Source organism: Taudactylus pleione, unplaced genomic scaffold (assembly GCF_031769625.1).
Source record: "Taudactylus pleione unplaced genomic scaffold, aTauple2 ptg000032l, whole genome shotgun sequence".
NCBI classification, from domain to species: domain Eukaryota; kingdom Metazoa; phylum Chordata; class Amphibia; order Anura; family Myobatrachidae; genus Taudactylus; species Taudactylus pleione.
The window spans coordinates 29,210,011-29,786,726 of NW_028284434.1; the positions used below are offsets into that span (position 1 = coordinate 29,210,011).

Here is a 576,716-nt window from a genome sequence, read left to right on the forward strand (position 1 = left end):
TGGAGCTTACACTCTATATTCCCTATCACATGCGCACACACATACACACTAGGGTTAATTTGTGTTGGGAGCCAATTAACCTACCAGTATATTTTTGGAGTGTGGGAGGAAACCTGAGCACCCGGAGGAAACCCATGCTCCGCACAGGGAGAATATACAAACTCCGCACAGGTAGGGCCTTGGTGGGAATCAAACCCACAACCTCAGTGCTGTGAGGCAGTAATGCTAACCATTACACCAACTGTGCTACAATTGTTAATAACCTTCCATTCGATACCACCACCTTCGTTCCCCGTTAAAACTCCATTTAACTGGGAAACAATCAGCTGCTAGTAAAGATCAAATGGCTAACTAAGTATATTAAAAATAAAAGTCAATAAAATGTACATAAAATCATTCCTGCCCTCCTCACAAAACAATGCCTAAATGACCTTTATGGTACACTAAAGAAAATTCCCTTGTAAATCCTTCTGATCCCAGCCGGACACTGCTCCCATCTGTAGTCCCACCTCCTTAGTGAGCCTTTTCTGAGCATTATATGCACTCACTTATAGTGCACAAACACTTCATAAGATTGCAGCTGGTCACAAAGACTGGGCTGCATTATCACCGCTGGAGACCCTCCTCATGTCTCTAGTCACTAATGCAGCTTGTGCTAAACAGCCTACAGGTGCTGGAGCCATACAAATAATTTGATCAAACAATGACTCATTGCAAAAACATGTTCGACATACTTTTATATAGAATATAGAGTACCAATCCACAAACTAGTGTTTTTGTTGATCATCGAGTACTCTAAAGCCCAGTACACGCTGGATGATTTTTTTACACGATACAAATGATAACAACATCTTTGACCGATATATCGTTCAAATTGTCCAGTGTGTATGCAGTATGAGATGAGACGATGCGCTCTCCCGCGGGTCGTTAACGATATCCCCAGTTGTCTGTGCTTGCAGTCCAATATGGGAATATCATTAGCGTTGCAATGCTGCCGGATGCAGAATGGCCCCAACCCCCATTCCGTCGTTCGTCGTTGCCGTCATCGGCAAATGTGTATGCACTTACCGATGCCGGCACCCCTGCCGGGTCCCGCCGCTGACAAAATCGCTGGGTAAACACATTGTTTAGTGTGTACCCAGCACAAAGCAATGTTACCCAACTCCAGTCCCCAGGATCGCCTAAAGGCCCCCATACATCAGAGATGGATCGCTGCGATCCTGCGATCGAATCGGAAATACCGACTGCCGGACATCAATGTTCCGCGATCCGTCACAGGATCGGTGAAATTCTACATGTTAAATTTCACCGATCTACCAATCACGATCATTTTTTGATCATGATCGGCCAATCCGTGAAATCCAACATGTTGTATTTCACCAATCCGTCGACCCGGCATCTCTGGATCGCTGCATTGTTTCTCTGATGTATGGGGGTCTTAACAGTGCATGTTTACTAGATCTCTTTGTAGTGCACAGGTGTATTCATTACCTGCTGACACATTTCAAAAGATCCACAGGTGGTGCTATTTATTTAAAACAAGCACTGTTAGAGGTCCCTGAGGACTGGAGTTGGTAAACCCTGCTCTAAAGGTGCCTACACACTAGACGATTCGCTCCATCGCTCATCATTTTATCGTGCACACTGGCCGATATAGTGAAAAAGTGAACAATAATGATATCCTTATCGTCCAGACGTTTCAAATATCGCCAAGTGTGTACGCACCTTTAGGCAGCTGCCACATCCAAATACACTTTCAGCGGGACAAGCTTCCAGGGACAAATCTTGAAGAAAAAAAAAAGATGGGCCCCTAAAAATCTGGGACAGTTGGCGACTACTAAGGCGTATTTACAAAGTTATTACCATGATATTTTCATTTTTTTTAAAGATTTTTAAAACAACAGTGGTTAAGCAAAAGTTTTACCAACACGTACTGTACATCTAAATAAAAAGGAAAACTTGCATATTTCAAACAGATGGCTTTCATTTATAAACATGTGGGCCTGGAGTAGGAACTGGTTTCTGGAGGGTGCTGTTTATAGGAAACTTGAGGGAGTCAATTGCAGTGTACAATTTTGTTTTCTTTCTTTTTTAAGCATCTTACTAAGAACATTTGGAAACCACAATTCAGCGAATCTGTACTTACATCAATGAACTAATCTCTCTTTCCTGTTAAATAGTGACTGTCCACATGAGGTGCTAGGATGATGCCAGGGACCAAGGAGAAAAATATGAAAATATAGTCTTTCAAAGAAACAGGCAGTACTTGGTTTTATACCTAATTAATCCACAGTATACAGTCTTGTCATAATATGCAGAGGATTAATTAACCCCTGTGGTGCTGAAGTGGCAATGTGAGAACAGGTCATTAATAAACCATGATAAATAAAAAATACTTCAGAACATTAGGAAGCTGTGCTTATGTTTCATGTGTAACAACATTATCACTTAACTGTTAATTATGCATAAGTTTATGTTTTGTGCTATTCACATTTGTTAACTGTATTTTATGTAATTGTATAGACACTGTTTTATTTTTTTCGGGCTATTCATTCTTGATCATAAATTAGTTATGACATTGCTTCAAACACACCTGATACTCAAATGAAGGGGCTTCTGTGAAAGATCCATTGGAGAGCAATGTTAGAGACCGCTTCTGATTGGCTATTATCTTAATCTCCTTTTAACCAGCCGCACTTCCTAGACCCTAAATTATGTAGTTTCTTGCGTGTCCGGTCAATTTTTTTTTTCTTTTGCATTTCCCATTAGATTATTTTGGACCAGGTTAGGAAGAAGTGAGTAAAGTATTTATATCAGTATACCTACAGTACTGTACATTTAAAAAAAAATAATACAAATGGTAACACAAACTATTATTATTATCAGGGTATGTTCAATATTGATTATTATCAGGGAGCATTCATTATTTATTATCAGCAAATGCATTACATATTTATTATAAGCAGGGCATTAAGTGTTTATTAATATAGGAGTCATGAATTATTTAAAGGGGGACTTTCCCAGTTACTCAACTGTGAAAGAGGTCCAATGATAAGGCAGTATTTTCAATTGTGTGTTTAAAACAAAAACAAATATTTGCCTCAGTGAATGTGTTGAAAACAGAAAGAAACTGTTGCAATCACTTTTTCCATCACCTCAAAGCCCCATGTTAGGAGGGCCCATCGTCCTACACTATTACAATTTACAACATATGTCATATCGGTCTTCTCACCCTCTTTCGGGTGGCTGCAGAAAGGGGAGGAAACTAATGAAATAAGAAGAGATTTAAAAAAAAAAACATTTCATGCAAAAAAAATATAAAAAATAGGTTGTTGTATGATACAAATGCTGAAACTGATAATTTGTGGTCAGAGGTTTTACTGTGAGGTGGAGGAAGGAAATCTGTGGCTATCCAGATAGCGTGGAACTACAATTACCAGCCTCCTGCTGATGAAAAAAAAAAAAAGAGGACAATTTCATTTAAAAACAAAAGCAGGATATCTCTAACTCTCTGGCTGCCAGGGAATGCTGGGACTTGTAGTTCCACAACAGCTTGGAAGCCACATTGCCTTGCCTAACTCCACCCTAAGGTTATGCCCACATGTATGATAATGTTGTAGGTAGGTATCATTGTTACAGACTTACAGTACTTGTTCTATTTACACCTGGAGCTAGGTAATACTGTACCTGCCTATTCTCATGGAATGTCCGGGAGACTTAAAAGCTGTGAGAAGATAACCCTCCCGCACCCTGTCCACTTCCGCAGTGAAGTGGGTGCGGCTGGGCACGATGACGCAATTCACTGTACATTTTTAAAATGATCCAGTTGCTCACAGTAAGTCTCCCTCCCCAAATGACTGAAAAATGTCATGTATAGTTATGGGAAGTGGTTTCAGCAGCACAGATATTTGGGGTGTTCAGTTTATGGGGTGCACCAAAGAGCTGGTCCCTATTATTACAACTGCCAGTATAGAACCTATGCTGAAGTTATCACATAGTGCAAAGTTATGGAGGGAGAGAGGCTGCTGCAGCACTGTAGGCAGTTCTCTCTCTCCTTGGGGCCCATTTCTCAAGACATGCCAGTACCGCCCATGATCGCATTGCAAAAAGCGATCTCTTAGGCTGGATGTATCATCCGGGACATGCAGGGGAGAGCGGCCGGCCAGAGCACGGGGTGGTGCGCAAGCGCAATCCCATGGACTGCACTTGCACATCCGCCATAGCCGGGGAGGGTTCCGGCAGATCCCTCCACCGGCTAAGAGTCCACGGTGTAGCCCATAGGCTACAGCGGCTAACGCCACCTTCAGATGGCGTTAGCTGCAGGGACCAATATCTGGAATGCATCACATTCCGGATATTGGTAAATTTAGGAGCATCGCATCCCCCATAGAATCCTATGGGGGAGGCAGCTGCCAGCGGCAATGGAGGGATCACAGCAGGTATTGTAGATACCTGCTGCGGTTCCTTCTTAATAAATACGGGGGATACTTAGTATTTGTGGTAAACCCCGGGATTTTATTTCAAATACACTTTGATAAATGGGCCCCTCTGTGTGATGTGTGGGGAAAAGCGATGGCACTCATCCCCGCCGGATCTGCCAATGGAGAGGGTCTGACCACATCTCTCCGAGTTGGTCACGCCCCATTCCAGTACCAGAGCGGAGCTGTCGGCAGCCCTGACTGGAGCCCAGTGGTATCAAGACTTTCTTGAACGCGGCACCCTCGAGTATCAGCATTTTTTTTCATGGCACCTATAGGCCAAAAGTTTTCTATTGAGAAATTCAGAAAACTTTTTTTAAATTATGCTTACCTGTCATTCTTAGGTTGAGTTATGTGGTAGTGGACAGTGTTGGGCTTCTGTTTGTCCACATATTTTATGATTGATAGAGACCAGCAATGGTTTAGCCTATAACATTAACCATAAATAACTCGATTTGTTCCTGGACCACCAACGAGTGGCACCCCTGCAAGTGTTCTGCTGTAGACCAGGGTGCCACAGCCCCAGATTGAAAATCACTGCTGTAGCTTATAAACTACAATGGCTACACCTTCTAAAGATGGTGCTAGTTATTGGAGCCAACCATGAAAACTTAAAAACCTTATAAAGCTTTGGTAAATTGAGCATTTTTTCAGTCCCCATAGAAAGCTATGGGGACTGTTTGACGATCGAAAACATAGGGACTGCTCCAGATATCTCTGATATTTGATGTAGTGACCCATTTTTAAATAGCCCCGCTATTATAAGAAAGTGGCATTCCTCCAAAGAAGGTAATTTTTAGAGTCCTCACTATTTACCTTAATAAATAGACCCCATATTATGTTTTTATTTTTAGAACCAACTATTGTTGCTTAAAACACCATAAATACAATATAATGAATTGTATATTGGAGAAATATAGATCCTTGTTCAAATTGTTTAGTTGTATATATGGGATATAGGGCCTGATTCAGACCCACTCGCGAGCGGCTGTCCGCTCGCAAGTGGGTCGATGGTCTGCACTGAGCATGCGCACGACGGAGGGAGCATGCGCCAGACGCGACGAGCGAAGGAAAGTCCTTCGCTCGTTGTGTCTGATCAAAGGGGGCGTGCTGTCGATGTTGATTGACAGCACGCCCCCTTTGGTGGGCGTGCCGGGGGCGTGCCTCCCTGACGGGGGTGTTCCCAAGGGAACGCCTACCATCAGAAGCCGGCCCACTGACATCACTAGTGATGTCAGTGGGAGTGATTTTGGCTCTGATAGAGCCAAAATCACTCCGGGCCTTGCAGTTGAAAACCTCAACCGCAGGCTCCGGCTCGCAGTTTCGATGGTCGCGATGGTCAAGACCATCGCGGCCATCAAACTGCACGCTCATATAGGCTGTGGGTGGTGACCCACAGCTATACGAGCGTCCAGGAGGACGCTCCATTTTTATGGCGGGCGGCCCTCATTCAGAGTGTGCGCTCTGCTCAGAGCGTACGGCTCTGAATGAGGGCCATAGTCAGGAAGCTGACGGTCGAAATGCCCCTGTAGTAGTGCCCATATAGTAATGCCCCTGTCAGGGGCATTTTAAGAGAGGAGGGGGCCCATGTGCACTCCTCGTGCGGGTCCCCCTCCTCTCTCCATGGTGGCTGGCAGCCGACTGACGCGGCTAGCCAGCCACCGGAGCATTAGTAGACTCCGGGCACTAGAGTGTGCCCGGAGTCTTCTGCGCATGCGCAGAACACCGGAAAATGGCCTCGGCTGCCATTTTTCCGGTGTTCTGAGCAGTAGTGACACCCGACGCTGGACCTCGGACAGGTAAGTTTAAAAAAAATATGTGTGCAAAGTGTGCGGTGCAGGGCCCCTCGCACACACTGCACCCATTATAGATACGCCACTGGCCCCTGTAGTAGTGCCCATATGGTAATGCCCCCATAGTAATGCCCCTGTAGTAGTGCCCATATAGTAATGCCCATGTAGTAGTGCCCATATGGTAATGCCCCCATAGTAATGCCCCTGTAGTAGTGCCCATATAGTAATGCCCATGTAGTAGTGCCCATATAGTAATGCCCCTGTAGTCAGTGGCAAACGCAGGATTTCTAGAGGGGGGTTTCCAAATGCTTGATTTTAGAGTGAGTGTGGCCAGTCCATGAAGAGGGTAGAATTAGCACTTATCCAGCTTTAATATGCATCATACATAGTATATTGTGTTGCATAATTCCGGCATATACAGGACCAGTGATCACAGTAGCCATTTAATACGGCAGTAGGTCCATCCTCTCTGAGCAGAATCTTTTTTTTCAGATGTGGGCATCATTCCAGAGCATTGGAGCAAGTCCGGGAGTCTGGGGTAGCAGCGGAAGAACTTAGCACTGCCCTGGACATATACTGAATGTACATATTGGTCTCCTTATGTACTGGATAGTATTATTATAGAGTATTAATATTTCCCCTATTGATGGTCTATAGCAGTGTACCCCTAACAGTGCATGTTTCCACATTTTCTATTTGGTGCACAGGTATATTTATTACTGGCTGACACATTTTAAAATATCCACAGTTGTTGCTAATCATTTCATTTGTGATACTGAGAAGAATATGCAGCACTAGTAACATTGTATTATATTACTATTTCTATTGTGGTCATGGTGTGTGCTGGGGAGGGGGGTTTCCAGGCAGATGGAAATCCCCCCTGCGTTTGCCTATGGTAGTAGTGCCCATATAGTAATGCCCCTGTAGTAATGCCCATATGGTAATGCCCCTTTAGTAATGGCCATATAGCAATGTCTCCATAGTAATGTCCCTGTAGTAGTGCCTATATGATAATGCCCCCACAGTAATGCCGGAATCGGTATGATTTACCGCCGGGCGTATGGCTGGCGGTTCGAATCCCAACAGTGGCATCCCGGCAGCAGTGAAAATCCTGATCGTCCTAAGGTAAGTATTTGCTAACCTATTCTACCCCCTAGCCCTAACCCTCCCTTAGGGGTGCCTAACCCTAACCTCCCCCCAGTGCCTAACCCTAATCCCCCCTCTAAGTGCCTAACCCTAACCCCCTTTCCCCGCTGCCTAAACCTAAGTCCCCTCGGAGGGTGCCTTACCCTAACCTCCCCCCCAGGGGTGCCTAACCCTAACCCCCCTTCCCCTAGCCTGACCCTAATCTCCTGGGGGGTGCCGAACCCTAAGTCCCCCCTGGGAACCCTAAACCTAACCCTCCCCCCCGCGGCTATCTGAGCTCGGCGCCTGGCGTCCCTTCAATCGGGATGCTGGCCATCGGTCTCCCGGCATATGTCTAATGACAGGCGTCGGGATTCGACGCCTGTCTTTAGACCTTGCCGGGATTAGACGGCCGTGAAGCCGGCGGTCGGGATTACGTCTGTCGGATTCCCGGCTGCCACTCTTAATGCCCCTGTAGTAGTTCCCATATGGTAATGCCCCCATAGTATAGCCCATGTAGTGCCGCTTACACAAAAAAAGCCAATACTTACCTTAAACCTTGCTCCTACATCCGCAACCGTCCTGTCCGCCCGGCTGCTCCTCGGAACTATGGGAGAGACGTCATGACGTCTCTCCCATAGTGCCCGTGGGGAGAGCCGAAAGCTGGAGTTCAGGAAAGAACTCCAGCCTCTGGCTATTGTGGCGCTGCATGGAATGAGCAAGGCGCCCGCTGGTAATAATATGTCAGCGGGCATCCGGTTCGGAGCCCCCCTGCGGCGCCGGGGTGGAGGACACTGGCGGCGGGTGCAGTGGCGCACCCGATGCACGTGCACCTCCAGCCCCCCTCTAGTTATAGCCCTGGGTGGGGGAGAGGGGGTAGGCATAAGGTACATACTGCCAAGATCTCCATCTGCTGGCCTTCCGATGGCGGTATTTCATCCACCGGGCTTAGATCCGGCGGTATAACATACCGATTCTGTATATATATGTACACTGTATTTAAATGAACGCAGGGCCATAACTAGGGTAGTGCGGCCGGTGCCATCGCACAGGGCACCACAGGTCAGGGGGCGCTGTTTGGGCCTGTCAAATTACTGTTTATTATTATTCTCACTTGTAGCTTCCTCTTATTTCATCCCCAGCATCTCCTGGCCTCTCCTATCTCTTCCCTGGCCCTTCCCCATGAAGCCATGGCCCTTTTTTGGGTGCATTATGTCCCTTTGAAAAATGAGGGGGCGCCAATGCTCTTTCTGGCAGAGGGCACCAAAAAGTCTAGTTACGGCTCTGAATGAACGCACCTCCATTCAAGATTGCATTATCATGTTTTCGAATGTTTCATGTTATTAAGAAACATTAGAGTTTGGCAAGCTGTGGTTATTCTGCTCTCGTGGCACTACAGCTCTGTACTAGCAGGCAGGTCATTCTGGGTCGTATAGTTCCCCAATAGCTAGTGAGACACTGGATGCTTCAGTCTTCGCTAGAAATGCCAACTGATCACAATAGTTCTCTGTTGTATAAATGAAGATTTTTTTTTTAAAGTACCCAGTATTTAACTGACCACCTGTCAATCAAGAAGGAATTGCAAAATACATAATTAAATGGTGCTGCAAAACCTCTTGGAAAGTGACAAAGGGCTCCCCCTGCCTTACAGATGTGTTATCATTCACCTAGTATTTTTACACCATATGGAGTGAAACGCTTGGCACTACTGGCAGGACGCTTGGCGCAGCTAAATCACAACGTTTGTGGCGCATCAAACATGGCTATTTGGCACAATTTGAGCATAGGTGTATGTGCGCACATCTGTATTACTGCTGACAATTATATAAAATAAATGCTATGATGCTTGGGGATTATTTCATCCAGGTGCTAGAAATAATAAGATAAGTTTGCATAAACCTCCTATATGGAAAGTCTCTGCTCTCTGCACATGGATCTGTCATGTGGGGATCAGACTGTAACTTGTAACATGTATCAGGCTGTCACATCACATGTAACATGGGACCGGATTGTAACATGTAACATGGGACCAGAGTGTACAGTATCATTGTTACAGAAATGATTAGCAGGATTCTCTTATTAGAACCTCTGAGAAACTGACGCCCTCTCCTTGTTCCAGATGGAGCTGCAGAGAGAGAGAGAGAATAAATGTATCACGAAATAAGAAGAGAAAAGAGATTTACTTCTGGTCTAGCCCTGTCCTCTTACTATCACAGTAACGTTTATTTAGCCAATCTCCTAACTGTGACGTGCAGAAGGCTGGCTCCACGGCTGTGCTCAAATGTAACACACCCACAGGAGGCTGGGGCTGCAGCACTGCAAGTTCAGCCAGTCTACAGCCTTCTACTGAAAGGGGATTTCACTCTGCACCTGCCAAAGACCTACCCCTCTCCCTCTCACCTCCATTCTCTCCTCCTTTCCTCTCCCTCCTACGTTACCTTCTAAAGTATCCAGGCTGACATGAACCTAGGAATTCAATGATTGCCAAGAAGCCAGCACAATCCCTGCTTTCTCCTAGGCTCCCTATGCTCTTTGTGCAATATCCAGCTTGTGTTGCAGAAATGTCCACAGGCAACCAATGTTGTTTGGATGCAGGATCAAACAGACCTGATTTGTGACAGCACACTGGGTCCCCAGCAGGAGCTGCTGCAAGACGATACCTGGATCATAGAACTTATCCTGAGCCAATGGTTTTGAGAATCCTGCAGAATTGGATAGCCCTGCTGCTGTATCCTGGGATCAGCTCACTGAGGATGGGGAGCAGAGCTGTGCGTTATCCAGCCCAGCATCCCGGATTGTCTTATTTATCTCATAAACCCATGCTTTCCCCCTGCTAAATCTCCCTACCTACATTCCACTGACTCCCTGCTATCCACATCCATAATTCATCCATTTAAATGTCCCTTTGGCAATAAGGCTGCAAGGAAACTGTAGACTTCTTTTTATGTTCTCTTTATTAATGTATGCTCTTATTTATAAATATAATATTAAAAACACAGTAGTAGCTTAGCAGGGATAACTTTATGTCCGCTTTATTGTTTTATGCTTTTATTTATAAATGTAATAATACACTTAGTAGTTTAACAGGGATTACTTTGCAATCTTGAAATTATTTTGTATATGTCACTCAGCTCTTTCTGTGAAAGAGCTTTTTTTTAGTGCAGAGAAAATCAAAAAAAGGTGCAAGTCTTATAAACCTTGCCAAAATGAAGATGATTTTAGTTCGCAAGTTCAGGGTGTTGATACTGATGGTGTTTTTAATTGCTTGCACAATGCATATAATGATAGATTTACTACCAAAGCTGGAAAAGAGAGCTACAAGGAGTGATGGAGAGGTAGGGTGCTCCTGTACTCACAACCTGAATGATGACACTCAGGGCTGGGTGAAACAGAGACCCAAGAATACAGCTGAATCAGGATGGCCTAACAAACACACATTGAGGATTCTCCAGGATTTCAGCAGTGACCCCAGCTCCAATCTCACTTCTCATTCATTAGAGAAAATCACTGGAATTATGGACAAAAACGAGTCTTTTAAAAAACTGGAGCATCGACAAATTGTCAAAGACTTGAACAATAAGCAGCTGATCCAAGATGGGAGCATAAACAAGCCAAAGTCTGGGGTTGGTTACTCTAGGTTGGCTGCCCTGTTTCAGCATCCTTTATTCAAAGGTGCTATTCCTGAGCTCACTGAAGATGATGTGTTATTTAATGTGAACAGTGACATCAGATTTAACCCCAAAGCTGCTGAAAATCAGGAATGGTAAGTGTGTGAACACTGATTTCTCATCCTTATTAAAAGTAGGCATAAGTTATTCACTGGAGGCATATTATGTAGTTAACCCTTATATGTTCATATTGTGTTAATAATTATGTTAAAATATGTACTGAATATTATATGCTATCTTGGCATAGAATGCAATGTTGTGATTTCATTATAGCTATAAAGTCTCTAGCATCTTGATCATGTCTTTATATTTTGAGAGGAGGAACAAACTAAAGGGTATATATAATAAGTGGTTGGTTTTCAAAACTCCTGATTTCTATCAGTTTTGCCTGCCATATTTAAAAGGGCAATAATAGTACTGTAAATGTAAAATCAAGCTTGATTTGTATTAAATAGTACTGCTCTTTTAAATCTAGCAGGCAAAATCTAAAAGAAAAAAAGAAATAGGGGGTTTTGAAAATATACTGCTTAGTAAATATATACCCCTAAAACAGAAAAATAAAAATATTCTATTATATACATATTAATGTTTGCTGGACGTAAGATATTTTAATATATTGCATGAGAACAGTGGTGAAATTACATGTGTATGGTTGCCTTATGGGATTTTGTTTATCTCGTCATTCAGAAAAGGTAAGTAGGTCAATCTCTCGGGGTCAGTGCTAGCATCGGGGAGAGCCAGGAGTAATTTAGGATAACATAATGCTTCAGCTAACCAGATTTTGTGCAAATGTGAAGAATTGTGTAAGAGGCAATTCAACTTTGACCTTTTGATTCTTATTGCAAAATACAGATACATAAGCTTGCTGCCAGACAGATAATATCCCCAGTTTCTGTCACAGTATTTTAATTTTTAACCAAAGCACATCATTTTCTTGTGTTTGTTTTTTTTTTTTTTAAACCTTTAACGTCATTGTCACAGCCCTTTGGCAAAATAAGAGTTAAAGTGACCCTTGAAGCTGCCGAAAATAAATGTCAATTTTGGAAACAAAGCGAGCAATAATAAAATCATCAATATAGCTGACTGTAGAACAATAGCACCCTCTTTCAAGCAAAGTGACATTGTATTGTCTTATACAGCTGTTTTATCCTTTTCTATGGCAGAACGAGATAATTGGAGTATCCAAGACTTAATTAAAGTCACAATCAGATCCAGTATATACAATCAGCTATTTTATGCCATATTGCCCTGGAAATGTAATTAGTCAGGTGCTCTTTATTTTCTCAATGTACCATTATCTTATCTAATAAGAGATGTTGTGTTTGCAGTATGTTACATACAGATATTATTTGACATGTGCAGATATTACACCACCTGCTCATTTAGTCACTTTTTTGTAACTAATAATGGCTTTTAGGTTATAAATGGTCAGTAATTGAAAATTAAATTTGAGCTGTAAGCTCGTAATCACTTTTACCTGCTGTGCCCTGAAGGTTAATTTACTTACTATCTGTACCAGGTTTCAGGTCTATGTAGTAGCAATGGAAGAATATTTGCAATCTTGTCTAATGCAAGGCTTCATGTAGCAATCCACAGGCCCCTGTACCAGTGATAATGATTAAATCTATAGATAAAGTACCTGGTGGTCTGTTCATTATTCATTATCTTTTTTATTACACTAACTGTGAGGTTCATTAAATCAATGGGTTTTGAAAGTATACATGTTCTAAAAATAACACACAAAGACTGGTAAGTTGCATGAAACCACCAAGTAATGTCAACATTTGATGTTATACCTATAGATCTAACCAGATCAGCGGTATAAATCCGGACACGTGTCTTACATGCTGCATGGCTGCCCTGTAGTCAGTTCACATACAGGCTGCGTTGTAAAAGGGATGCAACATGCGTGATCTAATTGCAGTACAGTATGTGTGTATCATGTGTCATATTCATCTGATTTTACAGGGCAGTTATTGAACCCTTACATTCTAATTAATATGGGCATTGCCCAATCTGTAACCTGTATAACTAATATGGTTTATCTTATGACCAATAGAGAAAAGTGAGTTCACTGCCCTGGGTCATGATGGAAGGATGGGAAGTATCTTAGTATTACACTAGCAGTTTGTAGCATCTAGAAACTCATAGTTTGAAGAAAATCTCTTAATGTTGAATAATATTGCTCTAGTAGTAAGTACTGTCTGATACAGTAGATTTAACTTTACTTGGAAGCCAGAAATAGTCCCCCCAACATTGTATTTATTTTAACCACTTATTTTCTGGATTTCTGCATTTCACAAGGAAATTCGGAGTTTACACAAAACATTTTTTGACAACTCCATCCTGTTCACCTGTCTTACCTGTGCCGTGGGAACTCGGGAGTCTGATAAGTTGATGATAGGGAATGTGGAGGGTAAAGATTGTGGTCTAGGCTGGGGTCAGGTCATGTAGTCATATTGTACAGAAGTACATAGTAGGGGCATGTTGGTATACCCTTGTTGTTGTTACATCATGTACGAAGAAAAAATGTAATGGATCCTACTTACAGAACAATTCTAAAAGTGGAAGAGCGAAGTTTGTTGCCTAATCTTGCCCCCAAGATTGTCTGTCTTTGAACTGCATATTATAAAGCAGTGTTTCCCAACCTCAGTCCTCAAGGCACACTAACAGTCCAAGATTTAGTGACATCCATGTTTGAGCACAGATGGTTAAATCAAAATAACTGCTACTAGTTAAGTAATCTGTGCTCAAGTATGGCTATCCTTAAAATCTGGACTGTTAGGGGTATATTTACTAAAGTGAGAGTTTTTAAAAGTGGATATGTTACCCATAGCAACCAAACAAATTATACTTAACATTTATCTAGCACTTTCTACAAGATAATAGCTAGGATCTGATTGGTTGCTATGGGCAACATCTCCAGTTCTAAAAACTCTCACTTATAACCCTTAGTGTGCCTTGAAGACTGTGGTTGGGAACCCCTGTTATAAAGCATTATACCCCCATTTTTTCAGCCACTTCTGTCTCTTGGTATGCTGGTGATAAAAAAGAGGGTGCGTTTTAGTTAACACCACATCATTTATACAATACATGGTATATTACAATAAAAACTAGGAAATTGTACAGTGTAAAGAGAACAGAAAATCACTATTTTCCCAAAAAAATGTATAAAAAATATTTTTTAAAGACAGAAAAGGAATGTTTTTTCATTTTGCAAGCTTACAGTGTTAGTTGTTATATCACAGACATCTTCAAGAAAGTTTTCCCATTGACTTTGAAAGATTACCTTCATAGAGCAGTTTACAATCCAAGTAACTGTTTGCATAATTTAGGGACATCTTTTACAGACAGCGTTATTATCAGCAGGCATGTGTGCTACTTACAGTAGTTTACCGTCTGTAACCTAGTATCTCCAAGATTTGCATTTGTTTGTTTAAGGAAAATATGTCTGTTATTCCTTTGAATAGTCAGTTGCAACACATTGCACAGTGAGTGTCGCTGTTCTTTTGTCATCAGTACTAAATCATATCCATAGACTGCAGAGACTGCAAGCACTATGCCCCTGCATGAGTTCATACTAAGGATATCACCTCTCTCTATAGGCAAAATGTAGCAAATGAAGGTAACGAGGAGGAAGACTTCCTGCCTACTGGAGAAGCTCATGCAGACTCCTATCCAAACTGGTTAAAGTTTCACATTGGAATCAATCGGTATGAGTTATATTCCAGGCACAATCCAGCTATAGGATCTTTACTGCAAGACCTGAGCAGCCAGAAAATCACCAGTGTTGGTAAGTGGTTTGTGTTGTCGCTTATGTGACCGTCACTGTGGTGGCTGGACAATACACACACACACACTATAATGGGTGCAAAGGGTGCCATTGCTACAGGGTCCATAGGTTTCGGGGGCCCTGGACAGAATTCATATAGTTGTCTACCAAGTTCCTGAAATTGTCTGCTAAGAAATTGGGACCAGCCTATTGCCCAGGCCTGAAAAGGGGGACTCATCAGTGACTCATCAGTGACGATCTATGTCTCTCCCTCTCAGTAAAGTTGATCCATCTCCCAAACTCCTGTCTCATGCTCAGACACAGCTGAGCTAATCAGTAAAGCCAGCACTGTCGGAGAGTAGTCTTCTTCTTGTTTGCAGTTTCTGTAAAGCTGGGAGCTCTGAGATGTTAGGACTGCCCTAGAAAGGGGAATCGGTATGTAATGCCGGCTGTCGGAATGGCTCCTGTCACAATACGAACAGTGGCATCCCGATAGTTGGTATTCTGATAGAGGTCAGATAAGTATACACACCCTCCCCCTTCTCCCCCTAACCCACCCATCTTGTAGCCTAACCCTAGCCCTCTCACCAGGCACCCTAACCCTCCCTGTTAGTGCCTTAACCTAACCCCCACCCTAATTGCCTAAACCTAACCCTCACCCATTAGTGCCTAACCCTAACCCCCCCCAATGGTGCCTAACGCTAACCCTCCCCCCTAGGGGTGCCTAACCGTAACCTCCGCCCCAAAACCTAACGCTAACCCCACTATGTAGCCTAAACTTAACCCCCCCCCCCCACGGCTAACACTAAGGACGCCCCGGACTTACCTTGTTCGGGCAGCCGTCCTTATGTGTTCCGGATTAAGATAGGCATTGGTATTTCAATGCCTATCTTAAGTCCCTTGTTGGGCTTCAGCCATTGGGATAAAAAATAGAATGTCCTGCAATAGAAAGTATCCCCTTTAGGTAGGAGCTGGCTGCTCCCTGACCCCTGTGTGGCATAATGTGAGCTGGAGTCATTGTGGGGTATAAGGTGTACTGGCAGCATTACATTGTGACATATTATAAACTGGTGGCACTGAGTGGTATAATGTGAACAAGGGCAATACTATGGGGCATAAAATTAAATAGGGCACAGTTTCTGTATGGTGCATAAAATGAACTAGGGCAAGATAATGGGCAAAAAAAGGATAACCACTGTGGAGAGAGGTATCTCTCTCTAGAAGTGTAGGGGAGGAGCCCTTTCAAAATGTTGCTTTGGGGCCCCTAAAGTTCTGGCTACGCCCCTGCACACACACGTACAGGCACACACATATACAAATAAACACGCATATAATATGATGATACAGTCATGCTCCTTCTTTATAAGTCATTGATTAAGAGGTTACTCAGTTGAATCACTCAGTAGTGTTAAGAAGTGGGACATGTAGCTTTATATTGGCCAACATTTCCTCCTACACAAAACTTTTAGTAAATACAGTGATGGACCGATTTATGGTAATTCTAGGACACTGTGGGGTAAATTTACTAAAGTGAGAGTTTTTAGAGGTGAGTTTTAGAAGAGATGTTGCCCATAGCAACCAATCAGATTCTACTTAACATTTAACTAGCACCTTCTAGAAGATAATAGCTAGAATCTGATTGGTTGCTATGGGCAACATCTCTTCTAAAACTCACTTCTAAACACTCTCACTTTAGTAAATTTACCCCTGTGTCTGTCATAATAATATTTGACAAATGTGATCATGTGCTTAATTTGAAGAATTACTGACAACTAGTAAGACAGAAATGTTTTAATAATTTATAACTTAAGTATTGGTTGCAACAGTATCATTCGTCATTGAAACTGACTAACACACATTATTCGTCCAAAATTGGTTGACAAGCCATAGATTATCTTGATTTATGGGACATCTTCTAAGAGTGTCTCTTCATTCCTGCAAAGCTCAGGATGTTTATAAAAGTGGATACATCTTATTCCCTCTTGTTTAAATATTATCCAGTACAACACATGAGATGACATGATAAATATCTGACTTACAGTACACTGCGAGACATTTTCATGAAATTGTTACTAGACTACTGTAGAAAGACAGATGCGTACGGAGACAAAATGTACAAAACATAATTCTTTCAATGCCTTTCTAAGCTTGTGCCCAGTCACACCACAACTGTTTCCAAACTTAGAAATGTTAATTTATGCTAATACAGACATTTAAAAGTATGCAATTCTGAGCAATGATTCTCAAGACAATTTGTTACTTTGTCCTGATTTAATATAAGTATTTCATGGTTAAAGTATATACATCTGAGATAATGTCAACATTATTCCATGGACCACTCAAACCAAATTACAATATATGCATGTATTATTCAGCTGTACAACATACTGTAGGTTCAAGTGCTGAGTGCTATCTACTTAAGCCAAAATCAAATATAATAGCACCTAACACATTAAAATTCTGCCTTCCGCAAGTTTTACTGAAGGTAATTTTAACACTGCTCCCGAAGGGATTTTTCCCTGAGTAAGATCTTCTTAGTAATAATGACAGTGCTATTGAGAAGTTCTGTGCTGCAGGTAGTAAATAGAGCATACTAGCAGGTGTATAGTATGTTACAGAATAAAATAAATCAGTGTACAACTATATCCTTTGCACGTAAATTTATGAGGCACAAATATATAGAAACTTAACGTACTATTATAACTACAACTACTATAACTATCAACAGTGTAACGACAAACACAGCACTACAACGCCCAGCATGTCATGTGTAGTGAATTTGATAATAGTGTACTTTTTTTTATTTTTAATATACTCTTTCAATAAATATTAATTTATAAACCTTGGTGATTTATCAACTATAGTAAGAATTGAACCTAACATAGACATAAATTAGTATTGTTGTGCAGTTGGTCAGTACTGAAAATTCTGAACATCTCCTGCAACACAGATTTCCAGGGACAAATCTTTATCATCTGGAACTGTGCCTGGAAATTAGGGACAGTTGGCAAGTATGCAATACTCTGCTTTCATTCACATTGCTCTGCATCACTAGTGTGACACTGTAATTTAAGATTCTGCTTCATTAAATTGATACAATTACTGTTCCTGGAATGGGTACTTTAAACTGTACTTGTCATCAATGCACATTGGAGGCAGACATTCTGTGGGCGAAACCAGTATTTATGAGAATACAGCTTGTCAATTCACTTTGAATAAGGTCCTCATGCTTTGTGTATGTCACTTGTGCACTGGCGTCACAAGGGGGGTGCAGGCTACACCCGGATGTCACCAGCCGAGGGGTGACACCAAATTGCTGGTTCTCCCTCATGGACAGGAGCCGGGTTCTGCATTATGTGCAGCACTCATCTCCTAGCACAGTGACGGAGTTCCCTGGGGGCAGCCTGCACCTTCTGCACCCCCGGTGTGACAAAAAATGGGGAATCGGGCTGCAAGGCCACACCCCACCCGTGAGGCCACGCTCCCACCCCCGAGGCTACGCCAACATATTTGCCAGTGCGCGCAGTACAAGCTCCCCGCCGCTACCTGCACTGGGTGCAAAGAGAGGTAGGGACGCCACTGCACTTGTGCTTATTGCATTGTTAGGTTGTATTTTGTAATGCATATCACATTTGCCTACTTGGGTGGAAAGTCCAATATTCTGTAGACTTCTAAATTTTTGGAACTTCTGCTGGACTGTCTGGTGTGTAAGCTCCTCTTCTGGATGCCGCTGTTCTTTCTGGTGAAGGGATTGTGCCATGATCATGTGATTCGCATCATTTGGCCCAGCATCGCATGGTCACTGGGCAGTGGGAGGCCCCATGTAGGCAAGTATCATAAATATTGGTCCTGTCCTAAAATGAGTGCCTCCACTGTGTGCCAAATATGAACACATTAATAGTTATTCAATAACATGGTGGAAATAATACAGACATGGCCATGCTGTGACCCAAAGCAAGTAAGCAACCAATCAAATGTTTGCTTACATTAGTCTTACTTATACAGAGATGACATTTAGGGGTCTATTTACTAAGCAGTGTTAGGAGACAGAGTGAAAAGTGATAAGAAAGTGATAAGGTGCCAGCCAATCAGCTCCCAACTGTCATTTTTAAAACACAGCTTGTGAGATGACAGTTGGGAGCTGATTGGCTGGCACCTTATCACTTTCTAATCACTTTTCACTCTGTCTCCTAACACTGCTTAGTAAATACACCCCATAGTATCTGACTGGTATCTATTGTTTATATCATGCAGTTAAATTATTAAATAAGATTTAAATGCTGAGAAAGGAAACTCAGCAGGTGTTTTAATTTGAGGATGTAGTCATGTGTAGCCGCTGGTCACAATCCCGACAGCGGAATGCCGGATAGGGATTTATGATAGGTGTCAAAATACCGTTGCCTATCATAATCCCGAAGCGGAACGCCGAGGACGACATCCTGAATGAAGGTAAGTCTGGGGCACCCTTAGCGTTAGCCACATGGGGGGAGGTTTGGATTAGGGAGTCTAGCGGGGTTAGGGTTAGGTTTGGGGGGAGGGAGGTTAGGGTTAGGCATCCCCCTGGGAGGGTTAGGTTTAGAGAGCAGTAAGGGGGGTTAGGGTTAGGCACCCTCGTGGGTAGGTTAGGGTTGGGCACTAGGGTGGGAGGTTAGGGTTAGGCACCACTAAGGGAGGGTTAGGGGGGGGGGACAGGAGAGGTTAGGGTACTTACCTGCCTCTGTCAGGATCTTGATCCTGTCGGGCATCCGCTGTCGGGATAAACAGCTGTCGGCATTTAAATCCCATTTCATAATTTGCACACATTCTGCAATTGTCATTTCTCAAACAGAAATATGTATGGCTAACTTGCAATGCCCATACAAGTCATAGCAATCTTTCTGGAATGCATTCTGTAATTTTATACTTAAATTCACCCTTTGCACCTATCGCACCTGAGTACTGTCTGTATTTGTTTCCCTTGCCTGTGTATTTTGCCATTTATTGACACGGATGGTTTTAAAGGGAGACAGCAATCTTGGGAGCTGACGTCTATCTTGGATCTGTCTACCCCTGACTGTTAATGATGCTGATTGAATAAACCACACATTTAGCTGTGATGTTACCCAGCGGGCATACATTCCAATTTGTATAAATTCACCTTGCAACACTGCTAGTCTGAGCCCAGTGTGAAAACAGACAGAGATATGTTTAAATAGAATATTGCACATGGCTGAGATTTCACTACCGGAAGATAAAATTAGATGAAGTAGCTGAGTTTATTTAGTCTTTGTGCTGCCGTTCACACATGTAAATAATAACCCCAAATGTATAATGTATTTTCCTTATACCTTTGTAAGGTATCATTAAGGCCTCACGCCCACTAGTATGTGTTTTGCATTAAAAAACAAAAGTACAAATACCAGACAATCAGCTTGTTATACGCAATGTGGTAACTTATTGCTTATATTAGTTTGCGGTCAGAGGTAATTGCAGGTCACCTACGTGTCCCAAATGCGTTCGCTTGTGGCAAATTCAAGTGAGTGTGTCAGCATTCAGAGAAAGACGAAGAGTAACTGCAAATGATGATGGGTTCAATGGAAACAGTTGTTTCCGGCTTCAGACCTGGTTACATGTTGTAATAATACTAAAAATGATATTTCAACACGAACAAAATTCTTAGTGATAAGTCACTCCCTAACCCACATGACGATTTGTGGTTTTACAAATTTTTTTTGTAATTCTTTTACCCTTTTGGTTTTATATTTTTTACTACATAATTTGATATTTGTCACTCTCCAGTTCCTTTTTATTTTTTAAGCCTTAGTTTAATAACATGGTAAGGGAATGTGGATGTGTGAACTATATTGCGCTGCAAGAAGGACAAATTTAAAACGTGCAGACAGTTTTCAAGTTGGGAGAGGGGGCACGTTCTAAGTGGGAAAATAAAGTAGCCCAGCATTTGTGTGCTGCATGCAGAAGCAGCCAATGTTTTTCCTGCATGCAATTAGAACATTGCATGTGCATCACTTCCATAGCTACATGGTTTCTCCAGTGCAACTTGCACCTCTTAGCTGGATTAGCTCCTTACCTTAAATGAGGCACTATGTACTAAACCTCGGTGAGAGATAAACAGAGATAAAGTACCAACCAATCAGCTCCTAACTGTCATTTGTCAAACAGCCTGTAAAGTGACAGTTAGGAGCTGATTGGTTGGTACTTTATACCCGTCCACTTTATCTTTCTCCAAGGCTTAGTACATAGACCCCTTAATATTGAAAACTGGGTTTACTGGTCTTTCAAAGTACCAGTTTGTACCACATGCATTTGAACTTCCCTCTTGGTAATGAAAATCTCTTATCACTATTATCAAGATTTGTAACTGCTGATGGAAATCAATGACAGTCGCATGAACATCCTTATCGAGTCACTACACAGCTCCCTCTATCTCAATTTGTGGTTTTCTCTGCAATATCAAAGCTGGAAATCTGCTCAACAACATGTTAATATCACGCAGCTGCTTACAGAGGGAATGTATTTCTCCAAAGAGTGTTTCCAGGATGAGTCACTGTACTCTGCACAGATTTGTAAGGGAAAACCAACACCCCTCTGCACATTGTATCTAACAGGCTGAAATCTAGGCCAATCACGTGGCTGGTTTCCCTGTCCAATTAATCAAATTCTCATGTACAATACACAAAAGCTTTGTACTGGCCTATAGCTATGACCCTATGGTTGTTATCTTACAGTGCTCCCATCAATAGTATATTGTAAATCATGCTTACCATTTTTGCTGCAGTTCCCCCTGAAAGGGGATGTCCAGGTGGTAAGTGCAAGGATGAATGGTGCAGCAATTTCCATCATCCTCACCTCTGTGAAATTCTGAACATTATGGCATTGTGCCCCAGGGGGTGGTGCCAAGATTATGTGACTCACCTTATATTGCATCATCAAGACCCTGGATCCCACCCCCCTCCCACTTCCCAAAATTTATGAGTCTCCCACACATTCTGGGGAAGTAAGCATTGCCATTGCCTTGGAGATGGTATACGCTGTAATATGCACAGAAGATGGAGAAGATAGAATGTACATGAGGCCATTTCAGTTTTTTTTGTTGTCTTGAAACTATACTAAATCATCCTGTGTAAGGTCTACGGGAATATAATAGAGTTTAATAAGCAAGTGTTTTTAACAGTTTTGGACTCTTCCCTTTAGTTATGACTTGAGTATCGCTTACGATACATAATTTAGTGATAATGTTGCACTGGTTTGTTCATTTCTCTGTATGTAACGTGGGTTTGTCCAGAATGCAAATGGTGCACAACAGAATCCATTTCATTCATTAGCCCCTTCTCATTCCAGAAGCAAAAAGCTTCATTTTCAAAAGTTCAAGGGCTCTTCTCAGTCCTCCTGGGTTGTGGGAACTGGGGTAATAAGCAATACTGGGACCCATTCAGTGGTCAAAGTATCATGGTAAAGCTGGGTACACACATAAAGATTTTCTGTCCAACCATCCAACTAGTTGATTGGTTGGAATGAAAATCTGGTAAGGTATGAAAGTAAATGACAATCAGCAATTTGCTCCCAAACGCCGGAAAATGGACAAAAACTGTTGTTTGAACAAATTGTTTAGATCAAACATTTAACAAACTTGTCTAACAACCATTTTCTTCTGTTTTCTGGCATTTAGGAGCAAATTGCTGATCATTTACTCCCATATGTTACCATTCCAACCAATCAACTAGTTGGGTGGTTGGACAGAAAATCTTTACGTGTGTATGCACCTTAAGAGTCTCATAAGATCCCTGCCCAACACACCAAACTAGTACAAATACAACATACACATTTGTAAAAAAAATATTAATAGAATAAACCCCTCCCCAAAAACCTTTTCAGCTATTTGTAATCCATCTAATTGTAATCCAATGGGAGCTTCCCAATTTTTGATACATGTAAAATCTTGTAATAATCCAATGTAATGTTTCTCATTTGTTTTAACCCGCAGGAAAGCTTCTAATTGTAATCCAAGGCAAATTCCTCTTATTGTAATCAATAGAAAACAAAAATACGAAACAAAAATAAACTTAGATCACACATCATCAGAGAATAAACTAATCTCTACTGAAGAAGGAAAAATTATTTATAAAGTTGTGCAGCTACATCCATGTCAATGGGCCATTCATTTCAGTAGTCAATTCATTTTAATGGATTTTTCAATTTGGAAAAAAATGCTTCAGATAAATAATAATGCATTTTTTATCTCTGCTGATTTTCAGCAGTTGCCATCCTGAGATCCTTTTTAAATACATTTCCCCTTGCTTTGCATGTGGATGTCTTCACCAGAAAGACCCAGCAATAGCCGTCACCAGTAACACCCAATGCTAACTATCACTGGCCAGGGGCCAGAGGGAAACCAAAATGGTTCTCTTCCTTTAGTAAATAGAATTATCTATGGCTAATTGTCAGTCTGGACCTATGCAATAAGTGCTACATCCCCATGTGATAAGTCCCAGGGGTTGGACCTAGCTCAGATTTTTTCTTGCAGCCTCATCGCGCGGAGAAACTCATGGATTCCAGCACTTAACTCATAATCTATGGGTAGTTTGTGTGCATTATCCGTGGGTTTAACGTGCGGGGAAAACGCAGAGTGATTGAAAGCTCCAGGCATTAAACATGGAGCAATATGTGCACCAGCCCAGGTTCCTGCATTTCTGTCTACATATTAGAATGGGCACTATTACCTGTAAGTCCTGGATCAATTTAACGTAATGTGTTAGTATTAGGGATGTTAGGGACCCATCTTATGGGGTTCACCTTGACGTGGTGGATGGGCAAACATTTTTGGCCAAACATGTACTAAGAACCTCACTAATGCTCCATGTTAATTATTAGGATTATTTTGTCTATCATTGTTCTTAATACCTAGAGTGTGCGCCTGCATTCTATGTCCCCTGCAGTGTACTACAAGTCTCAGCATGGCAGCACCTCCTATTATGTTTAAAATTAGGGTTTGCAGTCCAAGCCCCCCCCCCATTACTGCAATATGTGCAGTGTAAACCCTGCGGGTAATTGAACATGCCCCTAAAGCTGGGTACACACTAGACGATTTTTTTAAAAACGATTTGTCGTTTTCCAACGGATCGGAACAACAAATGGTTCAAATCATCCAGTGTGTACTGTACACACTATGAACGCTTCCGCAGGGTCGTCCGTCACACCCTCAAATCTGCCATACAAGCTGCTCAATCAGGGGATCTGACTGACAACTCCATGCTCTTGGATGCGGTGGGGGAAAACATATCGTGCGATCATTCACTAGATCATGTGGTGTGTACAGACCACACGATATGTTATTTGTCGCGTCTGTCGTCGGCCAGGTACACAAGTTGTCTAGTGTGTACCCAGATTTAGTGTGTTTTTAATTCTAATACTGTGTCACTGTCACTATGTAACTATATGGTGAGAAGGTGGCAGAAATGATTGTTTCCAATGTTACTGCATAATATACATCAAACAACCTAAATTCAATAAGTTCAGCCTGTTTCATCGTCAGACTCTGTACCCTGCTCATGTCAGCAGATCTGCTATTTATAAATATAAGCACATGTTTCATAGGAGTTGTGTCTATTTCAGTACATTTCTGTTTTGTGGTTCAGTCAATGACTTAGTGTTTTTAAGTCAGCCAGTGACAGAGGAAAAATATTGCAACACACACTTACTGTATATATAGCTTGGAAGCAGGAATCACAACACAGGGAACATATACTACGGCCACAAATGTTTCAATAAATAAACAACCCTTTGTACAGGTAAATCCTGACCAGTTAAGCTAATTGTTCTTTCAAAAAAGAAAAGCACTTTGATACATTTATTTTGTGTGTCATACAAAATATTGTCATGTAGACAATATTACAGATGTATGATATAGGGCTCTGATTCAGAGACGGACGCAGGAGGCATCTCAGGAGAAAAGACGCATCGCAGCTCCGAGTGCTGTGTCCGAGGATAAAGCAACGGATCACTGTGCGATGGTTGCTGCATCAGCCATCTGAGAAAGTGAAAGGCTGCTCGAAAAAAATAGCCGAGGCCAGGAAATCTGCGTCCTCCGACGCAGACCCTGCCCTAGGCACTCCCTGAAAACGGAGGCAATGCATCCACATTTCCGGGAACCAGGGCGGCTCCACCCCCTCCCCGCCCCACAAACGGCCTCAGGCTTTAAATCAGGCTGCGGCTTTGGGGAACGACGAGAGATCCTGGAGTAGTAATTAATATGGGAGATGTACGCTTAGCATCAGGTTTGCATACATCTCTGAATGATGTCCTAAGAAGGCAATTCAATTAGAGGCTTGGACGCTGTGCTGCTCTCTGGGATGGCACATTGCACCAAGCAACATTGCTAGTTTTCCCTTGCACCCCATAGAGTTGTTAAGGAAAACTTGTGATGTTCAGCTTACTGAAATGGGCGAATGTCTATTCTAATTGAATTGGCCTCTAATAGTGATGTCATTTGGAAGGGGTATGAGAGGGGCTGGAGGGTATGTTATGGTTACACATTACCTCAGAGATGCCCACTTATTTTTCAATATTAATAACTACTTAAATATGTATCTGACACATACACACAGTAGGCAGCCTTTTTGTGGGCTGAACAAATTTTTAGGAAAGTAATTAGTGTTATCGCTGGTTCATAACTCCAAACTTTTAGTTGGATAACCCTGACAAATATAAATGGTATACTGTATAGAGCAGCAGGGAATAGGACATACTATACCTCCCAACCTTCCCACCACAGGGCAAAGCTGTCTGTGGGTGGGACAGTGGGAGAGTGCCATCAAATCAGGACTGTCCAGCCTGATTTAAGACTGTGCTCTGTGAATCAGGACAACTGGGAAGTATTAGTGAATTGCAACCTAATTATTAAGTCCACATAATGACTGTTTAGGTGACAGTTTAATAAATATTGCTATTTGTCTGCACTGTTTTCTGAGCTTAGTCAAAGGACATATGAAATTATGTTTTGCATACAAATGCATGGGCCCGTAAAGGAGCAACACAATTGGGCACTTGTATCTGGGCTTGCCAATTGCACCATATACCACCTACATTTCAGACTATGGGTGGGATGTACTAAGCATCGCATCTGTGATGAGGTACATCCCGCCTCTCATCGGGTACATACTGCAGTTGATTACCGCTGTATGTCCTTAGAATATCGCAAAGGACCGCTCTCCCGATAAGAGCTGTCCTTTGCAATGCCCCCGTCAAGAGTCACTTCTGGGTTTAACACCCAGATGTCCCTCTGGCATCCTTCTGTGCATCCCGGAAAGAAGCCCATGGGTAACGCCACCTGAAAATGGCGTTACCCCCCGGGACGAAGCACCGTATTGCGATATATATGGAAACTGCTGTAAAACCCCCGAAAACAGCATTTTCGGGGGTTTTACCGCATTTTACCCTTTAGCAAATCACTTCCTGTGATAGGATTTAACTATTAGAGTGCACGTCTGTATTTTATGCTAATTACACAAGCGACGCAGCTTGCCACTTACATAAGTTAGCCCCACTCCTTCTGAATATACAGTATAAAACTTCATGCGGCAGCTATTAGACAGAATGTAATGGTAGAATCAACCTCTGCACCAGCTACAAAGCTGACTCTGGAATCCTCCTCTAGAAATCCTGCACTTGAGTGGACACACCTGTTCTTAAATTGTGCTGGATATGAAAATGGGTATATTAAAGCAAAAGCTGTATTTAAATGTTTAGAGAGCTGGATGAGACCTGTCTATGTAATGAGCAATGAGTTTACGGGAGCAGACTGATTTGGCAGCAGGAGACGACGGATAACATCCAACCAGCAGCTTCTTCATTGAGTAAACATTGTTACCCTGTTAAAAGCCAAAGAAAGTGGGTTTTCAAACTTGTTGTAAAACTTAGTGAAATATGGTATCATTGATTTGTTTATGGAGAGAGGAGGCAATAAACCTGCCCAGAACTAGCAGATTGATTACCATTGTGGTGATGAATGAACAAGAGGGGCCTTTCAATACAAGGAACAAAAGCGGTTTGAATTCTGTAATGTTTCTTGCTGTTGGAATAAAGAGTAATCTTGTCTCAGAAAATCACAACACGATTGATATTTATATATATTTGTTTCTTTTTTTTTTTTGTACTGTGGTCTTGTGATCCTTGTGACTGTATTCTGGGAGAGTTTAAATACAAATATGTGACAGCCTGAGGCTCCACAAAAGGAAAACATTAAAACGTGGTTTTGTCTATCTCGTACAGACCCATAGTCAGCATTATTGTAACAGAGTGCACAGATTTACATTCAATTTCAGAGCACACAATTCAGAATAGGCAGGAGCATAGGACATTCAGGTGGCTGGAGGTCTGTAACTTAGTGTGTGGGTTTGGTGTGGGTATTTGCTTTTTTTCATAGTTGATTATAGCTGTCATTTAAAGTGTACCTGTTACCTATACTCAGAGCCGTAACTAGACTTTTTGGTGCCCTGTGCCAGAAAGAGCATTGGTGCCCCCTAATTTTTCAAAGGGACATAATGCACCCAAAAAAGGGCCATGGCTTCATGGAGAAGGGCCAGGGAAGAGATAGGAGAGGCCAGGAGATGCTGGGGATGAAATAAGAGGAAGCTACAAGCAAGAATGATAATAAACAGAAATTTGACAGGCCCAAACAGCGCCCCCTGACCTGTAGTGCCCTGTGCGATGGCACCGGCCGCACTACCCTAGCTACGGCTCTGCCTATACTCAGCGAATGAGCTAGGAGGAGATGTATCTGATCACTTGCCCTCTTTAGAAGGTTTGATTAATCTCCGCGTAGATTATTAATGTTGCTGAGGCATGAGGCACACAAGGGAGGCATATTTATTAATATTTGCAATGTGCCCCCAAAAATAAAGATTGGTTATCAATACAGTTTGCGGCAATAAGGAATCTTTTTTCACCTAATTTTACCATTAGTGAGTGATATGATAGGGACAGGGGCCCTGACAGGATGTGACTGGAGGTGCTTGGGGAGGTGTCCAGATGGAGGAGATAGGGACAGTCAGGGGATGCCGGAATAAAATAAGTATGAAGTAAGTAACGTGATCGCATATGCATTTCCAGTGCTTGGTAAATCCCACTATCCCATAGAAGCCTGCTTATGCGTTTGGAAATGGAGGGGCGGTAATAGATATCAGTAATACATGCTGCAGTCCCTTCTTCTTTAAACATGGGGAACCCTAATATTTGCATGTAAATCCATAAATGGGTGTTTTATGATATCCTGCAAACATTCTGTAGTAAATATGCCCCTTAGTGAGTTGTGAGCACCCACAAATTGTAATTTGCTTAGCAGGGCCGCAGCTAGATTTTTTGGTGCCCTGGGCCAGAAAGAGCATTAGTGCCCCCCCCCCCCCCCCCCTTATTTTTCAAATAGGGACATATGATGCGCATCTGAAAATCTGAAAAAGGGATGTGGCATCATGGGGAAGGGGCATGACAAATCTGATTTGTCCCATACAATGCTGAAGGGGTACCGATCCTTTTGTACCACTGTTATCCAGATGCCACTGCCAAATACAGTGTGAATCCAATGGCTGCAGTGATGATACATAATAATTATGCAGAGGTGATGGGTTTGAGTCCTGGGTATGACAGTATTTTGAAATGTGTGTGTTAAATAAAGGTGGATGTGAATGGAGGTGCTTGGGGAGGTGTCCAGATGGAAGTGGAGTCGGCCAGGGAAGAGAGAGCAGCAGTCAGGAGATGCCGGAATAAAATAAGAGAAAGCTACAAGTAAGAATGATTATAAACAGAATATTGAATGGCAAAAACAGCTCCCCCTGACCAGCGGTGCCCTGTGCCATGGCACAAGTCGCACAACCCTAGTTATGGCCCTGTAGCTTAGGATCCAGAAGTCAATAGATCAAGATCTGCTTGTTAGTGATTTAGGGGCAGATATATAAAAGTTTCGGGTGGAGAGTGACTGCGTTGGCAGTAGCAGTAGAAGGAGGCCAGACTCTGGGTCTCATTCAGACCCACTCGCGAGCGCAGGACGCTTGCAAGCGGGTCGATGGTACCCAAATGCGCATGCGCACGACGGAGGGAACTCCGTCGTGCGCGTGCGCGAGACCTGGATAGCAACAGCCAAGCTGTCGCTCCGGGTCTCGCACCAAAGGGGGCATGCTGTCGATGGTGAGTGACGGCACGCCCCCTTTGGTGGGCGTGCCGGGGGCGTGGCTGCCAGACGGAGGCGTCCCCATGGGAACGCGTACCGTCTGGGTCCGGCCCCACTGACATCACTAGTGATGTCAGTGGGAGTGATTTTGGCTCTGATAGAGCCAAAATCACTCCAGGGCTTGCGGCAGCGAGACCCTACCGCAGGGTCTCGTCGCAAGCCCGATGGTCGCGATGGTCTTGACCATCGCGACCATCATCATGGACGCTCACATAAGCTGTGGGTGGTAACGCACAGCTATGCGAGCGTCCAAAAGGCCGCTCCAAATTTAACTAGGACGGCCCTGATTCAGAGCGAGCGCTCCTGTCAGAGTGTCCGGCTCTGAATCAGGGCCTCTGTCCTCCCCAATTAGGTAGAGTGCATATACCAGTATGTTAGAAAACTGTCATATATTACCGTATGTCAGAACAGTATGTTAGCAAGAAGAGGATATGGTGAGTAGATGTAGCACAGTTGTAGGCAGTGGCAAATTAAACCAGGGACATTTTGGCAACCACCTTAGGACCCATGGTGAACCTAATAAAGTTTATTACATTGTATTATTGATGCAGTTCAGTGTACCCGACTCCGAACTGCATCGTGTATTTGCTTTTACTATCACTGGCCCTCTACCCCGTAAGGACATGGAATGAGACCCAGCGATGATTGACATGTTGTTAGTTAGAGACTCAGGGCCTGATTCAGATCCACTTGCAAGCGCGTGGATGGCCGGGCAGTGCACATGCTCGGCGTGTGCGCATTGCAAGCCCCGGAGCGAGCGAGAAATCACTCGCTCCAGCGCTCGCATCCAAAAGGGGCGGCTGTCGATGTTGATCGATAGCTTGCTCCGTTTTGGAGGAGGGCAGGGGGGTGGCTGGCCAAACGGAGGCATTCCCGAAGGAACGCCTGCCGTTTGAGGGCGACCCCACTGATATCACGAGTGATGCCAGTGGTGAGCTTCTGGCTCTATTATAGCCGAAAGCTCACTGGGGCTTGCGGGAACGAGACCCTACCACAAGGGTCTCGTCGCAAGCCCGATGGTTGCGATGGTCGCAACCATCGCGACCATCACCTGGCCACTCGCAAAAGCTGTGGGTGGTCACCCACAGTTATGCGAGCGGCCAGGAGGCCGGTTTAAAAAAAAAAGCGGCCGCCCTGATTCAGAGCGAGCGCTCGCTTTTTGCGAGCGCTCAGTAGATATTCATGTGTCAGTGAGATACTGTGCTGTGCTTCATACATGATAAGGAGAAGCCAGCTCCTTATCATGTATGATACCTGCCATCTGGAACCTGATTGCGGTGAGTAGAGATGCCGATTTTTGCAAATTTGAGATTTACTAAAGGCAAGTTCGAGACAGATTCCCAGAAGAAACCCAACTTTAGACAGCAATCGGACCAACTATAAATGTTTTGTTTTCTTTCTGTTAAAGGAATAGAAACCGCTGTTTTACTAAGTGGCGGGTTCAGAACCTGCCACAAAACCTCAGGCAAACCCGCCTAAATAATAGACGTGCCTCTGACACGTGAGTTGGTGTGATACACCTTTACACATCACTAAGATCTGTGCAGGCTTTATTTTATTAATAGGGTTTAAAAGCGTTAAAAATATATAAAAAGGCATTACTATTGGAAAATAGGGGGGGGGGTGGCATGAGGTCCCCCCTATTTTCCAATAGCCAGCACTAAAGGTGCCAGCAAAGCTTTCTGTTCATAATGGCACTTGTTGAACCACAAGTACTGGCATGCCTGGACATCAAGAGCCCGCTGACATCTGTACTACACCTGTAAAAAATATTAAACAAGACACACAGACTATTGTAGCATATTAATAAATAAAAACACCCAACAAAGACAGCCCTCTTTTACCCATTTGATACTCACAAAATATAGGGGTTCACGGCTTCTTTGGTCTATCAAAACAAATAAATGATGCTTGCGCTTCTCCTGGACTTGTGTCACGAAAGAGAGATCACTCGGGGACACGCTCCATAGGAATGAATGGGGACGCGCTGATTGGTCAGTTTGCGGCAGTCCAAACAGGGCATCCCCATTCATTCCTATGGAGAGTGGACCCGTTTCACGGGATATATTGGTGGGCCTGTCAGTTCTTAGATACTGTATGTAAGGGCCTCATTTATCAATGAGTTTTATTATTCACAACGAGTAATAAAACTTTTTTGCGTATGATAAATGGTGCTCCAGCCAATCAGCTCCCAACTGTCATTTTTCAGACAGATGGGAGCTGATTGGCTGGAGCACCCTTAGCACTCGTTGTGAATGACAAAACTCGTTGATAAATGAGGCTCTTAGTCAGGTGTAAAGAGTAATTTGCATAACGTTTATAGCTGTAACCTCTTGCCAATATATTTTGTCTTATAATGAAGTTGCTTGAGGCACAAATGAAATAAATCCATTTTAGACAGTCACATAATAGTAAGATCATAGTAGTTTAACTTCTTTCGTGATTTCCACAGCTAATGGGTGCACATGCGGTACTGTATCACCTGTATGGCAGCATTTGAGTTATTTGGTATTTGGTAATTGTATGGCCCTCACTTGTCAAGCAGGATGAGCTGTGCAGGGACCAGATGTCCAAGATTCAAACTCCAGCCCAAAACAGGTTACTCCTTTCCTAACATGTGTGCTGCTCCCTAGTACAGTAGTATAAGATCAGTCATCTCTGCCAGGATAATGCTGATTTATTTCACTATGTTCTCTGCCCTCACACTGGCCACCTCATTCATCATGTCCTGAACAGCTTGCGAGCAGCAGAGCTTTGGACTCTCCATGGGGAAGAGATAGGGGGATTTAACGCCTGTATAATTAACAAGTACCTACTGTATTTTTAATTTGTTCATGTCATATAGGGTATAGGCCCTTTCTAATTTCTCTATAATCTCTTCTTTCAAACTGAGAATGATCTTGTTGGTAAAGCTACTGACGCCCACTCCATCCTCAGGCCTTGCAGATTCTTTCCAAGTGCTGCTCAGGGAGCTTCGTTTAAGGGAGGAATTGCTTTTAGATAGTTACAGTGGGTTTCAAGCAGCTGGTTCAGATACCACAAAAATCAATGCTCTCAAGAGCCTCTATATTGTGGCTGCATTAAGTTATATTTCTCAGAGGTGTAATATTGTGGGGGTTGGAAATGCAAAAAGTAAAATGTTATTCTCCTAAAAAAAAAAAATCTTCAGCTGTCTCGGAAAGTTTTTGTCCACATGTAGTCTCAAAAAATGCTGTGAAATTATGATTATAATTATTTAATGGTTATGTAATCGCGTCACAGTTTCCATGTACTGAGCTTGGCTCGACTTGCACATGCTGCAGTAGAAGATTCGGGAGATAGAATATTTTGCATTATACTTGAATTAGACTAGTTTTGTTTGTAAACTTTTGAACCCTGTAGCTATCCTTGCAGTGTGTACTGCTCAGTACAGTTTTTTTTCCAGGCATTAGAGCATTTCCAATCTAAGTTTAGTGCCTGAGGCACACATAAATACCATAAGTAAAATAAAGGTTACAAGGAGATTATAATGGCTATTAACTTGTTTGGTTGGTTTTAAAGGCTTATTAGCAAATATTATTTGAAACTGTCATCACACGGCCATAGAGAAAGAGGTAGCACAGTATCTAGAGGGCTGAAATAATTTATCGGTAAAATAAACGTATTTTTTCTATAACTGTATTATCTAAATGTTCACTACAACACATAGGCATATACTACACAGAAGGGCCGTAACAGGGCACAATTGCACCCTGTGCCGGCCCCAGCCATTGAGTGTGCATGACGTCATGCAGAAGGGGGCGTGACTAGCAGCTCAGGTAAGTGCAGAGCCCTGAGGATGCCCGAACCACTGCATTTACTGTGTAGGATGCCTGTAGCAGCAATCCTGGCTGCAGGGTGCTGTTCCAGGCAGACAATAGGTCGACAGGAACAAAATGTCGACACAGAACAGGTTGACATGGATGAAGGTCGACATGGTCAAACGTTCTAAACCAAAAATGGTCGACACATGGTTTTTTTTGTTTTCTAACCCTAATCCACCCTAACCTTCCTCTTGATGCCTAACCCTAACCCTCCCTCTTGGTGACTTACCCTAACCATCAGGGTAAGTACCTAACTCTAACCATCCTTCCTAGTGCCTAACCCTAACCGTCCCTCCTAGTGCCTAACCTTAACCCTCAGGCAAGTGCCTATCCCTAAAATAAACAAATAATAATACATATGTTGACCATTTTTGTCGACTTTTTGTACCTGTCGACCCTCATCCATGCCGACATTTTCTGTGTCAACCTTTTGTCCCTGTCAACCTATTGCCTGTCTAATATCTGTTGTCTATCTAGACATTGTTGACCTTTTTCATGTCTATCTATTGACTGGAACACAGGCTCAACAGCTTCTTATGTCGGGACTGCCATCTAGTTCTAATCCAGCCCTGGTACAGACAGTTAGCAGGCTTGTGGTCTGGGATAGAAATGCACACGATGGTATATGAAAACAGGTCATCTCAAATATCTATCTGCTATCATATATAGACCACAGCCATAATTAATTACAACTTTAATTCTCCTAAGATACCGCTCGGGGGAGTTTATTTTGTTTGTTTTTTAGATCATTTCTATTGCATATCTTACAACTGTATTAATATAGGTAGGAAAGTTACCTTATGTGGTCTATGCCACCAACCCAGTTACCAGGAATACCGGGACTATTGGGAAGAATGACTGCCACACATACCAGCTACTAGTCTGCATGCAATACAGAAAGGAACGGGGAGTCATGGTAGCCCGGAACTTTACAAGTGCTAAGTAAGCCCCGCAGGCATGTGGCACACTTCAATGTGATGCAGCCACAAACGAGACATTGTGTGACCATCTCCCTTCCGGATTTGGTCTTATAATATTGAAAGATAGGTGGCTGTAGAGTCTGTATTTATAGTTTTCAATCTTGAATCAGCCTTATAGGTACATTAGAAATCGGGGGAGTTGTATCAAATCTAAGAGAGAGATAAAGTTTAAAAGTTACCCAAAGCAACCAGTCAGTTTCTAACTGTCATTTATCTAGTACAGTCTTTGAGATTCCAGTTAAATGCTGATTAGTTGCTTTGGGCTCTTTATCCTGCTCCAAGGCTTGATACATCTACCCCTGCAGGTCAATGCCAACTGCCTAGTGTAAAAAGCTGCCACTTTTGCGGGACATTAAAGACTACTCAGCACTTATCTACAGTATAAAGTGCTCTTCAATGAGAGATGTTAACTTATAGTGTTGAATGCCTGTCTTCTGGTAGTGCAGACTAACCTTTGTAGGGTACTCAGGTAGGGACATAGGCTCTTCAGATGTAAGTTGAACAAAGTTTCTTGTAAAGGGTTGAAACTTGATCATTTTTGGAGCTGGGAAATTTGATGTCGGAGGTGTCAAACTGTCACCAACATGTCACAGATTGTAGCTGCATGTATTTTTCATCAAGCCGACTTTTATGCCCTGCCTATATAACACGATAAATCAGCAGCTCCATGAGCTTTCTATCAAAAGCAGGAAGAAAAATGTGAAGTTCCCGGTTCACACTAGATGCTCCATAATTCAAGAACTTTGAAATATTTATAACAAGTTGTCTTCAAAGTAAAAAGTACATAATTAAGGCCAACATTTTACTACATGCTCCCTCATTATTTCCTTTGTCTAGACGTAATAAAAATAATGACAAATAAAGTTAACTACAATATATATATATATATATATATATATATATAAAGCAACAGCTCTTCAATAACTGTGAAACACTTATCTGTAACGTAAAACTAAAATGTTGTATTAATTATGTATACATTTCGCAAAAAAAAATAAAAAAATACAATATTTTAAATAAAGTAAAGGTAATAAAATTACAAAAGCTGTAATAATCATTATAGTAGCAAAAAAGGCATAAATGAATGCACAAATCAAAACAACAATTTTGCCTTTTTCCTTATTAAATAAAGAAATACTGTAGGCTCAGTTTTAAAAAAAAGTGTACTAGATACTTACATAGTACAATATATTAGATAATGATATGCTGACTGCAGTGTTTTTTAAAAGCAATGTTTGATACCGTGGGGTAGATATATTAACAGCCGAAGCGGCATTAGCGCACGTTATGCAGACGGTTGCATTCCTAGACACACATCTGCAAGCATAGGAAGCCATGGCCAGCCATAGGGCTGGTGGAATTTTCGATGGCGCAACCAATAGAGGCATACAGATGTGTCCTCAGACATCTAGCCTGAATAAGCCACACAGCGCGACCTGCCTGGCGTGAGTGAGTTGCCAAGTCCTGTGCTACTCTGCTAGCACCAGGCGTCTTTTTTAGCCAAAAAGGCTTTAAAGTTGCAATGCGATGCGACTGGGACACTCCAGCAGAGTGTTCTGATTCATTCGATATGCGACACTTGTATCTCTCTGTGCACCTGAGTCTGTATGAACCACTACAAGAACTTGGAAAGACAAAAGCTGCGGCCGCTACATTGTAGCATCTTGTTAACCGATTCAGAGATTCAGGACCTCATTCAGAGTCGGTCATTGCGGCCGCACGGTCGTAAGGGAAAAGGGGCCGGATATGCAAATGATGCACTCGCAAGTTGCGTCCTTAAGATCGGATCGCTAGCTGGCCGACCAAGGGGAGGATGCGGCCGTAAGACAAAAAATATGCCCCCTTCTCGTACGCATTACACGTCATCTCCGGCCATATAAGGATTAATCGAGACCATCGGTAACCATCGGAACTGATCGTAGAGCTTAAGGTTGACCATACCCTCTCTTAAGCACTACGATCAGGTCAGTGTACAAACCACCCATGTCACGTGTGCCATGACACTACTTTGTTAATTATGCACTCCCATAAAACGCCGTTCGCATAATTAGGCACGCCTGCGTTCGGATATCCACTCCCCGGTTTTCAAGCACCTTCCCCTGTTACCACCCACAATCGCCTCAATCTGTCACTCAAACTACCGACCTGGCTGTGTTCAAGGAGAGAGAAATTTCTGATCGTAGCGGCTAGTTTGCGCACGCGCATTGCGAACTATACGCATGCGCAGTTTAGCGAACATCGGTGGCGTACGACCGTGCGGCCGCAACAACCGACTCTGAATGAGGTCCTCAGTCTCACACAGAAGTACAAGTGTCACATATCTGATTAATCAGCACAGTCCCCTGGTGCATCCTAGCTGCATCGCATTGCAACTTAGATGCATATTCGGCGTAAAAAATATTTAAATAAAAACGCACAGCGCTATCAGAGTCTCACGGGTCCTGTCACGTCGACAAGGGCTTTTTAGCACAACTGCAGCAAAGATATAAGGACACATCTGTATAAGGATACAGTAATCAGTATTACAGCGTGCACGGGCACTAAAACTAGGCATCTCAGTCTTTACACATTCGACCGCACAAAATGTACATAAGGGAAGGCGTTTGTAGACCATATACGTATAGTCGCAGATGGGCGATTGCCAATAGACCAGTGTTGGCTAACCTTGACACTCCAGCTGTTATGGAACTACATAACCCAGCATGCACTGCTACAGTTTTGCTATTACGGCATGCTAAAACTGTGGCAGGGCATGCTGGGATATAAAGTTCCACAACAGCTGGAGTGTCAAGGTTAGCCAACACTGCAATAGACACTGCTGAGTATGATTTTTCCTGTGACTCAGAATCAGGCCCAGTACTTCTTTCTGCCTTCATCACATGCAGCAAGAGATGCATTCCTAGAACACTTTGGTGTGAAACAGGTCAATAGTGGCAGCATTATGGGTTCAACAATACTGTCTGCTTGATTTAATGTGTGTAATGTAAGTTAAATGCATTGAGAACAATGGAGTGACTTCCAATGATCTTCCAAATTATAACAACCACATGTAAAAAGTATGGCTGACACACAAATCAAGTGTGAGTGGTTACATGGCCCTAGCTTGTAACCAATGATCAAAAGAGTAAGTCTTCCTCCATACCTACATATACCTGAATATCTATATGCCTGAGTGCATTTTAATTACCTATGAGACTACAAGCCAATAACTCAGATCTACGAAGCTTCAATCTTCCCTGCACTGATTCATCCCTACACGTTATATAATTAAAAGTGTTAACTTTAATATTAGTTAAATACAGAATGTAGTTATATAATATGGCACAGTTGTAGAGACTTTCAACCAAAAAAAAAAAAAAATCCATAATAAAATGAATTGCTCTTGATTTAAAAAGCAAAATGATCATTAGATTTTAACCATAGTTTTAATTTATTATTGATAAAAAAGCAATATAAACATAATTATTGTTATGAAATAAATTGCTAATTGTATTGACCATTGCAATATAGATTTAAAAAATCAGATGCTTGTTAAATTTTTGTTAAATTATGTTTAAATTAATTCAAAGTGTAATTTATATTTACTTAGATTTTCCACAATCTAAAGATTCATAAAGTGCACAGAAGGTGTGTTTCCTGAGTGCAGAATGTACAGTAGCACTTTCTCACTGCTACAATCTAGGCTGCAGCGTTTCTAGTGTTTGCTGTACTGAGCAGTTGGCCTAAGGGTTCATTCATTATTGAGTTCAGTCATCTGGGAACTCTAAAAATAAGCAGATCACCGAAGTACAACCATCTCACTGCTGCACTTACATATCCCGGGTACCTTTTTCAACAAGATATCTTAAATAGCCTTAATTTTCTAATTATTTCCTCTTTTCCTATGGGGAAATTCTGGCAATGTAATAGAAAACATAGGTCAATAAACTTGGCAATCCGCAGGAGATCATGCCATAATGAATCAGTAATTAAAGTGGCCAGACTTACATAACATTTAGTTACAATAAAAAAAAAAGAAAAGGATACAGAATACAAGCATTCTTTTTAAAGAGCTTACTGACCTGTCAGTACAAAAGCCTTTGCAGCAATATTTCCAGTATATCCAAGCAGTGAAAATAATTTAGTATGCAAAAGATTTTGCTAACCTAAATTATGCGGCTAAACAATATCACACCAGCAAAAATATGCAGCGTAAAGAATGTCAGCAAACTCAGAACTCTAGAGCTGGCTCTGGCTGAGTATTATGATAAATGGGGTTCTGCAACAGCTAAAGTGCCAAAGGCTTTAAATCCCTGCTTGAAGCAGTACATCAATCACATGACAAGAATGTTGGCTCTTGGTACATCACTATAATTTAGCTCCCGCGACAATGTCAGGTACTGTAGGTGGGTCATTAGGTAACAGGGCAGGGAACCAGGTGTCAAGTGCACCTTTAAAATTACTACTGCAGCCTAAGTTTTAGGACATATTTCCGTTGATGTCAATGAATCCATATCTTTCCTGGTTCCTGAAAAATTCAGCCGGCTTCCAGATCTAACTGACTAGCTCCTAAATTCTTCATCATTTTCTCAATAGCAAGCCTCATCATTTTCATTTCGATCATTTATAATAAATAATATTTCAGCTTCATTTAACTTTGTTACTGTGCAGTTGGTGCCAATGTTATGTCACGTAATTGACACTTATATTGATCAGTACAATTCTATGTAACAGAATAATGAATCCTTCCAGAAAAAATGTGCTGAGATAGTCAAGTAAACCATTATGGTGTAATCAAGGCCTAATCTGAGGCTTTTCGGTGCTGTTTGTGTTTTACCGGGAAGTTGAAAAGTTCCTTATTTGGGTAATAAATATATTTACAAGACCAAGCACAAAAGAGACGAAAATCTGTGCAGCACTACTCAAATGATGGATCCTGTTCTCTGAAGTAGATGATAATTAATGGATATTTACAAATGACCATTAATGACCAAATGTGCAAATGTTATTAGTGCCCGATTTGGCACAGATGCATCTGATGTTATGCAACAGTCATAAATTGTACTTTTGAAAATAGCGGGATCTGTTTGGGTACAATATTTGGCACATACTTGCCAACTCTCCCTGATTGTCTGAGAGACTCCCTGAAATAGTAGCAATCTCCCTGACTCCCTGAAGAGTCTCCCTGATTGCACCTTACCCACATCATGTAGCTGTTATATACTTGAAATATAGAGATATACACATTCAGATGAGATAATTTGCCTGCATTGGTTAAAAGGCGCAATGATCCCTATGACTACATGTATTTTCATATAACGTTTCTCATGACTACTTATATGGAAACAAATGTGAGTATCTATATATAGGACAAACTTTATCTGCTTTGGGACTCTTTTACATTTGGATTTAAGTCCATTTTTTTATATGTCTACTTAACCACGGCACTCACAGGTGTTATTTTCACAATCTCCCTGAAATGCTTTTTGGAAAGTAGGCAAGTATGACTTAGTATATTTTAATGGTAGGAACTAGATGGACTGGAGTGTTTATTAATGGATGTGGGCTTGCTGCAGTAATGCACATAGATATACACCCACATGCAAAACCAAAATTTAATTGCATAGAATCTTAACACTGAAATGAGATTCAAGTAGTAGAGGTGGAATACTTGTGGGAGGACATTACTATTTTTACTGGTAGGGGAGGAGGGGGTTGTAAATCATGTTTCCCCCCCATGGACTTTATTTGTAAATGTCCTCAATCCTCAATGGTGATAGAGAGCAGAAATCATTCTGCATTTTCAGCGGGACCCATTGACAAAATAACCGCTGATTGATTTCCCTTGGCAGTAACAGACACCAGAATGTGGATGTGGTCCTACGCCTGTGGGAGGCTGAGAAATAGGTGGATTTGTGAAAGTAGAAATGTTTTGAGGCCTGCTGTAGTTGCAGTTAGATGTTCACTGTTGTATTGGTTTTAATGGCACTACATGTAGCACTGTAACTTTTTGGTCCAAAAAGTTGAGCATTATACTGGGCCTCAGCTTTGAAAAAAAATCAAACAGTATAGGTATAAACAGGGCGGGGATGAATTGTATAATAATAACCACACTAAATACTTCAGAACACAACTAGCAAAGCGACAGTAGCCTGTACAAAGAAAATGTGGTTAGTGGTTGGCACAGGATCTAGGGAATCGGTATGTAATACCGCTGGCCGCATGGCAGGCAGTTCGAATCTCGGCAGCGTCAGGCCGACAACTGAACAGATCCCGGCAGCAGCAGCCCGACAGCGCTGGAAATCCCGATCGTCCCAGGTAAGTACTAACTAACTTAACCTACCCCCATAACCCTAACTTCCCTTAGGGGTGCATAACCATAACCTCCCCCCCAAGTGCCTAACCCTAATCCCCCCTCTAAGTGCCTAACCCTAACCCCCCCTTTCCCGCTGCCTAAACCTAAGTCCTCCGGGGGGTGCCTAACCCTAACCTCCCCCCGGAGGTGCCTAACCCTAACCCTCCCTCCCCCTAGCCTAACCCTAACCTCCCGGGGGGTGCCTAACCCTAAGTCCCCCCCGGACGCCCTAAACCTAAATCTCCCCCCCCCGCGGCTGTCCGCTCGCGCGCCCGGCATTCTTCCGGCGTCGGAAAAATGAGTGGCGTCTACATCTAGACGCCGGTCATTTCACCCTCGCTGGGTGAAATCAGTCGGGAAGCCGGCTGTCAGCATAATGTCAGCCGGCTTCCTGATTGCATCCCGGATCTAGGGTATGTACAGATATATGATGAAGACATTGTGATGAGATGCATGGCGCGGCTTATTCACAGTCTGTGGCATGCTAAACAGGGCTATTTGGCGCAATTTGAGGATACATGTATGTGAACATGTCTGTGCAGGATCTAATTATGTCATTCTGCCCCTGATACCTGTGAAACCATATTAATGTTCTACATGGTCTTAAGAAGCTAATGATTTCAACATAGCAAAGATTTCGCAGAGTATAAATTTCACGCAGGGGCGCTGAGAGCTCTGGTTCTTTAATGCTGGTGATTCGTACCTTGTTCTTTACGCTATGGCTAATGGTCTTGTTATAAAATCTCTGTAAACTTGAGTGAGGGGTTCTTTAACATCTGTAAAGGAGGATATGGACGGTTATTCATATTTTCGTTTATATTTTGCACAAATGTTCCTTTTTAAGAATTTAAAGGAACAGCAGATCTATTCACACATAGTGACGTATAAATCTACATAATACATTGTTTATCCAGCTTGTTCATATACACTGTTGGACCTGCAAGACCTGTGAAAGACATTGACTGCTAAAGCATGTGTTCTGCTTATGAAAACAGATAATTATGTTTTAAGCTACACAGTCATCTATAATGATAGTTTTTCTGAGAATAAATACTACTTTTTAAGAAAATCACAGTCAGCTGGAGGTGTCAGCAGGTTAGAGTTAGAGGAAGACATGTTTTAGCTAGAAATCAAAGTGTGCTTTTCATGTGTAACACAGACTGGGTAATTCAGCACAAGAAGTGTCTGAAAACATGACATTATACTGTATGACGCTTGTAATGAGATGTTTAGCAAATCACTGAGCCCTGGTTAAACCCATGTTCTTTCAATGTTACACTTTACTATGTAAACATAAAACAAATAAATGCAAAATAAGAAATCAAACATTTTGTTTTTGTTTTTTTTAAAAAAAAGTAAATATAACACATTACTGATCGCTTGATTTATTTGTACTCTTTAGCAATGAAATCTGGAGGCACCCAACTCAAGCTCATTATGACTTTCCACAATTATGGGCAAGCACTATTCAAGCCTATGAAGTAAGTAAAACTTTACATTTTTATAGTTACAGACATATTATGGTGACTAAAAAAAATAAGTAGATAAGCAGAATAACTGGAAATCCCAGTATGAGTCTTTGATGTTTGCCATAGGGACATGATGGAATGGGGGTACCTATTTATGATGATTATTTTATACATAACTCTTCCTTGACCCTATCAGAATAAGGACTACACTCAGCATTATTGAATTTTAGGCCATGATTTGTATTCTCAAGATATCGCTGCCTGGAGAATGTTTAAAGGAAAATGGACAAGGGAAGAAATGGGTTTTTTTCAATGGTTATTAAGAAATGTGATCTTCCTCCATGTGGATTTTGTTTTGCTGTTGCAGTGTCTTTGCAAATTTAGTTAATTACTATTTATAAGTTTACACACACAAAACACAATAATATGAACAATTTTAAACTTACTGTTCTGCTTTTTTAAGTGAAAATGGTTTGGTCTTGATGTGCTATAATTGTAGGGTATGACATGGAATTAGAAGGAATTTGTTTTAGTTACAATAACAAAATAATTGTAGAAAGCATAATTTTCATATCGTGTATAGTATGTCACAAATAAAAGTTTTTGTTTGAATAATTTTTTTCAACAATTGCAAAATTATTATGGGTTGAAAGACCAGTAACTTGTTTGTTTGTACTGTATTTTGTAAAACTTGTGTTGTGTTTTTGTTTTTTTATTATTTTGCTTGTTTGTAGGAATGTCCCTAGGCATAATGTTTAGATGGTTGCAGAGGGTGCTAATTGTTTCTCAATATACAGTATGTACATTTGAAAAACAAATATAGAGATACGTATGATAGTGTCAATTCGAATGAAAATCTAGTTAGTTTATAAATCCAATTGCATATAGGGCCAAATGTAATAGGGTGAGAGTTTAGAAAATGTGAGAGTTTAGCAGTAAACTCTCACATTGGTTGAGTTTTATCTTCAAAATGGGAAAACATCTGAATGAGATTTTAAATCGTGAGAGTTTTTTAAGTCTAAAAAAACATTCAAGTTCGCTCTGTTACTTTGTTTTTGGACTTTATTACATTAGCAAAGTTTAAAAAGTGTCAGAAACTCTCAGTTTTCTAAACTCTCACCCTATTACATTTGGCCCATAGTCTTTGTCTGTTGATCAACATTTTTGTGACATATCCAGCGTGATATTAAGACACACTGCTTAGGAATCACTGGTTTAAGTCCCATATTATGTTGGTTAAAATGAAATTTTGCTGGTAGATAGAGCCACAATTATCTCTGGTGAGGTCATCTTATCTCAAATACTTTTAATCCACTTAATATTGTTAATAATAACCCAAGAAAATAATGTTGGTACTTTATAGGTAGCGTTATAATCTTACAGAGCAGTAGTTAGAAATGTTAGTGCCCTGGGTGAGAGAGAGCATTAGCATTCCCAAACCCCCCCCCCTCTCATACTTGCCTACCCTCCCAGAATGGCCAAGGGGCTCCCGCAAACCGGGTGGTGATACCGGCCACCCGGAAAAGTGGGCAAGTCTCCCGTAGGCTGGAGCTGCCCAGTTGTGGCTGCCCACTTCCCATGTGATGTCAGCCGATAACGCAGTTCACTTAAATCACATCATTATGGCTCCGTCCCCCGCTTCACAATTCCGGTAATCGCGGCATTGTATAGCAGGGCTATACAATAGAATATATATATATATCTTTGTAAAAAAAATGTTTCCTTATATCTACTGCCCCTCCCCTTAAGTACTGTATATTTAATGGTTGATTATGCACACTTCATTGCGGAGCGGGTCATCATGGGCTGGTGTGGCATTGGCCGTGTCAGGCCCTGGGGGATTGCACTGGCCCTACCACTCTCCCTTTGGCTCTGCTTGATTATACTCACATTATTACGTATAATTAATTTACACAACCTTTTCATTTTGGGGCGTTCGCAACATGCACCTTTTTTTTCATTTTTCATTAAACAGATACCGATGCAACCACTGTTATCCTAAGGAATTCAGCTGTCTAATAACTTAGTATTTTTAGACCAAGGAAAGCATGTAGTAAATCATGATGGCTGATGCAATTTAAGAAAGGTCCATATATTACCTTTATTAATATAGGAAAAATGGACCGTACAACATTTCACCGCTAAAACATAAAGCTTGCATTCATCTTCTGCACAACTCTGCAGCCTTTGGCAGCACGTGTGAAAGAGAGCGCCCTTAGAGAGAGCAGGCTAAGACCATCATAAGTGTCTATGGGGCTGATTCAGAGCCACTCGTAAGCGGCAGCTCGTTCGCTCCGAGCGATGTTTGGCCAACTGCGCATGCGTATGGATCTTTATACGCATGCGCGAACCAGTCAGTGCGGTCGAAATTCATGTGCTCGCAAAATAGCGAATGCCTGATAATTTGAGTGACAGAAAGAGGCGTATGTGGGTGGTAACAGGGGAAGGTGCTTGAAAACGGGGAGTGGAAATCAGAACGCAGGCGTGCTTAAAGGTCAAATCAGGCGTTTTATGGGTGTGCATAATTAAAACAGCAGCGTCATTAACCACGTCACTGGGTTATTTTATAGCCTGAACTGCTCGCAAAATTGTGATAGCAAAAACCGACCACAAGAATAGCGAGCAGTTCATACCCTGTTCGATGTACTCGATTAATCTAATAAATAGCGGACATGACGTAGGATGCGAGCGGCCAGGGAGCGTAGTTTCCCAAAAAACGACCGCAAGTTTTGTTCGCTCGTTCAGATCTAGAGGCGTGAACAGACCGCAAACAGCGAACGGCTGATTTGAATAGCCACTCCTATTTTCTGGACGAGCGAGCGCTAATTGCGTCCGGCTCTGAATCAGGCCCTATTTCAGAAATGTGAATTCATGCTACTATGAAATTTACACAACCGATAACAAAGGCACGGAGTATAGCATACTAGCGGTTTGCATCAGGGATCCCAGCAAGGAGGCATTACTGCACCTGGCAGTTAGATTGTGGCTCCCTGAATTGGTTCCTAGCGTAGTAGGCTGGAGAATATTCAACGCACAAGATCTGATACGCAGAGCAGTCACAAAAGAGCCAATGGAAGTAAAAGAAGAATGCTCATGTCACTAGCCAGGGTCAGGAACATAATTGTACAGTACAGAGCCAAAATGAGAGACAAAGAGCAGGTCAGGAAAGAAGCCAGGGCCATACGCAGTAAGCAGGAACAGATACAATCTGGAACATTGGAGACTGCATTAAGCAGTGTAAAGAGTGAAGAAGCAGAAGTGGAGAAGCTGTCCATAGTGACCAATCAGCTTCCAGGTAGCATTTATCAAGCACAGTCTATAAAATGATGAGTAGAAGCTGATTGGTTGCTAGGAATAATGCCTCCATTTGTCCACTCCTTACACTGCCTAATACATCTCCCCCACAGTGAAGCCTAATACTCTGGTATCTGGTAATTTCATAGTGTAAGGGGCATCTTTATACAGGCTCAGCAGTTTGAATTTGTTGCCTGCTGTGACATCAGTGATTACATGACCGCAAACATAAAGTGCTGGGAGAGTGGCGCACCCTGACCTATGGAATCTAACAGGATGCTGGCCAGGAGAAAAGCCCAGCAGTTGAACAGAATGGCATGCAATAGAGTGGGGAGAGCTGTCAGACACAAGGCTAAGGGAAACAGCAGTGTCAGACCCGGTAAGCTCCTCCCAGGCTGCGGCGCTGTCTGACCATAGCTGTATGCATTATTTGAAAATACTTAGCACAATATAAGAACAGCTCCAAATTGTAGACAAGATGAGGGTATCAACCCTGTATTTTTGATTCTAAACAATGGGCTCAAATATCTCAACAAGATATTTAATTTGCACTACCTATTGGTTTGTTAGTAACTAATCATATAAAACAAGTTTATTACAATGAGTAATAGAAGAGATATAAATCTATACATGTGTAACACCAGTCACAGAATAAGAACTAGATAAATTATTATTCTTCAATGCCAAGTTCCTAACAAACTCGTTGACATCTAATTAAATACATTGGAGTGTCTATCCGAACAACTAAATTGAGAAAGAACAGATATTCATTGAAGGAAAGTTTATGTCTGGACAAATCAATAAACATCACTGTGGGCTTTTTAGCTGTTTTCCATCCCTCATAGAGTACAGTATCTTGCTTACATTTTTAATAGGCCTATCAAGCTTTAATAGATGATTATTATACCTACGTGTTCTTTAGTTGCACCATCTGCAACATTGTTGCCAATTTGTTCAGCTGCAGTTCCCAGCCAATCTGCTCATGCTGACATCACATACCTCAGTCTTTCATTGCTGCAGGACCAAGAACTGAGTTACGGGTGGGGTTACGGTAGGGGACGTGCCAGATCTTACTGACGTTTCATATGTTAGAGTGAGCTGCCTGGGAGTGATCATCATATCGGCAGTTCTAGTAACCCATAGTGGTTCAATTCCAGTCTAATGTGTACTTGTCTATTATACTCTCCGCTCTCCTTCTTTCTGTCTTGTCTTCACATTTTGCATACATTAAAATAACTGGCAGTTATTGCTGTGGAACTTTATACCCTTCAGCAGATAAGATTCACAATAGTTTCATTATATAGGAGCCAGCTCTGTGGGCGTTGTGTGTATTTCAGCTGCCACAGACACATATCTTTGCTTGGTAGTTTGTGGCCACACTGGGGGAGGAGGGTAACAACAACACCTCTTTGAAAAGTTGACTCCTATGCTTCATTTCTTATATACACCATTGGGAGCAATAGTCATTCATTCATTATAACTATTATAGTGGCTACCGGATAGAGTATGCTCAAATATTGATGTACACAGGCTCTGACTTCCAAGGTTCTGAGTTCATAGTAAGTTCAGGCACATTTTTGCGGCTTTCCATGCAAGATCTATGACACTGTGCGCTCCTTCCTATATAGCCCAAGGCTACTTGGTGTAGTTTGCTGTGTAGGCATTTATGAATGGAGCAGCTCAGCTAGTTTCTTATAATAGCAATGGGATGCAATGTATAGTGATCCCGAGCAATACCTGTTAAAGAGTAACTACAGTCCCTCGTAATGTAGTAGGGCTCAGTTACAGTTCTCTCCTTCTAGTATCTTTACTGCATTTCTTTGGTAAAACTGGTTAAAATCTATACAACTCATAAGTTACAGGGCTTGGAGATTTCCATTCACGATCACTATGCATGTTCCGTCCCAGCATGAAGGATATACAGTAGGAGACAGGGCCGGATTAAGGTCTGTGGGGGCCCCTGGGCAACAAACTTGTGGGGGCCCCTTACGCAATGTCCCCAGTAGCAGTACCCCTTATGCAGTGCCCCCAGTAATGGTCCCCCCTATGCAGTGCCCACTGTAGTAATGCTCCCTATGCAGTGCCCCCAGTAGTAGTCCCCCATTCAGTGCACCTTATATAATGCCCCCAGTAGTGGTCCCCCTATCAGTGCCCCCAGTAGTGCCCCTTATATAGTGCTCCCAGTAGTAGTCCCCCCCTATACAGAGGGGCCAGTAGTTGTCCCCCCTATGCATTGACCCTAGAAGCGCCCCCCCAGTGCCCCATGAAGTGGCCCCCCTATACAGTGACCCCTGTAGCGGCCCCCCCTATGCAGTGCTCCCTGTAGCAGCCCCCCCTATGCAGTGCCCCCTGTAGCGGCCCCCCCTATGCAGTGCCCCTTACACACACACAAAAAATAAATAAATCACAACTTACCTGAATCCCCGCTCCTGACGCGACCGCTGCTGTCTGCTCCGAGTCCCTGCTCTTCTACTGAACTACGGGAGAGACGTCAGCGTCATGATGTCTCTCCCATCATCACACGCTGCGGGGGGGAGCCAGAAGGCGGAGCTCATGAGTGAGCTCCAGCCGGCTCCCTCCATTGACGCAGCAGCCAATGAGAGTCTGTCTGACTCTCATTGGCTACTCTAACAAACACACAGCTGCCGCTGTGTGTTTGTCACTGTGTAGTGTGGACCACGCTCACTGCGGTCTACCCTACACTAGCGGGGGGACACTAGGGGCGGGTGCAAACCACCGGCTGCACCATTGCTAGTGGGGGCCCCTCCGTGTGTGGGGGCCCAGGGACGACCGCCCCTGTTGCCCCCCCCCCCCTTAATCTGCCCCTGAGGAAAGAGGTAAAGCCAAGTCAGCATTTACTACAAAAGAAAATAGTGTACCTCAAATGCCAAGGTGCGGGGCTTTGGTAACACTGCGTACATACAAGCCTAGAAATTGTTTTATGTCAAGTTTAATGTTTAATTGTGTTTATTTATTTATATGCTACATTACATCTCTGCCAGGGTTGGGTAAGGGATGCCGGCGTTCGGGATCCCGACGGTCACAATCCCGACGCCAGCATCTCGTCAGGGTTAGGACATCGACACCTGTAAGTAGGTATCCAAACCCTCCCCCTAACCCTACCGTCGCACAATCTATCCTGTGACATTCGCGACTGCAATATTGTCCACCTCTGAATCACCCCCATAGCGGCACAATTATACATTTAGGGTATTTTCCTTCACAGGGACTCATATAGAGTTCAATATACGTCATACTTGTCAACTTTTGGTGCCATCTCTGAACTTGTGGCCCTCTATGACTGGAGGTGCAGATCTCGGGTGCGCAGGTAAAACTTGCTTACAGTAAGGTCATGCACATGCAAGTTTGAGCAGGGCTGCATCCCCAGCAGATATACATATTAGAAGGTGTCAAACTTGCAGCTAATTGAGCCGTGATATAGTGATACATGCTGATGATAAGTTCAAGGCTGGGGCCTGACAAAACCATGCTGAATAGCATTAGGCAGGGCCCTATCCCATTACTATAGATATAATGTTCTCCCCACGCTTTATTTATTGGGTGGTCTGCCCGGCAAAGTTATTTTGCTGCCAGGCACTTTTACGTTGCGACTGCTCCAGACTTGAGTTACCCAACACCCCTGTCATCCGGCACCCACACCGCTGCAGGAGTAACCAGGCTCATTGTGGGAAGACAGGAGCAGGGATTAGAGGAGAGGAAAGATATGGCTGACAGGTCTGAGCAGCTAATTTCTGCACATGGAGTCTGTAGGCTCCAATCAGGTGATAGATGGGGGCGGGACATAGCGCTGGTGCCAGAGAGTAGGCAGCGTGTGGGGAGCGTGTACTGAGGCCTCACAGAGATTCCGACCCAGGTGGTCAGGGAGCCGGCTGGCTTGTGATGGGATCCGGGGGCTGACTGTCCGTCTGTGCACCAGATCTGGGGGCTGTCTGTCTGTATCACCAGTATGTTCACAGCTAGACTCTGCCAAACATGGAGGCTTAGACAAGCATACACTGCTGGTCCTGTACTTCATAGCAATGCTTATGCAAGTTGTTAGCCTTACATTCACACATACTCACTGAAGTGCAACCTATGGCACCACAAATCCCAGCATGTCAGCCAGGCCAGAAGCTTGCAGACATGGTGCACCCTGGTCAGCTACAGGTGGCAAATCCTGGTTATACTGTTAAGACACCACACAGCCTTCCTGTGATTTACTGATAAGTGTGATCACATTTGTGTGGGGCATGTAAATGCTGCAAAGGAGAAAATAAGGGGCCATACTGTGTGGGCATAGTGTGCAGTAAGGGGCCATACTGTGTAGGCATAGTGTGCAGTAAGGGGGAATACTTTGTGGGCATAATGTGCAATAAGGGGGCATACTGTGTACATAATGGGCAATAAAGGGGCCATACTGTGTAGGCATAATGTGAATTGGTACTATTGTGTGGCCACGCCCCCTCCATTTGAAGCTACGCCCCTTTTTGCATGAAGGCCCCCACCCGGCTGCTAGTTGATGCCATCCGGCTGGCAACATTTTCTGGGGAGAACACTGAGATGGTGGAACTACAAGCGCCAGCATGCCCTGACAGCCAGTTCCCCTTGGAGTATGCAGTTCCTCATGCTTAATAAAAGACATAGCCTAACTGTTACACCATACCTTCCAACATTTATACATGTGAAATTGGAACAAAACAAACGATGGCAAGGCACCTGAAATTGTAGTGAAAAACAGTACTGTATACCTGCCGCTTGTCCCAGGTTGCAGGCCGTGAAAGGGGCGGGGATTATTCACCCAATAGTGGGCATTTCAGGGCAGGTCGGCACGGGTCCTGCGTTGGTGTGTGTAAATGTTGGGAGATATGGAAGCTCCAGAGGGGAGATGGAATGGAGTAATCAAATCATGCAATTTTGCCCCACTTCATGTCCCGCAATGCAGTGAATAGCAACATCACACACAAATCACATCATTGTGTCCCCTTGCCTCCCCCAATCACCTTCCCAACCATTTCACATGAACGTGGGCGGGATGCGGGAGGGGCGTCTTTCTCCTCCAGAAGTCCATGGATCTGCCAAAGTACTGTTGGAGTCTCCTGGATGTTCTGGGATATTTAACAAATATGGGGAGAGCCCTAGGGGACTGTATATTGTATATGGTATTTATCTAAAAAGTCAGTCAAGTCCAAAGAAGGGCCACTGTGTTAAATGAAATGAAAGACTTTTGTAAAGTATTTTAGTGCATTGTGGAATGAAGATAAAGTACAGTACAGGCGATAATGTACAGTACAGGCATATTTCCACTGACAATCCAGTACTAAGGAGATAAGCTATTGTATTCTCACTGGGCCTCATTCCAAATGGTGATGATTTTTTTTGTTTTTTTTTCTACTGTTTGATCATCACATTCCATTGTCTAGTTAATAAAACTGCATTCTGCATAGCGGATTCAAAAAGTTTTCCTAGGCAGCTACCCACTGTACTCTATAAGTAGATAGCAAAGGATTCTAAATGTATCCCATATTAGTTTTCCAAATAGCAAACTCCTGAAGCCACACTAAGAGCACATGTTAATGAATACAAACAAAAACTATATAGTGTGTGTGGGGGGTGCAATGACATTAAAGGAGACATACCTCCCAACAGTCCTGTTTTTGGGGGTGCAGTCCTGATTTTACCATCCTGCGATCAGGCGGGTTGGGTATTGCACGCTGTGGAGGCAGGTGTTTCCATGGCATGCGGCATTTATAAATTACATTTTTCTAAAAAATAAAAAACGCAGTCCCTACTCATGTTGTGGCCTCACCCCCATATCCTTGTCTGGAGACCTCTGATGCTGAGACTGGGAGACAAGTATGAGATGTGGGAGACAGATCCGCAACATACATATTATAATTCCCTTTTGGGAGTGAGATTGTGTTTATACAGTCTGTGTCATGTGTTTCCTAAGGCAGTAAAAATGTAATAGCCTACCCGTTCTCCAGGCAGAGAAATCTAGGAATAGAAGTGGGCAGTAAAAACACTTAATTACATATAGCAATTAAAGATGCAAAGCTTTGTGCCAGGCAGAATAGGTAACAGAACATACTGTATAGCAACAATAAATATCACATCAGGTTACCACCAGTGGGACAAAACATGTCCACTTGGTGGTTACTAGATGTCTGTGGCACTTTGTATGTAATTATTAGAACACTACATCCTTTTTTACTGCTGATATCTAGCTATCTATTTATCTATCCATCTATCTATCTATCTATCTACCTCATATCTATCTATCTATCTATCTATCTATCTATCTATCTATCTATCTATTGTATTTGTATAGATATGTATTAATATGTTCTAACTAAGCCAAACTATCATGGACATCATAAATATGAAGGCAGATAAAGGCACAAACAGGTTTTCAGGTATCAGTTAATCAATCACGTTGCTTCATTATATTATATATTAATGTTACAATTATGCATATGCCATAAAATACACACTCGTCCTGAGCCTTTATTTATAGGTATGTACTTTGTAGTTGAAACATTAAACTGTATCAGTGTGCAAGCACTAGCATGCCAGGAAGGGGATTGGTTAATAGACCCTGGATTTTTCTTGTTTGTTGCTCTTAAATTATGTCTGTGTTATTATGCAAACAAACCAATTCTGTTTTCTACTTCAGGGTCCATAGGGTATCCACAGGATACCTTGGGGGTATAGGTGTGACGTCAGTCGCAGGGCACCAAAGAGTTAAGCTTTCAGCCTCCCAGGATGCACTAGGTCCCCCTCCTATACCCCGCCCCCGGGCCAAGGCACCTCAGTTTAGTTTGGTGCCCGGCCGGAGTCGGGTGCACCTGTTGGAGTGGGGGCTAGAAGAGCCCCTGAAGCTTATTCTTCATGCAGCTGTGGCTGCACATCTGGATGAACAGCATGGACAGTCAGTCCTGACGTCCATGCTGTCTTCCCTACACCCCGCCGGTACCAGAACGCCGGTACTGATCCGGGGATGCTGGTGGGCGTCTGGGGTCACAGCTAGCGGTGACCCCAGATGCTCCGGACCATGGCCGGATTCAAGGGGGACAGAGGTAAGCAGCGGGGTCCCGCGGTGGGTCCCCGCTGATCACATGGTCCTAAGTCCCCAGGCAGGGGGCTCCCTGGGGACTGGCTGCAGCGTGGAGCCAGGCGACCAACCTGCGCTTCCACTACCCCCTGGGACAGCGGACCGCAGCAGAGCGGTAGCGCTGCGGCGTCCCAGGGGTTAAATGCATGCCAGGGGAGCGCGCCTTCCCTGTCTCACAGCCGGCGCCTCCCCCGCTGCACACAGCCCTCTCTGCATGCTGCCGACTGGTCCTGTGGCAGCGCTCCTCCCCCAGGCCAGCCTCCTCTCTGCTCCTCGGCGGCCATCTTCTCCAGAACGCATGGTGAACGCTGCTGGAAGCGCTGGACGGAAGCATCGTGGTCTGGGTCCCCCCGCATACCTCTCCTCCGCTGTGGTCAGGTCTGTGTATGCAGCGCTGTGTCCTACCAGGCCCTGTGTCTGTGTAGTTGAGTGATCAGCGCTGTTAGTGCAGGAATTGTTATTTTTCTGCATTGTATGTGACTGTGCTAGCGCTGCTGCCTGTAATCTTTTCTTCTCTAAACTGTCAGCTTTATTACTGTCCCTGTTCTTTCTGCTAAAGCCCTTGCGGTGCGGTGCTGCAGGGTGGTCTCTCGCCTATTTAATACTTAATTGGTGAGAGAGGTCACATACGTGGTGCCATCATGTCTGAAAGTGATTTTCCCCTCCGGCTACAGTGTACCACGTGCAAAGTACCGTTAGCGGAGGGGGAGGGTAGCGCGGAGGGCCTTTGCCGGCAGTGTTTGTCCATGGCGCGGCCTATTACGGTTACAGCACCGGTACAGGAGCCGCCCTGGGCTTGTTTCGCTCAGGCGTTAACAGCTTTAGTGGGCCAGTTAGCTCCGCAGCCCGCGTTTACTCCGATGGGTTTGTCCCAGCAGTCTGTGGTGTCGTCACCCATGCAGGGGTTCCCACGACAATTGGTGGTACCCCACAGTCTCCCTATTTCCCCGCTCCCGGGTTCTCAGGAGCCAGCGTGGGTTAACTCCCTGACGAGTTCTGTACAGCACTTGTCGGATGTGTTGCAAGGGGAATCTGTGATGCGGTCTCATAAAAGGCCGGTGGCGTCTCTGTCCGCTCCTTATGAGGATGACGAAGGGACGTCTGATGATGGGGAGATTCTAGATCCTTACGATCAGGAACCTCTCCATACTAAGGACGCTGATGCGAAGTCCAAAGTATATATTCCTGGACTTATTCGGGCGGTCCGCACAGCCTTGGTGATTGAGGACGAAGTTCCCCCAGCGGCTAAATCTAAGTATGCCTTTTTCAAAGATGTGAAGGGCGATGCCACAGTCTTTCCTCTTTCGGGTCAGTTGGTGGACCATTTAGAGGAGGCGTGGAAACAACCTGGCAAAAGATACCAGCCGCAGAGACGCCTGGCGGTGGCTTATCCGTTCGCGGATAATTATTTTGCGAAGTGGGAATCCCCTCCACAGGTGGATTCTCACGTGACCCGTCTTGTCCGTAGTGCCACATTGCCGATGCCATCCATGTCCTCCCTTAAGGATGCTACGGACCGCAAGGTAGAAATCTGCCTGAAGTCCGCTTATTCCCTTGCAGGGGGGGCAGCACGGCCGGCTATGGCCATTTGCTGGGTTGCCAGAGCGATGGAGCGCTGGGCGGATTCATTAGAGGCTTCTTTTGAATCCGACTGTCCGGCCGATCAGGCGGAGTTGATTGGCAATCTCCGTGATTCGGCCACCTACATCAACGAGGCGGCTCTAGACATTAGTACTCTGGTGTCTAGAATTTCTTCAGCAGCGGTAGCTGCTCGTCGCACCTTGTGGCTGCGATCCTGGAAGGCGGACGCAGATTCCAAGAAAGGTCTGGAAGCGTTGCCGTTTACCGGAGAAGTTCTCTTCGGTCCGGATCTGGATAAGATTGTGGCCACGCTGGCGGCAGCCAAATCTGCCTGTCTCCCGTCGGCCGCTGCTCCTTCTGGTTCGGGACCATCGTCCTTTCGGTCATCTAGGGCCCAGGGCAGGCCCAAACCACAGTCGTGTCCTCGACAGGCTGGCCCTAAGAAATCGGTCAAGCCCCGGAAGCAGGCATGGAGTACCAGACGTCCGGCCCCCAAGCCAGATGGCAAGCCTGCGGCCTGACGGTCCGGGCCTCCCTTTGGGGGATCCCAGGGTGGGAGGCCGCCTGCTACAGTTCGCCCAGTGTTGGTCGACCACTACGACAGACACTTGGGTTATGGAGGTGGTTTCCCACGGATACGCCCTCTCCTTCCGGCACAGACCCCCGGCTCGCTTCTTCACCACGGGTCTCCCATCAGACCGGAACAAGGCTACGGAGCTGCGGAAGGTATTGCACACTATGCTCCAGGCTGGAGTTATAGTGGCGGTTCCATTCTCCCAGAGGGGCCAGGGTTTCTATTCAAATCTATTTTTGGTACAGAAACCCAATGGGTCATATCGTCCGATTCTCAACCTCAAAGCACTCAACAAGTCTTTGCGGGTCCCGAAGTTTCGGATGGAGACCCTACGGTCCATCATTCTGGCGCTGGAACCTGGGGACTACTTGGTGTCATTGGACATACAGGACGCTTACCTGCATGTCCCTATTCTTTGGCGCCATCAACAGTTCCTCAGGTTTGCAATCAGCAGCGACCACTTCCAGTTTCGGGCGTTACCTTTTGGCCTGGCAACAGCACCACGTGTTTTCACCAAGGTGATGGCGGTCATGGCGGCTTCTCTGCGGCTGCAGGGAGTCCGCATGTTGCCGTATTTGGATGACCTGTTATTGGTGGCAGGATCTCCAGAGCTCCTGTTACGCCACTTGGACCTGACCATTGCACTGCTGCAACGGCACGGCTGGCTAATCAACTGGCAGAAGTCCACTCTAATCCCGTCTCGGAGGATTCTGCATCTTGGAGCCTTATTGGACTCGGGACAGCAAAGGATCTTCGTGACGGAGGACAAGATCTCTGCTTTACAGTCAAGGGTGCGCAGTTGTCTGCACAGCCGCCGGGTGTCCTTACACTCGGCGATGAGGTTACTGGGCTCCATGGTGTCGGTGTTCGACATGGTGGAATACGCCCAGTTTCACTCCAGACCTCTGCAGCACCTGATCCTGTCCAAGTGGAACGGGCTGACTCAGTCTCTGAAGTCTCAGACGATTGTGCTCACCCAGGAGGTTCGCCTGTCCCTTACGTGGTGGTTACAGACGACCCACCTCAACAAGGGACGTCCGTTCTGGGTTCCAAATTGGGTCCTGTTGACAACGGACGCCAGTCTTCGGGGCTGGGGAGCAGTTTCGGGTCCACACTTGTTCCAGGGCAGGTGGACGCCGACAGAAGCGGAGCTTCCAATAAATATCTTGGAACTCCGTGCGGTCTTCAATGCTCTCCAGCAGGCACAGCGGTTTCTCCAGGGTCGCCCGGTGCAGGTCCAGTCGGACAACGCTACCACCGTGGCCTACATAAACAGGCAAGGAGGAACTCGCAGTCGGGCGGCTCTCGTAGAGGTCTCTCGGATCCTGGTTTGGGCGGAGCGCAATCTTCCGGCCATATCAGCGGTCTTCATCCCGGGAGTGCTCAATTGGGAGGCGGACTTTCTAAGTCGCCAGGACGTTCATCCGGGGGAATGGTCCCTGCACCCGGACGTTTTTCAACTACTGGTGGACAGGTGGGGTCTTCCAGAAATCGACCTCATGGCGTCCCGGCACAACAACAAGTTGCCGGTGTACGGGTCTCGCACAAGAGACGAAGGGGCGTCTCTGGTGGATGCTCTGTCCGTCCGGTGGACGTTCCGGTTCGCATACCTGTTCCCTCCGGTCTCCCTTCTTCCACGGGTAATCCGGAAATTCAAACAGGAAGGAGGGACGCTCCTGTTGATAGCTCCCGCGTGGCCCAGACGGCACTGGTTCTCAGACCTTCAGGGTCTGTCCGTGGACATTCCTCTGCGGTTGCCGCTACGACCGGACCTTCTGTCTCAGGGTCCTTGCCTTCACCCGGACCTGACTCGGCTGTCTTTGACGGCGTGGCTGTTGAGACGGCCATGCTGAGGTCCCGGGGGTTTTCCAGCTCTGTGGTGCGTACCATGTTACGAGCTCGGAAACCGTCTTCCGCGAGGATATACCATCGCGTGTGGCATACGTTCTTCCAGTGGTGTCGACCGAGAGGTTATGCACCGCGGGAGTTTCGTCTGTCTCGGATTCTCGCCTTCCTGCAAGCGGGACTAGATCATGGGCTTCGCCTTGCTTCTTTGAAGGTACAGGTTTCGGCCCTATCTGTCTGGTTTCACCGTAGGATTGCTACAATCCCGGATGTGCGCACCTTTATGCAGGGTGTTCTCCGCATTCAGCCGCCCTTTGTTCCACCTGTGGCGCCTTGGGATTTGGCTGTGGTCCTGAGGGCTCTCCAAGGACCGCCGTTTGAACCACTGGGCTCAGTGGATCTTAAATGGCTAACAGCTAAGACTGTTTTCCTTCTGGCCATTGCTTCGGCCAGACGTGTTTCTGAGTTAGGGGCTCTTTCTTGTAGACCCCCTTTCTTGGTTTTTTATGGGAACAGGGCAGTGCTCCGCACTCGGCCCGAGTTTCTTCCCAAAGTTATTTCCCAGTTTCATATTAACGAGGAAATAGTTGTTCCGGCCTTTAACTCACCGGGTCTTTCCGTGGGTGAGGCCTCTTTGGATGTTGTGCGGGCCTTAAGGACTTATGTTGACCGCACTTCTTCGTTTAGGAAGTCGGACGCTTTGTTTGTCCTCTTTGGCTTCCGTAAAAAGGGTTGGCCTGCTTCAAAGCAAACTTTGGCAGCCTGGATCCGTATGGCTATTTCTGAAGCTTATCTTCATGAAGGCCTACCGGTCCCTCCTTCTCTGAAGGCTCATTCCACTAGGTCTGTGGGTCCTTCGTGGGCAGCTCGACGTGGTGCCTCGGCAGTTCAGATCTGCAAGGCTGCTACGTGGTCTTCTGTCCATACCTTCGTGAGGTATTACAGGTTTGACACCTTCGCCTCTCAGGATGCTTCCTTCGGGCGGCGGATTCTCCTTTCTGCACAGGAGCGTCCCCACCCTTAAAGGATACTGCTTTGGGACATCCCCAAGGTATCCTGTGGATACCCTATGGACCCTGAAGTAGAAAATATGAGATATGGTAAGAACTTACCCTTGTTATCTCTATTTCTACGAAGTCCATAGGGTTCCACAGGACTCCCGCCCTGTCGCACCTGTGCTGCAGATGGGCTTTGCTCTGGTCACCGGTTTTCCGTCTCCCTCTGGTGAGAATGTGATTCTTGTATGTGTCCAGATCTTTGTTCTCTCTCTTCCTTCTCCTCCTCCGGCCTATGGCTTGGTAACTAACTGAGGTGCCTTGGCCCGGGGGCGGGGTATAGGAGGGGGACCTAGTGCATCCTGGGAGGCTGAAAGCTTAACTCTTTGGTGCCCTGCGACTGACGTCACACCTATACCCCCAAGGTATCCTGTGGAACCCTATGGACTTCGTAGAAATAGAGATAACAAGGGTAAGTTCTTACCATATCTCATATTATTACTGTATATGTTCCTCACTTGCTGCTAGGGATTTAAGCTGTTGATAGTTACTTGACTAAGGGGCCTATTCATCAACACTAAAATAACGTTTTTAAGGACATTTTCCTTAAATAACGTTATTTTGGTATTCATGAACAGACTTAGCACAGGAAATATCACAGATATCTCCTTGCTAAGTTCCCCTGCGTTAATTTCCACACTCCCCATACATTAGTACATCAGTATGGGGACATTAGTACATTAGTATGGGGATGTGGAAATTGTGGTATTCATCAAATTCCGAAAATTATCAATTTTCGGAATTTGATGCAGTTACTATTCGCCACTGTGAGGTGGCGAATAGCAGGTGAAACTTACCTGTACCGGCGTGTGCAGGTCCCCCGACGAGTCCCTCCGGCGCTCTGCTCCGTCCTCAGGCTCCGGAGGCTGGTCGGACATGTGTGCTCCCCAGCAGAGCACAAGAAAGTTTAGAAAAAGAAAAAAATATATATATTTTTTTCTAATTTGTCATGTGGTCTGCAGGGAAACCACATGACAGACCAGCAGGACGGAGCCGGAGGCTGCTGCGCGGACAGGTAAGTCGGGGGGGGGGAGGTGAGCGGAGGGGGGAGGGGTGTGGGGGGGGCTACACAAACTTAACGCATCTGTAGGCAGTGCTGCGCATGCGCTGGTTTTACAGATGTAACAGCGCATGCGCAGCACTGTTTCCAGACGCGATAAGGTAGTGTAGGCAGGGAAAAGTATCTATTTCCCGAAAAGCTGTCATCGCAAAAATGACAGCTTTTCGGAATAGATACTTATGGAGAGGTGGAATGATTAATTCCACCTATAATTAGCTAGAACTCCATGAGAGTTCTAAAGCTAATTATCTCCAGAGAATTTTTAAGTTTAATGAATAGGCCCCTAAACACCTTACATGTTGTAAATTTCACCATTTCAGTAAAATATCTGAATTACTGTAGTTTTAACATCAGCACACAGTGTGCTCATCTTCCGGAGAGTTTAGCAAGAGTCCATAGATATTCCTGGCTGTAGCTAGTTCCTCTATAGAGTCATCTCTCATCAGCTATACAGTGCAATGAGTCACACCTTCCAGTTAGCTCCTGAATCAATATCAAGATAAAAATGTTTTAAAAAAACAGGGACGATGTAAAAAAGCTTTATGTGAACAGTCGTACATTTCTTACACAATGGATTTTTGGTCCATTCATCGTGCTAATTATTGGGGGCCGGGCTACCCCTGATAATTAAGTATCCAATCCAACTTAATGCGAGTTGCAGAGGTGGATACATATTTCAACATTGCTCCGCTATGGAGACAGCTGATCCGAAAATCTGTAGCAGTGAAAGTTAAACTCCTGCGTGAACTGGGCTTTACGCAGGCACACAAAGCCCCGGCGTCCGGTGGAAGGAGCTGGCCAGAAATTAAGTGATTATGAATGGACTCCTTAGGGGGTCTATTCATCATCGCTTAATATATACAAAAGCAGGTGAAAATTAAAATTTTCACCTACTTTTGTATAAATTAAGTATCAGGGCTATTCATGATAAAGGTAATGCAAGAGATATACAGATATCTCCTGCTTACCTTTCAGTCCCGATCTATCCTGCTGTCCCCATGCACAAGTATGGTGGGGACCTAAATTCATCAAGCTCTGAAAATATTATAATTTCAGAGCTTGACTGTAGGAACATTTGCAATCTTCAGATGGTATTTGCTCCCACACCCTGCTCCTGTCCTGTGGGAAGGAATCCTGGGTTGCAAAGAAGATTCCATTTGGATCCCTCCGCCATTGGAATGGGTATGAAATACCGCCGGCGTTCGATTCCCGTCAGCGGCAGCCCGACAGGAGCAGAATGCGACGCAGCGGAAGCCCGACAGCGCTGGAAATCCCGATCGTGGATAAGTAAGTATCCACTAACCTAACCTAACCCCCCTAACCCTAACCCTCCTTAGGGGTGCCTAACCCTAACTTCCCCCCCAAGTGCCTAACCCTAATCCCCCCTCTAAGTGCTAACCCTAACCACCCCCTTCCCCGCTACCTAAACCTAAGTCCCCCCCCGGGGGTGCCTAACCCTAACCCTCCCTCCCCCTAGCCTAACCCTCCCGGGGGGGGTGCCTAACCCTAAGTCCCCCCCGGGAGCCCTAAACCTAACCCTCCCCCCTGCGGCTGTCCGCTCGCGGCGCCCGGCGTCGGGGAAATGCAGGCGTCTACATCTAGACGCCCGGCATTTCACCCATGCCGGGATAAGACAGTCAGGAAGCCGGCTGCCGTTATATAGGCAGTCGGCTTCCCGATTGCTTCCCCCGCCATTGCCTCACTCCCTCCGCTGGATGCTGGGACTTTGTGTCCCTGCGTGAACCCTAGTTCATGCAGGCGCACTAGCACTGGCGGGTCAGACGCGGCAGTGCTCACTTTCACTGCTGTAGAGGTAGCAGTGAAAGAATTTGTGGAGACATTTGATTTTCGGACCAGCTGTCTCTGCACCACAGCGATGATGAAATGCTCTGGTGCTCGCCGCAAGATAGAATGTTAATTTTTTGGGGGCTGTCCAGCCAGGGCCGTAGCTAGGCGAGTGCGGCCGGTGCCATTGCACAGGGCACCGCAGGTCAGGGGGCGCTGTTTGGGCCTGTCAAATTTCTGTTTATTATCATTCTTGCTTGTAGCTTCCTCTTATTTAATCCCCAGCATCTCCTGGCCTCTCCTATATCTTCTCTGGTCCTTCCCCATGAAGCCATGACCCTTTTTTGGGTGAATTATGTCCCTTTGCAAAATGAGGGGGGCGCCAATGCTCTTTCTGACACAGGGCACCAAAAAGTCTAGTTACGGCTCTGAGTATAGGTAACAGGTACACTTTAAATGACAGCTATAATCAACTATGAAAAAAAGCAAATACCCACACCAAACCCACACACTAAGTTACAGACCTCCAGCCCCCTGAATGTCCTATGCTCCTGCCTATTCTGAATTGTGTGCTCTGAAATTGAATGTAAATCTGTGCACTCTGTTACAATAATGCTGACTATGGGTCTGTACGAGATAGACAAAACCACGTTTTAATGTTTTCCTTTTGTGGAGCCTCAGGCTGTCACATATTTGTATTTAAACTCTCCCAGAATACAGTCACAAGCCCCCGATAATTAACATAATGAATAGGCCCCTTAGGGGCTTATTTATAGTAGGACACAAGACCTGTTTATAAGTGAAAAAATATTTGTTATTGTGCACAATCTTATCCGTACATCCATCTTATGCTCTATGTGTATTCGTAACCTGTGCATACTTATGTCTGCATAGGTAGAACAGGGGAGGTAGATAGGTGGGTCAACATAAGCCAAGTACATATTTACATATTTGCTCTCTACATGAGACAAATCTGTATGTATGCTCTACCCCAGGAACAAAGGTCAGTGTTAATGATCATGATAATCAGTACAGACTTTTGCAGTTAAATAAATTGTCTTAAATAATAATGAAAAAAAAACAACAACAACATGCTCTTCCTCTCCAAAGGTTTCCCAGCATCAGTGCTCGTAGCATATTTATCTATTCTCCTGGAATGTCTTACAGATTACAGAATTTTGGGGAGGTCTCCCAGACTCCTGGGAGCAGTGGCAAACGCAGGATTTTTAGGGGGGGGGGGGGGACCAAATGCTTGATTTTTGAGTGAGTTTGGCCAGTCCATGAAGAGGGCAGATTTAGTACTTAAATAAGCATCATACAAAGTGTATTATGTGTCATAATTCCAGCATATACAGGACCAGGGATCACAGTACGCCATTAGATGTGGCAGTAGGGCCATCCTGCCTTAGCTGAATGTATTTATTTTAGATGTGGGCACCATTCCAGACTATTGGAGCCTGGAGGAGCAGCAGAAAAACCTAGCACTGCCCTGGACATACTGGGCTCTATAGCAGTGCATCCCTACAGTGCATGTTTTCCACATCTTCTAGTTGGTGCACAGGTTATTTATTACTGGCTGATACATGTTAAAAGATCCACGGGTGATGCAAATTATTTCAATTGTGATGTTGAGAAGAACATGCAGCACTAGTAAAATTCTATTATATTATTATTTCTACTGTGGTCATGGTGTGGGCTGGGGAGCCCCCCTCCCCAGCCCACACCATGACCACAGTAGAAATAGCCGGAAACCCCCCCTGCGTTTGCCTATGGGGAGAGTAGACTGACACGATTGGTCTCATCCTCTTCCTCAAGGAAGATATTTGTCATTATTTAACAGTATATTTTTTGGCTTACTAACAAAGATAATTCAGTATAATTTATACTCACAATGTATTTACTCCACATGGTGGTACAGTACTGTACAAAAATCAGCATGAGAAGCAGAATGAGAATGACAAACAAATTGAAAAAGAGCACCTTCTGCTAAAATATGTGCCTGGGCTGACCAGTACACCATTACTACACTGTGCTTCATTTGCTCAGCTATTAAATTTTCTGTTGTCAGATCCCCTTATTCTGTGGTCGAGCAGAGTGCCTACGGTAATGCATGGTGTCAGCATAGCTCTAGTACTGGGCTGTGTGTCAGTCTCTGTGGTTATGAATTAATGTGACGTGGAGAGCTCTCAATTTTACTTTGTTTCACAGTAGATGAGATGAATAGGCAGCACACAGCAACTTGTACATGTGACATCACTAGGGAGGGGGGTGGGATCAGGAAGCATCCCCTCATTATTGTGCTGCCTAGTGCCAGCAAAACATTAACTCGAACAGGAACCAGACATCCCGGTAAAGACATCTAGTAAATTGCAGATCTCCATTGAAGTTGTATGTTACAATAATTGTAAATATTAAGGACCTCATTTATTAACATAACTTATTACCAGTGGCAAATTTCATTTAGTATTGCAGTGATACTAACGAATATGCCACTGGTATTCATCATTACTTACCTCTCCAGCATACCTTCCAACATTTCAAGAATGAAAAGAGGGACAGGGTGCGTGTCTGAAAAGGGAGCGTGGCTTCTGGGAAAAGGGGCGGAGTCAACTGGGCACGGCACCTGTTCTGCTACTGCACACCCAATGCTCTGCTATGCAGAGCAGCGGTTTGTGCTCTCCCCAACTTCCCCCCCACCGCGGGACACTGCGGCCCGCGGGCGGGACAGTCCCAGAAAAACGGGACTGTCCCGCTGGAAGCGGGACAGTTGTAAGGTATGCCTCCAGCGAGGTCCAGCGACGATCACCCTCATCAGCGGCGTCTTCTCTTACGCTGCTGGCAGCCTATCGGCGGGTTTCTGCATCATGCGCATTACACTTTCACCTGGCGGGGACCCGACAGTGCCTGGAAGGCTTCACTGAAGTCGGATCCCGGCTTGCCGGCAATGGGGACCGCATTGCTTTCATTCCATTTATAGATGACGAGAGTGATGCAGTGACAACCAGCGGTACCGCTGTTTGCTAAATATTGAAAGGATGATGTAATCTCTTTATTGAGTGCTAAAGGGGTTATGTATCATTGATAACTGGGATCTTGAGCCTAAATACTGAGGGGTATATGTAAAAGCCTGCAGACTGCAGGCATTGGCTAGTCATGTGCAAGACTGCCTCATGTTTTAAACTAGCACTCATTTAATAGGCAAAACTAGGTTGATTTTGCCTTTTAAATGACTGCTACTTTAAAACATTGGGCAGTCTCACACGGGACTTGCCGATGCCTGCAGTCTGCAGCCTGTTATATGTTCTCCAAAATGTTTCATTCATGTCGAATTTTTAGTATTTATTTATTTATCTATATATTTATTTATATATAAAGTTATGCCCATATAATATTTATTTATAACGTATACAAACCACAATCTCATAATTTGACATGTGTGAAAAATGTAAACTTCAATTTTGTAATACATTTCAGAATTTCAGGACCAGCAAATACTTTTCTCGGCATCACACTGAACAAAACTCGCAACATATCATTCGCCTTTTAAAGTGTCATTTTCTACAATGTTTTTTTTTTTAAAGAAATTCCTGTCAAAATTTCAAAAATTGGAAAACATTGAACATATGAACACGATAATAGACTTATTATACCTTTTTTTTTTACATCTTTTCAACTTCTTTTCAAATAACTGGTAAAGAATTTTATTAGCTGAAAGCAGAATTATTGGCTCAGTAACGTGGTTTATGCGGGGAACCAAATGGTGGCCATTTGTTTCTAATCATAAATATCCTTGTCGCAGAAAGATATGGAAATGAATTGAAAGACCAATAAATGTTACATAAACGTGACCTCCATAAGTTGATCATTTATAACATGTCTAAAATGTCTACTTTATGGCTGTTTATTTCAACATGTGAGTTGTCCATGGAAAGCCCTTTCAGTGACATAAGTGCTTTCAGCTGCGTTCTGTCCCCAGTGGGCTGTCAGTTCTCTGGGGATCAATCCAAGATAAATGTGAAAGTTTGAGAGTGCCCTTCCCGCAAGCAGCAAGCTTGCCCTCTGTGACTAGGGCACTATCCTGCTTTGATGCATGCTCTGGAGAGAAGCCTGGTGGATAGTATGCAGGCAGCAATTTGGAGATAAACTCATTCAGTTTAGTGAGAACTGTGGGAATGTTTTATCGTCCAAAACAAAATTATGTAGGCAAATACTTTAAATAGCATTATAAAGCCGCTAATCTCATTATGTACCGTATAATGAATGTGTGTGTGTGTTGAACCATTATTGCTCAGTATTTAATTTTAACATGTATATTTCTTATTACTGATTTATTCCATACTGCCTTGTCCTGAACGTCCTGGGAGTTTGGGAGCCATTCCATCTCCCATACACTTATGCTCTGCATATAAGAGCAGCAATGAATGGGGGACATGCACACAGGAATGGGGGACCTGCTTACCTCCCACTGCAGTGAAATGGTGATGGGAGGTCACAAGGGACTTTTTCAGTGCTAAGTACACCCCTTGTGGCATGGACACAGCCTCTCCATGACACAGGCACATTTCTTCATTTCTTGACATGGCCCCTTTTGGGAGATATGTGATTATATTATACCTATATTCAGAGACGTATTTAGACAAAAATATCCCAGGAAAAAAAAATTATCTTAGAGAATACCAGTTATCATAAACTTATTTCTCAAGGCATCTAAGATATTTATATCTGGAAACATTTTCTCAACTATAATTAACAGGGAAAAAGATCACTAGAGTCCAGAATTTAAATTTTCAGACATAAATTATAAAACTCCCCACTCTTTTATAGACATCTGACGCATGTCCTACATACTTAGGGTTCTATTCATGTTATTTATCAATGTTATTATTAACATTCTAAGTCGCAGCAGACGCCAGAACAATTCATCATTGCTCCGGTGCGGAGACAGCTGATCCGAAAATCAGCTGTCCCTGCGAGCGGCTTCGCTGCTCCTTTCAGAGCAGTGTGACAAGTGCGCATGCTTGACCTACAGGTCACGCATGCAAACAAGAGCCCCGACGTCCGGTGGGAGGAGATGGAACAGGAGTGGAGGGATCCGAAATGATCCCTCTTCCCAACCCGGTACTCCTTCCCATAGGGAAAGAGCAGATAGTGGGAGAATATAAGAAATACAAGTAACTGCGCTAAAACTGAAACAGAATAGAAAACTATACAAGTTGCCGCTGCACAAGTAATATACATGTGAAGCCCCACCTGGCTTCTCTATATTGGATAATGGAAAGAAAAAAAAATATATATATACCTGTATATGAGTTCAGCGCATACCTTGTATCTAAATTGTTAATAATAATGAATGATTCAAATTGTATATATGTATATATGTCAATTTATTCACAATATAAATAATTACAATCTATAAAAACAACTTGGTAGAATTTAAACCCTGTGCAACCTAATACCGGTATACATAACAATACAACACAAACATATATAAGTGAATTTTATTCCAGTCCAAATCCGAAGATAGATCAGAGCGTCGGTTTAATACGTTATACGTTTTACTTCCCCTTTCTCTATATGGATTGGTGTCTCTCAATTCAAATGTCCAACATATATATGAATGACAAAGCTAAAATGCCGTATGCAGCCTTGAATAAGGTGATCTTCTGTTATAAAAGTGCAATGTGCAGTGGGAGGTTAACAGTCTCTGTTCTAACCGAACAACTGGTCCCTCTAGTCCGTTTCCACTCCCGTTCAGGGCTGGCATATGTGTGTGGTGCAAAAGTGCAATGTGCTGGAATTGCACTAACCTGTGTGATGCAAGTCCCTCGTGCCGCGGATGGTTTGCCGCTTCTCTCTCGTCAGCTTGGGGTTCCGAATGGCTTTGTGTCTGCCGGCAGACTGTTCCGTATGGCCGTGATGGTATTGCACGATCTCCAACGGGATTCCAATTGGTGGTATCTGTAATCTGAAGATGGCGAATGCTCCCGCAATCAAGCTCCGAAATATTGTATTTTCGGAGCTTGATGAATTATGTCCCCATACTAGTGTATGGGGACAGTGGGCCATTCCGCGAGAGGAAGGTAAGCAGGAGATATCTGTAATATCTTTACCTTCTTAATGAATAGCCCGAAAACTTAATTTCTACAATTGCAGGTGAAAATGATAATTCCCCCCTGCTTTTGTAGAAATGAAGTGATGATGAATAGGCCCCTGGAGTGTGCTAGTGGCATCTAATTCAAAACAAGCTGAGAATGCAGTAATTTCAGATAATGTGTCATCATTGGCCCTGCCCCCGTGTATTCAACCAATCCACACAGTGCTCTTATGCAAAGTAAGTCTGCCAAGCTGTCAGTCACTGTCAGCCTCTTTAGTTAGGGAAATATTTCCATCCTTACATTGTATTCTCCTACAAAGGAGTAATAGAGAACATATTGAACTTATAGCAAATATAACCATTATTGTTTTTTTCACATATAAAATTCAGCTCAGTAATAGGCAACTTTTGATGTATACTGTATAAAAAAAAACCGATACACATGTGTTCTGATGCTTAAAAAAATGATATTAAATATCAAATGGAAAACTACCCAAAAAGTACACTCAAGCTCCATTCAGAGGCGCTACAATTACAGATAAAGGCAAAAATAAATAAATAATGGAAAATACTTTAATTAGGATTTTTCCACATTAATAAAAACAATATATAAACTAAATTAAATTAATGCATAGTGATTTGCATGAATTGAATCAAATCTAATTTATTAAACAGATACCATTATCAAACAATCATATAATGGTGTAACCAATAATAAAAATGCAATATCAGCCCCAAAAAATGTCAAACTTCATGAACTCACAAGTCACAATAAATGATATTTCCTGTGGGATTGACAGTCGCTGTGCTGATTTATTCCACATGACCTATAAAATTGGCTGAATAATTGGTACTACTGAAACGGTCCCTTCATTTTAGATATGTTCATTGATACACTGGAAAGTATAAATCAGTCTCACTACTTCTGGTTGTTCTTATTAATAATTCCCAAGTAGGATCATTAGTCAGCACAAAGGGCTGCCCAGTTACATTTTATTAATATGTTGTCGATGTCTATATATCTTTTTAAGATAGTTTTTGAACTTTTTTATTAATTAATTTGGAAAAACCCTAATAAGCCTATTTATTAAACAATGCTGAGAGAAACGCTCAACTAACACACCATTTATCAATGTTAATGCTGCAGAAGGTGTTAATTAACTACTAAACTTAATTCAGGTATGTAGTGGCAAGTTTGACATTTAAAATGTCATCAATGTGAGGTTTAACCCGGCATGCCGTCGTGTAACCTTAAATCCATCTCAGAACAGCAGTATTTTTATTGGAAACAACTTGCCCAGAATCTTGACGAGTGCTGCATCGCCGGAATATCACAGCTGAGTAACTGCCAGTCAATCGTAGACCGGCTCGGTTACTAGGCATCTTGAGCTGTCCACTAATGTGGACAAGGGTCTGACCAGAAAGGAAGCAAGCATGTAAATGCTCAACAGTTAAGTAAAGTCTATGCTGGGACAGCCAGTTATCGGTTATTATGTTAAATAGCTCCAATAATTAATTTCTTATCGCTTCTGATAGATGGCGAGGGGACAGGGGGCTCTCCTACTGAACTATACATTCACATACTATACTGGTTTGGCTGCCACCTTGTCTTGCCGTCGCAGTTCCGCAGTGTGACAGTCTGCACTTCCTGCTCAAAGAGGAAGGAAACTTTAATGCTCCCCTCCCCCCTGAGAAGAACTTAATTTTGTCACCCTAGAATGCCAGCTTGCATTGATTGTGTTTTTGGTCTTCAAGTTCTAGCTCACACCACATTGTTCTTCTCTCAGCACTGCGGAGGGGAGCAGGGAGGGTGTATGATAAGTGGCAGCTGTTATGTCACATCGCAGCTGCTACCCCAGTAGTTACACCTATGGGTCTTAGACAGTGCACCGCACATGATTCGTACAGACACAATTGCATACCTCCCTACATTTTTGAAATTTTTGGTAGAGCCCTACTTGTTTCAGGATGTCACTAATTTCTCATAATAGACTCTTTTTTTATCCTGTAATAGACTTTTACTGCCACAGAAAAAAATGCTCATACTAAATTTCTTTATATTCCCTTTAAGAACCTTCTGAATTTTGCATACAGCATTTGTATTCATCAGCATCACTCTAAGCATACTGTGCATTTGGTTTCTCTTGAGCTCCTTTTGGTAAAGAGGAACTCTGAATTGAACTGTATCGTGGATATGTGGATTCTCAGTGGGAAACTTGCCACACAGATGTGCGCAATAAAATGAATGGTATTTAAAAATATTAAGACTGACAAACAACACATGAGTAGGACACAGGCCATTACTTCCTGTAGCTGATTTATCATAACATGATGATGAAATAACTTAGGGGTGGACAAGTAATCACGCATATGTGACTGCATGTGGTAACTGACCCCCTTTGCATCCTATAGGTTTACCAATAAAATTGGTTTAATACTTGCATTTAGCTTGCATGGCTCATCAACTGTACTAATTAGTTATCACACGTTTTCCATTAAAGCAAATGGGAATTAGCTGTAATATCTGCCCTGTGGTGCACCATAGTAGTTGATAATGTATGTACTGGCTGTTCAGCGGAAATATGACTAAGTTTTCTAGATGACATTTAAAGACAGTGTACTTACAATAGAGCTATATTTTTTGTTTGAGACAAGGCTGACTTTGTTTTAAAATGAGATGTCTTTCTTAGTAGAGCTGTGACAAATATCCTGGGTCGTTATGCTTGGTGAGGTTATACTGCAAATAAACTGATAACATAGACACGTGTCTAATCGAAACATCTTTTCTTTGTGTGATGTATGATACCGGATTTCATATGAAACAACAGGATTCAATAAACATTATCTACATTACATGTTGTGCCTATACATATCAGCAGAAACATGATCATCAGATAAATGTCTGATGTTCTGTTAATGTGCCCTGCCCATTGCTGGACCTCAGGCAGCGAGTAGAATAGACCACATCCAATCTTTCCCTCCATTTTTGCAGTCTAGATTTTGTGACCTAAATAAACATAAATGTGAGGTTTATATCTTCCAACAAAAGTCTTTAGAATCGTGGGTGATCTACAGTTTTCTAGGATCTTTCATTCTGTATTCACAATTCTCAATGTCCCCTAATGTCAGTTTAGGCAACACACCAGTAGATGGCTAAGTATTATTGTAGGCTCATACAAACTGCTTCTAATAATTTTAGGTTATACAGAGCACTAATGTGACCTTGCTTGTCCAAAATAAAAGTAACTAATATAAGAGTGTGAAAAGACATTGATGTGTACAAGTGTGCGTGCTACATAAACTGACATTATACTGAGTCTCTATTGCAGGTGATATTTAGTTTTGTTGTCTTTGAAAGTTGTCAAAGTTATAATGCTCTGATTGGCCACAGATTGATCAACTGTAAAGCTGTTCCAGTGCTCTGATTGGCCACAGATTGATTAAGCTCTAACGCTTTTCCAGTACTGTGATTGGTTGGCACTTAACCAGAGCTAGACTATGTTCTAATGAACTAAATGCATGCTGGTTATGTATTGTGTCACCCATTTCATTGTTTTTCCTGGGAACATTGTATTCTCTCTGTAAAACTGGACATCATATACCACACTTGCCTACTCTAATGGTATTTCCGGGAGACTCAATGGAGAATAGGCCAACTTTTTGGATCCTGCTTCTCTTTCTTTAGAAGTTGATGGGGCCTTGATGATGAGATTCACTGTGAATTGCATCATCATAGCTCCCCCCTGAAACATGTTGATGGGTCACCATAGCTCTGCCCCCTGATACATGATTTGTCAAATCAAATCTAATTTATTGTCACATCCACATAAAATGCATCAGCGAAAGTAAAATGCAAGATACTCACAGTCAGCAATTACATAACATCAATTAAAATATTTAAATTAACTATAGCAGCAGGGAAAAAACTATTCCGCATCCTACTAGTACGGCACTTGAGACATCTAAAACGCTTCCCAGAAGGCAAAAGTGAGAATAGAGAGTGACAAAGATGGCTGTGGTCAACAATCATCTTGTTATCTTTAGAAGCACACCTTTTAACATAAATGTCCTCTAGCCTAGGTAAGGAATGACCAATAATTCTTTCAGCTGCCCTGAAAGAATTATTGGTCATTCCTTACCTAGGCTAGAGAACATTTATGTTAAAAGGTGTGCTTCTAAAACTAACAAGATGATTGTGGATCCTCATCTCAGCTTTCCTCACTCTCCTCTATGATCTTCCACATGTAGCCAAGTATATGCTTTATTAAATAAAAGGCAGCAACCATTCTGGCTGCCACTGCAAAAGTCTGATTAGAATTCACAGTCAACTGTCCATTTACCAGTAATACAATGTCTTGGGCTGGTTTCATATAAGAACCCAATTCTGTTTTTTTCAAAGCTGAATAGGTTGTTGGAAATGAGGCAGCATGGATGGTGTAATGGTTAACATTTTTACCTCACTACCCACCATGACCCTATCTGTGTGGAGTTTATATATTCTCCCCATGCTTGCTTGGGTTCCCTCCTGGTGCTCCGGTTTCCTCCCACACTCCAAAAATATATACTGGTAGGTTAATTGGCTCCCAACAAAGAATTATCCCTAGTGTGTGTATGTGTGAGAGCATGTGATAGGGAAGATAGATTGTAAGCTCCACTGGGGCAGGGACTGATGTGAATGGCCAAATATTCTTGTAAAGCTCTGCAGAATATGTGTGCGCTATATAAATAACTGGTACTTGCATTATCAGAGTTTTACCACATGGGGAAAGGCTAAATAATTGAATAGCTCTGGACGTGAAACACAAAGCTTTTGCCAGCATGGTAAACCATGCGCCCACTTGAATTTGCCCCTGTATGTACATATGACAGTTTATTTCTTCCTGTGGATCATTACTCAGTTCTACATACTTATTCATCCATAGTCCTCAGGAATTGCTTTATGCCACCTTCCAAGGCATCCCTGCAGTATAAATGCCTTAAGATCCGATGCGGACCCGAACAATATATCGTAAGGATCATGCAATGTGTATGCCCGATTGCGTGTTCACAATGGTCGTTCATGGCATCGTCCAATCTGCTGTGCTGCGCAGCAGGTAGGACGATGTGCTGAACGACCAGGTGCTGTTACATGCAGCATGTAACGACATATCGCGCCGTTGTATACCGGTTCGTGCATTGTGTACGCCGGTGTAATTGCTTTGCTATGTTGGCTGGGTCACACATCGTATAGTGTGTACCCAGCCTTATACGTGGAGTGGCTTAGCATTATATTTATGTCTAACAGAGCAAATAATAAAGCAACAGCACCCTAGGGTAATGTGCGTAAACTAAATCTTTCTGTTTCCATGTTATCTTAATCCCTTATAAAAATATAGAGTCAGCAGTGAACAATCGGATAGAATAAAGCAGAGCTGTCTCCCAAGCCTCTTCTCTGGCTGCTTTCTGCAGTTGTCACAATAGTGAACTAGATTTATTTTGCAAAGAGTTGGTCCCTGTCTCAAGCTATTTAAGGCGAATCCTTGTCTGTATGTAAATCAGCATTCTGCTAACCCTGGCTGAAAGGCTGGTGCATTATTTATAAATCTGGTGTTTTTCTGCACAAATCAGTCTATTCTGAGGTCTCCAGCTACTTATCCAACATCTGTATTCACCAAGGGAGAAGAATAACATTTCTAACATTTGGCAAAAATGTCAACAGTCCAAAAATAATTTATTGCAGACCCAATGGTAAAGCCTATAAAGGACAAATTGTGAAGCCATCGTATTGCAGATTTAATTAATTGCGTAATTAACTGTCCTGCGCCAGCTCCCCAGCTCTTACATATAAGCAGCTTTTAACACTTTATGATTAGTTACTCACATCACAGAATACAACAGGCTCGCTCATGTTTTTGAACAACAAAATGTGGCCACTTAGGTCACTAATTGCCCTTTAACAGTAACAAAATGTCTCACTGGATAGCAATAACAACAGTGATACCTGTTGCCATATAGAGGTATTACACTAGACGCAGGGGTGGGCAATAAGTAGCCTTCCAGCTGTTGTTGAATTACAAATCCCAGCATGCCTTGCAACAGTTTTAGCATGGCCAAATAGGTAAACTGTTGCAGGGCATGCTGGTATGTGTAGTTCTACAACAGCTGGGGGGCAGCTTATTGGTCAACTCTACTAGAGTAATGATATGCATAACTAAGTGGCTTTAAAATCCTAGTACTGTTTGATTGTTCTTTTATTGAGGACAGGAAACAAATCAAGCTAATTTGTGTAACCAATGAACATTAGCATGGCTGATAAATGGTGTGACATCCCATCTGCAGTGTGATGATGGATCGGGAGTACTGGAACACTATAAACTCTGTACAATAGTGTATCTACAGCATTTAATGGCACACCAGCAATAACCATTCAAAGAAATAAAACATAGTGTTCCATATTTAGAGATATGAGTGACCATTAGTTACTATCGATTGTTAGTGGTTCATACTAATTGATTTTCAATATGTTAACACTTTAACTTCACCAAACAGAATATTTTCTTTGATTTTTGCCATAACGGTTTCTTTATTGTGTGGGTGAAAAAGAATTCCCCTACAGGTGTGCACACACTACATGATATCTTGAGCAATTTGGCTGATTCCGATGCATCGGAACGACAAATCAGGGCCGTAACTAGGGTAGTGCGACCAGTGTCATGGCACAGGGCACCGCAGGGGGTGCTGTTTGGGCCTGTCAGTTTTCTGATTATTATCATTCTCACTTGTAGCTTCTTTTATCCCCAGCATATCCTGGCCTCCCCTATCTCTTCCCTGGCTATTCCCCATGAGGTCATGGCCTTTTTATGGGTGTTTCGTCTTATGTGCCTATTTGAAAAATAGGGGGGGGGGCGCCAATGCTCTTTCTGGCACAGGGCACCAAAAAGTCTAGTTACAGCTCTGCGAGAAATCGTTCACATCATGCAGTGTGTACCCACTATCATGATGCCGATGCACACACCAGCCGGTCATCCGTCGCATCCATGTACATGCAGAAAGGTCTGAGGATGTCGCTAGCAATGCCATGCTGCTGAATGCAGCATGGACCCTGCTGCCCCACCGCCGTTGCTCCGTCGCTGCTGGCATTGGCAAGTGTGTATGCCGAGTCCATTGCGCACGATAGATTGGCTGGGTACACATAGTCTAATGTGTTCCCAGCTTAAGAGAAGGTGTAACAAAATCAAACACAGGCTGTAAAAGAATAAAATTAAGTGTTGATTTTGTCAGTAACCATGATCAAATATTATTCGAATCGCAATTTTAATTGCAGAGGTTAACATGGTAGAAATTGTGTATTTTATTACTAAAATGTAACCATATGGCAAAGATAATCCGAATGCAAGTTTCTGCATCTAACAGACGGAGTAGCGTAACGATGGCGGCTGTACTACAAAAAAAAAATTGCTATTTGGCTGGGGAATCTGTAAGCAAACCTGCATTACAATGTAATTCCTTATGTGCAATAGAGTAAGATGCTGTTTTCACATCAGCATGAATTAAATACTGTAGGATGAAATAGCGGAAGATTACCCGACCTGTTTATCTGCAATAGCTCTCTCCTGACTACGTTTCCTGGGCTGCAGTATGATTCACCGCGTGATAATAGGGACGATAATACATCATATGATTCTGGGATTTTAATAGAGAAAATTAGATGTTTCGTACAGTACGTTATAATGGTATTTAAAGGCAGGCATTTATTACAAACCAAAGAGCAATGGTAGGAAATTTTATATGCAAATAATGTCTGCGCAACATAGAGCACAATCATTAGGAATATAGCACTTTGTACAACAGATGTACTGTACCTACCATGTCTCAACTAAGAGGAAAAATCTCAATATTTTTTATCCATAATCCCAAATGATAATGTCATAATTTGCAAATGGTTGTTGTTAATAATACATTGTTGGTGGTAATTAAATGTGTATTAAGTTTGCATATAACATCTACTTATGGAGTAATCTGCTATTCCTCTGTCTTCTGTATTCACTACAACAGAATACCTGCCTGCTCTCATGCAGTGTCCTGGAGGCTTCAGTATTTTAGGGAATTTTGATCCCATCCACTTCTCAGTATGCAGGGGGTGGGGGTGAGGGTGGGGCGCTGGTGATGCATATTGCAGCAAACTTTGAATCGCTCTCCCACTGCGCAATGACGCAATTTCGCAAATAAAAGCCAGACATCTAATTGGTATACAGTTGCTAACAAGCATACCATTATTAAAAAAAACAATGGGCTATAAACCTGTGTCTTTCGCACTTTCTCCAGTAGGCATTATGTATGCATTATGTACATTAGCTTTTCATGTTGATGAAATTAAAGTTTGCAGCAGTTTATGTTGCAGTTAAGTGGAGGAGGTTTATCCCAGGAAACAGGTGGGATGCTGCGGTTATATTTGGGGGCAGTTCTGGGTTCTGGCCTGGTCTGCGATCCTGAAGGGTCCAGAATAGGTTAATACACCCCATTTATGGCTGTCTTTGGACAGGGCCGAAACTAGGATATCTGTCACCCGGTGCAAGGTAGCAATTTTGCGCCCCCTCCCTTCCCGTACCTAGATTTTGTCCTTGCTCCTCCATAAGGCAGTGCACTAGTCAAACGTCCCTGGTATAGTGACTTACATTATCCCACACACAATAATGCCCATTACACATTATGCCACACACTGTAATGCCTATTACGAAAGTGCCACTTACATGCTCGTTGCCAGGGGGTTTCATGCTCATTGCCAGGGTGATTCATGCTCGTTGCTATGGGGTTTATGCTCATTGCCAGGGGTTACATGCTCGTTGCCATGGGGTTTATGCTCGTTGCCAGGGTGTTTCACGGGAGAAGATGCAGCTTTCAGCAACTTCTCCCGGCACTTGCGCTGGCCTAACAGACATTAGAGGTCCAGTAAGTACCTCTAGCATCTGTCTCCTCCTTGGCGGCGGCCATTTTTGGGTGGCCGTTTTCTGACTCTCCAGCCCCCAAGCCACCATGAGTCATCCCTTTTTCACCCCCTGCATTCCGGCACCCGGTGCACGTGCACCTCTAGCCCCCCCCTAGTTGCGGCCCTGCTTTGGAGCACTGTGTCAGGTGGCCAGTTGGACGGGCACTGCATACGTAGCCCTTGGAGTTTGGCTGTTGGACATAATATCCAATTGGAGTATTTAGTTGCCTGGTACTCCCTTCCCCTTAAGGTTGGAAATGTAAAAAAGACTGTGGACCTCATTCAGAGCCGGACGCTATTTGCGCTCGCTCGTTCAGAAAAAAGGGGTGGCTATTTAAATGAACCGTTCGCTCTTTGCGGTCTGTTCATGTCTCTAGGTCTGAACGAGCGAACAAAACATGCGGTCGTTTTTTGGAAAACTACGCCCCCTGGCCAATCGCATCCTACGTCATGTCCGCTATTTATTAGATTAATCGAGTACATCGACCAGCGTATGAACTGCTCGCTATTCTTGTGGTTAGTTTTTCCTACCGCAATCTTGCGAGCAGTTCTGACTATAAAATAACCCAGTGACGTGGTCAATGACGCTGCTGTATTAATTATGCACACCCTTAAAACGCCCATTTTGACCTTTAAGCACGCCAGCGTTCTGATCTCCACTCCCCGTTTTCAAGCACCTTCCCCTGTTACAACCCACATACGCCTCCTCCTGTCACTCAAAATAGCAGGCATTCGCTATTTAGCGAACAAACGATTTTCGGCCGCACTGACTGGTTCGCGCATGCGTATTGTGATCCGTACGCATGCGCAGTTGTGCAAACATCGCTCGGAACGAACGAGCGGCCGCTTACGAGCGGCTCTGAATCAGGCCCTGTGGCCATATTATCTCCACTGCTTGATGTTATGTAGTTTACTTGAATGTTATTACTATGAGGATTTTCTGGACAGATGGGCATGTACTGTATCTTCTCAATCTAAGGTAAAGCTTTGCTCATGGAGGGGCACTCACTGATTCATACATATACCTTTTTCATACTGGTACAGATGTGCCCAATTACATTGTGGCTGATCGAGCCACAAACATGCGCACACATCGAGCCATGCTATTCCCCACAGCTGCATATGCTATGGTATGCTATGGCATGCACTGCGATTGCACCATGCATTCCTATGGAGGCACTGTCATGTATACAGTAAACATATCCACTCAAGGGCACACATCTTGCGCTATGCATGGTGTGATTTGCCACACCAGCAGCAATGGTATAGCTGGGCATATCTGTAAGTGGCAAACTTCATCCAGACGTGTTTGATTATGAATTCTCTTTTCAGGTATATATAAATGGCAAGTCCATTTTAATTGCAGTGCATTTCTATATAACAAACTCGTGTATATTTGATGTCCCAGAAAGTAGGAGAACAAAGCTGTAACTCATAGTCAGCAGGATTGCGGGGTTTCCAGCTCTCGTGCTTTTAGGTGCCAAATTCTCACAGTTCAGGAAGTGACATCATCGCTAATATCCTTAAAAATAAGGAAAACAGAACATATTAGTACGTGTTCTCCACAAATTTTGGCACAGTAAAAATCAAACCTCCTTACCACACTGAAATTATCTATAGAGAGCCAGGACAGTACTTATGATGGTCTTAAGGGTTTTCAGCTAGAGAAAAAGACCAGAATATAAAACAAGACAAGAGATCAAAGAGCCTTTGAGGTTTTAAAGTCAAGCAGCAAAATTGCATAGTAAGCGAGCCAAAAAGGTCCATCTCTGCCGTCTGTTTCAGGGTCTGCGCAGCATTGCCGGATATTGATAGCTTTTTTAGAAACATTACTATTTTTTAATTCTACATTTCAGAAATAATTCAGGTTAGCAATTAGATGACAATGTAACATAGTAGTTCCATGATTCATTGCCACAACATCCAGCAAAGAGGGAAATATAATCCTTTCTGTAAATATTTTAATAAGATTAGAAACTCACTCCCAATTTAAAAGATGTTATTAAGAATGACATGGTGTAAACAGGATGGAACCAACAGCAAATGGTCGGACATTTTATTTCATTTGACCAATTTACACTAGACCGGTTATTCTCAGTAAATCACCCCAAGCTGTTTTTTTGTTGATATTCTTGTTAATGTAACACAATTGTAGGTGCTGGAGCGAAGTTTTGCAGCCAACAAAGAGTTTGAATTTACTGACTCTCTCCCAATTGGTAAAACTGTGAGTGTATCAGGTCTGAGGCTGCTAGTTTCTGAGTAGCTCTCCTATGCTGGCACGGAAGCCGTCCTATCAGCCATATTTGCACTAAACGGTATATTCACATTATATTCATCCAAACTTACTTGAGGGTGTTGTTCTGGTTTCAGCTTCTCCAGGATTGCAGGAGTCCTAGACATCTCTCTTTACATTGCTATCACTTATGTAAAACCATTTGCACTCAGCTTATTTATTGTGACTTTACCTGCAGCCTCCAACTTTTCCTTGCTTTACGGTCCCTAACCCCCACCCCCCGCAGCCTAACCCTTACCCTCCCCTGCCACAGCCTAACTCTAACCCTCCCCTTAGTGCCTAATCCTAACCTTAATACTCATCCTTGGGATGTCAGTGGACGGAATTCCAGCACATGGATTCCAACATGGGCATCCTGGCCATTGGGATGCCAACTACATCTTGTTTTAACTTATCACTGAGATAATGGTGTCATATTTATTAAAGCTAAAATCAAGCGGAAAATGGCTGTTTCCACATGGCTGCAGTGTCAGGGAAATGTAAGAAAAGTCTCATGCAGGATATATCAGAGACAAACTAATGCAGACAGCTGTCCCCATTATTCTCAATGTGGTTGTGGCCAATTTGCCATGCTCTGACGTGTTTAGCTTTGAAGATAGCATTAGCCATTCTAGCCCTATGGGGAGAGCATCACCAGAGAGGGCTCTTACTCTACTTTCCATAACAGTTTTGTTCTGCTGACGCACAACCGTGACGGACGCGCATGTGCAGGGCCAGAGCTGGCAATAAAGTAATAGCACTTACTATCAGTTTAATGCTCCCCTCTTACTGCTGCTCTGGCAATCGTTTTTTGTTAAATACAGATGAAAAATCATCTCTTATTGCTACCATATGTTGTGACTACTTTTCAGAGCCCCCACTTCCAGTGATGATAAATTGACTATTAAGGATAATGTGCTCCCATTTTGAAGGTTAGATGAGTGCCTATACGGCCCATTAAGTGTATCAGGTTGCCAATAACTGCACTTGAGATCATTTGTCAGACATACAGTGTAATGTGGAGGGCATTTGAAGAGCAACTTGGGAATTTATTACAGATTTTCTTCTATAGGTCTCTGAAATTCTAATTGCCCAACCTCCAAATAACTTTGACCCTACTATAAATCGACCTAGACATGCAACCAAGCTACCTCTGCTATTGTTATATCCATAAGCCCAAACCTTATTGCCCTCTGAAGCCGGGTGTAGTAGGTATTACCGTCGGAAGCGGTTCAAATCCCGACGGCGGCTGCCCGGCAAGGGTGAAAATCCCGATCATCCCTAAGGTAAGTATCACTAACCTAATTTCCCCCCCTAACCCTCCGTTAGGAGTGCCTAACCCTAACCTCCCCCCCAATTGCCTAACCCTAATCCCCCCTCTAAGTGCCTAAACCTAACCCCCCGGGGGGGTGTCTAACCCTAATCCCCCTTCCCATAGCCTAACCCTAACCTCCCAGGGGAGTGCCTAACCCTAAATCCCCCCTGGGAGCCCTAAACCTAACCCTCCCCCCCCCCCACAGCTGTCCGCGCCCGGCATCACTTCGATTGGGATGCTGGGCATTGGTCTTCCGGCATCTGGTTAATGATAGGCGTCTAGATTTAGACGCCTGTCATTAGTACCATGCCGGGATTAGAACGTCTGGAAGCCGGCGGTCAGGATTTAGACCGTCGGCTTCCAAACTACATCCCCTGAAGCCTGCTGTTGCATGCAACCATTGAAAGTTACAGTAATGAAACTTTCTCTTTGACATATGGAGCATATTTGTTGAATTTCTGGCTGCTTCCTCAGGAACCAGGCAGCCAGGTCGGCACAGCATAGATGAGTGGTGCGGGAGGTGTGATGGCACAATCCCGCCATTGTGGCACCACTCCCTGCTATACACAATGATAAGGTTACCAGCATTGCAAAGTGGGGGGTGTGTGGCTATGATATTGCAATTAAGTGCGAATTACATCATCAACCGCCCAGACTGCCCACTTCACTCAGCAAGTGGGCAGTGCCCGGTAGATGCGGGCAGCTCTGGGAGACTTGAATAATCTTCCGGTCCTTCCTGGAGAGTAGGCAAGTCTGATATGGAGTTCCATAACTTCTACAGTACAATTTTCTGTTTGCTATTTAGCTATAGCAGCACAGACGGTGTAATGGTTAACATTACTACCTCACAGCACTGAGGTTATTGGTTCGATTCCCAGTACGGTCCTAAATGTGTGGAGTTTGTATATTCTCCCTGTGCTTGCGTGGGTTTCCTCCGGGTACTCCGGTTTCCTCCCACACTCCAAAAATATACTGGTAGGTTAATAAAATAACCCTAGTGTGTTTGTGTGAGCAACTGATAGGGAACATAGAGTGTAAGCTCCACTGGGGCAGGGACTGATGTGAATGGCCAACTATTCTCTGTAAAGCGCTGCAGAATATGTGTGTGCTATATAAATAAGTGGTAACAATAATAATAATCTAGCCGAGATCCTAACAGGTTATATTTTGTCTGCCGAGAAAAGCCACTCTGACAACATTCCCCTCTCAGTAAGCTGTGATGTTACTGGCTGCTGTTGTGAATATTTTTACCACTTTTTGCAATAACAGCATTCTCCAAGATCAGACCTCTCCGAAGTTCTGCACAAACACAGACACTGTGATAACAAGATCAGACAGTAGGCAAACAAGTGATTAACAGGGCAGACTATTAAATCCATTGTTTAATAAGACTTTGTTTCTGCATCTTGACATATCAATCATAGGCACAAAATGTGTCAATATTCCTATATAACACAGTTAGATATTACGAGTTAAGATATTTCGTCATATATTTTCAAGAGCGGGGAGTAACGAGTACTAGGATCGGATGCCTCAATGTGTCACTGCAATAAATATAAATGTAGGTAGTCTACTGACCAACTAACAAGTAGTCATGTGTCTATAGTGAACATGCTTTACAAACAGCCTTATATAATGCTACCGCCAGATAGCAAAATCAAGATAGATATGTATCTCAGCATCAAAAAAAAGGTGTCAGCTCGTTGGACTCTTAAGATAGGCTGAGCACGTACAGGATAGCCTGAGCACATATTGCATTCATAATGGCTGTCTTGTATCTACCCACAAAGTCTGGTTTGGGATTTTGGGATGTCCAGCTTGGTTTAGAGGATACGGTTGGTGTTCAGTAATCTTAAACATACATCAGCTAATCATGAGCTATCATAATGTATGTATTTAAGTGGCACCTAGGAATCTGTACTGTCATACATGTGCTCTCACTGTTGGGAGGTGGGACCATAACCATCTAGCTTGTGTACAGTACTTCAGTTTGTACTAACTACTGTTCCATTTGTGATTGAGTAATAGTGTAACATGTCTTAGAGTACAAAGATACTCTCAATGGCAATCATTGTCATTATACTGTTTGTTTTATACCAGTGCAGATTCAGGCCACCATATCCAGTGATGGCCACAGTCAATTCTCAACCTCACCTTTCTGCTGATTAACAGTATACTCTTGCTATTCACTGTAAATCCTCTTTACTCATGATATACCCTCTTTATTAACAGTATACCTTATTCACATTATTTTTTTACAGTATATTCTCTTTATGCAGAATGTACCCTCTTTATCCCAGTATACCTAATGGTGCTAGTTGTACCTCCTTCAGCTTGGTCAGCACTGTGCAGGGCCGGCAACAGTAATCATGGGGCCCGGTGCACCCATTTTTTTAGGGGCCCCCCATCCCCAGGTCCCCGGCAGGTACAGGCCAGTCGCTTGAGAGTCTGCCTTACTTATATGTGTTTTTCCTGGGGAACCCCTAAGCCCCCACAGTGTCCCTCCATGCCCCACACTTACCTTATTCTATGTCTGCCTGCTGCGGCTCCCCTTGGGTGTCTTTCCGTGGTCCATCATCAGGTAAGTTGCGCCCTGCAACAACAAACAATATAAAACTTTATGCTGCTCTCTGCCAGCCGGAAGGACCTCTAATCACTGCCTGTTGCTACTGCATAGATCAGCAGGGGCCCGTACATGCATTATGCTGATCACTGCAGCAGCGCCAGCAGTGGTTACACTTTGGGGCCCCCTAGAACCTCGGGGCCCAGTACAGTTGTACCCCTAGGCCCCCCTGTCACCCGGCCTGGTACTGTGCTGATATTTGGTGCATCCGAATAGCTAAGGGTCAAAAAATTGTATTGAAACAAACTTAAACTACAGATAGTGCACAAGCAACAGACCACACACTGAATCAAGCATATTAGGTTTTTAGTCAGCAATAAGGACCTTTTGTTTTTCAATAAGTGTCCCTATGTTAATTTGCCATAGACAAATGGATTAAAGGGAAACTGATCTACTGTGCTGTACCGCTTTGTAACTTTGTAGTAATTACAGAAGTTCTTGATCATATAATAAATATTCTGTGAAGAGAGCTGTAGCTCAGATAAAGAATATTAGGCTTAACAGTGTTGATTCTATAATGGTAAAAATTGCCAAATGTTGCTGACATCTAATGCTGAACCAGACAATTAATTAATGCACCCAATAGACTTAAACTAACCCCAGCTGGTTCATCTTTGCAAATGTGCCAGCATTTCGGGCTACAGTGTGATCATTAAAGCCTACTGAGGTCTGTAACATAGCAAATGTGCTAATGTCAGTATTATTTATTAAACAATGGAATTAGAGACGAGGATTGCCAATAATTACTATGCAGGTTGCCCAAATCATAATTACACTTCCCAGTGAGTGATAATTGCAGAACAGTTTTTGTCTAGTAAAAATGTAAGTCCACTTTTCTGAGTACTTATAACATAGTAAAAATGGAATAGGTAATGACCACTGCAACTCTGATGAATAACTAGATAGGCAATTATTATAACACACCTGAAAATGCAGGTTATCCCCACTTGACCTGAGATTTCCCAATACCCCTTTTACACCACAGCTAAAACCGGGTTATTGCAGGGTTAACCCGGGTTGTTGCTAGATGTAAATGGTGCAAGGGTTGGATTCCCGGGATGAGTGACCTGGCAATCCAACCAGGGCAGCTTGCAGGGTTTAACACGGGAACGACCTGGGTCCCATTTACAGCATGGGGACTTCCGAGTTTCACAGCGCTTGGAGATGATGTCATCTCCAAGCTCTGGGAGAAGTGTTCCACTGCACCAGTGTGCAGTGTGAACGGCGCTGCAGTGAAAGAGGGGTCTGTCCCGGAACTGACCCGTTTTGGAACTGTGTTCCAAATCTTGGGTGGAAAAGCAGTATAATTTATATACTGTGTCTTGATATCAGGAGATAACTTGAGTAAATAGCTATTCTTTAATTTAAATATAAAATACATTTGATTGATGTATGCTGGTATAGTTGTTAATGCTTTAATACCATTTTTTTCTTTACTTAATACCCACCCCATGTATATATGGTTATTTAAGTATATATGATATATATGATATTTAACGGCCCTTCTGGTTTCAGAGGCATAACTAGGGGTGCACGAGCACAGCCATCGCTCCGAGCAGTGATGTGCTTTCTGGTTTCAGAGGCCCTCCATCACATGTTCAGGGGCAGGGCCTGCACAGGTGCAAAACTGCCCTTCTTTGGCACTGTCTGGTCATACTTGCCAACTCTCCCTTGTTGTCAGGGAAACTCCCTGAAATAGCAGCAATCTCCCTGTATCCCTGAAGAGTGTGGTAATCTCCCTGATTGTGCCTTACCACCATTATGAAGCTGTTATATATAAAAAAATATAACAGAGATATATACATTTTCAAATGGGATGATTAGTATTATTTCCCTGCATTAGTTATAAGGCACAATGATCCCTATGGCTACATACATTTTCTATAAAGTATCAGTGTGTTTTCATCAACAAATAGACCTTACTAACTGCTTTTGGCTTATTTACAGTTGGATGTAAGTCAGTTATATGGCACGCCTCTCATATGTAGCAGTACACATCCACTTTAACTTGCTCTCATAGGTGTTGCTTTCACAATCTCCCTGAAATGCTTTTTCAAAAGTAGGTAAGTATGTGTCTAGTTCTTTATTGGGTCTTATAAACAGTCTGCTGAACTGATGAGTGTGTTGGTATCGCCCATTATAACCATTATGTTGTGTCCAAGATGGCTGCCTCCTGCAAATATGAAGAGCTTTGCATCTGTTTCTTTAGAAATTCGCTATATTTATATAAAAAAAAAATTATTATTATAATTTATAAATTATGTGAATTTACTGCCATATTGTCTACACACTTTGAAAGCAGCCATTTTGTTAATACAGTCTTTAATTTCACTAGCAACCATTGACATCAGTGAGGCATATAAGGTTCCCATGTATATTGAGTCAGCCTACAAAATGGCTTCTTACACTGTTTATGTACAACAGATGTACCTAATGGTGCTTCTGGAAATTATATTAATATGTAGGTAACTATAAACTCCAGCTGTTGATGAGCTCCTTCTCCAGAGTTGTTCAGTCAGCCATTTTTATACTGATCTTGGATTAGACAACAATTTCTTTTAATGCAGAAAATGTAACCCTTCATTCTTTGTAATAGGATACTGTAAAAGACATAACCATGGTCAGTACGTGCCTGGCACCTCAAATACTGACTATTTCATGTAGTAGTTTCCAATGTTACTTACATAAGCAGCTTCTGCTCCGTATATTGGGCAAATTATCTGGTAAATCTGCCTATTATCTAAAGCAAAGCTGCTCAAAGAAGTCATTTGGCAATGCACTAAGTGAAATAGCTGCTGCTTAGAAAATGTGCACAGCAGTTAATGATCTCACACGATAATTAGCTTTTCCAATGATCTTCCTAGAATCCGCCTGAAGTTTTTAAATAAAAATATCTTCCTTGTATAAATACAGTTTTTACAATTTTATTTTTCCAGACCTATCAAAAGTAATGAACATATTATAGGTGTAAAAAGTTCTTTACGAAGGTTCCCCATTCCTATCAATAAGATGCAAAGCCACCTGTGTTGAAACTCTCTGTGGTGGCTGATTGCTTGACTGACATCAACAATTAATAACTACTTTTTAAACCGGTTACTTTTGGTGATATAAGAGGATACGACCAGCAGTATTTTATGTGCTGTTTTTTTTATATATCTCCCTTAAATTAATTTCCAAAACAAAGTTCATTCAATGTGGACTTGACACCTTGAACATAATGGTATGTTTATTTTGGAGGGGTAAGATACTCCATAGGTCGCAACTTTTAGACATTTGAAATCGAAACAAGATTAGATCCGCCCGTAATTTGCCGGAATCCTGCATAGATTCTCACAAACCCAGGCTGGTGCTACCATTAGGCAGTTGTCTAAGGGTGCCGCCTCCTGAGGGGCGCAGTTGAGGTGACTGAGGTCGCCAACACAACAATTAAAGAAGTCTCTGAAAGAGCCATCCTTTTGTTACTTATTACTGGTATCCGAAACAGATTATATAGACAGCTGCTGCACCTGTGTTTTTCCCCTGCTCTTTTATTCATGTATAACATGCCTGGCTGGTTCAGCATTGCAGACCGGTAGCAGTGTCCATCCTCTTCTCCTTTCCCCCTCTTTAAAAGTGACCCATACTTACCGACATTCTGGCAGCCCCTCCGGGAGGGGGCTGCCAGGTCAGTGCAGCAGGGAGGGTGGGGGAGGCTTAAGTGGGCGAAGCGGGGGCATGTCAGTGCGATCACATCATCGTGCCCCCCCCGCTTTATAATGAGAATATTACCAGCATTGTAAAGCAGGGGGCGGGGCTATGAGGAAGCGATTCAGCGTGAATCGCATCATTGCACACACCCCCCCGAACCATCCATTTTCATGTGCGGGTGCGGCCATTCGAGTGGACTTGCCTACTCTTGGGAGGGATAGGGAAAGGGGGGGAGGTTGGGGCACTAGGCTGAAGCTATGCCCAGAGTGCCAAGAAACCTTGTACCGGCCCTGCACAAACCCCACCTACTGTAAGTTGCCCCAGAAAAGCCCACTTTGTAAAAAAAACTCTGCCCCCTTTTAAGGTCCACGCCTCAGGATTCAACAATATTACCAAGCACTTATAACCACCACATGTGAAATGCGTGTCAAAGTGCTAGTGGATAGCTAACCCTACAGTGTCTGGATATAGGGTATATTACTCCTGGATGGTAGCATCACCCATCTATTCACATGCTACTCTTTATATACTACATTTCATATCATTATTAACACATTGTGATGATTATTAAAAGTACCTTTGTATAATGCTAATCATTTACTCCAGAAATGTTTATCTCATTAGCTACTGTATTCACCTTTTCACCTTATATGTGTTAGGAATCGGAAGTTTAGTCAAGGAGGGTAATGCTGTAACAGTCTTGGGAGCAGATTACCTAGGCTGATGGTGGTCTGTGGACCGTAAGCACAGTGCGGCCTTGAGCCGTGTAGCAACCTTGATGGCTGAAAGCCTTGGCTATTTGCGGCCAGTGGGCTGTGAGCAAGATGCTGCCTTTGGCCGTGTAGCAGCCTTGAGGGCTGGTATGCCTTGGCTGGTTGCAGCCTGTGAGCCGTGAGCAAGATGCGGTCTTTGGGCTGAGTAGCAGCCTTGAGGGCTGGTATGACTTGGCTGGTTGCGACCTGTGGGCCATGAGCAAGATGTAGAAGTTGAAGATACCTAGTGTCGCCGAGTTGACACTAGTGATGGCACAGTAGAGACGTACTAAAGATGCTGGTTTGCGACTTGTGCCGCCAGGTTGACACAAGCGTTGGTACGCTGGGCTGCGTACTTTGGACATTATGGTGGGGCCTAGGTCGCCGGGTTGACACAAGCTGCTGGACGCTGGTGTGCGAACTCAGGACTGCGAGTGCACTCTGTGCCGCCGGGATGACTCAAGCAGCTGGGAGCTGAAACGCCTAGATGACACAAGCGACAGGTGGCAGATGTTATGCGGAGCGTGCCGCCTCGATGGTGCTAACGGCAGGCAAGAAATAAGGCTGACAGGATAACTGGAACTCGACTGGAAACAACAGGAGACTGACCACAACCAGAAACAAATGAAACGCTATCACCGGCATCGGAGCAGCGTTCACACCAGGAGGAAATGGAAGCAGGAGCCAAGCCAGATCAATCCCAGCATGATGGACAGGAGGTAGGAGGAGTTTCAGCAAATGCTCGCCCGACGTTTGCCTTGCCCTGCATACGCAGTGCAGTGGCTTGTGACAATATCCTCTGCCAATAGTTGCTGGGTAATACCAGTTGCATTCCAGGGGCCAGATGTACTAAGCACTGAAAAGTGATAAACTGGAGAGTGATAAACCACCAGCCAATCAGGTCCTAACTGTCATTTTTCAAACACAGCCTGTAACATGACAGTTGGAAGCTGAGTGGCTGGTGGTTTATCACTCTCCAGTTTATCCCTTTTCCCCTTTAAGACCTTAGTACATCTATAACTCCAAAATGCGTGGTGCAAGAAAGTTCCTTTATTATATTTTACAAACAGTCAATTAAAATGAAATTTTATTTGAAGGCACAAGTGTCCTATGATGTGGTAGTATGAGTATTTTAAATATTTAGGATTCTGTTTCATTGTTGGCAGATAATGGTTCAGCTATATTCTATACTGTATTTGGCTCAATTTCATTGCACAATGACCTTTTCCAATAGGCATAATCTCGCCGTATTTTCTGTTTGATGTGATCTGCTTTCAGGGGAAGTAAAAAGGTTGGGCATAAGGCACTGCATTCTAACACAATATAACAAAGCTCTCGCTTTTCTAGTCTACAAGAAAATGAATCTTAGTCTTTGCAAACATGGAGAGTGCATCTGGCTTTGTTAGTAATTTTTTTCCCCAAGAGGATCTGCAAATATTACTTTTCTTTTTATAAAAGGAAAGAGGCAAGTTTCTACTTTCCAATCCCTTTTCTAGTGGAAAGTCATTTAAAATTTAGATTTGTCACTGTAAATACCAAGAATTTAATTCCAGTTTAGAATAATTCTCATATCTGTAATCAGTACTTTGTTCACACTTGTAATTATGCTCACATAATCTGGTTTTTTTTTCTGCCCAACTATATTAATCATTTTATATTTTTTTTATAATAAATGGTCAAATCTCTGCAGTGCTGTACATTTATGAATATATATTTTTTCCTATGTTGAAAAAATATTGCAAACGATCTGTAGAACGTGAAATAAAAAAATTGTAGCAACTTATTATTATAAATGTTATGGGGGCCATTATATAGTGCAAAAATAAGCACGTACATATTATTTTTCAAAAATGTGCCTATATTTTCTCTATACAATATTTGCGAATAGGTGGATTCACAAGTTGACCCTTTAAATCTGAATACATGTATGTTCTTTACATGACATTTTGGGAATGTTTTTGATGAGTTTGAATACAAATTTCGGCAAAATTAAAATTCTCACAAAGTACCGTATATGATTTTTACACCATTTTAATATTTTATTGTTTTCCCTATTTCTCCTAAAATAATGCATGTTTGACTCTAATTAATGTATCATGTAACTCATAGCAGACAAGAGACATATGACTTTATTGCAGGTGTCACAATTTGACATCTTTGTTGTTTAGTTACATTGGATAAATGTGCCTGACAAATGTAAATCTCCACCTCCATAAACTCATTAGAATACTTTATTTACAAAATGAAACTCTGTTTATATTCTTGCACAGAACCTGGGATAGTATTGCAGATAGCCTGCATTTTACATGGTGTAACCAGATACATTTATAATATTAGCAAAGTGTACTGATCGAGTTATTGACCTCATCTTGCAGTGATAATCCACATGTACATTTACTAAAAGACAGATTGAAGCAACAATTGGCACATAGTTTCACCAAATCAAATATAACAGTTTATATGCTGTGTTTTTTGGCGTACACACGACCCGTTGAGTAAATTGCATACTTAGTTACCTACTGAGTGTCCCCTCTGAGAGCACACAGAAGGGATGTCCAGGGTGCTGAAGTGGGGGGCGTTATGGTGCGATTTAAGTCTTCACGGCCCTGTCCACTGTTCAGAATGACACAATTTGCAGCATTACACATGCCTTCTTCAATGGGAAAGTGGGCAGGATCCAGGAGTGTATGCTGCCCTCCTAAGAATTCAAGTATGGTAATTTTGTGTACCCATATGTCTTAATCTGCACCCAAGCCTACCTGTTCCTCTTTAATACTGCAGCTATTTTGGACCTCAAATGGATCCTAATGGGTATATTCCTTATCTCAAAGATTACTTTCTGACTTTTTAATTCAACATTGCCTTATCCATCATGATCATTATTGGGACTTTATTGATCAACTCACGTTAGTGGAGCTAACGCCTGGCTCCAATAATCAATGGGTCCAACTAGCATGCTTAATACTGGAAAAGAGGGTAGAAGTAATTTCTAAAAAACATCCATGACTGTTTTTATATAGAATGGTGTGGCTATAATGAGGCAAACTGTAATAGCTGCAACAGGACACAGCTTTCCAAAGTAAAGGGAGTTCATTTAACATAATGTAAAATGCATAAAGCTTTGGACGTATAATAGTTGCACTTTAAAGTGCGCACAGCTCATATACATATACATCCACTTGCATCTTTGCTGCTTGTACGGCAAATCGCGCCATGTATGGCGCGAGTCACACGCCCACGACAAGGTACGCTATCTATGTTTGCACCCGCGATCCGTAGGATTGCATGGTGCGAACGCAGCCGCGGCATGGCGTACCTTGGCACACGCAGCCACGGCGAATCGCATCGCATGGCATGATGCATGCGCACGTTTGCCACGGAAGGAGGACAACATCTGTACAAATGTTTATGGTAGTTTTTATATTTCTGTTGCACTTTGAGGCAGCAGAATGACTAGGCACTCCTCCTATATTATGTCTAGCAACACATACTGTGCTGTGATACTATATGCTGTCTTGTAATATCTTATTCTTCATTGCATTGCTGAATAGAAATATACATGGTTTAGATGCCCCTTATTATATGTTTTACATTGGAACCAGCAGTCCATAGTTACTCCACTGTTTTGAGCCATAGAAAGAATACATTTTATTACCTAACTACAACATTGTTCTGCATCTACAATATTTACACTTCTTCTCTCCAAAGTAATATACAGTAAGTGAGTAGGGCCATGTGCTGAAAGTATTTAGGAACATGCTGTGTGGAAATAACGGATACCTATTGTTACCATGGAACTATACTAACAAATATACGTTCCCTGCTTTCGTGTGCCAGGAAAATCACTTCCTTCGTTTCACTTTGCAATATATAGTTGTATAGAGAGAATATAAAACTAATCCCACTTCAAATACATACATTAATAGTACAGGCGTCTGGTGTTCTGCCCCCAAATAGAGATGATGGCCATACAACAGTAAATATGTTATACTTCACTATGTTGGTCCAACTTCAGACATTATGATGTTGGTTGAGCATGTTTAAATAGCAATCTAAAGATTTGTTCTCAAACTGGTTTTAGTTCTTGATTTGCTCTTTTATTATTAAGCCAAAATTATGCAAAGTGGTTGTTCTCTTATGATTAAGGCACCTTTTTATTAGCGTCATTTACCAAAGAGTGACCACAGGAGATATTGGGGTTATCAGATGTAAGTAACTGGGCAAAAGTGTGTCCCTTATAAAATAGGTCTCTTGTCCTTGTGTATCAACATATGTTATATGTCTTCAATGATATTATCAGGCACCCACCCAAAGGCCACCACATGCAAGGAATCCTCTCCACCGTCATTTGTCATATTTTTATTTTATGTTGTAACTGTCTTCTTTAAATCAATAATATTTTTTAATATTTGAACTGTCACAGTGTGCCGGACCCCGGCGTTCTCTTACTGTGTATCCGGCGGTGCTGGTCTTCTTCCAGTCAGCAGTCGGGGAGTCCCCGGCGCCCGCTGCTGAAGTCTTCGGCTTCCTCCCTGGCTCTAGCGGTGGTGCGTTTCAGCGGCCGAAGCTTCCATAGGGCTGTGTGCACCGCTCAGGAGAAGATTTAAAGGGACAAGCGTGTCCAAAGATGACATTACTGTGAATGGCAGGAATAAGGCCTCAGTATTTAAGGAGGATCTGGGACACTTCCCTCTTGCCAGAGCATAGACTCCCAAACCGTACTCCAGCATTCCCAGTGATAACTGCCTACTCGTTCCTGCCTTTGGCATGTTCGTGACCTGATTTCGTCTTCTCCCTGGTACTGCAGGTTTTGACCTTGGCTATCTTCCATAGATTTTGCCTGCTTCTTGGTACCATCTTGAACCATGTATTCCTCATGGAATTCCCCCCTATTATTTTTTTCCACTCAGAATTTCCCCATGTTATAAGCAATTTATACTACAGAGTAAAATATATGGACACCATTATCATCCCATTGTGTCTATTTATGGGCTGAATTTAGTAGAATTCCCTATTATCTGTCCCTATTAATTGCCATCTATGGACAAATTAACATGGACATACTGTACTTGCTCAGCTGTTACAAAATGAAACGCAACTCTCAAAATGAGCCAACACATGTTTTATACTCCAAAAAAGAGACCTACTGTACAAAACTTATATGGCGTTAAAGAGTTTTGACCCATTCCTGATTTTTCTTTTTTTGCAAATTGATAAACTTAATTGTTTCAGATCTGCAAACAAAATTTAATATAAGACGGACACCTTGAATAAATGCAAAATACAGTTTTCAAATGATCATTTCACTTACTGAAGGAAAAAGTAATCCAACACTTATATCACCTATGTGAAAAATGAATTGCACCCCAAACTTAGTAGACTCGATGTGGAGGAATGGTGGAATTGTTTTAATACAGCCACATTGGAGGGTTTTCAAGCATGACCTGCCAATTTAAGGTCCAGTCACAGCATCTCAATTGGATTCAAGTCAGGACTTTGACTAGGCCACTGCAAAACATTAATTTTGTTTCTTTTGAGCCATTCAGGTGGACTTGCTCCTGAGCTTCACATCGTCGCCTGCATAACCCAATTGCGCTTGAGCTTCAGATCATAGTCTGATGACCTGACACTCTCCCTCAGAATTGTCTGGTAGAGAGTAGAAGTCATGATTCTGTCAATTATAACAAGTCACCCAGGTCCTGAAACAGCAAAGCATCCCAACACCATCACAATACCACCACCATATTTTACTGTTTGTATGATGTTCTTATTTTGGAATGTTATGTTAGCTTTACGCCAGATGACTCATCACATCATAGAACATTAGCCCAAAAGGCTTAGGGCTCATCACTGTGATTCTTTTGGCAAATGTGAGATGAGCCTTTTTGTTCCTCTTGTTTTTCCACCTGCAACTCTCCCATGGATACTATTTTTGCCCAGTCTTTGTCTTACGATGGAATCATGAATGTTGACATTAACTGAAGTGAGTAAAGCCTTCAGCTCCTTAGAAGTTGTCTCGGTTCTCTTGTGACTTCTTGGATGAGTTGTCGATGCACTCTTGGATGAATTTTGGCAGGTCAGCCACTCCTGGGAAGATTCAGCACTGTTCTATGTTTTCTCCAATGGAGATAATAGCAATCACTGTGGTTTGCTGAAGTTCCAGAGCCTTTGAAATGGCCTTGTAACTTATTTTTAAACATATAGATTCCAATAACTTTCTTTCTCATCTCTTCTAGAATTTCTTTTTATAGAGGCATACTGTGCTGCTCGTTGAGACCCACCAACTTCACATTACTAAAAAAATTCTATTTAAGTGATGTTTAGATTCAATATTGCTGGCAATTATCAAGCCTGATTGTGTCCAGTCTAATTGAACCTAATTATCAATTCAGTTGGTTCATTGGTTGAATGAGTAAAGGCCCACATACATCAGCAATTGACTGGGACAATTCTGCGTTTTGCAGATGATTGTGTAAAAAAATCTGCAATGTATGGGGTTTACAGATCGCTAATTCCAACCAAAAAGTGATTGGAATTGGTGAATCAGGTTGTCCAACATCTTGTATTTCGCAGACCAATTGGGGCTGTAGATTGCTAGTGTATGGTGACAATAAGCAGATTTGCAGACAGTTACTAGTAAAATGATGAGCCTTTCAAGATTGGCAGATCATTTGCTGAAAATAATCTGCAAATCACTGAAAAAGATCTGTAATGTATGAGTGCAGATTGCTAGATTTGGAGATTTTAAAATCGGACAACAAATTTTCTAATTGTTCAATTGTGGTTTTCTGATTGCTCATGTATGGGGGCCTTAACTATTACTATTTCACACCGGGCCACTTGGTGTTGGATAACTTTTTTCCCATAAATAAATTAAATGATCATTGAAAAACTGTATTTTGTCTTTAATTATGGTGTCTTTGTCTTGAATTCAATTTTGTTTGATGATCTGAAACAATTAAGTGTGACAAATAAGCAAAAAAATAGAAGAAATTAGGAAGGGGGCAAAAACATTTTCACACTACTGTATATTATTAATTATAAATTATAACTGAGAAGTAATATTGCAATTTAATAACCTTTAACATCTTGAAAAAATAGAAAGAGTACCTCTAAATGACTTTACTGTTGTCAATAAATAAGGAACAGTCTTCTGTTATTGCTAAAAAAGGGACTTTTGTAGAACTAAATCACAGTAAACTTTGCTACATAACATCTATCATCTGGTCCGGGAGGACATTCATTGTGTGTATTTTTTTTAATCTCTCTCAAATTTGTTTACTCTCTCACTTGGCCGGGAAACGGCAAATCCCGCCTGATAAAAAACCAAGGTGACATTCTCGCAGCCAGCTATTATAATGAAAAATATATTTACTTGTACACCTTCACATTTGGTCTCATTTCACATTTTTATACTTGCAAAAATTTTCTACTCCTTGTGAGTTATACAGTGCCAAGTTCCTCTCTCCCTGAAATGATGGAATGAAATTGCTCTCGTGTGTTAAACTAAATTGATTTTGTGTAGACCATAAAATTCTCAGGGTTGTTACAGAACATTCTCTTATCAGTTACAATGTATTAGATTTAGTACTAGACATTAAATATATTCCTGGTTGTTTGACCTGTGCCCACTTTAAAATAATTGATAATTACCATTGTATTCTACCGTTTGTAGAGCTGAACATTATTAAAACACCTGCCTTTCCCGTCCTTCTAAAAGCTAAGCCAACAGGCAAATGGAAACCTCATTATTATTTTATTACATATTGCGAATTGGCCATGACCACTTTCCTACAAATGAAAATATTCACTTAAGTTTATAAGCTTGTGGTCCTTCCTCAATCATTGGTTTCAGCCTAGTGAGTTAATGAATCACATGATGTTTCAATTTTTTTCTACCCCAAATGCTCAATACATTTATTTTCTTTTAAACACCCCAACCGGGAAATGTAATTATCGGCGATCTGCGTGGCATGTCTTTGAAAGGTCGGATGAAGGCAATCTGCAACCAATATCTTCAATAATTTTTCTTGTACTCAATGGAGGTAAGCAGGAAAATGAGCAGATTTCCTACTGTACAGAATTAAACGATTGTAAGCTTGCAAGCAGGACCCTTGTCTCTCTGTTATTATAACCCAGTCTCACTTTATTACTGTTTTGTTCTTAGTTGTGTAGTGCAATTAAATAAACTGGTGCTTTATACATTATTTGAAAATAAATAAACAAGTAATAAGCCTTTTACTATGTTTGAGACTTAATGGGAAGTATGGTGTGGGCTTTGTAGGCTGAGCAAACTTTAGTTGTCTAATATGACCATTAAATGGCCAATGTCGCTCTCTGTATGTTTCTCGCAATAAAACCATATGGCTTTTACGTCTACACACATACACATTACATCATTACTTCATTTTCCATCCTGGACTTATAACTCTTTCATAAAATAAGAATTTATTTTTCTAGTTGAGTGTGTATTGAAAAAAAGCACTTTACTCATGTTTACTGCTGTACTGGGAAGGGCCATTTTATTTCAGCTGCTGGGATGCCGGAATGGCACAGACAAACATTAAGGAAGGACGCCCACTTTAAATTGCAACAAGATATAAGCACAGCTGCTGTTTATTCTCTGATACTGTGCTGCTGTGAAATGCGAAACGCCTGGTGATTTATTGAGATCCTAGGTTTAATTTTTTTTTATTGTACTTGATTCATTTTTCACTGTTTCAGTAGTTCAAATAAAATTGTGTAACACCTGGCAGTTTTGTTGTTTATTGTACTCCACCTTACAGGTGATTAAAGCCACATAATAGTTTAATGTTTTTGTTCTTTACTTTATTTGTTTAAGTGTTTGTATTTGTTTTTTTCAAAAAACATTTTTTTAAAACATGTGATTTTCTAATTTTGGCATGTTTTACAGTGTTATATGTATTTTTATGCTTACGTAACAGTGTTGCCTGCTTTATTTTCTAATTTTGGCATGTTTTACAGTGTTATATGTATTTTTATGCTTACGTAACAGTGTTGCATGCTTTATTTTACTAGGTTTATTTATGCATGGAATATCATGTATTTCTTCGTACTAGCCAGTAAATAATAAAGGGGTTTGACTATACAGTAGCAGAGAGGAATAACTGGCCAAATAGAATGTCCCATGATAAGGCACAGGCTGAGGTGACGCTCCCATTCCGTCTTGCGACATTCATTGACCAGCTATTGCTCTCCACTGCCGAGCGCCCAACCAATCGTGTCATTACGGTGTGAAGGGATTCCAATCCTCTTCATACTTTCAATGCCTAAGAAATATGATACCACAGCTAACTCTGGATGGATTTAGGGAATATTTGCCTAGACTATGAATTTTTGTTCCTGTGTGTCTTATACAGATAAATCAGCTCTCCACTTTATGGCCTAGTTTTTAACATTGCACTTGCCATTCCAGGAGCTGAGATTATCTGATGTACACATATTTTTTATGTTTCCACCCCATCAATCCTCAGCCACTTCCCCCGACCTCTTATTAAGCAAGGAATAGCGTCCTTTTCGTGTCTTGGCACCTGTGCTGTTCCTTTCCAACCAGTAAACAAGATACGGAGGTCAGAAAACCAAGATAGAGAAGGGAAAAATACACTTGAAGTCAGGTGTTAATGTTATATTTGTGTGCCGGCAGCCACATACAGTAACACACTTCTGTCAAGAAAAGCCATAAAAAAAGGTTATCACCCCTTTGTCCTTTTAACAAGAGGAATACAGAGAAGAAATCTATGATTTCTCCATTTCCTTTTATTTTCTCTTCTTCTGTGAGCTAGGTGCATTTTATCAAACTTTGAAAAGCCTTCTCGGGCTGGCGTTATTACCATGAAATACAGATATGCCCAGTTAGTTTGTTGCCGATCGCTATGCGCCACGCTGCGCTATGGCACGTCCCCGATCGCAGGAGTGTGTCTCCATTCAAACCTATGGAGACGCACTCGTGCGTCCCCGATCGTGGGAGTGTGTCTCCATAGGATTGAATGGAGACGCTATTGGGCATCCCCAATCGTGGGAAGGCATTTCACGCCACGCATGGCACGACTTGCTGCGCTATAAGTAACAATGCAGCTGGGCCTATCTGTAGCTGAAGGAGAGATGGAGAGAGGACTCACCTGTTTCTGCTCCCACCCAGGCAGCCTGTTGATCATCCCCATCACTGCCAGACTAGGAACAGTTAAAGGGGCTGATTCAGACTTGGGAATAGAGTAAGAAAGAGCAAGTAACTGTGCATCTTGGTAAAACAATGTTGCACTGCAGGTGGGGCAGATTTGAAATGTTCAGAGAGAGTTAGACTTTGGAGGGGGTGTCCAAACTGACATCTAAATTGCAGTGTAACAGTAAAGCTGTCCAGCATTTGTGGGCTACATAAAATAGCAGCCAGTGTATACCCTGCATGCAAAAATAATGTATGTATTTGCACCCCTTGCATTGCTACATGGTTTGTCCAGGTACACAGTTACTTGCTGTTTCTTACTCTATTTCAAACTCTGAATCAGGCTCTAAGTGCGCATGTACAAATATAATATAATAAACTGTTAACACCCCCACTATCATGTACAAGTTTCTTATAAAATATGTAGAGTAGTATTTACTGCCACAATGCATCTATATGTTCCAATAAGCCTGTTCTTGTTTTTCTGTTAGTCTATACCCAACTACAGTTACAAGTTAAAATAAGATTTATATTAGCTCCCATTGGAAGGGATGTACTTACTGACGTTTTCTGATTGCATTTACGATAAGTACAAAAGTTGTTTTAATTGCAATCGTACGTGCATACTGGCATTATATATATATATATATATATATATATATATATATATTCATTATTTTTCTTACATAGTTAATGATAAACTCTTACATTGATTTTTGCAGGTGACTCTGCAATTTCTTTCACTTTGTGCTGCCGAATCTCTGCCCTGTGCAGGATGACATTTACTTGATACATTTGTCTTCATTAAAAGCACTGGTGCCATTATAAGTTCATTTTATCAACCTAATTGAATAGAGAATTTGTTCTAGACATTTTCACTCAAAAATTGATGCTGTATGGCTGTTTTTTTGGCCTCCTTCTCTGCCATGTCAGACCCATGAAATCTGTCATCTTTCTCATTCAATCTCCTGGGGGTTCTGTGCTTATACAGTCTCTCTTCCTCCTGAACTTCAAAAATGAAAAATGAAACAAGGAGAGAAGTAGTGTCTAAAACACACAAGAACTGGAATCTGCTGCAGTAGTCTTCCGGGACATATTTAAATACCAAAGTTAGGGAAAGCACTTAACTGAAAAGCCATTCTATTTTTTTTAGGGGGTATATCTCGTAGCTTATTTTACGTTTGGCATTGTGGGATGACAGTTTACTTTAGACAGACCATTTGACATTTATATATTCAGTCAAGGTATTATCTGAATACAACACTTGATCCCATAACAGAGTAGTATGCGCTCACACGCCTGGCTTACCTTATCCACCTCTGCTGTTTACAGATCTCCTGGGAGGCAAAGCTTCTACAGAAGAGAGAAACGCATTTTTCAATCACTGATCCCTAGTTCTTTACATCTCATAGTACAATCATCTATCTCCCATATCATTCTGTAATGCACTGCACTGTTATAAATTATATTCTAGGAATGGTTTATTTATGTGCTGCGCTAGTAGGAAGGTTAACATGCTACATTCCTTAATAGGTTACATTTCTCTTTCCGTTCTGGTTTCGTTCTAAAGCCAGCCATACATCTAAAGATCATCTTTCCAACCAGCCAACCAGTTGGCTGGTTGGATCGAAAATATGTTAGTGAGCACTAACACAATCGACGTTAAATCTGTTTAATTTAACCAACTTGTATGAACGACCATTTTTGGCTGTTGGGAGCAAATGGACGATTGTTGTTTGCGCCCATACTTTGCCAGATTTTTATAGAGGTAACCTTTAAATGTTTGGACAGCTTAATACAGTGAAATATGCAGTAAACTGTAGAATGGTAAAATACATGTACATTCATTGTCTAACTTGGATCAGATGGCTCAAAGCTAATTACTAATTAATTACTTTGTGAAAGATGGATAAATGGCTACTGGGTGGCAGTGTTTTCACGCACACATGTAACCACCCCGCCTCTGTGTGTGTAGCATGGTGCAACTACCAAATCTGCCTAAGGACTTAGGTGGTAGCTTTACATATTTTACATATTGCACTCTCAACTCATCATGAGCCCCCTGGTGTAGAAGTCATGAGAGTAAGTTACGTATAAGTAATAGTGATTCACAAATTGACCCAAAAACCTTGAATCTCACAGATTTGTAATAGTACACATTTTGGTGTTGCATTCCCTATTTTCTCTGACAAAGCTGTGTGGCTTTATACTATTGAGGCAGGGCTTCATAAATGTAGGTGGATCTGTTGTGGTCTGAGTAGATTAGAATTAGAGCCTATAACATCCAAATTTCAAAATTGTGAATGCAGAAAATGATGCTAGCCGCATAAAGGTAATCCTGGTTGGAGGAGGAGTCAGCAGGGTCACACACATCTGGGACTGATAGGGTTTGGGTTTGATTTGCACCTTACAACTATTGATTTGAGAGTGTGTTCACCCTGTCGATATGAATTTCAAACTTTGGTTCTAATTACATCAATAAAAACTAGTTCACATACAGCCATGGCCAAAAGTTTTGAGAATGACACGTAAAGTATTGGTTTTCACAAAGTTTGCTGCTTTAGTGTTGTTAGACGTGTTTGTCAGATGTTACTATGGTATACTGAAGTAAAATTACAAGCATTTCATAAGTGTCAAAGGCTTTTATTGACCATTACATTAAGTTTATGCAAAGAGTCAATATTTGCAGTGTTGACCCTTTTTTTTCAAGACCTCTGCAATTCGCCCTGGCATGCTGTCAGTCAACTTCTGGGCCACATACTGACTGATGGCCGCCCACTATTACCTAAGCAATGCTTGGAGTTTGTCAGAATTTGTGGGTTTTTGTTGTCCATCCGCCTCTTTAGGATTGACCACAAGTTCTCAATGAGATTAAGGTCTGGGGAGTTTCCTGGCCATGGACCCAAAATTGCGATGTTTTGTACCCCGAGCTATTTAGTTATCACTTTTGCCTTATGGCAAGGTGCTCAATCATGCTGGAAAAGGCATTGTTCGTCACCAAACTCTTCTTGGATGGTTGGGAGAAGTTGCTCTTTGAGGATGTTTTGGTACTATTCTTTATTCATGGCTGTGTTCTTAGGCAAAATTGTGAGTGAGCCCACTCTCTTGGCTGAGAAGCAACCCCAAACATGAATGGTCTCAGGATGCTTTACTGTTGACAAAACACAGGACTGATGGTAGTGCTCACCTGTCCTTCTCCAGACAAGCATTTTTCCAGATGCCCAAACAATCTGAAAGGGGATTCATCAGAGAAAATAACTTTACCCCAGCCTTAAGCAGTCCAATGTCTGTGCCTGTTGCAGAATATAAGTGTGTCCCTGATGTTTTTCCTGGAGAGAAGTGGCTTATTTGCTGCCCTTCTTGACACCAGGCCATCCTCCAAAAGTCTTTGCCTCACTGTGTGTGAAGATGCACTCACACCTGCCTGCTGCCATTCCTGAGTAAGCTCTGCACTGGTGGTGCCCAGATGCTGCAGCTGAATCAACTTTAGAAGATGGTCCTGGGGCTTGCTGGACATTCTTGAGCGCCCCGAAGCCTTCTTCACAATTATTGAACCTCTCTACTTGAATTTCTCGATGATCCGATAAATGGTTGATTTAGGTGCAATCTTACTAGCAGCAATATCCTTGGCTGTGAAACCCTTTTTGTGCAAAGCAATGATGACTGCATATGTTTCCTTGCAGGTAACCACGGTTAACAGAGGAAGAACAATGATTTCAAGATCCACCCTCCTTTTAAAGCTTCCAGTCTGTTATTCTAACTCAATCAGCATGACAGAGTGATCTCCAGCCTTGTCCCCGTCAACACTCTCACCTGTGTTAATGAGAGAATCACTGACTTGATTTCAGCTGGTCCTTTTGTGGCAGGGCTGAAATGTAGTGGAAAAGTTGTTTTTGGGATTAAGGGCCTGATTCAGTGCCGCTCGCTGTTTGCGAGCGCTCACTCTGAATCAGGGCGGGGATTTTTTTTTCCGGCCTCCAGACTGCTCGCTAAACTGTGGGTGCAGCTTTTGCGAGCGGCCTGGCGATGGTCGCGATTATCGCGACCATCGGGCTTGCGAGGAGACCCTGTGGTAGGGTCTCAGCTTGCGAGGAGACCCTGTGGTAGGGTCTCAGCTCTCGCAAGCCCGAGTGGACTTCCTGCTCTAATAGAGCAGGAAGTCCACTACTGACATCACAAGTGATGTAGCGAGACCCATCGTCTTGTAGCGAGACCCATTGTGACGGAGCTGCCGTCGCAGTACAGGTCCCGCGCATGCGGATGCCAGAGATGGCGCATGCGCAGTCGGGGGACCATCAGGCCCTAAGTTCATTGTCATGGCAAAGAGGGACTTTGCAATTAATTGCAATTCATTTGATCACTCTTCATGACATTCTGGAGTATATGCAAATTGTCATCATAAAAACTGAAGCAGCAGGCTTTGTGAAAACCAATACTTGAGTCATTCTCAAAACATTTGGCCATGGCTGTACATTCTATTATTGTTAAAACAAAATGTGTATTTTAGTTTATTAGATTTTCTTTTAGACATTCCCTCTGCATATTAAGTGAAAGTTGCAGTGTAAGTTGTATAGTTGTTTGAAGTTATTGCAGAAAATTAAATGAAAGCCAGGGTTATGTTATTGCTGAGAAAGCTGCAAGCTTTGTTGAACAATTAATAGTATAACTTTACCCCAAAGACTGCACTTTAACTGCACAAAAATGAGGTCAATTACAAGTAGAAAATGAATGTACTGCATAATGTACAGTAGGTGCACTAGAGCAGGATGGACATTTTAGCTTGGTTTATCCAAGGCTGGCCAGTTTAAAAGGCATCTCTGGTACTAGATTGTATCTACAGTATTATTGATGGATAGGTAATACAATCTACTGTACATGAGATTACTGATGATAACAATATATTAGGTAAAAAAAAGCAGAAGAATAACCGAAAATAGTGATGCTTATTGGCTGACCTTTGCAGTTTATTTTTGCATTCCTTTTGACAAGTATTCATCCTACTTGGCATTTATTAAATTTTAGTATATTTTTCCTTCATGGAAATCTTACTGTAGTTTAACACAATGTAGTGTCATATACAAAAAATAGCTCTTGAAGCATTTTTTTATTCATTTTGCTAATATTCACCTGATAAAGGGCCTAATTCAGTACTGGACGGAATTGCAAAGCTGCACGCAAGCAGCTTTGCAATTCCATCCTTGTATGACACACCCTGCTGCATTTGCAATCCCAGCACTGTTACCGAGGTCGCAGGTTGGGATCACCATCGTGACCATAGGTCGCGAGGCCGGAAAACTGCATCCGTGGACGCAGTGAGGCCAGGAAACTGCATCCGTGGACGCAGTTTCCTGTCCTTGGCCTAGCCACTCCAGGAAAATAGGACAGGCACGCCCCTGTTTCCGGGAACGCCAGCTGTCCCCGCCGCCACATTGCCCCTTAAATGCCTCTGCCAGTCAAACAGGCCGAGGCATAGAAGGGGCTGCATGTGATCACGCAGGACCCATTCTTCACATTCGCATGCGCGAATTGCTGAATTAGCCCCCAAGACCTTTGTGTAACCCTCTGTCTTTGAAGATCACATAATTAGTGTTTGGAGTCTACTTCGTGACAATTAAAAAGTTACAACTGATATCTGAATAAATGCATCGGAGGTGTGCCGAGAGGTGTAAAAGTACCTTACCGCCACCTCACCCTTCCAAAACCCTCGAGCTTTGCATAAAACAGATGGGCATATTAATTCCAGTGTCATCTATAACAAACCAGCACTGCCATACAGTTAAAGTATACATACATTTATTTTATATCATGATGCAAAACATTTCCCCAGTGTACGCTAATTTATTTCTTTCATTTTTTTTTAACTGTTTGCTAGCGCTGGTTTGGTATCTATCACTGTTTATCATTCTCCCCCATGGCCTAGCAACCCTTTAATTATATCCCCTATAATTCATCATCCGCCCATCATCCCATTTCATCAGTCCCCCAGATCTATTAATCATCACCTCCCCACTCCTGTTATTCATCATCTCTCCACATTCTCAATTACCCCCCACACCCGTTTTATTTATTACCAGTCCGCGTTTCCCAGTTAATCTCTCTCTCAACCGCCCTTCTCATTCACACATGATCCCTCTTTATTACCTGATGTTTCTCTTATCTTACACAGTAGAAGCGGCAGGTAGAGGATAATGCTGCAGGGCTCTGGTAAGTAGGTCACTGCAGAACTGCAATTCCAGCCTATCAGTTATTGGAAGCTACAGCATCATGTGATCAGATGCATGGAATTGCATATTTATTCTAAATTGCGGCAAGCCTCAGCCCGAATATTAAGATTTGTTATTGCTACATATAGCAGCAATAAGGATTAATTATTTTCTTAAATGTATTATTAAGTATCGCCGGGACACAGGCTCCAATAAGAGCCGATCATGGCGATCAGGAAAACGTAAAGTGATCTCATTGCAACATTTTAGTTTACTTACTGGCCCATTTGTGGCTATTGGGCATTTGCGGCTTTCCAGCTGTGCATGCGCAATCCGGAAAAGGCCACAATGCACAGTCAGACTTCTTACAGCCCACTGAGGAGGGATCGCAATAGATCCCTGAGGAAATGGTGTTGTCGTTGCCCAAGGCGAAATGCCCTGAGGTAGCGGCACCATCCCTTGATGGTCCGCAGGTCAATGCCACAATGAAGAGCCGGACGCCCGGCTATTCTGTCTCCAGTCCCTTTTATTCCGTCCAAGCTTTCACTTTGACAGTCATGTATGCTGAAAGGGTGAGCGGCGCTGGTTGTGGTGTGAGGGGAAGAGTCGTCATGACATCACAATGTCAGCTAAATATATATATATATATATACACATACACACAAGAGAATAGCGTGTATATATATATATATAATATTGTCCCAGGCCAGAGGAAAGTGAGCTCCTTTGCTCAGTGCGCTACAGTTTCTAGCTACAGCTCTGCACTAATGGGCTAACATCCAATCCTAAAGCATAAAAATTCAATATTATTATTATTATTCAGTTACAACACATATATAATATAAATCTATACTAAACTACAAGCAAAACAATTTTTTTAATAAAAATAGCACAACATATATTACTCTTTTTCAGTTTGCAGGTACAACATTTTGGTTCCTATTCTCCTAAAATAGATTATTTATAATTACAGCGGTCAGCAGATAAAGAAGGCCTGGTCATTATATATTGTTTTCCAAGCTCCCAAGTCACTAAAGAATGACAGCAGCCTTCCTTCATTTCTTCCTTGGATGTTCTATTCTGCTCTAAAATGTTAATAATTCTTTTATGCGACAGTGAATAACCTGATTTGCATTCACTTATTATACTGCACAGTGCATGAGAGCACTTGAGTAGCTTTTAAACTACATGGTAAGATGAAGTGCGGCAGGCAGTGAGGGTGTTAGCGTGAAGTGAAATTCAACTTAGCAGAGAATATAGTAAGTTCATGCTTAACCTATAGTTGCTGTGCTATAGATGAAAGGCTGTGTTACTTGTCTAATTACCAGGGACATTCCCAACTTGTAAAGATTTGACAATAGAGTTTGTGTCCCTTACAATGCCTCTACAATTTAGTAATGCGCATTATAATCTTTCTTTCCTGCATATTAGACTACCCTTACCACCAAGAAAAGAAATATTTTGAATACAAAAAAATAGACTAATAGTAATAACATATTGGGATCAATTTAATTAGATGGTTTAATCATAAACTTGGGGCCTGATTCAGCAAGGATCGCAGTGGCTCAAAAGCACGCCATCGGCAGATTTTTTCGCACTGCACATGCGTACGCATCGCAGTGCGTGGACTAACCGCTGCGATTGGAACTACGATCGCTGTTGCAGCACAGGTCCATCACAGGGTGACTGACAGGAAGAGCCATTTGTGGGTGGTAACAGGGGGGGGGTGGTCGGGCGAACGCAGGCGTGCCAGTATGTGTCAACGGCATTGCAGGGGCATGCATAAATTATCCACTGCGGTACCATACGCAGCCTGAGGCCTCATAGCGTGCGCTGGAGTTAGCGCTGGAGTTCCTGAGTGAGGTCTGACCTGCCTTAACTGTGCGTATGGGTCCGATGTTACTCGATGTTACCGAGTATGGGGAAGTGGGCGCCCTTATGTTAGACTGTGATCACAATGCGAATGCAAACATTTGCATATCCCCGATATGACAATAGCATCTGCATTGTGTGCGTATTAGCAGAATAGCAATCCTTGCTGAATCAGGCCCTCAGTTTCTGGTGTTTCGAAGCCATATACTTCAGGCGGCTTATTGTCTCTGTTTCACTCTTTCCTATTAAAAATATTTGGACCAGGTTCCTTTTTTTACCAACCAGCCTGGCAGACATAGCACACTACATTTCATCTGTCTTGTAAGGCTGCAGTGCCAGATTTTACTGTATTCATGCACTTTTATTTTGCTGTATTTGTAGCAGGTTTTGTCAGCTGCTGTACAACATGTCAGAAGTCAAACATCAATGTTTTCCTTACACTTATGGAGCAATTTAATCTGCTGCGAGGCTCAGAGGGCGTCCTGTATGTAACGTCCAGGCACTAAAATATTCTATCATTACCGTAATTGCCATCATTTGCGCAGAAACATTACAGGGAAAGCTACTATGGAACCCCATGGCTTATTGACTTGGCCCTTTAGAGTCTTTAACAACTCTGACCTAAATCTTTAATAGCAGCTACTGTACTGTTGCTCACTCCAGTTTTTTATAGGCACATACACTCTTGTGTTGCTTGACACAATGGGCCTAATTCAGACCCAGTCGCTAAGCTGCGAACGCTCGCTAGGGGTGATTATCGCACATCTGCGCATGCATATGCATCAAAATACGCATGCGCGAACCAGTCACTGTGGCCGGGAATCGTGCGCTCGTAGTACACAGACTGGACGCTACTTTGAGTGACAGAAAGCGCCGTTTGTGGGTGGCGACAGGGGAAGGTGCTTGTGAACGGGGGAGTGGATGTGCGAATGCAGGCATGTCTGAGCGTCAAAACGGAGTTTAATGGATGTATATAATTAGCATGGAAGCGTCATTGTACACATCACTTGGTTGTTTTTTTAGCCTGAACTGATCGCAGTGCTTGCGGTGGGGTAGGGGCTTCCTCAAGTGCTGCTTGCAGCTCCGATGGGTCTCGATGTTACCGATTAATCAGACACTTCCTGGAGATGACGTGTGCTAAGAGAGAAAGGTGGGCGGCTGTATACACCTGCGTATGCTCACTGCCGTCGCCCTCTAACACATAGAGGGCGTCCTAAGCCAGACAGTGCGATCGCGGGATTTGCATACCCGGCCCCTTTTGGCAGCGAGAATTCGCAGCTTAGCGACCGGGTCTGAATCAGGCCCAATGATCTAACATGACAACTCCAGTGAGAAACTGCAGAGTACATTTAATGTACGAATACTATTCTATATAGAACATGGTGTTGCCCGTAGCAGCCAATCAGACATTTGCCTTCATTTTTAAAACTCTACTAGAGTTGAGGGACAGGATTATTTGTCCATTTGGGCACACATGTTGGGTGACCAAACTGGACAGGATCCAGCTGTTCGGCTCTTTAAGCTGAGCGGTCAGACAGCTTCTGACTCAGTTGCAGCCTGTTAGTATGAGGTCATCATGAGATGATGACATCACACACATGCAACATGAGCTATCAGCTGCCTTTATCCGACTGCACTCTGTCATGGCCTGATAGTATTTCTTTGCATTTTGTCTGAGATATCACATATGCATGTATAAGCAACTTTATATTATGATTGGTTGCTATAAGCAATATCACATGAGCAACTTTACAGTATGATTGGTTGCTATAAGCAATATCACATGAGCAATTTTACAGTATGATTGGTTGCTATAAGCAATATAACATGAGCAACTTTACAGTATGATTGGTTGCTATAAGCAATATCACATGAGCAATTTTACAGTATGATTGGTTGTTATAAGCAATATCACATGAGCAATTTCAACTTTACAGTATGATTGGTTGCTATAAGCAATATCACATCAGCAACTTTACAGTATTATTGGTTGCTACAAGCAATATCACATGAGCAACTTTACAGTATGATTGGTTGCTATAAGCAATATCACATGAGCAACTTTACAGTATGATTGGTTGCTATAAGCAATATCACATGAGCAACTTTACAGTATGATTGGTTGCTATAAGCAATATCACATTAGCAACTTTACAGTATGATTGGTTGCTATAAGCAATATCACATGAGCAAGTTTACGGTATGATTGGTTGCTATAAGAAATTATTTTTCTTCACAGTTATCTATGGAACATTTTTCATGAATGTGCCGCATTGTGATATTCCATATCCATATCACATCATCCAGCTAGGTTCTTGCTAAAGATAACATCATACTGTGCCTGAAGTAGACATATAGTTAGAAAGAAAAGGTGGGAGAGATGTCCCTGCTTCCTGTCTCCTTAGCTATCAAAACTCCATAGTATCTCACCCTGTAATTAACTAAAACACTGGAGAATCTGAGACTCTGTGATAATAAAGCGCCTGCTTATAAATACAGCAACCACAGTAAAAAATGTCTCCATACTGTGCAGAATGCCAGCTGCCTAGAAGTATAAAAACGGCTAGTGTATGAAATAATGACTGTGGATACTGCACAAACGTTTGGTAAAACGGTGAGAGAAAGTTTAGGAAGCTGTTATAATTATGTTTATTCTGCACAAATTTGACCTGAAATGTAATCTAATCATCTAATTCCTAATAGTGAATCCAGAGGCTCTGATTACAAAAAACATAAATAACACACACAAGTTGTATGTTTTATAAGCCTAATTGGTTCAACATCAAATGCATTTAATGGAAAAAGCGGCACATCCTTTAACAGAGTGACTGTAACCAGACAGACGACTCTGTACCTTATGATCAATCCCAATAATCAGCTAATCATCTTGGAAGTTTCATTTCTCCTTACAGGACTGCTTCAAATGACTGATATTTTGGGATTTCTTTCTGCTTCGCCTTCATCTGCCCACAAAATAGTCTTCCAGTAGACTTTTTGGATATCCAAGTAAACTTGATGAAAATATAATTGTCCTTTTTGTAGGACACAGGTTGCCGCCAATTATTCTGGCATGTTCACCTTGGAAACATTTTGACCTCCAAGAGTACTCTCTCAAGTCTTTTGGAGATAACTCCTAAGAAGTATGTTTTTTTCAGGGGCATATTTATTCGTTTTGTTGTGGTGTGGTATTACCACTGTTTACAGTAATAAATAATCTGTAGTCACGTGAATGTATCATTCCTGAGTAGCCGGCACAGGGCCCCTGAAAAGAGACGTTCCTAACAACCAGTAAGAAGTAAAGTGATCACATATGCACTCACTTCCTGATTCAGCTCCCCACCTCTAGTACTGTGCCAAAGTCCGTCAGCGCATGTGCAAGTGGACCTCACCGCTTGGTAAATTCGGCATTGAAGCAGCCCTTATCATAATAACCTATGGGGGCTGTTTTGTGAGTGAAAACGGGATCGCAGCATATACATTGAGGGAATACATAATATTTGCGGGTACGGATGTCTACGGGAGTTATGCTTTGATATGATTTGATAAATAGGCCCCAATGTCTTATGAACATTGCCAATGATTTTCCTGATGACTTTTTTTTCTCTTTCATCTTATATGTTGGAACTTTTAATTGAGGTTAACCTTATAACAGCTCATTATCCTAATGGTTTTAATACTACTTCCTACAAAATAGTTAACATTGGACCAATATACATACTGTAAAAAAATAAATAAATAACATTTTGAATGTGCTGTGTATGACACTGTTATTATTGTTATTATTATTATTGTTATTATTATTATTATTATGAGAACTGTGCCCTGAGTCCTGACCCCTGTGTTTTGGTTTTGAATCCAGATTCATCTTCGTGTTTTGGTTTTGCAAAACCCCCCTCACATGTTGTGGTCTTGGATCTGTATTTTTAAAAAACAAAAAGAAATTACAGCATTTTCACCTGTTTACATGCAATCCAAAACCCGTTTCGGACCGTGGGATGCTGCGAACCATTACACGGTTCATTTCGGTATCCTAAAGTGATTCCAAACTCGAAACCCCTAACTTCGGTTCTTGTCGGTTCTCTGGGAACTGAACCCACACATCTTTAATATTGATAAATGTGAAAAATCATGACCCACTTTCACATCCGTGGGGTCCTGATGTTATTTCCCCGGGGGTGCCTATAATACATTACTAATCCATACCCAGTAATCAACATACAGCACTTGATACCGGATGACATTCTAAAAAGAAGGCACCTTGCACAATATAAGGAAAAGCATTAAAAATTCTACAACCCAATATAAAAAAAACAGAATACTGTAGGAAACAGTAGTATTTTTATTCCTTTCAGTGGGCTGTGTAAGCATACGGTTTTGATAACATCTCAGAATGGTTAGTTTCATACCACTGCTTATTTTGAAAGCAGCAGGCTTTGTGTATTATTGTTGAAGCTAGAAGGTATTTATCCTGGCTGTACTGGGCAGCGAGATACTTTGTGTGGTCTATGTAATGGTCTGCAGGCTGAATCGTGGTGCCGTGACAAAACTTTGCTGTACTGTGCATACAGTACAAGAGGCAATGTTTCCCAAACCGAAGGGAATTTCCAACTGGATTACTACTGATTCTAATGTTAGATGTGAAAAACAGATGTCACAAACAATATGATGTTATGGTTGATTTTAACAAAAATGCCTTGCAAACAGTAGGATGTCAGTCATACCGAGGAGACAGTTGGGTAATGGGTAAATTTATGTATAGGATTTTGTGGTTTATTTATTTATTTCAAAAATGTGTTGTGGTTTATCCAAAGCATACATTAAGATATATAGTCAGTATGCAAACCATTCCTCTCACAGGCAACAAGGACAAAATACATCCATTTAAAGCCATAATTCCATATACAGTATTGTACTTATGAGATCTAAAGAGATTGGAAAAGACAATCTGCAAGTTGTATTTATGGCTGTGTCTCTGGCAGTATACCTGCTTGAAAGGCACATGATTGGCCTTTAGGGGACAGTAAGGAACAATTTACATATCTCTACTCAAAATCCTAGGGTTAGGCTTCATCCCTCGCTCATGGCTCTGTGGAGTAACGCTGCCCGCTCTAAATATATGCGAATATGTATGAACGCCTTGTGTGAAAGCTGCTACTGCATCATTTCATATAAAATATACACATCCAGTTCAACAAAATGGTGTAGAAATTATTGAAAGGCTAGTGTAGTATCTGTTCTTATAGGGTGCGATCTATCCCTCAGGATGAACAGATTTACTGGATCTTCTGGTCAAAGGCTGGAAAGACCCCTGGGTCAGCCCTTCGGCCAGAAAGCTAAGGCCTTAAATCATGGCACTGCAGTATTTATTTTCCCTGTTGTTTTGACACTGCACTTATTTTTTAATATCTGCCTGAAACATACTTGCCTGCTCTCCCTGATTGTCAGGGAGTCTTCCTGAAATAGTAGCAATCTCCCTGACTCCCTGAAAGAGTCTAGCTATCTCCCTCATTGCACCTTACCCCAAGCTGTTATATATAAAATAAAATTAGAGATATATACAGTACATTCAAAGAGGATCATTAGTATCATTTCCCTGCACTGGTTATAAGGCATAATGATCCCTATGGCTACATGTATTTTCTGATAAGTATCAGTGTGTTTCCATCAACCAATAGATCTTACTAATGCTTTGGGGCTCGTTTACATGTGGCTTTAAGTCAATTTTATAGCACGCCTCTCAGATGTAGCAGTACATGCCCACTTTACTGCCGCGCTCATAGGTGTTGCTTTCACAATCTCCCTGAAATGCTTTTTCAAAAGTAGGCAAATATGGTTTGAAAGCAAGTAACTAAAATTCTCATCCTGACATTGGTGTGACGTTGTGCTTCATCTGTGACATTGTACGTTTTAAAACTAACTCCTGTATGGCTGAAGTCGCTGCCCAGTGTCTCCAGTACACTTTGAGTAGTGTTTCGATGCATTTGAGATGCAAATAAGATGCAAAATTTAAAGAAAAAGGCACTATGTTACACCTCTTGGGTAAGCACAGTCATGCCTGACATTTCGCACCGTATGGTGTATTAACGCTAAGTGTATGAGGACACATCTGTAGCTACTACAGTAGTTCAATATTCTAGTTTATGGAATATAAGAAGGCTTCCACGTGCCCCAAGAACCTGCTCTGGTTAGTCCTGTAAGAAAATAATGAAATAATGGCCGGCAGTTCGATTCCCGGCAGCGTCAGGCCGACAGTGGAACAGATCCCGGCACTGGAAATCCCGATCATCCCCAGGTAAGTATGAACTAACCTAACCTACCCCCTAACCCTCCCTTAAGGGTGCCTAACCCTAACCTCCCCCCCAAGTGTCTAACCCTAATCCCTCCTCTAAGTGCCTAAACCTAACCCCCCCCTTCCCCGTTGCCTAAACCTAAGTCCCCCAGGGGGTGCTTAACCCTAACCTCCCCCGGGGGTGCCTAACCCTAACCCTCCCTCCCCCTAGCCTAACTCTAACCTCCCGGGGGGATGCCTAACCCTAAGTCCCCCCAGGGGGAGCCCTAAACCTAATCCTTCCCCACCCCACGCGGCTTCCCGCTCGCGGCGCCCGGCATCCCTTCAATCGGGATGCAGGGCGCCGGTCTCCCGGCGTCGGTGAAACACCATTATTTTCTGACTAACCCATCTGTGCCCCTAAATTCCTGGAATGTCCAGGAGCCTCCTGAATTCTGGTGAGTATGCCCAAGCTCCCAGAAGCATAGCCACCCTCTCAGATTATGCCCACTTTGCTGAAATCACAACATTATAGTAGACTACTGTCCTATAGTGCCTTATGTTGTGAATTGTGACATTTTGCTGTACATTGCATCTCGCCGCCTATAACACCTGCCCTACGCCTATCACAGCCATCCCAACCAGGACCTCCAGGAAGGGAGCAGCAAAAAGTGATAAGTACATATGCCAAGACATGGGCCCTCATTCAGAGCCGTACGCTCTGAGCAGAGTGCACGCTCTGAATGAGGGCCGGGCTCCATTTTCATGGAGCGTCCTCCTGGACGCTCGTATAGCTGTGGGTCACCACCCACAGGCTATACGAGCGTGCTTTGTGATGGCCGCGATGGTCGAGACCATCGCGACCATCGAAATTGCGAGCCGGAGCCTGCGGTTGAGGTTTTCAACCGCAAGCTCCGGAGTGATTTTGGCTCTATCAGAGCCAAAATCACTCCCACTGACATCACTAGTGATGTCAGTGGGCCGGCTTCTGACGGGAGGCGTTCCCGTGGGAACGCCCCCGTCAGGGAGGCACGCCCCCGGCACGCCCACCAAAGGGGGCGTGCTGTCAATCAACATTGACAGCACGCCCCCTTTGATCGGACACAACGAGCGAAGGACTTTCCTTCGCTCGTCGCGTCTGGCGCATGCGCACGACGGAGCTCCCTCCGTCGTGCACATGCTCAGTCCATAACATCGACCCACTTGCAAGCGGACAGCCGCTCGCGAGTGGGTCTGAATCAGGCCCATAGTTGGTCTGGCACACTTCCCTTAAGCTGGGCATACACTATACAATTTTCTGTCAGATATTTGTCCAATCTGGCTGGTTGGAATGACAGTCGTCCATTTGCTCACAAACACTGGAAAATAGTAAAAAATGTCTGTTCAGACAAATTGGTTAAAACAACCCTAACCTCCCCCCCAAGTGCCTAACCCTAATCCCCCCTCTAAGTGCCTAAACCTAAACCCCCCCTTCCCCGCTGCCTAACCCTAACCTCCCCCCGGGGGTGCCTAACCCTCCCTCCCCCTAGCCTAATCCTATCCTCCCGGGGGGGTGCCTTACCCTAAGTCCCCCCGGGAGCCCTAAACCTAACCCTGCCCCCCCGCGGCTATCCACTCGCGGTGCCCGGCATCCCTTCGATCGGTATGCCAGGCACCGGTCTCCTGGCATTGTGAAATGAGCGGCATCTACATCTAGATGCCGGTCATTTCACCCTCGCCGGGATATGCCAGTCGGGAAGCTGGCTGTCGGTATAATGTCAGCCGGCTTCCCGATTGCATCCCTGAAGGAGTAGGAGTAAGAGGGAAGGGGAGTAAATGATTTTAACAGCATTAGGTTGGTGGGACAATGCCGACTCGCTTGTAAAGTTATTTAAAGCACTGTAACTGTTTCGACATTATAATCTTAAACATGATAGAAAAGCATTATATTTCAAGTTCTAAAGCCAACACGGCTAAATGCTTTTAAAACATTACAACATTGTGAGCATTGTTCCATCGACATAATGGTGTAGACATGTTGACTGACTCAGCATTACTGTTGACTAACTAACTACTTTCCACTGTCTCTGATTTCCAGGATAAATAAGCAAACTCCAGGTGCAGTTACTTGCACTTTCTTGCTTTATTCTCCACTCAGAATCAGCTACATTATCATGGAGCCCAAAGGTACTTAAGGTCCAGTTGGTACCATGGGCCTGATTCAGAGCCACTCGTAAGCGGCCGCTCGTTCGCTCCGAGCGATGTTTGCCCAACTGCGCATGCGTACGGATCGTAATACGCATGCGCGAACCAGTCAGTGCGGCCGAAAATCGTTTGTTCGCTAAATAGCGAATGCCTGCTATTTTGAGTGACAGAATGAGGCGTATGTGGGTGGTAACAGGGGAAGGTGCTTGAAAACGGGGAGTGGAGATCCGAACGCAGGCGTGCTTAAAGGTTAAAACGGGCGTTTTATGGGTGTGCATAATTAAAACAGCAGCGTCATTGAGCACGTCACTGGGTTATTTTATAGCCAGAACTGCTCGCAAAATTGTGGTAGCAAAAACCAACCACAAGAATAGCGAGCAGTTCATACGCTGGTCGATGTACTCAATTAATCTAATAAATAGCGGACATGACGTAGGATGCGAGCGGCCAGGGGGCGTATTTTTCCAAATAACGACCGCAAGTTTTGTTCACTCGTTCAGACCTAGAGGCGTGAACAGACCGCAAAGAGCGAACGGTTCATTTGAATAGCCACCCCTATTTTCTGGACGAGCGAGCGCTAATTGCGTTCGGCTCTGAATCAGGCCTCATGTGAAGTTTACACTTCTCTTTTGTGTAGGTTTAGACTCTCACCTGCTTTAAAATGAGCTTATCTGCTCCATACCGATTGTATACTATATAAATCATAAGCATCTGGCTTCCAGTCTCAAAGGAATATTATCTTGTGAATAAGAGGTGGCCAGGTCAGAATGTAAGTTCACTCGCAGGTGACCTGGTTTCCATGAAACAATACAGGTTGAGTCTACCATATTCAAATATTCCGTGATACAGAATATTCCGAAATACGGAATATTTTTATCATGACTGAGAAAGTGAAACCTTTGCTTTCTGATGGTTCAATGTACACAAACTTTGTTAAAATTAAAAATATAGTATAAAGTAACCTTCAGGCTGTGTGTATAAGGTTTATATGAAACATAAATGAATTTCATGTATGTACACAAACTTGTTTTGATACACAAAATTATAAAAAAATATTGTATAAAATGACCTGCAGGCTGTGTGTATAAGGTGTATATAAAACATAAATGCTTTCAGTGTTTAGATTTGGGTACCATTCCCAAGATAATTCTTTATGGTATGCACATATTCCAAAATACGGAATATTCCGATATCCAATATACCCCTGGTCCCAAGCATTTTGGATATGGGAGACCTGGTCCCAAGCATTTTGGATATGGGAGACTCAACCTGTAATAGCCACTCAATTCTTATCTCCAGTGCAGCTTCGTCTTATTGAGCCACTCTGTTGCTGCAATCTCACTTCAGTCGATATTAGCCAGTTTACTGTATGTATCAAAAATGCTCGAGTCATCAGTGCTGTAATATAATATTCATCCAACTCTGTGGTCTTTGTAGGTAATCCTTGCCAAAGTATGAATATCATGAAACTCTATGACAGGGATTTTGTGATAGACACATAATTGTTTAATTGTTATGGTATAATGTTTAGTTAAGGTTATTTTAAGAATCTGTTAAAGTCAGTTCCTTCTTGCAATACTAATGTCATAAATAAGGGGCCTATTCATCATAACTAAATAATCAATGTAGGTAATTAGGTTTAGAACTCGCATGGAGTTCTACCTAATTACCAGAGGAATTCATTATTACCCCTCTCCATATTTATCTATTCGGAAAAGCTGTCATTTTTGGGACGACAGCTTTTCAGGAAATAGATACTGTTCCCTATCTACTCTAATTTACCGCAGCTGTAATCAGTGCTGCGCATGCACCGTTACGTTTACAAAATCGGCGCATTCGCAGCACTGCCTACAGCTGCGGTAATTCTGTATTTTAAAATAATTAATACAACTTCTAGCCCTTGCTGAAAACCTAAAAGGGTTCCTGCCACCCATACACAGTGTATTCCTCTATTTTGTGGGCTAAACTGATATTAGACATTAGTAAGCTTTTACGACAGTCATGGTGCAGTGACGGTCCACAAAATTGATTCTTCTACGTCTAGTAGGAGACAGATCCACTTTAATGCTGGGTACACACTACAACGACGGATCGGTCTGCAGACCGATCCACCCTCCGAGCAGCTGATTGGTAAGCTAAGGTCGTTCGATAGGTCTGGCCTGACATCACAACTGGGCAAACAGTTAAATTTCCCCACCCAGTTGCGATGTCATTATCGGCGGTCCATGCGGCCATAGTACGGGCGGTCGGCGGGTCATCCGTACACACGTGCAGATGTATTGATATAACTTTCGGCTATAACTGCATCAGCTGTGCTACAGGGCAGACCTGATATGTCTGTGAATGACGTAGTTCACAGACATATGGGGTGTACACACCCGCCGATGCACTCACGATATATTGTTCACCGATCGAACGAATGATGCAGTTTATCAAATAAGTGTCTACCCAGCTTAAATCTCTTTACTATATTGTTATTTAATAAATAAAACTATAATATTTGGAGTCCCTACCCATAGGTTACACACTTCTGCACTGTACCAACACTTTGGTCACTGAGGTACTACATTCTAAACGCTACCATACCAACAGCCAAGATCTAAACTACATCCCAAATAAAAGGTTTCTACTGAATATACCTTGAGAGCGGGATAATGTCAATAACTCAGCTGTCACAGGTTACTACCAATACCTGGGGCAAAGGCAAAAATCTAAAAAGAAGAAATTTGTAAGTCTCCTTACAAAATATATTGTTAACTTATATCAGCATAGTCTTACAAAAATGTATTATTAATAAGCATTAAGAGTAACATGTAATATGCATAAAAACCTCTGCTACGGACACAATAAAAGGACATTAATGAATAATACTTTGCGGCTGCTGTAGAGAATGAATAAACAGAGTGAATAATTGGATTCAAGTTCACTACTACTAAAATGTATATCTAGGACCGTGTTTAATTACTAGTTCATTACACAAATGAAAAAATAGGTTCACAGGGACCCACTGAATGTAATTATATGAAAACAACATTCAAATTGCTAAGAACTTCTTTTTTATCAGTCATCTTCCCATAAACCAGAGAGACCATAAGGACAGGTACATATACTTGCTTGTAAGTTTTCCTCCCTGGAAAATTGTTACAATAGTCTTCTGGCTTTTCCAGGTAATCTTTAGCAAACTGCAGATGGGCAGCATTATTCTTTTTGGAGAGCAGTGGCTTTTTCCTTGCAATCCTGCCATGCACACCATTGTTGTTCAGATGGTGGACTCATGAACATTAACATTAGCTAATGTGAGAAAGACCTTCGGTTGCTTAGAGGCTACCTTGGGTTCCTTTGTGACCTTGCGAACTATTAGAGGTCTTGCTCTTGGCGTGGTCTTTGTTAGTCGACTACTCTTGGGATGGATAATAATGGTCTGGAATTTCCTCTGTTTGTACACAATCTGTCTGACTGTTGATTGGTGGAGTCCAAACTTTTTAGAGATGGTTATGTAACCTTTTCCAGCCTGATGAGCATCAACAACTCTTCTACTGAGGTCCTCAGGAATCTACATTGTTCGTGGCATGATACACTTCCACAAACGTGTTGTGAACATCAGACTTTGATAGATCCCTGTTCTAATTTCACCTTTAAAATATCTGCTAAGCCCAAAGTTTCACATACTGTTGCCACTCACAGATATGTGATATTGGATAACTTTCCTCAAAAAGTATTTCTAATTTTATTATCTAATTTGTTATATTTGGTTCTCTTTGTCTACTTTTAGGACTTGTGTGAATATCTGAGGTGGTTTTAGGCCAAATTTCAGTAGAAATATATACATTTCTGAAGGGTTCACATACTTTCAAGCACCACTGTATATAGAGATTATAATGAATTAAAATAGTGATAAAATACTGACTATGGGCTCTATTTATTAACATTATTTTTACTAAAATAAAGTGAAAAAGGGTGTTTTCACATTATTTTAGTATCACCTAAAGTTACTACAGGGTAATTGGAGTAGAATTCGTAAAATTCTACTCCAACCCATAAGTATCACTTATTTTTAGTAAGCAGATCGCATTTCCCATAATTGTAATGGGAAATGTGATCTGACCAAAGTTACTAAAAATAAATTGTAAAAAAAATACCGGAGAAAGCCCTGTGATAATAACGCCACCTGGAGGTGGCGTTATCCAGGGTCTCCCCCGGTTACCGGACTCCTGCTCTGCTCGGGACAGCAGAACCCGGAGCCGGCCCCAGTAAGCAGCTGTGTGGTCTAAACAGACCACATGCTGATACAGTGTAAAAAAGATAAATAAAAAAAATTACTTACCTGACTCCAGGGACCGCTGGTCGGGGCTCCGGTGATGTCTCCCCTCCGGTCAGCTGGTCTCCCATGCTGCACTGCAGCCCGGTCATCAGATGATCGGGTCCCAGTGCAGTATGGGATATAACCTGACCGGAGGACATGGAAGACATCACCGGAGCCCGGATCATGCAGGTAAGTGTAATTAAGGGAGAGGGGGGGTCGCGGGGGGGCCCACGATCGCAGGGGCGGGGCTTAATGACGGGGTGGGGCTTAGCGCCAGGGGGGTAGCAGCGGCGGCCAAGTGGGGCACTAGTCAAGGTATTTTTTTGAGAAAATACCATGACTGGTGTGCGGATAGGATTCGCAGGGACAGAGCTTTCTCGCAAGCTCTGTCCCTGCAAGGGATTTGTATTAAATCCCTGTGATATTGCCTGAATTCGCAATGCGAATTCAGTCGGTAATATCACACTACAATCCGCATTACAAATGCGGATTGTAGTAAATAGAGCCCTATGAGTGCTGTATGAAGAACAGATACTTAGTGCATTTCTTCTACAGTGGTTCTACAGCTGTGTCTCTCTACCTTTTGCTGAGATGAGACCTTAATGTCCGCCATAGACTGTACCACAGATACACTAATTGTGCTGTACGTAACTCTAATGTAGCCGGAATCACGGACCTCTGTTTGTACTTTGAGCCCTTTTAATCAGATTATAAACCTGCAATGGCTTGATATTGATTTGGCAAAGGTCTAACGTCCATAGCTGCACAGTATACAATTTTATTACATGTTTTATCTTTCAGCTTATTATTGCAGATGATTTCTGAATAGAATAAACAGGAAACAGATATCTCCAAGAACAGAAGATTTCACTGGAGCCAGATCCTCCACCTGCTACGGTCCCATATGTTCCCTTGTGCGGGTGCCAAATTCTAGAAACATTTTTTAAAATCTATCATCTGATAGCAAAAATGAACATACTGGTCCATATATTCTGTCCTTTGTGTTTTTGTGGAATTTAATATTTTTTTATGGGTGGGTGGTTTGTTTTTATGTATCTATTTTTTTTTCAATCTATCATAAAAATATCAATATTTTTGGCCCCTACATTTTTAATTATTTTACTGTATGAGTCCCCCCAAAACTTCAGTGAGTCTATCACCCTCACTTAAAAAAAAGATTATTGCTTATTAGGGGTGTGCACCGGCCACTTTTCGTGTTTTGGTTTTGGATCTGGATCTTTCTTCGTGTTTTGGATCTGGATTGGTTTTGCCAAAACCACCCTTCCGTGTTTTGGGTTCTGGGTTTTGTGTTTTGGATCTGTATTTTTTTTAAAAAAAGCATAAAAACAGCTAAAATCACAGAATGTGTGGGTTTTTCTGCTCCTATGCTATTATTAACCTCAATAACCTTAATTTCCACTCATTTCCAGTCTATTCTGAACACCTCACAATAGTGTTTTTATGTCCAAAAGGTTGCACCGAGGTAGCTGGATGACTATGCTAAGCGACACGAGTGGGCGGCACAAACACGTGGCCCATCTAGGAGTGACACTGCAGTGGCAGACAGGATGGCGGTTTGAAAAACTAGGCCCCAAACAGTACATACTGCAAAGAAAAAAAAGAGGTGCAAGATGGAATTGTCCTTGGGCCCTCCCACCCACCCTTATGTTGTATAAACAGGACATGCACACTTTAACAAACCAAACATTTCAGCGCCAGGGTCTGCCACATGACTGTGGCTGAAATGATTGGTTCGTTTGGGCCCCCACAAAACAAGCTGGCAATTAATCTGTCCCTGCACAAACTGGCTCTACGGAGGCAAGATGTCGTCCTCATCCTCCTCATCCACCGATTCCTCACCCTCTTCAGTGTTGTGTACATCCTCATCCTCACAGAGTATTAATTCGTCCCCGCTGGAATCCACAACCACAGGTCCCTCTGTACGTTCAGGAGGCTGGTCTCCCTGGAAGAGTTGATAATTCATTTTATGAACATCATCTTCTCCACATTTTGTGGAAGCAACCTCCTACGCCTTTCGCTGACAAGGTTCCCGGCTGCACTAAACACTCTTTCGGAGTACACACTGGAGGGGGGACAACTCAGGTAAAATAGAGTCAGTTTGTACAGGGACCTCCAAATTGCTTCTTTTTCCTGCCAGTACAGGTGCGGACTGTCTGACATGCCTACTTGGATGTTGTCACCGATGTAATCCTTTAACAGACAGACGCACACTTGTCGCTGCTGCTTTAAGGATGCAGGTGCGGCTACAGTCCACACATATCACAAAGACAGAAAAAAAAGAAGAATATTTTTATTGTTTGTGGAGCGCACTTTGAGGGTTACACCACCCTTTAACAGACAGACGCACGCTTGTCGCTGCTGCTTTAAGGATGCAGGTGCGGCTACAGCCCACACATTTCACAAAGACAGAAAAAAAAATAAGAATTTTTTTATTGTTTGTGGAGCGCACTTTGAGGGTTACACCACCCTTTAACAGACAGACGCACGCTTGTCGCTGCTGCTTTGAGGATGCAGGTGGAATCTAGACAGGATTTGGAACCGGGGACACACTACCTCCATCTATTGTCTAAATCCCACTGCACTAATGACGGATACCGGACCCACGTCTAACACCAACATAGCAGTCAAGGCCTCAGTTATACGTTTTGCTTCAGGATGACTGCTGTCGTACTTCATCCTCATCGCTAGGGACTGTTGGAGGGTCAATTGTTTAGTAAAAGTAGTGGTGTTCCTACTTCCTCTCTGGGATGATGAACAACTCCCAGCAGCAGCAACAGCACTAGGAGGAAGTGGTTCTTGATCTTTCCCTATTTTATTTTTATCAGAGAAAGTTTGGTCCTCCATTTATGTTATATTGATATATACGTGCGGCTAAAGCGCACACAAACACAGAATTTTTATTTTTATTTTTGCTGAAGAGTAGTGCACTTTGTGGGTTACACCACCCTTTAAGAAATGAGCCAGCCGGCTCTTTACTTATGGGACACAGGCGCACGCTTGGCGCTGCTCCTTTGATGATGCACATGCAGCCACAGTGCACACAATTCACAAACACAGAAAATATTTTTTTATTTGGTTTGGAGTGTACTTTGGGGGTTACAGCAGCCTTTAACGGTCAAGCCAGCCGGTCCTTTACTTATGACACAGGCGCACGCTTGGCACTACTTTGTTGATGCACATGCGGCTACTGCGCACACAATTCACAAACACAGAAAATATATTTTTTTTTGGTTTGGACTGGAGTGTACTTTGGGGGTTACAGCACCCTTTAACGGTCAAGCCAGCCGGCTCTTTACTTATGACACAGGCGCACGCTTGGCACTACTTTGTTGATGCACGTGCGGCTACTGCGCACACAATTCACAAACACAGAAAATATATATTTTTTTGGTTTGGAGTGTACTTTGGGGGTTACAGCACCCTTTAACGGTCAAGCCAGCCGGCCCTTTACTTATGACACAGGCGCACGCTTGGCACTACTTTGTTGATGCACGTGCGGCTACTGCGCACACAATTCACAAACACAGAAAAAATATTTTTTTTTAGCACTTGGGGGGAGCACCCCTGATGGACAGAGCACCCCCTGGACAACACTACAGCACCCCTTTAGGACTGGGACACTGCACAGGACTTTGGAGTGGACACAGCCCCTATGGAGAACTGACTGCACAACACAGTCCAGCCAGCCCCTATGGACTTTGAAGTAGTGGACACAGCCCCTATTAACAACAGCAGCACAGCACAACACAGCCAGCCCCTATGGACTTTGAAGTAGTGGACACAGCCCCTATGGACAACAGCAGCACAGCGCAGCGCAGCACAGCACAACACTACTCTGCACTACACTACACTACACTACACAGCCCAGCCAGCCCTAACTCCCACCCTCCCTCTTCACTGTCCACAGCCGAGTGAGACAATGGCGCCGACGCGGGTACCTTATATAGGATCCAAAACCCGCGAGACCCGGAAGGCGGGATGATGACGTTTTGCCACGATTTCAGATCCGAGTCAGGCGGGAAAAGTCGAGCCTGACTCGGATCTGCCTCGGATCGGGGGGGCTTCCGATTTCAGAAATCCGAACCCGCTCACCCCTATTGCTTATACAGTATTACCTTTCAGTCTTCCTCTTAAAATCCTCTTACATTTTTTTTTAAATACTGAATTCTTGAGCAGTGTTTTGATTTATGTTAATGTTTCTTTCAATTGTGACCACAGTGCTTACTCTGCCACCAAGTGTTTCTCTAAACTGTGACCACAGTGCTTACTCTGCCACCTAGGTCCCAACACCTAGGTTCTTCTCACCAGCAGTAACTTCCTATTACTGACTACTCATACTATGGTGTAAAATGAATAGTCACTGTTACCACCAAATTCCTACACCAGCATCTGGAACTGTTTACTTACCTGCTTTAGTAGATAGGGAGACCTTAAATCGCCCAGTGGTATTATTATTTCAATCACCTTAGCTTATAACCAATACTCTATATAAATAACGGAAATTATATTAAAGAGGTCACAGTCAAATGTATTGATCAAATTAGATCCAGCTACTTATTTCCTTCATGACTAACTGCCAGGTCAATACCTCTTACAACAGAATCCTCTATGACAAGCTTTCTACATTCATTCATTGCTTCCCACTGTTTCCAGAAGCATGAACTTCCTGGTGACTCATATAACCTGTCTCCTTGGCTGCCGCCTCCTCTGGAACCACAACTTCAATAATACTTTTATACTAAATTAAGGTGTAGCAGCTGGGACATTCGGCTGGTGGCCTCTGGGGGAATGGTAACAATTTAGGGGGAGACTGATAGAGTGTGTTATAATTAATGTGTGTTATGTATATATATATTATATATATATATATATATCAGTGGTGTGTAGCGGTACTCAACCTCGGTCCATAAAGAATACAATTCTGTCATTGTTTGCAATGTTTCAGCGCCGTTTATTTTGGCGCTTTCGTCAGGCACAATATATCCATACACAGGTGCCTGATTATATATTGTGCCTGATGAAAGCACCGATGATCCCATTTATATACCCCACACCTCTCAAATAACATTAATACATCCCCAAGCCAATATAACTTTAATAAACCACCACCCCCATCCACATATAGAATTATTACACCTTCACCCCTTCCACAGATACTTACCACCACGCCGGAAGTCTGTCACTAGTCTGGTGACAGCTGGTGGTCTCTTCACAGTCACACTGTGCAGTGCCAGTATAGGATGAACAGGAAGAAGGGGCAATGTGACTCAGGATTGAGAAAGGAGGGGCGGGGTCTCCCGGGTCTCGGTGAGGGAGTAGGAACTCCTCACAGCAATTTATTGGAAGCACACCATGAAGCACACACAGCGCCAGCAGTGAGAAAGGCCCTCTTTATGGCAGTGAGTGACAGCTGTGCCTCCTTCTAGCACACAGTAGAGGGATTCCAGCAGCGCACACAAGTTTTTTCTTAATTCTGCTCTTGTGCTGCCAGTGCCTCCTATGGGGTAGCACCCATGTGTGGCCGCTCAGCTTATGGTAAAATTTAAAGCAGCAATGTTTAATAAGGCAAGCCCAGCCGGGTTACTAAACACTGCCGCCTAAAATATATCTGCTAACGCAACAAAATCTTGCGGCTTTCAGAATTACACAGCCTGTTATATTTGGCTCTAAGGGGCAGATGTACTAAGCTCTGGAAAGTGATAAATTGGAGAGTGATAAACTGCCAACCAATCAGCTTCTAACTGTCATTTTTCAAACACAGGGCCTGATTCAGACCCGCTTGTAAGCGCTGAGCGCTCACAAGCGGGTCGATGTTGGCCCAGTGCGTATGCGCACGACGGAGCCGGCTCCGTCGTGCGCATGCGCGAGACCCGGATAGCGACGGGCAAGCTGTCGCTCCGGGTCTCGTACCAAAGGGGGCGTGCTGTCGATGTTGAATGACAGCACGCCCCCTTTGGTGGGCGGGTCGGGGGCGTGGCAGGCCAGATGGAGGCGTTCCCATGGGAACGCCTACCGTCTGGGGCCGGCCCCACTGACATCACAAGTGATGTCAGTGGGAGTGCTTTCGGCTCTGGTAGAGCCGAAAGCACTCTAGGGCTTGCGGCAACGAGACCCTACCACAAGGGTCTTGTCGCAAGCCCGATGGTCGCTAGCTGAGTGGCTGTTAAGCAGCGTATCCACTAGATGATATAATGTACGATTGAACGATTACGATATCATTATCGTTCAATCGTTCATTATATCGTCCAGTGGATATGCCATCAACGACCAGCAATGCGCTCTCCCACTGGTCGTTGATGACGTTGCTCATCGCCCAAACCTGCTGTCCAGCCTGACGATATCGTCAGGTTGTGCAGGTTTGGGGATGAGGGAGGGAACCGACGCTGAACGATATCGTGCATGATATTTTTCAGTGTGTGTGCTCAATATTGTTAAGGACATTGGGCACATCGCTGCCGGGGACACACTACACGATATCGCTCATGGAGCAAATCGTGTAGTGGATATGCAGCATTTGTTTATCACTTTCCAATTTATCACTTTCTAGAGTTTAGAACATCTCCCCTTTTGTCTAATTGTTTGCTGGAGGCATTACAACCACATAGTCACTATAGAATAGAATAGACTATACAGCAATATTCATACATGTCCCCGTAAATGTTTTAGAACCTCTTGTTACAAACAATAGACATTCCACATACCGTACTTAATAATTTATGTTCTGTTTTATTTTATTAAAATAGTCACCAAAGCTTATATGAATCTTGGAAAAACACCTGAGGACCAGCAATGATAAATGAATGAGAAGCGGTTTATTATTGTTCATAACAACATGGTTTATTATTGTCCATTGCGACATAGTTTATTGTTGCCCATAGCAACATGGTTTATTATTGCCCATAGCAACATGGTTTATTATTGCTCATAGCTGCCGAAATGTACAATACTTGTAATCAGAGAGACTATTTAAATAGTATAATGTTGCCTATTTTAGCATTTTTGAATGTTCCATGGAGGAATAGCTAGCATAAATGATACATTTCATAAAGGGTAATTGTAAATGCAGAAAAAGTCCCTAGTGTGGAAGGATATTTTAGTAACTAAACATCTGTTTCCTTTGTAAAACTGTTACAGTGTGTAGTTTGCGAGGGCTCTCCATATTTAAGTGTGGTGTTATCAGGGTCTTAACTAGGTGTGTTTGAGCGGTGCCGCTGCCCAGGGTGCAGAGCCTAGAGAGCGGCACAAGCATTTATTTGTCTTGTGGACCTGGAATGAAACTTGGCTGCCTTGAGAACCACTCAGAGCTTCTTTAGGACGCCCCAGTCTCTACCACAACGATGCTCTGGGAATTCAACTCCTTCCTGGTGCCGACATCCCTGCCCCCTTCTTATGATATCACAATGTCACATTGCTCTGGGGCAGGATCAGCACAGGGCGGAGTATTGCCCTAGTGCACAGGTTCTCAAACTCGGTCCTCAAGACCCTAAACAGTGCATGTTTTCCAGGTCCCTAACCGAATCGCAAGTGAAATATTTACTTCACATGTGGATCTTTTAAAATGTGTCAGTGAGTAATGAATACATCTGCGCACCTGTTGGGTGACCTGGAAAACGTGACCTGTGTGGGGTCCTGAGGACCGAGTTTGAGAACCACTGCACTAGTGCTTTAAACACACAGCTAGAAAAGCTCTAAAAATTTTCAAATGTAAACACACACAGTAATGCTGTTCAAATAATAATAAAACATCTAAATACTATGAAATGGGTGCATTACTGTGCTACATTCCTAAGCTAGAGTTCATAGTTCACATGGAAACCTATAAAAAATACCAACCAATGTATCAATGTAACCTCAGATACTGACTGAAACATGGTAGAAATTGTTCACCTAGCTTATAATTAGTGCAAACGCTTTTTGGCTTGTATAATGTGTCAGAATTAACCACAATTTTTTTTAAATGTAGAGCTAATTTGACTCAACACTTTCAAATAATTTGAGCACCTCCAAATGTTATTTAACTAGCTAGAATGTGAGATTGCCATAGCTTCAGCTAGCTTTGATTAAATAATTATTTAGATCTAAAAATCACCTTCTGTTCATCAAAATATTTTAAAAGATCTGGATTTATGTAAAATAATGTTGAGTGCCATTGCAAACAGAGGGCTCTATTTAGACCCGGTCGTTAGATGCGAATGCACTTTCTCAGCGTATGCAAATCCGGCTAAGTGACGGCAAGGCAGGTGATCGCACGTCAAGCCATAAGCACGCCCACTATGTCTTGGCGTGCGATCGCTCTGTGTAGGCAGACGCCCACCGGCCTGTCTTAAGGCGCCCACTAGCGCACGTCATCTCCAGGAAGTGTATGCAACCATCGGTACATCGGGTACCATCGGAAGCGAACGCATCGCTTGAGGTAGACTATACCCTGCTGCAAGCACTGCAAGCACTTCAGGGTGAAAAACCACCAAGGGACGTGTACTATGATGCTGCCTGTTAATTATGCACGCCTCTGAAATGGCGTTATTTCGGTCAGGCACGCCTGCGTTCACATCTACACTCCCCCGTTTCTAGTGGCCAGCCCCTGTTACCACCCACAAACGGCTTCTCCTGTCACTCACTCTGCTGGGCTGTCTATGCTCGGCGAGCGAACGCTTCACAATCTTTCGCAGTGGTTGGCGCACGCGCACTGCGATGCATACTCACAATGCAAACCATCGGCGGCTACGAGTGAATGCTTCTTAGCGTCCAGGTCTGAATCAGCTCCAGAGGGCCTGATTCAGCATGCATCGCTATTGGGATCGCAGCTGTGATTACACACACAGGTCTGCTGCGAAAATATGCTAATGACTGCAGTCGCAAAGTCAGTAAAGAGACGCCCAAAGCCAGCATAGAGACGCCCACTACCGCTTTCACACATTTGTAACACATTGAAATCCTGCGTATACATCGGGAACATCGAGTAACATTGGCCCCTCACGCACAATTACAACAGGTCTGACCTCGTTGCACGCAGTGAGCAGTCAAGCTACGTATGCCGCCGCAGTGGCTAATTTATACACGTTCGTGCAACGGTGTTCACACGGTCAAGCACACCTGTGTTTCTCAGACCACCACCCCTCATCACCACCCCCAAACGTTCACTGCCTGTCAATCACTCTGCAATGGCTCTCTGTGGTCTCCGCGATCACAATTATACCTTTGTGCATGCACACTGCGATGCCTACGCATGCGCAGTACGCAACAATCGGCCGTCTGCGTACACTATAGCTGTTACATCCATGCTGAATCAGGCCCAAATAGTGCAGTGAGGGGGTGATGTATCAAACCTTCAGGAGAGAGAAAGTGGAGAAGTTGCCCATAGCAACCAATCCATACCTCCCAACATGACCCTCTCCAGGAGGGACACAATGCTCTGGTCCTGGACTTCCCTGGTAAGAGGCGGGGCTGCAGCGCAGTTCAAGATTCAAATAGGGGAGTCACACCAACTGTCATTTCACACGCTGCCAAAAATCACTGGCTGGGACTCACTGGCAGTTGGTGTGACTCCCCTATTTCAATTTTGGACTGTGCTGCAGCCCCACCTCTGTAGCCACCACCAATCATAACTTACCAGGGAAGTCCAGGACCAGAGCATTGTGTCCCTCCTGGAGAGGGTCATGTTGGGAGGCATGACCAATCAGCTTCAAACTGTCATTTTATAGACTGTAAATGACAGCCAGAAGCTGATTGGCTGCTATGTGTAACTTCTCCACTTTATCTCTCTCAAAGATTTGATACATCTCCCCTTTAGTGATTAAACAAATGCCCTTCTACCAAAACATACTTGACCACTATAGATGAATCTCCGGGAGATGCTCAGATCCCGCTTATTTTCCTTGTAAAGTGGTTGTGGCCTTGATGATGCAGTTAATATAATCATGCCCCGCCTCCACGGAGCAATGATACAGATCATGTCATTACATTGAGAAGAGGGGGAGAGACGACGAACAGAGCTGTGAAGACACAAAGCATAAAGTGCAACTCGCCACCACCTTCACATAAAGCTGGCAGCAATTGTGTAGGTTGCACCAATATTAAACCTGATTCAGCCTCATTTCACACAGCATTGAAGCATGAAGTGCCTCAGTGATGTCATTATTTCCTAGTGATGAACCTAGGCTGTATTCTCAAAATGGCTGCCTCTACTGCTTGTACGATGGGTGCATTTTTTTTAACAGGCAGCATTGAATGCCAAGACTAGAAGGCTGTTTTTTATTCCCAGCACAACCTGTTCTTCATAGATAAACATTTATTCTTTCTCCTTACTTTTATTTTAAACAGTAGAATAGATGGGTAATGGAGGCTGCTTTGCTCATTGTCTAAATGATGTGAAAGAACCAAAGCATGACTGTTTTTGTTCCACACACGGCACTTATTCTGTTAGAAATAAACTAAACATTGCTTTTCCACCTCGTGGATGCCTAATATTTATTAAAGGGAGGAATAGTAAGCGCGAACAGTATTTATCTTGATAATGTTCTCAGCTGTAAAATGCCTCATTGCATGGAAACAAAGTAGAGAACTAAAGCTCTTATGGAAATGAGAGCAGCAAAAATCTCATTGCATTAATGTGTCTGCATTTTCTCCTACTTAAGGCCAACAATATTTGGAAGCACATGAAATTCTAGATGATTAGAGGGGGTGTCGTTAAATCTGCATGTTCTTAGACAGAGGCAGGATATGTTTTAGAAATGAATTGTTTTATAGTAGATGTACAGTCTACTGTATACATTCACACACAAATGATAACATCTCCTTGATCAAATACTGCTAATGCTGGGCATACACTATACAATTATCTGTCAGATATCTGTCCAATCGGGAAGCAGTCGGGAAGCCGATGGACGTAATCCCGACCGCCGGTTTACCGACTGTCTAATCCCGGCAAGGCACTAATGACAGGCATCGAAATCCTGACGCCTGTCATAAGACCTACGTCCGGAGCCCGTCACTCGGCTTACCGATGGAAGGTAAGCCGCGCGCCGCACGGGTGGGGGGTTAGGTTAGGGGCTCCCAGGGGGGACTTAGGGTTAGACATCCTCCCGGGAGGTTAGGGTTAGGCTGGGGGAAGGGGGGGCTAGGGTTAGGCACCCCCGGGGGGAGGTTAGGGTTAGGCACCCCCCAGGGGACTTAGATTTAGGCTGTAGGGAAGGGGGGGTGGGTTTAGGCACTTAGGGGGAGGTTAGGGTTAGGCACTTGGGGGGGAGGTTAGGGTTAGGCACCCCTAAGGGAGAATTAGGGTTAGGGAGTAGAATAGGGTTAGAGAATACTTACCTTTTGACGATCAGGATTTTCACCCCTGCCGGTCTCCCGCTGTCAGGATTTGAACCATACGGCCGGCGGTAAATCATACTGATTCCGTCCAATCTGGCTGGCTGGAATGAAAACCTGATAATGTATGGGAGCAAATGACAGTCCATCATATGGTTTTAAACACTGAAAAAAGGATAAAAAAAATTGTTCAAATTGGTTAAATTTGTGTGTCTTAACCAATTTGTCTGAACAGCCATTTTTGACTATTTTCCAGTGTTTGCTAACAAATGGATGATTGTCATTCCAACCAGCCAGATTGGACAGATATCTGAAGAAAATTGTATAGTGTATGCCCAGCATAAAGGAAGCGTGCCAGACCAGCTATGTCTAGGCATATGTACTTATCACTTTTCGCTGCTCCCTTCCTGGAGGTACCGGTTGGGATGGCTGTGATAGGCGTAGGGCAGGTGTTATAGGCGGCGAGATGCAATGTACTGCAAAATGTCACAATTCGCAACATAAGGCACTATAGGACAGTAGTCTACTATAATGTTGTGATTTCAGCAAAGTGGGCATAATCTGAGAGGGTGGCTACGCTTCTGGGAGCTTGGGCATACTCACCAGAATTCAGGAGGCTCCTGGACATTACAGGAATTTAGGGGGCACAGTTGGGTTAGTCATAAAATAATGGTGTTTAGTGGAAGGAGAACTGTGGGGTCTATGTACTAAGCCTTGGAGAGAGATAAAGTGGATAGAGATTAAGTACCAACCATTCAGCTCCTGCCATTTTTCAAACAGCCTGTAAAGTGACAGTTAGGAGCTGATTGATTGGTACTTTATCTCCATCCACTTTATCTCTCTCCATGGCTTAGTACATATACCCCTGTATCCCACAGACCCCCATGCAGGATTTTAGTAACCATTTACCTTTCCTGTCTACTATATGCTACAGTATAGACTTATAGGCTTGCATAGTGTATAAGATGGAATAAGTGCTGTACAATGACGTCACCACACATCACTGCATGATTTCTCACTATGTAATAGTCAGTACAGCACTGGTCCTGCTTACTTGGAACTAACTGTGCATTCTGTATATTGTGTTCATTATAAATACTTTGAAATGGCCACTTTTTGTGGTTCCCATTGGTTATTATTATTATTATTATTTGTTATTATTTATAAGGTACCATAGTCTGCAAAACAGGGCATATAGCAATCCAACTATAAAACATAGTTATATTTCTGCTGCGAACATATGCTAATGATTGCAATCGCAAAGCCAGTACAGAGATGCCCAAAGCCAGTACACAGATGCCCAAAGCCAGTACACAGATGCCCAAAGCCAGCAGAGATGCCCAAAGCCAGTACAGAGATGCCCAAAGCCAGTACACAGATGCCCAAAGCCAGTACAGAGATGCCCAAAGCCAGCATAGAGACGCTCACTACCGCTTTCACACAGAGCTCCCAGGTGGCTTTTCATCCGCTGTAGACCGCTACATTTCTGATGCACTTGTATCATCATTCTATTTGGACCAGTTATCCTACTGTATTTGCATCTAAAATAATAACAAGACGTTTGAAGTCATTCTCCAAACTTGGTGAGATACCAGCATTAAATACACCGGAGCCATCACTTTTAAAAGTTATTATTTTGATGTTTTAGGAAAATTTACACAAACAAGCAGAAAAATGCAGGATTATAAACTAGGGAGGAAAGTTTTTAGATCCACAGTTAATGATGTATATCCTATGAGTGCCCAGAGCTGCAGGCAGCTAATAGACGGGCGAGATTTGTGCTGTTCCTGAGGTGATTTAATGTTTGCACCATATGTCAGTTATGGAGTAGTCATGTGAGGTACAATTATAGCTTTTGCATCTGACTAAAATGTCAAAATCAAACATGAGCTTTTCTTACAGGACATTCGCTTTAACAAAGATTCACTGCATTGATTTGGCTTTTTTGTTTGTTTGTTGGCTTTACCATAATAATTAGTAACACAACCTGTCATTATTTAAAGCACCTGTGACATATAATTGCTTAATTTCAAATCAGTTTTCACAATGAAAGGGTAGAAACCTTTGGTTAATTCCTACTATTTAATTACATAATAACAGATTACTTTTAGGCAAAACACTAGGCTACTTGTTAGGGTTTACATAGGGCTGTGGAAGGACTTTAGGTCATTCAAAACACATTGCAAAGTTTGCATTATATTATGTTCTAAGAATGGGGCAGAGGGTCTGATTCAGAGCCGGAACGCTATTTGCGCTCGCTCGTTCAGAAAAAGGGGCTGGCTATTTAAATTGACCGTTCACTCTTTGCGGTCTGTTGACGCCTCTATGGCTGAACGAGCAAACAAAACATGCGCTCGCTATTTTGAAAAAAACGCCCCCTGGCCGCTCGCATCATACGTCATCTCCGCTATTTATTTGATTAATCGAGTATATCGAACGGCGTATGAACTGCTCGCTATTCTTGTGGTAAGATTTTCCTACCGCAATCATGCGAGCAGTTCAGACTAAGAGACAACCAAGTGACGTGGTCGATGACGCTGCTTTTTTAATTATGCACACCCTTACAACGCCCGTTTTGACCTTTTGGCACGCCTGCGTTCGGATCTCCACTCCCCGTTTTCAAGCACCTTCCCCTGTTACCACCCACAAACGCCTCATTCTGTCACTCAAATTAGCAGGCATTCGCTATTTTGCGAGCACACGATTTCCGACCGCACTGACTGGTTCGTGCATGCGTGTTACAACCCATACGCATGCGCAGATGTGCGAACATCGCTCGGTGCGAGCGAGCGGCCGCTTACGAGCGGCTCTGAATCAGGCCCAGAATGTAGAGTTGGTAATTGGTAACAGATTTGAAAGATTTTTATTGGGTAAATGAAAATGTCTATATTTTCTTGTTTCCTCTTTTACTGTATAATTGATGCAATTCACACTCTCCACTTTCAGTTTCTGCATAAATAATTTGTATTGTATAAATAAGATGCAGAAAAGCCACAGGTTCTCAAGTTCAGTCCTCAGGACTCCAAACAGTGGATGTTTTCCAGGTCTCCTCACATAATCACAAATGAAATCATTAGCTCCACCTGTGGATCTTTTAAAATGTGTCAGTGAGTAATGACTACGCCTGTGCACCTGCTGGGTGACCTGGAAAATGTGACCTGTGAGGGGTCCTGAGGACCGAGTTTGAGAACCACTGCACTAAGCCATGGAGAGTGATAAAGAGGAGAGTGATAAAGTACCAACCAATCAGCTCCTAACTGTCATTTTTCAACACCGCCTGTAACATGACTGGAACTGATTGGTTGGTACTCTATCACTCTCCACTTTATCTCTTAGTGCATCTCCCCCTATATGTAAGGTTTCCAGCTTTTGGTGTTTATTGTTTGGAAAACTTGTGTTTATTATTCCTGTTTGCTTTTGTTACAGTGTAATTTGGTGTCTATCTTTTTTTTAGTTTAAATAGGGGAGAGTGTCATGTTATAGGATCCCATGGGAGGATGCAGTCATTTAGGAAAGGGTCCAGAGAGACTGGGGAGACAGTAGGTGATGCTAGGGGAATGGGAGCTTGTCCGACAGATGCAAGTAAAGATGGGAGGATTCTTGAGGACGTGGGATGGACAACACAAGTAATAACCATTTTAAACCGCAGCTAAAACCCGGGTTATTGCCAGGTTAACCTGGGTTGCTGCCCGGTGTAAAAGGGGCCAGGTTAGATTCTCGGGTCGAGTGACCATGCAATCCAACCCGGGTAGCTTGCAGGGTTTAACATGGGAATGACCTGTGTAACCCTGCATTGTAAACGGGTAACCTGGGTTGTCTGACCCAGGTCCCGTTTTCAGCATTGGGAGATCCAGATTTCCTGGTGCTTGGAGTTGGAGATGATGTCATCTCCAAGCGCTGGCAGAAGAGTTCCACTGTACACGGGTGCAGTTTGAATGGCGCCAACCTGGGAATAACCTGGGTCGGCGCCATAGTGTGAAAGGGGTCTGACCCAGTTTGGAACCATGCTCCAAATCCCAGGTCAGACTCGGGACTTAGGTGTAAAAGGGTTATTAGCGGCTCAGTTGCTTGTAGCATCCTACCACAACCAAAAACAAGTGTGGCCAACAGTGTTGGTGCATCCTCTAATGTGTGCTTTATACAGTACCTCTCCTCCTAACTCTCCAATCCCCGACTATGCACACTGTATATTTTACAATAAGTCAGAATCACCCAAATTGACAGAATACATGATAATAAGCTTCTATAAATACTGTATTTTATTTGGGACCTAAAAGGAAGCATGAAATAGATTAGAGAATTTACATGGTTGATTTTTTGATTTTAGTTTTTATTCACCTCAACATATTGTTTTATAATCACCTGCTTGCTTGATAATGTGTGATGTTTTCCATGTTTAGTTATGGAGCTAGAAAACATAGATTCCTTAAACTCAATATCATGATGAACCCAATATCATGAACATAGGGCAGCCATGAGTTTTGTACAGTACGTCATTGATATAACTAGTACTAGGGGGTCTACTCATCATCTTAATTATCAGGGTCCGGACGGACCATGATAATTAACATTGCTACTTGCAGTGAGCCTCGGGCAATTCATCTTTGCTCCAGTGTGGAGACAGCTGATCCAAAAATCAGCTGTCTCCCCAAATGTTTTCACTGCTCGGAGCAGTGAAACTTAGCACTGCCCAGTCTGACTCGGCAGTACACGCAGGCGCACAGCTTCCCAGCGTCAGATTAAATGAGTCAGAGGAGGAGGGATACAAAAGGATCCCTCTTCGCAACCTGGGTCTCCTTCCCAAAGGGAAGGAACGGGTTGCAGGAGCAAACACCATCTGAAGATGGCGAATGCTCCCGCATTCAAGCTCCGCAAATATTGTATTTTCAGAGCGTGATGAATTTAGGGCCCTGTACTAGCGTATGGGGACTGCGGGCCGCATTGGGAGAGAAAGGTAATGTTACCTTTATGATGAATGGCCCTAAAGCTTAATTTCTACCTGCTTTTGTAGGAATTGAGTGATAATGAATACACCCCTTAGTGAGCTGGCTGGTTCAGCCCACACAAACAGACCTCTGTCTATATGGACAAGACACACTTTTAATGACTATGCACATATTAAAGTCATATTTTCTTTTGCTTTTCTAGGCAAACAAGGGAACAAGAAACACCTCCCGATTTCTTCTACTTTTCAGACTATGAGCGTCACAATTCCGAGATTGCTGCTTTTCACTTGGACAGGTAAGACCTAAAAACTCAGTATAGCTTTTTCTTATAAATAATGATTTAGAAGCCTATTCATGTGATTTTGGTTTTGATGCCAACCACACAAAGACCATTTGGATGCATTTCATACCATGGGATTCCTGCAAGTTTGATGGGCGCCTCATATCACTACTGTGTGCTGTTGGGGAACCCTATTCCGTTCACTATGTAACTCTCAGCTTGTATGCATTCTCCTCCTCACATTATGATTCTGCCCCTGTCACATGCAGCCCTGCCATCGCTTACACCATCACATAGTAGACCGATCACTGTCTCCCACCGGCACGGAACTCTCATCTCCTGGTATTTTACTCTGAGAGCATTCTCATGATCTGATTGGCTGCAAAGTCTTATAAACCCTGCCTACTTCAATACTGATGACATCCCAAATCAGCAGTACTTGAAAATACAATAAAACATTAATGTGCTCAAACCCTTGTCAAACACACCTTATTGACCCAACTTGTCGCTTGGCAGGATGTTACAGCTAGATCGAGAAACCTCAAGCTGTTTAACCACCTTTGATTTGAAGAAGGACTAAAATTGTGCAACAGTTGTGGTTTTATTCTGTGCCAAACCCTATTCTGACTGTTAAATATCAAACAAACCTATTACCAGGCTGGAACACGTTTTTTGTTTATTTTGTTATGTTTGTTGATTTATTTTTAGTAGATCTCTCATTTATACTAGATTACTGAGCAAGAGATATTTCTATGTATCAAAAATGCAAATAAACATTATTCTGTGGTGTAAAGATAATATATGTTGCGTAAACTCTTGTTCGGTAAAACTAGAACAGCAGGTTACTCCCGTGGCTTAAATATGTCTCAAAATGTTATGCCTTATAAAGGATACCCTGTGTTTTGCCAAGTTTATGCTCATGTGGCAACTGGGTGGCACTGCTTTCTAGATGATTAAATATCAGGCCACACTTATATTAATATATTAAGATTTTTGGGCCTCATTCAGAGGCGGTCGTAGGATGCAAGCGGATGCTCAGAAACAAGGCGGCCGCTTGCATCCTGAACGGCCACCTCCATGTCGGTCGTTAGGCTGTGGGTTAACACCCACAGCTCTAACGACCGCTAAGGGAGATGGTCGCGATGGTCAAGACCATCGCGACCATTGGGGCTTACGACGAGACCCTAGGGTAGGGTCTCGTCAACCTTAAGCCCCAGAGAGCTTCCTGCTCTGTTTGAGCAGGAAGCTCCCCACTGACATCACTGATGATGTCAGTGGGGACGCCCACAAAACGGCAAGCGTTCCGAAAGGAACGCCTCTGTTTGGCCGGGCACGCCCCCTGCCCGCCCAGCAAATGGAGCGAGCTGTCAATCAACATCGACAGCTCGCTCCGTCTGCTTCGAACCCGCTAACGACGGGTGATCCATCGTTAGCGGGGTCTCACGCATGCGCATGACGGAGCAGTCTCCGTCGTGCGCATGCCCTGTGGACCAACATCGAGTCGGTTGCGAGCGCTCAGCGCTCGCGACCGACTCTGAATAAGGTCCTTTGTGTTTTTATTTAAGTTTAGCATAAAAGATAAAAAAAAAAACATTTTTGGGGGGATGACAAATATAATGAAGATCAAATTTATCAAAATCGCTGATTTTTGGGGATTTTTTTCTGCAGGTTTTCAAGTGACAAATTATTTTTAAGGACGAGGCAAAGCTGATTTTGCGTTTAAAAAAATTGCACTTTAAAGTCTGCGTTAAAATTCGCAGAAAATCTGCAATTTTGACAAATCGCTGTTCAGTACATTTCTCTCCTACTGTCTACAGATTTTCCCTTTTAAATGCTACTTTTAAAATCCATTGTGCTACTCTATGTCTTTGAAAGATAGCTAGGAATCATAAAACGATAACAAGCAAGACAACAAGTAATAAACTGCTTAGCAATGTCAATGATTTACAGACTGTGCAGCTTAGAATGGCCACATTTAATGCAGCCTCCCTGAGCCAAACACAAGCAGATGGAACTTCCTCTATCGAGGACACAACGGGCTTCATACTTAAAGGGGGCCAGATGATAATCTTGTCCATGTAATCTGAAATCAGACATCAACAGACACAGTTACAGGAATAATTGTAATAGTTCATTAGCTGACCCAGGCAATGCTAATTAGGGCACCATATGTAGATGAACACGAGACTGGCAATATGCTATTAATAAAGCAAGAACGTGTTGGTAGTTTGAGGCATAAAGCACAAATGATGCTGTGTGTATTGTCATGTTGTGCACATGATGGGATATTTAGAATGAATCATAATTGATAGATATTAAATATAATTAAAAAAAGATTAATGCAACAACAACATTATAGAAAAGCGGAACTGATATTTTATTTTATGATACAAGTGCAGTAGGGACAGCTTATATATATATATATATGCGATTGAAGTTCAGCTTTCAGCTTTAATTCAAGGGGTTGAACAAAAATACGAAACGTTTAGGAATAGTAACCATGTTAATACACAGTCCCCTATTTACAGGGGCTCAAATGTATTTGGACAAATTTATATAATCATAAATAAAATGTTATATTTTAATACTTTGTCAAGAATCCTTTGCAGGCAATGACTGCCTGAAGTCTGGAACCCATGGACAGCACCAAATGCTGGGTTTCCTTCCTTGTTACACTTTGTCAGACCTTTACTGTAGTTGTTTTCAGTTTTTGTTTGTTCATGGATCTTTCTGCCTTTAGGTTTGTCTTCAGCAAGTGAAATGCATGCTCAGTCGGGTTGAGATGAATTGTTCATTGCCGAATATTCCACTTTTGTGCCTTAAAAAACTCCTGGGTTGCTTTCGTGGGATTGTATGAAATACAGACAGTCTGGATCTCGGTGGTCAGAATCCCAACAGGGTTAACATACCGACACTTGTTGGTCAGTAGGCTAAACCTCCCCCTCTCCCTACCCTAACCCTCCCTCTTTGGTGCCTAACCATAACCTCCCCCCCAGTGCCTGAACCTAACCTACTCCTCCCCACACCCTAAACCTATCCCTACCCCCTTAGTGCCTAACCCTCCCCCCTAACTCCGCTACTGTTGCCGGGATTCTGACCGGCATCGGTATTCCGGTGCCAGTAATATAAGCATGGGCATCCCCGCCAGTGGGTAGTACTTTAAGTTTTGGGTCATGTCTGAATCTGAGCATACAGTATATCCCTGTACACATCAGAATCCACCCGTCTGCTTCTGTCTTTTATCTCATCTTTAATAAACACTAGTGAGCCAATACCATTGGAAGCCATACCTGCCCGTGCCATCACACTGCCTCCACCGTGTTTTACAGATGATGTGGTATGCCTCGGATCATGAGCCATTTAACCCTACTCCATACTTTTTTCTTACCATCACTCTTTTACAGGTAGATCTTAGTTTTGTCTGTCCAAATAATGCTGTTCCAGAACTGGGCTGGCTTTTCAAGATGTTTTTGACAAAGTCTAATCTGGCCTTTCTATTCTTGAGGCTTATGAATGGTTTGCACCTTGTGGTGAACCCTCTGAATTTGCTCTTGTGAAGTCTTCTCTTTATGATAGACTTGGATAATGATATGCCTATGTCCTGGAGAGAGTTCTTCACTTACTGGGATGTTGTGAAGGGGTTTTCTTTACCATGGAAAGAATCCTGCGATCATTCACCACTGTTGTCTTTCATGGACGTCGGGGCCTCTTTGTGTTGGCAAGCTCTCCAATGCGTTATTTTTTTCTCAGAATATACCAAACTATTGATTCGGCCGCTCCTAAGGTTCCTGCTAACTCTCTGATGTTTTACTTTGACTTTTTTGCAGCCTAAGGATGACCTGTGTCACTTGCACTGAGAGTTCCGGTGACCACATGTTATGGGTTCACAGCAACAGCTTCCAAGTGCAAATACCACATTTGGAATCAACAACCAGATCCTGTTTAATTGATAAAGAAATGAATAAATAAATTACCCATGCCTGTCCATTAAACAGCTTTTGAGTCAATTGTTCAAATACTTTTGGCCCTTTGTAAAAGCGGTGGCTACGTACTAAACAGCTGTAATTCCTAAACCCTTCCTTCAATTTGGATGTGACTACCCTCAAATTACATCTGATAATCTGCACTTTAAAAACATATTCGATATATAACTTTAACTTGAATATGTTTCGGGAAACAGCTAAAATAAGAAAAATTGTTTTAGTTTTTAAATATTTATGGGCGTAACTGTATGTGTGTGTGTGTGTATATATATATATATATATGTGTTTGTCACATGTTGGTGGTAAGAAAATTGTATTTAACGGAATTCACAGTGTTAATAGGAAGGTGGAGGAGTCAGGACAAACTCTTTACGACAGTGTGGCAATGAGATAGGACATGATCATGTACAGTGTATGGGGGCAGGGAAGGATTGAGGCTGTAGATCAGCCCTGGGTGTCCACCCTGTGCACACGCCTTTGCTGTGAACCCCTTCCATAAGACCCCTAAAAGCATTCCTTGAATACAGCACACACTATGGGAAGTGCACGAAGCTCCTGCTTGCACAGCATCAGTAAATGGCATTACGTACTGTACCTGCCAACCGTCTTACTCCATTAGTAATACCCTGTCTGAATCAAGACAATTGGGAGGCATGCATATTCGTACACAGGGCTATAGTAAGGATCTTGTATTGTAACTAAGCTGTAGATGTATAATACAGTGCTGTTTACTCTCTTTCCGGGACTGCTGTACAGGGGTGTATTAACTCCCGAGAGAGCCCGTGTGCAGCAGGCCCCCTCCTCTGAACAGCGCTTTCCTTCCTCCCACCGTATCTTGTGCTACTCTGCGACTGGGAACAGTGATATTTGGGAAGATGGTGCATGCGCACTACATAGCAAAGGTTCTGGCACAGTCCCAGTGTCTTTGCTTTAACTGTCCGGTGCCATCTTTCCGAAGTTGTCATTGGTTAGATGGCGCCAATGGGGATGGGTGACCCACTTGCTGCCACCAGTTAGGCATACTCTGGGAGCAGGGTGTGCACTGTGGGCAGGGCCGGCCCGAGCCTTATTCTTTTGGTAAGCGAAGATAGATTTTGGCGCCCCATGGTGGACTACGGGCGTACAGAAGACATGAGCCTGAAAAAAGGAAAGGGGCGTGGTCTCGTGGGAAAAGCTGCATCTACGAGCCATACATTTAATCATTTGAACTCGGGACACAGTGCGAGCTGTCCGCAAAGGGGGCATGGCCTTTCCTCAAACCACCGTTTCTTCACTCTGGGGATGTGCTCAGCACTCCCGGAGATCATGGGCTCCCCCCAGAGACACCCAAAAGCATCGGGTTTAGCCGCACAAAGCGGCTAAACCCGACTAAAGTCGTGACCGCAGTGCGAAAAGTGCTGTTTGGTCCTAGTGTGTGCATGTGGTAAGGCTCCACTGGGGAAGGTACTGATGCGAATGGCCAAATATTCTCTGTAAACACGCTGTGGAATATGCATGCACTATATAAATAGTTGATAATATATAAACTGACCTCATGGAAAACCTCTATTTGAAGTTAAGTATTTCTACGATAGAAATACAAAGCAATATCTCCACTTTAATAATAATAATAACTAACAAAAAACAGCAAGATATCAACAAACATTATCCACTTTCAAAACATATATATGGTGTTGTTGGACTGATACACTTGATGGTGTGTTCATCCACCAGAGGTTAGAGCACTGCACGGCACTACAGGACTTGGAAATAAAGTTTTTTATATGCTTCAAAGTCCTGTAGTGCCGTGCAGTCCTCTAACTCCTGGTGGGTGAACACAGCATCAAGTGTATCAGTCCATAGCTATTATACATACATACATACGCATACACCAATAGTTTGATTTCCACTAAACATGTGTATATAGAAGAGAAAGAGAGAGACACACACACACAGTATATATTTAAAAGACCGGACATTAACATGTTTATTGGGGGGAAAAAAGCTGTTGGGAGTGTTGTGTGTGTATATATATATATATATACAGTCAGGTGCATAAATATTGGGACATTGACAGAATTTTCATATTTTGCCCTCTATTCACCACCACAATGGCTTTGAAATGAAACAAACAAGATATGCTTTAACTGCAGACTTTCAGATTTAATTTGAGGGTAATTACATCCAAATCATGTGAACGGTGTAGGAATTACAACGGTTTCTATATGTGCCTCCCACTTTTTAAGGGGCCTAAAGTAATGGGACAAACTAAACAATCCTAAATCTAACTTTCACTTTTTAATACTTTGTTGCAAATCCTTTGCAGGCAATTACAGCCTGAAGTCTGGAACGCATAGACATCACCAGACGCTGGGTTTCATCCCTGGTGATGCTCTGCCAGGCCTCTACTGCAAATGTCTTCAATTCCTGCTTGTTCTTGGGGCATTTTCCCTTCAGTTTTGTCTTCATCAAGTGAAATGCATGCTCAATCAGATTCAGGTCAGGGGATTGACTTGGCCATTGCATAACATTCCACTTTTTAGCCTTAAAAAACTCTTTAGTTGCTTTTGCAGTATGCTTCGGGTCATTGTCCATCTGCACTGTGAAGCGCCGTCCAATGAGTTCTGAAGCATTTGACTGATTATGAGCATATAATATTGCCCGAAACACTTCAGAATTCATTCTGCTGCTTTTGTCAGCAGTCACATCATCAATAAATACAAGGGAACCAGTTTCATTGGCAGCCATACATGCCCACGCCATGACAATACCACAACCATGCTTCACTGATTAGGTGGTATGTTTTGGATCATGCGCAGTTCCTTTCCTTCTCCATACTCTTCTCTTCCCATCACTCTGGTACAAGTTGATCTTTGTCTCATCTGTCCATAGGATGTTGTTCCAGAACTGTAATCGTTTTTTTAGATGTTGTTTGGCAAACTCTAATCTGGTCTTCCTGTGTTTGAGGCTCACCAATGGTTTACATCTTGTGGTGAACCCTCTATATTCACTCTTGTGAAGTCTTCTCTTGATTGTTGACTTTGACACATATACACCTAATTCCTGGAGAGTGTTCTTGATTTGGCCAACTGTTGTGAAGGGGTTTTTCTTCACCAGGGAAATAATTCTTCTGTCATCCACCACAGTTGTTTTCCGTGGTCTTCCGAGTCTTTTGGTGTTGCTGAGCTCTCCGGTGCATTCTTTCTTTTTAAGAATGTTCCAAACAGTTGATTTGGCCACACCTAATGTTTTTGCTATCTCTCTGATGGGTTTGTTTTGATTTTTCAGCCTAATGATGGCTTGCTTCACTGATAGTGACAGCTCTTTGGATCTCATATTGAGAGTCGACAGCAACTGATTCCAAATGCAAATATCACACCTAGAATCAACTCCAGACCTTTTACCTGCTTAATTGATAATGAAATAATGAGGGAATAGCCCACACCTGTCCATGAAATAGCTTTTGAGTTGATAGTCCCATTACTTTTGGCCCCTTAAAAAGTGGGAGGCACATATAGAAACCATTGTAATTCCTACACCGTTCACCTGATTTGGATGTAATTACCCTCAAATTAAATCTGAAAGTCTGCAGTTAAAGCACATCTTGTTTGTTTCATTTCAAAGCCATTGTGGTGGTGAATAGAGGCCAAAATATGAAAATTCTGTCAATGTCCCAATATTTATGCACCTGACTGTATATATAATATATATATATATATATATATATATATTACTACACATTATCCTTTCATTAAAACACTGAATTAAGTAATCAAACTAAAACTATAATGCACCCCACCAACCCATCTCTCTCCTACCTCCCCCAAGGCTGCTCCAGGCTCTAGGCCAGTGACAGGCAGTCTGACAGGTGGTATTCACTGCTCACCATGTGGGCGTTCTACGATGAGGCTGGAGCGTTTGTGTGTAGCTCCTCCATCATTTGTGAAATGCACAATTAAGCAGGCAAGTGAGTGGGCGGGGGTGCTGTGCTGGTGTGACGTCATCACGCCACGTTGCGCAGCCAGAGGAGGCGGTGCTGCAGAGTTACCAGGCAGCCAATGTTCTCCCGGTCAGCATCAGCAAACTTATTCCCGACCGGCAGTCAGTATGTGTGGCCGCACCGGGAACTGAATTGCGGCCGGCGGCTTCATGGCGCCCTCTGCCAGCTAGCGCACTACGCAATTGCGTAGTCCGCGTAACGGGCGGGCCGGCCCTGACTGTGGGGTCCTGTGTGCACCACACACTCTGCACCCATTGTAAATACGTCAATGCTGTCATACACCATCTGGTAATTCTGAGCATTTCCCCTGATTGTGCCATGAAGTATTGTGAAGCCTGAATTATGTGCTGTCTCTGTGCAGTGTAATGAAAATGTGCAGTATAAAGTGGAATGGATTAAGGGCCTGATTCAGAGCCGGACGCTCTTTCAGAGAGCTCGCTCTGAATCAGTGCCTGCCTATTGTATTTTTAGAGCGGCCTCCTGACCGCTCGCATAGCTGTGGGTGACCACCCACAGCTAGTGCGAGCTGCCAGGATGATGGTCGCGATGGTCAAGACCATCGCGACCATCGGACTTGCGACGAGACCCTTGTGGTAGGGTCTCGTTGCCGCAAGTCCCAGTGGACTTCTTGCTCTTACAGAGCAAGAAGTCCACCCACTGACATCACTTGTGATGTCAGTGGGGCCGGCCCTAGACGGTAGGCGTTCCCATGGGAATGCCTCTGTCTGGGCAGCCACGCCCCGGCCCGCCCACCAATGGGGGCGTCCTGTCACTCAACATCGACAGCACGCCCCCTTTGTAGCGAGACCCGCTTGCGAGCGCTCAGTGCTCACGAGCGGGTCTGAATCAGGCCCTAAGTTTGTTAGTGTACATGTTTTTGAGATCCTCTGCATAGGTGCTTTCAAACAATGAAATGGTCAGAGGCATAGGGCCTAAGAGCCTGATTCAGACCAGCTCGCGAGCACACAGCGCTCGCAAGCGGGTCAATGTTCCCCCACTGCGCATGCACCGCCTCCACCTCCGCAAACAACGAGAGCCTCTGAATCAGGCCCTAAGTCCGCTTTGTGGATAGGTATTGTGATGTGTAGCAGCTGCGCATCGGAGAATGCATATGCAACTATGGGTCGTACCCATCTCAGCTGCTTCTTCCCTTGTAACTGGGCGGCAGCAGGGCATTCACACGTAGGATCTGTGTTCTGTGGGCATGACGTGCACGTGGAGATGAAATAATTACCTATTCAAAGTTGTGCGTTTGCAGAGCTCCGTCTGATTTCAGTCTGATCTCCTGGACCAAGGATTAGGCTGGTGCCATTGCTACTTCCTGGCCAACTCTGAGTAGATCTGCACTCAGGGCTAGATGCGTACGCTCGTTCCCAGTGTATGCAAATTCGGCTAAGTGGCAGCATGGCATGCGATCGCACAGCAAGCCATAAGCACGCCCACTATGTTTTGCTGTGTGATCCCTTTTTTGTATGCAGACACCCACCAGCCTGTCTTAAGATGCCCACTTGCGCACGTCATCTCCAGAAAGTGTATGCAACCATCGGTACATCTGGTACCATCGGAAGCGAATGCAGCGCTTGAGGTACTCTATACCCTACCTCAAGCACTGCGATCACTTCAGTGTGAAATACAACCAGGTGACATGTACTATGACGCTGCCTGTTAATTATGCACGTCTCTGAAACGGCGTTATTTCGGTCAGGCACGCCTCCGTTCACATCTACACGCCCCTGTTTCTGGTGGCCAGCCCCTGTTAACACCCACAAACGGCTTCTCCTGTCACTCACTCTGGTGGGCTGTCTATGGTCAGTGAGTGAACACTTCCAGATCTTTCACAGTGGTTTGCGCACGTGAAATGCATACGCATGCGCACAATGCGAACCATCGGCAGCTACGAGCGAACGCTACTTAGCGTCCAGGTCTGAAATCCAAGCGCGCAGTGTGTCCACAGATGCACCGGAATGGCATTCTCTCTCGGAATGAGGCCCGTACGGTGCAATACTGTGATACACAGTATAGGTCAGTTCCTTCTACCTTAGAATGGTATTTTAAGTAGAGACGCACGCAGATCCCCGTATTTTGGTTTTAGTGGTTAGTCATAGTCGTGTTTTGGTGTTGGTACATAGTCATAGTCGTGTTTTGGTTTTGCAGAACCACCCTCAAGTGTTTTTTTTCGGTTTCGGTTTTAGGATTTCTTTAAAAATTTATAAAAACAGCTAAAATCATGTAACTTGGACCTGTTATTTTTCCAGTAGTATTATTAAAATCAATAACTTTAATTTCCACTCAGTTTTGACCACCTCACAGCACCTGAAATCACGAGGGAGGGACTTAAATACAATCCAAAACATAGAAGATTTGGCTTTTAGATCTGAGTTACGAACTTGACAAGAAGACCCTAGTTGGTTCAAAAGTAATCTGAGCCATGACTCGGTTTGACTTGGAACCTCGAAGTTTGGGTGTTTTCAGTTCTCTGAAAAGCCGGACCACTAATTTTTAATTTTAACTTCAGAGTGGCAGGTTCCCGTGCCACATAGTCACTGCTGCTTTATTATACAGGCCTGCAATGTAAAGCTGGGTACACACAAGAATAGATCCGGACTATCCACCGTCCTATCTGGCGATTGGCGAACACTCTTACCAAACACCGTCCCGATGCGACCATTAACATGTGCCCATCCAGTTGAGCTGTCACCGGCAGACTCTGCAGCAAGTGTACGGGGGGGTGGTCGGCTGACCGCCTGTATACACAGAACGATCTGCAATTATATAGGCTATCGGCTGTGCTGCACAGCCGATGCGATATGTTGTTCACAGATATATTGTCAGTACACACTGGACAACGCATAAACGATATATCGGCCGTTCACGGCCATGATTGCAATACCAGCCATTTTAAAACTAAATACATATGATTGCCCCACAAATATTTTAGCAAACAGTACCTACCAACATTCATTCAAGGGCTACAAATGGATAAAAAGAACAATACTTCCCATCCAAAACAGGCGAGGGGAATACTGAAAGAATGCATTTGTTACTGTGCGTCATGCGTCTGTACTGAGCTCTGTGTTCTAGATGCATTAGTTAAAAGAGAACAACAAAGGGAGGAATAGTAAGACTAAAAACTGAAGGTGATGTATATGTTGAAAGCTCCATTACTCAGGGGCATTACTCATCCACTACAAAGAAAGAATTGTTGACTATTTAATTCAAATAAATTACAAGATCCAACACTGCATGGTTTCGCTGCCGGGAGATCATGTCAAACAAATCTAGTTGATATCTAGTTGATATATTTGACTAAGTAACTAACTAATAAGTCAGCGTGGCGTGGGTCAGTGGTAATGACATTTTAAAGGCCCTCACACACGGAGCGATATAGCAGTCGATCCGATGGATTGGAACGATACCGCAGCTATATCGTTCCGTGTGTGGGCATGATATCGTCCGCTGCGGGCTCCCATGGGATCATCCGTCGCTCCTCCAGATTTTTCTGCATGCACAAGAGATCTGGAGAAGTGATGTACGATCCCCAGGGTCGTAACTAGGGTACTGCGACCTGTGCCATGGCACAGGGCACCGCAGGGAAGGGGGCGCTGTTTGGGCCTGTTAATTTTCCTGTTTATTATCATTCTCACTTGTAGCTTCCTCTTCTTTTATCCCCAGCATCTCCTGGCCTCCCCTATCTCTTCCCTGGCCCTTCCCCATGAAGCCATGACCCTTTTTCAGGTGCACTATCTTATGTCCCTATTTTAAAAATGGGGGGGCACTCTCTGGCACAGGACACCAAAAAGTCTAGTTACGGCTCTGACGATCCCATTCTGGTCTATGCAGATGGCTGCCATTTTAAAACACGCGTCTCTGCAAGTCAACATCCCAGTACATGTCACCAGATGTAATAAGCATTGAAATTAAACGTTGGTTAAAACACATCAAAGGAGATTGCCAAACGTGAGAGGGGCCTCTGGCATCGAGATAGCTGTAATTCAGCTATCTGGGCTGTACTACTGAAGAAAAAAACCTATGCCCTCCCCTCTTCCTTCATCCAATCGGGCCAGGCTATTTAGCATCAGGAGTGGTCCAACTTTCCTAGATATAACTGGCCCCATGAGGAATAGCATTGGGCTCTTCCTGATATCCGTTGGGCTTTGGGTACCAGGGCAGTAATGCCCCCATAATAATTTCAATAATGTTGTTTTTATTTTGAGGTCTTATGTGTTAAGAAAAAAAAAAAACTTGCTTCCATAAATAAAATAATATAAATTATTGCTCCCTTTAAATACTAAAAATATCCCCTATTAAAATAAATGTCCCCTTAGAATTACAGTATATACAGTATAAACAAAAGTGTTGTCTTCATCCTTATCTGCACTTACCTGTACTATCGTGCCTGTCTTGATTTGGCATAACCCAATGGGAAATTAGAAACCAATATAGCCAATCAGGGGTCTTCATGATAACACACAGTCAGTGTCAGTATCAATTGCTGAAAATCTGGATTATATATATATATATATATATATTAATTCTCTCCAGAGAGGCGTAGACAATGGTAAAAAAAACTGAGATTAAGTTCTTGTAACTGGATAGAACCTGAAGGATTAGTCCTGGGTCCTGTTTAGTTTAATATTTCCAGTTTAATATTTCCAAGTAACTTGTGGTCTATAATTATTTGCATCGAGGTCAGAAAAAGTAAAATACATTTATTGTGATTTTGAGAGAATAGAGTAATGGACTAGTCACTAGAGTCTGGACACTTGCATTTAATCGCCTACTCTCCCGAGACTGCCAGGATCCTCCCGAGAATCGTGTGACCGCTGGCCCCGCAAGTGGGCGGTCCAGGGGTGCGATGAAGCAATTTGCACAAAATTGTGTCATCGTAATCCCGCCCCCTGCTTTATTATGTCGGTAATATCAGCATTAAAAAGCAGGGGTGGGGCCGCATTGCCCACACCCCCTGCCGCACCGATCTGCCAGCCCCGTCCCGGAGGGGGCTGCCAGAATGTCAGTAAGTAAAAACGGGCGTTTTAAGGGTGTGCATAATTAACAAAGCAGCGTCATCGACCACGTCACTTGGTTGTTTCTTAGCCCGAACTGTTCGCATGATTGCGGTAGGAAAATCCTACCACAAGCACTGCGAGCAGTTCAGACGCCTTTCGATGTACTCGATTAATCAAATAAATAGTGGAGATGACGTAGGATGCGAGCGGCCAGGGGGCTCGCTCAGACATAGAGGCGTCAACAGACCGCAAAGAGCGAGCGCTCAATTTAAATATCCGGCCCCTTTTTCTGAACGAGCGAACGCAAATAGCGTCCGGCTCTGAATCAGGCCCACAGTACGTTAAGCAATCTGGGTCAAATAAATGGAGGGTGGAAAACTGAATCAGATGCACCAGCAGGTCAGTCATGAGAAAGGTGTTTGGATAGAGATCAGTATACAAGAGTCTATGGTAACCAGTCTTTACAGATAAAATCTCCACTTCTTGGTTTAATATTCTGCAAATTAACCTCTAATGTCTGCAACAAGAGCTGTAGTTCTGAATCCTAACACTTTATAAGTCAGTGGTAACACCTCAACTTGATCTTTAAACATACTTTAATTAAATAACAGAAAATAAAAAAATCTGAGGGGTTAACAGTGCTATAATGCTCGTTTGACTGTAACCTATAGAATACCCTTTATACAAAAAACGGTGATCAATGGAGTAGTCTCCCAGGTGTTGTATTCAATCATCATGTAGTGATATAAGTAAAAAATGAATGGAACAAACATATTGCTGTAGTTAAGACTTGCAGGTCCATTCATTATATTAATTATCTGGCCCCTGATAATTAAGTATCCAACTCATAGCAAGTAGCAGCAGCGGTGGGTACATGTGGTAGACAGATGTTTTCAGATATCATCGTGATCCCCTTCACTTCTACTTCTGTAGCAGTAAAAGTTGGCACTGCCAAGTCTGATTTGGCAGTGCTAGTGTGCCTGCGTGGACTGGGTTTTACGCAGGCGCACAAAGTCCCGGTGTCCAATGGAAGGAGCTGGACAGGGTTGGAGAAATCCAAAAGGATCCCTCTTCGCAACCCAGGAAGGAGCTGGGGTGCAGGAGCAAATACCATCTGAAGATGGCGGTGCTTCCACCAGGGCCGTAACTAGGGTAGTGCGACCTTTGCCATGGCACAGGGCACCGCAGGGCAGGGGGCGCTGTTTGGGGCTGTCAATTTTCCTGTTTATTATTTTTCTCACTTGTAGCTTCCTCTTCTTTTATCCACAGCATCTCCTGGCCTCCCCTATCTCTCCCCCATAAGGCCATGGCCCTTTTTCGGGTGCACTATCTTATGTCCCTGTTTCAAAAAAAGGGTAGGGGGCGCCAATGCTCTCTCTGGCACAGGGGACCAAAAAGTTTAGTTACGGCTCTGGCTCCTACAGTCAAGCTCCGAAAATCAGTGCTGAGAGGTGAGCAGGAGATATCTGTGATATCTCCTGAATTACCTTTATAATGAATAATGTTAATTTTCACCTGCTTTTGTAGAAATTAAGTGATGATGAATAGACCCCATAGAAGTTGAAAAGATGCTCCTTAGATTTTGACATACTGTAAATAACAAACTATTGACCACTTTGGGATAAAGATTCATAATCATCATGTATTTGTAAGATGCTGCAGATAAACAATATTAATAGTGCATTACTAGTCTGAGCTCTTTGAGTTTTTAGGATGTAATAAACACAAAACACTGCTTGCTTGACTAACTAAAATTATAACGCTCTATCTCAGACTCTGATGCAGGTTTTCTAATATATCAATTTTCTGTCAGATATCTGTCCAATCTGGCTGGTTGGAATGACAATCTGGTAATGTATGGGAGCAAATGACAATCGATCATATGATTTTAAACAATGAAAAAAGGACAAAAACAATTGTTCAAATTGGTTAAATTTGTGTTTTTTTTAACCAATTTTTCTGAACAACCGTTTTTGTCTGTTTTCCAGTGTTTGTGAGCAAATGGACGATTGTCATATGCTCCCATACATTACCAGATTTTCATTCCAACCAGCCAGATTGGACAGATATCTGACAGAGAATTGTGTAGTGGATGTAGTTTTCTGTAAGATTGAGCAATCTTCTCTAAATACATTTCTTGTTTTCTTTATTTTGGTACTAGTGCATGAAATGTACCACAGCAGTGTAGCTTCCTGTCTCCTTATCTGTTTGCAATTAAGCTGTTGCTGTAGTTCTTAAAGGATTAGGCATCCCCTGATACACTCCATCAACTTTTATGTCCTTGAAATTGTGACATTGTCAGTTTGGGACCAGCTAGTATAAGAATGGTCTGTGGTCATTTCTAGCAATAAAGGATCACAGTGATTTTAAAACTATGTATTAAGCTTTGATTCCTCTCTTTGCAGGATTCTCGATTTTCGCCGTGTGCCACCTGTCGCTGGTAGACTGGTGAACATGACCAAAGAAATAAGAGACGTCACACGGGACAAGAAACTGTGGAGAACGTTTTTCCTTTCTCCAGGTAACAGAAATGTAGTCTTGTACTATTAAATAACCTTTTTTTATTTCTGCACCATTAACTCAGTTATACGCAGAAATCTAATGCGTTAAATATCTGCTAATCATTGTGTGATTATAACAATACGTTTTGTTCATAGATTTTTTTTTCCAATGCATTAATTGAAATACACAAATTAGGGCTGATTTATTCACATTGGGGGCCTGATTCAGACCCGCTCGCTAGATGCATTCGCAAGCAGCCGTCAGATGCCATAGTATGCAAATCCCGTGATCGCACGACATTAGCACGCCCACTATGTCTTGTCATGCGATCGCGGTGTGTATTTAGACGCCCACCAGCCGGTTATAAGATACCCACTTTCCCTTAGTAATACACGTCATCTCCAGGAAGTGTATTCAACAATCGGTAACATCGAGTAACATCAGACCCTTACGCAGCACTTGTGGCTGACTGTACCCTACTGCAAGCACTGCGAGTACTGCTGTGTATAATTCAGCCATGTGGCGTGTATTCTGATGCTGCGTCTTAATTATGCACGCCCCTGAAACAGCATTAAGATGAACAGACATGCCTGCGTTAGCACCACCACACCCCTGTTGCCATCGACCAAACCGTCACCACCCACAAACGGCACGTCCTGTCACTCATTCTAGCAAAGCGTCTGTGTACAGGGTGCGTACGCTTCCCGGTCACATGAACTAGTTTGCGCACTGCATCTTGTACACATGCGCACATTGCAACATCGGCAGGCTGCGTATGCAGCGTAGCGAACGGGTCTGAATAAGGCCCTGGGTTTGATTCTGAGTCGCATATAAGGCAATTCTGGATGCACGCTGGAATGGGAATGAAATGCTATTGCATCAATATGCACATATTCTGAAATGTACGCACTGGCGGTTCTAGGGGCGGGCAAGCAGGGCTATTGCCCGAGGCGCTACAGCCTAAGAGTGCAGCTGAGGTGGCCCTGTGCTTGCCCGTCGCCTGAGCCCACTGCATTGCCGGCACTTCCCTTCCACAGTGCAGCACCCCCCTGGCATTCTGGGAGTCCCAGAGAGCCAGGCACGCCCGGCGGCCGTGACGACATCACTGAGCGTGCAGGAGAGAGCAAGGCAACCCACTAGGACATGGAGAGCAGCAGCAGCCGCAGCTTAGAGTTGGTTGTGGCGGCGTGTGCGTGGTACTGTGCATCATCACACCACCACTCACTCATTCGCTCCCTCCAGTCCCTGCTTGTTGTTCAACAACCTGGATTGCGATTACTGCTGCAGCCCCTGACTCTGATCTCTGGCCCCTGCTGAGAGATGGTTTGTATACCTGATCATTCATATCACATTGTAAGGGCATTACAGTGCTGCATAATGTTTAAAGGGCATTACAGTGTGGCATAATGTGTAAGGGGCATTACTCTGTGTGCAGCATAATGTGTAAGGGGCATTACTGTGTGCGGTATAATTTGTAAGGGGCATTACCGTGTGCGGAATAATGTGTAAGGGGCATTACTGTTTGTGGCATAATGTGTATGGGGCATTACCGTGTGCAGCATACTATGTATGGGACATTACAGGGTGCAGCACACTGTGTAAGGTGCATTACCGTGTGCTGAATAATGTGTAAGGGGCATTACCGTGTGCGGCATAATGTGTAAGGGGCTTTACTGTGTGCGGCATAATGTGTAAGGGGCATGACTGTGTGTGGCATACTGTGAATGGGGCATATCTGTGTGCGGTATAATGTATAAGGGGGGCATTACCATGTGCTGCATAATGTGTATAGGGCATTACTGTGTGTGGGATACTGTGTAAGGGGCATTACTGTGTGTGGCATAATGTGTTATAAGGGGCACTACTACAGTGTGGCATAGGGGTCTATTCAACATGTTAATTATCTAGGTCTGAACAGACCCCGATAATTAACGTTTCTTCTTGACGTGAGCACCGGGGCAATTACTCATTGCTCCGGCACGGAGACAGCTGATCCGAAAATCAGCTATCTCCCCAAATACTTTCACTGCTCCTTTCAGAGCAGTGTATCTTTTCATTGCTCCTTACGGAGCAGTGAAACTAGTGCATAAGAGCCCCGGCGGAAGGAGCTGGACAGGGGCGGAGGGATCCGAGAGGATCCATCTTCGCAAACCTGGACACTTCCAATATGGCGATTGCTCCCACAATCAAGCTCCGAAAATATTGTATTTTCGGAGCTTGATGAATTTTGTCCCATACTACTGTATGGGGACAGCGGGCCATTCCGCAAGAGGAAGGTAAGCAGGAGATATCTGTGATATCTCCTGTTTTACCTACTTGATGAATTTACTTATAACTTAAGTTTTACAATTGCAGGTGAAAATGTTAATTTTTACCTGCTTTTGTAAAAATTAAGTGATGATGAATAGGCCCCATAATGTGTATACGGAGTTCTACTGTGTGGCGTAATGTGAATGGGCTCTATATGGCATGACATGAAAACTGTGGCGGTGCCATATGCACAAACTGTGCTGCTGTTCCCAATCCATCCCAGTATCCCAGAATGCCGGTGTTGCTGGGCGTGATGTCATCTCGCATGGCATTCTTGGTACGGCAGCGGGAGGGAGCAGAAGTGCATCCACTTTCTGCTGGGCGTGTTTCCTAGAGTGATTAACAGGAGTTGTCACAAAGCCACACCCCCTTTACAGGAGCGCACGCGCCTTTGGCACACGCAGAAAAACACCCTCTTTTATTTCTGCATGATTTTTTTGGGGGGGTGGGGCAGCACCAAAAGGGATGCTCGCCCTAAGCTCCACAAGGTCTAGAACTGGCCCTGAAAGTACACACCTGAGATTACAGCGCCCCGCTCTTCCGTCGGGCGGCGTGATCACATAGGTGCAAGAGATCTGAATGGATTTGGCATCATCTTTTGTATGCGCACGAATCGCAGTAGCAGGGAACTACACTCTCATGACACATCCTGACACATCCACGAAACAGTTCTCTTGCGTGCATTTGCATTACTGCATCCCAGTTGCCACCTAGAAACGTGCATTTAGCGGCCTCAGAAAAATAACCAAGATGGGTACAACTTTGAACCGATCGTAAGTTCACAAAGATGCATGCACAGTCTCTGACGTACTCACAGGTAGCTAAAAATCGGGTAGCTGAATCCGATCTTGCATGTGACTCAGAATTTAGCCTATTGTGCTCTGGTGCGAAGTTTGCACTACAGCACAGTAACCAATCAGACACTTGCTTTCATTGTCTATCTTGCAGAAATAATTGCTACTATCCAATTGGTTGGTCTGGTTCATTGCTCAGTTTTGACCTGATGTAATGTTAGTAAAAGAGCCTTATTAAATTATTGTTGGGTTTTAAAACCTTACACAATAAATAAAGCATGCAGAACATGCTTATAGTCCAGTTCTGGATAAAAACCCATAGTTAAATCAACCACTCCTGCCCAGTCTTGTGGTGTTTGTCCTATTGGCTAACCTACTTTAGTGTAAATACTGTACTTAAAGCAGGGCCTTAACTAGGGCATACTTGCCTACCCTCCCGATTCGGCCGGGAGCCTCCCGATAATTGAGTGCCACTCCCAGCCCCCCGGAAAAGCAAGCAAGCCTCCCGGCAGCCTCCAAGCAACTAATCAGCTTCTACCCATCATTTTTTGGAATGTAATGATAAATGCTACCCCAAAGATGATTGGTTGCTTAGGGCAAGTTTTCCACTGGCACACTTCCCCACTCTCTTCACTGCTGGACACATCACCCCCAGAGATAGATAGTAGAAGAAGCAGAGTTAGCATCAGCAGCAGAGTAGTCATGTGAGGCTCCTGTCAATGAAGGAGGTGGAGTGCGGTATTAAATGTACCTCTATATGTCCACTCCAACTTCTTTATTCATTGTCTTTAAAATATTAATACATTTCATGTCCATATACTAATGTCTCACATTCGCCAAGCTATCATATGTTACATTAGTAACAACCACCAACAGCTACAGTATGTGGTTGCTGTTTCAGAGGTCCCTAAACAGAGAAAAACAAGGACGGGGTCTGCAAATTGTTATTTAGAAGCAGGATAAATAATGCAGTCAGATCTTAATGCCGCACAATATTAGACACAAGATGTGTTTGCAGGTCAGATTTCCTTGCTCCTGTCATGTTGTTCAAGGAGCATACTAATTGTATCTGCTTCTCCAGAGAAATGACTGAAGATGTTACAGTGTTTGTGAAGCTCATTTTATGCTCATATACTATACTGGGATGTGTATCCCCCTAATGATGTGTAATGCATTCGCTTAGTAGTTGTTAATTATGACAGCATTAGCATGTAATGGTGCCTTCTAGTTATCTGGGACATTACTTAGTTATTGGTCCAGAGATTTTCTTTATGAGTAAATGGAGTAAGAATAGGATTTGATTGACTGAAAATGGACACGGTATGTAAATCTAGATCACGTACACACGTTATCAAAGGGTCACAAATAAATGAAAGGATAATGGTGCTGAGTCTTCGCAGTCTTCATGCCAGTGTCCATTTCTGCATACCAGGTCCTCCTTTGTGGCAGACCAGAGAGATGGGTCACCAGATCACAGCCACCCACTAATCAGAGGTGGGTTGGCGGGAAATGCATTTTTGAAAGAACATGCCTAATTTTGATTATATCATTCTATTTAGTGTTCCTGCTAGAAAGCGGGGAGGGCAGGGCACAGGCTCGCTTGGAGGGCATCTGCAGCGCACGCCAAAGGCGGATGTGTACCCAAAAGGGACGTGGCTGATCGGGGAGGGGGCATTTCCTTGTGACACGCCCACGATTGTCACGCTTGGGGGAGTGTCCAGCACTTATGGAGGTCTATCCACCCAACAGTGATTGGTCACCGCAACTTTTCCCACACGCGGGACACTGTGACCCGTGGGTGGGGAAGTCTCTCAGGGAAGGCTGTTTTAGCCAAAGAAGCCTAGCAGGAACACTATTATTTCATATTAGGTTACCCCTAATTGTTTTGACACAACACAATATTTGTTGCTGTGTAACCCCATTTTAAGATGAACCAATACTCGGCAATAGGGACTTGCAAAAATGTAAAGGCTTTACTTTGTTCCCACTGCATATTTTACTGTGACCCTTCGCCGGCAACGCTAGACTGCCACTGAGCCAGAGACATATTTGCCTACTTTTGAAAAACCAAAACAACATCTATCTGCACGTTGCTTAATAAGCTCCGACTGAGAGGTGTGTCATAAATCATAAAAAATCATAAATTGACTTACATTCAACTGTAACTGAGCCCCAAAGCAGTTACATAGTTTGGCACATGTATACCATATATATTTGACCACTCAAGTAGCCATCAATGTGCTGGAGAGCGGCGGCCATTTTCTTGTAGCACACATCCTACTTATTCTTCTAACTAGTGATTCCTCCATGGCAGGTGGAGATTACAGTATGTTTTGAACAGCACATCCAGCCTGGGCTCATGGAGATTGCTAGAATCTTCAGGGAAAGCAACATTATTTTTTGACAGTCTCCCTAACATTCAGGGAGAGTCGGCAAGAATAGGGAAAGATAACATTCACAAAGAAGTACAGCTCCAAAAGGATCCCCAAATTTGTAAATGATGTATTGTAGCGAAAAGTGGTTAAAGGGGGCTTTAGCTACCGCACATTTTTAAGAATTAGACCCCTTAATCTTAATGACTTTTGTATACAAAAATATGAGATATGGTAAGAACTTACCCTTGTTATCTCTATTTCTACAAAGTCCATAGGGTTCCACAGGATACCTTGGGGTATAGGTGTGACGTCAGTCGCAGGGCACCAAAGAGTTAAGCTTTCAGCCTCCCAGGATGCACTAGGTCCCCCTCCTATACCCCGCCCCCGGGCCAAGGCACCTCAGTTAGTTACCAAGCCATAGGCCGGAGGAGGAGAAGGAAGAGAGAGAACAAAGATCTGGACACATACAAGAATCACATTCTCACCAGAGGGAGACGGAAAACCGGTGACCAGAGCAAAGCCCATCTGCAGCACAGGTGCGACAGGGCGGGAGTCCTGTGGAACCCTATGGACTTTGTAGAAATAGAGATAACAAGGGTAAGTTCTTACCATATCTCATATTTTCTACTTCAGGGTCCATAGGGTATCCACAGGATACCTTGGGGATGTCCCAAAGCAGTATCCTTTAAGGGTGGGGACGCTCCTGTGCAGAAAGGAGAATCCGCCGCCCGAAGGAAGCATCCTGAGAGGCGAAGGTGTCAAACCTGTAATACCTCACGAAGGTATGGACAGAAGACCACGTAGCAGCCTTGCAGATCTGAACTGCCGAGGCACCACGTCGAGCTGCCCACGAAGGACCCACAGACCTAGTGGAATGAGCCTTCAGAGAAGGAGGGACCGGTAGGCCTTCATGAAGATAAGCTTCAGAAATAGCCATACGGATCCAGGCTGCCAAAGTTTGCTTTGAAGCAGGCCAACCCTTTTTACGGAAGCCATAGAGGACAAACAAAGCGTCCGACTTCCTAAACGAAGAAGTGCGGTCAACATAAGTCCTTAAGGCCCGCACAACATCCAAAGAGGCCTCACCCACGGAAAGACCCGGTGAGTTAAAGGCCAGAACAACTATTTCCTCGTTAACATGAAACTGGGAAACAACTTTGGGAAGAAACTCGGGCCGAGTGCGGAGCACTGCCCTGTTCCCATGAAAAACCAAGAAAGGGGGTCTAAAAGAAAGAGCCCCTAACTCAGAAACACGTCTGGCCGAAGCAATGGCCAGAAGGAAAACAGTCTTAGCTGTTAGCCATTTAAGATCCACTGAGCCCAGTGGTTCAAACGGCGGTCCTTGGAGAGCCCTCAGGACCACAGCCAAATCCCAAGGCGCCACAGGTGGAACAAAGGGCGGCTGAATGCGGAGAACACCCTGCATAAAGGTGCGCACATCCGGGATTGTAGCAATCCTACGGTGAAACCAGACAGATAGGGCCGAAACCTGTACCTTCAAAGAAGCAAGGCGAAGCCCATGATCTAGTCCCGCTTGCAGGAAGGCGAGAATCCGAGACAGACGAAACTCCCGCGGTGCATAACCTCTCGGTCGACACCACTGGAAGAACGTATGCCACACGCGATGGTATATCCTCGCGGAAGACGGTTTCCGAGCTCGTAACATGGTACGCACCACAGAGCTGGAAAACCCCCGGGACCTCAGCATGGCCGTCTCAACAGCCACGCCGTCAAAGACAGCCGAGTCAGGTCCGGGTGAAGGCAAGGACCCTGAGACAGAAGGTCCGGTCGTAGCGGCAACCGCAGAGGACTGTCCACGGACAGACCCTGAAGGTCTGAGAACCAGTGCCGTCTGGGCCACGCGGGAGCTATCAACAGGAGCGTCCCTCCTTCCTGTTTGAATTTCCGGATTACCCGTGGAAGAAGGGAGACCGGAGGGAACAGGTATGCGAACCGGAACGTCCACCGGACGGACAGAGCATCCACCAGAGACGCCCCTTCGTCTCTTGTGCGAGACCCGTACACCGGCAACTTGTTGTTGTGCCGGGACGCCATGAGGTCGATTTCTGGAAGACCCCACCTGTCCACCAGTAGTTGAAAAACGTCCGGGTGCAGGGACCATTCCCCCGGATGAACGTCCTGGTGACTTAGAAAGTCCGCCTCCCAATTTAGCACTCCCGGGATGAAGACCGCTGATATGGCCGGAAGATTGCGCTCCGCCCAAACCAGGATCCGAGAGACCTCTACGAGAGCCGCCCGACTGCGAGTTCCTCCTTGCCTGTTTATGTAGGCCACGGTGGTAGCGTTGTCCGACTGGACCTGCACCGGGCGACCCTGGAGAAACCGCTGTGCCTGCTGGAGAGCATTGAAGACTGCACGGAGTTCCAAGATATTTATTGGAAGCTCCGCTTCTGTCGGCGTCCACCTGCCCTGGAACAAGTGTGGACCCGAAACTGCTCCCCAGCCCCGAAGACTGGCGTCCGCTGTCAACAGGACCCAATCTGGAACCCAGAACGGACGTCCCTTGTTGAGGTGGGTCGTCTGTAACCACCACGCAAGGGACAGGCGAACCTCCTGGGTGAGCACAATCGTCTGGGACTTCAGAGACTGAGTCAGCCCGTTCCACTTGGACAGGATCAGGTGCTGCAGAGGTCTGGAGTGAAACTGGGCGTATTCCACCATGTCGAACACCGACACCATGGAGCCCAGTAACCTCATCGCCGAGTGTAAGGACACCCGGCGGCTGTGCAGGCAACTGCGCACCCTTGACTGTAAAGCAGAGATCTTGTCCTCCGTCACGAAGATCCTTTGCTGTCCCGAGTCCAATAAGGCTCCAAGATGCAGAATCCTCCGAGACGGGATTAGAGTGGACTTCTGCCAGTTGATTAGCCAGCCGTGCCGTTGCAGCAGTGCAATGGTCAGGTCCAAGTGGCGTAACAGGAGCTCTGGAGATCCTGCCACCAATAACAGGTCGTCCAAATACGGCAACATGCGGACTCCCTGCAGCCGCAGAGAAGCTGCCATGACCGCCATCACCTTGGTGAAAACACGTGGTGCTGTTGCCAGGCCAAAAGGTAACGCCCGAAACTGGAAGTGGTCGCTGCGGATTGCAAACCTGAGGAACTGTTGATGGCGCAAAAGAATAGGGACATGCAGGTAAGCGTCCTGTATGTCCAATGACACCAAGTAGTCCCCAGGTTCCAGCGCCAGAATGATGGACCGTAGGGTCTCCATCCGAAACTTCGGGACCCGCAAAGACTTGTTGAGTGCTTTGAGGTTGAGAATCGGACGATATGACCCATTGGGTTTCTGTACCAAAAATAGATTTGAATAGAAACCCTGGCCCCTCTGGGAGAATGGAACAGCCACTATAACTCCAGCCTGGAGCATAGTGTGCAATACCTTCCGCAGCTCCGTAGCCTTGTTCCGGTCTGATGGGAGACCCGTGGTGAAGAAGCGAGCCGGGGGTCTGTGCCGGAAGGAGAGGGCGTATCCGTGGGAAACCACCTCCAGAACCCAAGTGTCTGTCGTAGTGGTCGACCAACACTGGGCGAACTGTAGCAGGCGGCCTCCCACCCTGGGATCCCCCAAAGGGAGGCCCGGACCATCAGGCCGCAGGCTTGTCATCTGGCTTGGGGGCCGGACGTCTGGTACTCCATGCCTGCTTCCGGGGCTTGACCGATTTCTTAGGGCCAGCCTGTCGAGGAAACGACTGTGGTTTGGGCCTGCCCTGGGCCCTAGATGACCGAAAGGACGATGGTCCCGAACCAGAAGGAGCAGCGGCCGACGGGAGACAAGCAGATTTGGCTGCCGCCAGCGTGGCCACAATCTTATCCAGATCCGGACCGAAGAGAACTTCTCCGGTAAACGGCAACGCTTCCAGACCTTTCTTGGAATCTGCGTCCGCCTTCCAGGATCGCAGCCACAAGGTGCGACGAGCAGCTACCGCTGCTGAAGAAATTCTAGACACCAGAGTACTAATGTCTAGAGCCACCTCGTTGATGTAGGTGGCCGAATCACGGAGATTGCCAATCAACTCCGCCTGTTCGGCCGGACAGTCGGATTCAAAAGAAGCCTCTAATGAATCCGCCCAGCGCTCCATCGCTCTGGCAACCCAGCAAATGGCCATAGCCGGCCGTGCTGCCCCCCCTGCAAGGGAATAAGCGGACTTCAGGCAGATTTCTACCTTGCGGTCCGTAGCATCCTTAAGGGAGGACATGGATGGCATCGGCAATGTGGCACTACGGACAAGACGGGTCACGTGAGAATCCACCTGTGGAGGGGATTCCCACTTAGCAAAATAATTATCCGCGAACGGATAAGCCACCGCCAGGCGTCTCTGCGGCTGGTATCTTTTGCCAGGTTGTTTCCACGCCTCCTCTAAATGGTCCACCAACTGACCCGAAAGAGGAAAGACTGTGGCATCGCCCTTCACATCTTTGAAAAAGGCATACTTAGATTTAGCCGCTGGGGGAACTTCGTCCTCAATCACCAAGGCTGTGCGGACCGCCCGAATAAGTCCAGGAATATATACTTTGGACTTAGCATCAGCGTCCTTAGTATGGAGAGGTTCCTGATCGTAAGGATCCAGAATCTCCCCATCATCAGACGTCCCTTCGTCATCCTCATAAGGAGCGGACAGAGACGCCACCGGCCTTTTATGAGGCCGCATCACAGACTCCCCTTGCAACACATCCGACAAGTGCTGTACAGAACTCGTCAGGGAGTTAACCCACGCTGGCTCCTGAGAACCCGGGAGCGGGGAAATAGGGAGACTGTGGGGTACCACCAATTGTCGTGGGAACCCCTGCATGGGTGACGACACCACAGACTGCTGGGACAAACCCATCGGAGTAAACGCGGGCTGCGGAGCTAACTGGCCCACTAAAGCTGTTAACGCCTGAGCGAAACAAGCCCAGGGCGGCTCCTGTACCGGTGCTGTAACCGTAATAGGCCGCGCCATGGACAAACACTGCCGGCAAAGGCCCTCCGCGCTACCCTCCCCCTCCGCTAACGGTACTTTGCACGTGGTACACTGTAGCCGGAGGGGAAAATCACTTTCAGACATGATGGCACCACGTATGTGACCTCTCTCACCAATTAAGTATTAAATAGGCGAGAGACCACCCTGCAGCACCGCACCGCAAGGGCTTTAGCAGAAGAACAGGGACAGTAATAAAGCTGACAGTTTAGAGAAGAAAAGTTACAGGCAGCGCTAGCACAGTCACATACAATGCAGAGAAATAACAATTCCTGCACTAACAGCGCTGATTACTCAACTACACAGACACAGGGCCTGGTAGGACACAGCGCTGCATACACAGACCTGAGCCACAGCGGAGGAGAGGTATGCGGGGGGACCCAGACCACGATGCTTCCGTCCAGCGCTTCCAGCAGCGTTCACCATGCGTTCTGAGAAGATGGCCGCCGAGGAGCAGAGAGGAGGCTGGCCTGGGGGAGGAGCTCTGCCACAGGACCAGTCGGCAGCATGCAGAGAGGGCTGTGTGCAGCGGGGGAGGCGCCGGCTGTGAGACAGGGAAGGCGCGCTCCCCTGGCATGCATTTAACCCCTGGGATGCCGCAGCGCTACCGCTCTGCTGCGGTCCGCTGTCCCAGGGGGTAGTGGAAGCGCAGGTTGGTCGCCTGGCTCCACGCTGCAGCCAGTCCCCAGGGAGCCCCCTGCCTGGGGACTTAGGACCATGTGATCAGCGGGGACCCACCGCGGGACCCCGCTGCTTACCTCTGTCCCCCTTGAATCCGGCCATGGTCCGGAGCATCTGGGGTCACCGCTAGCTGTGACCCCAGACGCCCACCAGCATCCCCGGATCAGTACCGGCGTTCTGGTACCGGCGGGGTGTAGGGAAGACAGCATGGACGTCAGGACTGACTGTCCATGCTGTTCATCCAGATGTGCAGCCACAGCTGCATGAGAAAAGCTTCAGGGGCTCTTCTAGCCCCCCACTCCAACAGGTGCACCCGACTCCAGCCGGGCACCAAACTAAACTGAGGTGCCTTGGCCCGGGGGCGGGGTATAGGAGGGGGACCTAGTGCATCCTGGGAGGCTGAAAGCTTAACTCTTTGGTGCCCTGCGACTGACGTCACACCTATACCCCAAGGTATCCTGTGGATACCCTATGGACCCTGAAGTAGAAAATAGGAGATGGTACAAGATTCCCATTACTATTGCACAAAAAAAATTGACGACTACAAATGATTTTAGTGGAGCTTAGGAATGGTAGCTACAGTATAGCACTTCCTGTGAGTTTATAAATATTTATATTATTATTACTTTATACTATTACAAAAATACTGTCACATTATTACGTTACTGCAATTTATCCAGCATATAACGGGTTACTTAGGGTGTGGTGTTAAAACCAACAACTTTGTCCCACGTTACCCTCTCCTGTGTGTGGAGACCAAATTCATGTTGATCAATTGGTTTTTTTTAGGTCATATAAGCAAAACTGACCGAAATCAAATCCAAGATCAATTAATAATTGGAGAAGAAATATAATCACCATTTTTATCATAAACGTTTCATCCTTATTTAATAGATGGGAGCATGTGTAGTATGAGGTTTAAAGGAATAACAGGCAGAGACATTTTTAGAATCTAATGTTTCGTTTGTGGTTTCATGTTTGTGTCTGTGGTTTACCTGCTTCTGTGTAGGAGCAGCTGACGTCTACTCTACAGGACTAAAGTGGTGTAAGGACATCCAGTTAAGTGTTTACCATCGTACTATTTAAGTAAATAATACAAAGTTCGTTATTACACCAATTGCCGTCAATTAAACTAATGAAAATCACTTCTAGACTAATTTAAAAGAAAACAAATATAAGTCAAAATAGTCCTCTCAAAGCTGCAGTATGCAAAGTTTTTGTTTCATCCAGACGTTTAGGAAAAATCCACGATAGAAACTGTATGTCACAGGAAGCTTCTGCAGTAATTGAGACGGTGGTTTGCAGAAATCAATAGCGAGGAGGGGCTGTCTTCTTTTCACATAAATCTATCCGGAGGGAGTGGATCAGCTGGTTGTCTGACTCAAAATAGTCATGGAAAATTTGAGCTGAAGTATACACAAATACAGCAAATAAAAGTATATATTTACAATACTAGAAAGCAAAATCTATTACATACAACTGCATTTGATGAGCTCTACAATATCAGCTAAAGCAGAGGTTCCTAAACTCGATCCTTAAGGCACCCTAACAGTCCAGGTTTTAAGGATATCCATTCTTGACCACAGGCGACTTAATTTTTAATTTAACCACCTGTGCTCAACCATGATATCTCTAAAACCTGAACTGTTGGGGTGCCTTGAGGACCGCATTTGGGAACCCCTGAGCTAAAGTGATATGCAGATCCTCGATAGGCGTGCGCAGAAGCCGGTGCCTCAATGAGACCTCCCACCTGACGGGTTATGGAGTCCCCCCCCTCCGGGACATACACTACTCACCGCCCAGGTCGCCCGGGTGAGTAGTCCATTACATGGCGGTAGGGGAGGTCCTCTTGTGCATGCCAGTAAGAATCCACAACTATAGGCAGCTGCCTGGGCACCAGGAATTTAGCAGGCCCAGTGAAAAACCACATTCGATCACTTCTTCTATCAGCTGACTTGTACTAAACAATCTATTGGTCAAAATGCAGTGATAGTAAAAAAAATCTTCTATCACCACTTATCTCAAAGAGGGAAAACCTTTCTCTGCAATTTACCAATAAATGTTCACGGGCAGATGAGCTATGATCCACTCCCTGTAGCGACAAAAGCACTCTGACCACTGTGTTAGCAAGTCTTGGGGCCTTCTGCGTGTGCTAGCCTTCTTAAGCATGAAAAAAATTATTGTACAAATAGATTTTTTTTATGAATGTCACTGCATGTAGGTGTAACACCCTCTAGGGGATGGTATTTGTAAATACACCCCTCTCAGTGTTAGAGCTTGCTTCCTTTTGTAGATATTACATTCCTGAAACCCTGGGGATCAGTTTTCAGGTAAAGGAGGGTCTGGAGAGATAGACACGCAGGGGTGGGAAGTCTGGGTGTGTAGCAGGCAGATAAGAGAAAGGAGGGGGGAGAGAACAAAGGGGATTGAGAAGAAGAATTTGTGAGAGAGGAGACATCTTTGGGGAGAGTATGAGCTGGAAGCAGAAATGTAGCCCTTGTGCTCCCCTGGCAGGGGGAGATTGGCGGGGCCGTGGTGGCTGCCATGATGCCCATCTAACGCCAAAGGAGAGCAAGATCTGGAGTGAGACCACTGAAAAAAAGTCTGTGAGAGACTACAGAGAAAGAGCTGGAAGCCTGCAGTGTGAGCAGCCCAGTGAAGTGTTTAGCACCCATGAGGGGTAAGAGATGTCAGTATATGTGTTGGAGAGATGGGGAAGAGGAATTTCCTAGGAGCTTTGCTGTTAAGGTACTAGAGGAGTCCCTTATGCATAAAAGCCTCCCAGCAGCCATTAAAGGAGGGGTCACTGTGGTAGCAGTGTGGCTATAGGAGTCATTCCTGTAGGATAGGGTTGGGCTGCAGCTGAGAGTGTGATAGCTGCAATAGAAAAGTCTGTATATTGCTGTCCCATGTGAAAGAGAAGGGGAGCAGAGAGAGGCAGACTGGGTATGAGACACTTTATATTTTCTTAGAAGAGACAAAGAAGAGGCAGAGTGCAAAAGAAGTTATGTGAGATGTGTGTGAAGCTGTGGGACTACAAGCACCAGCCAGCATAGGGCCAGGTGGACCTGCACGTATCAAGTGGAGAACTACAGGCACAAGCCAGCGAAGGTCCAGGTGGACCTGTACGTATGAAGTGGAGAACTACAGGCACCAGCCAGCAAAGGGCCAGGTGGACCTGTGTGTATAAAATGCAAAGCATTCATTGTAACTGTGCTTAAAGACTGTGCTGGTGAAGAAGAGTGTGATGTAATGTAACCATATCCATAAGAATGTCCTATACCATCTGACATGCCAAGTATATGAGCTGGAGGGAGAGGAGAAGCTGCTATAACCATATTCTTGTCCTTTAAAGTCATGTGCAGGAGGAGAGAAATAAAGTGGTATATTTTTATAAGAGAAGGTCTGGCGCCCAAGTTATTCAAAAGAACTACTGCAGCATGTGTCTATCTATACCTGTATCTATATGTGTGACTGTTATAACCCCTTCTCAGGTATTGCCCACACCCTGGAGAGCTAGCCTGAGGCAATAGGAGGTGTATCACTCCAAAAGCACCTTGCACCACACTGCACACTGAAGGTGGGTTACATAGGAAAGAATGCTTTATGTAAATAACAAAGCATGTTTTCCCCTACAAGATAGGGATAAAATAACTGCTGTGATTCTTATACCATGCAGATCCTTTATGAATAAACACAGTACATCAAATTTTCAAGTCTAAAAGGGGTTTGATGCCTCCCAAAAGTCAAGCATCTTGATTGGATATGTGACCTAATTTGTCCCATTTTGTCTGATCGGTAGCGTTACAAGTTATTACTGTAAGTGTGACGCATACTTGCTGACTTTTTAGGATCCTCTCCAGCAGAGTCCTGGATGGGCAACCATGTTCAAAGCATGGAGGGAGTTGGGGGGGTCAACCCTGTGATTGCATCATTGCAGCTGTACCATTCACTGTTACAAGCTGCGATCGTAGCCCCAGCCCCCAGCTGTAATGTGCTATAAATCGTGGCTTGTGGTAACAGTGGAGTCACAATGACGTAATTCAATGCGAGTCATGTCCTGAAACTCTCAGGCCACCCATTTCACTGGTGAAGTAGTCGTTATGCTGGAGAATGGTCCATTTTTTAGTCTTGGGTTCTAGAACAATTGTATCTGTGGAGCTGGTTTGTTTTAGCACTTGCAAGACTAGTGATGCATAAAACCTCATTATTTCAGACTGAGGGAATAAAAAGGCTGCAGGTCAGGGAGTATATACCAGAGCCGTAACTAGACTTTTTGGTGCCCTGTGCCAGAGAGGGCATTGGTGTCCCCCCCCCATTTTTTTTAAATAGGGACATAAGACAGTGCACCTGAAACAGGGCCATGGTCTCATGGGGAAGGGCTAAGAGATAGGGGTACTACTGGGACAGCCAAGAAATGCTGGGGATAAAATAAAAGGAAGCTACAAGTGAGAATGATAATAAACAGGAAAATTGATACGCCTGAACAGCGCCCCCTGCCTGCAGTGCCCTGTGCCATGGCACTGGTCGCACTACCCTAGTTACGGCCCTGGTAAATATCCCCATTTCTGAATGTTAACCACAGAGTCACTGCCATAAAGCTTATGCTCCCATGACCACAGTGATATCCTCAAAATCACGCTTTGCAAAATAGATTGGTAGATTATGTTTCCCCTTCATGTCAAGGACATGTGGAAGTGACGTGCAGTGAAGGCCGAAATTTGTTCGCTCGCCACGCTTCGGGCTCGGTGGCTTGCCACAGGTTTATATTCCCCCCTCTATGTCCACGTGGATAGTAGGGAATGACGTTGGAGTGTAACTGATTATGTCAGGGTCCGCTCGGTGATGGGCATCTAGATGCTGCCAAAATAGATTCTCGGCTCAGCTGTCTGTAAAGAACCAGTAATCATATGATTCTATGATAAAGTAAATGTAACATTAGACAAGATAAGACTGGTTATTCTAGAGAGGAGGACTGCATGTGCGCTGCTCAACACCAGAACTACCTGTGAGATAAATAATTATAAGTATATATAATAAGCACACCATTATACTCACATCAGAGAGAATGATCGTTTAGCTGTCCTTTGTAAACATTAGGAGTCCATATGTATTTTGCAAAGCATTGCATAACAAAGGAGACGTATTACAGCGCTGTGCTACCTTTTTACTAAATGCTGAAAAAAAAAGACTATTGACATTTTAGAAGCAAAGCTGACTCTACCTCCTGAGGGGCTTATTAGGATTCTTTCCTAACACATTTTTATCTCAATACATAAGCCGGTGGGCACATCATCATTTTTCACATATTTAATTAGCTTTTTCTGCCCATGCATGACTTCAGAGAAGACCTAATCATTGGAATGTACTAGGGCAGGGTGGCTGCTGCCGGTCTTTGGTGTTTTGTGAACCTTATTGAGGGTTTGTGTGAAGCATTAAGCACAGTATGGAGGCTGGTCTATGAGACTGTAATTCCTTGCAGCACTGACAATCCATCACAGTCTTTGGTCCTGAAGCGTCCCACAGGTCTCTTGTATGTAGCCTTCTGTAACAATGAGAAGGCTAACGCTTTGGATAACTTGCATGAAATTAGTATTAGGAAAGAATGCCCCAAGAAATTCCAACAGGGGCAGAACTACAGGCGGTGCATCAAGTGCATAGCACCAAGGCCTGCAGCAATGACGGGGCCCACTACCTGCAGCATTATCAGCAGTACTGTAATGTGTCAGACGGACTCATTACTGTATGCCATGGCCAGCCGCTGGCCCTAACACAGAAGGAGGACGATGCTGTGGTCCGGCTGGAAAGGAGTGCGGGGGACAATCTACTGTACATAGTATAGTCTTATGGTGCATACACACGGTCAGATTTTTCTTCAGATCTGAACAATAACGATTTAAAAAATCGTTCATATCTGAAGGAAAATCTGACATATCTGACATTCCTGAATGATGGACGATGAACGATGCGCGTTCCCGATGGTAAGATAACGATATCTGACATCTGATGCGTTTGAAGTCAGACTTGGACGATTCCATTCATTTTAATGCAGTCAAAAATCATTCAAATCTTTGGTAAAATCGTTCAAATCGTTCATCTGACAGATCTGACAAATCTGACCGTGTGTGTATGCTCCATTATGTGTGTCTTGATGCAAGCATTAATATGCCCTTTATATTTTAATGACTTTGTTTTGCCCAACATCTGGCAGGTTTGTGCTTGTTGTCATGTTACAGATTTCAAATTGAATTGTTACACTATGTGTCACATATAGGGCCTGATTCATGATTCATGTTCAGACGGTATAGCACAGCTGCAAGGAAGCCAGTCAGGCTGGTAGCCTGCAAAGCTAGGAAATCTCCTGGCCTCGGCACCCCCGGAAAACGGGGACGATACACCCCCGTTTCTGGAAACGCTGCCAAAGCACGCCCCCACTCCGCCCCCCCAAACGCCACAGCATATCAATCATGCTGCTGCTTGGAGGATCTGAGAGCGCTATCACAGAACCCATTCGGTCCTGCGCTTGCACAGTTTTCCGATAATCAGAAGACTGCGTGGGATCCCTCATCTGCGTCTAACCATGAATCAGGCCCACAGTGTAATAAATGCAAGATAAATTAATTTTATACTGTGATCTCCTGTATCCACAGTTTTTCTTTTGCGTAGTTGGGTGGGAGTGAGGGGCCCAAAGCATATTTTTACACCTGGGCCAACCACTCGCTAGTTCCGCAACTGAATCCCAACCTTCCCGTCTACATTTATACAATATCTTATTATTACATGATGTCTTCAGGCAGTATATCGTTCAGTTGTTTTCCCTTTGGTGTATTCCGTAGTGAATGCACAGTGAAGATCATTGTCCGCTGCTTTGTGTGTTCACATGAATATTTTACACGGCATACATAGGTCAGTTGTGTTTATGTATTCAATTTGCCTTTTGTGCTGTTCATAATACAGTATATAATTTTATAATTGCATTTGAGTGTTGGCTTTTAATTTGTGGATGATTCCAATTGTTTTTGTTTGTTTTTTGCTGGCAGTCGACTGTAATGATTGGTAGGAAGAGGTTGTCCAGGTATAAGAAATTCAGGACAAACATCCAAGCTACTGTATCTATATACAGACAACACTATTCTTAGCCCTGTAGAACCTGTATTCTGTTTTGAATGCCTATGTACAATACTATACACACCAGGGAGTATATATTTACTAAAGTGCAGGTTTTTAGAAGTGGAGTTGTTGCCCATAGCAACCAATCAGATTCTACTGTAGCTATTATCTTCTAGAAGGTGCTAGATAAATGATAAGTAAAATCTGATTGGTTGATATGGGCAACAACTCCACTTCTAAAAACCCGCTCTTCAGTAAATATACCCCCTGGTGTTATTTACCTGCAAGGTGTCCAGATATCAGTTCACATGGCCACCAAAACTATTAGTATGCCCTAATCAAAGTTCTTGAAAATCCACATTGATTCATTCCATTTAATTCGGGCACTCAGCATGATATCTAAAAAAAAACCAATGGAATTTATAAACAAATATTGCTGAGGCTGTTAGATGCTGTTTGGGGTGGTAAGAATTAATTTACTATTTTGCTGGGCCAGTTTCCTTAGTTATGTACCACACATGCATCAATCGGCTTGACAGCAGCTTGTGAGAGCTCTTTGAAACTGAAAGCCCAGATTGGGCAAGGTGAGTCATAATGCCAGCGATAAATATGCCCCAACATTTAATCTGGGATTGCTAATCCTGCTAATTATTCTCTTTAGTACTGTCTGTTCTCAAGAAGTACATTCTCTGAATATATTATATATCAGTTTGTGCATTGTGGTGTTGGGGCACTTTTTGGGTGGGTGTGAATCTAAAGATGAAACAAAATTAACTCATACCTCCCAACTATCCTGGTTTATTTTTTGCACACTCTCCAGCTGCCTCACGCATCTGGAGGTTTTTCCCAATTTGTAGTTAGTTATTAGTGATACCCTTCGTAGCAACTGCTGGTATGTACAGCATTGAAAAAGTGTTTTAATTGGAGGGTAATGGGGCATGATGGCAAATAGTTGAAACGCTGGGCACACTTTCATTGTGATGTCATGCCTCTGTGTAGAATGGCCCTGCCATCTTCTCTCACTCAATGGGATGTAAGTCCAAAATTTGTTGTGGGACATAACTTCTGCTTTGTATATTTTTTTACTAATGTATTTGCGCCTCATTCTGAGTACTGTTCCAAAATTCTACAATGCCATTATATGACTATTGTTTTTTTTTTGGTACTATAAATTGTCGAGTTCAATATAGGTGTTGAGTTCAGTTGTTGAGTTGTAATTAATGCAGTAGTTGTTGTCTATTAAGTATTGCATAAACCTTTGGAGTATGGTGTTAGATTAGTAAATGCATGACTATTTAAGGGGTTTTAAGATGAGTTTTATACAGCTAAACCCCTATCATCCTCAAACTTCACACAGATTTATTGAGGGTCTTTTTTATGTTTGGACTGTGTTGTCTGAAGAAGAATGAGGACATTAATGGACTATTGTAGAATATTATATCATGTTTAGCTATATTGGTAAACCATGTTAACATGAAGTTAAATGGTTAAAACCACTAGCTGTCTTTTAACTGAGTGTGTGCATGACAAATGTGTGTGTAGCCACAATAACATCACATATCTGTGTTATTGTGCATGACTCATCAGCCTCAATAACATCACATGTCTGAGTCACCTGACTTAAAGGTCAGGATGATTAGACTGCAGGTGCAAGACTTGTTTACTTTGTTGCGTAAAAGGGTCTGCATGTGCCCATGCCTGTTACAGTGTTATTGGAGCATCACAGTGCTGTACATCTGTACAGTACTTCGCCCTAGAGAGATTGATACCTTATCATATTGACTGCTATTTATCTTCGACAGTATATCCTGTTATCTTCAATAAAACCTACAGTACTCTGGCTTGGAATCAACCTGTGGACTAACCTTCTTGCCTACATCTGCATGCACCTTCCAACTTGTAGGCATCTTCCAATAAACCCCACTTATTATTTATATAATATTTTGTTTTGCAATTCTCTTTACGTTATATTGAAAACCATATACACTGAACACAAATGCTTCTGGCATGACTTTGTATAACATATAAAGGTGACTGGACAGAGATTTCATCTGAAGTACTTAAACTAGTAAAATAGTACGTGGTATTTTTTTACTGACAAATAGAATATTTTTTTATGTGAAGATGGAATTCGAATCAGATGGATGTGAGCATGATTCCTCTGTATTTTCCTTAGAAGATTTCCTTATAAATCATTTATTTTTATCACAAGGGACACCGCTGTGAAAATGAAATAAAAATTGTTATCACACCAAGCAAAGAGGCTGCTTGAGAATGTGCCCTGTTTTAGAAGCAGATGGTCCTGCTGTTTATTAAGTACATTTTTTTGTTGCTTGTAGGAGTTTTTTTCTGTGTGTTTGTAGCGGGACTAGGAGTTACAGTTACAAATTTAAATGTCTTAGAAATATTTGTTACAATTATGTTAATTAGTATATAATTATTTTACTTTACTTATTTGTAATACTTTTTTTAATTATTATTAAACAGAAACTTTATAGTATTGTAATAGTTATTTATAGGGTAATGTAAAATACACCCTTTGCCTACAGACTATGTAGATTCAGGCAGGCACTCTGTGGGTTAAAACTGGAGACGTGTGGTTCGAAAATCCGAATCCACCCAAATGACATGAATCCGGACAGATCCGAATCGTCGTTCTGATCTTCTGAGGAGATCCGGACAGATCCGAGTCGCAGTTCTGATATTCTCATGGTTCGGAATTTGGATTTTAAATCCAAATTTAGAGTTTTGGATTGCAAATATTAAATGACTTTAGCTGTTTTTAAAAACTTTTTAGCAATTTTTGCAAAACTTAAAATCAAAACACAAAGATGAATCCAGATTCAAAACCAAAACATAAGGATCAGCGCACATCTCTAGTTTTAACTAGAGATGAGCGGGTCCTGTTCTCAGAGAACCCCACCCACCCGAACATTGCAATTCCGAGTCGGATCCAAGACCGGCTCGGGTTTTCCCGTCTGACTAGGATCTCAAAACGAGGCAAAACATCATCCTCCCACTTTCGGATTCTCGAGGGTTATTGATTCTATAAAGGTCCCGGTGACCGGCGCCATTTTCACTCGAGTTGTGGATGGTGAACTGAACAGACATGTTGCTGTCACTGTCTGTGTCAGTGTGTTGTCTAACTTGTTCTGTCTGGGTCTGAAAGCTGCTGCTGTATTGTCTATAAAGGGCGTGGGCCTGCAGTATATAAAGGGGCTTCAGTGGGTGCTGCAGCTGCTGTGTCACTTGTCCTGTCAATCAAAGGGCTCCTGCTGTGTGATACATAAGGGCTGTTGCTGTGTTGTTGTCCTGTCCAACAAGAGGCTAGGGCTGCAGTCCATAAAGGGGTGCTGTGTTGTCCAAGGGGGTGCTCTGTCAATCAGGGGTGCTCTTTTTTTTGTGTGTGTGCGATAGCAACTTAGCTGTGCTATTATTGTTTAGTGACACTGCCGGCCAGACTGCAATTTATCGTCCACGTATTTGTGACTCTGCACTGCAGGTGGTCTGTCCGCACTCGGCAGGGGTGCTTTGTTGTTCATAAAGATGGGGTGCTGTCTGTGATGTTCATCAAAGGGCTTCTGCCTCATTCATGGGTGCTCTTCCCCAGTGTAAAAAAAATTTAAGTGAAATAAAATTAATATTATCAATCCACAAATTTGTTTTTGTGTGTGTGCGTTAGCAACTTAGCTGCCCTGTTGTTGTTCGGTTACATTGCCGGCCAGACCGCAGTTTATTTTCCACGTATTGTGGGTCTAATTCTGTAAGGATCGTAATTGCAAAACTGCACAGTCCTCAGCAGTCCAATCCCTGTACCTTTTTAAGAATATCAGTCTGTCCCTGATGTTTTTACATGAGAGAAGTGACTTCTTTGCTGCCCTTCTTGACACCAGGCCATCCTCCAAAAGTCTTCATCTTGTGTCATGCCAACAGTACAGCATCCTGAGACCATTCATGTGTGGGGTTGCTTCTCATCCAAGGGAGTAGGATCACTCACAATTTTGCCTAAGAACACAGCCATGGATAAAGAATGGTACCAAAACCTGCTCCAAGAGCAACTTCTCCCAACCATCCAAGAACAGTTTGGTGACAAACAATGCCTTTTCCAGCATGATGGAGCACCTTGCCATAAGACAAAAGTGATAACTAAGTGGCTTGGGGAACAAAACATCAACATTCTGGGTCCAGGGCCAGGAAACTCCCCAGACCTTAATCCCATTGAGAACTTGTGGTCAATCCTCAAGAGGCGGGTGGACAAACAAAAATCCACAAATTCTGACAAACTCCAAGCAGTGATTGGACAAGAATGGGCGGCCATCAGTCAGTATGTGGCCCAGAAGTTGATTGACAGCATACCAGGGCGAATTGCAGAGGTCTTGCAAAAGAAGGGTCAACACTGCAAATATTGACTCTTTGCATAAACTTAATGTAATTTTCAATAAAAACCTATGACGCTTATGGAATGCTTGTAATTTGACTTCAGTATACCATAGTAACATCTGACAAAAAGGTCTAAAAACACTGAAGCAGCAAACTTTGTGAAAATCAATACTTGTGTCATTATCAAGACTTTTGGCCATGGCTGTAGGTCATTGATACCACAGTGTAATATTTAAAATTGGTACAAATTGACATGTGTGCTGTACCCCACTTCATTCGTGTTTGTTGATATGGAGAACGATCAGTGGAGAGAAGCGCAGGAACCAGAAACTAGTGCTGAAGCTGCTGCCAGTGCCACCAGTCATGACGATACTAGTCCATATACATCATCTACTAAAGCCGATGCCCAAGGGCATACAGAGCTTAAGTCAGGGCATCTAAAATCAAGAACCAATCTTTTACAATGGTAAAGAAAAACTTCAAAGGGAAAGTTAGCTGCAAAAAGACATAAAATTGGCAATATGCCTTTCACCACATGAAGTGGCAAGGAAAGGCTAAGGACTTGGACTTTATTTATGACTGATGGTTCTGCCTCTTATGATGATGTAAGCACAAGTAAACATGCTGACATAGAAATCAAGGATGCTTCTGTGGAAGTGCACCAGGAGAGCAGGATATTCATGTAGTTGACACTAATAAGGAAGTTGTTGATGAGGATGTTGTTTGTGTACATCAGGCACCAGTGGAATGGATGTTGTTGATGAGGATGTTGTTTGTGTACATCAGGCACCAGTGGAATGGATGTTGTTGATGAGGATGTTGTTTGTGTACATCAGGCATCAGTGGAATAAACAGTTGTTGCCCATGATAAGGAAAAGCCCATTGTCATGCCTGGGCACAAGACAAAAAAATCCACTTCTTGTGTGTCGAATTATTTCTACCCAAATTTGGACAACAATTGTCAAGCTATCTGTACCATTTGTAAAGCCAGAGTACGTCATCTCCAGTGCATCCATCCAAAAAGTTTTTTTCAAAATTCAGAAACTTTGGCTAAAAAAGTACTAACAAGCAGTCCATCGTCAGCTAGCTCCCTTCTCTCTGCTAGATCCAAGCACCTGCCATCTTCACCACCAACAACTTAATCAACAATATCAATCATGAAGCAATTGGTTTGTTTGAGCCCCCACAAAACAAGCTACCAATTGGCCGCTGACATTGCTGGCAATTATCTCTACATGCACAAACTGGCTTTACAGAGGCAAGATGTTGTCGCCATCATCCAATTCCTCACCCTCATCAGTGTGTACATCATCTTCAGACAATATTAATTTGTCCCCACTGGAATCCACCATTACAGGTGCCTCTGTAATTTTTGGATGTAATTGGCATAGAATTTGTAGTTCATTTTGATGGACATCATCTTTTCCACACTTTGATGAAGTAGCATCCGACACCAATCGCTGACAAGGTTCCTGGCTGTGCTGATAACTCTTTCTGAGTACACACTGGAGGATGGGCAGCTCAAGTAAAGCAAAGCCAGTTTGTTGAAGAGCTTCCAAATTGCCTTTTTTTCCTGCCAGTAGTCAAAGGACTGTCTGACATGCCTATTTGCCATTGGAGGCTATCATTAAAAACTGTAAAATAGTTCTCAACCATTAATTGTAGGCAATTCCTTTAGACCAGATGTCAAAACTTGGTTGTGTTGACTAATCTGCATAAGCAGTGGGTCTTTTGGGAAAGTTTAGTTTTGTTGGCAGATGCACTTGCTGGAGAAACTGAAGGAGAAGCCACCACTACATCACGTGCCACTTGAGCTGACAATTTGCTTGACAACTGCTCTTTGCATCTCTTCAGATCTGTGTTCGTTGGGAAGAAAAACACAACATATGACTTAAACCTTAAATCTTATATCTTGTGTTTGCTCTGCTCAGCTTGTCCACATATCTGGTTAAGTGGACAGTGGGTACAACAGCATTTTGGAGGCCACTAATTTTTTTTTAATGTCCCCATACAGGTTGGAAATTGCATTTCTAGTGAAGTGGAATCTTGATGGGATTTGGTAGCGGGGACACAGGACCTCAATTAACTGTCTAAACCCCACTGCATTATTGGCAGATATTGGACACGCATCCAATACCAGCATAGATGTTATGGTGTCAGTGATAGCCGTGCAACTGGGTGACTGCTGTCATATTTGCTCCCCTTGCTAAGTTTTGTTTAACAGTCAATTGTTTTTTAAAGTACTACTAGTAGTCTTCCTGGTCCCCTTCTGTGATTAAAATCCACTCCCAGCAGCAGACATAGCGTTCAAGGATTCTTCTGGGGCAAGGACTGATGTGAATGGTTTAGATATTTTTTATAAATGCCTCCCCTCCTCCCTCCTAAATTTATTTCAGAATAAAAAAAATTAAATAAAATTTACTACTAATCAAATCTTCCTTTCCCTGCATTCAACTACATACATACTCCAACTCCCTCAGGTCTCTTGAATAATAAAAACGTGTTTCCTGATGTGCCATGTTGGAAGTTGAACTGCAACAGATACTGCAATCTTTGACATGGGGTTTCTGAATGTCAAAAATGTCCAGAAATGTTTATGGCCACAGACAGCATCTCCTGCATCTCCAAAATATTCTGAACCACCATGTTGATTTTGTGGGCAAAACATGGGAAATATTATTCACCCATGCTCTCCCCTCCTTCCTCATAAATTTGCTTCGAAATCAAAAAATGTAATTACATTTACTACAAATCAACCCTTCTCATCCCTGCCATCAACTACATACATAATCCATCTTCTTCAGACCTCTGGATTAATGAAAACATATGTTTCCTTACATACAATGTTGGAAGTTAAACTGCCACGTGTTTGTGCCGTCCGCTGCTGCCGCTTAGCTTGGTCAACCAGAGAGCTTAGTGCAAATTTTGGGCTTAAACTGGATGAAAACAATATTGTGAGGTGGTCAAAATTTACTGGAAATTAGTGGAAATCAATGTTATTGAGGTTAATAAAACTGTAGGAACAAAAAAAAGCCCAAATTATGTGATTTTTAGCTGTTTTTATGATTTCTTTAGAAAAAATACTGATCCAAAACCAAAATACTCAAGGGGCGGTTTTGGCAAAACCAAATTCTGATCCAAAACACGTGGAGATTCAAATTCAAAACCAAAACACGGGGGTTGGCGCACATCCCTAGTTTAAACCAAATTTCATAAGATATGCGAGGACTAGGCAGAAAATAAGAGGTGATCAGGGCTTGATAATACCATCATACCTCCTAAAATGTGACTCAGAACACACAGCGGAATGTGGCCGATTCACGCTGAGGACATCCTGTTTGACCTCATCTCCAGGGGTGAATGTTTTTTATAGCCACTCCAGAGCTTTTGCAGACTGAGGGGCAAAATGGGCATAAAACACACGTAAAAAATGTGCATGCTAAAATTGAGTATTTTCAACAATTTACCGAGCTAAGGCAGCGACCAAGATGCATTTCTCTCTACATCTGCTGCACATGTTCTGCTTTACGGCACATCAGGAACACGTCACAGACGCATTCATTTGAGATGTAATCATGTTTTAAACCGATTCCCTAACAAGCAGATTTGCTATGCGTCATTGTTTTACCTCCATATGTAAGAAAAATAGAGAAAAAATAAATCTAATTTCTGAAGCACGCTCACAGAAACATATTCTATGCCTGGAAGCACCAATTTGTGTTTCGAAGTGGCCAATTCGCTAGATCGGGCAAACATCATTTAATGTGGTTTTTGCATCTATCCCTGACCACATGCAAGATGGGGGCAAGCTGCTGGAGGTTGGCATAAATGGCAAAGCTGTAAATCTGCATAGGCCATTTGCATTTGTACACTGTTCTCTGATTGCGTAGTGATTTCACGCCATCTTCGTTCCGACAACTTCTCTAAGTAATCACTTTGGCCTCTCTGTGTTTAGGTGTAAAGCAGGTAAAATAATAACTGATTTCCTACAGCAATACCCATAAGACTAGCCTTCATATAGTCACAATATAACCTGCCAGAGGTTCTTAATAATTTTCAATACATTTTCCTTTGCTGACTGTCAATATTTTTATTCAGTATTCAGTAATGTAGTATATGGAGGTGGTTAGGTTGCTCTGTGAAATTCAATCTGGGACTCTGTTTACAGTATTATTCCAATGCATCAGCATTTTGATAGTGTTAAGGGTGGATTATTCTCCCAGTCCCCATTCCTCTGTTTTGTAGACTCCAGAAATGTGTTTAGTGACAATACAGAAATATAACAAGCTTTTATCTGTAATCTCCTGTGTGAAGAAATGATTCCTTTTTTTCAAACCACTAACTTAACTAGTGGCGTTTATTAGGAGGCAATTAAACACCAAGCTTTGTCTATAAACTGACTGGGGATAATCTAAATAATGATCAAATTAGATTTATCAGCTTTATTTGGCTGCTAGAGGCAGAATATGCTGAAAATTCAATATTGGTATTTGATATTCAGTCTTCAAGGAGATACATATACAGTAATAAGATACATGTAAGGCCTAAAGCATAATGAGATATACTGTGGTGCTTATTTCTTTCGTGCAAATTGGTAGAATACATATTTATTTAAAGATATATTGCAGTTTCAAAAGTAGAAAGTGCAGCAATCAGTCATAGTAGTAATCTGCCTTTTCAGTGTGTGCACCGCTGGGTGCTTCCTTTGTGTATATATTAAGCCTCAGGGCGCTATATCTTTCAATTATTAACCCCTTTCCCTTCTATTTCAGTTAATATCTGATTGATTAATGTTCTCTGTGGCCAATATGCAATTATTTATTTATTTGATTTAAAGAAGAGCTTTGCAAAGAGATACTGGACTTCATTCAGAGTCGGTCGAAGCGGCCGCACGTTCGTACGCAGCCGATGTTCGCTAAACTGCGCATGCGTACAGTTCGCAATGCGCGTGCGCAAACTAGCCGCTACCATCAGAAATTTCTCTCTCCTTGAACACTGCCAGGTCGATAGTTTGAGTGACAGATTGCGGCGTTTGTGGGTGGTAAAATGGGAAGGTGCTTGAAAACGGGGGTGTGGAGATCCGAACGCAGGCTTGCCTCATTATGCGAACGGCGTTTTATGGGAGTGCATAATTAGTAGTAGTGTCATGGCACACGTGACAGGGGAGGTTTTACACTGACATGATCGTAGAGCTTAAGAGAGGGTAAGGTCAACCTTTAGCTCTACGACCAGTTCTGATGGTATACGATGCTCGCGATTAATCCTTATGTAGCCGGAGATGACGTCTAATGCGTACGAGATGTGGGCGTATTTTTAGCGATCCGACCGCATCCACCCCTTGGTCGGCCAGCTAACGACGCAACATGCCAGCTTAGGGACGCAACATGCGTGTGCATCATTAGCATATCCGGCTCCTTTTTTTATACGACCGTGCGGCCGCTTCGACCGACTCTGAATGAGGTCCACAGTCACCGCCCAGTCATGTTCTGTCAGAGGTAGCAGATCAAGTGGGTTATCTCTCCCGGGAATCCCACCATAACTAGACCTCAGTTGTCCAGTTTACGTCATTAGGTCCCATACGCTCGAGGTGTAATGACGCAAATCGTGGATCTATGAAAAGGGGGCATGGCCACAATTATGTGATTCTCACGGAAACACATCATATTGGCCCAGAACCTTCTGCATGGACCAGCGATTTCACCATGAAGTGAGAGGGATGCGGGAGGGCCACCTAATCTTGGGGGTCTCCTGGACGTCCCGGGAGAGTAGGTACATAAGATAGTACTAGTACATGTAGTCATAATTATGGCCTGATGAAATGGCAACACCATCAGTGACACTGAGAACTTCGCCTATAGATCTGTGTCCTCATACATCTACCCTCAATATGTCCCGGGCTACTCTGCTAGCGTTGTGGGTCTTTTTCTGCTGAAAATGCATGTGATGATTTGATATGCGACACTTGTGTATCTGTGTTCACCTGACTCTGTATATGAACCAAAACAAGAACTGGGAATGAAAAAAGCTGCAGCCGCTACATTGTGCCACTTTGCAAAAAAGACACAAAAGAGATGCGCGGCACTAGCAGAGTCTCACGGGCCCGAAAGCGTCGACAGGGGCTTTGAAGTGCAACTGCAGCTAAAGGCACATACACACTTAATGATTTGGCTCATGGAGCGAATCGTTAAGTGTTTGCCAGGCTCAATGTCGTTAACGATATCTTGCATACACGATGTCGTTCAGTGACGTCACCGGCAGCTTCCCCCGAACATGCACAACCTGATGATATGGTCAGGTTGGCCTGCATGTTCAGGTGATGAAAGATATCGTTAACGATCCGCGGGGGTGCGCATCGTTAACGATATCTTGCATACACACTGGCCGATATTGTGAACGATATAGTTATCATTCATAATATCGGCCAGTGTGTACGTATGAGGACACATCTGTAGTTGGCAATTATTAGGAAGAATTCAAAGATTCTATAATGGCATTACCGACTAATTACTCTTGAGCAGGGGATCGCTCTAACATTGTTTGCACATTATATTGAAAATAAGGACTTGTTTCGTGTAATGTTTATTTCACCTGCCTCATTCTGTATAGGTTGTTGTATCACTAGTGTTAAACTGGAATTAACAACGGTTTTGGTTCTCTTACAGCGAACAACATTTGTTTCTACGGAGAATGCTCTTACTACTGTTCAACTGAACATGCCCTGTGCGGAAAGCCAGATCAGATAGAAGGATCCCTGGCAGCCTTCCTCCCAGACTTGTCTCTAGCAAAAAGGAAAACGTGGAGGAACCCGTGGAGGCGCTCCTACCACAAACGCAAAAAAGCAGAGTAAGTGCATCTAAGTTGAATGATTATAAAAGAGCTGTATATGTTCAATACTGTACATATAATAAATGTGTCTCAGCAATGTTGTAATATTGTATGTTTCCCTTTCCATAGGTCTAATTTGTATACCAGGTAGGTGTGTGCTAATGTCTATTACATAAATCCTTGCTATACTAAGGGGACCCTCATTGGTGAAACCGTAAGCCAGAAATATTTCTGCAAATTTCTCTCTGAGTCAGTAATTCCTGAGTTATTGGGCCGAAGTCTGAATCTACAAATGTGTCTCATATGATTAAACAAACATCTATATATTTTACTCTGCAGTTGTTTAATATTATAATGTGTTTGCAGCATGTCTTTTCCAATACAGCAGTATAGGCTTTAGGGGCTGATTTCCTTTACACTTTCTCTATTCACAGAGCTGAGCTTAGCTCTGAAGGCTTAGTTCAGCGGCATAACAGGACTGCAGAGTGCCCTGTGCCTTCCACTGAGTGCATGATGTCATGATGTTGCACGGAGGGGCGGGGCCGCCAGCACCAGGAAGTGTAGCACTGACCAGAGTATCTTGAGGATGCTCCAGCTGATCTTGGCTGCAGGATGCCGTTACAGGCACCCTGCTAGCCAGAAGCAAGGGCCGTGGAGCAGTGACGTTGCAGCTCCCAGAATCCTGCGCTCTTGAGCGTACGATGGCACCGCTTGCAAACCCCTAGTTACGGCTCTGGCCTAGCTTTTAATAGATGTCATCATGTTTAACACTATTTATAATAACTATGTGGCTCACTTTGCTTAAGTACAGATTACACAGTGCCGCTTACTTTAACAGTAAAATATCTAAATTTATTTGGAAGAATCATTTTTATTTTTTGTAATTCGTCATCCAAACTCAGGGCCTGATTCAGACCCGCTCGCATGCGCTGAGCGCTCGCAAACGGGTCGATGGTGCCCAAGTGCGCAAGCACATGACGGAGGCGGCTCCGTCATGCGCATGCGCGAGACCCGAATAACGACGGCCAAGCCGTCGTTAAGGGTCTCGCACCAAAGGGGGCTTGCTGTCGATGGTGATTGACAGCACGCCTCCTTTGGTGGGCGTGCCGGGGGCGTGGTTGCCCAGACGGAGGCGTTCCCATGGGAACGCCTACCGTCTGGGTCCGGCCCCACTGACATCACTAGTGATGTCAGTGGGAGTGCTTTTGGCTCTAATAGAGCCAAAAGCACTCCTGGGCTTGCGGCAGCGAGACCCTAGCGCAAGCCCGATAGTCGCGATGGTCTTGACCATCGCGACCATCATTTTGGCCGCTTGCTATAGCTGTGGGTGGTCACCCACAGCTATGCAAGCGGCCAGGAGGCCGCTCCAAAAAGGAGCAGGGACAGCCCTGATTCAGAGCGAGCGCTCTGTCAGAGCGTCCGGCTCTGAATCAGGGCCTCAGTCCATACCTTGTGCCAATGCAATCGCCAATAAAAACTAATTTCATCTGCAAATAAAACACATCATAAATAATACACCCTTTCCAAATTTGCTTTGAAGATTATATATTACAGCCTCATTGTTTTTTCCCCCCTCCAAAGTGCAAATCCTCCGGACAACTGTGCAACAAAAGTACAGCGTGCAGCATATTGAAATCATTTGTGGAAGTGCCTTTTATCAGCAGGCTTATATCTAGTAGTATAGAAATGGATATGTTCCCACCTTAATGGCACTTATATAGCACTTAAATGTGGTTCTGTTTATGGGCACCTAAGAACTTATCAGGCCAGTGTGCAAATCTATTGCATTACGCGTCTGTGATCTGTTCATTCATCATTCCTGACAGCTCTGTGGATATGATTTCCGAAGACTTATCCCTTCAGATCTTATTAGAGGGGAGATAGTGCGGTGCAGTGGGTTGGCATGGCTGATGTGTCATCACATTACTGCTTCATTACCCTCACCCTCCTGCATAACATTAACCCCTTTACAGATCTGCTTATCCCAGCTTGTAGAAAAAAGAAAAAATACTTTGCTTTGTGGCTTCAACTTACAAATGCTCAATTTCTACGCGTACAGAGCAGAGGAAGATTGCTCTATGGTCCCACAACCTCGTGCCAGGCTAATGCTTAAGCAACTGTTAACAACGGAACAGACCAACTGCCGCGCTAACAAATATCACTGCCCTAATTAGACAAAATGGACAAATAACTCTAAGGGGATGTTATGTAGCAGAGATTTCTTCTATGCATTAGTCACTTTGGTTCCAAATAAATATAGCAGATGAATTCTACAATGGAAGGAGACTTAATGTTACAAAAGAATGCTTTTATTAATGCAAGCGGAGCTGGCTTTAACAGGCATGCTTCAGATGAGGCTTTTATGGACTAAAAGTATAGAGAAGCACTGCAGAAATGTCATTCAGTGTCTCATTCACTTATACGGAAGGAATCTTTCACTAGTCTGAAAATGCTTCCACTCTGCGTCTCCATCATTCGTGAGTTAAACATTACAGTACCTTTCCGGTAATGTACGGAGTAGCACAGAGAACACAAGGCCATCCATTACATTATCTCTTACTGTATGAGCCGTAATTATGCTAAACGTACTAGCTAGAAAATATGGCTACATTGGTGTGTTGACTATATATATAAATATTTTTTAAGACATTGTTGATATAAAATGGATTAGATCATCATTATGTTTTTGTTTCAGTTCTAAGAACTGTCAACTGTCTTCATTTAGACGGGATAGTCCTGATTTGAGGGGATTGTCCCACCATCCAGAAAGTCTGCACCTTTATCCCAACTGCCAGATAGTTGGGAGAAAGGTAATGGAAGTTCAAAGGTTTTATTTAATGGATGGTGATGGCGGCCTGGCTCTTCGGAAGTACAATGCGCACATTCAGGGGACCTGGCAAAGCCAGCAATATGTGACTGCTCCTTGAACTTTCTATGACCGCACGGTCCGCACCCCTTTTTGGATATGCATTGTTTCAATTTGAATTAGGCCAATGTTTTGAGAGATGGCAACAGTTGCTGCCTAACATACAAGGGTCTAGTTACTAAGCAGTGTTAGGAGACAGAGTGAAAAGTGATAAGGTGCCAGCCAATCAGCTCCCAACTGTCAGTTTTCAAACACAGCCTGTGAGATGGCAGTTAGGAGCTGATTGGCTGGCACCTTATCACTTTTCACTCTGTCTCCTAACACTGATACCCGAGCTACCCCCCAGCCTCTCTACACACTGATATGCTGCAGAGAGAGAATGGCCTACTAACCACCTTCACCCCACCCCAGGTGGGGCTCTGCAGCTCGCAGATGGGACAGTGCCCAAAACGTGGTTGGAAGGTATGGTATGTGGTATTATCCACATTTCATCTTGGGCTAAAAAATGTCCATTTCACCATTGATTGTGTATATTTGTAACTAAACTCTAACACGTCTAGCTGGGATTCTATATCTCCTGTGGTTTGACATGCAGAACTTAAATCCTGACAAAGGAAGTACTAGAACCCTACAATGAAATTCTATTGCAGTTATCTGCACAACACTTCTCTACAGTAATTGAATTCAGTGGTGAAATAAGCCCAGTGAACGCCACAAGATGGTTTGGAACCTAATATTGTCATACATACAGTACAGTAGGTTGCAGTGCAGAAATATAGGCCTCTCCAGTACAGACACTGCAAACCGAGATCCTTGCTGACAGAATTAATGAGGAGCACCTCTCTGTGGAGGGCTTATTTCCATTATTTGTGGCGACTCAGAAAACTAATGGTCACACTTTGTACAGTACATCCTCTTCTCAACATTTTAAAGATGTATTTCTAGTGTTCATTTTCCCTGGTGTCTTTGTTTTGGTCTCTGAATGCAGCACCTACATAAGAGGATGTGTAACACGCTCCTTTGTACAGAAAATGTCCTGCTCTTAATAAAGCAATCTCACACTTAGGGTTGGCTATGCAGAATGATACATACAATGTCTTATGTAGCTGATGGATTCGTTGTGCTGAATCAAATACAGAGTATCTCATTATCAAAGACTGGGTGCAGTTCCAGGCTAGGAACACCTAATGTGAAACTCATTTATACTGCTTTCTTAAGTGCCAAGTGTTCCATATCCAGTGGGAGTAATGCCTCAGTGATAATTCATTGAGGATGTATTAACCCGTTCATGCCTGGTATGGGTTAGTGTATCTAACTGCACTGAATTTGTGTTCCCTGTTGGTATAAATTATCTCTATGAATCCTATTTGTTTTTAATGAAATAATAATTCCTTAAATACGCTAAAATAAATGTAATAAGCTTAAAGTTTTTAAAAAGGAAGCCTATAAGTGCTAAAAAATAAAGTGAAGACAATGATCAAGCCTGACTACATTTTCAATGTTCTGAGGCCAAACAGGACATGGCCTACAGGTAAAAAATAGTCCTCACTGAAAATGGGAATGACATTGGAGGATCGGTACAGTAAAGTAGCAACTGTTTGTTAGTTGGTAGTACACAAAATGTTGGCATTGAGAGAATCATAAAGGCTCATCCTAAATAAATGATAATGAATAGGTCTGGGGTGGGGTGTGGTATGTTATGTTATGTCGACATTCAGAATGTCAATATGGTCTGAATGTCAACATGGATCTTAGGTTGACGTTATGATTTTGACAGTGAGCATGTCAACATAGCATTTTTCTAATGTTAGTGCCCAAACCTTACCCTAACCACAGCCTAACCCTAACCGCAGAGTAACCTTAGCCTAACCCTAACCGCAAACCAACCCTAACTGCAGACCAACCCTAACTGCAGACCAACCCTAACCACAGACCAACCCTACTTGTAGCCTAACCCTAACCTTTCCCTAACGGTAGCCTAACCCTAACCGTAGTCTAACCCTAGCTGCAGACCAACCCTAACCACAGACCAACTCTAACCACAGACCAACCCTAACTGCAGACCAACCCTAACCACAGACCAACCCTACTTGTAGCCTAACCCTAACCTTTCCCTAACGGTAGCCTAACCCTAACCGTAGTCTAACCCTAGCTGCAGACCAACCCTAACCACAGACCAACTCTAACCACAGACCAACCCTAACTGCAGACCAACCCTAACTGCAGACCAACCCTAACCGCAGACCAACCTTAACCATAGACCAACCCTACTTGTAGCCTAACCCTAACCTTTCCCTAACGGTAGCCTAACCCTAACCGTAGTCTAACCCTAGCTGCAGACCAACCCTAACCACAGATCAACCGTAGCCTAACCCTATTAGCAGAGTAACATTAACCTTACCCTAACCGTAGCTTAACCCTAATAACAGTGTAACCTTACCCTAACTACAGCCTAACACTAACCATAGCATAACCGTTACCGCAGACTAACCCTAATTACAGACTAACCCAACCTTAGCCTAACCCTAACCGCAGACCATCTCTAACCATAGACTAACCCTAAGCATAGCCTAACCCTAATCTTTCCCTAACTGTAGCCTAACCCTAACCGTAGTCTAACCCTAACTGCAGACCAACCTTAATCGCAGATCAACCCTAAACGTAGCCTAACCCGATTAACAGAGTAACACTAACTTTACCCTAACCACGGCCTAAGACTAATCCTAACCACAGACCAACCCTAACCATAGCCTAACTCTAATAACAGTAACACTAACCTTACCCAAGCCGTAGCCTAATCCTAATAACAGAGTAACCTTAAACTTACCCTAATCACAGCCTAACACTAACCATAGCCTAACCCTAACCGCAGACTAACCCTAATTACAGACTAACCTTACCCTAACCACAGCCTAACCCTTACCCTAACTGTAGCCTTATCTTAGCCTAACCCTAACTGCTGACCAACCCTAACCGTAGCCTAACCCTAATAACAGTAACAATAACCTTACCCAAGCTGTAGCCTAACCCTAATAACAGAGTAACCTTACCCTAACCACAGCCTAACACTAACCATAGCCTAACCGTAACCGCAGACTAACCCTAATTACAGACTAACCCTAACCTTACCCTAACCACAGCTTAACCCTTACCCTAACTGTAGCCTTATCTTAGCCTAACCCTAACCACAGACCAACCCTAACCGTAGCCTAACCCTAATAACAGAGTAACATTAACCTTACCCTAACCACAGCCTAACACTAACCATAGCCTAACTCTAACCGCAGACTAACCCTAATTACAGACTAACCCTAACCACAGCCTAACTAACCCTTACCATAATCTAATCCTAACCGCAGACTAACCCTAAACCTGTACTGTTGACATTGTGACTACTGACATTCACAATGTCAACATTTCTAAATTTCCATTGTGAACAACGACATGTTCACTATTGACATTTCTGCAATGTCGGCATTCAGACCATGTGGACATTCTAGTATCGTCATTCTGAATGACTATATCATGAGCCTCTGTAATAAAACCTATTACATATACGGTAATTTTTTATATGTGTCCCAATTATTGATTATCTGTTGTACAAGCCATTTTTATTATTTTTTTCTCTGCTACCTCAGTGTTTTAATGTATCAACTTATCCGCAGCATAAAATATGCAACTGTGCATTTGGTAATATATAGCAATATTTAGCTAACTTTAAGCAAAATACTGGTAGCTTGAAGTTAGCTAAAAAAAACCTCTTAAATGGACAATGAACCACAGCTAGCAGGAAACAGTGGGTATGTGAGCCGGCTAAGGCATTCCACTGCAATCTTCCAAACACAAGTATATCTGTAAAAACACAGTTTATTTGCAGGATGCTACAACAGAAAAAATAATAATTACTTAGGATTTGGGCTGCATGAATTATAAATAAATGGATGTTGTCTTTAAAATTCATCATAATAGTATAGCAGGGACGTGCAGTCAGGGTAGGCAGAGTCTCCCCTGTCATACTCCTGAGATTTGGTATAAAAATGATTAGAATAATACAGTGGTTCTCAAACTCGGTCCTCAGGACCCCACACAGTGCATGTTTTCCAGGTCACCCAGCAGCTGCACAGGTGTACTCATTACTCACTGACACATTTTAAAAGATTCACACATGGAACTAATTATTTCACTTTTGATTCTGTGAGGAGACCTGGAAAACATGCACTGTTTGGGGTCCTGAGGACCAAGTTTGAGAACCTGTGGAATAATACAAAGAAGATATGTATAACTTATAAACATATTCTTTGTTCATTGCAATCATTTTTATAGTTAACACTCACCAGCTTTGTGGTGCTCCCTGGGATTGCAGGGGGATGAGAGATGAGGCAGCAACAGCAAAGCATCATTTCTGTATAGTCAGACACTGCTTGCAAAGCGGTGGGCCACACCACAGGTAGCAATCTGCACAGAAAGAGAGCTAATAGAGGCATGCCTCTGAGTATGGGAGGCGTGCCTTGAGCATTGATGGACACCTTGGTTGTGTCATGTGACCAGGAAGTGCACAGCAGTTTAGAGATTGGAACTCAGTCAGCAGCAGCAAGAGAAGACACAGTGATGCAGGTAGGAAAATCAATGGACAGTGAAGCTTAATGTAGTGAGGGGAGTGTTACAGTGAGTAGGGGTGAGACAGGCTCCCAGCATACAGACCCGTCTCCATGTGTGCCTCCCCAGCCATTGACCTCACCGCACGTCACTGTAGTACACTATGCATAGTATGTGGCAAGCGCTCAGTATTGGTAGCTTGTGAAACTGAAAAGTGTTAGTTGTAATAACATCTCTTCACTACATTCACAAAGTCAGTGCATAATAGTAAAAAATATAAAGCAATTCAAAAAACGGGCCAAATGTAATAAGGAGAAATTCTAGAAAATGTGAGAGTAAACTCTCACACTTATTAAACTTGGCCAATGTAACAGAGTCCGAGAACATGCAAACTCACATGTTTTCCAGATTCAAAAGACTCTCACAATTTAAACTCTAATCCAGATGTTTTCCCATTTTGAAAATACAACTCAACCAATGTAATAGTGTGAGAGCTACTGCTAAACTCTCACATTTTCTAAACTCTCACCCTATTACATTTGGCCCAATGTCTCCATATTCAGAACCACCGGGTTACTGTATAGATATGTACGAGGATTGTCCAAAAAGTAATGCCTAAATTCTCATAACTCTGAAATAATAAGCAACATTTATTTGAAACTTTGTCAGTTTGTAGTTTAATATGTCTGCTAACTACATATGTAGTTTTGTTTAGGTAGTTCAAAAAATACCATGGAATCCAAGATGAAACAAAGAGCCGTCATTGTATTTCTGGAGAAAGAAGGCTGCAGTGCTACAGAAATCCACAGAAGACTGAAAAAGTGTATGGTGAGCGTACAATTGACTATAGCAATGTCAGAAGGTGGATGAAGCGTTTTCAATCGGGAGAATCGTCCGTGTGTGACAAACCTCGTGGTGGCAGACCATCAACTGTAGTGACAGCAGAGAACCGACACAAAGTCAATGCCATGATTCAGAAAGACCATTGTGTGACCATCAGAGATATCAGTGATGAACTTGAATGTAGCCATGGCACTGTAGAAACACTAATCAATGATTTGGGATATCGCAAAGTGTGTGCTAAATGAGTTCCAAAGCAATTAACCAGGGATCATATAAGGCCCAGAGGGTTTTAAGTGTGCAATGACCTTTTGACCAACTTTGAAGCCAACCCTGAGACATTTTTGGAAAATGTCATTACAGGAGATGAGACCTGGGTATTCCTTTGTGAACCAGAAACAAAGGCCCAATCAAAGCAATGGAAACACCCAAGTTCACCTAGGCCAAAAAAGTTTAAATCACAGCGATCCGTAAACAAAGTCATGGCCACATTCTTCTGGGATTGCCGAGGTGTTATTCTCATTGATTACTTGGAACCAAACCAATCAATCAACCAACAGTGATCGATACATTATTAAACTTAAAAAGCTGAAAGAAACCATCCACAAAAAAAGGTCAACAATTCCACTGTCAAATGTCATCTTACACCACAACAATGCCAGACCCCACAGTTCGATGGGAACATCTGCGGCCACTGCCAAAATGGGGTGGACGATAATGCCACATCCACCATAAAGTCCTGATTTGGCCCCTTCTGACTTTCATCTGTTTTTCCAAAGTGCATTCACAGCTTGGGTTGAGAGGTGGAGAAAATGTTTGAGGGCAGATGGTGAATGTTTTGAGTAGAGTCATTCTGTTACTAAGACTTCAAAGTATTTTACTGCAAATTTTCAAATCTGTATCTATAATGATATTTGAGTTGTGAGCATTTAGGCATTACTTTTTGAACAACCCTCGTACTTTATTATTTAAGCATTTCTTTTTAGTGTGTGTGTGCATAGCTACAGTATGAAGTCTGAACAGCTACTAACATATCAATTCTTTATTTTGGTGAATGATAGAAATGACAATATGTACATTCTAAACCTGTGTCCTTTGTTGATTAGGTGGGAAGTTGATTTTGACTACTGTGAAGAAGTCAAGCAGACCCCACCCTATGACAGTGGCACGAGACTACTAGATGTCATCGATATGACGGTGTTTGACTTTTTAATGGGTAAGAAAACTGTTTTATGAACATGCTGCTCATAAATCCATGTACAGTAGTTAATAAGTTACAAACCAAGGTCATGGCTCCGTTCGATCTCTAATGACCATATAGATTCCATACTGGAATGTAGCATGATTCCAAAATTGGCTCATATCTCCTGTATGACAGGAGTAGTGACTTGTGATAAACAAAATCAGTAGCATACCAGGGCTCTGGAGCACCCTACGTCATGATGTTGTGCAGAGAGGGCAGGTCAGTGGGCGCCGAGAAGTGATTGGTTGCAAATACTGTAGTTCCAGGCGGCACTGCAACAGCGATACTGGCTGCATGGTGCCGTTCCAGGCACCCTGCTAGCCAGAAGCAAGGGCCATGTGGCAGCAAAAGTGCCGCTCACAGAGCTCTGCGCAACTATAACACTGGCACACCCCTTGTTACGGCTCTGAAAAAAAATATCCCCCATACAGTACTTTGCAGACATCGCATTATATTTGCGGAAATATCCATTTTACCAAAATATCCACCACATATTTATTTCTTAGAATAAGTGTCTCTTTACACCAGAGGTAAACACTACCCCTCTTTTGTGGCACTGCAAATCCCAGAATGCCCTGTTCAGGAAGTTTCAGTGCTACCACAGCTGGAGTTCCGCGTGGCACTTCCTCTGCTTTACATACTGTACTGTGAAGAAGTGTCTGACTATGAGCTTCTTAAGCAAACAAAACATGATATTTGGCAAATCAGTTGCCATTTTACAAATATTAAGCAATTTTCTTGAGCGTCTTAACAAATCTAATGATAGAATAGAGTTTACAGTGCTACATATTGTAAGCCCATTCATCTCTGCTATGGTAATAAATGGAATAAAAACTCTGTTATATGTACAGTAATTCAGCATTATTCATATCTAGTCCGTTGTCACAGACAGTTTTATTCCCATTTTATGGGAATTTATACGGCCTCTTTATCCACAACTGCCTGACAATAGTTCTGTTGTTGGATTTATCACGTGCCTGGTTGCAGTCAGTAACCATGAATGGGACTCACTGTTTCTGCCAACAAATATGGTGACACAACATTGCAGAGCTCTCACCTCTGGTTTTAGGCGTACTGACAGAGATTACAGCACATTCAGGACCTGATTCAGACCCGGTCGCTAGATGCGTATGCTCGCACCCAGCGTATGCAAATTCAGCTAAGTAATGCCACGGCAGGCGATCGCACGGCAAGGCATAAGCACGCCCACTATGTCTTGGAGTGCGATCGCTTTGTGTATGCAGACGCCCACCAGCCTGTTTTAAGATGCCCACTTGCGCACATCATCTACAGGAAGTGTATGCAACCATCGGTACATCGGGTACCATCAGTAGCGAATGCAGTGCTTGAGGTTGACTATACCCTACCTCATGCACTGTGATCACTTCAGTGTGAAATACAACCAGTTGATGTGTACAATGACGCTGCCTCTTAATTATGCACGCCTCTGAAACGGCATTGAGACACTCAGGCACGCCTGCGTTCGCATCTCCACTCTCCCGTTAATGGACAGCCCATGTCAACACCCACAAACGGCTTCTCCTGTCACTCACTCTGCTGGGCATTCTATGCGCAATGAGCGAACGCTTCCCGATCTCTAGCACTGGTTTGCGCACACGCACTGCGATGCATACACATGCGCAGAATGTGAAAATCGGCCAGCTACGAGCGAACGCTTCTTAGCGTCCGGGTCTGAATCAGGTTTATAGGACAAAATCTGGCGCTTCTTCCATGAGCCTTTCCAAAGCTTATATTTTCTTTACATTTAACTGTGACAATATTATATAAAAATTAACTAAGGAAATATAATTTCAGCCAATAGCAGAGTTCTTGTTCTCCTTAACCTTGAATTTTGCCCATTTTTCCATATAAAACCAACAATACTTGGCTAAGCCAATATGAAATTAATATGATGGTCCTAAATCAAACTTCAGAGATCATATAACACTAGCAGCTTGAGGCATGAGGCATGAATGCCATTTACAGCACAGTAAAGCTGGGTAAGCACGTAAAGATTTTCTATCCAACCATCCAACTAGTTGATTGGTAAAAATGAAAATCTGGTAAGGTATGAAAGCAAATGACAATCAGCAATTTGCTCCCAAACACCGGAAAATGGACAAAAACTGTTGTTTGAACAAATTGTTTAGATCAAACATTTAACAAACTTGTCCGACGACGATTTTCATCTGTTTTCTGGCATTTAGGAGCAAATTGCTGATCAGTTACTCCCATACGTTACCAGATTTTCATTCCAACCAATCAACTAGTTGGATAGTTGGACAGAAAATCTTTACGTGTGTATACAGCTTATGACTGACAAACCTCCTCAAACAACCTAACCAGGCCACTCTATCCCATCTCAGACTTCACTGTTATTTCCAAGCCAGCATACCGCTTTAGTTGCTCTGAAGTGCATTGAGTGGCCTAACCAGAAGATCTTTGGCAAAGCAGTGATTTCCTGCGTAGTTCATCGGGGCATAGATGACACTCATAGAAAGCAAAGTTAATGACAAGCCAGGTTTAGCAGGTACACTACATTTGATTCTGTGTTGCAGATGCAGTAACAAATCAGTGTACAGCATACCTGCCTACATTCTGGCTGCTCCTTCCGGGAGGAGGCAGCCAGGACCGGGGGGGCACTGGGGGGAGGTTAGGTTCAGGCACCAGGGAAAGAGAGTAAGGGTTAGGGAAGGGAGAGGGGGAGCATTAGGATTCTGGCCGACAGGTGTCGGTATACTAACCCTGTCGGGATGCCAGCGTCGGGATTCTGACTGCCGGCATCCCGAGCGCCGGCATCCCGTACGCATCCCCATAAAAGGAATGCATGCAGCTCCCTTTTAAAGTCAGTACTTTTAAAATATTTGCCATCCTCTGAACAGCACCTTCAAATGCCAGGATATGAGAGTGGCAGCACAGGGTACTTTGGGGTAGATGTGATAAACGCTGGAGAGAGATAAAGTGGACAGTAATAAAGTACCAACCAATCAGCTCCATCCTGTCAGTTTTCAAACTCAGGGATCTATGGGCCTGATTCCGAGCCGCTCGTAAGTGGCCGCTCGTTCGCTCTGAGCGATTTTCGCACAACTGCGAATGCGTATGGGTCATAATGCGCATGCGCAAACCAGTCATTGTGGTCGGAAATCGTGCGCTCGTAAAGCAGCGAGGGGCTGCTAATTTGATTGACAGAATGTACCGTTTGTGGGTGGTAACAGGGGAAGGTGCTTGAAAACGGGGGAGTGGAGATCCGAACGCAGGCGTGCCTAACGGTCAAAAGGGCGTTTAATGGGAGTGCATAATTAGTAAAGCAGCATCATCGACCACGTCACTTGGTTGTCTTTTAGCCTGAGCTGCTCGTAGTGATAGCGGCAAGAAAAGCCTACCACAACCACTGCGAGCAGTTCAGATGCCTTTCGATGTTCCCGATTAATCTAATAAATACCGGAGATGACGTGTGATGTGAACGGCAAAGGGGTGTCTTTACAAAATAGCGAGCGCATTTTTCGGACGCTCGCTCAGACATAGAGGCGTCAACACACCGCAAAGAGCGAGTGCTCAATTTAAATATTCGGACCCTTTTTTAGAACGAGCGTCTGTAAATAGCGTCCGGCTCTGAATCGGGCCCTATGTACTAAGCCTTGGAGATAGATAAAGTGGATGGAGAGAAAGTACATCAGTAACATCGAGTAACTTTGGAGCATCACACACAGTTGCACAAGGTCTGACCTTACTCAGGAATTGCTAACCTCATCGCACGCCGTGAAAGCCCGAGCTGCCTATGTCATCGCTGTGTCTAATTTATGTACGCCCCTGCAATGTCGTTCGAACGTACTGGCAAGCCTGCGTTTTGCCGACCCCCCTCACCTCCCCCAAACGGTACTTCTTGTAAATCACTCTGCGATAGGTCTGCATAGTCACTGCGATCTCAATCCCGATCGCAGTGGAGTCTTCGCGCGCGCAGTTGCGATCGCTGCTAAATCAGACCTTTGTCTCTGCAATACATTTCCTAGGTTTGTAACAGCCATGATTATATATGCTAATTGATTTGAGTTTTGAAAGTACGCCATTTTGTATGGAATATTTACATTAGCCAGAAGTAATACCCTTTCCAAACATAATTTACTAATGCACTTTACATAAAAATGACCATGTACATGCCCACATTTTTGAAATATTTACTTTTTCATTCATTTCTGGGTATGTTTGAAATCTGTGAAAGCTTCTTTTGTACTGTAATATTCTGCGGAAAAAAGGTTTTACTGTATCACTGCTTTAGGCAATTTAACAACAGGTTTTTTTTGCAGAGAAATCATTGATTCTACTGCAGTTGCTGTAATTTGGCATAGCATTGCATCCCCATAGCCTGGCATGAAGACGGCAACACATTGTCAATTTATGACACTGCGATAAGCTTATTGCATTTTGTGAAGAAAATAATATCAGAATGGTGTTATGCAGTGCTTATATCTTCCTGATCCATGCCAAAACTATCACTGCGCTTGCACAATTTCTGTGTATACTGGGCATGAGAGGCCTTATAGGCTCACGCACGCCCCTTCTGGAGACAAGTGCCACCGTTATTTGTGCATGCTCAGGATCTCAGTGCTATACCAAAATATATTCCATGAATGGAGAAAAGCCCTGCCAAGGAGCATTAGGCTACCGGCCAGCAGAGCCGGCCCTAACCAGTTTGATGTCCTAGGCAAGATTTTGGGTGGTGCCCCCTAGCACCATTGCTAGTTCTGGCTCTGTCCCAGCACTCCTCTCTCAACACAACAGCCAACAACCACCAGTACAGATCACAGAAGCAGCCAGCAACATCCATCACCCCACGACCATTGCAATCCACAGAGCTGTAACTAGACATTTTGGTCCCCTGTGCCAGCAAGAGATTTGTGCTCCCACCTCCCGTGTGTCTTCCAGCAGAGAGGCCCAGCCTGCTGAGCTCCGCAAAGGCCCTTGGGAGGAGGAGCTGCTGCAGCTGGGCATGCCCAGCAGCCCTCTTCCAGCGCCCATTTTTGATACTGCCCACTACCCCCACTGACTCTGCTCCCTGCTCCAACTGCTGCCGGCTGTATGAGCTGTCGTCCGATAAGAGTTGAGAGCTCTAATAGACTCTAAAAGAGTTCACAGCTCCAATAGACTGTTCAGGTAAGGTGCCCACACACATACTGACTTGCTCCCAATCAGCCGATGTACACGATTTCCCCTAAACTCTCCCTGAACAGGCAGTTGTGGTCACGATTTGGAGTTAAAAATGTCCATTCTGACTTAAGATCTATCTTGCAGCCAGTGCATTGTATCCCAGATTGGCTAATCTGCCCTACAGCACGGCAGATCTGAAGATGCGAGGTACGACGAGCGGGGACGCGCATCGGCATTGTGATCAAGAGTAGAAACTCACGATTTGGCCATTTTTTACATGATCTGTCGTCACGATTCATCAAAATCGGCCTAATTGGATGAAAAGTCGGTATGTGTGTGGGCACCTTTAGTCAGGGAGATTGCTACTGTACTATTTCAGTGAGTCTCCCTGACAATCAGGAACAGTTGGCAAGTATGGTTTTGGGTCTAATCAGTTTGGGCTTGAGTGCTGCAGCCGAATTCACAGTTTGAAGCATACAATCTTAGCTAAAATTATTTATATATATATATATATATATATATCCAGGGGTGCTGAGAGGAGGGGGGAGTGGGTACTAATTACCCGGGCCCAGGCTTGCTGGAGGGGCCCGGGTTCCGGCACCCCACCCCCTCCCTCTTACATCAAAGCAGCTGGGGGTTTAAAAGACATAGGTCAGAAACCTTGGACAATTGTACACTCCATTTAGCACCTCACCAGTGCTTCTGTTACCTCTTGCAGTTTTGATGCCCACATTTGATAGTATTTTAAAGTTTGTTTTCCTTTCAATTCAAACAGGCAGCATTCATGTTTGAGGAAACCCATTTAAAACATATAAAATGTAGCCATTTGAATTCAAACATGATGGGACATCATACATTTTTTAAATTCTGTCTAGTTACTAAATTTTTGTAGAATCTTGGAGCAGTACACTGTAACAGCTGATTTGATAAACCAGTTCGCCAACCACCTTGAAATTATTTCAAGCATCTCTACTAACTATTAGTTGGTGACATCCGTGTGGCTACATAACTGTCCTCTTTTCCTATTGTAAATTATTCTTACTTTAAATTCTTCCCATTATGGTATAAAATTTAGATTGATTTGTTCTATTGTGTACTCCTTAAACAGCATCTACTATCAACTACTGGGCAACTAATTTTGCAAAATATAATTTTATTATTGACTGCTTTACTGGATTATTACAAATCTCCCCATGTACAGAGCATGCACCACCAATTGTGGCGGTCTTACCTACAGTACTACATCCAGAAATAGTATTAAAACCACAGGTTTATAGCATGCATCTTACCAACTTACCTGCTAGTGGTGTATGTTTGAGGCACCTACTTTTGCCATTTGCGAAGAGCTGCTTGAGATGATCATGATAAATATACAGTATATATGTAATATACAGTAAGCCTGCTGCCTTCCTAACTGTATAGTAACCAATACTAACAAAACATTTGTGTCTGTCCACAGGGAATATGGATCGTCACCATTATGAGACCTTTGAGAAGTTTGGAAATGAAACGTTTATTATTCACTTGGATAATGGACGAGGGTAAATATCCATAAATGCTATAACCAAAACGCTTATAATAAAAATGCACACTAAAAGTGTATACATCATCTGTATGTATTGAACTAAGAAAACAGAAGTTCTTCTTGAGACGCATAGATCAGGTTGTTCAACCACTAAATCTCCTGTGAAGTAGAGAAAATAATGGATTTAATGGTTTATTAGTCATGCTCGCTTCCAGCAGGAGACAGCAGATTGCACTACTCATGTAACCTTCAATCCTCTCACATGCTATAGCTTTTAATATAATGTCTGCCTAGGTATAGGAGTTTTTAAACCAGATGGTGCACAGAGCAAATAAGTGCTGGCACCGATGGAACCTTGCTAATGCAAAATGTATATATTGTCTGACCACTGTAGTATTTATTTTATAGCTGGTTTAGCTGAAGTTCAAAGTTCGAACGCTAATTTTGTGTTCCCAGGGCCTGATTCAGTGTTTGTGTACTACTCTAATGTTATAAGATTGGCACATGTGCTTTATCTGTACCGCGCATCCGCCCGCTTCTACTGCCAGATCTCTTGTAGTTCCCCAAAGCTACAGCTGACAGGCTATGGCCATTTGGGAATGGGTGGGGCCGGCCTGCGTTCCAAAAAACGGGGGCGTGATGCCCCCATTCTCTGGGAGTGGCGAGGCCAGCGTCTGCGTTTTCCGACATAGATTTCCTGGTCTCGGCTAATGATGTGAGTCTACCATCTCAGTAACCTGAGGGTTACTCAGATGGCCGATGGCATCGTAAATTATCCGATGGCTGCGTCCACGGACACAGCTGCTGATCACACAAGCGTGCAGGAGGCGTTTATTTACACCAGATGCCTCCTGCTGCATTAGCATATGTTAGCGTCGCTGCTGTATCCTAGGACGCAGCACAGATGCTAACAGCGTACAAATCTGAAACAGACCCCAAGTCCACAGTTAAAAGGCGCAGCGTAACAAAGTCAGTACCTATGCCCCAAACTAATGTCTGTGCACCCACATCCTCACACATCACTATACAATACCACAAAAAAAGAAGAAAGAAAAATATAGGTACTGTATATGTGAAAACATCAACAAATGGACAGACATATTCATAACAAGACTAAACTTTATTGTATTACACTAATTATAACACAGCAATAAACCATTTGTCTGTCCATTTTCAGGCTGTTTTCACATTGTACAGCGCCATATACCCCCTATCGGCAACTTTTTGACCTAAACTTATTTTTCTAAATAGGCTCCCTACCAAATTTGGTGACATTATGTATATATATATTAAACATTTTTTGTGCTACCCATGAAACATGCCTACAGATGTGTCCTTTTACACTATTGCTCTAGTCACACCACATAACTCCTCTCAGCGTGTCACGTCCCGTGCAACTCGGCCGCACCATGCGACTATTTTGCTCAAAATGCGTATCTTGGGCCTGATTCAGCAGTGCACACTATTGCACTGCTAAATGCAAATTCTCGATGGTCAGGAATCTGCGCAGTCGTCTGACCCATGACCCCAGACCTGGGGCTGTGATCTCGCACGCAGACTGGCAGCAGACCTTCATTGATTGACAGTCTGCTGCCGTTTGTGGGCGGGGAGGGGGTGGCGACGACCTCCGTTTCCTGAAACGGAGGCGTGTTGTCGCTGTTGTGGTGGTGGGGGGGGGCTGAGAAGATTTCCTGGCCTCTTTCTCTCACCTGCAGCGGCCGGCTTGCGTGACCCCATGGGTCACTTGGCCGGCGGATGTTCCAGCAGATTATCTGATGCTGCATTATACAACGCGGCTCAGATCGGTAATGCGTGATGCCTCCTGCTGCATTAACATAATTGCTTGCGTGCAGCTTTGCAATTCTGTCCTAAGCTGAATCAGGCACCTTATTCGCATAAATACATCAATTGAAAGCAACAAAACTACATTACTAGTGAAGACTGACTCTAATATATCTGTCTAAAAAGGGCTCAGATACAAGCAGCCATGGCTGTTCCTCATGACAAGTTCCATTCTGCTTCATCTGCGTCTCTGTATGTGTGTTATACCAATTCCTGTGCAATTAAAGTCACAGCCTGGCATCTCTGGTGCACTGTGAGTGGATTTTTGCTGCGTCTGCGACTAAAACGCAAAATGTAAAAAAAATATATAGTACGTTACTCTGCGCGACACCATATTCTGTAAAGACACTCAGTGTATGAGGACATATCTGTATGTACCTTGTATTGCCTATTTGGCATATACAAATCTAGTTGCTTCATTAGCTGTTATGAGATGGTTGTCAGTCATACAGTAATGTCATGTTTACTGACGCTTGTAAAATTTCAACCTAGAAATAAGCAACATTTTTCTGACTGTCACGTGGCCTTATTTGGAAGATTCCACATTTGTCCGTGAAATTTTGTACATTGCGCCAGTGGAATTTGACATCAAGTGTTCCCACCTATTCATACTTCACAGTAGAATGAATTGTCCATTCTATTCATATACTATATTTTCTGTAAAATATGGAACTACTGATACCTTATATAACTAAGCAAACACAGCAGACCCCCACACCTATGCCAATTACCCTTTATTGCCACAACACTCACAGCGATTTCACTACTTTCTACTGTGATGTATGTCATGGTTTTATTGTAATTTCACAATTATTCATGGGGAATCAGTGAACATGTAGCTTTCACACATTGGAGCTCATTCAGACCCACTCATTCCCACTAGATGCGTTCGCTCGCACCCTGAATATGCAAATCCAACGCACGCCCAGCGAGGCAGACGATCGCGCGGCAAGGCATTAGCACGCCCACTATGTCTTGGCGTGTGATCACATTTTGTATGCAGACGGCCACCAGCCATTCATAATACTCCCACTTGCACAAGTCATCTCCTGGAAGTGCATAAAACATTGGTACATCGAGCAGCATCGGATGCGATCGCAGCATTTGAGGTTGACTATACCCTGCAGCAAGCACTGCGATCACTTCAGTGTGTAATAGAAACAAGTGACGTGTGCTATGACGCTGCCTGTTAATTCTGCACGCCTCTGATACAATGTTGAGACACTCAGGCACACCTGCTTTCACACCTCCACTACCCCGTTCCTAGTGGCCTGCCCCTGTTACCACCCACAAATGGCTTCTCCTGTCACTCACTCTGCTGGGCTGTCTATACCGGGCGAGCGAACGCTTCCCGATCGTTCGCTATGGTTCGCGCACGCGCATTGCGATGCATACGCATGTGCAGATAGCAAATATCGGCCAGCTACGAGCGTTCACCTCCTAGCGAGCGGGTCTGAATCAGCTCCATAGAGCAATGAAGTTTTGGGCAAATATTATTTTCATTAACCAGTGAATTCTTCAATTCACCTATCTTTTGTGCTTCCATTTTGACATGCCATTGTGCCTTTATACTATCATAAGTCTGTATATTATACAACTTTAATGATGTATTCAACTATAGCCAGAGTTTTCCTAAGCCTTATTTATAATAAACTATTGGCTGCGAAAGATCTTGCAAAATACCTAATATTATTGTAAGTTATTTGTCCAAATGTAATAGCTTACAGGATTTGGAAAGTGTAGAGATTTCGGTGATTTAAAGCATCCTGGTTTTGCCTTTAAAATATATTTTGATATGTTGGACTATATGAATTTACCTTTCCTTGTATAGAGTATGTGAGAATGTTCTGGTGAATCAGAAAATAATTTAGTAGTTGTTTACCGCGTGGAGCAGGGCCGGATTAAAGCCCACATGGGCCTGGAGCTGAAAATGTTCAAGGGCCTATACTGAGAAGGGGAGGAACTGTGGGGGTCATTCAGACCCACTCGCGAGCAAATGACGCTCGCAAGCGGGTCGATGTTTGCCGAATGCGCATGCGCACGACGGAGGGAGCTCCGTCGTGCGCATGCGCGAGACCCGGCGAGCGACGAGAAATACGTCGCTCGGGGTCTCGCACCAAAGGGGGCGTGCTGTTGATGATGAGTGACAGCACGCCCCCTTTGGTGGGCGTGTCGGGGGCGTGGCGGCCAGACAGAGGCGTTCCCATGGGAACGCCTACCGTCTGAGTCCGGCCCCACTGACATCAGTAATGATGTCAGTGGGAGTGACTTTGGCTCTGATAGAGCCAAAATCACTCCTGGGCTTGCGGCAGCGAGACCCTACCGCAGGGTCTCGTCGCAAGCCTGATGGTCGCGATGGTCAAAGACCATCGCAACCATCTTTTTGGCCGCTCGCATATGCTGTGGGTGGTCACCCACAGCTATGCGAGCGGCCAGGAGGCCGCTCCATTTACAGGTAGGAAGGCACTGATTCAGAGCGAGCGCTCTGGTCAGAGCGTTCAGCTCTGAATCAGGCCCTGTGATCGGTGCTGTGTGGTTGTGGTCAGAGTCACCTTGGTGTGTACACTCCCTACACTATGAACACAATGTATCCCTAACTACATAGAAATAGAAAAAATGCATTTTTGTTTGTGGGTGGGACTACTTAAAATTTATGGCCAGTTAGGCACCTGGTAATCATGCTGTCATGTTGATGGGCCTATTTTTATGTGGAGGCCTGGAGCTGTAGCTCCATCCGCCCCATTGTTAATCTGGCCCTGGCGTGGAGTCACCTTAGGCCCCAAGCTCAGCATGCCCCATCTCATTGTCCCATTGTGTGGCCGTGTTCCAAATATATCCTTCTTTTCAGCACTAGTTACATTTTATTTATCATTTTGAAGTCCAGGACAGCATTGTTGTTCTTCTCACTTGTAGCCTAATACCGCTACATTGCTCCAATACCCCATTTGCCTTGGTGAGAATCTAGCTACACTTGGGGCCTTATCCAGAGATATTTGTAAACTCGATGGTTTGCATACATCTCCAATCCATGCATGTGCAGAATGGGTCCTGTGTCCTCGCACGCTGTGCCCCCAAGCCCCAGCATGATTTACATGCTGCGGCTGTATCGGGGCCCGCGTTTCCAGAAACGGGGGTGTGTTGCCACCGTTTTCTGATAGTGCCGGGGCACTTACTGATCCTGGCTAAGCAGGTATGTTGCCCATTCTGAGTAAGCTTCAGATGGGCGATTACTGCAACCATCGAGACAGATGATCCTAGGCTGCACCTCTGGACGGGACGGCGGTCAGAAGACCAACGCTGGCATCCCAACCAGGTTACAATCCCGATGGCTCTAGATAAGTAACCCTAATCTAACCCTTAACCCCAACCCTCCCTCCCCGGTGCCTAAACTTTATCTCCCCGCCCCCAGTGCTTAAATCTAATCTCCCCCTCCCCACACCCTAAATCTAACCATCCCCCCTTAGTGCCCAACCCTAAACCTAGTGCCTAACCCGTAACCCTCCCTCTAACCCCGCTACTTACCTTTGGGAACCGGCGGTCAGGATGCCAATGTCGGTATTCTGATAAGTGTCGGGATTCCGGCATCTGCATTCTGAACGCTGGAATCCCCACTGTCGAGATTCTGAACGTATCCTCTCCAGATGCAGCACTCGTATAACAGATGCTGACATCAGGCTCTTGGTCCAAATCTACTTTGCACTATCCAGCTTTGTCCTTTATTAATGAACTTTATTATTAATGAACTTTATTATTAATTACATTTTTATTTTTTGAAGACTATGGGCCTCATTCAGAAGCGGTTGGAGGATGCAAGCGGTCGCTCAGAAACTGGGCGGCCGCTTGCATCCTGACCGCCCGCCTCTGTTTCGGTCGTTAGGCTGTGGGTTAACACCCACAGCTCTAATGACCGCTAGGGTGATGGTCGCGATGGTCATTGACCATCGGGGCTTACGACGAGACCCTAGGGTAGGGTCTCACTTGTCGTAAGCCCCGGAGAGCTTCTGGCTCTGTTAGAGCCGGAAGCTCTCCACTGACCTCCCCCAAATGGCGGAACGCCTCCGTTTGGGCTGCCACCCCCCCGGTCCGCCTTCCAAACGGGGCGAGCTGTCAATCAACATCGACAGCTTGCCCCCTTTGGAAAGAGACCCGCTGCGACCGGCGCTGTCAGTCGTAGCGGGTCTCACGCATACGCACGAAGGAGCCGGCTCCCTCGTGCGCATACGCACTAGACAAACATCAAGGCGGCCGTGCGGTCGTAGACCGTACGGCCGCCTCTGAATAGAGCCCCATGAACCTGCTTCAGACCCGTTCACTAGATGCGGCCGCTCGCTCCCTGTGTATGCAAATTCAGATAAGTGACGTCAAGACAGGCAATCGCAATGCAAGGCATAAGCACGCCCACTATGTCTTGGCGAGCGATCACTTTGTGTATGCAGACGCCCATTAGCGTATGGTGAGACGCCCACTAGCACACCTCATCTCCAGGAAGTGTATTAAAACATTGGTACATCGAGGACTATCGGAAGTGATAGCAGCGTTTGTGGTAACCTCTACCCTACCGGAAGCGATTTCAGTGTAAAAAAAAGGCTGGTGACGTGTACTATGATGCTGCCTGTTAATTATGCATGCCTCTGAAACGGCGTTGAGACACTCAGATACGCCTGCGTTCGCACCTTCACACCCCCGTTTTCACTGGACTGCCCTGTTACCACCCACAAACGGCCTCTCCTGTCACTCATTACACTGAGCTGTCATTGCAGGGCGAGCGAGCGGGTCCTGATCGCTATGAGTAGTTCGTGCATGCGCACTGCGATGCAAACGCATGCGCAGATTAGTGAACATCGGCAGCAGCGAGCGGACGCTTGCTAGCGACCGGGAATGAATCAGACAGTAGCAGATAATTTTCTGAAAAAGAAAAAATATTAATTGTACATTTTCTAAGCCTGCATTTTACACATCTGTTGTCAAATGCAAAAGTCACCTGGCACTTGCTGAATCTGTCTGTTGGGCCATGTGTACCAAATCAGCAGACCAATCTCATTTGTGTAATTTGAGAGAACCGGATGAAAGGATGCATTACTACAAGTGAAGGGGAAAACATATCTATTAGAATCACCACCTGATGCAACCAAGTTCTGCTCAATTAATATATTTATGTATTTCCAGACCAAAGGAAAACACACTGCTTTTTGTTCTATGAAAAAAATATATATATAAAAAAAGTTGATGCAAGATTTATAGCAGGTTCCACACTCTGGACAAGTCTACAGACTCTTACTTTCCAGGCCGTAATGAGGGTTGTGCAACTTGTGCCACTACTGAGGGAGAAAGACCGAGGGGGCAGCAGGACTCTGCTACATGCAAAGGCACAGGGCATATCCTTAGGGCATGCCTGGCAGCCCATCATCCTGCTCCTGGCACTTCCTCCGGGACATCATGATGTAACATTGCTCCGCCCCCAAATCACTGCATGATGCAGCAGGGGGTGGGGCCATGATGTTGTGATCCACAGCAAACATGTCATTAAGCATTGACACCTCCCCCCCCCCCCCCCAGACACACACTTCACTAGGGAAGTGGGCGGGATCTTGGCTGGTTCCCAGCATTACTGGAAGTCAGGTAGAACTCTTCTAATGTCTTTAGTGTCCTAGTTTCCAAAAGGGTAGACAAGTATTATACAGCTAATACCAGTTATATAAAGAAGCTGGAATTTTAAACTAAATATTCTGTAGTACAGTATATTACACAGAATAAAATTTCCCTGCGTTTCCTGATTGTACATTTATTTAAAACTAAACCGTTCCTATTGGTAAAATATATTTTCCCTTTAACCCTGATAGTTAAGTCAGTCTAAGCTTGATGGAAGCAATAATCTTATACAGGGAACTTAAACAGCTAAAATAAATATAAAGTGACACTGTACTTGCTGCTATATGTAACTCTGTTACATTAAGCCATTGGTGTATTTAGGTCACAGATGTCGATCATCTGTGGAGAAATGGGTTATTCCTTATTACATTTCATTGTAAGGTATCTTATTCTGTCTAAATATGGAAGAGAAAGACGTGAGACTGCGCAGTATGAGGGGTCACTAAGACAGCTGTGTACCATATGCTCACACAACTCACAGCATAAAAAGCTCTCATTACAAAAATACATTTTTGTTGTTTAAAGAAAGAGCCCCATGGAACGACTATTTTATGCATAATAGTTTTCTTTAAAGTGAACTCAAGGGGCATCACTCAGAGTGGGATGTAGAAACACTCCCAGAACAAATACGCAAATATGTGTCTGCATACTCTCACTTATATTTGTGTCATTTCAGTTAGATTTTCCCTAAAATATGTCATAGTTAAATTACAGCAAATAAATGCATCTGTAGCAATAATATACCATAAACACATAAACTTGAATCTGGTTTATGTATGGGGTTCCGAGTCGAACAGAGGGCCTGATTCAGAGCCGGATGCTCTGACCAGAGCGCTCGCTCTGAATCAGTGCCCTCCTACCTAAAAATGGAGCGGCCTCCTGGCCGCTCGCATAGCTGTGGGTGACCACCCACAGCATATGCGAGCGGCCAAAAAGATGGTCGCGATGGTCAAGACCATCGCGACCATCGGACTTGCGACGAGACCCTGCGGTAGGGTCTCGGTGACCGCAAACCCAGGAGTGATTTTGGCTCTATCAGAGCCAAAATCACTCCCACTGACATCACTAGTGATGTCAGTGGGGCCGGACCCAGACGGTAGGCGTTCCCATGGGAACGCCTCCGTCTGGCAGCCACGCCCCCAGCACGCCCACCAAAGGGGGCGTGCTGACAGTCACCATCGACAGCACGCCCCCTTTGGTGCGAGACCCGGAGCGACAGCTTGGCTGTCGCTGTCCGGGTCTCGCGCATGCGCACGACGCAGCTCCCTCCGTCGTTCGCATGCGCATTGGGGTAACATCGACCCACTTGCGAGCGTCCTGCGCTCGCGAGCGGGTCTGAATGACCCCCAGAGTCCCGGGCCCGATCACTTTTAGGGTTCCGAGTAGAACAGAGTTCCGGCTCGGGTCTACTCGTAAGTTCTGATCTCTGGTTTAGGATTGCATGTAAACAGATCCAAATTACATGATTTTGGCGGTTTTTATAAATTTTGTAGAAAACCAAAACTGAAACTGAAACAAAACACTTGAAGGTGGTTTTGCCAAAACCAAAACACGGGGGTACACGCACATCTATATTTAAAAAGCACCTCTAACAATACTTTTAACTTTAACGATGTTGTAACGATACATGGCAACGCCATACACATTACACGATCTGGCCTATGATAGAGCGATGTATCATTACATGCAGATGGGAAGATTCAATGAATGATGGCTGGGATCGATGGATTAGGCATACACACTATACTGTATGATGTGTATGATATAACAGTTCAATCAGCATTGGAACATTATATATGAGGAGATAGATCATTTAGTGTATACCCAGTTTAAGAGCCATTCTTAAGTTCCTTGTGCAGGCACTTACTGTACTTTGCTAACTATCCAGCTGAAAGGTGCCAAAGTGCAACTATGTGCAACTTTTAATACAGATGCAAATTGTGCAGTGCAAAAGTTATTTACACACAATGCTAGTATTCCTATTGTAACTATTTGTTATTCCTTTTAACAGATTTGGAAAATATTCACATGATGAGTTGTCTATCCTGGTACCGCTGAATCAGTGCTGCAGGTAAGAACACAGGCTGGCTAAAAGACTTAAGTAGGAGAAAGGAAACATGTAACTATATAATTTGGTGGAGGGGCAGACTTAGAATTTTAGTTACATTTTTTTAGTCTGAGTAAAGAGTAGGGGTTATATTTATTATTTACTAAAGTGCGGGTCTTTAGAAGTGGAGATGTTTCCCATAGCAACCAATCATATTCTACTAAACGTTTATTTAGCACCTTCTAGAAGATAATAGCTGAAATCTGATTGGTTGCTATGGGAAACATCTCCAGTTCTAAAAACCCGCAGTTTAGTAAATATACCGCTAGGATTCACCGTAATGTCATAATGGCAATTTGTAAAGTTGACATTTTATGTTACAGTCACATAGTAGTCAGGGGAATTTATAAATGATTGATTGGCAGTAAAAAAGTTATTATAGCACATTACTTAGTAGCCCAGTCTAGTTGCACCTAAGCGTTGTTATATAAATCCATCTCTCCCCTGTTCCATTTTTGAAGACAGAGGAACAGGTGAGTGAGGGAAGATCACATACATTGACACAGATTTATATCGGCAATGCATATAGTGTATCTTACCAAAGCAGATGATGAGCAGAAATAGGGTAAAGCAGAACATGTATCATCCGTCATCTGCTTTCATTAGACAGTTGTGTACACTGCGGCAGCAAACGCTCCATAGAGATCAATAAGGAGCTTCCATTATTCCTCCATTCTCCAGTGAATAAGGAAGGGGGGAGAGATGGATATAAATAATGTTTGTGTGCACATAGCTGTGACGGGATGGAAGTCCTGGTCAGTGTTTATAAACAGGCAGATTTAGCAGACAGCTTGTGAGTATAGGCATAGGCAGAATATGCTATGGGGTCTCCGCCTGCCCGATTAAGTGGGCCTGTCACTTTTCTGTTTATTATCATTCTCACTTGTAGCTTCCTGTACTTTTATCCCCAGCATCTCCTGGCCTCTCCTATCCCTTCCCTTCCCCATGAGGCCATGGCCCTTTTTCAGGTGCATTTAAAAAATGAGGGGGAGGGTGCCAATATTCTCTCTGGCACAGGGCAGCAAAAAGTTTATTTACGGTTCTGCTTAGGGGTATATTTACTAAAGGTCAATTTTAGTCGATTTGCATCGCTTTAAAATTGATGAACATCGATTATCAACATAGAAGTTGCGTTTCTGGGGCCAAATCACACATTTACTAACAGACAATTTTTTATTTGTTTTTTTTAGTATTAGTAAATGTGTGATAGCCATAGTTGAGGATACACTGTTCACGCGTGGCAAGATAGATGAAGAGTATTAAATGACGCATGAGATTATAATGCTCTTATATGCATAGTGATAGATCATGACATATAATTTGTCTCTTCACAGGATCAAGAAGTCCACATACTTGCGATTGCAGCTCTTAGCAAAGGAGGAATACCAGTTGAGCAAACTGATGGAGGAATCCTTAGAAATGGATAAAATAACCCCAATCCTCTACCAGCCACACCTTGAAGCGATGGACAGAAGGCTCCGAATTATCCTGAAAGCTATCGGTGACTGCATAGAAAAAGATAGCTATAATACTGTAGTGGAAAATGACTTGGACTCAGACCTGAGCAACAAAACGACTAAGAGGTAGTGACGCAGAACGTCACTAACCCCAACCAAGAAGACTTAGTCTTGCCGAAGACTGCGAATGCTCCTCTGTGAATTCAGTGAATTCAGATTTAAAGATTTAATTGTTCCCACTGTAGAAAATCTATAGAAACCAAGAAGGATTAGATAACGTGTCTGTAACATAAGTAGAGTTTATTTGGATGTGCGTAAGACAATATGGTCAAAGACCCATAGAAATGGTTTTGGGTTCTAAGCGTATCCTAATCTTTTTTGTACAGATAGGAGGCCTTTATTTAAAAAAGAAAATAATTTTGTATTTATATATGGTATAAATATATAAAATGATGACCTACCTACCACTTTTTGAAAAAAAAAAAAAAGGGGGGACAGTATAGTTTTGTTTACTTGTGGTGCTGACTTGACCATACCACACTGACGCCTTCAAGATGTCTTCTGCCAGTTAACTTAAATATACTGTATTTCCTGCAAGTTGGTGTTTCTGGGGGGTTTAAATCCAAAGTCTTAAGGGTGGAGGGTTCATGATGGTAAGCATTGACATTAGCTACTTATCTGTAAGACACAAGGGCAGGCCTTACTTTCTAGGTGAGAGACGGACATCTATGGGCACTCAAGCTATTGCTGATTCAGTACTTCCAGCATGCTCTGCCAATCGCTGACTGGCCAAGCATCCTGGGTAGGGATATAATTTAATATAAAATGGAGATCAGCGGGTAACCTAGGTCCGTCCCTGTTGTTTGTAGCCAGGTAGCTGCCTTCCCATGTTTGCTTTTACTATATTTGTGTAAATATTGTATATACATACATGGATAAGAGCTGCATTGTGCAGCTATCAGCTTCATTTTGCAGTTTTTTTGTGATTTGTTTGCAGCGTGGTAAAAGTGCAATAAAAATTACAGCAAATAAGTATCCAGAGATTGAGTGTTTATTTTCCATTGACTAGTAAAGTTGATCAATACTCGCCGCTGGTTTACAATGGGAATACTGATCGCAGGCATCTCAGGTGCATTTATTGCTTGTGGGGGGTCTGAAACAGATGGCAGATGGGGTATTTCATTGGGAAATGATTGAGGCTTGATCATACCTATGAAGTATCAACAAGGACAGCTGAGCAATGTTATATAAATAGAGTCATAACTTTATAAAAAAATAACCACCTCAGTTACTCTCTAGATTCAAAGAAGGGGATTACAGGTGTCCGAAACCCCAACTCTTAATTACTATTGTATGAAGTTTGGGATACCACAGATGGGTCCACATACATCTAGCCTCCTTGCCCGCTAAACAGCCCATCTAGTCGAGCCATGCCGTGGCGTGACGCAGTAGCGCCAAGCATCTTTGCGTGCATCTTTTTACCTTCAAATGCGTCTTATTCACATAACGATGGGACTAGATAGCACAAGCAGCTTCTGCTGTTTAAAATGATATGCGGCATGCCTATGTTCTGTGAGCGAGTGCGGGTGTATCTGCGTTATAGTGTCAGCGTCTGTAACACTGTAACGTAGCATTTTGCATGCAGATACAGCCGCAGTCACACAAAGAATATAGGCATGCTGCATATCATTTTAATCAGCAGAAGCTGCTTGTGCTATCTAGTTGCATCATCGTGTGAATAAGACGTATTGAAGGTAAAAATACACACAAAAAGAAATTCTGCGCTACCGAGTCACACTGAGCTCCCGCGTTATGTGTGGTGCGACTTGTAGCGCATGGAGGATAGATGTACAGTATGTGGGCACATCTGTATGTGCTTGCTTTTCCAGATGTCTCCATATTTATTTTGTGTCATTTATTGAGTTATGTTTGCATTGTATGCACATTGCAAATGTATAAAAGCATAGCATTCACAGGTTTAAAGGTCCCCATGTCCAGGTGATCCCTGTCACATTTGATTGTATACGTGTATGGTCAAATGGATCCGTACTGTCTGAATCCGATTGGACAGCATTAGTGTGGTCAGATGATGACATACAGATGTGGTTATTGTCCCACTGGATTTACCCGCTGTGGTGGCTGACATCAGAACAATCTAGAGTAAATCTAGAAATGTATTGTTATTTTGGTAAAGCCCATATATTCTGTAGTTTGTAGCAATTATTGTAAAAACTACCTAATTGGCAGACACAATTGCCGTGTATATGAGCACCTTAAGGTATGTTTAAGTATGACCTGAGCACCTCCTTATACGAGTTGGGTATGGGATCCCGGCTGTTAGGATGCCTGCTGTCAGAATACCGACTACGGCATCCCGACTGCCAGAATCCCAACACAAGGTAAGTTCTCTACTGCTAACCCCTAACCCTCCCCGGTGCTTAACGCTAACCTCACCCCCTGAGTATATCCCCCTTATACCATGCTTCAAAAAAAATGGGACACATAAATGATCAGGAAACTAAATATGTAGAATTAAAACAGTCTTCAACAAATCAGAGCATAAGACTTCAAGGCAGCTTAGATTAAATTGCCTCAGCAAACTCGAACATGTCCGTGTGTAGTTATATTTGAAGTGGGGCACTGGGGCTGGTTAGGCCATGAACAACAACACATTGTAGTTTAGTAAGGCTCTCTTCAAACTGCTGCACGGTCATTGGGGTGTTAAATGCACCATACTCACCCCATGAAAATGTTCCTATTTTCAGTAATTCTTTTATTCTCAGTAAACATGTCTTTCATACCAGTGTATTTATTTGTTCATTAATATTGTTAATTGCAATAGTACCATACACTAGTGGTGTTGTGTAGATGCTAAATACATATATTTACTGTAGCTTATTTAGTTAATTGAATGACCTTTATAGAAAACTAGTATTTCTTCTGAGTATAATTTCCACCTTCCTTATCTAGACTTAAACATGTGAAAATTATCATTGAGCATAGAGATATGATGACAGAAACATATAACCAGGGCCGCAACTAGGGGGACGAAGGGGGCACGTGACCCGGGTGCCGGGGAGAGGCTGCCGGGAGGCTAGGTTGCTGCTCTTGTGGGTTTGGAGCTGCATTCCGGCCTTGAGAGGCACAGAGACTCCGTCAGTCTAATGTGGTGCCGGTTGCAGTGCCAATCAGCAGAGGCAGCCGGTCCGTGAGCTCCATTTGGTTCATGAGCGGTGCCACATTACCATTATGGCAGTACTGACAGTTCCCCAGTGTGTGGCAGCCCCGTCCCGTGCCACCCTGAGCTCACCCACTGCACGGCTCTGGCACGTAAGAGAAGCCTTACTGTGGCTTAAAGTAAAAGAGACCTTACTGTGGCATAATGTGTAAGTAGCCTTACTGTGTCATAATGTAAAAGGGGCCTTATATATGGGGCATTACTGTTGCATTATGTATATGGCGCATCACTGTGGCATAAATGTATAAGGTGCATTACTGTGGCATAATGAATAAAGGGCATTACTGGGGCTTATTGAATAAGTGGCATTACTGTGGCTTAATGAATAAGGGGCATTACTATGGCTTAATGTATAAGGGCCAGTACTGTGGTATATTGTGTTGTAAGGGACATTACTGCGGCATAATGTGGTATAAGGGACATTACTGTGTGGTATAATGTGTTGTAAGGGGCATTACTGTGGCAGTGTGTTATAAGGGTCATTAATGTGTACCAGAATGTATTATAAAGGGCATTACTGTGTCACAAAACCACACACCCTTTTCGTCCTCTATGTTGTATTTTTTTGGGGGGGCACCAAAATATGGCTTTGCCACAGGTGACAAAAATCCTAGTTTTAGCTCTGATATAACATCAGATTAATCCAGTCAACAGTGTCAAAGAAATGTCCTCCAGGAATTTACACAACCCCACCCTTGCACTGAAATGGTTTAGACCAGGGGTGGGGAACCTTTTTTCTGCTGAGGGCCATTTTGATGTATATAACATTATTCACGAGCCCAGTGCAGGCCACAAACTGGTGTCTCTATGGGGGAGATCTGAACCAAATAAACAGTGTGTTCCCCCTACCCAGACATTGCCAGCAACCATCAACACAATGAAAAATGATATAAGGATCTTCTAGACTGTCCAGGGAAGGTAATGACCAAGATGACCAAGATTGGGATCTCAGAGTGGCAAGGTTAAGAAAAACTCCAGAACTGGTCCGGTAGTCTGCTGGAGGCAGGGGAAAAGCTCCAGACCTGCACAACATCATGTTTATTGTCTTCTTGTTATAGTGGAAACAGCACAGGCGGTCTAGCACTGGGTCAGGATAAGGATTTGTGGAGGGGAGAGTTTTGAGCAAGTGGACAATCCTTATAGCAAGCAACCGCAGTACGTTATGTGTGAAGTGTTATTACATGATACCTTAGAAGTGTGATGGGTATGTATTGCGGTTTAACTAATACCAGACTGCGAGTTAGTACTGTTAGAGCACAGTTAGGTGCTATAGGTGAACCAGACACAAAAAGAAACAAGTTGACTTTATACCTTTGGTCAAAAATATTCCTCAACCCAACTAATAAAAGCAAGACAGTCCCCTGATACCCCCAGAGTAGCACCACCTGAGCTCCCCTCTAAGCCACAGTAATACACGATGGAATCAACAGAGGGACCCGGTTAATGTGCCATATGCAGTTGCGTGTCTTTTGTATACAATAATTGAGCATCGTACACTATTGTACCTTTAAAAAATTCAATAACACAAAAATGCTACATTAGGATTCTAGATCCTTCAGACAGAAATTGCTGTCAGCTTGTTTTACTTCTTAATTATTAATGACCTCTTTTCAGTTCAGCCAGGCTCAGTTTGTCCGTCTATTCTGTTTCCCAACAAATCGGAGACGTGATACCTCTGTTGTATGAGAACATTAATATTATATTCTCTGCTGGATCGTTCCCTTTGAAATATAATGACTATTAGTCTGGTAATTCAGAAGCAATCAACATTTCCCAGAAGACAAAGCATTCTCCACTTTCCCAGGTGAGATGATCTATGTTTTGCTTGGAAAGCGAAAGAGTTTTGATCCAAACAATGAAACACAGGATGAAAGCATTTTTTTTGGAACAAAGGCAGATAATGTATTTTGTAAGCATAAAAGTGCAAGAATAGTAAATATATAGTATGTTTTAAATTGATTGTCAATTTAGGAAATAGTGGTAGGGCTGTTGTCCAGGTAGAAATTGTAAATCAATACAACAAAAATGAATTAAGAGCAGAAAAGCAGCACAGTGTCACAATATACTATGCATTCTAAATTTCTGAAACACTGTTTCTTACATAAGTATGTAAGTAAGACTTAGGGGGAGATGTATCAAAGCTTGAAGAGAGATAAAGTACTAACCAATCAGCTTCGGTCATTTTACAGGCTACGGGCGGTATTTCATTAGTTTCGCACCCGTAATAAAGTTTTGCATGCCGGACTTTTCGCCTACATCGCATATATTAGCCACGGAAACTTATCATGTGTTTACCCGCTATTCGCCCTATTCAATTCCAACAGACGCGAAAACGGCGACATGCGAAGTCAGAACATGCGAAAAGTGGTGTCAGAATCGGGGAAATCAGCCTGAACCCCCCAAAAAGATGCAGAAAAATTGGGGATCAATGTAGTAGTGCCCGATTAGCCCTAATAAAACTGTTTGGGGTACTTAAGTTCACACAATTGCCACTAATTAGCGTCTTTGCACAAGCGGTGAAGAATGGCATAAAGCAGTATTCTTTGGTGAAAATAAGTAGTCCTGTCAAATTTGGGGCACCTGAAAATGGGTGCTAGCATATTTTAAAGTCTCTAAAGTGTAGTTTTAATAAAAGTGAAGTTCCTCCATTATAAAAGCACCTGCAATCCCAAAAGCACTTGACCCCTTCTTAGAGCACCCCCAGAAAATTATTTTGCTAGTTTGCGAAGTTGTCCCCCCACTTTGTGCTTTTTCGCCCCCAAAACTCCTGCTATTCAGAGGCAAACCTTTTTTGCCTATTACATTGCATTGAGTTTCTGTGTACACGAAAAGCGGACGGAATTGAGGAGCTGATTCAGACCCGTTCGCTAGTTTGCGATTGCTCGCAGCTGGCCGATATTTGCAATCTGCACATGCGTATGTATCGCAATCAGCGAGCTCGAACCACTGCAAAAGATCGGGAAGCGCTCGCTCGCCCAGCATAGACAGCCCAGTGTAATGAGTGACAGGAGAGGCCATTTGTGGGTGGTAATGGGTAGGCCACTAGAAACAGGGGAGTGGAGGTATGAACGCAGGCGTGCCTGAGTGTTTCAACGCCGTTTCAGAGGTGTGCATAATTATCAGGCAGCATCATAGTACACATCACCTGGTTACATTTCACACTGAAGTGAGCGCAGTGCTTGCGGCAAAGTATAGTCAATCTCAAGTGCAGCGAGCACATCCGATGGTGCTTGATGTACCGATGTTTTCATGCACTTCCAGGAGGGGACGTGCGCATGTGGGTGTCTTATGAATGGCTGGTGGGGGTCTGCATACACAAAGTGATCGCACGCCAAGACATAGTGGGTATGCTAATGCCTTGCTGTACGATTGCCTGCCTTGCTGTGTGTGCGTTAGATTTGCATATGCTGGGAGGGAGCGAAAGCATCTATGGAGCGGGTTAGAATGAGCTCCTGAATACGGAGAAAAGTTTCCGCCAGGTGAAAAATCGCAATCGGCGATACTTTTTCACGGATCTTGGCTTTTCGCTTCTAATTGAATACGTCCCAATATTCGAAAAATGATAGCTAAGAGCTGATTGGTTGGTACGTTATCTGTGTTGATTGGTCGAGTCAAACACAAGAGAGCGGGGATGTCACAGTAGCACAACACACTGAAATCTTTTATGACCTGAATCTGTTGCTGGTTGTGTTAGAATACTAAACTGCAAATTCAGTTTCTTTGTAAAAGAGTCCAATAGATTAATGAGCCATGCGGTGCTGTGTAGGTTATTTGAGCAATTCAATATTCTATTATTGTAGATGTTCTGAAATTAGTGGTCTACAGAGGAGTGACAACAAGAAAAGGCAGAGTTGAGTTATAGTAATAACTAGAAATCATAACTGGAGTCAGATGGTACTATATATATATATATATATATATATATGTAGTTGCGTTTGTTGGACCGGCACTCCACTGAACTGGGTAGAAAATACTCCCGTGCCTTCGGAAAATAAATGTAAAAAATGGCAAAGTCCGCGGCACTTGAAGATTTAAAGAAGTAATTTAATGTGTGTTACACACGTATATGACCGACGTTTCGGAGCCACACGCCCCTTTGTCAAGGTGAACAGAGAGAAAGAAAAGAACAACTAAAGTGACACTTACCTTATACCCGGAGAAACCCGACTGACAGGTGTGTTCGGACGTCGCCCGGGACCCCACGTGACGCTGCCGGAGTCCCGCACTGAAGACGTCATCGCGCTGGGAGTAGTCAGTCGCCAAGGCAACCCCGACGCCCATGCTCAGACGCGGCTCGTCCGTCTAGGTAAAAATAGTGAAGAACAACCATTAGAATAAAAAGAATATAAATAACCACACCACAAGTTTGTGTATACAAGAAGAAAGCAAGAAAAACCACAGACAGATATACTAATAATTGAATATTGAATCTAAATGATATTTATGCAGTGCCCCTAGGCTGGCCCCTTAAGCAGTGCCCCCAGCCTTAAATAGAGTCCCTTATGCAGTGCCCCCAGGCTGGCCCCTTATGCAGTGCCCCCAGACTGGCCCCTTAAGCAGTGCCTCCAGCTTTAATAATTCAAACTAACACTGGGTAACAGTATACAAGTATGTTAGGGGGCATTCGGTTTATTAATTTGTGTTAAATGGCTATTATATATGCATTTTTTTCTAACAGTGAAATAATGACAGAAAGCTATTTTTTGGGCCAAAATAAATGATGTAGTTACATTGGGGGTACATAAAAATAGGTGTAAGTACATTTTTGAGTCATTGAAGTGCTTTCTTAAAAAATGGAAAAATACACCTGTCACTGGCACCTGCAATCATAAATACACCTGCCCCATCTTCACAGCCCCCCCAAATATCTACCCCATTACTTTAAACTCATTTTCCAACACTTTTTACATTTTCATTCCAAATATGACGTCATTAATAGCCAAAATTAGCTAATAAAAAAAATTGCTGGACTTACCCCGTAGCATAATAAAATACATAAAATGGCTCAGAAAATGGACGCACACATCTGCAAACTCAGCCTAAATATAGCCTTATGGTGGCAGAGGTTAGCAAAAGAAGGTGAAAGTAGAAAAGAGAAAAACTATTGTATAAATACATTTGCATTCAAAGATCAAGTATTACAGAGACTTGATGACATCAAGGAACTTCCTTTAAAGTCCAAACCCTATGGATCATAATGATTTAAGACACATCTAGTAAAATAGATTACCGGTGATAGACCTAGAAGGGACCAAAAAGAGATATATTATCATGAAACAGGGGTTACTGATAGTCCCCACAGTAAGCAAAGAACTCCAAAACGTAAAGATGTCAGTGGAATACACTCCAATTGATTTTCTCATTGAGCCCTGCTGGATTCATGGAATTAAGGGTAAAAATCCACTTCGCTTCGACCTGGAGTAGTCGAGCAGCCCTGTCGCCCCCTCGTATAGATTTCGGGATGTGGTCAATTGCCATATGTCTGAAATCTGTTAAGACGTGTTTCCTTTCAAAAAAGTGCCATGCTACCGGCTGGTCGGAACTCTTACCTGCAATGGCTGACTTAATCGCAGACCTATGTAGTGCCATTCTCTCTCTCATTGTCCGAGTTGTTTTTCCTACATAAAGTAATTTGCAAGGGCAAGAAATTACGTATATAATAAAAGATGACGTACAAGATAGTACGTATCTAATATGATGTAGTCGTCCGGAATGTGGATGAGTAAAAATATGACCCGTGTCCATATGTTGGCACGTAGTGCATTTAAGACATTTGTAGCAACCCGGCTTCCTAGAGAGAAATGAACCTGTGGACACGTCATTGGTGGAAAAACCTGTGATGTCACTATGGACCACCATGTCTCTAATATTGCGCCCCCTGGTAAAGCAAGCAAGAGGTCTTTTATTTCTAAACATGGAGAGATTTCTATCCGTTGAAACAATAGGCCATAGTGCCCGAGTGGCCCGCTGGATGACTGCACTAGAAGTGCCAAACTTGCTTTTCCAGGGAATAACGCCCTCTGGATTCCTGGTTTTAGGTGTAAATAAAGAACTCCTCGGTGTGTCAAGAACTTCCATCTTCTCTTTATATAACAAAGTTGGATCGTAGCCCCTCTGTAAAAATTTATCTATGATCAAATCGAGACTGGCTTCTATTTCTTTAGGGTCACTGGTGATCCTTGCCACCCTAATCATCTGTGACTTAGGGAGACCCCTCTTGACGGCCGGTGGATGGTGACTGTTAGCTTGTAGTAAGGTGTTCTTGTCCGTCGGCTTGGTGTAGACCCCCGTGTGAATCCGACCATAAATATTTTTTCTGTGTTTATGAATTGTGTGCACTGTGGCTGCACGTGCATCAACAAAGGAGCAGCGCCAAGCGTGCGCCTGTGTCCCATAAGTAAAAGGCCGGCTGGCTTGTCCGTTAAAGGGTGCTGTAACCCCCAAAGGGCACTCCAAACAAAATAAAAAAATATATTTTTTTGTGTTTGTGAATTGTGTGCGCAGTAGCCGCACGTGCATCAACAAAGTAGTGCAAAGCGTGCGCCTGTGTCCCATAAGTAAAAGGCCAGTTGGCTTGTCCGTTAAAAGGTGCTGTAACCCCCAAAGGGCACTCCAAATAAAATAAAAAAATATATTTCTTTGTTTGTGAATTGTGTGCGCAGTAGCCGCACGTGCATCAACAAAGTAGTGCCAAGCGTGCGCCTGTGTCAAAAGTAAAAGGCCGGCTGGCTTGTCCGTTAAAGGGTGCTGTAACCCCCAAATTACACTCCAAACAAAATAAAAAAATATTTTCTGTGTTTGTGAATTGTGTGCGCAGTAGCCGCACGTGCATCAACAAAGTAGTGCCAAGCGTGCGCCTGTGTCCCATAAATAAAGGGCCGGCTGGATTGACCACTAAAGGGTGCTGTAACCCCCAAAGTACACTCCAAACAAAATAAAAAAATATTTTCTGTGTTTGTGAATTGTGTGCGCAGTAGCCGCACGTGCATCAACAAAGTAGTGCCAAGCGTGCGCCTGTGTCCCATAAATAAAAGGCCGGCTGGATTGACCGCTAAAGGGTGCTGTAACCCCCAAAGGGCACTCCAAACAAAATTAAAAAATATATTTTTTGTGTTTGTGAATTGTGTGCGCAGTAGCCGCACGTGCATCAACAAAGTAGTGCAAAGCGTGCACCTGTGTCCCATAAGTAAAAGGCCGGTTGCCTTGTCCGTTAAAAGGTGCTGTAACCCCCAAAGGGCACTCCAAATAAAATAAAAAAATATATTTCTTTATTTGTGAATTGTGTGCGCAGTAGCCGCACGTGCATCAACAAAGTAGTGCCAAGCGTGCGCCTGTGTCATAAGTAAAGGGCCGGCTGGCTTGTCCGTTAAAGGGTGCTGTAACCCCCAAATTACACTCCAAACAAAATAAAAAAATATTTTATGTGTTTGTGAATTGTGTGCGCAGTAGCCGCACGTGCATCAACAAAGTAGTGCCAAGCGTGCGCCTGTGTCCCATAAATAAAGGGCCGGCTGGATTGACCACTAAAGGGTGCTGTAACCCCCAAAGTACACTACAAACAAAATAAAAAAATATTTTCTGTGTTTGTGAATTGTGTGCGCAGTAGCCGCCCGTGCATCAACAAAGTAGTGCCAAGCGTGCACCTGTGTCATAAGTAAAGGGCCGGCTGGCTTGTCCGTTAAAGGGTGCTGTAACCCCCAAAGTACACTCCAAACAAAATAAAAAAATATTTTCTGTGTTTGTGAATTGTGTGCGCAGTAGCCGCACGTGCATCAACAAAGTAGTGCCAAGCGTGCGCCTGTGTCATAAGTAAAGGGCCGGCTGGCTTGTCCGTTAAAGGGTGCTGTAACCCCCAAAGTACACTCCAAACAAAATAAAAAAATATTTTCTGTGTTTGTGAATTGTGTGCGCAGTAGCCGCACGTGCATCAACAAAGTAGTGCCAAGCGTGCGCCTGTGTCATAAGTAAAGGGCCGGCTGGCTTGTCCGTTAAAGGGTGCTGTAACCCCCAAAGTACACTCCAAACAAAATAAAAAAATATTTTCTGTGTTTGTGAATTGTGTGCGCAGTAGCCGCACGTGCATCAACAAAGTAGTGCCAAGCGTGCGCCTGTGTCATAAGTAAAGGGCCGGCTGGCTTGTCCGTTAAAGGGTGCTGTAACCCCCAAAGTACACTCCAAACAAAATAAAAAAATATTTTCTGTGTTTGTGAATTGTGGCCCTCATTCAGAGCCGTACGCTCTGAGCAGAGCACACGCTCTGAATGAGGGCCGTCCTCCATAATTATGGAGCGTCCTCCTGGACGCTCGTATAGCTGTGGGTCACCACCCACAGCCTATACGAGCGTGCAGTTTGATGGCCGCGATGGTCTTGACCATCGCGACCATCGCCACTGCGAGCCGGAGCCTGCGGTTGAGTTTTTCAACCGCAAGGCCCAGAGTGATTTTGGCTCTATCAGAGCCAACATCACTCCCACTGACATCACTAGTGATGTCAGTGGGCCGGCTTCTGACGGTAGGCGTTCCCTTGGGAACGCCCCCGTCAGGGAGGCACGCCCCCCAAAGGGGGCGTGCTGTCAATCAACATCGACAGCACGCCCCCTTTGATCAGACACAACGAGCAAAGGAAAGTCCTTCGCTCGTCGCGTCTGGCGCATGCCCACGACGGAGCTCCCGCCGTCGTGCGCATGCGCAGTGCACAACATTGACCCACTTGCGAGCGGACAGCCGCTTGCGAGTGGGTCTGAATCAGGCCCTGTGTGCACAGTAGTCGCACGTGCATCAACAAACTAGTGCCAAGCGTGTGCCTGTGTCCCATAAATAAAGGGCCGGCTGGATTGACCGCTAATGGGTGCTGTAACCCCCAAAGGGCACTCCAAACAAAATAAAAAAATATATTTTTCTGTGTTTGTGAATTGTGTGCACTGTGGCTGCACGTGCATCAACGAAGGAGCAGCGCCAAGCGTGCGCCCAGTGTCCCATAAGTAAAGGGCCGGCTGGCTTGTCCGTTAAAGGGTGCTGTAACCCCCAAAGTACACTCCACCTGCATCCTTAAAGCAGCAGCGACAAGCGTGCGTCTGTCTGTTAAAGGGTGGTGTAACCCTCAAAGTGTGCTCCACAAACAATAAAAAAATTCTTCTTTTTTTTTCCTTTCTTTGCGAATTGTGTGGGCTGTAGTCGCACCTGCATCCTCAAAGCAGCAGCGACAAGCGTGCGTCTGTCTGTTAAAGGATTACATCGGTGACAGCATCCAAGTAGGCATGTCAGACAGTCCGTACATGTACTGGCAGGAAAAAGAGGCAATTTGGAGGCCCTGTACAAACAGGCTCTATTTTACCTGAGTTGCCCCCCCTCCAGTGCTCACTCCGAAAGAGTGTTTAGTGCAGCCGGGAACCTTGTCAGCAAAAGGCGTAGGAGGTTGCTTCCACAAAATGTGGAGAAGATGATGTTCATAAAAATGAATTATCAACTTTTCCAGGGAGACCAGCCTCCAGAACGTACAGAGGGCCTGTGGTGGTGGATTCCAGTGGGGACGAATTAATACTCTGTGAGGATGAGGATGTACACAACACTGAAGAGGGTGAGGAATCGGTGAATGAGGAGCATGAGGATGACATCTTGCCTCCATAGAGCCAGTTTGTGCAGGGCCAGATCAATTGCCAGCTTGTTTTGTGGGGGCCCAAACGAACCAATCATTTCAGCCACAGTCGTGTGGCAGACCCTGGCGCTGAAATGATTGGTTTGTTAAAGTGTGCATGTCCTGTTTATACAACATAAAGGTGGGTGGGAGGGCCCAAGGACAATTCCATCTTGCACCTCTTTTTTTTCTTTGCATTATGTACTGTTTGGGGCCTAGTTTTTCAAACGGCCATCCTGTCTGCCACTGCAGTGTCACTCCTGGATGGGCCACTTGTTTGTGCCGCCCACTCGTATCGCTTAGCATAGTCATCCATCTACCTCGGTGCAACCTTTTGGACATAAAAACACTATTGTGAGGTGTGAGGTGTTCAGAATAAACTGGAAATGAGTGGAAATTAAGGTTTTTGAGGTTAATAATAGCATAGGAGCAGAAAAATCAACACATTCTGTGATTTTAGCTGTTTTTATGCTTTTTTTAAAAAAAATACAGATCCAAAACACAAAACCCAGAACCCAAAACGCCGAAGGGTGGTTTTGGCAAAACCAATCCAGATCGAAAACACGAAGAAAGATCCAGATCCAAAACCAAAACACGAAAAGTGGCCAGTGCACACCCCTAATATATATATATTTATGAAGTGGATACATACATACTGTACATACACACCCACCAATATCCTACAATAACCAGCAATCACCAGAAATCAAAGATATTTGTTTTCTGGTGAATGCTGGTTGCTGTTGGATATTGGATTGTCTTGACAAGGGTCCTGATAGACTGAAACGTCGACCTACTGTATCTTGTGACATGTGAGTTCTACTTGGATTATAAAGACATCTTTATTATTATGACTTGGTGAGTGCCCTCTTTATTATTGACTCATATACTGTATATGATTTTTGTTTTTTTAAATTGCTAAAAAGTTGTTTAAAACAGCTAAAATGATGTAATTTTTCTAATCCAAAACACAAAATTTTACTTTAAAATACAAATGACGAACAGTGGGAAGTTCAAAACTGCAGCTCGGATCTGTCTGGATTCATGAAATTGGGTGGATTCTGATTTCTGGAGAACTCAACCACACATCTCTAAAATATATATACAGTATATATACTGTATCTATTCAGCATACACACATATGTACACACACATGAGTGCTGAACAGATAGTGACGCTATACATTATACACACACACAAGAGTGCTGAACAGATAGTGACGCTATACATTATACACACACACAAGAGTGCTGAACAGATAGTGACGCTATACATTATACACACACACAAGAGTGCTGAACAGATAGTGACGCTATACATTATATACACATATGTACACACACACACACACGAGAGTGCTGGACAGATAGTGATGCTATACAGTATATACGCATATGTACACAAACACAAAAGTGCTGGACAGATAGTGATGCTATACAGTATATACACATATGTACACACACACAAAAGTGCTGGACAGATAGTGAAGCTATACAGTATATACACATATGTACACACACACACACACACACACGAGAGTGCTGGACTGATAGTGACGCTATACAGTATACACACATATGTACACACACACAAAAGTGCTGGACAGATAGTGAAGCTATACAGTATATACACATATGTACACACACACACACGAAAGTGCTGGACAGATAGTGATGCTATACAGTATATACACATATGTACACACACACAAAAGTGCTGGACAGATAGTGAAGCTATACAGTATATACACATATGTACACACACACAAAAGTGCTGGACAGATAGTGATGCTATACAGTATATACACATATGTACACACACACAAAAGTGCTGGACAGATAGTGAAGCTATACAGTATATACACATATGTACACACACACACACACACACAAGAGTGCTGGACTGATAGTGACGCTATACAGTATACACACATATGTACACACACACAAAAGTGCTGGACAGATAGTGAAGCTATACAGTATATACACATATGTACACACACACACACGAGAGTGCTGGACAGATAGTGATGCTAGCATACAGCTGCACCTTTAGATACATTAATCAATAGTGTACAATACAAAAATGAAAAAAATTAGTTATTAAGATTAAAAGCAATAGTTCGTATAAAGTCTGATGAGTCAGATGAAAGGGTTCTCTCTCATTAGTACATTACCCCTTTATGTGTTTGGGTGGCAGGCGCTTATACTTCAATATACTGATAGGTAGATTTGTCAGGAAAATCTAAAATGGTACAGAATGGGCAGTATATAGATGATAGTGCATTTGCCAAAAAGAAAAATTAATGATGCTTATCTGTTAAGGGATTACAGGATTAGCAAATAGTATACACTTCAATGGTCAGTCTGGTATGGTCTCATTTAAACATGGATGATGTCATTATGGTTTTGGTATATCAATTCATATGAAAGAAAAATACTCAAAAGTGGAGTAAAGTGCTAATAATAAAGTGCTTGGTGTTGTTATAGAAGTGAAGTGTGCGTACCAGATAGTAATTCTTTAGGGCTTGTCTGTGATAGCTAAGTATGAAATCTGACTCTCAGTGCTTGGTCTGGCATTACTTTCAAGTGCATATAGATGATATCATCACAATCTCAGGACCCCAGTATAGCAGCATACAAGAAATAAAAAATCACGATAGTGTGCTATAGCACAGCAATGGGTTAAGGGGTGGGGATAAAGTGCAACGTTTGTGCTGTGCTAAACTCTGCGTACCAGATAGTAAAACCTTAAGGCGGTAACTATATATTAAAGCATACTTACTGACATTTCTGCAGGGGGCTCCAGGAGGGGTCTGCCAGGTCCGTCCAGCAGGGAGGGTGGGGGCGGTTCAGGTAGGTGGAGCGGGGGCTTGACGACGCGATCGCGTCATAATGGCACAGCCCCCGCTTTTATAATGACAATTTTACCAGCATTATAAGTCAGGGGGCGAGGCTACGATGACGCGATTCAACGCGAATTGCATCATTGCACCCCTGGACCGCCCACTTTTGCTGCAGGGGTTTGCTGGGTGCCGGTGGCCATTCTGGGGGACTTGCCTAGTCTTGCGCGGTGCCAGGGGCGGCAACTGATTATAGGGAGGCTCCTGGCAGTCCTGGGAGAGTAGGCAAGTATGTATTAAAGATAACACAGAAGCCTTAAAGAATGTCCTGGCTCATTATATATACTGTAAAAGACTATATCAATTAATCAGTGCAACTGCACAAAGATATGGAACTCAACCAAGACATAAAAATAAAGGTGTGATTATATATAGAAATCTGTCATATTGCCACAATGATGACAAATTGACCACATCTGATATGCAGTTGCACTAAAATAGCATACACTAAATGGCTGTAATCGGCAGTCTAATCATGTAAAAAAAACCAGCAGTTCTCCTACTATAAGGCCATATTTAGCACAATCCTCATCTCGTATATGATGGATGTGATGTGCTAAATTCTCCAGGATTCACAATGAATACAATACATTGCAAGGATGTATCAAATATTGCATGCAGGGACAGAACTTGCAAGACAGCTCTGTCCCTGCGAATTCTCTCTGCACACTTCTCAGGGTATTTTTCACAAAAAGTGGTTCTGTGCTTCATGCCCCACAGCCAGCTCCCATTGTTTTAGTGAAAAAAAAATAAAAATTGATAAATAGAGCCCATAGCCTTTAGTGAGGAAAACAGAAGTCAGTATATCTTACCGTATATGATAGGTTCCTTATCGGGTATTGAGCTGGGGATCGATATATCTATTTATGAGCGTGCTCCGAATTACTGATGATGGCTCAAGATCCTCAGATTAAGGGGGAAATGTATCAAACCTTCAGGAGAGATAAAGTGGAGAAGTTCCCCATGGCAGCCTATCACTTTCTGTCATGTCATAGACTGCGCTAGATAAATGATAGCCAGAAGCTAATTAGCTGCTGTGGACAACTGTCATGGTTGCATGCAACTGTGATATAAGGAGACTTGCTTGACATTTATAACAGGTTTATTTACCAATGCTACAGAGAACTCATGTGCAAAAGGAAATGGTTGTAATAACAGATGTGTAGGATGAGGCAATAAAGATGTACAAGTCCTAGTAGTATATTGCATATAGGAAAACAGGTTGTTGGAAACTAAAATGTTAACAGGACAAAAAGCAGACTCACAGGTGGATACCGGAAGGAGATGAACCACTGGGGAAGGAGCAGAGAAGTACGCCATACAGAGACTGATGAATTGCAGGACCATTTAGGAGCAGTGAAGTATGAGGAGCAGGAGCAGCGTACGAGATTGCTTTTATGTGGATACTTAAGGACAGTAGATGGTTTTAAGGATGTCCCATGAAGAAACACTGTTGCAGGTCTTCAGGATGTCCAGCATGGGAACATTGGTGCAGGTTTTCAGGAAGTCCAGCATAGGAGCACTGGATTGAGGTTTAGAGGCTGTCACGGTGCTGCAGGTGGGACTAGAGTCAAATAGTGTTAACTACAGTGTTGCTGGAAAGGACTGAAATGTAATCAAGGAACTCACCTCTAGCTACTGCAAACTCTCTTCTTGCAATTTATCTTCACAAAAGAGACAGCTCCTAACAGCAGTGCGCATCAGCCAAACAGTACACATTGTCTAGACATTACTGATAAATTAAATGTTTATTGAGAGCCACTTTCAGACATCTTACGACACACAGCATTTGAGTTTGGTTGAGATAAAGCTGTAACGTTTCTGCACAATATTACTACTGTAGTAGCAATGTTCAGCCATGGCCAAAAGATTTGAGAATGACACAAGTATTGGTTTTCACAAAGTTTGCTGCTTCAGTGTTTTTAGACCTTTTTGTCAGATGTTACTATGGCATACTGAAGTAAAATTACAAGCATTTCATAAGTGTCATAGGCTTTTATTGACAATTCCATTAAGTTTATGCAAAGAGTCAATATTTGTAGTGTTGACCCTTTTTTTTCCAAGACCTCTGCAATTCGCCCTGGCATGCTGTCAATCAACTTCTGGGCCACATACTGACTGATGGCTGCCCATTCTTGTCTAATCACTGCTTGGAGTTTGTCAGAATTTGTGGGCTTTTGTTTGTCCACACGCCTCTTGAGGATTGACCACAAGTTCTCCATGGGATTAAGGTCTGAGGAGTTTCCTGGCCATGGACCCAAAATTTCAATGTTTTGTTCCCCGAGCCACTTAGTTATCACTTTTACCTTATGGCAAGGTGCTCCATCATGCTGGAAAATGCATTGTTTGTCACCAAACTGTTCTTGGATGGTTGGGAGAAGTTGCTCTTGGAGGATGTTTTGGTACCATTCTTTATTCATGGCTGTGTTCTTAGGCACAATTGTGAGTGATCCCACTCCCTTGGCTGAGAAGCAACCCCACACCTAAATGGTCTCAGGATGCTTTACTGTTGGCATGACACAGGACGAAGACTTTTGGAGGATGGCCTGGTGTCAAGAAGGGCGGCAAAGAAGCCAATTCTCTCCAGAAAAAACATCAGGGACAGACTGATATTCTGCAAAAGGTACAGGAACTGCTGAGGACTGGGGTAAAGTTATTTTCTTTGATGAATCCCCTTTCAGATTGTTTGGGGCATCTGGAAAAACGCTTGTCCGGAGAAGGAAACGGTGAGCGCTAGCATCAGTCCTGTGTCATGCCAACAGTAAAGCATCCTGAGACCATTCATGTGTGGGGTTGCTTCTCAGCCAAGGGAGTGGGCTCACTCACAATTTTGCCTAAGAACACAGCCATGGATAAAGAATGGTACCAAAACATCCTCCAAGAGCAACTTCTCCCAACCATCCAAGAACAGATGGGTGACGTACTCTGCCTTTTCCAGCATGATGGACCACCTTGCCATAAGGCAAAAGTGATAACTAAGTGGCTTGGGGATCAAAACATTGAAATTTTGGGTCCATGGCCAGGAAACACCCCAGGCCTTAATCCTATTGAGAACTTGTGGTCAATCCTCAAGAGGCAGATGGACAAACAAAAACCCACAAATTCTGATAAACTCCAAGCATTGATTAGGCAAGAATGGGCGGCCATCAGTCAGTATGTGGCCCAAAAGTTTATTAGGTAGCATACCAGGGCGAATTGCAGAGGTCTTGAAAAAAAGGGTCAACACTGCAAATATTGAATCTTTGACTAAAATTAATGTAATTGTCAATAAAAGCCTTCGGCACTTATGAAATGCTTGTAATTTTACTTCAGTATAGTAACATCTGACATAAAGGTCTACTAACACTGAAGGAGCAAACTTTGTGAAAACCAATACTTGTGTCATTCTCAAAACTTTTGGCCATGGCTGTAGCAGTTGTGCACTAGCGATGAGGGGAGACTGGCCCTCATCTCATAGCTCTTAGTGTCAACAAGGACTGATATACAGTGCCCCCCCAGCCTCTGCTCACAGCTATTCTCAGTGTGAACGGTAAGAGCCGTGCCTACACCTCCTCCCCCCGCAGCTCTCACAGAAGTTGCCTCTGGAGATGCCATGGCCACAACTGTTTCCAGGAATGTGTGCCACGGTCACGGAGGCACATGCGTACATTGTGTAGTGTCTGAAATGTCACACCTGCTTAAGTCATTGCAGCCATTTGGTTGCACAGTTAAAAAATTACTATTGCTGATGTTGCAGCTGATGTTTGGCAACAACGAGACAGAAGACGCAGGCAGGGACATAGTTATTCAAGCTGACTGCTGTCAAAATAAAATATATTTAAGTTGCAGGAAGTTAAAGCAGGAAGGGGTTGTGTTAGTTTGAAAAAAAATTACTGTGAGCTGCCACAGATAAAGGAGAGAGAGAGAAGAGATAGAGAGTGAGAGAGAGAGAAAAAGAGAGAAGGGTGGAAATAGCAAGAGAATGGGTGGAAAGAGAATGGGGGTTGAGGGAAGAGAGGGAGAGAATGGGGGAGAGGAAACAGTGGTAACGAGAGAAAGAATTGGGGGGGTGAGTCTGAAAGAGAGGATGGGGTGGGGATGATATGGAGAATGGGGAGTGAGGATGATAGGCAGAAGGTGGGGTCCAGATGATATAGAGAATGGAGGGTGGGGATAATAGGGAGAATGGGGGATGAGGGTAATAGGGAGAAATGAGGGTGGGGATTATAGGGAGAATGAGGGGTGGGGATGATAGCAGAAGATGGGGTGCAGATGATACAGAGAATGGAGGGTGGGGATAATAGGGAGAATGGGGGGTGAGGGTAATAGGGAGAATGGGGGTGGGGTGATTGGGGGGTGGGGATGATAGGGAGAATGGGGGTGGGGATGATAGAGAAAATGGGGGGTAGGGACGATAGGAAGCATGGAGGGTGAGGATGATATGGAGAATGGGGATGATAGGGAGAATGGGGGGTGGTGGTGATAGGGAGAATAGGCTGTGGGGATGATAGGAAGAATGGGGTGGGGATGATAGAGAGAATGGGGGGGTGGGGATGATAGGGAGAATGGGAGTGGGGATGATAGAGAGAATGGGTGGTAGGGATGATAGGGATCATGGGGGTGAGGATGATAGGGAGCATGGGTTGAGGATGATAGGGAGAACAGGCTGTGGGAGTGATAGCGATAATGGGGGTGGGGATTATTTAGAGAATGGGGGAGGAGATGATAGGGAGAATGGGGGGTGGGGATGATAGGGAGAATGGGGGTGAGGATGATAGGCAGAAGGTGGGGTGCAGATGATACAGAGAATGGAGGGTGGGGATAATAGGGAGAATGGGGGGTGAGGGTAATAGGAAGAATGGTGGTGGGGATTATAGGGAGAATGAGGGGTGGGGATGATAGAGAGAATGGGGGTGGGGATGATAGGGAGAATGGGTGGTAGGGATGATAGGGATCATGGGGTTGAGCATGATAGGGAGAATGGGGGTGAGGATGATAGGGAGAATGGGGGTGGGGATGATAGGGAGAATAGGCTGTGGGGATGATAGGGATAATGAGGGTGGGGATGATAGAGAGAATGGGGGTGCAGATGATACGGAGAATGGAGGGTAGGGATAATAGGGAGAATTGGAAGTGAGGGTAATAGGGAGAAAGGGGGTGGGGTATAGGAAGAATGAGGGGTGGGTATGATAGGGAGACTAGGTGGTGGGGATGAGATGGAAGAATGGGGGTGGGGATGATAGAGAGAATTGGGGATAGGGATGATAGGGAGCATGGGGGGTGAGGATGATATGGAGAATGGGGATGATAGGGAGAATGGGGGGTGGGGATGATAGAGAGAATGGGTGGTAGCGATGATAGGGATCATGTGGTTGAGGAAGGATAGGGAGAATGGGGTGGGGATGATAGGGAGAATGGGGGTGGGGATGATAGGGAGAATAGGCTGTGGGGATGATAGGGACAATGGGGGTGGGGATGGCAGAGAGAATGAGGTTGGGGATGATAGAGAGAATGGGGGTTGGGGATGATACAGAGAATGGGGGTGAGGATGATAGGGAGAATGGGGGTAGGGGAAGATAAAGACAGAAAACGGTGGTTGAGGAGGATATAAAGGAAACGAGGAGGCACAACGGGTGGACAACCTCTGCAATGCTAGCTAGCCACCAGGTGGATAATGGGTCTAAAATTCTAATTCCTAATAGCAAATAAAATCAAAGTGATCTTTCGATATTGATGGTAATTGGGTAACAATGATGTCTACTCTTTTTTACTTTTCACTAACTTTGTCTCTTCAATTCCAGCTAATATGAATTGAATTTATTTGCTTAATAGAAAACTCCCATCTTCATTAGTCCATTAATTTGTGTTCCAAGACAATAATTTATATGTCTGAAATGCTCAAAATTCTGTTGCGGCAGTTCCCCACCTGCTCATAATGCGATGCAGTCAGGAAGCCGACGGTCGAAATTCCGACGCCTGTCATTATACCTACACCGGGAGCCCAACGCCCGGCATACCGAACGAAGGTTAGCTGGTTGGCGGGTGTGGACAGCCACGGGAGGGAAGGTTAGGTTTGCAGCTCCCAGGGGGGAATTAGGGTTAGGCACCCCCCCGGGAGGATTAGGCTAGGGGAAGGGGGGGTTAGGGTTAGGCACCCCCAAGGGGAGGTTAGGGTTAGGCACCCCCCAGGAGACTTAGGTTTAGGCTGCGGGGATGGGGGGTTACGTTTAGGCACTTAAGGGAGGTTAGGGTTAGGCACTAGGGAGGGAGGTTAGAGTTAGGCACCCCTAAAGGAGGGTTAGCGGGGGAAGTAGGTTTAGTAAATACTTATCTTTTTAGCTGTCAGGATCTTCACTGCTGCCGGTCTTCCGGCATCGGGATTTGAACATAGGTCCGGCGGTATTTCATACCGATCCCCTCATAACATGTGGTGCATTATCAATATATATCACAATGTATGTTCATCTATTGATTCTTGCTTGCTACTTCCCAGAATCCACCCCTGCCAGAGGCTAGAAGTGCTTTTCCAGATATCCTGGGCTGTAGGCCCGAGGTTAGATTGCAGTGCCAGAAGGATGATGTATAATTGGTCTCCTTGTTATAGAGGAAACCAGCTCAGGCTGTCTAGCCCTAGATATGTATGAAGATTTTGCAGGAAGGGGCATGCTGCCCATTTCTTTATGTATTTATCTTCTTATGAAGCAACATTCCGTTTTCGTGGGGTGGTTATTTGGAAGCTGATCCTATTATAGCTGCCAGCCAGTTGCATAGAATCTATTGGCAGAGCAGGGGCATGCCTGCAATAGACAGTTGGTCATCTACACTGTACTTTATAAATAAGGTTTGTGTTGCCTGGTTCGTCAGAGGACATTATTGCCCAAGCCAATTTTTTGGTGAATGAAGAAAAATTAGCTCATTTAGGGCTCTATTTACTACAATCCGCATATTGAATGCAGATTGTAGTGTGATATTAACGAATTCAGGTAATGTCACAGGGATTTACTACAAATCCCTTGCAGGGACAGAGCTTGCGATAAAGCTCTGTCCCTGCGAATCCCCTTCGGAGCCCCCCCTCCCTTAATTACACACACCTGCATGATCCGGGCCTCCGATGATGTTCTCCATGCCTCCGTTCAGGTGATCTCCCATACTGCACTGGGATCCGATCACCTGATGACCGGGCAGCAGTGCACTATGGGAGACCAGCTGACCGGAGTGAGAACATCACCGGAGGCCCGATCACCGGTCCCTGGAGTCAGGTAAGTCAATTTTTTTTTTTACTATTTTTTTTTACATTTTTTTTACAGTAATCAGCTTGCGGTCTGTTTAGACCACACAGCTGATTACTGGTGCCGACTCCCGGCTGTGCTCTCCCCGTTAGAGCGGAGCAGGAGTCCGGTAACCGGGGGAGACCCTGGATAACGCCACCTCCAGGTGGCGTTATTATCAGAGGGCTTTCCCCTGTATTTTTTGCACATTTTATTTTTAGTAACTCTGGTCAGATCACATTTCCCATTACAATTATGGGAAATGCGATCTGCTTTACTAAAAATAAGTGATACTTAGGGGTTGAAGTAGAATTTTACGAATTCTACTCCAATTGCCCTGTAATAACTATAGGTGACACTAAAATAATGTGAAAAGGGTGTGAAAACACCCCTTTTCACTTTATTTTAGTCAAAATAATGTTAATAAATAGAGCCCTTATTCACTGGTAGCAAATTTCTGAAGACATGACTTCCTACAAGTCATCATGATGTCCCTGATTTTACAGAAGGGCAATTGTTTTACCAGGTGGCCAGCCTTTTCTATAGAAACAAATACTATATAAATATGTAAACACTTGGGGAATATTTATTCATGTACAGAGAGTAGATAGAACTGTCTGTAAAAATATCCAAACAAAGGAACAACAGGAAACATAACACAGGAACAGGAAGGAGAAACACAAAGTCTCAAGTAGCACATGCACCCATGTCACCTAGCAACTGTTTTCCCTCCCTACAGTAATGAGTAATATAACTATTAATACTTACTTTGGATGATTTGGAATAATTTCTGCTTGTTGTTATTCTAATAATTAAGCTGAGAGGTTATTTTGCATTATCTGTAGTGTAATTACAAGGAGGTAATACTCAATTCAATTTAACTTAACAGCGTGCAGAGTAATATCATATTAACATTGCAGACATATTTTACCCTCATATGTGAACATTTCTATTATGGGGTATGTTCATTGAGGGCAAAATTTACTAAGCGGCAAGTTCTAAACCCTGGGAGTTTGGTGGCTGTTTGACAGCGGGTTCTAAATAGGGGTGTGTATCGGCCACTTTTCGTGTTTTGTGTTTTGGTTCTGGATCTGGATCTTTCTTCGTGTTTTGGATCTGGATTGGTTTTGCCAAAACCACCCTTCGGTGTTTTGGGTTCTGGGTTTTGTGTTTTGGATCTGTATTTTTTTGGAAAAAAGCATAAAAAGAGCTAAAATCACAGAATGTGTTGATTTTTCTGCTCCTATGCTATTATTAACCTCAAAAACCTAAATTTCCACTCATTTCCAGTCTATTTTGAACACCTCACACCTCATAATAGTGTTTTTATGTCCAAAAGGTTGCATCGAGGTAGATGGATGACTATGCTAAGCGACACGAGTGGGCGGCACAAACACGTGGCCCATCTAGGAGTGACACTGCAGTGGCAGACAGGATGGCAGTTTGAAAAACTAGGCCCCAAACAGTACATAATGCAAAGAAAAAAAAGAGGTGCAAGATGGAATTGTCCTTGGATTTATGTTGTATAAACAGGACATGCACACTTTAACAAACCAATCATTTCATGTGCAGCCAGGGTCTGCCACACGACTGTGGCTGAAATGATTGGTTCGTTTTGGCCCCCACAAAACAAGCTGGCAATTGATCTGGCCCTGCACAAACTGGCTCTACGGAGGCAAGATGTCATCCTCATCCTCCTCATTCACCGATTCCTCACCCTCTTCAGTGTTGTGTACATCCTCATCCTCACAGAGTATTAATTCGTCCCACTGGAATCCACCACCACAGGTCCCTCTGTACGTTCTGGAGCCTGGTCTCCCTGGAAGAGTTGATAATTCATTTTTATGAACATCATCTTCTCCACATTTTGTGGAAGCAACCTCCTACGCCTTTTGCTGACAAGGTTCCCGGCTGCACTAAACACTCTTTCGGAGTGCACACTGGAGGAGGGACCAACTCAGGTAAAATAGAGCCTGTTTGTACAGGGGCCTCCAAATTGCCTCTTTTTCCTGCCAGTACATGTACGGACTGTCTGACATGCCTACTTGGATGCTGTCACCGATGTAATCCTTTAACAGACAGACGCACGCTTGTCGCAGCTGCTTTGAGGATGCAGGTGCTGCTACAGCCCACACAATTCACAAAGACAGAAAAAAAGAAGAATTTTTTTATTGTTTGTGGAGCGCACTTTGAGGGTTACACCACCCTTTAAGAGACAGACGCACGCTTGTCGCTGCTGCTTTGAGGATACAGGTGCGGCTACAGCCCACACAATTCACAAAGACAGAAAAAAATGAATTTTTTTATTGTTTGTGGAGCGCACTTTGAGGGTTACACCACCCTTTAACAGACAGACGCACGCTTGTCGCTGCTGCTTTAAGGATGCAGGTGCGGCTACAGCCCACACATTTCACAAAGACAGAAAAAAAAAGAATTTTTTTATTGTTTGTGGAGCGCACTTTGAGTGTTACACCACCCTTTAACAGACAGACGCACGCTTGTCGCTGGTGCTTTAAGGATGCAGGTGCGGCTACAGCCCACACATTTCACAAAGACAGAAAAAAAGAAGAATTTTTTTATTGTTTGTGGAGCGCACTTTGAGGGTTACACCACCCTTTAACAGACAGATGCACACTTGTCACTGCTGCTTTAAGTATGCAGGTGCGGCTACAGCCCACACATTTCACAAAGACAGAAAAAAAAGAATTTATTTTTTGTTTGTGGAGCGCACTTTGAGGGTTACACCACCCTTTAACAGACAGATGCACGCTTGTCGCTGCTGCTTTAAGGATGCAGGTGCGGCTACAGCCCACACATTTCACAAAGATAGAAAAAAAAGAAGAATTTTTTTATTGTTTGTGGAGCGCACTTTGAGGGTTACACCACCCTTTAACAGACAGACGCACGCTTGTCGCTGCTGCTGTAAGGATGCAGGTGCGGCTACAGCCCACACATTTCACAAAGACAGAAAAAAAAAGAATTTTTTTATTGTTTGTGGAGCGCACTTTGAGGGTTACACCACCCTTTAACAGACAGACGCACGCTTGTCGCTGCTGCTTTAAGGATGCAGGTGCGGCAACAGCCCACACATTTCACAAAGACAGAAAAAAAAAAGAAGAATTTTTTTATTGTTTGTGGAGCGCACTTTGAGGGTTACACCACCCTTTAACAGACAGACGCACGCTTGTTGCTGCTGCTTTGAGGATGCAGGTGCGGCTACAGCCCACACAATTCACAAAGACAGAAAAAAAAAGAAGAATTTTTTTATTGTTTGTGGAGCGCACTTTGAGGGTTACACCACCATTTAACAGACAGATGTACGCTTGTCGCTGCTGGTTTGAGGATGCAAGTGGAATCTAGACAGGATTTGGAACCGGGGACACATTACCTCCATCAATTGTCTAAATCCCACTGCACTAATGGCGGATACCGAACGCACGTCTAACACCAACATAGCTAGCAGTCAAGGCCTCAGTTATATGTTTTGCTTCAGGATGACTGCTGTCGTACTTCATCCTCCTCGCTAGGGACTGTTGGAGGGTCAATTGTTTAGTAAAAGTAGTGGTGTTCCTACTTCCTCTCTGGGATGATGAACAACTCCCAGCAGCAGCAACAGCAGCAGTAGGCGTAGCAATGCAGGATCCTCCGGAGGAATCCCCGATAGGAGAGTCAGTCATGCCAGAGACATGGCCTGCAGGACTACTTCCGATCCTGACTAAGGAGGAAATTGACGAGGAGGGAGTTGACGGTGTGGTTTGCAGGCGCTTGGATACAACAGGACAACGGGATTTAGGTGTCCCTGGACTGCTTACGGTCTTAGCCAAAGTTTCTGAACTTGACAGTAACTTTTTATGAACGCGCTGCAGGTGCCGTATAAGGGAGGATGTTCCTAGGTGGTTAACGTCCCTACCCCTACTTATTTCACCTTTACATATTGTACATATGGCAAGACAGTTGTTGTCCGGATTTGGATAGAAATATTGCCAGACCAAAGAGGTAGAATGTTTGGTCTTCTGCCCAGGCATGACCGTTATGGGCTTTTTCATCCCACGGACAAGAACTGTCTCCCCCAGAGCCTGATTTAAACAAACCACATCACCATCAGAATCCTCCTCGCCAACTTCCTCCTCAGCGCCAGCTACACCAGTATCCTCATCCTGTTGTACTTCAACAGTGACATCTTCAATTTGCATATCAGCAAGTGGACTGTGGGTGCTCCTTTCAGCACTTGCAGGGGGCGTGCAAATGGTGGAAAGAGCCACCTCTTCCCGTCCAGTGCTGGGAAGGTCAGGCATCGCAACCGCCACCACACTTGGACTCTCTTTGGGGATTTGTGATATCTTCTTAGAACGCACAGTTCTTCGCTGTGCTTTTGCCAGCTTAACTCGTTTGATTTTTTTAGGGGGAGGAGGGCTTCCATTGTCATGTGAAGCTGAACCACTAGTCATGAACATAGGGAAAGACCTTAGCCGTTCCTTGCCACTCCGTGTCATAAATGGCATATTGGCAAGTTTACTTTTCTCTTCAGATGATTTAAATGTTTTTTTTAAGGTCATTTTCCTGAACTTTGTCATTTGGGATTGTATGTGCCCTCTACTATGACATTGGGCATCGGCCTTGGCAGATGACGTTGATGGCATGTTATCGTCTATGTCATGACTAGTGGCAGCAGCTTCAGCACTAGGAGGAAGTGGTTCTTGATCTTTCCCTATTTTATTTTTTTCGGAGAAAGTTTGGTCCTCCATTTATGTTATATTGATTTGATATATACGTGCGGCTAAGGCGCACACAAACACAGAAAATATTTTTTTATTTTTGTTGGAGACAAGTGCACTTTGTGGGTTACACCACGCGTTAAGAAATGAGCCAGCCGGCCCTTTACTTATGGGACACAGGCGCACGCTTGGCGCTGCTCCTTTGTTGATGCACGTACAGCCACAGTGCACACAATTCACAAACACAGAAAATATTTTTTTATTTTGTTTGGAGTGCCCTTTGGGGGTTACAGCACCCTTTAACGGTCAAGCCAGCCGGCCCTTTAGTTATGGGACACAGGCGCACGCTTGGCGCTGCTTCTTTGTTGATGCACGTGCAGCCACAGTGCACACAATTCCCAAACACTGAAAATATTTTTTTATTTTGTTTAGAGAGCCCTTTGGGGGTTACAGCACCCTTTAACGGTCAAGCCAGCCGGCCCTTTACTTATGGGACACAGGCGTACGCTTGGCGCTGCTCCTTTGTTGATGCACGTGCAGCCACAGTGCACACAATTCACAAACACAGAAAAAATATATATTTTTTTTGCACTTGGGGGGAGCACCCCTGATGGACAGAGCACCCCCTGGACAACACTACTGCACCCCTTTAGGACTGGGACACTGCACAGGACTTTGGAGTGGACACAGCCCCTATGGACAACTGACTGCACAACACAGTTCAGCCAGCCCCTATGGACTTTGAAGGAGTGGACACAGCCCCTATGGACAACAGCAGCACAGCACAACACTACAATGCACAACACTACACTACCACTACACAGCCCAGCCAGCCCTAACCCCCATCCTGCCTCTTCACTGTCCACAGCCGAGTGAGAAAATGGCACCGACGCGGGTACCTTATATAGGATCCAAAACCCCCGAGACCCGGAAGGCGGGATGATGACGTTTTGCCTCGATTTCAGATCCGAGTCAGGTGGGAAAAGTCGAGCCTGACTCGGATCGGGGGGGTTCGGATTTCAGAAATCCAAACCCGCTCACCCCTAGTTCTAAACTCCAGGGGTTTGGTGGCAGTTTCTAAAGGACAGCCCTGTTCTATTGTATTTTAAAATTTGTTTTGACGGCGGTTTTGCACTGGTCTTGGCCTTAGTAAATCTGCGGATAGCAAAACCACCGCCATCAAACCGCTGTGTTTTAGAACTCGCCACTTAGTAAATATTACCCTTAGTCTGTTCATGGCAAAGATGTTTCTTGATCAAACTAATATTCACAATTACTCCATATATTTGAATAAATATTCTGTGTGTAAATTAGGCATTTATCTTTGATAGAATACTGGAATAAATATATTTATATTATGGATTACACAGAGAAAAGTGGTAGAAAAAAAATCACTAAATAATTCCTAATCCTGGGGAGGAGACCCTTCCCCATTCCTCCGCTGTTAAGGAACGGGGAAAATGTCCGTCGGTTGTCTGCAGCATTTTCAAGTGGTGGATCAGCGGTTCTGGTCCATTTGGGGGATCGGTGAATCGACCAGCAAATTTATGGGGCCCATGTAACAAAAACGGTAGCACTGCAGATGGGACAGATGTAAAATTTGCAGAGAGATTTGGGTTTGAGAGGAGCTTGTCCAAACTGAAATCTAAATTGCAGTGTCAGAATAAAGCTGCCCAACATTTGTGGGCTACATGCAAAAGCAGCCAGTATTTACCCTGCCTCCAAAAAAGAAATGTATCTGCCCCCCGCATTGCATCCTGGTTTGTCCAGGTACACAGTAACTTGCTCTTTTTTGCTTTACTCCCACATCAGAACATACTTGCCTACTCTTCCGTAACAGCCAGGAGGCTCCCAAAAATTGCGTGGCACTCCTGGCCACTCGCAACTGATGGCAAATCTCCTGGACCGGCCGCCTTGAAGTTAATAGGTTATACCTTTTAGGAAAAAAGATTCTTGGTAACCGACACACAGGACACCGTGTTGGCTGTCATAAACCTATAAAGCACCTCGGCCAATAAAGTGTTAATGACACCAGCAGGGGCGTTTCTAGAGAGTATAGGGGCCCGTGTGCAGTCTCCGACATGGGCCATTTTCCAGTCGTTTTTACAGTGCTGGACCCCGGGCCGACGTGGGACTCCGGAGTGTTATGTAAAACTATGGGTGCAGGGTGTGCGGTGCGGGGCCCCCTGGACCGCACACCCTTCACCCATTATAGATACGCCCCTGGACACCAGTAATCTACTGTAGCAGCAAACAGTAGCAGTGCATGATACGTCTCTTCATCACTGTAGCAGCAAACAGTAGCAATGCATGATACGTCTCTCCATCACTGCAGCAGCAAACAGTAGCAGTGCATTATACGTCCCTTCATCACTGCAGCAGCAAAAAGTAGCAGTGCATGATACATCTCTTCATCACTGCAGCAGCAAACAGTAACAGTGCATGATCCGTCCCTTCATCACTACAGCAGCAAACAGTAGCAGTGCATGATACGTCTCTTCATCATTGCAGGAGCAAATAGTAGCAGTGCATGATCCATCCGTTCATCACTGCAGCAGCAAACAGTAGCAGTGCATGATCCGTCCCTTCATCACTGCAGCAGCAAACAGTAGCAGTGCATGATCCGTCCCTTCATCACTGCAGCAGCAAACAGTAGCAGTGCATGATCCGTCCCTTCATCACTGCAGCAGCAAACAGTAGCAGTGCATGATCCGTCCATTCATCACTGCAGCAGCAAACAGAAGCAGTGCATGATCCGTCCCTTCATCACTGCAGCAGCAAACAGTAGCAGTGCATGATACGTCTCTTCATCACTGTAGCAGCAAACAGTAGCAGTGCATGATCCGTCCCTTCATCACTGCAGCAGCAAACAGAAGCAGTGCATGATCCGTCCCTTCATCACTGCAGCAGCAAACAGTAGCAGTGCATGATACGTCTCTTCATCACTGCAGCAGCAAACAGTAGCAGTGCATGATCCGTCCCTTCATCACTGCAGCAGCAAACAGTAGCAATGCATGATCCGTCCCTTCATCACTGCAGCAGCAAACAGTAGCACTGCATGATACGTCTCTTCATCACTGCAGCAGCAAACAGTAGCAGTGCATGATACGTCTCTTCATCACTGCAGCAGCAAACAGTAGCAGTGCATGATATGTCTCTTCATCACTGTAGCAGCAAACAGTAGCAGTGCATGATACGTCTCTCCATCACTGCAGCAGCAAACAGTAGCAGTGCATGATACGTCTCTCCATCACTGCAGCAGCAAACAGTAGCAGTGCATGATACATCACTGTAGCAGCAAACAGTAGCAGTGCTTGATACGTCTCTTCATCACTGTAGCAGCAAACAGTAGCAGTGCATGATACGTCTCTCCATCACTGCAGCAGCAAACAGTAGCAGTGCATGATACGTCTCTCCATCACTGCAGCAGCAAACAGTAGCAGTGCATGATACGTCCCTTCATCACTGTAGCAGCAAACAGTAGCAGTGCATGATACGTCTCTTCATCACTGTAGCAGCAAACAGTAGCAGTGCATGATACGTCTCTTCATCACTGTAGCAGCAAACAGTAGCAGTACATGATACGTCTCTTCATCACTGTAGCAGCAAACAGCAGCAGTGCATGATACGTCTCTTCATCACTGTAGCAGCAAACAGCAGCAGTGCATGATACGTCTCTTCATCACTGTAGCAGCAAACAGTAGCAGTGCATGATACGTCTCTTCATCACTGTAGCAGCAAACAGTAGCAGTGCATGATACGTCTCTTCATCACTGTAGCAGCAAACAGCAGCAGTGCATGATACGTCTCTTCATCACTGTAGCAGCAAACAGCAGCAGTGCATGATACGTCTCTTCATCACTGTAGCAGCAAACAGTAGCAGTGCATGATACGTCTCTTCATCACTGTAGCAGCAAACAGTAGCAGTGCATGATACATCTCTCCATCACTGCAGCACCAAACAGTAGCAGTGCATGATACGTCTCTCCATCACTGCAGCAGCAAACAGTAGCAGTGCATGATACGTCTCTCCATCACTGCAGCAGCAAACAGTAGCAGTGCATGATACATCACTGTAGCAGCAAACAGTAGCAGTGCTTGATACATCTCTTCATCACTGTAGCAGCAAACAGTAGCAGTGCATGATACGTCTCTCCATCACTGCAGCAGCAAACAGTAGCAGTGCATGATACGTCTCTCCATCACTGCAGCAGCAAACAGTAGCAGTGCATGATACGTCCCTTCATCACTGTAGCAGCAAACTGTAGCAGTGCATGATACGTCTCTTCATCACTGTAGCAGCAAACAGTAGCAGTGCATGATACGTCCCTTCATCACTGCAGCAAACAGCAGCAGTGCATGATACGTCTCTTCATCACTGTAGCAGCAAACAACAGCAGTGCATGATACGTCTCTTCATCACTGTAGCAGCAAACAGCAGCAGTGCATGATACGTCTCTTCATCACTGTAGCAGCAAACAGTAGCAGTGCATGATACATCTCTTCATCACTGTAGCAGCAAACAGTAGCAGTGCATGATACGTCTCTTCATCACTGTAGCAGCAAACAGCAGCAGTGCATGATACGTCTCTTCATCACTGTAGCAGCAAACAGCAGCAGTGCATGATACGTCTCTTTATCACTGCAGCAGCAAACAGCAGCAGTGCATGATACGTCTCTTCATCACTGTAGCAGCAAACAGTAGCAGTGCATGATACGTCTCTTCATCACTGTAGCAGCAAACAGTAGCAGTGCATGATACGTCTCTTCATCACTGTAGCAGCAAACAGTAGCAGTGCATGATACGTCTCTTCATCACTGTAGCAGCAAACAGCAGCAGTGCATGATACGTCCCTTCATCACTGTAGCAGCAAACAGCAGCAGTGCATGATACGTCTCTTCATCACTGTAGCAGCAAACAGCAGCAGTGCATGATACGTCTCTTCATCACTGTAGCAGCAAACAGTAGCAGTGCATGATACGTCTCTTTATCACTGTTGCAGCAAACAGCAGCAGTGCATGATACGTCTCTTCATCGCTGTAGCAGCAAACGGCAGCAGTGCATGATACATCTCTTCATCACTGTAGCAGCAAACAGCAGCAGTGCATGATACATCTCTTCATCACTGTAGCAGCAAACAGCAGCAGTGCATGATACGTCCCTTCATCACTGTAGCAGCAAACAGCAGCAGTGCATGATACATCTCTTCATCACTGTAGCAGCAAACAGCAGCAGTGCATGATACGTCTCTTCATCACTGTAGCAGCAAACAGCAGCAGTGCATGATACGTCCCTTCATCACTGTAGCAGCAAACAGCAGCAGTGCATGATACGTCTCTTCATCACTGTAGCAGCAAACAGTAGCAGTGCATGATACGTCTCTTCATCACTGTAGCAGCAAACAGTAGCAGTGCATGATACATCTCTCCATCACTGCAGCACCAAACAGTAGCAGTGCATGATACGTCTCTCCATCACTGCAGCAGCAAACAGTAGCAGTGCATGATACGTCTCTCCATCACTGCAGCAGCAAACAGTAGCAGTGCATGATACATCACTGTAGCAGCAAACAGTAGCAGTGCTTGATACATCTCTTCATCACTGTAGCAGCAAACAGTAGCAGTGCATGATACGTCTCTCCATCACTGCAGCAGCAAACAGTAGCAGTGCATGATACGTCTCTCCATCACTGCAGCAGCAAACAGTAGCAGTGCATGATACGTCCCTTCATCACTGTAGCAGCAAACTGTAGCAGTGCATGATACGTCTCTTCATCACTGTAGCAGCAAACAGTAGCAGTGCATGATACGTCCCTTCATCACTGCAGCAAACAGCAGCAGTGCATGATACGTCTCTTCATCACTGTAGCAGCAAACAACAGCAGTGCATGATACGTCTCTTCATCACTGTAGCAGCAAACAGCAGCAGTGCATGATACGTCTCTTCATCACTGTAGCAGCAAACAGTAGCAGTGCATGATACATCTCTTCATCACTGTAGCAGCAAACAGTAGCAGTGCATGATACGTCTCTTCATCACTGTAGCAGCAAACAGCAGCAGTGCATGATACGTCTCTTCATCACTGTAGCAGCAAACAGCAGCAGTGCATGATACGTCTCTTTATCACTGCAGCAGCAAACAGCAGCAGTGCATGATACGTCTCTTCATCACTGTAGCAGCAAACAGTAGCAGTGCATGATACGTCTCTTCATCACTGTAGCAGCAAACAGTAGCAGTGCATGATACGTCTCTTCATCACTGTAGCAGCAAACAGTAGCAGTGCATGATACGTCTCTTCATCACTGTAGCAGCAAACAGCAGCAGTGCATGATACGTCCCTTCATCACTGTAGCAGCAAACAGCAGCAGTGCATGATACGTCTCTTCATCACTGTAGCAGCAAACAGCAGCAGTGCATGATACGTCTCTTCATCACTGTAGCAGCAAACAGTAGCAGTGCATGATACGTCTCTTTATCACTGTTGCAGCAAACAGCAGCAGTGCATGATACGTCTCTTCATCGCTGTAGCAGCAAACGGCAGCAGTGCATGATACATCTCTTCATCACTGTAGCAGCAAACAGCAGCAGTGCATGATACATCTCTTCATCACTGTAGCAGCAAACAGCAGCAGTGCATGATACGTCCCTTCATCACTGTAGCAGCAAACAGCAGCAGTGCATGATACATCTCTTCATCACTGTAGCAGCAAACAGCAGCAGTGCATGATACGTCTCTTCATCACTGTAGCAGCAAACAGCAGCAGTGCATGATACGTCCCTTCATCACTGTAGCAGCAAACAGCAGCAGTGCATGATACATCTCTTCATCACTGTAGCAGCAAACAGTAGCAGTGCATGATACGTCTCTTCATCACTGTAGCAGCAAACAGCAGCAGTGCATGATACGTCCCTTCATCACTGTAGCAGCAAACAGCAGCAGTGCATGATATGTCTCGTCATCACTACAGCATCAAACAGCAGCACTGCATGATACGTCCCTTCATCACAGCCTCTACTTATTTACATTTTCTATATTTAACCACTAAAAAAACAGCATTCTGCTTCCCTTTTCCTTATTACTAAAACTCCTCACTGCCTCTGGGAAGCCAGATTAGATCACTCACATTTAAATCTCTCTGTGGGTAGTGTGGGCAATATTCAGTTTATTAGGCAAACCACACCGGATTTTTCATGCATGTGTTATTTTATTTTTTTAAAACAGGGTAGTAGCCTGTAAGCAATGTTCCAAGCAGAAAATGTCAACGGTATATTTCTTGTTGTTGTTCTGTCTCATTGGATTGAAATTTTGGTGTACAAGTCCAAAAATGTTCTACCTGCAAGAGCCTAATAGGGAAGATAGGTCTTCGACCCTGTCATATTTCTTGCTCTGTTTGTTCAATTAGCTGACTCGGGCTACATACAGTAAGCAGTTTATAAGCCGTAATGAATCATTATGCAGCTACTGTATAAAGCATAGGAAATGGTGTCATAGAGAATCAGAGTTTGTCTGGGTTGGGAGCAACACAAAAAGAGCAAGTAGCTTGCACTGAGCAATACCATGTTGCACTGCAGGTGGGGCTTGTTGGAGGAGGCCCCGGGTCTGATGCTGCTGAGCTCCCCTGTCCCTGTTACCTCTCAGCAGAGTAGCACACGCTGCTGTGTGCTGGGCTGCAGTGGGACACTGACTGCCGCTACTGCAGAGCAGCAGCAGTCTCTTCTGTCTGAGGGATGGAGGCAGAGTGATCTCAAAGATCGCGCCCCCCCTGGATTTGCACCAGGCTGAGGGGCTCACAGTGATCACCGCCCCAGCGAGCAGCTGCAAAATTGTGTTTTTTTCCCCCTGAAGCGGGTGTGGCCACACCTCTTGTGATTAGGCCACACCTCATTCCCCGAGCTGGCTTTCTACGCCCCTGGAAATCAACTCAAACTCAAATATAAAATGCAGTGGAAAAAATAAATCTGTCCAGCATTTGTGGCTACATGGAACAGTAGCCAGCATTTGCCCTGCATGTAAAAAAATAATAAATGTTTTTGCACCCCTTTCATTGCAATATGGTTTGTTCCATGTGCAAAGTTACTTGCCTTTCTTTGCTTTGTTCCTATCACATTAGCCCCAATCAGAGGTGTATTAACGCTCAAGGGGGCTTATGTGTAGTGTGCTTCCTCCACTGAGCAGCGAACCCCTGCAGCACCACTTCTTACTTTGGTCTGGCAAGCGGGTCCCTCGTCCTCCTTGGCGTCATCTTTCCAGTGTTATTCAGGAAGGTGAAACATGTGCTCAAGAGAGCAAAGGCTTTGGCACAGTCTTTGCTTTTACTGTGCAGCGTCATCTTCCGGAAGGTATCTGTCACTGGAAGATGGCGCCACGGAGGCGGAGGGACCAGCTTTCCGGACCAAGGTAAGAATACACTGGGTGCAGGGTGCGCGGTGCAAGGCCTCCCTGGACCCAGTAGCCAGTGTGCACAGCATACCCTGCACCTATTGTACTGTAAATATGCCTATGCTCCCGGTATCCGCACCTTCAGAATACTTGGGCAGTCATTAAACTAAAACAGGAAAATGTAATAATAGTTCCGGGGTTTCGGGGTCAATGCAGTTGGATGCATGTCTGCTTGCAGAGTGCAGCTTGCATAATTTCACACTTCACATGCTGTGGAACTGAGCGCACCACAAGTCAGACAATGCAGAACATTACGCTCTACAGTTGCACCTTCTCTCGTGGCTGAAGGAGTGTACAGTAGCTGGGCTGAAACGGATTTCTGAATTAGGCAGGTAGCTGAGGTAGGGCAGCCCAGGTCTTCGGATTTGGGAGCCATGCAGAGTTGGCTATGAGCGGGTGCAGATGCTCACTAATGATGAGTACAACTGTGTATGCCGACAAATATACAGTAAGCATTTAGTTCTGTGCTTCCCAATGTGGGAGCAATTGCGGCCGACTTGCGTGCATATCTGCATCATGCCCTTCATGAGTTAGAAATTAACATATATTGTTTATCATCTTAAATGTTTTATACCCCTTATAGGCACACTTTATTTTATATTTTCTTGTCAATTGGAACATGATTGCTATACCCCCCTAAAGATACTGGATTTTATATTATATCTGCAATCCTCCCAAAGTTGTTTTCTGATCCCTGTGCTGGTGTAATAAATTAAATTGTAAGCTCTAAAAATAATACTGCAAATCTGTGCTTCAAAATGTTACTGTGCAGATCATGTTTCTCAAATGACCACTTCTAAGTAAAATAACATAGAAATTCTATCTGGGTCAGTCTTGCATAGAAGACTAAAGGAAACTGATAAACACCACTGACACAGACACAAAGTGCTGCAATGTATCATTTGCTAGTGTACAGAAAATGGAATATAACAAGATCTGTAGTCATGTGATCAAGTATGTGCAGCTGTAACATTGAACCAGTGCTCTTTGGACCCTCCAAAGGTGAGCTCCTGGGGGTATTGTAAAAGTGGCACTGCATAAGAGCTCTACTGGGGGTACAGTATAAGGGCACTACTGTCTGGAGGCACTACTGGGGGCACTGCATAAGAGGAGCTCCTGGGGTATTGTATGAGGAGCACTACTGGGGGCACTGCATAAGGAGCACAGCGTAAGGGACTTTAATACAGGAGGCATTTCATAAAGGGCTATAATACAGGGGCATTGCATAAAGGGGTATAATACAGGGGGCAGTGCACAAAGGGGCACTACTAAAGGGGTAACTGCATAATGGGCACAGCTACAGGGGGCATTGCATAAGGGGCACTATTACTGGGGCATTGCATAAGGGGCACTACCACAGGTGGCATTGAATAAGGGGCACTACTACTGTGGGCATTGTATAAGGGACACTACTGTGGGCATTGTGTATAAGGTTCAAATATGTGGTCATTGTGTAAAATGGGCACTACTGTGTGCCAGAACATAAATAAGGGACACTACTTTATGGTGTAATGTGAATCAGGGGCACTATGTGCGGTGTAATGTGGATAACATTGTGCTACTGTGTGGATTAATTTGAATTTGGGATAGTATTGTATGACAATGCCCCTTTCTTTCGAGATCACAACCCTTTTTTGCACCACACGCCTAAGGCGCATGCTGTCCTTTTATTGATAATTCGCTGAGGAATGGGGGGGTTGTTCCACCATGTCTCTAGGTCCACTTTAAGCACTGCTACCCAGAATATCGGGCGTGGCATCATCACCTTGGTCCCGAATTATTATTTTTGATGGGGAGGGTGTCGCCGTGCAGCACAGCACCGCGTGACACCAACCCTAGTGACGCCTCTGTGCATGCATATACTATATTTATGTATGCAATAGAGTGTATGTCACACTGACAGATGAGAGACAGAATAGAGCTGCCCCACATACATGAATAAACACCATTCAGAGGTGACCTAAGAATAATACACCTTCCATCAAAGGTGGTGAAATGATTATACACCAGCATAATTATACATCAGCTGAAGATGCCTGTATATTCAGTACATATCAACCAGCAGAGATGCCAACGTGATTATAACAGTCAGAGCAGGGGCACATATGGGTGTATACTACACAAGGTTTCCATATGAGTACACACCAGCCAGAGGTTTTTAATATTTTATATACATCAGCACATTTAGAAGTAAGTACATGTACATGAGTAAATACCAGCCAACAGTGGTGCCCACAAAATTAAACTGTATAGCCACCAGCATGATTTTACACCAGTCTACTGTAGTAGGGTTTGTGGGCATTGCCCATTTTTCCAACAGAAATAATATCTCTTGGATCTAAGAAGTTGAACCTGTTGTAGCGTGTTTTGTTATACCTGTGCCACCCACAAGGGTTGCCATAAACATTCTACTCTGGCTATGAAAAGTGCTCCCTGTATACCCTTTGGCTCACCTGCTGTTATGGTACTAGCAGTCCTGTCCTGCCAGCAAGAGGCACCACACTCCCAAATCACTGCATTGCATGAGAACCAATCATTTATATCAGATGCTTCCTCTTGCACCAGATTGGGACTTGGAATGTGTATGCTGTGTAGATGGATAGCTGGACTGACAGTGCTATGCTGATAATGCACCTGCTGGGAGTTACATCCACGTTAAGACCAAACCGGTCCCTAGGCCAAGTGCCCGTCCTGTCATCCTCTATTGCACACAGGGCCTGATTCAGACCCGGACGCTATATGCGGATGGTCGTTCAAAAAATGGGGCCGGCTATTTAAATTGTGCGCTCGCTCATTGCGGTTTGTTGACGCCTCTATGTCTGAGCGAGAGAACGAAAAATGTGCTCACTATTTTGTAAAGACGCCCCTTTGCCGTTCGCATTACACGTCATCTCCGGTATTTATTTGATTAATCGGGTACATCGAAAGGCATCTGAAGTGGTCGCAGTGCTTGTGGTAGGTTTTTCCTACCGCAATCACTGCGAGCAGTTCAAGCTAAAAGACAACCAAGTGACGTGGTCGATGACGCTCCTTTACTAATTATGCACTCCCATTAAACGCCCTTTTTACCGTTAGGCACACCTGCGTTCGGATATCCACTCCCCCGTTTCCAAGCACCTTCCCCTGTTACCACCCACAAACGGTACATTCTGTCAATCAAATTAGCAGCCCCTCGCTGTTTTGCGAGCGCTCGATTTCCGAGCGCAATGACTGGTTCACGCATGCGCATTACGACCCATACGCATGCGCAGTTGTGCGAACATCGCTCAGAGAGAACGAGCGGCCGCCTACGAGCGGCTCTGAATCAGGCCCTCTGTTCTGTCATAGCACACATTGATCATATTATCAAGTGCAGAAATGGAACAAAATGTTGCCCGACAGCCTATTTAATTAAATGCAAATACATTCACTTTGCCTGTCAAGTGCCTGTATATCTATCACTCACATTCCGGTTATGAGATCTGCTCTTGAAACAAATTCTCAGTGCCTGGGATAGCATGAAGTGTTTCCATGCCTCCCAACCTTTACCCAGGCAAAATCGGGACAAAATAAGCCTCATACATGTAGCCATATGAATTTATGGCTAAAAAAATACATGAATATAGGCCAGTGGTACTGGACACACACAAGGGTTAATATATAAATTATCTGAATGTTTAATAATAGGTTTATACTATAATCATTATAGAGAAATGCATGTAAATAATATAAATATATGTAATTACATTTCTGTATTGTGAACATATAGGTCTGGGGTATTAGCCAGTGCAGCGGCACGAGGTAGTTTAGAAAGTGCCAGAAATGGCATGAGCTCTGACCAGTGGCAGTTAGGTGACCAGTGGCAGTTAGGTGACCAGTGGCAGTTAGGTGACCAGTGGCAGTTAGGTGCGGTAGGGATGCTCGTGCTGCGGGGGATATATAGGGGTGCTGGCGCAGCGCAGAGTCCAGTCTGCAGTTCCCCCAACAGTGCTCATGCTGGGAGTCTCTCTGGCGCTACTTTAGGAGTGAGCGCTAGTAGTGTCAGCGGCCGGGAGCTCCAGCACTGAAGCCAGAGTGGGCATTACCTTTGTGCTTGCCAGAGACAGAGCTGTGTGTTCTGGCTTGGCTCCAGCAGTAAGCGGCAACAGGAAGCCGCATCATCGGAAGGGGCATCCCCTGATCTGAGGTCACGCAGGAGGCGGAGAGAAGGAGAGGCGGACCCTGATGTGTGAGCAGGAGCTGGAGATACGCTGACAGCCTGAGAGCTACGGAGTGTAGCCAGCGCCTCAGCAGTTGATATAGTGTAACCCTTTCAGTCCCTGACAGCTATCCAGAGTGGTTGTGAGTACTATAAAACCCCACACCACACTTACAAGCATCATTAGTAAAGCAGACTGGCATCATTTATAAGTGTACAGCAAGGGATATATCAGAGAGAATCCCTTTCTTGTCAGCAAGGCACTATGAATTAAGGGATATAATACTGCTATATGCACCTGTATAGCCAACGCAGGAGAAAAGTATCAAATAGAAGAAGGATACAATTGTAGCAAGACTTTCCATGACTATAGTACAGTGTGAATTCTGATCTCAAGTTTGGAATTCAGAATAGGAGTATTGCAGTAGATAAAGCACTGGCTACTACACTCTAGAGACTTATATGTATATCTTTATGTAAATTACAGAGTGAGAGGATTTTTGTACATATATACAAGCCCTAAAAGGATGCATAAACTTGGATAAATCTGGGGCTCATCCTATAAACTTATTATTTTGCCTAGGATAATCCTGGATTCTACTCTTTAGGACTAAGACATTTTAGTTGAAGAGACAGGACTCTTGATATAGACTCATCTTCATTTATTCTCTTCACGGAATTGACTATTATATATTTTCACTGTGAATGTTATTTACAGAAATCCATCAGTATAGTTTCATTACAGTATAGCGGATTTAATGCAATGGGAGGGAATGTTCATGGGAATTGTATTGTGATATTACCTGTATATTTATGCGTATACTTTGTGAGGCCTGATATATGATGACAATATATGTATAAAAACAATAACCGTGTATAGAACTACTTACCTTAAGGTATCTGACAGACATCTTTCATCGGGAAGCTGTGAAGGAGGAAAGGAGACAGGTGTTGATTTAAGTGCAATGTATAAATGTTGATTTATAAGTACTGTGTAAATATTTGAATCCAAACAAAACATTTAATTATACAAATTATATATTAGGGCAACCCTAGGATAGCCTTTATAAAATAGCCTAGGTGGAGGCACACAATATAAGGATCAAATATATACATATATAGCTACCATCCTTAGAATTGGTGGGGCTACATACATATTTGGACAAGAAAGGTATCCTCTCACACGACATACCAACCCCACCCACTTTTCCATAATTTTCACCCTTTTCAGGGCGGTAAATCGGAACTGCCCAATTTAAATAATGTCAGTTGGGAGGTTTGGTTTTAGTATTGAGGTCAGATGGTGACTTGCACCCATGTCTCTAGGCCTCTACATTTAAACATGGTGTAAGTACTCATATTCCATAGTCTACTGTTCTGAAGGGAGGTATCGGTATCACATTTTCATAATGTACTTTTTTAAAGTGACAACAAAATGAAATTATGGATGAACTGTTATAGAACCTTAATATTACGTATTTGAATTGATCAAAGAGTCAAATTAGTCTTGTTCTGCTTCTTAAATATGTTCAATTTTATTCTGATGCTAGTTTCAAATTTTTGCATTGGAGAGTAGAAAATAAGTTGGTTGTACAGATGTGTCCACGTATACCTATCCTCAAAGCGCAATAAATAGCTGCGTTACTGACACCACGGATATGAAAATATGAGTCTTAATCTGATTTTTTTGTACCAGTTATTTTGCAATAAAAATATTAATCCTAAGTACTTAGAGCCTGATTCACTACAGATCGCTATTGCGAAAAATATGCTAGAGACGCCCACTACGGCTTGCACACATCCGTAAGACATCGCAGTCCTGCATATACATCGGTAACATTGAGTAACAGCGGACCCTCATGCAGAATTACAGCAGGTCGACCTGACTCAGAAATTGCAACTGTCGTCTCAGGCAGCAAGTACTCAAGCTGTGTATGCTGTCGCAATGGGTAATTTAAGTACGCCCAGGAAACGGCGTTCAAATGGACAGGCACGCCTGCGTTTCTCCAATCACTCCCTCGCCCCCACCACCCCAAAACCCTGAGGACCTGTCGCTCACACTGTGATGGCTCTGTATCTGCATACGTGATCGCAGTGCGATCGCAATGCTGACCTGTGCACACGCACTGCGGTGCATGCGCAGCACACCATCGGGGGATCTGCGTACACTGTTGCAGTTGCGATCCATGATGAATCAGGCCCTTAGTACACTATTAACGAATTAAGGTCCTTATTCAGAATTGTCTGCAGGACAAACCATCTATAACTCAGTTGGCGGAGGGACTGCGCATGACCCGTTCTGCACATGTGCAGAATGAGCCCTGCGTTGTCGCGCGCAGTGCCCCTCAGGTTACTGAGAATGGCTATCTCACATCTGTAGCTGAGGCCAGTAATTCTGCATCAGAAGACGCAGACACTAACCTCAGCACTCCCAGAAAACGGGGCACAGTTATCAGGAACGCTGCCCTGCTATACCTACTCCCCGTCCCAATCGGCTGCAGCCTGTTAATCTACTGGCCTCAGCTACACATGTGAGACAGCCATTCTCAGTAACCTGAGGGTTACCCTGATGGGCGATGTTCTCGCAAGAGATCCGATGCTGCATCCTTGCACGCCACAACGGATCACACAAGCATATTGGATGCGTCTATTAACACAAGACGCCTCCTCACTACGTCCACCTCTGAATCACCCCTTAAGATACAAAAATATGAGATATGGTAAGAACTTACCCTTGTTATCTCTATTTCTACGAAGTCCATAGGGTTCCACAGGATACCTTGGGTATAGGTGTGACGTCAGTCGCAGGGCACCAAAGAGTTAAGCTTTCAGCCTCCCAGGATGCACTAGGTCCCCCTCCTATACCCCGCCCCCGGGCCAAGGCACCTCAGTTAGTTACCAAGCCATAGGCCGGAGGAGGAGAAGGAAGAGAGAGAACAAAGATCTGGACACATACAAGAATCACATTCTCACCAGAGGGAGACGAAAAACCGGTGACCAGAGCAAAGCCCATCTGCAGCACAGGTGCGACAGGGCGGGAGTCCTGTGGAACCCTGTGGACTTCGTAGAAATAGAGATAACAAGGGTAAGTTCTTACCATATCTCATATTTTCTACTTCAGGGTCCATAGGGTATCCACAGGATACCTTGGGGATGTCCCAAAGCAGTATCCTTTAAGGGTGGGGACGCTCCTGTGCAGAAAGGAGAATCCGCCGCCCAAAGGAAGCATCCTGAGAGGCGAAGGTGTCAAACCTGTAATACCTCACGAAGGTATGGACAGAAGACCACGTAGCAGCCTTGCAGATCTGAACTGCCGAGGCACCACGTCGAGCTGCCCACGAAGGACCCACAGACCTAGTGGAATGAGCCGTCAGAGAAGGAGGGACCGGTAGGCCTTCATGAAGATAAGCTTCAGAAATAGCCATACGGATCCAGGCTGCCAAAGTTTGCTTTGAAGCAGGCCAACCCTTTTTACGGAAGCCATAGAAGACAAACAAAGCGTCCGACTTCCTAAACGAAGAAGTGCGGTCAACATAAGTCCTTAAGGCCCGCACAACATCCAAAGAGGCCTCACCCACGGAAAGACCCGGTGAGTTAAAGGCCGGAACAACTATTTCCTCGTTAACATGAAACTGGGAAACAACTTTGGGAAGAAACTCGGGCCGAGTGCGGAGCACTGCCCTGTTCCCATGAAAAACCAAGAAAGGGGGTCTACAAGAAAGAGCCCCTAACTCAGAAACACGTCTGGCCAAAGCAATGGCCAGAAGGAAAACAGTCTTAGCTGTTAGCCATTTAATATCCACTGAGCCCAGTGGTTCAAACGGCGGTCCTTGGAGAGCCCTCAGGACCACAGCCAAATCCCAAGGCGCCACAGGTGGAACAAAGGGCGGCTGAATACGGAGAACACCTTGCATAAAGGTGCGCACATCCGGGATTGTAGCAATCCTACGGTGAAACCAGACAGATAGGGCCGAAACCTGTACCTTCAAAGAAGCAAGGCGAAGCCCATGATCTAGTCCCGCTTGCAGGAAGGCGAGAATTCGAGACAGACGAAACTCCCGCGGTGCATAACCTCTCGGTCGACACCACTGGAAGAACGTATGCCACAGGCGATGGTATATCCTCGCGGAAGACGGTTTCCGAGCTCGTAACATGGTACGCACCACAGAGCTGGAAAACTCCCGGGACCTCAGCATGGCCGTCTCAACAGCCACGCCGTCAAAGACAGCCGAGTCAGGTCCGGGTGAAGACAAGGACCCTGAGACAGAAGGTCCGGTCGTAGCGGCAACCGCAGAGGACTGTCCACGGACAGACCCTGAAGGTCTGAGAACCAGTGCCGTCTGGGCCACGCGGGAGCTATCAACAGGAGCGTCCCTCCTTCCTGTTTGAATTTCCGGATTACCCGTGGAAGAAGGGAGACCGGAGGGAACAGGTATGCGAACCTGAACGTCCACCGGACGGACAGAGCATCCACCAGAGACGCCCCTTCGTCTCTTGTGCGAGACCCGTACACCGGCAACTTGTTGTTGTGCCAGGACGCCATGAGGTCGATTTCTGAAAGACCCCACCTGTCCACCAGTAGTTGAAAAACATCCGGGTGCAGGGACCATTCCCCTGGATGAACGTCCTGGCGACTTAGAAAGTCCGCCTCCCAATTTAGCACTCCCGGGATGAAGACCGCTGATATGGCCGGAAGATTGCGCTCCGCCCAAACCAGGATCCGAGAGACCTCTACGAGAGCCGCCCGACTGCGAGTTCCTCCTTGCCTGTTTATGTAGGCCACGGTGGTAGCATTGTCCGACTGGACCTGCACCGGGTGACCCTGGAGAAACCGCTGTGCCTGCAGGAGAGCATTGAAGACCGCACGGAGTTCCAAGATATTTATTGGAAGCTCCGCTTCTGTCGGCGTCCACCTGCCCTGGAACAAGTGTGGACCCGAAACTGCTCCCCAGCCCCGAAGACTGGCGTCCGTTGTCAACAGGACCCAATTTGGAACCCAGAACGGACGTCCCTTGTTGAGGTGGGTCGTCTTTAACCACCACGCAAGGGACAGGCGAACCTCCGGGGTGAGCACAATCGTCTGGAACTTCAGAGCCTGAGGCAGCCCGTTCCACTTGGACAGGATCAGGTGCTGCAGAGGTCTGGAGTGAAACTGGGCGTATTCCACCATGTCGAACACCGACACCATGGAGCCCAGTAACCTCATCGCCGAGTGTAAGGACACCCGGCGGCTGTGCAGACAACTGCGCACCCTTGACTGTAAAGCAGAGATCTTGTCCTCCGTCACGAAGATCCTTTGCTGTCCTGAGTCCAATAAGGCTCCAAGATGCAGAATCCTCCGAGACGGGATTAGAGTGGACTTCTGCCAGTTGATTAGCCAGCCGTGCCGTTGCAGCAGTGCAATGGTCAGGTCCAAGTGGTGTAACAGGAGCTCTGGAGATCCTGCCACCAATAACAGGTCGTCCAAGTACGGCAACATGCGGACTCCTTGCAGCCGCAGAGAAGCCGCCATGACCGCCATCACCTTGGTGAAAACACGTGGTGCTGTCGCCAGGCCAAAAGGTAACGCCCGAAACTGGAAGTGGTCGCTGCGGATTGCAAACCGAAGGAACTCTTGATGGCGCAAAAGAATAGGGACATGCAGGTAAGCGTCCTGTATGTCCAATGACACCATGTAGTCCCCAGGTTCCAGCGCCAGAATGATGGACCGTAGGGTCTCCATCCGAAACTTCGGGACCCGCAAAGACTTGTTGAGTGCTTTGAGGTTGAGAATCGGACGATATGACCCATTGGGTTTCTGTACCAAAAATAGATTTGAATAGAAACCCTGGCCCCTCTGGGAGAATGGAACAGACACTATAACTCCAGCCTGGAGCATAGTGTGCAATACCTTCCGCAGCTCCGTAGCCTTGTTCCGGTCTGATGGTAGACCCGTGGTGAAGAATCGAGCAGGGGGTCTGTGCCGGAAGGAGAGGACGTACCCGTGGGAGACCACCTCCAGAACCCAAGTGTCTGTCGTAGTGAACGACCAACACCGGGAGAACTGCAGCAGGCGGCCTCCCACCCTGGGATCCCCCAAGGGGAGACCCGGACCGTCAGGCCGCAGGCTTGTCATCTGGCTTGGGGGCCGGACGTCTGGTACTCCATGCCTGTTTCCGGGGCTTGACCGATTTCTTAGGGCCAGCCTGTCGAGGAAACGACTGTGGTTTGGGCCTGCCCTGGGCCCTAGATGACCGAAAGGACGATGGTCCAGAACCAGAAGGAGCAGCGGCCGACGGAAGACAAGCAGATTTGGCTGCCGCCAGCGTGGCCACAATCTTATCCAGATCCGGACCGAAGAGAACTTCTCCGGTAAACGGCAACGCTTCCAGACCTTTCTTGGAATCTGCATCCGCCTTCCAGGATCGCAGCCACAAGGTGCGACGAGCAGCTACCGCTGCTGAAGAAATTCTAGACACCAGAGTACTAATGTCTAGAGCCGCCTCGTTGATGTAGGTGGCCGAATCACGGAGATTGCCAATCAACTCCGCCTGTTCGGCCGGACAGTCGGATTCAAAAGAAGCCTCTAATGAATCCGCCCAGCGCTCCATCGCTCTGGCAACCCAGCAAATGGCCATAGCCGGCCGTGCTGCCCCCCCTGCAAGGGAATAAGCGGACTTCAGGCAGATTTATACCTTGCGGTCCGTAGCATCCTTAAGGGAGGACATGGATGGCATCGGCAATGTGGCACTACGGACAAGACGGGTCACGTGAGAATCCACCTGTGGAGGGGATTCCCACTTAGCAAAATAATTATTCGCGAACGGATAAGCCACCGCCAGGCGTCTCTGCGGCTGGTATCTTTTGCCAGGTTGTTTCCACGCCTCCTCTAAATGGTCCACCAACTGACCCGAAAGAGGAAAGACTGTGGCATCGCCCTTCACATCTTTGAAAAAGGCATACTTAGAATTAGCCGCTGGGGGAACTTCGTCCTCAATCACCAAGGCTGTGCGGACCGCCCGAATAAGTCCAGGAATATATACTTTGGACTTAGCATCAGCGTCCTTAGTATGGAGAGGTTCCTGATCGTAAGGATCCAGAATCTCCCCATCATCAGACGTCCCTTCGTCATCCTCATAAGGAGCGGACAGAGACGCCACCGGCCTTTTATGAGGCCGCATCACAGACTCCCCTTGCAACACATCCGATAAGTGCTGTACAGAACTCGTCAGGGAGTTAACCCACGCTGGCTCCTGAGAACCCGGGAGCGGGGAAATAGGGAGACTGTGGGGTACCACCAATTGTCGTGGGAACCCCTGCATGGGTGACGACACCACAGACTGCTGGGACAAACCCATCGGAGTAAACGCGGGCTGCGGAGCTAACTGGCCCACTAAAGCTGTTAACGCCTGAGCGAAACAAGCCCAGGGCGGCTCCTGTACCGGTGCTGTAACCGTAATAGGCCGCGCCTTGGACAAACACTGCCGGCAAAGGCCCTCCGCGCTACCCTCCCCCTCCGCTAACGGTACTTTGCACTTGGTACACTGTAGCCGGAGGGGAAAATCACTTTCAGACATGATGGCACCACGTATGTGACCTCTCTCACCAATTAAGTATTAAATAGGCGAGAGACCACCCTGCAGCACCGCACCGCAAGGGCTTTAGCAGAAAGAACAGGGACAGTAATAAAGCTGACAGTTTAGAGAAGAAAAGTTACAGGCAGCGCTAGCACAGTCACATACAATGCAGAGAAATAACAATTCCTGCACTAACAGCGCTGATCACTCAACTACACAGACACAGGGCCTGGTAGGACACAGCGCTGCATACACAGACCTGAGCCACAGCGGAGGAGAGGTATGCGGGGGGACCCAGACCACGATGCTTCCTTCCAGACTTCCAGCAGCGTTCACCATGCGTTGCAGAGAAGATGGCCGCCGAGGAGCAGAGAGAAGCTGGCCTGGGGGAGGAGCGCTGACACAGGGCCAGTCAGCACAGTGCAGAAAGGGCTGTGTGCAGCGGGGGAGGCGCCGGCTGTGAGACAGGGAAGGCGCGCTCCCCTGGCATGCATTTAACCCCTGGGACGCCGCAGCGCTACCGCTCTGCTGCGGTCCGCTGTCCCAGGGGGTAGTGGAAAGCGCAGGTTCAGTACCTGGCTCCACGCTGCAGCCAGTCCCCAGGGAGCCCCCTGCCTGGGGACTTAGGACCATGTGACCAGCGGGGACCCACTGCGGGACCCCACTGCTTACCTTTGTCCCCCTTGGATCCGGCCATGGCCCGGAACATCTGGGGTCACCGCTAGCTGTGACCCCAGATGCTCACCAGCATCCCCGGATCGGTACCGGCGTTCTGGTACCGGCGGGGGTGTAGGGAAGACAGCATGGACGTCAGGACTGACTGTCCATGCTGTACATCCAGATGTGCAGCCACAGCTGCACTGAAGAAAGCTTCAGGGGCTCTTCTAGCCCCCACTCCGACAGGTGCACCCGACGCCGGCCGGGCACCAAACTAAAACTGGGGTGCCTTGGCCCGGGGGCGGGGTATTGGAGGGGGACCTAGTGCATCCTGGGAGGCTGAAAGCTTAACTCTTTGGTGCCCTGCGACTGACATCACACCTATACCCAAGGTATCCTGTGGATACCCTATGGACCCTGAAGTAGAAATTCTCATGTCATGCAGATACAGCATGCATAGATGTATAAACTTTGCTTCATGTGACAGTGCCCCCTATGACACGCAGCCTCTGTCCTTACCTAATACAGTATAATCACATCATAGGAGGAAATGTATCAAACCTTCTATAGGGGATGAGGGGAGGTGATGCCCATAACAACAGATCAGATCCTAGCTATGCTTTTATAGAATAGAATAGAATATAGAATATACTAGATAAATTATAGCTACCCTAGTATCTGATTGGTTGCTAATATATGAATTACACATCCGCTTATCCTCTTTACAAGGTTTGATGCATCCCTCCATACGGATTCAGTATGACTGCGGCATCCCGGCAGCAGTGAAAATCCAGATCGTCCCAAGGTAAGTATTTCCTACCATATTCTACCCCCTAACCCTCCCCTAGGGGTGCCTAACCCTAATCCTCCCTCTAAGTGCCTAACCCTAATCCTCCCTCTAAGTGCCTAACCCTAACCTCCCCCCGGGGGTGCCTAACCCTAACCAACCCTTCCCCTAGCCTAACCCTAAACTCCCAGGGGGGTTCCTATCCCTAAGTCCCCCCCGGGAACCCTAAACCTTACCCCCCCCCGCGTGGCTATCCACGCCCGGCGCTCGGCCTTCTATCGGTCAGACGGGTGTCGGGCTCCCGGCGTAGGTAAAATGACAGGTGTCTGGATTTTGACGCCTGTCATTTAACCCCTTGCCGGGATTAGACAGTTGGGAAGCCGACGGTCGGGATTCCGTCCGACGGCTTCCTGACTGCTTCCCCTCCATAGGCTGTGTCTCCCACAGGATCAGCACAGTAGTCTCTTGCTTCTGTCAACCATCTGATTTTCTCATTGAATACAGGTTGTTCTATTCTCACCCACTTCAAAACGGAGGACATCCTGGACGAGCAGGGGAGGAGTATTGGATAAGATCAGGTGCTAGGTGCTAGTATAATGCACCTTAAAAAATGTGTTTCTATAACACCTTGAGAATGTAATTAGTAATTAGCACCTGGTATTTTTTCCCCTGGTACTAAAAGCCAGTCTTTATTTAGCCTTGTAACACTGTCAGCTCTTTTTGCTTCATCTACAGTGGTGCTGGCTATAGCTACATTCTCTCCTGTGGACCTGCAATCGCTTTGTAGCTTGATTACCTATTCCGTATGGTATCAGTTACAGTAAACATGGCAGCAGCAGAAATGTTCCCCTCAACTCCTATAAACTCAATTTTGTAACAGTAACTAATTAGACTAAGCCCTGCAGATGTTAACATAATCACTTGCATATTTTGTAGTATATTTTTTCATACTCTTTTAGAGAAAGGAGTTTACAATGATTTAATTTGGTTAAAACAAATGAAATTATAGGCATAAGAATGTAACATTCACAGACTGAGAGTAAGAGGAATGGCACCCAGAAGATACTGTAGCCTGGAGAAAGATCTCTGACATGTGGCTTCCGCTGTAGGTTCTGTTTCTGACGTTTTTATTGAGGACAGTTGAGACCTTAGGGATTAGGAGAACTAGGATTATCATTTATCATTAAGGAAAGTTTGCAGAAGCTGTTAATTCAATATTCATTTAAAGGGAAACATCAACTTTGAAAATAAATTAGGCTTAATTAACTTTAAAGGATCTTAGACTTTTATTGTATTTTAATTATATAATTGGTATATATATATACAGTATAAGTTTGGTAAGCTGTGGTGACCAGGTGCGCAGAGAGGGGAGTGGACATGGGTGTAACTACCCTAGGTGCAAGGGGAGCAGCTTCTATGGGGCCCAGAGCTGAGGGGGGCCCATCTTCCTTGTCAAAGTTACATGTTTCATACAAATTTTTCACCAATGGGTGGTACATAGGGGCCGATGCAAAGTTTTGCTATGGGGACTTCAGATACATAGTTACGCCCCTGGGAGTGGATAGTAATTACTCAGTCACTGGTTTGCCTTGAGGGCAGTGTGGGACCCGAGCCAGCCATAGGCAGAGCAATGCCTCCCCCTTCTCCCTCTCGGCACAAGGAACAGAATTTAGAGTGAGTGTGACTATACCCCTCGTGATAGCTGCTCCCCCTCTATAGCAAAAAGTCACAATGGTCCTGGTGGTGATAGTTGGACCCCAGGGAGAATGTCATCTGTGAAATAGTGAAAGGGAGGTCTAGTCAAACAATGTCATGTCTGCCAACCAGTGGAGGCTACAGAGGTGGGGCCGCAGGGCAGTCCAAAATTCAAATAGCCAGTGATGTTTGGCAGCATTTGGAGTGGCAGTTGGTGTGGTTCCCCTATTTGAATTTTGGACTATGCTGCAGCCCCACCTCTGGAGCCTCCAGTGCTACCAACTGTCCCGATTTAGGAGTACAGTCCCAATTTCAGAGAACTGTTTCAACATTCAATGGACCAGGACATTTCTTCCCTAATACCAGGACGGTTGGGAGGTGTGTGCGGCAGATGAGTGCCCTTCAATGTCGCATGTACTAGTGACAGATGGGCACAGCATTGAAGAGGTGGGTGGCATGTCTTACCTCAACTTCAAGTCACAGTTATAAAATAAAGCTTCTGAGTATTTGGGGGAGATGTATCAAGCCTTGGCAATAGATACAGTGGAGAAGTTGCACAAAGCAATCATTCAGCTTCTGGGCGGGTTGTACTAAGCATCGCATCGTGGATGCGATACATCATGCCACTTATCGGGCACATACCAGCATTAATAAGGCGGCATGCACCTAGAAATGTAATCAAAATTGCAAAGGACAGTTCTCCCGATAAGAGCTGTCCTTTGCAATAGAAGGGCTTCTAGGTTTATGACCCAGGAGTCCTTATGCACATGCTCAGAATAACGCATGCACCACAGTGGACACTGGGAGAGATCTGATTGGATCCCTTTCAGAAGGAAATGCGAAAAGAAGCCCATGGGCTTCTATTGGGCACTATCTAAAGATGATGTTGCCCACTTGCTTCAAGCTCCGGAATGTAACGCATTAGGTACATATGTGAAAGTGGCCAAAACACAGAGAAAGCCATTTGTTGGAGGTTTGCACACATGTTCAGCTTTAGTACATCACTCCCTCTGTCAAGACTGTGCTAGATAAATAGTAAATAGAAGCTGATTGGGGGCCTGATTCAGCAAGGACCGCAATTGCAAATCTGCACGCAGGCTATAAGTATGATGTATGCACACAGGTAGCTTTGCAATTGCGATCCTTGCAATTATGGTAATGCAGCAGGAGGCATCACGCCTCCTGCTGCATTACGTATCCGAGCTGCATTGTCCAACACAGCATCGCATTCTCTGCGGACCATCAGCCAGCTGCGTGACACATGGGGTCCCGCAGCTGGCCGCCGCAGATTAGAGTAAGAGGCCAGGAAATCTCCATCAGCCGACGGAGATCCTGGCCTCTTCCCTCCCCCCCAACAGTGGCGACACGCCTCCATTTCAGTAAACGGAGGCCATCGCCGCCCCCTCCCCGCCCACAAACGCCAACAGACTGTCAATCACTGACAGTCTGCATGTGGGATCACAGACCTGTTCTGCACATGCGCAGAATGGGTCATGCGCCTGCACAGATTCCCGATCATCAGGGATCTGCGTTCAGCAGTGCACTTGCGTGCGCTGCTGAATTAGGCCCAGGGTGCTTTGGGCAACTTCTCCATTTTATCTCCCTCCAAGGCTTGATACATCTAACCCTTTGTGTGCAAAAGGAGGGAGTATTTTCCCTTAATGCAAAAGGAAAATTGCATTTCTGTCCTTTGCAATTCAAAACACTTAGGTGAGCACTAAAACGTCTTGCTGTTCTACCCATTGCACTTCAAAGGGAATGCATATTTTCCACCTTCAGGAGTACACTAAAAGTGCCTATAGGAGAGGCAGAATCACCTGACAAGCGCACTATGGAAAACTGTAAACTAACATTAACGTCCAACATTAAAAACACCCCTTTCATTTACTTAAATCGTGTACATTTTCTCCTAAAATACTGTTTGGCATAGAGTCAGAGCCAAAAGACTTTGGGGCCTATGTATCGAGCTGTTTGATACATAAAATTATGCAGAAACTACAGTTGCTCCTATGTACTAATGGCACAATGCAGGTGATTTCACACAGCGTGTGGGGGTGGTGATGTGGGAGTGGTCGGAGAAATGCAGGCGTGCCAGTCCGTTTAAACGCTGTGCATAAATTAGCCACTGCGACGGCATACGCAGCTTGAGTACCCACTGAGAGTTGTAATTTCTGAGACAGGTATGGGCTGCTGTAATTGTGTGTGAGGGGCCGATGTTACTCGATGTAACCGATGTATATGCAGGTCTGCGAGGTCGTACGGATGTGAAATAATGGTAGTGGGTGTCTCTATGCTGGCTTTGCGATTGCAAAAATTTGCATATTTTCGCAGCAGATCTGCGTGCGTAATCGCAATCGCAATAGCGTTCCTTGCTGAATCAGGCCCTCTGTCCATTCCTTTCTAATAAATACAAAATGAAGTCTGATTATGTCACTGCTCCTTAGAAATGGACACACCAGTGCAAATTGCAAAGGACAATAACTCATCCAGATGAGGACCATGGGTGCTAGAGCCCATTATCCGAAGCAGATAAATTAAACAAACTGCAAACATCCACAGGATGGAAACAGTGCACAATAATGCTGTGTGCTTTGTTGCTGCTTACTGTCCTGTTTTTATTCTTATTATAATATTTGTATTGTGGAGAGAGAAGGGGGACAAGTTCAAGTGGTGGAATATAGGACTCCACAGAAAGCAATTATTTATCATTTGTCACACTTACTGTATCATAGTAATCCTACACTTAGAGGACTCACTTTGGCTCACTAACTCTTAAGTATCTAACATCAAGCGCCTAAGTGGACCCTTCAGTCCTATTTAGTTATTGATGGCATATAAAGTTTCAGGGAGTAATTGAAATGATCCCTTTGTTATACATGAATCCACGTCTCCTTCGGATCCTTCTATGGTGATTTTTAGCAAGCTTAAAGGCTTCTATAGACAATGCCATCTAGAAATGGGGTTGCCTAACGGGCATAAGCTCCAGACATTTATGCTTTCCGGAGTTTGCACATAGAACTCTCCGATATCTGCTGCTGACCTTTTCAATATATGGGGATCCATATGTATTGCGGTCAACCTCAGAAAACTGCAGTTTTCTGAGGCTTTACCGCATTTTACAATGGATGCATATTGCCCTGTATGAGACGCAATAAAGAAATACTATTGCTAAGTACATTCAAAAAATATTATTTGATGACATTCTCTGTGGTATGAAACTTAGTAGAAGCAGTGGTTCTGTCCTGGGTTATATATCATTACAGAGTGAATATTGCACACATCTCCGACGAAGCGGTAAATTTACTAAGAAGTGTTGGGCTGGGAACACTAATCGCAGCTCTTCGCCAGAGTGTTTTCTGACGCAAATCATAAATTTACTAAGAAGCGTGTTTGCCTGACTATTGGCATCTGATGGTGATACACACCGTGATCTGGTGTGTGCGAGTTAACTCGTATTGACCCATAATCGCAAATGAATTTGCAAATCCCGGATGTGCCGAAAGTCGCAGGGCAAATCTCTAAAGGCGGATGCACCTGAACACGCACCAGAAGTGCCGATATAATCATAGTAAATTCGCAAACACATTTGCAAAATTTTCCGATTGGTCAAAAGCCACACATGCTACTGTGTCGTCACCATGCCCTAATAAATATGTCCCCGAACTACGGAAACACGTTCATTGGTGGCGTTTGCATTGGAAGGAGTTTGTGCACTGTGGAGAGGAGAGTTGTTTGGATAATGTTTTCATTGCTGGTTGGCTTGCGATATGCCAATGGTGGCGAACCCTGGCACTCCAGCTGCTGTGGGACTACTTATCCCAGCATGCCCTACCACAGTTTTAGCACTCCATAAAAGCAAAACTCTGGCAGTGCATGCTGGGATATGTAGTCCCACAGCAGCTGGAGTGCCAGGGTTCACCGCCACTGCGATATGCTATCTACCATCCCCGTTACTGATTGAGAGTTCCCAGTAGGAAGAAGTTACAGCAGCCAGCAGTTTTTACAGGCCTGATATGGTCTGTGGCAGGGCAGTGTCTGGCTTAAGCTGAGTTTTAACAAGGTCATACAGGTGCATTAAGTTGTTGCGGTTGAGGCGGAACATCTGGATGACCTCGTTATCAGACCCTGCAGTGGTGAATTTTACCTAGGGTCTGCGGGACTGTAACCCCCCCAGTAAAATCTGCCACTTGAAGGGACTACCTAGCAGTGGTAGTGACTTCTCATTGGAAGCGCTCCTTGCTGATCACAGCCAGACAGGCAGTCCCAGGAGGGATATGTTTTCTCTGCCAGTTCGGACTGCAATAGCAGAGAGTGCGTCCCGTGGGAAGCCACTCCCCTGCTATTACAGTCCCTATAAGCCAGCCAAGCAGTGCTGGGCTTAAGCCACACACCCTTAATTAGGTCCCACCTTCACCAACAAACGTAAGCCCCGCCTCGCAGTGACATCAGCCTATGACCAGCAGCCCCCCCCGGCCAGGTAAGGAACCACCGCTGGACACTGCATTTAAATTTAACCGCCCACGGAAGAACCTAGGCCTATGTAGGCTCTGTGGCAGCTCCACCCGCTGGTCCCTCTGTTCTGTTTCGGGAGCAAACAACACTGCTGCAAAGTGCAGACACCATCTAATCATAGGAGGGTGATTTGCAGCCAGTGCACCAGGCAGGCAGCACAGCAGTGGTGCCAGACCATTGGTACCTACTACCGTCTAGTGCAGGGGTGGCCAAACTCAGTCCTCGAGATCTACCAACAGTTCACGTTTTCCAGGTCACCCAGCAGGTGCACAGGTGTAGTCATTACTCACTGACACATTTTGAAAGAACCACAGGTGGAGCTAATTATTTCACTTGTGATTCCGTGAGGAGACCTGGAAAACGTGAACTGTTGGTAGCTCTCAAGGACCGAGTTTGGCCACCCCTGGTCTAGTGTATACAATGAAGAAGCACACTGCCAGGCCAGCGATGAAGCACCGATTCGGATTGGATGTGTGACAGTTTAGACAGTCAGTGACACAGCTTAAGATGAATGGTTGTTTAGTTCATTTCCTTTCCTTTACCAGCTGCCCTTATCAACAGTAAAAAAATATTATATCAAATCCTGACCATAAACACACAGGGTGTGGGGGCACCAGAGACATCAGTTTACCGAGTCCCAAGATTTCAGTTGCCGGCCCTGCCTGGTACACTGTTACTGACATTGTATGTGACTAGGTATAATTAAGATGCAAAAAGTACAACCTTTAGCAAAGCATCTAATGGTGCATACATACGGTCAGATTTGATGAACAATGAACGATTGAGCGATTTTTACAATGATTTGAACGGTTTCATCAACGATGAAAGCATCAAAATCTGACTGCAAACAGTCGATGTCAGAGATCGTTATCTGACATGCAGAAACCCGCATCGTTCGTTGATGCATGCCCTATATGTCAAAGATATGAATGCTTGAACGATTTTTACAATCGTTATCATTCATATCTGATAAGAAATCTGACCGTGTGTATGCACTATAAGTCTTGCCAAGTGCCATATGGTACAAAAACACTCGGTGAATGAGAACATATCTGTATAACAGAATCATTGTAGAAAGGAGGATTTGCTTGTATACAATAGTAGTGGATCTTTTATGAGATCTCTTATGAGCATAGATTTTAATGGAGATTTCTCTCCATTTAAGTCTATGGGGAGACACACTGACCGCATACAGCCAATCAGCAAGCTGTTCCGACAGAGATGCCAGCTGAATGGCTGGCGGCTCCTTCAATGACGGGGCACACGTGTGCCCCGGTCATTTGCGCAGAGCAAAGGTATGTGTACACACACATACCTTTACTCAGTCTGCTTGGATTTGGGTACACTCGTGTTATTTTTTTAACCCTTTGGATGCCTACTTAGAGAAGAGGGCGTGAACTACGCATGGGAGAGGTGAGTATGGATTTTTTTTATAGGTACCCCTATGGATTACTTCGGGTACTAGGTGAGTATGTGTGATAGTGAGTGTGAGTGTGCATGTACTGTATGTTATAATAAAATTTAACTTTCACGGTGTATGTTGTATTTATTTACGTATTGCTTTGGTTGTGGAACTACAAGTGCCAGCGGGCCCATAATGCCCCACTTGCTGGTATTTGTGGTTCTCCAAATACCAGCATGCGGGGGAGGCTTGCTGGTAGGTGTAGTTCCCCAACTAAAGACAATATTTAACCGTTTATTTTACACTACACACTAACACTATCAATCCGCCACCCACCGCCCAGGGGTGGCGGGGATAGCCCCGTCCTATCAGCCTAGGCCAGGGGTGCCCTGGAGAGGGGGACCCCTTTATTGGAGGGGTCCCCAACTCCCCAGGGATCCCTGACCTGGGCTGACTAGCGGTCAGAGCTGATGCTGTGGCTGGAGGACCCAGTGAAAGGGCTCCCCTGGCTGTGGCATCAGTCCCCTGCTAGAAATGGTCCAGTGCTGGTTTTAAGTTTAGGAGTACACCTACGCAAATTTTTTCCCCCTACAATTAAAACCAGGACTGGCCCTGCAGCCTGGTGCTGGTACCTTATTTACAGTGGAACCCTACTCATTTTGTTCCCCGTAATTGTAGGTACCAGGACATGCTGGCAAATCCTGGGCTGGTTAAGCTTTGGGGGGGGTGACCCTATGTCATTTTTTAAAATATTATTTAACCTGTTTTTTACAGGTCTTACACACAAGCAGCTTACACATATCTCACTGATATATGCAGGCTGCTTGCTCGGGTGAGTTTCCAAGAGAGAAAACACTGCAATCTCAGGTGAGTAATCTCACCTAAAGTCTCCTTAAACTCTCCTTAATCTCTCCTTAAACTTGCAATTTGGTGAAAAAAACTCGATCTGCTTCACCATCGAAAAACTCACTTTCACCTAAACTCACTTCTTAGTAAATTTGCGAGTTGTTAAAGGGAAAACTCACCCGAGTTTTGGTGAAGCAAAGTGAGTTTAAAAACTAAAAAACTCGACCAAACTCCATTCTTAGTAAATTTACTCCTTGTGGTCTATAGAAGGGATAGCTTAGTAACTTGATAAATAGCATTGCTTTAAAGTGGACTCACAGAGAAAGGTAGAAGTACAAAACACTTTAATTTGTCCTTTCGCTGTTTCCCATTATGTAAAGTAATAGAATGTAGCCCCTGTGCAACCAGGTACCTTAGTGTACCAGGGGGAGGTAAGTGTGGTTAATCTCACAGTGAGTGTCACCTTTGCTGAAGTGCAATTCATCCACCCAAATAGTGTTCTCTCTATGGGATAGCAGATCTTGGCAAGCTCACACAAGGTCTGACTCGGGAAACCCCAGATTAACTCACAAGACATATGAAACATAAAAACATAGAATTTAACGGCAGATAAGAACCTCTTGGCCCATCTAGTCTGCCCCATTGTTAAACATATTGTTACCTCAACCCTTATTGATCCTTACTTCTTCTGAAGGATATCCTTATGTCTATCCCATGCATGTTTAAATTGCTCTACTGACTCCTCTGATGGGAGGCTATTCCACTTGTCCACTACCCTTTCAGTGAAGTAATTTTTCCTCAAATTTCCCCTGAACCTACCACCCTCCAGTTTCAGATTATGTCCATCTCGAATCGAATGTGCAAATCCCTCCTCAAATCCCACATTTACTAAAATTTTAGAAGCCTTTTCTAAATCCAATACAATTTGGTTCGATTGTGAACAGTGGGCATGATTCAGAGCCGGACGCTCTGACCAGAGCGCTCGCTCTGAATCAGGGCCCTCCTACCTAAAAATGGAGCGGCCTCTTGGACGCTCGCATAGCTGTGGGTTACCACCCACAGCTATAGCGAGCGTCCATGATGATGGTCGCGATGGTCAAGACCATCACGACCATCGGGCTTGCGACGAGACCCTGCGGTAGGGTCTCGCTGCCGCAAGCCCAGGAGTGATTTTGGCTCTATCAGAGCCAAAATCACTCCCACTGACATCACTACTGATGTCAGTGGGGCCAGACCCAGACAGTAGGTGTTCCCATGGGAACACCTCCGTCTGGCAGCCACGCCCCCGGCACGCCCACCAAAGGGGCGTGCTGTCACTCACCATCGACAGCACGCCCCCTTTGGTGCGAGACCCGGAGCGACAGCTTGGCTGTCGCTATGCAGGTCTCGCGCATGCGCATGACGGAGCTCCCTCCGTCGTGCGCATGCGCATTAGGGCACCATCGAACCGCTCGCAAGTGTCCTACCCTCGCGAGCGGGTCTGAATTAGGCCCCGTGATCGATGTTCGATTTTGCATGTTTATGTACAAATCGAACACCAAATCCCACTCATAATCGAACTTCAAGTTCCCAAATGAATAGACCTGCTTCATGCTTTCAATTTTAGCATAAGCAAGTCTGATTAACACAGATGCATGCACAGAGCAGTGATATCCATGCAAGCATCTGTGTGTAAAATGCTTGTAAAGTGTTAAATAAAAAAAAAAAAGATAAAATTACGTGCTGTTTCCCCCTAAAGCACAACCAGCCCCGGACTTTTCAGAGCCAGTCCTTGTTGTGTAAACAAAAGACATATAGCAGTCCCCTATATTTGCCACAACCAGCACTGGACTAAGTGAACCAGTCCTGGTTTTGAAAATACAGGGGACAAAATGAGTAGAGGTCCCCTGTATTTACCATAATCAGCACCGGACTCTTTCTAGCTGGGGGTGTAATGCCACAGCCAGGGGAACCCTTTCACCGGGTCCCCCGGCCAAAGTATTACGCCTGGTCATTAGTCAGCCCAGGCCGGGGATCCCTGGGGAGGTGGGTACCCCCCCAATAAAGGTCTATTCATTTCATTTGGGGATTTGAAGTTCGATTTTGTGTCCGATTTCAAATCTAATATTAGTAAATAAGGGATTTGTGTGTTGGTCTTTGTAAAAGTACAAATATTTTTCCGATGTTGGATTTTGAGTGGGATTTGAGTGAAATTTGGTTTTATGTTCGATTTGACATTCGATTTTGCCTTTAGTAAATCTCCAAATGCAAAATCGAATGAAAATCGAATGTCATATCACACTAAAATCAAAATCGAACATTAATAAATAATAACTATACCCCGAAGTGTCTGAGTTGGGTACGGAAAGATCAACACTCAGATGTACTAAGCTTTGGAAAGTGATACATTGTAAAGTAATAAACTACCAGCCACTCAGCTCCTGTCACGTCACAGGCTGTGTTTGAAAAATTACAATTAGGAGCTGATTTGTTGGTAGTTTATCACTCTCCAATTTATCACTTTCCAGAGTTTAGTACATCTGCCCCACTGAGTGACACTGTCTAAAGACTCAGGTGTTATACTTCTTAGAGCATTGTAACTGTGCGGGTGTTATAACATGCTAAGTGGCATACCTTTGGGAATACTTAAATATTTCTGAAACATATAAAAAAGTCTGTTTTAGGAAGATTCCTGCAAAATTCTGTTAATAAATATGCCTTCTTAATTAAAGTTTTTTTCTTCATTGTTGTATGTTTGGAACGTTTGAATCTCATTATACTTCTCTTTTTTCTATCTTTTTCTTTCTCTTTTAACAATTTCTCCTTGCAATTTTATCTTTCTCTCCTTTTCACCCTCAGTTTCACTCCCAATATGTCACTGTGTAATCTGCATTATACATCAGCATTTTTTTTTTCTAAATATTTTCTGTGTTTTATGTTCAGAGGTTGAAGAGAGAGATCCTGACTTTATAATGTATGCACCTAAACACACTGGGAGGGCCTAGACATGAGGGAAGCAGTATAATTTACCAACGGCCGCATGGCCGGCGGTTCAAATCCCGACAGCGGCTGCCCGACACAGGAGGAAATCCCGATCGTCCTAAGGTAAGTACTAACTAACCGAATTCTACCCCCCTAACCCTAACCCTCCCTTAGGGGTGCCTAATCCTGACCTCCCTCCAAGTGCCTAACCCTAATCCCCCCTCTAAGTGCCTAAACCTAACCGCCCTTCACCGCAGCCTAAAACTAAGTCCCCCGTGGAGGTGCCTAACCCTAACCTCCCCCCCAGGGGTGCCAAACCCTAACCCCCTCTTCCCCTAGCCTAAACCTAACCTCCCGGGGGGGTGCCTAACCCTAAGTCCCCCCCGGGAGCCCTAAACCTAACCCCCCCCCCCCCCGCGCGGCTGTCGGTGCCCGGCTTTTCTTCGATCGGCAAGCCGGGTATCGGGCTCCCAGCGTAGGTTTAATGACAGGAGTCAAGATTTCAACGCCTGTCATTAGTGCCTTGCCGGAAGGGGTCTGTTAGCTGCTCACCGAGGTGTTTCAGGCGTCGGGGACAAAATAATAGACCTCCGACTTCTGTGGACAGGTCTCAGACTCCGTACGGCTGCCGGGGGCACCTGGATTCGTAAAAAGCGAGCAGCTGCTCCAGCTTCTATGGGTGCACTTGTATAGTATACCGGCTCCTGAAGGTGTAATAGCCGGGAGCGGTGTTCCATAGTGTAACAGTAAAACATTTGTGTGCGCTGGGTAGAAAGTAAGTCCAGCCTGGATCCACATCCAAGGTGTGCCAATATGAGCTTGTCCTGCGGCTAAAAACTTGCTAAATAGGCACCGGGTAGATAAGAAATAGTAGTGAACCAAATAGTCAGCAAGAGCACTAATGTGAAGGTCCTTGACGCGTTTCTCCGGGTTCAAGCGTCCTGGTTTCATCAGAAAGTTTTGGGAAATGTTCCTGGCACCCCCCTAAAGATGTCCAGACATGGCGGATCACTATGGGTACCCCCATTTTTGCCTGCTGAAGGTAATCAGAGTTTTTATATAGCCGCGGCAGGTGCATAATTGCGCCTGTGAAGAAGGGGTGAAGCATAGCACTTACCTTTTTTTTTTTGCAAAAAAAAAATTCCATCAAATTTGGGGTACATGAAATTGGGTACAAGCATATTTTTAAGTCCTTAAAGTGAATTTTTAAAATTCTTCAAAAATGCACCTGCCGCTACTACCCGCATTCTTGAAAACACCTGCCACATACATGGGGACCCCCCTGAATCAATTTTGCTAGTTTAAAACATTGTTCCACTATTTTTTTTTCACCCCCAAAATTAAAGTACATTTTTTGGGGTGACCTGAGGATTTTTTAAAAATGTTTTTGACACAATACTTTTATTGGACATTAAAAAGGCTGCAGGCTATTTTTTTTTCTTCTGCACCCCTAAACTCCAATTCTGAACTTTTTTTAGCCATGTATTACATGGTGAAAACTTATCCCCGTTTTTTAACAAAGACTTTTCGCACTGGCGAAAAGTCTTTGAAATTAAATACAGGGATAATTGAAAAAGGAGTAATTGAATATGGTCCTATATGATTATACATCCCTAAGCACTAGATATTGTTTTATTATATTTCTGGATATAAATTAGGGTTTATATTAACAATTATGCAGAAAATAAAATTAGGAAGCTCTCCAAAACAGCACGCCCACTTCTTTAACCCCTTCCTCCTCAGAAATTGCTCTCTGTCTGTAACACTCATGAAGCACTGCCTGTGATCCACCAAAACATGGCTGCCAATATACTTTAAAACATTCACTTTTGATGAAGCTCCTCCCACTCCAATGTAAACTAAGCTCCTTTCAAGATCCATTATACATTATAACTGTCCCACCAAAATCGCAGCAGATAGCAAATGGGAACTGTGTATACTGTATATTCATAGCTGTCTGGTAGATAACAAGATGAACATAGAACACATAGTAAATAACATGTTTCATTGTGTTGTCTGTACAGATCTCTATTTAATGTGCAGCTGTGTGTAGGTGGCAGGCCCGTTTCAATGAAAACAATATTTATGGAGAATTGCTATACATTGTTATAGCGCAACTCACCTAATAACATACCCATAAGTGGGGTGATCTATGATTTTATTATGTCTCTTAATGTAATCACCTCACAAATGAGAGTTAACTGACTGCAGACACCGCAGCTATTAAAGTAATAAGTAAACATCTGCAATTTAAACCGTTTTATGCTAATTCAATCATATTTATGTAGTTGTCAGAAAATATATTTAAGGGTGTTTTGGTTCAATAAAACACATTTTTTAGGTCTGTCAGATGTGATTGTTGATAATGACACTGATTTCTGTCTACAGATTGACATTTGGTTTAGCGTTTCATTTAAGAATTTTTTTTTTTCATCACAAATATGCAATACTTTAACCATTTAATATTGCAGGATAACTTCACTCTCCTGAATCTAAATTTGACAGGGGCGGTAGTATAATGTGAGGAGGGGAACGGAGATAAGCAAGTATTTGGAGCATATTTATCAAATTAAAAAAGTCTCATAGCTGGCGAAACTGGGGACCAAATGTAATAGGGTGAGAGTTTAGAAAATGTGAGACTATAGCAGTAATCTCTCACACTCGTTAAACTCAGCCAATGTAATAGGGTGCGAGAACATGCAAACTCTCATGTTTTTCGACTCAAAAAACTCTCACGATTTAAACTCTCATCCAGATGTTTTCCCATTTTGAAGATACAACTCGACCAATGTGAGAGCTTACTGCTAAACTCTCACATTTTGTAAACACTCACCCTATTACATCTGGCCCTGGGTGTTTTTGCTGAAGATACAGGATTTTTTTCTTCAAGTTCCTGCATATAACAAATTGATACCGCTAGGGATAGCACTGCTATATGGTGACATTTGCAGACAGGAGATAAAGGCATATGGGAGACTATTAAACAGCAGCAATACCTGTCACCATCTCAGGGTCTTCTCCCTTCTTCTGTCCTCTCGGAATGTTCTGCTGAGATGAGAATAGGTATCTGCAGTCATTTAGGGAGCTTAATGAGATCCATGCTGCAGGAGTAATTAATGAATTCAAAGCCCCAGAATGCAATGCGTGCAAGCTATGTTCCCTCCCACACTAAGCAAGACCTGCACAGCAGTGCCCAGGAGAGCAGTTGAACAGGAGATGTGGACGGTCAGTCTTTCAAGGTAAGGGAAGGGAGTCCCTACCTAGAAAACTTGATGGGTCCTCCAGAGATTTTCTAGGGCTCTTACTTTTCTAGTTACAGTATGACCATGGCCCTAGTAAAATAGTGACCCAACATTCCCAAATTAAAAAAAAAGTTAAGTAACCGTCACACAGAGTAATTAGTACAAGTGGAAAGTTACAGGGAAATATGGTGGTATAGGGCCTCCTACTGGTCTCTTAAGCAAGTTTATTAAACTCTACTATTGAAATACAGTAAATAATTTTGTCATTAGTAGGCCAGCACCTATGGGTATGAGGGATGTAGTTAGCAGACAAGCGGCCGGGATGCTGCCGGTCTAAATCCTGACACGGGACTTAAGATAGGCGAAATACAGCCGGTTATCTTAATACCGACGCCAGAATCCAGAAGGACGCCATCTCAAGCGAGGTAAGTCTGGGGTGTCTTAGCTGTTAGTGAGAGTGTTAGGTTTAGGCAGCGTAGCAGGGTTAGGGTTAGGTTTTTTTGGGGGAGGGTTAGGGTTAGGCACCCCTAAGGGGGAGGGTTAGGGTTAGGCACCACTGTGGGGGTTAGGTGTAGGCACGAAGGGGGGAGGGTTAGATTTAGGCACGAAGGGGGGAGACTTAGGTTTAGGCACTAGCGTGGAGGGTTAGGGTTATGGTGTCGGGTGGGGAGGGTTAGGCTACAAGAAGGGAGGATTAGGGGGAGTAGCGGGGAGGGTAAGCATACTTTCCCGACCATCGGGATGCCACTGTCTGTATTTTGACAGGAGGGATCCCGACTGTAGGTATTACCTATTCCGGGCATGGCACCACTAATGATATCGTTGCAATAGGGCCACTAATGTCTTAAGTCATCCCAAGTGCACACACATTATTATGGTTTGTTATTATTAGGGATAATAGGACTAACTTCCTTCCCAATCTCTCTCTTTCTCTCTTTCCCCATCACCTGTCTCTTGCTCCTTCATACCTCGGTCCCCAGCCTACTGACCCCCCCTCCCCTTAACTGATCTTATCGCTCACCGCAGGGGCAGATCACCAGGGATAGACACTGTGTGGCTGGCATTAGACACAGAAGAACACATGACAGATTAAGAAGTCCAAATTTTCCTGCAGGCTACAGGCATGTCTGTGTTTGCTAGCTGGGGGATTCCTCTCCTGGACTGATTGCGCACCTGTGAGTCTCTCTGCCTGTGAGAGCTGCAAACTCCTGACTTTGGCAATCCAGCTGATGAGTTAGACCTGAGATACAGACAGGGGCGGATTGGGAATTTAAAGTGGCCCTGGAAAAAACGTAGAAAGTGGCTGCATGTGCACGCGCCGTAGGCGTGGGGGTGGCCTTGTGGCAGGGGTGTGGCCTAATGTGAAAATGTATCATTTGTCACACTTACTGTATCATAGTAATCCTACACTTAGAGGACTCACTTTGGCTCTCTAACTCTTAAGTATCTAACATCAAGCGCCTAAGTGGACCCTTCAATCCTATTTAGTTATTGATGGCATATAAAGTTTCAGGGAGTAATTGAAATGATCCCTTTGTTATACATGAATCCACGTCTCCTTCGGATCCTTCTATGGTGATTTTTTGCAGAAAGAAGCTTAAAGGCTTCTATAGACAATGCCATCTAGAAATGGGGTTGCCCAACGGGCATAAGCTCCAGACATTTATGCTTTCCGGAGCTTGCACATAGAACTCTCCGATATCTGCTGCTGACCTTTTTAATATATGGGGATCCATATGTATTGCGGTCAACCTCAGAAAACTGCAGTTTTCTGAGGCTTTACCGCATTTTACAATGGATGCATATTGCCCTGTATGAGACGCAATAAAGAAATACTATTGCTAAGTACATTCAAAAAATATTATTCGATGACATTCTCTGTGGTATGACACTTAGTAGAAGCACTGGTTCTTCGCACACATCTCCGACTAAGCAGTAAATTTACTAAGACGTGTTGGGCTGGGAACACTAATCGCAGCTCTTCGCCAGAGTGTTTTCTGACGCAAATCATAAATTTACTAAGAAGCGTGTTTGCCTGACTATTGGCATCTGATGGTGATACACACTGTGATCTGGCGTGTGCAAGTTCACTCGTATTGATCCATAATCGCTAATTAATTTGCAAATCCCGGATGTGCCGAAAGTCGCAGGGCAAATCTCTAAAGGCGGATGCACCTGAACACGCACCAGAAGTGCCGATATAATCATAGTAAATTCGCAAACACATTTGCAAAATTTTCTGATTGGTCAAAAGCCACACATGCTACTGTGTCGTCACCATGCCCTAATATATATGTTCCTGAACTGCGGAAACATGTTCATTGGTGGTGTTTGCATTGGAAGGAGTGTGTGCACTGTGGAGAGGAGAGTTGTTTGGATAGTTTTTTGATTGCTGGTTGGCTTGCGATATGCCAGTGGTGGCGAACCCTGGCACTCCAGCTGCTGTGGGACTACATATCCCAGCATGCCCTGCCACAGTTTTAGCACTCCATAATAGCAAAACTCTGGCATTGCATGCTGGGATATGTAGACCCACAGCAGCTTGAGTGCCAGGGTTCACCGCCACTGCAATATTCCATCTACCATCCCTGTTACTGATTGAGAGTTCCCAGTAGGAAGAAGTTACAGCAGCCAGCAGTTTTTACAGGCCTGATATGGTTTGTGAGAGTGCAGTGTCTGGCTTAAGCTGAGTTTTAACAAGGTCATACAGGTGCATTAAGTTGTTGCGGTTGAGGCGGAACATCTGGATGACCTCGTTATCAGACACTGCCAGTGGTGAATTTTACCTAGAGTCTGCGGGACTGTAGCCCTCCCAGTAAAATCTGCCACTTGCAGGGACTACCTAGCAGTGGTAGTGACTTCTCATTGGAAGCACTCTCTGCTGATCACAGCCAGACAGGCAGTCCCGTGGGAAGCACTCCCCTGCTATTACAGTCCCTATATTCCAGCCAAGCAGTGCTGGGCTTAAGCCACACACCTTAATTAGGTCCCACCTTCGCCAACAAACGTAAGCCCCACCTCGCAGTGACATCAGCCTATGACCTGCAGCCCCCCCCGGCCAGGTAAGGAACCACCGCTGGACACTGCATTTAAATTTAACCGCCCATGGAAGAACCTAGGCCTATGTAGGCTCTGCGGCAGCTCCACCCGCTGGTTCCTCTGTTATGCTTCGGGAGCAAACAACACTGCTGCAAAGTGCAGACACCATCTAATCATAGGAGGGTGATTTGCAGCCAGTGCACCAGGCAGGCAGCACAGCAGTGGTGCCAGACCATTGGTACCTACTACCGTCTAGTGCAGGGGTGGCCAAACTCAGTCCTCGAGATCTACCAACAGTTCACGTTTTCCAGGTCACCCAGCAGGTGCACAGGTGTAGTCATTACTCACTGACACATTTTGAAAGAACCACAGGTGGAGCTAATTATTTCACTTGTGATTCTGTGAGGAGACCTGGAAAACGTGAACTGTTGGCAGCTCTCGAGGACCGAGTTTAGCCATCCCTGGTATAGTGTATACAATGAAGAACCACTCTGCCAGGCCAGCGGTGGAGCACCGATTCGGATTGGATGTGTGACAGTCTAGACAGTCAGTGACACAGCTTAAGGTGAATGGTTGTTTAGTTCATTTCCTTTCCTTTACCAGCTGCCCTCATCAACAGTAAAAAAATATTATATCAAATCCTGACCATAAACACACAGGGTGTGGGGGCACCAGAGACATCAGTTTACCGTGTCCCAAGATTTCAGTTGCCGGCCCTGCCTGGTACACTGTTACTGACATTGTATGTGACTAGGTATATTTAAGATGCAAAAAGTACAACCTTTGGCAAAGCATCTAATGGTGCATACATACGGTCAGATTTGATGAACGATTGAACGATTTTTACAATGATTTGAACGGTTTCATCAACGATGAATGATTGAGCGATTTCTGACAGTATTAAATTAAAATGAATGAAAGCGTCAAAATCTGACTGCAAACACAGTCAATGTCAGAGATCGTTATCTGACATGCAGAAACACGCATCTTTCGTTGATGCATGCCCTACATGTCAAAGATATGAATGCTTGAACGATTTTTACAATCGTTATCATTCATATCTGATAAGAAATCTGACCGTGTGTATGCACCATAAGTCTTGCCAAGTGCCATATGGTACAAAAACACTCGGTGAATGAGAACATATCTGTATAACAGAATAATTGTAGAAAGGAGGATTTGCTTGTATACAATAGTAGTGGATCTCTTATGAGATCTCTTATGAGCATAGATTTTAATGGAGATTTCTCTCCCTTGAAGTCTATGGGGAGACACACTGACCGCATACAGCCAATCAGCAAGCTGCTCCGACGGAGATGCCCGCTGAATGGCTGGCGGCTCCTTCAATGACGGGGCACACGTGTGCCCCGGTCATTTGCACAGAGCAAAGGTATGTGTACACACACATACCTTTACTCAGTCCGCTTGGATTCGGGTACACCCGTGTTATTTTTTTAACCCTTTGGATGCCTACTTAGAGAAGAGGACGTGAACTACGCATGGGAGAGGTGAGTATGGATTTTTTTTTATAGGTACCCCTATGGATTACTTCGGGTACTAGGTGAGTATGTGTGATAGTGAGTGTGCATGTACTGTATATTATAATAAAATTTAACTTTTACGGTGTATGTTGTATTTATTTACGTATTGCTTTGTTTGTGGAACTACAAGTGCCAGCGGGCCCATAATGCCCCACTTGCTGGTATTTGTGGTTCTCCAAATACCAGCATGGGGGGGAGGCTTGCTGGTAGGTGTAGTTCCCCAACTAAAGACAATATTTAACCGTTTATTTTACACTACACACTAACACTATCACTCCGCCACCCACCGCCCAGGGGTGGCGGGGATAGCCCCGGGCTATCAGCCTAGGCCAGGGGTGCCCTGGAGAGGGGGACCCCTTTATTGGAGGTGTCCCCAACTCCCCAGGGATCCCTGACCTGGGCTGACTAGCGGTCAGAGCTGGTGCTGTGGCTGGAGGGCCCAGTGAAAGGGCTCCCCTGGCTGTGGCATCAGTCCCCTGCTAGAAATGGTCCAGTGCTGGTTTTAAGTTTAAGAGTACACCTACGCAAATTTTTTCCCCCTACAATTAAAACCAGGACTGGCCCTGCAGCCTGGTGCTGGTACCTTATTTACAGTGGAACCCTACTCATTTTGTTCCCCGTAATTGTAGGTACCAGGACATGCTGGCAAGTCCTGGGCTGGTTAAGCTTTGGGGGGGGACCCTATGTCATTTTTTAAAATATTATTTCATCTGTTTTTTACAGGTCTTACACACAAGCAGCTTACACATATCTCACTGATATATGCAGGCTGCTTGCTCGGGTGAGTTTCCAAGAGAGAAAACACTGCAATCTCAGGTGAGTAATCTCACCTAAAGTCTCCTTAAACTCTCCTTACTCTCTCCTTAAACTCGCAATTTGGTGGAAAAAACTCGATCTGCTTCACGATCGAAAAACTCACTTTCACCTAAACTCACTTCTTAGTAAATTTGCGAGTTGTTAAAGGGAAAACTCACCCGAGTTTTGGTGAAGCAAAGTGAGTTTAAAAACGAAAAAACTCGACCAAACTCGATTCCTAGTAAATTTACTCCTTGTGGTCTATAGAAGGGATAGCTTAGTAACTTGTGATAACCACCTGATGAAAAAGGTACTTTTGTAGGTGAACCAGATAAATAGCATTGCTTTAAAGTGGACTCACAGAGAAAGGTAGAAGTACAAAACACTTTAATTTGTCCTTTCGCTGTTTCCCATTATGTAAAGTAATAGAATGTAACCCCTGTGCAGCCAGGTACCTTAGTGTACCAGGGGGAGGTAAGTGTGGTTAATCTCACAGTGAGTGTCACCTTTGCTGAAGTGCAATTCATCCACCCAAATAGTGTTCTCTCTATGGGATAGCAGATCTTGGCAAGCTCACACAAGGTCTGACTCGGGAAACCCCAGATTAACTCACAAGACATATGAAACATAAAAACATAGAATTTGACGGCAGATAAGAACCACTTGGCCCATCTAGTCTGCCCCATTGTTAAACATATTGTTACCTCAACCCTTATTGATAATTACTTCTTCTGTAGGATATCTTTATGTCTATCCCATGCATGTTTAAATTGTTCTACTGACTTAGCCTCTACCACCTCTGATGGGAGGCTATTCCACTTGTCCACTACCCTTTCAGTGAAGTAATTTTTCCTAAAATTTCCCCTGAACCTACCACCCTCCAGTTTCAGATTATGTCCATCTCGATTCGAATGTGCAAATCCCTCCTCAAATCCCACATTTACTAAAATTAGATTTTAGAAGCCTTTTCTAAATCCAATAGCCAGACGCTCTGACCAGAGCGCTCGCTCTGAATCAGGGTCCTCCTACCTAAAAATGGAGCGGCCTCTTGGACGCTTGCATAGCTGTGGGTTACCACCCACAGCTATAGTGAGCGTCCATGATGATGGACGCGATGGTCAAAACCATCACGACCATCGGGCTTGCGACGAGACCCTGCGGTAGGGTCTCGCTGCCTCAAGCCCTGGAGTGATTTTGGCTCTATCAGAGCCAAAATCACTCCCACTGACATCACTACTGATGTCAGTGGGGCCGGACCCAGGCAGCCACGCCCCCGGCATGCCCTCCAAAGGGGCGTGCTGTCACTCACCATCGACAGCACGCCCCCTTTGGTGCGAGACCCGAAACGACAGCTTGGCTGTCGCTATACAGGTCTCGCGCATGCGCATGACGGAGCTCCCTCCGTCGTGCGCATGCGCATTAGGGCACCATCGACCCGCTTGCGAGCGTCCTACGCTCGCGAGCGGGTCTGAATTAGGCCCCGTGATCGATCTTCGATTTTGCATGTTTATGTACAAATCGAACACCAAATCCCACTCATAATCGAACTTCAAGTTCCCAAATGAATAGACCTGCTTCATGCTTTCAATTTTAGCATAAGCAAGTCTGATTAACACAGATGCATGCACAGAGCAGTGATATCCATGCAATCATCTGTGTGTAAAATGCTTGTAAAGTGTTAAATAAAAAAAATAAAAAAATTACGTGCTGTTTCCCCCTAAAGCACAACCAGCCCCGGACTTTTCAGAGCCAGTCCTTGTTGTGTAAACAAAAGACATATAGCGGTCCCCTATATTTGCCACAACCAGCACTGGGCTAAGTGAACCAGTCCTGGTTTTGAAAATACAGGGGACAAAATGAGTAGAGGTCCCCTGTATTTACCATAATCAGCACCGGACTCTTTCTAGCGGGGGTGTAATGCCACAGCAAGGGGAACCCTTTCACCGGGTCCCCCGGCCAATGTATTACGCCTGGTCATTAGTCAGCCCTGGGGAGGTGGGTACCCCCCCAATAAAGGTCTATTCATTTGGGGATTTGAAGTTCGATTTTGTGTCCGATTTCAAATCTAATATTAGTAAATAAGGGATTTGTGTGTTGGTCTTTGTAAAAGTACAAATATTTTTCCGATGTTGGATTTTGAGAGGGATTTGAGTGAAATTTGGTTTTATGTTCGATTTGACATTCGATTTTGCCTTTAGTAAATCTCCAAATGCAAAATCGAATGAAAATCGAATGTCATATCACACTAAAATCAAAATCGAACATTAATAAATAATAACTATACCCCGAAGTGTCTGAGTTGGGTACAGAAAGATCAACACTCAGATGTACTAAGCTTTGGAAAGTGATACATTGTAAAGTAATAAACTACCAGCCACTCAGCTCCTGTCACGTCACAGGCTGTGTTTGAAAAATTACAATTAGGAGCTGATTGGTTGGTAGTTTATCACTCTCCAATTTATCACTTTCCAGAGTTTAGTACATCTGCCCCACTGAGTGATACTGTCTAAAGTGAGAATGTCGACCTGACAATGATGGGACCAAGATCCTGACTCTGTTATAGTACTTAGACAATTGTAACTGTGCGGGTGTTATAACATGCTAAGTGGCATACCTTTGGGAATACTTAAATATTTCTGGAAACATATAAAAAAGTCTGTTTTAGGAAGATTCCTGCAAAATTCTGTTAATAAATATGCCTTCTTAATTAAAGTTTTTTTCTTCATTGTTGTATGTTTGGAACGTTTGAATCTCATTATACTTCTCTTTTTTCTATCTTTTTCTTTCTCTTTTAACAATTTCTCCTTGCAATTTTAGCATGGCCGACGGTTCAAATCCCGACAGCGGCTGCCCGACACAGGAGGAAATCCCGATCGTCCTAAGGGAAGTACTAACTAACCGAATTCTACCCCCCTAACCCTAACCCTCCCTTAGGGGTGCCTAATCCTGACCTCCCTCCAAGTGCCTAACCCTAATCCCCCCTCTAAGTGCCTAAACCTAACCGCCCTTCACCGCAGCCTAAAACTAAGTCCCCCGTGGGGGTGCCTAACCCTAACCTCCCCCCCAGATGTGCCTAACCCTAACCCCCCCTTCCCCTAGCCTAAACCTAACCTCCCGGTGGGGGTGCCTAACCCTAAGTCCCCCCGGGAGCCCTAAACCTAACCCTCATCCCTGCGCGGCTGTCGGCGCCCGGCTTTCCTTCAATCGGTACGCCGGGTGTCGGGCTCCCAGCGTAGGTTTAATGACAGGAGTCGGGATTTCAACGCCTGTCATTAGTGCCTTGCCGGCAGGGGTCTGTTAGCTGGTCACCGAGGTGTTTCAGGCGTCGGGGGCAAAAGAATAGACCTCCGACTTCTGTGGACAGGTCTCAGACTCCGTACGGCTGCCGGGGCACCTGGATTCGTAGAAAGCAAGCAGCTGCTCCAGCTTCTATGGGTGCACTTGTATAGTATACCGGCTCCTGAAGGTGTAATAGCCGGGAGCGGTGTTCCACAGTGTAACAGTAAAACATTTGTGTGCGCTGGGTAGAAAGTAAGTCCAGCCTGGATCCACATCCAAGGTGTGCCAATATGAGCTTGTCCTGCGGCTAAAAACTTGCTAAATAGGCACCGGGTAGATAAGAAATAGTAGTGAACCAAATAGTCAGCAAGAGCACTAATGTGAAGGTCCTTGACGCGTTTCTCCGGGTTCAAGCGTCCTGGTTTCATCAGAAAGTTTTGGGAAATGTTCCTGGCACCCCCCTAAAGATGTCCAGACATGGGGGATCACTATGGGTACCCCCATTTTTGCCTGCTGAAGGTAATCAGAGTTTTTAAATAGCCGCGGCAGGTGCATAAATGTGCCTGTGAAGAAGGGGTGAAGCATAGCACTTACCTTTTTTTTTTGCAAAAAAAAAAACTCCATCAAATTTGGGGTACATGAAATTGGGTACAAGCATATTTTTAAGTCCCTAAAGTGAATTTTTAAAATTCTTCAAAAATGCACCTGCCGCTACTACCCGCATTCTTGAAAACACCTGCCACATACATGGGGACCCCCCTGAATCAATTTTGCTAGTTTAAAACATTGTTCCACTATTTTTTTTTCACCCCCAAAATTAAAGTACATTTTTTGGGGTGACCTGAGGATTTTTTAAAAATATTTTTGACACAATACTTTTATTGGACATTAAAAAGGCTGCAGGCTATTTTTTTTTCTTCTGCACCCCTAAACTCCAATTCTGAACTTTTTTTAGCCATGTATTACATGGTGAAAACTTATCCCCGTTTTTTAACAAAGACTTTTCGCACTGGCGAAAAGTCTTTGAAATTAAATACAGGGATAATTGAAAAAGGAGTAATTGAATATGGTCCTATATGATTATACATCCCTAAGCACTAGATATTGTTTTATTATATTTCTGGATATAAATTAGGGTTTATATTAACAATTATGCAGAAAATAAAATTAGGAAGCTCTCCAAAACAGCACGCCCACTTCTTTAACCCCTTCCTCCTCAGAAATTGCTCTCTGTCTGTAACACTCATGAAGCACTGTCTGTGATCCACCAAAACATGGCTGTCAATATACTTTAAAACATTCGCTTTTGATGAAGCTCCTCCCACTCCAATGTAAACTAAGCTCCTTTCAAGATCCATTATACATTATAACTGTCCCACCAAAATAAATAACATGTTTCATTGTGTTGTCTGTACAGATCTCTATTTAGTGTGCAGCTGTGTGTAGGTGGCAGGCCCGTTTGTTATAGCGCAACTCACCTAATAACATACCCATAAGTGGGGTGATCTATGATTTTATTATGTCTCTTAATGTAATCACCTCACAAATGAGAGTTAACTGACTACAGACACCGCAGCTATTAAAGTAATAAGTAAACACCTGCAATTTAAACCGTTTTATGCTAATTCAATCATATATTTTCTGACAACTACATAAATATTTAAGGGTGTTTTGGTTCAATAAAACACATTTTTTAGGTCTGTCAGATGTGATTGTTGATAATGACACTGATTTCTGTCTACAGATTGACATTTGGTTTAGCGTTTCATTTAAGAATTTTTTTTTTTCATCACAAATATGCAATACTTTAACCATTTAATATTGCAGGATAACTTCACTCTCCTGAATCTAAATTTGACAGGGGCGGTAGTATAATGTGAGGAGGGGAACGGAGATAAGCAAGTATTTGGAGCATATTTATCAAATTCAAAAAGTCTCATTGCTGGCGAAACTGGGGACCAAATGTAATAGGGTGAGAGTTTAGAAAATGTGAGACTTTAGCAGTAATCTCTCACACTCGTTAAACTCAGTCAATGTAATAGGGTGCGAGAACATGCAAACTCTCATGTTTTTCGACTCAAAAAACTCTCACGATTTAAACTCTCATCCAGATGTTTTCCCATTTTGAAGATACAACTCGACCAATGTGAGAGCTTACTGCTAAACTCTCACATTTTGTAAACTCTCACCCTATTACATCTGGCCCTGGGTGTTTTTGCTGAAGATACAGGATTTTTTTCTTCAATTTCCTGCATATAACAAATTGATACCGCTAGGGATAGCACTGCTATATGGTGACATTTGCAGACAGGCAGTGGCGTAACTATACATTTTGCTCCCCCTGCTAAAAAAAATTCTGACCGCCCCCCCCCCCCCCCCATGCAGGGCCCCAGGTAGTGGTCCCCCTATGCAGTGCCCCTTACATAATGCCCCCAGTAGTAGACCCACTTATATAGTTCCCCCAGTCCTAACCCCCCAGCAGTGCCTCCAGTAGTAGTCCCCCACCAGTAATCCTCACCTATGCAGTGCCCTCAGTTGTGGTCCCACCAGTGCAATGCCCCCAGTAGTGGTCCCACCAGTGCATTGCCCCCAGTAGTAGCCCCCCCCAGCAATGCCTTCAGTAGTAGTCCCCCCCAGAAATGCCTCCAGTAGTAGTCCCCCCACAGTAACACCCCCAGTAATAGCCCCACCAGCAGTGCCCCCAGTAGTAGTACCACCCCAGCAGTCCCACCCAGAAGTGCCCCCAGGAGTAGTCCCCGCAGCAGTGCCCCTAGTAGTAATCCCCCTCTTTGCAGTGTCCCCCAGTAGTGGTCCCACCAGTGTGCAGTGCTCCTAGTAGTATTCCCAGCAGTGCCCTTAGTAGTAGTCCCCCCCAGCAGTGCCTTTAGTAGTAGTCCCCCCCAGCAGTACCCTTAGTAGTAGTCCTCCCCCCCAGCACTGCCCTTAGTAGTAGTAGTAGTAGTTCCCCCTAGTGCCCTTAGTGGTAGTAGTCCCCCCCAGTGCCCTTAGCAGTAGTCCGTCCTCCCCCCCCCCCAGTGCCCTTAGCAGTAGTCCATCCTACCCCCTAAGCAGTGCCCTTAGTGGTAGTCCCCCCAGCAGTGCCCCCCGCCTGGCCAGAAGCACACACACACACAAAGAAAATAAAACTCTGCTTACCTTGATCCCCGCTCCAGCATGCTCCTCCGTGCAGCGTCCTCCCGGGCCGGCCCGCTCTGCATGATGGGAGAGACGTCATGACGTCTGTCCCATCACGCACTGCAGGAGCCGGAAGCCCGGCTCCCGCAGTGGGCGCAGCAGCCGACGAGAGTCTGACAGACTCTCATCGGCTGCTAAAACAAACACACAGCTGGCGACGCCGGCGGCTGTGTGTTTGTTGCTAGTAATGTAGTGCGGACGGCACTTATGTGCCGTCCACACTACCGCCCTGCCTGGGTGACTAACAGATGCTAGAGGTCCAGTAGACCTCTAGCATATGTCTCCTCCTAGGCGGCGGCCATTTTGGGAGGGCTGTTTTCTGCAGATTTCATGCGGACGGCAAGTCCGCATGGAATCTGCAGGCAGCCACCTCGCCCCACAAGCCTCCGCGCCACCAAGCCACCGCGGGGGCTGTAGTTACGCCACTGTAGACAGGAGATAAAGGCATATGGGAGACTATTAAACAGCAGCAATACCTGTCACCATCTCAGGATCTTCTCCCTTCCTCTGTCTTCTCGGAATGTTCTGTTGAGATGAGAATAGGTATCTGCAGTCATTTAGGGAGCTTAATGAGATTCATGCTGCAGGAGTAATTATGAATTCAAAGCCCCAGAATGCAATGCGTGCAAGCTATGTTCCCTCGCACATTAAGCAAGACCTGCACAGCAGTGCCCAGGAGAGCAGTTGAACAGGAGATGTGGACAGTCAGTCTTTCAAGGTAAGGGAAGGGAGTCCCTACCTAGAAAACTTGATGGGTCCTCCAGAGATTTTCTAGGGCTCTTACTTTTCTAGTTACAGTATGACCATGGCCCTAGTAAAATAGTGACCCAACATTCCCAAATAAAAAAAAAAGTTAGGTAACCGTCACACAGAGTAATTAGTACAAGTGGAAAGTTACAGGGAAATATGGTAGTATAGGGCCTCCTACTGGTCTCTTAAGCAAGTTTATTAAACTGTACTATTGAAATACAGTAAATCATTTTGTCATTAGTAGGCCAGCACCTATGGGTATGAGGGATGTAGTTAGCAGACCGGCGGCCGGGATGCTGCCGGTCTAAATCCTGACACGGGACTTAAGATAGGCGAAATACAGACGCCTATCTTAATACCGACGCCGGAATCCAGAAGGACGCCATCTCAAGCGAGGTAAGTCTGGGGCATCTTAGCTGTTAGTGAGAGTGTTAGGTTTAGGCAGCGTAGCAGGGTTAGGGTTAGGTTTTTTGGGGGGAGGGTTAGGCACCCCTAAGGGGGAGGGTTAGGGTTAGGCACCACTGGGGGGGGTTAGGTGTAGGCACGAAGGGGGGAGGGTTAGATTTAGGCATGAAGGGGGGAGACTTAGGTTTAGGCACTAGCGCGGAGGGTTAGGGTTATGGTGTCGGGTGGGGAGGGTTAGGCTACAAGAAGGGAGGGTTAGAGGGAGTAGCGGGGAGGGTAAGCATACTTTCCCAACCATCGGGATGCCACTGTCTGTATTTTGACAGGAGGGATCCCGACTGTAGGTATTACCTATTCCGGGCATGGCACCACTAATGATATCTGGCAATGGGGCCACTAATGTCTTAAGTCATCCCAAGTGCACACACATTATTATGGTTTGTTATTATTAGGGATAATAGGACTAACTTCCTTCCCAATCTCTCTCTTTCTCTCTTTCCCCATCACCTGTCTCTTGCTCCTCCATACCTCGGTCCCCAGCCTACTGACCCCCCCCCTCCCCTTAACTGATCTTATCGCTCACCGCAGGGGCAGATCACCAAGGATAGACACTGTGTGGCCGGCATTAGACACAGAAGAACACATGACAGATTAAGAAGTCCAGATTTTCCTGCAGGCTACAGGCATGTCTGTGTTTGCTAGCTGGTGGATTCCTCTCCTGGACTGATTGCGCACCTGTGAGTCTCTCTGCCTGTGAGAGCTGCAAACTCCTGACTTTGGCAATCCAGCTGATGAGTTAGACCTGAGATACAGACAGGGGCGGATTGGGAATTTAAAGTGGCCCTGGAAAAAACGTAGAAAGTGGCTGTATGTGCGCGCGCCGTAGGCGTGGGTGTGGCCTTGTGGCAGGGGTGTGGCCTAATGTGAAAATTTTATGCCCGCAAGCCACTCCCCCCCATTTTCATCATGCTGGGGCATGCCCACCGCTCCAAAAGCTGATAGCCATGCCCCCAATCCTTCTTTCTAGTGAACAAGCACAGCAAACATGTTAATGACAATGAGTATTTTCTTACCTATATGATTTCTCTGCAACGGGGAATCCTCTGAAGAAATTGATCCTCCCTGGACAGGCAGTGTCTTGAGACGGTATTCACTATTCATGCAGGAGATCACATGTCTGGAAGCCGCCTGTTTGTGTAGTAATAAAGCCAATGTCATTATCGTTCAACAGAGGTTCAATCAGATGTTTTGGGGCAGGACAAATGTGGGTTTCCCATATCAAACAATGTTATATTAATAAAATATATTTGCTAATTTGGTTCCATTTGCATCAGTAATATGGTTTTGTTACAATTGTTGTCTTACTGAAGATTATTGTCCCCCAGTCTTTTCTTCTAATAGTACCAGTGATCTTATCATCCTCTATGTGTGCTCCCTCACCCCGTCCCCCACACACAGGGGTCAGTGCCATCCCCCCTCACCCCTCACACACACACAGGAGTCAGTGCCATCCCCCCTCACCCCACACACACACACACACACACACACGGGTGAGTGCCATCCCCCCTCACCCCACACACACACACACACAGGGATCAGTGCCAGCCCCCCTCACCACACACACACATACACAGGGCTCAGTGCCAGCCCCCCTCACCCCACACACAATACACAGGGGTTAGTGCCAGCCCCCCTCACCCCACACACATACACAGGGGTCAGTGCCAGCCCCCCTCACCCCACACACATACACAGGGGTTAGTGCCAGCCCCCCTCACCCCACACACACATACACAGGAGTCAGTGCCAGCCCCCCTCACCCCACACACACATACACAGGGGTCAGTGCCAGCCCCCCTCACCCCACACACATACACAGGGGTTAGTCAGGGTTGTCTTAACAGCAGTGTGGGCCCTGGGCAAAGCAATACACTGGGCCCCTACCCACCCATTCACGGGAAAAAAATTTAAATGGTCAATAAAATGAAACCCTCCTGCATGCCCATCAGACCTCCCACACAAGCAGAGAGACTCTGTCTGACTGGTCTGAAGCCGGCGGATGAAGTGAAACTGGGACTGAGGTGAGTACTCGTCACCAGGGGGGTGGAGATGGGGTGGGGGAGGTTAGATCAGAATACAGTGCATCGGCATCTGGCTTATAAAAATATCAAAAATGTACCAACTGGCTGCAGCTGCAGGGGGGCGGGTTGGCAGGCCCCTACAAGCTTCGGGCCCTTGGGCAACTGCCCAACAAGCCCAAAGGAAGAGATGGCCCTGGGTTTAGTGCCAGCCCCCCTCACCCCACACACATACACAGGGGTGAGTGCCAGCCCCCCTCACCCCACACACATACACAGGGGTTAGTGCCAGCCCCCCTCACCCCACACACACATACACAGGAGTCAGTGCCAGACCCCCTCACCCCACACACATCCACAGGGGTCAGTGCCAGCCCCCCTCACCCCACACACACATAGGGGTTAGTGCCAGCCCCCCTCACCCCACACAAATACACAGGGGTCAGTGTCAGCCCCCCTCACCCCACACACATACACAGGGGTTAGTGCCAGTCCCCCTCACCACACACATACACAGGGGTCAGTGCCAGCCCCCCTCACCCCACACACACACACATAGGGGTTAGTGCCAGCCCCCCTCACCCAACATACATACACAGGGGTTAGTACCAGCCCCCCTCACCCCACACACACACAGGGGTTAGTGCCAGCCTCCCTCACCCCACACACACAGCCACACACAGGGGTTACTGCCAGCCCCCCTCACCCACACACACAGGGGTTACTGCCAGCCCCCCACACACACAGGGGTTAGTGCCAGCCCCCCTCATCCACACATACAGGGGTCAGTGCCAGCCCCATACAGGACAGTGCCATGGAGCTGCTGGGGTAGAATCACAAACACTCACCTTGAGACCATGCACTTCTCCTCCAGCCACTCCACTGAGCTCCAGTACCAAGCTGCCACTAAACAGGAATCTCCCCATCAGATAATAGCGTCTCTCTTCACCCAGCCAGCTCCCCCATCACTCCTCCATGTCTCACTCCACAGGCTCCACACGTGGAGGGGGGAGGGATCCGCCCGCATGTCTCGCTCCCCTCTGCTCCAAGCGTGCAGGAGGTAGAGGGGAAGGGATCCGCCGCTGCTGCCACAGGAGACTTCGGCTGCGGGCCCGCGCATCTGAGCAGTGAGAACTCTTCCTCCAAAGTGCTGACGCGCGGGCCGGCGCAGTGTCTGACTGGGATTTGGGGGGCGGGGCCAAGGCTCAGAAAGCCTCTTCTCGCGCTAGAGGTGGGCAGCTTACTGCTCTCTATGTGTGACAGGCAGCCGGGGTGCCTGTCATGCTTAAAAAAATAAATAAATCACAGCCGGGTGACACGATTCGGGGGGCGGGGCCAAGGTTGAGATGCGGCCCCACAGACCAATCGGCGAACCCGGATTTTCCCCGCTAAAGGTAAGGGCCAGTCCGCCCCTGGATACAGAGATCATGTGGATGTACTGTTCCAGAGCTTCAGTGCTGATCATTCTCCGTGCATGGGTCCAGTGTGCAGCGTTGTCAGAGGAAGCAGGGTCCCCTCTGAGGTGTGAGTGTCCGGCATTCTCCATGTGCTCAGGAGACAGGGCACCGCCATCTTCCCAGGATCAGCTGATTGGATCAGTGCCAATCCGGAGTCAGCTGAATTCTGCATCCAAACCCCACTAGTCAGGGGGGATAAAAGGAGCAGCCCAGGAAGTCTCAAGCTGCCAGTGGTGCTGTAATCACAGAGTGTTTCCTGTGCCATTTCATCTTGCACCTCTGGCTTCTTCGGTCCCAGCCGTTTACCACAGTCCATCGGTCCCAGCCGTTTACCACAGTCCATCGGGCCTAGCCGATTACCACATTCCATCGGGCCCAGCTGATTACCACAGTCCATCGCTCCCAGTCGATTACCACAGTTCATCGGTCGCAGCCGAGATATTTAAAGTTCATCGGTCCCAGCCGAAATTCAAAGTTCATTGGTCCCAGCCGATATTCAGAGTTCATTGGTCCCAGCCGATTACCACAGACCATCAACTCCAGCTGATTACCACAGACCATTGGTCCCTACCGATTACCACCAACCACCGATTCCTACTGATAACCACAGACCATCGGTCTCTACCGATTACCACAGACCATCGGTTCCTGTCCTATTCCCAAATTCCAGTGCTAGTACTGAGTGACTCAGCCAGGGGGCCATGACCTGCCCGTTGGACGCTGAGAAGTCCATATCCCCTTGCGGGGCACCTGGTGAACACCACCTCTGCTCTGGGTCTCTGCCAACCAGTGTCTGACTGGCCCACAGGGGTACAGTGGAAACCCCCGGTGGACCCCACTGTCTGAGGGCCCACCCCCTTCTCTAGGGATCAAGTTCCAGAGTGTGCACTTGAATTATACATTATATGTTACATTAGACTGCACAGGGCTACAGTGTATTTTCTACAATGCATTGCTGTTATTAATCTGGTACATTATCATGCATGCACTAGCAGTATTTACTATATATATATATTTTTAAAGGGGCCCAGACCATGCACTCTGCCTCTGTGGAAGGCTGGCCACACCTCTTTGCATGGGCTCCTATCACTGCATTCCCCTGGTGTCCCTTCATGCCCCTCTCCAACACTACTGCCAACACTCAGTACTAGTTTCAGTACCCCATCCCACAGATGAGCAGGAGCTACATCCGTCCAGCTACCTTTGTCACAGAATTCATAGAGTCTCGGTGACGTCCAGACCCTAGTCCAGATTAACAAAAAATCCAATCCGTGACAACATGTATTATTTGCATTGTATCTTGGTGACTCGTTTGTCCTTTCCGTCTGTGACTGCTCCAGACCATACTTGCCAACTCTCCCTCATTGTCTGGGAGACTCCCTGAAATAGTAGCACTCTCCCTGACTCCCTGAAGAGTCTAGTAATCTCCCTGATTGCACCTTATCCCCATTATGTAGCTGTACAGAGATCTATACATTCAAATGGGATCATTAGTATCATTTCCCTGAATTGCATATAAGGCACAATGGCCCTCATTCAGACCCACTCGCGAGCGGCTGCCCTCTCGCAAGTGGGTCGATGGTCCGCACTGCGCATGCGCACGACGGAGGGAGCTCCGTCGTGCGCATGCGCGAGACCCGACGAGCGAAGGACTTTCCTTCGCTCGGAGTGTCTCATCAAAGGGGGCGTGCTGTCGATGTTGACTGACAGCACGCCCCCTTTGGTGGGCGTGTCAGGGGCGTGCCTGCCAGACGGAGGCGTTCCCAAGGGAACGCCTACCGTCTGAAGCCGGCCCCACTGACATCACTAGTGATGTCAGTGGGAGTGATTTTGGCTCTGATAGAGCCAAAATCACTCCTGGCCTTGCGGTTGAAAAACTCAACCGCAGGCTTTTGCTCGCAGTTTCGATGGTCGCGATGGTCAAGACCATCGCGACCATCATCCTGCACTCTCCTATATGCTGTGGGTGGGGACCCACAGCTATACGAGCGTCCATGAGGACGCTCCATATTAATGGAGGTGGGCCCTGATTCAGAGCGAGCTCTCTGGTCAGAGCGTCTGGCTCTGAATCAGGGCCTATGATCCCCATGGTTACATGCATTTTCTGAACAGTGGCCCTGATTCAGAGCCGGACGCTCTGACAGAGCACTCGCTCTGAATCAGGGCCGTCCTTCATTTTTAGAGCGGCCTCCTGGCCGCTCGTATAGCTGTGGGTGATCACCCACAGCTATAGCGACCGGCCAGGGAGATGGTCGCGAAGGTCAAGACCATCGCGACCATCGGGCTTGCGACCAGGCCCTTGTGGTAGGGTCTCGTTGCGCAAGCCCTGGAGTGCTTTCGGCCCCAGACGGTAGGCGTTCCCATGGAAACACCTCCATCTGGGCAGCCACGCCCCCAGCACGCCCACCAAAGGGGGTGTGCTGTCACTCAACATCGACAGCAAGCCCCCTTTGATACGAGACGTGGAGCGACAGTTTGCCGTCGCTATCCGGGTCTCGCTCATGCGCACTGAGACACCATTGACCCTCTTGCGAACGCTCAGCAGTCGCGAGCGGGTCTGAACCAGGCCCAGTATCCGTGTGTTTTCATCAACAAGTAGATCTTACTAACTGCTTTGGGGCTCATTTACATTTGGATGTAAGTCAGTGTTATGATACGCCTTTCAGATGTAGCAGTACATGTCCACTTTACCGCCGCCCTCATAGGTGGTGCTTTCACAATCAGGGAGATTGTGAAAGCTTTTTCAAAAGTAGGCAAATATGCTCCAGACCTTGCCATGCATGCAGAACCTACACATCTTTCTCATTGCATTCTATTTTCCAGACATCCAGGGACAACTTCATAAAATTCCAATCAGTGATGGCATGTCTCATATCTTGTTGGGTCAAGTCTTTGTTGATAAAGGCACTTTACATATCATCGAATAACTAATAGGTATGCCTTTAGCGGTCAGCTACATTTCTATTAGAGTGCTATGTAGAGTGTCCCGTATTATAATAGCTTTAATAACTCGGTTATCAGACAAGAGTGAGATTTTTATGCTTTTTTGGAAAGCAGCACTTGTATATTATTATAAGCAGCACTCGTATGTTTCCTGAGGCCCATTAGTCTATACATTGTTTTATTAAGTTATAACTTGTATTTGCTATTGGAGATGCCACCTCTCTAACTAGATTTTTTTTTCCCTTCAAGTTTCCTTCAGTCAAGAATGCTGTGATATCAGCAGGAAATCTGCAAATGAGCCATAAAGCATTTAATACATATATACACACATCAATCAAACCTGAGAAGTGGTTTAATGCATTTGATCTTTTCATGGGATGATGAGGCCTTGGTTCAATTGGCTTTTCAAAGTGGCTGAGATGACGCCCAGGAGAATTTTGTTAGACAAATGAAAGTAGTAAGAGCGCAATTTACTTATGTTTATTATAATTACACTTTTTTTTTTTTTAAATAGGCTGCTCGTACGGTTTTAAACCACTTAACTGGCGATTTTTTTTCCCCCCAAAACCACTCTGAAATTGTTGGGTGTTTTTATGATTGAATTAGGTCAGGAACATTAAGTAAAGAGCTATTTATTATTTATCCAACACGATTTTATAAAAATTTTTTATATATATATATATATATATATATTCACTAAGGTTCAAACGTTTGGGGTCATCCAGACAATTTCGTGTTTTACATGAAAGCTGACTTTTATTTATCAAAGGAGTTGCAAAATTAATAGAACATATAGGCCCTCAATCAGAGCCGTACGCTCTGAGCAGAGCGCACGCTCTGAATGAGGGCCGTCCTCCATAATTATGGAGCGTCCTCCTGGACGCTCGTATAGCTGTGGGTCACCACCCACAACCTATACGAGCGTGCAGGTTGATGGCCGTGATGGTCTTGACCATCGCGACCATCGCCACTGCGAGCCGGAGCCTGCGGTTGAGTTTCTCAACCGCAAGGCCAGGAGTGATTTTGGCTCTATCAGAGCCCAAATCACTCCCACTGACATCACTAGTGATGTCAGTGGGCCGGCTTCTGACGGTAGGCGTTCCCTTGGGAACGCCCCCGTCAGGGAGGCGCGCCCACCAAAGGGGGCGTGCTGTCAATCAACATCGACAGCACGCCCCCTTTGATCAGACACAACGAGCGAAGGAAACTCCTTCGCTCGTCGCGTCTGGCGCATGCGCACGACGGAGCTCTCGCCGTCGTGCGCATGCTCAGTGCACAGCATCGACCCACTTGCGAGCGGACACCGGCTTGTGAGTGGGTCTGAATCAGGCCCATAGTCTAGACATTGGCAAGGTTAGAAATAATGATTTTTATTTGAAATAATAATTTTGTTCTTCAAACTTTGCTTTCGTCAAAGAATGCTCCTTTTGCAGCAATTACAGTATTGCAGACCTTTGGCATTCTAGCTGTCAATTTGTTGAAGTAATCTGACAAAATTTCACCCCACGCTTCCTGAAGCACCTCCCACAAGTTGGATTGGCTTGATGGGCACTTCTTGCGTACCATACGGTCAAGCTGCTCCCACAGCATCTCAATGTGGTTGAGATCTGGTGACTGTGCTGGCCACTCCATTACAGACAGAATCAGTGGTGTAACTTCATCCCAGGTGCCCGGAGGCAAGATAAATGTTGGTGCCCCCCACCAAATTAAAATGTACCACCCCCCCAACAGCTATGCCAGCCCCAGCTGCCGTCCCCCTATGCAGTTCCCCCAGTAATCGTCCCCCTGTGCAGTGCCCTCTGTAGAGGTCCCCCTATGCAGTGCCGCCTATGTAGTGCCCCCCAGTAATGGTCCCCTTACAAAGTACCTCCAGTAGTGGTCCCCCTTTGCAGTGCCCCAGTAGTAAGGGCTCCTGTAGTGCCCCCAGTAGTAAGCCCCCAGCAGTAAACTCCCTGTAGTGCCCCCAGTAGTAAGCCCCCAGTAATGCTCCCTGTAGCAAGCCCCCTGTAGTAAGCCCCCGTAATGGCCCCTGTAGAAAGCCCCCAGTAATGCCCCCTGTAGAAAACCCGCAGTAATGCCCCCTGTAGTAAGCCCCCAGTGATGCCCCCTGTAGAAAGCCCCCAGTAATGCCCCCTGTTGTAAGCCCCCAGTAATGCCCCCTGTAGTAAGCCCCCAGTAATGATCCCTGTAGTGAGTCCCTTGTATAAAGCCTCCAGTAATGCCCCCTGTAGTAAGCCCCCTGTAGAAAGCCCCCAGTAATGCCCCCTGTAGAAAGCCCCCAGTAATGCTCCCTGTAGTAAGCCCCCAGTAATGTCCCCTGTAGTAAGCCCCCATAATGCCCCCTGTAATGCCCCCTGTAGCAAGCCCCCAGTAATGCTCCCTGTAGTAAACCCCCAGTAATGCCCCCTGTAGAAAGCCGTCAGTAATGCCCCCTGTAGCAATCCCCCTGTAGTATGCCCCTGTAGTGCTCCCAGTAATGCCCTCTGTAGTGAGCCCCCAGTAATGCCCCCTGTAGTGAGCCCCCAGTAATGCCCCCTGTAGTGAACCATCAATAATGCCCCCTTTAGTGAGCCCCTCCCCGCGAGCGCACACACATACAAAAATAACCCCAACACAATACTGACCTGAAACCCCGCTCCAGTGCTGCTGCCTTCTGTCCCCGGAGCCCGCTCCTCAGAACTATTGGAGTATTGTCATGATGTCACTCCCATTGTGCATTGCGGTACAAGGAAGTGGAGCTCAGTAATGAGCTCCGTTCCTCTGGCTACCGCCAGGGGGAATGAAGGAGCCGGGCGCCTGCTGGTAACACACTCAGCGGGCGCCCGGCAAATAGGGGGTGCAACCGCACCCCCTGTATTGCGCCGCTGGAGGTGGAGCGCCGATCAGCGACGCTCCACCTCCATAGTAGTGCCCTGAAACGGCCCGGGGGACAATGGAGCCAGGTGCCCCCTTAAGGGCTGGAGCCCAGCGGCAAATGACTCCATTGTCTCCGTGAGTTCCGCCACTGGACAGAATACCAGCTGCCTGCTTCTTCCCTAAATAGTTGTTGCATAATTTGGAGGTGTGCTTTAGGTCATTGTCCTGTTGGAGGAGGAAATTGGCTCCAATCAAGTGCTGTCCACAGGGTATGGCATGGCATTGCAAAAATTGAGTGATAGCCTTCCTTATTCAAAATCCCTTTTACCTTATACAAATTTCCCACATTACCAGCACCAACGCAGCCCCAGAACATCACATTACCTCCACCATGCTTGACAGATGGCGTCAGGCACTCTTCCAGCATCTTTTCACTTGTTCTGCGTGTCACAAATGTTCTTCTGTGTGATCCATACCCCTCAAACTTCGATTTGTCTGTCCATAACACTTTTTTCCAATCTTCCTCTGTCCAATGTCTGTGTTCTTTTACCCATATCAATCTTTTCCTTTTATTGGTCAGTCTCACATATTGCTTTTTCTTTGCCACTCTTCCTAGAAGGTCAGCATCCCGGAGTCGCCTATTTACTGTAGACGTTGACACTGGCATTTTTGTGGGTACCATTTAATGAAGCTGCAAGTTGAGGACTTGTGAGGCGTCTATTTCTCAAACTAGAGACTCTAATGTACTTGTGTTCTTGCACAGTTGTGCACCAGGGCCTCCCACTTCTCTTTCTACTCTGGTTAGAGGCTGTTTGTGCTGTTCTCTAAAGGGAGTAGTACACACCGTTGTAGGAAATGTTCAGTTTATTGGCAATTTCTCGCATGGAGTAGCCTTCATTTCTAAGAACAAGAATAGACTGTTGCGTTTCATATGAAAGTTTTCTTTTTCTGGCCATTTGGAGAGTATAATCGAACCCACAAATGTGATGCTCCAGATACTCAACCAGCTCCAAGGAAGGCCAGTTTTATAGCTTCTCTAACGAGCAAACCCGTTTTCAGCTGTGCTAACATAATTGCACAAGGGTTTTCAAGCATTTTCTAATCATTCATTAGTCTTCTAATGTGCTTAGGCCCTCATTCAGACCCGGACGCAAGTGACCGTTCGTACGTTCGGCGTACGTAAAAAAATATTTAAATTCAAGCACTCGCTCGTATTTTCGCACGCAGACAAACATCCTCCCCAAACTCAAGCGACCCCTCCTCTAACTCACGAGCGTGCCAAATAGCGAGCGTACATCCCCGAAGTGGCTTGAAGGGAACGCACGCACTAGTACTACCCGGAAGTTGGACTGTCAGATTTCGATTAACTGCTCGTTTATTCTGCCTACCTCCCTCAATCGTATCATGCCAATCAATATATCAATTCGCTATATTGTTTTTTTTTTGTTTTTTTAACACAATGCAATAAACTTTATTCATGTCCGTGTTTGTGTTTACCCGCAGAATACGTACGGCTTAAACATTCGCTTTTAATTGTCAAAATACATGTTAGCCTCAATTAAATAATTGTTCTATTTGTTTTTCTACCCGCATATTTCCCGGAGTTCATTTCTTTATTTAAATTTGCTTACGCATGTCACTGCATCAAGCCTATCATAAGTCTCAAGAGATTTCTGGCCCTGTCGAACACATGACTCATACACTAACCAATAGAATTGGTCCTGTTAATTACCCAAATACATTAGCCAATCATAACATTTTGGGGCACTTTCTAAAAAATGTTTTTTAATGAAAACACCATTGCCATCATGAGAGCCTCCGCATTCACCAGGCGCGAGCTGCTGGTGTTAACGGAGGTCATGAATAGGTGGATCACCAGCCAGCCTCCACCCATCACCAACCGTGAAAAGCGTTCCGCATATGCGGAGGTACGGGCCCGCCTGCGCTCCTTCGGCTCACGCCGCCAGATCGGGCAGCTGGAGCGCAGGTGGTCGGACCTGCAACGGCGGACGCCCCGCTTGCTGGCATGCTTTCGCATGCAGATCGCCGAAAGTAAGTTTTATGGATTGTGGTTTTCATGTTTGTCTTTGTGGCCCTAACTGCGTGTGCATGTTTTCCCTGTATTTCATATTTATTCATTGTACTCATATCTGCATGGCCATGTTTTCCCTGTATTTCATATTTATTCATTGTACTCATATCTGCATGGCCATGTTTTCCCTGTATTTCATATTTATTCATTGTACTCATATCTGCATGGCCATGTTTTCCCTGTATTTCATATTTATTCATTGTACTCATATCTGCATGGCCATGTTTTCCCTGTATTTCATATTTATTCATTGTACTCATATCTGCATGGTTCGTTTTTTTGGGGGGGATTCGAAAATGTTTTTTTTCGCGGATTGTGTTGAAACTAACCACAATTTGTTTCACATCTTTTAGGGGCCCAGCGAAGACTACGCCGTCATCGTCCGGCCAGACGGCGCTCACGGCCACTCTTCCCAACCCCCAGCCAACACTCCACTACCAGTAGTTCCCCTATTCCCCACTCCTCCCCAGCCTTCCAAGACACTCAGGCTGAAATTTCGGGCCTCCTTCCCCTCCGTCCCAATTCCCCCTCTCCTCCAACCACCCCTCTTAGAATTACCCCCTCCCCGGAGTCGGTCATTACCCCGCCCCGATCTTTGGGGAATGGAGGCACCTCCGAGGAGGACGATGGAGGGCCTTCCGGAGCTGGCGTTGTATCTTCCGGTATGTTTTTCTTTGCGTTTTTTCATCGACACAAACTGTTTGTATGTAATCATGTGTGGTTCCTTTTTTGGGGGTTTTTGGCTACACTTTTGGGGATTTTGGCGATTGCCTTTACCTGTTACTGCTGATTTCAACATACACATATCACACCTGTCGGAATTTGTACATTGGCCTTGTATTTTTGGCCTACACCATTTTAGTTTGTGGTGTTTTAATGGTGTAATTATGTTTTGTTTTTTTTTGTTTTTTGGGGGGTTTTGGTTTTGGCTTGTTTTTTAATGTGGTTTCAGTATTGTTGTATTAATCCCCACACTTTTCTCACCCACAGAGGCGTCGGGCAGAATTATCCACCTGTGTGGCCCGGATGCGCCACAATATAATCGGTGTGCTGGTGGTCCTTGACCATATGTCGGTCCTCCTTAGGGATTAGTTTGTTGTTTTTTTTGGCCCATTTTAAAAATAAAGTGTTATTTTCGAAGTAACGTTCTGGCTCATTCGTTTTTTCTAAATCACAGATAGTTTACCCTGACATAAGTAGACTGTTCCTGCAAGGATTTCCATTTTTTGACACTAAGATTGTGTGTTGTATTTTTATGTAAAACAGCCACAAGAAACACCTAACAGTAACAATCTCATTTCCCTTTTTTGGTGTAGTCACAATTAGATATTACTACATTTTACAGGTTCCTAGTTGGGGTGCAAGCTGCTTAGGCCAATCTTACGAAGCCAAATGATTGTACAGGCTTCCTTTGGGTGTTGGTTTGGACCCTGAAAACATATTACATTTTAACTCAACTGGCGTCAGTACTGGATTACCCCTTAGTCAAATGTAACGTGTGTGAACCTGGTTACACTTGCTTGTAACGTTCCAAAAAAGGTACAACATTTCACTCTCAAAACATTTATTCACAACATAACTGAAAAATCAAAGTGGTCACTCACAAACAAAACACACAGTGATAATCACAAATACAACACATACCAACAAAACCAAATAAAAAAACAACAAATCAAGAACTGGTTGACGAAGGACCATGCCAACATGATTCCACAAATATGGCGTTGCAATATGGGTTCCAGAATATATCCCCAAAATGTCCACATACAGGTTTTTTAAGGGTAGCAGGAAGTAGTCATCGTTGGAGTGCCAAAGATTATGTGAAAAAACAGAAGATGGAGAAAATAAAAATAAATAATTAGATGTTCTCAAACAAACCCTACCACATTAGGTATAAACACTGTTGTTTTGTCAATAATTACCTAAAAAATCTGGCCACCACATCATCGCGTATGGCCCCCCCACATACTGACCTCCGACCAACCTCGGGGGGGCCATCCTCAGGTAAGGCATCCTCTGGCTGCATTGGGACACCACTCCTTATGGCGATGTTGTGAAATATCCCACACAGGACCACAATTTTCTAAACCATATCCGGCAAATACATGAGCTCGCCACCAGAGCGGTGGAGGCATTTGAATCGGCCTTTTAAAAAGCCGATACAGCGCTCCACCACTTGCCTGGTGGCTGTAAGTGCGGAATTATACTCACTTTGTGGCCCTGGTGTGGGAGCCAAATAAGGAGTGAGCAGCCAGGGCGTGCAAGGGTAGCCACTGTCTCCTGTGAAAAAGAATAGTCAACATCAGGCTCACTCTGTATGAAGCTTAACATTGTTATGTACTAAAGGTCTCCACTTACCCAGAAGCCACGCATCACCAGTTTGTAGGTTGGTTAATTTGTGCCATATCTCTGATTGCCGGATGACGAAGGAGTCGTGCACTTTCTGGTAATTTTGCATGCATGGACAGGATCTGGAGGGAGGCATCACATACCACCATTACACTGAGGGAGTGATAGTGTTTCCGGTTTCTAAATATTGCCTCCAGCCGTGCTGGAGGCTGAAGTGGTATGTGAGTACCATCCACAACCCCTATGATGTGTGGGAAGCCAGCTATTTGGTAAAAATTGGCCTTGGCCACACTAAGGGCACCCATATCCAAAGGCATTTGAATAAAATGATGGAGGTGCTTGACAAGTGCCTCCATCACTGCCCTCAGGATCCGGGAAAAGGAGGATTGTGAGATGCCCGCCACTATTCCCACCGTTGTTTGGAACGATCCTGAGGCACAGAAATGTAACACCGCCATAAATTGCGTAAGTGGTGGTATTGCTGTAGGACTGTCAATTTGCCGCTCTAGATCACTCTCTATAAATGATTTTTGGAGGAAGACGGTAGCGTCTTAAAACCTCATCATCGGGCATTCCAAAAAGGGTGACACGTGTTCAAAATATCTGGGGCCTTGCACGCCTACGATGCCTACGCCTGGGACGAGATTGAGGTTGGTCTGCTTCCGGGAGCAGGGCCAGAACAATCCGACCCATATCAACCTGAAATGGCAAGATTTGAATGTCAGGCTTTTTACCCCCCCCAAAAATTAAAATTTTTACTTAGCTTGAAGATACCATCCATTGATGCTTACATGCCGGGGTATTGTCATGATATGTTGAAACTGGAAATAATCACAACATAAATATACATCATTTTATGCTGGCCATTTCTGTTTCAAAAATTTAAGCAAGACAAAACATAAAAGGGGACACACACACATTTGGGCAAAGAGCAAAACGACGTTGCGCACACTACGTCAAATTGAGGCCAAATGTAAGCAACAAATGCTACCAAGAAAACACAAACAATTTTAAGGGATGAATAAGCATTTCACAAAGCGCTAATTAGTTCGCAAATACAAGTCACAATAGTAAGTAGTAAAAATGCGCTAATTAGTTCGCAAATACAAGTCACAATAGTAAGTAGTAAAAATGCGCTAATTAGTTCGCAAATACAAGTCACAATAGTAAGTAGTAAAAATGCGCTAATTAGTTCGCAAATACAAGTCACAATAGTAAGTAGTAAAAATGCGCTAATTACTTCGCAAATACAAGTCACAATAGTAAGTAGTAAAAATGCGCTAATTAGTTTGCAAATACAAGTTACAAAAACGCTGCGTAACTAAAAAAAAACAAAAAAACAGATTTCGGATTTGGAAAAACAAAGGTTACATGTGTGAGGCCAACCAAAGTTGCGTAAAGACAAACAAGAACATTTCCAAAACAGTTTAACAAATGAACTTACCAAGAGATAATATATAAGAATCCGGATCAAGAGGTCTTTGGGGCAGAGCCAAAATAAAACCTAAGAGAGATGAAATGATGGGAAAAAAATATTAGAAAATTCTTAACCAGAATGAGAGACAAATTGCCCCAAAGTTAAACTTCCCCAAACTTACCAAAACTGGAAACGACTAAAAAATTACAAAACGAAAACAAACGAACGGAAATCAAAAAACGAATATATCCAAAAAAACTACTTCCAAAAACGCAAACTCCTACACCAGCCAACAATCAACTCCAACCAACGTAACCTCCAACATTCAAAAAACGCCACCTCGAATCGAGACGCCCCAAGCCATAAATAGTGTTTAGTTTCCCGCACAAATTAAGGAGGGATCATAGGAACGCACAATCAATGATGCGGCCGCAAAATAAGGACGCATGTATAAATACGTCACGAGACAAAAACAAAATTCTGGTGTATTTCTTGTTTGAAGCTCAGACATGGCTACAGACCAGGGAAACAATGGACAACAGTCTGGCGGTAAGTATTTCATGCATTTTGACTCAATGATTAATTAGAAACATAATATTGTGCAAGTTGTGAAGTTGAGAATTCTCCAAATTTACACAAATAGGTGAGGAGGATGACATGGAAGAGGCTGCTGGGCCCAGTATTCCGGGCAAAGCTGGCAAAAAGAAAAGGCAGCCACAATTCACAAGAAAGGAGATGGAGGTTTTGATTCAGAAGTGTGTGGACATCCTGCCACAGGCAGACAGGAATATGAGTTCAAGCCAGAAGTGGAGAATGTGGGAAGAGGTAGCCGTTGAGGTCAATAGGGTGGGTGATTATGTCCGTCTAGCCCGGGATGTCAAACGGCAGTAAGTAAACACTTGACCACCCTAAAACAAAAAACAAAATCAAATAAAAAATAATGGTTCCTTTTTCACCCACAGATGGCAAGACTTCAAATATCGCCTGAAACAAAAAATGGCGGACAGGGCTAGGCATGCAAGGGGGACAGGTGGAGGTCCCACCCCTGTGTCATTGGAGTTGACTGATTTAGAAGAGCTGGCACAGGGGTGTGTGCAGGCTGTGGAGGTGTTTGGCGTGTCCAACATGGATACGGACATGCCAGACTTTGCGGCTCCTCATGTTGTCCCAGGTAAATATTGTGATGTCACCAACTCTGAAATGTTATTGTGCCAATATGTAGATTCTAATGTGAGTCTTTTCTCATTTTCCCAACAGAGACACAGGCGGATGAGTCTGCTCCAGAGGGGAGCCTTGGCCGCAGAATTTCGGCAGGCTCTGCAGGGGATGAACTAGTACATCCGGCTGAGGACCCTGCAGAAGCCAGTCCAGGGCAATCCCCCTCGCAGGCAGTGTCCCTCCTCACAGAACTCAATTTTAAATCGGATTTCCATACGGAGATTCTGCAGAGGATGGACGCCAGTCTGGTACGGCTGGCTGAGGCCCTGGAGCAAAATGCTGCGGCCAACGTGACCATTGGTCAGGCCCTGGCGGAAAATACCAGGGCCAACATCCGCATCGCCACTGCCCTGGAGCAGCTCGTTCGCCAGCACATGGTGGAGCTGACCTCCCTTCCTGCCGGAACATCAGGATCCTCCACCTCTGGCACAACATCAGCCAATCCTCCAAATGTGCCTAGCCCTGTGCCTAGTCCAGAGGCCACAACATCTGCCTCTGGACAGGCCAGCCCGATGACATCCCGGACCCGGTCTGGCGCCCTCCCTCCCCCAGCCAAATGGCCGAAAAAACGGTGACAGCATTGGCTACTTTTCCCACACTCCTTCTGTGCTTGCCTCATATTCCTTTCTGTGAATTGTTTTTAATTTTTGCATTTCCGTTTACCAAAAATTTATTGTTTGCACAATTAATAAATATTGTGGAATGAACACTGCCAAAAATGTTTTGGTTAAATATGTGCATTTATTTTTTGGGGGATACCAATAAATTTACAACAAATGTACGACTTTGTATTCTGACATTATTGTAAAAATGGGTTACATTTAATCCGGGCCCACAAGCCAACAACGTTCAACCTAAAAAATTACACATTGGAAAAAAAAGGCTCGTTAAGGAACGTTTAAAACATTACCTAAGGAGGAAAAATCACCTTGCAAACACAAAATGAGGGACCAAACCTAAACATGATGACATTATTGTTACAATAGTCCAAAAACAACACATTGCGGCCAAAATACACCCCCACAAATGTACGCTAATTGATTGTGTAATCCAGACATTAGCAGCTATGATTTCCACCTGCGTTCGGTTTTGTGCTATCCAAAAAAACTGCTTTCCAAACACATACCAAGCCGGGTTTCAATCAAACACTAATTGATTTTCTGACAAGCCGTGATTAATCGATGCTACATCGTGGAGTGCCGGGACGGAGTAGAAGGCCATCGCCACTGTGGTCGAGTTATCCAGCCCCTAAGCTGTGCGAGCATTTTGAAGGGAAAGAGGATCATCCAGTGACGTATGAGTTGGTATGAACACATTTGACGTTAGCATTTGTTAATGTATGTACGCCCAAAAAACGCCTCGCCACGCCTGCGTTTTTCCATCTCCTCCCCCGTCAACACCCAAAAACGCCCTGTTCTGTCAATCACATTTGACATGTCACTTCCTGTACGCTGTTTGACGAACGAGACAAAATAAGCTCGCAATCTGCCGTACGCACATGCGCAGTGTTACACCGACGCATGCGCGGTTAGTCAACATCGGAACGCAACGAGCGTACTGCTGGTAACGTGCAGCTCTGAATGAGGGCCTTAGCAAACACAATGTACCATTAGAACACTGGAGTGACGGTTGCTAGAAATGGGCCTCTATACACCTACTGTATGTAGATATTCCTTTCAAAAACAAACGTTTGCAGCTAGTATAGTCATTTACCACATTAACAATGTATAGAGTGTATTTCTGATTAATTTAATTTTATCTTCATTGAAAAAAAACAGTGCACTTCTTTTCAAAAATAAGGAAAATGACCCCAAACTTTGAACGTGTAGAACAATTTAAAAAATAAAAAATAAGATGCACTCACCAGTCTTGCAAGGTAAAAAAAACTTGACTTTAATCACAGTGTAGCCATCAAACAGGATCGACGTTTCGATCCTCACCGGGACTTTTGTCAAATAGCTAAACTGTGATTAAAGTCATGTTTTTCTACCTTGCAAGACTGGTGAGTGCATCTTATTTTTTGTGTTGCTTTTAAATTGAGTCGCTGTGCTCAAACCAAGGCCCTCATTCAGAGGCGGTCGCAAGAAGCGATCGAGCTCTCTGAATGAGGGCGGCCGCTTCCTTTTTTTACCACCCACAGCTTAGCGACCGACCAGGTTGATGGTTGCGATGGTGAACACCATCGCGACCATCGGGGCTTGCGACGAGACCCTAAGGGTGGGTCTCGGCAACCGCAAGCCCCAGGGAGCTTCCTGCTCTGATCGAGCAGGAAGCTCCCCACTGACATCACTGATGATGTCAGTGCGGCCGCCCAGAAAACGGTAGGCGTTCCTTAAGGAACGCCTCCATTTTTTAAACCCCCCCTGGCCCTCCTACAAAACGGGGCGAGCTGTCGATCAACATCAACAGCAGCCCCTTTTGTAGAGAGCTCTGGAGCGAAAGAGGGCTAACCATCAACCCGGTTGCGAGCGCATCGGCGCTTGCGACCGGGTCTGAATGAGATCCCAAGATTGCCACCCCAGCATTGAACATTTGATTAGAACCTGAGAGCCATATTCAATTTGAGCCGAGCCGCTATACTTTTTCACATCCCGGAATTTTCGCTTACATCGCCTGTACTGAAAAGTACCTCGAATTCAATTTGAAAGTACGCGAAAACGGGACCGGACGAAACTTGAACAGGCAGAAAGTACTGTCAGATTTGGGGTAATCAGCCTGACACCCCTCAAAAGATGCTCTGACATGGGGGTTCAGTATGGTACCCCCCCGATTTGGCTTGCTAAAGGTATTTGGTGTTTTTAAACGGGCTCAATAGCTGCTAAATAGCGTTTTTCTATACCTGATGCAGAATAGTATTCAGGAGTATTTTTACCAGAAAATAACTTATCCCAGCAAATTTGGGGTACTTGAAAATGGGGGTCAGCATATTTAAAAGTTGCTAAAGTGAAGTTGGAAAAATCGAGAAAAATCCACCTTCCGCAATCACCTGCAATCAAAAAAACACTTGGGGCATACTTGGGGACCCCACCAGAGTCAAGTTCGCTAGTTTCTAACTTTGTACCCCAACTTTTTTTTTCGCCCCCCCTTTTCAAAGTAATTTTTTGGGGTGTCCTTAAGTGTTTTTTATTTTATTTTTTTGACACAGTTCACCTATGGGGGACTGTCTGAAGGCTGCACAGGCGTTCCCGCAACATTGCACCCCAAAACCCCAATTCTGCACTTTTTTCCGCCTGCTATTCATGGGTGAAACTCTTTCGCCTAGTACATTTTCGCCTCAAATTGAATAGGGGCATGAGTGTGAATTTATTGTATATATATATTTATACAAAGTAGTTATGTCTAATATATATATTTATACACAGTATTTATCTGTCTATCTGCACACACATATATGTATATGTGTGTGTATATATATATATATATCTATATATATATAGATATATAGATATATATATATATACATATAAGATATTGAAAAAACTAATACCCCTTTTCCACCTAAATTCCGGGTCTGACCTGGAGTTGGAACAAAGTTCCTATCGGGATCAGACCCGGAATTTTGCCGGCGTCGACTCGGGATATTCCCGAGTCAGCGCCGCTCACACCGCACGTGTTAAACCCTGCTAGTTACCTGGGTTGGATTGCCGGGTCACTCGACCCGGCGATCCAACTCTCTTCCCTTTTACACCAGGGAGCTGCCCGGGTTAACCCTTCAAAAACCCTGATTTTAGCTCTGTAAAAAGGGTATAATAAATAAACACATATGGGCATATTCAATTGGGTGCGAGAATAGTAAAAGATCTGCACCTGCGAGGTTTTTCCTGCAGGTGCGTGTTTTTTGCTATTCAATTAGGTGCGTGTTTTGGGGGTTTTTTTGCACGCCGGGAGGTTCTTTTTTCACGCACCTCCAGAGCAAGCGTGATTTTTCCTAAAATCATTATTTTTAGGAAAAATCAGTGGTACTTGCTCTGGCACCCCGGCGGCAACCATCCTTAGGACTAATTAAGCAATTGGAAGTTTCCAATTAGCTTAATTAGTCCTTAATTACTCACCTTCCGAAGTGCTGTATTCTGCATCCAGCGTCGGAAGCCGGCTCTTCTGCAGCAGGGTGAGTATGTCAGTGTGTGTGGTGCTTGTAAGTGTGTATGAGTGACTGTGTGTGTATGAGTATGTGTGGCCCCCCCGGAATGGGTGCTGGGAGAACTGCATCTCCCAGCAGCCCATGCCTCTCCCACCAGCCCTTGGAGCCTCCCAGGAGCCCCCGGGACTCCCAGCAGCCCCCTCTCCAGTAAGAAGAGAGAGGGACAGCCACCAGGAGCTGCGGAGACCACCGGAGACCCCTGGCCAGGTAAGTGATTAATTTTTTTATTCATTTATTTATGCGGCACAGGGTTTTCAAAGCTGAAAACCCAGCAACCACAATTTTTTTTAATTGAATACCGCGGGTAGCGGGAGCGCACATACCCGTGGTATTTTGAAATTGGGCGCGAGGGGCGTAAAGTTTTATCCTTGCTAAACCTCGCGCCCAATTGTATATGCCCCATAGGGCGGGATGTACTAAAGGGGAAAATGCGGTAAAACCCCTGAAAATGCTGTTTTGGGGGGTTTACCGCATACTTTATATGTACTAAGCACTGGAATGCATCGTCCCGATGGGTAACGCCATTTTCAGGTGGCATTACCCAATAGAAGCCTATGGGCTTCTTTTCGGGATGCTTTTGAGAGGGATCCACGGCAGGCAGTCTTCTGCGCATGTGCAGGAGGACGCCAGAGGGGCTTCTGGGTGTTAAACCCAGAAGTCCCTTTAGCCGGGGGCATTGCAAAAGACAGCTCTTATCGGGAGAGCTTTTCTTGCAATCTTCTAAGTACATACTGCATTAATCAACCGCAGTACAAGTCATACCCAAAGAGAGGCGGGATGTACTAAGCATTAACATTCATTTTTAGAACTGTATATCGGTCATTGACATAATCAACATATCGAGCTATCGATGTTTGGAACATTGCGACTTTGATTTCCCCAGCAGTTGCTCCTCTGAGCAGTTGCCAGGTCTACACTGTAGGGCCTGAGGGGTGGTTAATTTACATTTCCCTGGTGGCTGCTCCTCTCTGCAGTTGCCGAGTGGGAGGTCCTGCTGTGCCTATCGATCAGCAGTGATCAGCAGCACGGCAGTCACTGGGGGAGGGCGCAGGGATGCGGAGGGACGGGGAGAACCCTCTGCCAGTGACTCACTGTGCATCACTGACAGGTCATATCATTTGTGACTATGGGGCCCATTTATCAACGAGTTTATCATATGCAATGAGTTTTGAAACTTGTTCCGTATGATAATGGTGCTCCAGCCAATCAGTTCCTAACTCTCGTCTACTTGAAAAATTACAGTTAGGAGCTGATTGGCTTGAGCACCACTTATTATACGCCCCTATGTCAGTTAACACACAGCCTGGTGTGGTTGCAAACGATTAAGTGGTTAATAGTCATCTGACACCAACTGAATTCTATTTTGTAAAAATAGAGAGAACAACATCAGGCAACTATGAAACGCTAATATATTTGATCATGCGGGGTCAGTTATTTGTTGCCTCCAGATCTATTTAATTTTTGAGTGTAGGCTGCTCCTAAAGTCTGCACACTTCAACTACCCGTGGATTTCAATTACATTAATGCAATTATCTGACATCACAAGCACGGAAGTGGATGGCAGCCTTTCATCTGTTCCCTAGAACATCAACATTATTGGCGAGTCAGTGGACGAGATTAGCTGTAGTTCCAATTATATCATAAAGAAGAATTTCCCATAAGGAGTAATTGTAGTTTTCTAGTTAAATGTACAGCAGGACCAAGAGAGGAGCACCAGAGGTCATTCTAAAAAGCTGACAAATCCAACAGATGTAAAATCTAGAAGTCTGAGTACATAGAGAAATCTTTATACCTTTTATGCCGGAAAGTTTAAAATACTGCATTTGTCTTCAATAGCTACAGTACTGATTTTATATATATATATATATATATATATATATATATGTATATGTGTGTAGATATACAGTATATAACCATGGTTCCCTAACCTTGGTGATACGATGCTACATGATTATATTTTAAATGACACCCCATTGTTAAAACATTGTAATAATTGGGACTAAAATTGAACATACATAAGAATATAGCTGAGAAGTGGGCGGAATTATAGATAAACTGCTTTATTTACAGTAACAGTACAAATATAGACCCTGCAGCCTTAAAATGCGTAATAAAAAAGCACATTTTGCGCAGTTTTCTGAATGGGATGCATCTGAAGCTGTGTCCAGCTCTGCAACATTAGTATATGCATCACATTTACATCAGGAGAAAATAGCAGAATACTATAAATGCCAGGTTTATGCTTGGACAAAACAGTAGCATGACGTGACATGACACTTACACAATACGATGCTGTAAGGAAGTGTCATACACTCAGCATGAAACATTCTGGGAGAGAGGACAGGTAGGAAAGTTGGTCATAGCAACCAATCAGCTTCTAGCTAGCATTTTATAGAATGCACTTGATAAATGATAGATAGCAGCTGATTGGTTGCTATGGGAAACATCTCCCCCAATATACAGTACTCCACCTGACAGACGTATTACTCTGTTCTGGTCTGGTTAAGTCCCATGTACTTAGATAACACTTGCACCTCCATTGCCCACTAGCCTAAGTGTATGAGGTTGTAAGCACAAAAGGCAAATGAATCTTCATATGAGACCAAGTCCTATTAGGGGGTGTCTCTATATCACAATGCTTAACTGGGGGTAGTGGGGGATATATCAAGCCTTGGAAAGAGATAAAGGGGTCTATTTACTAAGCAGTGTTAGCAGACAGAGTGAAAAGTGATAAGAAAGTGATAAGGTGCCAGCCAATCAGCTCCCAACTGTCATCTCACAGGCTGTGTTTGAAAAATGACAGTTGGGAGCTGATTGGCTGGCACCTTATCACGTTCTTATTACTTTTCACTCTGTCTCCTAACACGGCTTAGTAAATAGACCCCAAAGTGAAGAAGTTGCCAGAAGCAACCAATCAGCTTCTGTCATTTATCTAGCACAGTCTATGATATGACAGTTAGACGATTGGTTGTCATGAACAACTTCTTCATTTTATCTCTGTGAAAGGTTTGATACATCTCTCCTTATGTGTATCTAGCGCTTCCACAGTGCCATGCAGTTCCTCTTCCCTCTCCAAAATACTACTTCAATGGCATTGACAGAGCATTCAAAAGTGGGGCATAGTGTACCTCCCAACTAAGGAAGGCATCAGAACAAAGTCATGATAATCAGTATAATCCCCTAAATCAGGACAATTGGGAGGCATGCATTTTATATCCTTCCCCAGAGACAGACAATGTATGTGAGTGAGCAGAGAAAGCCTGATTCAGATTTGTGTGCACATTGCTGCATGGTGATCTGTGTACAAGTCACTGGGTGCTGGAGAGCGGCAAAAGTGTGTCTTTACTAGCTGTATACAATGGCTGCTGGGGCACTTCTTTAATAACAAGTCAAGTGGTTGGAAGTAATACAACTTCCGCCATCTACATTACAGCATACATCTACAGCGGCCACATGTGCCTGAGGCTGTCCAAGGTGCACATACACATCTGCGCAGACCTATGGGCTATTCCTAGTAGGATGGAAGCCGGACGGATCTCCACTTGCAGCTACATGGGTTTATCTGGGTGACAACGAGGTATTCTGACAGCATAAGTTTGCTATGGAAGTGTAGATGGAATTGTGGCCTATTCAGAGGTTACTGATCCGGCAATAGTGTGTCCCCAAAAATTAGCGCAAGAGTTTACATACAGCAACAAACAATGTTGTAAATCACTCACAGTCTTGTCACTACCCTCACATTGTTGTATTTTTTCATAAATCAAAAAAAAAGCATAGAAAACTTTTGTCAATTTGTTTTTATCTTTAGAAACTCCGTGTTGCTGCAAACATCAAGTCATTATTGTGCACAGGAATAACAACATTTGATCAGCCTGGAAAGCATGTGATGTGTTTTGACAACTGAAGCTATTCACCCTTCTAAAACTGTGGCTGATAGCTATGAGCAGTAACCTTTACTACGTGCATTCGCGGAAACTGACAGGTAGTGCCTAGGAATAGGGAAAAGTCATTCAAATATTCCTTTTAATTAAAAGATAAGGACAACATTTAAAGGGATACTGTAGCAGCTAAACCACGCTTTGTTAACTGAAGTATTCAATATTTACTTTCTAAAAATGTATTTACCAAAGAAACTTAAATAAATATTCTAAGGAGTGCTCAAAAATGAATCACTGCTAAATATAATCTTTTTAAGTCCTTTAAAAGCAATATTTGACATCAAGACCGTCAAGGGAATAAAATCTGTCCACTACACTTCTTTTACCCCTTTACATCGGCTCGTCTTGTCTTTTCCAACTGAGTAGACACAGAGGGCTCTATTTACTACAATCCGCATTTTGAATGCGGATTGTAGTGTGATATTACCGAGTGAATTCGCATTGCGAATTCAGGCAATATCACAGGGATTTACTATAAATCCCTTGCAGGGACAGAGCTTGCGATAAAGCTCTGTCCCTGCGGATCCCATCTGCACTCTAGTCGCGGTATTTTCGGAAAAAATACCGCTACTAAGAGCCCGCGCATGCGCCGTCCAACCACCGCTACTACCCCCCCACCGACGCTAAGCCCTGCCACCGGCGCTAAGCCCCGCCCCCCGCAATCGCGGACCCCCGTGACCCTCGCGACCCTCCCCCCCTGCGACCCCCCCCTCCCTTCATTACTCTTACCTGCACCTCCTGGCCTCCGGTGATCTTCTCCGGGCTTCCCGATCAGGTGATCTCCCATACTGCACTGGGGCCAGATCACCTGATGACCGGGCCCCAGTGTACTATGGGAGACCAGCTGACCGGAGAGGAGCCATCACCGGAGGCCCGATCACCGGTCCCTGGATTCAGGTAAGTAAAAAAAAAAATGTTAAATTTTTTTTTTAGTTTTTTTACAGTAATCAGCTTGCGGTCTGCTAAGACCACATAGCTGATTACTAGTACCGGCTCCTGCCTCTGCTCTCCCCGTTAGAGCAGAGTGGGAGCCCGGTAACCGGGGGAGACCCTGGATAACGCCACCTCCAGGTGGCGTTATTATCACAGGGCTTCCCCCGGTATTTTTTTACAATTTATTTTTAGTAACTATGGTCGGATCACATTTCCCATTACAATTATGGGAAATGCGATCTGCTTTACTAAAAATAAGTGATACTGGGGGTTGGAGTAGAATTTTACTAATTCTACTCCAATTGCCCTGTAATAACTACAGGTGAAACTAAAATAATGTGAAAAGGGTGTGAAAACACCCTTTTTCACTTTATTTTAGTAAATATAATGTTAATAAATAGAGCCCAGAGTGACTGACCGTCTTACTATCCTGCTTTGCAAAAATGCACTGTGTGGTTTGGTTGATTCCTACTTCCAAAGGGGCAAGAGCAGCGATGTCACAGTAGCTTAAATAAAATCATTCTCAGCTTTTTGACCTGAATCAGTTAGGTTGAGTCTAGATCCCCTTCAGTTAATGCACTTGGACGTGATGCCGAGTGAGGGCAGAAGTGCGGTTCCATGCCCTTAAAGCACTGTAGTTTTGTCCCAAATCTAGTATCTGGCCACCACCAGTAGAAACTTGTACCCTCGTGGGCTACAGCAGCTTCGCTTGCCACGCTTTGGGCAATGTGGCTTGCTTGCCACAGGTTACTACTCCCAATAGATGTCCATGTGGATACTAAATGATGATTTCAGGGTACATAAACTGAAGGGGCTTTAGCCGTAACCGAATCGGTTAGGGCACTCCCGTAAAATTTGGTTAGGCTACATCTGTCTGTAATGGAGGGGGAAGGTAATGGTTTACTTTTTACCAGAACTACAATGAAGTACCATGTTCACATTGAGCAATGTACAGTACTTTACCTTCACAGTATGGAATCGGTATGAAATACCGGCTGACGCATGACTGGCAGTTCGATTCCCGGAAGTGTCAGTCCGACAGATGCAGAGATCCTGGCAGCGGCAGCCCGACAGCGCTGGGAAATCCTGATCGTCCCTAGGAAAGTACAAACTAATCTAACCTAACCCCCCTAACCCTAACCCTCCTTAGGGGTGCCTAACCCTAATCCCCCCTCTAAGTGCCTAAACCTAACTCCCCCTTCCCCGCCTCCTAAACCTAAGTCCCCCGGGGAGGTGCCTAACCCTAAACTCTCCCCGGTGGTGCCTAACCCTAACCCCCCCTTCCCCTAGCCTTAGCCTAAATCTCCCGTGGGGGTTCCTTACCCTAAGTCCCCCACGGGTGCCCTAAACCCAACCCTCCCCTCCCCGCGGCTGTTCGCTCGCGGCGCCCGGCATCCCTTCGATCGGGATGCCGGGTGCCGGTCTCCTGGCATTGGGAAAATGACAGGCGTCTAGATTTAAACGCCTGTTATTTAACCCTCGCCGGGATAAAGCAATCGGGAAGCCGGCTGTCGGGCTTACGTCTACCAGTTTCCCGATTGAATACCCACAGTATATATCTAAGAATATTAACTTTGAGTTTTACTGATACTTTAAGTGAAATGTCCATTCTTATTTTCTTTATCTTTGTGTGTTTTCCATTTCAAAATAATCTGATTAATAAATATTAATATTTCTGCAATTTCATCACTGAAGTTTCCCTTCAGCAACTGTGCCTAATTTTACAGAGAGCTGCGACACTGTAGCAAGTATACCATTTACTATTGCTGTATACCAGTTTATACTGTATTTCAGTCAAAAATCATTTGATACCTTCAATATAATTATATTTTTCCAAGAGAAGGCAGCATAAATTGTATTAGAAGAACTAGATAGATAGATAGATAGATAGATAGATAGATTTGTAATGTGCAAAATTCTATCAGAAGCTATCAAATTAATTTGGACTTTGGACTTTAAATAACAGGCACTGGTAATGTGAACTTAACCATTGTACATTGCTACCGAGTCACTAATCACCTAGGGCACTAATTTGGCTAGGGCCGGCTCTGGTTCATCACAGGGCCGGATTACTAATGGGGCGGGTGGAGCTGCAGCTCCAAGCCCACCATGAAAATAGGCCCACAGTTTCCCCTGCAGACAGTGCGGACAGGGAAAAAAATCCCTGTTAACAGTGCCTGCACTGTACTGAATCCGATAGCACGCTGTCTGCACTGCAGTGTGGGAATCCTTACTTCTTAAGCCCGGCCGGATCATTCACCCCACCTCTCCACATCAGCCGTCTGAAGCTCCGCCCTCAGACAGTCTAAAGCCCCGTCCCCTAGCCACCCAACTATCAACCTTGCAGTCAAAGCTCCGCCCCCTTGTCCCCGAAGCTCCGCCCCCAGGTCCTGCTTAAGCAACCAAGCCTCGGCCATCCACAACTTGTGCAGTCCAAAGCTCCGCCCCCTTGTCCCCGAAGCTCCGCCCCCAGGTCCTGCTTAAGCAACCCAGTCTTGGCCATCCACAACCTGTGCAGTTCAAAGCTCCGCCCCCGATGCTCCACCCCCAGGTCCTGCTTAAGCAACCCAGCCTGTGTCCCCTGGATCACTAGAAGCTAAAGTCCCCGCTGACGCCCTGCCCTTCCACCCCCCACCCCCCCCCTTCCACACCAGCTATCCCTGGAAACTGGCTTGACAGCTGGGAGCTGGCCCTGAAAATTAAGAGATTAGGGTGGAACGCAGAGGCTGAGCTGACTTGCACAGGATGGAAGATGGTTGTCACCAGCCGAAAACAGTATGCATAACCAGGTCAGTTCAATGTCTGCCACCTATAATGTATGTGTTTATGTATGTATATGTGTGTGTGTTTGTATGTACAGTATATACTGTATGTGTATATATATATATATATATATATATATATATAGGGCTGCTGCCAAGAGTCGGCCCGGGTGAAGGGGGTGTGACCTAATAGCAGTAGGCATGGCCGTGCCCCATTAAGAAAAAAGAAAAGAAAAAAACATTGTTGGTGCTGCGCGTTGGGGGCGCAGTGAGACCCTCAGCCCAGCGTATATCCGGGGGGGTTGCTCACAGGATGATGGCTCACCTCCACAGGCAGAGGAGACTGCTGCAGCGGCAAGCAATCTCCCTTTGCAGCCCAGCACACAGCAGCGTGTGCTGGGCTGCTCAGCTGACAGGAAGGAGGGGGGCGGTGTCGTACCTGGGTAATTAGTCCCCCCCCCCAACACACACCACCTTGGCACCCCTGGCTGCTGCATCACCTTCAGGCAGCTTTGTTGGCCTCCTGCTCTGGCTCTGCTTCACTAAAGCAGTGTATATCTGTGTTGACACGCTGGCTGCGGTGCACACAGTACAAAGAAGGGACGTGTCTAGAGAGGAGAGGGCCCGTGTGCAGTCTCCGACACGGGCCCCCTCCTCTCTGTCCGACGGCCGGCTGCCCACTGAGCGGTGCGCAGCCAGTGCCGCACTTATAGACTCTGGGCACTACAGTGTGCCCAGAGTCTATAGTGCATACACAGGTTACTGGGAAAATGGCCACGGCGGCCATTTTTCAGTCGTTTTTACAGGCACAGACACTGGAGCCGATGTGGGACTCTGGAGAGGTAAGTTTTATGGGTGCAGGGTGTACACCCATTGAAGATATGCCCCTTGTATGGAGGGAGGTAGGAGTGAAGGATGGGGGAGATAGGAGGATGCAGGGCTGTGCTGTATTATAGATATAGGGCCTGATTCATTGTCAGATGCAATTGAGGGATCCCACACAGTTTTCAGAAAGCTGCGGATGCACAGGATCCATTCTGCACATGTGCAGAACAGGTTCTGCGATATCGTTCACAGATCCCCCAAGAGATCTGAGTGAAATGCTGCGGCATTTGGGAAGGTGGAGTGTGGGCATGCCTGAGCAGCATTTCTGGAAACGGGGGCATTTTGCCCCCATTTTCCAGGAGTGCCGAGGTCAGGGCCTGTGTTGGTGGATGCAGATTTCCTGGATCTTACTTGCTGCCACCATCGAGACCGATGGTCGCAATGGTGATACGAGGCAAATTCTGCGGACGCTGTACTCAGATCGGTATTGCTGTCAGGAGGCGTCTGCTTCCTATAGACACCTCCAGCAGTATTTAAATATTTGCTATATGGCATTACACAGCTGCTTCCTTGTGGCTGTGCAGTACCATCTGACCATGATCATGCCCATAGAACTGCCAGCAGCTTGCTATCAAATTAATCCCATTTTAGTCTGTGGGTGTGATGTCTTCTGTATTTTGTGGTGGTTATTGGAGTTCTCTGTATTATATTGCACTCATTGCAATGTTCTTTGTAGTGTATAGTGGCCACTTGGATTCTTAGCGTATTATATGGTGGGCACTGATAGTCTGTAGTATATGGCACATACTACTCTCTGTATTACATGATGGTTTGCATAATGCTCTCTGAATTACAGTATATGGCTGTCACTTCGACACTCTCTATTATATTGCACACACTGCAATGCTCTCTCTATTATATGGCACTTACTGCGATGCTCTGTGTATTGGATGCTTGGTGTATTACTGTATATGGCATGCTCTGATGTTCTATATTATATGGCAGTTACTGCAGGATCGGTATGAAATACCGCCGGCCTTCTGGCCGGCAGTTCGAAGGCCGGCAGTTCGAATCCCGGCAGTGGCAGGCCGACAGAAGCAGAGATCCCGGCAGCGGAAGCCCGACAGCGCTGGAAATTCCGATCGCCCGTAGGTAAGTAAAAACTAACCTAACCTAACCCCCTAACCTTAACCCTCCTTAGGGGTGCCTAACCCTAACCTCCCCCCCAAGTGCCTAAACCTAATCCCTCCTCTAAGTGCCTAACTCTAACCCCCCCTCCCTCTAGCCTAACCCTAACCCTCCCGGTGGGGTGCCTAACCTTAAGTCCCCCCCGGGTGCCTTAAACCTAACCCCCCCCTCCCGCGGCTGTCTCCTCGCGGAGCCCGGCGCCGGGATAATGACAGGCGTCTAGATATAGACGCCTGTCATTTAACCCTCGCCGGAATAAAGCAGTCGGGAAGCCGGCTGTCGGGATTAAGACAGCCGGTTTCCCGAATGCATCCCGTTACTGCAATGTTTTCTACATTATATGTTGTTCACTGTAAAGCACTCTGTATTATATGATGGTCACTGCAATATTTTCTGCATTATCTGGTGGTCACTGTGATGCTCCCTATATTACATGGCAGTCACTGCGATGTTCTTTGTATGATAGGGCAGTGTATTGCACTCTATATTATATGGATGTTATTGTGTTGCCCTCTAATATATGGCGGTCACTGTAACGCTCTCTGATTTATATATTATATATACATAATATATGTTTTTTATTTATATGTATATATATAATATATAATATATATATATATATATATATATATATATAATATAGAATCCCTCTGTCTCTCACACAAGGTCATCTAATAAAATATATCACATAACTGCTCCTGCAGGTAATAGTGTAATTGATTCTGAATTTTTTCTCGGAGTGCGGATGTACAAAAGTGTTCCCCATCTCCAAATATGCATCCGAGACACCTCACACACCCTTTCTTGAATGATAGAAAATTTGTATTTTCCACCACCTTCCAGGAAGAGATATTTTTATGGGCCACCACATCACCAATATTTTGATTACGTCCGCAGCAAGGTAACAACCTCAAATCTACCAGGTTATTACCTTGCTACAGACGCGGTAAAAGTTAACCATTGTCACCATGGTCCATCATTGCCATTATTTTTTTAAAACAACAGCTAAATAGACAGTTCATTTATTAATTTACTGCAGTGGTTAGGAATATGGGATGGACACTTATATAAGTATGCCAATATCAGTGAACAATTTAGATATTTTTTCTTTTCTTATTAATCTAAACTATTGTAGCAGTCAAGGAAAGGTAGACCATACAGTTCAAACTCTTTCACAATTTTTTTTCTTGTTATAGTTCCACTATTAAGTGGGTGAAGGTAGATGCCACCTATGCCATCCATGGAGATAGTCACACACACTGTGTAGACCACATCCACACACCATGCATGCCCCCACATCATTAGTCACAGCGCCACAGCGCTTGTCGCAGCGGCACACATTAGGCCCTTCAGCTCCAGGCCCATGTGGACCTTAATCTGGCACTGGTTCATCATATAATATAATGCTTGCCTCTGTATTGCTTTCTATGTTACATACTTGCCCCACATTATAGTATCTGAAATAAAATACACAGCTCACCTACATAGCCCTGCTAACTCTCAGTATTCTCCAGACTCAGAGGGGCAAGGCCAGATTAACAATGGGGCGGATGGAGGTCCAGCTCTAGGTCTCCACATAAAAATAGGCCCATCATGATGACAGCATGATGATGACCAGCCTCCAGCTGGCCACATGGTCGGTCATAAATCATAAATATTTAAATTATATTTATATTTTTTCACAAAATAATGCAATTTTTATACTTTTACATATTTAGGGAGACATTGGGGCTGATAGTGTATGGGGAGTACACGCCCACATGGCACTGGTCACACCTACACAGCACTGGTCACACCCACACAGCACTGGTCACAGCTCCTTCACTTATCACTAAAGGCCCTTGAACATTTTCAGCCCCAGGCCCATGTGGCCATTAATCCACCTGTGCAGAGGGCTGGAGGATGTAGTGAGTGGAGGGTTTGATTATAGGGTATGGTCCTTGTGGATTAAGCAGTGGGGAGTGGGATAATAATAATTAATACAATTTGCAGAGTTCTCTTATATCATATCATATATAATATCATAAACATATCCCTGATCAGAAGATGCTGTGCTGCCCCTGTTATTAACTTAGTGTTGCCCTTAGTATTGTCAGGTATACCCAGACCCCAACCCATCCCTGCTGCAAATCCATTACAGCAAAGATAATCCCGAATTACATAATTATGAGGGGTGTGCACTGGCCACTTTTCGTGTTTTGTGTTTTGGTTTTGGATCTGGATCTTTCTTCGTGTTTTGGATCTGGATTGGTTTTGCCCAAACCACCCTTCCGTGTTTTGGGTTCTGGGTTTTGTGTTTTGGATCTGTATTTTTTTGAAAAAAAGCATAAAAACAGCTAAAATCACAGAATTTGTAGGTTTTTCTGCTCCTATGCTATTATTAACCTCAATAACCTTAATTTCCACTCATTTCCAGTCTATTCTGAATACCTCACACCTCACAATAGTGTTTTTATGTCCAAAAGGTTGCACCGAGGTAGCTGGATGACTATGCTAAGCGACACGAGTGGGCGGCACAAACACGTGACCCATCTAGGCGTGAAACTGCAGTGGCAGACAGGATGGTATTGAAAAACTAGGCCCCAAACTGTACATAATGCAAAGAAAAAAAAGAGGTGCAAGATGGAATTGTCCTTGGGCCCTCCCACCCACCCTTATGTTGTATAAACAGGACATGCACACTTTAACAAACCAATCATTTCAGCGCCAGGGTCTGCCACACAACTGTGGCTGAAATGATTGGTTCGTTTGGGCCCCCACAAAACAAGCTGGCAATTTATCTGTCCCTGCACAAACTGGCTCTACGGAGGCAAGATGTCATCCTCATCCTCCTCATCCACCGATTCCTCACCCTCTTCAGTGTGTACATCCTCATCCTCACAGAGTATTAATTCGTCCCTGCTGGAACCACAGGTCCCTCTGTACGTTCTGGAGGCTGGTCTCCCTGGAAGAGTTGATAATTCATTTTATGAACATCATCTTCTCCACATTTTGTGGAAGCAACCTCCTACGCCTTTTGCTGACAAGGTTCCCGGCTGCACTAAACACTCTTTCGGAGTACACACTGGAGGGGGGGCAACTCAGGTAAAATAGAGCCAGTTTGTACAGGGACCTCCAAATTGCTTCTTTTTCCTGCCAGTACAGGTACGGACTGTCTGACATGCCTACTTGGATGCTGTCACCGATGTAATCCTTTAACAGACAGACGCACGCTTGTCGCTGCTGCTTTGAGGATTCAAGTGCGGCTACAGCCCACACAATTCACAAAGACAGAAAAAAAAAAAGAATATTTTTATTGTTTGTGGAGCACACTTTGAGGGTTACACCACCCTTTAACAGACAGACGCACGCTTGTCGCTGCTGCTTTGAGGATGCAAGTGCGGCTACAGCCCACACAATTCACAAAGACAGAAAAAAGAAGAAGAATATTTTTATTGTTTGTGTAGCACACTTTGAGGGTGTCACCACCCTTTAACAGACAGACGCACGCTTGTCGCTGCTGCTTTAAGGATGCAGGTGCGGCTACAGCCCACACATTTCACAAAGACTGAAAAAAAAAGAACAATATTTTAATTGTTTGTGTAGCACACTTTGAGGGTGTCACCACCCTTTAACAGACAGACGCACGCTTGTCGCTGCTGCTTTAAGGATGCAGGTGCGGCTACAGCCCACACAATTCACAAAGAGAAAAAAGAAGAAGAATATTTTTATTGTTTGTGTAGCACACTTTGAGGGTGTCACCACCCTTTAACAGACAGACGCACGCTTGTCGCTGCTGCTTTGAGGATGCAAGTGCGGCTACATCGCACACAAGTCACAAACACATTAAAAAAATAGTTTTTTATTTTTTGGAGCACTTTGAGAGTTACACCACCCTTTAACAGACAGACGCACGCTTGTCGCTGCTGCTTTAAGGATGCAGGTGCGGCTACAGCCCACACATTTCACAAAGACCGAAAAAAAAAGAACAATATTTTAATTGTTTGTGTAGCACACTGTGAGGGTGTCACCACCCTTTAACAGACAGACGCACGCTTGTCGCTGCTGCTTTAAGGATGCAGGTGCGGCTACAGCCAACACAATTCACAAAGACAGAAAAAAAAAGAACAATATTTTAATTGTTTGTGTAGCACACATTGAGGGTGTCACCACCCTTTAACAGACAGACGCACGCTTGTCGCTGCTGCTTTGAGGATGCAGGTGGAATCTAGACGGGATTTGGAACCGAGGACACACTACCTCCATCAATTGTCTAAATCCCACTGCACTAATGTCGGATACCGGATGCACGTCTAACACCAACATAGCAGTCAAGGCCTCAGTTATACGTTTTGCTTCAGGATGACTGCTGTCGTACTTCATCCTCATCGCTAGGGACTGTTGGAGGGTCAATTGTTTAGTAAAAGTAGTGATGTTCCTACTTCCTCTCTGGGATGATGAACAACTCCCAGCAGCAGCAACAGCACTAGGAGGAAGTGGTTCTTGATCTTTCCCTATTTTATTTTTAGCGGGGAAAGTTTGGTCCTCCATTTATGTTATATTGATATATATACGTGCGGCTAAAGCGCACACAAACACAGAAAATATTTTTTTATTTTTGCTGGAGAGTAGTGCACTTTGTGGGTTACACCACCCTTTAAGAAATGAGCCAGCCAGCTCTTTACTTATGGGACACAGGCGCACGCTTGGCGCTGCTCCTTTGTTGATGCACGTGCAGCCACAGTGCACACAAGTCACAAACACAGAAAATATATATTTTTTTGGTTTGGAGTGTACTTTGGGGGTTACAGAACCCTTTAACGGTCAAGCCAGCCGGCCCTTTACTTATGACACAGGCGCACGCTTGGCACTACTTTGTTGATGCACGTGCGGCTACTGCGCACACAATTCACAAACACAGAAAATAATTTTTTTTTTGGTTTGGACTGGAGTGTACTTTCGGGGGTTACAGCACCCTTTAACGGTCTAGCCAGCCGGCCCTTTACTTATGACACAGGCGCACGCTTGGCATTACTTTGTTGATGCACATGCGGCTACTGCGCACACAATTCACAAACACAGAAAATAATTTTTTTTTTGGTTTGGACTGGAGTGTACTTTGGGGGTTACAGCACCCTTTAACGGTCAAGCCAGCCGGCCCTTTACTTATGACACAGGCGCACGCTTGGCACTACTTTGTTGATGCACGTGCGGCTACTGCGCACACAATTCACAAACACAGAAAATAATTTTTTTTTTGGTTTGGACTGGAGTGTACTTTCGGGGGTTACAGCACCCTTAACGGTCAAGCCAGCCGGCCCTTTACTTATGACACAGGCGCACGCTTGGCACTACTTTGTTGATGCACGTGCGGCTACTGCGCACACAATTCACAAACACAGAAAATAATTTTTTTTTTGGTTTGGACTGGAGTGTACTTTGGGGGTTACAGCACCCTTTAACGGTCAAGCCAGCCGGCCCTTTACTTATGACACAGGCGCACGCTTGGCACTACTTTGTTGATGCACATGCGGCTACTGCGCACACAATTCACAAACACAGAAAATAATTTTTTTTTTGGTTTGGACTGGAGTGTACTTTCGGGGGTTACAGCACCCTTAACGGTCAAGCCAGCCGGCCCTTTACTTATGACACAGGCGCACGCTTGGCACTACTTTGTTGATGCACGTGCGGCTACTGCGCACACAATTCACAAACACAGAAAATAATTTTTTTTTTGGTTTGGACTGGAGTGTACTTTCGGGGGTTACAGCACCCTTAACGGTCAAGCCAGCCGGCCCTTTACTTATGACACAGGCGCACGCTTGGCACTACTTTGTTGATGCACGTGCGGCTACTGCGCACACAATTCACAAACACAGAAAATAATTTTTTTTTTGGTTTGGACTGGAGTGTACTTTCGGGGGTTACAGCACCCTTAACGGTCAAGCCAGCCGGCCCTTTACTTATGACACAGGCGCACGCTTGGCACTACTTTGTTGATGCACGTGCGGCTACTGCGCACACAATTCACAAACACAGAAAATATATTATTTTTTTAGCACTTGGGGGGTGCACCCCTGATGGACAGAGCACCCCCTGGACAACACTACAGCACCCCTTTAGGACTGGGACACTGCACAGGACTTTTGAGTGGACACAGCCCCTATGGAGAACTGACTGCACAACACAGTCCAGCCAGCCCCTATGGACTTTGAAGTAGTGGACACAGCCCCTATTAACAACAGCAGCACAGCACAACACAGCCAGCCCCTATGGACTTTGAAGTAGTGGACAACAGCAGCACTACACTACACTACACTACACAGCCCTAACTCCCACCCTCCCTCTTCACTGTCCTAAGCCGAGTGAGAAAATGGCGCCGACGCGGGTACCTTATATAGGATCCAAAACCCGCGAGACTCGGAAGGCGGGATGATGACGTTTTGCCTCGATTTCAGATCCGAGTCAGGCGGGAAAAGTCGAGCCTGATTCGGATCGGACTCGGATCGGGGGGGCTCGGGGGGGTTCGGATTTCAGAAATCCGAACCCGCTCACCCCTAATAATTATATATTAAATATAACAAAATCTACTCCAATTTGCCACCCCCCTGAAATTAACACACTTATTTGATTTAATATGAATCATTAGTGTGTGCTGATGCTAAACAATACACAGTGGCCAGAAATGTCTGTAGGATTCCGAATGTATTTACACAAGACGACACATTGGTGAAGAAAACTAACCACCTAATGATTTTACCTACAATGCCTTTGAATGGCCTCATCAGCAAGCAGTAATAATTCTATGCCAATCAATACTAGAGGGAGCTGAAAAAGGGCATTTAGTCTCATCAATCTATGTCCCAAGCCAAATCATTTGTAGTGATGCAGGGGAGGCAAAATTGAATTATAATATATGCACCTAAAGGTACTGAGAGGGCCTAGACAGGAGAGATTATAAAAACAAATGTGTCTATCAGGGCAGGGCTGGCATGGACCCTAGGAGTGCCATACATGGCCCCTCATTCCATCAAGTGTTGTGCCTCTGGCTCCACTGCTGCTTACAGTACCTTAGTAAGGGACGTGGAAGTGGCATCCCATGCTCCTCAGTCTTGTAATGTGTTATTTGTCTGTGACATTATGGCCAAGGACCAGCAGCTTCACATGTACAGTAAGAAGCTGCTGATCCTCCATGTCAGAGGCCTATGCTGTTGGATCGCCACAGGGACATTAAAAACACAGGATGAGTGACAACCATTCACTGCTTTAATGTTCCTGTATAAAGTGTCTAAGTTTGACTAATGCTAGTGCTGGTCCTGTATACTGGCATAACTACATAAAATGAATCCATCCCTATGGACACACACAAGGACTGGCTCATTATAGTATGGTCATTCACAGCCAATGTGCTGAATTCTAGAAGCTTGATGTCGTCAGACTGTTGGATGTTTCTCAGGAGTACAATGACCATGGGACCTATTTACTAAGCTGTGGATGGAGATAAAGTGGATGGAAATATAGTACCAACCAACCAGCTACTAACTGTCATTTTTCAAACACAGCCTGTGACATGACAGCTAAGAGCTGATTGGCTGGTACTTTATCTCCATTCACTATCTCCATCCAAACCCTCGTGACCTTTTCTTCAATAGGTTTTTTGAGAACTTTTTTCATTAAGATTTTGGGAACTTTAATAGAAAAGAAACTCTACTATGGGGGGTATTCAATTACAGGCGAAAAGTCTGAGGTTGGACTTTTCCCCATCATCACCATCATTGCCGTTTTTTCAGGGATAAAGTATCGGGCGCGTGCCACTTTATCCCCTTATTCAATTAGGATCCGGTGAAAATGGGACCCGGCAGAAAGGTAAGTATCCAGGAAAGTTTTGGGAAATGTTCCTGGCACCCCCCTAAAGATGTCCAGACATGGGGGATCACTATGGGTACCCCCATTTTTGCCTGCTGAAGGTAATCGGGGTTTGTAAATAGCCGCGGCAGGTGCATAAATGCGCCTTTGAAGAAGGGGTGAAGAATAGCACTTAGCTTTTTTTTTTTTGCAAAAAAAACTACTTCCATCAAATTTGAGGTACATGAAAATGGGTGCAAGCATATTTTTAAGTCCGTAAAAAAGGGGGGGCGAGGAGATGACTATTAAGGCGCATAAACAAGCTGCCACTAATTCTGTCCAAATTCCTACAAGAATCTCACCACAATTCTAAACAACAACATAACATACAGAATTGGAATAGACAAAATCTACGGCGCTTATAAAAATGATGTATGACAATAATACATCCCTTAGGTATATGTGATGTGATCTTTATAGTAGATAAATTTCACTGAAGTCTACTATCTTCTGAATGTAGCTCTAAGTCCACAGTCCCCCACTCACATTATATGTGGGGTATATATATGATGAAAGAAATATTATTCTCAGGGAATCATCTATGAAGGGATAGCATACCAAACTCACTTTCGCAATCATAGATGAAAACACATCAAGGTCTCTTTGTTCAATCCTTCTAATCAGATGCCATAATTATATATATATAGACTTCTCCAATATGGTTACAGTAATATTTTTAGAAGAGGACGTTTTTTTAAATGGCGCACCCCAACTCACACGTTATTATAGGTGTTGAATCATATATAGGTATCTTTATATGCAAAGGGTGGGTTCGTACCCCAACTCACATGTAGTGGTATGATAGCACACCTGTAAAGGTGTCTTTATCCAACAGCCTTTGATCCTATGATGTGAATCCTCAACAATGTCATTCCATAATATATTGATGCATAGACGTGTTATGTCATCCAAAAATAATTATTTAATAATGCAAAAATATATTGTTCCAAACAGGAACAGACAGCAGTAACAGAAGACACATGAAAAGCAGTGCATAAAAAATGGTACATAAAACATAGTACTTAAAAAAAAAATTGTGTTAAAATGTAATAAATATTCAAAAACTAAAAAAAAAAAATTAGATGGGTAATCCAAAAGGAAAAAAAAGGAGGATCCAAATATTAAGCTACTCACACCTGTAGTTGTCAACGCGTTTTGGTCTCCAGGATCTTTTTCAAGGCATGCTGTTGGTGTGGGGAGCTCAGTATTTATGTGGGAATGAGCCTATCGACTCTTCACAGGAAGTGGTCATAGTTAGTGTGATCACTGGTGGGGAGTAGTAACTTTAGAGAAGTACATATCCAATAAAATTATCCCACGAGGACTTAAAATTAACAAATCCTGTACTTTCAATTCCACAAATGATGATTTCAGGAGGGATTGGGAATTTATTACTAATAATTGCAACCTTTTCCTTATGGAATTGATAATTAAGGAAAGACGTGAGGAACTCAATGTACTAGAGGAGGAAATTTTGATTAATAAGTCATTGGTCGCTCCCTTTTCTAATTCAAATGAATACAAAAACTTAGAATGGGAAATTGAACAGAAATTAAGAAAAACACAAAATTTGATTTTAGAAAAGAAAGTAAAAAAATGTAATCGAGATAAATTAGAATCCAAAGATGATAACTCGTTATTAGTCCAAAAGTCCTCAAACAAAATAAGCAATCGACCATTTAATAGGTCTGCCATAAAATATCGTATACCTCCAAAAAAACAAATAGAGAGGAGGAAATCTCCTTACTATTATGAAGCTAATGAAGAAAGAGATGGATGGGCACCATCAACAAATCGCTATGCCCCACCCAAATCACAAAATTACTACAGATTTCATCAGAATAGATATGACAGAGAGAGGGAGATTCTAGATTCAAAATCATTAGAATGGAGAAACGTTCCAGCTAGGAACGTAAAAAAGAGAAGATATAGCACAGATAGAGAATCAAGATTCACTTATAACCGCTTTTCACCTTTAATGGAGGAGTTAAAATCACCTCTTTTTTACAGAAAGATCCCCCTCTCAACAGATACAGATAAAGTACAAGATATATAGAGGCAAAAGGGCTGGACGAAAAAAACTCAGAAAAATATCCAGACCTAAAAATAAAAGGAAACCAAAAAATAAAAAATTTTTAAACAATATTGTTCCTATGCCAGAAAAAGATGTTGAACATATGAACACGAAGGCTAGAATTTTTAACCTCAGCTCTCATATACTCACGCGAAGTGAATCTTCTTTGTTGGAAAAGGGATTAAAATATGCTCTAACAAATCACATCAATCCTTTTGAAATTTATTTGGACACCCAACGTTTTATACTTAAACTAACTTTAAAAAAGTTTTTTGCTAGTCAGGACAGTGAAGATAATATCCACACGGAGGAAACTCCATCCACTCCGTTTCACCCTAAGTGAATTTTTTTTCCTAAACACATTCAAGGTCATTATATTAAAACTTTTGGGTCTCTAAAAAAAGAGGATTTAGAAAAAGTAACTAAGAAAAATAGTAAGATTACTAATTTCACATTTAAAGAAAGGAAAACTCTAAAAGATCTTCATCAAGTGACCAATATTATCATCAAACCAGCAGATAAGGGGGGGGGGGGGTATTGTGCTGATGAACCAAGAGAAGAAGAAAAAGAAGGGTTAAGACAAATGAACAATTCCTCCACATATAAAAAACTGAGGAATAACCCGACAGCCACAACCCAAATAAAATTTAAAACTTTAATAGATAAGTATGAAAATAAAGGTACATTAACAAAAAAAGAAACAAAATTCATTATGATTGAAACTCCAAACACTCCCATTATGTATCTTCTCCCAAAGATTCACAAAAGTCTTATTAATCCCCCTGGGAGACCGATCATATCGGGAGTTGACTATATCTCCTCTAATTTGTCACAATTTATCAATTACATACTCCAACCTATAGTTTTGTTAAACAGATCTCATCTTAAAGACACAAAAGATTTTTTTATCAATGTTAGAAGCCATAACATCTGAAAGTGATTATTTATTAGTCACTGCGGACGTGAGTTCGCTCCATACCATTATAGACCATAAACTAGGTATGGAGGCTGTGGAGTATTTTTTGACTAGATCAGATGTTAAAAAAGATCTACAAGAGTTGGTATTAGAGGGGGTGGACTTCATTTTAAAAATTAACATTTTTATATTTGAAGACAATTTCTATATACAAAAACTGGGACAGCAATGGGCACCAGGTTTGCACCAAGTTATGTTTATGGGGTTGTGGGAACTTGAGTCCATTTGGTCCCACAACCCCTTTGAGGCGAACCTGGTGTCCTATGCGCGGTATATAGATGACATTTCTTTGGTCTGGAAAGGCAGTAGAGAAGTTTTATCTGAATTTTGCACGTCCTTCAATAACAACAATAAAAACATAATTTTAACATTTGATATCAATGACAAAACAATACATTTTTTGGATATTTCAATATATATCCAGGAGGGAAAAATTCAAACGATGAATTACACCAAACTGACTGATATCAGCGGCCATTTGCCTCCATGAAACTTTGCTTAATTCCATTCCTATAAGCCAATTAGCAAGATTAAAACAAAATTGTACAGAAGAAAGAATGTACCAGCTACAAGCTAAAGAAATGACCACCAAATTTCTGGGTAGTGGTTATAGAAAAGAAAAAATAAATGAATCCATGGAAAAGGTAGATTATCTGGAATGCAAGGATCTTCTACAGACTATACGTAAAGATACAAAGGACACAAAATTTGAGTGGGCATTTATCACTGAATATAATAACCAGCATAGAGCTATTGAAAAGGTAATAAAGAAACACTGGGGACTTATTAAGAAAGATCCTGTGATAGGCACTCTCGTTCCCGAAAGGCCCATCCATATTTATAGAAAGGCCCCTAACTTAAGAAGTAAACTTGTCTCTAGTACTTTATCATCTAAATCAAACCAATCAACAGTCACGTCTAAAGGTTTTTTTAGATGTGGGAGTTGTAGTGGTTGTAGGACCATCAAAAGTGATGGAAACAGTAAGATTGAAAAGATCCAGATCAATAATAAACAGATTGAGATTAGAGATTTTTTAACCTGTAACACAAAAAATGTGGTGTATGCTATTAAATGTACATGCAACTATTTTACATTGGTCGCACCTCAAGAATGCTTAAGACCAGAATTGGGGAACACATTAGAAATGTGAAAAAGGAGCTAGAATCCCATTCGTTGTCATCACATTTCAAGAGTGTCCATAATTGTTGGGTTTCAGAAATTTCTGGGTTTTATGGCATTAGACACATTAAGGGTAATTTAAGGTGTAAAGATATTGCTACTAAATTAGCCAAAGCCGAAATGTGTGCTATCTTCGAATATAAAACGCTTGCCCCTCAAGGTCTAAACACAGACTTTGAGCAAAAATGGTTCTTATGAACCAGAATTTTAGCACCACATACTTTTATAAATATAAGCATTATGATTGCCCTGAATGTGCATAACATCTTGGAGGCATTGTTATCGCTACTTATCAGTATGTTCTTGCAGCACTATATATACAGTCAGGTGCATAAATATTGGTACATTGACAGAATTTTCATATTTTGGCCTCTATTCACCACCACAATGGCTTTGAAATGAAACAAACAAGATGTGCTTTAACTGCAGACTTTCAGATTTAATTTGAGGGTAATTACATCCAAATCAGGTGAACGGTGTAGGAATTACAACGGTTTCTATATGTGCCTCCCACTTTTTAAGGGGCCAAAAGTAATGGGACTATCAACTCAAAAGCTATTTCATGGACAGGTGTGGGCTATTCCCTCGTTATTTCATTATCAATTAAGCAGGTAAAAGGTCTGGAGTTGATTCTAGGTGTGACATTTGCATTTGGAATCAGTTGCTGACGGCTCTCAATATGAGATCCAAAGAGCTGTCACTATCAGTGAAGCAAGCCATCATTAGGCTGAAAAATCAAAACAAACCCATCAGAGAGATAGCAGAAACATTAGGTGTGGCCAAATCAACTGTTTGGAACACTCTTAAAAAGAAAGAATGCACCGGAGAGCTCAGCGACACCAAAAGACCTGGTGAAGAAAAACCCCTTCACAACAGTTGGCCAAATCAAGAACACTCTCCAGGAGGTAGGTGTATATGTGTCAAAGTCAACAATCAAGAGAAGACTTCACAAGAGTGAATATAGAGGGTTCACCACAAGATGTAAACCATTGGTGAGCCACAAAAATTGGAAGACCAGATTAGAGTTTGCCAAACAACATCTAAAAAAGCCATTATTGTTCTTGAACAACATCCTATGGACAGATGAGACAAAGATCAACTTGTACCAGAGTGATGGGAAGAGAAGAGTATGGAGAAGGAAAGGAACTGCTCATGATCCAAAACATACTACCTCATCAGTGAAGCATGGTGGTGGTAGTGTCATGGCATGGGCATGTATGGCTGCCAATGGAACTGGTTCCCTTGTATTTATTGATGATGTGACTGCTGACAAAAGCAGCAGAATGAATTCTGAAGTGTTTCAGGCAATATTATATGCTCATGTTCAGTCAAATGTTTCAGAACTCATTGGACGGCGCTTCACAGTGCAGATGGACAATGACCCGAAGCATACTGCAAAAGCAACCAAAGACTTTTTTAAGGCTAAAAAGTGGAATGTTATGCAATGGCCAAGTCAATCCCCTGACCTGAATCCAATTGAGCATGCATTTCACTTGATGAAGACATTTGCAGTAGAAGCCTGGCAGAGCATCACCAGGGATGAAACCCAGCGTCTGGTGATGTCTATGCATTCCAGACTTCAGGCTGTAATTGCATGCAAAGGATTTGCAACAAAGTATTAAAAAGTGAAAGTTAGATTTAGGATTGTTTAGTTTGTGGGAGGCACATATAGAAACCATTGTAATTCCTACACCGTTCACCTGATTTGGATGTAATTACCCTCAAATTAAATCTGAAAGTCTGCAGTTAAAGCACAACTTGTTTGTTTCATTTCAAAGCCATTGTGGTGGTGAATAGAGGCCAAAATATGAAAATTCTGTCAATGTCCCAATATTTATGCACCTGACTGTATATATATAGGATTTCAATTTGTATTATTATGATGTTTTATTGGGTTAATTATGTTCATTAATGCCACATCATTTTGTTATCTAAATATGTCAAACCATTCAGAGCACTTTTCCAATGATAATGAATGTATTGATGCAATATATATTAATAACATTAATTGCTGTATTGTATATTTTTTCACATATATATTCAACTGTTGGCGTGATATGAGGGTGCGACAGTGATGTTTGATGGTCACCATGGCAACACGGTGAACGCTGTTTTGGAACTCCGCCCATCTCAAATAGTTGGCAGAAACCTTGTTCAACAATGCGGACTCCATTTCCCAGCACCCTCCACTGTTGGATTTCCGGTCCTGGGATCACTATGATGACGCGACAAACGCCGCCTACATCTCTGTTTATGCTAGCTGAGTGGGTGAAATCCGCCACACATCTGGACTACATATCCCATGCAGGGCCGGATTTACCATTGGGGAAATCTAGGCGCCCGCCTAGGGCCCGCCGGGTCCTAAGGGGCCCGTGGCCGGGCCCCACGCCCCGCACAGCCCCCCCTGGTTCCTGCCCAGGAGATAACCTGCTGCTCTGTGCACTGGCCGAGGAGAGATCACATCACAAAGGCAGCAGCAGCAGCATGTAACTCCGCCTCCGACCATGCTGCTACCTTTGTGATGAGCTCACTCCTTGGCCAGTGCACAGAGCAGCAGGTTACTGCAGCGTGTACCCTCCGGTCAACACTGAGATGTGCCATGTGAGGCTGCTGCTGTCACACGGCTGACTTCAACGCGGGGGTAGGGGGCAGAGGAGAACTTACTGTTCTCCTCTGCCCCCTACCCCCCACGTTGAAGTTAGCCCACACTCCAAACTCTCTCCCCGCAGCCTGCATTGCCCCCTACTCTCCGCAGAGTAGCTAGCCCCCTCTCTGCAGCATGAGCTGATCTAGTCAGCTGATTATAATCAACCCCCCCTAGCCTACGCAGTCACAGTGAGTGCTGCGAATCCCCTCCATTGCAGCGCCTCTCACCTCCCCCCGTGGTGTAGTCAGTCTCCTCTAACAACCCCCTCCCGACAGTGTGCTTTCACTCCCCCGACTAATACCACAACTCCGGCTGAGGTCAATGGATCAGACTGGACTTCTGCTTTATGACATGAGATGGCAGTCTGAGTAAGTCAAACTGAAATAAAAACATGATCTTACTGTTAAATAACGCTCTCTCTACCTGTATGTATGTATATATAATTATATATATATATTGTACACACACACACACATTGGTCACCTTGAAATATATATGTATTTATTTGCAGAGTCCCCAGCTATTGTGTAGGTGTTTATTTTCATTTTTGTTTTCCCATCTTCTCTCGTCTCCCTCTGTATGTCCCCTTTTCCTCCCGTCTCCCTCTGTATGTCCCCTTTTCCTCCCGTCTCCCTCTGTATGTCCCCCATTCCTCCCGTCTCTCTCTGTATGTCCCCTTTTCCTCCCGTCTCCCTCTGTATGTCCTCCATTCCTCCCTCTGTTCCTCCCCTTTTCCTACTGTCCACCTCTGTTCGTTCGTCCCCCTTTCCTCCTTTCTCACCTATTATATATATATATATATATATGTATAATATATACACACGCACATCTTATATATACACGTACATACACACTTCGTTCATACAGCACATATGTGTACACACACACACACATATATATATATATATATATATATATATATATTACAGAATTTTATATATATAATATATATATACATATATAGGTGATCTAGTAACACTACTAACTACATATATTGGAGAAGGTGTCACTGGAGCAAGATACACACATCACACACACACACACATATATATATATATATATATACAGTATATATAATGTGTGTGCGTGTATATATACACACATGTATATATTTATATAAATATATATATTATGACGCCTCTATATAACATGATTTGTGTAGCTTGATCCAGCGACACCAACTGTAATATGTGCACAGGATTGTTTGAGGTAGGGGGGCCCCAAACCGGTATCTTGCCTAGGGCCCCATGAGATCTAAATCCGGCTCTGATCCCATGGTTCCTTAGGACTAAAGTAGGGGTGTGCACCGGCCACTTTTCGTGTTTTGTGTTTTGGTTTTGGATCTGGATCTTTCTTCGTGTTTTGGATCTGGATTGGTTTTGCCAAAACCACCCTTCCGTGTTTTGGGTTCTGGGTTTTGTGTTTTGGATCTGTATTTTTTTTAAAAAAAGCATAAAAACAGCTAAAATCACAGAATTTGTAGGTTTTTCTGCTCCTATGCTATTATTAACCTCAATAACCTTAATTTCCACTCATTTCCAGTCTATTCTGAACACCTCACACCTCACAATAGTGTTTTTATGTCCAAAACGTTGCACCGAGGTAGCTGGATGACTATGCTAAGCGACACGAGTGGGCGGCACAAACACGTGACCCATCTAGGCGTGAAACTGCAGTGGCAGACAGGATGGCAGTTTGAAAAACTAGGCCCCAAACTGTACATAATGCAAAGAAAAAAAAGAGGTGCAAGATGGAATTGTCCTTGGGCCCTCCCACCCACCCTTATGTTGTATAAACAGGACATGCACACTTTAACAAACCAATCATTTCAGCGCCAGGGTCTGCCACACAACTGTGGCTGAAATGATTGGTTCGTTTGGGCCCCCACAAAACAAGCTGGCAATTAATGTGTCCCTGCACAAACTGGCTCTATGGAGGCAAGATGTCATCCTCATCCTCCTCATCCACCGATTCCTCACCCTCTTCAGTGTGTACATCCTCATCCTCACAAAGTATTAACTCGTCCCCACTTGAATCCACCACCACAGGTCCCTCTGTACCTTCTGGAGGCTGGTCTCCCTGGAAGAGCTGATAATTCATTTTGATGAACATCATCTTCTCCACATTCTGTGGAAGCAACCTCCTACGCCTTTCGCTGACAAGGTTCCCGGCTGCACTAAACACTCTTTCGGAGTACACACTGGAGGGGGGGCAACTCAGGTAAAATAGAGCCAGTTTGTACAGGGGCCTCCAAATTGCCTCTTTTTCCTGCCAGTACAGGTATGGACTGTCTGCCATGCCTACTTGGATGCTGTCACCGATGTAATCCTCCACCATTCTGTCAATGGTGACAGTATCATATGCAGTGACAGTAGACATGTCAGAAATTGTTGCCAGGTCCTTCAGTCCGGACCAGATGTCCAAACTTGGTCCTGCCTGTCCTGCATCACCGCCAGCGGGTTGCTTAGGATACCTAAGTTTTTTCCTGGCAGCCCCAGTTGCAGGAGAAAATGAAGAAGGAGCTGTTGACGTGTCACGTTCCGCTTCAGCTGACAGTGTGTTCACCAGCAGGTCTTTGCACCTCTGCAGGCTTGTGTCGGCCGGAAAGAGAGACACCACATAGGCTTTAAACCTAGGATCGAGCACGGTGGCCAAAATGTAGTGGTCTGATTTCAACAGATTGACCACCCTGGAATCCTGGCAAAGCGAATGAAGGGCTTCATCCACAAGTCCCACATGCCGAGCGGAATCACTCCGTCTTAGCTCCTCCTTCACTTTCTCCAGCTGCTTCTGCAAAAGCCTGATGAGGGGAATGACCTGACTCAAGCTGGCAGTGTCTGAACTGACTTCACGTGTGGCAAGTTCGAAGGGCTGGAGAACCTTGCACAACACGGAAATCATTCTCCACTGCGCTTGAGTCAGGTGCATACCCCCTCCTTTGCCTATGTCATAGGTGGATGTATAGGCTTGTATGGCCTTTTGCTGCTCCTCCATCCTCTGAAGCATATAGAGGGTTGAGTTCCACCGTGTCACAACCTCTTGCTTCAGGTGATGGCGGGGCAGGTTCAAGAGTGTTTGCTGGCGCTCCAGTCTTCGGCACGCAGTCGCTGAATGGCGAAAGTGGCCAGAAATTTTTCGGGCCACCCAAAGCGTCTCCTGCACGCCCCTGTCGCTTTTCAGAAAATTCTGCACCACCAAGTTTATTGTGTGAGCAAAACATGGGACGTGCTGGAATTTGCCCAGATGTAATGCCCGCACAATATTGGTGGCGTTGTCAGATATCACAAATCCCCAGGAGAGTCTAAGTGGGGTAAGCCACTGGGCGATGATTTCCCTCAGTTTCTCTAAGAGGTTGTCGGCGGTGTGCCTCTTACTGAAACCGGTGATACACAGCGTAGCCTGCCTTGTAACGAGCTGGCGTTTCTGAGATGCTGCTACTGGTGACGCTGCTGCTGTTGCTGCGTAAGGTGATACATCTACCCAGTGGGCTGTCACAGTCATATAGTCCTTAGTCTGCCCTGTTCCACTTGTCCACATGTCCGTGGTTAAGTGGACATTGTGTACAACGGCATTTTTCAGGACACTGAGGACACTTTTTCTGACGTTTCTGTACAGTCTCGGTATCGCCTGCCTAGTGAAGTGGAATCTAGACGGTATTTGGAACCGGGGACACACTACCTCCATCAATTGTCTAAATCCCACTGCACTAATGGCGGATACCGGACGCACGTCTAACACCAACATAGCAGTCAAGGCCTCAGTTATACGTTTTGCTTCAGGATGACTGCTGTCGTACTTCATCCTCCTCGCTAAGGACTGTTGGAGGGTCAATTGTTTAGTAAAAGTAGTGGTGTTCCTACTTCCTCTCTGGGATGATGAACGACTCCCAGCAGCAGCAACAGCAGCAGCGGCAGCAGTAGGCGTAGCAATGCAGGATCCTCCAGAGGAATCCCGGATAGGAGAGTCAGTCATGCCAGTGACATGGCCTGCAGGACTACTTCCGATCCTGACTAAGGAGGAAATTGACGAGGAGGGAGTTGACGGTGTGGTTTGCAGGCGCTTGGATACAACAGGACAACGGGATTTAGGTGTCCCTGGACTGCTTACGGTCTTAGCCAAAGTTTCTGAACTTGACAGTAACTTTTTATGAACGCGCTGCAGGTGCCGTATAAGGGAGGATGTTCCTAGGTGGTTGACGTCCCTACCCCTACTTATTTCACCTTTACATATGGTACATATGGCAAGACAGTTGTTGTCCGGATTTGGATAGAAATATTGCCAGACCAAAGAGGTGGAATGTTTGGTCTTCTGCCCAGGCATGACCGTGATGGGCTTTTTCATCCCACGGACAACAACTGTCTCCCCCGGAGCCTGATTTAAACAAACCACATCACCATCAGAATCCTCCTCGCCAACTTCCTCCTCAGCGCCAGCTACACCAGTATCCTCATCCTGTTGTACTTCAACAGTGACATCTTCAATTTGCATATCAGCAAGTGGACTGTGGGTGCTCCTTTCAGCACTTGCAGGGGGCATGCAAATGGTGGAAAGAGCCACCTCTTCCCGTCCAGTGCTGGGAAGGTCAGGCATCGCAACCACCACCACACTTGGACTCTCCTTGGGGATTTGTGATATCTTCTTAGAAAGCACAGTTCTTCGCTGTGCTTTTGCCAGCTTAACTCTTTTGATTTTTTTAGTGGGAGGAGGGCTTCCATCGTCATGTGAAGCTGAACCACTAGTCATGAACATACTAGGGATCGACCTTAGCCGTTCCTTGCCACTCCGTGTCGTAAATGGCATATTGGCAAGTTTACGTTTCTCTTCAGCTGATTTAAATGTCTTTTTCAAGGTCATTTTCCTGAACTTTGCCATTTGGGATTGTATGTGCCCTCTACTATGACATTGGGCATCGGCCTTGGCAGACGACGTTGATGGCATGTTATCGTCTATGTCATGACTAGTGGCAGCAGCTTCAGCACTAGGAGGAAGTGGTTCTTGATCTTTCTCTATTTTATTTTTATCGGAGAAAGTTTGGTCCTCCATTTATGTTATATCGATTTGATATATACGTGCGGCTAAACACAGAAAATAATTTTTTTTTTGGTTTGGACTGGAGTGTACTTTGTGGGTTACAGCACCCTTTAACGGTCAAGCCAGCCGGCCCTTTACTTATGACACAGGCGCACTCTTGGCACTACTTTGTTGATGCACGTGCGGCTACTGCGCACACAATTCACAAACACAGAAAATAATTTTTTTTTGGTTTGGCCTGGAGTGTACTTTCGGGGGTTACAGCACCCTTTAACGGTCAAGCCAGCCGGCCCTTTACTTATGACACAGGCGCACGCTTGGCACTACTTTGTTGATGCACGTGCGGCTACTGCGCACACAATTCACAAACACAGAAAATAATTTTTTTTTTGGTTTGGACTGGAGTGTACTTTCAGGGGTTACAGCACCCTTAACGGTCAAGCCAGCCGGCCCTTTACTTATGACACAGGCGCACGCTTGGCACTACTTTGTTGATGCACGTGCGGCTACTGCGCACACAATTCACAAACACAGAAAATAATTTTTTTTTTGGTTTGGACTGGAGTGTACTTGGGGGTTACAGCACCCTTTAACGGTCAAGCCAGCCGGCCCTTTACTTATGACACAGGCGCACGCTTGGCACTACTTTGTTGATGCACGTGCGACTACTGCGCACACAATTCACAAACACAGAAAATAATATTTTTTTTGGTTTGGACTGGAGTGTACTTTCGGGGGTTACAGCACCCTTAACGGTCAAGCCAGCCGGCCCTTTACTTATGACACAGGCGCACGCTTGGCACTACTTTGTTGATGCACGTGCGGCTACTGCGCACACAATTCACAAACACAGAAAATAATTTTTTTTTGGTTTGGACTGGAGTGTACTTTCGGGGGTTACAGCACCCTTAACGGTCAAGCCAGCCGGCCCTTTACTTATGACACAGGCGCACGCTTGGCACTACTTTGTTGATGCACGTGTGGCTACTGCGCACACAATTCACAAACACAGAAAATAATTTTTTTTTTGGTTTGGACTGGAGTGTACTTTCGGGGGTTACAGCACCCTTAACGGTCAAGCCAGCCGGCCCTTTACTTATGACACAGGCGCACTCTTGGCACTACTTTGTTGATGCACGTGCGGCTACTGCGCACACAATTCACAAACACAGAAAATAATTTTTTTTTGGTTAGGACTGGAGTGTACTTTCGGGGGTTACAGCACCCTTTAACGGTCAAGCCAGCCGGCCCTTTACTTATGACACAGGCGCACGCTTGGCACTACTTTGTTGATGCACGTGCGGCTACTGCGCACACAATTCACAAACACAGAAAATAATTTTTTTTTTGGTTTGGACTGGAGTGTACTTTCGGGGGTTACAGCACCCTTAACGGTCAAGCCAGCCGGCCCTTTACTTATGACACAGGCGCACGCTTGGCACTACTTTGTTGATGCACGTGCGGCTACTGCGCACACAATTCACAAACACAGAAAATAATTTTTTTTTTGGTTTGGACTGGAGTGTACTTGGGGGTTACAGCACCCTTTAACGGTCAAGCCAGCCGGCCCTTTACTTATGACACAGGCGCACGCTTGGCACTACTTTGTTGATGCACGTGCGACTACTGCGCACACAATTCACAAACACAGAAAATAATATTTTTTTTGGTTTGGACTGGAGTGTACTTTCGGGGGTTACAGCACCCTTAACGGTCAAGCCAGCCGGCCCTTTACTTATGACACAGGCGCACGCTTGGCACTACTTTGTTGATGCACGTGCGGGTACTGCGCACACAATTCACAAACACAGAAAATAATTTTTTTTTGGTTTGGACTGGAGTGTACTTTCGGGGGTTACAGCACCCTTAACGGTCAAGCCAGCCGGCCCTTTACTTATGACACAGGCGCACGCTTGGCACTACTTTGTTGATGCACGTGCGGCTACTGCGCACACAATTCACAAACACAGAAAATAATTTTTTTTTTGGTTTGGACTGGAGTGTACTTTCGGGGGTTACAGCACCCTTAACGGTCAAGCCAGCCGGCCCTTTACTTATGACACAGGCGCACTCTTGGCACTACTTTGTTGATGCACGTGCGGCTACTGCGCACACAATTCACAAACACAGAAAATAATTTTTTTTTGGTTAGGACTGGAGTGTACTTTCGGGGGTTACAGCACCCTTTAACGGTCAAGCCAGCCGGCCCTTTACTTATGACACAGGCGCACGCTTGGCACTACTTTGTTGATGCACGTGCGGCTACTGCGCACACAATTCACAAACACAGAAAATAATTTTTTTTTTGGTTTGGACTGGAGTGTACTTTCGGGGGTTACAGCACCCTTAACGGTCAAGCCAGCCGGCCCTTTACTTATGACACAGGCGCACTCTTGGCACTACTTTGTTGATGCACGTGCGGCTACTGCGCACACAATTCACAAACACAGAAAATAATTTTTTTTTGGTTAGGACTGGAGTGTACTTTCGGGGGTTACAGCACCCTTTAACGGTCAAGCCAGCCGGCCCTTTACTTATGACACAGGCGCACGCTTGGCACTACTTTGTTGATGCACGTGCGGCTACTGCGCACACAATTCACAAACACAGAAAATAATTTTTTTTTTGGTTTGGACTGGAGTGTACTTTCGGGGGTTACAGCACCCTTAACGGTCAAGCCAGCCGGCCCTTTACTTATGACACAGGCGCACGCTTGGCACTACTTTGTTGATGCACGTGCGGCTACTGCGCACACAATTCACAAACACAGAAAATAATTTTTTTTTTGGTTTGGACTGGAGTGTACTTGGGGGTTACAGCACCCTTTAACGGTCAAGCCAGCCGGCCCTTTACTTATGACACAGGCGCACGCTTGGCACTACTTTGTTGATGCACGTGCGACTACTGCGCACACAATTCACAAACACAGAAAATAATATTTTTTTTGGTTTGGACTGGAGTGTACTTTCGGGGGTTACAGCACCCTTAACGGTCAAGCCAGCCGGCCCTTTACTTATGACACAGGCGCACGCTTGGCACTACTTTGTTGATGCACGTGCGGCTACTGCGCACACAATTCACAAACACAGAAAATAATTTTTTTTTTGGTTTGGACTGGAGTGTACTTTCGGGGGTTACAGCACCCTTAACGGTCAAGCCAGCCGGCCCTTTACTTATGACACAGGCGCACGCTTGGCACTACTTTGTTGATGCACGTGCGACTACTGCGCACACAATTCACAAACACAGAAAATAATATTTTTTTTGGTTTGGACTGGAGTGTACTTTCGGGGGTTACAGCACCCTTAACGGTCAAGCCAGCCGGCCCTTTACTTATGACACAGGCGCACGCTTGGCACTACTTTGTTGATGCACGTGCGGCTACTGCGCACACAATTCACAAACACAGAAAATAATTTTTTTTTTGGTTTGGACTGGAGTGTACTTTCGGGGGTTACAGCACCCTTAACGGTCAAGCCAGCCGGCCCTTTACTTATGACACAGGCGCACGCTTGGCACTACTTTGTTGATGCACGTGCGGCTACTGCGCACACAATTCACAAACACAGAAAATAATTTTTTTTTTGGTTTGGACTGGAGTGTACTTTCGGGGGTTACAGCACCCTTAACGGTCAAGCCAGCCGGCCCTTTACTTATGACACAGGCGCACGCTTGGCACTACTTTGTTGATGCACGTGCGGCTACTGCGCACACAATTCACAAACACAGAAAATAATTTTTTTTTTGGTTTGGACTGGAGTGTACTTTCGGGGGTTACAGCACCCTTCACGGTCAAGCCAGCCGGCCCTTTACTTATGACACAGGCGCACGCTTGGCACTACTTTGTTGATGCACGTGCGGCTACTGCGCACACAATTCACAAACACAGAAAATAATTTTTTTTTTGGTTTGGACTGGAGTGTACTTTCGGGGGTTACAGCACCCTTAACGGTCAAGCCAGCCGGCCCTTTACTTATGACACAGGCGCACGCTTGGCACTACTTTGTTGATGCACGTGCGGCTACTGCGCACACAATTCACAACCACAGAAAATAATTTTTTTTTTGGTTTGGACTGGAGTGTACTTTCGGGGGTTACAGCACCCTTAACGGTCAAGCCAGCCGGCCCTTTACTTATGACACAGGCGCACGCTTGGCACTACTTTGTTGATGCACGTGCGGCTACTGCGCACACAATTCACAAACACAGAAAATAATTTTTTTTTTGGTTTGGACTGGAGTGTACTTGGGGGTTACAGCACCCTTTAACGGTCAAGCCAGCCGGCCCTTTACTTATGACACAGGCGCACGCTTGGCACTACTTTGTTGATGCACGTGCGACTACTGCGCACACAATTCACAAACACAGAAAATAATATTTTTTTTGGTTTGGACTGGAGTGTACTTTCGGGGGTTACAGCACCCTTAACGGTCAAGCCAGCCGGCCCTTTACTTATGACACAGGCGCACGCTTGGCACTACTTTGTTGATGCACGTGCGACTACTGCGCACACAATTCACAAACACAGAAAATAATTTTTTTTTGGTTTGGACTGGAGTGTACTTTCGGGGGTTACAGCACCCTTAACGGTCAAGCCAGCCGGCCCTTTACTTATGACACAGGCGCACGCTTGGCACTACTTTGTTGATGCACGTGCGGCTACTGCGCACACAATTCACAAACACAGAAAATAATTTTTTTTTTGGTTTGGACTGGAGTGTACTTTCGGGGGTTACAGCACCCTTAACGGTCAAGCCAGCCGGCCCTTTACTTATGACACAGGCGCACTCTTGGCACTACTTTGTTGATGCACGTGCGGCTACTGCGCACACAATTCACAAACACAGAAAATAATTTTTTTTTGGTTAGGACTGGAGTGTACTTTCGGGGGTTACAGCACCCTTTAACGGTCAAGCCAGCCGGCCCTTTACTTATGACACAGGCGCACGCTTGGCACTACTTTGTTGATGCACGTGCGGCTACTGCGCACACAATTCACAAACACAGAAAATAATTTTTTTTTTGGTTTGGACTGGAGTGTACTTTCGGGGGTTACAGCACCCTTAACGGTCAAGCCAGCCGGCCCTTTACTTATGACACAGGCGCACTCTTGGCACTACTTTGTTGATGCACGTGCGGCTACTGCGCACACAATTCACAAACACAGAAAATAATTTTTTTTTGGTTAGGACTGGAGTGTACTTTCGGGGGTTACAGCACCCTTTAACGGTCAAGCCAGCCGGCCCTTTACTTATGACACAGGCGCACGCTTGGCACTACTTTGTTGATGCACGTGCGGCTACTGCGCACACAATTCACAAACACAGAAAATAATTTTTTTTTTGGTTTGGACTGGAGTGTACTTTCGGGGGTTACAGCACCCTTAACGGTCAAGCCAGCCGGCCCTTTACTTATGACACAGGCGCACGCTTGGCACTACTTTGTTGATGCACGTGCGGCTACTGCGCACACAATTCACAAACACAGAAAATAATTTTTTTTTTGGTTTGGACTGGAGTGTACTTGGGGGTTACAGCACCCTTTAACGGTCAAGCCAGCCGGCCCTTTACTTATGACACAGGCGCACGCTTGGCACTACTTTGTTGATGCACGTGCGACTACTGCGCACACAATTCACAAACAGAAAATAATATTTTTTTTGGTTTGGACTGGAGTGTACTTTCGGGGGTTACAGCACCCTTAACGGTCAAGCCAGCCGGCCCTTTACTTATGACACAGGCGCACGCTTGGCACTACTTTGTTGATGCACGTGCGGCTACTGCGCACACAATTCACAAACACAGAAAATAATTTTTTTTTTGGTTTGGACTGGAGTGTACTTTCGGGGGTTACAGCACCCTTAACGGTCAAGCCAGCCGGCCCTTTACTTATGACACAGGCGCACGCTTGGCACTACTTTGTTGATGCACGTGCGACTACTGCGCACACAATTCACAAACACAGAAAATAATATTTTTTTTGGTTTGGACTGGAGTGTACTTTCGGGGGTTACAGCACCCTTAACGGTCAAGCCAGCCGGCCCTTTACTTATGACACAGGCGCACGCTTGGCACTACTTTGTTGATGCACGTGCGGCTACTGCGCACACAATTCACAAACACAGAAAATAATTTTTTTTTTGGTTTGGACTGGAGTGTACTTTCGGGGGTTACAGCACCCTTAACGGTCAAGCCAGCCGGCCCTTTACTTATGACACAGGCGCACGCTTGGCACTACTTTGTTGATGCACGTGCGGCTACTGCGCACACAATTCACAAACACAGAAAATAATTTTTTTTTTGGTTTGGACTGGAGTGTACTTTCGGGGGTTACAGCACCCTTAACGGTCAAGCCAGCCGGCCCTTTACTTATGACACAGGCGCACGCTTGGCACTACTTTGTTGATGCACGTGCGGCTACTGCGCACACAATTCACAAACACAGAAAATAATTTTTTTTTTGGTTTGGACTGGAGTGTACTTTCGGGGGTTACAGCACCCTTCACGGTCAAGCCAGCCGGCCCTTTACTTATGACACAGGCGCACGCTTGGCACTACTTTGTTGATGCACGTGCGGCTACTGCGCACACAATTCACAAACACAGAAAATAATTTTTTTTTTGGTTTGGACTGGAGTGTACTTTCGGGGGTTACAGCACCCTTAACGGTCAAGCCAGCCGGCCCTTTACTTATGACACAGGCGCACGCTTGGCACTACTTTGTTGATGCACGTGCGGCTACTGCGCACACAATTCACAAACACAGAAAATATATTATTTTTTTAGCACTTGGGGGGAGCACCCCTGATGGACAGAGCACCCCCTGGACAACACTACAGCACTCCTTTAGGACTGGGACACTGCACAGGACTTTGGAGTGGACACAGCCCCTATGGAGAACTGACTGCACAACACAGTCCAGCCAGCCCCTATGGACTTTGAAGTAGTGGACACAGCCCCTATTAACAACAGCAGCACAGCACAACATAGCCAGCCCCTATGGACTTTGAAGTAGTGGACAACAGCAGCACTACACTACACTACACTACACAGCCCTAACTCCCACCCTCCCTCTTCACTGTCCACAGCCGAGTGAGAAAATGGCGCCGACGTGTGTACCTTATATAGGATCCAAAACCCGCGAGACTCGGAAGGCGGGAAGATGACGTTTTGCCTCGATTTCAGATCCGAGTCAGGCGGGAAAAGTCGAGCCTGACTCGGATCGGACTCGGATCGGGGGGGCTCGGGGGGGTTCGGATTTCAGAAATCCGAACCCGCTCACCCCTAGACTAAAGCTTCCAGTTTCTGAACATCGCCGCGCAACTTCTGGGTCCGACGACCGCATTACAACGGGATCTAAAATCCCCAGGGGTTCGGTGGGTTGTTGATCACTTGCTGCCCACCGGATTTATCATCAGGACCTTTTAGGTTGAATCTGATCATTAGGGATTTTGTTCTTCAGCTAGATTGTTGTTTTGGCCGCCTGGACTACATTTCCCATGATGCCTCCACCGGAAGTCCGGTTTTCTCCTATATTAAATATATGTTTATGATTTTTTGTATAGTGTGTCACTATTTTGTACTAAATCTTACTATTGACCATTTTACATATATTTAAATAATAGATAAATTGAATTTGGACACATTTTGACATAGATAAAGTCTTTTTTGTAAATTGAACACATCTATTAAGAATAATGATCACACTAACTATGACCACTTCCTGTGAAGAGTCGATAGGCTCATTCCCACATAAATACTGAGCTCCCCACACCAACAGCATGTCTTGAAAAAGGTCCTGGAGACCAAAATGCATTGACAACTACAGGTGTGAGTAGCTTAATATTTGGATCCTCCTTTTTTTTCCTTTTGGATTACCCATCTATTTTTTATTTTTTATATTTTTAATATTTATTGCATTTTAAGATGAAAATTTTTTTCATGCACTATATTTTATGTACCATTTTTTATGCACTACTTTTCATGTGTCTTCTGTTACATAATTTTTATAAGCGCCGTAGTTTTTGTCTATTCCAATTCTGTATGTTATATTTTTAAGTCCCTAAAGTGAATTTTGAAAATTCTTCAAAAATGCACCTGCCGCTACTATCTGCATTCTTGAAAACATCTTCCGCATACATGGGGGGCCCCCTGAATCAATTTCACTAGTTTAAAACTTTGTTCCCCTATTTTTTTTTCAACCCCAAAATTAAAGTACATTTTTTGGGGTGACCTGAGGATCTTTTTACATTTTTTTAGGGGACATTAAAAAGGCTGCATGCTATTTTTTTTTTAATTCTGCACCCTTAAACCCCAATTCTGTACTTTTAGATATTGTTTTATAATATTTCTGAATATAAATTAGGGTTTATATTAACAATTATGCAGCGAGTAAAATTAGGAAGCACTCCAAAACAGCACGCCCACTTCTTTTACCCCTTCCTCCTCAGAAAATTCTCTCTGTCTGTAACACTCATGAAGCACTGCCTGTGATCCACCAAAACATGGCTGCCAATATACTTTAAAACATTCACTTTTGATGAAGCTCCTCCCACTCCAATGTAAACTAAGCTCCTTTCAAGATCCATTATACGTTATAACTGTCCCACCAAAATCGCAGCAGATAGCAAATGGGAACTGTGTATACTGTATATTCATAGCTGTCTGGAAGATAACAAGATGAACATAGAACACATAGTAAATAACACGTTTCATTGTGTTGTCTGTACAGATCTCTATTTAGTGTGCAGCTGTGTGTAGGTGGCAGGCCCGTTTCAATGAAAACAATATTTATGGAGAATTGCTATACATTGTTATAGCGCAACTCACCTAATAACATACCCATAAGTGGGGTGATATATGGTTTTATTATGTCTCTTGATGTAATCACCTCACAAATGAGAGTTAACTGAATGCAGACACCGCAGCTATTAAAGTAATAAGTAAACACCTGCAATTTAAACCATTTTATGCTAATTCAATCATATTTATGTAGTTGTTAGAAAATATATTTAAGGGTGTTTTGGTTCAATAAAACACATTACTTAGGTATGTCAGATGTGATTGTTGATAATGACACTGATTTCTGTCTACAGATTGACATTTGGTTTAGCGTTTCATTTAAGAAATATTTTTTTTTCATTGCAAATATGCAATACTTTAGCCATTTAATATTAAAAGATAACTTCACTCTCCTGAATCTAAATGTAACAGAGGCAATAGTATAATGTGAGGAAGGGAACGGAGAAAAAGAAAATATTTGGAGCATATTTATCAAATTCAAAAAGTCTCATTGCGAAACTGGGGGCCAAATGTAATAGGGTGAGAGTTTAGAAAATGTGAGACTTTAGCAGTAATCTCTCACACTCTTTAAACTCGGCCAATGTAAGAGTTCGAGAACATGCAAACACTCATGTTTTTCGACTCAAAAAACTCTCACGATTTAAACTCTCATCCAGATGTTTTCCCATTTTGAAGATACTACTCTACCAATCAGGGGCGTCTTAAGAGAGGAAGGGGCCTGTGTGCACTCAGCGTGCGGGGCCCCCTCCTCTCTCCCCGGTGGCCGGCAGCCACCAGACGCGGCTAGACATCCACCGGAGCCTTAGTAGACTCCAGGCACTAGAGTGTGCCCGGAGTCTACTGCGCATTCGCAGAACGCCGGAAAATGGCCGCGGCGGCCATTTTCTGGTGTTCTGAGCAGCGCAGACACACGACATGGAACCACGGATAGGTAAGTCTAAAATAATATGGGTGCAGTGTGTGCGGTGCGAGGCCACTCTGGACCCGGGTGCCCGTGTGCCCCGCAGACACTGCACACATTATAGATACGCCACTGCTACCAATGTGAGAGCTTACTGCTAAACTCTCACATTTTCTAAACTCTCACCCTATTACATCTGGCCCTGGGAGTTTTTGCTGAAGATACAGCATTTTTTTCTTCAATTTCCTGCATATAACAAATTGATACCGCTAGGGATAGCACTGCTATATGGTGACATTTGCAGACAGGAGATAAAGGCATATGGGAGACTTAAACAGCAGCAATACCTGTCACCATCTCAGGGTCTTCTCCCTTCTTCTGTCCTCTCGGAATGTTCTGCTGAGATGAGAATAGGTATCTGCAGTCATTTAGGGAGCTTAATGAGATCCATGCTGCAGGAGTAATTAATGAATTCAAAGCCCCAGAATGCAATGCGTGCAAGCTCTGTTCCCTCCCACACTAAGCAAGACGTGCACAGCAGTGCCCAGGAGAGCAGTTGAACAGGAGATGTGGATGGTCAGTCTTTTAAGATAAGGGAAGGGAGTCCCTACCTAGCATTGATGGGTCTCCCAGGGATTTTCTAGGGCCCTTACTTTTCTAGTTACAGTATGACCATGGCCCTAGTAAAATAGTGACCCTACATTCCCAAATAAAAAAAAAGGTTAAGTATCCGTCACACAGAGTAATTAGTGCAAGTGGAAGGTTACAGGGAAATATGGTAGTATAGGGCCTCCTACTGGTCTCTTAAGCAAGTTTATTAAAGTCTACTATTGAAATACAGTAAATAATTTTGTCATTAGTAGGCCAGCACCTATGAGCATGAGGGATGTAGTTAGCAGACCGGCGGTGTAAAGCCCGACGGGGAAGCCCGTCACAGGACTTAAGATAGGTGTTGAAATACAGATGCCTATCTTAATACCGACGCCGGAATCCAGAAGGATGCCATCCCGAGCAAGGTAAGTCTGGGATGTCTTAGCTATTAGTGAGAGTGTTAGGTTTAGGCAGCGTAGCAGGGTTAGGGTTAGGTTTTTTGGGGGGAGGGTTAGGGTTAGGCACCACTGGGGGGGGTTTAGGTGTAGGCACAAAGGGGGGAGGGTTAGATTTAGGCACGAAGGGGGGAGACTTAGGTTTAGGCACTAGCGTGGAGTGTTAGGGTCATGGTGCCGGATGGGGAGGGTTAGGCTACAAGAAGGGAGGGTTAGGGGGAGGAGGGAGGGTTAGTATACTTACTCGTCCGCTGTCGGGATACCAACCATCGGGATGCCGCTGTCTGTATTTTGACAGGAGGGATAACGACTGTAGGTATTACCTATTCCGGGCATGGCACCACTAATGATATCTTTGCAATGGGGCCACTAATGTCTTATGTCATCCCAAGTGCACACACATTATTATGGTTTGTGATTATTAGGGATAAAAGGACTAACTTCCTTCCCAATCTCTCTCTCTCTCTCCCCCATCACCTGTCTCTTGCCCCCCCTTACCCTGGTCCCCAGCCTACTGACCCCCCCCTCCCCTTACCTGATCTTATCGCTCACCGCAGGGGAAAATCACCAGGGATGGACACTATGTGGCCGGCATTAGACACAGAAGAACACATAGCAGGTTAAAATGTCCAGATTTGCCTGCAGGCTACAGGCATGTCTGTGTTTGCTAGCTGGTGGATTCCTCTCCTGGACTGATTGCGCACCAGTGATTCTCTCTGCCTGTGAGAGCTGCAAACTCCTGACTTTGGCAATCCAGCTGATGAGTTAGACCTGAGATACAGAGATCATGTGGATGTACTGTTCCAGTGCTTTAGTGCTGATCATTCTCCCTGCATGGGTCCAGTGTGCAGGGTTGTCAGAGGAAGCAGGGTCCCCTCTGAGGTGCCAGTGTCCTCTCCATGTGCTCAGTAGACAGGGCGCCGCCATCTTCCCTAGGATCAGCTGATTGGCTCACTGCCAATCCAGAGCTGAGTCAGCTGATTTCTGCATCCATTCCCCACTGGTCAGGGGGGATAAAAGAGCAGCCCAGGAAGTCTCAAGCTGCCATTGCAACTGTATTCATAGCGCTTGCTGAGTGAGGAGAGAATGCTCCTGTGTTTATTCCTCGGAGTGATTCCTGTGTTATTTCATCTTGCACCTCTGGCTCCATCGGTCCCAGCCGATTACCACAGTTCAACGGCCCCAGACATTTACCCCAGTCCATCGGTCCCAGACGTTTACCACAGTCCATCAGGCCCAGCCGATTACCACAGTCCATCGGGCCCAGCCGATTACCACAGACCATCAGTCCCAGCCAATTACCACAGTTCATCGGTCCCAGACGATATTCAATGGTCATCGGTCCCAACCGATATTCAAAGGTCAACGGTCCCAGCCGGTATTCAAAGGTTCATCGGACCCAGCCAGTATTCCAAGTTCATCGGTCCCAGCCGATATTCAAAGTTCATTGGTCCCAGCCGATATTCAAAGTTCATCGGTCCCAGACGATATTCAAAGTTCATCGGTCCTTGCGAATATTCAAACTTCATCGGTTCCAGCCGATTGCCACAGACCATCAGCTCCAGCTGATTACCACAGACCAATGGTCCCTACCGATTACCACCAACCACTGGTTCCTATTGATAACCACAGACCATCGGTCTCTACCGATTTCCACAGACCATCAGTTCTTGTCCTAATCGCAAATTCCAGTGTTAGTACTGAGTGACTCAGCCAGGGGGCTGCGACCTGCCCGTCGGACACTGAGAAGTCCATATCCCCTTGCGGGGGTACCTGGTGAACACCGCCTCTGGTCTGGGACTCTGCCAACACTCAGTACTAGTTTCAGTTCCCCATCCCACACATAAGCAGGAGCTACATCCGTCCAGCTAGCTTTGTCACAGAATTCATAGAGTCTCTGGGGGTCATTCAGACCCGGTCGTTAGCGCCGATGCGCTCGGTCCGGATTGATGGCCCCCCACAGAGCATGCGCACGACGGCACTGGCGCCGTCGTGCGCATGCGTGAGACCCGCTACGACTGACAGCGCCGGTCGTAGCGGGTCTCAATCCAAAGGGGGCGAGCTGTCGATGTTGATTGACAGCTCGCCCCGTTTGGAAGGCGGGCCAGGGGGGTGGCAGCCCAAACAGAGGCGTTCCCATGGGAACGCCTACCATTTGGGGGCGGCCCCACTGACATCACTAGTGATGTCAGTGGAGAGCTTCCGGCTCAGACAGAGCCAAAAGCTCTCCGGGGCTTATGACAAGGGAGACCCTACCCTAGGGTCTCGTCGTAAGCCCCGATGGTCGCGATGGTCTCTGACCATCGCGACCATCACCGTAGCGGTCGTTAGAGTTGTGGGTGTTAACCCACAGCCTAACGACCGCAACGGAGGCGGGCGGTCAGGATGCAAGTGGCCGCCCATTTTCTGAGCGACCGCTTGCATCCTCCGACCGCCTCTGAATGAGGCCCTCTGTCACGTCCAGACCATAGTCCGGATTAACAAAAAACCCAATCTGTGACAACATGTATTATTTGTAGGGATGAGCGGGTTCAGATTTCTGAAATCCGAACCCCCCCAATCCGAGCCGGGATCCGAATCCGGCTCTGGTTTTCCCGCCTGACTCGGAACTGAAATCGAGGCAAAACATCATCATCCCGCCTTCCGGATCTCACAGGTTTTGGATTCTATAAAAGGTCCCCGCATCGGCGCCATTTCTCTCTCCGGCTGTGGACAGTGAAGAGGGAGGGTGGGAGTTAGGGCTGGCTGGGCTGTGTTGTGTTGTGCTGTGCTGCTGTTGTCCATAGGGGCTGTGTCCACTCCTCCAAAGTCCATAGGGGCTGGCTGGGCTGTGTTGCACTGCTGTTGTCCATAGGGGCTGGCTGGACTGTGTTGTGCTGCTGTTGTCCATAGGGGCTGGCTGGGCTGTGTTGTGCTGCTGTTGTCCATAGGGGCTGCTGGACTGTGTTGTGCTGCTGTCATAGGGGCTGGCTGGGCTGTGTTGTGCAGTCAGTTGTCCATAGGGACTGTGGGCCTGATTCAGAGCCGCTCATAAGCGGCTGCTCGTTCGCTCTGAGCGATGTTCGCACAACTGCGCATGCATATGGGTCGTAATGCGCATGCGCAAAACAGTCATTGCAGTCGGAAATCGTGCGCTCGCAAAACAGTGAGGGGCTGCTAATTTGATTGACAGAATGTACCGTTTGTGGGTGGTAACAGGGGAAGGTGCTTGAAAACGGGGGAGTGGAGATCCGAACGCAGGCGTGCTTAACGGTCAAAAGGACGTTTAATGGGAGTGCATAATTAGTAAACGAGCGTCATCGACCACGTCACTTGGTTGTCTTTTAGCCTGAACTGCTCGCAGTGATTGTGGTAGGAAAATCCTACCACAACCACTGTGAGCAGTTCTGATGCCTTTCGATGTTCCCGATTAATCTAATAAATACCGGAGATGGCATGTGATGCGAACGGCAAAGGGGCGTCTTTACAAAATAGCGAGCGCATTTTTCGTTTGCTCGCTCAGACATAGAGGCGTCAACAAACCGAAAACAGCAAGCGCTCAATATAAATAGCCGGCCCCTTTTTTGGAACGACTGTTCGCAAATAGCGTCCGGCTCTGAATCAGGCCCTGTTTCCACTCCAAAAGTCTATAGGGGCTGGCTGCAGTGTCCCATAAAGGCTGTAGTCCTAAAGGGGTGCTGTAGTGTTGTCCAGGAGGTGATCTGTCCAACAACATCAACAAGGAGCAGCACCAAGAGTGCGCCTGTGTCATAAGTAAAGGGCCGGCTGGCTCATCTCTTAAAAGGTGGTGTAACCCCCAAAGTGCACTCCAAAATTTTTTTTAATTATTTTCTGTGTTGTGAATTGTGTGCGCTGTAGCCGCAAGTGCATCAACAAAGGAGCAGCGCCAAGCGTGCGCCTGTGTCATAAGTCTGTTAAAGGGTAGTGTAACTCCTAAAGTGGGCTCCACAAAAAATAAAAAATTCTTCTTTTCTGCATTGTGAATTGTGTGTGCTGTAGCCGCACGTGCTCAACAAAGGAGCAGCGCCAAGCGTGCGCCTGTGTCATAAGTCTGTTAAAGGGTGGTGTAACCCCCAAAGTGTGCTCCACAAAAAATAAACAATTCTTTTTTTCTGTGTTTGTGTGTGAAATGTATGCGCAGTAGCCGCACGTGCATCAACAAAGGAGCAGCGCCAAGCGTGCGCCTGTGTCATAAGTAAAGGGCCGGCTGGCTCATCTGTTAAAGGATGGTATAACCTCCAAAGTGCACTCCAATAAAAATTAAAAATTCATCTTTTATGTGTTTGTGTGCGCCTTAGCCGCACGTATATATCAATATAACATAAATGGAGGACCAAACTTTCTCTGATAAAAATAAAATAGGGAAAGATCAAGAACCACTTCCTCCTAGTACTGAAGCTGCTGCCACTAGTCATGACATAGACGATAAAATGCCATCAACGTCGTCTGCCAAGGTCGATGCCCAATGTCATAGTAGAGGGCATATAAAATCCCAAATGACAAATTTCAGGCAAATGTCCTTAAAAAAAAAAAATTTAAATCATATGAGGAGAAACGTAAACTTGCCAATATGCCATTTACGATACGGCACTGAGTGGCAAGGAACGGCTGACGTATTTCCCTATGTTCATGACTAGTGGTTCAGCTTCACATGACAATGGAAGCCCTCCTCCCACTAAAAAAATCAAACGAGTTAAGCTGGCAAAAGCACAGCGAAGAACTGTGCATTCTAAGAAAATATCACAAATCCCCAAGGAGAGTCCAAAGTGTGGTGACGGTTGCGATGCCTGACCTTCCCAACACTGGATGGGAAGAGGTGGCTCTTTCCACCATTTGCATGCCCTCTGCAAGTGCTGGAAGGAGCACCCACAGTCCACTTGCTGATATGCAAATTGAAGATGTCACTGTTGAAGTACAACAGGATGAGGATACTGGTGTAGCTGGCGCTGAGGAGGAAGTTGGCAAGGAGGATTCTGATGGTGATGTGGTTTGTGTAAATTAGGCTCCGCGGGAGACAGTTGTTGTCCGTGGGATGAAAAAGCCCATCACGGTCATGTCTGGGCAGAAGACCAAACATTCCACCTCTTTGGTCTGACAATATTTCTATCCAAATCCGGACAACAACTGTCTTGCCATATGTACCATATGTAAAGGTGAAATAAGTAGGGGTAGGGACGTTAACCACCTAGGAACATCCTTCCTTATACGGCACCTGCAGTGCATTCATAAAGTTACTGTCAAGTTCAGAAACTTTGGCTAAGACCGTAAGCAGTCCAGGGGCACCTAAATCCCTTTGTCCTGTTGTATCCAAGCACCTTCAAACCACACCATCAACTCCCTCCTCGTCAATTTCCTCCTTCGTCAGAATCGAAAGTAGTCCTGCAGGCCATGTCACTGGCTTGCATGACTCTCCTATCCGGGATTCCTCCGGAGGATCCTGCATTGCTACGCCTACTGCTTCTGCTGCTGCTGTTAATGCTGGGAGTCGTTCATCATCCCAGAGAGGAAGTAGGAACACCACTACTTTTACTAAACAATTGACCCTCCAACTGTCCTTAGCGAGGAGGATGAAGTACGACAGCAGTCATCCTGAAGCAAAACGGATAACTGAGGCCTTGACTGCTATGTTGGTGTTAGACGTGTTTCCGGTATCCGCCATTAGTGCAGTGGGATTTAGACAATTGATGAAGGAAGTGTGTCGGCGGTGCCAAATCCCGTCTAGATTCCACTTCACTAGGCAGGCGATACCGAGACTGTACAGAAACGTCAGAAAAAGTGTCCTCAGTGTAATAAAAAATGCGGTTGTACCCAATGTCCACTTAACCACGGACATGTGGACAAGTGGAACAGGGCAGACTAAGGACTATATGACTGTGACAGTACACTGGGTAGATGTATCACCTTACGCAGCAACAACAGCAGCGTCACCAGTAGCAGCATTTCAGAAACGCCAGCTCGTTCCAAGGCAGGCTACGCTGTGTATCACCGGTTTCAGAAAGAGGCACACTGCCGACAACCTCTTAGAGAAACTGAGGGAAATCATCGCCAAGTGGCTTAACCCACCCACTTAGACTCTCCTGGGGATTTGTGATATCTGACAATGCCACCAATATTGTGCGGGCATTACATCTGGGCAAACTCCAGCACGTCCTATGTTTTGCTCACACAATAAAGTTGATGGTACAGAATTTTCTGAAAAACGACAGGGGCGTGCAGGAGACGCTTTGGGTGGCCCGAAAAATTTCTGCCCACTTTCGCCATTCAGCAACTGCGTTCTGAAGACTGGAGCGCCAGCAAACACTCTTGAACCTGCCCCGCCATCACCTGAAGCAAGAGGTTGTGACGCGGTGGAACTCAACCCTCTATATGCTTCAGAGGATGGAGGAGCAGCAAAAGGCCATTCAAGCCTATACATTCACCTATGACATAGGCAAAGGAAGGGGTATGCACCTGACTCAAGCGCAGTGGAGAATGATTTCCGTGTTGTGCAAGGTTCTCCAGCCCTTTGAACTTGCCACACGTGAAGTCAGTTCAGACCCTGCCAGCTTGAGCGAGGTCACTCCCCTCAGCATGCTTTTGCAGAAGCAGCTGGAGAAAGTGAAGGAGGAGATTAGACGGAGCGATTCTGCTCGGCATGTGGGAGCTGTGGATGAAGCCATTCATTCGCTTTGCCAGGATTCCAGGGTGGTCAATCTGTTGAAATCAGACCACTACATTTTGGCCACCGTGCTTGATCCTAGGTTTAAAGCCTACGTGGTGTCTTTCTGGCCGACACAAGCCTGCAGAGGTGCAAAAACCTGCTGGTGAAAACACTGTCAGCTGAAGCGGAACGTGACATGTCAACAGCTCCTTCTTCATTTGCTCCCGCAACTGGGGCTGCCAGGTAACAACTTAGGTATCCTAAGCTACCCGCTGGCGGTGATGCAGGGCAGGCAGGACCAAGTTTGGACATCTGGTCCGGACTGATGGACCTGGCAGCAATTTCTGACATGTCAACTGTCACTGCATATGATACCGTCACCATTGACAGAATGGTGGAGGATTACATCGGTGACAGCATCCAAGTAGGGATGTCAGACAGTCCGTACCTGTACTGGCAGGAAAAAGAGGCAATTTGGAGGCCCCTGTACAAACAGGCTCTATTTTACCTGAGTTGTCCCCCCTCCAGTGTGTACTCCGAAAGAGTGTTTAGTGCAGCCGGGAACCTTGTCAGCGAAAGGCATAGGAGGTTGCTTCCACAAAATGTGGAGAAGATGATGTTCATCAAAATTAATTATCAATTCTTCCAGGGAGACCAGCCTCCAGAAAGTACAGAGGGACCTGTGGTGGTGGATTCCAGCGGGGACGAATTAATACTCTGTGAGGATGAGGATGTACACAACACTGAAGAGGGTGAGGAACCAGTGGATGAGGAGAATGAGGACGACAGTTTGCCTCCGTAGAGCCAGTTTGTGCAGGGACAGATTAATTGCCAGTTTGTTTTGTGGGGGCCCAAACGAACCAATCATTTCAGCCACAGTCGTGTGGCAGACCCTGGTGCTGAAATGATTGGTTTGTTAAAGTGTGTATGTCCTGTTTATACAACATAAGGGTGGGAGGGCCCAAGGACAATTCCATCTTGCACCTCTTTTTTTTCTTTGCATTATGTACTGTTTGGGGCCTAGTTTTTCAAACTGCCATCCTGTCTGCCACTGCAGTGTCACTCCTAGATGGGCCACGTGTTTGTGCCGCCCACTTGTGTCGCTTAGCATAGTCATCCAGCTACCTCGGTGCAACCTTTTGGCTTAAAAGCAATATTGTAAGGTATTCAGACTAGACTGGAAATGAGAGGAAATGAATGTTATTGAGGTTAATAATAGCATAGGAACAGAAAAACCAACAATTTCTGTGATTTTAGCTGTTTTTATGCTTTTTTCCATAAAAATACAGATACAAAACCCAGAAGCCAAAACATGGAAGGTTGGTTTTGGCCAAATCAATTCAGATCCAAAACACGGGAAAGATCCAAAGCCAAAACACAAAACACGAAAAGTGGCCGGTGCACACCCCTAATTATTTGCATTGTATCTTGGTGACTCGTTTGTCCTTTCCGTCTGTGACTGCTCCAGACCTTGCCATGCATGCAGAACCTACACATCTTTCTCATTGCATTCTATTTTCCAGAAATCCAGGGACAACTTCATGAAATTCCAATCAGTGATGGCATGTCTCATATCTTGTTGGGTCAAGTCTTTTGCTGATAAAGGCACTTTACATATCATCAAAGAACGTAATAGGCATGCCTTTAGCGGTCAGCTACATTTCTATTAGAGTGCTATGTAAAGTGTCCCGTATTACAATAGCTTTAATAACTCGGTTATCAGACAAGAGTGAGATTTTTATGCTTTTTTGGAAAGCAGCACTTGTATATTATTATAAGCAGCACTCGTATGTTTCCTGAAGCCCATTAGTCTATACAGTGTTTTATTAAGTTATAACTTTTATTTGCTATTAAAGATGCAACTTCTCTAATACCCCGGGAAAATTCCTGCTCAGACCCGAGAATTTCTACTGTGCAAATTCCCGGGTATTTGGTCAAGACCTCCCTTTCACACTACAGTGTCTACCCGGGAAATTCCCAGGTAGACCCCTTTCAGACATAAGCCAGGTTTTTTAGTTTTTAATATTACCTGCCTCTCCTTTGCCCTTCCTAGCCTTTTCCCTCTCCGGCTGCCACTGATGATGTCATCATCATGCAGCAGGCAGCCGTCCAATCCAAATGCAGCCACTATTAAAATAGTTAATAAATTAAAAAATTGCCCCTGCCCTGGTGGTCCTGCGGGTGGTCCTGCACTGGTGGTGCAGCACGCTGTGGCTGCGACCCACCGACGGTCTCCAGTGCCAGTATGTATTCTCGGCGTCCGGCTGAGGTTCTCTGTGCCTGAGGACCTGGCCATGGTCGCTGACTCGGTTGTCAGCGCCACAGCCACCGGCACGGGGGATGGTGGCGCTCTGCACTGCCAACTCATTGTAATGAGCAGCAGTGCTGAGCGTCCTATAGGACGCTCTGCGGTGCCAATGTAAAAGCTGCTTGGTGCTGCCCGGGAGTAGTAAATTCCTGGGTAGCACCATTCAGACAGAAGCATGGTAATTTCTCGGGAAAAACCCTGGTCGATTGAAGGGGCGGCTACCCGGGAATGTGTTCCTGGGTAGGTACCTTTCAGACAGACTTGGCTACTCGGGAATTTGGCTGAGGCAGGCCAAATTCCCGGGATTCTCGAGATGTCTGAAAGGGGTATTATTAGATTTATTTTTTCCCTCCAAGTTTCCTTCAGTCAAGATTGCTGTGATATCAGTAGGAAATAAGCAAATGAGCCATAAAGCATTTTATACATATATACTAGGGGTGAGCGGGTTCGGATTTCTGAAATCCGAACCCCCCCGAGCCCCCTCGATCCGAGTCAGATCCGAGTCAGGCTCGACTTTTCCCGCCTGACTCGGATCTGAAATCGAGGCAAAACGTCATCATCCCGCCTTCCGGGTCTCGCGGGTTTTGGATCCTATATAAGATACCCGCGTCGGCGCCATTTTCTCACTCGGCTGTGGACAGTGAAGAGGGAGGGTGGGAGTTAGGGCTGGCTGGGCTGTGTAGTGTAGTGTGGTGCAGAGTAGTGTTGTGCTGTGCTGTGCTGCGCTGTGCTGCTGTTGTCCACTACTTCAAAGTCCATAGGGGCTGGCTGTGTTGTGCTGTGCTGCTGTTGTTAATAGGGGCTGTGTCCACTACTTCAAAGTCCATAGGGGCTGGCTGGACTGTGTTGTGCAGTCAGTTCTCCATAGGGGCTGTGTCCACTCCAAAGTCCTGTGCAGTGTCCCAGTCCTAAAGGGGTGCTGTAGTGTTGTCCAGGGGGTGCTCTGTCAATCAGGGGTGCTCCCCCCAAGTGCTAAAAAAATAATATTTTTTCTGTGTTTGTGAATTGTGTGCGCAGTAGCCGCACGTGCATCTACAAAGTAGTGCCAAGCGTGCGCCTGTGTCATAAGTAAAGGGCCGGCTGGCTTGACCATCAAAGGGTACTGTAACCCCCAAAGTACACTCCAAACCAAATAACAAAATATTTTTTCTGTGTTTGTGAATTGTGTGCGCAGTAGCCGCACGTGCATCAACAAAGTAGTGCCAAGCGTGTGCCTGTGTCATAAGTAAAGGGCCGGCTGGCTTGACCATTAAAGGGTGCTGTAACCCCCAAAGTACACTCCAGTCCAAACCAAAAAAATATATATTTTCTGTGTTTGTGAATTGTGTGCGCAGTAGCCGCACGTGCATCAACAAAGTAGTGCCAAGCGTGCGCCTGTGTCATAAGTAAAGGGCTGGCTGGCTTGACCATTAAAGGGTGCTGTAACCCCCAAAGTACACTCCAAACCAAATAACAAAATATTTTTTCTGTGTTTGTGAATTGTGTGCGTAGTAGCCGCACGTGCATCAACAAAGTAGTGCCAAGCGTGCGCATGTGTCATAAGTAAAGGGCTGGCTGGCTTGACCGTTAAAGGGTGCTGTAACCCCCAAAGTACACTCCAAACCAAATAACAAAATATTTTTTCTGTGTTTGTGAATTGTGTGCGCAGTAGCCGCACGTGCATCAACAAAGTAGTGCCAAGCGTGCGCCTGTGTCATAAGTAAAGGGCCGGCTGGCTTGACCATTAAAGAGTGCTGTAACCCCCAAAGTACACTCCAAACCAAATAACAAAATATTTTTTCTGTGTTTGTGAATTGTGTGCGCAGTAGCCGCACGTGCATCAACAATGTAGTGACAAGCGTGCGCCTGTGTCATAAGTAAAGGGCCGGCTGGCTTGACCGTTAAAGGGTGCTGTAACCCCCAAAGTACACTCCAAACCAAATAACAAAATATTTTTTCTGTGTTTGTGAATTGTGTGCGCAGTAGCCGCACGTGCATCAACAAAGTAGTGCCAAGCGTGCGCCTGTGTCATAAGTAAAGGGCCGGCTGGCTTGACCGTTAAAAGGTGCTGTAACCCCCAAAGTACACTCCAAACCAAATAACAAAATATTTTTTCTGTGTTTGTGAATTGTGTGCGCAGTAGCCGCACGTGCATCAACAAAGTAGTGCCAAGCGTGCGCCTGTGTCATAAGTAAAGGGCTGGCTGGCTTGACCATTAAAGGGTGCTGTAACCCCCAAAGTACACTCCAAACCAAATAACAAAATATTTTTTCTGTGTTTGTGAATTGTGTGCGTAGTAGCCGCACGTGCATCAACAAAGTAGTGCCAAGCGTGCGCATGTGTCATAAGTAAAGGGCTGGCTGGCTTGACCGTTAAAGGGTGCTGTAACCCCCAAAGTACACTCCAAACCAAATAACAAAATATTTTTTCTGTGTTTGTGAATTGTGTGCGCAGTAGCCGCACGTGCATCAACAAAGTAGTGCCAAGCGTGCGCCTGTGTCATAAGTAAAGGGCCGGCTGGCTTGACCATTAAAGAGTGCTGTAACCCCCAAAGTACACTCCAAACCAAATAACAAAATATTTTTTCTGTGTTTGTGAATTGTGTGCGCAGTAGCCGCACGTGCATCAACAATGTAGTGACAAGCGTGCGCCTGTGTCATAAGTAAAGGGCCGGCTGGCTTGACCGTTAAAGGGTGCTGTAACCCCCAAAGTACACTCCAAACCAAATAACAAAATATTTTTTCTGTGTTTGTGAATTGTGTGCGCAGTAGCCGCACGTGCATCAACAAAGTAGTGCCAAGCGTGCGCCTGTGTCATAAGTAAAGGGCCGGCTGGCTTGACCGTTAAAAGGTGCTGTAACCCCCAAAGTACACTCCAAACCAAATAACAAAATATTTTTTCTGTGTTTGTGAATTGTGTGCGCAGTAGCCGCACGTGCATCAACAAAGTAGTGCCAAGCGTGCGCCTGTGTCATAGGTAAAGGGCTGGCTGGCTTGACCATTAAAGGGTGCTGTAACCCCCAAAGTACAATCCAAACCAAATAACAAAATATTTTTTGTGTGTTTGTGAATTGTGTGCGCAGTAGCCGCAAGTGCATCAACAAAGTAGTGCCAAGTGTGCGCCTGTGTCATAAGTAAAGGGCCGGCTGGCTTGACCGTTAAAGGGTGCTGTAACCCCCAAAGTACACTCCAAACCAAATAACAAAATATTTTTTTTGTGTTTGTGAATTGTGTGCGCAGTAGCCGCACGTGCATCAACAAAGTAGTGCCAAGCGTGCGCCGGTGTCATAAGTAAAGGGCCAGCTGGCTTGACCGTCAAAGGGTGCTGTAACCCCCAAAGTACACTCCAAGCCAAGTAACAAAATATTTTTTCTGTATTTGTGAATTGTGTGCGCAGTAGCCGCACGTGCATCAACAAAGGTCTAGCGCAAAGCGTGCGCCTGTGTCCCATAATTAAAGAGCCGGCTTGCTCATTTCTTCAAGTGCACTACTCTCCAGCAAAAATAAAAAAATATTTTCTGTGTTTAGCCGCACGTATATATCAAATCGATATAACATAAATGGAGGACCAAACTTTCTCCGATAAAAATAAAATAGAGAAAGATCAAGAACCACTTCCTCCTAGTGCTGAAGCTGCTGCCACTAGTCATGACATAGACGATAACATGCCATCAACGTCGTCTGCCAAGGCCGATGCCCAATGTCATAGTAGAGGGCACATACAATCCCAAATGACAAAGTTCAGGAAAATGACCTTGAAAAAAACATTTAAATCATCTGAAGAGAAACGTAAACTTGCCAATGTGCCATTTACGACACGGAGTGGCAAGGAACGGCTAAGGTCGATCCCTAGTATGTTCATGACTAGTGGTTCAGCTTCACATGACGATGGAAGCCCTCCTCCCACTAAAAAAATCAAAAGAGTTAAGCTGGCAAAAGCACAGCGAAGAACTGTGCTTTCTAAGAAGATATCACAAATCCCCAAGGAGAGTCCAAGTGTGGTGGTGGTTGCGATGCCTGACCTTCCCAGCACTGGACGGGAAGAGGTGGCTCTTTCCATCATTTGCACACCCCCTGCAAGTGCTGAAAGGAGCACCCACAGTCCACTTGCTGATATGCAAATTGAAGATGTCACTGTTGAAGTACAACAGGATGAGGATACTGGTGTAGCTGGCGCTGAGGAGGAAGTTGGCAAGGAGGATTCTGATGGTGATGTGGTTTGTTTAAATCAGGCTCCGGGGGAGACAGTTGTTGTCCGTGGGATGAAAAAGCCCATCACGGTCATGCCTGGGCAGAAGACCAAACATTCTACCTCTTTGGTCTGGCAATATTTCTATCCAAATCCGGACAACAACTGTCTTGCCATATGTACCATATGTAAAGGTGGAATAAGTAGGGGTAGGGACGTTAACCACCTAGGATCATCCTCCCTTATACGGCACCTGCAGCGTGTTCATAATAAGTTACTGTCAAGTTCAGAAACTTTGGCTAAGACCGTAAGCAGTCCAGCGACACCTAAATCCCGTTGTCCTGTTGTATCCAAGCACCTGCAAACCACACCATCAACTCCCTCCTCGTCAATTTCCTCCTTAGTCAGGATCGGAAGTAGTCCTGCAGGCCATGTCACTGGCATGACTGACTCTCCTATCCGGGATTCCTCCGGAGGATCCTGCATTGCTACGCCTCCTGCTGCCGCTGCTGCTGTTGCTGCTGCTGGGAGTCGTTCATCATCCCAGAGAGGAAGTAGGAACACCACTACTTTTACTAAACAATTGACCCTCCAACAGTCCTTAGCGAGGAGGATGAAGTACGACAGCAGTCATCCTTAAGCAAAACGTATAACTGAGGCCTTGACTGCTATGTTGGTGTTAGACGTGCGTCCGGTTTCCTCCATTAGTGCAGTGGGATTTAGACAATTGATGGAGGTAGTGTGTCCCTGGTTCCAAATCCCGTCTAGATTCCACTTCACTAGGCAGGCGATAACGAGACTGTACAGAAACGTCAGAAAAAGTGTCCTCAGTGTCGTGAAAAATGCTGTTGTACCCAATGTCCACTTAACCACGGACATGTGGACAAGTGGAACAGGGCAGACTAAGGACTATATGACTGTGACAGCCCACTGGGTAGATGTATCACCTTACGCAGCAACAGCAGCAGCGTCACCAGTAGCAGCATCTCAGAAACGCCAGCTCGTTCCAAGGCAGGCTACGCTGTGTATCACCGGTTTCAGTAAGAGGCACACCGCCGACAACCTCTTAGAGAAACTGAGGGAAATCATCGCCAAGTGGCTTACCCCACTTAGACTCTCCTGGGGATTTGTGATATTTGACAACGCCACCAATATTGTGCGGGCATTACATCTGGGCAAATTCCAGCACGTCCCATGTTTTGCTCACACAAGAAACTTGGTGGTGCAGAATTTTCTGAAAAGCGACAGGGGCGTGCAGGAGACGCTTTGGGTGGCCCGAAAAATTTATGGCCACTTTCGCCATTCAGCGACTGCGTGCCGAAGACTGGAGCGCCAGCAAACACTCTTGAACCTGCCCCGCCATCACCTGAAGCAAGAGGTTGTGAAGCGGTGGAACTCAACCCTCTATATGCTTCAGAGGATGGAGGAGCAGCAAAAGGCCATACAAGCCTATACATCCACCTATGACATAGGCAAAGGAGGGGGTATGCACCTGACTCAAGCGCAGTGGAGAATGATTTCCGTGTTGTGCAAGGTTCTCCTGCCCTTCGAACTTGCCACACATGAAGTCAGTTCAGACACTGCCAGCTTGAGTCAGGTCATTCCCCTCATCAGGCTTTTGCAGAAGCAGCTGGAGAAAGTGAAGGAGGAGCTAAGACGGAGCGATTCCGCTCGGCATGTGGGACTTGTGGATGAAGCCCTTCATTCGCTTTGCCAGGATTCCAGGGTGGTCAATCTGTTGAAATCAGACCACTACATTTTGGCCACCGTGCTCGATCCTAGGTTTAAAGCCTATGTGGTGTCTCTCTTTCCGGCCGACACAAGCCTGCAGAGGTGCAAAGACCTGCTGGTGAACACACTGTCAGCTGAAGCGGAACGTGACATGTCAACAGCTCCTTCTTCATTTTCTCCCGCAACTGGGGCTGCCAGGAAAAAACTTAGCTATCCTAAGCAACCCGCTGGCGGTGATGCAGGGCAGGCAGGACCAAGTTTGGACATCTGGTCCGGACTGATGGACCTGGCAACAATTTCTGACATGTCTACTGTCACTGCATATGATGCTGTCACCATTGACAGAATGGTGGAGGATTACATCGGTGACAGCATCCAAGTAGGCATGTCAGACAGTCCATACCTGTACTGGCAGGAAAAAGAGGCAATTTGGAGGCCCCTGTACAAACTGGCTCTATTTTACATGAGTTGTCCCCCCTCCAGTGTGTACTCCGAAAGAGTGTTTAGTGCAGCCGGGAACCTTGTCAGTGAAAGGCGTAGGAGGTTGCTTCCACAGAATGTGGAGAAGATGATGTTCATCAAAATGAATTATCAGCTCTTCCAGGGAGACCAGCCTCCAGAACGTACAGAGGGACCTGTGGTGGTGGATTCCAGTGGGGACTAGTTAATACTCTGTGAGGATGAGGATGTACACACTGAAGAGGGTGAGGAATCGGTGGATGAGGAGGATGAGGATGACATCTTGCCTCCGTAGAGTCAGTTTGTGCAGGGACAGATTAATTGCCAGCTTGTTTTGTGGGGGCCCAAACGAACCAATCATTTCAGCCACAGTTGTGTGGCAGACCCTGGCTGCACGTGAAATGATTGGTTTGTTAAAGTGTGCATGTCCTGTTTATACAACATAAATCCAAGGACAATTCCATCTTGCACCTCTTTTTTTTCTTTGCATTATGTACAGTTTGGGGCCTAGTTTTTCAACAGCCATCCTGTCTGCCACTGCAGTATCACGCCTAGATGGGTCACGTATTTGTGCCGCCCACTCGTGTCGCTTAGCATAGTCATCCAGCTACCTCGGTGCAACCTTTTGGACATAAAAACACTATTGTGAGGTGTTCAGAATAGACTGGAAATGAGTGGAAATTAAGGTTATTGAGGTTAATAATAGCATAGGAGCAAAAAAACCTACAAATTCTGTGATTTTAGCTGTTTTTATGCTTTTTTTCAAAAAAATACAGATCCAAAACACAAAACCCAGAACCCAAAACACGGAAGGGTGGTTTTGGCAAAACCAATCCAAATCCAAAACACGAAGAAAGATCCAGATCCAAAACCAAAACACAAAACACGAAAAGTGGCCGGTGCACACCCCTAACATATACACACATCAATCAAACCTGAGAAGTGGTTTAATGCATTTGATCTTTTCATGGGATGATGAGGCCTTGGTTCAATTGGCTTTTCAAAGTGGCTGAGATGACGCCCAGGAGAATTTTGTTAGACAAATGAAAGCAGAAAGAGCGCAATTTACTTATGTTTATTCTAATTACCCTTTTATTTTTTTTCGAAAATAGGCTGCTCGCACTGTTTTTAACCACTTAGGCCCGTATTCAATTTGGATGACAAAGGGTACCCCCATTTTTAACTCCTGAAGGAAGTCGGGGTTTCTAACAGCCGCGGCAGGTGCATAAATGCGGTAATGCAGAAGAGCATTTAGAAGTTTTTTTTAGGGCAAAACAACTATGCCCATCAAATTTGGGGTATTTAAAAATGGGGTTCAGCATATTTTAAACTTGCTAAAGGGACTTAAAAAAATCGTGAAAAATCCACCTGCCGCAAACACCTGTAATAAAAAAAACACTTGGGACACACATTTGGGGACCCCCCCAGAGTCAAGTTCGCTAGTTGTTAAGTTTGTACCCCAACTTTTTTTTTTTCGTCCACTCTTTCAAAGTCAATTTTTGGGGTGTCCTTAAGTTTTTTTTTGACACAGCTTACCTTTTGGGGACTGTCTGAAGGCTGCACGGGGGTTCCCGAAACGTTGCACCCCAAAACCCCAATTCTGCACTTTTTACTGTCTTGCACTCATAGGCGATACTTTACCACCTATTACATTGCATTGACTTTCCACCTAGGTGGAAAGTCTTTGAAATTGAATACGGGGTAAAAGCAAAACAGGTGATAATGACATCATCGGCGGTAAATTACCGCAGATCCTGACTTAACGCCTCAAATTGAATACGGCCCTTAACTGGCAATTTTTTTCCCCCCAAAACCACTCTGAAATTGTTGGGTGTTTCTATGATTGAATTAGGTCAGTAACATTAGGTGAAGAGCTATTTAATATCTATCCAACACGATTTTATATAAAATATATATATATATATATATATATATATATATACTGTGTATATATATATATATATATATATATGTATATATATATATATATATATATATATATACATATACAGTATATACACTACCGGTCAAAAGTTTGGGGTCACCCAGACAATTTCGTGTTTTACATGGGAACTTACTTTTATTTATCAAATGAGTTGCAAAATTAATAGAACATACAGTCAAGACATTGGCAGGGTTAGAAATAATGATTTTTATTTGAAATAATAATTTTGTCCTTCAAACTTTGCTTTCGTCAAAGAATGCTCCATTTGCAGCAATTACAGCATTGCAGACCTTTGGCATACTAGATGTTAATTTGTTGAGGTAATCTGACAAAATTTCACCACACGCTTCCTGAAGCACCTACCACAAGTTGGATTGGCTTGACAGGCACTTCTTGCGTACCATACGGTCAAGCTGCTCCCACAACAGCTCAATGGGGTTGAGATCTGGTGACTGCGCTGGCCACTCCATTACAGACAGAATACCAGCTGCCTGCTTCTTCCCTAAATAGTTGCTTTAGGTCATTGTCCTGTTGAAGGAGGAAATTGGCTCCAATGAAGCTCTGTCCACAGGGTATGCATGGCGTTGCAAAATGGAGTGATAGCCTTCCTTATTCAAAATCCCTTTTACCTTGTACAAATCTCCCACTTTACCAGCACCAAAGCAGCCCCAGACCATCACATTACCTCCACCATGCTTAACGGATGGCATCAGGCACTCTTCCAGCATCTTTTCACTTGTTCTGCATCTCACAAATGTTCTTCTGTGTGATCCAAACACCTCAAACTTCGATTTGTCTGTCCGTAACACTTTTTTCCCAATCTTCCTCTCTCCAATGTCTGTGTTCTTTTGCCCATATTAATCTTTTCCTTTTATTGGCCAGTCTCACATATGGCTTTTTCTTTGCCACTCTGTCTAGAAGGCCAGCATCCAGGAGTCACCTATTCACTGTAGACAATGACACTGGCGTTTTGTGGGTACCATTTAACGAAGCTGCCAGTTGAGGACTTGTGAGACGTCTATTTCTCAAACTAGAGACTGTAATGTACTTGTCTTCTTGCACAGTTGTGCACCGGGGCCTCCCACTTCTCTTTCTACTCTAGAGCCTGTTTGTGCTGTTCTCTAAAGGGGGTAGTACACACGTTTGTAGGAAATGTTCAGTTTCTTGGCAATTTCTCACATGGAATAGCCTTCATTTCTAAGAACAAGAATAGACTGTCGAGTTTCACATGAAAGTTCTCTTTTTCTCGCCATTTGGAGAGTATAATCGAACCCACAACTGTGATGCTCCAGATACTCAACTAGCTCAAAGGAAAGCCAGTTTTATAGCTTCTCTAATGAGCAACCCATTTTCAGCTGTGCTCACCAGTCTTGCAAGGTAAAAAAACTGGACTTTAATCACAGTGTAGCCATCAAACAGGATCAACGTTTCAGTCCTCACCGGGACTTATATAGCTAAACTGTGATTTAAGTCCTGTTTTTTTGCCTTGCAAGACTGGTGAGTGCACCTTATTTTTTGTGTTGCTTTAAAATTGAGCCACTGTGCTCAAACCAAAATTGCTACCCGAGCACTGAACATTTGATTAGAACCTGAGTGTGAATTTATTGGATATATAAAAAACATCTGCCTATCCAGCTGAAATTATGAAGCAACTTAATGATGGACTAACTTACAAAAAACTATGTAGAAATCCTACCAATATGTTTAAAGAAGAATTGGACTGCATTTTATTACAAGCTAAACAGCAAGGAGTCATTACAGAGCGGATATATAAAGCCTTGATTCAGGAAAATCCGATTGCGCCTGTGCTGTACACTACACCGAAAATACACAAAGACCCTGTCAAACCGCCAGGGAGACCAATTGTGTCGGCTAGAGGATCTCTTTTCCAAGCAGTGTCTCAATATTTGGATGCATTATTATAACCTTGCATAGTGACAGAGAAAACATATTTGAAGGATACCTGTGACTTATTATGACATCTTAAGGAGTTTACTAGAGTTCCACCTAATATGCTTATGTGCACGCTTGACGTACAAAGTTTGTATAAATCAATTCCCCATGAAGAGGGGTTGCAGGCTGTAAAGAAGTTTTTAACAACGCACCCATTATATAAAGGTCCTGAATTGTCGTTTGTCCTACAATTATTGACATTGGTATTACGTAGGAACTATTTCCTATTTGATGGTAACTATTATGTCCAGACGGCGGGGTGTGCAATGGGCTCGTGTGTTTCTCTGACGTATGCCAACATTTTTATGTTTATACAAGAGGAAATGTTGTTTTTCAGCAAACCAGAATTTTGCCAACATGCCAAATTATTCTTGAGATATATAGATGATTTGATCATCTTTTGGACAGGTGACCAAAAGGATTTCTGTAATTTCATTGATGACATCAACAGACAAGCAGGCCCAATTCAGTTCACCTATCATACCAGCTATCATGAAATAGAATATCTGGATGTGAAAATCATTAGGAGAGGGGATGGTCTGGAGACGACAGTATTCCAAAAAGCCACGGATAGGAATAATCTGTTACGCTATTCAAGCTTTCATTCATCAGCATTAAAATCAGGCTTTCCATATTCCCCGAGTGGCAAGGATTAGCAGCGATAGGTCGAGATCGGAGGAACAATTGGACCAAATGATATTGAAATTTATCCAAAGAGGGCATCCCGAACAATTACTGTTGACACATAAGAACACAGTTCTTAATATCCCTCGTGAAAAATTGTTTGTGACCAAGAATTGTAAAAAAAGTAAGAAGGATCGGATTATTTGGACCACAGACTACGCGACTAGTAGTAACATTATTCAAAAAGCTACAAAAGCTCTCTGGCCCATAGTGAGCACGGACAAAGAAATGAACGGATTTAAGTTAGTTACACCTATGGCAAGTTTCCGGCGTGGTAAGAACCTGAAGGATATGGTGGTGCGTACAGACATCACTAACTTTGGGAAAAATAAAAATATGAACATCATGGCACACAGGAATGGATGTTACCGCTGTGTAAATTGTGTCACGTGTAGTCATCTTGACATTGGGTCTTCGTTTAGACATCCACATAGTGGACAGTATATTTCCATTAGACATGCTGTTACCTGTTCCACGGCTTTTGTGACTTACTTTATTAGGTGCCCATGTGGCCATTATTATGTTTGCAAGACTATCCTTCCTTTTAAAGAGAGAGCAGCACAACATCGATCAGCGATCCGGAGCTCATTAATGAAAGGTCACAGTGATCAGCCAGTGGCCCATCATTTTGTACAGAGAGGTCACAGTTTGGCCAGTTTAAAATACATAATCATAGACCATTTGCCAGAAAATAAGCGTGGTGGAGATCGCAACAAAGACCTTTTGAAATTAGAGGCCAAGTGGATTTTACGTCTGGATACGGTGTCGCCGAAGGGTTTGAATGAAAAAATTTGTTGGTCTTGTATAATTGTTTTTCTGCCGATGGGTCATCCATTGGTCTAATATAATTTTTATCCATTTATAGACCGGATCTAATTGGGGGTATTAAGAGGTCATAGTGACCAATTACTTATATGTTCTAATTTAAGGTATTTAGGGACGTACTTGTATTTCTTTTAGTGTAATTTGGGGTTACCTATGTGTGGGGTACACTTTGATATGTGGTACGATATTGTGGCTCCCGGATATATGTCTTGTTATAAGTGTTTGATATGTGCCTTTTCATATGTGTTATGTGTTTGTAATATGGGTATATTTATGTTTGTTTTCACAGAAAGCATGCGGCGCAGCATGGTGACTGTGATAGCATCCGGATGTGTTGTGTATACTAGGGGTGTGCACCGGCCACTTTTCGTGTTTTGTGTTTTGGTTTTGGATCTGGATCTTTCTTCGTGTTTTGGATCTGGATTGGTTTTGCCAAAACCACCCTTCCGTGTTTTGGGTTCTGGGTTTTGTGTTTTGGATCTGTATTTTTTTTTAAAAAAAGCATAAAAACAGCTAAAATCACAGAATTTGTTGGTTTCTCTGCTCCTATGCTATTATTAACCTCAATAACCTTAATTTCCACTCATTTCCAGTCTATTCTGAACACCTCACACCTCACAATAGTGTTTTTATGTCCAAAAGGTTGCACCGAGGTAGCTGGATGACTATGCTAAGCGACACGAGTGGGCGGCACAAACACGTGACCCATCTAGGAGTGACACTGCAGTGGCAGACAGGATGGCAGTTAGAAAAACTAGGCCCCAAACTGTACATAATGCAAAGAAAAAAAAGAAGTGCAAGATGGAATTGTCCTTGGGCCCTCCCACCCACCCTTATGTTGTATAAACAGGACATGCACACTTTAACAAATCAATCATTTCAGCGCCAGGGTCTGCCACACAACTGTGGCTGAAATGATTGGTTCGTTTGGGCCCCCACAAAACAAGCTGGCAATTAATGTGTCCCTGCACAAACTGGCTCTACAGAGGCAAGATGTCATCCTCATCCTCCTCATCCACCGATTCCTCACCCTCTTCAGTGTGTACATCCTCATCCTCACAAAGTATTAACTCGTCCCCACTTGAATCCACCACCACAGGTCCCTCTGTACCTTCTGGAGGCTGGTCTCCCTGGAAGAGCTGATAATTCATTTTGATGAACATCATCTTCTCCACATTCTGTGGAAGCAACCTCCTACGCCTTTCGCTGACAAGGTTCCCGGCTGCACTAAACACTCTTTCGGAGTACACACTGGAGGGGGGGCAACTCAGGTAAAATAGAGCCAGCTTGTACAGGGGCCTCCAAATTGCCTCTTTTTCCTGCCAGTACAGGTATGGACTGTCTGACATGCCTACTTGGATGCTGTCACCGATGTAATCCTCCACCATTCTGTCAATGGTGACAGTATCATATGCAGTGACAGTAGACATGTCAGAAATTGTTGCCAGGTCCTTCAGTCCGGACCAGATGTCCAAACTTGGTCCTGCCTGCCCTGCATCACCGCCAGCGGGTTGCTTAGGATACCTAAGTTTTTTCCTGGCAGCCCCAGTTGCGGGAGAAAATGAAGAAGGAGCCGTTGACGTGTCACGTTCCGCTTCAGCTGACAGTGTGTTCACCAGCAGGTCTTTGCACCTCTGCAGGCTTGTGTCGGCCGGAAAGAGAGACACCACATAGGCTTTAAACCTAGGATCGAGCACGGTGGCCAAAACGTAGTGGTCTGATTTCAACAGATTGACCACCCTGGAATCCTGGCAAAGCGAATGAAGGGCTTCATCCACAAGTCCCACATGCCGAGCGGAATCGCTCCGTCTTAGCTCCTCCTTCACTTTCTCCAGCTGCTTCTGCAAAAGCCTGATGAGGGGAATGACCTGACTCAAGCTGGCAGTGTCTGAACTGACTTCACGTGTGGCAAGTTCGAAGGGCTGGAGAACCTTGCACAACACGGAAATCATTCTCCACTGCGCTTGAGTCAGGTGCATACCCCCTCCTTTGCCTATGTCATAGGTGGATGTATAGGCTTGTATGGCCTTTTGCTGCTCCTCCATCCTCTGAAGCATATAGAGGGTTGAGTTCCACCGCGTCACAACCTCTTGCTTCAGGTGATGGCGGGGCAGGTTCAAGAGTGTTTGCTGGTGCTCCAGTCTTCGGCACGCAGTCGCTGAATGGCGAAAATGGCCAGAAATTTTTCGGGCCACCCAAAGCGTCTCCTGCACGCCCCTGTCGCTTTTCAGAAAATTCTGCACCACCAAGTTTATTGTGTGAGCAAAACATGGGACGTGCTGGAATTTGCCCAGATGTAATGCCCGCCCAATATTGGTGGCGTTGTCAGATATCACAAATCCCCAGGAGAGTCTAAGTGGGGTAAGCCACTGGGCGATGATTTCCCTCAGTTTCTCTAAGAGGTTGTCGGCGGTGTGCCTCTTACTGAAACCGGTGATACACAGCGTAGCCTGCCTTGTAACGAGCTGGCATTTCTGAGATGCTGCTACTGGTGACGCTGCTGCTGTTGCTGCGTAAGGTGATACATCTACCCAGTGGGCTGTCACAGTCATATAGTCCTTAGTCTGCCCTGTTCCACTTGTCCACATGTCCGTGGTTAAGTGGACATTGTGTACAACGGCATTTTTCAGGACACTGAGGACACTTTTTCTGACGTTTCTGTACAGTCTCGGTATCGCCTGCCTAGTGAAGTGGAATCTAGACGGGATTTGGAACCGGGGACACACTACCTCCATCAATTGTCTAAATCCCACTGCACTAATGGCGGATACCGGACGCACGTCTAACACCAACATAGCAGTCAAGGCCTCAGTTATACGTTTTGCTTCAGGATGACTGCTGTCGTACTTCATCCTCCTCGCTAAGGACTGTTGGAGGGTCAATTGTTTAGTAAAAGTAGTGGTGTTCCTACTTCCTCTCTGGGATGATGAACGACTCCCAGCAGCAGCAACAGCAGCAGCGGCAGCAGTAGGCGTAGCAATGCAGGATCCTCCAGAGGAATCCCGGATAGGAGAGTCAGTCATGCCAGTGACATGGCCTGCAGGACTACTTCCGATCCTGACTAAGGAGGAAATTGACGAGGAGGGAGTTGACGGTGTGGTTTGCAGGCGCTTGGATACAACAGGACAACGGGATTTAGGTGTCCCTGGACTGCTTACGGTCTTAGCCAAAGTTTCTGAACTTGACAGTAACTTTTTATGAACGCGCTGCAGGTGCCGTATAAGGGAGGATGTTCCTAGGTGGTTGACGTCCCTACCCCTACTTATTTCACCTTTACATATGGTACATATGGCAAGACAGTTGTTGTCCGGATTTGGATAGAAATATTGCCAGACCAAAGAGGTGGAATGTTTGGTCTTCTGCCCAGGCATGACCGTGATGGGCTTTTTCATCCCATGGACAACAACTGTCTCCCCCGGAGCCTGATTTAAACAAACCACATCACCATCAGAATCCTCCTCGCCAACTTCCTCCTCAGCGCCAGCTACACCAGTATCCTCATCCTGTTGTACTTCAACAGTGACATCTTCAATTTGCATATCAGCAAGTGGACTGTGGGTGCTCCTTTCAGCACTTGCAGGGGGCGTGCAAATGGTGGAAAGAGCCACCTCTTCCCGTCCAGTGCTGGGAAGGTCAGGCATCGCAACCACCACCACACTTGGACTCTCCTTGGGGATTTGTGATATCTTCTTAGAAAGCACAGTTCTTCGCTGTGCTTTTGCCAGCTTAACTCTTTTGATTTTTTTAGTGGGAGGAGGGCTTCCATCGTCATGTGAAGCTGAACCACTAGTCATGAACATACTAGGGATCGACCTTAGCCGTTCCTTGCCACTCCGTGTCGTAAATGGCATATTGGCAAGTTTATGTTTCTCTTCAGCTGATTTAAATGTCTTTTTCAAGGTCATTTTCCTGAACTTTGCCATTTGGGATTGTATGTGCCCTCTACTATGACATTGGGCATCGGCCTTGGCAGACGACGTTGATGGCATGTTATCGTCTATGTCATGACTAGTGGCAGCAGCTTCAGCACTAGGAGGAAGTGGTTCTTGATCTTTCTCTATTTTATTTTTATCGGAGAAAGTTTGGTCCTCCATTTATGTTATATCGATTTCTCACTCGGCTGTGGACGGTGAAGAGGGAGGGTGGGAGTTAGGGCTGTGTAGTGTAGTGTAGTGTAGTGCTGCTGTTATCCACTACTTCAAAGTCCATAGGGGCTGGCTGTGTTGTGCTGTGCTGCTGTTGTTAATAGGGGCTGTGTCCACTACTTCAAAGTCCATAGGGGCTGGCTGGACTGTGTTGTGCAGTCAGTTCTCCATAGGGGCTGTGTCCACTCCAAAGTCCTGTGCAGTGTCCCAGTCCTAAAGGGGTGCTGTAGTGTTGTCCAGGGGGTGCTCTGTCCATCAGGGGTGCTCCCCCCAAGTGCTAAAAAAATAATATATTTTCTGTGTTTGTGAATTGTGTGCGCAGTAGCCGCACGTGCATCAACAAAGTAGTGCCAAGCGTGCGCCTGTGTCATAAGTAAAGGGCCGGCTGGCTTGACCGTTAAAGGGTGCTGTAACCCCCGAAAGTACACTCCAATCCAAACCAAAAAAAAATTATTTTCTGTGTTTGTGAATTGTGTGCGCAGTAGCCGCACGTGCATCAACAAAGTAGTGCCAAGCGTGCGCCTGTGTCATAAGTAAAGGGCCGGCTGGCTTGACCGTTAAAGGGTGCTGTAACCCCCAAAGAACACTCCAGTCCAAACCAAAAAAAAAATTATTTTCTGTGTTTGTGAATTGTGTGCGCAGTAGCCGCACGTGCATCAACAAAGTAGTGCCAAGCGTGCGCCTGTGTCATAAGTAAAGGGCCGGCTGGCTTGACCGTTAAAGGGTGCTGTAACCCCCGAAAGTACACTCCAGTCCAAAACCAAAAAAAAATTATTTTCTGTGTTTGTGAATTGTGTGCGCAGTAGCCGCACGTGCATCAACAAAGTAGTGCCAAGCGTGCGCCTGTGTCATAAGTAAAGGGCCGGCTGGCTTGACCGTTAAAGGGTGCTGTAACCCCCGAAAGTACACTCCAGTCCAAACCAAAAAAAAATTATTTTCTGTGTTTGTGAATTGTGTGCGCAGTAGCCGCACGTGCATCAACAAAGAGGGTGCCAAGCGTGCGCCTGTGTCATAAGTAAAGGGCCGGCTGGCTTGACCATTAAAGGGTGCTGTAACCCCCGAAAGTACACTCCAGTCCAAACCAAAAAAAATTATTTTCTGTGTTTGTGAATTGTGTGCGCAGTAGCCGCACGTGCATCAACAAAGTAGTGCCAAGCGTGCATCTGTGTCATAAGTAAAGGGCCGGCTGGCTTGACCGTTAAAGGGTGCTGTAACCCCCGAAAGTACACTCCAGTCCAAACCAAAAAAAAATTATTTTCTGTGTTTGTGAATTGTGTGCGCAGTAGCCGCACGTGCATCAAGAAAGTAGTGCCAAGCGTGCGCCTGTGTCATAAGTAAAGGGCCGGCTGGCTTGACCGTTAAAGGGTGCTGTAACCCCCAAAGTACACTCCAGTCCAAACCAAAAAAATATATATTTTCTTTGTTTGTGACTTGTGTGCACTGTGGCTGCACGTGCATCAACAAAGGAGCAGCGCGAAGCATGCGCCTGTGTCCCATAAGTAAAGAGCCGACTGGCTCATTTCTTAAAGGGTGGTGTAACCCACAAAGTGCACTACTCTCCAGCAAAAATAAAAAAATATTTTCTGTGTTTGTGTGCGCTTTAGCCGCACGTTTATATATCAATATAACATAAATGGAGGACCAAAGTTTCTCCGATAAAAATAAAATAGGGAAAGATCAAGAACCACTTCCTCCTAGTGCTGTTGCTGCTGCTGGGAGTTGTTCATCATCCCAGAGAGGAAGTAGGAACATCACTACTTTTACTAAACAATTGACCCTCCAACAGTCCCTAGCGATGAGGATGAAGTACGACAGCAGTCATCCTGAAGCAAAACGTATAACTGAGGCCTTGACTGCTATGTTGGTGTTAGACATGCGTCCGGTATCCGCCATTAGTGCAGTGGGATTTAGACAATTGATGGAGGTAGTGTGTCCCCGGTTCCAAATCCCGACTAGATTCCACCTGCATCCTCAAAGCAGCAGCGACAAGCGTGCGTCTGTCTGTTAAAGGGTGGTGACACCCTCAAAGTGTGCTACACAAACAATAAAAATATTGTTCTGTTTTTTTCTGTCTTTGTGAAATGTGTGGGCTGTAGCCGCACCTGCATCCTCAAAGCAGCAGCGACAAGCGTGCATCTGTCTGTTAAAGGGTGGTGACACCCTCAAAGTGTGCTACACAAACAATAAAAATATTCTTCTTCTTTTTTCTGTCTTTGTGAATTGTGTGGGCTGTAGCCGCACTTGCATCCTCAAAGCAGCAGCGACAAGCGTGCGTCTGTCTGTTAAAGGGTTGTGTAACCCTCAAAGTGCGCTCCACAAACAATAAAAATATTCTTTTTTTTTTTCTGTCTTTGTGAATTGTGTGGGCTGTAGCCGCACTTGCATCCTCAAAGCAGCAGTGACAAGCGTGCGTCTGTCTGTTAAAGGGTGGTGACACCCTCAAAGTGTGCTACACAAACAATTTAAATATTGTTCTTTTTTTTCCGGTCTTTGTGAAATGTGTGGGCTGTAGCCGCACCTGCATCCTTAAAGCAGCAGCAACAAGCGTGCGTCTGTCTGTTAAAGGGTGGTGACACCCTCAAAGTGTGCTACACAAACAATAAAAATATTCTTCTTCTTTTTTCTGTCTTTGTGAATTGTGTTGGCTGTAGCCGCACTTGCATCCTCAAAGCAGCAGCGACAAGCGTGCGTCTGTCTGTTAAAGGATTACATCGGTGACAGCATCCAAGTAGGCATGTCAGACAGTCCGTACCTGTACTGGCAGGAAAAAGAAGCAATTTGGAGGTCCCTGTACAAACTGGCTCTATTTTACCTGAGTTGCCCCCCCTCCAGTGTGTACTCCGAAAGAGTGTTTAGTGCAGCCGGGAACCTTGTCAGCGAAAGGCGTAGGAGGTTGCTTCCACAGAATGTGGAGAAGATGATGTTCATAAAATGAATTATCAACTCTTCCAGGGAGACCAGCCTCCAGAACGTACAGAGGGACCTGTGGTTCCAGCGGGGACGAATTAATACTCTGTGAGGATGAGGATGTACACACTGAAGAGGGTGAGGAATCGGTGGATGAGGAGGATGAGGATGACATCTTGCCACCGTAGAGCCAGTTTGTGCAGGGACAGATTAATTGCCAGCTTGTTTTGTGGGGGCCCAAACGAACCAATCATTTCAGCCACAGTTGTGTGGCAGACCCTGGCGCTGAAATGATTGGTTTGTTAAAGTGTGCATGTCCTGTTTATACAACATAAGGGTGGGTGGGAGGGCCCAAGGACAATTCCATCTTGCACCTCTTTTTTTTCTTTGCATTATGTACAGTTTGGGGCCTAGTTTTTCAAACTGCCATTCTGTCTGCCACTGCAGTTTCACGCCTAGATGGGTCACGTGTTTGTGCCGCCCACTCGTGTCGCTTAGCATAGTCATCCAGCTACCTCGGTGCAACCTTTTGGACATAAAAACACTATTGTGAGGTGTGAGGTGTTCAGAATAGACTGGAAATGAGTGGAAATTAAGGTTATTGAGGTTAATAATAGCATAGGAGCAGAAAAACCTACAAATTCTGTGATTTTAGCTGTTTTTATGCTTTTTTTTCAAAAAAATACAGATCCAAAACACAAAACCCAGAACCCAAAACACGGAAGGGTGGTTTTGGCAAAACCAATCCAGATCCAAAACACGAAGAAAGATCCAGATCCAAAACCAAAACACAAAACACGAAAAGTGGCCGGTGCACACCCCTAATTTTAAGGTTGCCATTGTTATGTAAAATGCATTTAACACTCCAGCAGGGTCTATATTTGTACTGTTACTGTAAATAAAGCAGTTTATCTATAATTCCCCTCACTTCTCAGCTATATTCATATGTATGTTCAATTTTAGTCCCAATTATTACAATATTTTAACAATGGGGTGTCATTTAAAATATAATCATGCAGCATTACATCACCATGGTTATATACTGTATATATATAAAATCAGTACTGTAGCTATTGAAGACAAATGCAGTATTTTAAACTTTCCGGCATAAAAGGTATAAAGATTTCTCTATGTACTCAGACTTCTAGATTTTACATCTGTTGGATTTGTCAGCTTTTTAGAATGACCTCTGGTGCTCCTCTCTTGGTCCTGCTGTACATTTAACTATAAAACTACAATTACTCCTTATGGGAAATTCTTCTTTATGATATAATTGGAACTGCAGCTAATCTCGTCCACTGACTCGCCAATAATGTTGATGTTCTAGGGAACAGATGAAAATCTGCCATCCACTTCCGTGCTTGTGATGTCAGATAATTGCATTAATGTCATTGAAATTCACGGGTAGTTGAAGTGTGCAGACTTTAGGAGCAGCCTACACTCAAAAATTAAATAGATCTGGAGGCAACAAATAACTGACCCCGCATGATCAAATATATTAGCGTTTCATAGTTGCCTGATGTTGTTCTCTCTATTTTTACAAAATAGAATTCAGTTGGCGTCAGATGACTATTAACCACTTAATCGTTTGCGACCACACCAGGCTGTGTGTTAACTGACATAGGGGCGTATGATAACTAGTGCTCAAGCCAATCAGCTCCTAACTGTAATTTTTCAAGTAGACGAGAGTTAGGAACTGATTGGCTGGAGCACCATTATCATACAGAACGAGTTTCAACACTCATTGCATATGATAAACTCGTTGATAAATGGGCCCCAGAGTTACAAATGATATGACCTGTCAGTGATGCACAGTGAGTGTCTGCCGATAGATAAACTTCCAGTAGCCGCCACTGGCAGAGGGTTCTCCCCGTCCCTCTGCATCCCTGCGCCCTCCCCCGGTGACTGCCGTGCTGCTGATCACTGCTGATCGGTAAGCACAGCAGGACCTCCCACTCGGCAACTGCAGAAAGGAGCAGCCACCAGGGAAATGTAAATTAACCACCCCTCAGGCCCTACAGTGTAGACCTGGCAACTGTTCAGAGGAGCAACTGCTGTCGAAATCAAAGTCGCAATGTTCCGAACATCGATAGCCCGATATGTTGATTCTGTCGATGACCGATATACAGTTGTAAAAATGAATGTTAATGCTTAGTACATCCCGCCTCTCTTTGGGTACATACTGCTGTTGATTAATGCGGTATGTACTTAGAAGATTGCAAAGTACAGCTCTCCCGATAAGAGCTGTCTTTTGCGATGCCCCCGGCTAGAGGGACTTCTGGGTTTAACAACTAGAAGTCCCTCTGGCGTCCTTCTGCGCATGCGCAGAAGGCTGCGGGCCGTGGGGGATATGGGAGGGATCCGATTGGATCCCTCTCAGGAGGAGCATCCCGAAAAGAAGCCCATAGGCTTCTATTGGGTAACGCCACCTGAAAATGGCATTACCCATCGGGACGATGCATTCCGGTGCTTAGTACATATAAAGTATGCGGTAAAATCCCCAAAACAGCATTTTCAGGGGTTTTACCGCATTTTCCCCTTTAGTACATCCCGCCCTATTGGGCATATACAATTGGGCATGAGGTTTAACGAGGAAAAAACCTTGCGCCCCATGGGTATGCGCGCGGTATTCAATTAAAAAAATTGTGGTCGCTGGGTTTTCAGCTTTGAAAACCCTGCGCAGCATAAATAAATTATTTAAAAAATTCATCACTTACCTGGCCAGGGGTCTCCGGTGGTCTCCGCAGCTCCCGGTTGCCGCCCCTCTCTCTTCTTATTGGAGAGGGGCCTGCTGGGAGTCCCAGGGTCTCCTGGGAGGCTCCAGGGGCTGGTGGAAGGGACAAGGGCTGCTGGGAGATGTAGTTCTCCCAGCACCAATTCCGGGGGGGGGGGGGGGCACACATTCACGGGGGGGTCACACACAGTCACTCTCACACAGTTACAAGCACCACACACACTGACATACTCACCCTGCTGCTGAAGAGCCGGCTCCCAGTGCTGGATGCAGAATACAGCACTTCAGAAGGTGAGTAATTAAGGACTAATTAAGCTCATTGGAAACGTTCAATTGCTTAATTAGTTCTTAGGGGGGGTGCCGCCGGGGTGCAAGTACCACTGATTTTTCCTAAAAATAACGATTTTAGGAAAAATCACGCGTGCTCTGGAGGTGCGTGAAAAAATAAACTCCCGGCGTGAAAAAAAACAAAACACGCACCTAATTGAATTGCAAAAAACACGCACCTGCAGGAAAAACCTCACTTAACCTTGCTATTCTCTCACCCAATTGAATATGCCCCTATGTGTTTATTTATATATTTTTTTATATATATATATATATATATATTTATATATATAATATATATACTGTGTATATATATTATATATATATATAATGTTCGATCGATATATATATATATATATATCGCAGAGCCTCGGATTAGGGATGGCAACTGACCATCGATGGTTTGCAAACCATCGATGGTCTGACTGAAAACAAGTGGTTTGCCATTGCTGGTGGCCATCAATGTTGCACCATCGATGGCAAAACCTCAATCGATGTTTAGGAAACATCGGCAGTTGTGGTGTACACAGATCTCCTCGACCAATCACAAAACAATTGATGGCTTCTAACGATGGTTTAACCATCGATGGTACAGCCGTCAATGCCATCACTACAGTATAATATAAAAATTGCTATTTTTATGGTATACTGTGTTTTTAAAAAATATTTTTTCAAATAAAATAGTGATGGATAAGTTTAAAATTATGTTTGTGACCTAATTCAATCATAAAAGAAACCGACAATTTTGGAGCGGTTTTTGGAAAAAAAACTTGTCAGTTAAGTGGTTAATCAAATAGGAATCTTCTTTACTACCAAGAACCAAATGCAAATATCAATTATATAATGTAAATAGGTTGCAGCAGCCACACTAATAATTTATATACTGTAGGAGTGATCAAACACAGTCAGCCAATGAAAGCAGCAGACAATTGTCCTCATCCTCAGTACATATAGTTGATTGGTTGGCACTTTCTCTTCACTTTATTTCTCTCCAAGGATTGATACATCTCCCCCTAATATACAGTACTCCACCTGACAGACGCATTTCTCTGTTCTGGTCTGGTTAAGTCCCATGTACTTAGATAACACCTGCACCTCCATTCCCCACTAGCCTAAGTGTATGAGGTTGTAAGCACAAAAGGCAAATGTATCTTCATATTAGACTGGGGGGTCTATTTACTAAGCAGTGTTAGGAGACAGAGTGAAAAGTGATAAGGTGCCAATCAATTTGCTCCTAACTGCCATCTCACAGGCTGTATTTGAAAAATAACAGTTGGGAGCTGATTGGCTGGTACCTTATCACTTTTCACTCTGTCTCCTAACACTGCTTAGTAAATAGACCCCTGAGTCCCATTAGGGGGTGTCTCTATATCACAATGGTTAACTGGGGGTAGAGGGGGATATATCAAGCCTTGGAAAGAGATAAAGGGGTCTGTTTACTAAGCAGTGTTAGGAGACAGAGTGAAAAGTGATAAGAAAGTGATAAGGTGCCAGCCAATCAGCTCCCAATTGCCATCTCACAGGCTGTGTTTGAAAAATGACAGTTGGGAGCTGATTGACTGGCACCTTATCACTTTCTTATTACTTTTCACTCTGTCTTCTAACACTGCTTAGTAAATAGACTCCAAAGTGAAGAAGTTGCCAGAAGCAACCAATCAGCTTCTGTCATTTATCTAGCACAGTCTATGACATGACAGTTAGACGATTGGTTGTTATGAACAACTTCTTCATTTTATCTCTGTGAAAGGTTTGATACATCTCTCCTTATGTGTATCTAGCGCTTCCATAGTGCCATGCAGTTCCTCTTCCCTCTCCAAAATACTACTTCAATGGCATTGACAGAGCATTCAAAAGTGGGGCATAGTGTACCTCCCAACTAAGGAAGGCATCAGAACAAAGTCATGATAATCAGTATAATCCCCTAAATCAGGACAATTGGGAGGCATGCATTTTATATCCTTCCCCAGAGACAGACAATGTATGTGAGTGAGCAGAGAAAGCCTGATTCAGATTTGTGTGCACAATGCTGCATGGTGATCTGTGTACAAGTCACAGGGTGCTGGAGAGCGGCAAAAGTGTGTCTTTACTAGCTGTATACAATGGCTGCTGGGGCACTTCTTTAATAACAAGTCAAGTGGTTGGAAGTAATACAACTTCCGCCATCTACATTACAGCATACATCTACAGCGGCCACATGCGCCTGAGGCTGTCCAAGGTGCACATACACATCTGCGCAGACCTATGGGCTATTCCTAGTAGGATGGAAGCCGGACGGATCTCCACTTGCAGCTACATGGGTTTATCTGGGTGACAACGAGGTATTCTGACAGCATAAGTTTGCTATGGAAGTGTAGATGGAATTGTGGCCTATTCAGAGGTTACTGATCCGGCAATAGTGTGTCCCCAAAAATTAGCGCAAGAGTTTACAAACAGCAACAAACAATGTTGTAAATCACTCACAGTCTTGTCACTACCCTCACATTGTTGTATTTTTTCATAAATCAAAAAAAAAAGCATAGAAAACTTTTGTCAATTTGTTTTTATCTTTAGAAACTCCGTGTTGCTGCAAACATCAAGTCATTATTGTGCACAGGAATAACAACATTTGATCAGCCTGGAAAGCACGTGATGTGTTTTGACAACTGAAGCTATTCACCCTTCTAAAACTGTGGCTGATAGCTATGAGCAGTAACCTTTACTACGTGCATTCGCGGAAACTGACAGGAAGTGCCTAGGAATAGGGAAAAGTCATTCAAATATTCCTTTTAATTAAAAGATAAGGACAACATTTAAAGGGATACTGTAGCAGCTAAACCACGCTTTGTTAACTGAAGTATTCAATATTTACTTTCTAAAAATGTATTTACCAAAGAAACTTAAATAAATATTCTAAGGAGTTCAATGTGCTCAAAAATGAATCACTGCTAAATATAATCTTTTTAAGTCCTTTAAAAGCAATATTTGACATCAAGACCGTCAAGGGAATAAAATCTGTCCACTACACTTCTTTTACCCCTTTGCATCGGCTCATCTTGTCTTCTCCAACTGAGTAGACACAGAGTGACTGACCGCCTTACTATCCTGCTTTGCAAAAATGCACTGTGTGGTTTGGTTGATTCCTACTTCCAAAGGGGCAAGGGCAGCGATGTCACAGTAGCTTAAATAAAAACATTCTCAGCTTTTTGACCTGAATCAGTTAGGTTGAGTCTAGATCCCCTTCAGTTAATGCACTTGGGCGTGATGCCGAGTGAGGGCAGAAGTGCGGTTCCATGCCCTTAAAGCACTGTAGTTTTGTCCCAATTCTAGTATCTGGCCACCACCAGTAGAAACTTGTATCCTTGTGGGCTACAGCAGCTTCGCTTGCCACGCTTTGGGCAATGTGGCTCGCTTGCCACAGGTTACTACTCCCAATAGATGTCCACGTGGATACTAAATGATGACTTCAGGGTACATAAACTGAAGGGGCTTTAGCCGTAACCGAACTGGTTAGGACACTGCCGTAAAAATTGGTGAGGCTGCATCTGCCTATAATGGAGGGGGAAGGTAATGGTTTACTTTTTACCAGAACTTCAATGGAGTACCATGTTCACATTGAGCAATGTACAGTATTTTACCTTCACAGTAGATATCTAAAAATATTAACTTTGAGTTTTAGTGATACTTTAAGTGAAATGTCCATTCTTATTTTCTTTATCTTTGTGTGTTTTCCGTTTCAAAATAATCTGATTAATAAATATTAATGTTTCTGCAATTTCACCATTGAAAATTATATCAGTTTCCCTTCAGCAACTGTGCTTAATTTTACAGAGAGCTGCAACACTGTAGCAAGTATAACATTTACGATTGCTATATACCAGTTTATACTGTATTTCAGTCAAAATCATTTGGACTTTAAATAACAGGCACTGGTAATGTGAACTTAACCATTGTACATTGTTACCGAGACAGTGTTATTATAATTGGGTGTTAGTTTAGTGCAGACACACCTTACTGTGCAATTACAGCATGGGACAGTGCACACTTAATTAATATTTAAGAACGCTGTGTTTTAGTAAGTTCTTGCCAAGCATTCAATAATAGCAATATAAATTCTAAATAAAGAAAATGACAATAAGTGCTTGCAAACCAAATCTTGTGGAGGATATTGCCTTAAAGTAAATTAAATTAAAATAAACTAAGATAAATAAAAATGCTAGTTAATGTAGAACTTGCTCCAGGACAATGGATGCCATGGTAACAAACACTTATTTGCTCAACTTTCCTACATGAGGAGAACTGTATTTGTATCTAGGAGGTGAGTACATGTAACCGCAATGTAATAGTGTGCTGGGCATATATGCTAGTGTAGGGACCTGCAGAAAAATGGGGTCCCTTGATGCTGGGCTGCAGCCTTTAATGCTTTGATCGACAAAATCCCCTTTGTTTTATTTGCTGCACACACATAAATTTGCAGTATATTATTGTTAGCGCCGATAGCAAAAGTTTTTCTGTTTTGTATACATTTATGGCATTAATAGTGCCATGTTGCTGGTACCATGTATGATATGGGTAAAACCGAGCGCGGGCATATTTCTTTTCTATAATTGGGTGTTAGTTTAGTGCAGACGCACCTGACTGTGCAAATACAGCATGGTACAGTGCACACTTAATTAATATTTAAGAGCGCTGTGTTTTAGTAAGTTCTTGCCAAGCATTCAATAATAGCAATATAAAATCTAGATAAAGAAAATGACAATAAGTGCTTGCAAACAAAATCTGTAGGAGGATATTGCCTTAAAGAAAATGAAATTAAAATAAACTAAGATAAATAAAAATGCTAGTTAATGTAGAACTTGCTCCAGGACAATGGATGCCATGGTAACAAACACTTGTCGACAAAATCAGTTTTATCGCTATTTCTAGGCATTATATTGTCTTAAATGTCTTTTTTCAATACAACATGTGATCTTCTGTTTTTGTACTGTATACAGCCCCCGTACAGAATTGCTGATTAATATACTCAGTGCTGTTTCTGTGAAAGACATCTGTCATACATGGTCCTAACAATGTGTTACCTTTAGCATAGTAGTAAATTCATTGTCATTTAATACACTGTGATACTATATAATATACTATGACGTGCTTTAGCTAGGGGCCTTTGTTAATCATCTGAGACTTCCCTGCCAGCGTGTGACTCTGTTAACTCCTACGCCAAAACCATGAATGCAAACAGAACCTGATAGCAGCGACTGTTACAGGGCTGATTTTCTACCATTTGGGTCCCAGGACAATCTGAAGTTGAGGTTTCAGAGAGTTGTTAACATGGGTGTGTTACAATTAGGGAGACAAGAGTTGGGTATTATATGCTGATGGTTAGAATGCCAATGCCGGAAGCCCGCCCACTGTACTTACGTTCGGGATACCGGCTGCCTGTATTCAGGCATCGGCATCTCCAGTTGATCGGGATTCCTGCAGTCAGCATCCTGGCCGTCAGTCAATTGACCTCATCCCAATCATACAATACACAGCTCGCCTCTGTTGTCCATCTTATTTTACAATGACAGTCGTACAATACACAAGTCACCTTTGAGGTTCATCATTCAATATAGGTGCCGGGCTGGAAAGCCTTCTCCATTTGCTGGGCGCCTGCTGAGATTTTGTTACCAGCGGGTGCCCGGTAGCACCTTCCCTGCAGCCGGAGGCTGGAGCCTGCTCCTGAGTTCCTCCTTCTGGCCCCTGCAGTGTGTGTAAGGAGAGACGTTATGATGTCTCTCCCATAGTGCCGAGAAGCTGTCGGGCAGTGGCAGGTGCTGGAGCGGGGCTTCAGGTAAGTACAGTTTTGTGTGTGTCTGTGTGTCATTATGTGTTTGGGGCACTACTACTGTAGGCATTGCATAAGGGGCATTACTAATGTGGGCATTGCTTAAGGGGATTACTAATGTAGGCATTTTATAAGGGGCACTACTACAGTGGGCATTATGTATAAGAGGCACTGCTACTGTGGGCATTGTATAAGGGGCACTACTAATGTGGGAATTGCATAAGGGGCATTACTAATGTAGGCACTGTATAAGGCGCACTACTACAGTGGGCATTATGTGTAAGGGGCACTGCTACTGTGGGCATTGTATAAGGGGCACCTCTACTGTGGGCATTATGTGTATAAAGCGCAGTACTGTAGGCATTGTTTATAAAAGGCACTACTGTGTGTCGTAACGTGAATAAGGGACACTACTATGTGGTGTAATGTGAATCAGGGGCACTATGTGCTGTGTAATGTGAATAATATTGTGCTACTGTGTAGTGTCATTTGAATTGGGGTACTATTGTGTAGCCACGCCTCTTTCTTGTGAGACTTTGCCTTTTTTTGCGGCTCCTGTCTTGGGTGCGCTCTGTCCCATTATAGAAAATGATAGGAAGGGCACAAATTTAAAGTATGCAGGGGGCGCCGAACACCCTAGCACCCACCCTGAACCCTGTACATTGCACAGTTCACATCTGTTGTTCATCACAGAGCCAGCCCTAGGCATAGACAAACTAAGTGAATGCCTAGGGGCATCCAAGCCCCACTAGGCCCAGTGGAGGTTTGGGGCAGGCACGGCGGGGACACTTGCTACATGCAGAGTCTCTGGCAGCTGCTACTGCCACTGCGCAGTGTCCACTATCGGAGCTCAGCAGCAAACAGTGAGTGGGAGGAGGCAGAACAGCCGGTGGTGGTTTGGGGGTGGGGCACCTGGACGGTGGCTAGTGGTTAGCGTTGGGGCAGCATGCACTGCCAGCCTGAGCTGGAAAAAATGGTTCTACCATTTGCGGCTTGCTGTCCTGAGTCGAGCGGCTCTGCAGACTGCGCTCAGGTGAAGTAAGTCTGGAACTGGGTGAGGGCCAGGGTGCTGTGGTTCTCACTGCTGGGAGAGGTGTACTATGCTGGGATAGGGGTGCTGGGTGAGGGGTGCTGTGATCTGTGCTGTGCTAAGAGAGGGGTGCTGTGATTAGTGCTGGGAGAGGGGTGCTGTGATCAGTACTGGGAGAGGGGTGCTGTGATCAGTGCTGGGAGAGGGGTGCTGTGATCTGTGCTGGGAGAGGGGTGCTGTGATCTGTGCTGGGAGAGGGGTGCTGTGATTAGTGCTGGGAGAAGGGTGCTGTGATCTGTGCTGGGTGAGGGGTGCTGTGATCAGTGCTGGGAGAGGGGTGCTGTGATCAGTGCTGGGAGCATAGCACAATGGGGAAAGAAGCCACAGCACAGTGAGACCATGTCCCTTTCATAGGGCCACACCTGTTTGAGGATCCCACGGGAGGGTGCACCACCCAAAATCTTGCTTAAAGCACTAATTTGGCTAGGGCCGGCTCTGGTTCATCATATAATATAATGCTTGCCTCTGTATTGCTTTCTATGTTACATACACATTATAGTATCTGAAATAAAATACACAGTTCACCTACATAGCCCTGCTAACTCTCAGTATTCTCCAGACTCAGAGGGTCAAGGCCAGATTAACAATGGGTAGATGGAGGTCCAGCACCAGGTCTCCACATAAAAATAGGCCCATCATGATGACAGCATGATGATGACCAGCCTCCAGCTGGCCACATGGTCGGCCATAAATCATAAATATTAAAATTATATTTCTATTTTTTTCACAAAATAATGCAATTTTTATACTTTTACATATTTAGGGAGACATTGGGGCTGATAGTGTATGGGGAGTACACGCCCACATGGCACTGGCCACACCTACACAGCACTGGTCACACCCACACAGCACTGGTCACACCCACACAGCACTGATCACAGCTCCTTCACTTATCACTAAAGGCCCTTGAACATTTTCAGCCCCAGGCCCATGTGGCCCTTAATCCACCTATGCAGGGGGCTGAAAGATGTAGTGAGTGGATGGTTTGATTATAGGGTATGGTCCTTGTGGATTAAGCAGTGGGGAGTGGGATAATAATAATTAATACAATTTGAAGAGTTCACTTATAATATCATAAACATATCCCTGATCAGAAGATGCTGCGTTGCCCCTGTTATTTACTTATACCCCTTTTACACCGGAGCAAAAACCCGGGTTATTGCAGGGTTAACCCAGGTTGCTCCTTGTTGTAAAAGGGAACAGGGTTGGATTCCTGGGTCGAGTGACCCGGCAATCCAACCCAGGTAACTTGCAGGGTTTAACACGGGAGTAACCCGTGAAACTCTGCAGTGTGAACGGCGAGCTCCGGGTCACGATGACCTGGAGCATTCCGCATGCTGGCTGATTGGTCCGGTTTCAGTGGCACTTGGAGATGACATCATCTCCAAGTGTCCACTTCAACGCCGGTAAAGCCGGGTCTATGCACACCCGGCTCCGGCTAAATTCCGGGTCTGATCCGGATTGGAACCCTGTTCCAGCTTCGGGTCAGACCCGGAATTTAGGTGTAAAAGTGGTGTAAGTGTTGCCGTTAGTATTGTCAGGTATAACCCAGACCCCAACCCATCCCTCCTGCAAATCCATTACAGCAAAGATCATCCCGAATTACATAGATTATATATTAAATATAACAAAATCTACTCCAATTTTCCACCCCCATGAAATTAACACACTTATTTGATTTAATATGAATCATTAGTGTGTGCTGATGCTTAACAATACACAGTGGCCAGAAATGTCTGTAGGATTCCGAATGTATTTACACAAGGCGACACATTGGTGAAGAAAACTAACCACCTAATGATTTTACCTAAAATGCCTTTGAATGGCCTCAGCAGCAAGCAGTAATAATTCTATGCCAATCAATACTAGAGGGAGCTGAAAAAGGGCATTTAGTCTCATCAATCTATGTCCCAAGCCAAATCATTTGTAGTGATGCAGGGGAGGCAAAATCGAAGCCTGGGTAATGCTATCTAAACTTATTTCTGGAAATCAGGTAATAGTAATTTGATTCTCTGTGATTTATTATCTAATCACTCTGCTGTAGGATGTGCATTAATCTATTATTTTATTGGTAAGACATTATGCAAAGCTGTTATTGTACTTTGTAATATAATGAAGACCTTACAGCAGCTAGGACTTTATCAATGCTAATAGGACATTATGTGAACATTCTAACAGTGAATTTATGAAACTCATAAAGTCTAAAACGACGCTTCATTTTTATTTTATGCCTGTGATTTATTATGCAGATGCGGCTTAAGTGAACGAGGTACTTTTAGTCAGAGTCGCATAAATAGTTTCACAGCTCTAGGTCAGTTCATTTAGTACTTGTGCACAAAAGTGTTTTGCACGCCCCATTGTTCTGGACCCAGTTCAGGGCCTGATTCATCACGGATCGCAATTGCAAAACGTATGCAGATCGGACGATGGTGCGTGCTGCGCATCCGTATGCATCACAATGTGTGTGTGTGAGTTAGCATTGCGATCGCACTGCGATCACCTACACAGATACAAAGCCAGCACAGTTGGAGGGAGGGGACGTCAGTGTTTGGGGGTGGTGATGGGGAAGTGGTTGGAGAAACGCAGATGTGCCTGTCCATTTGAATAGCGTTGCATAATTAGCCACTGTGACAGCATATGCAGCTTGTGTACTCACTGCATGTGACGAGGTTAGTAATTTCTGAGAAAGGTCAGGGCTGCTGTAATTGTGCATGAGGGGCCGATGTTACTCGATGTTCCCGATGTATACACAGGACTGCAAGGTATTACGGATGTGCGAAAGCTGGCTTTATGCATCTCTATAGTGGCTTTGCGATTGCAGTCCATTAGCATATTTTCGCAGCAGACCTGCGTGTGTAATCGCAGCTGAGATTGCAATAGCGATCCGAAGTGAATCAGGCCCAACGTCCACAGTCTTGTCTAAGTTAAAGTACAGACTAAAATCAAGTTGGATGTATGAATCTTGTCTCATGTTACACATATAGCCATGCCTCCAATCAGTAAGAAAGAGGGGGAGGAAGGTGTGTGGGGTAGTGTTTATGTAATAAAGCACTTCTTGTGTGTGTGGGGTAGTGTTTATGTAATAAAGCACTTGGTGTGTGTGGGGTAGTGTTTATGTAATAAAGCACTTGGTGTGTGAGTGCTGTTATGTTTACATTTTTTTTTTACAAGTGCACTGCAGATCACAGATGGCCATGGATGCCAGGGCTTGCTGGCCCTCGTGGTTCTCTAATGGCCAGCATGATTTAGCAGCAATATAAAATGGTCAGGTCATGGCTAGCTTTGACCTGTAGTGACTAAATGCAATTTGAATCTTCATGCAAAAGACTTTTATGCAGTTATAGCCATTTTTGTTAGTAGAGAAGAAAAATCCAAGAATTCTTTATTTGTTAGTAACGCAAAGTATTCACATTTAGTGCATGCCAGTTAAGGTAGTAACTAACGAGGTTACAGTACTTATCTGCAATTAGCACAACATCACCATCATGCCCATTACATATAGTGCCCTTCATGCATAGGCTCAGAGAGATGTATGGTGGTTCCAGAGTAGTTTTAATCAGAGACCCTCAGTGTCTCTTATTTGCACTGGCACCTTGAGTGCATTGGTGTTTCATCTGGTTAAGTCTGGATTAGGTGGTCCAACCGATCCTATATGGAAGGTGTAAAATCAATTTAGCGATGAAGTCAGTCCCGATGCATTTCTCCACCTACCTGGCTGTTTCATCAGAGGTCCAGCACACACCCAGTTGCCCACCAGCTTTTTTCCCAGCCCAGCCCTCTCTGCTTTCCAGGTTATGTGATTCCTTCCCCTTTTTTAACCCTGTTATTGTCCCACCCAGAGCAAGATCTACTGTGAAACTAATGAAGCTTAAGCTTCAGAGTCCCTAAAACTGGAGGGCCCTGAAGCAAATTTGTTTTTAATGAGTGAATTTTTTAACAAAATCAATGGAGTTTTTTAAGTGTGTGTCATTAAAATAAGGTTATTTTAGTGATAGAATCATAAGCCAATGGGTTGAAGTACTTAATATTGACATTAGAATATGCTCTACAGTAGTGCATGCAGGGGGAGTTCTGAGTACTCTTATGAGCCGGCCGGGCGCAGAATAGAGAGCTGCTGTCAGTATCACTGCTGAGTGCAGTACTGCCAGGTGCCACTAGATGCTCCCATCTCCATTTGTGCTGTCCCATCTGCCAGAAGTCAGCCCTGCAGTGATCTATCTACAGGGTAGTGATCCCCTTCAGTAGATGTATCTGACTGGAAGTTACATGGAGTGAGAGCGGAAATGCGGTTCCATGCCCATAAAGGTCCCCAAAAGAAGAAGTGTGTTGCCTTGCGGGTTTGCTTTGCTCGCCACGCTTCGGGCAGGTTTATATTCCCCTGCTATGTCCACATGAATAGTAACTAATGACATTGGACAGTAACTGACGGCATCAGGGTACATCTGCTGAAGGGGATATATCCACTACCCTATTTACAGTCTCTTTCACTGAGGGTTTCTACATCTATCTACAGTCTCTAACTCTCTGGGAGGTTTCTACATCTATCTATTTATCTATCTACAGTCTCTCACTCTCTGGGGGTTTCTACCTCTATCTACAGTATCTCTCTATCTCTGTGGGGTTTCTGCATCAATCTATCTATCTATTTAAAGTGTCTCACTCTCTGGTGGGTTTCTACTGTATGTACAGTATCTATCTCTATCTATCTATCTACAGTCTCTCTGGTGGGGGGATTTCTACAAATATCTATCTATCATTCTATCTATCTACAGTTTTTCACTCTGTTTTTTACATCTATCTATCTAGCTATCATCCTCATATGTAACTATTTACAGTCTCTCACTCTCTGGGGGGTTTCTACATCTATCTATCTATTTACAATCTCTTACTGTGGAACTAAATAATATAGGCTAAAGAACATGTATAGATATTATTTTCTTTCTTGTCTTCTATGTTATCAGCTATGAAACTCCCTCTTTTGTATTACTATGCTTATTACTATTTTGTAATTTGTTGCAATTATACAATGATACATGTTTTTGTCCCACTCTTCCTATATGGGCTCTCCTATTCTTGGAACACAATATATTTGCTTGTATTATTAATTGTTGCTATCTTATACAGGTTGAGTCTCCCATATCCAAATATTCCGAAATACGGAATATTCCGAATTACGGAATAATTTTGGCATGACTGAGATAATAAAACCTTTGATTTTTGATGGTTCAATGTACACAAACTTTGTCTAAGGCACAAATTATTACAAATATGGTATAAAATTACCTTCAGGCTGTGTGTATAGGGTGTAAATGAAACATAAATTTATTTGATGTATGTACACAAACTTTGCTTGAGCCACAAAATGATTGAAAATATTGTATAAAATGAGCTGCAGGCTATGTGTATAAGGTGCATATAACACATATATGCATTCTGTGTGTATATTGGGGTCCCATTCCCAAGATATTTCATTATGAAATGCAATTATTCCAAAATACGGAATATTCCGTTATCCAAAATACCCCTGGTCCCAAGCATTTTGGATATGGGAGACTCAACCTGTAGTTATAAATTGATAGGGTCAAAAAAAAATGTTCTTAGATGAAAATGACCCAAGTATTTATCATGTCAAAAAAATGTAATCTAACCACTATTCTATGATAAGGGTTTTGGTAGTAACATTCAGTAGTCCTCATTATGTTGGATATTTATATGGGGTTGTGGTTTGGTAATTACAGCTATATGCTAGCTGCTATATATACATATATATATTCAAATAATTTTTTTATTGTATATGGGCTCTACGTATATTAATGAGCGATGATAATTGCAATGTAAAATAGATATAGATTATATACATTGCATATGTTATCTATGAAGATGTATTGCATAAATTAGTGTTTAAAAAGTCTAAAGAATATGAAAAGTTAGATCTATTGCTAATTTTATGTTAATTTTATGGAGTGATGACATGATCTGTTCTGGGTGAAACAAATAGAAACAAATATGAATGTAAATCAAAGTGAAGGTAAAGTGAGATGAGTATATAGATATATAGATATATAAATAAATGAATAAAAGTGTGGATGAGGATGAGAAATAAATATAATTATATTCATCTATTCTACATTCAGTTTTAAAAAATATTTAAAAATATATTCAGTTTTCTAAAAACACTTAAAAATATTTATTTGAGAGTATGTATTCTTTATTTTATTATTATTTTTACTTGTATTTATTTTTATTATTATCATTATTATTTTTATCTTTATTTTACATTTTATTTCTATATCATTCTTTGCATATTTTTTGGATATATTTGACTAGTTATATTGTACTTATAATAGTTATGCACGAATTACTAATAGTTAATATGCTGATGTTGGCCTCATCTTTATGTGCAGCTTTGAGATTTGATCTGGTGTGGAATAGTGCTACAGTTAGACCACGGCATATTAATGTGGACACTAAAGTACAAATAATTAAAGTGGACATTGGAATCGTATGCTATAAAGCAGCGAACATTCGTTGATCCTAAATAATGGTGCTGAAACATTAAATAGAGCCAGACACTAAGGATTATCTATTGGGGTTTTTAGCGCACATACAATACATGTGCACAATAAATTGCTGGATGGCAACAGCTGATCGCTATTACCGGCACATTGAACAGAGTTAGACACTATAGCTGGCCATCCACTATGCAATTTTCTGTCCAATCTGGCTGGTTGGAATGGAAACCTGGTAATGTATGGGAGCAAATGACAGTCGTCCATTTGCTCACAAACACTGGAAAATAGCCAAAAATGGTTGTTCAGACAAATTGGTTAAAACACATGAATTTAACCAATTTGAACAATTTTTTTGTCCTTTTTTCAGTGTTTAAAACCATATGATTGACTGTCATTTGCTCCCATACATTATCAGGTTTTCATTCCAACCAGCCAGATTGGACAGATATCTGACAGAAAATTGTATAGTGTATGCCCAGCTTAAGGCTTACCTATTGGAGTCTTTAGTGCACATACAATACGTGCGCGCACCAAATTGCTGGATGACAGAGCCGTAACTAGACTTTTTGGTGTCCTGTGCCAGAAAGAGCATTGGCGCCCCCCTCATTTTTCAAAGGGCCATAATGCACCCAAAAAAGGACCATGGCTTCATGAGGAAGGGCAGAGAAGAGATAGGAGAGGCTAGGAGATGCTGGGGATGAAACAAGAGGAAGCTACAAGCAAGAATGATAATAAACATGTGGTGCCCTGTGCGATGGCACTGGCCGCACTACCCTAGCTACGGCCCTGCTGGATGACAACAGCTGATCGATATTACCGGCACAGCAGTACTTATAGAGGCTGCTGCAAAAGAACCTTACACCTTTTGAGGAAGCCGCCGACGTTCTGAGAGGCGGTGAAATGCATAAAGAGGATTGCCCACATATGGAGAGGGTCAAGAGAAAGAAGGTTTTGGTGTGCTATCGTGGGTTCCTGCTTTGTTTCTAGTACTACCTTTAGCAGATACCTATACAGATACAGTATGCTGATAATCTAAGCACCACATCGCTATGTGATGGATTGGTAATTCATGCAGTTCTTTGAAACAACAAGCTTTGAGTACTAATTACATATAAGGGATACCAGGAGGGAGAGAGTTTTTGGATAGCTATTATTGTGCATGCATGCTCCTTTTTTCCTATACTCTCCCTGCCAACCATGCCTAATGAATCCACAGCTCATGATTTTTAAAGTGGAAGATTCAATTTATAAACACTGGATCATCGTTTCTGTGTGCTTTTTAACACGTTGGATTACCCACAGACTTGATCTCACAGACTATGCCGTTTGAGTTTTTATAAATATAAGCGATACGTTGCTACAATTGCTTAATTGGAACATTGAGACTGTTTTTTTTTCTCTTAACAAGGCTGAAACATATTGATACAACCTTTGATAATATCAACTATGTATTCTAATATGCAATTTGAGGATTGCTCTTTAGTACCGCATTTGTGCTAGCTTTAATTAGATCTCTATATGTTTGTGCCAATGGATGCATTTTAATTTCAATCTATATATAATTGGTTGTTTTCTGTTTTTTCTATGTTTTATTTTAATATGTACATTTTTTTATTTATTTAATTTTATTTTAATTTTTTGTTATGTGTATGTAATAAATGCATTTTAGATAGACCAGCACCTCTAATACTTTTTATTTTTTTCTGGTTCCTACATCTATCTATCTATCATCCCCAAAAATGTAGATCCACCACTGGTCCCACCCATTTCCCAGCCTTTGTTCTCTTGACAGGACAGTTATCAGCTATCTATTGTTCATGGTACCCAGCCAACTCTAATCTGTCATTTCCACCCAGGGACCAGTGCCCCCAGGTGCTTCCTTTGTTGTCCCAGCTTGCTCTTGCAGCCCCCTACTCTGAGTAGATGGCCCCCCATCTTACTTTGCTCTGGCAAGTGAAGTGGGTCCCTCCTCCTCTAAGATGCCATTTTCACAGTGATATTTGGAAAGATGGCGCATGCACTCAAGAGAGCAAAGACTTTGGCACATGCCAAAGACTTTGCTTTCACTGCGCAATGCCATCTTCCCGAAAATGCCACTGGGTAGATGGTGCAGCAGTGAAGGAGGAACATACTTGCTGAGCAAGGTGAGTATACTTTGGAGGCAAGGTGTGGACTCAGGGGCCCATGTGCACCTTACACCCTGCACCCATTATAATTACACCTATGTCTACAGGAAGTTGAGGTGCTGTTCGTGCCTCTTTCTTTTGCATAGCATGACCACTTTTCATGTTCTTGTCCTGCCACCAGTATTATCCAACCCTTTCACCAGCGTTCATCTCTGCTGTGGTTCTTGCACCAGGCGATTTGTTCTTTTCTAACTTCATGTGAGGTTTTGCCCATTGGAATGCTTTCCAAGAGTTCAAGGGTTCTTCCTTCTGATGGACAACTGTCAGCTGCTGCTGCCAAGGATAAGCCTATTCTTCCTCATCCAGTGACAGCAACAACTGTACAAGTTCTTTGGGCAAGCCTTGTAAGATAATTCACTTTTTATACTCACAGCTTAAGAAAGATGAGAAATCCAGAGCTAGTATTTCTGAAGCAGCAGTTGCTGATCCACCAGTGATGGTTCATTGTGCAAATGCGTTGATATTCCACATGGTACAATCCAGGACAAAGATTAGAAACGGTCATTATGTAGACATGTTTAGTGTAAAGAAATAATTAAAAAAAAAGTCTCAATGCTACTAGAGGGTTTGGGAACCTTGGCTAAGATGGTATTTGGTCTTACATGTTGCTATTTGCCATGTGCTGCTTGGAGCCACACCTGGCAGAGTAGATGAACATAATAAAATATCTTCTCACCATTAATGTTATGATCAGCAAATCTGGGTGCTGCATTGTGCCTCTATGATGAAGAATTTTGCAAGAAACACCATAAGGCTGTCATAACCAATTTTGGGGTGATGGGTGTAAAAGTTTGGCTGGAGGTGAACCAGCAGTATAAAGGCCTGATTCAGAGGCGTTCGCTATTTGCGAGCGCTCGCTCTGAATCAGGGCGACCACCCACAGGTTTTGCGAGCGGCCTGGTGATGGTCGCAATTATCACGACCATCGGGCATGCGACGAGGTAGGGTCTCGGTTCCCACAAGCCCGAGTGAACTTCCTGCTCTAATAGAGCAGGAAGTTCACTACTGACATAACGAATGATGTCAGTAGGGCCGCCCACAAATGGCAGGCGTTCCTTCGGGAACTCCTCCGTTTGTCCAGCCACCCCCCCTCCCCGCCTACAAAATTGGGTGAGCTCTCGATCAACATCGACAGCCGCCCCATTTTGTAGCGAGTCCCGGAGCGAGTGAAGTTCTCACTCGCTCCGGGGCTCGCGTGCGCACTGGCCGACCATCGACCCGCTTGCGAGAACTATGCGCCCAAAGTCTCTAGGAGAAGTCTTTCTGAAGATGTTGGGAGCTTCGGGTAGATTGAAATGCTATATGTTCATTATTGTGCATTATTTTCATGGTGCCTTTTGTGTTTTACATGCATTGAAGATCTTAGGAGGCTGCTAGTGACAACTTCAACCATTTTATTCATGTGTTACAGCATTGGTTAAGTTGCTCTGTTCTAAGGGAGGAGGTGCTCATGGTGCTTTCTGGTTTTTCTTTTGGCATTCAGTTGCCCATTCAGGAAGAGGTTAGCATAGATTCCAAGCCCATGACTTGCCCCACATTGTGCAGCAAATGGACAAAGGACAAGAGCAGCTAGAATGTATGTCCATCCCTTATCCTCAGCCACCAGTGTGTGATTTTTACAGTACATTTCACCACTTGGTGTCATGCCCAAGAAAGTCCCTAATAAGTACAGACTTATCCAGCACCTGTCTTATGCATTGGGCCACTTGGTCAGTGATGCCATTGACCAGGAGTGCTTCTAAGTTGTTTAACAGTTGGTCTATGAGGCTTCAGATATTATTAGGAGCTGGAAGGCATTGCTTATGAAAGTTGGCATTGAGTTGGTCTGTAAGCTTTTCCCTCTTCTGCATCCAGAGGTTATGACAACAATCCATTGTTTGCGTGCATGCACTTTTTTTACAGCCTTGGTATTTCTTTAGAGCTTGATTAGACAGAGGATCCCATGACCTGTCTGTCTTATCTGGGAATTGAGATTGACATTGTTGTGGGCTGTTGCAGGTTGCCATAGGGTAAGTTCTTGCGATTGCATGATCAGATTGGACCCTGTTTAGAATCAGGAAAAGTGCTGCTTAAGACAATTCAGTCTCTCTTAGAGCTCCTGAACTTTACTTGTCAAGTTATTCCTTTGTACAGATGGCTACACACAGTATATATTATTTTTTCATTTGTCTATGAAAATCCAGGATGAATTTCAAATGTTGGTCACAGGTTTTTTTTTTAGATTTTAATAGAGTCTGGATTTGACCATCGTCTGCATAGGCCAGTTTGGCATTTCACCTTTTACAGACACAGTAGGCTCTATCAGTTTTGGGAATGTTTTGGAAGGAACATGGCCCAAATCCTCATGGACAGTATACAAATTTATTGCTGTTGGAGCATTTTCCAATCATTGCAGCTGTGGAGTTATGTGGTTCACTTTTGATGGCTAAATAGATTGTTTTCTGCTGTAATAACCTGAATGTGGTCCAGGCTATTATTAACAAGGGGTTCTCATGTCCTATGATGCTATGTCTTCTGTGTAGGGTGGTTTTGCATTGTTTGCCTTAGAATATCTTGTTTGGGGCCAAATACACCTTGAGTATTGATAATCATGAGGCTGATTCTCTGTTGTGGCAGCACTGGGTAACAGATAATCCAAAAATTGGACCATTTGGTTGTTTTAATAAACTCTATATTTTAGAGCCATATTAAAAGGGGGTCATGGGCGGGGGGCAAGTGCCCTGGGTCCCATCTCTCAGGGAGCCCCCAGGCTTTGATTACAGCTGCAGATGCAAAGTAATATTGCACTGCAAGCTGGACACTGGAGAAGAGGAGGGGAGGAGGTTATAAGGTACTGACTATACAGTCAGAGGTAGCACTATCAAAGAGAGAGGAGGAGCAGCTGTAGACAGTATATACCCAAAGGGGTGGTGACAATCTTCCAGCAGCCAGCCTATAAGGTAAGATGGTCAGGAGCCTCCCAAAAATAGGGTGGCACTACCGACCACCCAGAAGACTAGACATCTCCTGAAACTGGCTGCCACCGGCTTTCACCCCCATTACCGCCGCACTCATTCGTGATCGCCCACTTACTGTGCAAAAATGGGGGGTGATGACGCGATTAGTGCTGAATCACCTCATCGTAGCCCTGACCCCCGCTTTACAGTGCCTGTATTATCGGCTCTGTACAGTGGGGGGCGGGGACACAATGACACAATTGAGCTGCCACGCCCCCCGCACCGCCAACCTGCTGTGAGTAGAGAGCGGAGCCTAAAAGTTGGTAAGTATGTCTTGAGAACGATGATTGGGTGGACATCAGACAATGAGTGGCTAATTCCTCCATTAATACCAACATAATTTAAAAATTTTTTAAAGTGTACTCACGCCGGTATATGGCCCCTGAAAAGCTGCATCATATTTTCTTGGAGTCTTTGGACCTTTGCTGGAGACATTGGGGATATATTGGTTCTTATCAGCATATATGGCGGGACTGCCCCTGATATCTAAATATTAGGGTGAAGTCATATCTTTGGTGTCTAAGGTAATTGACATTTCCCTTTCCAAAGACCCATTACATATGCTTCTATGTAAGCCCCTCAGATCACTCTCTAAACCTCAAAATACATTCTGTGGCCATATTTATAATGCGGCAAAACTTCTGGTTGCTGTGAATTGAAAGCATCCGAAGCTCTATCGATGAACGCTGTAATTAATAAAATCTGGTACCTAGCCTCAATGGAGTATATAATTGCCCTTTTTCATGACACTGTGTTAAAATGTCATGCAGCTTGGGACCCTTGGTACTTTACATTTCACAGAGAGTTACCTGTAGGCATTTGAAGACCCCATAGCAAAAGTTTGTAAGGGCCTATATGTACCACCCAATGGTGAAAAATGTATAACACAACATGTAACTTTGACAAGGAAGATGGACCTCCCTTAGCTCTGGGCCCATAGCAGCTACACCCCTTTCACCTATGGTAGTTACACCCATGGTTACCCATGAAGTCAGCCTTTACTTGGTTGTGCATTGTACTGCAGGTCGCCTCTCTCCCTACTCCTTTTTATTCCCCTTTTTATTTACTTTTCTTATGAGTTTAATATATCCTATTCTTTCATTGTTGTTTCCGGAAAGATATTATAAATATAAAAATATTGATTGATTAATAATTGTGCTGTACAAACCATTTTTATATATCAATGTTATATTTGCATTTCACTGTACATTTTACATTTGCTCTTTGGTATATTGTACTTCTTGTCAACTATTATTCTAAATAAAGAGATTAAAAAAAAAAAAAATAACAGAAGCTGATTGGTTGGTGCTTTATCTCACTCCAAGCTTTGATACATCTTCCCCATGATTCTTAGCAAAATGTGTTTTACAGAACTTGTGCTCTAATACGCAGGGCAACGCTGAGCCATTTACAGACGTGTAGACTGTTAGAAAAAAAGAATTCTGTGCACCGCTGCTAAATGCAGAGCATAAACCACCTAGCCATCTAATCTAATGGGATTAAGCAGCACTGGCAGAAATGAAAGGCTCGCTTTAAAAATGCATTAGCGGGGCTCCTGTCTACTTTCGTGTTCATCCATAATTGACAAGTACATATCTCTGAAGGAGATATTAATTTTTGAAACAGTGAACACGTTCTGCATGGTATTTTAAAACAAACATGAAATTCACAATGAATGTTTTATCATGGGCTCTAAAAAGATGTTTCTCAATCCACAGGCAAGAAGCGACCGAGGGATCATTTTAATCTGTTGCGTAACCGAGAAATTTAAAGCCAGGTAATGCCAATCCACAAGACAGGCTGGCAAAATAATCTCCCTCTGTGTAATGAAGCCTGTTTCCATCTTGAAGTAAGGAATGGTATAAAGAGAGCTTATGTGCATTTGAATATAGCGTATGACTGATCCTTTTACATCTGAATAAAATAAACATGATCATTTGAAAGAAGAATCTTCCATTTATGACCCCAAAAGGGCGTTTTCATGCATTGTCAATTTATTAATGTAATAGTTATTCATACAATAATGCAACTGATCAGAAGAAACATTTTGTTTTTAATACAATCTTATTTTCTGAAGCCTCATGTACTTTTTGAATAGTATATAATATGTAATATCCAAAAGTGGTCAGATTGCTCCATCTAGAGGACAAATATAGAATTGCAAGTCTCTTTTTATCAGTGTGAAACAAACATTACCAATTGAAAGTGGTTTAGTAAAATTTAAGGCAAATTAATACCTTTTTGACAATGTTGCAAAATGCTAATTTTTTATTTGTGCATATTATGTAGCCAGGTGATGTTTTTTTTTTAATCCTGAACAATATCACTGTATGTATACAATATTGCGTTGCCATAGAAAACAGGTTCTACATGTAATTCTCATTGATTATTATTTTATTTATTTATTATTAACAGTTTCTTATATATAGCGCAGCATATTCTGTTGCGCTTTACAATCGGAAACATTAATAGAATAAAACTGGGTAATAGACAGATATATAAGTAGGAAGGCTCTGCTCGCAAGTTTACAATCTATAGGAAAATAGGCCTTGATACACAAGGAAGGTGCTATATAATGCAATTTGGACCAGCCAGACTGCAGGAATGTCGGCCAAATGTCAGGAGGAGGGAGGGGGGCTGGGTTAGGGGCTCCCGAGGGGGACTTAGGGTTAGGCACCCCCCTCCTGGGAAAGTAGGGTCAGGCTAGGGAAAGGGTGGAGGGTTAGGCACTCCCGGGGGGAGGTTGGGGTTAGGCACCCCCCCAGGAGACTTAGGTTTAGGCTGCGGGGAAGGGGGGGTTAGGGTTAGGCACCCCTAAGGGAGGGTTAGGGTAGGGAGTAAGGTTAGCAATACTTACCTTAATTAGCGATCGGGATCTTCACCCCTGCTGGACTTCCGCTGTCGGGATTAGAACCACTGGCGGTATTTCATACTGATTCCCAGACGTTATGTGTGGACTGTGAAAGGGGATGTAATTAGACATGGAAGCTATGAAGGTTATGCGGGCGGTTCTGGAATCTGATAAGCTTGTCTGAAGAGGTGAGTTTTTAGGGAACGCTTAAAGGTTTGGAGACTAGATGTAAGCCTTATTGTGCGTGGTAAGGCATTCCATAGAGTGGGTGCTGCCCGAAGAAAGTCCTGTAACCGTGAATGGGAGCAAGTAATGAGTGGAGATGAGAGATGCAGATCTTGTGCTGAGCGGAGAGGTCGGGTTGGGAGATATTTTGAGATGAGTGAAGAGATGTATGTTGGTGTGGTTTGGATAATGGCCTTATGTGTAAGTAAAAGTATTGAATATGGTAGAAAACCAGCAACCAATGGAGGTACTGACAGAGCGGGGCAGCAGCCGATGAACGTTTGGCAAGGAAGATAAGGCTCATAGCTGCATTCATAATGGATTGTAATGATGATAGTCTGTTTTTGGGAAGACCAGTAAGAAGACTATTGCAATAGTCAATGCGGGAAATAATGAGTGCATGGATCAGAGTTTTTGTAGTGTCTTGTGTGAAATATGATCGAATTTTGTTTTTTAGGGAATCAGTGTGATTTACCACCGGCTGCAAGGCCAGCGATTCTAATCCCGACAGCTGCAGCCTGGCAGAGGTGAAAATCCTGATCGTTCTTTTTGTTAAGTATCGCTGACCTAATTCCCCTCCCTAACGGGTGCCTAACCCTAACCTTCCCCCCAACTGCCTAAACTTAACCCCCTCTAAGTGCCTAAACTTAACCCCCCCTTACCTGTAGCCTAACCCTAAGTCTCCCAGTGGGGTGCCTAACCCTAACCTCCCCCCGGAGGTGTCTAACCCTAACCCCCCCTTTCCCCTAGCCTAACCCTAAGTCCCCACCGGGAGCCCCTAACCTAACCCTCCACCCTGCAGCTGTCCACGTCCGGCTTACCTTCGATCGGTATGCCGGGCTCCCGGCGTAGGTCTAATGACAGGCGTCTGGATTTCGACACCTGTCATTAGTCCTTTCCCGGGATTAGACAGATGGGAAGCTGACGGTTGGGATTTCGTCCGTCAGCTTCCCGACTGCTTCCCGTTTTTTAGATGTATGTAACATGCTCTTAAGACAGATTGAATGTGGGGAACAAAGGACAGTTCAGAGTCAAGGATGACACCATGGCAGCGAGCTTGTGGGGTGGGGTTGATTGTCAAGTTATCAACTGTGATTGAGAGATCAGGTTGGTAACGGTTATTGGCTGGTGGAAATATAATTAATTCTGTTTTAGAAATATTAAGTTTCAGGTGGTGAGATGACATTCAAGATGAAATGGCAGAAAGACATTCAGTGACATGGACCAGTACAGATGGTGAATAATCTGTAGAGGATAGGTAGATTTGAGTATCATCCACATACAGTTGGTACTGAAATCCAAAAGAGCGGATTAGTTTGCCAATTATTAATTTACATACTGTGTGGACTAAGATTTGTTGGTTAGCATTAATACAGTAGCACAACCCTGTACAATTATGAAAACTAGTGCACAGGAAAAAGGTGGAGTGTCACAAATATCAGTTAGAAGTGATTGATTGGTGCAACCACAACGTCTCCTATGCACCAGCTTTCAGAAATGTTGCTTGACATAGTTAAAATTATATTCAGTGCTCACATAAGATGAGCAGTAGTAATAACCCAGTTTCCCAAACTCAGAACAGATTGAAATGTCTTATGTCTGTTGTGAGGACCAAATTATGTACTACAAATGCACCATTGTGCAAATGGTATAAATCAATTGGTTCATAAATAAGGCTAAAGTAATAAGATTAGTATAACTTTACTGTGTAATTAATATGACAAGTAATAGCAGGTCACCTACTCCTACAATTGGAAGTCTTAGGAATAAAAGACAAGTTGAATGACCTAACTGAATGAAGGTGCTATACTGTACCAGCACAATCTCCTACATAAATTGTATGGGGGCATCACATCACCATCCTGTGCTTTTGGGTACCCTGCTCCTCCCACTATCTGCCTGTCTGTGGCTCCCTCGTTATCACAATTTGTTGCCTTCATTATCATACAGTCCTTGTCACATGCTGCCCTGTTCTAATTACTGTAAAAAGTACATTTTGGCCCGTATTCAATTAGCGACAAAAGCCGAGATCGGCGATAAGTGCGATGTTTTCGGTAACCCACAGCTATGTGAGCGGCCAATAGGCCGCAACTAAAAAAAACAAGCGCCCGCCCTGATTCAGAGTGAGCGCTCGCTTTTTGCGAGCGCCTCTGAATCAGGACCCAAGTCCCTATATTTTTACTCAAAAATAGGGATTTTGCACATGTTTTCTCCTGCCTTTGGAGAAAGTTTGCAAAACTTTTTCGCCTGTTTTTGCCTATGGAGTTTTCGCTCATTGGGAAATGTCCTGGATTTGAATATGGCGATACTTCAGAAAGTGGCGAAAACCGCGGATCAGCAAAAACTTTTCGCCGATTGCGGCTTTTCGCCTCTAATAGAATACGGGCTTTAGTGTTTTTTAAAGCTCCAGGAAAAATTGGTATCAAATCTGGGAAAGTGTAAAATGGGAGATTATTTGTATTTAAGGGGCCTATGTATCAAAGCTTGATGAGAGATAAAATTGTGAGATATAAATCACCAACCAATCAGCTTCTATCTTATATTTTATAGGCTGTGTTTGACAAAAATGACAGTTAGGAGCTGATTGGTTAATACTTTCTCACAACACAATTTTATCTCTCATCAACCTTTGATACATAGGCCCCTATATCCTTAATTCCTGAAGGTATTTCCTGCCATATTTCACAGTTTTGCTACAGTGTGTGCTGGATAAACTTGAGAATGATTGTTATTTTGTTTTAGTTTTTTACTGTTTTGCATAATTTAAATTTCACTTTTTTTTCCTTTTTTGGAACAAACAATGCTTTCTTTGGAAGTCATAGGCGCACTATACAGAAAAGAACAGCAAAATTTAAATTCACTTCGCATTACTCTTCTTACACTTATTACTGTTACCCAATTAATGCAACTTACTCTTCCAGATACCAAGGGCCAAATGTAGTAGGGTGAGAGTTTAGAAAATGTGAGAGAAAACTCACATTTTTAAACTCAGCCAATGTAATAAAGTCACAGAACGGGCAAACTCACATGTTTTTCAGATTCCAAAAACTCTCAAGATTTTTAAACTCTCATATAGGTGTTTCCTGTATTGAAAATACAACTCGATCAATGTATAAGGGGCATATGTATCAAAGCTTGATATGAGATAAAATTGTGAAATATATATCACCAACCAATCAGCTCCAAACTATCATTTCTTAAACACAGCCTGCAAAATGTAAGTTGGAAGCTGATTGGTTGGTGATATATATATCTCACAATTTTATCTCACATCAAGCTTTGATATATATGCCCCTTAATGTGCTTTATTTCTTTTTACCATTATTGAATGAGAAAGCCTGTTTTAGGTCTCCCTACTGAAAACAGTGGCATCTAGCAATGGCTGTCTGTCAGCCACTGTAATACCCCTTTTACACCGGAGCTAAAACCCGGGTTATTGCAGGGTTAACCCGGGCAGCTCCCTGGTGTAAAAGGGGTGAGGGTTGGATCCAATCCAACCCAGGTAAATAGCAGGGTTTAACACAGGCGTAGCCCGTGAAACCCAGCTGTGTGTACGGCGCACTCCGGGTCTTGATGACATGGGATGAGCCGCATGCCGGCCGATTAGTCCGGCTTCAGTGGCGCTTGGAGATGACGTCATCTCCAAGCGCCCACTTTCACGCCGGAAAAGCCGCTTCTATGCAGACCTGACTGCGGTGTGAGCGGCGCCGACTCGGGAATATCCAGAGTCGGCGCCGGCTAAATTCCGGGTCTGATCCGGATAGGAACCCTGTTCCAACTCCGGGTCAGACCCGGAATTTTGGTGGAAAAGGGGTATTAGTTGCAGGTTACACCGGGCCTTATTTGCAATGTGCTCATTTAAGGAAATAAACTAATCTGTGTGATTTTTATGTATATTTTGGAATCTCTTTGCGACCGCCTGTAGATACGTATGCTCTGAAACAAGTACACAGACCAAACCAAGGTAAACAAAACAAAAAGCATTCACATATGCATACCTCCGAACATGACCCGTTCCAGGAGGGACACATTGCTCTGCTACTGGACTTCCCTCTTAATTTATGATTGCCACCACCTTTGTTGAACTAGTTAATTGAAAAGAAAGGTGTATCACCACAGGTGATGGCAATTATACATTAAGAGGGAAGTCCAGGAATAGAGCATTTTGTCCCTCCTGGAATGGGTCATGTTCAGAGGTATGCATGTATGACATAACACATGGCTGAGATAACGCTATACACCACCAAAAACTATCCACAAGTGTTATCGCCTGAACTGACATGTCTTTCTAAATTCCACCAACCAGAAGCAGCAAACTGAACAGTGGAAAGGTGTGCGTGACTGGAATGTTACCATTGTAAAGCCCAGCAACAGCCTTCTGAATGTAGCCTATCACTAAACACTCTAGAGGAAGATCTGAACTTGAGCATGTAGTCCTCCAAACAGGATTCTTATTGCTCCAGCTTATAGTGTTGTTGAGCTATCAGTTCCCATGCAAAAATAAGATCTCATTTTGACAGACAAGACAGTTAAATGAGCTTTTATGAAGCAGTGCAGGAACATTTTGTACGGAGATAGGAATTAATGTTTACACAATTTTAGTAGCATTCTTGCCAAATCTCCCTGATCATCAGGGAGACTCCCTGACATAGTAGCAATCTCCCTGCCTCCATGAAGAGCCTAGTGGGTGGTTGTGTGCGGGTGGCGTCATCTGGGAGACTTGCCCACTCTTCCGGGGGGCCGGGAGCAACACCCAATTTTTGGAAGGCTCCCGACCATTTTGGGAGAGTAGGCAAGTATGATCTTACTCTATTCCCAAACCTAAATCAGGCCCAATGATCCCTATGTCTACATGCATTTTGATATAAGGTTTCTCTTGTCCACTTACTATATGGAACCTGTCAGAAATCGTTCTAGAGACCTCAGTCCTAGACCCCTGCATCTTCCTATACGCTATCCCACTGAGCCCTCAGCCTGCTGTTCCAGTAATCTCTGATGCGGGGCCTCCACTTGTGGATTGTGTGCAGCATCCCCACTGTTGCCTGTGTCCCTCTGCTGCAGATCCATGCGCCTACGGCGTGCCAGTATACAAGTTTCCCAGAACATGGGCGCAGCCATCTTGGGCCAGGTCAGGTGATACTCGTGCATCCAGCCAGCAGCAGTCTAAAGTTGCTTCAGCCAATCCGCTTCAGCCTGATGGTATAAAAGACCTTCCTGTAACACATGCTGGTTGCCAGTGCAACAATGTCCATTGCTGCTGCATGACCTTTGTTCCTGAGCTCCCGTTGTGATACCTATGCTTCATAGCATAGCAAGGCTGATTCTCAGATCCTCTCTATGTTCCTGAGTTTCCTGTGTGTTACCCACGTTACTCCAGCCCAGAGTCATATTCCAAGTTCTTCAAGTTCATTCCACGTTACTCCAGCCTGGAGTCATATTCCAAGTTCTTCAAGTTCATTCCATGTTGCTCCAGTCCAGAGTCATATTCCAAGTTCTTCAAGTTCATTCCACGTTACTCCAGCCCGGAGTCAAATTCGAAGTTCTATAAGTTCAATCCTCGTTGCTCCAGTCCGGAGTCAAATTCCAAGTTCTACAAGTTCAATCCTTGTTACTCCAGCCCAGAGTCATATTCCAAGTTCTACAAGTTCAATCCTCATTGCTCCAGTCCGCAGTCAATTTCTAATTCTTCAAGTTCATTCAGTTCTGTCTACAGATGCTTCCTACAGTTCCTTTCCAAGTCCAGTAACTATTCAGAGACTTTTGTTTTACAGATTTATTCAGTATCTTCTAGTTGCGTTATCTCTGCACAGAGGATTATATTACAACATCTTATATCACAGTCTCCTTTTACTGTATGAGCAGAAACTACATTAAACCATCCAGTTTCAAACTACCTGTTGGTTCAGGTCCCTCTGTCTTACAACCCAGTTCGGGTACACAACTCCAAGTTCCCCAGTCCATGACAGAACCCCTTGTAAAACACAATACATGAGCAACCCCTGAAAAGTATCAGTGTGTTTTCATCAACAATTAGATCTTACCAACTGATTTGGGACCCATTTACATTTGCATGTAAGTCAATTTTATGCCATGCCACTAGGATATACCAGTACACGTCCACTTTACTTGCTCATAGGTGGTGCTTTCACAGTCTCTCAGAAATGCAGCAACTATATGCAGCAAAGTATACATCCAGTGCAGTGGCGTACCTAGGGTATTTGGAGCCCAGGGCAAGATGAAAAATAGAGCCCCCCTATGTGCGTGGGCGTGTCACATGCCACAAAGGGAGTGGCCACTGGAAAATGGGGGAATGTCATCATGACACCCCCCCCCGTTTCTCGTCAATCAGGGAACATTCCTTTCCATTCCATATGCACCTTAGTGCCCCCAGTAGTAGTGCCCCTCTTGCAGTGCCCACTGTAGTATTGCCCCTTATGCAATGTCCCCAGTAGCAGTGCCCCATGTAGTAGTGCCCCTTATACAGTGCCCCCAGTAGTGCACCCTTATACAGTCCCCCCAGTAGAGCCCCTTATGCAGTGCCCCCAGTAGAGCCCCTTGTACAGTCCCCCCCTATGCAGTGCCCCCAGTAGTGGTCCCTCTTATGCAGGCTCCCAGTAGTGCCCCTTATACAGTGCTCCCAGTAGTGATCCCTCCTATGTAGTGCCCCTTATACAGTGCCCCCAGTAGTGGTCCACCCTATTCAGTTCCTCCAGTAGTAATACAGTACTCCCTATACAGTGCCCCCGGCCAGTAGTGCCCCTTACATAACACAAACACACACACAAGACATACATACATACATACACAAAACACTTACCTGAATCCTAGCTCCCGCCACACTTGCTGCTGTCCGCTCCTCCATCCTCCCACTCAGTCCTGCTCAGTACTATGGGAGAGATGTCATGACATCTCTCCCATCACCCACTGTAGGAGCCGGAGGGTGGAGCTCACGAGTGAGCTCCAGCCTAGCTCCGGCAGTGGGCACAGGAGCCAATGAGAGTCTGTCTGACTCTCATTGGCTGCTGAAACACAAACACCGCTGCCAGGTAGTACAAGTGTACTACCCAGCACCGGCAGCGATGTGTGTGTTACTGTGTAGTAAGGACTGCACTCACCACAGTCTGCACTACACTGACTGACTTTACCGGACCTGGACCGTGACCGCTTGTGTATCCCCCCCCAACACGAGACTGGTCACACGGCGCCCAGGGCACGAGCCCCAGCCGACCTGCCCTGTATACGCCACTGATCCAGTGTCAGCTATACTTGGAGATCTCTTACCCAGGTGGTATATTTACTAAAGTGAGAGTTTTTAGAAGTGGAGATGTTGCCCATAGCAACCAATCAGATTCCAATTAACATTTAACTAGCACCTTCAAGAAGATAATAGCTAGAATCTGATTGGTTGCTATGGGCAACATCTCCACTTCTAAAAACTCTCACTGTAGTAAATATACCCGCCAGTGTCAAGTGTGATGATTCTGACAACCACAAGCCAAGATATACTTTTCGCCACACACGCCGGAGCTCAGCTCAGGATCCCACTTTGGTGTTACAAGTGGCACCATCAAAATAACCTGGTAATAAATGTTTGTCTAAACTTATGTGCTGCCTAATATACATAATATCTGATAGCTGCATGGAACAATGTATCCAATGAATGTTATGCTTCTACTAACCTTGAGCCGCTATTAATTCTACACCTATTAGCTCGGCTTGCTTATTCAAGTGTTATATAAGCTTTATGAGCTGAAGACAGGGACCGAGTTATGAATTTACATGATGAATATGCTTATGAGGAATATATCAGTTGACTATTAAATGAATCATGTTCCCTATTAAAATAACTGCACTGATTGATGGGCTAACTTTTACTATTGCTTTTATGGTTATGTATACTGATTGAATAAACGTTATTATATATTTTTATTATTTAGTGGAGTCAATTCTTTAAGAATAAAATCTGGAGTGGCAATAATAATTGTAGTAAAACAATATATGCCGATTGTGCTGTTTAATATTGTTGTTGTTTTTTAAAGTGAATATACATATGTTAGGAAGTGTACAGTAACTTTTTCACGTAGTATAGGGCATCAAAGGGGTCGTGTATGAAATACCGACAGTGCAAGCCCGAATGTGGAGAATCTTGATGGCGGTGGTAAGTAACCTAACCCTCTCCCTACCCTAACCCTAACTCCCCTTTAGTGGTGCCTAACCCTAAGTTCCCTGGGGAGTGCCTAACCCTAACCTCCCCCGATGGAGCCTAACTCTACCCCCCCTTCCCGCACCCTAAACCTGAAGGTGGAGAATCCTGACAGTGGTGGTAAGTAACCTAACCCTGTCCCAATCCCTACCCTAACCCTCCAATGGGGGGTGCCTAACTCTGACCCCCCTTCCCGCACCCTAAACCTAACTCTCTCGGGGAGGTGCCTAACCCTAACCACCCCCCGGGGGTGCCTAACCCCCCTCCCCGCAGTCTATCCCTCCCCTGGGGTGCCTAACCCTAATTTCCCCCTTGGGGTCCCTAATCCTAACCCCCCCTTCCCCGGGCTAACCGCGCATACTTACCCGGATCCATCACTCAGGATTCCTGCCGTCAAGATGCCGACACTGGTATCCTGATCCCCTTCAGGATAGCGGTGTTGGCATTTTTCCGGGTGTCAGGATTCCGGCGTCGGCATCCCATCCACCAGCATTCCCACTACATCCCCATCAAAACTGTGATGGTGACTTCAAGCGAAATAAGAGTATATACTATCCACACAGAAGTGGACCCATCTAGAGATCTGTACAACCCTGCAAATGTGCTAAAATATGTCATTTTTCTCAAATAGTTCTGGCGCAATTTTCCCGGAGATGCAGCTGGAAGGTAAGTATATTGAATGGTTGTAGGGTAGTGCACACCCTTCATCCATTATAGTGCAATTCCTCTTCTGAATAGCAACCTTTGTATGTTAGTACCATGATATTTATATGGTAAGGAGGTTCTTTTCGATTTCTTTATACAGGAGGGTTAAATTATATTATAATATGTAATGCTGGAGTAAGATTAAAAAAAAAATGAAATGGCATATTAGGCAAAAAGATGAAGCCGTGCTGGTCTTGTAACTGGCGAGTGGCTTTGGGACTGTTTAGGGAGATGTGTGATTCCCCAGCTGTGAGCAGTGTTGAATGCACCACCAACTGTCACTTAACAGGAGCTGAGTGACAGTTGGAGAGAGTTTTAGGGTACCAGAGAGGAAAGAAGGGACCTGCACTGCAGAGGATAATGTACACTCAATATTATAAAAGAATAAACTGAATGCCTTGAGCTACTGATTATCTGCTTATATAAGACAAATCTGCAACATCCTGTCACATTTCTTACATCCCTAAAGATTCAAGGGTCTATATATATCTTCTGTTAGTGACTACTGTATACTTCTGCTGAAAAGGAATTCATATTCATTTTGAAAGGACCCTTAATGACGACCATAAAAGGGTAAAGAAACCCGAATTTGCAGCAGTACCTACAGTAAGTGTAAGATTTACAGACTACAGAATAGTATTGGTTTACTGGTGCCGGTATCAATTTTTTCTAAGGTTATGCTGGTGACTGCTGATCTCTACTGCAGCAGCTCTGTGGTACTAAATGTACATATCGGTTGAAATGCTTTAAGCTTCTGTTGGAGGGCTACTGATGCAAGATATTAGCCCCTTCTATTTTTACTGAGATGCATTTCCTAGATGCTCTCCATATTTTATCCTTTGTAGTATAATCCAGGAATTTTGCTATTACTGGACTTGATCAATCATTCGGGCTTTCCCTCACTGGACCCAAATGGTGAACCCATTCTATTCTAAGATCTGCTACTTCATTTTGAAGACTTAATGCGGCCATTATTTTCGTAGAAATATAGCTTGGGAGTGCTTGATCTGAGACCATGGAGGGGATCCCTATAAAACGCAGAATATTGTTATGATCCCTGTTCTCTAGGTCATCTACCCGGCGGTCGGAATGCTGACGCTTACATTACTGGTGCTGGAATCCCAATGGCGGTCAGAATCCCGGCGCCGGAATCTTCACAGCCGGGATGCTGAAGGTAAGTAGACGGTTTGGGGAGAGGGTTAGCATTAGGTTTAGGGGATACGGCTAGGCACTAGGCGGAGGGTTAGTTTTAGGCACCAAGGGTTAGGTTTAGGGTGCGGGGAGGGGGGAGGTAAGGTTCAGACACATGGGGGGGAGGTTAGGGTTAGGCACCAAATAGGGAGGGTTAATATTAGGGTAGGGAGAGTGGGAGGGTTAGCATACCTACCAACAAATGTCGTTATGTCAACCCTGTTGAGATCCCAGCGTCAGGATTCTGACCGCTGGAATCCCGACTGTTGGCATTTCATACCCAACCCAAACAGACCATGCAATGTAGTATACATGTTGTCTGCAGGCTATTTCCTCTCTAATGGTTGGCCAAGCCTCTGTGGTGGATGGCTAAACCCCTTAAACATGAGACCCTACCACTGCATATCCCTTGTGGGCCCTTTATGCCTCAGTCTGACGATGATGCCCTATAAACTAGTACCAACCATTGCAGTTTCTGCTGCAGAACACTGTATAACTGTTTACCTTAATTATATATTTTAATTTTGTATATAGATTTAAGTACCAATTATGCTCCATTAGGGAACAAAAAACTAATTTTCTGAATGCTATTTTAGATTAGGCACTGTGATATTTTATGTACAGCCATGTATTGCTCTCCATTATTTGAAGAAATGTAAAAGAACTGTATCAAGCAAGAAAAGAGTTGAGGTAGCATTTATCAAACACAGTCTATAAAATGAGAGGTAGAAGCTGATTAGTTGCTATAGGCAACTTCTCCACTGGTCCACTTCTTCACTTTTTTCACTGCTTGATACATCTCCCCCATATTATTTAAACTCACAAATGATCACTGTCCAGGAAAAAGGTATTTTGTCATGGTCAAAAGCAGTTACAAAGGGCAATTCTGGTACACAGTTGCAAATCACATAAACCTGTATTGTATAACTATGAATATGTTACATACGAATTGTACCCAGAGGTGTAGCATTTAACCATGGTGCCCAGAGCATGTACATTCTATGGCAGTGTGCAAGAAAGCAGACATGTCCAGCATATGGGGGGAGGATTTAAAAGAAAATATAATTAAACATTATGGGCAGTATTGGATTATGGTCACTTTATATCATGCACAATTAGGATTAGGGAGACTGTATATATACTCCGGGTCTTTAAAAGTTCAAGTAGTTTTTATAACATGTAAAGTACACCGACGTTTCAGAGCATGTCCGCTCTTTTTTCAAGGTAACATGAGTCAGAACAAAAATCTTACCTTAAATGCATTAACACTGCTATGCTCCCAACTCCTCTTCCGGTCTGGGCCGCCCACATCAGGTGTGCTGGTGTCCAGGGGTGATGACGCGCCTACTCTCACACTGACGAACAGGTTACCATGACACCCAACACAGCGGGTAGCTGGCCACGGCCCCTGGAGAATAAACATACTATGTTATTAAACTAATGTATCCACCACCACAGGAAAAGACCTGTTACAAATACCATGATATTGAAAGACTATCACAAACAGGTGTAGTTTTACTAACAGCAACAAATATAAATAACACTAAATCTAAGATAGATACAATGGCTGAAAAAGCTACAACATGGGAGGTAGAAAAGAAACTTAAAAAATGAAAAAGATTTCTTGGAAAAAAAGGGAAAAGCAGAACATATGTAGGGCCATCATACATGTATTAAAGGTGTACATTCCACGGCATATGTTCATTAAGTCTATTTGGTGCTGTTGTGTTCAGCATATATATCCATTTGGACTCTAGACTTGAAAATTTTTTAGCTCGGTCCCCTCCCCTCCTAGAGGGTGGCACATGGTCAATGATCTTGTATTTCAACGCTGACAAATTGTGGTTAAAATCCCTGAAATGTTAAGCCACTGGTTGTTTCATTGGTTTTCCACCCAATGCTGCCTTAATGGTATATTTGAATTTAGGACTGTACTGCAGCCCCACCTCTGGAGCCTCAACTGATAAAAACTATGTTAATCAATTGAAAAGCTATTGAGAGAACTTAAATAGTAAGCATAGATGCAAAGAATTCCATATAGCATGCAGCATTATAATTACTTAATTTAATTGGTCTGTGCCCAAAACTAAGAACATTTGCAGTGACAAATAGTTCTTGTTTGCAACAATGACTTTGTAACGATCTGGAGTCAGAATTAGTGCCCATTAGCAGGAAAGGAAGGCAGACTGTGATTGATTTACTAGAACAAAGAATGGCCATAGGCAGCCGGGTTTGGTATTCAGTAAGGCTGCATCAGTGCCAGAGGGTAGGGGGAGAGGTGAATGAGAGCAAGTCAGTAAGAGTACACGTGTAGAGAATGGTGGAAAGCAGTACAACACAACTAGATTCCTGAGCAAGAACTCAATTACCTTCAATTAACAGAGACAATCCCAATTTTAAAAATGTCCCAGGTATTTTGTTGAGACACAATGTCTGGTCTAAGAGAGCCCTTGTACTATATAATGGGCCTGATGCAGGGTTTCACGGTACTGCAATGTTTTTTGGTCTGCGCATGCACAGAGGTCACACTATCCATGCACAGAGGGGCCCGTTCTGCTAAATGGGGGCGTGTTGTCCCTATTTTGTAGGTGTGGCCAAGCCAAGGTCTGCGTCTTCCGATGCAGCTTTCCTTGCCCCTGGCTGAAGAGTTCCATCATCCATTCTGAGTGAGAATAGACCTAATCAGATGGGCGACACAGGCATCAGATCTGCAATGCCGGCAGGGGGCATCTTTTTCCTTCAGATGCCTCCTGCAGGCATTACCATAATTTAGCAGCAGTGGCTGCGACAACTGGCTCAGCTGTTACTGCTTGTGGTGATACTCTGAATTATGGCCAAAATGCATACCGCTGTTATGAAGTACCTGTCTAGACAATGTAAGTTACAATAATCAATCTCTCATTCCTCACTGATTTTCTATATAATCATAGTACACATGGAATGATCCCAATGCTTATAGGCAATGTTCCTGATGCAATTAAATATGGTTAGGTACAAAATACACTAGAGGACCTTTTGCCCTGCTTGTTGAAACTAGAGAGAAAACATTTTCAGGCAAGTATGAGGATAAATGAATTCTCAGCCCTTTAACTCACACCTCTCTTACGTTAGAATCCTCCAATGACATTATACGAGTTGGTAAATATAAGATCAGTTTACAAGAAGCCATTCAAAAGCAGATTACCTGTCAAATACAATCTATGTCTCCCATGTTTTGGGAAAATGTATTTTATGCTGTATAAATGAGCTAAGAGATGCAGCAAGACATGGAAGTACTGGAGCAATGTTTTCTTATATATCACTTAGAAAACATCTATTTTATTAATGCAACTATTAATCAGGGGCGTAGGGAGGGCAGCTCCGGTGGAGCACAAATTCCAGGCGGCGAAAAGTTAAGAGGGCGCATCGCAGCCTGTCTCTGGCGCCGCACGGCACCTAAGTCTGGCCGCCTGCGGCACACAACTATCAGTGACAGCCTGAGCCGCCTAGGCTTCCTCACTCTGCGCTCCTGAAGTGTGTTCTGGCTCAATGGCTGCACTTATTTATAGGCAGGCAGGCATGCAGGCTACAGTATGTACTTTGGTCGATGTTTGTGTTTCAGGGTCTAAATCACACATTTACTAACAGATGATTTTGACTTTGTTTAAAAAAATTATGTCAAAAATCATCTGTTAGTAAATTTGATGCTGGGCATACACAGTACAATTATCAGAACAATCTGCCCGTTATTGGCGGATCGCCCCGATAATTGTACTGTGTGTGTGGCCAACCAATGCTAAAATATCAATCGGTCAGGCATGCCTTATTGTCCAGCATGCCTGTCTGATGCAATATTTTGTAAGTTAAATGTGGGCCGCATCGGGCAGTATATGCCCAGCCATGGCCGACCGACGGACATTTCCCTGTTCCTTCACTGGGATCCTTCACAGGGAAGGAACAGGGAAATATCTCCTCACCAGTGGAGTATGGCAGATATCGGGGCCCATACATTGTCTTACACATCTATACTTTACACTGCACTGTCACTCTTTTTCCATTTTTCGTGTCATGCCCTGGGGGGGTCCTGGGACGGATGTTTTTCGGGGTGCACTGCACCCCGGACGTGAACCTCCTAATGTTAGGGACTGCTAGTGACAGAGAAGCCGTGACGGGGCCTAGCAGCTTCCCATGTATTTGCAAATGCATGCAACTAATATTTCTATGACCATATAGTCTTCATATATTGTTGCAAGTACTATTCAGTGTGCTGAGGAACAATATGGGGTTAAATCCCCCTCCTTTTTCTTCTTCGTCTGACAGTACCCGTCAGCTGCTCTTCTCTCTGCAGCCACCAAGTGGACACGGGAGGGGGCCCGGCGGTGACAGTACCCGGCAGCTGCTCTTCTTCCTGCAGCCGCCGAGTGGACACAGGGTCGGGGGAACCCAGTGGTGACAATATCCAGCAGCTGCTCTTCTCCTGGCAGCCACCGGGTGTACCCAGGGGGTAGTTGCTGGCTGATCACTGTTCCCAGCAGTGATCATTAGACAGAGGGAGAGAGGGGATCCAAAGGTGTAGAGGGACGGGGAGATCTCTCTGAGACTGGCGGCTGCAGGAAGATTCTCTTTCAACAGCTGCCCACAGGGTGTTTCTGAGTGGTCGCATCTGATTCGACCGTGCCAGGCAAGTGGTTAAAGAACGTATGGCACTGCATATAACAGTGACGTGTTTTGAGGTCAATGGCTGGGGAGGCACTGACTGATTAACACCACCCCCACCCACCTTAAAAAAAAAACAATGTAGGGTTCCCGCTATTTAATAGTAACCAGCACCAGGCTGAACCAGCCAGGAAGATAATGCCATTGCAGGGGGTACACTCAGTGTGGGGTCCCACTGCCCAGAGCCGCCGACAGCCACGCTGCGCCCAGGTGACCGGGAATGTGGCCTAATCGCGGGAGGCATTGGCACGCCCCCTTAGAAAAAAGATCATTTTTGTAGTGCCGCAAAGCAGTGCTGCGTGCTGGGGTGGGAGGCGCTGTGTGCTCCTCAGCCCGGTGCACAGCCAATGGGGGGCGCGATCAGCGTGATCGCTCCCCGCATAGGCATAGGAGACTGCTCCGGCTGCCGCTTTAGCAGCCGCGAGCAGTTTCCCAGTGCAGCCCAGCACACGGCGCCCCTGCCATCACATTAACCACCCATAGTCAGCCCAGAGCTGGGATTACTCAGAGAGTGGGTATCCTAAAAAATTAAATGTGGTCCCCCCACCTGAGCAACAACAAGCGCTAGGCTCAAAGCCCAGTACTATGCCCGCAACCTTGGTGTCATTGACTGTGGGGTTCATGGTACCTTTATGACAATATTGTTCTTTACATGCGGCCTACAGGTCCCAGCCCAGCATGCCAGCAGTTGGAGAAGCACAAGTGCCTACATGCCCAAACACTAAAGGTCCGCTGGCACCCACAGTTCACCTGTAAAGAAAATATTAAAATAAATGAAAGACACTTAATTTTTTAAATAAAGGTCTATTATACGCCGTCTTCACCTGGGGGGCGGCAGCCTTTAAGCTCTTTTGCATGTCCGCCGCCTCCCCAGGTCTTTTGGCATCTTCACCTGGGGGCCGTGTCCTCCCCAGGGCTTCCAAGGTCTTCATCTGGGGGGCAGTGGCCTTCCAGCTCTTTTTGCATGGCCGCAACCTCCCCAGGGCTTCCAGCGTCTTCACCTGGGGGGCAGCGGCCTTTAAGCTCTTTTGAATGGTCGCCGTCTCCCCAGGGCTTCCGGCGTCTTCTATCTTCGGGAGCTCTTGCACGCTCCTTCTCTGCCAGTGGACTGCCAGCCGCTGCCTGGCTCTGGCTTATATAAGCCAGCTAAAGGGGATGGGGTGATGACGTGGCGGCCATCTTCAATTAAAAAAATTACGCTGATACGCTATTTTTTAAATTGGAACTGCTGTCAAACTCTGCAGAATGGCTTTCAGGGACTGGACCTCTTGGATCCAGGCCTGCAGCCATGCCAGGTATCTCTGCCGGATACCACCGCAGCTAACGCCAGCACCTCCACCGTATACCCGCATATGCCCGCTACCCTCCCAGTGATGACAGCGGATTCAGCTATGGATCCGCTGTCCAGTCACATTCAGCTATGGATCCGCAGTCCAGTCACGTCTGCTTGACTGACAGGGGCATATTGTCATGTGGGCTGAAAGCACATCCCTGTCAATGAGGCATTTCTATAGGTGCTGCTTTGCCCTGTTATTTTCAATGGACATTTACAGCCCGTGGCATGGCCCCCGCCCACCGCTTCTGTGCTTTTCTATTGTCAGCGTGAGACACCGCTCTTGCTGCCTCCCGACTGATTTTGACTGATAGTAGAGAGTGATAGAGTAATGCAAAGCACACATTTATGGCCCATAATCTGTGTTACAAATATCTCTTTGTATTATTTTACTTATTCTGACTGCACGTCCCTGGCAAATACGGTAAGTGCCATCCGCTTGGCACTTGAGGGGAAACAGGTCGAAGCCTGTCGCCAAACATTTTATTGACTGTAACCACAGCTTATCCACACTCAGATACAAGATAATTGACTTTGTCCTTGAGGACCATAGAGGAGATGACAGATCTAAAATTCTGCTCCAGAGGGAAGCCCGGTGGATCCATGATTTGAATATTGTCAGGCTGAATGGCTTAAATGAACAATTATTACTTAACTGCTTTTTGTAATGTTTTTGGACATGATTTTTACAATAGTTTTTTTATGCTATAGCTCTTCTTTTGAATTGAGATCCTTTTTTTCTACTGTATTTTGTTAGTTTTCTGTATTGCTGCCTGTTTAATATTTGTCTTTATTGTAGATTTTTATATATTTATTGCACTTAATTGTTTTTGTTCAACTTCTATCTATATTCTCTGTTCTGTAGCTGTTGGTGTGTGGTCCCTCTGTTTACACTATGGTCATGTTTTTATATACAATTCTTATCATCAAAGTGGAACTCTAGGTCATAGTATTCGGTTATTTACGGGGATCCATATCCCTATATATGAATATATCTATATTTACATTTACTTATATGCTTCTGTGTGTATATATATATATATATGTATATACAGTGTCGTATCAGGACAGCAGTGCGCCCTGTGCTGCACTGCCGCCCCTCGCACTCCCGCCTACCCCCACCTCCCCCTGAGCGCTTACCTTTTTCCGCCAGGGAGTGGGTGGAGCGCAGGGAACTTCTTCGGCATCATTCTGCGAGCCCCAAGCAGCACTGCAGGAGGTCTCTCTACAGACCTCCAGAGCTGAACAGTTTGCGGATGGTGACCTTGTAGGCTTCCGCCCTGTGCGGAGGCACCGGACGCACCACCCTCCCTACGGCCCTGTATATATATATATATATATATATATGAAGTTAATATTGTTGTGTAATACATGTATTGTATTAGTTTATTTATTCTAGATATCCTGTTTTGAATGGTATATACATCATTATAAACCATTAGATAGACAGAGAGGGAGATTAATACATGACTCAAGTTTATACAATTAGCATTAAACTTGGTTTCAATATGAATCTGAGTGTCAGTCAATCAGATCAAATTGAAGAAGGATAGATGTGAAATTACTTAATAAAAAACATATATAGTAAGGATACTGGATTTGAACCTCTATACGCACCTACCTATACCTTCTAAACCCTGCCTATAAACCTCTAAAAGTGATGCTATTTGCGTACGCAGTCATACAGTAAAATAAAGACTTTAGACCTTGAACATGTGTTTCCAAAGCACAAAGTATTATTCAAGTAAGGTACAGTCAGTTACACGCTGTGATCTAAGTACAATTTAGCGCAAAGAATTATACAGACCCACGATACAGTTATACATACGCACGCGCTCTGGTCCAGATTTCGGCATCAGCAAGAAACCTCTGTCAATCAGCAATCAGCAATCAGCAAGAAGACTCCAGACTGGGGTCACAACATGCACATTTATACTAGGGGTGTGCACCGGCCACTTTTCGTGTTTTGTGTTTTGGTTTTGGATCTGGATCTTTCTTCGTGTTTTGGATCTGGATTGGTTTTGCCAAAACCACCCTTCCGTGTTTTGGGTTCTGGGTTTTGTGTTTTGGATCTGTATTTTTTTTTTAAAAAGCATAAAAACAGCTAAAATCACAGAATTTGTTGGTTTCTCTGCTCCTATGCTATTATTAACCTCAATAACCTTAATTTCCACTCATTTCCAGTCTATTCTGAACACCTCACACCTCACAATAGTGTTTTCATGTCCAAAAGGTTGCACCGAGGTAGCTGGATGACTATGCTAAGCGACACGAGTGGGCGGCACAAACACGTGACCCATCTAGGAGTGACACTGCAGTGGCAGACAGGATGGCAGTTAGAAAAACTAGGCCCCAAACTGTACATAATGCAAAGAAAAAAAAGAAGTGCAAGATGGAATTGTCCTTGGGCCCTCCCACCCACCCTTATGTTGTATAAACAGGACATGCACACTTTAACAAATCAATCATTTCAGCGCCAGGGTCTGCCACACAACTGTGGCTGAAATGATTGGTTCGTTTGGGCCCCCACAAAACAAGCTGGAAATTAATGTGTCCCTGCACAAACTGGCTCTACGGAGGCAAGATGTCATCCTCATCCTCCTCATCCACCGATTCCTCACCCTCTTCAGTGTGTACATCCTCATCCTCACAAAGTATTAACTCGTCCCCACTTGAATCCACCACCACAGGTCCCTCTGTACCTTCTGGAGGCTGGTCTGCCTGGAAGAGCTGATAATTCATTTTGATGAACATCATCTTCTCCACATTCTGTGGAAGCAACCTCCTACGCCTTTCGCTGACAAGGTTCCCGGCTGCACTAAACACTCTTTCGGAGTACACACTGGAGGGGGGGCAACTCAGGTAAAATAGAGCCAGCTTGTACAGGGGCCTCCAAATTGCCTCTTTTTCCTGCCAGTACAGGTATGGACTGTCTGACATGCCTACTTGGATGCTGTCACCGATGTAATCCTCCACCATTCTGTCAATGGTGACAGTATCATATGCAGTGACAGTAGACATGTCAGAAATTGTTGCCAGGTCCTTCAGTCCGGACCAGATGTCCAAACTTGGTCCTGCCTGCCCTGCATCACCGCCAGCGGGTTGCTTAGGATACCTAAGTTTTTTCCTGGCAGCCCCAGTTGCGGGAGAAAATGAAGAAGGAGCCGTTGACGTGTCACGTTCCGCTTCAGCTGACAGTGTGTTCACCAGCAGGTCTTTGCACCTCTGCAGGCTTGTGTCGGCCGGAAAGAGAGACACCACATAGGCTTTAAACCTAGGATCAAGCACGGTGGCCAAAATGTAGTGGTCTGATTTCAACAGATTGACCACCCTGGAATCCTGGCAAAGCGAATGAAGGGCTTCATCCACAAGTCCCACATGCCGAGCGGAATCGCTCCGTCTTAGCTCCTCCTTCACTTTCTCCAGCTGCTTCTGCAAAAGCCTGATGAGGGGAATGACCTGACTCAAGCTGGCTGTGTCTGAACTGACTTCACGTGTGGCAAGTTCGAAGGGCTGGAGAACCTTGCACAACACGGAAATCATTCTCCACTGCGCTTGAGTCAGGTGCATACCCCCTCCTTTGCCTATGTCATAGGTGGATGTATAGGCTTGTATGGCCTTTTGCTGCTCCTCCATCCTCTGAAGCATATAGAGGGTTGAGTTCCACCGTGTCACAACCTCTTGCTTCAGGTGATGGCGGGGCAGGTTCAAGAGTGTTTGCTGGCGCTCCAGTCTTCGGCACGCAGTCGCTGAATGGCGAAAGTGGCCAGAAATTTTTCGGGCCACCCAAAGCGTCTCCTGCACGCCCCTGTCGCTTTTCAGAAAATTCTGCACCACCAAGTTTATTGTGTGAGCAAAACATGGGACGTGCTGGAATTTGCCCAGATGTAATGCCCGCACAATATTGGTGGCGTTGTCAGATATCACAAATCCCCAGGAGAGTCTAAGTGGGGTAAGCCACTGGGCGATGATTTCCCTCAGTTTCTCTAAGAGGTTGTCGGCGGTGTGCCTCTTACTGAAACCGGTGATACACAGCGTAGCCTGCCTTGTAACGAGCTGGCGTTTCTGAGATGCTGCTACTGGTGACGCTGCTGCTGTTGCTGCGTAAGGTGATACATCTACCCAGTGGGCTGTCACAGTCATATAGTCCTTAGTCTGCCCTGTTCCACTTGTCCACATGTCCGTGGTTAAGTGGACATTGTGTACAACGGCATTTTTCAGGACACTGAGGACACTTTTTCTGACATTTCTGTACAGTCTCGGTATCGCCTGCCTAGTGAAGTGGAATCTAGACGGGATTTGGAACCGGGGACACACTACCTCCATCAATTGTCTAAATCCCACTGCACTAATGGCGGATACCGGACGCACGTCTAACACCAACATAGCAGTCAAGGCCTCAGTTATACGTTTTGCTTCAGGATGACTGCTGTCATACTTCATCCTCCTCGCTAAGGACTGTTGGAGGGTCAATTGTTTAGTAAAAGTAGTGGTGTTCCTACTTCCTCTCTGGGATGATGAACGACTCCCAGCAGCAGCAACAGCAGCAGCGGCAGCAGTAGGCGTAGCAATGCAGGATCCTCCAGAGGAATCCCGGATAGGAGAGTCAGTCATGCCAGTGACATGGCCTGCAGGACTACTTCCGATCCTGACTAAGGAGGAAATTGACGAGGAGGGAGTTGACGGTGTGGTTTGCAGGCGCTTGGATACAACAGGACAACGGGATTTAGGTGTCCCTGGACTGCTTACGGTCTTAGCCAAAGTTTCTGAACTTGACAGTAACTTTTTATGAACGCGCTGCAGGTGCCGTATAAGGGAGGATGTTCCTAGGTGGTTGACGTCCCTACCCCTACTTATTTCACCTTTACATATGGTACATATGGCAAGACAGTTGTTGTCCGGATTTGGATAGAAATATTGCCAGACCAAAGAGGTGGAATGTTTGGTCTTCTGCCCAGGCATGACCGTGATGGGCTTTTTCATCCCACGGACAACAACTGTCTCCCCCGGAGCCTGATTTAAACAAACCACATCACCATCAGAATCCTCCTCGCCAACTTCCTCCTCAGCGCCAGCTACACCAGTATCCTCATCCTGTTGTACTTCAACAGTGACATCTTCAATTTGCATATCAGCAAGTGGACTGTGGGTGCTCCTTTCAGCACTTGCAGGGGGCGTGCAAATGGTGGAAAGAGCCACCTCTTCCCGTCCAGTGCTGGGAAGGTCAGGAATCGCAACCACCACCACACTTAGACTCTCCTTGGGGATTTGTGATATCTTCTTAGAAAGCACAGTTCTTCGCTGTGCTTTTGCCAGCTTAACTCTTTTGATTTTTTTAGTGGGAGAGGGGTTCCATCGTCATGTGAAGCTGAACCACTAGTCATGAACATACTAGGGATCGACCTTAGCCGTTCCTTGCCACTCCGTGTCGTAAATGGCATATTGGCAAGTTTACGTTTCTCTTCAGCTGATTTAAATGTCTTTTTCAAGGTCATTTTCCTGAACTTTGCCATTTGGGATTGTATGTGCCCTCTACTATGACATTGGGCATCGGCCTTGGCAGACGACGTTGATGGCATGTTATCGTCTATGTCATGACTAGTGGCAGCAGCTTCAGCACTAGGAGGAAGTGGTTCTTGATCTTTCTCTATTTTATTTTTATCGGAGAAAGTTTGGTCCTCCATTTATGTTATATCGATTTGATATATACGTGCGGCTAAACACAGAAAATAATTTTTTTTTTGGTTTGGACTGGAGTGTACTTTGTGGGTTACAGCACCCTTTAACGGTCAAGCCAGCCGGCCCTTTACTTATGACACAGGCGCACTCTTGGCACTACTTTGTTGATGCACGTGCGGCTACTGCGCACACAATTCACAAACACAGAAAATAATTTTCTTTTGGTTTGGACTGGAGTGTACTTTCGGGGGTTACAGCACCCTTAACGGTCAAGCCAGCCGGCCCTTTACTTATGACACAGGCGCACGCTTGGCACTACTTTGTTGATGCACGTGCGGCTACTGCGCACACAATTCACAAACACAGAAAATAATATTTTTTTTGGTTTGGACTGGAGTGTACTTTGGGGGTTACAGCACCCTTTAACGGTCAAGCCAGCCGGCCCTTTACTTATGACACAGGCGCACGCTTGGCACTACTTTGTTGATGCACGTGCGGCTACTGCGCACACAATTCACAAACACAGAAAATAATATTTTTTTGGTTTGGACTGGAGTGTACTTTCGGGGGTTACAGCACCCTTTAACGGTCAAGCCAGCCGGCCCTTTACTTATGACACAGGCGCACGCTTGGCACTACTTTGTTGATGCACGTGCGGCTACTGCGCACACAATTCACAAACACAGAAAATAATTTTTTTTTTGGTTTGGACTGGAGTGTACTTTGGGGGTTACAGCACCCTTTAACGGTCAAGCCAGCCGGCCCTTTACTTATGACACAGGCGCACGCTTGGCACTACTTTGTTGATGCACGTGCGGCTACTGCGCACACAATTCACAAACACAGAAAATAATATTTTTTTTGGTTTGGACTGGAGTGTACTTTGGGGGTTACAGCACCCTTTAACGGTCAAGCCAGCCGGCCCTTTACTTATGACACAGGCGCACGCTTGGCACTACTTTGTTGATGCACGTGCGGCTACTGCGCACACAATTCACAAACACAGAAAATAATATTTTTTTTGGTTTGGACTGGAGTGTACTTTGGGGGTTACAGCACCCTTTAACGGTCAAGCCAGCCGGCCCTTTACTTATGACACAGGCACACGCTTGGCACTACTTTGTTGATGCACGTGCGGCTACTGCGCACACAATTCACAAACACAGAAAATAATATTTTTTTGGTTTGGACTGGAGTGTACTTTCGGGGGTTACAGCACCCTTTAACGGTCAAGCCAGCCGGCCCTTTACTTATGACACAGGCGCACGCTTGGCACTACTTTGTTGATGCACGTGCGGCTACTGCGCACACAATTCACAAACACAGAAAATAATATTTTTTTTGGTTTGGACTGGAGTGTACTTTGGGGGTTACAGCACCCTTTAACGGTCAAGCCAGCCGGCCCTTTACTTATGACACAGGCGCACGCTTGGCACTACTTTGTTGATGCACGTGCGGCTACTGCGCACACAATTCACAAACACAGAAAATAATATTTTTTTTGGTTTGGACTGGAGTGTACTTTGGGGGTTACAGCACCCTTTAACGGTCAAGCCAGCCGGCCCTTTACTTATGACACAGGCACACGCTTGGCACTACTTTGTTGATGCACGTGCGGCTACTGCGCACACAATTCACAAACACAGAAAATAATATTTTTTTGGTTTGGACTGGAGTGTACTTTCGGGGGTTACAGCACCCTTTAACGGTCAAGCCAGCCGGCCCTTTACTTATGACACAGGCGCACGCTTGGCACTACTTTGTTGATGCACGTGCGGTTACTGCGCACACAATTCACAAACACAGAAAATAATTTTTTTTTTGGTTTGGACTGGAGTGTACTTTGGGGGTTACAGCACCCTTTAACGGTCAAGCCAGCCGGCCCTTTACTTATGACACAGGCGCACGCTTGGCACTACTTTGTTGATGCACGTGCGGCTACTGCGCACACAATTCACAAACACAGAAAATAATATTTTTTTTGGTTTGGACTGGAGTGTACTTTGGGGGTTACAGCACCCTTTAACGGTCAAGCCAGCCGGCCCTTTACTTATGACACAGGCGCACGCTTGGCACTACTTTGTTGATGCACGTGCGGCTACTGCGCACACAATTCACAAACACAGAAAATAATATTTTTTTTGGTTTGGACTGGAGTGTACTTTGGGGGTTACAGCAACCTTTAACGGTCAAGCCAGCCGGCCCTTTACTTATGACACAGGCGCACGCTTGGCACTACTTTGTTGATGCACGTGCGGCTACTGCGCACACAATTCACAAACACAGAAAATAATTTTTTTTTTGGTTTGGACTGGAGTGTACTTTGTGGGTTACAGCACCCTTTAACGGTCAAGCCAGCCGGCCCTTTACTTATGACACAGGCGCACTCTTGGCACTACTTTGTTGATGCACGTGCGGCTACTGCGCACACAATTCACAAACACAGAAAATAATTTTTTTTTGGTTTGGACTGGAGTGTACTTTCGGGGGTTACAGCACCCTTAACGGTCAAGCCAGCCGGCCCTTTACTTATGACACAGGCGCACGCTTGCCACTACTTTGTTGATGCACGTGCGGCTACTGCGCACACAATTCACAAACACAGAAAATAATTTTTTTTTGGTTTGGACTGGAGTGTACTTTCGGGGGTTACAGCACCCTTTAACGGTCAAGCCATCCGGCCCTTTACTTATGACACAGGCGCACGCTTGGCTCTACTTTGTTGATGCACGTGCGGCTACTGCGCACACAATTCACAAACACAGAAAATAATTTTTTTTTTGGTTTGGACTGGAGTGTACTTTCGGGGGTTACAGCACCCTTAACGGTCAAGCCAGCCGGCCCTTTACTTATGACACAGGTGCACGCTTGGCACTACTTTGTTGATGCACGTGCGGCTACTGCGCACACAATTCACAAACACAGAAAATAATTTTTTTTTTGGTTTGGACTGGAGTGTACTTTCGGGGTTTACAGCACCCTTAACGGTCAAGCCAGCCGGCCCTTTACTTATGACACATGCGCACGCTTGGCACTACTTTGTTGATGCACGTGCGGCTACTGCGCACACAATTCACAAACACAGAAAATAATTTTTTTTTTGGTTTGGACTGGAGTGTACTTTCGGGGGTTACAGCACCCTTAACGGTCAAGCCAGCCGGCCCTTTACTTGTGACACAGGCGCACGCTTGGCACTACTTTGTTGATGCACGTGCGGCTACTGCGCACACAATTCACAAACACAGAAAATAATTTTTTTTTTGGTTTGGACTGGAGTGTACTTTCGGGGGTTACAGCACCCTTAACGGTCAAGCCAGCCGGCCCTTTACTTATGACACAGGCGCACGCTTGGCACTACTTTGTTGATGCACGTGCGGCTATTGCGCACACAATTCACAAACACAGAAAATAATTTTTTTTTGGTTTGGACTGGAGTGTACTTTCGGGGGTTACAGCACCCTTTAATGGTCAAGCCAGCCGGCCCTTTACTTATGACACAGGCGCACTCTTGGCACTACTTTGTTGATGCACGTGCGGCTACTGCGCACACAATTCACAAACACAGAAAATAATTTTTTTTTTGGTTTGAACTGGAGTGTACTTTCGGGGGTTACAGCACCCTTAACGGTCAAGCCAGCCGGCCCTTTACTTATGACACAGGCGCACGCTTGGCACTACTTTGTTGATGCACGTGCGGCTACTGCGCACACAATTCACAAACACAGAAAATAATTTTTTTTTTGGTTTGGACTGGAGTGTACTTTCGGGGGTTACAGCACCCTTAACTGTCAAGCCAGCTGGCCCTTTACTTATGACACAGGCGCACGCTTGGCACTACTTTGTTGATGCACGTGCGGCTACTGCGCACACAATTCACAAACACAGAAAATAATTTTTTTTTTGGTTTGGACTGGAGTGTACTTTCGGGGGTTACAGCACCCTTAACGGTCAAGCCAGCCGGCCCTTTACTTATGACACAGGCGCACGCTTGGCACTACTTTGTTGATGCACGTGCGGCTACTGCGCACACAATTCACAAACACAGAAAATAATTTTTTTTTGGTTTGGACTGGAGTGTACTTTCGGGGGTTACAGCACCCTTAACGGTCAAGCCAGCCGGCCCTTTACTTATGACACAGGCGCACGCTTCGCACTACTTTGTTGATGCACGTGCGGCTACTGCGCACACAATTCACAAACACAGAAAATAATTTTTTTTTGGTTTGGACTGGAGTGTACTTTCGGGGGTTACAGCACCCTTTAACGGTCAAGCCAGCCGGCCTTTTACTTATGACACAGGCACACGCTTGGCACTACTTTGTTGATGCACGTGCGGCTACTGCGCACACAATTCACAAACACAGAAAATAATATTTTTTTTGGTTTGGACTGGAGTGTACTTTGGGGGTTACAGCACCCTTTAACGGTCAAGCCAGCCGGCCCTTTACTTATGACACAGGCACACGCTTGGCACTACTTTGTTGATGCACGTGCGGCTACTGCGCACACAATTCACAAACACAGAAAATAATATATTTTTGGTTTGGACTGGAGTGTACTTTCGGGGGTTACAGCACCCTTTAACGGTCAAGCCAGCCGGCCCTTTACTTATGACACAGGCGCACGCTTGGCACTACTTTGTTGATGCACGTGCGGCTACTGCGCACACAATTCACAAACACAGAAAATAATATTTTTTTTGGTTTGGACTGGAGTGTACTTTGGGGGTTACAGCACCCTTTAACGGTCAAGCCAGCCGGCCCTTTACTTATGACACAGGCACACGCTTGGCACTACTTTGTTGATGCACGTGCGGCTACTGCGCACACAATTCACAAACACAGAAAATAATATTTTTTTTGGTTTGGACTGGAGTGTACTTTGGGGGTTACAGCACCCTTTAACGGTCAAGCCCAGCCGGCCCTTTACTTATGACACAGGCGCACGCTTGGCACTACTTTGTTGATGCACGTGCGGCTACTGCGCACACAATTCACAAACACAGAAAATAATTTTTTTTTGGTTTGGACTGGAGTGTACTTTCGGGGGTTACAGCACCCTTTAACGGTCAAGCCATCCGGCCCTTTACTTATGACACAGGCGCACGCTTGGCTCTACTTTGTTGATGCACGTGCGGCTACTGCGCACACAATTCACAAACACAGAAAATAATTTTTTTTTTGGTTTGGACTGGAGTGTACTTTCGGGGGTTACAGCACCCTTAACGGTCAAGCCAGCCGGCCCTTTACTTATGACACAGGTGCACGCTTGGCACTACTTTGTTGATGCACGTGCGGCTACTGCGCACACAATTCACAAACACAGAAAATAATTTTTTTTTTGGTTTGGACTGGAGTGTACTTTCGGGGTTTACAGCACCCTTAACGGTCAAGCCAGCCGGCCCTTTACTTATGACACAGGCGCACGCTTGGCACTACTTTGTTGATGCACGTGCGGCTACTGCGCACACAATTCACAAACACAGAAAATAATTTTTTTTTTGGTTTGGACTGGAGTGTACTTTCGGGGGTTACAGCACCCTTAATGGTCAAGCCAGCCGGCCCTTTACTTATGACACAGGCGCACGCTTGGCACTACTTTGTTGATGCACGTGCGGCTACTGCGCACACAATTCACAAACACAGAAAATAATTTTTTTTTTGGTTTGGACTGGAGTGTACTTTCGGGGGTTACAGCACCCTTAACGGTCAAGCCAGCCGGCCCTTTACTTATGACACAGGCGCACGCTTGGCACTACTTTGTTGATGCACGTGCGGCTACTGCGCACACAATTCACAAACACAGAAAATAATTTTTTTTTGGTTTGGACTGGAGTGTACTTTCGGGGGTTACAGCACCCTTAACGGTCAAGCCAGCCGGCCCTTTACTTATGACACAGGCGCACGCTTCTCACTACTTTGTTGATGCACGTGCGGCTACTGCGCACACAATTCACAAACACAGAAAATAATTTTTTTTTGGTTTGGACTGGAGTGTACTTTCGGGGGTTACAGCACCCTTTAACGGTCAAGCCATCTGGCCCTTTACTTATGACACAGGCGCACGCTTTGCTCTACTTTGTTGATGCACATGCGGCTACTGCGCACACAATTCACAAACACAGAAAATAATTTTTTTTTTGGTTTGGACTGGAGTGTACTTTCGGGGGTTACAGCACCCTTAACGGTCAAGCCAGCCGGCCCTTTACTTATGACACAGGCGCACGCTTGGCACTACTTTGTTGATGCACGTGCGGCTACTGCGCACACAATTCACAAACACAGAAAATAATTTTTTTTTTGGTTTGGACTGGAGTGTACTTTCGGGGGTTACAGCACCCTTAACTGTCAAGCCAGCCGGCCCTTTACTTATGACACAGGCGCACGCTTGGCACTACTTTGTTGATGCACGTGCGGCTACTGCGCACACAATTCACAAACACAGAAAATAATTTTTTTTTTGGTTTGGACTGGAGTGTACTTTCGGGGTTTACAGCACCCTTAACGGTCAAGCCAGCCGGCCCTTTACTTATGACACAGGCGCACGCTTGGCACTACTTTGTTGATGCACGTGCGGCTACTGCGCACACAATTCACAAACACAGAAAATAATTTTTTTTTTGGTTTGGACTGGAGTGTACTTTCGGGGGTTACAGCACCCTTAACGGTCAAGCCAGCCGGCCCTTTACTTATGACACAGGCGCACGCTTGGCACTACTTTGTTGATGCACGTGCGGCTACTGCGCACACAATTCACAAACACAGAAAATAATATTTTTTTTGGTTTGGACTGGAGTGTACTTTCGGGGGTTACAGCACCCTTAACGGTCAAGCCAGCCGGCCCTTTACTTATGACACAGGCGCACGCTTGGCACTACTTTGTTGATGCACGTGCGGCTATTGCGCACACAATTCACAAACACAGAAAATAATTTTTTTTTGGTTTGGACTGGAGTGTACTTTCGGGGGTTACAGCACCCTTTAATGGTCAAGCCAGCCGGACCTTTACTTATGACACAGGCGCACTCTTGGCACTACTTTGTTGATGCACGTGCGGCTACTGCGCACACAATTCACAAACACAGAAAATAATTTTTTTTTGGTTTGGACTGGAGTGTACTTTCGGGGGTTACAGCACCCTTAACGGTCAAGCCAGCCGGCCCTTTACTTATGACACAGGCGCACGCTTCGCACTACTTTGTTGATGCACGTGCGGCTACTGCGCACACAATTCACAAACACAGAAAATAATTTTTTTTTGGTTTGGACTGGAGTGTACTTTCGGGGGTTACAGCACCCTTTAACGGTCAAGCCATCCGGCCCTTTACTTATGACACAGGCGCACGCTTTGCTCTACTTTGTTGATGCACGTGCGGCTACTGCGCACACAATTCACAAACACAGAAAATAATTTTTTTTTTGGTTTGAACTGGAGTGTACTTTCGGGGGTTACAGCACCCTTAACGGTCAAGCCAGCCGGCCCTTTACTTATGACACAGGCGCACGCTTGGCACTACTTTGTTGATGCACGTGCGGCTACTGCGCACACAATTCACAAACACAGAAAATAATTTTTTTTTTGGTTTGGACTGGAGTGTACTTTCGGGGGTTACAGCACCCTTAACTGTCAAGCCAGCCGGCCCTTTACTTATGACACAGGCGCACGCTTGGCACTACTTTGTTGATGCACGTGCGGCTACTGCGCACACAATTCACAAACACAGAAAATAATTTTTTTTTTGGTTTGGACTGGAGTGTACTTTCGGGGGTTACAGCACCCTTAACGGTCAAGCCAGCCGGCCCTTTACTTATGACACAGGCGCACGCTTGGCACTACTTTGTTGATGCACGTGCGGCTACTGCGCACACAATTCACAAACACAGAAAATAATTTTTTTTTGGTTTGGACTGGAGTGTACTTTCGGGGGTTACAGCACCCTTAACGGTCAAGCCAGCCGGCCCTTTACTTATGACACAGGCGCACGCTTCGCACTACTTTGTTGATGCACGTGCGGCTACTGCGCACACAATTCACAAACACAGAAAATAATTTTTTTTTGGTTTGGACTGGAGTGTACTTTCGGGGGTTACAGCACCCTTTAACGGTCAAGCCAGCCGGCCTTTTACTTATGACACAGGCGCACGCTTGGCACTACTTTGTTGATGCACGTGCGGCTACTGCGCACACAATTCACAAACACAGAAAATAATATTTTTTTTGGTTTGGACTGGAGTGTACTTTGGGGGTTACAGCACCCTTTAACGGTCAAGCCAGCCGGCCCTTTACTTATGACACAGGCACACGCTTGGCACTACTTTGTTGATGCACGTGCGGCTACTGCGCACACAATTCACAAACACAGAAAATAATATTTTTTTGGTTTGGACTGGAGTGTACTTTCGGGGGTTACAGCACCCTTTAACGGTCAAGCCAGCCGGCCCTTTACTTATGACACAGGCGCACGCTTGGCACTACTTTGTTGATGCACGTGCGGCTACTGCGCACACAATTCACAAACACAGAAAATAATATTTTTTTTGGTTTGGACTGGAGTGTACTTTGGGGGTTACAGCACCCTTTAACGGTCAAGCCAGCCGGCCCTTTACTTATGACACAGGCGCACGCTTGGCACTACTTTGTTGATGCACGTGCGGCTACTGCGCACACAATTCACAAACACAGAAAATAATTTTTTTTTGGTTTGGACTGGAGTGTACTTTCGGGGGTTACAGCACCCTTTAACGGTCAAGCCATCCGGCCCTTTACTTATGACACAGGCGCACGCTTGGCTCTACTTTGTTGATGCACGTGCGGCTACTGCGCACACAATTCACAAACACAGAAAATAATTTTTTTTTTGGTTTGGACTGGAGTGTACTTTCGGGGGTTACAGCACCCTTAACGGTCAAGCCAGCCGGCCCTTTACTTATGACACAGGTGCACGCTTGGCACTACTTTGTTGATGCACGTGCGGCTACTGCGCACACAATTCACAAACACAGAAAATAATTTTTTTTTTGGTTTGGACTGGAGTGTACTTTCGGGGTTTACAGCACCCTTAACGGTCAAGCCAGCCGGCCCTTTACTTATGACACAGGCGCACGCTTGGCACTACTTTGTTGATGCACGTGCGGCTACTGCGCACACAATTCACAAACACAGAAAATAATTTTTTTTTTGGTTTGGACTGGAGTGTACTTTCGGGGGTTACAGCACCCTTAATGGTCAAGCCAGCCGGCCCTTTACTTATGACACAGGCGCACGCTTGGCACTACTTTGTTGATGCACGTGCGGCTACTGCGCACACAATTCACAAACACAGAAAATAATTTTTTTTTTGGTTTGGACTGGAGTGTACTTTCGGGGGTTACAGCACCCTTAACGGTCAAGCCAGCCGGCCCTTTACTTATGACACAGGCGCACGCTTGGCACTACTTTGTTGATGCACGTGCGGCTACTGCGCACACAATTCACAAACACAGAAAATAGTTTTTTTTTGGTTTGGACTGGAGTGTACTTTCGGGGGTTACAGCACCCTTTAACGGTCAAGCCAGCCGGCCCTTTACTTATGACACAGGCGCACTCTTGGCACTACTTTGTTGATGCACGTGCGGCTACTGCGCACACAATTCACAAACACAGAAAATAATTTTTTTTTGGTTTGGACTGGAGTGTACTTTCGGGGGTTACAGCACCCTTAACGGTCAAGCCAGCCGGCCCTTTACTTATGACACAGGCGCACGCTTCTCACTACTTTGTTGATGCACGTGCGGCTACTGCGCACACAATTCACAAACACAGAAAATAATTTTTTTTTGGTTTGGACTGGAGTGTACTTTCGGGGGTTACAGCACCCTTTAACGGTCAAGCCATCCGGCCCTTTACTTATGACACAGGCGCACGCTTTGCTCTACTTTGTTGATGCACATGCGGCTACTGCGCACACAATTCACAAACACAGAAAATAATTTTTTTTTTGGTTTGGACTGGAGTGTACTTTCGGGGGTTACAGCACCCTTAACGGTCAAGCCAGCCGGCCCTTTACTTATGACACAGGCGCACGCTTGGCACTACTTTGTTGATGCACGTGCGGCTACTGCGCACACAATTCACAAACACAGAAAATAATTTTTTTTTTGGTTTGGACTGGAGTGTACTTTCGGGGGTTACAGCACCCTTAACTGTCAAGCCAGCCGGCCCTTTACTTATGACACAGGCGCACGCTTGGCACTACTTTGTTGATGCACGTGCGGCTACTGCGCACACAATTCACAAACACAGAAAATAATTTTTTTTTTGGTTTGGACTGGAGTGTACTTTCGGGGGTTACAGCACCCTTAACGGTCAAGCCAGCCGGCCCTTTACTTATGACACAGGCGCACGCTTGGCACTACTTTGTTGATGCACGTGCGGCTACTGCGCACACAATTCACAAACACAGAAAATAATTTTTTTTTGGTTTGGACTGGAGTGTACTTTCGGGGGTTACAGCACCCTTTAACGGTCAAGCCAGCCGGCCCTTTACTTATGACACAGGCGCACGCTTGCCACTACTTTGTTGATGCACGTGCGGCTACTGCGCACACAATTCACAAACACAGAAAATAATTTTTTTTTGGTTTGGACTGGAGTGTACTTTCGGGGGTTACAGCACCCTTTAACGGTCAAGCCGTCCGGCCCTTTACTTATGACACAGGCGCACGCTTGGCTCTACTTTGTTGATGCACGTGCGGCTACTGCGCACACAATTCACAAACACAGAAAATAATTTTTTTTTTGGTTTGGACTGGAGTGTACTTTCGGGGGTTACAGCACCCTTAACGGTCAAGCCAGCCGGCCCTTTACTTATGACACAGGTGCACGCTTGGCACTACTTTGTTGATGCACGTGCGGCTACTGCGCACACAATTCACAAACACAGAAAATAATTTTTTTTTTGGTTTGGACTGGAGTGTACTTTCGGGGTTTACAGCACCCTTAACGGTCAAGCCAGCCGGCCCTTTACTTATGACACAGGCGCACGCTTGGCACTACTTTGTTGATGCACGTGCGGCTACTGCGCACACAATTCACAAACACAGAAAATAATTTTTTTTTTGGTTTGGACTGGAGTGTACTTTCGGGGGTTACAGCACCCTTAACGGTCAAGCCAGCCGGCCCTTTACTTATGACACAGGCGCACGCTTGGCACTACTTTGTTGATGCACGTGCGGCTACTGCGCACACAATTCACAAACACAGAAAATAATATTTTTTTTGGTTTGGACTGGAGTGTACTTTCGGGGGTTACAGCACCCTTAACGGTCAAGCCAGCCGGCCCTTTACTTATGACACAGGCGCACGCTTGGCACTACTTTGTTGATGCACGTGCGGCTATTGCGCACACAATTCACAAACACAGAAAATAATTTTTTTTTGGTTTGGACTGGAGTGTACTTTCGGGGGTTACAGCACCCTTTAATGGTCAAGCCAGCCGGCCCTTTACTTATGACACAGGCGCACTCTTGGCACTACTTTGTTGATGCACGTGCGGCTACTGCGCACACAATTCACAAACACAGAAAATAATTTTTTTTTGGTTTGGACTGGAGTGTACTTTCGGGGGTTACAGCACCCTTAACGGTCAAGCCAGCCGGCCCTTTACTTATGACACAGGCGCACGCTTCGCACTACTTTGTTGATGCACGTGCGGCTACTGCGCACACAATTCACAAACACAGAAAATAATTTTTTTTTGGTTTGGACTGGAGTGTACTTTCGGGGGTTACAGCACCCTTTAACGGTCAAGCCATCCGGCCCTTTACTTATGACACAGGCGCACGCTTTGCTCTACTTTGTTGATGCACGTGCGGCTACTGCGCACACAATTCACAAACACAGAAAATAATTTTTTTTTTGGTTTGAACTGGAGTGTACTTTCGGGGGTTACAGCACCCTTAACGGTCAAGCCAGCCGGCCCTTTACTTATGACACAGGCGCACGCTTGGCACTACTTTGTTGATGCACGTGCGGCTACTGCGCACACAATTCACAAACACAGAAAATAATTTTTTTTTTGGTTTGGACTGGAGTGTACTTTCGGGGGTTACAGCACCCTTAACTGTCAAGCCAGCCGGCCCTTTACTTATGACACAGGCGCACGCTTGGCACTACTTTGTTGATGCACGTGCGGCTACTGCGCACACAATTCACAAACACAGAAAATAATTTTTTTTTTGGTTTGGACTGGAGTGTACTTTCGGGGGTTACAGCACCCTTAACGGTCAAGCCAGCCGGCCCTTTACTTATGACACAGGCGCACGCTTGGCACTACTTTGTTGATGCACGTGCGGCTACTGCGCACACAATTCACAAACACAGAAAATAATTTTTTTTTGGTTTGGACTGGAGTGTACTTTCGGGGGTTACAGCACCCTTAACGGTCAAGCCAGCCGGCCCTTTACTTATGACACAGGCGCACGCTTGGCACTACTTTGTTGATGCACGTGCGGCTACTGCGCACACAATTCACAAACACAGAAAATAGTTTTTTTTTGGTTTGGACTGGAGTGTACTTTCGGGGGTTACAGCACCCTTTAACGGTCAAGCCAGCCGGCCCTTTACTTATGACACAGGCGCACTCTTGGCACTACTTTGTTGATGCACGTGCGGCTACTGCGCACACAATTCACAAACACAGAAAATAATTTTTTTTTGGTTTGGACTGGAGTGTACTTTCGGGGGTTACAGCACCCTTAACGGTCAAGCCAGCCGGCCCTTTACTTATGACACAGGCGCACGCTTCTCACTACTTTGTTGATGCACGTGCGGCTACTGCGCACACAATTCACAAACACAGAAAATAATTTTTTTTTGGTTTGGACTGGAGTGTACTTTCGGGGGTTACAGCACCCTTTAACGGTCAAGCCATCCGGCCCTTTACTTATGACACAGGCGCACGCTTTGCTCTACTTTGTTGATGCACATGCGGCTACTGCGCACACAATTCACAAACACAGAAAATAATTTTTTTTTTGGTTTGGACTGGAGTGTACTTTCGGGGGTTACAGCACCCTTAACGGTCAAGCCAGCCGGCCCTTTACTTATGACACAGGCGCACGCTTGGCACTACTTTGTTGATGCACGTGCGGCTACTGCGCACACAATTCACAAACACAGAAAATAATTTTTTTTTTGGTTTGGACTGGAGTGTACTTTCGGGGGTTACAGCACCCTTAACTGTCAAGCCAGCCGGCCCTTTTCTTATGACACAGGCGCACGCTTGGCACTACTTTGTTGATGCACGTGCGGCTACTGCGCACACAATTCACAAACACAGAAAATAATTTTTTTTTTGGTTTGGACTGGAGTGTACTTTCGGGGGTTACAGCACCCTTAACGGTCAAGCCAGCCGGCCCTTTACTTATGACACAGGCGCACGCTTGGCACTACTTTGTTGATGCACGTGCGGCTACTGCGCACACAATTCACAAACACAGAAAATAATTTTTTTTTGGTTTGGACTGGAGTGTACTTTCGGGGGTTACAGCACCCTTTAACGGTCAAGCCAGCCGGCCCTTTACTTATGACACAGGCGCACGCTTGCCACTACTTTGTTGATGCACGTGCGGCTACTGCGCACACAATTCACAAACACAGAAAATAATTTTTTTTTGGTTTGGACTGGAGTGTACTTTCGGGGGTTACAGCACCCTTTAACGGTCAAGCCGTCCGGCCCTTTACTTATGACACAGGCGCACGCTTGGCTCTACTTTGTTGATGCACGTGCGGCTACTGCGCACACAATTCACAAACACAGAAAATAATTTTTTTTTTGGTTTGGACTGGAGTGTACTTTCGGGGGTTACAGCACCCTTAACGGTCAAGCCAGCCGGCCCTTTACTTATGACACAGGTGCACGCTTGGCACTACTTTGTTGATGCACGTGCGGCTACTGCGCACACAATTCACAAACACAGAAAATAATTTTTTTTTTGGTTTGGACTGGAGTGTACTTTCGGGGTTTACAGCACCCTTAACGGTCAAGCCAGCCGGCCCTTTACTTATGACACAGGCGCACGCTTGGCACTACTTTGTTGATGCACGTGCGGCTACTGCGCACACAATTCACAAACACAGAAAATAATTTTTTTTTTGGTTTGGACTGGAGTGTACTTTCGGGGGTTACAGCACCCTTAACGGTCAAGCCAGCCGGCCCTTTACTTATGACACAGGCGCACGCTTGGCACTACTTTGTTGATGCACGTGCGGCTACTGCGCACACAATTCACAAACACAGAAAATAATATTTTTTTTGGTTTGGACTGGAGTGTACTTTCGGGGGTTACAGCACCCTTAACGGTCAAGCCAGCCGGCCCTTTACTTATGACACAGGCGCACGCTTGGCACTACTTTGTTGATGCACGTGCGGCAATTGCGCACACAATTCACAAACACAGAAAATAATTTTTTTTTGGTTTGGACTGGAGTGTACTTTCGGGGGTTACAGCACCCTTTAATGGTCAAGCCAGCCGGCCCTTTACTTATGACACAGGCGCACTCTTGGCACTACTTTGTTGATGCACGTGCGGCTACTGCGCACACAATTCACAAACACAGAAAATAATTTTTTTTTGGTTTGGACTGGAGTGTACTTTCGGGGGTTACAGCACCCTTAACGGTCAAGCCAGCCGGCCCTTTACTTATGACACAGGCGCACGCTTGGCACTACTTTGTTGATGCACGTGCGGCTACTGCGCACACAATTCACAAACACAGAAAATAATTTTTTTTTGGTTTGGACTGGAGTGTACTTTCGGGGGTTACAGCACCCTTTAACGGTCAAGCCATCCGGCCCTTTACTTATGACACAGGCGCACGCTTTGCTCTACTTTGTTGATGCACGTGCGGCTACTGCGCACACAATTCACAAACACAGAAAATAATTTTTTTTTTGGTTTGAACTGGAGTGTACTTTCGGGGGTTACAGCACCCTTAACGGTCAAGCCAGCCGGCCCTTTACTTATGACACAGGCGCACGCTTGGCACTACTTTGTTGATGCACGTGCGGCTACTGCGCACACAATTCACAAACACAGAAAATAATTTTTTTTTTGGTTTGGACTGGAGTGTACTTTCGGGGGTTACAGCACCCTTAACTGTCAAGCCAGCCGGCCCTTTACTTATGACACAGGCGCACGCTTGGCACTACTTTGTTGATGCACGTGCGGCTACTGCGCACACAATTCACAAACACAGAAAATAATTTTTTTTTTGGTTTGGACTGGAGTGTACTTTCGGGGGTTACAGCACCCTTAACGGTCAAGCCAGCCGGCCCTTTACTTATGACACAGGCGCACGCTTGGCACTACTTTGTTGATGCACGTGCGGCTACTGCGCACACAATTCACAAACACAGAAAATAATTTTTTTTTGGTTTGGACTGGAGTGTACTTTCGGGGGTTACAGCACCCTTAACGGTCAAGCCAGCCGGCCCTTTACTTATGACACAGGCGCACGCTTCGCACTACTTTGTTGATGCACGTGCGGCTACTGCGCACACAATTCACAAACACAGAAAATAATTTTTTTTTGGTTTGGACTGGAGTGTACTTTCGGGGGTTACAGCACCCTTTAACGGTCAAGCCAGCCGGCCTTTTACTTATGACACAGGCGCACGCTTGGCACTACTTTGTTGATGCACGTGCGGCTACTGCGCACACAATTCACAAACACAGAAAATAATATTTTTTTTGGTTTGGACTGGAGTGTACTTTGGGGGTTACAGCACCCTTTAACGGTCAAGCCAGCCGGCCCTTTACTTATGACACAGGCACACGCTTGGCACTACTTTGTTGATGCACGTGCGGCTACTGCGCACACAATTCACAAACACAGAAAATAATATTTTTTTGGTTTGGACTGGAGTGTACTTTCGGGGGTTACAGCACCCTTTAACGGTCAAGCCAGCCGGCCCTTTACTTATGACACAGGCGCACGCTTGGCACTACTTTGTTGATGCACGTGCGGCTACTGCGCACACAATTCACAAACACAGAAAATAATATTTTTTTTGGTTTGGACTGGAGTGTACTTTGGGGGTTACAGCACCCTTTAACGGTCAAGCCAGCCGGCCCTTTACTTATGACACAGGCGCACGCTTGGCACTACTTTGTTGATGCACGTGCGGCTACTGCGCACACAATTCACAAACACAGAAAATAATTTTTTTTTGGTTTGGACTGGAGTGTACTTTCGGGGGTTACAGCACCCTTTAACGGTCAAGCCATCCGGCCCTTTACTTATGACACAGGCGCACGCTTGGCTCTACTTTGTTGATGCACGTGCGGCTACTGCGCACACAATTCACAAACACAGAAAATAATTTTTTTTTTGGTTTGGACTGGAGTGTACTTTCGGGGGTTACAGCACCCTTAACGGTCAAGCCAGCCGGCCCTTTACTTATGACACAGGTGCACGCTTGGCACTACTTTGTTGATGCACGTGCGGCTACTGCGCACACAATTCACAAACACAGAAAATAATTTTTTTTTTGGTTTGGACTGGAGTGTACTTTCGGGGTTTACAGCACCCTTAATGGTCAAGCCAGCCGGCCCTTTACTTATGACACAGGCGCACGCTTGGCACTACTTTGTTGATGCACGTGCGGCTACTGCGCACACAATTCACAAACACAGAAAATAATTTTTTTTTTGGTTTGGACTGGAGTGTACTTTCGGGGGTTACAGCACCCTTAACGGTCAAGCCAGCCGGCCCTTTACTTATGACACAGGCGCACGCTTGGCACTACTTTGTTGATGCACGTGCGGCTACTGCGCACACAATTCACAAACACAGAAAATAATTTTTTTTTGGTTTGGACTGGAGTGTACTTTCGGGGGTTACAGCACCCTTAACGGTCAAGCCAGCCGGCCCTTTACTTATGACACAGGCGCACGCTTGGCACTACTTTGTTGATGCACGTGCGGCTACTGCGCACACAATTCACAAACACAGAAAATAGTTTTTTTTTGGTTTGGACTGGAGTGTACTTTCGGGGGTTACAGCACCCTTTAACGGTCAAGCCAGCCGGCCCTTTACTTATGACACAGGCGCACTCTTGGCACTACTTTGTTGATGCACGTGCGGCTACTGCGCACACAATTCACAAACACAGAAAATAATTTTTTTTTGGTTTGGACTGGAGTGTACTTTCGGGGGTTACAGCACCCTTAACGGTCAAGCCAGCCGGCCCTTTACTTATGACACAGGCGCACGCTTCGCACTACTTTGTTGATGCACGTGCGGCTACTGCGCACACAATTCACAAACACAGAAAATAATTTTTTTTTGGTTTGGACTGGAGTGTACTTTCGGGGGTTACAGCACCCTTTAACGGTCAAGCCATCCGGCCCTTTACTTATGACACAGGCGCACGCTTTGCTCTACTTTGTTGATGCACATGCGGCTACTGCGCACACAATTCACAAACACAGAAAATAATGGAGTGTACTTTCGGGGGTTACAGCACCCTTAACGGTCCAGCCAGCCGGCCCTTTACTTATGACACAGGCGCACGCTTGGCACTACTTTGTTGATGCACGTGCGGCTACTGCGCACACAATTCACAAACACAGAAAATAATTTTTTTTTTGGTTTGGACTGGAGTGTACTTTCGGGGGTTACAGCACCCTTAACTGTCAAGCCAGCCGGCCCTTTACTTATGACACAGGCGCACGCTTGGCACTACTTTGTTGATGCACGTGCGGCTACTGCGCACACAATTCACAAACACAGAAAATAATTTTTTTTTTGGTTTGGACTGGAGTGTACTTTCGGGGGTTACAGCACCCTTAACGGTCAAGCCAGCCGGCCCTTTACTTATGACACAGGCGCACGCTTGGCACTACTTTGTTGATGCACGTGCGGCTACTGCGCACACAATTCACAAACACAGAAAATAATATTTTTTTTGGTTTGGACTGGAGAGTACTTTCGGGGGTTACAGCACCCTTAACGGTCAAGCCAGCCGGCCCTTTACTTATGACACAGGCGCACGCTTGGCACTACTTTGTTGATGCACGTGCGGCAATTGCGCACACAATTCACAAACACAGAAAATAATTTTTTTTTGGTTTGGACTGGAGTGTACTTTCGGGGGTTACAGCACCCTTTAATGGTCAAGCCAGCCGGCCCTTTACTTATGACACAGGCGCACTCTTGGCACTACTTTGTTGATGCACGTGCGGCTACTGCGCACACAATTCACAAACACAGAAAATAATTTTTTTTTGGTTTGGACTGGAGTGTACTTTCGGGGGTTACAGCACCCTTAACGGTCAAGCCAGCCGGCCCTTTACTTATGACACAGGCGCACGCTTCGCACTACTTTGTTGATGCACGTGCGGCTACTGCGCACACAATTCACAAACACAGAAAATAATTTTTTTTTGGTTTGGACTGGAGTGTACTTTCGGGGGTTACAGCACCCTTTAACGGTCAAGCCATCCGGCCCTTTACTTATGACACAGGCGCACGCTTTGCTCTACTTTGTTGATGCACGTGCGGCTACTGCGCACACAATTCACAAACACAGAAAATAATTTTTTTTTTGGTTTGAACTGGAGTGTACTTTCGGGGGTTACAGCACCCTTAACGGTCAAGCCAGCCGGCCCTTTACTTATGACACAGGCGCACGCTTGGCACTACTTTGTTGATGCACGTGCGGCTACTGCGCACACAATTCACAAACACAGAAAATAATTTTTTTTTTGGTTTGGACTGGAGTGTACTTTCGGGGGTTACAGCACCCTTAACTGTCAAGCCAGCCGGCCCTTTACTTATGACACAGGCGCACGCTTGGCACTACTTTGTTGATGCACGTGCGGCTACTGCGCACACAATTCACAAACACAGAAAATAATTTTTTTTTTGGTTTGGACTGGAGTGTACTTTCGGGGGTTACAGCACCCTTAACGGTCAAGCCAGCCGGCCCTTTACTTATGACACAGGCGCACGCTTGGCACTACTTTGTTGATGCACGTGCGGCTACTGCGCACACAATTCACAAACACAGAAAATAATTTTTTTTTGGTTTGGACTGGAGTGTACTTTCGGGGGTTACAGCACCCTTAACGGTCAAGCCAGCCGGCCCTTTACTTATGACACAGGCGCACGCTTCGCACTACTTTGTTGATGCACGTGCGGCTACTGCGCACACAATTCACAAACACAGAAAATAATTTTTTTTTGGTTTGGACTGGAGTGTACTTTCGGGGGTTACAGCACCCTTTAACGGTCAAGCCAGCCGGCCTTTTACTTATGACACAGGCGCACGCTTGGCACTACTTTGTTGATGCACGTGCGGCTACTGCGCACACAATTCACAAACACAGAAAATAATATTTTTTTTGGTTTGGACTGGAGTGTACTTTGGGGGTTACAGCACCCTTTAACGGTCAAGCCAGCCGGCCCTTTACTTATGACACAGGCACACGCTTGGCACTACTTTGTTGATGCACGTGCGGCTACTGCGCACACAATTCACAAACACAGAAAATAATATTTTTTTGATTTGGACTGGAGTGTACTTTCGGGGGTTACAGCACCCTTTAACGGTCAAGCCAGCCGGCCCTTTACTTATGACACAGGCGCACGCTTGGCACTACTTTGTTGATGCACGTGCGGCTACTGCGCACACAATTCACAAACACAGAAAATAATATTTTTTTTGGTTTGGACTGGAGTGTACTTTGGGGGTTACAGCACCCTTTAACGGTCAAGCCAGCCGGCCCTTTACTTATGACACAGGCGCACGCTTGGCACTACTTTGTTGATGCACGTGCGGCTACTGCGCACACAATTCACAAACACAGAAAATAATTTTTTTTTGGTTTGGACTGGAGTGTACTTTCGGGGGTTACAGCACCCTTTAACGGTCAAGCCATCCGGCCCTTTACTTATGACACAGGCGCACGCTTGGCTCTACTTTGTTGATGCACGTGCGGCTACTGCGCACACAATTCACAAACACAGAAAATAATTTTTTTTTTGGTTTGGACTGGAGTGTACTTTCGGGGGTTACAGCACCCTTAACGGTCAAGCCAGCCGGCCCTTTACTTATGACACAGTTGCACGCTTGGCACTACTTTGTTGATGCACGTGCGGCTACTGCGCACACAATTCACAAACACAGAAAATTATTTTTTTTTTGGTTTGGACTGGAGTGTACTTTCGGGGTTTACAGCACCCTTAATGGTCAAGCCAGCCGGCCCTTTACTTATGACACAGGCGCACGCTTGGCACTACTTTGTTGATGCACGTGCGGCTACTGCGCACACAATTCACAAACACAGAAAATAATTTTTTTTTTGGTTTGGACTGGAGTGTACTTTCGGGGGTTACAGCACCCTTAACGGTCAAGCCAGCCGGCCCTTTACTTATGACACAGGCGCACGCTTGGCACTACTTTGTTGATGCACGTGCGGCTACTGCGCACACAATTCACAAACACAGAAAATAATTTTTTTTTTGGTTTGGACTGGAGTGTACTTTCGGGGGTTACAGCACCCTTAACGGTCAAGCCAGCCGGCCCTTTACTTATGACACAGGCGCACGCTTGGCACTACTTTGTTGATGCACGTGCGGCTACTGCGCACACAATTCACAAACACAGAAAATAGTTTTTTTTTGGTTTGGACTGGAGTGTACTTTCGGGGGTTACAGCACCCTTTAACGGTCAAGCCAGCCGGCCCTTTACTTATGACACAGGCGCACTCTTGGCACTACTTTGTTGATGCACGTGCGGCTACTGCGCACACAATTCACAAACACAGAAAATAATTTTTTTTTGGTTTGGACTGGAGTGTACTTTCGGGGGTTACAGCACCCTTAACGGTCAAGCCAGCCGGCCCTTTACTTATGACACAGGCGCACGCTTCGCACTACTTTGTTGATGCACGTGCGGCTACTGCGCACACAATTCACAAACACAGAAAATAATTTTTTTTTGGTTTGGACTGGAGTGTACTTTCGGGGGTTACAGCACCCTTTAACGGTCAAGCCATCCGGCCCTTTACTTATGACACAGGCGCACGCTTTGCTCTACTTTGTTGATGCACATGCGGCTACTGCGCACACAATTCACAAACACAGAAAATAATTTTTTTTTTGGTTTGGACTGGAGTGTACTTTCGGGGGTTACAGCACCCTTAACGGTCAAGCCAGCCGGCCCTTTACTTATGACACAGGCGCACGCTTGGCACTACTTTGTTGATGCACGTGCGGCTACTGCGCACACAATTCACAAACACAGAAAATAATTTTTTTTTTGGTTTGGACTGGAGTGTACTTTCGGGGGTTACAGCACCCTTAACTGTCAAGCCAGCCGGCCCTTTACTTATGACACAGGCGCACGCTTGGCACTACTTTGTTGATGCACGTGCGGCTACTGCGCACACAATTCACAAACACAGAAAATAATTTTTTTTTTGGTTTGGACTGGAGTGTACTTTCGGGGGTTACAGCACCCTTAACGGTCAAGCCAGCCGGCCCTTTACTTATGACACAGGCGCACGCTTGGCACTACTTTGTTGATGCACGTGCGGCTACTGCACACACAATTCACAAACACAGAAAATAATTTTTTTTTGGTTTGGACTGGAGTGTACTTTCGGGGGTTACAGCACCCTTTAACGGTCAAGCCAGCCGGCCCTTTACTTATGACACAGGCGCACTCTTGGCACTACTTTGTTGATGCACGTGCGGCTACTGCGCACACAATTCACAAACACAGAAAATAATTTTTTTTTGGTTTGGACTGGAGTGTACTTTCGGGGGTTACAGCACCCTTAACGGTCAAGCCAGCCGGCCCTTTACTTATGACACAGGCGCACGCTTCGCACTACTTTGTTGATGCACGTGCGGCTACTGCGCACACAATTCACAAACACAGAAAATAATTTTTTTTTGTTTGGACTGGAGTGTACTTTCAGGGGTTACAGCACCCTTTAACGGTCAAGCCAGCCGGCCCTTTACTTATGACACAGGCGCACGCTTGGCACTACTTTGTTGATGCACGTGCGGCTACTGCGCACACAATTCACAAACACAGAAAATAATTTTTTTTTGGTTTGGACTGGAGTGTACTTTCGGGGGTTACAGCACCCTTAACGGTCAAGCCAGCCGGCCCTTTACTTATGACACAGGCGCACGCTTCGCACTACTTTGTTGATGCACGTGCGGCTACTGCGCACACAATTCACAAACACAGAAAATAATTTTTTTTTGGTTTGGACTGGAGTGTACTTTCGGGGGTTACAGCACCCTTTAACGGTCAAGCCAGCCGGCCTTTTACTTATGACACAGGCGCACGCTTGGCACTACTTTGTTGATGCACGTGCGGCTACTGCGCACACAATTCACAAACACAGAAAATAATATTTTTTTTGGTTTGGACTGGAGTGTACTTTGGGGGTTACAGCACCCTTTAACGGTCAAGCCAGCCGGCCCTTTACTTATGACACAGGCACACGCTTGGCACTACTTTGTTGATGCACGTGCGGCTACTGCGCACACAATTCACAAACACAGAAAATAATATTTTTTTGGTTTGGACTGGAGTGTACTTTCGGGGGTTACAGCACCCTTTAACGGTCAAGCCAGCCGGCCCTTTACTTATGACACAGGCGCACGCTTGGCACTACTTTGTTGATGCACGTGCGGCTACTGCGCACACAATTCACAAACACAGAAAATAATATTTTTTTTGGTTTGGACTGGAGTGTACTTTGGGGGTTACAGCACCCTTTAACGGTCAAGCCAGCCGGCCCTTTACTTATGACACAGGCGCACGCTTGGCACTACTTTGTTGATGCACGTGCGGCTACTGCGCACACAATTCACAAACACAGAAAATAATTTTTTTTTGGTTTGGACTGGAGTGTACTTTCGGGGGTTACAGCACCCTTTAACGGTCAAGCCATCCGGCCCTTTACTTATGACACAGGCGCACGCTTGGCTCTACTTTGTTGATGCACGTGCGGCTACTGCGCACACAATTCACAAACACAGAAAATAATTTTTTTTTTGGTTTGGACTGGAGTGTACTTTCGGGGGTTACAGCACCCTTAACGGTCAAGCCAGCCGGCCCTTTACTTATGACACAGGTGCACGCTTGGCACTACTTTGTTGATGCACGTGCGGCTACTGCGCACACAATTCACAAACACAGAAAATAATTTTTTTTTTGGTTTGGACTGGAGTGTACTTTCGGGGTTTACAGCACCCTTAATGGTCAAGCCAGCCGGCCCTTTACTTATGACACAGGCGCACGCTTGGCACTACTTTGTTGATGCACGTGCGGCTACTGCGCACACAATTCACAAACACAGAAAATAATTTTTTTTTTGGTTTGGACTGGAGTGTACTTTCGGGGGTTACAGCACCCTTAACGGTCAAGCCAGCCGGCCCTTTACTTATGACACAGGCGCACGCTTGGCACTACTTTGTTGATGCACGTGCGGCTACTGCGCACACAATTCACAAACACAGAAAATAATTTTTTTTTTGGTTTGGACTGGAGTGTACTTTCGGGGGTTACAGCACCCTTAACGGTCAAGCCAGCCGGCCCTTTACTTATGACACAGGCGCACGCTTGGCACTACTTTGTTGATGCACGTGCGGCTACTGCGCACACAATTCACAAACACAGAAAATAGTTTTTTTTTGGTTTGGACTGGAGTGTACTTTCGGGGGTTACAGCACCCTTTAACGGTCAAGCCAGCCGGCCCTTTACTTATGACACAGGCGCACTCTTGGCACTACTTTGTTGATGCACGTGCGGCTACTGCGCACACAATTCACAAACACAGAAAATAATTTTTTTTTGGTTTGGACTGGAGTGTACTTTCGGGGGTTACAGCACCCTTAACGGTCAAGCCAGCCGGCCCTTTACTTATGACACAGGCGCACGCTTCGCACTACTTTGTTGATGCACGTGCGGCTACTGCGCACACAATTCACAAACACAGAAAATAATTTTTTTTTGGTTTGGACTGGAGTGTACTTTCGGGGGTTACAGCACCCTTTAACGGTCAAGCCATCCGGCCCTTTACTTATGACACAGGCGCACGCTTTGCTCTACTTTGTTGATGCACATGCGGCTACTGCGCACACAATTCACAAACACAGAAAATAATTTTTTTTTTGGTTTGGACTGGAGTGTACTTTCGGGGGTTACAGCACCCTTAACGGTCAAGCCAGCCGGCCCTTTACTTATGACACAGGTGCACGCTTGGCACTACTTTGTTGATGCACGTGCGGCTACTGCGCACACAATTCACAAACACAGAAAATATTTTTTTTTTTGGTTTGGACTGGAGTGTACTTTCGGGGGTTACAGCACCCTTAACTGTCAAGCCAGCCGGCCCTTTACTTATGACACAGGCGCACGCTTGGCACTACTTTGTTGATGCACGTGCGGCTACTGCGCACACAATTCACAAACACAGAAAATAATTTTTTTTTTGGTTTGGACTGGAGTGTACTTTCGGGGGTTACAGCACCCTTAACGGTCAAGCCAGCCGGCCCTTTACTTATGACACAGGCGCACGCTTGGCACTACTTTGTTGATGCACGTGCGGCTACTGCACACACAATTCACAAACACAGAAAATAATTTTTTTTTGGTTTGGACTGGAGTGTACTTTCGGGGGTTACAGCACCCTTTAACGGTCAAGCCAGCCGGCCCTTTACTTATGACACAGGCGCACTCTTGGCACTACTTTGTTGATGCACGTGCGGCTACTGCGCACACAATTCACAAACACAGAAAATAATTTTTTTTTGGTTTGGACTGGAGTGTACTTTCGGGGGTTACAGCACCCTTAACGGTCAAGCCAGCCGGCCCTTTACTTATGACACAGGCGCACGCTTCGCACTACTTTGTTGATGCACGTGCGGCTACTGCGCACACAATTCACAAACACAGAAAATAATTTTTTTTTGGTTTGGACTGGAGTGTACTTTCAGGGGTTACAGCACCCTTTAACGGTCAAGCCATCCGGCCCTTTACTTATGACACAGGCGCACGCTTTGCTCTACTTTGTTGATGCACGTGCGGCTACTGCGCACACAATTCACAAACACAGAAAATAATATTTTTTTTGGTTTGGACTGGAGTGTACTTTCGGGGGTTACAGCACCCTTAACGGTCAAGCCAGCCGGCCCTTTACTTATGACACAGGCGCACGCTTGGCACTACTTTGTTGATGCACGTGCGGCTACTGCGCACACAATTCACAAACACAGAAAATAATTTTTTTTTTGGTTTGGACTGTAGTGTACTTTCGGGGGTTACAGCACCCTTAACGGTCAAGCCAGCCGGCCCTTTACTTATGACACAGGCGCACGCTTGGCACTACTTTGTTGATGCACGTGCGGCTACTGCGCACACAATTCACAAACACAGAAAATAATTTTTTTTTTGGTTTGGACTGGAGTGTACTTTCGGGGGTTACAGCACCCTTAACGGTCAAGCCAGCCGGCCCTTTACTTATGACACAGGCGCACGCTTGGCACTACTTTGTTGATGCACGTGCGGCTACTGCGCACACAATTCACAAACACAGAAAATAATTTTTTTTTGGTTTGGACTGGAGTGTACTTTCGGGGGTTACAGCACCCTTTAACGGTCAAGCCAGCCGGCCCTTTACTTATGACACAGGCGCACGCTTGGCACTACTTTGTTGATGCACGTGCGGCTACTGCGCACACAATTCACAAACACAGAAAATAATATTTTTTTTGGTTTGGACTGGAGTGTACTTTGGGGGTTACAGCACCCTTTAACGGTCAAGCCAGCCGGCCCTTTACTTATGACACAGGCACACGCTTGGCACTACTTTGTTGATGCACGTGCGGCTACTGCGCACACAATTCACAAACACAGAAAATAATATTTTTTTGGTTTGGACTGGAGTGTACTTTCGGGGGTTACAGCACCCTTTAACGGTCAAGCCAGCCGGCCCTTTACTTATGACACAGGCGCACGCTTGGCACTACTTTGTTGATGCACGTGCGGCTACTGCGCACACAATTCACAAACACAGAAAATAATTTTTTTTTTGGTTTGGACTGGAGTGTACTTTGGGGGTTACAGCACCCTTTAACGGTCAAGCCAGCCGGCCCTTTACTTATGACACAGGCGCACGCTTGGCACTACTTTGTTGATGCACGTGCGGCTACTGCGCACACAATTCACAAACACAGAAAATAATATTTTTTTTGGTTTGGACTGGAGTGTACTTTGGGGGTTACAGCACCCTTTAACGGTCAAGCCAGCCGGCCCTTTACTTATGACACAGGCGCACGCTTGGCACTACTTTGTTGATGCACGTGCGGCTACTGCGCACACAATTCACAAACACAGAAAATAATATTTTTTTTGGTTTGGACTGGAGTGTACTTTGGGGGTTACAGCACCCTTTAACGGTCAAGCCAGCCGGCCCTTTACTTATGACACAGGCGCACGCTTGGCACTACTTTGTTGATGCACGTGCGGCTACTGCGCACACAATTCACAAACACAGAAAATAATTTTTTTTTTGGTTTGGACTGGAGTGTACTTTGGGGGTTACAGCACCCTTTAACGGTAAAGCCAGCCGGCCCTTTACTTATGACACAGGCGCACGCTGGGCACTACTTTGTTGATGCACGTGCGGCTACTGCGCACACAATTCACAAACACAGAAAATAATTTTTTTTTTGGTTTGGACTGGAGTGTACTTTGTGGGTTACAGCACCCTTTAACGGTCAAGCCAGCCGGCCCTTTACTTATGACACAGGCGCACTCTTGGCACTACTTTGTTGATGCACATGCGGCTACTGCGCACACAATTCACAAACACAGAAAATATTTTTTTTTTTGGTTTGGACTGGAGTGTACTTTCGGGGGTTACAGCACCCTTAACGGTCAAGCCAGCCGGCCCTTTACTTATGACACAGGCGCACGCTTCGCACTACTTTGTCGATGCACGTGCGGCTACTGCGCACACAATTCACAAACACAGAAAATAATTTTTTTTTGGTTTGGACTGGAGTGTACTTTCGGGGGTTACAGCACCCTTTAACGGTCAAGCCAGCCGGCTCTTTACTTATGACACAGGCGCACGCTTTGCTCTACTTTGTTGATGCATGTGCGGCTACTGCGCACACAATTCACAAACACAGAAAATAATTTTTTTTTGGTTTGGACTGGAGTGTACTTTCGGGGGTTACAGCACCCTTAACGGTCAAGCCAGCCGGCCCTTTACTTATGACACAGGCGCACGCTTCGCACTACTTTGTTGATGCACGTGCGGCTACTGCGCACACAATTCACAAACACAGAAAATAATTTTTTTTTGGTTTGGACTGGAGTGTACTTTCGGGGGTTACAGCACCCTTTAACGGTCAAGCCATCCGGCCCTTTACTTATGACACAGGCGCACGCTTTGCTCTACTTTGTTGATGCACGTGCGGCTACTGCGCACACAATTCACAAACACAGAAAATAATTTTTTTTTTGGTTTGGACTGGAGTGTACTTTCGGGGGTTACAGCACCCTTAACGGTCAAGCCAGCCGGCCCTTTACTTATGACACAGGCGCACGCTTGGCACTACTTTGTTGATGCACGTGCGGCTACTGCGCAAACAATTCACAAACACAGAAAATAATTTTTTTTTTGGTTTGGACTGGAGTGTACTTTCGGGGGTTACAGCACCCTTAACGGTCAAGCCAGCCGGCCCTTGACTTATGACACAGGCGCACGCTTGGCACTACTTTGTTGATGCACGTGCGGCTACTGCGCACACAATTCACAAACACAGAAAATAATTTTTTTTTGGTTTGGACTGGAGTGTACTTTCGGGGGTTACAGCTCCCTTTAACGGTCAAGCCAGCCGGCCCTTTACTTATGACACAGGCGCACGCTTGGCACTACTTTGTTGATGCACGTGCGGCTACTGCGCACACAATTCACAAACACAGAAAATAATATTTTTTTTGGTTTGGACTGGAGTGTACTTTGGGGGTTACAGCACCCTTTAACGGTCAAGCCAGCCGGCCCTTTACTTATGACACAGGCACACGCTTGGCACTACTTTGTTGATGCACGTGCGGCTACTGCGCACACAATTCACAAACACAGAAAATAATATTTTTTTGGTTTGGACTGGAGTGTACTTTGGGGGTTACAGCACCCTTTAACGGTCAAGCCAGCCGGCCCTTTACTTATGACACAGGCGCACGCTTGGCACTACTTTGTTGATGCACGTGCGGCTACTGCGCACACAATTCACAAACACAGAAAATAATTTTTTTTTTGGTTTGGACTGGAGTGTACTTTGGGGGTTACAGCACCCTTTAACGGTCAAGCCAGCCGGCCCTTTACTTATGACACAGGCGCACGCTTGGCACTACTTTGTTGATGCACGTGCGGCTACTGCGCACACAATTCACAAACACAGAAAATAATATTTTTTTTGGTTTGGACTGGAGTGTACTTTGGGGGTTACAGCACCCTTTAACGGTCAAGCCAGCCGGCCCTTTACTTATGACACAGGCGCACGCTTGGCACTACTTTGTTGATGCACGTGCGGCTACTGCGCACACAATTCATAAACACAGAAAATAATATTTTTTTTGGTTTGGACTGGAGTGTACTTTGGGGGTTACAGCACCCTTTAACGGTCAAGCCAGCCGGCCCTTTACTTATGACACAGGCGCACGCTTGGCACTACTTTGTTGATGCACGTGCGGCTACTGCGCACACAATTCACAAACACAGAAAATAATTTTTTTTTTGGTTTGGACTGGAGTGTACTTTGTGGGTTACAGCACCCTTTAACGGTCAAGCCAGCCGGCCCTTTACTTATGACACAGGCGCACTCTTGGCACTACTTTGTTGATGCACGTGCGGCTACTGCGCACACAATTCACAAACACAGAAAATAATTTTTTTTTGGTTTGGACTGGAGTGTATTTTCGGGGGTTACAGCAACCTTAACGGTCAAGCCAGCCGGCCCTTTACTTATGACACAGGCGCACGCTTGGCACTACTTTGTTGATGCACGTGCGGCTACTGCGCACACAATTCACAAACACAGAAAATAATTTTTTTTTGGTTTGGACTGGAGTGTACTTTCGGGGGTTACAGCACCCTTTAACGGTCAAGCCATCCGGCCCTTTACTTATGACACAGGCGCACGCTTGGCTCTACTTTGTTGATGCACGTGCGGCTACTGCGCACACAATTCACAAACACAGAAAATAATTTTTTTTTTGGTTTGGACTGGAGTGTACTTTCGGGGTTTACAGCACCCTTAACGGTCAAGCCAGCTGGCCCTTTACTTATGACACAGGCGCACGCTTGGCACTACTTTGTTGATGCACGTGCGGCTACTGCGCACACAATTCACAAACACAGAAAATAATTTTTTTTTTGGTTTGGACTGGAGTGTACTTTCGGGGGTTACAGCACCCTTAACGGTCAAGCCAGCCGGCCCTTTACTTATGACACAGGCGCACGCTTGGCACTACTTTGTTGATGCACGTGCGGCTACTGCGCACACAATTCACAAACACAGAAAATAATTTTTTTTTTGGTTTGGACTGGAGTGTACTTTCGGGGGTTACAGCACCCTTAACGGTCAAGCCAGCCGGCCCTTTACTTATGACACAGGCGCACGCTTGGCACTACTTTGTTGATGCACGTGCGGCTACTGCACACACAATTCACAAACACAGAAAATAATTTTTTTTTTGGTTTGGACTGGAGTGTACTTTCGGGGGTTACAGCACCCTTTAACGGTCAAGCCAGCCGGCCCTTTACTTATGACACAGGCGCACTCTTGGCACTACTTTGTTGATGCACGTGCGGCTACTGCGCACACAATTCACAAACACAGAAAATAATTTTTTTTTGGTTTGGACTGGAGTGTACTTTCGGGGGTTACAGCACCCTTTAACGGTCAAGCCAGCCGGCCCTTTACTTATGACACAGGCGCACTCTTGGCACTACTTTGTTGATGCACGTGCGGCTACTGCGCACACAATTCACAAACACAGAAAATAATTTTTTTTTGGTTTGGACTGGAGTGTACTTTCGGGGGTTACAGCACCCTTAACGGTCAAGCCAGCCGGCCCTTTACTTATGACACAGGCGCACGCTTCGCACTACTTTGTTGATGCACGTGCGGCTACTGCGCACACAATTCACAAACACAGAAAATATTTTTTTTTTGGTTTGGACTGGAGTGTACTTTCGGGGGTTACAGCACCCTTTAACGGTCAAGCCATCCGGCCCTTTACTTATGACACAGGCGCACGCTTTGCTCTACTTTGTTGATGCACGTGCGGCTACTGCGCACACAATTCACAAACACAGAAAATAATTTTTTTTTTGGTTTGGACTGGAGTGTACTTTCGGGGGTTACAGCACCCTTAACGGTCAAGCCAGCCGGCCCTTTACTTATGACACAGGCGCACGCTTGGCACTACTTTGTTGATGCACGTGCGGCTACTGCGCACACAATTCACAAACACAGAAAATAATTTTTTTTTTGGTTTGGACTGGAGTGTACTTTCGGGGGTTACAGCACCCTTAACGGTCAAGCCAGCCGGCCCTTTACTTATGACACAGGCGCACGCTTGGCACTACTTTGTTGATGCACGTGCGGCTACTGCGCACACAATTCACAAACACAGAAAATAATTTTTTTTTGGTTTGGACTGGAGTGTACTTTCGGGGGTTACAGCACCCTTAACGGTCAAGCCAGCCGGCCCTTTACTTATGACACAGGCGCACGCTTGGCACTACTTTGTTGATGCACGTGCGGCTACTGCGCACACAATTCACAAACACAGAAAATAATTTTTTTTTGGTTTGGACTGGAGTGTACTTTCGGGGGTTACAGCACCCTTTAACGGTCAAGCCAGCCGGCCCTTTACTTATGACACAGGCGCACGCTTGGCACTACTTTGTTGATGCACGTGCGGCTACTGCGCACACAATTCACAAACACAGAAAATAATTTTTTTTTTGGTTTGGACTGGAGTGTACTTTCGGGGGTTACAGCACCCTTAACGGTCAAGCCAGCCGGCCCTTTACTTATGACACAGTTGCACGCTTGGCACTACTTTGTTGATGCACGTGCGGCTACTGCGCACACAATTCACAAACACAGAAAATTATTTTTTTTTTGGTTTGGACTGGAGTGTACTTTCGGGGTTTACAGCACCCTTAATGGTCAAGCCAGCCGGCCCTTTACTTATGACACAGGCGCACGCTTGGCACTACTTTGTTGATGCACGTGCGGCTACTGCGCACACAATTCACAAACACAGAAAATAATTTTTTTTTTGGTTTGGACTGGAGTGTACTTTCGGGGGTTACAGCACCCTTAACGGTCAAGCCAGCCGGCCCTTTACTTATGACACAGGCGCACGCTTGGCACTACTTTGTTGATGCACGTGCGGCTACTGCGCACACAATTCACAAACACAGAAAATAATTTTTTTTTTGGTTTGGACTGGAGTGTACTTTCGGGGGTTACAGCACCCTTAACGGTCAAGCCAGCCGGCCCTTTACTTATGACACAGGCGCACGCTTGGCACTACTTTGTTGATGCACGTGCGGCTACTGCGCACACAATTCACAAACACAGAAAATAGTTTTTTTTTGGTTTGGACTGGAGTGTACTTTCGGGGGTTACAGCACCCTTTAACGGTCAAGCCAGCCGGCCCTTTACTTATGACACAGGCGCACTCTTGGCACTACTTTGTTGATGCACGTGCGGCTACTGCGCACACAATTCACAAACACAGAAAATAATTTTTTTTTGGTTTGGACTGGAGTGTACTTTCGGGGGTTACAGCACCCTTAACGGTCAAGCCAGCCGGCCCTTTACTTATGACACAGGCGCACGCTTCGCACTACTTTGTTGATGCACGTGCGGCTACTGCGCACACAATTCACAAACACAGAAAATAATTTTTTTTTGGTTTGGACTGGAGTGTACTTTCGGGGGTTACAGCACCCTTTAACGGTCAAGCCATCCGGCCCTTTACTTATGACACAGGCGCACGCTTTGCTCTACTTTGTTGATGCACATGCGGCTACTGCGCACACAATTCACAAACACAGAAAATAATTTTTTTTTTGGTTTGGACTGGAGTGTACTTTCGGGGGTTACAGCACCCTTAACGGTCAAGCCAGCCGGCCCTTTACTTATGACACAGGCGCACGCTTGGCACTACTTTGTTGATGCACGTGCGGCTACTGCGCACACAATTCACAAACACAGAAAATAATTTTTTTTTTGGTTTGGACTGGAGTGTACTTTCGGGGGTTACAGCACCCTTAACTGTCAAGCCAGCCGGCCCTTTACTTATGACACAGGCGCACGCTTGGCACTACTTTGTTGATGCACGTGCGGCTACTGCGCACACAATTCACAAACACAGAAAATAATTTTTTTTTTGGTTTGGACTGGAGTGTACTTTCGGGGGTTACAGCACCCTTAACGGTCAAGCCAGCCGGCCCTTTACTTATGACACAGGCGCACGCTTGGCACTACTTTGTTGATGCACGTGCGGCTACTGCACACACAATTCACAAACACAGAAAATAATTTTTTTTTGGTTTGGACTGGAGTGTACTTTCGGGGGTTACAGCACCCTTTAACGGTCAAGCCAGCCGGCCCTTTACTTATGACACAGGCGCACTCTTGGCACTACTTTGTTGATGCACGTGCGGCTACTGCGCACACAATTCACAAACACAGAAAATAATTTTTTTTTGGTTTGGACTGGAGTGTACTTTCGGGGGTTACAGCACCCTTAACGGTCAAGCCAGCCGGCCCTTTACTTATGACACAGGCGCACGCTTCGCACTACTTTGTTGATGCACGTGCGGCTACTGCGCACACAATTCACAAACACAGAAAATAATTTTTTTTTGTTTGGACTGGAGTGTACTTTCAGGGGTTACAGCACCCTTTAACGGTCAAGCCAGCCGGCCCTTTACTTATGACACAGGCGCACGCTTGGCACTACTTTGTTGATGCACGTGCGGCTACTGCGCACACAATTCACAAACACAGAAAATAATTTTTTTTTGGTTTGGACTGGAGTGTACTTTCGGGGGTTACAGCACCCTTAACGGTCAAGCCAGCCGGCCCTTTACTTATGACACAGGCGCACGCTTCGCACTACTTTGTTGATGCACGTGCGGCTACTGCGCACACAATTCACAAACACAGAAAATAATTTTTTTTTGGTTTGGACTGGAGTGTACTTTCGGGGGTTACAGCACCCTTTAACGGTCAAGCCAGCCGGCCTTTTACTTATGACACAGGCGCACGCTTGGCACTACTTTGTTGATGCACGTGCGGCTACTGCGCACACAATTCACAAACACAGAAAATAATATTTTTTTTGGTTTGGACTGGAGTGTACTTTGGGGGTTACAGCACCCTTTAACGGTCAAGCCAGCCGGCCCTTTACTTATGACACAGGCACACGCTTGGCACTACTTTGTTGATGCACGTGCGGCTACTGCGCACACAATTCACAAACACAGAAAATAATATTTTTTTGGTTTGGACTGGAGTGTACTTTCGGGGGTTACAGCACCCTTTAACGGTCAAGCCAGCCGGCCCTTTACTTATGACACAGGCGCACGCTTGGCACTACTTTGTTGATGCACGTGCGGCTACTGCGCACACAATTCACAAACACAGAAAATAATATTTTTTTTGGTTTGGACTGGAGTGTACTTTGGGGGTTACAGCACCCTTTAACGGTCAAGCCAGCCGGCCCTTTACTTATGACACAGGCGCACGCTTGGCACTACTTTGTTGATGCACGTGCGGCTACTGCGCACACAATTCACAAACACAGAAAATAATTTTTTTTTGGTTTGGACTGGAGTGTACTTTCGGGGGTTACAGCACCCTTTAACGGTCAAGCCATCCGGCCCTTTACTTATGACACAGGCGCACGCTTGGCTCTACTTTGTTGATGCACGTGCGGCTACTGCGCACACAATTCACAAACACAGAAAATAATTTTTTTTTTGGTTTGGACTGGAGTGTACTTTCGGGGGTTACAGCACCCTTAACGGTCAAGCCAGCCGGCCCTTTACTTATGACACAGGTGCACGCTTGGCACTACTTTGTTGATGCACGTGCGGCTACTGCGCACACAATTCACAAACACAGAAAATAATTTTTTTTTTGGTTTGGACTGGAGTGTACTTTCGGGGTTTACAGCACCCTTAATGGTCAAGCCAGCCGGCCCTTTACTTATGACACAGGCGCACGCTTGGCACTACTTTGTTGATGCACGTGCGGCTACTGCGCACACAATTCACAAACACAGAAAATAATTTTTTTTTTGGTTTGGACTGGAGTGTACTTTCGGGGGTTACAGCACCCTTAACGGTCAAGCCAGCCGGCCCTTTACTTATGACACAGGCGCACGCTTGGCACTACTTTGTTGATGCACGTGCGGCTACTGCGCACACAATTCACAAACACAGAAAATAATTTTTTTTTTGGTTTGGACTGGAGTGTACTTTCGGGGGTTACAGCACCCTTAACGGTCAAGCCAGCCGGCCCTTTACTTATGACACAGGCGCACGCTTGGCACTACTTTGTTGATGCACGTGCGGCTACTGCGCACACAATTCACAAACACAGAAAATAGTTTTTTTTTGGTTTGGACTGGAGTGTACTTTCGGGGGTTACAGCACCCTTTAACGGTCAAGCCAGCCGGCCCTTTACTTATGACACAGGCGCACTCTTGGCACTACTTTGTTGATGCACGTGCGGCTACTGCGCACACAATTCACAAACACAGAAAATAATTTTTTTTTGGTTTGGACTGGAGTGTACTTTCGGGGGTTACAGCACCCTTAACGGTCAAGCCAGCCGGCCCTTTACTTATGACACAGGCGCACGCTTCGCACTACTTTGTTGATGCACGTGCGGCTACTGCGCACACAATTCACAAACACAGAAAATAATTTTTTTTTGGTTTGGACTGGAGTGTACTTTCGGGGGTTACAGCACCCTTTAACGGTCAAGCCATCCGGCCCTTTACTTATGACACAGGCGCACGCTTTGCTCTACTTTGTTGATGCACATGCGGCTACTGCGCACACAATTCACAAACACAGAAAATAATTTTTTTTTTGGTTTGGACTGGAGTGTACTTTCGGGGGTTACAGCACCCTTAACGGTCAAGCCAGCCGGCCCTTTACTTATGACACAGGTGCACGCTTGGCACTACTTTGTTGATGCACGTGCGGCTACTGCGCACACAATTCACAAACACAGAAAATATTTTTTTTTTTGGTTTGGACTGGAGTGTACTTTCGGGGGTTACAGCACCCTTAACTGTCAAGCCAGCCGGCCCTTTACTTATGACACAGGCGCACGCTTGGCACTACTTTGTTGATGCACGTGCGGCTACTGCGCACACAATTCACAAACACAGAAAATAATTTTTTTTTTGGTTTGGACTGGAGTGTACTTTCGGGGGTTACAGCACCCTTAACGGTCAAGCCAGCCGGCCCTTTACTTATGACACAGGCGCACGCTTGGCACTACTTTGTTGATGCACGTGCGGCTACTGCACACACAATTCACAAACACAGAAAATAATTTTTTTTTGGTTTGGACTGGAGTGTACTTTCGGGGGTTACAGCACCCTTTAACGGTCAAGCCAGCCGGCCCTTTACTTATGACACAGGCGCACTCTTGGCACTACTTTGTTGATGCACGTGCGGCTACTGCGCACACAATTCACAAACACAGAAAATAATTTTTTTTTGGTTTGGACTGGAGTGTACTTTCGGGGGTTACAGCACCCTTAACGGTCAAGCCAGCCGGCCCTTTACTTATGACACAGGCGCACGCTTCGCACTACTTTGTTGATGCACGTGCGGCTACTGCGCACACAATTCACAAACACAGAAAATAATTTTTTTTTGGTTTGGACTGGAGTGTACTTTCAGGGGTTACAGCACCCTTTAACGGTCAAGCCATCCGGCCCTTTACTTATGACACAGGCGCACGCTTTGCTCTACTTTGTTGATGCACGTGCGGCTACTGCGCACACAATTCACAAACACAGAAAATAATATTTTTTTTGGTTTGGACTGGAGTGTACTTTCGGGGGTTACAGCACCCTTAACGGTCAAGCCAGCCGGCCCTTTACTTATGACACAGGCGCACGCTTGGCACTACTTTGTTGATGCACGTGCGGCTACTGCGCACACAATTCACAAACACAGAAAATAATTTTTTTTTTGGTTTGGACTGTAGTGTACTTTCGGGGGTTACAGCACCCTTAACGGTCAAGCCAGCCGGCCCTTTACTTATGACACAGGCGCACGCTTGGCACTACTTTGTTGATGCACGTGCGGCTACTGCGCACACAATTCACAAACACAGAAAATAATTTTTTTTTTGGTTTGGACTGGAGTGTACTTTCGGGGGTTACAGCACCCTTAACGGTCAAGCCAGCCGGCCCTTTACTTATGACACAGGCGCACGCTTGGCACTACTTTGTTGATGCACGTGCGGCTACTGCGCACACAATTCACAAACACAGAAAATAATTTTTTTTTGGTTTGGACTGGAGTGTACTTTCGGGGGTTACAGCACCCTTTAACGGTCAAGCCAGCCGGCCCTTTACTTATGACACAGGCGCACGCTTGGCACTACTTTGTTGATGCACGTGCGGCTACTGCGCACACAATTCACAAACACAGAAAATAATATTTTTTTTGGTTTGGACTGGAGTGTACTTTGGGGGTTACAGCACCCTTTAACGGTCAAGCCAGCCGGCCCTTTACTTATGACACAGGCACACGCTTGGCACTACTTTGTTGATGCACGTGCGGCTACTGCGCACACAATTCACAAACACAGAAAATAATATTTTTTTGGTTTGGACTGGAGTGTACTTTCGGGGGTTACAGCACCCTTTAACGGTCAAGCCAGCCGGCCCTTTACTTATGACACAGGCGCACGCTTGGCACTACTTTGTTGATGCACGTGCGGCTACTGCGCACACAATTCACAAACACAGAAAATAATTTTTTTTTTGGTTTGGACTGGAGTGTACTTTGGGGGTTACAGCACCCTTTAACGGTCAAGCCAGCCGGCCCTTTACTTATGACACAGGCGCACGCTTGGCACTACTTTGTTGATGCACGTGCGGCTACTGCGCACACAATTCACAAACACAGAAAATAATATTTTTTTTGGTTTGGACTGGAGTGTACTTTGGGGGTTACAGCACCCTTTAACGGTCAAGCCAGCCGGCCCTTTACTTATGACACAGGCGCACGCTTGGCACTACTTTGTTGATGCACGTGCGGCTACTGCGCACACAATTCACAAACACAGAAAATAATATTTTTTTTGGTTTGGACTGGAGTGTACTTTGGGGGTTACAGCACCCTTTAACGGTCAAGCCAGCCGGCCCTTTACTTATGACACAGGCGCACGCTTGGCACTACTTTGTTGATGCACGTGCGGCTACTGCGCACACAATTCACAAACACAGAAAATAATTTTTTTTTTGGTTTGGACTGGAGTGTACTTTGGGGGTTACAGCACCCTTTAACGGTAAAGCCAGCCGGCCCTTTACTTATGACACAGGCGCACGCTGGGCACTACTTTGTTGATGCACGTGCGGCTACTGCGCACACAATTCACAAACACAGAAAATAATTTTTTTTTTGGTTTGGACTGGAGTGTACTTTGTGGGTTACAGCACCCTTTAACGGTCAAGCCAGCCGGCCCTTTACTTATGACACAGGCGCACTCTTGGCACTACTTTGTTGATGCACATGCGGCTACTGCGCACACAATTCACAAACACAGAAAATATTTTTTTTTTTGGTTTGGACTGGAGTGTACTTTCGGGGGTTACAGCACCCTTAACGGTCAAGCCAGCCGGCCCTTTACTTATGACACAGGCGCACGCTTCGCACTACTTTGTCGATGCACGTGCGGCTACTGCGCACACAATTCACAAACACAGAAAATAATTTTTTTTTGGTTTGGACTGGAGTGTACTTTCGGGGGTTACAGCACCCTTTAACGGTCAAGCCAGCCGGCTCTTTACTTATGACACAGGCGCACGCTTTGCTCTACTTTGTTGATGCATGTGCGGCTACTGCGCACACAATTCACAAACACAGAAAATAATTTTTTTTTGGTTTGGACTGGAGTGTACTTTCGGGGGTTACAGCACCCTTAACGGTCAAGCCAGCCGGCCCTTTACTTATGACACAGGCGCACGCTTCGCACTACTTTGTTGATGCACGTGCGGCTACTGCGCACACAATTCACAAACACAGAAAATAATTTTTTTTTGGTTTGGACTGGAGTGTACTTTCGGGGGTTACAGCACCCTTTAACGGTCAAGCCATCCGGCCCTTTACTTATGACACAGGCGCACGCTTTGCTCTACTTTGTTGATGCACGTGCGGCTACTGCGCACACAATTCACAAACACAGAAAATAATTTTTTTTTTGGTTTGGACTGGAGTGTACTTTCGGGGGTTACAGCACCCTTAACGGTCAAGCCAGCCGGCCCTTTACTTATGACACAGGCGCACGCTTGGCACTACTTTGTTGATGCACGTGCGGCTACTGCGCAAACAATTCACAAACACAGAAAATAATTTTTTTTTTGGTTTGGACTGGAGTGTACTTTCGGGGGTTACAGCACCCTTAACGGTCAAGCCAGCCGGCCCTTGACTTATGACACAGGCGCACGCTTGGCACTACTTTGTTGATGCACGTACGGCTACTGCGCACACAATTCACAAACACAGAAAATAATTTTTTTTTGGTTTGGACTGGAGTGTACTTTCGGGGGTTACAGCTCCCTTTAACGGTCAAGCCAGCCGGCCCTTTACTTATGACACAGGCGCACGCTTGGCACTACTTTGTTGATGCACGTGCGGCTACTGCGCACACAATTCACAAACACAGAAAATAATATTTTTTTTGGTTTGGACTGGAGTGTACTTTGGGGGTTACAGCACCCTTTAACGGTCAAGCCAGCCGGCCCTTTACTTATGACACAGGCACACGCTTGGCACTACTTTGTTGATGCACGTGCGGCTACTGCGCACACAATTCACAAACACAGAAAATAATATTTTTTTGGTTTGGACTGGAGTGTACTTTGGGGGTTACAGCACCCTTTAACGGTCAAGCCAGCCGGCCCTTTACTTATGACACAGGCGCACGCTTGGCACTACTTTGTTGATGCACGTGCGGCTACTGCGCACACAATTCACAAACACAGAAAATAATTTTTTTTTTGGTTTGGACTGGAGTGTACTTTGGGGGTTACAGCACCCTTTAACGGTCAAGCCAGCCGGCCCTTTACTTATGACACAGGCGCACGCTTGGCACTACTTTGTTGATGCACGTGCGGCTACTGCGCACACAATTCACAAACACAGAAAATAATATTTTTTTTGGTTTGGACTGGAGTGTACTTTGGGGGTTACAGCACCCTTTAACGGTCAAGCCAGCCGGCCCTTTACTTATGACACAGGCGCACGCTTGGCACTACTTTGTTGATGCACGTGCGGCTACTGCGCACACAATTCATAAACACAGAAAATAATATTTTTTTTGGTTTGGACTGGAGTGTACTTTGGGGGTTACAGCACCCTTTAACGGTCAAGCCAGCCGGCCCTTTACTTATGACACAGGCGCACGCTTGGCACTACTTTGTTGATGCACGTGCGGCTACTGCGCACACAATTCACAAACACAGAAAATAATTTTTTTTTTGGTTTGGACTGGAGTGTACTTTGTGGGTTACAGCACCCTTTAACGGTCAAGCCAGCCGGCCCTTTACTTATGACACAGGCGCACTCTTGGCACTACTTTGTTGATGCACGTGCGGCTACTGCGCACACAATTCACAAACACAGAAAATAATTTTTTTTTGGTTTGGACTGGAGTGTATTTTCGGGGGTTACAGCAACCTTAACGGTCAAGCCAGCCGGCCCTTTACTTATGACACAGGCGCACGCTTGGCACTACTTTGTTGATGCACGTGCGGCTACTGCGCACACAATTCACAAACACAGAAAATAATTTTTTTTTGGTTTGGACTGGAGTGTACTTTCGGGGGTTACAGCACCCTTTAACGGTCAAGCCATCCGGCCCTTTACTTATGACACAGGCGCACGCTTGGCTCTACTTTGTTGATGCACGTGCGGCTACTGCGCACACAATTCACAAACACAGAAAATAATTTTTTTTTTGGTTTGGACTGGAGTGTACTTTCGGGGTTTACAGCACCCTTAACGGTCAAGCCAGCTGGCCCTTTACTTATGACACAGGCGCACGCTTGGCACTACTTTGTTGATGCACGTGCGGCTACTGCGCACACAATTCACAAACACAGAAAATAATTTTTTTTTTGGTTTGGACTGGAGTGTACTTTCGGGGGTTACAGCACCCTTAACGGTCAAGCCAGCCGGCCCTTTACTTATGACACAGGCGCACGCTTGGCACTACTTTGTTGATGCACGTGCGGCTACTGCGCACACAATTCACAAACACAGAAAATAATTTTTTTTTTGGTTTGGACTGGAGTGTACTTTCGGGGGTTACAGCACCCTTAACGGTCAAGCCAGCCGGCCCTTTACTTATGACACAGGCGCACGCTTGGCACTACTTTGTTGATGCACGTGCGGCTACTGCACACACAATTCACAAACACAGAAAATAATTTTTTTTTTGGTTTGGACTGGAGTGTACTTTCGGGGGTTACAGCACCCTTTAACGGTCAAGCCAGCCGGCCCTTTACTTATGACACAGGCGCACTCTTGGCACTACTTTGTTGATGCACGTGCGGCTACTGCGCACACAATTCACAAACACAGAAAATAATTTTTTTTTGGTTTGGACTGGAGTGTACTTTCGGGGGTTACAGCACCCTTTAACGGTCAAGCCAGCCGGCCCTTTACTTATGACACAGGCGCACTCTTGGCACTACTTTGTTGATGCACGTGCGGCTACTGCGCACACAATTCACAAACACAGAAAATAATTTTTTTTTGGTTTGGACTGGAGTGTACTTTCGGGGGTTACAGCACCCTTAACGGTCAAGCCAGCCGGCCCTTTACTTATGACACAGGCGCACGCTTCGCACTACTTTGTTGATGCACGTGCGGCTACTGCGCACACAATTCACAAACACAGAAAATATTTTTTTTTTGGTTTGGACTGGAGTGTACTTTCGGGGGTTACAGCACCCTTTAACGGTCAAGCCATCCGGCCCTTTACTTATGACACAGGCGCACGCTTTGCTCTACTTTGTTGATGCACGTGCGGCTACTGCGCACACAATTCACAAACACAGAAAATAATTTTTTTTTTGGTTTGGACTGGAGTGTACTTTCGGGGGTTACAGCACCCTTAACGGTCAAGCCAGCCGGCCCTTTACTTATGACACAGGCGCACGCTTGGCACTACTTTGTTGATGCACGTGCGGCTACTGCGCACACAATTCACAAACACAGAAAATAATTTTTTTTTTGGTTTGGACTGGAGTGTACTTTCGGGGGTTACAGCACCCTTAACGGTCAAGCCAGCCGGCCCTTTACTTATGACACAGGCGCACGCTTGGCACTACTTTGTTGATGCACGTGCGGCTACTGCGCACACAATTCACAAACACAGAAAATAATTTTTTTTTGGTTTGGACTGGAGTGTACTTTCGGGGGTTACAGCACCCTTAACGGTCAAGCCAGCCGGCCCTTTACTTATGACACAGGCGCACGCTTGGCACTACTTTGTTGATGCACGTGCGGCTACTGCGCACACAATTCACAAACACAGAAAATAATTTTTTTTTGGTTTGGACTGGAGTGTACTTTCGGGGGTTACAGCACCCTTTAACGGTCAAGCCAGCCGGCCCTTTACTTATGACACAGGCGCACGCTTGGCACTACTTTGTTGATGCACGTGCGGCTACTGCGCACACAATTCACAAACACAGAAAATATATTATTTTTTTAGCACTTGGGGGGAGCGCCCCTGATGGACAGAGCACCCCCTGGACAACACTACAGCTCTCCTTTAGGACTGGGACACTGCACAGGACTTTGGAGTGGACACAGCCCCTATGGAGAACTGACTGCACAACACAGTCCAGCCAGCCCCTATGGACTTTGAAGTAGTGGACACAGCCCCTATTAACAACAGCAGCACAGCACAACACAGCCAGCCCCTATGGACTTTGAAGTAGTGGACAACAGCAGCACTACACTACACTACACTACACAGCCCTAACTCCCACCCTCCCTCTTCACTGTCCACAGCCGAGTGAGAAAATGGCGCCGACGCGGGTACCTTATATAGGATCCAAAACCCGCGAGACTCGGAAGGCGGGATGATGACGTTTTGCCTCGATTTCAGATCCGAGTCAGGCGGGAAAAGTCGAGCCTGACTCGGATCGGACTCGGATCGGGGGGGCTCGGGGGGGTTCGGATTTCAGAAATCCGAACCCGCTCACCCCTAATTTATACCCTTACAGAAACAGACAACACAATAGAGAGGTTTATTGCTGATCCCATTGGTTCCCCATCGTGGTGCGTTTGTTACAGGGCATTTAGCAGGTTGATTCAAATGGACACAGAACAGCCTCTAACAGCTTGTTGCCTCCGTTTCCCGCCTCATGCAAATCTTGGCTGTTGGTTTTTACAATGTACATTTTGGTGCTTTAAGCCTCTACGGTCCATAAGTTGCGAATGCATGTTGCGATCTTCTCACCGATGATACCAGAAAGCTGTTGAGGAAGTGCAGATCAGTACAATACCAAACACGGCTTACTTATCACGTATTAAACCTTAGATACCAAAATAGTCTTTATTTCACAGCATTTGTAATAAATGTATAAAACCTGGATCTTATGCTTTAAAGCTATGGAACCTTTTGTGTGAGTGTGTATTATGTAAGTATTAGGGATATGGGAGAAGACGCTAGTTAGCTTCGGGCAGATGCGTGCGCACTAAGCTAATGAAGAGCGTTTGCATGCTGGGCCTTATGCATTTTGCTAATATGCGACATTTTAACAGCGCAACTATGTGTATTAATGTGTGTATGAGGTATGGAAAAAGATGTGATCACTTAATGCTAATAATAGCATTGCCATATGTACTCAAGTGTGAGTTTAGCTAAAATGGCGCTGAGCAGCCATTCGCAAACTGGCATCTTGACGATCTCATTTCCAAAATGGTGTCTTGCGGCCATTCACAAGATGGCTTCATTTCAATCTTATTTTGAGCTTATCCTGTCTCAGATAATTATCCAGCTTTGACAGGCCACCCTTTGATAGCAAACAACATGCTATCACATTCTGATGTTAAAATTAATTTAGGCATACATTTATATATTACTTAATGTTATTAGGGGATGGCACAAGGTGGTTCTTAATCCATCAATAATGTATCTCTAGGAGGGGACATAAAACTACCATTATACGCACACCGCAGACCTTAGGAGATCATGTGAAAGATGTGGGGATGCTCCAGTCCTATAAAGGAAGTTTTGATGGGGAATAGAGACTTACATCATCTAAGATGTTTGAATGAGAAAAAATTACATTTTAATAATATTTTTTTTATGCACATCTAAATATAATACATTATATGATGGTATTTCCAAGTTCAGGGTTGTAATAAAGTTCTATATTTACCTCAGTATTCATATTATCACTGCTAACCACCATCATAATTTCATTCCTTCATTTTACCTTATTCTTACATTTTCTACACTTCAACACAGTAGGAGCACACCGGACACATATGCCAATTACTATGATGATGACCAGTGTAAGGATCAGGAAGTTACCAAGGCTTGCGATTATTTCCTGGGCCCATTTCCCTAGGCCTGAGAACCATTTCACAGGGTTCAACCATGAAACCCATTCCTCTACCTTTTCCTCTACTTCAGCCACTGAAGCGTTATGGTTCTTCCGCAATTCCCATTTCAGCTGCAGAATTTCATCCATCTTTTGGTCTATCACCTCCTTGGGATCGCTGGTATCATTGGTGACATAGGTGCAACACTTCACTCCAAATTGGGTGGCCAAAGTTACACAATATCCTCCAGTGACAGCGGTTAAATAATTTAACCCTAGCCTGTGTTGCACCAGTTCTTTCTTGTATGCTTGCAATTCTCTACCTGTATACCTGAAGGTGTCATCATACATCTTGGTGATATTATCTATCAATTTAGCAAGATCAATATCTAAAATTTAGTGTCCCCCCGAGCGATCCTGGTGGGATCCAATGCTACTAAAACTTGAAAGCCAGTTGTCTCATTAATTAACTGAGTGGCTTTATGCAAGTCACCAGGTATCATATTTCTTTTGCCTGTGTTTATACTGTGTGTGAAGATATGGTGATGGTGTGTTTTTATGAATACAGAGCATTTCAACATGTGTGAGGGTCATAACCTCTGGGACTACTCTTCCCAGATAACACAAACCTTCGGAACTCAGGGAGAGACACGTATACGCTTTTCTTCCACATATAAAATATACATTATCGGGGAGAACATAAGGAATAGTATGCATCATTATCATTATACACATTTCCCTTGCAAATAATCCTATTTCAGGTTCTTCCACCTGGTACATGCAAGTTTCTGGTTGTATTATCTTAGCACAATATCCATTTGGTACCTTACCAATAATTTCTTTGGTGGAACTTAATGTATAACGATACCTAAAGCTTCACCCATTAGATCTAATTGGGCGTAACAGATCATGATCCATAGACTCATTATCAGCTCTCAGTGAGAAGGTCATTGTCTGATTATTCCCCGTCACTTCCCAATTCCCTGGTTTATTGGGGTTGGTTATGTTTAAGCACAAAAGTGATTTATCTACTTGGAATTGATAGAGTTTGAAATGAGGTGGTTTGGATGAGAGGAATTTTCCATCCAATGCTTTCCCTTTTTGCAATTCTAAAATTTCTGTGATATTCAGCGGAAATGGCACCAACACTACATTATGTTGACCCTGTGGCACATGTGAGCACACCAAACAATCAGTTTGATTTAAAACTTTGCCTACCATGCTATGATAATCCTCTAAAGGATACCCACCCCAGTACGGGTTATATTTAGGTTGGCACCATTGGATACAGTTCTCATCAACTAGGAACCCACAAAACTCACAAATACAGGAACACCATTCCCGAGTATCCGAAATAACAGCACTCTTAACAATTACAGTACTAAGATTGGTCAAACTCTCCCCTGATTGGCATAGCACTCCTCCTGACTCCACTCCATCAGCGCTGCCATCAGCTCCCATCTCCTCTATTGGTCCCCCGACACAGAAACCGGACATTCCCGAACCAACCAGGATGGTGAAAACTCTAGAAGAGAATATGAAAATGAACACACCAGGCCAGTCCATTGCCACGATAAAGACCTGCAAATTTCTTTTAGTTCAGGTATCTCACTACGACCTTTTCAATCCTCCTGGAACAAGCTCGCGATCAGCAGGTCCACGCTATCAGCCTTGTCTCCACCTTGTTTCTCCACCGGTTGGTTGACCTTTTTGCAGTGAGTGGAATGGACCCAGGTATCTCTCTCAGCCACCTTCAAAGATGTAGTACTTGTCAGCAGCACCTTCCCACCGATCAGTCAAACAACCTGAATGCAAGAAATTCTGATCATGACATATTTTCCTGGTTCCACATCATGACAGTTAGTTTCAGGCATTTCATGGGACAACAATTTAAATTTCTGCTGTTGCTGTTTTAACTGTTTACTCATTGATATAAGATACTTTACAGTTACCTCATTGTTACCCTTCAAGTCTTCCTGTGGACATAATCAAATGAGGTTGTCTACCAAACAGTGTTTCAAAGGGGGACAGATTTAGAGGGGGTCTAGGAGTGGTCTTTATGCTATGCAGGACCAATGGTAATGCTTCTGGCCATCCTAGTCCAATCTCTGCCATGATTTTACTTAACTTATTTTTAATAGTCCCGTTCATCCTCTCTACCTTGTCGCTGGCCTGCGGTCGGTAGGGGGTGTGAAGTCGACTATTGATACCCATCAGTTTACACATATTTTGAAAAACATCACCTGTGAAATGGGTACCCCGGTCACTCTCAATAATTCTAGGGATACCATATCTGCATACAAACTCCTGTACCATTTTCTTGGCGGTAAACGCAGCAGTATTAGTTGCCGCTGGGTAGGCCTCAACCCACTTGGAAAATACATCAGTGCACACTAATACATATTTGAGATTCCTGCAGGGTGGTAATTGGATGAAATCAATTTGTATCACCTTGAAAGGTCCATCAGTCGGTGGAATGTGGGATGGTTCGGTAGGGATCGCTTTCCCTATGTTCTTCCTTAAGCAGGTCAGACAGGACATTGCTCTCTTTTCTGCTTGTGAAGAAAAACCCGGTGCGCACCAGTATGCTCTCACCAATTTGCACATACCTTGCTTTCCCAGATGAGTCAGACCGTGTGCTGCCTCAGCCAGACTGTGGTAATATGCTTTGGGGGCTACTGGCTTACCTTGTCCGTCCCTCTAGAGCCCGGAGGACTCTTGCCCACATCCCTTGGACTTCCAGATGGACTTTTCCTGGATTGGACACAAATTTTGCATCTCAATTAGATTCAGCATATCAATTGTTTGGAAAGACATAATTTGTTCGGTTGGTAAAAACATTTTTAACCCTGCTGCCCATTTTGCAGCTTCATCGGCTCTGTTTTTGCCCAGTGACACAGGGTCACTCTCACATGTATGGACTTTGCACTTAATTACTGCCACCGTTTTGGGCAGTTGGATTGTTTTAGTAATTGTTTTATGTGTTTGGAATGTGCAACTGGTGTGCCTGCTGCTGTCATAAAATTTCTCAGACGCCATAGAGCTCCGAAATCGTGCACGACTCCGAAAGCGTACCTAGAGTCAGTGTAAATGTTAGCAGATTTGCCTGCTGCCAATTTACACGCTCTTTTTAGTGCTACTAACTCTGCCACCTGGGCTGAGTGAGGAGGACCAAGGGGTTCAGCTTCAATGATGTCTGTGTCATTTACAACAGCATAACCTGTACATAATTCACCTGTGCCTGTTTGTCTATGACAACTCCCATCCGTGTAAAATGTCACATCCACATTCTCTAAAGGTGTATCACTTATGTCAGGTCTAGCAGTAAAGGTCTGATTCAGATATTCCATACAATCGTGTGTATCATTATGTCCGCTGAACTCACTTCCCGCCAGCAACCCGTCTCCTTCCACCCTTTCTACATCATGTTGTACATATGGTAAATACGTTGCTGGATTCAGCATACTGCATCATTTAACAGTGATGTTTGCAGGTGTAATTAGAGCTAGTTCCCATTTGGTAAACCTAGCTGAAGAAACATGTCTGCTTTGGGCAGAGTTCAGCAGAGCAGATACAGCGTGGGGAGTGTAGACAATCATATCATGGCCCAATACTATGTCCTCACTTTTACTCACCAATAGAGCCGTCGCTGCTACACTTCTTAAACACGTTGGGAGTGATCTTGCTACAGTGTCCAATTGCAGCACAACCATCGGCTTCCGTACAATACAAATCAAAGGGTTTTTCATAATCAGGTATTCCCAATGCAGGTGCTTTTGTCAGACTATCCTTAAGATTAAGGAAAGCCTGCTCTGATTCCTCTGTGTGTTTGACACGATCGGGTTTTGAGGAAGAGACTAAGGGCCTGATTCAGAGCTGCTCGTAAGCAGCCGCTCGTTCGCTCCGAGCGATGTTCGCACATCTGCGCATGCGTATGGGTCATAATGCGCATGCGCCAACCAGCATTGCGGTCGGAAATCGAGCGCTCGCAAAATAGCGAGTGCCTGCTAATTTGAGTGACAGGGTGAGGCATTTGTGGGTGGTAACAGGGGAAGGTGCTTGAAAACGGGGAGTGGTGATCCGAACGCAGGCGTGCCAAACGGTCAAAATGGGCATTTTAAGGGTGTGCATAATTAACAAAGCAGCGTCATCGACCACGTCACTTGGTTGTTTCTTAGCCTGAACTGTTCGCATGATTGCGGTAGGAAAATCCTACCACAAGCACTGCGAGCAGTTCAGATGTCTTTCGATGTACTCGATTAATCAAATAAATAGCGGCGATGACGTAGGATGCGAGCGGCCAGGGGGTGTCTTTACAAAATAGCGAGTGCATGTTTTGTTCGCTCGCTCAGACATAGAGGTGTCAACAGACAGCAAAGAGCGAGCGCTCAATTTAAATAGCCGGCCCCTTTTTCTGAACGAGCGAGCGCAAATAGCGTCCGGCGCTGAATCAGGCCCTAAGTCCTGTAAAGGCAAGGCAAAAATAGAAAAACCTGGGATCCACATTCTACAGTATCCACACATTCCCAAGAAGGTACGAATTTGCTGCTGGTTCTGCGGCAGTGTCATGTTCTGTATGGCCTGGATTCTGTCATTTGTGAGATGTCGCAACCCCTGGGTTAGGCAGTGTCCCAAATATTTTAATCTGGATTGGCACGGATGTAGTTTGTCCTTAGCAACCTTGTGTCCTGTGTGCAAGAGGTGAAGTAACAAAAGTTTAGTATCATTTAAACATGACATAAACAAATTAGAACATAGCAATAAATCATCTACATATTGAATTAGAACAGATCCATTGGCAGGTTGAAAAGATTGTAAACAGTCGTGCAAGGCCTGGGAGAAGATACTGGGGCTGTCTATGAAACCTTGGGGCAATCGTGTCCATGTGTATTTTACCCCCCTGTATGTGAAAGCGAATAGGTACTGACAGTCAGGATGAAGAGGCACAGAGAAGAAAGCAGAACAGAGGTCAATGACAGTGAAATGGGTTGCATTTGGTGGGATCTGCATAAGAATGACAGCTGGATTTGGCACTATGGAAAATTGTCTCTCTACTACCTTATTAACACCTCTAAGATCTTGTACCAGCCTATAACCCCTCCCACCACTCTTCTTTACCGGAAAGATGGGACTGTTGGCTTCACTAGCTGTACAAACTAAAATTCCCTGTTGTAATAATCGCTCAATTATTGGATAAACCCCTAATCCTACCTCCTGTTTTAGTGGGTACTTGGGAATTTTTGGAGCTTGCCTACTGCCTTTTAAAGTCACCATTACAGGGTTTACGTTTGCCATTAATCCAGTGTCCTGTCCATCCTTGGTCCAAAGTGAATCTGGAATTTGGGATAACATTTGATCTACCTGAGATGGATTTTCATTTACATTGGTAGAGTGATACATTATCCTTTGGGGAGTGTCCAATATATCCCTCACCTCATGCCCAACTCTCTCTGGAATATCTAAAAATACACCATCAGGGGTACAATATATGACACATCCCATCTTACATAACAAATCTCTCCCCAGTAAGTTAGTAGGAGCCGCAGCAGCCAGAAGGAAAGCATGCCTGGTATGCAACGGCCCGATAGTAACCTCTGTGGATTTTGTTAAAGGATAATGTTGCACTTTACTCGTTACGCCCATTGCTGGTACTGTCTCGTTGGTTACCTGTAAATTGACGGGAGATTTTATCACTGACCTGGTCGCCCCTGTGTCTACAAGAAAAGGATATTTAGTACCAGCTACATCAACCATCATGACTGGCTCTTCCCTAGTACCTCCCGTTAACCTGACTATCTGTAGACTACAGGTATGACCTGACCCCTAGCGTTGGCTCCCACTCTCCAATAAAGCATTAACGGCCACAAATGGAGCTGGCACCTGTTGGACATTTGCTGGTCTCTGTGCATATCCCTTATGGGGATATCCAGGTTTTCCCTAATTTGGGGGTCCTACCCTTTTTGCCGTACAGTTCCTACTTACATGTCCTGGCTGGTTACATATGAAGCACATTCGTGGATTGGATGAAGAAAAGGGTTGTTGTGTAAGTTGAGCAGGAGGGAGAAGTGGTGGGTATGGGTAAAGATATTGAGGGAAAGGATATGATGGGGAATATGAAGTTTGTGGGTAGTATGGGACTTGTGGTTGTGTAGGATAAGTGGGATAAGGCTGTGTTTGCTGTGGTGTAGGACTAGTGAGGGCATATAACTGTTCAGGTGCAGGTGTGTGTGCAGATGCAGGTGTGTCGGCTGGCTGTGATGTTACCGTCATTTCTTCCAGAGCTTGAATACTGACAGCCATTAGTTTCTCGCTCTGGATCTCTCTCTTCTTTGAGATGTTTTTGTCATGTTCTATGGTGGATTCTATGAGGGTATCTATTGTGACTCCCCTCCAGCCAGGCTGTGAGGTCTGAACCCGGGTTTTTAGGTTCTCTTTAAGGCCATCCATGAGTATGGTGACAATTATTCCCCTGTGGTGAATGCTATCTTTAATATCCTCTAACTCAGTGTACTGGGTGATAGCCTGCAGAGCGCGGTCGCAATAATCTTCTGCAGATTCACTCTCCTTTTGCTTTATGGTGAAAATTTTGTTCCAGTTAACTACTACTGGAAAATATACACCCAACTGAGTTATAATACAGGTAATGTTACCTTGGTTCACTTGGTCTGTTAAGGGAACGTCACCAATACACAATACACAATCCGTGATAAATTTTGTCACGTCGATATTGCGTGGTCGATATTGCGTGGTATTTTTGACATTAGCCAAATGTCAAAAATCTTTGACATTTGGCTAATTCCTTCTTGGGATCAGGGAAATCATTTATGATGGAATTCAGCTCTGCTCATGTCCAAGGACAATGCATTACCACATCCCTTGTAGGTACAACTCTGTTCGCATCCGCATTCCCATTCGGAACAGTGATTGTCCGAATGGGATGCAGACCGGCCGCATTGCTACCTTTGACCTTATTACCTGGCTGGGGGTTTAGTCTGTTGCTGCAACGTATAGTATTAACAACTTCCTCCATGGACGCAGAGGAGTTTAACACTTCCCGTGCTGTTACAGATGGATATGGTGGCACCACTTGGGCTTGTCGTGGTGCTCCATCTAAGATGTGTACAGCATGGGAAACGGCAGACATGACAATAGGCTCATCATCCACATCATAAACATTTTCTTTATGGTTACTTAAGAGAGGGTAAAAATAGCTTGTTACATTTTTATGAGTTTTTTCAATAACTGTACCTGCACCCCATTCACATAAGGTAGCAGTGGTGCGCGTGAACTACTGGCAATACCTTCCGCAACACTACCTTGCCGCACGTGTACACCATTTTGCGACTCGCACACATTGCAATCCAGCGCCGCGGGTATATTTGCTGGCAATGCATTCGCAACGCTAGTTTGTGTCGCTTGCACATTTTTAAGCCACGCATCCCCTTCATGCTGCCACAACTTTAAACATTCATAATATTTTACCTTTTTCTCTCAAGAGCGCATCAGACTGATCCCGGACATTATCCAATACATCTTTATCAAAACTACCAATCCTGGGAAACGGTCTAACACTCTTCATCATTATTTTAAACCATACATCACAATACCTTATTGCATAAGTACCATACTTAGTATGCATAATACGATGGGCCAAACCAAGCGGCGCTTCCATTAGCGGCACATCATTGTCTAACATTTCTATTGTTTGCGTGGCTCCCATCTTGGGACAACTCCGACGTTTTTCAATAAAAATTGAAACTGGTGAAAGACAATCAACATACTTTCACTTACCTGCGGACGCCTTTGAGAAAGGGTGTATCCTCAAACCCTATGGAGGACTTCTAGACGCTTCCACTCACCTACGGAAGTAAAGCTCGCTTCCGCTCAGCAATCCCTTTTTGACTACCTTTCAACTGCTAGGGGGCAGCAAAGTACCCTTTGTTTTCCAGTTGATTTCGTCCACCCTCTCACCAGCTCACAATCATAATCTAACCAAAATTATGCGGTTCAATTATAGTGTTCAAATAAGCCTAACAGATTACACACATTGATTACTGAATGCTATAATCACGCTGGGAGCCGAACCCTAACAAAAATAACAACCCATACACCTGCTTTGTGTAAAGTAAACGGTAAGCTGCTACCGAGTCACTAGGCCAACTCCTGCGTCTAGCACTTAAGGGTCCTACGATACCCTTAACATTTAGGTCCCGTGTTACACCCTAAACAAGTACTCACAGTTACACACTTTTTTCCTGCGCAGAAAAATACACGTTAACCCAGTTATTGGCAACAATTGATAGTGTAAACTCAACAGCTTTGTTCAAACACGTGGCAGCATTACCAGAAGTACGTATACGCTATTGTGTGACTAGTCACATACATAATAATGCGACTACTACACAGCTGTATGACATAACGTTAGCTGCGTACGGAAAAGTACATCTCTATTACGCGCGCAAAAATGCGACTCAGCCGCGTGCGCAATACTGCGGCGCCTTTTTAGCGTTAAATTCTATCAACAAAGAAAAACAAACTTTTTCCTTTCTTGTCCCTGGATTCTAGTCAGCGTCCCTTGCTCACACGATAATGGGTAGCGATCTCTCAGCACCGAGTGGTTGCAGGTAAACTGCTTGTGGCCACTATCCACCCTTTGGTGAGATATCGATAACCGCAGGTATATCGTGTGAGTAGGTAAGCGACCTCACACTATGAGCCCTCAACTAAGGATACTGGATTTGAACCTCTATACGCACCTACCTATACCTTCTAAAACCTGCCTATAAACCTCTAAAATTGACGCTATTTGTGTACGCAGTCATACAGTAAAATAAAGACTTTAGAGCTTGAACATGTGTTTCCAAAGCACAAAGTATTATTCAAGTAAAGTACAGTCAGTTACATGCTGTGATCTAAGTACAATTTAGCGCAAAGAATTATACAGACCCACGATACAGTTATACATACACACGCGCTCTGGACCAGATTCCGGCATCAGCAAGAAACCTCCGTCAATCAGCAATCAGCAAGAAGACTCCAGACTGGGGTCACAACACACATTTATACCCTTACAGAAACAGACAACACAATAGAGAGGTTTATTGCTGATCCCATTGGTTCCCCATCGTGGTGTGTTTGTTACAGGGCATTTAACAGATTGATTCAAATGGACACAGAACAGCCTCTAACAGCTTGTTGCCTCCGTTTCCCGCCTCATGCAAATCTTGGCTGTTGGTTTTACAATGTACATACTGGTGCTTTAAGCCTCTACGGTCCATAAGTTGCGAATGCATGTTGCGATCTTCTCACCGATGATACCGGAAAGCTGTTGAGGAAGTGCAGATCAGTACAATACCAAACACGGCTTACTTATCATGTATTAAACCTTAGATACCAAAATGGGCCCTGATTCAGAGCCGTTCGCTATTTGCGGTCGTTCGTTCAAAAACAAGGGGTGGCTATTCAAATGATCCGTACGCACATTGCGGTCTGTTCACACCTCTAAGTCTGAACGAGCGAGCAAAACATACGCTCGTTTACTTGATAAAAATGCCCCCTGGCCGCTCGCACCATACGTCATGTCCCCTATTTATTAGATTAATCGAGTACATCGAACAGCGTATGAACTGCTCGCTATTCTTGGGGTTGGTTTTTTCATCCGCTATATTGCGAGCAGTTCTGGCTAAAAGACACCCAACTGACGTGGTCGATGACGCTGCTGTTTTAATTATGCACACCCATAAAACGCCCATTTTGACCTTTAAGCACGCCTGCGTTCTGATCTCCACTCGCTATTTTCAAACACCTTCCCCTGTTACCACCCACATACACCTCATTCTGTCACTCAAAATAGCAGGCACTCGCTATATAGCGTACAAACGATTTTCGGCCGCACTGACTGGTTCGCGCATGCGTAATAAAAACCGTACGCATGCACAGATGTGCGAACATCGCTCAGAACGAGCGTACTGCCGCTAACGAGCAGCTCTGAATCAGGGCCTTAGTCTTTATTTCACAGCATTTGTAATAAATGTATAAAACCTGGATCTTATGCTTTAAAGCTATGGAACCTTTTGTGTGAGTGTGTATTATGTAAGTATTAGGGATATGGGAAAAGACGCTAGTTAGCTTCGGGCAGATGCGTGCGCACTAAGCTAATGAAGAGCGTTCGCATGCTGGGCTTTATGCATTTTGCTAATATGCGACATTTTAACAGCGCAACTGTGTGCATTAATGTGTGCATGAGGTATGGAAAAAGATGCGATCGCTTAATGCTAATAATAGCATCGCCATATGTACTTAAGTGTGAGTTTAGCTAATATGGTGCTGAGCGGCCATTCGCAAAATGGCATCTTGCCGATGTCATTTCCAAAATGGTGTCTTGCGGCCATTCGCAAGATGGCGTCGTTTCGATGTTATTTTGAGCTGATCCTGTCTCAGCCAATTATCCAGCTTCGACAATAGAATAATATATAAGTACTAAGAAGTACAATATGTATACAGTATATTAATAATGAAAATCATTACAAGTCAAAGTACACAAAAAGAAAAGAAAAACTGCAGCCTTTATATGTTTTTATATGTTTATTTTGAATAGATAACTAATTAAACTGGTTGATACTAATAGAAAACAGCCCTTTTCTAAGGATATATATGACAGCCCCACAACTGAGAGTCAGTCTTGAAAAAGTCTCTAGGTAAAGAGAGACGAAACGCATTGAGAAGTGCGGCTATCTTCTTGATTGTAGCAGCAAACAGCCGACTGGACTATCACTATTATCCTGCGCTAAGATATCTGGAGCAACAATTACCGCTCTTCCCTGTAGTGTTGTTCGGAGCACCTGGACACACAGGAGGGAATCGGCCACACCACGGAGCTAGGAACAGCTCGCTCCCTTAGTCGCAACTTCGTGACACTCACCGGCTCCCAAATATCTATGAGAGTCGGGTGCAGTGTGGCATAACCCGGACCTATTAACAGCTCTAGGAGAAGTGAGAGGGGTGTGCTGCTGACTGCAGGTGTGATCTACCCAGGGGCGTATCTACCCATTGGCCAGGATGGTACACGCCAGGGGCGCAGGCCAAAGGGGGGGCGCAGACAGACTCTCATTGGCAGCTGAGTCCACGGAAGGAGCCGGCTGGAGCTCACTAATGAGCTTCACCTTCCGGCTCCCCCCGCAGTGGGTGATGGGAGAGACGTCATGACGTCTCTAACATCGCACAGTGCAGATAGCGGGTCCGGAGGAGTGGACAGCGGCGGTCGTCGGCAGGAGTGGGGATCAGGTTTTTTTTTCTCTGTGTGGTTTTTTTTTTCTGGCACAGCACAGGGGGGGGAATGTGGATACTAGGGGGGCTCTGTATAGGGGGTGGCCGCTACTGGGGGCACATTATGGGGGGGATGAATGCTACTGGAGGCACTGTATTTTGGGGGCTACTACTGGGGGCACTTTATGGGGGGATGCCCTCTACTGGGAGCACTGTATAGGGGGGACTACTACTACTGGGGGCACTTCATAGGGTGGACTACTACTGCTAGCACTGCTTGAAATTATGGGGGGCGCCAGTCCATTACCTTGCCAGGGGCGCTCGGATCCCTAGATACACCCCTGGATCTACCCTGACCGGCCTGCAGCTTGCTTATGGGAACTGCCGGGACTTACCAGGAGAGGTGAGAGGCGTGTGCTCTCAGTCGCAGGTAACTTTAATCCTAACCAACTTTGACTCCATATACTTACGGGGACCGTCTGGGATGAGAGCCGGCATTGGCAATACAAATTGCAAGTCTGTGTTCTGGGACGCCAGCACAGACAGAAAGACTTTTCCAAATTGTTTACATTTAACGGGCTGCTACAAAATAACTTTTAAATCAACCATATTTGCTTAACTTTTATAGACAGCTGTCTGGTTTATATTATTATTATTTGTCAAGTATTCATTAAATATTGCATCTTTTATTGAGCAACATTGCTATCATTCATAAATTGATCATGTATCTTTTTTGTATGTGAGAAGTACTGACTATATCAAATTTGCACATTTTGTTACTAGATTGTGTCAATTCACTATTGCCTAATTATAGGAATGGTATTGAAATACTGACGGCTCTTTAGCCGCCGATTCAAATACCACCTCCGGAATCCCAACAGCAGGAGATCCCAAATCGACTGGGTAAGTAATCTAACCTTACCCTGCCCCCCCCCTATCCCTAACCCACCCTTAGTGGTGCCTAAACCTAACCTTTCCAGGGGTTGCCTAACCCTAAATCCCCCCCCCCAGTGATGCCTAACCCCAACCCCCCTTCCGGCACCCTAAACCTAAGTCTGCCGGGTAGGTGCCTAACCTCCCCCCAGGGGTGCCTAACCCTAACCCCCCCTTTCCGCACGCTAACACGAACCCTCCCGGGGGGGCTAACCCTAAATTCCCCTGGGGGTGCCTAGTTCTAACCACCCCCATCCCCAGTTTACCTTCATACTCATAGGCAAACGCGAGGGGGGGTTCCGTCTGCCTGGAAACTCCCCTCCCCAGCCTACACCATGACCACAATAGAAATAGTAATATAATGGAATTTTACTAGCGCTGCATGTTCTTCTCAGTATCATAAATGAAATAAATAGCACCACCTGTGGATCTTTTAACATTTGTCAGCCAGTAATAAATAACATGTGTACCAATTAGGGGATTTGGAAAACATGCACTGTTAGGGATGCATTGCTATAGAGCTCAATATTTACATATACGTCCAGGACAGTGCTAGGTTATTCTGCTGCTCCTCCAGGCTCCCGAACTTGCTACCATGCTCTGGAATGGTGCCCACATCTAAAATAAAAACATTCAGCTCAGACAGGATGATCCTACTGCCGCATTTAATGGCTTACTGTGATCTCTGGTCCTGTATATGCTCTTGCTATGTCTGGATTGTTGTGGATGGCACCAGGGAAGTTGCATGGTATTTTGTACAGTGCCAAGTGACTTTGTATGTGTGTGTATATATATATATTTTAGTTTAAACACTAAGATTGGTGGTGGGATTATCCACTAGGGTGTACCAGCCAAAATATTGCCTAGGGCACAAGTTTGGCTAGGGCTTGCTCTGCTGTTACTACTATCAGCTGTTACCATACTACTCTGCTACAACTATCTGCTGTTACCATACATACTACTCTGCCACTACTATCTGCTGTTACCATACTACTCTGCTACTACTATCTGCAGTCATCATACTACTCTGCCACTACTATCTGCTGTTACCATACTACTCTGCCACTACTATATGCTGTTACCATACTACTCTGCTACAACTATCTGCTGTTACCATACTACTCTGCCACTACTATCTGCTGTTACCATACTACTCTGCTACTACTATCTGCTGTTACCATGCTACACTGCTACTACAACTATCTGCTATTACCATGCTACTCTGCTACTACTATCAGCTGTTACCATACTACTCTGCTACAACTACAGTATATGCTGTTACCATACTACTCTGCCACTACTATCTGCTGTTACCATGCTACTCTGCTACAACTACAGTATATGCTGTTACCATACTACTCTGCTACTACTATCAGCTGTTACCATACTACTCTGCTACTACTATCTGCTGTTACCATGCTACTCTACTACTACAGGTTGAGTCTCCCATATCCAAATATTCCGAAATACGGAATATTTTTTGCATGACTGAGATAGTGACACCTTTGCTTTCTGATGGATCAATGTACACAAACTTTGTTTAAAGCACAAAATTATTAAAATACAATCTAAAATAACGTTCAGGCTGTGTGTATAAGGTATATATGAAACATAAAAGAATTTGATGTATACAAACTTTTTTGATGCCCAAAAGTATGAAAAATATTGTATAAAATGACCTGCAGGCTGTGTGTATAAGGTGTATATAACACATAAATGCATTCTGTGTTTAGATTTAGGTCCCATTCCCAAGACATTGCATTATGGTAGGCAAATATTCCAAACTACAGAATATTCCGATATCCAAAATACCCCCGGACCCAAGCATTTTGGATATGGGAGTCTCAACCTGTACGATCTGCTGTCACCATACTACTCTGCTGCTACTACTGCTGTATCTGCTGTTGTGTTCCCATACTACTATGCTACTACTATCTGCTGACAAAACACTACTCTGCTAACACTTTTAGGGCCATATTCAATTAGAGGCAAAAAGTCCGACCTTGTTATCATTGCCGTTTTTTCAGGGGATAAAGTATCAGGCACGTGCCCCCTTATCCCCGTATTCAATTAGGAAACGGCGAAAACGGGACCCAGCATAAAGGTAAGTATCGTAAAGTCCTGTCACTTTTGGGGAAATCAGTCTGTCACCCCCCCAAAAGATGGTCTGACATGGGGGATCACTATGGGTACCTCCGATTTGGCCTGCTGCAGGTAATTGGGGTTTTTAAACAGCCACGGCAGGTGCATAAATGCGTCTTTGAAAAAGTGGTGAAGAATAGCATTTAGCTTTATTTTTTTGAAAAAATAACTAGTCCCATCAAATTTGGGGTACAAAATGGGTACAAGCATATTTTTAAGTCCTTAACGTGATTTTTTAAAATTCTTCAAAAATCCACCTGCTGCAATCACCCACATTCTAGAAAACACCTGCCGCATACTTGGGAACCACCCTGAGTCAATTTCACTAGTTTTTAACTTTATCCCCCAATTTTTTTTTTTCGCCACCAAAATGAAACCACTTTTTTAGGGGTGTCCTATGCTAATTTTTTTTAATTTGTTGACACAGAATACTTTAAGGGGATTATTCCAAAGGCTGCAGGGTACTTTTTTTAATTCTGCACCCCTAAACCCCAATTCTGCACTTTTTTTCGCCACCTAAGCAGTGGTGAAAACTTATCCCCGTTTTTTTACAAAGACTTTTCGCACCTGCGAAAAGTCTTTGAAATTCAGTATGTGGATAAGTGAAAATGGCAAAATTTACATCATCAGCGATACATTATCGCCAATAACGGATTTTTCACTCCAAATTGAATATGGCCCTTTGGGTAGGTTTTATAGGAGATCATTGTCAGAAAATCTCAATATCCAATAACAGCCATTTGAGTTAATCATACAAACAGAAGCTGGCTGCTATTTCTGCAGGTGCAGTACTCCCAATATCAGTCCTCAAGGTACCCTATGTCCAGGTTTTAAGGCTATCCATGCTTGAGTAGATGTCTGCCACTGTGCTTGAGTACAGGTGACTTAATTAGTACCTTAGTCATTTTGATTTAGCCATCTGTGCTCAATAACGCCGTATCAGGGCGGCAGTGTGCCTTGTGCTGCACTGCCGACTCTACCCCTCCCCCTGAGCACATACCATTACAGCCATAAAGTCTCGCCCAGGGGGTAGGTGGAGGGCCTCCATCACTGGGCAACTCCTGCACTGCAAGCGTCTGTGCAGGGCAGGTTGCGCCAGCCAGCGAACAAGACCCCTTACGACCCGAGTGCTCAAGCAGAAATATCCTTAAAACAAGGACTGTTGGTGTCCCTCAAACACCAGATTTGGGACACACTATGCTAGTGGATCCCTCTTCTTTCCAAAGCTCACCTCCAGCAGATGTCCTCAGTGCAAGTGACAAGAGAACACAGGCCAGACCAAACCAATGCAGGAATCTCCACAAATATTCTTGTAAAAAAAGAAGTAATGTAAACACTCCCAAAAATAAGAATACACCTTTAATAGATGCAGTAGACATAGTAGGTAATTATTTTTCCAGACGTCGGCTGCGGCATTGAACTACATCAAATAAAAAACAGCTGCGCATCTTTTTCCACACATCACAAGTGTCTAATGAAATGTTCAAATGACCCTGCATAGGAACAACCGCTCATTCTGTCACTGCCTGAGACAGCTTAATCAATGGCACCTGTTTATCCAGCAAAGCTGTAACAATAAACACATGTTTCATTCAAACAGGCTTTTTTATATAAGGAATTACACATTCAGGTAAACAATGTAACAAACAATTTAGTAACCATTATAGCACAGTAAGAAATGTATGTTTCTCTTAGCGAGTATGGATTTATCTATGGTAATACAGTATAAAGAGACACATTCTTAGCCTCCAATACCATATGTGCTAAGAAGTTGCAATTTTGCACCTTGGTAAAATCATGTTGTATTGCAGTATTGACTCTGTGTTCACGGAAAAAAAAAAAAAATAAGATTCATATTTCCATATAGCACATGCCCACTACTCAGTTGTTCATATATGGCGGTATCTAGGGCTTTGAGACTCAGGGGTATATTTACTGAAGGTCGATTTTAATCTATTTAAAATCAATGAAAATCAATCAACATCGACGTTGTGTTTAAGGGGATAAATCACAAATTTACTAATACTTAAAAATCCAAATCAAAACTTGTCTGTTAGTAAATGTATGAAACACAACATCAATGTAGTTCGTTAAAATTGCCCTTTAGTAAATATACCCCCAGTTGTCTTCCCTTCTCTTAGGCATGGGAGATGGAACTGATGAGAGCAGAGTTGGACAAGTGTAAGCTGCCTATAGTAGGGGCATGTTCACATGATTGGGACAGAATTGGGTGGGACTGCTTTCCAAGCTATACCTATAGGAAGATGTATCTGGTGCACAGACACACAATGGCTAATAGTCACTTCTAATTGGTTGTTTGTATATTAACCTCTCCAGCAGAGCTTATGTCATTAACATTTCTGCTATGTTATATCAATTTGTGCCTCTATATTCACATTACCTAATTGCCATTTCCAATTGGATTACTGCAGGAAAGAAAGTTTCCATTTGATGTGTAGAGTTGGAGATGCTTGCATTTAAAATCATTTTATATAGTAAATGTGATTTCTGCTTTATTAAAATAATTAATAATTGCCACCTAAACGCAATTGTCTCCTTTTTATCTGACACATGATTACATTATGTTCTGTACAAATAAGGTTAGACTCAATAAGCACACATAAGTATACTTTTTATGTACGTCTTTTTCTGTGTAAATTCAAAGCACAAATTTGAACAAATTAAAATGAGCCCCAGAATGTCATAAGATGTGTCAACTGAAGAAAGTTAAACAAAGGTTTGAATTTCACTTATTTACTCTACATTGCCCCAGTGCTGACTTTTTTTTTTTTTTTTAAGAATTAAGGACAAAATGTAGAGACTTAGGGGTAGATTTACTACAGATGAGTGGGCTCAGGGCCTAATTCATTACGGATCACTATTGCTAAAGTATACGTACAGTAGATGGGCGATTGTTGCGTACTACGCATGCATATGCATCGCAGCACGCGAAGGCACCACTTCGATCGCACTTCGATCACACAGACCACGGAGAGCCATTACAGAGTGTTTGACAGGCAGTGAGCATTTTGGGGGCAGTGACGAGGGGTGGTCGGATAAACACAGGCATGCCTGACCATTTGAATGCTGTTGCATGGGCGTGCATAAATTAGTCATAGCGATTGCATATGCAGCTTGAGTACTCACTGCGTGCAATGAGGTTAGCAATTTCTATGTAAGGTCAAAGATGCTGTAATTCTGCGTGAGGGGCCGATGGTACTCAATGTACTGATATTTATGGAGGTTTGCAAGGTATTACGTATGATAGCGGTAGTGGGAGGCAGTGGGCGTCTCTATGGTGGCAGTGCGATGGCATTGCTATAGCAATCATTACCACATTTTTGCAGCAGACCTGCACGCGATTACGAAGCTGTGATCACAATTACGATCCTTAATTAATCAGGTCCTCAGTTCTCTGAGAACCAAGCCCATCCAAATTGACACAATCCAAGGAATCTGGACCCGCCGCTCCATGCCAATTCTGGACTTCAACATGAGGCAAGCGTCATCATCACCTAAGTCCCTGTGGAATGGATTCTGCTGCCATTTTACACTTCGCTGACTCCACGCTTCTGTGCTGTTTGCTGTGCTGTGTATCCATCTGCTCTAGTGTCTGCTGTGCTGTGCTGTGTCCATCCACTCCAGCGTCTGCTGTGCTGTGTCCATCCACTCCAGTGGTTCAGCTGACATGACCTATCTGTCCACTGTGTCCATCCACTCCAGTGCTGAGCTGACCTATTTGTCTACTCCAGTCCCCTCAAGTTCCTGCACACAATCAATTTGGTGGTGCAGAATTTTTTTAATAATGACAGGGACGTGCAGGAGATGCTGTCTGTGACCCAAAAAATTTCGGGACATTTTTGGCATTCAGCAGCTGCATGAAGAAGATTGCAGCACCTGCAAGAACAGTTTAATTTGCCCTGACCAGCTGAAGCAAAATGTAGTAACAAGGTCAGGGGCATTTCTAGAGGAGGGGGCCCGTGTGCAGTCTCCGACACGGGCCCCCTCCTCTCGGTCCGGCGTCCGGCAGCGCACTGAGCTGTGCACGGCCAGCGCCGGAGTTATAGACGCTGGGCACTAGAGTGTGCCCAGAGTCTACAGTGTATGCACAGATCACCGGGAAAATGGCAGCGACGGCCATTTTCCGTGTACTGCGCATGCGCAAATGACAGGCAAATGGCCGCCGTGGCCATTTTCCAGTCGTTTTACAGCGCTGGACGCCAGCTACGACTTGGGACTCCAGAAAGGTAAGTAATATTATGGGTGCAGGGTGTGCGGTGTTGGCCCCCCCTGGACCCAGGGGCCCGTGTTCCCTGCACCCATTATAGATGTCCCTGAACAAGGTGGAATTCCACCCTTTATATTCTTCAACGGATGGAGGAATAGCAAAAAGCCATCCAAAGCTATACAATGAGCCATGACATAGGGAGAATGTACCTTACTCCAGCACAGTACAGAATATTTTCTGTGTTGTGCAAGATGTTGAAACCCTTCAAAGTTGTCATCTATGAAGTGAGTTCAGACACTGCCAGCTTGAGTCAGGTGATTCCCCTAATTAGACATTTGGAAAAGCAGCTCGAGAAGCTGAAACAAAATGATTCTGCTAAGTATGTCAGATTTGTCGATCAAGGGCTTGATTCAGCAGTGCATGAAAGTGCACTGCTGAACGCAGATTCCCAATAATCAGGAATCTGCGTGTGCCCAGTACCCATTCTGCGAGTGTGCAGAATGAGTCTTGCTTAATCGTACGCAAGCCTTTGAATGCCTCTGCCTGATTGACAAGGGCTCGCAAGTCGGTCAGCCTGATGAAGCTGAGGCTTACTCAGCTATCCGGCCAACCGGCCCCATCCACCATCGTGACCATCAACCACCGATGGTAGCGATAGTGATCCCAGCCTGCGACCTCCATCGCAGTGCTGGGATTGCAAATGCAACAGGGGGTGTCACACACCTCCTGCTATATTTGCATTATTGCAAGGATTGCAATTGCAAAGCTGCCTGCATTCAGCTTTGCAATTGTGATCCTTGCTGAATCAGACCCCAAGTCCTTTAGTCACTTCTCCAGGAGCCAATGGTTGTCAGCATCTTAAAATTGGATCAATACATTTTGGTGAACGTGCTTGATCCTAGGTTTAAGTCGTATCTCATTGCTTTCTTTCCAACGAACACAGATCTGAAGAGATTAAAGAGCTCTTGATGAGCAAGTTGTCAGTTCAAGCGGCATGTGACATGGTGACATCTCCTCCTTCAGTTTCTACAGCAACTGTAGCTGTCATGAAAAACTCAGCTTTCCTAAGAGATCCATGGGTTATGCAAATGAGTCAACACAACATTTTGACATCTAGTCGGCTCTAAAAGAATTGCTTAAAATTAGTGACTCCATCTGATAAGGTCACCTTTCAAACAATGGTTGAGGATTATTTTAATAATAGAGATCAAATAGGAATGTCAGACAGTCCTTTTGACTACTGGCAGGGAAGAAAGGCTATTTGGAGGCCCTTGCACATACTGGCTTTGCTTTTCTTAAACTGCCCACCCTCCAGTGTGTATTGAGAAAGAGTTTTCAGCACAGCCGGAAGCCTTGTCAGTGATCAACGTAGAAGGCAACTTCCTCAAAATGTGGAAAGACCCTTACCGGCAATTAAGACAAAGTCCAGAGGCACATGAAATGGTTAATTTTGCCGGAGACTAATTAATATTGTGTGAAGTTGATGTACAGACTGATGATGGTGAGGATGATAATGGTGATGACATCTTGCCTCTGTAGAGCTAGTCTGTACGTAGAGATCATTGCCAGAAATGTCAGCTGCCCATTGGTAGCTTGTTTTCTGGGGGTCCAAACAAACCAATCACTTCATCCACAAATGTCAGTCCCTGTCTCTGAAGTGATTGGTTTGTTAAACTGTGCATGTCCGGTTTGATATACCGCATAAGGGTGGGTGAGAGGGCCCAAGGACAATTCCATCTTGCACCTCTTTTCTTTGCATTATGCACTGTTTAGGGCATTACTGACTGTCTTTTTGCATAGATGACTAAGATATTTATAGTTTATTAAACTCCCATCCTGTCTGCCACTGCTGTGTGGCAATGTTTCATAGATGTCCTATATTGTTTTAAACTGCCATGTGTTATGCTGCTGCTCTGTTGCTTAGTTTAGCAAGCCAGCTCACTGCAGCCTTTGGCCTGTATTGGTGAAAACTAGTGAAAACAATATTGTGATCAGTGAGTTGGTCAAAATTGACTGGACATGACTGGAAATTAATGTTATTGAAGTTAACAATACTGTAGGAACAAAAAAAGGCCAATTATGTGATTTTAGCTGTTTTTACCAATGTTTGAAAAACTTTTTAGATCCAAAACCAAAACACGCAAGGGCAGTTTTGGCAAAACCAAAACCAAAACCTGACAACTAATTACAACTAGAACCAAAATACGGGAGTCGGCCACATCTCTAATATTTACTAAAGCGCAGGTTTTTAGAAATGGAATTGTTGTACACAGCAATCAAACAGATTCTACTTATCATTTGTCTAGCACAGGGGTTCCCAACCATGGTCCTCAAGGCACACTAACAGTCCAGGTTTTAAGGATAGCCATACTTGAGCACAAGCAACTTCATTAGTACCTCGTTTATTTTGATTAAACCATCTGTGCTATAGAATGGTTATTATCAAAACCAGGACTGTTAGTGTTCCTTGAGGACCGAGGGTGGGAATCACTGGTCTAGCATCTTCTAAAAGATGATAGCTGGAATCTGATTGGTTGCTATGGGCAACACCTGCACTATAGTAAATATACCCCTTAGGGAGGTTCTCTAATAGAAAGCTTAAAAAACTCATGAGTATTGTTGATTGCTTCATGTACTAACACAATATATTTACAGAAGATGGCAACTCCTTTCTTTGGCATTGGAGACTGTTTTTGTTTTACCTATAGACATTGCCATATATTATAGTATTTGCTTTACCTCCAAAGTCTAAAGTCTCTCAATGACTTGATTTCCTCCCATGACCAAATTCAAGCCCAAATGGATATATTTTGGGACAAAATGGCTGACAAAGAGGACTGATCCCGCAGAAACAACATAAAATTTGTGTTATATCTGACTCTGTATTGATTGCACAGCAAACTGCTCCCTGATGTGGATAATAGGGACCTTCTAATTGACAATGGGCCTGATTCAGACCCGCTCGATCCGCTCGCAAGCGCTGAGCGCTCGCAAGCGGGTCGATGTTGGCCCAGTGCGCATGCGCACAATGAGAGCGGCCAGGAGGCCGCTCTAAATAAGAGAAGGACGGCCCTGATTCAGAGTGAGCGATCTGTCAGAGCATCCAGCTATGAATCAGGGCCAATATCCACTGCCTCCTTAGACCTCAGTCATCCCCTGGCTCTCTCCCCATGGATGCTTTCCTTTGTATTATTTTTTTTCTAATTAAAGAGACACTTCTCCAAGCTACCAGGATGGCTGGTGACTCTGACCTGCTGGGAGGCCTTTAATTGTTCCCAGAATTTTCTGCCATTTCTATTGCCAAACAAAGCATTTTGTCCCCCATCACTGTGGCTCTCCACGCACAGGAGGTCCCCTATCGATGGGGCTTCCCTGTGAAGTTGCTGGTCCAGTATGAAGGTTATCTCATCACTTGAGGATATTATCTGATTGGGATATATTGGTCAATCTCCCTCTTGCTGCCAAAAAAGGTTCCTATGTTTCTTCTGATTGGCCTCGGAAATTATATTGTGATTCCCTCATTGACTGGAGTTTATTATGTGCATGGATTCTTTGGTCTGTGTAATCCAATGTCATGCAGTGAGGTCAATGGCTGGGGAGGCACACATGGAGATGGGTCTGAATGCTAGGAGCCTGTCTCACTCCCTACTCACTGTAACTCTCCCCTCACTACACTAAGCATCAGAGTCCATTGATTCTCCTACCTGAATCACTGTGTCTTCTCTTGCTGCTGAGCTCCCATCCCTAAACACTGCAGTGCACTTCCTGGTCACATGATACATCCAAGATGTCCATCAGTGCTCATGGCACACCCCTATACTCAGAGGCATACCTCTGTTAGCTCTCTTTCTGTGCAGCTTACTGCTCATGGTGTGGCCCCACCCCCAGCTCTGCAAGCAGTGTCTGACTATACAGGAGTGAGGCTGACCTGTTGTTGCCTCCTCTCTTGTCTTCCTGCAGTCCAAGGGAGCTCCACAAAGCTGGTGAGTGTTAACTATAAAAATGATTGCAATAAACAAAAAAGTGGGTTTATAAATCATAAATTTCTTCTTTGTATTATTCTAATCATTTTATGTCAAATCTCAGGAGTATGACAGGGGAGACTCTGCCTTCAATGTCTACCCTGACTGCACATCCCTGGTGCAATCCTTCTTAGAGGTATATTGCTTTAGGATCTGGACTTTCACGGGGCATTTTCATGTTTTCTGTTTTTAAGCCTGCTGCCCCTAGGGTGAGTGAGTTTTCCCTGGGACTCTGATATATTTGTTATCTTTCTATTTTGCTGTTTTCTGTGTTTTATATACATTTTATTTTGTTTCATTTCGTTTCATTTTATTTGTTTAATAGAGTGCTGAAAATGTTCATACTGTTGTGAGTTCACTGCTATTATATGCTAATACGGTAGAATTTTAAATAGATTTTACAACATTTAATTTGGCCACTGGTGCTTGTGTTAGTGCCACTCCCCTACCTTTCCTATTTTACTGCACTGTTCCCTTACAGTGACTACACTGGCCCACTGTACCATGCTAGTTCCGTTTTTTCTTTCCCCTGTTAATACAGTATGTCTCACCCCCTTACCTGTACCTCATGGGAGATCTGTTACAGTATATAAGAGAATTACTTTCCTGTTTGTTGTGTTTAGCGCTACGATTTTGGCGACTGCTTTAGTTTCCGGTTTTGAATGGTTCAGTCTTTCTTATTTAATGTTATGGGTTAAAAAAGTGTAGAAGTGCGCTATCCACATATAATAAACAAGCAGGTTTGGGAGCTTTGCAAGAGACTAATTTCTGCTCTTTGGGACCCCCAGTCCTCCAAAACCATAGATACCCATTTGATTATTTTGTTACTGGCCTGTTTAAACGTAATGGGGTGGCTAATCTTATCCTTGCTAAGCTGTCATTTGTCTTACACTCTAATGTGGAGGATAAAAATGGTCTCTATTGTATCTCTTTATTCCCCAAACTAACCAAGTATCTTTTCTCCGGGAGGTTTGCTTAGAAATACGAAAAGTTAAGAGAAGTAATTTTATTGTTCTTAGTGATTTTAATTTAGCCCCCTAAAGTAGATGGATCCGTCAGTCACATGGCCTCCTTCCAGTGTCTGTCACTGGCCCCTCGCTGGCATTCCACAATCTTTTGTAGTGGAATTTAATTTGTACAATGTCTGTAAATTGCAGAATCTGATGGGACGGAATTACACTTTCTTCTCTCCTGTCCAAAACTCACATTGTTTAAATATTTTTCTGATATAATTAACTTTATAACATTCAAAAATCAGTAGTAATCCCCATTTCTTGGTCTGACCACACCACCCCCTTATTATGGTCTTGGTACCTTTTCCTTGATAAAGTACTCCCCAGCCCTTGGAGATTGTCATCCTTCTATATCTATTAACTGATGTTGATGCCAAACAGTCCTTGGATAGCTGTATTCCATTATATTTTGACACTAACTACCAGAGACACCTCTATTTATACATTCTGGTGCACCCTTCAGGCTGTTGTTCAGGGTACAGCTATCCAGGCAGGATCTTAACTCAATTGCAATATGCCCAATCCCGATGCACGCCCCCGCCCCTCTTAAAACGTATTATATGATCAGATGTGCAGCCCATAATATCTATCGTTATCATATGCAGGTTGTGCCGTGTATTTGTGCATGTGATGCGTCATTTCAGTGACATTTTGAAGAAGTTTTGATGTTCTTTCAATGACCTTCCCTCCTAAACTGCAGATCGTATTGTGAGATCGTATTTACATCATGTGTCAATCGTGTGGCTGGGACAGCCAGTCAGCTGCTGGGGAGTTCAAGGGAAATCTTATCTTATGCTGGTCGCACTAGTGTATGGCCAGCTTTACAAATAGCCCCAAAAGCTTAATTATTTAAAATCCAGATATTTAATGAGTGACTGTGATATACTGTTGGTATCCTTGGCTCTGGTAACACTGATGAGTCACAGATGAGTATCATTGCTAGCAATATTCATTCATGTGTCTCCAACTTAGAATCTGGGTAACACTAATTAGCGTCTTTCAACTACTCCAACTCTCATAGTTTTTTACACTGTTATATAGTTTCAAGGAAAAAATGTTCAGGGGCAAAAAAGTACGATAAAAATATAGGAATTGAACCACCCTTACAGTATTCTAAAGATGAGTAGAACTGTAGATGTTTAGAGTTTGTATTTTATTCCATACTTGTCTTGGTGCTTCAAACCCCCCCCCCCCTTTCCCCTCCCCCCTCGTCCATTCAGGGGTTAACTCCAATGTACTCATGAGATGTAAAAGCATGCAAGAAAGAGCAGTGATCACCCCTCTAAATGCATCCTCTTTCCTGCTCTATCAGAGAGCAAGGTAGCCAGGAAGTAGAACACCACAAGTGGCCTGATGATGCCTGGGTTTATGGTCAGACTGACTATCTGGTAATTCTGGCAAATGCCAGAAGGACCAATGGCCTGAAGGGCCTGACCATCCTGGATGAGCAACTCCGCCTTCTGCTTGGCTGACAAGCTTAGATGGGGCGTGCTGCGATGTCATGCACCCATGACTTTCAGCATGCCCCTTGTGACATGTGGCCATGACACCTTTTTCCTTGCCTCCTTAGTGCTCTCGTAAAGTTTTCCTGGTGCCAAATTTTTGCCCCAGTCCGTCCATGCCTGGGCTATACAGATTCGGCTTAAAATATCATTTTGGAGGATGAACTTTCCTACCGCGGTGTGTTTGACACAGCAATCTTTTTACAGGAACTGATCATCACTACTAGGGATGGACATCAGAATCCCTGCAGCAAATGGTTGCCGGGCTTCCGACATAAAATCATGCAATGCGATGGCAACAATTCAATAGTATATCCATCACGATGGTTAAACTAGGGTTGAAAAAAGGGGTGAAGCCTGTGGGGAAGGGGGCAGAGCCTCACGGCACACCGCCCACGCTCACATCACTGTGGGGGCGTGTCTTGCATGCTCCAAGCTGCTGGGCTGCCCCCAGGCTCCCCTTACACTGAGAATAGATGCCACGGCATCTATTCTTCTGCTGCTCACCCGCTGCTCTGCTATGCAGAACAGCAGTGTGTGCTCCCCCTCCCACAGTCAGCCATCGGATGGGCATCGGAAAGCTGCATCCGATGGCTGGCAACCATCGATTTGCCAGTATTTGCTCAAAAAAGTACTTCCAATGAATCGGAAATATTGATGATTGCTAACCATCGGCTTCCGAAGTCCATCCATAATTAGTACTCCGCTCCTCCCACTATATAATGAGAAGTCTTCCTGATTGCCTTCATTCCCATCCTCCCATCATGAAAATACCCATGTCATATCCAAGAAAATAACACTTGGACAGATCTTTGTCTGCAACAAGGTCATGACACTTACAGTAGCTGCAGGGCGATATTCTGCCTTCTGTCAGCACCACCCCTGAAGGTGTGATATCACAATGGGGAGTTGGTGCTTCCGGGTGAAGAAGAAGCTTATCGCCTAGAGTGTTCTAAGGACTCTGCAAGCGGCTCTTTAGTTCTAGACACATTGCAAGCCAGATGCTGGTACCACGGTGGAGCAACGGCACCACACCCTTGGCCTTAGGTGGCAGCACTGCTTGCACACCCCTAGTTATGACCCTTCTTAGCTGATATATTCTGCTGCCAACAGTCTGATGCTCTCATAGCGAATATTATTTTGAATGAGTAAAAGACTGAGGACACAACAAACAAGTAAGAGATGTAGTTTTAAAAACAATAGGTTTTCTGGCTATAGTTTATACAACTTAAAAAATTACAAGTAATTAACTAAATATAAAACATCACCATTATTACTATTATTATTGTTATCTTAAAGGTCCCCTCCATCTATTCTGCTGAGGCTTTTGTCTTTAGTATATAATCAGTCCCATTTGCTGCTTCAGTGCCTCCTAGAGCTGTCACTTTGCGAAACCCATTTTTGTAAAAATAACAATTACTAATAATTTAATTATGAAAGGCTGCTGTTATCATGGAAATGTCTTTGTTCTCAGTATAGATAGTACAATGCCACCCACTTTAAGACAGTTCTCGGTCATGAAAGACTTAAATAAAAAATGAACATGAATGACAAAAAATCTAAATCTCTGAGGCAGAAAAGTTAGTTTAAAAACGACCAAAACTGTGTTTCCACAATGATCCTGTATGTGCACAAGTTCACCTACAGTACTACTCCACCATATACATGGCAGGAGTAAATGCAGGTTTTCTGAAGGGAAGCTTTCAGATATGTGCTTTATGGGGCGTGCTGATTTGGACATAAACGTAATTTGTACTTTTTCCATTCAAAATGACTGAGACACTTATTGGATTGGCCCAAAAGGGGGCGGGACAGGGACTGGAGGGAATGCGTAAGCTTGGCCAAAGTACAGTATGAAAAACAAAATGTGGTGGTGGAAAACATCACCTATTATTTCCATTATAGGGGCCATATGTTCACCCAGGTGTGGGTTCCATGGCTCTCCTATGAAGGTACCCCTCACCCTTGACCCTTATACCTGATTCCTTCGGTGGACCCATGCACGACGGGGTGGGCCAGACTTCTCGCTTCATTCTTGTTTGCTATATTGACTTGGATAGGTACTTTCTGCTCATCATATGATGCCCCTCAAAATGCTCTATCTTTTTAGAGAAGTCCTGTTCCGCCTTTACAAATCTACCCTCCCCCTTGCCCCCTCTCTTATATACCATACTTTTTTGTTTCATTTACATATCTTGTTTTCTATTGTATCTTTTTTATTTGAAAATTTTATCTCAGTGCTGATGAAAATTGGCATATGAGACTGTTTGTTGATTTATCACTTGCAAGTGTTCAACCCTGTTAGAAAATATGAACTGGTGATGATGATCACAATTGGCAGACATTTCCGATTAGCTAAATTAGTCACATTATTATATTGAGATTAGCGATTGTTCCACAGCAAGAGAGCATGTTTCCAAATGATCTTTTAAAGGGGAAGTGTCACACATTGGTTGCCTGCACTTCTCCTGGCTGTCTACAGTGCTCCTAAAGCACAGCCTCTCCATTGTACACAAACTGTCTGGCTGCATGGGCTTGGCCATATTGGATTCCTGTCAGGTGAACTCTCCAGTCCAATTGGACCCAAAATTGTGCTCACATGACTCTCTATACCAATAGGTGCTAAGAGCACCATACTTAAACTTGCTCCAGGCATCTATCCATTGCCAGAACAACACACTTCTACAGAAGATAATTACTCCAGTTGCTTCTGCTCTGAACCAGTATCTCCTGCTCCACTCTGTTACACTAAGTGCCTGATCTTCTCCCAGAGCTCTGTTACACTTAGTGCCTGTCTTCCATGGTAATTCTGCAAGTATCTGCTTTCCTGCATACGCTCTGCTATCCTCAGCGCCTGATCTCCAACACAGAGTTCTGCATTACCATCAGTGCCGGATCTCCAACAAAAACTCTGCATTACCCTCAGTGCTGGATCTCCAACAAAAACTCTGCATTACCATCAGTGCCGAATCTCCAACAAGTACTCTGCATTACCATCAGTGTGTAATACCCGGCAGAGTCAGGCTTAAGCTCCGCCCCTGTATTTAAGCCCCGCCTCCTGGTGACATCATCTGTCAATCACCAGGAGCACAGGAGGAAGCAGGCTGAAAAGGGGGCGTGGCTTCATGGGGAAAAGGGGGCGTGGAGGGAGAAGGAGTGTGGCCATCTTAGGCTGGGGCCACGGGACGGGAGGAGGGAGGTCCCGCGGTTCCCTGAGGTTCAGGGGAGGGAGCATGGCTGCTGCCATGAGCCACATCTCATATGTACAGGGGAATGCCCCTGTAATGCAGAAAGGGGCCCCCTGCAAGATGCCCCTAGGCTATAATCAGGGTCTTGAAGCCCCAGGATACAGACAAGGGGGGGAGTCACCCTTCCCCACAGTCCTGCAAGGGAGCTGCTGTATGAGGAGCAGCACTATTTTAATGAGACTCCCTTATTAGAAGAGGATTGGGGAGTGCTGCAGAGGTAGCAGCTGGAAGCAGAGTGCCTGTTAGAGTGAGGAAGTCACTGCAGGGGAAGTGCTGCCTGATGCCACAGTGGAGGATGAGAGATCTCCTGTGAAGAGACAGTCCATGTGATGAGAGGGTGAGTGTCTGTGATGCATAATGCTGGATCCCTGGTTGATAGCCCCTGGAGAAGTGCCCCATAGTGTGGGAGGGCTCAGTGCAAAATGGCAGTGTGGCTAGAGGGGAGTCCTATGGAAGAATTCTGTGTAACCATGTGCTGAAGTAGAGAAGCCCAGCAGTGAAAGGGTTAATGGTCTGCATGAAGTTGCCAGCATGTCAGATGAAAGGTCCCTGGATAGTGGGACTTGTACTAGAGGCAGAGTCCTGGGATATACAGGACGTTAGTATGCCTGAAGAAGGTGTATGCGGGGTGATGGAAGGAGAGAGGGTCCCTGTGTAATGGGATGTACCGCACGTTAGCAGTCTCTCATGAGGATAGAGATGAGTGCGATGAACTTCGAATCTGGAGTCCCCTGTATGCTGTATGAAGTTTTTGTTGGACTGACATGCGTAGAACTACTGAGCCCAGCAACACCGGGTATGTGCTACTATTTCACTGCTGTGTCATATGTTTAAGTCTGCGCTGGAGGTGTTCGTTTGGAGTGGAACGTAACATCTTCTGTAACCATTAAGCGTAAAATACAGCATTTACCATCTGCTGCAAGTATTGTGCTGGAGGAAGTTGTCGAAGTAGAGCTTGTAACCGTTACGCTTACTGTGCTGGAGGATATGGAGGAGTGTAAATAAAGTTTCCTGCTATTGCCTCATGAGATGGTCTGGCGCCCAACATTTCTTTATTGCACTGCACCTGTTGTCCACATGTGTTCCCTCCATCAGGTACTTTGTGCTAAGCACCCGAGTATTCGGGGGCCCTGCTGGTCATGGATGCCATACCCACGCCATAGCCGGAGCAAAGAAGGGTCACCATGAAGAGGTGAGAGACAGTATTCAGGTACTCCATGTAAGTGTACCACAGTACCAGTAGGGTTTCACAAGTGCTGGATCTCCAACAAGTACTCTGCATTACCATCAGTGCTGGATCTCCAACAAGTACTCTGCATTACCATCAGTGCTGGATCTCCAACAAGTACTCTGCATTACCATCAGTGCCGGATCTCCAACAAGTACTCTGCATTACCATCAGTGCTGGATCTCCAAGTACTCTGCATTACCATCAGTGCCGGATCTCCAACAAGTACTCTGCATTACCATCAGTGCTGGATCTACAACAAGTACTCTGCAATACCATCAGTGCCGGATCTCCAACAAGTACTCTGCATTACCATCAGTGCTGGATCTCCAACAAGTACTCTGCATTACCATCAGTGCTGGATCTCCAACAAGTACTCTGCATTACCATCAGTGCTGGATCTCCAACAAGTACTCTGCATTACCATCATTGCTGGATCTCCAACAAGTACTCTGCATTACCATCAGTGCCGGATCTCCAACAAGTACTCTGCATTACCATCAGTGCCGGATCTCCAACAAGTACTCTGCATTACCATCAGTGCCGGATCTCCAACAAGTACTCTGCATTACCAACAGTGCCGGATCTCCAACAAGTACTCTGCATTTTCATCTGTTCTCAGCCAGTGTTCAGCTTTCTGCAAACACCTGCCCCTTTACCACATACCCAGGGCCGGTGCTACCATTAGGCAGCTTTAGGCTGCTAGGGGCACCGGCCACTGGAGGGCATCACTGAGTCCACACAAAAACCAACAACGAAGGATGTCTCTTTCAGTCCCAGCCAGGGCTACTGATGACCAAGCCTGATGCAGGTGTGTGTAGGTAGTGGGGGACTTGTGTGTGTAAATGAGTGCAGACAGGCCTAGTGTGGGGGTGGTGGTGGTTTTATTGAGTGCTGACAGGGTTAGTGTGTGTGTGGGGGGGGGTTTAATGAGTACTGGCAGGGTGAGGTGTAAATGTGTGAGCATGGGGGGGTTAATTGGTGCTGACATATATTGGGGCATGGATGTGTGGCATAAATATATATTGGGGCATTATGTATTGGGGCACAGCTGTATGGCATATAAATAATTTGGGGCACTTGTGTAGCATATATATTAGGGCCATTGTGTGGCATAATTCATAGTGCACAGCATATGTATTGGGGGCACAAATGTGTGGCCTATTATGTATTGAGACATTGATGTGTGGCATAATTATGAATTGGGGATAAAGCTGTGTGGTGGTTTATTGTCCAGTTCCTCTTCCTGACCTAGTGGTGTATAGATCACCCCAATACGAAGAATAACTTTCTCCCCTGTTTCTATAGTCACCCAAAGGGACTCGTTTTTTTTGTTCAATACTATGTATTAACATAGTATTTATGCTTTCCTTGACATACATTGCTACTCCTCCTCCTATTCTTCCCATTCTGTCCTTCCTAAATAAAGTATATCCTGGTATAGCTATGTCCCAGTCATGATTTTCATTGCACCATGATTCCGTAATAGCCACAATAGCCAGATCATCCCTTGTCATTATTGCAATTAGTTCAGGGATTTTATTTCCTAAGCTCCTAGTATTTGCACACATTGGGCTTCATTCAGAGGTGGCCGTACGGTCTACGACCGATGTTTGTCCAGTGCGCATGCGCACGAGGGAGCCGGCTCCTTTGTGCGCATGCATGAGACCCGCTACTACCGACAGGGGGCGAGCTGTCAATGTTGATTGACAGCTCGCCCCGTTTGGAAGGCGGGCTGGGGAGGTGGCAGCCCAAACGGAGGTGTTCCCATGGGAACGCCTGTCGTTTGGGGGAGGCCCCACTGACATCACTAGTGATGTCAGTGGAGAGCTTCCGGCTCTGACAGAGCCAGAAGCTCTCCGGGGCTTACGACAAGTGAGACCCTACCCTAGGGTCTCGTCGTAAGCCCCGATGGTCGCGATGGTCTATGACCATCGCGACCATCACCCTAGCGGTCGTTAGAACTGTGGGTGTAAACCCACAGCCTAACGACCGAAACAGAGGCGGCCGGTCAGGATGCAAGCGGCCGCCCAGTTTCTGAGCGACCGCATGCATCCTCCGACCGCCTCTGAATGAGGGCCATTGCTCTTATAGTTTTATTTGTTTGTTTATTTCTCCTGTTCCTAGGTATGTTCATCTCTTTGCCTATATTTATTTGGTTTTGTTCAGAATTATCATCTGTTGCTACGGATATGCTTCCTGTTCCATTTGCCAGCAGAAATAATACCTCTTTATTGGGGGAGCAGATTTCTTTTTTCTTGTTTGGTTCACTGTCCCCCTCTCCTAGTTTATATAGTTCTTGGTGAAACTTTCAAACTGTTCACTCAGTATTCTAGTTCCTTTTGAAGATGAGTGCAGGCCATCATATTTGTATAAGCTTCTATCTTGCCAGATGGCGTGGCTATGGACTGTCAATCCAAATCCCTCCTCATAACACCACTTCTGAAGCCAAACATTGAAGTTTCTGATGCAATGATTTCTATCTCCCCCTCTGTGTACTGACAATACTTCTGAAAAAGTTACAGTGGTTGCCACCTGCTTTAGAGCAGTCCCTAACTTCCTGAATTCATCTTTTACAGCCATGACTTCAGCATTGGCCAGATCATTTGTCCCTAGGTGGACAATGACATCCACCTCTCCATCTTTTCTTGCTGCCTTCACAATTCTCAGCATGCGCTCTTTATCTCTTGGATCTGTGGCTTCAGGTAAACACCTTACTTGTCTCTCTTCTTCAGCAGTGTTTCCCAGATGTACTCCTCTAATAATGGAAGTGTAGTCATTTTTGAAGATGTAATTTTCCTGTTCCTGTTCATATTCCTTTTTCTGTAGTCAGTGGAAGACCCCATATCTTCCTGTTCTCTATTGCCTATATTAGCTGTACCTTCCAGCCCTGCAAGAGCAGCATATTAGTTTTGAAGTGTCACAGCTTGTGGGAGGTGTCTGTGTCCCTCTGGAAATCTCTGCCTTTCAGAGCTCACAGAAGTCCATGCAGTATTTCTTCTGGGGGCTCTCTCGGCAGTGGTGGCCTCAAGGACACAGACATCCTACATATCTCAGCATGCAGTTTTGCTATCACCTCCTGCAGCAGAGAAAATTGCTTACAGATTGGACAGCAGCTGAGTCTCCAGCATTCTTCCTGCAAAACAAATGCATTACATCCCCTGCTGTCAGAACTGTGACTATCTGAGTACGTAAAGATAAACTACATTTGCCAAAGTTCCATTATGCTCGTTGGATGAGCTATCCTGTTTGCTGGCGTTCCCCAAATACAGGGGATAGAGAGTTAGAATGATCATCTGTTTCCAAGGTGCTGTCAGGTTGTGGGATTTCTGATTGCTTATTATTTCAAACCTGATTCCATTTGGGTCACATGTTCTGAACTTCCTATGGATCACAGACCCATAGTATAAAGCCTGTTACTAACTGTGTCTCAGTCTGTGCAACATTACTTTTAGGTCTTTCTTAGACTCCGGCCAGATCCTCGCTGTGCCTGTGGTTTGCTGTGTACTTTGCTATATCTCTGCCCGTGTTCCGGTTAAACTTCTGACACTGGTTACCAGCTGCACTACAGAGCTCAGCATTGCCATTGCCTAAGTATTGTTATTCTGCTCCATTGCTGTGGTTGCATCCCCTGCTGGATTATTTACTCTGCCTGTTGTCTTCTACTTCTGTGGACTTTGAACTCACCTCTACTACAGTTGTCAACTGCACTGCTACAGTTATCATTGCCGGACCCTTTGTGCATCGCGGGGCTCAACCCCACTCCGGACTCTTACTACATTGCGGGGCTCACCCCGCTTCGGATCCTCGTCACGCTGCAGGGCTCAACCCTGCTCTGGACCTTTACCACATCGCAGGGTTCAACCCTGTCCTGGACCTTCACTACATCACAGGACTCAACCCTGCTCCGGATCTTCACTACATTACAGGGCTCAACCCTGTCACGGATCTTCACTACATTACAGGGTTCAACCCTGTCACGGATCTTCACTGCATCACAGGGCTCAACCCTGCTTCACATCACAGGGCTCAACCCTGCTTCACATCATAGGGCTCAACCCTGCCTCGGATTCTCACCATGTCTCAGGGCTCAACCTTGTTCCGGATTTTCATCACACTACAAGGCTCAAGCCTAGTAACGTCCTTTATACCATCCTGAGGTCTTAGCCTCATATTGGACTCGGGGTTCCCCACCACATTAGTATCAGAGACTTTATTTACATATGGGGGTTTACTCCTATATTGACTACTGCATATCTGAACTTCTGTGTTGTTGAGACTTTATGTGAAACGTTGCTATATATTTGCCTGTGAATAAATTCTATTTACTTTTATTCTGGGTTACTGATATTCCATGAACAGGTCATTCCTACAGCCACCTCAGTTTATAGTGCCCAGTAGGCCTGACTCCTTCGGGGAGTCTCAAGCGTGATGGCAACTGTGACAGTTTGCACAGACCTAAAAATGAATCCGGATCTGGAACAGGCTACTGGGGTACAGGTGCTTCAGGGTTTGACCGCCCGTCTGGAAGTACAGGAAAATACTCAAGTTCAAGTTTTGCAGTGCTTACAGGATCTTTCCATACATCTTGATAAACTTAAGATTCATGTTACAAGTACATTAGGGGCTTCTGCTTCCCATCTATGTTTACCGACTCCTACCTCTTATGATGGTAATCCAAAAACATGTAGAGGATTTCTCAACCAATGTGAGATTCATTTTGAATTATTACTCCAAAGTTTTACCACCTCTCGTGTTAAAGTGGCTTATATCGTGTCATTATTGTCTGGTGCTGCTCTCGAGTGGGTCTACTTTATGGAGAGAAATGATGCTTTAATGTCTAATTACCAAGCTTTTGTTTCCACTTTTAAAGGGATATTTGATGAACCTGGAAGATCAGTGGCCACGTCTGTGGACATTTTATGAGTAAAACAAGGAACAGCTCCAGTTGGTCAATATGTGGTTAGCTTTCAAACTATAGTGGCAGAACTTAAGTGGAACAATGAGGCATTAAGAGCAGCATATTGGAATGGTCTCTCTGAGAAACTTAAAGATGAGCTAGTGACTCGGGATCTTCCTAAGAATTTGGATGAGTTAATTTCATCGACTATTAAAATATTGATTTGCGTATGTGAGAATGAAGGGTTTAGCGGAATTGCACAGAGTGTTCTAAAAGTTCTCTTCCCCAGTCTTGCTCCCTTCATGGTACATCTGATAAGCCTATACAAATGAATAAAGCTAAGTGGAGAAGCAACGTAGGAGGCCTTCTAATTTGTGCTTGTATTGTGCATCCTCAGAACATTTTTTGGCTAAATGTCCAGTGAGGCATTGCTAGATTCTGGAGCAGCGGACAATTTTATTTCATTGTCATTGGTTCAAAAATTGCAAATTCCTGTTGTCAAATTAACCCGTTCTCTTTCCCTTTCTGCAGTAAATGGGACTAGAATTTCTAATGGATATGTCACGCATCAAACAAAGTCTATGAAGTTGAGGGTAGGAGCTTTGCATGAAGAAAGTTTAGAGTTTTTGGTATTACCTATTTCTATGTATGATATAGTTCTTGGTTTACCATGGTTAACTCTTCATAACCCTCATATTGACTGGACTTGTTCTCAAATTCTTTCTTGGAGTCCTAAATGCAAATTAAATTGTTTAATTCATGTGGTACGAATGGCTGAAGTGAAAGTAGATGTTCCACCTCCCATAGCCTTATCATGAATTTGCTGATGTTTTTTCTGAACAGGCGGCAGACGAACTTCCACAGCATCGTCCCTGGGATTGTCCTATTGAACTTATTCCTGGTAAAATGCCACCCAAAGGTTGAGTATACCATCTCTCTGTTCCTGAGACTCAAGCCATTTCAGAATATGTGCAAGATAACCTACAAAAGGGGTTTATCAGGCCTTCTTTGTCTCCCATTGGAGCCGGCTTCTTTTTTGTAAAGAAGAAAGATGGTGGTCTTCGTCCATGTATCGACTTTAGAGGTCTGAATGAGATCACGGTAAAAAACAAATATCCTTTGCCTCTCATTACAGAATTGTTTGACAGAGTTAAGGGGTCTTGACTGTTCACTAAACTTGATTTAAGGGGAGCTTACAACTTGATCAAATTTAAAGAAGGAGATGAGTGGAAAACTGCGTTTAATACGCGACATGGCCATTATGAGAACCTTGTCATGCCTTTTGGTTTATGTAATGCTTCCGCGGTGTTCCAGGAGTTTGTAAATGAAATTTTACGAGATATACTTTGTCAGTTTGTTATTGTTTATCTTGATGATATTTTGAATTTTTCCAGGAATCTTTCTGATCATCGTACCCATGTCAAAGAGGTATTAAGCCAACTTTGAGCTAATAAGCTTTATGGTAAGATCTCTAAGTGCGTTTTTGAAGTTCTAGTTATACCCTTTTTGGGGTATATTATCTCTGGTTCCGAACTTCAGATGGACCCCGAGAAGTTAAAGGCTATTCAAGATTGGGTTTTGTCCACTTCATTAAGGTCTATTCAGATATTTTTAGGCTTTGCCAATTATTACAGAAAGTTTATCAAAGCGTTCTCAACGATTGTGGCTCCAATCACTGCTATGACAAAAAAAGGGGCTAATCCCAAAGTGTGGTCCCCAGAGGCGTTGGATGCCTTCCAGATTCTGCAGCCCCTATTCTAGTTCAACCTGATGTTGAGAAACCATTTATGCTGGAAGTGGATGCCTCCACTCATGGAGTGTTGTAGCACTCTTTCAAACAGCAAGTTTGAAAAGCAAATGGTCTTTATTGCATGTGCAAGTGAGTCTTGTAAAGAGCTTACAAGGCTGACTCCAGTCTACTGATACAGAGTATATATACATTTCTCAAACAAGTCATGACAGTACAATACGTCTTTACAAATACACCATATATGACACGTCTTCATGCTGGAATATAAATAACACAGTTACTTTACAAATAAGGAGCTTCTAGAATCTTCTAAGACTACTCTTCTACAAATGACCTTATCCTCTTACACAGCCTAATGTTGAACTACAAGTATATTCTATTTTAAACACACACAGAGTTGCAATAAGTAACATATAGCTTAAACAAATACATGATCTTTTCTTTAATTCCTTATATACTTCTAAACTGATAATGATTTCATCCAACATATATTTTTTTATGCCACAAATATACTATATCAATCCTTTCTTTGTGAATTATATTCACACATTTTATCTTTTAACTAAAAAAAATTATTTAAGAAAAAAAAAATAGGACTATAATGTCCTATTTCTCAATAAAACATTCCTATATATCAAAAGAGAATCTTACATTAAAGTTGTGGCACAAATATCTATTTTTTCTATTCCTATATAATCATTTCTAATCTTATTTGATTTATGTAGCAATTTTCCTTTGGATTCTCATATAATAATTATCTACAAAACTTTTGTTCCATCTTTACATAATTTACCTAATATACCTGGTACATATCTCAAGAAAAAGATAAATCACTAAATATATTAAAAATAATTAAAAAAAATTCAAAGTAAAAAAAATAAATAAACCTTTCCACCATGTAGATAATACTAAACATATACCTGAAACCAATTGGAAGGATTCCACCAAGAATATTTTTTATTAACATGATGACTATTTATTTTAAACTTTCTCTTCAATAATATTTTATTATACTGTAGAATATATAATAATTGTATAGTAGTTTACTCATTTTTGTCCTATTGTTTGCTCAGCAGTTTTATTATAGTATGTTATATCTTCATGAATAACATTATATTTTAATAACTTATATGTGGGGGCATAATAGTATTATATTCCCCTCTAGTCTTGTTTCCACAAGTTTTTACCTAATATACTTGAATTCAATGGAAATGGTATTTTCAATATCTACGAATACATGCTAGTTTTGGAGATACATTTTTAACAATTTTCTTTTGATGCAAATATAGTTTCTCCTCTTCATAATTTTCTGTAGTCCATTTACAAGTTGGTAAACATATACTTATTAGAAACAGCATCAGAAGTAACCATAATTTTCATGTTTGGTTGATGTCCCATTAACTCTGTATACCAGTGTCTCTGTGACTCTTGACTTTTCCTCTTCACAAGAATTACCTCTCCTGATTTTATCAGGGAGATGGTGTCTTGCATTGGTAAGGGCTAAAACATTATTATGGTATCAGAAATATCCCTTACTTGCTGGTTGTGCGCGTTGGTGGACATCCACTTACTTTATCTGGATCTGTTGCATTTTTACCATGGGATGTATGTATCCACGTGCTCTTCTCCGCGACTTTAACCACAGCATGTGTTGTCAGCAGCACTTGATATGGATCTTCCCACCGATCAATTAGCAAACCAGATCTCAAGAAACTTCTCATCATCCAAGATGCAGGTTATGACAGGCGCTGTCAATTGGAATTGGTTGTGTGCCTATCACAGAAGCTTGAATCTATTTTCACTGTTTAGCAAATAATAAATGTAGGTAACAGTCACATCATTGACTTGGTTTTGGCTGGTATTACAGTTTAGAGTCAATATAGAAAGTTTTCCAAAAAGGATTTCATTTGGTGATAAGTTAAGAGGTCCTCAAAGGGTTATTCTAATAACATGTAAGACCACAGCAATGCCTCTGGCCATTGTATGGCTGTTTCTTTTTAAAACTTTTGCACTTGTGGATTATACAAAGTATACAACTGCTGTTTTATACTGGACAACTCATACATTTGTTAAAAAAACAAATCTAGTCAAATTAATAAATTAATACCTTGATCAAAGAAAATTTCCTGTGGTATACCATATCTACATATAAATTGTTATACTATCTTTTAGCAATAATAGTAGCTGTAACTCTAGATAATCTGTATCCATAAAATTCATCAACACATTTTCTAATATCCTACACTTAAAACATTGGATGAAATCAATTTGAAATATCTGGAAATGACCTTGATGTGTGGCAGGTCATTAGGTATTGTCTTCACTGACTTCCCTGCATTACTCTGTAACCAGATAATACACAAAGCATAGTACCTGGTAGCTATGGCTGAGTATCCAGGTGCATACCAATACATTTGGACTATATTCTGCATAGCAGTCTTACCTGCATGGGTCAATCCATGACTCATTAGTGCCAATGCTGGCAAGAGTGCATTGGGAGTTACAGGCCTACCTCCCTTTCCATACAATTTATTATCAGTTTGGCATCCTGACACTTACCATCTGGCCTTTTCCTGTGGAAAACAACATTTAATATTATAGTACAATACCCATTTGTTCTGCCTGTATAGCAGCGTAATTCAATTACAATTTTATGATCAACAACTGATGTACTATTGGCTGTTAAAAATTTCAGGCAGCTAAACTTCTGAGTATACAGTTATGTTATTGTCTACTGCTGCAAACCCTTATTGTAATGTTCCTGTATCATTGTTCCTATGACATCTTCCATCTACTAAATCAGGATTCTGTAATGGTGTTTCTGTTAAGTCTGGTCTTAGTGAAATAGTTTGTTGTATATACACAATACAGTCATGTGGATCATGAGCAAAATATGTAAAATTCAAACTTTTACTCCAGTTTATATCTTCCTCATCTGATTCGCTTAATGTTAACTCATTATCTGTATCCAAATATACCTCTTCCTCTCTTTGAACCTTACAGGGTTCCATTTCCAAAGCAATAGTCAACAAAGTTGCAGAGTTTAAAACATTGCATCTGACAAGTGTAATTGTCACAATCCTGGCTAGTTTTTACCTTTTGTGACTTACCTCTGCCAGCTGCTCCATGGATCTGTGTTTTAATTCTCCTGGGACATCTGCTCTGGCTGAATCATGCTGGCTGTAACATCTCTGTGTGTGCAGACTGCTCTCCCCCCACACTGATTAAACACCTGGACCCTGCTCTGTCTGTGAGCATTGCTAGTCTTAATTGGAATCACAGGTGTGGTCCTGTTTCTCAAGGGCTGCAGAGATGAATACTCCCTCTGCATGCTGTGCCTTGCTCCACTCTGAATGCCACTGCCAGACCACCTGTCTGTATCCACCAATCGCTGCCAGACTCTAGGTATATAGATCCTCCTCTAATAGCACTCAGTGCTTGAACATCGTGTTACGTTCTGTGGTGTACTGCTTGTGCTATAGCTGTACCTCTGTGTGCCAGTATGTCCCAGGCTCCTGCTGGTTCCTAGACCAGTGCTATCCGTAAGCCTGCTGCGTTCAGCTATCCACACTACCAGACTCTCACCTACGGCTCCCAGGCCACTCCACGTAGCTTCCACGCTGCCAGCTTCTCCACACGGCTCCTAGGCCGCACCAAGTAGCTTCCACGCTACCATCTCTCACCCACGGCTCCCAGGCCGCACCAAGTAGCTTCCAGGCTACCAGAGTCTACCCATGGCTATCCAGCCGCTCCCCAAAGCCATCCAGCTACCAGCGTCTACCCACGGCTATCCAGCCGCTCCATGTAGCCACCCAGCTACCAGCGTCTACCCACGGCTATCCAGCCGCTCCACGTAGCCACCCAGCTACCAGCGTCTGCCCACGGCTATCCAGCCACTCCACGTAGCCAATCAGCTACCAGCGTCTACCCACGGCTATCCAGCCGCTCCACGTAGCCACTCAGCTACCAGCGTCTACCCACGGCTATCCAGCCGCTCCATGTAGCCACTCAGCTACCAGCGTCTACCCACGGCTATCCAGCCGCTCCATGTAGCCACCAAGCTACCAGCGTCTGCCCATGGCTATCCAGCCGCTCCACGTAGCCACCCAGCTACCAGCGTCTACTCACGGCTATCCAGCCGCTCCACGTAGCCACCCAGCTACCAACGTCTACCCACGGCTATCCAGCCGCTCCACGTAGCTACCTAGCTACCGGCATCTACCCACGGCTATCCAGCCGCTCCACATAGCCCCCCAGCTACCAGCGTCTACCCACGGCTAATCGGCCGCTCCACGTAGCCATCCAGATACCAGTCTTCCTGCCGGTCCCAGTCCGGTTCCTCCAAGTCCAGTCACCTCACGGCTCATTAGCTGCACCAAGTAGCTTCCGTGCTACCATCCATCTGCAGGCTCATCTACTGGTACCCCAACCAGCTCAGTCAGCCTACCTGCCGGTCCCAGTCCGGTCCCTCCAAGTTCCTTCTGGTCTCATTCCAACGTCTCCAGTTTCCAGTTCCAGTCACTCATCACCAAAGGCAGTTCTCACTGCTACCCACTTCTTATAATAAAGAGCTATTCATGTTAACCATGGTTCCAGTCCAGCCGGCCTCCAGTGATTCCAGCTCATCACCTGATACAGGTAACCCGCTAGCACCAACTGTGACAGTATGTTCAAGCCTAACGATGGTAGCGGATCAAGCACTTAATCCTGGATCAAGTGCTTTCCGTAACCTAATCACTCGTTTGGATTCACAGGAGGCGGTACAGCATCAAGTACTACAGCTTCTGCAAATTCTGACTAACCGGCTAGATGATACCCAAATCTTACCTGAACCCCTAACTACTTTCCATCAACTGCTGGAACAGCTACAGGCTCTACTCAACAAAATCTTTCAGATCATTCCTGAATTTCTTAGAGCCACCTCTGTCTCATCTAAAAACTCTGTCTTGGAATCTCTAAGAACCAAAGATTCTTCCATGCCAAGTAAAGTGAGACATCGAAGTTACCCGCGCTCCAAGCTCTCTGTGGCTGAATGCCAGCGGCGTAAAGATTTACATCTCTGTCGCTATTGTGGAGCTTCTGACCACTTTCTCAAAGGCTGTCCCCTTTGCAATTCCAGCAGTATAACTATGTGTCAACGTCTCAATGCCTGTTCCGGTCCCATCCCGGATTCTGCCTGTTCCGGTCCCGTCCTGGATTCTGCCTGTTCCGGTCCCAGCCCGGATTCTGCCTGTTCCGGTTCCAGCCCGGATTCTGCCTGTTCCGGTCCCAGCCCGGATTCTGCCTGTTCCGGTCCCAGCCCGGATTCTGCCTGTTCCGGTCCCAGCCCGGATTCTGCCTGTTCCGGTCCTGTCCCGGATTCTGCCTGTTCCGGTCCCGTCCCGGATTCTGCCTGTTCCGGTCCCGTCCCGGATTCTGCCTGTTCCGGTCCCGTCCCGGATTCTGCCTGTTCCGGTCCCAGCCCGGATTCTGCCTGCTCTGGTAGGGGACTTCAGTTGGCTACCCCAGGAGGGTCCTCAAGTCTCGTAACCCAAGAAGGGGTTTTGAGTCACTCACCCCAGGAGGAAGTCTCTGTCCTCGCATCCCAAAAGGGAGATTCATGTTCCATACCCCAAAAGGAAAAGTCGAGTCAGCTTCCCCAGAAGGGGATTTTGGGTCCCATACTCCAACAGGGAGTGTCAAGTTCTGTACTCCAGGAGGGGACCTTAAGTCTCTCCCCCCAGGAGAGGGTTACAAGTCTTGCACCCCAAGAGGGGGTCTCAAGTCTCACACCCCAGGAGGGGGCCTCAAGTCTCGCACCACAGGAGAGGGTCTCAAGTCTCGCACCCCAGGAAGGGGTCTCAAGTCTCGCACCCCAGGAAGGGGTCTCAAGTCTCGCACCCCAGGAGGGGGTCTCAGGTCTCGCACCCCAGGAGGGGGTTTCAAGTCTCGCACCCCAGCAAGGGGCCTCAAGTATCACACCCCAGGAGGTGGTCTCAAGTCTCATGCCCCAGGAGTGGGGTCCAGGTTCCATTTCCCAGGGAGAAGTGTCATGTACTACTAATCCTGATCATGGCTCCTGTTCAGCATCTCCTGAAAATATTGTTCCAGAGGATGACAGTTTCTGTAGCCTGTTCTCAGCCTCGAATGTTGAAGCTGCTGTTTCTGGCTCTTCAGGACTCCCTCCAGCTCCTTTAGTTGGTCCAAGTACCGAACAGCTGTCAACTTCAGTTGTTTTGATTCCTCAACAATCAGAGCATCCTCAAGTCTCTTCCAGCCCTGCACCTGAATGTGCTCCACAATCCTCGAACACAAAAACTTCATTGGATACTCCAGGATACATATATTTTGATGGGGACTTATCGCAATACTTTGCATTACTGACGCAATATGCTGCAATCATGGAAGCAGATCCAGCTTGTGGTATCACTCCTACCAACCTTACTAAGTACCTTCTCTCTTCCTTTAGAGGTAAGGCATTGGACTGGGCCAATCCTCTCATCGAGTCTAAAGATCCTGTGCTTCTAAAAACAAAGACTTTCAGTGAAGCTGTTATTAAAGAATTTGGTCTTAAACCTGTCAAACGAAATTCTAGTTCTGAAAATCGGTCCAAGCAGTCTGTTGGTCCTACTAAAGAATCATCCTCTGCTGAGTCCTCCACTTCCCTGAACATGAGATGTGCGCCCACCTCCTTGTCCTCTTCATACTGCGGTAACTCCCAAAACACCATCAAAATTGGTTATATTTCACTTAGTTCCTCCCAGGAGTCCTTCAATGTTCAAGTCCTACTAAACCTTCGATTTTACCTTTAGATACTGACTCGGAGTCTGAACTCGATCCTGCATATGATAATTCTCCATTCCCTGAAAACCATCTGCCATTTGACCCTGTCCTTTCCAGTCATGTGTTTACACAGGAGTTACCAGAGATCCCATGTCCATTGGTTGGCACAAAACGTTCTCGCAGCAGAAAGAAAAATCGACGAAGGTCTTGAATCATCCCCTGTGAAGAATTTCCACTCCTGGTATCCCAATAATGCAGAATTAAGAAGATGTCTAAAGAGATGTTTCTAGAGTGATGGTGTTCCTATGTTTGAAGCTCCTGTAATGTCATGTTTGGAAGAAAGTTTTTCAGTTTCCTGGGCATCTCATTTTTTCATGTTCTCCTATGTATTTATTTGGGTGTTCGGAGTCCACCCTTGAAGAGGGGGGTACTGTCACAATCCTGGCTAGTTTTTACCTTTTGTGACATACCTCTGCCAGCTGCTCCATGGATCTGTGTTTGTAATTCTCCTGGGACATCTGCTCTGGCTGAATCATGCTGGCTGTAACATCTCTGTGTGTGCAGACTGCTCTCCCCCCACACTGATTAAACACCTGGACCCTGCTCTGTCTGTGAGCATTGCTAGTCTTAATTGGAATCACAGGTGTGGTCCTGTTTCTCAAGGGCTGCAGAGATGAATACTCCCTCTGCATGCTGTGCCTTGCTCCACTCTGAATGCCACTGCCAGACCACCTGTCTGTATCCACCAATCGCTGCCAGACTCTAGTTATATAGATCCTCCTCTAATAGCACTCAGTGCTTGAACATCGTGTTACGTTCCGTGGTGTACTGCTTGTGCTATAGCTGTACCTCTGTGTGCCAGTATGTCCCAGGCTCCTGCTGGTTCCTAGACCAGTGCTATCCGTAAGCCTGCTGCGTTCAGCTATCCACACTACCAGACTCTCACCTACGGCTCCCAGGCCGCTCCACGTAGCTTTCCACGCTGCCAGCTTCTCCACACGGCTCCTAGACGCACCAAGTAGCTTCCACGCTACCATCTCTCACCCACGGCTCCCAGGCCGCACCAAGTAGCTTCCACGCTACCACAGTCTACCCATGGCTATCCAGCCGCTCCCCAAAGCCATCCAGCTACCAGCGTCTACCCACGGCTATCCAGCCGCTCCACGTAGCCACTCAGCTACCAGCGTCTACCTACGGCTATCCAGCCGCTCCACGTAGCCACTCAGCTACCAGCGTCTATCCACGGCTATCCAGCCACTCCACATAGCCACTCAGCTACCAGCGTCTACCCACGGCTATCCAGCTGCTCCACGTAGCCACCCAGCTACCAGCGTCTGCCCACGGCTATCCAGCCACTCCACGTAGCCACTCAGCTACCTGCATGTACCCACGGCTAAACAGCCGCTCCACGTAGCCACTCAGCTACCAGCGTCTACCCACGGCTATCCAGCCGCTCCATGTAGCCACCCAGCTACCAGCGTCTACCCATGGCTATCCAGCCGCTCCACATAGCCACCCAGCTACCAGCGTCTGCCCACGGCTATCCAGCCGCTCCACGTAGCCAATCAGCTACCAGCGTCTACCCACGGCTATCCAGCCGCTCCACGTAGCCACTCAGCTACCAGCATCTACCCACGGCTATCCAGCCGCTCCATGTAGCCACCCAGCTACCAGCGTCTACCCACGGCTATCCAGCTGCTCCACGTAGCCACCCAGCTACCAGCGTCTGCCCATGGCTATCCAGCCGCTCCACGTAGCCACCCAGCTACCAGCGTCTACTCGCGGCTATCCAGCCGCTCCACGTAGCCACCCAGCTACCAACGTCTACCCACGGCTATCCAGCCGCTCTACGTAGCTACCTAGCTACCGGCATCTACCCACGGCTATCCAGCCGCTCCACGTAGCCACTCAGCTGCCAGCGTCTACCCACGGCTATCCAGCCGCTCCATGTAGCCACCCAGCTACCAGCGTCTACCCACGGCTATCCAGCCGCTCCACGTAGCCACCCAGCTACCAGCGTCTACTCACGGCTATCCAGCCGCTCCACGTAGCCACCCAGCTACCAACGTCTACCCACGGCTATCCAGCCGCTCCACGTAGCTACCTAGCTACCGGCATCTACCCACGGCTATCCAGCCGCTCCACGTAGCCCCCCAGCTACCAGCGTCTACCCACGGCTAATCGGCCGCTCCACGTAGCCATCCAGATACCAGTCTTCCTGCCGGTCCCAGTCCGGTTCCTCCAAGTCCAGTCACCTCACGGCTCATTAGCTGCACCAAGTAGCTTCCGTGCTACCATCCATCTGCAGGCTCATCTACTGGTACCCCAACCAGCTCAGTCAGCCTACCTGCCGGTCCCAGTCCGGTCCCTCCAAGTTCCTTCTGGTCTCATTCCAACGTCTCCAGTTTCCAGTTCCAGTCACTCATCACCAAAGGCAGTTCTCACTGCTACCCACTTCTTATAATAAAGAGCTATTCATGTTAACCATGGTTCCAGTCCAGCCGGCCTCCAGTGATTCCAGCTCATCACCTGATACAGGTAACCCGCTAGCACCAACTGTGACAGTAATATTTGGAGCCATAAGAAGAATCAATTCTCATTTTGTTAGTTTAACGTCAGTAACATGTCTAGTCTTTTGGCAATATAATACCTAAGCATACATCAGCATATTTGTCTATGAACAAAATAGTAGCTGCTACAGCTTTTAAACAAGCTGGACTCATTTTATAGTTGCTTTTGCAGCTTCTATTTGCAGATTCATTAGTTTTGTTTCTGTTTGAAATTTCTTAATCACCATATTATCCTCAGCTGGTAGCAAAGCCATAGTATCAATGTCCTTAGTAGCCCACAATGGATCTTGAATTTGAATTCTAGTCTTTAAACTTTGTCTTAAACCTCCTTCAAAAGCACTACTTAGGATACTCTTAAAATCATCTTTTGTAAATACATCAGAGACACCTGAATAATTTACAACTTCCTTTCTAAATCTAGCATTATATTCTCTAGCTCCTTCAATAGGAGTCTGTTTAATCAGAAAAACTTTGGACCAATCAACCTTAATTGGAAACATTTCTTTAAACATATTTATTGCACTTTCCCATTGTGTATCAATATTACCCCTATTATCATCCCTGAGTGCTATGAAATCATTCTCATTCCACTTACACTTAGTATTTAAGGTATTAAATTCATCTTAAGATAATAGAGCATGAAATAATTGGAGGATATCTGCAAATGTGGGACTATGAGTTTTATACAACCTTTGTAGTTTAATTAATACCTCAGCAGGTTTAGTTCTATAATCTTCACATTCTGTAACAATTACATTTAATTCTGTCCTGCTCCATGGGACATGTGCTATCCACCTTGCACCTTGATCTGTAGTTATTGTTCTTAAAGGATTCAAGGCGAGGGGAGAGATAACCTGTGGGGATTTCTTATATTGTTTTGTATTGCTTGTAATATTACTTGCTGATACATTTGACCACTCTTTGTTAATAAAGGACTTTTTAGTTTCAATAATAGAACCTTCAGCTCCTTTATGAGTATCCACTGAATTCTCATCTGATACTTGGAATTTATCAGAACTTACAGAACTTGTAGTATCTTCTCTTGGTGCACTAGAATTTTTTACTGTCAGAAGCTGAACCACATAAGGTGGGGGAATTATAGCTTCTTTTAACCATAACTGCAATACTTGTACTTCCTTAACTTTAGACACTCCTTGTCCTATTTCCCCTAAAACATTTAAATAAAAATTTCCTTTTGTTGTAAATTCTGGACACCTGTTTGACCATCTGTGCACATATTCAACAGATTTCTTTCCATATTTATGATACATAATTCCTGCTGGACTCCCAGGGCGATTTCCAACCATTTAGGATTCTCCTGCGTGGAAACATTCTATCCCATGTTGCAACTTAATATGTTCTATTATAGTCCGACTTATTCAGTATCTGCACAATGGTAATATCGCTACAACCACTATTAGAATGTATTACACCCCTTCTGGGCTACGACCCTGGGCTACAACCCTTGGGCAACCACACCACCTCGTCAGGTATTCCTGGTGTCTTCACATGTGTTTCACACGCTACTATCTAAGGCCTTACAGTGTACATTTACTTATGTGCTTTTACTGTACTTTAATGTGTCTTGGGACTATCTGTTCATCAATCAAGCGTTAACCGAAGTGATACTTGAAATCCGAACCTGACCAGATTCTGGCTCTGTAAAAGTAGCCCAATCACACTCACATACATTCAGTCATTTATACTATGGTCAACAAAGGTCTTAACAATCTCTTAAATAAACAGCAAAAAGAAAATATCAACTGGTACCATTTCTATATGCATATTATATATAAACAAATAAATAGTTACAATTTCACACTTACGCAAATAACACTGTAAATACCTTTCAGCAAAGTCAGAGGTCAAGAGCCAGGAGTACGGTGATCATTATCAGATAAAAGTATTTATCTTTGTGGCCACTTGTGATCACGTACTTCAGGTCTCCGTTCCCAGTTCCATGTTCGCTGATAGATTTTACAGATGTATCTGGGTGGGAGCTTCCAAATGTTGTAGCACTCTTTCAAACAGCAAGTGTGAAAAGCAAATGGTCTTTATTGCACGTGCAAGTGAGTCTTGTAAAGAGCTTACAAGACTGACTCCAGTCTACTGATAGAGTATGGGCAAAATTTACTAAGCTATTCTATTCTAAACCACGGCGATTTGGTGGCGGTTTCTATTCTATTCTAAACCCCGGGGGTTTGGTGGTGGTTTTGCAGTGGTTTCTAAATGACAGACATGTTCTATTCTATTCTAAAATGTGTTTTGATGGCAGTTTTGCAGTGGTTTTGGCCTTAGTAAATCTGCAGAAAGCAAAACCGCTGCCAAACCACAGTCAAAACACATTTTAGAATAGAATAGAACAGGGCTGTCATTTAAAAACCGCTGCAAAACCGCCACCAAACCCCCGGGGTTTAGAATAGAATCCGCCACCAAACCGTCGGGGTTTAGAATAGAATAGAAACCACAGACAAACAGCCGCTTAGTAAATTTTGCCCAATATATAAATTTCTCAAACAAGTCATGACAGTACAATACGTCTTTACAAATACATCATATATGACACGTCTTCATGTTGGAATATAAATAACATAGTTACTTTACAAATAAGGAGCTTCTAGAATTTTCTAAGACTACTCTTCTACAAATGACCTTATCCTCTTACACAGCCTAATGTTGAACTACAAGTATATTCTATTTTAAACACACACAGAGTTGCAATAAGTAACATATAGCTTAAACAAATACATTATATTTTCTTTAATTCCTTATATACTTCTAAACTGATAATGATTTCATCCAACATATATTTTTTTATGCCACAAATATACTTTATCATGGAGTTGGGGCTATTTTGTCCCAAGTGGCTGCAGATGGGAGAACAGTATCTTGTGAATTCTTTTCACAAAAGTTTTCCAGTGCTGAGAGTCATTTTGGACCAAGAATTGTTAGCTATTAAGTTAGCGTTGGAGGAATGGAGATATTTATTAGAATGTCCAAAGTACTCCATTTACTATTTTTACAGATCATAAGATTTGCTGTATTTAAAGACTACCCATTGTTTGAACCCACGACAGGCTCGTTGGGCACTCTTCTTTTCTCGTTTTGATTTTGTCCTCAGGTATCGTCCAGGTTCATTAAATAAAAAGGCAGATGCACTTTCTCGCTCGATGTTGGAAGAGAAAGAACAAAATGAGGATCAGAGGTACCCTATAATAAACCCTCTGGCCTTTTCTTCAACCTCCATCTCTCCGGATCCTCCTCCTGGGAAGATATTTGTGGCACCTGAGTTACGAGGTAAATTTCTTTCCTGGGCTCATAATTCTTGTTTCTCTGGACACCAAGGGGTTAATAAAATTTACTCATTTTTGCAACGTCCTTATTGGTGGCTTTCCATGAAAAAAGATGTCCAATAGTTTATACATTCTTGTTCTAAGTGTGTACAACATAAATCCTCCCGGCAGTCTCCTGTGGGTCCTCTCCATCCACTACCCATTCCTACCCAACCATGGACCCATATTTCCATGGATTTTATCACAGATCTTCCTGAGTCTAGGGCGTGTTTGGTTATTTGAGTAGTGGTTGATCATTTTACCAAGATGGCCCATTTTTGTCCTTTGGCTCGAATTCTTTCAGCACCCAAATTAGCACAAATATTTATTAAAGAGATATTCCGTCTTCATGGACTTCCTTCTGAGATAGTGTCTGATCGGGGTGTCCAGTTTGTTGTTCATTTTTGGAGGGCCTTATGTTCATCATTGCAAATTAAATTACAGTTTTCTTCTGCATATCATCCTCAGTCAAATGGACAAACTGAAAGAGTGAACCAGGAGTTGGAGACCGTCTTGAGAATGTATATTTCCTCTTCTCAAGATGATTGGATGGATTTTTTGCCATGGGCTGAGTTTGCCCATAACTTTCATTATTCATCTGCTACAGGTATAAGTCCTTTTTTTGCCAACTCTGGTCAGCATCCTCGAGTTCCTGAGCTTCAATTAATTCCTACAGTGGATGTTCCAGCAGCTAAAGCTACTCTCCAACATTTTTCTGGAATTTGGAGACAGGTACATATGTGTCTTAGGAAAGCCTCTCATAATTATAAAATTTTTGCTGATAGAAAATGTTCGGCTGTTCCAAATACTCTGTTGGGGATCGTGTCTGGTTGTCTATTAGAAATCTTCGACTTAAAGTACCCACTATGAAGTTTGCTCCCCGCTATATTGGGCCTTTTCGTATTGTAAAAATTATCAACACAGTGGCATGTAAGTTACAGCTACCTCCAACCATTTGTGTACCTAACTCCTTTCATGTCTCCTTGCTTAGACCATTGATTATTAATCAATTTCACGACAGCTTGCCTAAAGTACCTCCAATAACAACTTCTCAAGGTGTGGAGTTTGAGATCGATAAGATTCTGGATTCACGTAAACATCAAAATCAATTGCAATATCTCGTAGACTCTGATGTCCATGCTCCTAAATTGATACGTCATTTTCAAGCTAAATTCCTTTTGAAACCTGGTGGGTGTTCGGAGACCACCCAAAAAGGGGGGGTACTGTCAGGACTGTAACTATCTCAGTACGTAAAGATAAACTACATTTGCCAAAGTTCCATTATGCTCGTTGGATGAGCTATCCTGTTTGCTGGCGTTCCCCAAATACAGGGGATAGAGAGTTAAAATGATCATCTGTCTCAAAGGTGTTGTCAGGTTGTGGGATTTCTGATTGCTTATTATTTCAAACCTGATTCTATTTGGGTCACATGTTCTGAACTTCCTATGGATCACAGACCCATAGTATAAAGCCTGTTACTAACTGTGTCTCAGTGTCAGTGCAACGTTACTTTCAGGTCTTTCTTGGACTCCTGCCAGATCCCCGCTGTGCCTGTGGTTTGCTGTGTACTTTGCTATATCTCTGCCCATGTTCCGGTTAACTTCTGACACCGGTTACCAGCTGCACTACAGAGCTCAGCATTGCCATTGCCTAAGTATCATTATCCTGTTCCATCGCTGTGCTTGCATCCCCTGCTGGATTATTTACTCTGCCTATTGTCTTCTACTTCCATGGACTTTGAACTCACCTCTGCTACAGTTGTCAACTGCACCGTTACAGTTATCATTGCCGGATCCTTTGTGCATCGCGGGGCTCAAACCCGCTTCGGATCCGCATCATGCCACAGGGCTCAACCCTGCTTCGGACCCTTACTACATCGCGGGGTTCAACCCTGCTTCGGATCCTCATCATGCTGCAGGGCTCAACCCTGCTCCGGACCTTTACCGCATCGCAGTGTTCAACCCTGTCCCGGATATTCACTACATCACAGGGCTCAACCCTGCTCCGGATCTTTACTGCATCACAGGGCTCAACCCTGTCACGGATCTTCACTACATCACAGGGCTCAACCCTGCTTCACATCACAGAGCTCAACCCTGCCTCAGATTCGCACCATGTCTCAGGGCTCAACCCTGTTCGGGATTTTCACTACTTTTGGAGGGCTCAACCCTGTTCCGGATTTTCATCACGCTACAGGGCTCAACCCTAGTAACGTCCTTTATACCATCCTGAGGTCTTAGCCTCATATTGGACTCGGGGTTCCCCACCACATTAGTATTAGAGACTTTATTTACATATGGGGGTTTACTCCTATATTTACTACTGCATATCTGAACTTCTGTGTTGTTGAGACTTTATGTGAAACGTTGCTATATATTTGCCTGTGAATAAATTGTATTTACTTTTATTCTGTGTTACTGAGATTTCATGAACAGGTAATTCCTAAAGTCATCTCAGTTTAAGTGCCCAGTAGGCCTGACTCCTTCCAGGAGTCTCAAGTGTCGGCAGCCGTGACACCTGCACTGTATTAGGCCAAACATTGTCTCAGATGTAAGAGGAATCGGAAATATGTGTTACTGTTTGTGTAAAATAACTCACCATTTTCTGTATTCTAACTCACCTGCTTCTGTTTCAAACTCACAATACACTTAAGAGTTCAAGCCTCACTTTAGACTGCAAGCTTCTCTCAATGAGCAAGCTCTAATGAGTCTGAACACTGTTTAAATAGTCTATTAGGTGGCTGCTGATAGATTCAGCCCCTCCTCCTAGTGTCACTTCTCCTTAGAATCAGCCCCTCCTCCTAGTTTCACTTCACACCTAGTAAGAATAGATTACACAATACACAACACAGATACAGACACAACCAAATTCACACACAGATTTCTCCCTTAAATCAGGATTTTGGTACTTACCGATAAATCCCTTTCTCCGATTCCACAGGGGACACTGGAGTCTCAGTGCAGTGGGGTACAGAAGTGGGTTAACCGGGAGCTGGCACCTTTAAAAATCTGAATGATAGCTAGCTCCTCCCCCTCTATACCCCCCTACAGGTCAGTCAACATAAACTGTGCCCGAGGGGAGCTTTAACATAAGGAGAAAGGAGATAGAAAAGCTACAGCATTCACGTACAAAGTAGTAAATATTGTTATAAAAGAAACACAACATTCCAATCAGACCCTTGATAAAAACAATCGTCTGAGCCTGGAAAACAATAACTTATGCAGGTGGAACAGCACAGGGTGGGCGTCCAGGGTCCCCTGTGGAATCGGAGAAAGGGATTTATCAGTTAGTACCAAAATCCTGATTTCTCCTTCATCCACTAGGGGACACTGGAGTCTCAGTACAGTGGGGATGTCCCAGAGGTCACATCCCGGGTGGGAGAGTGCTGAGAACCCTGCAAAACTGCATGGCCAAACTCTGAAGCAGAGGCTTCAAAAGTATCAAAACGATAAAACTTTACAAAAGTATGCCTGCCTGACCAAGTGGCCGCTCGACAAATATGGTTTAAGGAGACCCCACGAGCAGCTGCCCATGAAGGACCTACCGAGCATGTTGAATGCGCCATAATGGAAACTTGTAGTTGTCTTGAAGCCGCCATATAAGCCTGTCTGATTGTCAGATGAATCCATCTTGAAATGGTTTGTTTTGAAGCCGGCCAATCTGGTCGTGCCAGATCAAACCGAACAAAAAGTGCATCGTACTTTCTGAGAGAAGCAGTTCTGTCGACATAGATCCGAAGTGCTCTAACAACATCTAAGGATTTAGAGGCTGGAGACACGTTCTTGAACATTGGGACCACAATTGGTTGGTTTATATGAAAAGCATATACCACTTTAGGAAGAAAAGAAATCTGCGTACGCAACTCTGCTCTATCCTCATGGAAAATGAGATGAGGCGGACGAGAGGATAGAGCACCCAGCTCAGACACGCGCCTCGCTGAGGCGAGCGTCAAAAGAAGAACAACCTTCCAGGTTAAATACTCCACCATCTGTAATGGCTCAAATGTGTCAGCCTGGAGAAAAGACAGGACTAAATCCAAGTCCCATGGTGCCGTAGGAGGCACAAAAGGAGGCTGAATTCTGATTACTCCCTGTAGAAAGGTCTGGATATCCGGCAATAAGGCTAATTTCCTTTGAAAGAAAATGGACAGTGCGGACACCTGTACCTTTAAGGAACCAAGACGAAGGCCTGCTGTTAAACCAGCCTGTAGAAAAAGGAGGCATGATACCTTAAATTCTGACGGAGGTGAACTGCGGCGTTCACACCAAGCTACGTACATTTTCCATATCCTGTAGAATGTTTAGACGTAACCTCCTTTCAAGTCCGAATCATGGTAGGAATTACACTGGATGGAATACCCTTTTTCCTGAGGATGGCCCTTTCAATAGCCATGCCATCAAACGAAGCCGCCTTAAGTCCTGATAAATAAACAGACCCTGAAGAAGGAGGTCTTCTTGTAGAGTAAGCGGCCACGGCTCGTCTATCAACAGACTCCCTATGTGGGAGTACCACGCTCGTCTGGGCCAATCTGGAGTTACTAGTAGCACCATGACTTTTTCTCGCTTGATTCTTTGAAGCACTCAAGGGATGAGCGGAAAAGGAGGGAACAGGTATACATAGTGAAACGGCCACGGTGTTGTCAGTGCATCCACTGCGGCAGCCTGCAGGTCCCTTGTTCAGGAGCAGTAAACTGGCAATTGGTGGGTCAACCTCGACGCCATGAGGTCGGCCTGAGGTCAACCCCAACGCAGAGTCAGTTGGTGAAATACCTGGTGATTGAGTGACCATTCCCCTGGATGAATGTCCTGCCAACTGATGTAGTCAGCCTCCCAATTTTCTACTCCTGGGATGAAAATCGCAGAAATCGCCACTGCAAATTTCTCTGCCCAAAGCAGAATTCGGCTTACTTCCCTCATGGCGGCCTGGCTTTTGGTGCCGCCCTGCCTCTTTATATATGCCACAGCCATGGCATTGTCAAACTGTACTCTGATTGCCTAACCCTGCAACAGAGGACGCGCCAGCTGGAGCGCATAAAACACTGCCCATAATTCTAGGATGTTTATAGGCAGTCCTGCCTCCCGCTGAGTCCAGTGACCCTGAAAATGTCTTCCCAGAGTCACTGCCCCCCACCTTCTCAGACTTGCATCCATGGTGAGGAGAATACAATCCCACACTGCAAACCGTCGTCCTGCCAACAGGTGAGAGGGATTTATCCACCAAATGAGAGATGTTCGAGTTTTGGGGGACAGTAGAACTTGCTGGTGGAGAAAGAGGTGGGATCCTGACCACTGGGAGAGGAAGTCCAATTGAAAAGGCCTGGCATGAAATCTTGCATATTGAATTGCCTCGAAGATCGCCACCATCTTCCCCAGAAGGTGAATACACAGATGTACAGACACTCTGCAATGTTGCAGTATCAGACGCACCATATGCTGAATGGAGGAGACCTTGTCTTGAGGTAGGAATACCTTTTTGTTCTACCATGTCCAAGATCATGCCCAGGAATAGCAGACATTGTGTTGGTCTTAGAGAGGATTTTTGGAAATTGAGAATCCACCCATGTTGTAAGAGAAGACTCTGAGTTAATTGAAAATCCAGTAGCAAACAAGTTTCTGATGGGGCCGTGATCAGAATATCATCCAAATACAGAACAATTATAACCCCCTGAAGCAGAAGCAGGGCCATCATAATGGCCATAACCATTGTGTATAAGAGTCTAGCACTGCAAACTGAAGAAATGCCTGATGAGGGGGCCAGATGGGAATGTGGAGATAGGCATCTTTTATGTCTAAGGACACAAGAAACTCCTCCTTGTTGAGTCCTGCTATAACAGACTGGAGGGACTCCATCTTGAATTTGAAGGCTCGAAGATAGGGGTTGAGATCCCTGAGGTTGAGAATGGGTCTCATTGATCCATCCAGCTTGGGCACCACAAACAAGCTGGAATAAAAACCCTGACCTCTCTGATGGGTTGGGACATTCACCACCACCTGAGACAATAGCAGTTTTTGTATTGCTTCCTGAATTACCACCCGCTTATCTGATGCCAGTGGTAAACCGGTCGTGAAAAAATGAGAAGGCGGTTGGATTTTGAAGACCAACTTCAGTCCCTGAGTAATGATGTCCCGGACCCAGGAGTCCGGACAAGATTTGATCCATGCTTCTTTGAAGTTCAGAAGACGAGCTCCCACCCCGGGATCCCCCAAGTGAGAAGGTAGAGCATCGTGCAGAGGGCTTCGCTGCGACCTTTTCCTACTGGGACGAGGCTGCAGAGGATGCAGAAGCTCTACCACAGCCTCTGGAGCCTCCGGAGAAAGCGGAGCTCCTTTGGAACGACCCCTAAACATTCCTGAGGCATGACAGGACCTAAAGGATGGTCCTGCAGCAGGTCTTCTAGGAGGAGGAGCAGCGGATGATAGATAAGTGTATTTACCACCTGTGGCCTGTGAGATCCACCTATCTAACTCCGTTCTGAACAGAACGTCCCCAGTAATAGGAAGAGCCTCTACTGCTCTTTTATTGTTGCAGCAAAAGAGCTCTTCTAGCTGAGATAGCTAAAGCCGAAGATCTAGCAGAAATACTACATATGTCCTTATAAGCTTCCCCAAGGAAGGAGGTTGATTCAGCAATCTGATCGGCCAGCTGAATGAGATCTTCGGTTTGCACTCCAGTCTTAAGACTCTCCGAAAGCTGCGTAGCCCAAGCTTCTACAGCCTCGTTTACCCAACAGCTAACTAGCGCTGGACGCAGGGATACCCCTGCAACTGTATATAAAGATTTTGACGTGTTTTCCAGCTTCCTGTCAGAGGATTCTTTAAGTGAAACTGCCCCTTGTACCAGGAGTACTGTCTTTTTAGAAAGACAGGACACTGAGGGATCCGCTGCTGGAGGAGTCTCAGATAATTTCCTGCTCCCTGTGGGAAAGGGGTAATAAGATAAAAGTTTCTTTGATATTTGAAACTTCTTATCTGGGTGTTTCCACACTGAGGTTAGGATTTCATCCAATTCCTCTGACACTGGAAAAGTGGCAGCCTGTCTTTGTCTTTTACTAAAGATAGACGGTCTAGCAGCCACCTCTAAGTCCTCCACATGTAAAACTTGGCGTACTGCAGTAATTAATGCTTCTACGCCCTGAGTTGCCGGTTCTGACTCTTCAAGAATCTGAACCTCCTCTGTTTCTTGAACCTCGCCCTCCTCTGGCTCCTGCATCTCTTCCTCCTCTGATTCATCCCACCTCAAGGGATTCTGAATCAGTCTCTTATTAGGGACATTAGAAGAAGAGGTTGCAGGGGGGCCTGGCACATCACCTTTGTGAGCCCCTCAACAGACCTGGCTAATGAACGAGCCCAGTCTGGTTCTGAGATGGAAGACATCTGTCTGATCACCTCCCTATCTCTGCGAGCTGCTTTCAGCTCTGCAGACAGATTAGACATAACTGATGTTAATTGATCAGACCCAGGGGCGGATTGGGAAATTAAAGTGGCCCTGGAAAAAACTATGGAAGAGGCCCCATGTGCGCCTGCCGTAGGCGTGGCTGAAAAAGTGGGTGGGGCCTAGTTGCAAGGGGGTGTGTCCTAATGTAAAATGCCATGCCCACAAGCCACTTCCCCCATTTTCTCATGCTGGGGGCATGCCCACTGCTCCAGGAGCTGATAGCCATGTCCCCAGTCCTAAGCACAGCGAGCATGTGAATGTGCATTTTCTTACCTATATGATTTCTCTGCAGCGGAGAACCTCTGGAGAAATTGATCCTTCCTGGACAGGCAGTGTCTTGAGTGGGTATTCATTATTCATGCAGGAGATCACATGGTCCGGAAGCCTCCTGTTTGCGTAGGAATAAAGCCAATGTCATCAACATGCATCCAGAATACATAGTAACAGAAGTTTTGGGGCAGGACAAAATGGGAGTTTCACATATCAAACAATTGTATCTTAATAAAATATATTTTCTCATTTGGTACAATCTGCGTCTCTCCAGTGCCATTATCCTGTGTCTCCCCAGTGAAGTCCTCCTGCCCTAGCGCAGAATAGCCCCCTTTCTCTCACGTCATGTTCCCTTAGCACAGAATATCCCCACTCCCCAGACAGATCATCTTTTAGCAAACAATATCACCCTCCCCCACAGACAGATCATCTCCCCCTAGTACAGCAGATCGTCCCCCCCACAGACAGATCATCTCCCCCTAGTACAGCAGATGATCCCCACAGACAGCTCATCTCCCCCTAGTACAGCAGATCCCCCCCCTCCCCCAGATCATCTCCCTTAGCACAAAATAGGGAATCGGTATGAAATACCGATGGATGGGGTGCCGGCTGTCAGTACACTGACAGCAGCATCCCGCTGTTTCAAATCCTGACAAGGGAACGGTGAGTACTGTTCCCTTGTCCTATTTACCCCCTAACCCTTGTTTTTTGTACCCTAATACAAACTCTCCCTACCCCGCACCCTTTCCCTCCCGGTAAGTGCCTAAACCTAACCCTCCCCCTTAGTGCCTAACACTAACCTCCCCTGTTGGTGCCTGAACCTAGCCCCACCTGCTTGGAGCCTAACCCTAACCTCCCCCTCCCGCAGCCCAACCCTAAACCTCCCCCCCCCGCGGATGATACTTACTTTCACTGGCTCCCATTCCCCTACAGAATCCTCTTCAAACTCCTCACCTTCACATACAAGGCCCTCTCTAACTCTACTGCTCCCTACATCTCCAACCTCATCTCCTTACACACTCCTTCCCGCTCACTCCGGTCTGTCAATGACTGTTACCTCTCCTCCACCCTGGTTACTTCATCTCATGCTCGTGTCCAAGATTTTGCCCGTGCAGCCCCACTCCACTGGAATGAGTTTCGTTGCTCGATCAGGCTCTCCCCAACCCTGCAGAGCTTCAAACGTGCACTGAAAACCCACCTGTTCACCAAAGCATACCCTTCCACCACATAACCATGTTACCAGGTCTCTGTCCCTCCCGCCTCAGCCATCTCTACCTTGCATACTTCCTGCACTCAGGTCCCCCTCTACACACTCATGCCTCATGTCATCTGTCTGTCTCCCCTCTCCCCTAGATTGTAAGCTCCTAGGAGCACGGTCCTCCTCCCCACTGTCTCACAGCCTTCTTCTCTAGCACCTCCCCCCCCCCGCGGATGATACTTATTTTGTCCCGGTGTCCTTACGATTGGGATGCTGGCTGCCGGGATTCCAGCTTCTGCATCCCCAGTCATGTCGGGATTCTGGCGCCGGTCTTCTTTTGGTGATTGGGATTCCGGTGCCAGAATTTCGACAGCCAGCATCCCGATTATCGGGACATTAACTACATCCCCACAATTGCCCCTCCCCCTCAGACAGAACAGGTTCCCTTAGTACAGAATAACCCCCCCCACTCACAGACAGACAGATCATCATTCTCCCACCCCTCCCAGACTAGTACAGAATAGCCCCCTGCCCCCCATGCAGAGGCAGATTTAGACTTCATCAGGCCCTAAGCAAGATATCACTTTGGGACCCCACTCCCTCAACTGCATGCAATTTTATACACAGACACTGTCATTATAGCCGCACACACACACAGGACACCCATAGCCGCACACACACACACTCGACACCCATAGCCGCACACACACACGACACCCATAGCCGCACACAAACACAGGACACCCATACCGCACACAAACACACGACACCCATAGCCGCACACCCACACACACACACACGACACCCATAGCCGCAGACACACACACACAGACACCCATAGCCGCACACACACACACACACACGACACCCATAGCCGTGCACACACACACACACACGACACCCATAGCCGCACACACACATACAACACTCATAGCCGCACACACACACACACGACACCCATAGCTGCACACACACACACACACACACGACACCCATAGCCACACACAAACACAGGACACCCATAGCCGCACACAAACACAGGACACCCATAGCCGCACACACACATACAACACTCATAGCTGCACACACACACACACGACACCCATAGCTGCACACACACACGACACCCATAGCCACACACAAACACAGGACACCCATAGCCGCACACACACATACAGTGCCCTTACTGACAGATACCACTTTCTGACACAGATAAAGACACTTACTGACACAGACACAATTACTGACATCTACCCCTTACTGACGGATACAACTTACTGACACAGACACCACTTACTGACAGACAGTACTTACATCACTTACTGACAGACAGTACTTACACCACTTACTGACAGACAGCACTTACTCAGACACCACTCACTGACACAGACAGTACTCACAACACTTACTGACACAGACACCACTTACCGAGAAACAGACTTATTTAATATGTATTCATAAAGCACACAGCCTTCATGATATACACAACAAGCCCCCCCCTTCCCCTTTCCTTACCATTGGCACTCACCTTTCTGGGCTCCTCTCTCTGGTCACACACAGCACAGAGCAGTGGAGAGGAGGGCCGGCTGTGAGACAGAGCAGCACCTGGCAGCTGTCCTACAATGTGCTGAGACACTCTGCCGGGCTGGAAGTCGATAGTGTCAGCTCACCATCTTTGTATCTCCAGGCCTTCCCTCCCTGTGTGTTTTCCTCACTTACCTGAATCTTCTTTTCTCCTAATGGTGGTTGAAGGCTCCTCACTGACAGCCTCTCTTCTTAAGCGAGCTGAACGCTGACGTCACGCGTGCAGAGTAGGGAAAAAAAAAAGAAAATAACTTTATGGGCCGGGTCACGTGCTGCATAAATCAGGCATGAGGGCCGGGATCACGTGACCCGGCCCTCATGCCTGATTAATGCAGCAGCGCAGGTGTGGAAGGCTGTGCTGGGATCACGTGTTTGATCCCAGCATCAGCCGAGGTGCAGGGGCAGGCAGGGGGGATGTGTCCTCTGCGGGACACATCCGTTGCAGGCGCTGGGACAGTAATGTCCCTAGCGTCGGTGCAGATAACGCGGGCACCTGGTGAAGGGACCGCCTGGTCCCTTTCACCAGTGCCGGCGGTACTGTGGCGCCGGGAGAAGCTTGGCTCCGGGCGCAAGCTCAGCGGAGCTTGGCGCCCGGCAGCCAAGAAGCGGCGGGTAGCCGGCACTGGGAGAGAGTACCTGCTCCCAGCGCCGGTCAGGCATTGGGCGCGGTGCACTGTGCGGCGGGCGTTTGGCTCTGGCCGCGAGCCAAACCTGGCTCGCGGGCCAGCAGCCAATCAGAGGCGGATGCGACGAGCCAATCGCGGCTCGCCGCGTCATAGCCCCGCCCACTCGCGCCGTCTTGTATTAGACGGCGCCGAGCGGGAATGTGCAGTTCGGCGGCGGAGAGGGAGGAGAGAAGACCTCCCGAAGAGCGGAAGATCGGCGCGGCAACAGGGGCGGCGGCCGCGGAAGAGGCCAGAAGACGCCGCTGTCAAGAAAGAAGAAGACAGGCGGCGCCGGCTGGAAGAAAGGAAGAAGAGGCGGCGCCGCTGGCCAGGACGGGCCAGCGGCCGAAGAATGCGGCTGAGGACCGGAGAGGACTGCGGGGGAGGAAAGTAAAAGAGCGTCACGAAGTTCCCCCCCGCAGCCTCTTCCAACGTAGCAGGTAGGCCCTCCGTGAGGCCCACCATATACCCCCCTCCCTAGACCGCCAGGATTGTCGGGCGCTAGGCCCGTGGAGTATTGTCGGGCACTAGGCCCGTGGGCAATTAGTCGGGCACAAGGCCCGGGGGACAGTAGCGGGCATGAGGCCCTATAAAAGGATTGGCCCGTAATAAGGTGTGAGTGGCCTGGGTACTAGGCCCAGGCCACTAAATGATCGAGTAGGCGGGCACTAGGCTCGTGGCCATAAATCAGGCGTAGGCCTGTACCCATACAGGAGGGCACTAGGCCCTATATCTGAGCCCCAATAAAAGTGGTCTGGACATTAGGCCCAGACCACTACCAGAGCCCACCGTTTGGCAGGCACCTAGGCCTGAGCCGCAGGTAAGACCCTGGGCGTTAGGCCCAGGGCCCTGAGCCCATTAGCTGCAGTGCAAACAGAGGCGGATGATTAGAGGTGTGAGCAGTGGTGGAGAGCTGTACGGCTTCCACCCATGAGGTAGTGGTTTCCCCAGTCACCGAGAAGAGGAGCTGGCCAGCTCTGGGTAGGTAGCAGACATTTAAAGAGACAGTACCGTGTTTTGCTCCTGTATATTTGGTCTGTGATTGGTGTTCCGTGCAGGGCAAAAGTTTAGTTGTTGTTTATATCTGTCACACTACACACACTGTAGGTTGAGGGTGATGCCGTTTTAGTATGTGTAGTTGCTTGACATAGGTTTAGGCCCTGCACGGCTGTGTTGTGTATCTCCTTACAGGGACCTGTAGGCGAGTGAGCGGACGAAGAGCAAGAGTGGACACGGTGAGGAATATCTGTGTGTACTGTCTCTCCCTGTTTGTCACTATCTATCTCCTTCCTTCTGGGCGGACGGTGAACCTCGCAACCCGGTGCAAGGACGGATCTTCACCTGGTGCGTGAGTACCGATAGGTGAAAATTCGGGATCTGAGGCCAAAAGTGCCAATGATGATCTTCACTTAAAACCTGAATTTATCCCCCGGTTCGGTAGGGCGCGTCGGTCGATGTGAGGAAGGACGGTACTCACCTCGTCTCCTTCCCCCTAGGTCATCGTGTCCATGTTTTATTCGGAGGTTCCAGGACCGTCTGCTCAACACACGGCCTGAAGGTGAGAGGGTGCGACGCAAGGTAAGTAACAGACGTACACCTGCACGGCAGCAGGCACTGCACCGCACCCGCCCCTCACACAGGCACAGTGAGGCCAAGCCTGTCATGGGTGGAAGGAATCAGTCAGAGCTGAGTCAGAGCAGCTGCGGCTGGGAAGCCTCCTGTGCCCCTCCCTCATTAATCCGGCTCTGCTGCCGGACATCGTGGACCCGCTCTGCCTCATCACTGGTGTGTGCGGCATTGCGTAGCTGCAGTTCTGCTGGGTGGGAACATTAGTTGGAGGACTCACTTCTCGGCAGGACGCTTTGCTTGATGATGTCTATCATGCAAAAAAAACTGCACTGGTGATGCGCTAAGGGGGTGGGGCCATATTTGACAACCGGCCCCACAGAGCAATCGGCCCACCGGGAATCTTCCCTCTTACAGTAACGGCCAATCCGCCCCTGATCAGACCATATATAGGCTGAATCGGTGCAACAACAGTCTGAGACTGAGAAACACACTTGTCACACAGCAGGGAAGTATTAGACTGCATGTGTGTGAATTTCTCTGCACAATTCTTGCAGGAAAATGATTTTTGTGCAGCCTTTGAACCTTTGCTGCAATACACTGACACACACACAGGTGAAAGGACAGTGAGATCAATACAGAGACTGTAAAGAAATGGAAAGGGGCATAGAGGGAGATATGCTATGACCCTGGCAGCGCTAATTGAATAGTGCTATTATAATGCTGTGAAACAGCTGTACTGGCCTGAATTCTGTGTCACAGAGCCGGGATGCAGACAGTCTCCACGTGCAGCAGTAGCTAAAATGGCCACCAGCCTTTGTGTAGAAGCGCTGGAGCTGCTGGGAGGCAGGAGCAGAAGTATACCTTAGACTCCCCCCCCCCCGCTATGGTGCCCGTTTTCAGCGCTAGCGGATCACTGAATTAGTATGCCCGCCTAACATCCTGGCTCCCCTGCTATTCAGAGTGCCAGGACACACTAACCTGGAGGCTGCCTTATGCTGCCGGCGGTGGGCTCTGCTGTGGAAGACTGCAACGTGCGCCGCTTGCAGCGCATCTTGGTTTCCCAGAAACTGAGGTCTCTGTAGCAGGAGACCACAGCGCACACCGGAAGCAGCTGCGGTGAGGTTTCCCCGGCAGCTCCAACAGCGCAGACAGGCAGGGGTTAACCCACTTCTATACTCCACTGTACTGAGACTCCAGAGTCCCCTAGTGGATGAAGGAGAAATTACAATTCTTATATAGATAGACAGATAATACTCAGAATACTCACCTGCTTCTGTTTCAAACTCACAATTCACTTAAGAGTTCAAGCCTCACTTTAGACTGCAAGCTTCTCTCAGTGAGCAAGCTCTAATGAGTCTGAAGACTGTTTAAATAGTCTCTTAGGTGGCTGCTGTTAGATTCGGCCCATTCTCCTTAGAATCAGCTCCTCCTCCTAGTTTCACTTCACACCTAGGGTTCTATTTATTAACATTATTTTTGCTAAAATAAAGTGAAAAAGGGTGTTTTCACACCCTTTTCACATTATTTTAGTATCACCTAAAGTTACTACAGGGCAATTGGAGTACAATTTGTAAAATTCTACTCCAAGCCCTAATTATCACTTAATTTTAGTAAGCAGATCACATGTCCCATAATTGTAATGGGAAATGTGATCTGGCCAAAGTCAGTAAAAATAAATTGTGAAAAAATACCGGGGAAAGCCCTGTGAGAATAACGCCACCTGGAAGTGGCGTTATCCAGGGACTCCCCTGGTGTTATGTTCTGGGTTGTTTGTGGACCCGGGGTGGTAGCAGGAGCGATCACAGAAGCAGATTTGAAAATAAAACTAGGATTTTTAATAAGTGCTTGAGTAGACATATAATGTGGCAGTAAATAAAAGTCCAGGAATGTATAAATGTGCACAAGAGTTCTGTGGTGGGAGTAAAAGGGTTAATGTCCAAGTAGAAACAATTAGAGCTGTCCAGGTGTGCAGGTAGTGAAACTGAAAATAATCAAGCCAGGTATGCAGGTAGTGAACTAAAGCGCAGGATGTCAGCAGGCTCAGGCACTCAGGTATGGGCAAGGGTGATGGAGGAAGCGGGGTAGTCCAGTGGGAACTAGGAGCTGACAGGCAGACTGGCAGACAGCGAATTCACAGGAACAGGATAAGCACAGAGAACTCCCTCTCAGCTAGGCTGAGATACACGTTGCCCTGGCAAAGAAGGAAGGCACTGACCCTTCCTAAATACCCCATGCCATGCTGTTACTGGCCGGAGGGAACATGTGACTCACCAGGATTGGCCAGCCACATCACATGGCCAGAAGGCAAGATGGCGGCGCCCATGCCAAACGGAATGGAGACGCCGCCAGGCCTTACCAGCACAGAGTGACAACAGGCCCGCACGACAACGCGCGCAGCCAAAGCCCCCCGCCAGACACCAGCTCCGCCACCACACAGCCCGCGCCACAATGACCTCACAGGTAACACTCGCCTAGTGCCATGCTGAAATACCCTGGCCGTGACAGTACCCCCCCCTTTTGGGGTGGCCTCAGGACACTCACCAGGTTTCTCCGGATGGGCAGAATGGAATCTCCTGATGAGCGTGGGAGCGTGGACATCACGAGCATCGGTCCAGCAACGTTCCTCTGGACCGTAACCTTTCCAGTCCAGCAAATACTGTAGATGACCTCTGCGTAGACGAGAGTCCAAGATCTGGGCGACCTCAAACTCAACTCCTCTCTCCGTCTGGACACGAGGAGAAGCAGGTAGAGCACTATGGAATTTATTCAGGACCAGGGACTTCAATAAGGAAATATGGAAGGAATTAGGGATTTTTAGGTATGGGGGTAACTGTAGACGATAGGCCACTGGATTAATGACTTCTGTTATGAAGAAGGGACCAATGAAGCGTGGTGCAAATTTCATAGAAGGAACCCTCAGACAAAGATTCCGGGTGGATAACCAGACCAGGCTTCCAACTTGCATGCGTGGAACTATTCTACGCTTTCTATCGGCCTGGGTCTTATAGCGAGAGGATGCCTTCAACAAATCAGACCGTACTTGAGTCCAGATGGTAGCAAAATTCTGCACCGTGTCCTCCACGGCCGGAACATCGAAAACAGGCAGGCTTCGGAATTCGGGAACACGAGGATGAAGGCCATATACAACCTGAAATGGCATTTGGTTAGTTGACGAGTGGTAGGAAGCATTATGTGCAAACTCAGCCCACGGCAGCAAGGCTAACCAATTGTCCTGGGAAGATGACATAAAAATTCTTAAGAAAGTCTCTAGATCTTGATTAACTCTCTCGGTGGAGCCGTTGCTTTGCGGATGGTAGGCCGTGGAAAAGTTTAACTTCACTTGAAGAACAGTACACAAAGCCCTCCAGAATTTTGCAGTCAACTGCACACCACGGTCAGAGACAATTTCAGCAGGAAGGCCATGTAGACGAAATATGTGTTGGACAAACAACTGTGCCAGGTCAGGGGCAGAAGGTAACTTCTTCAACAGTATATAGTGGACCATCTTAGAAAATTGGTCTATTACAACCCAGATAGTGGTGAAACCTAGAGAGACTGGCAGGTCTGTGACGAAATCCATGGAGAGATGCGTCCATGGACGTGATGGAGTAGGTAATGGAAGCAATTCCCCAGCTGGAGCTTGTCGTGATGATTTATGCTGGGCACAGGAGGAGCAGGACGAGATGAACTCCATTATATCTGCCTTCATAGAAGGCCACCAATAGTGTCTTTTCAGGAACTCCAAGGTCTTCCAAGTGCCTGAGTGCCCTGCGAAGTGAGAGGAATGTGCCCAAGTGGGAAGCTGCTTCCTTAATTCCGTGGCCACAAATGATTTTCCCGTAGGAGGCTGAACTTGTAATGTGGCAAAGACTCTTGATTCCAAGAAAGGGGTATTGCTTTGATTTTCAGATTGATCATCACAGAGGAGAGATCTCGATAGGGCATCAGCCTTCTGATTAAGTGCTCCAGACCGGAAGGTCAGGGTGAACTGAAACCTGGCAAAGAATATTGCCCAGCGGGCCAAACGAGGACTCACACATTGGAGGTTTTTGAGAAATAGGAGATTTCTATGGTCCGTAAATACAGTAAATGGAAACTTGGCGCCTTCTAGCAAATATCTCCATTCCTTCAATACCAACTTTACAGCTAGTAGTTCTTGCTCACCTATGGCGTAGTTCCTTTCGGCAGGTGAGAATTTTTTAGAAAAGAACCCACACGGATGGACTCGGTTGTCCTCATAACGTTGAGACAAGACTGCTCCCACAGCTTCAGATGATGCGTCTACTTCCAGCAAAAAAGGCCTGTCCAGATCTGGTTGTCAAAGAACTGGTGCTGAGATAAAGGCCTGTTTTAGAAGATGAAAGGCAGACTCTGCCTCAGGTGACCATTGGGCAGGATTAGCACCTTTGCGGGTCAAGGCTGTAATGGGAGCTAGCAGTGTAGAAAATCCCTTAATGAAGCGTCTATAATAATTGGCGAAGCCCAACAATCTCTGGATGGCCTTCAGTGTCTGAGGTCAGGTCCAATCCAAAATTGCTTGTACCTTCTTGGGGTCCATTTCTAAACTGGAGCCAGATATTACATAGCCGAGAAAAGGTAGACTGGGCACTCCAAAGACGCACTTCTCCAGTTTGCAGTAAAGGTGTTAAATCTCAAACGGGTCAGAACTTCTTTAACATGTTCTTGATGTTTAGCCACAGAGGGTGAAAAAATCAGTATGTCATCCAGATAGACAACAACCGAAACATATAACAGATCCCGGAAAATCTCATTAACGAAACTTTGAAAGACAGCAGGGGCGTTACACAATCCGAAAGGCATTACTAAATATTCGAAATGCCCATCTCTGGTATTAAAAGCGGTCTTCCATTCATCGCCAGCTCGGATACGAATGAGGTTGTAAGCACCTCTCAGATCTAATTTAGAAAAAATGACAGTGCCCTTGACCCTATCAAACAACTCAGTAATCAGGGGAAGAGGGTATCGATTCTTTACAGTAATGTCATTAAGGCCTCGATAATCGATACATGGTCTTAGACCACCGTCCTTCTTGCCAACGAAGGAAAATCCAGCTCCGGCAGGTGAAGTAGAGGGGCGAATGAACCCCTTTGCCAGGTTGTCCCGGATGTACTCGGTCATGGCTTGAGTCTCAGGCAAGGACAGCGGATAGGTACGACCACGAGGTGGTATCTTATCAGGTATCAATTCAATTGGACAGTCCCATTCCCTATGAGGGGGTAAGATATTTGCTTGTTGCTCAGAGAACACATCGGCGAACATCTGATATTCCTTGGGAATGGCAGAAGAAACTAATGAAACTGTCTTTCTCACAGGTCGAATTTTTGGAAGACAGGATTTCTGACAGTCCATACCCCATGACAGAATCTGCATAGAACTTCAATCAATCCTGGGATTATGTTGACGTAACCAGGGTAGACCAAGAACGATTTCTTGAGAGGCCTCAGATATCACCAGGAATTTTAAGGACTCAGAATGAAGTGCCCCAATTCGGACCAATACTGGTTGAGTCTCTTTGGTGACTATCCCGTTAGTTAGAGGGCGTCCATCTATAGAGGTCAGAGAGATGGCATGATTGAGAGACAAACAAGGAATCTGAAATTTATCTATGAAAGTAGACGTTATGAAATTTCCGGCTGCTCCCGAGTCAAGTAGAGCAGTAGCAAAGACAGGTTTGGGTTTAAGATCCAAAGCTAGGGTAATCATGAAATCTTTAATTTTTGGAGACAGGCTCATAACTCCTAACTTGATGTCTCCAGGATCAGTTAGGATTTGGCATTTCCCAGTTTATGGGGGCAGGATATCAGCAGGTGACCGGACTCTCCGCAGTACAGACAGAGATTCTTTTGCATTCTTCTCTGATGTTCTTCTTTGGAGAAGTGTGTATGATTCACCTGCATAGGCTCCTCTTCAGTAGGGGAAGGAATGGGACGGGCAGAAATGGAGGGGGTAAATGACCTTTGCCGGTCAGTTCTGTTTTTTTCAGCCTGACGTTCCCTGAAGCGTAGGTCAACTTTGATACACAACGAAATCATGTCGTTCAGATTAGTAGGAAGCTCTCGAGTGACTAGATCATCCTTTAGTCAGTCTGACAACCCATGCCAGAAGGCCGAGGTGAGGGCTTCCTCATTCCATTTGAGCTCTGATGCTAAAATTTTAAATTGCACGGCATATTGACTGACAGGACAGACTCCTTGTCTCAGTGTCATGATGTTTGATGATGCTGATACAGTACGCCCAGGTTCATCGAAAATCCTCCTGAAGGATGACACAAAGCCTGCGTAATTATTCAGCAGCGGATCTGAGCGCTCCCACAGTGGGGAAGCCCATTCCAAGGCCTGGCCGGATAACAGAGAGATAAGCCACTTTAGTTCTTGCAGTTAGAAAGTTGTCAGGCTGCAGGGTAAAATATATGTCACACTGATTTAGGAATCCTCGGCAGAGTTTAGGGTTGCCGTCAAATTTACTTGGTAAAGGAAGATGTAAGCGGGGAGATGATCTGCCTCCTGTATTCCCAGATGCTAAAGCGGATGTAGATGCTGGTACTCCAGGGATAGAAAAGTAAGTTTGCAAACTATCCTGTCGCTTGGACATCTCTTGCAGAAATTGAGCCATCTGATGCTGCATGTTTTCCAGATTCTCTAAACGACCAGAAATGCACCGGAACAAATCCACTCCTGACTCCTGATCCGTGGCCGGCTCCATGTGGCCAGTGCAAACTGTTATGTTCTGGGTTGTTTGTGGACCCGGGGTGGTAGCAGGAGTGATCACAGAAGCAGATTTGAAAATAAAACTAGGATTTTTAATAAGTGCTTGAGTAGACATATAATGTGGCAGTAAATAAAAGTCCAGGAATATATAAATGTGCACAAGAGTTCTGTGGTGGGAGTAAAAGGGTTAATGTCCAAGTAGAAACAATTAGAGCTGTCCAGGTGTGCAGGTAGTGAAACTGAAAATAATCAAACCAGGTTTGCAGGTAGTGAACTGAAAACAATCAAGCCAGGTATGCAGGTAGTGAACTAAAGCGCAGGATGTCAGCAGGCTCAGGCACTCAGGTATGGGCAAGGGTGATGGAGGAAGCGGGGTAGTCCAGTGGGAACTAGGAGCTGACAGGCAGACTGGCAGACAGCGAATTCACAGGAACAGGATAAGCACAGAGAACTCCCTCTCAGCTAGGCTGAGATACACGTTGCACTGGCAAAGAAGGAAGGCACTGACCCTTCCTAAATACCCCATGCCGTGGTGTTACTGGCCGGAGGGAACATGTGACTCACCAGGATTTTCCAGCCGCATCACATGGCCAGAAGGCAAGATGGCGGCGCCCATGCCAAACGGAATGGAGACGCCGCCAGGCCTTACCAGCGCAGAGTGACAACAGGCCCGCACGACAACACGCACAGCCAAAGCCCCCCGCCAGACACCAGCTCCGCCACCAGACAGCCCGCGCCACAATGACCTCACAGGTAACACTCGCCTAGCGCCATGCTGAAATACCCTGGCCGTGATACCTGGTTACCGGACTCCTGCTCTGCTCTAATGGGCAGAGCAGAGCCCGGAACCGGCCCCAGTGATAAGCTGTGTGGTCTAAACAGACCACACGCTGATACACTGTAAAAAAACAAAAACTTAACTGAGTCCAGGGACCAGTGATCGGGGCTCCCGTGATGTCCTCCCTCTGGTCAGCTGGTCTCCCAGTCTGCACTGATGCCTGGTCATCACCTGACCGAGTCTCAGTGCAGTATGGGATGTCAGCTGACCGAAGCCACAGAGGACATCACTGGAGCACTGATGACTGCAGGTAAGTGTAATTAAGGGAAGGGGGGTCTCGGGGAGTCTGCGATCGCGGGAGCGGGGCTTAGCACCGGAGGGGCTACTTGCCGATCGGTCAGTGCATGTGTCGCCACTTGTCACTGTATTTTTTGTGAAAATACCATGATAAGTGTGCGGAGGGGATTCGCAGGGACAGAGCTTTATTGCAAGTTCTGTCCCGGCAAATGATTTGTAGTAAATCTCTGTGATATTGCCTGAATTCGCAATGCGAATTCAGTCGGTAATGTCACTCTACAATCTGCATTACAAATGCGGATTGTGGTAAATAGAGCCCCTAGTAAGAATAGAATACACAACACCGATACAGACACAACCAAATTCACACACAGATTCCTCCTTTAAATTACAATTCTTATATAGATAGACAGATAATACTCAGGATACTCACCTGCTTCTATTTCAAACTCACAATTCACTTAAGAGTTCAAGCCTCACTTTAGACTGCAAGCTTCTCTCAATGAGCAAGGTTCTCTCATCTTCACTCCAGTCCTGGAGAGTATAGTGAGAGGACCTGTAGTGTAGTGTCTGTGGGAAAGTGTCTCTGCTGTATCAACCTGCTCTGCTGTATCAGTCCAGTCCAGTGGTGCTGTGCTGCTGTACCAGTCTGGGGGTGACCTGCTCTGCTGTATCAGTCCAGTCCAGTGTTGCTGTGTTGCTGTATCAGTCCAGTCCAGTCCAGTGGTGCTGTATATTCAGTCCAAATGATTTTTACAGGGGCTGCCCTGTGTGGTGTAAGCTGTCCTTCATCCAAATACTTTTTACAGGGGATGTGTCCTGTGTGGTGTAAGCTGCCCTTCATCCAAATAATTTTTACAGGGTATTGCCCTGTGTGGTGTAAGCTGCCTTTCATTCAAATAATTTTTACTGGGGTTATTCACTCCAGAAAAATAATGCACCGCATAAAAATAATGGAGAACAAAAGTTTGGAGGATAAAATAGGGAAAGATCAAGAACCACTTTCTCCTAGTTCTGAAGCTGCTGCCACTAGTCATGACATAGGCAATGAAATGCCATCAACGTCGTCTGCCAAGGCCGATGCCCAATGTCATAGTAGAGGGCATGCAAAGTCCAAAAAGCCAAAGTTTAGTAAAATGACCCAAAAAATAAACTTAAATCATCTGAGCAGAAACGTAAACTTGCCAATATGCCATTTACGACACGGAGTGGCAAGGAACAGCTAAGGTCCTGGCCTATGTTCATGACTAGTGGTTCAGCTTCACGTGACGATGGAAGTCCTCCTCCTCCCGCTAGAAAAATGAAAAGATTTAAGCTGGCACAAGCACAGAAAACAACTGTGCGTTCTAAGAAGATATCACAAATCCCCAAGGAGAGTCCAAGTGTGTCGGCGGTTGCTATGCCTGACCTTCCAAACACTGGATGGGAAGAGGTGGCTCCTTCCACCATTTGCATGCCCTCTGCAAGTGCTGGAAGGAGCACCCACTGTCCAGTTGCTGATATTCAAATTGAAGATGTCACTGTTGAAGTACAACAGGATGAGGAAATTGAAGTAGCTGGCGCTGAGGAGGAAGTTGACCAGGAGGATTCTGATGGTGATGTGGTTTGTTTAAATCAGGCACCGGGGGAGACAGTTGTTGTATGTGGGATGAAAAAGCCCATCGTCATGCCTGGGCAGAATACCAAAAAATCCACCTCTTCGGTCTGGAAATATTTCTATCCAATCTAGCTATCACTGTTGACAACACCATCATCTCCCCTGTTCCCCAACTGCGCTGTTTGGGTGTCACCCTTGACTCCGCACTCTCCTTCACCCACCACATTCAATCTCTGGCACAATCCTGTTGGTTCCAGCTATGCAACATCGCTCGCACTAGGCCTTTCCTCTCCCAGAATGCTACCAAACTGATCATTCATTAATCATTTCTCGGCTTGACTACTGCAACCTTCTCCTTACTGGCCTCCCACATTGCCATCTTGCCCCCCTCCAGTCTGTTCTCAATGCTGCAGCCAGTCTTATCTTCCTCTCCCACCGTTCCACTTATGCTGCTCCCCTCTGCCAAAACCTTCACTGGCTCCCATTCCCCTACAGAATCCTCTTCAAACTCCTCACCTTCACATACAAGGCCCTCTCTAACTCTACTGCTCCCTCCATCTCCAACCTCATCTCCTTACACACTCCATCCCGCTCACTCCGCTCTGCCAATGACTGTTACCTCTCCTCCACCCTGGTTACTTCATCTCATGCTCGTGTCCAAGATTGTGCCCGTGCAGCCCCCCTCCACTGGAATGAGTTTCGGTGCTCGATCAGGCTCTCCCCAACCCTGCAGAGCTTCAAACGTGCACTGAAAACCAACCTGTTCACCAAAGCATACCCTTCCACCACATAACCATGTTACCAGGTCTCTGTCCCTCCCGCCTCAGCCATCTCTACCTTGCATACTTCCTGCACTCAGGTCCCCCTCTACACACTCATGCCTCATGTTATCTGTCTGTCTCCCTTCTCCCCTAGATTGTAAGCTCCTAGGAGCATGGTGCCTCCTCCCCACTGTCTCACAGCCTTCTTCTCTAGCACTTCTATGACAGCCTTCACCTTCAGAGTTGCATTGTGTATGGAGAATTGTATTGCTAACTGTTACTTGTGTTCTGTTTATATTTTGGTTACTGTATTGTAATGTAATGTTCTGTGTACCCTGTACTGTATGTACGGCGCTGCGGACCACTTGTGGCACCCTATAAATAAAATGTAATAATAATAATAATAATATCCAAATCCGGACAACAACTGTCTTGCCATATGTAGCATATGTATAATAAGTAGGGGTAAGGACGTTAACCACCTAGGAACATCCTCCCTTATATGTCACATGCAGCGCATTCATAAAAAGTTACTGTCAAGTTCAGAAACTATGGCTAAGACCGTAAACAGTCCAGGGACACCTAAATCCCTTTGTCCTGTTGTTTCCAAGCGCCTGCAAACCACATCAGCAACTCCCTCCTCATCAATTTCCTCCTCAATCAGGATCAGAAGTAGTCCCGCAGGCCATGTCACTGGCATGACTGACTCCTCTCCTATCCGGGATTACTCCAAAGGATCCTGCATTGCTACGTCTACTGCTGCTGTTGCTGCTGGGAGTCGTTCATCATACTGGAGAGGAAGTTGGAACACCACTACTTCTTTTACTAAACAATTGACTGTCCAACAGTCCTTAGCGAGGAGGATGAAGTACGACAGCAGTCATCCTGTTGCAAAGTGGATAACTGAGGCCTTGACAGCTATGATGGTGTTAGACCTGTGTCCAGTATCCGCCATTAGTGCAGTGGGTTTTAGACAATTGATGGAGTTAGTGTGTCCCTGGCACCAAATCCTGTCTAGATTCCACTTCATTAGGCAGGTGATACAGAGAATGTACAGAGACGTTAGAAAAGTGTCCTAAAAAATACGGTTGCACCCAATGTCCACTTAACCATGGACATGTGGACAAGTGGAACAGGGCAGACTAAGGACTATATGACTGTGACAGCCCACTGGGTAGATGTATCGCCTTGTGCAGCAACAACAGCAGCGTCACCAGTAGCAGCATCTCAGAAACGTCAGCTCGTTCCAAGGCTGGCTACGCTGTATATCACCGGTTTCAGTAAGAGGCACACTGCCGACAACCTCTTAGAGAAACTGAGGGAAATCATCGCCCAATGGCTTACACCACTTAGACTCTCCTGGGGATTTGTGATATCTGACAATACCACCAATATTGTGCTGGCATTACATATGGGCAAATTCCAGCACGTCCTATGTTTTGCTCACACAATAAATTTGGTGGTGCAGAATTTTTTGAAAAACGGCAGGGGCGTACAGGAGACGCTTTGGGTGGCCCAAAAACTTTGGGGCCACTTTCGCCATTCAGCGACTGCATGCCAAAGACTGGAGCACCAGCAAACACTCTTGAATCTGCCCTGCCAGCACCTGAAGCAAGAGGTTGTAACATGGTGGAACTCAACCCTCTATATGATTCAGAGGATGGAGGAGCAGCCATTCAAGCCTATACATCCACCTATGACATAGGCAAAGGAGGGGGTATGCACCTGACTCATGTGCAGTGGAGAATGATTTCAGTGTTGTGCAAGGTTCTCCAGCCCTTCAAATTTACCACACATGAAGTCAGTTCAGACACTGCCAGCTTGAGTCAGGTCATTCCCCTCATCAGGCTTTTGCAGAAGCAGCTGGAGAAAGTGAAGGAGGAGCTAAGACGGAGCGATTCCGCTCGGTATGTGGGACTTGTGGATGAAGCCCTTCATTCACTTTGCCAGGATTCCAGGGTGGTCAATCTGATGAAATCAGACCACTACATTTTGGCCACCGTGCTCGATCCTAGGTTTAAAGCCTATGTGGTGTCTCTCTTTCCAGCAGACACAAGCCTGCAGAGGTGCAAAGACCTGCTGGTGAGAACACTGAAGCGGAATATGACACAGCAATAGCTCCTTCTTCATTTTCTTCTGCAACTGGGGCTGCCAGGAAACAACTTTGATATCCTAACCAACCTACTGGCGGTGATGCAGTGCAGGCAGAACAAGTTTGGACATCTGGTCCAGACTGAAGGACCTGCAAACAATTTCTGACATGTCTACTGTCACTGCATATGATGCTGTCACCATTGACAGAATAGTGGAGGATTACATTGGTGACAGCATCCAAGTAGGCATGTCAGACAGTCCGTCCCTGTACTGGCAGGAAAAAGAGGCAATTTGGAGGCCCCTGTACAAACTGGCTCTATTTTACCTTAGTTGCCCCCCTCCAGTGTGTACTCCGAAAGAGTTTTTAGTGCAGCCGGGAACCTTGTCAGTGAAAGGCGTAGGAGGTTGATTCCACAAAATGTGGAGAAAATGATGTTCATCAAAATGAATTATCAATTCTTCCGGGAAGACCAGCCTCCAGAAAGTACAGAGGGACCTGTGGTGGTGGAATCCAGTGGGGACGAATTAATACTCTGTGAGGATGAGAATGTACACAACACTGAAGAGGGTGAAGAATCGGTGGATGAGGAGGATGAGGACGACATCTTGTCTCCGTAGAGCCAGTTTGGGCAGGGACAGATTAACTGCCAGCTTGTTTTGTGGGGGCCCAAATGAACCAATCATTTCAGCCACAGTCATGTGGCAGACCCTGGCGCTGAAATTATTGATTTGTTAGAGTGTGCATGTCCTGTTTATACAACATAAGGGTGGGTGGGAGGACCCAAGGACAATTCCACCTTACACCTCTTTTCTTTATTTGCATTATGTACTGTTTGCAGCCTAGACTGCAGTGTCACTCCTAGATGGGCCACGTGTTTGTGCCGCCCACTCGTGTCGCTAGGCATAGTCATCCAGCTACCTCGGTGCAACCTTTTGGACATAAAAACACTATTGTGAGGTGTGAGGTGTTCAGAATAGACTGGAAATGAGTGGAAATTAAGGTTATTGAGGTTAATAATAGCATAGAAGCAGAAAAACCCACAAATTCTGTGATTTTAGCTGTTTTTATGCTTTTTTAAAAAAAAAAACAGATCCAAAACACAAAACCCAGAACCTAAAACACGGAAGGGTGGTTTTGGCAAAACAAATCCAGATCCAAAACATGAAGAAAGATCCAGATCCAAAACCAAAACACAAAACACGAAAAGTGTCCGGTGCACACCCCTAGTTTGCAGTCAGATTTTGACGCTTTCATTCATTTTATTTTAATACTGTCAGAAATCGCTCAATCATTGATCGTTGATGAAACCGTTCAAATCATTGTAAAAATCGTTCAATCGTTCATTGTTCATCAAATCTGACCGCGTGTATGCACCATTAGATGCTTTGCTAAAGGTTGTACTTTTTGCATCTTAATTATACCTAGTCACATACAATGTTGGTAACAGTGTACCAGGCAGGGCCGGCAACTGAAATCTTGGGACACGGTAAACTGATGTCTCTGGTGCCCCCACGCCCTGTGTGTTTATGGTCAGGATTTGATAGAATATTTTTTTACTGTTGATGAGGGCAGCTGGTAAAGGAAATGAAATGAACTAAACAACCATTCACCTTAAGCTGTGTCACTGACTGTCTAGACTGTCACACATCCAATCCGAATCGGTGCTCCACCGCTGGCCTGGCAGTGTGCTTCTTCGCGTTATGTACTCATTGGGGCCTAGTTTTTTAAACTACCATCCTGTTTACCACTGCAGTGCCACTGCTAGATGGGCCACGTGTTTGTGCCGCCCACTTGTCTCGCTTAGCATAGTCATCCAGCTACCTCAGTGCAACCTTTTGGCCTAAAAACAATATTGTGAGGTGTTCAGAATAGACTGGAAATGAGTGGAAATTAATGTTATTGAGGTTAATAATAGCATAGGAGCAAAAAATAGCCCCCAATTCTCTGATTTTAGCTGTTTTTATGCTTTTTTCCCCCCCAAAAAAGATCCAAAACCGGGAAGGGTGGTTTTTGCAAAACCAATCTAGATCCAAAACACGAAGAAAGATCCAGATCCAAAACCAAAACACGAAAAGTGGCCGGTGCACACCCCTAGTTCTGATACAAATAAGCAAAAACAGACATGAGGTGATTGATGTGTTGATGTGAACCTACTGTAGTAAAAAGTAACTTTGTATTTTCAGAGAAATGTGTCCTTTTATACTGTGGCTTCAGTCACGCCAAAAAAACCCTCTTAGTTCCCAGGTAACTCAGCTGCACCGAGCGTCCTTTTCACTGAAAATGTGTGTTTTATTAGCACAAGTAAAATACTGGTAGCGACAAAGTTGCATTGCTATTGTATGCAGACAACTGTTATTCATACATTTTGGGAGACTAATACCTCTTTCACACAGAAAAGCAAATTACTGGGTAAAGCACCTTTATACCCCTTTTACACCAGAGCAAAAACCCGAGTCTACCCGGGTCGCAGCTCAGTGTAAAAGGGTCCCTGAAAAATAACCCAGGTCAAGTGACCCAGCAATCCAACCCAGGTAGCTACCAGGGTTGGACCCAGGATGGACCCGGGTAATGGTGCAGTGTAAACGGTGCAACCCGGGTTATCTGACCTGGGTCATGCCTAAAATGAGCTGATTGGTGGTTGTGGAGCATTCACCTCCAACTTTTTATGACCTCACAGGTTTAGCAGGGCAGACCTGAGTTCACTGTGAACAGGGCTGACCTGGGAGTAACCCAGATCAAAGGTCCAGTGTCCAGGTCGGACCTGGGTTTTTGTTGGAAAAGAGGTATTACCTGGTGATTTGCTGATCAACACGGGTACTTTTTCTGTATGAAAGGGTCAACCTGGGTCGAAATTCCCAGGACTTTAACTCAGCAATTTCAACCCGGGTTGACCCTTTCACACAGAAGAAATACCTGTGTTGATCAGCAAATTACTTGGTAGAAATGCTTGACCAGGTAATTTGCTTTTCTGTGTGAAAGGGGGATCAGGCTGGGACCGGCAAAACCACCTGGCACTCAAATGCCGGGTAAAAGCCGGGTTTTAGGGACATTTCTGTCTGAAAGGGGTATAACGGGCATATTTATCGATATTAATTTTACTAAAATATCGTAAACTTATTTAGTATCACCTAAATGTGCTAAAAGGCAGTTGTAGGAGCATTCACAAAATTTTACTCCAAGCTCTAATTATTGCATTTTTTTAGTAGGCAAATCGAAATTTCCATAATTGTGATGGCAAATGTGATCTACTCAGATTTTCTAAAGCTGAAGCGTAGAAAAAATACCGGGGGAAGCCTTGTAATAAAAATGCCACTTGGAGATGGCGTTATTAGGGATTTCCCTTGTTTCACTGACTCCTGTCCTGCTCTTACAGGCAGAGTAGAGCCGGGAGCCAGCACCTGTGATTAGCCTTGTGTGTCTATAGTAGGGGTGAGCGGGTTCGGATTTCTGAAATCCGAACCCCCCCGAGCCCCCCCGATCCGAGGCAGATCCGAGTCAGGCTTGACTTTTCCCGCCTGACTTGGATCTGAAATCGAGGCAAAACGTCATCATCCCGCCTTCCGAATCTCGCGGGTTTTGGATCCTATATAAGGTACCCGCGTCGGCGCCATTTTCTCACTCGGCTGTGGACAGTGAAGAGGGAGGGTGGGAGTTAGGGCTGGCTGGGCTGTGTAGTGTAGTGTAGTGCAGAGTAGTGTTGTGCTGTGCTGTGCTGTGCTGTGCTGCGCTGTGCTGCTGTTGTCCACTACTTCAAAGTCCATAGGGGCTGGCTGTGTTGTGCTGTGCTGCTGTTGTCCATAGGGGTTGTGTCCACTACTTCAAAGTCCATAGGGGCTGGCTGGACTGTGTGGTGCAGTCAGTTGTCCACTCCAAAGTCCTGTGCAGTGTCCCAGTCCTAAAGGGGTGCTGTAGTGTTGTCCAGGGGGTGCTCTGTCCATCAGGGGTGCTCCCCCCAAGTGCTAAAAAAAAATAATATTTTTTGTGTGTTTGTGAATTGTGTGCACAGTAGCCTCACGTGCATCAACAAAGTAGTGCCAAGCGTGCGCCTGTGTCATAAGTAAAGGGCCGGCTGGCTTGACCGTTAAAGGGTGCTGTAACCCCCAAAGTACACTCCAAACCAAAAAAATATATATTTTCTGTGTCTGTGAATTGTGTGGGCAGTTGCCGCACGTGCATCAACAAAGTAGTGCCAAGCGTGCGCCTGTGTCATAAGTAAAGGGCCGGCTGGCTTGACCGTTAAAGGGTGCTGTAACCCCCAAAGTACACTCCAGTCCAAACCTAAAAAAAATATTTTTTCTGTGTTTGTGAATTGTGTGCGCAGTAGCCGCACGTGCATCAACAAAGTAGTGCCAAGCGTGCGCCTGTGTCATAAGTAAAGGGCCGGCTGGCTTGACCGTTAAAGGGTGCTGTAACCCCCAAAGTACACTCCAGTCCAAACCCAAAAAATATATATTTTCTGTGTTTGTGAATTGTGTGCGCAGTAGCCGCACGTGCATCAACAAAGTAGTGCCAAGCGTGCGCCTGTGTCATAAGTAAAGGGCCGGCTGGCTTGACCGTTAAAGGGTGCTGTAACCCCCAAAGTACACTCCAGTCCAAACCAAAAAAATTTTTTTTTCTGTGTTTGTGAATTGTGTGCGCAGTAGCCGCACGTGCATCAACAAAGTAGTGCCAAGCGTGCGCCTGTGTCATAAGTAAAGGGCCGGCTGGCTTGACTGTTAAAGGGTGCTGTAACCCCCAAAGTACACTCCAGTCCAAACCAAAAACAAAATTATTTTCTGTGTTTGTGAATTGTGTGCGCAGTAGCCGCACGTGCATCAACAAAGGAGCAGCGCCAAGCGTGCGCCTGTGTCCCATAAGTAAAGAGCCGGCTGGCTCATTTCTTAAAGGCAGGTGTAACCCACAAAGTGCACTACTCTCCAGCAAAAATAAAAAAATATTTTCTGTGTTTAGCCGCACGTATATATCAAATCGATATAACATAAATGGAGGACCAAACTTTCTCCGATAAAAATAAAATAGAGAAAGATCAAGAACCACTTCCTCCTAGTGCTGAAGCTGCTGCCACTAGTCATGATCTAGACGATAACATGCCATCAACGTCGTCTGCCAAGGCCGATGCCCAATGTCATAGTAGAGGGCACATACAATCCCAAATGACAAAGTTCAGGAAAATGACCTTGAAAAAAACATTTAAATCAGCTGAAGAGAAACGTAAACTTGCCAATATGCCATTTACGACATGAAGTGGCAAGGAACGGCTAAGGTCGATCAATAGTATGTTCATGACTAGTGGTTCAGCTTCACATGACGATGGAAGCCCTCCTCCCACTAAAAAAATCAAAAGAGTTAAGCTGGCAAAAGCACAGTGAAGAACTGTGCTTTCTAAGAAGATATCACAAATCCCCAAGGAGAGTCCAAGTGTGGTGGTGGTTGTGATGCCTGACCTTCCCAGCACTGGACGGGAAGAGGTGGCTCTTTCCACCATTTGCACGCCCCCTGCAAGTGCTGAAAGGAGCACCCACAGTCCACTTGCTGATATGCAAATTGAAGATGTCACTGTTGAAGTACAACAGGATGAGGATACTGGTGTAGCTGGCGCTGAGGAGGAAGTTGGCGAGGAGGATTCTGATGGTGATGTGGTTTGTTTAAATCAGGCTCCGGGGGAGACAGTTGTTGTCCGTGGGATGAAAAAGCCCGTCACGGTCACGTCACGGTCATTTCTATCCAAATCCGGACAACAACTGTCTTGCCATATGTACCTTATGTAAAGGTGGAATAAGTAGGGGTAGGGACGTTAACCACCTAGGAACATCCTCCCTTATACGGCACCTGCAGCGCGTTCATAATAAGTTACTGTCAAGTTCAGAAACTTTGGCTAAGACCGTAAGCAGTCCAGGGACACCTAAATCCCGTTGTCCTGTTGTATCCAAGCGCGTGCAAACCACACCGTCAACTCCCTCCTCGTCAATTTCCTCCTTAGTCAGGATCGGAAGTAGTCCTGCAGGCCATGTCACTGGCATGACTGACTCTCCTATCGGGGATTCCTCCGGAGGATCCTGCATTGCTACACCTCCTGCTGCCGCTGCTGCTGTTGCTGCTGCTGGGAGTCGATCATCATCCCAGAGAGGAAGTAGGAACACCACTACTTTTACTAAACAATTGACCCTCCAACAGTCCTTAGCGAGGAGGATGAAGTACGACAGTAGTCATCCTGAAGCAAAACGTATAACTGAGGCCTTGACTGCTATGTTGGTGTTAGACGTGCGTCCGGCATCCGCCATTAGTGCAGTGGGATTTAGACAATTGATGGAGGTAGTGTGTCCCCGGTTCCAAATCCCGTCTAGATTCCACTTCACTAGGCAGGCGAGACTGTACAGAAACGACAGAAAAAGTGTCCTCAGTGTCCTGAAAAATGCCGTTGTACCCAATGTCCACTTAACCACGGACATGTGGACAAGTGGAACAGGGCAGACTAAGGACTATATGACTGTGACAGCCCACTGGGTAGATGTATCACCTTACGCAGCAACAGCAGCAGCGTCACCAGTCGCAGCATCTCAGAAACGCCAACTCGTTCCAAGGCAGGCTACGCTGTGTATCACCGGTTTCAGTAAGAGGCACACCACCGACAACCTCTTAGAGAAACTGAGGGAAATCATTGCCCAGTGGCTTACCCCACTTAGACTCTCCTGGGGATTTGTGATATCTGACAACGCCACCAATATTGTGCGGGCATTACATCTGGGCAAATTCCAGCACGTCCCATGTTTTGCTCACACAATAAATTTGGTGGTACAGAATTTTCTGAAAAGCGACAGGGGCGTGCAGGAGATGCTTTGGGTGGCCCGAAAAATTTCTGGCCACTTTCGCCATTCAGCGACTGCGTGCCGAAGACTGGAGCGCCAGCAAACACTCTTGAACCTGCCCCGCCATCACCTGAAGCAAGAGGTTGTGACACGGTGGAACTCAACCCTCTATATGCTTCAGAGGATGGAGGAGCAGCAAAAGGCCATTCAAGCCTATACATCCACCTATGACATAGGCAAAGGAGGGGGTATGCACCTGACTCAAGCGCAGTGGAGAATGATTTCCGTGTTGTGCAAGGTTCTCCAGCCCTTCGAACTTGCCACACGTGAAGTCAGTTCAGACACTGCCAGCTTGAGTCAGGTCATTCCCCTCATCAGGCTTTTGCAGAAGCAGCTGGAGAAAGTGAAGGAGGAGCTAAGACGGAGCGATTCCACTCGGTATGTGGGACTTGTGGATGAAGCCCTTCATTCGCTTTGCCAGGATTCCAGGGTGGTCAATCTGTTGAAATCAGACCACTACATTTTGGCCACCGTGCTCGATCCTAGGTTTAAAGCCTATGTGGTGTCTCTCTTTCCGGCCGACACAAGCCTGCAGAGGTGCAAAGACCTGCTGGTGAACACACTGTCAGCTGAAGCGGAACGTGACACGTCAACAGCTCCTTCTTCATTTTCTCCCGCAACTGGGGCTGCCAGGAAAAAACTTAGGTATCCTAAGCAACCCGCTGGTGGTGATGCAGGGCAGGCAGGACCAAGTTTGGACATCTGGTCCGGACTGAAGGACCTGGCAACAATTTCTGACATGTCTACTGTCACTGCATATGATACTGTCAACATTGACAGAATGGTGGAGGATTACATCGGTGACAGCATCCAAGTAGGCATGTCAGACAGTCCATACCTGTACTGGCAGGAAAAAGAGGCAATTTGGATGCCCCTGTACAAACTGGCTCTATTTTACCTTAGTTGCCCCCCTCCAGTGTGTACTCCAAAAGAGTGTTTAGTGCAGCCGGGAACCTTGTCAGCGAAAGGCGTAGGAGGTTGCTTCCACAGAATGTGGAGAAGAAGATGTTCATCAAAATGAATTATCAGCTCTTCCAGGGAGACCAGCCTCCAGAACGTACAGAGGGACCTGTGGTGGTGGATTCAAGTGGGGACGAGTTAATACTTTGTGAGGATGAGGATGTACACACTGAAGAGGGTGAGGAATCGGTGGATGAGGAGGATGAGGATGACATCTTGCCTCCGTTGAGCCAGTTTGTGCAGGGACAGATTAATTGCCAGCTTGTTTTGTGGGGGCCCAAACGAACCAATCATTTCAGCCACAGTTGTGTGGCAGACCCTGGCGCTGAAATGATTGGTTTGTTAAAGTGTGCATGTCCTGTTTATACAACATAAGGGTGGGTGGGAGGGCCCAAGGACAATTCCATTTTGCGCCTCTTTTTTTTCTTTGCATTATGTACAGTTTGGGGCCTAGTTTTTCAAACTGCCATCCTGTCTGCCACTGCAGTATCACGCCTAGATGGGTCACGTGTTTGTGCCGCCCACTCGTGTCGCTTAGCATAGTCATCCAGCTACCTCGGTGCAACCTTTTGGACATAAAAACACTATTGTGAGGTGTGAGGTGTTCAGAATAGACTGGAAATGAGTGGAAATTAAGGTTATTGAGGTTAATAATAGCATAGGAGCAGAAAAACCTACAAATTCTGTGATTTTAGCTGTTTTTATGCTTTTTTTCAAAAAAATACAGATCCAAAACACAAAACCCAGAACCTAAAACACGGAAGGGTGGTTTTGGCAAAACCAATCCAGATCCAAAACACGAAGAAAGATCCAGATCCAAAACCAAAACACAAAACACGAAAAGTGGCCGGTGCACACCCCTAGTCTATATAGACCACAAGCTGATCACAATGCTAAAAAATATATAAAAATGTGAAATAGAAAAAAACCCACTTACCTGAGCTCCTCCGTGATCCGATCAGCTGATCTCCGGGAACTTTGAGCAATTGAAGTCCAGTGAGGATCCTGAAATGGTACAAAGGTAACTGGATAACTACTACAGGTTAAAAAAATTTTTTTACAATTAGTTGGCAATAACTGAAAAATAATGTAAATTTCAGAGTTAAAAAAAAGTCTTTATCATGGAGAAAGTAATGGGTTAAGAACTTACAACTATTCTGCAGCACTTAATAAGAGGCTTGCCTGGTCCATGAAGCACTGCCTGTGGACTGCCGCAGATTGGAAGGTCTTATGGATCAATTAATTAACATTTGGTTCATCGTGCAGGGTTTCTGTACCTCGTTGATTAGGCAAAAGGGTGGTCCCTCTGTGTGTGGAGTTTAATTACTAAGCGGTAGCTTGTAAAAGCTGCCACTTCCCGGTGTGTTAAACCCAGTGGTTCCCAAAATTTCTTGAATCACGGTGCCCTAGAGTATCAGCATTTTTTTCACAGCATTCCTAGGCCAAAAGTTTGTCTTTGAGAAACTCAGCAAAAATTATTAAACTAAGTAAATTGTGTTTACCAGTCAACCTTTGTGAGTGGTGGATGGGTTGCGCTTCTGTTTACCCACATATATTATGACCAGCAGACACCAGCACTGGTTTTGCCTATCACATACCATGACCATAAATAAATTAATTTGTTCCTGGATCCACCAAGTTGTGGCACCCGTGCCACGGCATTCAGTTTAAGAACCACTGATATTTTTTTTTACCAAAACTTTATTGAAAAAATATATGCCCCCCCCCCCCCCCCGTGTCTATAGGCCATCATTGAAAAATTACCTTGCAGACCTACATTGGCAATATATCTCCCAGCGGTGATAGTTCTCCATAACTATTACACCCCCTAGTGGTAATAGATCCTCAATTGTATAACCCCCCACCCCCAGTGTAATAGGTCCCCTCCTCCCCAAGTGATGTGTAATTTTTTAAACTATTTTAACCACCCTTCCCACATGGACCAGTGTCCAAAGATTTAATGAAGCGCTACCCCCACTCCCAGTGGCAGTAGAGCCCACCAGAGGTATTAGACCCCCACACTTACCGACTTGGGGCATTATCCCTCCCCCATCCTGCAGAGCTCAGAGGAGCATGTGTCAGTGGGAACTTGTCCCGACTGCTGCAGCTGATTTCTGCAGTAAGTTCCACTCCTTGCACTTTTGTCCACGGCACGTGCGCTCCAGAATGGCGTTTGCATGGAAATCTGGGACGCAATTCTGGCGATGATGTTGGTGGTCACGTAACGCTACGTCACTGGCTGGGAAGCCACAGGAAATTTGTTCTGCAGATTGTCACTACTCATCTCTTTTTTAATATCTATATGTATGTGTTTTGTTTTATCCTAATATTTTTTTGCAAACTATTTGAAACTGCTATTCCAACTTGCCAATTTTTGAAAGGTCTATTTCGCAAATTCAAAATAGCTACTGTTTAAAAATAGTAGAAGAAATTAGTTAGACCAGTGGTTCCCAAACTGTGCACTGTGGCACCCTGGGGTGCCTCAAGACACTTGCAGGGGTGCCTCAGGTTGGTGGCCCAGCACCAAATAAAATTATTTATGGTCAATGTAATGTGAATATGTAGACAAACAGAATCTCAAATCTGTTCACCACCACCTAACTGAACCTAAGGATGACAGGAAAGCACAATTTACGTCACTTTACTACATATTTTTCTGAATTTCCAAATAATAAACGTTTGGCTTAGGGGTGCCATGAAAACAATGCTGATATTCGAGGGCGCCGTGATTCAAAAAAGTTTGGGAACCTCTGAGTTAGACCAACAATGTGCAAGCACTAATAAAACATTTTTTGTGGTCTCTAGTTGTGGTCAGGATTATTCCAGCATAGTGGAGATCTAGCGGTACGTTTACTAAAGGTACATTTTTGTTTCAATTCAATGTCAATTTAAATTAACTGAAATCGGCTCAAAATCGACTGTCTAATGTACTGCCAAAATCTCTCATTTATTAACATTCAATTTTGAAAACTATTTCACAATCGTATGCCATGTGAGGGGATTTTGGAAGGTGTCAATGCATTCGATTTTGAACTTTGTGTTCAAAACCGAATACAAATAGAACCAGAAAAGCGGACATCAAAGCATCTAAAAAAAGAAGCATGCACAGATCATAGTAATCTCTGCAGGCGTCTTTGAGTTAAAATAGGTAAAAAAATAGAAGCAAGTGAAAAAAAAAGGTGGGGGTTCACCTCCTTAATCAGCCCTGGACCCTTTAGCCTGTCCTGTCATGGAAAATCTTAGGGAGAACCAGCATGGGCTTCCCCCTATTTTCCATTAACCAGCACCAGGCTGAACCAGCCAGAGTGGTAATGCCACAGCAGGAGAACACACACAGTGTGGGGCAGTGTCAGACTGGTGCAAAAAGGGCCCACAGGGGAATGCAATGGCAGGGGCCTGCCGAAGGGCGTGACCAGCCTTTTGTAGGTGTGGCCATCAATTGGAGTGGTTTGGTCATCCCCATTAAATAATATCAATAATCTGTGACACTTAATATAATACCAATAATCCCTGCCCCCTTTATAAAAATATCAATAATTGGTGACCCTTTTATTATAGTAGCCAGGGGCGGATTGGGATAGAAAACCTGCCCAGGAAGTTTATAGAAGCAGCCCTAGTGGGGGTAGGATCTGTTAAGGGCAGGATCCCTACCGATAGGGCCTGATTCCGTGATTCTAAGTTGGACGCAGCTGCGCCTTCTTTGCGCCTTTTGCAGCAGTTATGTCAGCAACTTTATGCTAATGCCACTACAATGCCCTTCCCTGGTGTACATCCATGTATCCGAATATGCAAGGACTGAGATGCCCAATTACAGTGTCTACAGACGCTGCAATCGTGCATGTTAAGACACCACCATCAGTCGGCCATTGAAACTTTCATCCTATGGTAGGTGCAGATCATCCATCTGAGTATGGCCTTCAATGTGAGCGATTCAGCATCTCTACGCAACCACTTTGAGCAACACGCTAAAAACACGCCTATACTATGTGACATCTGCGTCTGATTTGCCAACTGCCTAGGATCGCCCCAACACATTTCTAATACACTTCTTGGTGCATCTGTCTGAATTTGTACTGTAACTCTGTATGAACACCATCGGGACACATGCACTGATTAAACATCACATAAGAACACAATGGCCCCAAACAGGTTAAAAAAATAAAACACATATCCCACATAGGAAAAAAACCACAGTAGCCCCACACAGCGAAAAAACCAAACATTAGCCGCTGACAGGAAAAAAAATCACATTGGTCCCCGACAGGGACACTGTGGGGAATAATATTAATACTGGGGACAGGAAAGGTGTGGGGAGAGAGGTCCTCACACACTGCTACAGCTGCAGCGGGCATGGGATACAGAGCAGGCAGGCAGAGCTGAAGAGAGAGGGAAGGGAGTGGGGAGAGGAGACTTAAGCTCACATATTGAACTCACCCCTATTGGCTAACCTGCTTCTGGGTGCTGTCCTGTACTGTCCCAGGGTAGGCCGGTTAGCCTATCACCACTAGTCAGAGCCACGTTACACAGCCGCTGCACCCAGCTAGCGACACCCGGAAGTGCTCGCTATCTGGAGCATATGGCTGCTTCCAGTTTGTGTTCCATAGTGGAATGCAAGTACTGGAAGCGTGGCTTCAGCCAACAGTGTGAGCCCAACGGAGCCGGGCCTGCCCGCCCGCAGTCAGTAACAGTGTGTGCTGGCCCAGCCGAGTGGACTATGGGCCCGGCCTTGCAGGAACTTACCGGCTGTCCCAATCTGCCCCTTATAGTAGCAATAATTGGGGCCCCTTTTATTAGACTAACAATAATATACATAGTTTACATACACACACATACTGTATATATAGTGTTCGAAAATACGCGCTATAGCGCGTATTTTACCCGGGATTGATCACTGGGGACTCACTTTTGAAAAGTAGCCGGGTCCCTGGGGACGTGCTGTGCTGTGGCCAATCCATGACAGCTGGCTGCGGCACAGCGGGACCCCGGGACCTGGCCACCCTGAAGAGAAAGACACAACACTGTCTGTTATAGCGGCCAATGAAAGTCAGATAGACTCTCATTGGCTGCTGCTGTGGAAAGCCGTGCTGGGATCAAGTGTTTGATCCCAGAATCGGCACAGCTGCAGGGGCAGGCAGTGCGCCGAGCCCGGCGCTGGGACAGTGTGTTTGTTCCCAGCGCCGGATAAGCAGCAGCGGCAGGTACCTAGTGAAGAGACCGCCTGGTCCCTTCAACCAGCGTCAGCGGTAAAGTGGCAGCAGGAGAAGCTTGGCACCAGGCGCAAGCTAAGCGGAGTTCGCGGCACGGAAACCAAGAAGTGGTTGTTTGGCACTGGCCGCGAGCCAAGCACGGCTCGCGGTCCAGCAACCAATAGGAGGCAGACGCAACGAGCCAATTGTGGCTCACCACATCGTAGCCCCGCCCACTCGCGGCATCTTGTATTAGACGCCGCTGAGTGGGAAACTTCAGTCAGGCGGCAGAGGGGGAGGAGTGAAGACCTCCAGAAGAGAAGAGCGTCGCGGCAACAGTTCCAGCAGTCACGCAAGAGGCCAGAAGACGGCATGATCAAGGTGGAAGAAAGGAAGAGGTGGCGCTGCTGGCCAGGACGGGCCAGTGGCAGAAGAATGAAGCTGAGGACCGGAGAGGACTGCAGGGGTGGAAAGAAAAAGAGCTAACGAAGCTCCCCCCGCAGCCTCTTCCACCGTACCAGTAGGCGGCCTTGGGCCATCGGTATTTAACCCCTCCCTAGACCACCAGGGTTGTCGAGCACTAGGCCCGTCGGATAAATTCAGGCAATAGACCTGTGGGTATATAGGCAGGCACAAGGCCCGGGCTACATAGGGGGCATTAGGCCCAATTGAAGGTATCTGCCCTCAAATAGGTGTGAGTGACCTGGGCATTAGGCCCAGGTCACTAAAGGTCAAATAGGTGGGCCACTACTGGGGGCAATGCATAGGGGGTCAACTACTGGGGGCACTGCATAGGGGATATTTACTACTGAGGCAATGCATAGGGGGACTACTAGGGACAATGCATAGGGGGTCAACTACTGGGGGCACTGTATGGGGGATTACTACTAGAGGCAATGCATAGGGGGACTACTACTGGGACACTGCACAGGGGGGGTTACTACTGGGGGAAATGCATAGGGGGGATTACTACTGGGGGCAATGCATAGGGGGACTACTACAGGCAATGCATAGGGGGACTACTACTGGGGGCACTGCATAGGGGGGGATTAATACTGGGGAAATGCATAGGGGACTACTAGGGGCAATGCATAGGGGGTCAACTACTGGGGGGCAATGCATAGGGGGGCTACTACTAGGGGCACTGCATGGGGGGATTACTACTGGGGCAGTGCACAGGGGACTACTAGGGGCAATGCATAGGGGGGATTACTACTGAGGGCAATGCATAGGGGGATTACTAGGGGCAATGCATAGGGGTACTACTACTGGGGGCACTGCATAGTGGGGGATTACTACTGGGGGTATTTAAGGAGCATTTGTTGGCAGTATCAGATGGGCATTATAAGGGGATGTGTGGTGGCATGTGGGAGGTCTGAGGGACATATGGGAACCTCTAAAGCATAAATTATGATGGGACCCAGAAATGGTCATATAGGACCCCATTTATTTTAAAATGGAGGGTACCTGGGACCCACATATTTTGTCACTCAGCGCGATCACTGATATATGTATACATAGAGGCATATACAATTGGGCGCGAGGTTTAGCGAGGTAAAAACCTTGCACCCAATTTAGAAATACCACGGGTATACGCACTTCCGATACCCACGGTATTCAATTCCAAACATACTGGTCACGGGGTTTTCAGTTCTGAAAACCCCATGCTGCGTAATTTAAAAAAAAATCTTCACTTACCTGGCCAGGGGTCTCCAGTGGTCTCCGCGGCTCCCGGTGGCCACCCCTCTCTCTTCTTACTGGCTGCTGGAAGTCCCAGGGGCTCCTGGGAGGCTCAAGGGGCTGGTGAGAGATGTAGTTCTCCCGTCGCCCATTCCGGAGGGTCACACAAACACTGCGGAGGCACACTGACAGTGGGACACACACACTCAAACACACTTACATACACCACACACACTGACATACTCACCGCTGCTGCAGAGCCGACTCCCGACGCAGGATGAAGAAGACAGCGCTGCAGGAGGTAAGCAATTAAGGACTAATTAAGCTAATTGGATACTTCCAATTGCTTAATTAGTCCTCAGGGGGGGTTCCGCGGGGGTGTCAGAGCAAGTCCCGTTGATTTTACCTAAAATCATCAATTTTAGAAAAAATCAAGCTTGCTCAGGAGGTGCGTGATAAAAAAACCTCCCGTCACGTGTTTTAAAAAAAACCATGCACCTAATAGAATAGCAAAAAACCTGCACCTGCAGGAAAAACCTCGCAGGTATGAGATTTTTGCAATTCTCGCAGCCTATTGAATATTGGCCCTGATTCAGAGCCGGACGCTCTGACCAGAGCGCTCGCTCTGAATCAGGGCCCACCTCCATTAAAATGGAGCGTCCTCCTGGACGCTCGTATAGCTGTGGGTCACCACCCACAGCATATACGAGCGTCCAGCAAGATGGTCGCGATGGTCTTGACCATCGCGACCATCGGACATGCGAGTGAAACCCTGTGGTCGGGTTTCTCAACCGCAAGGCCAGGAGTGATTTTGACTCTATCAGATCCAAAATCACTCCCACTGACATCACTAGTGATGTCAGTGGGGCCGGCTTCAGACGGTAGGCGTTCCCATAGGAACGCCTCCGTCTGGCAGGCACGCCCCCGGAACGCCCACCAAAGGGGGCGTGCTGTCAATCAACATCGACAGCACGCCCCCTTTGGTGCGAGACCCGGAGCGATGGAAAGTCCTTCGCTCGCCGGGTCTCGCGCATGCGCACGATGGAGCTCCCTCCATCGTACGCATGTGCAGTGGGGAACATCGACCCACTTGCGAGCGTACTGCCGCTTGCAAGTGGGTCTGAATGACCCCCATAGTGTGTACATAAACAATCCTATACATAGAATACATTTATCTATGCATAGCATGCATACACAAATACCTATACAGAGAATACATATTCATAGTATACACATACATACAGTACATACATAAATACATTACATTACATTACATATACAGTCATGGCCAAAAGTTTTGAGAATGACACAAGTAGGTTTGCTGCTTCAGTGTTTTTAGACCTTTTAGTCAGATGTTACTATGGTATACTAAAGTAAAATTACAAGCATTTCATAAGTGTCAAAGGCTTTTACTGACAATTACATTAAGTTTATGCAGAGAGTCAATATTTGCAGTGTTGACCCTTCTTTTTCAAGACCTCTGCAATTCACCCTGGCATGCTGTCAATCAACTTCTGGGCCACAAACTGACTGATGGCCGCCCATTATTGCCTAATCAACCCTTGGAGTTTGTCAGAATTTGTGGGTTTTTGTTTGTCCATCCGCCTCTTGAGGATTGGCCACAAGTTCTCAATAGGATTAAGGTCTGGGGAGAGTTTCCTGGCCATGGACCCAAAATTTAGATGTGTTGTTCCCCGAGCCACTTAGGGCCTGATTCAGAGCCGCTCGTAAGCGGACGCTCGTTCGCTCCGAGCGATGTTTGCCCAACTGCGCATGCGTACGGATCGTTATACGCATGCGCGAACCAGTCAGTGCGGTCGAAATTCATGTGCTCGCAAAATAGCGAATGCCTGATAATTTGAGTGACAGAGTGAGGCGTATGTCGGTGGTAACTGGGGAAGGTGCTTGAAAACGGGGAGTGGAGATCAGAACGCAGGCGTGCTTAAAGGTCAAAACGGGCGTTTTAAGGGTGTGCATAATTAATACAGCAGCATCATTGACCACGTCACTGGGTTATTTTATAGCCAGAACTGCTCGCAAGATTGTGGTAGGAAAAACCAACCACAAGAATAGCGAGCAGTTCATACCCTGGTCGATGTACTCGATTAATCTAATAAATAGCGGACATGACGTAGGATGCGAGCGGCCAGGGGGCGTATTTATCCAAAAAACGACCGCAAGTTTTGTTCGCTCGTTCAGACCTAGAGGCGTGAACAGACTGCAAAGAGCGAACGGTTCATTTGAATAGCCACCCCTATTTTCTGGACGAGCGAGCGCTAATTGCGTCCGGCTCTGAATCAGGCCCTTAGTTATCACTTTTGCCTTATGGCAAGGTGCTCCATCATGCTGGAAAAGACATTGTTCATCACCAAACTGTTCTTGGATGGTTGGGAGAAGTTGCTCTTGGAGAATGTTTTGGTACTATTCTTTATTCATGGCTGTGTTCTTAGGCAAAATTGTGAGTGATCCCACTCCCTTGAGAAGCAACCCCACACATGAATGGTCTCAGGATGCTTAATATGATGAGAAATCGATGAATAGAAATGAGGTATTTGAATAAAATAATTTTATGGGGTATTCAATCCTTCGCTCCCAGAAACGAATGGTGTACAAAGATACAGTATATAGCAGGTTATGTTCTTACAGGCAGTATATAAATGAATAAATATAGATAACAATACAAGTATATTAAAAACCAGGGGCCAGATGTAATAGGTTGAGAGTTTAGAAAATGTGAGAGTTTAACAGGAAACCCTCACATTGGTCGAGTTTTATCTTCAAAATGAGAAAACATCTGGATGAGATTTTATATTGTGAGAGTTTTTTAGTCTAAAAACATGAGAGTTTGCATGTTCTGGGACTCTATTACATTGGGCGAGTTTAAAAAGTGTGAGAATGTACTGCTAAAGTTTCACACCATCTAAACTCTCACCGATTACATTTGGCCCCAGGTGTTTTAAGAGGAGAATATTTTATTTGTTCAAAATCATTTTAAATCACCTGGTTTTTAATATACTTGCTAGTGAGACTAATATCCGTGCTGGTAAATTTTTTTTTTTTTTATTATATCATAACGCTATGTTAGAATTGCTATTGAGGAAAATAACAAAATACTAGGCTTCAAATCCTGGAATCACCAGCACAGTCTTCAAGCTTTATCCCCATCAAGCTGGTTTGGGGTAAGCTGGACAGGAGGGTGAAAGCAAAGCAATCTATATAAGACACATTTGTGGAAACTTCTGTAACAGTGTTGGGAAGAGTTTCCCAGACATTATTTGATTTCCAGAATGAATACCATGAGTGTGTTTGGCGGTACTACTGTATCTGTAAAAGGTAGTTACCCTCATGAGTCAGAAATTGATCACATTGAGACACTAAACTTTGTACATTTTATATACTATATATACACACACCTACTGTATTTGTGCCTTTTATTACCACACTTTGTTTGCCTCCTGTCATTGCCCTCTCATGTCTCTCGAATATTACCATTCTTATGACTCCTACTTCCCCCCCACATAGTTCCCAGGAGGAGCTGTATCAGACCTTCTAAAGATATAAAGGTGGACAAATTGCCCATAGCAACCAATCAGCTTCTGACTGTCAGCTTCTGACAGCTGGTAGCTGATTGATGCTATGCACTTCTCCCCTTTTTTATATTTGACATATCTCCCTCTAACTGAAATCTCTGTGGACACATCTATGTATGTATGATATAGCTGTTCCTTAAAATGTACTACATCCTTCAAACAAGTGCCTGGGATATAGTTAATTTTTTGTGATGTTTATTTATCCAAACTTTTGAAAGTATCTAATAAGAATACTTTGTAACTTCAGAAAGGTTTATTTGAGAAATGCAGCAGTAGAAGTGGTGAACTGTCTGAATGCCCTTCAGTTGAAAAAAAAATTTTTTTTTGGTCCAGAAGTATCTTTGAGTTCTTAGGAGATGACACAAACATGGTATACTGCATGGTGGTGTCCAATGAGAAATGAAGAAACCGTTTGCTACTCACCACCAATCTTTTACTTCTATGAAAACCATCTGAACTCCTAGGTTGACGAATAACTCTATAGTTGATAGGGAATCCATTGTGTTGACCTCTTTACATTTCATTTCTTTATAGCTACTCTAGCACTAGCTTGAAGCTTCTGGTTGCTATCTTCAACAGAGATATAGGAAATTATAATCGCCAAAATAGCACTTGGTCATTGACAGCTGAAGTCTTGACCTCACAACCATCATCTGGAGGGTCTCCTGTTGAGCATCATCGACTAGCATCTTTACCAGCCTTCTGATCGCTACTGCTTCCTCTAAGAAAGAAGGTCCCTTTTCATATACCTTTAAGTATTCCTGATAAGGGAATTGGTCTTAATATGGTCTTTGCTTTATAATGTTTTTGAGTAATCATACGCGTTTTTCCCCTAGTGACTCTTGCTATAGCTTCATGTAACCTTTTACCAAACAGGGAAGTGCCATCATATACTCTGAAGTACAACAAAGATGTAAGGAGGAATGGTCTGCTGACCATGGCTTAACCCACAGGGCAGTAACCAAAAGGAGCATTATCTGTAGCAAAAACCTGACACTGCAGATTCTGACAAAAAATGATCTGATGCCAGTTTTAATTCATCCAGAGCAGCCATAATATTCAATAATTAATATGGTAAATTATATTGATTTTTTTTCTTATTGGTAAGATAAAATATTTTCTGATTATTTTTATATACAATAAGTAATAAGAAAAGCAACCTCAAAATGAAAAGGAAAATAATTCTATTTTTCTTCATCTTCTGAAACCTGCAAAGAAAATGATTGCAATCTCTGTTGGCTCTGGAAGGAATCAGTATGTAATACCGCCGGACCTAAGCCCGGCGGATGAAATCCCATCGCCGGATGGCCGGCAGATGAAGATCCCGACTAGGGTAAATAAGTCCCCTAACCCTCCCCTCTCCCCCCCAACCTTAACCCTCCCTTAGTGGTGCCTAACCCTGACCTCCCCCCTCGTGCCTAACCCTAACCTTCCCCCAGGGATGCCTAAACCTAACCCCCCCTCCCTGCAACCTAAACCTTTCCCTCCTGGGGGGTGCCTAACCCTAACCTCCCCCCGGTGGTGCCTAACCCTAACCCCCCTTTTACTAGCCTAACCCTAACCCTTCCGGGGAGGTGCCTACCCTAAGTCCCCTCGGGAGTCCCTAAACCTAACCCCCCCACCGAGGCTAAGAGCTCCCGACGCCCGACTTACCTACATTCGATATGCCGGGCGTCGGGATTTCGGTGTGGGGCTAATGATAGGCATCGGTATTTACACGCCTATCTTTAGTCCCATGCCAGGCTTTCACTATCGGGATTTCGGCGGTCGGCATCCTGACTACATCCTCTCTGGAGTCTCTTCCTGTCTTCTAGTCTAGTCTAGTCTAGTCATTTTTGAGGATAGTGCATCCCATTCTCTATGTTCATTCCAGCTTATTACAGCATAAGAATTACTTGTTTTACTGTGTCACCTAGAGGTATGTTGCTCAGATAATGCCTAGCTATCACATGCCTACAAGATATAATTGGTTGTTATGGTCAACTTCTCCACTTGTCCTCTTTAGAAGGCTTGATACATCTTCCCCTATATCTTCTGTCTCTACGCATCCTATGCCCTCTGGAACTCGAATCATCCTTGGACCTTTTCATATCTTTCTTCCCTTTCCCTTTGGAAAACCTTTTATTAAAAAAACACACTAAAAATTATTCATTCATTGAATAAATTCATTTTGCTGTATAAAGGTTGTTAAATAATTTGACATTTTTAAAAAGAAAATAAATGTATATTTTTCAACTGGTTATTATTATTATTATTATTTATTATTTATTTTTTTTTCTAACTAAATGGCTGCCATTGAAGGTGAGTCTTGGGTCGTAGTGGGTGGGTCTAGTTTAACTTATGAACATTGGAGCACATAGTGATTCTTAAGCTGTCTCATTGCTGCAGGCTGCCTTTTTGCACTATGAATTGCTGTCTAATAGACTTGTTTTGTGGATTATGTAGCAACCCCTCACTAACTTCTGCAATTATAACTGCAGAAATAAAACATCCGTTTTAATTTAGAGCAGAGTTGTATCTAAGGGTGTGCAAGGAGTACCGCTGTCCAGGGAGCAAGGTTGTCACTGCCCAATGTTAGGGGTATGATTTACCTAAACTGCTGCTGCTCCTTTAAGGAAATCTCTGCGATTATGGCACAGGACTGTGTGATGAGATTTTGGGTCCCTAACAAACAAACAATCAAATAAAAAATACAACATACTTTAAGCATGCTATCAACAGCAAGAGCCTAATTGAATGCCCACTTTGTAATGTAAATCAGAGAACTGTCTAGACAAAGTGATTCCTACCCCAAATTATACATATCTTCCATTGTACGCTGCACGCCTGCCGCAAAGTACACTGTGCCAAAAACAAATATAAACTTATTTGACCTTCCAAAATGTTCAGCTTTCCAGCATTATACATAAGCATCACAGTGCAGGACTCCCTATGCTCTCTCTCCCTCTCTGCCAGGCTGATGGCCTGGCTCAGATCCTGGAAAATTAACACATTGCCTTATCTCGCCTTCACCTATTTTAGTCCCTAACAGGTCCAGTAAAGCTTTTTCTGTTTACATGATTCATCTGATAAACATTGCAAAGAGCAAAAAGAATACTCTTGCATTGTTACAATTTTGGATGCTAAGTCGGAAGGCTATTACACTAATTCATCCTTGAGATCAAAGCCCACACACAGTCAGTTCTGCTGCCTGCAGCTATTTTCCTTTAACTCTCCTTTTTGACAGCGGTCCTTCATATCTGTGGCTCTGTTCTCTTTTGAAAATATTGCTTCCTCCTTATTAAAAAGAAATGGAACTGCTATCTATTATAGCGCATACAAACTCAGGGCTTTGAATGTTTGTTACTGACGTGGGTACCTGCAAAAGATGCTCTCTTATCAGAAAATAGCTTAGCAGTCACAAACTCTTAACAAAAGACCATAAAAATAATGTCTGTCATATATGTATGTTCACTTTTATTTGCTTGTGTTTCAAGTACAGTACATTGCAAAAAATTCTTGACCCCCCCTCGCCAACATCTTTTCTGTCTGCATCAGGACCACCCACAGAGCAAAATTCAAAGTGAGAGGTTGTACAAAGCCAGAGTTCAAAGGTTCAGAATAAACCTACCAATTTAATCAGTTATTTGCTGCCTTCCTTATAACCATACTGGATGCAAACAAAATATCCCAATAGACTTTCTGTCTGGGAGTTAGGAACAACCTCTACTCAAGTCAGAGGGAGGGGAGTACAGTGGGTGCCCAAGCTTAGGCTGGGAAAGCTCAGCAGAGCATCTCCCCCTCCCTCCCAGGAGCTGGAACAAACAGGACCCAGCACAACAACAGAGCCACATTAGAGCCATAAAGGGACCTGCACTATGTTTGACCATACTCAGTACCCATATAATTGCTTCAACTATGATGGGGATGATTACCCAACTTGCAGTTCAGATGAGGAGAAGAAATGTACCAGACCTGCCTACAGGTAAGGAGATTTAGTGTAGTTACTGTACCATTTTTTTTCTATCTTAGAGATATGTATACAGGTAGTGTTTCCATTTAGTTGCCTGATGACATTCTGAAATTCATTTTGAAATCAGGCGTGGAGAAATGTGAGTTGCTGTAACTTTTAGTATATTTTTGTGGAAATTTAAAAGAAGCAAATTTATGTCTCTGTAATTTTCTGCAGGTATATAAAGTGTGGCAGGTTTACAGTATATAATAGTACATAATAAATAGTATAATATATACACTGTATGTGTATGTATATATATATATATATATATATATATACAGTATTATGTACATAGAAAATATATTTTTTGCATTATGTATAAATCAATACAAATTATAATCTACACTTCTGTATATACCATTATTATGTAGTTGTTATTAGTTATTATTGTTATTGTAGGTTATTTTTAGTTATTAAACAGTATTATACATGATAGACTGTTTTCTGGATGAGAGATATTATATTTCTATAATGTGCGTAAAACTTACAGTATGTACAGTAAAAGTTATAAAGTGCTGCACGGATTGTGTAGTGTATAGAATTTGCACTGAGACACACTGAACCCAGCTATACATCGCTAAACTTGAGGATGGCACAGCCAAAGTATTCTCATATTGCTTATTTGCTTATCGACTGTTCTAATATCTGTGCTTATGTTTCAGCTATATAGCATTGATTGCAATGGCGATCCAGCAAAGTCCTGACAACAAAGTCACGTTGTCAGGTATATATGACTTTATCATGAAGAAATTCCCGTACTACAGATCAAATCAGAGGGCATGGCAAAATTCCATCAGGCACAACTTGTCTCTCAACAGCTGTTTTGTAAAGGTAAGAAAACTAATTACACACCTAATATTAGGTGCGTTTTTTTATGTATAACAAGTTTTACAATTAATGTAGTAACTTAAAACATATTAAAAAATAGGATGGTTTACTGGCTGACATAATTCTATATACTGCATGCAAGGGGTTTGATGCAGTCTAGCAATAAATAATTTTTTTAACTGAATAAGAACAAATTCACAGGAACCATTTTTTTCTTAGAAGTGATGTGCAAATATTACGAATGTAGGCAATGTAAATCCAGATGCGGGGGTCAAAGAATATGACTAAATTGTACATAGATCACCAAATTGTGCATATATCCTTGTGAACAGTTATGTACACTGCCTAGCATAATCATTTTATTTGTATAGAGACGACCGGTTCAATTTTGGCTCAGATCTTCCCGCCAAGTTCGGATCTCAGAACAAGGCAAAACTTTATCTTTGTCCGTGAAAGACGACATTTTGCCTTCATCCTGAGATCTTAATATTCTTTGCAATGTATTGTTGTTAGCTTTGCTGCTGTCATGTAATTAGAATATATTAACATGTGGTCTTATCTACTTGTGAGCTGGAGATTTCAGATGACGTATCAGTTGGTTTCAAAAAGATAATAGTATCAACTCTTATATCTTCCTCCATTTTTTATTTACTACAGCAAAACTTTGCTGGGATTTACAACTAATATTAGTTTTTTATTTACTCAGCAACTCCCTGCAAAACATTTAGCCATTAACGGGCAACAATAAGTCAACAAAAATGAATCAAATTTTTGGCAGGCCATATGGTTTCCAAATGGGAAATCAAGTGTTTAAATACAAAAGTAGACATCTATTGTCTACAGGTTTTCTCTTTCAGAAATATATATTTACTGTAGCTAACATTAAGATTCCTGGTGCATTTGGATTAACATGATTAGTGAGAATAGACACCTTTTGCCATTTACAAAAATACTTGCTGACCAGAGAAGTATTGGCCCTTTATTTGAATTGGGATACTGGCAATAGCTCTAGAATGGCTTAATGTGCTACAAATAGACTTTGCAAATCTAGAAATCAGAATTTTCACTTTAACAGTCGCAAAAATCTTGCAAACCGAGATCTCATAAATGTTATAAGTAATTCAAAAGTAAGTGTTGAGAATATCAATCCAAACACACAAATTTATATTAGGATTATGGTTCAAAATAGTATATTAATACTAAGTTTATTGGAGTTGCTGAACTGAGCTAGTTACTGTTGCCTTATTGAATATCTCTGGAAATGTTAAACCATACCTTGCCTACAACTTTGATTAAAGAATTGTTATCTAATGGAGCCAAATGTTGCTATACATTCTGCTTTATCTATTAGTAGTAGAAGGATGGGTAGCCTAAATAAAATAATGCTTCAATGGATGTTACCTCTGTACTATTGATAAATTGATCTCAGGTCAACCGAGTGGATTGATTTTTGACACGATGGAAAAATGTGCATATACTGACCATTGTGACCATTGTCTGGATTTTGACTGTCCTTTCTGTACCTGCAGGTCCCAAGAACAGAAGGGAATGAAAAGGGCAAAGGAAACTATTGGTCGTTTGCTTCTGGCTGTGAGTCCATGCTTGACCTCTTCGAAAACGGGAATTATAAAAGGAGGCGGAGGAGGAGAAATATGAAAAAATCTCAAAAAGATAGAAAAACAAGTTTGACTAAAAGCCCACATTCTGGAGACTTGACCATAATTGGATCTCCAGAACATCTGGTTCCTGGCAATGAGAACCGAACGGAACCAAGACAAAGACTGGTGGACTCAAACAGTCTGTTCTCCAGCAACATCTCCAGCAGACAGATTCAGACCAGCTCTGCTCTCGGAAAGACAGAAGAGATCAAATTTAGCATTGATTACATTTTATCAGCTCCAGACCCTTCACCTGTTCTAAGACCCCAACATAACATTCTCAATAACAAATTTCACACTCTGGATTCTCAGCCACGGAACCTCCACCTGTGGAGTTTATGACATTGAGATATGAACTTCACTTCACTTGTTTACTTACCGTGATTCCCAGACAATATTTAGCAGCCATCACTTCTGTAACCGTGTAACTGTAATGGCTTAAAACTCAATTTTGCTTTCAGACATTAAAACAAATGAAAGTAGGGTAATGTCGAGGCTAGAGATCGTGTAAGAGTAGAGCTAGAGATGTCACAATGTATCTAATTTTTGAACGGTATCAGGTAACATTCTGCAGGCAACTGGGGAGATTATACTATTTAGCCTGAAGTTACAATTTAAGGGCCAACACAATATACAGAAGGCATACTGTACATGGTATATAGTCCAAGTTTATATTGATTCATGTGGTAAATATATATATAAAAAAGAAATTACTGCTGACAGAGAGAAGTCTTCATTAGGGTCTCTAGCTAGTGGGCTTCAAACTTGTCTTGTTAGGTTTCGATTTTGCAAACACTGTTCAAAAACATAAGCATCATGTCATTAATAAACACTAAACAAAACAAAAAATACTGCCAGCTATTTGTAAACACAGGCACATTCTTAATCGTCAACTTGCCTCCCCCTCCAGACAAATGAAGAGACCAGTATAATGTATAAAATATTTAAAGACTTCAAATACATTTAAATATGTTGTAACCCATCTTTGCCTCCACATATCTAATAGTTTTACGGAAATATGCTTCCAGTACTCACAACACACATCTATATTATCACTTTTGGTCCCAAATAAAGAACATTGAATGAAACTTCACCTGTGTTTATAAACTTTCTATCACTATAACATTTTGTATTCACAGGTAGCCAAGTTATTTTTTTTTCTAAACAACCTTGTGGGTTTTCTATTTGGCTTAATTGTGTTTGTCCTTAAATGTGCCCATACATGGACATACTGCACTTAGGGGTCTATTTACTAAGCTGTGTTAGGAGATAATGTGAAAGGAGATAAGGTACCAGCCAATCAGCTCCTAACTGCCTTTTTCCAAACACAGCCTGTGACATGGCAGTGAGGAGCTGATTGGCTGGTACCTTATCACTGTTCACTTTATTTCCTAACACAGCTTAGTAAATAGACCCCTCAGTGTTTAGGCGAAATAGCAGGATCTTACATGGCAGGATGACTGAGATTTTCCAGCATCCAATTTACATCGGTGGTATCCCGAAAAGATGTTTCAAACTATATAAAATGTGCTTAATTGGCCAGCAAAATCTTACCTTGTGTGGGCACCTTAAGTCTTGGCTCTCTACCTGTTTGAGCATAAGTGCTCCAAATTTACTACATACAAAATACACTGTACACTATACAAAATATATAGATTTTTTTTAACCATAGATGGAATATTTTACAACACAGCTTTATAGTACATTGTTACATCTGTTGGACGCCATTTCTTTTCATTTAACTGGTCCGTAAAGAGCTAACTGAATGATTGAAATTCTAGTAGCTGTTATACCATCATTCAGTCATATTACAGTGTGCAATCACCAATAAGAATTCAGACATCTTAGCTATTATCAATGACAATTCATTTAAAACCAGTAAGTAACAGCCATGTAACTAATAAAACAGCTTGGTTTTCATTAAAACCCATAAAAATGCAAATGGAGTGATTACATGTGTTGTTCATATATAGATATACTATATATTTTTATAGGTTATTTTAAATAGAGAAGTGCACTTTCATGAAGTAGTGTGCGCATCTGGTAGACTGTCATTGTCTGATTTGTGTGTTAACAATGAGTGTTCCAATATGTTTAACTTGTCTTACTATGCAAATACATCACAGTATGATATTTATTACATTGACTTACATGTAACAAAGCCTATGAAACTATACAAATGGACTTATCAGGTGATAATGTACAGAAACTTTATTTATGCCAGCCTGTTTAGCATGTCTTGCTGTAGGTGCTTTCAATGTTTTTAATACTGTACAAATCTCAGTGGATGTATATAAACTGTAGTTGGTATTGTACAGTGGCAAACCATCATCATAATATCTGTTACATAATTCCATTTTTGAGTGCTCAGTTCAATCCGTTAACCCACTGATTGCCTGATAGTTCCCTTCTATTTATTTTTAAGCGTTATCATTGACCTAGGAGATACATATCTATGTACTGTATAGTGTAATGTACATTAAATCTATGTGCGACATTCAGGATACTGCACCACATGTTGTACAGTTCAGTTACTGATATTTTACCAATCTCTACAATTCCAGCTTTGCTGTCTTAAGGTGCGTACACACAGTACGATAAAAATGCACGATATGAACGATAACGATATCGACCATATCGTTATGGTTCAGATCTTTCATTTTTTGGTGCCCAACGGCCAGCAATGCATGGGCACGTATGGTCGATATCGATCAGGTTCCATCGTTGATCGCGGGTTGGTGGTGTGCTGGGTGAACGATAACGATCATCAGGCACACGGGAAAGGTGCAAGACAATCAGCCAGCGATACCGTTATCGCTGACTGATCTACCATGTGTACGCACCATTACAGTATTGCAGAATTATCTCAGGCTAGACTCGTTTAGGTCTTCTTAACCGCTGCAGTTGGGAAGAAACAATGAATCATTATAAACTTTAAATGTGATCCAGATAATGGATGTTAATGTTCGATTAACATTAATGCTCTTTCAAAGAGCTCTTTGCTGTACTGAAGAACATGGAGTTCATGTAGATAACAGGTGACTTATTTTACTAACCTACAATACATATTCTACACTGAAAGTTGCAAAGGTGACTTATGGGAGTCCATGTTCTTTTTACTGCTATAACGTTACCATGGTCCCTGTAACCTGAGCAATATGGAGTTGGAAATGTAAAAACTTGGACTCACTAGGAGTCATCCAGGTGAATAAGCCACAGAGTAACGCAAAATAAAGGCTTTAACTCTTTTAACTCCAGTGTTCATTTAGATGGGACCAGTGGCGGCTCCAGAGGTGGGGCTGCAGCACAGTCCAAAATTCAAATAGGGAAACCACACCAACTGCCACCCCAAATGCTGCCAAACATCACTGGCAGTTGGTGTGGTTCCCCTATTCGAATTTTGGACTGCGCTGCAGCCCCACCCCTGGAGTCACCACTTGATGGGGCATTAGACCTATATCACACTGACTGAATTAAATAACAGGTGTACATTTATTTATTTATTACCAGTTATTTATATAGCGCACATATTCCGCAGCACTTTGCAGAGAATATTTGGCCATTCACATCTGTCCCTGCCCCACTGGAATTAACAATCTATATTCCCTACTAAACATGCTCATACACATACACACTAGGGTTCATTTTTGTTGGGAGACAACCTACCAGTATAATTTTGGAGTCCAAGGTTCATTTTATAATAAAACTGTAATTGAATAACTTATTAAATATAAAGCAATTTAAAAAGGCAGTTTAATAACTTATTCCATGTACACACATTAAAATGGACATTTAATAAGGTGTTACTAAGGTGTTACATATTAAACTTTATAATAAATGGGTGTTATGTGCATTTTTGTAACAAGGTGCTATGGTATCAAATGCTTGTAAATTGACTCCCAAGTCCATGTTCTCTTATTTCTATTGGTCCTGTTAAGACCTATTCTGCATTGAAGTTTGCAAAGATGACTCAGAGGATAAGTTCAAACTCTAACCATTTATAGAGATCCAAAGCTAGGCGAGATCCAAAGATAGGCCTACATCTGATACACTGGAGAATGCAGAGTTGGCTAGGCCAATGGCTGTCTATGGATGTTCCATTATTCTCTGCTTTTGAGAAAGTTCTACAAAGCATTGAAAATTACAGAAATAAAACCTGGCTTAAACATCCTTTGAACATACTGAAGACTGAGTCAACCTGAAGTAGTAATACAGTCCCTGTATCTTGAGAAACTTTTATGCTACAATAAAGTCTCATACAAGCCGCTCTACAAAATGAGATTGTCAAATGTGACCACAACTGGTGTGAAAATAGAAAGGCAAAACCTAGCTTCTCATGTCTGTAAGCCACAAACCTTCTGTATATATTACATTATTGTAATGTAATAAAAACAATTGTGCACACATAACTGCGGGCATTTGATTTATGACGGGATATCAATCATTTTTCAAAAAGTAATGCCGTGGAGCGTTGTTTTGCATCCCGGTAACTATGCACTAGTTTTTACAGGGCTCCAAGTGACTGGCATTTAATATCGAGCAACATAACACAGGTGCAGGCGTTGTGACCTTATTTAAATGTCGGAGCCAGAATACAACATTCCCAGCGCAATTATAATTTAATTTCATATGCCTCTCTTGCAAATCTCCTGATCGATCACTGATATTAACATCAAATATTATATTACCCCCGAGTAAACGTCAGCCTCTAGATTGATACGGATCACCAACTTTCTATTAGGAAACTTAGAGGCAGAGCCATATGCTGCATAGATTCAAATTAACATAAACTGTGATGTGGAGATTAATGCTATTAAACAGCACTTGGATTGTATGTTTGTACATAAATATGTATGTTCACAATATATATATATATATATATATACACACACACACTACATATATAGGTACTGTGTGTGTATATATATATACATATATATATATATATATATATATAATGTATTTGCATATATAATGCATAGTATATATATTTGTATCTACTGTATATGCTGTATATGTATATAAATATATATATATATGTGTATGTAATATATATTTGTACAGATAGACAGATAGACTGATGTAGATACGCATATTACCAGAACCCGTTTTCTATGGCTGCAGTTTTAATGCTATAAAATGAAAACCATCTAATTTTTTTTTATTTTAAGAAAAGTAAGTGTGATGTAAGAATGGCGATTTCTGTATCCATGCTGTTTTCCCAACCTAAGACGCTGTCCTGCAGTATTGGGGGTTTCACTTTCATAGTTTAGCTAGAGAATTGTACTGGCCTATAAGTAAAAGGAAAATACCTTTAGATATGTAAAATACATTTTAATGTAGATCTGGAATAGCAACGTGCGGGTTGTACACACTGACATACTGTAGATAAAGGTCTTTGAACAGTGATGTAAATATAAGCCAGGGTCCTGTCTTACCAAGTGTAGGAGAATTATTTTGCATACAGTAAAGGTTCTCAGCATAGGGCCTGATTCAGTAATGGAACGCAGTTGCTTATACACACGCAATCGGCCGAGTGTTGCGCTCTGCGCGCGTGTGAACTAGCTACTGCGATCGGAACTGCGATCGCAGAGGCTACGCAGACCATGGCAGAGTGATTGTCAGGAAGTGCCGTTTGTGGGTGTTGATGGGGGGGTCGAGTCAAGGCAGGCGTGCCAGTGCGTTGGGACGGCATTGCAGGGGCGTGCATAAATTACCAACTGCGATACCATACGCAGCCGGAGGCCTCATAGCGTGCGCTGAAGTAAACAATTCCCGAGTGAGATCTGACCTGCCTTACCTGTACGTATGGGTCCGATGTTACTCGATGTTACAGATTGTTTCACTATGTTGCCAAGGTATATATGGATGTGAGTAAAGGGAAGTGGGCGTCCTTATGCCAGGCTGCGATCGTAATGCGAATGCAAACATTTACATATCACCGCTGATATTAGTAATGCAGTTACGTGCGTATAAGTAGAATAGCGATCCTTACTGAATCAGGCCCAGAGTTAAATAGGGGCTATCACATAGAAAATTAACAAACACATTTATACAGTGTCGGAATGGCGCATAAAGGGCCCACCAGGGGAATCCAGAGTAGGGGGCCCATGCTTAAGAGGTGTGGTCATCCACCAGAGGGGGTGTGGCCAGCCACCACAGTTGCTTGGCTAACCATTAGGCAAATATTTGTGTCGATTCTATAGAAAAGAACCAATGTTTTTCAGTGCTCCACAAGGTAACTGACCATCCAACAGGGTACAATTCACTGCACAGGCTGGAACATGACCCGTAGAGGAGGGAGTATGGCCCACCAGGGATTTCCCCTGTACCCCTGTGGGCCAGTCCGACAATGCATTTATAATTGTCTTCTAATTACACATGAATTCTATCATACTGTATGTATCACTTTTTGCAGATCATTTGGTACGTGTGTAGAAATTTAACAATTGGCTACTATCTCTCCTCTCTGACGGGAAGCTGCTATTTGTCATAATGTGGAGGCAATGTATACTTTAAATCCCACCTAAAGCTGTTGCACCCCATGAACTGTACCCCTACAGATTGAATGGTGTCTAACAACTACTTTCTATCTTAATTGACCTCTTCAAGTTCATCTGCTAAGACAAAGGCTTCCTCATTTCTTGGTCTCAAATATCCCCTGATTCCAAACTATGCTGATGTCCCCACCTGTACAGGTGTGCTTGTCCTTCTATATAAATTTATTTTATCTGTATCCAATCTCAACTAAAGCTACCTATCCTCATAGGCTCCTATAGTGCCTAATGTAGTGTATATTACAGAGAAGTCTATTTCATTAACCTCTCATAAGGGTTGCCACAGGTTCTCAAACTCAGGACCCAAACAGTGCATGTTTTCCAGGTCTCCCCACAGAATCACAAGTGAAATAATTAGCTCCACCTTTGGATCTTTTAAAATGTATCAATGAGTAATGACTACACCTGTGCACCTGCTAGGTGACCTGGAAAACATGAACTTTTTGGGGTCCCGAGGGCCGAGTTTGAGAACCACTGCTCTAACCAATGTAAAAGTATTACTACCAGCACTTGTACTTTGTATTACACCATCAGTGTGAGCTAGTGTAATTTTGCAGATTTGTTCCTGGAGTAGGCTGTTGATGCACTTATCAAAATTAGAAGTATGTTGACGTATGGGATGTGCAGTACCCAGTAAGCTCGAAAGTCTTTGGCCCACTGTTGTACAATGATCCTGAAGAAGTTTGTTCCATTGTCTGTCAGTTTATCCTGTAAAAGCCTATAAGTATTGTGGTGAGAGGGGTTGTCTCTCACCCGAATTGCCCACATTATGGTGGGATCAGCTCCCTCCAAGGGAAAGGAAAAAAGATCAGCACATTCCTCACCTGCAAATGAAGTTTGGAACTCCGGGTTTTCAGGGCTGCACAGCTCAAACTGGAACTATAGAACTCCGGGTTTTCCAGGTCGCCCAGAGCCAGCAAGGTCAGCAGCATATGAAAGGTTTAAAACTCTCACACACCAGTTTCTCACTGCCCTGATGCTGTCTAGCAGCCAGGTAGTAGTATGTGTTTGTAGTGCCAGGGAAAAGGCTATGCTGGGAGAGCATGGCCAATTGTGGCTGCAAGCTACTACTGACTTCTAAGCATTATGTGCCTGTGTGTGTCCATGCTTATGCTCATGTATGCTAAAGTGCAGTGTCTGCTGCCATTAAAAGACACTGCTTTACTGAATATCTGCCTCTCTAAATCTTCATTTATACACCCCGTGTTACAGTATCTATCAGCATTTGCAGTATTTCTCTGGTCTATGATTGGCTACCATACTTGAAAGGGTGAAATTGCAGTACTCCTAAGGGAGTCTTACATTTGTACATACATACTCCTCCTTGCCCTTTGGGAATTTGTCCAGGTTAGGTTCCTCTGTATGGCATTGTATCCATCAGCCATTCTATGGTCTGACCACAGATTGTGCGACTTACAATTACAGAATTTGCCGGTTCCATTGTCGCCAATATCACATTTAGTGAAACCACTCATACAAGCCTTCTCCCGTCTCCAGCTTTTATGTGAGCCCAAGTGTCATGATTTAAAAAAAATAAATCCATCTGCATGGTATGTCTTGCCTCCAAGGTAGGAGGCAAGATATTATCTTCATGGTCCACATGTAAGTGCCTCTCATTTCCAGCTTTCCAAATTAAGGCCCTGATTCAAAGCCGGACGCTCTGACCAGAGCGCTCGCTCTGAATCAGGGCCCACCTCCATTAATATGGAGCGTCCTCCTGGATGCTCGTATAGCTGTGGGTCACCACCGAGAGCATATACGAGCGTGCAAAATGATGGTCACGATGGTCTTGACCATCGCGACCATCGGAACTGCGAGTAAAAGCCTGCGGTTGGGTTTCTCAACCGCAAGGCCAGGAGTGATTTTCAGAGCCAAAATCACTCCCACTGACATCACTAGTGATGTCAGTGGGGCCGGCTTCAGACGGTAGGTGTTCCCTTGGTGGGCGTGCCGTCAGTCACCATCGACAGCACGCCCCCTTTGATGAGACACTCCGAGCGAAGGAAAGTCCTTCGCTCGTCGGGTCTCGCGCATGCGCACGGTCGAGCTCCCTCCGTCGTGCGCATGCGCAGTGGGGAACATCGATCCACTTGCGAGCGTACTGCCGCTCGCGAGTGGGTCTGAATGACCCCCTAAATTCCATATGTCAAGGGATCCTCCAAATGTGCTTTCCAGGATCCATTCTGCTGGCATTTTTCCAGGTTGGCACTGAGGAACCAAGACCCTTAAACACAGCTCAACTGTTTGTATAAATGTAGGTGGGGTCTTGTGTTTACTGAAGATTCAACGGCTACAATATCTAGTTCAATATTCTGATTGGACCCACCCTGATCAAACTAATGTATTACAGCCATTGAGACTGGACAGTAGGTGACATCATTCCATTGATGACCTTAAATTAACACTGTAGTTGACCCATTAGGGAAGTTAGCATGCGGTTTTTAGGAACATGGTGATGGACACTTTTTGTTGATGGGAAGTGAAATTGACCATTCCGGCTAACCATTTAATAATATCTAAACTATCATTAGCAATAATTCATCATCTTCCTTGCAAGTACAACTTCCATTTCAATATGTCAGTGGATTAAAGTAGCTTAAGTAAGTAGTCCTACATCTCTGACCAAGCCAGCAATAAGTACAGTATATCGGTGATATTCTTCTGGTGGATTCCACATGCTGTAGACCTTTAAAAGCAGCTACTGTACTAACCCTTGGAGAGAGATAAAGTGGCTCCAAACTACCATTTTTCAAACAAAGGGGTAGAGAAATAAAGTGGAGAGATATAAAGTACCAACCAATCAGCTCCTGTCACTTTCCAGGCTGTGTTTGAAAAATGAGAGTTAGGAGCTGGTTGGCTGGTACTTTATCTCCGTTCACTTTATCTCCATCCAAGACTTAGTAAATAGACCCCACAATCTGTAAAATAGCAGTTAGGAGCTGATTGGTTGGTACTTTATCTCTCTCCACTTTATTTCTCTCCAAGGCTTAGTGCATCTACCCCATAGTCCTTATTTGGATGCCATAAACTTCAAAAATTCCTGTTGTTCTTTCCCATTAAGTTCAGTTGATTCACAGGATCACACGATCTGACCCTGTTTTTGCACGTTGGTTTATTTCACTGTGATTAATGCAATGTGTTGTTCTTGGCCCCAACTAAAGTTGGCCCTTTTGGCATTATAAACAGGTGTAGATGCTCCTCAGGACACTACAACTCCAATGAGGTGCTGGCCGGACCAGACATAAGAGAAAAATGGCCAGTTTGTAGGTGTATCTTGTGCACCTAGAATAGAGAAGGTTTAAGTCTGCAGTCATGATGATGACTAGCAGTATGTCAGGCATGCACACAGGTGCTTCTCGAGATGGGCAAATGTACACATGTTTTCAGTAAAGTGCACCATAATTACTTGCACACTGTATCTGGCCTCATGCGAGCAATCAGGTAATGTAGGATTTATTTTACAATGTTCTCAGATCCTGTGGCCATGACACCATCCACATAATAGAAAATTGTCAAATTTAAGCTGAGAATGTGTAAGCAGGAGGATATGTATCAAGCCTTCTAAAGAGTGGAGAAGTGGAGAAATTGCGCCATGGCGTCAAAAGGGGGGGTGCGGGCCGCACCCGGGTGTCACCCGCCAAGGTGCCACCAAAGTGTCGCTCCTCAGTGACAGGAGTTGGGCGCTGCACTGTAGCATTATGTGCAGCACTTGGCTCCTGACACAGTGAGGGAGCCGGCATTGCACACAGGCTGGTCCCCGGGGACAGTCCGCATCTCGAGACCCCTAGATTGACTAAAACAAGGGTTCGTGCCATTAGGCCATACCCCTACCCACAAAGCCATGCCTCCTTTTTACTACTATCCTCTCCGGGGCCCGCACCGGGTGTCACCAGGGTAAGAGACGCCACTGAATTGCCAATAGCAACCAATAAGCTTCTAACTAGCATTTATCATGAACATTCTATACAGTAGTAGCTGATTGGCTGCTTTGGTCAACCTCAGCACTCTTTAGAGGGATTGAAACATCTCTCCCTAGGTCCCTAGTTAACGGTCCATGGAAAATAGTAGGAGAGTATGGCCATGTTTATAGGGCACTGGTATTCGTCCCAGGGGAAGACAAACTTGTTTAATGTTGAAGGTTTTATAGGGATTGTAAAGGATGCATTAGCAGGTCTGTCATTGCATTACATTTCCCCACTTTTTTGCAAATCTTTCCCCAATCCCCCGCAATCCATCATTGTTTCCCTTTTGTTTCTGTTACTCTGATAGATCTTGGTTCTATTTTCCGTCCTGTGTTAAGAGGATAGTGGTCTCATGCATATATCTACACTTATGCAAGTTGATGTTTATCAATTTGGATTTAATATCTGTTCCTCCACAGTCAGATACATCCCATATCTTGCAGCCTTACTATAAAATCGGAGATGTTTCTCCACCCACTTAGATTGTCTACGTCAAGTTATGGTATACCTATACTACTTCATCCCAGGTCAAGATTAGAGAAGCACACTATTGCCTTAGTTTCTCTTACTGTAATACCCCTTTTACACCGACCTGAAAATCCCGGGTTGTTGCACATGAACAATTTTTGTTAGTGCAAATGCATCCACCTGGGTCCAGTTACCCAGGGATCCAACTCGGGTACCTTACAGGGTTGGGCACGGGTCATTCCCGTGTCACCCTGCAGTGTAAACGGTGTGATCCGGGTTTTTATGACCCAGGTCGTGTCGCATGATATCCGATTGGCCGGCTTTAGTGGCGCTTGGAGATTACATCATCTCCAAGCGCCCACTGCAATGCCGGAAGAGCCGGGGCACTGCAGACCTGGCTCTGGTGTGAACGGTGCCGACCTAAGCATACCCCGGGTTGGTGCCGCAGTGTAAAATGGGTCTGTCCTGGGTCTGATCTGGGTTGTAAATGTGTTCCAAATCCTAGGTCAGACACCGGGACTTTTGTGTAAAAGGTGTATTACAGTGCATGACCATTCATCCCACAGCTCGGCCTAACATAGCAGTGACAGGCACCTATTGGAGCCCCTGTCCCTGGATGTAATCAATGGTACTGTACATTCCAGCAATCCTCAATTTCTTATTGCTGCAATAAGCGGTAATAAAAAATCATAATTATATGGACCAATTCCCGATAGTTAACCATATTTTTATTCCTATGTAGGAATTTTTTGTGTTATTGTGTTTTGTTTTTTTATATATATATATATATATATATATATATATATATATATATATATATATTAGGGGTGTGCACCGGCCACTTTTCGTGTTTTGTGTTTTGGTTTTGGATCTGGATCTTTCTTCGTGTTTTGGATCTGGATTGGTTTTGCCAAAACCACCCTTCCGTGTTTTGGGTTCTGGGTTTTGGTTTTGGATCTGTATTTTTTTTAAAAAAAGCATAAAAACAGCTAAAATCACAGAATTTGTTGGTTTCTCTGCTCCTATGCTATTATTAACCTCAATAACCTTAATTTCCACTCATTTCCAGTCTATTCTGAACACCTCACACCTCACAATAGTGTTTTCATGTCCAAAAGGTTGCACCGAGGTAGCTGGATGACTATGCTAAGCGACACGAGTGGGCGGCACAAACACGTGACCCATCTAGGAGTGACACTGCAGTGGCAGACAGGATGGCAGTTAGAAAAACTAGGCCCCAAACTGTACATAATGCAAAGAAAAAAAAGAAGTGCAAGATGGAATTGTCCTTGGGCCCTCCCACCCACCCTTATGTTGTATAAACAGGACATGCACACTTTAACAAATCAATCATTTCAGCGCCAGGGTCTGCCACACAACTGTGGCTGAAATGATTGGTTCGTTTGGGCCCCCACAAAACAAGCTGGCAATTAATGTGTCCCTGCACAAACTGGCTCTACGGAGGCAAGATGTCATCCTCATCCTCCTCATCCACCGATTCCTCACCCTCTTCAGTGTGTACATCCTCATCCTCACAGAGTATTAATTCGTCCCTGCTGGAACCACAGGTCCCTCTGTACGTTCTGGAGGCTGGTCTCCCTGGAAGAGTTGATAATTCATTTTATGAACATCATCTTCTCCACATTTTGTGGAAGCAACCTCCTACGCCTTTCGCTGACAAGGTTCCCGGCTGCACTAAACACTCTTTCGGAGTACACACTGGAGGGGGGGCAACTCAGGTAAAATAGAGCCAGTTTGTACAGGGACCTCCAAATTGCTTCTTTTTCCTGCCAGTACAGGTACGGACTGTCTGACATGCCTACTTGGATGCTGTCACCGATGTAATCCTTTAACAGACAGACGCACGCTTGTCGCTGCTGCTTTGAGGATTCAAGTGTGGCTACAGCCCACACAATTCACAAAGACAGAAAAAAAAAAAGAATATTTTTATTGTTTGTGGAGCACACTTTGAGGGTTACACCACCCTTTAACAGACAGACGCACGCTTGTCGCTGCTGCTTTGAGGATGCAAGTGCGGCTACAGCCCACACAATTCACAAAGACAGAAAAAAGAAGAAGAATATTTTAATTGTTTGTGTAGAACACTTTGAGGTGTCACCACCCTTTAACAGACAGACGCACGCTTGTCGCTGCTGCTTTAAGGATGCAGGTGCGGCTACAGCCCACACATTTCACAAAGACCGAAAAAAAAAAGAACAATATTTTAATTGTTTGTGTAGAACACTTTGAGGTGTCATCACCCTTTAACAGACAGACGCACGCTTGTCGCTGCTGCTTTAAGGATGCAGGTGCGGCTACAGCCCACACAATTCACATAGACAGAAAAAAAAAGAACAATATTTTAATTGTTTCTGTAGCACACTTTGAGGGTGTCACCACCCTTTAACAGACAGACGCACGCTTGTCGCTGCTGCTTTGAGGATGCAAGTGTGGCTACATCGCACACAAGTCACAAACACATTAAAAAAATAGTTTTTTATTTTTTGGAACACTTTGAGAGTTACACCACCCTTTAACAGACAGACGCACGCTTGTCGCTGCTGCTTTAAGGATGCAGGTGCGGCTACAGCCCACACATTTCACAAAGACCGAAAAAAAAAGAACAATATTTTAATTGTTTGTGTAGAACACTTTGAGGGTGTCACCACCCTTTAACAGACAGACGCACGCTTGTCGCTGCTGCTTTAAGGATGCAGGTGCGGCTACAGCCCACACATTTCACAAAGACCAAAAAAAAAAGAACAATATTTTAATTGTTTGTGTAGCACACTTTGAGGGTGTCACCACCCTTTAACAGACAGACGCACGCTTGTCGCTGCTGCTTTAAGGATGCAGGTGCGGCTACAGCCCACACAATTCACAAAGACAGAAAAAAGAACAATATTTTAATTGTTTGTGTAGCACACTTTGAGGGTGTCACCACCCTTTAACAGACAGACGCACGCTTGTCGCTGCTGCTTTAAGGATGCAGGTGCGGCTACAGCCCACACAATTCACAAAGACAGAAAAAAGAACAATATTTTAATTGTTTGTGTAGCACACTTTGAGGGTGTCACCACCCTTTAACAGACAGACGCACGCTTGTCGCTGCTGCTTTAAGGATGCAGGTGTGGCTACAGCCCACACATTTCACAAAGACCAAAAAAAAAAGAACAATATTTTAATTGTTTGTGTAGCACACTTTGAGGGTGTCACCACCCTTTAACAGACAGACGCACGCTTGTCGCTGCTGCTTTGAGGATGCAAGTGTGGCTACATCGCACACAAGTCACAAACACATTAAAAAAATAGTTTTTTATTTTTTGGAACACTTTGAGAGTTACACCACCCTTTAACAGACAGACGCACGCTTGTCGCTGCTGCTTTAAGTATGCAGGTGAGGCTACAGCCCACACATTTCACAAAGACCGAAAAAAAAAGAACAATATTTTAATTGTTTGTGTAGAACACTTTGAGGGTGTCACCACCCTTTAACAGACAGACGCACGCTTGTCGCTGCTGCTTTGAGGATGCAGGTGGAATCTAGATGGGATTTGGAACCGAGGACACACTACCTCCATCAATTGTCTAAATCCCACTGCACTAATGTCGGATACCGGACGCACGTCTAACACCAACATAGCAGTCAAGGCCTCAGTTATACGTTTTGCTTCAGGATGACTGCTGTCGTACTTCATCCTCATCGCTAGGGACTGTTGGAGGGTCAATTGTTTAGTAAAAGTAGTGATGTTCCTACTTCCTCTCTGGGATGATGAACAACTCCCAGCAGCAGCAACAGCACTAGGAGGAAGAGGTTCTTGATCTTTCCCTATTTTATTTTTATAGGAGAAAGTTTGGTCCTCCATTTATGTTATATTGATATATATACGTGCGGCTAAAGCGCACACAAACACAGAAAATATTAATTTATTTTTGCTGGAGAGTAGTGCACTTTGTGGGTTACACCACCCTTTAAGAAATGAGCCAGCCGGCTCTTTACTTATGGGACACAGGCGCACGCTTGGCGCTGCTCCTTTGTTGATGCACGTGCAGCCACAGTGCACACAATTCACAAACGCAGAAAATAATTTTTTTTTTGGTTTGGACTGGAGTGTACTTTCGGGGGTTACAGCACCCTTAACGGTCAAGCCAGCCGGCCCTTTACTTATGACACAGGCGCACGCTTGGCACTACTTTGTTGATGCACGTGCGGCTACTGCGCACACAATTCACAAACACAGAAAATAATTTTTTTTTAGGTTTGGACTGGAGTGTACTTTCGGGGGTTACAGCACCCTTAACGGTCAAGCCAGCCGGCCCTTTACTTATGACACAGGTGCACGCTTGGCACTACTTTGTTGATGCACGTGCGGCTACTGCGCACACAATTCACAAACACAGAAAATAATTTTTTTTTGGTTTGGACTGGAGTGTACTTTCGGGGGTTACAGCACCCTTTAACGGTCAAGCCAGCTGGCCCTTTACTTATGACACAGGCGCACGCTTGGCACTACTTTGTTGATGCACGTGCGGCTACTGCGCACACAATTCACAAACACAGAAAATAATTTTTTTTTGGTTTGGACTGGAGTGTACTTTCGGGGGTTACAGCACCCTTTAACGGTCAAGCCAGCCGGCCCTTTACTTATGACACAGGCGCACGCTTGGCACTACTTTGTTGATGCACGTGCGGCTACTGCGCACACAATTCACAAACACAGAAAATAATTTTTTTTTGGTTTGGACTGGAGTGTACTTTCGGGGGTTACAGCACCCTTTAACGGTCAAGCCAGCCGGCCCTTTACTTATGACACAGGCGCACGCTTGGCACTACTTTGTTGATGCACGTGCGGCTACTGCGCACACAATTCACAAACACAGAAAATAATTTTTTTTTGGTTTGGACTGGAGTGTACTTTCGGGGGTTACAGCACCCTTTAACGGTCAAGCCAGCCGGCCCTTTACTTATGACACAGGCGCACGCTTGGCACTACTTTGTTGATGCACGTGCGGCTACTGCGCACACAATTCACAAACACAGAAAATAATTTTTTTTTGGTTTGGACTGGAGTGTACTTTCGGGGGTTACAGCACCCTTTAACGGTCAAGCCAGCCGGCCCTTTACTTATGACACAGGCGCACGCTTGGCACTACTTTGTTGATGCACGTGCGGCTACTGCGCACACAATTCACAAACACAGAAAATAATTTTTTTTTAGGTTTGGACTGGAGTGTACTTTCGGGGGTTACAGCACCCTTAACGGTCAAGCCAGCCGGCCCTTTACTTATGACACAGGCGCACGCTTGGCACTACTTTGTTGATGCACGTGCGGCTACTGCGCACACAATTCACAAACACAGAAAATAATTTTTTTTTGGTTTGGACTGGAGTGTACTTTCGGGGGTTACAGCACCCTTTAACGGTCAAGCCAGCCGGCCCTTTACTTATGACACAGGCGCACGCTTGGCACTACTTTGTTGATGCACGTGCGGCTACTGCGCACACAATTCACAAACACAGAAAATAATTTTTTTTTAGGTTTGGACTGGAGTGTACTTTCGGGGGTTACAGCACCCTTAACGGTCAAGCCAGCCGGCCCTTTACTTATGACACAGGTGCACGCTTGGCACTACTTTGTTGATGCACGTGCGGCTACTG

At 44.8% G+C, this 576,716-nt stretch overlaps 2 protein-coding genes and 1 long non-coding RNA gene across 4 annotated transcripts; 2 read left to right on the top strand and 1 right to left on the bottom strand.

Moving 5' to 3' along the window:
• The first annotated feature begins 9,718 nt into the window (after positions 1–9,718).
• On the top strand, positions 9,719–206,487 carry FAM20C (FAM20C golgi associated secretory pathway kinase). The gene is made up of 10 exons (XM_088451973.1): positions 9,719–11,159; positions 14,670–14,857; positions 41,613–41,691; positions 133,182–133,274; positions 148,633–148,748; positions 178,023–178,203; positions 187,594–187,703; positions 194,335–194,416; positions 203,903–203,962; positions 205,333–206,487. Exons 1-10 carry the CDS (start codon positions 10,603–10,605, stop codon positions 205,583–205,585), a joined length of 1,719 nt encoding a protein of 572 aa, XP_088308099.1. The 5' UTR covers positions 9,719–10,602; the 3' UTR covers positions 205,586–206,487.
• Positions 76,435–281,324, bottom strand: LOC148538994 (uncharacterized). Of its 2 annotated transcripts, XR_015871351.1 has the most exons (5): positions 281,278–281,324; positions 246,700–246,734; positions 212,840–212,995; positions 81,152–81,223; positions 76,435–76,565 (listed from the first exon to the last, which is right to left on the bottom strand). It is a non-coding gene; the product is annotated as an uncharacterized LOC148538994 (long non-coding RNA). The 2 variants fall into 2 exon arrangements; XR_015871352.1 differs by lacking the exons at positions 76,435–76,565; positions 81,152–81,223 and adding an exon at positions 201,229–201,321.
• A 276,123-nt stretch (positions 281,325–557,447) lies between these two features.
• Positions 557,448–560,706, top strand: FOXL3 (forkhead box L3). Its single transcript, XM_088451866.1, has 3 exons — positions 557,448–557,554; positions 558,247–558,415; positions 559,942–560,706. Exons 1-3 carry the CDS (start codon positions 557,448–557,450, stop codon positions 560,410–560,412), a joined length of 747 nt encoding a protein of 248 aa, XP_088307992.1. The 3' UTR covers positions 560,413–560,706.
• Positions 560,707–576,716: the final 16,010 nt, after the last annotated feature.

Bases quoted from the DNA above. Each gene is read 5' to 3' on its own strand.
- FAM20C (XM_088451973.1), top strand. From the start codon at position 10,603: ATGAAGATGATTTTAGTTCGCAAGTTCAGGGTGTTGATACTGATGGTG. The intron at 133,275-148,632 runs GTAAGACCTAAA...CTCTCTTTGCAG, and splicing joins GCTGCTTTTCACTTGGACAG to GATTCTCGATTTTCGCCGTG. The intron at 187,704-194,334 runs GTAAGAAAACTG...GTCTGTCCACAG, and splicing joins GGTGTTTGACTTTTTAATGG to GGAATATGGATCGTCACCAT.
- FOXL3 (XM_088451866.1), top strand. From the start codon at position 557,448: ATGTTTGACCATACTCAGTACCCATATAATTGCTTCAACTATGATGGG. The intron at 557,555-558,246 runs GTAAGGAGATTT...CTTATGTTTCAG, and splicing joins TGTACCAGACCTGCCTACAG to CTATATAGCATTGATTGCAA. The intron at 558,416-559,941 runs GTAAGAAAACTA...CTGTACCTGCAG, and splicing joins TCAACAGCTGTTTTGTAAAG to GTCCCAAGAACAGAAGGGAA.